Source organism: Lepidochelys kempii, chromosome 25 (assembly GCF_965140265.1).
Source record: "Lepidochelys kempii isolate rLepKem1 chromosome 25, rLepKem1.hap2, whole genome shotgun sequence".
Classification (NCBI taxonomy): Eukaryota; Metazoa; Chordata; order Testudines; family Cheloniidae; genus Lepidochelys; species Lepidochelys kempii.
In genome coordinates this window covers 12,026,311-12,575,877 of record NC_133280.1, presented here as the reverse complement: position 1 = coordinate 12,575,877, position 549,567 = coordinate 12,026,311, and the positions used below count along the sequence as shown (strand labels likewise).

Below are 549,567 nucleotides of genomic sequence, written 5' to 3'. Positions count from 1 at the left end.
TAGGGGTGGGGGTGGGGTCGACCAGGTTTCCTTGCTTCCGATTGGATCGTTTCATTTAGTGTGCTCTCCCCACCCCGCCTCCGGCTGCAGCGGAGGGTTTTAATAGGCTGGGAGAGGCCTTCAGTCATACCCGAAGGGTGGGGCTCGCGTGGTGGACCTGCGGGGTGGGGCAGGTGAAATGACAGAGGGCAGAGAGCAAGGGTCAGAGGGCAAAGGGCAGAGAGCAAAGGGGAGAGGGCAAAGGGGAGAAGGATTTGGGTATCACCGGGAGAGACAGGTGGGCCTAACTAGGTGGGCTGCCCTCCCCAAGGGGCTGCGTGACCGGGGAGCTGCCTTGTAGGCTGCTGGGCTGGGCTTTACTAGCTCCCTGGCCCATGGCTGCTGGCTCTCCCCATCCTGCCTCACACAGGCTTGCCCCACATCCAGCCAGCTCGCGTGGTGAGCAGGGCCCAGGTGATGCTGGCGGGCAGAGGGGAGCACGTGGAAGCATTTGCGGCCTCTGAAGATGCACCACCTCAGTTGGGAACTCAGCACCTGGGCTAGGTGCGCTGCTGGATTCCCCGCTGACCTCTCGCATAGCAGCATCCACACATAACGCTTTCTGCCATCTTCAGTTGGCCAGGAGGCTCTGTCCCAGCCTGGTGGACGATGACCAGGCCTTTGGTATCCCACCTACTTCTGTCTGGACTATAGCAATGCCACGCTTGGCATGAAGCCATCCGCCCTTAGGAACTGCTGGTTAGTGCAAAACACTGCAGCACATCTGATCAACATGGGGTACTGCAAGCACATCAGACTTGTTCTCTGCTTTCTATGCTGACTTCTTATAGAATATAGGGTGAGCTTCAAGACGGTCCATGGTCTGGACACAGGGCAGCTAAAAGGGCCTAAAGCTCTGGAATGGAAACCGTGGTAACATCTCCGCTCCTGTGGCACAATGGAACTTTCCACAATGAGGGTAAAGCATGTCTGTGCAGGAGACAGAGCTTTCTCCGGGCCCAATCCAAGACCAGATTGTGGAACAAACTCCACCAGGAATTAATAATCATCTCAAACATCACCACCTTCTGTTCCAAGGGCAAAGTGCACTTTTCCAACCTGCCTTCTTTAATATAAACCCAGAGCAGTGTGTATGTTAAAAAAAAATATCAAAACCCTGGATTGCACACACAGTTGTCTCCATGAGAAAACAGCAAGAACAACTCGCACGTCAGATATTAGTCAGACCACTTAATGAATGACTGAAAAGTGCTCAGGTACTGTGGTGATGAAGGTGGTATGAGAACCTTCATAGAATAGATAGCCTGTCTAAGGGCATTCCTGTGGACTGCGTAAGGCACTTGGATATGTGCATCCATGTAGGTGATTTGGCAGGAGCCTGGAAGGCACACCTTAATCCCCATTAAATAAAGACTGTGTCAGAAGCCAACCTCATCTTTGACACAGAGGGGACAACAGGTCCCAGCATGAAGTGTAGCATCTGCACAGAACAAGATACAGAGTTACCAACTCTTGGCATTTGGGTGCTTTTCTCAAAGCCCCTGCTCCTGTGATTACATGAGAATCTCAGTTTTCATTTTTTAAAAGTAAGTTTGTAGCCAGAAAAAATCTAACAACATGACCTCTGAAGGCTACAACACCAGAAGAAAAATAACAAGAACCCCACAATTGTTAATTTAAAAAAAATCTCTATTTTTCAGGCCTAGCTGATGATTTTTGAACACTTGGGATTGCAATTCTGAAGATATAGCCCTTCTTGCTGGGATGAGCATTGCCTCCATGCTATAGATGAACATTGTTCTCTTCTTATCCTGATTGCTCTCCTGTGACTCCATCCTCTGTGGTCTCCCTGAGTCCTAGCTCCCCAGGCTATGCAGGATGCTACATCTTTCCTTCTTGGACGCACCAAAAACAATAATTCCATCATCCCCAAACTCAAGCCAATTCCACTGGGATCACTGCAGCACCTAGTGCCTTACTTGTTTTTAAAACCCTCCACGGAGTTGCTCCAGCCAACCTTACGGAGGTTGTCTCTCTATATTTCCTCCCTTTTTCCTGCTGGCTGACTAAAATTGAACTCATCTGTTCCTCCAAACAATCTGGCCACTGTTGGTGAGATCTGCAGAGGAGAAGGCTCTCACACCATCTGAGACACCCCATATGCTGTTGTGGTAATTATGCATATGAACATAGGTGCAGAATGGAACACACTTGTAAGGCACTTTCTTTTTAAAATGTTGTCCTAGAAACATCCTAAAATGTCTTTGGGACCAATGTGATGACATCAAGGTACAGTGTGTAAATAGGATGGTCGGCCAGCCAGCAAGTCTTTCAGTAGCACAGTCAGCGCTGGTACTCTCAGGCCAGGGCAGAAAGCCTTGTGTCATTCGGTTCAGGGAGAGCTTTGTTTAAGTAAGAACTAAAGGCCTGATTTGGCTCTCACACTGCTGTAGGTTCGGAGTAACTCCACTGAAGTCAGTAGAATTACATTGGCATGACAGGGAAATCAAGCCCTTAAGATTCAGCCAATAAAATGCATTGTGCTGCTGGGATTTTTGTCATTTATCATGTGCTTGATTTACATATGCACATGTAATTAAAATACTAGCCTGGTGCTGTAGACCGGAACCCCTCCATGGACAACCTAGGGACCGCTGCTCTTCTGACTGCTCTGCCCTGGCTGTAGATGGGTCTATGCCCTGCCAAGAGGGAGAGCCAGACATTCTGGCTTCATGAGTTATGAAAAGGTGGGGAGGGCAAGAGCGCTGGTACTGAGTCATCTGGGGTGGAAAGGTGCCTTGTGTTGCTCAGACAACATCGCTTGCTGGCTGCTCAGGAGCAGGATGAGCTCCTCCAGTGCTCCTGGGTGAGGGACAGGCATGCTGAGGTGAGGGTTTTATACAGGCAGCAGGAGGGTGGAGGAAGATCATCTTCAGGCAGGGCAGATTTGACCCAGACCCCAGCTTTCATAATGTGACCAGCACCCCAGCCTCCATTGAGTTTATCAGTACATCCTCTCGCTACCAGGCACTCAAGTAAGAACATCTGACCAGGCAAGTACAGAGTCAGGGTGAGAGAAGGAAAAAGTTGAATGAGCCTCCGCATACTCTTTTTCACACTGACGAACCCCTCTAATCCTTTTCCTTTGCCATCCCCTCTTTAACACCCTCCCTGGTGAAGAGGAATCTGACCTCCCTCCTCCCCACTCGAACAGCCAAAACCATCCTAACTCTGCCCACCCCAAGGCACCCCTGCCCCTCTCTTTACTTTGCCGGTGGCCATTGTCAGTATTACACACAAAAATACCCTCTTCTGGCAGATGTTGGATGTCTCTGCTCAGGAGCAGTTGGCATCAGCCACAGGAGTCCCAGCTAGAGGGACCGTTAGTGTGTCCCGATGTGGCAGTTTCCTTGGTCAGCACCAGTTGGTACTTCTCAGCGTTGGTGTATTGCCTGGCCCACTTCCCTTCCCTTCCTTCTTGAGGCATTGTACTAGTTGGTCCTCAGCCCAAGCTTCCCTCCAGGGTGTGGGGTCCAGCTCTTCCAACACCCTATAAGGGAAAAGCAGGTGAGAAGGCTGCTCCACCAACCCCACCCCTGTTAGGAATGGTTAGCGGCTTGGCACTGCCTGTTTTAAGCATGATGCAAACTCCTTCGAGTCCAACTGTATCTTCCCCAGGAACCTGTTCTGCTGAGCTGTACGTTTGGTACTAAATTTAACCTGTGTAAAACCTCAGCAATGCATGCAGGGGATCTGGTTACAGCGGCTCACTCAAGCAGGATACGCTTTCCCTCCTCTCCTTTCTAATTCCTGGCCTGTCCTCTTCTTTCTGCTTTTCACCAGCTTGATCCCTCTTTTCCGTCTCTCCCTGCTTCACTTCACACCTTCACCCGTTCCCTGTACTCTGCTGTCTCTACTCTCTGCCAAATACTCCTGATGTGGCTGCTTCAGTTCTAGCTCACTCAGCCTCGTATTTTGCTCAGGGCACTGTCTTTTCACAGCATCTAACTGGCTCCACTCCCCCTTCAGGATAATCTTGGACGGTAAATAATTAAAATATAAAAATAATAATAATGACAATAGCGCAACACCTTCGACACAATGCCCTGCACAGATTGCATGCATGCAAGGAATGCTTCTTCAGCATCTGAAATGCAGCCACCTTTGCGGTAGAAGGCAGCAGCTTGTGGACAGCATACTATGCTACACAACAGGAAGTGAAGTGAAGAAGAATTCTGTATCTGATTTTAAATGCAAATGGGGAAGGATATAGATCAGCAGAAGTTAGTTACCCAAGTTGGAAACTACCCTGGGAGACGAGAGCTCATGAATCATAATCCTACAGTTCCTAAAAGCTTCTAGTGATCTTGATTACCTTCACATGCTTGGGACCTTGGTTTTACATTTCATTCAAAACCAAGCGCCTCCTAGCCCTGTACAGTAGCATTGATTCAGCACAGACAGCAGGAAGAGCGTCCCAGGTTGCATCCCCCCATACCACTTCCTACAGCACTTTCTTTAATCCGTGGAGGTCTCCTGTCTTCATACTGTCCTGGCCAGACCCTTCTCAGCATGGGAGAGCTGTAATGATCCCAACACATGGTGTTACCTCTGCTGGCTCTGGGGGGTAGGCTAGTTTTGTTAGGAAAGTTTGAGGGTCATGGGGCAGCACAAAGGGCCAGCCAACTTGCATGATTTTTACCATGAATCACACTGTTTTGGGGTTTTTCTTAAAGCCGCCAGCTGCTGGAATTGGGTGATCTTAAGAGCCCTCAGTATCATTGTTGGGCTGGGATGATGGGCCAGGAGCAAGATGATTGCTTAGGGTGCCACTACTTTATCAAGACCTTTGACTGTAAGCTCTTCAGGGAAAGGACCACCTTTTTGCTCTGTGCCTGAACCTCTCCTATCACACTGGGGTCCTGGGCCATGGCTGGGAATGGCAATAATGTAAGACAAAAGCCCTGTGAATGGAAAACAAAGCACTTACTTCTTTATCTTTATCCTGATGTCCACAACAATGAACATCTGGATTAACCCTGGCTCAGAGACTGATGCCAAGTGATGGAAGTTATTTAGCAATCAGAAGAGACTGGTGTTGGGGGATAGGATGGCTCAAGGATGCTGATACTAGGCTACAGAGCACTTCGCCTCTTAAGTCACTACTTCAACTCCATCCTCTATCAGCAGTGATCAAAAGCTACTATCATCTGAAGGCTGCCTTGGGAAATTCCAAGGGATTGCCTATCTCTTTGATATTGATTAGCTGCTTTTAATACAGGGGCATCAGCTCAGATGTCGTTGGGATCTCCTTAGTGATTTCCATTTGGGTCAGTATGGATCGATGTTTTTGGAGTCCGGTCTGAACAATGACTACAAAACTACATTTCACACATCTAACAGCTGCGAAATGCAGACAGAATCTGAAATGATATTAATTTACCATCTCGAGACATGGATTTGAAGTTATATCATTTAGAAGATACATGGATTTTGCTTTAAGATTATTTCCAGCTACCGTTATTCTGATATTTTTTAGTCCCTCTGAGTGCTGCTTCACTGAGAAAGTCTCTTATTCAGCAGGATCTTCAAATGTGTGGCTTTTCTTCTTTCCATTGTAATTGACAACCTGCCATCATTGTAGGTGAAAGGGATTCTGTTGAGACAAACGCAGTTATTAGCCGTGTTACTAATAACACCTGAGCTTATTTATACAGACATTTTAAAGAATCATATTTACTTTTCATTCTGGATGCCGCTTGTTTATTATTTGTGTAATGTTCCCAGCCTCCTCACCCATTTGTCAGCCTCTCTTGCAATCTCCAACTTATCGTATCGTTAATCATGTTTATGATGTGCCGAGGGGGTCAACCAAGATCAGGACCCCAATGCATTAGGTGCTGGACAAACACAGAATAATAGATAGTCCCTGCCACAAAGCATTTACAATCTAAATCTTCTTGTTCAGTGTTTGTACAGGCCCAGCACAAGAGATCCTAGCCCTTGGCCAAGGCTCCTAGGCACTATGATAATACAAATAATAAATAATAATCAATATACAAAACAGACACAGCGTGGGGGAATGGATAGAGCATACAAGCAGAGTGATCAGTGGGATGGCAGCAAATGCCAGGTTAGTTCCATAATTTTTTAAAATATTTCTTCCATACCGCTTCCCATGCATGGTCTGACCTTTCTGACATCTCCCACAGGGCTCCACCTCAATCACATTTAAGCCCTATTAAAGACACACTTCAGCCAGTCATGTTGACATATATAAATTGCCTATTGTTGTTCCCTTTCCCCCTAACCCCTGTCTGTTTGTCCTTAGATTGTGAGATCCTTAATGCAGGAGTGGAGCCATCCCTTCTGGAGTGTTTAGAAAGTGCCTGGCACACCCTGGACGCAACTGTAAGTAATAGTATTAATACCTAGCTCTTAACTAGCACTTTTCATCCATTGATCTCTAAGCACTATACAAAGGAGGTCACTATCATTCTTCCCCGTTGTGCAGATAGTGAAACTGAGGCATAGGGAGATAAAATAACTTGCCCAGTTTCTCTCACTGCACTCAGCTTGGCAACTAAAGAGTACAGTTCAGTTCAATTTTCTGTTCCTAGTCAGTTTCACATTTCCCCCACACCTTCTGTACTAGCCTCTTGGTGGATTCCTAGTCAGTTACAGACACATATCTATCCTGGTTCTCCTGTAGTAGCCAGGTGGTAGTGTATTTGAGTTCACAACACTAGGCGGAAGGTTTCAGTAACAAAAAGAGGGATTTAAATTTAAGCAAAAGATTCTGAAAACATGTCTGTCCCTACTGGGTTTTTGTAAAACACTACCCCCTTCCAATCTCCCTAAGCTAAATGAAGAGTGGCCCGTTCATTTGGATGCTGGCTGAGGCCTGGTTTAAGCAAAGCACTTGGGCGTGTGCTTAAAGATAAGCATTGAAGTCAGTAGGACTTATGCATCTGCTTAAGTGCTTCGGTGAACTGGAGCCTAAGTGGACAATATCCCATGAATTTGGGTGCTGGTAAAGTCAAGCTCAGGAAGAGAGAGTGTTTGTATGGGAGTTGGATGGTGTCCCAAGCCAGAAGCTGGGAATGAGCAACAGGGGATGGATCACTTGGTTCATTCCCTCTGGGACACCTGGCATTGGCCACTGTTGGATGACAGGGCTAGATGGACCTTTGATCTGACCCAGTATGGTCGTTCTTATGTTCCATATTGCTGACAGCTAACAGCATTAGAATAGGGGTAACATTTTCATAAACACTTTAGAGATATAGGGCCAGATTTTTAAAGGTATTTATGCACTTAAAGATACAGTTGGGCACTTAGTGGGGTTTACAAAAGCATCTGCATGCCTGACTCCCAGAGAAATCAATCTTTACGAATCTGGCCCCTTCTGCTTATATTTTAATGAGTGGATTTGCACCTAGGAAGAACATTCGTTCAAAGAGGGGTATAGAATAAATATCATCAGGGGCAAATTGTTCCATAGTGTAACTCCTTAGTGGAGTTACACCAGGGATGAATGTAGCTTATGTGTTTTTCTAAGGATGTGTTGCTTATTCCACATTCTTTCCAGATGCTATCATTTGCTTCTGGTCAGTGGTTTACAAAACGCAAGAAAAAAATGTTGAAATCTTCCCTAGTTTGACATGCACAATAGTTTCATTTGACTGAGTAAAAGACTATTTTAGGCTTTTAAGAGCCAATTCTAAAATCCCATGTAGATTTCACACTGGGTTTGCTTTGGATCATATAAGCAAGATTGGCTTGTATTTACTTTTTTAAGGGATCTATGCGCTCAGATTAGATAGCTAGAAGGATATGCATAGGGATGGGTGGATGGATATGGGTAGCTAGATAGATACATAGGGTGATACAGCCTTGCCAGCTTTCATTATTTTATCATGAGCCTCAGATTATTTGATATTGATCTTAAAGTCCCAGCTCTGGGAGTCATGTGGCTACATGAGAATCTCAGCTTTCATTAAAATAAAAAAGTAGGTTTCTAGCCTTTGTGCTGGCGGAGAAAAGCTTGTAAAGGTTATAAAACCAGAAGTAAATAAAATGTACCCCAAATGTAATTTAAAAAAACCTCACGATTTTTAAGCCAATCTAATAATTTCGTTGCCTGAAGCATTTCAGAGCGTGCCCTGAGTGTTGTGAGCCTTAGGGGTTAGTTGGGCAGACATTACAGTGTTCAAAAGGCTCCTCCCGGGGGGAGTGACACTACTACCCATGTTACGTCGGGGAGGAAGCGAGCGCTGAGCAGGATGAGTTCAAACAGCTGCATGAATGATCTCAAAAATAGTGATAAGGTCCCTATGCAGTTACGTGCTAATTACTTACTAATCTGGAGATCTGATGAAGGAGAGGAATCTGTTGCAGTACATTAAGAAAATTATCTTACTAAGATTCCAAAAAGAATCGAATGCTTAGATTATCAAGAACAGCATCTGCCTTGACATGGGTGAGGATTCAAAGTTGCAAGTGTTCCTAAATCCTCATGCTTCATGGTGTAATGCGGTTGCTAGCAGGGTTCAGGAAGAAATTCCTCCCCCTTATCTCACAACTGTGGAGTGGATCAAGGTCATGGCTGGGAGTCAGGAGACTTGGGTTCTCTTTGTTGACTCACTGTGTGTCCTTCAGCATGTCACTTCCCCTCTTTGCACCTCAGTTTCCCTACATGTGAAATAGGGCTAATAATACTTTTGTATCTATAACTGTTTGCATTATAATAGCACTAGAGGATCCATCTGAGATCAGGGCCCCATTGTGCTAGGCTCTGTATAGACTCACAGTGAGAGACAGTCCCTCCCCGAGAGAGTTTGCAATCTCAAAAGACAAAAGGGAGGATTATAATCTTACATCTGGGGAATTGAGGCCCAGACCCACAAAAGGTATTTATGCTCCCAACTTCCACTGAGCCTAAATACCTCTGTGGATCTGAGTCAGAGAGATTATGTGACTTGCCCAAGGTCACACAAAGAGTCTGTGGAAGAGCCAGAACCTGAATCCAGCTCTTCTGAGTACTAGGCCAGTCTCTCAGCCTGAGGCTAGGTTCTTCTGTCTGCTGAAGCATCCAACGCTGGCTACTGCCAGAGGCCGACTAGCAGACCAGGGTATTACCACCTGTAGTTACTGTTATCCCTAAAGCACTATAGTGGTGGGAAAACACTTTACAACCCAGTACAGGTACTTTGTGGACCCAGTCCTGTGAGGTGCTGAGTGTCCGCAACTCCCCCTGAAGTTGATAAGAAACTGAGGAGTTCAGAATCTTATGGGACCAAGGATGTGGCAGAGACTGGATGTAACCAAGTCATGTGGCGGTGTGTTGCTGAGGTTCGGCAGCTGATTTGTAGCTTCAGATGACATAGGGCTAGATCCTCGGCTGGTGTATGTCGATGTTGTGCCAGTGCCTTCAGTGGAGCCGTGCTGATTTACACCTGCTGAGGATCTAGCCCAGAGTTTTTTTGTAGAGTGTGTTATAGACAATGAAATGCCTTACCATGGCAGTCCTTACATTCCTGGCAGGTATCACTGTGGGGAGACTGGAAGTTTGTTTCCCCTCTATCTCCCGCACCTTGATCAGGGATTTCATTGAGGAGGTGCGTTTCAGTAACCCTATTAATTTAAAGAACGAGGAGGACTTGTGGCACGTTAGAGACTAACAAATTTATTTGGGCATAAGCTTTCGTGAGCTAAAACCCACTTCATCAAATAAATTGGTTCATCTCTAAGGTGCCACAAGTCCTCCTCGTTCTTTTTGCTGATAGAGACTAACACGGCGGCTACTCTGAAACCTATTAATTTAAATCGCTTGCTCTGCAGCTGCTTTGCCCACCCGATCCCCGGCATATTTACTCAGTGGGCTCTGCAATCCCCCGCAGCAATTTCATCTCCTCCAGCACATGTTATGTCAAGAATTTCCCACTGTCCCCTTGCGACTGAGGAAGGACAGGTGAACAGCAACCATTCCCCTTCTCTGCTGTTAGCCTGGAGCCCTGCTCCCTGCATTTTCCACTGCATGCATCCGATGAAGTGAGCTGTAGCTCACGAAAGCTTATGCTCAAATAAATTGGTTAGTCTCTAAGGTGCCACAAGTACTCCTATTCTTCCAGTAGGTGGCAGTGCAGGCAAACGAACAGGGCACCATGCTGGTGGGCCCACATGGCCAACATTTTCAGAAGTGGCTACTGATTTGAGGGCCTGGCTTTTTGGGTGCCCAGCCTGAGATTCCCTAGGCTAGTTTTCAGAAGGTGCCAGCAGCAAGCGCTCCCAGTGACTGCAAGCGGAGTCGTGGAGGCTCCCTGCTTTTGAACGCCAGGCCCTAAGTATGTATGTCTCATACTGACCAGCCAAAAATCTTGTGGTATGGTCAGGTCATCTCTGGGTCTAGGTTAAAAGTCAGCATGAGAGGCAGAAGTCACCCAACTGCCATTTAAGGGGCAGTCACCTGGAGCTGACCATAGATTCTAAGGCCAGAATAGACCATTGTGATCATCTAAGTCTGACCTAACACAGGCCATAGAACTGCCCCAAAAATATTCCTAGAGCAGGAATAAGGCCATATGGCCTTACAAACTACACGGACGAATTTCAGTCCAGATTATGGTAATAGACAAGCCTGCCACACACTTTTGTGCCACGGTCTCTCGTCAGACCAGGTTTTTTTCTTTATCAGCTGAGGGGATGGCTGATTGCAGCAGTTAGTGAAATATGTCCCTGGGCCTGCAGTTAGACATTTTTCAGAGGAACAGCCGTGTTAGTCTGTATTCGCAAAAAGAAAAGGAGTACTTGTGGCACCTTAGAGACTAACCAATTTATTTGAGCATGAGCTTTCGTGAGCTACAGCTCACTTCATCAGATGTTTACCGTGGAAACTGCAGCAGACTTTATATACACACAGAAATCATGAAACAATACCTCCTCCCACCCCACTGTCCTGCTGGTAATAGCTTATTACCATTGTACATCCCAGCCTCAGTGCGCGCACACAGCAGCCAAAATATGGGCAAATGTCGTCAATGAGTGTCACCTGCAGCACAAGATCGTGCTGCGGTAAAGAATCAGCTGCAAAAGGAGGCCTGCAGTGATGGGAGATGGACCCAGGCTGTCTGCTTGGCTGGCAACTTCCAGGCAGAGTCCCAGCTTCACAGAGGTCTTACTGTTAATTCAGGAAGGAAAGGGGCCAGAGCTAAACCCCTGTGTCTTGAGGTTTTTAATGGAACCGCTAGCTCAGGGTTTGTCTACACTGAAAAGCTACAGTGGCACAGCTGCAGTGTAGATGCGATCTACGCCAGTGGGAGAATCCCTCCTGTCAGCATAGGTAATCCACCTCCCTAAGAGGTAGTAGCTAGTTGACGGAAAAATTCTTCTATGAAACTAGCGCTGTCTACACAGGAACTTAGCTTGGTTTAACTACATGCTCGGGAGGGTGAAATTTTCACACCCTACAGTGATGTATCTGGGTTGAACTAACTTTGTAGTGTAGGCCAGGCCCAAGTCTTACCCAAAGCAGTACCCTTGGGAAAGGAGGCAGTGTGTCAAGGGGTTAGAAGAAGAGCGCCAGGACTCCTGGGTTCTACTCCCAGGCCTGTTGCTGATTTGCCACATGATTAAAGCCAAGATGGTTCCCCTCTCTGTTCCTCAGTTTCCTGATCTGTGAATGCTGGAGTAAGGATGCCTGAGGCAGGGAGGATGTGAGGATTAATGACTGTCTGGATAGATCTGGAGATCCTTAGCTGACAGAGAATGCAGAGGGCCATCGTTATGAACAGAGTCACCCGCTGAACTGCCCACAGCTCCCACTTTCACAGAGCTCCCCTGCTGCTGCCTACAGGACGTCCTTGTGACGATAAAAAGCCATGTGTGATTTTCTCCTGATTTGGCACCAGTTCTAACGAGTTGGAAAGCGATCACCCCAATTCAGGTGTGTGCCGTGATTCCCCTCCCCCAAAAAAGGGGTGGGTTCCCAGAAGCAGGAATTGAAAACAATCCACAGCAAAGAAACCTGAGCAGGGAGGCAGGATTGGGGTAGCTCTCCAGTGGCTCTGGCTGCAGTTCCATAGTGCTTCTATCTGGGTTGCATCAGCTGCATTCTACTCCCTGTCTTTTCCCCTCTGCAAGCTGGCAGGAAAACAAGTCTTCCTCCCACCCGCAGGGAAACCATGCCAGGCCATCCCGTCTGTCCCTCCCCACAGCAGATAGTGGGGTGTCACGCTCTCCGTGGAGCCTGTGATGCAGCTGTCCCGATTGCTGGTATTCTTGCTACGGGATTTTCCCAAGTGGTGCATGCTACACACTTACAGGAAAATGTCCAGCACAGGCTGCTGGAAATCCCAGAAGTGAACGGAGCTGCCTTAAAGCCATGGAGAGTGGAGGCCTCCAGTTATCCAAAGAGCAATGTCAGGACAGCATTGGAGTCTCCCATACACCATCCCTCACCCTGGTGCCATTGGGCGGGATCCACTACTTCAGTGGGCTTTTGATCAGCCCTTTAGTCCCTGTTGGCCACCAACAAGGGGGCCAGTGACTGAGTTGGACGCCTGGGAACTGGAATGAGACCCAGCAAACTCATGTCACACAAGGCACCAAACAGCCATCCAATGGGAACAATGTTCAGTCACCGATGACTTGGGCGGGGAAAGAAACCAGTGAACTGTCCCCATGCCATGCGCTGTCCATTCCCCCTCCATTTGTTTTATTGGCAATGCATATCGCAGAACAGCAGCAAAGCCATTTCCAGTAGGGGATGGTTAGCCCAGGGTAGGACCCCGCAGTCTCTCGTGGTCTAAGAAGTGATGGTCTCTTTTCCACCGTCTGTGGAATGGACAGTGACCAATCTCCTTGAAAGTACCTCTGCTGGGGGATGGCCGCAGATGGAGATCTCCCACTAGCTTTTGAAACCCTTTGATGAAAGCTTTACACAGCTTTTATTATACATGGCTGGAGAGGAACTTGCTGGACCGGTTTGGCGTTACCTTCCCACATCTCACACTGCGCAGGGGGAGATCTCCCTCCCCCAGCGCAGGTATCGAAGAGCAGCTGAAGTCTCTCTCACACAGTGCAGTGCAATCTGAGAAAGCAGCCAGGTCTCTGTGGATCCCTCTGAGCAGGATTCTCCTCACCCACCTTCCTGAAACAAGAACCCAGCCTAACTGCAGGTCTGCATTGGGGCCACCCCTTGCTATCTCTCTGCAGATGCCTCATTCTCACAGCCAGGAGGAGGGTAGGGGTGGGGCAAAGCCAGCTGGGCCTACTGCTCCTCACCCAGATGGAAAATCAGGGGATTTCCAGGCTATGGAAAAAACAGGAACTGGCTTTGTGTGACAGAGGTCGGGCTTCACCCTGACACAGCAGGTCTAAGGGCCTGACCTTGCAAGCGAACGATTCACCGGAGTAAGGACTGCAGGATCGGGACTACACAGGACAAGTATCCTTACCTCCCTGATAGCGGCCATGACACCTGAAGGTGCTGCTGAAGCCAGTCACATGTTAAGCCTACCCCCATGCAAGAGGCCTTTGTCTATTTCACAGGTTTCCCTCCCCTCTGCATAACACAAGCAGAGGAGTTAGAGCTGGAAGATACTCTTTGACCCCATCTGAGCCCATTTCTTCTTGGCCAGCGCATGATGGTCCCTTACAGCACATTCCCCAGTGCTTGGCCCCAGTCTAGTTTCAGGTGTTGCAAGCAATGGAGCTCCTTCCATCACGCCCATGTGGAAGATTTCATCACCATCCAAGGGCTCTTCCGGTAAGGAAGTGTTTCCCAATAATCATTGTAAATCAGCTATGCCTCCATTTCACTCCAGTGCTCCTCCTGTTGGTTCGTTTCTCTGAGCCTCTCTCTATAGATCTGACAAAGAGCTGCGAAGTCATGCAGAGAGGATAATTGCCTTCCTCAGGAGTTTTCCTCAGATTTCCTAGGATCACAGTTTCCTGTCAGGCCATTTCCCAGTCCAGAGATTTTGAGTTTTCATGAAATAGCCCATCTCGAGAACTGATCTTTGCCTGAGGCACAGGGTACCTTCTCTTGAGCCAAAGAGAAAGGGAGTTTTCCCTGGCTGCTCCCCACTCCCATTATCCCAGTGGGAGCAGACCTAGGCACAGAATAAAACAGAAAATACAGCAGATCTCTTGAAAGCAAAACCAAATTGCCACTGAGCAGTGAATTCTAGCATGTAGGAGTTGTCAGACAGGATCAGACCCCAGGTCCATCTAGTCCAATAGCCTGTCTCTGACAGATGCTACAGAGAAAGGAAAGGGTAAAAATCCCACAGTAGACAGATGAACAATAATTTACCCTCCTTATTGGTCTCATATTGATCTCTGAAAAGGTGAGGCTGAAACACCTTCTGGACTCCAGTGCCTTTCTGTCCTAACCCACTCACTGATTTATATGTCCAACCCTCGGGGAATGATGTACTGCTGCCAATGGTGCTCATTAACATCCCTGAAAGGAGCACCTCCTAATCTGCCCATTCAGATTAACAGGGACAGTTGGGGGAGAGGTTTTAATTTCATCCCTGCCTGAAGACTCCCTCCACCCTTCATCGCAGGCGGAAAAATAGATGGTTGCAGAGACATAGATGAGCAAGGAAGCACAAAGGGGCTAGGGCTGTAGAGAAAGGAAGTCAGTGCCCAAGAACTTGGCTAGGTGTTCAGTGCTGGGGAAGTGAACCAGCTGGGGGGCCTGAATTCCTGAAAGACTTTTTAGTGGAGCTATGCCAATGCAACCATAGGTTAAAGGGTGGGTACAGTGAGAAAGGGGTGGGAGTCAGGGGAGAAGGCGGGGGGAGGCTGTAACGTGCGCCCTCCCCACAAGGGAGAGGATGAACATCTAGCGATCCGCCTTTCAATGCAGATGAAATGACTATTCAATGGAATGTGGAGTTCCTCACAGCTGCTGGGATCTGGAACATATCTCTGATCCTCCCAGCAACAGAGGAGAGGCTGGTGAGGTGGCCTGGGCTTGAGTTTTCTTCTTGTGATGGATGGCTGCAAATGTGTAGATGCATGAAACAAGTACATCAGATCTCCTGTGCAGGTGAAGGGGGGGACTGTGGGAGGAGGGGTCCCGGATTCTTCCACTCCTCATGGCGGAGACTGCACGGATTTTACCTTTCAGTCTAACTCTTTAACCACTGCAGTTTCTTATTCATTATTATTCGCACGGCAGTAACACCTAGAGGCCACAACCAGGGATCAGGCCTCGGGGATCAGCATGAGGTGCAGCACATACACACATAATAAAGGATGGCCTCTGCCCAAAGGGCCTCGCAATCAGGTATAAGATGAGACATCAGACCAATACAGCAAACAGCTGGGGAAAACCCAAGGTAACAGTGAGGTGATTATGTTGAACGTTATAAGTCATAGTCACAGCAGACCGGCTGCCTAGGGATTGTCAATTATGGGAGGAGACCGTTTAATTGCAGAGCAGACTCTAATATTTGTGCTTCCAGTATATGTATTTATTCATCTCTATATTACATTAAACAAAAGAGCTCTGGGACTCTTTAAACTCTTAAAAATACATCTTGAAACAAACAGACTCCAGCAATCATTCCCAAGGGACACAGATGGCATTCTTAAAGCAGAAGCAGGCAGCGTATTCACTGCCTGTCCTAGCTACCAGTGGGGAGAGATCTGCAGTCTAGCAAGGACGCACATACTGTAACACATTTCCAAGGTGCTCATATATCCCAGCACTAGTACTGGGTGTGGCATAAGGACCAGAAAAGAATCACACATTAAAGGGATATGGTTTAACAGTCAACACCCCCAAGTTTAGTCCTGGAAAGAAAAGATTTTACAAAGCCAGCAGCTGCCTTGAAATTGTTTTGTTGAAATCACACACAAATGAACTAAGTTATTGGCTATAAACGTTCACCATCAGCGTTAGAATCCCTAACACAACAAGCTCTGTGCCTGGGTCTGAAAGTGAAAGTGCCCTGAAGATACCAACCTACTGAGCCTTTCATAAATACACATAGAAACAGAAAGGGAAAGTCACCATCTGGATTACTTCTTGCTCTTTGTTCACGACAGCTGTTGGTGAAAAATAAGTGAATCATACTAGACATTATTAGAAAGAGATAGGTAAATGAATCTTCTCTTGACACTGATAGTTGAAAGGGAGGAGTGTAAAGTCCAATTCCTAAACTGATCCCAGCGGGAGAAGGCGGAGAGGTAGGTTGGGAGTGCAAGGACCATTTTGCAACTTCATGCTCAACTTCTGAGTGTTTCACTTACTGTTTTTCAACATCCAATTAAAATGTGAACTGGTCAGTTTCAAAGCCTTTTCCCAGTGGGGATCTAGACTCATGTGTCTTGTCACAAGCAGTGTAGCCAGAATAACTTCCCCAGTGTGGAGAGCTGCAATGGGACAGTGTCAGGGCAGCGAATTCTGCAACAACTGGCTACATTACGTAGGACTCTAGCCAGCTATTATCTGCCGTACACTTTAACTAGCACTGAAAAGCTGACCATTCTTGGGGGTGGTCATATCAAGACAGGGGTGGGGGCATACTGGCAAGGGATGGTGTGTGGGGGGAAGATTGCACAGTTGCTGACCTGGCTGTGCTGCTGCAGGTGAATTGATCCCTCTGGCCCTGTCTCTCAATCTGGGCAGGCAGGAATGGTGAATGCTCTGCAGGTGGCATGCTCTGCTTCCCGAATAGGAGAGAGAGCTTTGTGTCACTCAGCAGTGGCTGGTGAGGGAGCATAGCTTATAGGCTCCCACACACTTCCCTGGACTGGTGGGAGAATGGGCTTGGAGTTAAAACAAGGGCTGTATGGAGGAGGTAGAGGCTGATGTAGTGCGGGAGAGGCAAGGAAGTTGAAAGGTTCCGTTATGTTTTGTTGTTCTTAACTCTGGATAAAATCCAGCTCGACAAAATCTGGGCGAATAACCCCCAAAGATATGGAATGGAAACAGATGTCAAGGAAATTGCACATATAGACAACTGAGCATGTTTAATTAAATGCATACTCAGGACTCCCAGGCAGGATGATGAGTGGGAGGCAGGCTGGCTTCCTCAAAGGCTGTTATGATAAAAAATCCTTTTGTTCTCTTTACCTCCTTTGAAGTTAATTTCTTTTGATGGCGATAGAGTGGCTCTTAGATGGTATTTGGTGGTGGCTGAGCAGAACTCTACAATGGGGATGTTATTCCTGCTGGGGTTCCCACTTAAACTGATCCTGTTCAGTACCCCTCCTGTTTTAGCATCTCCCATGTGTGGGTTTGAGAATTTCAGTAGGGCTTCCGGTATAGTTTTTAGAGTCCTTGAACCTGTTCGGAGGAATTCCTGGTGTCCCAGCTGCTTAACATATGAGCTGATAGGGCCATGGTCCAGAAAATTCTAAAGCTGTATATAGAATCCCTTCAATCATTGTTATGACTTTGGGGAGGGGACCTGTAAGTCTGTGACCCCAGGCTCTAGCAAGCTGGGCCCCATTTTAGCTGCTGATGTTGGGGTTTCATAATTGTGGGGTTCAGTGATCGGCTATCCCTGTTAGTAGGTGTGATGGCTATTACTGAGGCCCTCCAGAGCTAAAAGCATGACCTGCTACTACTTGAACTAAAGAGCCAAGCTCCTTAGGTGGCTCCGAAACAGACTCAAATCCTGTATTGGACACAGAGGGGGACCTGCAAGACACACTCACGGGTGAGTTCCACAGGGAAACACTGCCAAAGGATGAGCCCGTCTACTTAGGCCCTCTCTATAGTGGGTGAAACATGGGCATGGCGAGACTAGCCCCTGGCCTGGCCCTTCTGCCTGAGGCCTCCCCCTTCCAGTAGCCCCTCCCCCCCAGCCCTGGGCCACCCAAGAGCCTCCAGCCACCCCAAGTCCCAGCAATAGGATAGCTGTCCTTGCCCCAGCTCCACCCAGCAGGCTTCACGGAAGAGGAGGCAGCCTGCTTGGGCTGGGGCAACTAGCAGCAAGAGGGGGCCTTGGGGCAGAACATGGGCGGAGCTACGTGGGGCTGTTTGGGGAGGCACCACCCATGCTCGGTGTCCTCATAGCCTCACACCCCATCTCCTGTATTGGGTTTTTTACTGGCTGTGGCCGGTGAACACTGGGCAAGAACAGGCTACGAGCAGAGGGGAAAGGAGGGCTTTCCACATCAGACAAAAGTAGCATGAACGTGGCAACCAGCACGTGTTGGCACTGCCAGGCATGAAAACCTTTTCATTCCCCACAACAGCAAGTAAACCAACACCTGACCCCACAACAAACAGAGGCTCCTTATTTTACACTGTCTGGGAACCCTCCTGTTTTATTCATGCTCGCAGCCATTCTTCTCACTAGCCTGTCACACTGGACGTTGATATGGTAAAGGCAAAGTGGATGGCAGTGCTTCTGGGCTGTTGGTAGTTTCTATCTGAGGAGATGGAGCAAAAGTGGGATATCTGCATTGTTGTGCTCGGATTAGAACAGTTAATGCCAACATAAAAATAGCCCCCTGTGGAATGCACTTTTTACATGAGCCCATCAGGGTTTATTTTTGTCTAGGTGTCCAGGGAATTAAAAGTGGCAAAGATCCAACACAAGGGACAGGAAGAAAACCAAAAAGAGACCATTGGAAAGGTAGCTGGGTTCGTTTCCAGAACAGAGAGTTTCTTTCACTTCTGTTCAATGATTCAGCATTTCTGTTGTCAATTCACAGAATGAGAACACTGGGTCTGGGTGGGACCGAAGCAACCGTAGCTCTGCCGCTGTGACGTTCCTGGAAATCCGGTCCAGTTCCAACAGTGCTTATCTAGCCCTTTCCAGCCTTACCCTGCTCCTCTGCGAAGTAGGTTATTGCCAGCTCCTTTTTGCGAGTTGGAAAACCGACGGACGTTGGGTGCATCCGCACAGCGAGTGGCAGTCCGCAGCACTGAGTCTCACAGCCCAGTCAACAGACTCGGGCTCACGTGACGGCACAGAAATTGCAGTGCAGCCGTTTGGCTTGCTGGAGCTTGGGCCCTGAAGTCCTCCTGGCTCCCTAGCTTCAGAGCCCAAACTCGAATGTCTCCACCGCTCTGTGGCGCCGCAGTGCAAGTCCCTGAACCAAGGCTCTGCAGCTGGCTGTGTAGATGCACCCAAGACAAGCAAAGTGCCTGAGGTGTCAGAGCTAGGAATAGAACCCTTACCCAGCAGTCCTGTCTCAACTCCTTTGTTCTTACCCACACCACAGTGTCAGGGAGAAAAGAGCAAGAGATGTTCTCCCACTATTCCTACAGCCCCGGTAGCAATCTGCAGTGTCAGCCCCAAATACCACAGCTGACACTCGTGGCACCGCAGCAGGAAGGACAGTGCAGGGGGTTGGGGATGGCAGCAGGAGGTGGGGTGGGGGCAAGGGGTGGCAGTAAGCAGCAGAGGGCAAGGGTGGTGGTAGGTAGCGGGGGCAGTGGGTGGCAGCAGGAGGTGGTGGTAGGTACTGGGGGCAGTAGGGGCAGGGGGTGGCAGCAGGGTGCAGCAGGCAGTGGTGGTAGATAGCAAGGGGTGGGGGTAGGGGTGGTGGTAGGTTATAGAGGCAGGGAGCGGAGGTGGGGACAGGCGGTAGGGGTGGGGGTAGGTAGCAGGGTGGCAGTAAGGGCAGGGAGGCAGTAGGTGGCAGGATACAGGAGTTGGTGGTGGTGATAGGTAGCGGGGGAGCAGCGGCAGGAGGCGGGGTGGGATCAGAAGGTGGTGGTAGGTAGCAGGGTGGGGAAGAGGGTGGAAGCAGAAAGCAGGGTGGGGGGCAGTAGGTAGTGGGGGTGGGGTCAGGAGGTGGTGGTAGGTAGTGGGGGTGGGGAAGAGGGTGGAAGCAGAAAGCAGGGTGGGGGGCAGTAGGTAGTGGGGGTGGGGTCAGGAGGTGGTGGTAGGTAGTGGGGGGGTCAGTAGGGGCAGGAGGTGGGGTGGGGGCAGTAGGTAGCAGGGGTGGGGTCAGGAGGTGGTGGTAGGGGAAGGGAGCAGCGGCAGGAGGCGGGTGGGGGCACAGTAGGTAGCAGAGAGGCAGCTGAGGCAGGAGGGGGTGGGGGGTCAGTAGGGGTCAGCAGGAAGCAGGGTGGGGGGGCAGTAGATAGCGGGGGCAGCAGGGGGTGGTAGGCAGCAGGGGGCAGGAGGGGTGGGGTGGGGGCAGTAGGTAGTGGGGGGCAGGAGGGGTGGGGCGGGAGGCAGTAGGTAGCAGGGTAGGGAGCGGGGGTAGGTAGCGAGGGGAGGTGGGGGACGGTAGGTAGTGAGGGGGCAGGAAGGGGGTGGTGGGTAGGGGCAGGGAGGGGGCAGTAGGTAGCGGGGGGGCGGCGAGGCGGGGGGAGGTAGCGAGGGGGTAGGGGGCGGGGGGCAGTAGGTAGCGAGGGGGCAGGAGGGGCGGGGGGAGGTAGCGAGGGGGTAGGGGGCGGGGTGGGGGGCAGTAGGTAGCGGGGGGGCAGGAGGGGGGAGGAGGTAGCGAGAGGGTAGGGGGCGGGGTGGGGGGCAGTAGGTAGCGGGGGAGGAAGCGAGGGGGCAGGAGGGGTGGGGGGAGGTAGCGGGGTGGGGGGCGGTAGGTAGCAAGGGGGTAGGGGGCGGGGTGGGGGGCGGGGGGAGGTAGCGAGGGGGCAGGAGGGGCGGGGGGAGGTAGCGGGGTGGGGGTCGGTAGGTAGCGAGGGGGCAGGAAGGGCGGGGGGAGGTGGTGGGGTGGGGGGCGGTAGGTAGCGAGGGGGCAGGAAGGGCGGGGGGAGGTGGCGGGGTGGGGGGCAGTAGGTAGCGAGGGGGCAGGAGGGGGGAGGAGGTAGCGAGAGGGTAGGGGGCGGGGTGGGGGGCAGTAGGTAGCGGGGGAGGTAGCGAGGGGGCAGGAGGGGCGGGGGGAGGTAGCGGGGTGGGGGGCGGTAGGTAGCGAGGGGGCAGGAGGGGCGGGGGTAGGGGGCGGGGTGGGGGGCGGTAGGTAGCGAGGGGGTAGGGGGCGGGGTGGGGGGCGGGGGGAGGTAGCGAGGGGGCAGGAGGGGCGGGGGGAGGTGGTGGGGTGGGGGGCGGTGGGTAGCGAGGGGGCAGGAGGGGCGGGGGAGGTAGCGAGGGGGTAGGGGGCGGGGTGGGGGGCGGTAGGTAGCGGGGGGGCAGGAGGGGCGGGGGGAGGTAGCGAGGGGGTAGGGGGCGGGGTGGGGGGCGGTAGGTAGCGGGGGGGCAGGAGGGGCGGGGGGAGGTAGCGAGGGGGTAGGGGGCGGGGTGGGGGGCAGTAGGTAGCGGGGGAGGTAGCGAGGGGGCAGGAGGTAGCGGGGTGGGGGGCGGTAGGTAGCGGGGGGGTAGGGGGCGGGGTGGGGGGCAGTAGGTAGCGGGGGAGTAGCGAGGGGGCAGGAGGTAGCGGGGTGGGGGGCGGTAGGTAGCGGGGGGGTAGGGGGCGGGGTGGGGGGCGGTAGGTAGCGGGGGGGCAGGAGGGGCGAGGGGGTAGGGGGCGGGGTGGGGGGCAGTAGGTAGCGGGGGAGGTAGCGAGGGGGCAGGAGGTAGCGGGGTGGGGGGCGGTAGGTAGCGGGGGGTAGGGGGCGGGGTGGGGGGCGGTAGGTAGCGGGGGGGCAGGAGGCGGGGTGGGGGGCAGTAGGTAGCGAGGGGGCAGGAGGTAGCGGGGTGGGGGGCGGTAGGTAGCGGGGGGGCAGGAGGGGCGAGGGGGTAGGGGGCGGGGTGGGGGGCAGTAGGTAGCGGGGGAGGTAGCGAGGGGGCAGTAGGTAGCGAGGGGGTAGGGGGCGGGGTGGGGGGCGGTAGGTAGCGGGGGGGCAGGAGGTAGCGGGGTAGGGGGCGGTAGGTAGCGGGGGGGCAGGAGGGGCGAGGGGGTAGGGGGCGGGGTGGGGGGCAGTAGGTAGCGGGGGGGCAGGAGGGGCGGGGGGAGGTAGCGAGGGGGTAGGGGGCGGGGTGGGGGGCGGTAGGTAGCGGGGGAGGTAGCGAGGGGGCAGGAGGGGCGAGGGGGTAGGGGGAGGTGGCGGGGGGGGCGAGGGGATGGGGGGCGGGGGGGGCAGTAGGTAGCGGGGGAGGTGGCGGGGGGGCGAGGGGATGGGGGGCGGGGGGGGGCAGTAGGTAGCGGGGGAGGTGGCGGGGGGGCGAGGGGGCAGGAGGTAGCGGGGTGGGGGGCAGTAGGTAGCGGGGGAGGTGGCGGGGGGGCGAGGGGATGGGGGGCGGGGTGGGGGGCAGTAGGTAGCGGGGGAGGTGGCGGGGGGGGCGAGGGGATGGGGGGCGGGGTGGGGGGCAGTAGGTAGCGGGGGGGCAGGAGGGGCGGGGGGAGGTAGCGAGGGGGTAGGGGGCGGGGTGGGGGGCAGTAGGTAGCGGGGGGGCAGGAGGGGCGGGGGGAGGTAGCGAGGGGGTAGGGGGCGGGGTGGGGGGCAGTAGGTAGCGGGGGGGGCGAGGGGATGGGGGGCGGGGGGGGGGCAGTAGGTAGCGGGGGAGGTGGCGGGGGGGCGAGGGGATGGGGGCGGGGGGGGCAGTAGGTAGCGGGGGAGGTGGCGGGGGGGCGAGGGGATGGGGGGCGGGGGGGGCAGTAGGTAGCGGGGGAGGTGGCGGGGGGGCGAGGGGATGGGGGCGGGGGGGGCAGTAGGTAGCGGGGGAGGTGGCGGGGGGGCGAGGGGATGGGGGGCGGGGGGGGGGCAGTAGGTAGCGGGGGAGGTGGCGGGGGGGCGAGGGGATGGGGGGCGGGGTGGGGGGCAGTAGGTAGCGGGGGAGGTGGCGGGGGGGGCGAGGGGGTAGGGGGCGGGGTGGGGGGCAGTAGGTAGCGGGGGGGCAGGAGGGGCAGGGGGAGGTAGCGAGGGGGTAGGGGGCGGGGTGGGGGGCAGTAGGTAGCGGGGGGGCAGGAGGGGCGGGGGGAGGTAGCGAGGGGGTAGGGGGCGGGGTGGGGGGCAGTAGGTAGCGGGGGAGGCGAGGGGATGGGGGGCGGGGTGGGGGGCAGTAGGTGGCGGGGGGGCAGTAGGTAGCGGGGGAGGTGGCGGGGGGGCGAGGGGATGGGGGGCGGGGTGGGGGGCAGTAGGTAGCGGGGGGGCAGGAGGGGCGGGGGGAGGTGGCGGGGGGGCGAGGGGATGGGGGGCGGGGTGGGGGGCAGTAGGTAGCGGGGGGAGGTAGCGAGGGGGTAGGGGGCGGGGTGGGGGGCAGTAGGTAGCGGGGGGGGCGAGGGGATGGGGGGCGGGGGGGGCAGTAGGTAGCGGGGGAGGTGGCGGGGGGGGCGAGGGGGTAGGGGGCGGGGTGGGGGGCAGTAGGTAGCGGGGGAGGTGGCGGGGGGGCGAGGGGATGGGGGGCGGGGGGGGGCAGTAGGTAGCGGGGGAGGTGGCGGGGGAGGCGGGTAGAGGCGGCGGCGGCGCTGCTCTCTCTGTCTCCCCCGCCCGCTCCCGTTGCCCCGGGTCCCGCCCCGCCTCCCGCTTCCGGTCTGGCGGGCCGGAAGTTCGTGTACGCAAAACGCCCCCAAGATGGCGGCGGCGAACCCGGAAGTGAGGAGCCGCCTCTAGGAGGGAGTCTGAACCCCGAAGCCCCCGGGGACCAGGTGAGGGCCGCTCGCTACCCCCCCCAGGGACCCCTACGTGCGGAGAGATCCGCCGGGCTGGGACCGGAGAGCCCCCGGGTCCGGGTCTCTGGGGAGGTGGGGGGGGGAGCCCTTTGCTTCCCCTCCCCCCGGGTCCGGGTCTCTGGGGAGTTGTGGGGGGGGGAAGCCCTTTGCTTCCCCTCCCTCCGGGTCTCTGGGGAGTTGTGGGGGGGGAAGCCCTTTGCTTCCCCTCCCCCCGGGTCCGGGTCTCTGGGGAGTTGTGGGGGGGGGAAGCCCTTTGCTTCCCCTCCCTCCGGGTCTCTGGGGAGTTGTGGGGGGGGGAAGCCCTTTGCTTCCCCTCCCTCCGGGTCTCTGGGGAGTTGTGGGGGGGGGGAGCCCTTTGCTTCCCCTCCCTCCGGGTCCGGGTCTCTGGGGAGTTGTGGGGGGGGAAGCCCTTTGCTTCCCCTCCCTCCGGGTCTCTGGGGAGTTGTGGGTGGGGGAAGCCCTTTGCTTCCCCTCCCCCCGGGTCTCTGGGGAGTTGTGGGGGGGGGAGCCCTTTGCTTCCCCTCCCCCCGGGTCTCTGGGGAGTTGTGGGGGGGGGAGCCCTTTGCTTCCCCTCCCCCCGGGTCTCTGGGGAGTTGTGGGGGGGGGAGCCCTTTGCTTCCCCTCCCTCCGGGTCTCTGGGGAGTTGTGGGGGGGGGGAGCCCTTTGCTTCCCCTTCCCCCGGGTCTCTGGGGAGTTGTGGGGGGGGGAGCCCTTTGCTTCCCCTCCCTCCGGGTCTCTGGGGAGTTGTGGGGGGGGGAGCCTTTTGCTTCCCCTCCCCCCGAGTCCGGGTCTCTGGGGAGCTGTTGGGGGCAGGACCCTTTGCTGCCCTTCTCCCGCAAGACAGGGCCTCCATGGAGGGGCAGGTCTCTGCTTCCCTCCCCTGGGTCAGGTTCCTGGGGAGCCACGGGGACGGGGTATGTCTCTCTGCTTCTACTCCCCCTTCTTTCAGGTCAGGGTCTCTCAGCGTTTCTGGGGAACATGTTGGGGGAGGGCTCTTTGCTTCCTCCTCTCTTCCCTCCCCGGGGAGGGGGTCAGGGGAGCTAAGTTATGGCCAGGTTTCTCCTCTTCTCCCCCCTCAGGTCAGGGTCTCTGGGGAGCTCTGCTATTCCTCTCCCCATGGTCAGCTCTTGGCGGGAGAGTTGTGTCCTGCACCTCCTTCCCTGTCTGTCACCTCATTTCCTTCTCTTTTCTGGAAGGGAGGGGATAGTGCTTCAGGTTTTCTCAGTTCCTCCAAGGAGGCTATTCCTCCTCAAGTTATCTTTATTAGTCAGAGTTTTAACAGCCCTGAAGGTGTAGCAGTTTGAGTCATTTCCTGAAGCACAGTCCAAGCAATGCAACTACCTACTTGGGCCGAAAGTTTGGTTTACCCATTCTAGTCATGATGCCTAGAGTTAGGGTGGATAATCTGGATTGATATTTAGTCTGAACCATCCCCAGGTATTGTATAAGATAATCCTACCTATACATAACCCCTTTTATCCGAAACCCATTTACAAGAATCACCTTGCTCATCATTAAAATGCAATCACTTCTGGGGTGCAGTGGGAGAACTCTTAAAGAGTGTAAAATAATACCACATGATAATTTGGGACAGGAAGGGAGGAGCTCTGTTGGTAGCACCCAGCCTTTGAAGGACCTTGGTTATTGTATTAAGGTGTAACACCTGGTGTTCTGAGTCCCCTGGTAGTATTTGGGGACAGGTAGTTTGTCCAGATTAACCCTCAATTTGTGTGTACAGCACCAAATACAATGGACCCTTCCTTCGCCCAATCCTGATAGGGCTGCTTCTGTTATACAGCTAAATAAAAAACATTTATTTTCTTAAAAGTCTGGCCCTTTTGTTGTGGGGAAAGATTGTGGCTTTTTACTTCAATGTTAGTGATGGAAAAGAATTATTGCCTTATCTACCTGTCTGTTGCAACTGACAGTGTAGTCTTGTTCCTGACAGTACATTCTCTAGGGGCCTTTCCGTTAACTGTTAAATGACTTGCATAGCAAGACTTCCATCAATTCCGTAGGAGACTATTCCACATGCTAATATGCCTCTCTCTTACATTTTGCCTGGTTATTTTTAGATATTATTGAAGAACAAGAAGGAAATCTCTTATGGAAGTAAAGTAGCTCCTGAACTTATGAATACACTCCCTTTTTAGGTGTATTATGGACCAGATTCTTCTACCCTTTCTGAGGCTGAGTGTCATGTTACTCTACAAGTAGACCGAAGGACTAACGTGATTATTTGTGGATTATTTGGTGTGAGTAGGGGTATCAGAATCTGTCCCTATTTGATGTCTAGACCCACCAGCCTTTTCCATGTAATTACTTCACAGCACCCTGGATTTTTCTAGCATGAAAATGTATTTTTGAAAATAAGTAAAGTTTACTATGCATATGAAAAAAAAATTCTAATGTTAATTCCTAGTCTAAAGCAAGGACCAGGCTTTTCTAATCCCACGTAAAACTTAATTCCCAAAAGGAAACTCTTTGCACAGGGAACAGGCTGAAGCGACAGAAACCAATGAGTGTCTCACTTCTGATTTAAAAGTAGCAGAAATCTGCCCTGCACTGAGACCCTGAATGTCAAGTTCTTGCCCACAATGGTGCTGATCTTAATTGCCCAATTCATAGCCCCTGAAAAATGGAGTTTATGCTGTGACAGACTCTTAACTCTACTGGTGCTAGTGGTCATCTATATACTTGGATCTTAATGTTGTTAAATATCAGTGCAGTGCTTAAAGCGGTGTTCTGCTATGACAAGAGACTGTAAAAAAAAAAAAAAAAAATGGAGTTAGGTTCTACTTTTATTGTGATTCCAAAGCAAATGTTCTCAATTTACAATAAAATTAGATGGCTTTTCTAAATTCTAGCCCTGCAAACTCACCAAGGGATCTGAAAGTTTCCTTGGGTTCTCTTTGGCTTGTGCATCATCACCAGTTGTAAATTCTGCAGGCAAAAACATGCCCTTTGTTGTATCTGTGCAATCCTATTGTCTTTGGGGTGGGGTGTGGCAGAGAGGGTGGCACAGGCCTAACCTGAGGGAGAATGTAGCCCTACAGTTGGAATTTGTAAGTTAACAGTTCTGTTGAAAGCGTTTGAGACAGGAGGGATTCCAGATCCCTCTTGCGTAGCTGGGTTGGTTTTGTCAAGCGGGCGTGCAGGGGTTGCCGAAACAGGCTCTTGTTGATGGAAGATGGCTGTATTGTACTTGATGGAAAAGTAGGTTGTAATATCACCATGAGTACAGTGTGTGTCCATTGGTCCCATAAAGAAATAGTTTTCCAGCAAAGTCTGATGGATAGGAAGTCAAGTCAGGAGACCTTTTCCCATCCCCTTCTCTTGCTCTTCGTGGGATGCCTGGCAAATCACTTAGCTTTTATTCATCAGTTTTCCCATCCAGATAATGATACTTTCCAGCTATACAGCCTGGTGGTCAAACCCCTATGAAACCTGTATTGCTGAAACCTTGCACTTTTTTTATATACCATTTAAAGGAAACATACGTTCGCTTTAATTGTCTGAACTTTTTTAACCCTTCGAAGCAAGAGTCTAAAATCTTCAGGTATCTTGATACTTGGCAAAATTAGCATTATTCTAGAGCACCAAAGTTTAATAGTTGCATTCTAGTTTCCTAATATTTGAATAATATAGGTCTGGCAGAGCTATAGCTGCTTGGTATTATCATCAGTGTACAACATAAGAACAGCCAGGCTGGGTCAGATCAAGGGTCTGTCTAACCCAGTGTCCTGTCTTCCAACTGCGGCCAGTGCCAGGTACCCCAGAGGGAATAAACAGAACAGGTAATCATCAAGTGATCCTTCCCTTCACCCATTCCCAGCTTCTGGCAAACAGAGGCTAGGGACACTACCCCTGCCCATGCTGGCTAATAGCCATTGACAATAACACTCTGCCTGGATTTTTTTTTTTTTTGTTATACCTGAGGTGACTAACAATTAGAAAGAAAAAATATCTTCCCCGATTTGCTTACCTTGACAGCACGTGCCTGTACCTGGTATCATGTTTTATGTGGGCTTTCTCACATCAAACAGTGATAGGAAAATGATTTTTATAAAAAGAGGGAAATATTATTGTGAACCCACCGAAATAGGCAGGACAACTCTGGAGCCAGAATAGCACCTGACGCTACTTCTAGCTCTTTTTTTTTTTTTAAAGTAACTAGGTCTCGATTTGACACTGTCCCTTTAAAAATGCTCTGAAAGAACCTGCTGAGCTGCCATAAAATTTTTTCTTTCACATACTAACTTGCCCTTCCTACCCCTAGGGGTCCTTAACCTCCTGTCAAAGCCATAGAGTCCTCCATCTTTTCCCATGCTTTATGCTCCCCACTCTTGAGTAGGAGAGGACTCCCTTTGGGTCACTGCTGAGCATTGAGACATTCCCTCTTCCACAGGCTGCATCATCTTGTGGACACCCCCACGCCCCCAGCCCCTGTTGACTGAGGTAGGAGACAGCAGGAACCAGTGCCTTGTATAGCGATATAGAGCATTACCACCTGAGTGGACACGTGCTTTAAAAATTGGAGCTACTTTCCTCTTGTTTCAGTAAGATTCTTTTCTTTACATTAACATATAAATGGACAGGAAATATTTTTTTTAGGCACATTGTATGCTTTTAAAATCATTCCCATGCAGGGACCTTGTACAGCAAGTTTCAGCCTGGAGTAGCATGGAGTAGTCTTTTAAACGGCTAAGTTAGACCCCTGAAATGGTTTATAATGGAAATGCTGACACAACTTTAATTTTTTTTTGAACAGTAGCACTGTAATAAAGAGCTAACTGTGCAGTCAGTGAAAACTGAGCTGTGATTTTAATCGCCAGAGTCTGAATCTGTCAGGAAAGCCTTCTAGGCTTAATTAAGAGAGGTTTATATTCTTCTTTGAAACATTTTTTTAAATTTAAAATCTTTCCAGTCTTTTTGGTAACATGATCTAGAACTGTAAACATATTACTGTGAAAAAGACTGACATAGCAAAATACATGTTGAACCAGCCTGAAATGAGCTTAAAGTGATATGTTTATGTATTTATGACCAGTAAGGAGGCATGCTTTGATGTCTTTGTACAGCTTTTTCCAGTGGGAGTGGTGATGTGGTCAATCAGAGCATTCATAACTTCTCTGGTAGTGTTCCCCATAGGGCCAGGATCTTTTGGGCTAGACAGACGCCATGCACTCCTTCTGAGGCCTGGCATACACCTAGAACTTCTGTTGACGTAGCTCTGTCACTCAGGACTATGAAAAATTTTACACCTCAAAGTACCATAGTTAGATCAACCTAACCCCTGGTTCAGATGTGGCTAGGTCGATGGAAATATTCTTCCATCAGTCTAGCTATTGCCTCTCAGAGAAGTAGATTACCTGTCCTACATTGAGGGAAAAATCCCTCCCATCAATGTAGGAAGCAACTACACTACGGCCTTACAGCAGCACACCTGCAGTCCGATAGCTGTACTGCTGTAGTGTAGACATACCCTAAATTAATTCCCTGGCTTCCCTAAGTAGTGATTGGGGCACGAGGCAGAGGAAAGATGGTCTTGTGGCTGAGGCACAGGACAGAGAATCTGGAGACTTGGGTTCCTCTCTTGCGTCTGCCACTGACTTACTGTTTGACCTTGAGCAAGCCACTTTCCCTTTCTGTGCCTCTGTTTTCCCCATTAATAGAATGGTATAATATATGCCTACTTCACAGATATGTTTTGTGGTTTAATTCATGTTTGTAAAGCACTTAGTCCTTTTGATGGAAGTACTGCCCAGGTGCCCCAGTCATGCCGGGTACATGTATATCATGCTGCACACGTATGTCAATGCCAGGTATTAGGATTATTTATGATCTTCTCACATGTTGTCTTGCAGGTTGGAGTACACAGCTAGTCTGAGCAGGTACGACTCCCTTGAAGTTAAAGACACTATGCGTTTTTGCCAGTGGTGATATTGTCCCGATGTGTCAGATACTCGATTGAACGTACTGCGGCTCTTAGTCACCCATGTTGCCTGAGCCTCTCTTTGTGCTCTCTCGTAGGGGTTGTACAACCTTTTGTGCCTTTGAAATTTCAGAGCACAGCCAAGTGTATATGTGGTGGTTTGTAGGTTTCCACAGAAATGTTCTGAGTTTCTTGGCAGAGTTGGGGGAGGGAGGCATTTTCTTGTGTATGACTTTTCTACCTGGAAATAGAAATACGTCATTTTATCTCTTCTACCAGTTAAAAGGGCTCTGACAGATGGATTCTGCCTCTTCCCTCCCTATAATGTGCTTCACTTGAAGTAATCCGTCCTAAGACTGTATTTGGGTCCTAGTTTAAGCAATATTCCATTGATGTAAACAAAATGTTTGAATTTCAAGTCGAGCCATTAAAGCCAAGGCAGCCTGTGAGTGAAGGGAGAGACTGTGCTTTACAGCGAGTCCTTTGTGGGGAAGCAATATGAAACTCTGAACTGTGAATTGGTGCTCTGACAGTTCTGCTGATGGAACTGGGGTCTGGGGAAGCATGAAACAGTGTCCTAATGTCATTCTGCAAGCTGAATGAATGGCAAATGAGGTCAGAATTACAGATAACTCAGCAGCAATAAAGTTGTATTGTGCTGTCTTGAAATGAAAGATTTAATGTAAAATATATCCACATTTGGGTTAACGAAAGTTCCTCTCCAGTGTATGTTGTCAGTAAAGCAGCTGAAGCATGGGACTGCTTAATCTTACTAGGGTGCTCAGTTTATTAAGTTTATGGGGCAGAATAGAAAGTTTCTTGCCTTTTTCTTGGGGAATTTGGGGAATAACCTCTCGGGGCCTACATCAACAGCAAGACTCAAAAGTAAGCTTTTTTAGATTTCCATATATGAATATTTATTATTGCTTTTCTATAGTGCATTTCACCTGTGAATCTCAAAGCACATCATAAACATTAGTGAGGTAATACAACAACCTTATGTGATAATATACCCGTTTTACAGTTGGAGACTCTGAAGCACAGAGGGGTTAAGTGACTTGCCCAAAATTACAAAGTCATTTGTACACTAGAATTGCCTACACTAGAAAGTTGTACCACTTTAGTTACTATCTGTGTAGTTGTGAAACAACCCTCCCAGTGTGGATGCAGTTGCATGGGTATAAAGGAGCTTTCCACTGGTAATCCTATTCCATGTGGGAGGAGGAATAACTATAGCAGTATAAGGCACTTTTATTATACTGGTATGACTGCATTCATACTAGAACTTGTACTGGTCTAACTCTGTTGGTAAAAAGCCACATCTTTAACTGCCATAGTTATATCAATATAGTTTGTAAGTGTAGACCAGGCTTAGTGGAAAAGCAAATAAAAGAATTCAGGAGTCCTAGTTTCCAGTGCTGTGGTGCTTCTTGAGAAGTTTTCCCCCCAATTCCATTCCTCCCTCTTCTTGAGCTTGGCAGCCCTTTTGTAGTGTCCCAGTAGAGGTGGATGAAGTAGGGATGGAAATAAAATACTCAGGGTTGAGCTTATTTCACTGTTTAACTCTGCAGACTACAGGTGAGCACGCCTTCAAATAAATGCACAAAGTGAATTTATTACAGCCTCACATAGCATGTTTATTTGAATGTATGCTCAGTCAGTTCTCCATTTATTTTTTTAAACAGTAGAAAACTCAATAGGGGAAGCTGATAATGCAGTGTTATATCTGAGAATGTAAATGTGCAAGTCAAGACATTCAAAGATTCCCGCAGCAACCGTAACTCATCTGCTTTGTACATTATAGATTAAGACATTTTAACAATGTACCGAGTGATATAAAATGCTACAGTTGTGCAAAGGGGCTGAGTTATTATTTTTAGAGAGATTTCCTGATTCTTGTTCATTTTAGATTCCCAGCCACAGTGTTGCATTAGTGTGGCAGCTTATATTGAATTAGACCCACATTTCTTTGCAGAGTGCAATTTCTCTGGTAGTGTCCTCCGGCAGTTTAAGTTTTGCCATGACTTTGTCAAATAGGGTTCATTGTTTGTACTTCTATTTCCTTCTGTTTTTATAATCCAAGAGGCCTCTCTCTGGGTGTGTTGTTTTCCAACTGCTGAGTCTTTTCTTGGCACCTGTAATTAAGTCTGTTACACCACTAATTTAAACCCACCTGGCTTTATCTTTTGGCTTGACTGGATTGTGGGAGAGCAGATATTTTCATTTAAAGGAATAAATTCCCTCCCAACAAGCACCTTTGATTCTGCAGTATGGTCTGAGCTTCAAAGAGGTGGGGTTAGGGCTGCTTAAAAGGTGATGCTTTTCCTCTTGGTGCCGTAGACACTTATCTTCAGAAGTAAAGTTTGCTTTTTTTTTTACTTTCACCCGTATAGATGTCAAGAAACTTGGAGGTGATCTCAGCTTTTCTCCCCTTTGTTTACTGAGTGTACAATTCGAGCAGTTAATCTGCCAAATACATTATTTGCAGCCATGCCGTGACTCTCTAATAACTTGCACAGCCAAGGTAAGTAGCAAGGAAGATTTTACACCTTTCTTGCTCAGTTCTATGAACAGTTCTGATACGCTGGGAATGCAAACTTTACATTGTTAGGGTCGTGTAAAATCTGTGCTCTTAAATCAATGTATCTCAGGTACATACAGGTGTGTCCGGAGTGTACCATAAACTGTGTGGTACGGCATGCCCTATAGTGACCCCATTTTAATCACATACAGAATGTTTAATATCTTTCACGTTGATGTTATCCTCTGCTGTCTGTCATAAGTAGACTTGGTTCTATTCAGAATCAGTGTAAAGTTAGGTTTAAGTTTCTTCAGTTGTTTTCCCATAACTTTCTAAATTGCACGTTAATCTGTGATTGGGTGAGTTGGGTTACAATTTGCTATATTTTGCACTACAGTTGGTAATACGCTGATTCTTTGTTTTTATTTTAAAAAGCAGTTTCAATTGACCCATTTGAATCTACCGTCATAGTCTAAGTTGGTAGGGAACAAACTCTAGATTCTGAATATCTGTCTTTCAAACATAAATTCATCAGTCTATTGCTAGGGCATTGTAAAAAGCCCCTCTCTTTGAATTATCCTAGAGCAGTTCTTGCTCTACTCCTGCGTAGTCTGATGCCTGGCTAGTAGAGGGTGCACAGATTAATTTGGGGGAGCCCTTGTCCAAGTGTGACTGATATGCAGATCCTCAGACAAGGAGATAAACAAAGCAGAATCGCGCTGAGTTTTGCTCTTGGAGAAACTAAGTGTGCCAAATGAAAAGGGACTAAACCAGTTGGGGAAAAACTTTTTCAGTTTTTAAAGATTACTGCAAATAATGGAAAGAATTAAAAATAATTGTGTGGCACTTCCCATTTAAATATAGAATTGTGGGCTAAGGAGGCAAGCACCTGCTAGTTTTGATCATATTAAACTTTACACTCAAATAGCATCTCCCATCTGAAAATCTCAGTGTTTTTCAGACTATGATGAGACCTCTCAGATCCCCTGTGAGGTTACTAGACCCATTTAACAGATGGGTATACTGAGGAACAGAAAAGATTAAGGTTTGCCCATTGTCACAAAATAAGTCATTAGCAGAGCAAATTACTTGAGGAGTCGTGACTTCCAGCTTCCTCTCTCATGACAAATTGCTGCTTGGTATGAATTAGTACTTCTCTCTGTATATTGTTTGAACATAAAGGGGAACTTGCATCTGGCTTGGCTGTTGAGATGTGAAAATCTTTTTTCAGTTTCCAAAGTTCCTTAGTTCCTATTTCTCGGGTTACGTACATACATGTGTGTGTGTGTGTGTGTTTTTATTAAGAGAGTTTAGTTTAACTTTTAGCGCCCCTGCTAACAAAGGCAGTGGTCCTTGCAAGTTGTATGTGCCTGATAGATATTGTCAGTTGACATAAGGAATCAGGGAGATGGCTGGGTGTAGCAAGCTTCCAGATTTCATTTGCATGCAGTGTCTGTGGATGGACAGATGGGAAGGGAATAATCACTGTGATAGATCTTCAGGTAGGAAAAGGAACTAGATCAAGCTCCCAAGGGCTTTTTGTTGTTATCAGGCCCATATAATTCAAGAATGGCAAAGTTGGGTTTGACTGTGTATACTGTACATACCTGTGGTTTCCTAGCCAGCTTTCTGTAACAGCATGGCATAGAGGAAATGCTTGTATTTATAGAAGATGAAATATGCAACTGGTATTGTACAGTTTTCTTAACGGTATATGCCCATGAAATGGGCACTTACTCACGGTGTTATTGATCCTGATTATAGCGGAGCTGCTTATTGAGTTTCTCCAGTCGCCAGTCAGTGTGAGTTCAAACTAGATTGCCACACACATCGCTGTTGCTCTCTAAAAAGCCTAAGCCACTTTTGAAAATCTAAATCTCTCTGTTCTTCACTTCCAACTAGTCGTATTCCTTAGCTGCAGACAAAAGCTGCCCCATTGTGGGCCTGGAATGGGTAGGGAAACTCTATCATAATGAACTGTTTAAGTGAAAGTCTATTTATATTGAAACTATTCATATATCTCAATCAGAATGATTCCTGATATAATTAGACTGCTCATAGCTTTATCTTGCTGCGTAGGAAAACAGTTTCATTATTAAGCATAGGATGTCCAGCCATTAAGGAGTGAGCCTAATGGTTTTTTCATGAGTGTGTGTAATCCATCACTTGAGTGCCTCTGCTGTAAATCACGTTGAAAGATCGCTTCATTAGTTCTTCGTGATCCTTACAGAGGGAAATTACTGTTCCTGTGTTTATAAACATTTACTTTATTCTGCTGGGGTCCCTCTTCTGCATCTGCCTTGGCAAATGTAGAAGAGCCTGCTTATTGCTTAGCATGGGGTTATTACTGGTTGTGCTCAACTGTTTGTCCATAGGAGTCATTCCAGCGGCTGCTTTGTGCCCTGAAGCCTGAGAGTTTGTCACTTATAAATGTATCCTGTCTAACATTACGCTGGATGTTGTGTTATAAGTGTCTTACACTCTTCTGCTCAACTGCATTTTGTGGCAATGAGTTCCATATGTTACGCTTTTAGTAAAATAAAGTGTTTGCTTTCATTAGCTATATCTTTTTTGAGATGGGGCGACCAGAACTGAACTCACCCTGAATAGTGTGGCTATATCAGTGATTTATATCACGATATTTTCAGTATTTTCTATCACATTCTTCATATATCCTAACACTGTGTGCTTTTTTTTGACCGCTATTGGTCACTAAGCTTTTCACTGAGCTTTCTGTGGTGATGCCCAGGTCTCCTTCTGTGTCTGTTTTACCCACCTGCAGAGTAAGCATAATGACTTCACAATTACGTTTGGAGGCATAATCAGTTTGGAAAGTGCTTTGAGATCTTTGGCTGGAAGATGCTAAACTCTATACTAATGATTACATAAATCCATGTATTCATGCCTGAATATCAGTGAGATGACAGAATTTTCAGAAGCCTTTGTGATCCATTGCTAACTTTGACCACTCAGCAGCTAACCTTCCAGTGATAAGCCTCACACCATCCATCCATCCATCTCCTTGCTGCTTGTCCCCTACTACAATGACCCTCCACCATGCTTTCCATAATAACTTTCTCAAGGTTGTTTCCATCTCTGTGCCTAATGTGATGAAAGTACTTAAGTTTGTGTCTGTTGATTTCCAACATCAGTGTTTGCTTCTCTCCAGTAATATTTATAACATAGGTATTCATCTTTTTCTCCAGTCAGGAGATACTCAAGAGTACTCTGCAGCCCACGTTTCAAAAGCTTACATTTTCTTCTTGTCAGCAGTATTAACTTCTGAGAACTTGCATCCATAAATTGCTATGGAAAAAATTCAGCTTTTCACTAGTCGCACCTCTGTACATTGTGAGACGTGACTGTTTTTCTACACTTTCTCAACGGAGGCCATAGCTGAGTGAGCCATCCCTAATCTTCCGATTTCTTTGGAACAGCCTCCTTGGTTCGATATGTATTATCCTAGATCAGGGGTCTCAAACTCAATTTAACTTAGAGCCAGTGCCAGGCCTCAAATCCTCCCAGTGGGCCAATATGTCACTCATGCTGCCCAGAACCTGCCCCCCAAAACTCTGCCCCTCACCTGCCTAAGGCTCCAGGAGGGAGTTGGGTGGGGGAGGAGGTCTGGAGTAGGGGATTGGGGTGCAGGCTCTGGGAGGGAGTTTGCGGGGGGGATTCTGGGGTGCAGGCTCTGGGAGGGAGTTTGGGAGTGTGGGGGATAGGGGAGGGGGTGCAGGCTCTGGGAGGGACTTGAGGGGTGCAGCGCTTAGATTCATAGATACAAAGGTCAGAAGGGACCATTATGATCATCTAGTCTGACCTCCTGCATAACGCAGGCCACAGAATCTCACCCACCCACTCCTGCGAAAAACCTCACCTATGCCTGAGGTATTGAAGTCCTCAAATCGTGGTTTAAAGACTTTGAGGAGCAGAGAATCCTCCAGCAAGTGACCCGTGCCCCATGCTACAGAGGAAGGCGAAAAACCTCCAGGGCCTCTTCCAATCTGCCCTGGAGGAAAATTCCTTCCCGACCCCAAATATGGCGATCAGCTTACCTGGGGCCCCAAGTCAGGGCAGGTCGGGGGGCCTCTGCCTGCTGCATGCTGCTGCCCCCAGGCGCTGCCCCTGCAGCTTCCCATTGGCTGCAGGGGCTCTTGGGGCAGGGGCAGTGCGCAGAGGCGCACCTCCACCCCACCCCGGGGCTGCAGGGAGGGGCTGGCAGACATGTGAAGCGAGCAGGCAGACACCACACAGCTCCACTGCGCTGCCGGGGCTCCGGGCCATTGTAAATTGCCTGGAGTGGGGGAGCGCCTGGGGGTGGCAGGTGGGGCCAAGGGAGAGACCCAGCCTCAAAACTGCTGGAGCCCCGTGGGCCACATTGGGGAGGTTCCGCAGATGACCCGCAGGCTGGGAGTTTGAGACCCCTGTCCTAGATAATTAAATTCATCTACTGCCTCTACAGCTTGTCTATTAATTGTGATGCCTTCTTGCATCCTCTTTTTCTTTGTCTTGTCAATGTACGCACATTTTGTTTCTGTTGTGTTCAGGAATAGTCTCTATTCCCCAGTTCCTTGTTATAGACGTATTGCATCAGGGATTGTAGCAAAGAGCGTGGTGTCATCAACGTGTCTGAGGTCAGTTAAAAGATGTCCACCAATGGAGATTCCAGCTCCTTCCATTTTGTCAAAACCTTCTAAGGCTTATATCATAATAAAAATCTGTGTATATCTTGAAGAGGCTTGGGGGAAAAAAAACATACCCTTGTCTAAGACTCTGTGTAGTAGAAAACCCCTCAGTGTTGCTTACTACTGTTTGTATCTTAGTCTGGTGGTGGTGAAGACTTGTGCTGAGTATATTTAGATCCTTTGGAAATCTCTCTCTGCCAGTATCCTCAAAAGGTGGTCATGTCAGATGGTATCGTATGCTTTTGGGTAATAGATGAAGCACATGATGAAGGCATGATTGTACTCTAATCTTAATTATTAGGATAGCGCTAAAACTAAGGAATTGGCTTATGTCTTGAAATAAAAGTGTCCAAACTAAGTAGCAGGCTTAGTAGTAATAGTGTCCCATTTTTAAAACTTCATAGGCGAAAACTAGAGTGGAATTTAGATAATTTTGTTTCCTTTTGTTGATACTCTATTGGCACTTTTCAAGGATAAGGAACTGGCAGCTAAGATTATGTGACAAAGGCTGGGCGCTGACGTACATGTCCGTTGCAGGAGTTTGCTACTTCATGATGTACATGATGAGTTAGATGACTTAACTTCTACCATTGACGTTGCTTTCCTCCCCCCCCCCCATATCTGCATTTCATATTCTCTAGCTCTCAGGAGAGAATGGGGCAGTTTATGAGTCTTGAAGTTGGAACTGTTGTTTTACTGCACAGTTTTCTCCCAAAGAAGAAGTCATAAGTGTTGAACAATCCCCAGATGCCTGAAGGCTGGTAGGACAAAGTGATCCTTGAATAGGTTTTCCACCTATGACTCTAGTTGCAGAGAACTTTGCCTGTTGAGTCTTTGTAGGTGACTTCCAGCAATGTCTAACTTAGAAAATCAATAAACTTCCGCTTATGTAGTAAAAGTGTGATAACTGCTCCCATTGTTAGGGTCAGAAGTCTTGCAACTCTAAATTATCTCTGTTCACTGCTTGCCTTGGAGGTTCTGATGTTTCTAGGATAGACGAGATGCTTGTAGGGAATAATTCCTCTTTAATGCTTTGAGTGGCTCTTATAAGATCTTAAGATGAAAAGCTCTAACTTGCCTAAAAAATGGGGGTTATTTACTGCCAGTTTGGGAGGAGAGCCAAGGGAGGAGGAGGAATGGATTGAGTGTAAACTTGCTGAACCATTTGATTTGGGGGTTGTGGACTTCCATTGCATCTGTCCTTGGTAATGTAAAGCCTGGAACAGCAGCACAGTGCATGGAAGTGAGACAGCTGTGGCCTTGTACAAAACTTGCTCTCACTTTTGTAATTTTCCATGTGCTTTTGGGAGGCTGCTGAAACAGAAATAGCTCCCTGGGGTTGTCATCTCTTCTTGGTTTTTCATGATCAGTGTTGACCTTCATTCATAGGGTTCATGGAGTATCACTGTGAATGGCTTTAGAACCTTCTGGGAATTTAAATATGCCAGCCAGCCAGCAACTGGCCCATATCAAAGTGTGAGTGTACAGCGAGGTATTAAAAACTCTTTGCATTCACCACCCCTGGCACTTGATGTAACTGCTGTATCTTCCTCTATTTAGAACTGGAGACATTTAATGGTTCTGAAGTTGTGGCAGAGTGGCAAATGGTTTTGTTTTGTTTTTTTTTATGGCACCCACTATGCTATGCAACCACAGTCTCTGTTCAGAAAACAAACTGCGTTCCGCTGGAGGCCGGTTGGTTTTGTGGTAGCAAATCTAAAAAGTGTGTGATGTCAGGATGAAAAAGTGGATCCCTTACATGTCTCAACTTTCTGGCTTTTTTGCCTCTCTTGTGACATCCTTTTTACCTAAAACAGAGACCACCAAAGGACCATAGTACTGCAGTGTGCCAGCTTTCTCCAGTACTCAAATTTAGAAGTAAATACACAACTGCAACGATGTTTTGCATCAATTCAGGCTGATCTAGAATTGTGTGTACATGCTTGAATTTATCGGAACCAACAAAAAGCTTACGTGTATAGATAATTAAGTGTTATCCATTGTGGATCTTTAAGTTAAGTTAGATTTTCTCTAGCGGTGCACGTTACCTTTGATCTGTTTTGGGTATGTGGATGATTTCAAAGGAATTAATTTACTTTTAGTGTGGAAGACTTTACAAGGAAGTGGTTTCTAGTGGTTAGATGTCAGGATATTTGAGGTCTATGTCCAATTATACCACTGGCTTTCTGGGTGTCTTTGTACAAGTTATCTTTCTGTGCATGAGTTTCCCCCTTTGTAAAATGGAGTTATTACTCACTCTGAGGTCCTCCTGAAGAAGTCCACTATCTTAGTGCAGAATATTGTTTTGTATCTGAGAGGATTTTAGTATCTCTGGAGCTCAAAAGTTTTACAGTTCCTAAGCTGTTTTTCTTCATTTTGCTAATTGGGTACAGGCTGTTGTGTAAGAGTTTTCTGAGGGAGCTAAGTACATTTTTAGAGAAATGCACTCTATGCTGTAGAGAACCCATCAAGTGAAATGTAATGTTGCCAAGAGCCAAGACATGAGATAATGTAGAACAGACAGGGAGAATTTCTGATATTGATTTTACCCTTCATAAGTTACTGTTTGTTAGATGTATAAGTGAAGCTGTACATTTGCTACAGCTGTTACGGGAATCATGGCTTCTGATTTCCTATCAAAAGCTGTTACAAACTTTAAAAAAACCCTCTGGTGAAGAGAACAGACGTGCTATTGTAAAGGCACCAGAGTATATCGATATCTCTAAAACAGTCTCTGACTTTAACCCGTAGGTCAGTAGACCTCACCACCTCTGCCCAGTAACTGCTGAGCTTGCCTGTTTGCCTAGGAAAGGTGATCTGTAAAGAAAAAACTGTGTAAGAGCAGTAAATGGCAATCATAGAGGACCTCAGAGTTTTATGTAAATCACCCCCCCACACACACTTTTGCTTGTTTATATTAACAATATCAGGTTGCGACATGTCTGTCTGGTTGGAGGACATCGTGATGTTTGGAACATCTGGATGGGGACATCACAGGAGAATGAAATTTGAGCTGGAGGTCTCATCTCTGACATTTCATTTAGGGGCTGGGATATTGCAGCTCAGATTTCACCCTCCTAGGATGAAACCATCTATGTCCTCCAGCCCAAATCTCCCAGCCAGAAGATGGAAGTCAGGAACTTATAAAAGCAGGCAAAAAAGTTAAATCAACTATGATGTCATTTTTGCAGGGCATAAAGGAGGTCAGTAAAGAGCCCAGACAAACGACCACCTTTGCTTTGCATTTAAACTTCAACCCTCTGCTGCTGTATTCTTTTTAGATGTAACTTGTAATTCGTGTAATATCACAGGAGCATGTCAGGAACAGTAGGTAGAGTAAAAAGGAGCAAGAGGGCAACCCTGAAACCAAAAAAGAAAAGATCCAATGAACTGAAGACCACTAATGATCAGTAGCTGGGGCTTAGGGCATCTCTTCAAAATGTATCTTGGGTTACCATCTAAAACATTCCAGATATGAATTCACGCCAGCATATTCTCTGTCCCCCTCTTGCAAATTCCATTTAATAAGCTAATGCATGTGATGTATGGTGGGAGGAAGAAGTCCTTAGATGTTCTGGGGCTGCTGAAGATTGGTTAATAGATCAAGGGGACTGAAGTCCACGTAATGGCATTAGCTAGTACCCAGCATGCTAACTAAACGTTTTGGGGTATTTGCACTTGTGGACTTACGACTGTAAAATCAGAGTATGGATTTTATAGAGTAATAAAAAGAAATAATTCTGCACATGTAAAACTCTGGAAAAAGCAGGCAAGTGGAAACTGATTTAGGTGACTCCCTAACCCTAGGAAAGAGGTGTTTCTTCTACTAGCCATTAGTTAATTATCTGAATGAACTAAATGTGGTTGATAGCGTGTTCAGATAACTTGACATTATGTTGCTGACGCTACCTTGCCACTATCTAAACTCTGTTTTGGGGCAAGGTTTTGCTGTGCTCTTTCAGGAAATTTGTCCTTTTTCTAAAGGCACCTTGATTACTTTTCAGAGTAGCAGCCGTGTTAGTCTGTATTCGCAAAAAGAGAAGGAGTACTTGTGGCACCTTAGAGACTAACAAATTTATTTGAGCATAAGCTTATCCGATGAAGTGAGCTGTAGCTCACGAAAGCTTATGCTCAAATAAATTTGTTAGTCTCTAAGGTGCCACAAGTGCTCCTTTTCTTGATTACTTGGAGATTATTTTTTTTTATTTTACTGGGGTGAAAAACATTTAAAATGGGGAATAAATTCTGACAGTTATTATAATTTGTCAGACAATGGGGATGGACAAAAACCTGATTAGTTGTCTTGTTGAGGTTAGATCAGATTTCTGTAATCAGTTTAAACCTTCCCAGAAAAAGCTCTGCTTTAATTTGTTTAAGCTTACAGTTGCTTTGAGCATAACCGATCAGTTTTACTCAGCATAATTTGCGTTCTACTGTACGGCCACACCCTGCTGAGCCTGCAGCTTCTACCTGACATGGATTTATAAGGTTGCATAAACCATCTGAGTCCCAGTATGACTGCCTCTGTATTTAAAGGGAAACCTTTTAAACCACAAAGTGCTTAGCCTCTGGCAAATGATTTATTTCAGTTTGTGAGCCCCAGTCATGTGAGAGCATTTAACCATATGCCCTCAATGCTTGCATTTAGAACTGTAACTTTTTTTTATTTTTAATTTGTTAGCATGATCTTCTTTTAAAAAGTATTTGCAGATCTATTCAGAACTAGCACATTATATTGGCAGCCATCCTGAAATGGCTTTGAATAGGGTAGCACTTGCACATCCATGAAATAGCAGCAGCAAAGTCTTCAGAGGTTCTTATTATCAAGCTGGCCAGTATTATGCGGCACTCTGATCAGGGATGAGTCCTACTTAACATTTTGTGTGTGTGTGCAGGTGGTTTTATTAAATGTCCGACAGACCCAGTCCTGAAACCAGTGGGAGGGATTGCCTAAGTAGGGAATTCAGGATCCTGCAGTATGGCCAGTTCTACGCTCAAAAGTTAAGTCGACCCAGCTATGTCGTTCCGGCATGTAAAAAAAATCTACACCCCTGAATGTACTTAAACTGACCTAACCCCTGGTGTAGATAGTGCTAGGTCGACGGAAGAAGTCTTCCATAGACCTAGCTACTTCCTCTCAGGGAGGCGGATTAGTTTATGCAAACGGGAGAACCCCTTCCGTCACTGTGGTGAGTGTCTACGCTGAAGTGCTACAGCATTTCAAGTGTAGACAAGCCTTAAGATTCCATCAGCAGCAGGAAATGTTATTAAAAGTGTGTTACAGTAAACGTGCAATGTCTGGACGAATCCCTTGCAGACCTTGCTAATATTATTGCAATGAAAAACAGTGTTTACAGAGGAATACATTATTTCTTATCTGTATTGCAGCAGTGCCTAGAGGCCCTGATCAAGTTTTGAGTTCCCGTCTTGCTAGGAACTGTACATACTTACAATGAAAACATGATCTTTGGCCCAAAGAGCATATAATCTAAGTATTACTTTGAAAAAATAAAACAATGATTTTTCCTTTGTAGCCTATCAAATTGTAGCTCTTTCATAAAGTGTTGGAAAGTTCCATGAAGTCTTGGCACAAAGCATGTGTTAAAATAATGTTTTGATTTCTGGACAAATAACTATATGCTTAGTGATAGAATTTCAATATAGAAATTGGAGCTTCAGCAGGTTTGTATTGGGGGATGAAGCACAGCCTGTTTGATAATTGGCCTACTACAAATTCAAACTCCCACATATTTGTGTGGGTGATATATTTAAAGGGACCCCTTTCACTTGAAATCTAGTTGGGTTTAAAAACATGAGCTAAAAGTCATTTCAGTTATTACACCTGCCTCAGTTAATGTTTGTGGATTTACAACCCTAGGTTTTCATAGCTTTTAAAATATTTTTCTCTCCCCTGCTGCTGTGTAATCGGTTTCCCAAGAGTTGTCAGATATGTAAAATAAACTAAAAACATGGGGAGTACTTTTTCTCTGTTACCATAATCTTTGTTGGGGGGAAAAATAATCAGGCAGTGTAAATGTAAGTGAATATATTTGTGTGAATTTGAGTGCTTGCAGAGAATACTGATGGTCTCTCAACTCTTTACCCACAGAACAGCTACTACATCCCTAGTAGCCTTGCAAGCTCCCCAGCTGTGTTGCAATGCTTCTTGGAGAAACCATCTAGTTCACTTTCCATATCCATAGACCTCTGTGTGCCAAAGAGGCTGCCAGTTCATGCCCATTGTGGTACTAGTGGCAGAGGGGATGGAGTTAAGCTGTGGACTCCTGTCTATTGTATTTCAGCTGGGCACGGTAGCTTCTCATCACTATTGGTCTAGGCTGGATTTAAATGAATAACCTGGAAATGCATTTTTCTAATCTATTATCAAGCCCTTTAGCCATCCAGTCGTCTTCAGTCTCGGCTTTTTTAACAAATAGGGTTGAGAAAAGAACGGTCCTTGTAGTCAAATATGGGATTGTCATTACAACTATTTTGGGGTACAGGTTTGCTATAAAATCATGGTGGAGCAATTCATATCCTAAATGCATGGATTATTGACTTTTAACTTCGAACTAACATTATACAAGTGTGAGCCCTTGAGTCTCTCTAGGTTTCAAAATACACTTTGCTCTCCCAGCTGACTGACGAGCCCTGTTCCAAGAGGTGTCCTGCCATGGATGCTACACAAAGTCAAGTTCACTTCACTGTCTGTTACAAATGCAGGAATAAATTTGCCAGCTGAAATTTGTCACTTATTTTTAAAGGGATGCAGTTGAGTCAGAAAGGATTTTAAAAAATGTCTCATGTTACAAATGACACCTTTAAAGGATCAAAACTGAACATTTAAGAACTCTCTTACTTTCTGTGCTGTTTAGTTTTTCTGCTTTACTCAGCTTGGACAGTGAAAATGCACTAGTTAGTTTCACTTCTCAAGTTCTCGTGCACCAGCCCACTGCTGCAATGTTCAGGCAGCAAATGCTGCAGGATAATGTGTTGTGGTTTTTGGGTGTTGGTGTGGAAGGGAGGGAGGAAACGAAAGGGCAAAAAAGTCATATTGAAATCAAAAAGAAATTGTGGAAATCTCTCTTGCTCCTAGGTTTTTCTAAATGTTTGCTTTAACCATAACATTATTGGTATCTGAATTAAGCCAAATTAGACCTGAGTGTGCCCCTTTAAGCCTGCAAGAGCAAATGGACAGTCTAGCAAAAAAGGTAGTTGATAGTGTCCTTTCCAGTTACTTTACAGGTGCTGAAAATCATTTGGATTCTGCCTAGCTGTTCAGGATTAATTTCTGTCACTGAATTGGAGGTCATGGTATGGGCACATTAGTAGTCCTTAACTGGTGACAAATGGGATGATGCAGTTTTAGTGAGTAAATCTGTTTAAGAAGAAATTGAGTCCCATGGTCAATATTTTCTGCATCAGACATTGTATAGGACTGATTTAGGAGGGGGGGGAAATCTCAGGTATGTACTTTGCCTTTTTTCTGGTGATTTTGGGGTTCTGGCCGCTGTGCTGCATAGCTGTTACTCATCAGTAGGATACTCAGAAAGGAAATCTCCACTTGTCACTTCTTCCGAAGCAAGATAATATGTGACAATAAAATACCACATGTAGCTTTTAGTAGGTGAATATTTGAGCGAGAAAGAAAGTGAGATAAATTGAACTGGGTTGAGATACTGGAAATGAGGGTAACAGATTTACACAATCATTGGTGTGACTCAGGTTGGCCAGTCAATTACAACTGTGGTAATTACTAGAAGAGGGGTATAGTCCAGTTGCCATGGAAATCAGTTTTTCTGTTAACTTCAGGGAGAGTACTCTCAGCCCCGTCTGGATAGGTGGTGAAAGGTCATTTGACTTGGCCCTAAAGAGTAGATGTATTTAAATGAAGGTCGCTGAAGATGAGTGACTATTGGAGTAGTGAAAAGAGAGGAGCAGAGAGGGTTTATTAACAGACTCTTCCAGTAATAGGCATAGTAAGAGAAATAGAGGGGAAGCTACACTTAGGGATGGGAAATGAGGTTATCCAATAAAACATGTTTATAGTCTACTTTTTAACCCCTTTTTTGGCTCTTTCTCCTTGTTTCTTTCTTTCCTCCTGATGGAGCATCTCAAGGGAAACTAGTGTAGGGCTAGAGAACATGATTATTAAAATGCCAGTGGCCAGTCTACACTGGTGGCAGGCAACGCATCCATGAATACAAGAGAAATGCCAAACGTAGACAAGGTCGTTGATTGATACCAAGCCTACGCTAGCTAGGAAATGGTCTAGCTCAGGGTATGTCTACGCTGACAACCCTACAGTGGCACCCTGCATCTCTTCATAGAATCTCAGGGTTGGAAGGGACCTCAGGAGGTCATCTAGTCCAACCCCCTGCTCAAAGGGTAACCCTAGCTACGCTGAATGGAGGAATTCTCCTATCAGTGTAGGTAATCCACCTCCCCGACAGGTGGTGAAATTCTTCCATCCTCCTAGCACTTGTCTATCCCAGGGGGTTCGGTCAGTATTGCCACGTGGATTTTTCACACTCCTGAGAGAAGTAGCTATACTGATGTAAAATCCTAATGTAGACTAGGCCATAGTAAACCTAGAGGCCCTTACAAGCCTCAGAACAGCCTTCTTCCTTATCCTCTTGGGACCCAAATTAGCTGTTTTTTTAATTAGGTCGGACTTTGAAGGAAAAGAGGGCTCCTTACTTTTAAGGCCTTGCAGTGTCTTTATGAAGTTCCTTTATATCGTGTGCCTTTAGTTGTAGCCTGGGAACTTAAATTCATAACTTTGCTAGACACTAAAAATCATGGATTCAGTAAGGGCACAGGATTTATAATTCATTACACCAATTTGTAACCCACTGACCTCATGTATCCTGCAACTGTGAAAGGATTGAGTCTGGTATGCACAGGTTTTAATATGTATTCTAATTACTGATCATTCGGGTCTGTCCCAAATTGACTTTGTGGACTTTACCCAGGGCCCTGCCTTGCATTTTAGCTGCTTTCCAAGAATGTGAGTTTGCCACATTGCCCATCAGTGGAGAGCAAGCGCTTGCCTCTTGTGCCATACAAAGATGAGCAAGTATTGCAAAATCAGAGAAATTTCACAATTGGATTAGATTCTCAGCTGTTCAGAATCTCAGTTTTTTAAAACCCTCCTGTGTGTGAAATAGACTTTGGGGTGTAACAGTACTTTCCAAATGCTTTGCTGCTGTTTTGAGTGAAAATTGCGAGCCCTGTAGGGTGCATCTTCATTTGGAAAAAAGGTGTGTTCTTAACTTGTGTTAGCTAACATGTGGTAACCAACTACGATCTTAGTGAAGACAAGGCAGTTAGTATTTTAAGATGAGTTCCCCAGTCTAGGTGAATCTTAGGCTCCCTCATAGTAACTCAATCTGTTAACACTTGTGAAACCTACAAACTGCTTTGTCTTTACTGGGATTTTGCCTCATGTTAGTTACCATGTTAGCGACCTCAGGTTAAAAACAGACGTAGTCAGGACTGTCCTAAGGGGGTGTGGGACCTGGGACATAGGCGCTGAGTTTCTATCTGCTGGAGGGTGGTTCCCCCCGGCTCCGCCCAGGCCCCATCCCCCACTCCATCCCCTCCCCTGAGCACACTGCACCCTTGCTCCTCCCCACCTAGCGCAGAGTCCAGATGCCCCAAAACAGCTGATTGGTTGTAGATGCTGGAAGGGAGAGGGAGATGCTGGTCGGCGGGGCCCGCTGGTGGGCAGGAGGCGGCTCTGGGGGAAGAGGGAGGTTGGTAGGGGGGCTCCTTCTTCCCCTCCCCCTACCCCCCACTGACTTCTGTCTCACCTCCCTGCCCACCTTCTCAGGAAGCATGGGGCCCCCCCAGAGTGCAGGGCCTGGAGCAGTTGCCCTGATTTGCCATACCCTAGGGACGGCTCTGCACCTGGTGAAGACAAGGCCTTAGACTTTATGGTGGAGTAGGGGACTCTATGCAGCCTGACCTCCACGTGCTGGTCTCCTAATTAGATGGGGCTAGCTGCATTTCCTCCCACTTTACAAACTGACAATAGGTATTTCTTTTCTCTCCTAGGCCATGCTGCAGGGTGAAGAGCACAGATAAAGAACCTTCCACCACTCCTTAGAATAGTCCCACCAGCCCTGACAACTTCATGCTGCAGGAGACAGCCTGATGCCCTCAGCACATCCTGCCATGGACGGAGGGAAGAACTTTCCACAGCATGAACACCAGCAGTCAGGCAGTACATTATACAGTATGCCGAACCTCCAGACCCAGCTCAGTGTACCTGCCATGGAGGTGAGGGTCCTGTCAGGTTAGCATGGAAATGATTGGATTTGGGAGCTTTTGCCAGGGGCGGGGTCACAGCAATGTTGAAATCTTGGAAAACAAAGTAAACGTTTACAGTTTCTATTTGGTAAATTGGCTTTCCAGGCTGTTGTCCAGTGGTATAAAGTATTTATTTTAGTGCTAGACATTTGAAGCAGCAGCTGCCACAATCCATGTTGACTTTGAAGTTGGGAGGAAAAGCAAGATTGTGACTGAAACGACATAATTTTAAAGTCCATTATATTGCAACCTGCTAGGGCAAGAGATGAAGAGTCGAAGCTGGATTACCAGCTTTCCATTTGTTTCTACCCCTGCTGGCTATCAAAGTACTGGATCTTAAAAGTGTCACTTGTAGCTGTGTCTTTTCTGACACTGTTACACGACTGAATAGTATTTTATTAGGATTTACAGTCTCCAAGCAGGATTGGGTCCTGTACCAGGTCGCAGACTCACTGGTGCGGCACCTCCTGCTGGTTAGTCTGGGAATTTAGCTCTTTTCCAGCCCTCCGAGCACCTCCTGTTGACCGGTGTCCCTCCCGGATCTCAGTGCCCTTTACCTTGCGGTTCTGCCCCCAGCAGTACCCCCACACTCTGGATCTCCCCTTCCAAGGGAACCCCCTCCCGCTATACCCACCTTGCCTCAGTGGCTACTGCCAGTCATCATCTAGCCCCCTTTCTGTAGGGCAGACTGTAATGGCCACTCATCACTGGCAAGGGAGTTGGACCTGCTGCCTTTGCCTATCCCCAGGCTGCACCTCTGCAGCCCCAGTACCTGCTTAAGCCTTTAACAAAGCCCCAGCCTGGGGCGTTGCCAGGCTGGAGCTCCCCAGCTCCTCTTGCCCTTCCCCAGCACTGCTGTGCTTCAAGTACCCTGTGCTCCCAGGCAGCTAGGTCCTTCCCACTCCAAGGCTGGAGTGAGACACTGAACCAGCTCCTCCCTCGCAGCCCTCTTATCAGGGCCAGCTGAGCCCTGATTGAGCTGGCCACACCTGTGGTCAGCTACTCAGTCAGCTTCCCTCAGCTGTTCTTGCTCCTCTTACCTCAGGAGTGGGGCCCCGCTACTGGTCCCTATTGTGACCTGCTGTACAAACCTATGATTTTTTAAAAAAAGCCCCTCCCCTAGATAGCTTTACAATCGAAACAGAGTGTCCCTTGGGCACCAGTACTCTTTTGTCTCTGATTATAACTAATGGCTGCTGCTTTCCTGAAGTTTGTACCCATCTTAGTCTGGCTACATGGAGGCATTCAGCACCTGCTGCATAGCTGGGGAAGTTGGGCGTAAACAATTTTGAGGTCAGCTTTAAACCGATGTGAACTCTTAATGTTTTCAGAGAGCACCTGCCCTCACAAAATCAGACACTCTATAGATGACTTAAGTCAGGCCCCCAAAATGAGACACTTCGAATTACTAGTCACTTTTGAAATTATTGGCCTTTGAAAACCTCTAGAAACGATCATATTTTTTTCACTCATTTCTCCGAATTGCAGCCCATTCAACATGCTGCAACTAAAATCATGTTCCTTGCCTGCCACTCCAATCACCTCTTTTTCTCTCTCTCTCTCTCACGCAGCCTGGAGTCCCTGCATTGACTTCCTTTCTCTCCAGATCAGGTGTAAATTCTGTAGCTAAACAGTTACAACTCTGGGTCTGGGTTTTGCCCTTATATGGACATAGAAATAATAATTAAAAAAACAACTACCTTGTTTTCTTGTACAAGTCAATGCCACTTTGGTCAGTGAACAATTGACAAAGGAGATTAATGTCAGTAGTTGAAAGATGACACAATATCCTGTTAGCGTTGTGCTTATGTTGGAGCCTCACGCTGAAATAGAACTTGCCATTGGTACTGAAAGCAGCTGGGGAGCAGTAAATGTAGCTGTCTAGGTATAAACCTGCCCCGACTCACTCCAGGTTAGCCAAGGCAGAGTCCAATTTCTACAAAGTTTGTGATTAACTGGGTAGGCGGGGAGAATAACCTATGAGGATAATGACCCCAAAGCTCTTCCTGGAATAAGTAAGAACGCAGCAGGTTTGCAAGTCAGACGTGGTGTGTGGCGTTAGACTAACCACTTGTGAACGATTAAAAACCATCACTGTTTGTTGCATGCAGGGAGAGGAGGGGTCACAGGACAAGGCTTGAATTCTGAGCTACCAGTGTGATTTAGCAGAGTTGCAGTTTTCTGATGCTGGAATTTTTCTCGGTATTGTTGTGCTTTCAGAACTCGATGCTGGCTCCTGATTGGTGGAATCCCTTCTATTCATCTGTCCCTTTCTCAACTCCATCTTTTCCAAGTGAAAACCAGTAAGTGCTGTTTATATAATTCCCCTACATATGTGCACACCCAATGATTCAACTGTTTCTTCAGTGCTTTCTTCGTTTACTTTTTGTTTCATTAATTTATGGGGAAATAATGGCATCTCACAGTGTTTGTGGCATTTCACAAACTGCTACATCTTGGAAAAGAAAAGAAACAGCCTTTGTGAAGACATGGGAAACTTTGACTTTGCGTAAGCTTTTAAACTGATTTAGGGGAGTAAAGGCCTTGTTAGAGTCTAGATTTGTTACACTAATGGAGTTAATAAAATACACCATTAATACAATCTGGCTATACTAATATATCATAGAGGCCTGTAGCTTTATATGGCCAGTGCAGGGAAGAAGGAAGTTATTTCTGCTCTGAGGAAGGTAGAGTGACACATTTGTGGATGAAGCAATATTAAAAGCTATGGTAGGAAGCTAATAATTCTTAGTAGTATCAACCCTGCTGAATTAAGCTTTCATTTTAAGTTGCTAGCATGTTTATATTCAAAATGCACATGCCATATAACTAACTGTGAAAACCAGAGCATATCAAGATCACAAGCTTTGCTAGTAACCTCATTACTAATCCTGCAAGGTGTGCAGTGGTGAGAAGTATGAGCTGATGTGAGAAATTGTAACTTCCTCCTGAGTAAATCCCCACCACCTGCATACACCCTGCATAGCTTCAGCCTGTGAAAGGCACAGCTGTAACGTTTTCAGTAAACTTTGCATACAAACAATTGCCCTTCCTATGGGAGAATTCTGCCTTATATTTTTCCTTATAGATTCACTGGAAAACCTCCTGTTCAGTACCTTGAAGATAAGTGCTTTGAATAAAGATGTGTTGAATGTTCTCTGTCTGCTCTAGATCAGTCTGAGCCCCTGTGAATACCACTCCCCTCTTGGTCACAAAACTATGCACATTTATCCGCCTGAGTAAGAAGGATACCAGCTATGATGCACCTTTGGGATTTTCTCAGTTTGGGGGTCTAGTAGCAGGGAGAAGTGTTAGCAGCAGTGCATTATGCCACCACAAAAAGGATCAGAGCTTAGACTGAGAGACTCTGACCAGTGAGTATTGGGAAAAGGTGTGCAGGGACATCATGTTGCTTTCTGTCACATCTAGTGAAAGGAAGGAGTGGCATAGATGGGGACTAGGGTGAGCTGCATCTGTCCCTTGTTTCCCTTGGGAGGGTTGTTTTGGGCGGCGGAGAGGGGCTAATGGAAGAAAAGTACAGTCAGGCTCCCAAAGTTGAGTAAGGTTGTTAACTTTTGGGATAGACCCTTGGGCGTAGTTCAGGGGTGTGAGGACTTAGCCCAGCCCCCCATCTGAAGGATTTGAATGTCTCGATAGGCAAACAGAAAGATCCTTTCTAATTAGCCTTCCCTTTCTGGTGTTAGGCTGTGGGTTTACTTACACTTTATTTTAAAACTTGCTTCAGTGAGTTTCAGAACTCCGGTCTACAGACTTGGGCTTGCACTATGGTGCTAAAAACAGCAGTGTAAACATTGTGGCTCAGGCTGGAGCTCAGGTTTTGAAACCTTCCCCACGCCCCGAACCCCCATGTTTCAGAGGTCAGGCTCCAGCCCAAGCCTGAATGTCTACACAGCTGTGTTTAGCATCATAAAGTGAGCCCCATGAGCCCAAGCCTGTTGACCTGGGCGCTGAGACTCATGGCCGGGGGTTTTAAATCACATACCCTGTGACTCCCAACCTAGTCACCAGCCATGAGAATCCAGCTACTCTGTTCGGATAACACTAGTGTTATCTCCCTTGTTTTTCTTTCTGCTTTTGTCTGCCATCCCCATCCCACCTCAGTGTGGGAAACAAAATAGCCAGCAACCATGAGGTGAACTGCATTATAAAGCAGATTTTGCTAAATGGTTACCAAAAATCTGTTGTGCATGTGGTGGAAGTTATTCAGCCTTGTTAGTTACTCCTCAAAGCAGGAATTTGGGCAGGAGTGGTGGGATAAGTTCAGCCTCTTTGCTCTTAGCCAGGCTGTCTGCGTAATTGGAAGAGGGTGTGCTTTTTTTTTTAAGATGATTCCTGTAAATTACATTTTCTGTATCCTCAAGGGAGCTATAAAAGAATTTCTGTTTTGCTGTATGGAACCACAGACTGAGATGCAATTTATCTATTGTTTTTTCCCTTCTGTTTGATCATTTGCTGTCTTTTTATCCTTCACTTTCTCCCTGTTCAGTGCTAGTACTCACTATTCACATCCACCATGCTGGCGATGTTATTGTTATGGCCCTGATCCTGCCAAGACTTAAGCACATGCATAACTTTACATGCAAGAGTAGTCCCAGTGATGTAATAGGATTCTTATCACATGTAAAGTAATACACGTACCTGAGTCTTTTCAGGATTGGGAGCCTATAATAGCGTTTATTTGGAAGAGGATGTTAAAGTTAAGGGTGTAGAATGGTTTCAGTTTTAGCTTCCTATCTTAGTATTCTCATAAGATATCAAAAAATTCACCTTTCAGGTGAAATTTTCCATTATTTTATTCCATATAAAGGAGACACTTAAAAAAAACAAAAAAAGAGAAAATCTGGAGCAAACTCTGTAGCAGGTTAGCAAGGTGCTTGTATATGGGAAATATGTTTTTTGCTGGAGAGGAAGAAAATGACCACACTTGTGTGATTACGCAATTTTCAGGCAGTTCTTTTCCCCAAATGTAGATGAACTCACTGAGCATTTACTAAATTTTTAAAGTTGCCTGTTTTGGTACTGTGTGTGATGGGCATGCGCAATAGAAACTTTGATTGTTCCATCTTACACACTGCTCACTTACTTATTTAATTGCAACTGCTGTGTCCTTACACTTTTCTTTAAAAACAATCTACAATGTTAAAAAAAAAAGTTAATGAAACATTGCATTCAAAGAGTTAAAATGGCAAAGTCAAGGAAATACAAGCCAAGGTACTGGCAGTAGCACTAACTTGGCCAAATTGAACATGTGCCATGTTTTTCTTATTAAATGTATAGATTAATGTATTACTGTTCAATGTATAGTCCCAAACATACAGGATGTACAGTCTGGCCAAGCTGATGTTACTACTGGAATCTTAAAAGGACACTGGCAATATGATAATGGCTCATTTAGATCACCCTTTAAATGTATGGTAGCAATTAAAAAAAAATTTGATTTCTCTCTGCTTTCCTGTTAGAAGGGACTTTTGGATGGATCTGAGAGCAATATCAACAAGCAAGCTCAGGCCAGTCGCTCCTCCCACCTGTCTGTCTTTCTTTCTGTGCACACACCTATTTGCTGCCTGTCCAACTTCATTTTCAGCTCTGTTGCTGTCACTGGTAACTCCCTGGTGCAGGTTCTGTGAGAGGTCATGGTGGCATCAGTATAGCAATGAACTCACTAGGCACAAAAGTGCTGTCAAATGAGCAAAGTAAACCAACTGAAACAAAGGAGGAAGGACAATAAAACCTTTCCTCTAATCTGTCAGTGATGATATTCTTAGGGAGGTGAACTGTAATGACAGTAGGTACATCACAGTCAGTGAGATTATTAAGTAGCTGGTGTCCCTTTCACCTTTCTAATTTCCTTCTTTTTTTTTGCAACAATAACTCTGCAACTTCAGTATTGCATTAATGTATTTTGCATTTTAATTTATATGGCATTGTAGTTGAAAAGCCCCTTGTTAAACAGTGAAAAAGACAAAAATTGATAAAAAAGAAAACCAGTATGGTGGACCCCTCTCTGTTGCCACAGACTCCATGTGGGAGGAGTCTCATTTGCCAGTGGCTGTATTTAGATATGGCTTGTTCTCATAGCAACAGCTTTGTTTGAAGCAGGTTCTTCCAGTTTCTTGTAAGTACTTAACTTTTATAGTACAAAGAATTTGGTTTAACAAGAGGTAGCAAAGTTTGCACCTTTATTCAGAACTTTCTTAGCCCACAAAAAATTACAATATGATAAAAATTAGTCTTGTAAAATGCTGAACAAGGCAGATCAAGAGGATCCTACATAGGGAAAATGTTTATATGTACAGTATTTCTAAGGCAGTGATCCCTCTAATAGCTGAGCTCCCGTTCCAATAATAGGCTTGATACTTTCCTCTCATCAGTGTAAATCTGGAGTAACCCTATTGATGTCCGTGGTGTTACATGTGTATAACTCCACTGTTGTCAGCTGAGTTACACTTCTGTGAATGATTGGAGAATCAGGCCCCGTATGTTTAGCAGACAGCATTTCTCAAATTTTGGAACAGTGCTTTCCTCCGTGACTCCCCCACACCAGTCTGAATGTGGGATAACAGTGGTTGTAATAATACATTATAAAACAAGCTCAGAAGAAGCATTAATTGCAATCTAACAGTGAAGAGGAAAAGGGCTGAGGGCTTGTCTATACTGGAAGCTGTCGCGCATCTGGTGAAGACTCTCTCTGCTGGCGGGAGAAGTTCTCCTGTCGACATGACACTGTCCACACTGGCGCTTAGGTCGGTGTAATTTATGTCGCGCAGGGGGGTGGCTTATTCACACCCAAGAGTGACATAAGTTATACTGACAAAACCTGTAGTGTAGACAAGCTCTGAGATGAATGCCAAGGCAGGCGTGGTTTCCATGGCCTAGGCCCTGTACCAGCAAAGGGCTAATCACTTGCGGATGACAGACTCCCTAAAAGGAGGCTGTAATGGCAAAGCACAAAAGTCCGATGAGATGCAAAGAATAAGGTCTCAAATATAGCCAGAGCATGCCCCAGTAAAGCTTCAAATACCAAGAGGACATCTGGTCCATCACTTTTTATAGACAGCTGGTATAAAGAATAATATCCCAGTAAGTTTTGCTGCAGCCTGCTTAAGCTGCCAGGTGACTGAGAACCTGCTGGTGGAAGGAATTGCAGCATTGGGCACTGAATCATTTACGAGACAGATACCTGTAGACTCTGTTCTAGCATGCAGGCTCTGCTAACAAGAACCTAAGTTTCAGAAAGACGGAGGAACCGATCAGAAGTTTAAACAACAAATTCTCTTGTTGGAGATAGTTGTAAAGACAGGGCCATTTCACTATGAGCTGCGCTTACATCAAATGACCTGGGTAAGTTAAAGTGCATCTTAGTTCAATGTGTCCAAACTGTACAACTGCCCCCAGTGTTTAGGGTTGGTGGGCAGTGAGAAAGCCATCTCATTTCTTGCTCTTCTATAAAGTACTTGGTGTGTATGGAGACCCATCTCCTTCCCAGATGTCTGCATCTAGATATCGGTTAAGCCTCATCTGAGTCCACAGCCTAAGTCTTCCTTGATTGTGTCCAGTAGCTTATTTGTATCTGTCCTTAGAATGTAGATTTTTTCTCAGTCATCACTCAGTTTAGCTGGGATAAATCTCTCTTTAAAATGTATCCATCAGACCTGTCTCTGGGCACATTTACACTGTTCTTAAACCAATACAAAATTAACTAACCAATGTCAACGTAATAAATTAATTAAGCTATGCATATTAATGTAACCCCAACCACCCCCGATGCAAATGTCTGAGTTGACAAATGGTCTTTGTACTGTGCTCTCAAAGTCAATAGGCTTGGGCTCTATCAAACCGAGAGGAGAAGCAAATTCCAGAATTGAAAGCTCTCTGCTGCAAATGCCCTATTCCCTACTCATTCAAATCAAGGGATTGTAGCAAGAGCACATCAGCCAGTCTGAGCTTGATAAAATCAAAAGATTCATAGAGAGGTTCTCGATTTCCAGCTCGTAGTATCGTAGATCTGAGAGATGAAAGAAAGGCACCAGGCCATCTTATTTCTTCAGCAAGGGCAAGCTTGTTCTCCATAGTAATATGTAGTGCTTGGTCTGTTTATCAAAAACAATGTGCTCAGCTGTACCCAAGACAGAAAAAATAGACTGTCCCTGCCTGGCAGTAGTAAAAGATACACACAAGATGGGGCAGGGATACCCTGGGAAGTTCCAGAGATGGGGTTTACTTGGTCGGTAGTAATCTTATTTTGAATGTCTCAAATGGCTAGTTTCCTCCATTCTTCCTTGGAGGAAATGTTCCACTTTTAAATACATCCTAGGTTCATAAGATAGGTTTCTTGTAGCCAAATCTTTGGGCATTATCTGAGTAGCTCTGTGTAGGGGGAGGAGTAGAATCTTATTTCCATAACTTGTATCCATTTGAAAGGAGAACACTCAGGTCAGTCTGTATGTATCGCTTTCCCTGCTTGTTTGGATTAAGCTGTTTGTTTTAAGTGTGAGATGCTAACCTTCCTTCTCTTTTGTCTGTCCAGTTTCAGTGGAGGTGATTAGATGTCCCCAAAATAGAAGGTGGCTATACAAATTGTAATCAGCCAATAGGTATGGTAGCTTCTGGCTTGACCTGTTATGTGTTTGGGAGATGGAGTATAGTAATTATGCTGGTGTTGGTTGCAGCTCCACAGTTCAAGAGGAGTGCTGTTCTGTACCTAAGGCAGGGATGGAACCTTTGAAGAATACAGTGGATCGTCTCCAATCTTACAGCATGTACTCTGGGTTCAGAAAGAATTTTCAGAGAATTTTCAAGTAAATGGGTTAGTAGTTTGAGTTTAAAGGCCCGGTTGTCATTAATCTTAAAATTCAGCACCTGGTGCTCATTTTCTTCAGCCCAAAGAAATTATTATGGAATAACACTCTTCAAACTTTCCATATAGTTCAAATGTACTGAAATCTCAGTGTGAGCCACATTTGAATAAATTAGGTTTTAATTCAGTCAACTTATAAACGGTTGTAGCTAATTGTTATGATTATACAAATTAGTCAGGGCCAGACCAGTAGCACATGTCATTTTAAATGCAAGCACTGAAGCTAATATGCATGGTCCAATTGCATTACTTGAAATGAGTCAGTGGAGTGAAGGGGCTGTACATGTGTGTCAGGGTCTCACTGATAGATGACTTGAACCCAACTGTCACTCGATTGGCCCCAACTGTCATTGGCCCTAAAGGTTCCATGGCTGTGTGCTGGCTTCTGTGTTTCATTGCAGAGTGTCTTGCTCAGGTGGAACGGATCAGGTTAGTCAGACTGACTCCTGCTGGGCAAGGTGGTTTCTGTGGGGAGCAAGGGGGAAAGAGGAGATTGTATATGTCCCATGATTCTTTCCCCTCTGCCCTATTACCCTTACAGAGAGCTTACCTTAAGGGACTTTTCAAGTCACACAGATGAGTGGCAGAACCAGGAACTGAACCCAGAGCTCGGGAAGCAATGTGATATAGTGGATAGGGCACAGGGTTGGAAGTCAGGAGTCCTGAATTCTAATCCTTGGTCTGCTACTGACCAACCGTATGCCCATATGCAAGTCACTTACCCTCTCTGCTTCTATTTTCCCTCCCACCCTTTGACTGTCTTGACTACTTATACTGTCAGCTCTTTGGGGCAGGAACTGGCTCTCTCTCTCTCTGTGTATAGCACCTAACACAGTGGGGCCTTGATCTTGGTTGGGACCTTCAGGTGCAGCTGTTATCCAAATACTAACATCCTGAATCACAACCTAGTACCTTAACACAAGACCACCCTTCCTCTCAACCCCCCCTTCACTACAGTGATTTTAGGTTATGTTTCATCAGTTGAACCTTGGGTCAAGATCAAGCCACAAGTAAAGTGCCTGTCAGCCTAGCTCCTAGCAGATATGAGGCAGACATCAATTTTCTATGTATATAGTGTATGCTAGGGTGAGGATGCACATTGGAGTTGAGGTGCATTGACAGTCACATCTGGGAAACCTTGCCTGGCACCTGCCCATAGTGTGCTTTGCTTTAATGAATTTCTACTAGAAAGGAAATTGAAATCTGGCTTTGATTTACAGAAATCTTCCCTATTCCTCACCTCAGTAGCATGCGCCTTGGCATGAAAGCGATGTCAGAGTGGCTTGCATTGGGAAGTTTTTTCTTTTGTCGTAGTCAACTGCTGCCATGAGGATCTCTTCTCCCTTTGTTTTGGCAGAGCTGCTAGGTTCACAAGCTTTGGAGCCCCTCTTACTTGCATTGGTTTGGTGGTGTAACGAAAGGTAATGTGGTGGTGGCGGCCATCTTCCAACCTTTCACAGCAAAGCAAATGAATGTGCCAAAGTCCTTGCTAAATAAAAAGCAAAACAATAATACGAAAGGCACTGAAAAAGTTTGGCCTATCATATTAGCAATTCTGTAGTGGCTTTCCTGTGAGGATCTTTACCAAGTTGCAGTTAGTCTTTTTTACAACATTGCCTGTGAGGAGATGGCATCCCCATTTTACAGATGGAAAAAGTGCAGTCCAGAGAGGTGAAGTGATTTGTCCCAAGACCAGATGAGGAGCCAAATTCGTCCCTGGTGTAACTCCATCAAAGCTGGTGGACAAACACTGGAACGGATTTGGCGCAGTGAATATGCAAGAGCTGGGAAAGGTGCCTCGTCACTCAGAATTGAGAGTGATTAGAGCTTGGACTGTCCTGGATTTTTTAAATTCTCTCTCTGTAAGAGCACATGGATAGGACCTGCTTTAGGGCTTCTTAGCAGAAGGTAAACCAGTTGCAACATCAGTAAGGATAGAGAAGAAATTCAATGGTAGCAGTTCATAGGCTATTGTGAAAAGTGATTTCTGTGCTGCCCTTTGCTAGGATTTTACCTTCAATGATGTGGCAAAAGAGGGGTACATTTAGTCATAAATGGGAGATAACTATGTGCCTATTTGCATGTAAATGCAGCCCATCCAGTGTATTTACAAGTCCTGCAGTGGATTAGCTAAAGGCATGTTGTGTTAATGAACAACTAGCTATGCAAGACATTTTCATTGCTGGATAGTACTTAGGCTGCCCAATGATTTCAATCTCCTCTCCCCAGTTGATTTTTCGTGTAGCTTGGAAGTTCACTGCCTGTGGGTTCTGTGGCCTTGACATCACATGGAATGTCTGACTTTCCCCAAGGACAATTCAGCTGGACCGTGTGAAGTGTTCAAACAGTTTTTAATATGAAAATGTACTGGGTGAGGATTGTCGAAACTGTTTGAATGAACATCCGTTACAACAGCCAGATTACCAGAAGGATTACTGAACACATTCCTCCCTCTGCATAAGAGAGTTAACTTGTGCATGCAGTGTGTAATAGCAAAACCAAAAGCAGCTCATGTAATGTAGGCCAAAGGCTGCTGACTGGTGGAATGGAAAGACTGCTATCAGTTCACAACCCTTACCTGCCTAATAGTTACAGGATATAAACCCTGGGAGTGTCCACTCAAGAGAGCATAATCAGGAGACCTTGCTTTGTTCACTAATTGGTGCCACTCTGAGATCTCCCTAGATAGTGACAGCTCAGAGCCATTCATCCCCATAAAACCCTTCCTGGGTTAGTATGCATGTCCCTGCCCCTCCTTTCAAGTTCTAGTGCTCCAGCCTAGCAGCATAGTATGTCCATGATTGATGTAGCTATCTGTAAAACTACTTTCCACCCTTGCCTTAGTCCCAAATGGAAGAAGTGTTGTGGCCTTTGGACCCCCCACCTTGGAAGATCATTAGTGGTTGAGTTTTCCCAGGGGACTGTTGGTTCTTATGGGGTGAACTATGATTCTGCTTTGTAAGATTTAATATTTCCCCATATATAGCATATTTGATCGTAGGGTCCTATTGTGCCTTCCAAACACTAATTTGTCTGGTACCTTTACAGCAGTTTTATTTGCACTCCATTGTTAGGATTGAACTAGGATTCCTCAAAACCCAATCTCTATCAAATCCACCCAGTTTATATGAGCCACTCAGAGTTGAATTCTTGGCCTCTTGATTATGCTACAGCTCAGTAGAGCAGTGTACTAGCATATGAGCCTGAGAAAATATTGTTGGTAGGTTTATTATATTTTGCCCTGTACACATCTGTCCTGCACAAAATCCCCTGTTAAAATCAATCTCTTGCATGAGTCGACTTTAAGAACCAGTTAACCCCGTGAAGGTGGAATCTGAGACAACTCTGAGAAATGCCCCTTGCTAGGAATGAGAGAAAGTCACTGCTCTCCTTGTCTCTTTACAGGCAATATTTTAATGCCACTTCCGATTTTTACATGAATTCCATCAGCAGACAACCTTTCACAGAGACAAACTATACATCTGTGGGCCTCGCTGACTTCTCACCAAAAAATGGTGATTTTCCTCAGGTAGGTGCCTAGTTTGTTATGACTGTCTGTCTTTGGGTGAAATGGGGTAAGACTGAGGGCAATGCATTGTATGGTTTTTAAATAGCCAGTGCGATATATCTGTATTTCGAATACTCTGATTCCTCAGATGCATGTCATTGGCTTGGTGGCCGTGCGGTGGTGGTAAATTCATAGGTGATGCAAGTTACATGTTGGTAAATTGATGTGACATACATACCAAAGGGAGTGTGGGGAAAGATGTAAGTGAAAGAAGGCTCCCACTAGTTAGACCATCACTTAATCTTCTCTGAACTAGGCTTTTAGGGTTTTCACCTCATGTATGTTACATGGGCTGTTATCTCACTACTCAGTAGGTTGAATTCATGAAGAGCAACGTTTTATAGGGCTATAGGCTCTGAGAGAGCTGCACCTAGCAGAGAACTTATCATTCAAGCCCCTCCTTCCTCCCTGGAATGTGCTCTCCTCTGACGGGTAGGAGTGTGTGAACTGGATCTGAAAAGCACCAGTCATCCTGGTTGGGCTGGTACCTCTATGGAGTGACAGACCTGCTCATCCTCCAGGGATCTCATTGGTATGAAATGAGCTCATCATGTTAGACTTGCCTCTGACTGTGTCTCATGGAAAGGTTGGTCAGTCAGGACTGGGAAACAACTTAGCATGGGAAAGAGCTGACTTTTGAAAAAACAGTTAAATCCTTCCCAAGAGTTCAAAGGAGTACATTGTGTCCAGCTTGCACAAGTTCTTTGCAGTAGCTTCTCCCAAGATATTGTGGGACCCAGTGAGCAAAACCAGATAGAGCTGCCCTGCTGGCTTACCAAGGTAAAGGCCCAGTTGAAGTTATTTCCAGAGTCTGGTCCCATCTCCAACACTTGCACCTCAGAATGAGTTATGCTATCAGTCATCCTCTGGGCAGTCTGTAAAGTACCTAAAACTAGACCCCTGTGTGGATACAAAAATGTGGATCCACAGCTGATCCGCAGCTGCCAGAATCAACCTGCCATCTGCTAGCCTAGTTGGTAGTCTTTTACCTGTATCCGCACCTGCAGCAGCAAGCTGTCTCACAAGGGCTAGTGGGGGGACGGGGTCTTTGAGGGAAAAGGCAGCATGAGGGGACTGGGGGTAAGGTGCAGTGCAGGGACAGGGTCTCATGGAGAAGGGGCGGGGCGGAGGGAGGGACTGTGGGCAAGGGGCGTCGCATCATGTTTTGCTCCTGGGGGCTCACGAGCGACAGCACATGGCAGCAGCAGTGTGTGTTGCATCACAGTGGGGCGGAAGGGTAGGGCGCCAGGGCCCCACCCACTCCAATCCCTGTGGCCGGGGGCAGGTCCTGTTGCCCAGGCCAGGGAGCACTGGTGGGGACACTGGTGCCGCCTGAGGGGCCAAGCTACTGGACAGGAGGTGGTGCAGCAAGCAGGTGCTGGAGAGCCCTGACTCCAACCTGCCCCCCAACCACTGGCTGCTAGCCGCCGGCTCTGAGCACACTGCGCCCCCCCCGGTGCTGCCAAGCCGGACGCTACAGGTCAGGCGCCGCTGGTGAGTAGAGCCCTGCGTGGTTGTATCTGCAGCCGATCCATTGTCCGCAAAAGTGGTCTGCGAATATCCACAGATTGGCAGGACTCTACCTAACACCATGCAGTTTTCCCATCAGAACAGAGATGGCACTGGCCCCTTTAGCACTAAAATGAAATATTGGAAGAAGTGCAGCCAAACGAAAAACAGTGAAGACTGGACCTAGTACTTCTACTGCCCCCAAAACATGGCTTGCATCCCCAACCCACCCTGGAGCCTGATTCTCCCTCCTTAAACAGTCTTGTGGCCCATGTGTAGTAGCAGAATTCCAGCAGCGTTGGAGGAAGTGGAAATGCCTTGGCTATGCAGCCAGTAGGAAAGGAAACTGAGCAGCAGTGTGCCCAAATGCTGGGATTTCCAATCCAAGACAAAGTCAAATCAGTGTTCAGCAGCCGCTGCTGCAGGAGAGCAATCCAAATACTAGGAGTGGATTAAAAAACCCACCTGGCATAATATTGACCATTAATAACACATGTAGCTGGGCAGGATAAGGTAAGGGTAACCTAACCCACTGCTTGAGTGTAAACTGATTGCTTGTGGAAGTCAGGGATTTTCCCATCACATATAGCATCAGATGTTTGATTAGACAACAATACGCGGAGTTTTGTGTCCAAAGAGAGGATAGTGGGCTAGACAAACCACTGGTCTGACCCGGTATGGAAAAGCTATGTTCTGAGAGAGCCACCCTCGTTACGACATTAAGACCTATATTTTCAAAAGTGACAAGTGATTTTGGATGGCTGACTTGAGGCCTCGTTATCGGAGGGCAGGTGCTGAGAAGTTTCTGAAAATCAGGTCCCTTCAGGGTCCCTCAACTGAAACACCGAAAATTACTGGTCGCTTCTGAAAATGTGGGACTAAGTTAAATTTAAAACCATTTTGAGCAGTGTGTCTGGTCGCAAAGAAGGCAATTTACTGGCAAAATCAAGTAAGGACAAGATCTGTCCATATCTGTGTATTTTATGCCAGTCATGCTTTGACAAATTAAAAAATAATATTTTAGCAGAGTCCCATCACGCTGCCATGTACTACTTCTGAATGTCTTTTTTGTTCCCCCAGTAGCATTTGAATGCCAAGATACATGTATAAACAGAAGCTTGCTCCTTTATAATCAGCCTCTTCTTCCTGCATGATTCCTTGAGGAATGTTTCAGCTGTGTGCATTGTAGTGAACTGCAGTGTCACGACACTGGAGTGTGACAGTGAACAAATATATTAGGAAGAGTTGGTTGATTCTAAAGGAGAGACCATCTGTTCACAAAGGAGTATGTCAAAAAAGCACATCACAGTAATAAAGAGCAAAACTGACAAACTTTTCATTTCTCCTACCCTGCAAAATCTCTCTTATTCTCCAAACACTGATGCAAATGTGTTGAGGTGTGCTTTTATTTTCTTACTGTGTCTTCAATGATATACTGTGAACCTCCTTTGGACTCTGGCTTTTGCAGCCTTGGGCCTTGTCTACATTAGGATTTGAACCATTGGAGGCCAGTCTCTGATGTAGCAGACCTGGTATGACACCAAATACCCCATCCCGCAGGCAAGGCTGTTGTAAGACCCAATTTGCATCAGTGCAGTTTGCCTCTGCTTCAAATAAAGGTTAAACTGCACCAGGGCAAATCACGTTTTATAGAGGAGGAGTACTTGGGGCACCTTAGAGACTAACCAGTTTATTTGATTTGCCTGTTTGTGCTCTGGTAGCTGATCACCAATGACTGTTAATGGGGCCAAACCTTGGTGTAGACAAGGGCTCCCTCTGCTGGATAAAACCAGATAAGTAAATGAATCCTAATACTGTAGCAATATAATTGCCTGCAGCAGAATTCATTGTGGGAGGAATAAGACCGAAATGTGACTTTCTCATGAGCCTGTAGAATCCCTGTAACAGGCTACAGTATTCGAGATTCAAGCAGTAGGACTTGGCATAGGGATGGCTGGTGTGGATTTGCTGCTGGGTTTAGTGGGAAGTGGGCTTAACCTTATTTATTTTGTAGAGTCTAAGGCAGGGGTTCTCAAACTGGGGGTTGTGACCCCTCTGAGGTCACAAGTTTATTACTTGGGGGGGGTCACGAGCTGTCAGCCTCCACCCCAAACCGCGCTTTGCCTCCAGCATTTATAATAGTGTTAAATATAAAAAAGAGTTTTTAATTTATAAGGGGGAGGGGTCACACTCATAGGCTTGCTGTGTGAAAGGGGTCACCAATACAAAAGTTTGAGAACTGCTGGTCTAAGGGGTTGATCAGTTTCCTTCCTCTGTTACATCATGGAAATTGAGTGCAGCCAGCTTGGCAAGAACAATCTTTGGAGAATCTCTGTTAAAGGAATATGCTTCCATAAATGTTGGTGTATTCAGATTAGCTGCTGATGCAGGGGATGACCATGGAAAGGGGAAAAAAAAAGCCTTTCTGTTTAAAAAAAAAAAAAAAAAAAGCGGGGAGCCTGAACTGCAGACAAAAGTGTGACTCATCCTGTTGTGAGTGGCCTTTCTGTGGTGCCCGACTTTTTGCCCAGAACAAGAAATTATTCTTGTGGAAACTTCATGGCTTTCAGAGTTCTACCAGTGCTACAAAGTGTGCTTTGTGCCAGCCCCGTAGCTGCCGCACCGGAGCCTTGGGCTGGGGAACGACCTTGGCTCTCTGCTGCTTGAGCCAATGGAGCTCAAGGAGAACCACAAAAGTGAAGTGCTCAAACTCTGGCAGGTGGGGGAGGAAGGAAGTGTCTATGTGAAGATCTGACGAGAACCATTTTATGCAGAAGCAGTGAACGCAGTCTGTCTCCCTTGCTGTCCTGATGGGTAGAAAGTGATTGTGACAAGGAAGATTTGTGGAAGGGGTCATGATTGTGCTTCTCGGAATGTCGGCTTGGGGAACCATCATGTGGAGGAACAGGCATGGAAAGAATCTGTATGTAAAGTAGTCAGGAGATTCTGGCAGGAGTATTTCCCTATCTAAAAAGGAGTACAAGAGCATGCAGTATCCTCAGCCAGAGAGAAGCATGTCTCACAATGAGAAATTGGGCAGAAAGTACAGGAAAGGGGTACAATGGATAAAGTCATTGACACATTCCATCTATTGTGTTTGATAGCTAATGCATTCTTAGTGGTATCAGAACTTTTAAAACTTACAGTATGGTAGTGCCCAGAAATCCCAGTCAGGATCCGGGCCCTGTTTTACTAGGGCCTGTACAAACACCAATGAAGATACAGTCTCTGCCCCGCTGAGCTGATAATCTAAGGGTATGTCTACCCAAGCTGCAATCACACTGCTGAATGCAGCATAGAGATATCCCCATTAGCTTTATCCACACCAGCATGGCTACGAATAGCGTTGTAGATGCAACAGTGCAGGTTGTAGGAGCATGCCAGGGACCCTGCGGGCCTACTCGTGTTGAAGAAATCCTCGTCACCACATCTACATTGCTATTTTTAGCCATGCTAGCACAGATAGAGCTAGTGTGAGTATGTCTACCCAAGCAGTGGTCACACCTGCAGAGCAGACACCCTAAGACGACAATCTGTAGGAGGATGGAAAACAGTGCCAGATCCTTTTGCATCTTCCCTTCTGCCTATTGTTTGTTTGCTCCATTATTTCCATTTTCCCAACTCCATAGATGCTGGCCTACCAGATAAAGGGAACAATCTCCCTTTTTTTTTTTTTTTTTTTTTGGTCCTAAAGACGCTTGGGCATTTTGGGCCATGAGTAAATGCTTTAGCGTTGGAGACTTGTGCTTCTCTTGGAGCGGTTGAGAAATGGATTTCTCTGACTCTGGGGGACTGCTTGGCAGATTGTTCCATTCAGGTTAGTCTTTGCCTGTGACAAGTATTTCCTGATGCTTGTTTGTTTTTTCATGTCATGTTCCTTTATCCCATTATTTCTTAAATGGAAATGAGCAGTTTGGCTTGGAGTCTCTAGCACTTCATGCTATAAACTTTAATTGAACCCCCTTCTTGTCTTTCACTGGAAAATACAGAGATCTATTTTTCTTAAACATCTTTTAATACTAGTGTCAAAATCTCAACCACTTTATGCATTTATCTTGCATCGCCGGTAAAGCTGTTTTACTATATTTTTTTCTTTTTAAATCGAGCACTGTCAGGATGCTCTGAGGCTGGCAGATGAAATTCATGGGGCCTGTTCCCGAGACCTTACGATCTACTTAAACTGCTGATACAGTACAGGGAGACAGTACACTGGGTGATCCTATATAGATACCATTTTTTTGGGTGTCTTGATCATGTTACACTAGTCCTGCTTTGGTGGAATCTTGTTGGTAGGTTTGGCAGTTTTGGCAGATTTGGGTATTAAAGGTTTATTCTAAATTGATGAATTAAATCTACCAGCAGCCTTTTGTGCTGTTGATCATGAGGTAGTATTGACGCACCACCTCAGGCAGGAGTAGATGGAGTAGCCCTTGAATGGCTTATGCTCATTTTTAGATGGAAGATCAGAGGGTGACTGATTTGGTTTGCTTCTGTTTCTACCCTTGCAAGTAGAATACAACAAGGTTCTCTCTCATTCTCCCTCTTATTCAGTGTGTGTAAAATGAGGCTGCTAGGCTAGTGAGCATGGGCTCTGCCGATGCAATACCAACACGCTGTTGACATCCAGCTTCGTTTTCCTCCCAGCCAATCCTGTTGCGGCCGTGGAGTGTAAGACCCAGCATCTAGCTTACATCTGGACTAGCTTGGCTGTGGCTCAGGCCAGATGAGATGTCAGTAATATTGATAGGCCGGGAAAAGTATTTGGCAAAATTGGCAGGAATTATGCCTTGTTTGAGGGAGTGCGTTTCATTTGTGACGCTGCTTCACAATCCAGGAGTCTTGCTCCTTGGCTGCAACCTGGATGCAAAGACAGGAATCATACCATTAATTTCTGCAGCTGCATGGATCAAGGTGGATGTGACAGTCTGTTAGGTGTGGTCCTCCCTGCATTTGCCATTGGGAGATTAAACTACTGTAATGTGTTTTCCATGAGGCTCCATCTCAAAATCTGGATGCTTACACTGGTGTAGAATGCTGACTGCACATAACACAGTGAATGGCTCTGTGAATGGCACAGGTTGCCTGAGCAGTTCAGGTTGTTGGTATTGACCTAAAAAGATCTACCTAGTTTGCATCTTTACTGTCTGGGCGACTGCTTCTCTCTGCTTTGCTGCGGTGCTTGTGACCGTCAGAGGTGCACAAGCTGGAATGTCCACAGTGTAAAAGCAAGGGAGATGGTGGTTGGACATGTTGCATGAAGGCCCCATGGCTTTGAAATTTGGAAATTTCTGTGGTCTGTAATGCCCCAGATTTGTTGTTGTTCTAGACATGTTGTAAAGCTAAACTTTTTTTCTTGGTCATTTGAGGAGTAGTTAGGCAACGTCTGGTTCCGGGATTAGGGTTCAAATGTGGGATTTTCAGGTGAGATGAGGGTGTATATTGATGGTATGGGGGCAGTCTGATTTTTCTTGCAGACGATTTTGTGATATTATGCATTTTAATTATTGTCAAGAAACCCAGAGTATTTCGGTGGGTGTTTTTTATAGTAACTTACAAATGAAAAGAACTAGCTTCCTTTAACCTACATTGTTTTCCATGCTGTGCCTCTCAGAACTCTTTTTTTATTTTATTTCTCTAATTGATCTTGGCTTTTTGAAGAGCGAAGACCCCTCTTGGAGATTTCTTTGTAGTTCATTCCCTTTCATTTTGGGTTTTGTGATGGTGTTTTTAAAACCTCATATTACTACATGCTTGTCAATGCTCAAGGATATTTGTCTCAAGGCTGTTACGGAGTTGATTCCAATTTTTGAATTTTTATAAGTTATCTATCCCTGAACACACATACCTGTCTTTCTCTGAATCTAACATTTACAGCCAGCCAATGCTCTTGCTCAAGTAATACACCAAATAAGAGTAGGAAGTCAAGGGGTACTCATGCATAAGATGACCCACTCATTAATAAATGAGCCTATTTATCAGTCCTCCTTTCTCTTCTCTCCAATGGCTCTCAGATGCTGCTCTGTAACTCTGCATCCAAGCATTACTGCATGGGACTTTCTGAAGATTCCAATAGATGGCATAAGTCAGTGATGTCACCCTCTGTATAGTAGATGGTTGTATTGTGAGTAACGTTGAACAAGACCTTTTGTTCCAGGACTTGGCTTTTGGGTTTAAAAACACTTTGACAAATTATTAATGCCTAAGAAAGCAGTGGTGTTTGGCTAGAATCAAACAGTGCAGGCTGACAATATCAGTGCAACTGAATGCTGACTGATACTCCTGGTCTGGGCTCCTGGATGTTTCTGCCAATATACCTCGATCTTTGGCTCTCTCCAGAGCAGACAGCCCGTTAATGCTGTCCTGGGTCATAAGCCAGGCAGTTTCAAGGCTGTATTACTGTACAAATCAGTGTCCAGAAATGTTGATTCTTTTGAACACTCTGCACATGCTTTGCTCCCAACACTCTGGGGCTGTGTTATTGTATAAGAAATTCCCAATAGTAATCTGAGTTTGTCTCCTTTAAACATTTGTAGGCAGATCCTGTCTGCCCCCAAAGAGCCAATGGGTTTGATTCAGCCCTTGCTTTAACCATCCCAGGATTAATTCAGAGTAGGACCTGGAAGAGATTTGCAGACTTCTCCCTTTGCAAACATATTAAAGGAGGGGTTTGTATAACATTAAGGCCATTTAACTTTGCACTGTATTCCTACCTCTTCCTGGGCAGCCATGAAAAGGGCTGACTTTCTTGGGACTGGGGGCAGTTCACCTCTTGTGGAATCTTTCCACTTGAGTGCTAACATGGAAAACAACAAGACCTAGGGGTTTGCTCAGCTTTTAGTTGTAATCTCTTCCAAAGAGAAACTGCTATCAGGGGACTGTTCCTTGGGAGCCAGGACCATAGTGTGGCTCTCTGAGCAGTAGCTCATTGGTTACCTGCAGGCGTTGGGATTAGCGCTGGTAGGTCAGATCTCTTCCACACATTACTAGTAAAAAGAAAAGGAGTACTTGTGGCACCTTAGAGACTAACCAATTTATTTGAGCATGAGCTTTCGTGAGCTACAGCTCACTTCATCAGATGCATGCTGTGGAAACTGCAGCAGACTTTATATATACACAAAGAATATGAAAAAATACCTCCTCCCACCCCATTGTCCAGCTGGTAATTACTAGTGTCATTTTTTCTCACTTTGCTGATTTCACACTGTCCCAATTGCCAAACTGTTAAATATTAATAGTTTGTTCTCTGCCTGAAAACATGAAACTTGGACTTCAGAAGGTGGGAGGGGATGAATATACTACCTGTGACTGATGCATCTTTCCAGGTGACTACATAGGAAAGTACCTGGCTTTACCACATTCAGATACCATGGTGATGGGCGTGGTGTTAAAATCTTGTTAGACCTTTCCCTGTAATAACCAGGCCAGCAGATTAGTGATACTGGAGGGAGAACATGAGGAGCTCTCTGCAGGCTTCTGTAAGTGAGTCTCTTGTTTTAAAATATACATTGGTTTGTCTTGGGGGGATGGTATGTGAGGAAAATTGTGTTCTCTTCATACATCTAGACAGGAGAGCCAAGTATGCCTCTGGATCCTAGAAAACTTGACTCCTTAATACATTCCCAAATACGACTTTGCTGCATAAAATCCACAGGGGACTTGGCAAAAAGAGACCTACATGTGTCTTCCCTTTGGATGCTGCCTAGATCCAGTTTGATAGCAAGTTGGTGAGCTGCTACCTCAGGAATGTAAGAGAGCCATTCTGGGTAGATATGGGATTCTGACCTGGCCTCGGGCTGTGTTAACCCTCCAGGTGCTTTGTCTCTCTAAAGGGTTTCCCAGGAATGCACATGTTGTCAAAAATGGATTTGCAGGGTTTAAAGAGTAAACGATGAATGACACTGTAGAGGTATTCATGCAGTAAATGCTCTCTCCGTGCTGCTCTTGGAGATCAGCTGAGATGCTCATGTTCGCAGCCTGCAGATTTGTCCATCTTGGGTTGCAAGGAGGAAGGTTGTTCTTTCAACCGTGGCACTTGCCTCTACCCTTGTTCTGGTAGGTCCCAGGTCTGACCTTCAGGGCAAGTTGCAGAATCTGTTTTGCCCGAAGGAGTGGGGATGGCCACATTAAAAAAAAATTCCAGAAGAAAACAATTACATCATGGATGTTGTTGGCTAATAATGATTTTCATATATGTCCCTACAATCTTGATGGCTGCCTTCTGTGCACTGAGAAAGATCATTTCACTTGCATGCTCAGAATAATCCTGTGTGAACTTGAAACTTAAATCCATTTCCTCACCAAAATGTTGTTGTGATCCTTTGACTGGTTGCAGGGTGACTCATCCTTGCTGCTCTGCTGGCATTCTTTACGCAAACAAATGGGCTTAAATAAGGTTAAGAAAACAGTTACATGAGGCCATTTTAGGGGTCTTATAACATCACTGGGTTTTTGGGAAAGCTGGTGCTGAGGGGCATATCAGAGTTTGTGGTTATTCAGCCCCATGAGGCCAGGGTGGATGGCGTAACACAGGAGGAGTTATAGCATTATCTAGTGATGGGAGGGTGGTGCTGGGTTCCAGAGAGAGAGCTGTCCATTCCTCTTCCTCTAGGGGATTATGCTGTGAGGCAAGTTTTCCATTGTGGGTTGGGGAGAGAATTAAAGCTGAAAAGAAGATTGGATCCTTGAGGCTCGCAAGTTTCCCTGGGGATTGGGCAATTAAGTGGACTTTGAAATGAGTCTCTGTTTTGGGCCTGCTAGTCTTACAACTTCATGTTTGATTATGGGGGAGTGAACATAGTAACAGGTTGCCATTCTTTGGTGCATTTTATATGGGGATCTCAAAGTGGTATGCAATAAATTTAGCCAAGGGGAGGATTTTGTCTGTGTGATACAGATTGGGAACCAGGCTCCCCACAGAAGGGAAGAGACAAATTTAAGGTCACACTGAGTCAGTGGCAATGATGGGAGTAGAGCCCAGGTGTTCCTGTTGCCCAGCCCTGTGCCTTAGCCTAACTGATAGGTCTCAAAATGTAATTGTAAACGGGAAATCATTGTAGAGCAGCTACATTCCTAGTGGGGTCCCTCAGGGATCAGTTCCTGGCCCTGTGCTATTTAATGTTTTTATCAGTGACCTGGACGAGAACATAAAAATCATTACTGATAAAGTTTGCAGATGACACACAAATTGCGGGAGTGGTGAATAATGAAGACTGGTCATGGATACAGGGTGATCCAGATCACTTTTAATAAGCTGGGCACAAGCAAACAATATGCATTTCAATTCAGCCAAATGTAAAGCTATCCACCAGCGCTCCGCCCCCTTCCCCCAAACCCCCACTCCTGTCCTGCCTCTTCCCTCCCAGAGCCTCCTGCATGCCATGAAACAGCTGATTGCGGCAGGTGGTAGGTGCTGGGAGGGAGGTGGAGGAGCTGATCGGCAGGGGCGGCTTGGTGGAAGGGAGGGAGCTGGCTGCCACTAAGTGCTAAGCACCCACTAATATTTTTCTGTGGGTGCTCCAGGGCTGGAGCACCCGTGGAGTCGGCACCTATGAAGCTATCCATCTAGGAACAAAGAACGTAGGCCATACTTACAAGGTGGGAGATTCTATCCTGGGAAGCAGCAACTCCAAAAAAAGATTTGGGGGCTGTGGTGGATAATAATCTGACCATGAGCTCCCAGTGTGAGGCTGTGGCTAAAAAGGCTAATATGATCCTTTGGTGTATAAAGAGGGGAATATAAAGTAGCAGTAGGGAGGTCATTATCTTTGTATTGCCCACTGGTGTGACCACTGCTGCCACACTGTGTCCAGGTCTGGTGTTGATAATAACTGAAAAAGAATGTTGAAAAATTGGAGCGTGTTCAGAAGATTACCACAGGAATTAGTAAAGGATTGGAGAACAGGCCTTTATTGTGAAAGACTTGGAGCTCAATCTATTTAGCTTAACAAAGAGAAGGTTAAGGGGTGACTCTCACTATCTATAAATATCTACATGGGGAGCAGAAATTTCATAAGAGAGCTCTTCAGTCTCGCAGGCAAAGGTCTAACAAGATCCAATGGCTAGAAGCTGAAGCTAGACAAATTCAGACTGGAAATAAGGTGCAAACTTGTAACCATGAAAGTAGTTAACCATTGGAACAACTTACCAAAGGCTGTGATGAATTCTCCATTACTGGAAATACTTAAATCATGATTGGATGTTTTTCTAAAAGATCTGATCTGGTTCAAACAGAAATTAATTCAGGGAAGTTCTATGGCCTGTGCTCTGCAGGAGGTCAAATGATCACAATGATCCCTTTTTACCTGAAAATCTGTGAATCACAAGACCATATTTCCTTGCTGCCTGGGGACATGCTTTCCAGTATGCAACCTCTTCTGTCCTCATTAAAGCCACCTCCGTTTCAGGAGAAGTGGACACAAGGACTAGCTTTTTTACTTCAAAACACTCTTTCACGGTCTCTTTTAGTTTCATCGTTCACCCCTCCAGTCAAACGTGACCACTGGATGTTGCCACTCATGCTGCTGCCTCATTTCCGAAAAGCCATGAACTTGTGTTTACCATTCAGATTAATGGTTGCTGAACCCAGGTCGTCTTGTGTATGTCAGGGAAATTGGCCAGGCTCTCGCTGACTCTGTTTGCTAATATTTTCACTTTTACTGTGGTGGAATAATTTAAATCTTGAATCTTGCATGTGGTGGAAACTTCATTTTTAAGAAAGAAGTTCATGGGAGGTATGGAAGCTGTTAACTGACAGTTGACAGAGCCTCACTGCTGGAACACATTCTACCACGCAGTAATGTCCAATGCAGGAAGAAGGCTGCGTTTGGTTTGAATTATGTTGGTTAGAAAAGCTGAACTTGATATAGGCAGGTGCGGGGTGGGGGGGTGGGGGGGTGCTGGGTAATAATAATCTGTGTTTGCATTGAGGTTAGAATTTTCAGAACTTAGACTTGTTTAAATGTGCCCTGAAATGAAAAGTCGTTGAGCCAACTTGACCAAACAAACGGTAAATGGTCTAGTTCATGCAGAAGAGCAGCTATGCTATGCTTGTCCTGTGTGTGCTCAGATGGACACCCAGACTAGGATTTCTTCCCCATGCTGCTGATTGATATGGCTTGTGTGACTCAGTGATTTCACTGAGGTCTTTATCATTCATTCTGCTGTACCCATGAAAAGACGTGTCTCTCACCACCTTCTATGTCTTTTGCTGACTCTTCAAAGTGTCATTCCATGGATCATCAGGAAGGGTTAGACGGACCATAGCTCAAGAACCACTGCCCTGAAAACTTCGCCCTGATCAGGTCCTGAACTCCCTGGGGGAAGACCCTTGTGACCATGCAGAACTCTTTTGAAATTGCTGGGGATCTAGGTCCACCTGCACAGAGCTTGGTATAAGAATCAGGGCTTTGGTTTGTCCAGCATTTCCTCCTCTTTGCAGTTTACGTCCTTTCCTTGTCCCCTTGAAGGAAACCTAGAGCATGTCTTGACTTGCCATTTAAAGCAGAAAAAGTCCCTTTTCTGTGCAAAAACCTCTCAGAACCAATACTGGGTAAGATGGCAGGACTTGTAATGCTGGCAAGCCTGTACTGGCATGCATTATACAGTAGAACCTCAGAACTATAAACACCTCGGGGTAACCCGACACAGGCTCACCAGCGGCACCTCCTGCTGGTCATCTTGAGGAATTAGCGTTCCAGCCTCTGGAGCGCCCTCTTCAGGCCGGTGTCTTGACTTGCTGGCTCCCGTGTCCCTCCCAGGACACCGGTGCCTCTTTCACTGGATGCTGCCCCCTGGCAGTACCCCACAGTTCTGGGTCTCCCCCTCCCAGGGGAACTCCCCCACCCACTATCCCTACCTCATCTCAGTTGTAGGCTCCTGCCAGTCACCAGCTAGCCCCCACGCCCTGGGGCAGACTGCAGTATGAGCCACTCATCACAGGCAAGGCTGGGTTTGGACCTGCTGCCTTTGCCTACCCATGGCTGCCCCTGCAATCCCTGTGCCTAATAGGCCTTCCCAGGCCTGCAGCCTGGGGCTTTCCTAGGCCAGAGCTCCCCGGCTCCCTTGGCCTTTCCCCAGCCCTGCTCCAACCTAGGTCCTCTATTCAGGTCTCTACAGCCAGGTCCCTCCCTCTCAGAGGGAGAGTGCTCTCTGGGCCTCTGGCTCACAGCCTTTATAGAGCCAGCTGGGCCCTGATTGGGGTGTGGCCCCCAGCTGAGGCTGCTTCCCCAATCAGCCCTGCTGCCTTTCTTCTGCAACAGCCCTCTCTCAGGGCTGTTTTAAACCCCTATGGGCCAGAGTGGGTGTCCACTCTGCTACATTTGGGAATGGAGATTGTTTATAATTCTGAAATGTTTATAACTCTGAACAAAACATTATGGTTGTTCTTTCAAAAGTTTACAACTGAACATTGACTTAATATAGCTTTAAAACTTTACTGTGCAGAAGAAAAACTGCGGCTTTTAACCATCTTAATTTAAACGAAACCAGCACAGAAACAATTTCCTTACCTTGTCAAATCTTGTTATAAAAATTTCCCCTTTATTTTTTTGTAGTTTACATTTAACACAGTACTGTACTGTGTTTTTGTTTGTTTTTTCCTGTCTCTCCTTCTGCCTGATTGCATACTTCCAATTCCAAATGAGATGTGTGGTTGACCGGTCAGCTCATAACTCTGGTGTTCATAATTCTGAGGTTCTACTGTACTGAAATATTGTGCTTGCGTCAGTAGTTCTACTGCATAGACATATTTATTATAATAGTGCTGTCCTGTGTCCCTGTTGCAATGGCAGCTCATTACCATTATAAAGTGTTTATTTTGGGAGGTTGTAACTTGTGCATGGATTTATAACACTTGTACCAAAACATTTAATTAAGAATAAAATATATTATACAGCACTACATGTGTGCCCAAAACTGGTCTGCTCTTCTCCTTGGCCTATACTTAGCTTTCTTTAAAAACAAACCCAAAAATCATTTGGCTAAAAGTTGGCATACACAGCATCCTATGTGAAGCAGATTTTCATTGAACTAAACTTCAGATTTGGATTCCTTTGTCTACAGTATATGCATAGACACCCCTTTATGCCCTAGGAAGAGAGAAGGGAGTTGAAAGTGAATTGGGGAAATGCAGCCCATGGTGGAGTCGCTGAATATGTGTTGGGTGTAGCTTGTGGTAAGATTGGTTCTTTAGGACAGTGGTCTCCAAAGTGGGGTGCGCCAGAGGATCCCAGGGGGTGCGTGGCAGGAGGAGCGCCGCCGGACAGCACTCCACCATTTTTTTTTTCCTTCGGTGGCTGCTCTGGACGCCTGCAGCAGGTCTTCCCCTCTCCTTTCTTCGGCGGCACACCTGCGGTAAGTCTTTCCCTCTCCTTTCTTCAGCGGCACCGTGGGGGTGCACGATCCAAAAACTTTGGAGACCACTGCTTTAGGATATGTCCTATCACCCAGGAGAGGGCAAAACTCCCTATCATGGCAGGAAAATAATTGTTAAACAATAATGCAATTCAACTGTAGCCCACATCTGTAATGTGGGGATATGATCTCTGAAGAACTTGAGTCAGAGTGAAAGTGAATCAAGATATTTATAACAGGTTAATCTTTGATAGCTTCTGGGTGCGTATAAGAGACATTTCAGTTGGTTAATATTCCTGAGATAATAGGAGATAAATAAGAGAGAGACACTTTCATGGGCAAAATGGCATGCAAAATAAAAAGACCTTGGAGAATCACTGGTTTAAAGCACAACTCTAAATGTGGTTTTAAACACACACACAGCTGTATTCCCCCATTCACTGAGTCTCATGCAACACCTTCACAAAAATCAAAGGCTTTGGCATATTTGTGTTTAATGCTATCATCAGTCTTTGGGGAGACAACAGCCATAAAGCCACTGAAACAAGGCACCATCCAGACAAGTCCATTCAAGATTAGGATTCCCAGGGCTCAGAACTCAAAGGTTAGGCAACGCTCTAGATAAATCGTACAGTTATAAATTGCACATGGTGGAGATGTCACATGGAAGGTTTGCAGTTTCTCTTGGAGATGGGAGCCCTCACAGTGCACACCTGCTTCAAGAGATAAGTGCTTGTGCCCTAAGATTTAAAATTTACTCCTGAGGGCATTCTGCTCCAAAAAAAATTCTGCACACAACATTTTAAAATTCTGCAAATTTTATTTGTCAAATAAATGTGGAGCCTCTGGCATGGCTTTGGGGAGCATAGGCCACTGGCTGTACAGAGATGAGAGATCACTGTTCAGCTCCCCACCCCAGAATATGGGCTCAGCGGTGAGGCTGCACCCAACCCTGACACAGTGCAAGAACTGGGCCTACCCCCAAAACACCCCAGGGCCTTGCCCATCTGGGCCAGGCGCACCAAGTGTGGGCAGGCAGGCTCAGCAAGGCAGGATCCAAGTGTGGAGGGGCTTAGAGTGGAGGGTTGAGAGGGTGGTGTTGAGAGGGTTCTGTGTGGGGCAATCTGGATGCGGGTAGCTCAGTGGACGGATCTGGTTGTGGGATGGATCTGGATGCCCAGGGGCTTGTTGGGGGGGTTCTGGGTGCAATGATAATGGGACTCTGCAGGTCCAGGTGAAGGTGGTTGGGGCTCAGCGGACGGGAGGTCTGGATGTGGGGGGGATAGAGCTTTGCAGGTGGGTCTCAGTGTGTGGGGCTCAGTGGGGAGTCCAGATACTGGGGGAGTGGGGCTCAGTGGGGTGGGGATCCAGGTGCAGCTTGTTGGGGCTCCGTAGCTTGGGGATCTGGGTGCAGATGGCTCATCAGGGTGGTGCAGGGGGTGTTGGGCTCGGTGGCAGGGAGTGGTGGTTCTGAGTGTGGGGGGTGAGGCTTGGTGGGAGGGTCTGGGTATGAGGGGGTCTGGATGCATGGGGGATGGGGGAACAGCTCCCTGTACAAGAAGGAAAAATTGAAAAGAGTCCAGTGGAGGGCAACAAAAATGATTAGGGGGGCTGGAGCACATAATTTATGAGGAGAGGCTGAGGGAACTGGAATTATTTAGTCTGTAGAAAAGAAGAATGGGGAGGGGGGGATTTGATAGCTGCTTTCAACTACCTGAAAGGGGGTTCCAAAGAGGATTGATCTAGACTGTTCTCAGTGGTAGCAGACAACAGAACGAGGAGTAAAGGTCTCAAGTTGCAGTGGGGTAGGTTTAGGTTGGATATTAGGAAAAACTTTTTCACTAGAAGGGTGGTGAAGCACTGGAACGGGTTCCCTAGGGAGGTGGTGGAATCTCCTTCCTTTGAGGTTTTTAAGGTCAGGCTTGACAAAGCCCTGGCTGGGATGATTTAAGTGGGGATTGGTCCTGCTTTGAGCAGGGATCCCTTCCAACCCTGATATTCTATGATTCTATGATCCCTGCAGCTGAGGAGTGATGGGTGCAGGAAGCTGGTGGGTGGGGGGGATGACTTTGCAGAGCTTCCTGCAGCTGCGGGAGAAATCTGGGTGTGGGTCTGACCTAGCCCTGGATGCTGTGCAGGGGAAGAGGAAGTGCTATCCTCCCCAGCCCAACCAAGACTAGCAGCTGAGCCTGGCGCAGGGTAGGAGCCACCAGCTGGGTCTTCCCCAGTCCCGCCTCCTGCCCCACAGTGATTTATCTCTCTTCTGGCTGCCTTGGGCCCCCAAAACATACTGCTAGGAAGGGTGGCATGATCACTTTTGTAGCTTTCCCAGAAAGTCATTTTTCTGTGGGGAAGCAAAGAAATATGTGGGGGGACATAAATTCTGCGCATGCACAGTGGTGCAGAATTCCCGCAAGAGTAAATAATTTAACTAGAATTACCATCCGAGATATGGACTCAGAAGCTCTTTGGAAAGTTGTTTCCACAAGACATTTGTCTGTACAATGTATAGTGCTGCTGACTGGAGGGTGTGACAGTTGCTGCTGGGACCAAAATGCAGTTTTTCCTGTAATCACTGCAATAAATAAGTACTAAGAACATGACAATTCTGTGCTATTTTGCCTGCTCTTAATGCGTCTCACTGTGGTGTTCACAACAGCCTCTGTTACAACCTACAGCTCATCCCAGAGCAGTTCTTCATTAATGTTAATTTTGAAGGAGACCAGTGCCTCCCACCTCTTGCTCCCTATGAAAATGCACCAGCGAAGCCTGCAATGGAAGGAACAGGACTGCTGCTTGGATGGTAGATTGGACATGAGACACCAGAATTAGAGACCACAGATCCTTAAATTCCACTGATCAGAAGAGGCTGGAGCAGGGCTGAGCACCATCCTAGAACTTATTCACAGGAAACTTGTAAATTCTGAAAGAGAAAGTCAAGATCTCCCAAAACACAATGAATTATGTAGTCAATCCCCTCCTCCCCAGTAAATTGTGGATGAGTGTGCTTGATCTAGGGATGGACTGCCTGTGAAATCCAACACCCACAACTAATTTGGTGTGGGGTGGGGAGAGGGGGAAGAACCAAACCCAAAAAGTACAAGTACAAAGCCATATCCTTAACCTGTACTTAACCTGTAAAATCAGCCTAAACCAAACAAATGGGTCATTTTCCCCTTCTCGCCTCCTACTGAAAATGCTGTTTTAAGACAGTGACAAGTCTCTCACATCTCCTCTCTTTCCCCCCTTGTCCTGTTTTCTTCCCCTTGGTTTGGGGAGGGGAACAGTCGATAGGGACTATAAACTGTGCACCCATGTGTTCAGTTTAGTTTCAAGATGCTGAAAAGTTCCTGATTTCTAATATCACAAAGTGTTTGAAGTTAGATCTGCTGTTGTTTATACAGCTGCATAGGTGAGCAAGATGGATCACTGAGAAAAGTCTAGGAAAAGCTCTTTCTGCAGGAGGTGGGATTAATGCTGGATACTTAGAGCTGGCTGTTAATTCATAGCAATAATGCTGCTTTGTCCACCACAAGTTGATTCAGGATCTAAATGTCATTAGGAAGATATCAAAATGTTAGCTAGTATGAAACTGAACTGGAGGATGGATATCAGTATTCTTTGTGAAGTATAGCATAAATCCATGATCATATTTGTGTATAGATAGATGATGCATATTAATATTTGCTGTGAAATGCTACATAACTGCTATTACTGAATTGTGCTGTCGCTGGAGAAAAGAGGACAATCAGCAGTTGATTGGCTGGGTTATGGGAGAAGGAGTTGGGGAAAGAATGAGCTAATGTTTTATGAAGAGTCATTTGTAATAAAGTTGTAAAGATGCAATTACAGCTTTTGCCTGATCTGATTTTTATGCAGTTTGTGGTGTGTGTGGGACTCTTGACCACATGTTAATCATAAACAGGCCCTTTCTCTTCCACTTTCCACCCCTTGCAGTTTCCTGTTGAAGTCTCCATTTTGGTACAAAAGAAAAAGGTTAACCACTATCTCAAAAATATTAATTGAAGTGCATCTTTGCGTGTACCAAAGCCGGGGTGATTTCAAAGAAATCAATGTAAGAGTTATTAAATTATATGAAAGACTTGCCTCTGGATGGAATAAAGAGCTTCCTGGAATAAGAAACCACCTGGAATTTCCTATTGGTGTCCTGTAGTTATAGGCCCATGGGATACAGACATTAAAATAAATTTGAAGACACTTAACTGTGTGTGCTGCTTACAAAGCACTTTGCTAACACATTGCTTTACCTGCCAGTGGCTGTACTGCTGCATTTAGACTGGTTTTTGCATGGTCTAATCACAGTTAGAAACCACTTTCATTGCAGATAGCTCATATTTACTTAGGCCCCAGCTTGGTGATAAGAACAACTTCAATTGTTGTAACACCTCATCTTACCTGGTCACAGTGAATAAGAAGGAATTGTGTCCTTGTTTCCACAGAACAGCCAGGTCTCCTGCTTGTGCATCTACACCTGTCATGCTGCCTAATCTCATTTCTATCAGTGCATTCTGGGAAAATCTGGGCAACTATTCCTTGGTGCGTCAGCAGTGTTATAGAGTGCCCAGACGATACCTGGAACTATAGACTCTGGGATGCTCTACCAGACAGAAGGCTGTACCAAAGCAGGATCATTACCCAAGCATTGTTAAGGGCTCTCAATCTCAGAGCTAAATAAACCTGGCACCCTGGAAACAAGAAGACAGCTATATGCCAGTGGAGGCCGCTAGAAAGGGTAACACAAGGTTTGGCTGCCATGGCTACTAATTACGTAGTATGTGATGAGCCATATTTGGAGCCAGCCATGTCAGTATTTGGTTATGAGTATGGATAAACACTACAGGATGACACTGAGGGCCCTCTCAGAGTTTCAGTGCAAACGGTACCTGTGTTCCTCTTCTGTGGTCCACCAAGGGCACCCATGGTCGGCTCTCAGCTGTCGCGTCTCTTGGCTGGAGGCCCTGCTCAGAAGGGAGTGAAACATGGGGTTTAATGTTGCACAACTCCCTGCCATTCACTGTGATATCCCCAGGAAGCCAGACTGCCCAACAGGCCAGCGCCTGAGCCTAGCTTTCTGTCTGAAGGCTATGACCAGTATATACATTACCACATGGACCTTCTAAGCAAGCACATTTATTCTCAAGGGAAACATGAGAGAGAAGACATTAAATCCATGAAAGAATCTACATGCATGCTAAAAAGTTTACCAGAGATCACCTTCAGCTCCAGGCTAGGGCTCTGGTAGGTTTTAGTCCTTCAAAACCTACAACTGTGTTTTGATTCATTTGTCTTAGATCCAGCACCAGAATCCAAAGGCTGGGCAGATCAGACATTTGTTCATATAGCTTGGGCCTTTGATTCTGGCATTCTGTAACAGGTAATCAGCAGACAAAGACCTCAGGGCATAGCTTCAAAGGGCTGTGATTTTGCATAACTGGGGTTGGGTAATTTGCATTTACCTCTCTAGGGATTTCCCCAGGAAATCCACTTAACACTTATTGGACTTTGGGGATATATTTGCCTGGCCCATTTTTAATATAGTCTTTTGAACTCCCAGATCTAACATCTGTCACCTCTCCCCTCTCTCCCCAGAGAGGTGACATACAATCCCAGCCCACGATAATACATTAGCTTAATACAATAAGGTATTTCAAGGATATTTCAGGAAATTTCTCTGTTTGTCATAGGCTCAGTTCAGCTAAGCATGTAAGCAGGTGCTTAAGTCCATCCTTGTTCAGTGCTTTGCTGAATCCGGCGAAAGAGATTCAGGACATTAAGAGCCTAATCCTGCATCTGTTGAAATCAACAGGAGTTTTGCCTTTGACTTCAGTGGAAGTGGATCAGGCCCAGTAAGAGTTTTGGAGATGTGGTTTTACCTAAAAAGTAACTAATTGTCCTCCTTCAGCCAGCTGCAGCTGGGCATGTGCCCAGAAAGGGGCTACCGGTACTCAGACAAAAAGAATTTTGGATCAAACTTCAGCTAATTGTGTGGATGCTCATGGCTGAGCCTCCTTCATTACAGACTGTTACTATTGTTTTGGTTTTTTAAATCTATTTAGTTAAGCTGTGGTTTAAGCACAGCATCTCACAGAAGGCGAGGCAGAGACTCCACAAATAGAAGGGAATAGAAAATCAAAATCCTTTCATGGAGTCCTCACAGAAATTCTCAGTAAACTCATTTTTTAAGTTTCTCTCTCCCGCCCTTTGATACAGCTCACAAAATCGGGGAAACCTGGTGTGAAACAGTGCTTTTAAGATGCCAGTAATATAATTTAATAGGGAGATTGGGAAATATTTTTAAATAGCTGCTTTAATTCGAAGCAGAATTGGCCTGAGTCAGTCTGTTCATCTGAGTCTCCCTGCCTCCAGTTATGTTTTCTTGACCACAGCTACAAATTTGTAGCATGCCAAACAAACTTCTTTCCTGTTCCATTGGGTTAGATGGGATATTCTGAGTTGTAGATGCCTATCCAGGGGAGAAGTCTCTCAGATAGCCTTAAATTCTCCAAATTGAGCCCAAACCACATGTACACTGCTAGTCCCCACTCACAGTGGTCACATCAGTAAAACACTCAGAAGTAGCAGTATTTCAGTCCCTTTTCTTCAGCCTGGGTTAACTGTTCCCCAGATCAAAAGAAGCCATGCCTCAGAACAGGACTGGCTGTTATGCCAAGTTTTCATTTTCATTGTGAACTGTTTCCCAATTTCTCTGTTGTTATTTTTAATATATATATTTTAAAAGTAAGACGTGTGTTTGGGTCTTGCAGAAATCTTTGCCCAACTCCTTGTCACAGTTTTGGGGTAACTCCAAATGTATTTCTCCTCCATGGTCCCTTGAGGGCACGCATTTAAAGGTTCCCGGCTCCCACCTCTCTTGGGCAAAGACCCGTGTCTTACTCCCCTCTGCTGTACGGCTCCCTGGATTACATTGCAATATCCCCAGCAAACCCAGAGCCTGCACTTTGCTTTCCCTCTGAAGGCTATGACCAGGGTATTGCCCACAGTTATAAGTTACCACACAGCTCTTTCTGAGCAAGCACATTCTTTCTTAAGGTAAAAGCATGACAGAGGAACATATAGACACCATAAAAGTTCCTACACGCATGCTAAAAGCTTGCCAGAGGTCATCCATCAGTCTTATGGCTAAATCGTCCCAATCCTTCCACAAGGGTTGGGGGCTTGCCCTTGGACAGAAGGTCCTGTCTGTTTGCTGAATCAGAAAGAAGGCCCTGAGTCATTTTAAAATGGGGCTATTTATTCAAAAGTCCTTTCTTTGCCTGTTGGTTTCTGGAGAACAGAGTTTGAACTAGTATATGTAAACTTCCCCCAGAGGTGGTACCTCTCTGGGGGGTTACAACCTGGTTTGATTTGCCTTATTCGCCACCCGCTGTTTTTAGTTCCTGGAGGAGCGCTGGTAGCCCTCCCTTCTGGAGTAGAACAGAGTCATACATAAACCATTCATTTGAAACAATGGACTTCAAAGATACTTAAATTTAATTCTGCAAGGTCTCCCAAGGATATGCAGGAAATGGCCATATCTGTCACAGACCTCTCTTCATCTCCCCCTCCTTTAGCTTTCAGAATTAGACCAGAGGATTGCGCATGTATTTTTACTATTCAAGGCAGCAGTGACTTTTTGACACTGAAGACTGCCAAAAATTAAAGCAATTCCTTGCTCCAATCTTTGGTAAAGTCAGTGATAGTGAAACAGGAAAAGCTAGGGCTGGTATGTACAGTACATGCTATCCCATCATTCATACCAGTGGAAAAACAACATTGTGAAGAAAAACAGAGCTGCTTGAACTTTCAGCCCTCTTTTCCCCCTTAACTAGTATTTGATCATTTTTCAAGGCCAATAAGGACCTGCTTTCTTCCATTCACTGATCACTTAATATATGATGCTGCCTCTGTTGTGGGGATTATGGGCCAGATTTGCAAAGGTATTTAGGCATCTAAGGATGTAGTTAGGCACCTAGTGGGAGTTGAAGGCACAATGGGAGTGAAGGCAGCTAACTTATTTAGGCGATTTTGAAAATCCCACTAGGTGCTTATCTGCATCTTTAGGCACCTAAATACTTTTGAAAATCTGGCCCTCTCTCTTGTCTGTGCAGGAGACAGACTAGCTACCTCATCTTCCCATCTACAGTTTCTCTGCTTTTATTTGATTTTTGTCATATTAAAACTTGTTTTCTAAAAATCCAGCGGATCACAGCAAACGGCAGCAAATTCTGTACAACCACTAGTGTTCTGGGCTGTAGCCCATTGGTTAACAGACTGATGAGGGTAATGTTAATGTTGGAATGGAAATAGATCAAATAAACGAAAGTGTTGTAATGACTGAGGGACAATATTTCATTGAGCTGAAAGTGTGTGCAGTTAACATGGTTTTACATTCTGTTTTTCATTGAATGTTAGAGGGTGAAGTGAATATTGGTAGCAACAATAGGATACCACATTTCCTCAGAACAGTTCATCAGCATGTACCTTCATTAGTCAGTGATGTGCAAGTGGATGAGGAGTTGCATATCTTCACCTTTAGGATAGGTAAAAGGCACAGGTTGTTATTCCCCAAGGGGTTATTTTATCCCTGGGGGATTATATTATTAAAATATTATTCAGTGAAATTAGCAATCCTGATAAACTATTTAAAAATATTTTTCACAAGTCTCACTTCATCTTGATGCTAAACTTTTGTGGCTTTCATTTTGCCTCATTTGTCCACTGAGAGGGAAAAAACAGGAAATAACCCCCCTGATTTTCAAGAGTTGTGTTAAGCAGCGAGACCTTGGTGGTCTGTAGTTTTACTTTATTAGACAGGAGGTAGTGGTTTAATCTAGTGCACATAGCAATTCAGTTACCGGCAGCAAGTCTCTCAGTAATTAAGACTTTCTTTTAAATTTATTTGATCTGTCTCTATTCCAGCATATAGTCACTAAAGCACCTGTTTCGAGCTCTTGGGTCTCTACTAGGTGATTAAAAATATAGTTGAATGACACAAGCAGCAAGGGTATACTAACTGCCTTTCTCTACCCAAAACCAGCTGCATACAAAAATCAAATTCTTCAGCTTCCCCTCAACCCACGGAACCTGTCTTTCCCTCAACCTACTCTATTCCTATCCAGATCCCACTCTTTTTGTTTGTGGAAGAGTGAAATCCATGCAAATTCATCCTCCTCTATGCTGAGAAACCTTACAGAGGATTTGAGATGGCATCTTTCTGCTTAAGCAACCCCTCCTCTTCTTTTCCTTGTCATCCACTCTTCTGGCTGAGACTACAGCCAGAGATCTGGTGCCACAGAGCACCAAAGGAAAGACATTTTCTTTTCCTACTTAGTTAATGTGGGAAAGTATTCCAGGACAGGCATCAAATCTCTATTCTAGATGCAATTCTAATGCACCTGCCACCATGACACTAAAGCACCATATAGGTGTCACAATTATATACCCAAACAACAGACCTAGTTCTCCTTCCTATTTTAAGGTGCCTTCTCAAGTGGAGGTCCTATAAGTGATTTTCCAGGCTTGGAATGTTGCGCATCTCTGTTATTAGGATACTCCTGAAGAAATGTATCTTGACCTGAAACTTGGGTTTCACAAGATTATGGCTCACTGGGATCTCCAGTAGCAGGATGTTCTGTAGCGGAGGATCCTTGACAGAAAAGAATCTGTTCCATACAGCATGTGTCCTCCCAATTCTCAAAATCATTAGCGGGTAGAAGAGACCAGTCTATCGTACGCATCTCAGGTCTCAGACACACTTCCCCTCTTCCACAGGTCCCCTGGATAGTTTGCTTCTTCTGCCAATCTCTTGACCAAGGAGCCCCTCATTCCAAACACAGATGCTCACTCTTTGGCTGTTTGCTTTCATGAGAAGTGCCATTTCAGTAAGTTGGGCTTTTCCAGAAGTTTCTTACATGTGGCTAAAAGCCCATTTATTCCTGATGTTTACCGCTGAGCTAGGAAACTTTTGTCAGGTGTTTCTCTTCCACCTTTGCCAAACAGTCTCCAAACCTCCAAATCCAGCACAGGAAAACCATAAGTGTGATTTCAGTCTGATGCAGTTTTGAAAAGTGTCCTCCTTGGATGGAAAGGCTGGTGAAGGGAAGGATGAAGGGATTTCCATCCAGAATACCAATAATTGGCTTCAGTGCTCATCAGGCTGAGAAACATGCTATATAAAAGCTTGTTTAGCCAGGTAACTAAAACTCCCTTACTGGCACAGCTGGTTAAGAGTATTTATTAGAGAGCTGCATATCTAATGCACGCACTGTCACTGCTGGATCTGTGCCTCTGGCTTTTGACCCTCATGGAATTCAGTTCCCACACAGTGAACCAGAACAATAAAGCGGATGTGGGCAAGGTGAAGTTAATCAGGAGCAGATCTCAATTTGAAGGAAATGAAGTGGTTCACTCCCACTTTGCAAGGCGCTAGAAGGAGCTGTAATAGTGTCCCTTGCTCCAGAATTTGATCTGTGTTAGTGCTGTTATTAATCTCTCTGGGGAGAAGTGCACAGATGCATCCCATTCTGTTCCCCAAAACCAAACAGATACGTTCAAACTACAGGTTCCTCGTACCACAAAACTTTGCAAGTAACATTTTACTTCTCCTTTTGGCATCTACCTTTTCTTTAGGGCAGTCTCTTGTTAAAGTTGTTGTAGTGAAATCCTGTTTAGATGCCTCCTTCTAGTCCCCTTCTCTACTTTCTCCATCCCGCAGCAAAAACAGGTTATCCCTAGTAGTAATATCTTTACTTAACCAGCAAAGATACAGAAAGCTCAAAATGAAGTATTTGGAAAGGGAAGGGGGTGTGTGTAAAATCATAACCATTCAGAGCACACCATTAACTAAGGGCCTTATTTTTGTTGAGGAACAGTTGGGCGAGGAAGGAAGGGAATACAGCTGGCAGGTTCATCTGAACCCCTAAATCTCTGAGGAAAGGGAAAACAAATAAAAAGATGGCAAATGTTTTTCTTTTGTCCAAGCTAGCATTTTTTCTCAGACTCGGGTTGAAGGGGGGTGGAAATGAGCTATGTGCTGGCTTATTGAACAGATAAGTACTTGACATAGACTTTGCTTCTGTCCCAAGTCAAACTGAACACATTGAGGAGCTCAGCTTTGTTTACAGTGTATCTGTGGTTGAATTACACCACATACAGTAATTCTCATCGCACTGCCAGTAATTTCACTGACTTACCAAGCAGGCATCATTTCCTGAAAGTCAGCTCCCATACTTAGAGGAAGTAAGAGCACTCTGCTTCATGACTAAACACTGTATGCAAATTTCTACAGGCTTAGGACAGCCGCACTGTATGGACTGGCTTTTTTTCCACCATTTTCACTCCTTCCTTTGGCGTGTAACATTTCTTTAAACCTTCATGAGATCTTTCTCTGGCTGCTGCCGCTGCTGCTGTCATGAATGAGGATCTTTCTCCGTTATGTACTGAAAAAGCACGGCTCATTGTTTTGCCTGAGTTCTCTTCTTGTAACGAGTTGAATGCAGTTTTAAAATGTCCCAAATGCAATTTTGGCTAAAGGTCTCATCTCTCTACAAGGTAACATTTACCTCTTTTCACTTGATAGTTTGCGTTCTGTTCGTAGGATAGGTATCTTTTAGCTGCTATTGTGGATGTGTGCCTGTTTATACATAGATAGAATTTCAGAGCCACAATTCTTGATGTAAGTGGATAAGGAAAGGGTTACTATTTTTAAGCTGCACTCTGTATTATGTGAAAATATTCAAAACACACGCATCACTCCTAACCAGTCAGAATTCTGAAACTCTGAGGAGGGGAAGGAGTGTGGAAGATAAATCTGTGTTTTTTTAACTCTAAAGGCATTCAAGAGTTTTATTCCGAATTCAGAGAATTTATACAGAAGGGCAGAGAAGCACTTGCCAATCAAACCAGGACTGTGAGTTTATAGCATTATGGTTGGAAGGACTTTGATTTTCATGGCTAGAAAACTTCCTCTTAACTGCACAGGCAAGTTGCAGCTCAGTAAATTAGAAGGAGAAATGAAAAAGTAATCTGAAACCCAGTTTGCTTACTTTGTTCTTTAGAAACGGAATGGTAGCTGACTGGCTTTTCAGCTTTTGTGTTGTGCTGTTTTTTTATTATTATTATTATTTTAAAAGACCAAATGGAACAGGTGTTGTCCTGCCTTAGTGTAGAGGAACTGACTACGGTTGTGCGAAAGAAGTATGTTTCCTCTGTCTATGGGGAGGGATTACCAATAAATAAACCATTCATACCAATGGGTTTATGGTCATAAAATATTTTTAGGTGCACACACTTTCTATAGTTAGATTTCACCTGTTCTTCCGTTTATTTTAATAAACATTTGCTTTGACCGAAGTAGAAACCGGAGCTCTAGTGGCGAGGAGAAAGAGGTGTAACTATATTTCTTTTACACTTGTTCCCTCTGATCACTTTCTCAAGAGTGAATCAATTCTTGCTTTCGATAACTTATCCATTTTAGGAAAGTGTCAGAAGCTAGCTAGAATGCAGTACATCATTAATACCTTCCACAGCCGAACTGGGAATCTGAAATAATCAGAAGGCAGTCAGGTAACTAGCCTGTTGCTAAATCATCTTTTCACAGCTCGTTTTGAACTGAGGTGCTCAAAGCACTTCGTGAACATTAATAAAACAGTGAATTGTACCTATTTGAGCTTTGCTGTAAATGTACAACACGTTGGAGAGATGATATCGCCAGCATCTGCATAGCTATATTTCCCCATTGACTTACTGTTCACCCATTGTAAAACTCTATTAAATGTTTAACCTCTATAAAGGGGTTGCCCTTTAACTGACCATTTTATAATGCACTCCTATAAACTCCCATTTCTTTTGTAACTTGCAGAACTGTTAGTTCTGAACTTTATTTTCACCAGAAAAGACTTAAATGCTTTTGTTTCCATTTCCGTCGTCCTGTCATTGCGATAGGAAAAACTGGGAAAAATCTGTGCCAGGAGGCAGTGGATTCAGAAATTAAATTCTGAAACAGACATTCTCTGTGCTTGCCCAGAATGAGCTGATGAGTTTGTAATGCCACAATGTAGAGATCAGGGACATGTAGTCCTGCCTCTCTCCCTTACAACCTCCTGCCGAAAGGCCTACTCATAACGGGCTCATCCAGAATTTGCAGTTCAGACTGTGGAAGTGGATTAAACTAAACCAGAAAAGGACAGTCTTATTCCTGAATAAATTCCTGTCCACACGGGGAGTTATTCTGGAATAGCTGTGGTGCTTTTAAGTTCGCAGCCTATCTTATTCCAGCACAATTTGCCTGGATTAGATAAGCCCTAAGAATTCCATCCGCTTCAGTTTCTCTTTCTGTAAAGTGGAAAATAACTATCTCTAAGTTTCTATCTACTCTGATGGGAGGTGCTAACTACTACTAGTCAGTCTGGAGCAGAACAAAACAAGCACCTGGAGGATTAAATGGGTTGATCGCTCCAGAACACCTTGTCCAGGTGGCCACTGTAGGGTGTTAAGCCACTTCACCAACAAAAGGATTTACAGTGCTCAGGTGCTACCCATTTCCAGAGGGGCAAAAGGCAGCACAGCAAACAACATTCTTTCCAAATCAGGGATCTTGTCACAGGAGCTTGGAACCTACTCCTCTTTTGAGTCCTTGCTGCACCTCTATTGCTCTGACTTCCCTACCCTCCACTGTTAACTTAACCATCTGTGTCCTGGTCCCCTCCCGCCCCACCGCTCAGTCTTGTTTCCTGTTTTTCCCAGCTGCTTATCCAGGATTTGACACCTTTCTACTAAAGACCTCCCTGTAGCCAGCATAGATTAAACTCCCTCTCATTACCAGGTGATAATGCCCTTTTATGGGGGGTGCTAGATGTATCCCATTTAGAACAGTCACATTGCAGAAGGGGACACTTCATGGTGTTTAAACTCTGACCCTCCTTCTCTGCTTTTCACAAGCTGTTGGCTGAGGGCAAGTCTGTACTGGCCCTTTTGATGTTAAAATGTTTATAGCTCGGGTGTGAAAAAACCGCACAGCCCGGAACCACAAAAGTTTTAACGACGATAAGCACCGGTGTGGACAGTGCTTCAGTGGCGGGAGCCGCGCTCCTGGTGACAAAACTGCCGCCTTTCATTGGAGGTGCTTTTATTTTGTCACCGGGAGAGCTCCCTCCTGGCGATAGAGAGGCCACACAATGCACCTTAGAACGGTACGGCTGCAGCGGCACAGCCGTGCCGTTGTAAGGTGCACTGTGTGGACATAGCCTTAATTAACTAGTGTCCTTTCCTTTGCTTTCTGTCCCTGGAAACTAAAATAGTTCCTGGAGCTTCCTATGAGACAGTGGAATGACCTGCCAAGGCTGGTTGTGGAATTGCTGATACTGAAGGTACACAAATTAAGTGTATGGGTCCGTTTGCATTTAAACAAACTGGCGTTTTCCATCTGCCTGAATTACATTGTGAGCCTCCTGGGGCAGAAATCTAGCATAAGTCAAGAGGTCATTTTCAACACTAATATGTCTGACATTGGAGTTAATTTCCTATTCCCTGTCCCAGCCCAAAGTGACAAGCAAAGAGTTGGATAGGTTAGTCGCGAGAGGCTGGGCAAAGGGTGTTCGCATCGAGAAGACCTAATGAGCTCACTCATGTCTGGGTGTTTGCCCTACTGCAGGGTGAGCGTTCAGCAGATCGCATGGTGAGTGCCCACCTGTCACTCTGCTCCCTCAGGGCTAATGGAGAATGGCTACTCTATCTGCCTTCATAGCTGCCACCCTCCTGTGTCCTCGCTGCCACTTCCTCCTTCCTCCACTTCTGCCACATGTGTTTGCAAATATTTGCTCCTGAGCTGATCCCCTTCCAGAGGAAAAACAAATTAATAAAACTCACCTAGCTGGGATGGCTCCTTGGCCCTGGCTGTCGCTGGCACGTGACCGTGGTGTTTGCTGTCGTGTCCCGCTTGCTCAGGCAAGTTCCCAGTGTGATTACTTTGAGTAGGGCTTTTGCTTTGAAGATTGAGGACGTTTCCTAGAGTTCCTTGGCATTTCTCAGTTTTCGTGATATAAAATAAAGTCCTCTGCTATCACTGCTCGCTTATACCCTCACTAAGTGACTAAGACAGTCGTATTCAGGATGGTTATTCACTAGCCAATAAGAGCTGGCTCCCAGGGACACTTTTACTCTTGTAAATTGTACTTTACTATGTATTTCTTTCCTTCTTGTGATTCATTTTGATCATCTAATATACTAAGCCTCATCATATGGCATTTAAAACAAGACTGTTAGACTAGCCCTTGGAGAGTATTCTTTAGGGACCGAGAACAGTCCTGCACTTGGTGGAACAAGGGAAGGGACCAGACTCCATTGCTAACTTCTCTGATAAGTCATTTTTGGCCAGTAGGTTGCTACAGGGCAGGAGCTGCACTTCAGAGTCTGAGCAAGAAACAAGAAGTGCTGTGTTCCTGTTTAGTATGGGCCTGATCCAAAGCCCATTGCCGGGTATGAGTGTACCTCTGAAGTCTTTACCCTGTGCTTAGCACTATCTCAGACAAAAATAAAAATAGTCCCTGCCCTCAAGAGCTACAGTGTGAGAGGATCAGGGAAGAGAGACAGTTCTGAGAAGCCTAGAAGAAGAGGAGTTTAGCTTGGCTCTTGGGGGAGTTGTAGAAGACTTGAGTTTTCCTGGAGCCCTGGAATGCAGGCAGTAGTGGCTTGGGAGCTGGCACGGAGGGCGGGGGGGGGGGGGGCGTTGATGCAGTATGGGGGGTGCTGCACGAGACCTGTAAATTACACTGATATTTTTGTTACCTATATTAAACTAATGCTTATGCTCAAAGCACTGCATGGATATTAACTAATTCTCAGACCACCTCTGGGAGATGGGAGGCAGGAGATACGTAGCAGTATCCGTATTTTACAGATGCGGAAGTGGAGACAAAGTTGAAGTGACTTATCCAAGGCTAAACAATGAGTAAGCAGCACAGCCAAGACCTACTGACTCCTAGCCCCGTGCTCATGCCTTGAGACCACGCTGTAGTTGTTCTCACTCTGTAGATTGGGAACCGGCAGTGGTCCTCAGATTGAAAAGTGTTGAATTAAGTACTGAGGTGGATCCATCTGTGAGAGGGGCTATGAAGGGGTCTCCACAGTAAAAATATTGGAGAACCACTGTGTAAACTAAATAGTTCTTACATCCAGTGCCCTACGGCGTGTGTCCTTTTTGCCCTTTCTCATTCGAGGTGAGGTCTCCGCCATGCCCACTCTCCCTCTGAGAACACAAATACAGATGCTTATCATTTAGCTCTGCGGCTTTCAGCAAATCCCTGTCCTTTTCCCAGATTCCAAACCAGGGTTGCAATGTTGATCGTGTTCTCACATTGTGTAATGTGAACCTGAACTCTTTATTGCACCTCCTTGCCTCGACTGAGGGCTCATCTACACAACAAATTAATGCGAGGCAAGCCAGGGTATGAATCTGCAGCGCACCAGCTTGCTGCGCAGTAATGTCCTGTGTGGACACTGCTACACTTCAGTGAAAATCCTGGAGCACAGCTTAGCAAACTGCACTTTGAAGCAATAGGGAACTTTCACTGTGCTGCAGTAAAAGGAAAAGGAGGACTTGTGGCACCTTAGAGACTCACCAATTTATTTGAGCATAAGCTTTCGTGAGCTACAGCTCACTTCATGGGATGCATACTGTGGAAAATAGCTTCTGCTCAAATAAATTGGTGAGTCTCTAAGGTGCCACAAGTCCTCCTTTTCTTTCTGCAGATACAGACTAACCCGGCTGCTCCTCTGAAACCTGTGCTGTAGTAGTGTCCACACAGGATGTCACTGCGAGGCAGGCTGCTGTGCTACAGATACACACTCTGGCCTAAAGAAAAGGAGGACTTGTGGCACCTTAGAGACTAACAGATTCACACAGTGGCATGCCGCTCAGTAACTTGCAAACAACCCCTGCGCTATGAAAGATGAGCAGAAGCAGGTGTCTGCTTTTCTCCCTGACAGTCAAATACCAAGTGATTCTCCTGAAATGACCAGTCCTGGGTTGGGCTCCTCTGTATTCGCATTCAGGATCTTTTAAAGAATTACTGAGAAATAGGGTGAGAAAACCTGGATTTGTGCTGGAAATGGCCCACCTGTTGATCACTTTAGATAAGCTATTACCAGCAGGACAGTGGGGTGGGAGGAGGTATTGTTTCATGATTTCTGTGTGTATATAAAGTCTGCTGCAGTTTCCACGGTAAACATCTGATGAAGTGAGCTGTAGCTCACGAAAGCTCATGCTCAAATAAATTGGTTAGTCTCTAAGGTGCCACAAGTCCTCCTTTTCTTTTTGCGAATACAGACTAACACGGCTGTTCCTCTGATACTGAAACTAGCACAGCCTTGTCTCAGGACTGGACATTTTAGCCGTGGCTGTTCTACGTCACGTGGACAGAACAATGACAGACCCCACCGCTATAGCTATGGATTTCTGGACTGAAGTTCTAGGAGAAAAATCTCTCCCCTCACTTACTTGTATTACCGTAGCTCCCAGATGTGCTAAGTGCTCTGTAGACATACAGGGAAGCACAACTACTGCCTCTTTAGCTGGTGTTCTGTGAGTAACTTCTGCAGAATCACTGAGCCACCTGAAACGGGTGCAGTTTTCCTGTGAGAGCTACTGCTGAGAGGTTCTGTCCAGCCCTCACTCTTTCATTCATTGAATAGGCCCTGATGTGTTAAATACTTGGAACTGATTGTATCGAGAAGAATTCTCTCTCACTTGTTTTTGTACCTCTGAGTGAACAGAACAATTGTTGCACTGGGGGGTTTTGGTTCCATAAATTAAATTCTACATGGCCCATATCTTTGCTCTTTCCAGGGTTGCAGATCTAGTACAGGAGGCTAGATTTTGAGGGTGGTCCCAGGCAGCAGGGACCATTACACTCCAGTAGGATTTGTTCTTGGAAGTGAGAGTTGGGAAAGAGGAAAAGCAGTGAGGTGACTTGACACATTTCAGCAGCATGGAAAGTTGAGTTGCTCAGCTGGTGGCATTGCAGGGGATTGGAATTAGGTGGGATAGTTGAAGGTGACACAGATCTTGAGAGCTGGGAGATTAATTTAAAAATATCTTAATTGTATGAATAACTCTAGCTTCAGTACGACATTGACTGTCCTGCAATTCTTTAGTTAAGCCCTATATTAGATTACAGGAAGGGGGGCGTTTTGCTGTTGTCGGGGAGACTGGGAGTCGTCTTTGAACCTGGCCTTGTGCTCCTTTAGCTTTGTGTGCGTGGACTGGGGTGACAGCGCCTTGTATTGTTCAGCTAGCTCCAATTCTATTAGGAGCAGAGCTGGCAGGCCCAGAGCACTTCTGTATGTCAGGCACAGCTGGAGGCCAATTCTTGTGGTATGGAGTCTCTCTGAATGGACACGTTGACACTGCGTCTGGTCAAGGAGGAGGATATCAATGGTGGTGCTTACCCAGATACTTTCCCTGTCATTACCCTGTAGCGTGACTCTTGTTTCTGGAGACTGTTTAATTCCAACATGACAAACCCAAATGTTGAATTCAGTTTTTGAAAACTCCTGGTGCTGGGTGACCCAAAACACAGCCACAGGACTGTTAAGAGCTAGAACCCTAAATGGGCGCCTGAGCTTCCCTCGTTGGGGGGGAAGACTGGTAAGAGCGATGCATTCACACAAGCATTGATCTCTCACAGGGAGGATGGGAGTACCTGTCTAAAAGTGCCGTGTAAGCGCTACTCCCATGTCCGTTAGTCAGCCTGTACCCCGTCAATGCTTCAGTAATCCCCAGTGTACTCACCGTTCCCACAGCCTCTCTTACTTCGTGTACTGGGCTCCACATGTCAGCTGCTGGCTACCACACCTACAGCTCCAGTGTAGCTACAGGGAGCCATATCAGACATTAGCTGGGACGGGAATGAAAGGACAAGTCCTGCTGGTTTTAAATACTGCAAAATAGCAATCAGGAGGGAGTCTTCCCTAGCTTTTGGCCAGAAACCCTCAGGAACAACCCAAGGGAATTCAGCAAAGAGTCCTGTGGCACCTTATAGACAGACGTATTGGAGCCTAAGCTTTCGTGGGTGAATACCCACTTCGTCGGATGCATGTAGTGGAAATTTCCAGAGGCAGGTATAAATATGCAAGCAAGGATCAGGCTAGGGATAACGAGGTTAGTTCAATCAGGGAGGATGAGGCCCTCTTCTAGCAGTTGAGGTGTGAACACCAAGGGAGGAGAAACTGCTTTTGTCCTTGGCGAGCCATTCACAGTCTTTGTTTAATCCTGAGCTGATGGTGTCAAATTTGCAAATGAACTGAAGTTCAGCAGTTTCTCTTTGAAGTCTGGTCCTGAAGTTTTTTTTGCTGCAGGATGGCTACCTTTAAATCTGCTCTTGTGTGTCCAGGGAGGTTGAAGTGTTCTCCTACAGGTTTTTGTATATTGCCTTTCCTAATATCTGATTTGTGTCCATTTATCCTTTTACATAGGGACTGTCCAGTTTGGCTGATGTACATAGCAGAGGGGCATTGCTGGCACATGATGGCGTATATTATATTGGTGGACGTGCAGGTGAATGAACCAATGATGGTGTGGCTAATCTGGTTAGGTCCTGTGATGTGTCTCTGGTGTAGATATGTGGGCAGAGTTGGCATCCAGGTTTGTTGCATGGATTGGTTCCTGAGTTAGAGTTACTATGGTGTGGTGTGTAGTTGCTGGTGAGAATATGCTTCAGGTTGGCGGGTTGTCTGTGGACGAGGACTGGCCTGCCTCCCAAGGCCTGCGAAAGTGAGGAATCGTTGTCCAGGATGGTTTGTAGATCACTGATGATGCGTTGGAGAGGTTTTAGCCGAGGACTGTATGTGATGGCCAGTGGAGTTCTGTTGGTTTCTTTCTTGGGCTTGTCTTGCAGCAGGAGGCTTCTGGGTACACGTCTGACTCTGTTGATCTGTTTCCTTATTTCCTCGTGTGAGTATCGTGGTTTTGAGAATGCTTGATGAAGATCTTGTAGGTGTTGGTCTCTGTCTGAGGGGTTGGAGCAAATGGGGTTGTACCTCCGTGCTTGGCTGTAGACAATGGATCGTGTGGTGTGTCCGGGATGGAAGCTGGAGGCATGAAGGTAGACATAGCGGTCGGTGGGTTTTCGGTATAGGGTGGTGTTAACGTGACCGTCACTTATTTGCACCATGGTGTCCAGGAAGTGGACCTCCCATGTAGATTGGTCCAGGCTGAGGTTGATGGTGGGGTGGAAGCTATTAAAATCGTGGTGGAGTTCCTCCAGGGTTTCCTTCTCATGGGTCCAGATGATGAAGATGTCATCAATGTAGCGTAGGTAGAGAAGGGGCGTGAGTGGACGAGAGCTGAGGAAGCGTTGTTTCAGGTCAGCCATAAAAATGTTGGCATATTGTGGGGCCATGCGGGTGCCCATAGCGGTGCCACGGGTCTGGAGGTGTCTATGGTCACCAAATTTGAAATAATTGTGCGTGAGGATAAAGTCACGGAGCTTAGCAACCAGTCGTGCTGTGGCATCATCAGGGATACAGTTCCAGACAGCTTTCTCAGTCAGGGCGAGGATTTTAAAATCCTTTGGCTGTCTTCCTATTCTGCAGCTAGATCAGTAGAAAACAGGCCTTTAACTGGAAATGAAGTGCAAAGACAGCTCGTATCAGAGGCCTGTTGGCAGCCATACTGGGATGCCACCACAGACATTTGGTTATCTGTCCTAGCAGCAACAAAGGGCCTAAATTGTCTTCATGTCTACAAATTTCACCCCCTCACAAGAAATAGCAAGCTGTTTATATTGGCAGACTCCTCATGGTAGAGACGGAAGGACCTATTGGTCCATCCTGCAATACCTGCAGCACACTAATACTTCTCCACCTGAGCACTGGACGGCATAGCACGGCACTTTAAGATAAACTGCTGTAAGGTAAACAGAAGGCTGACCTTTCCCTCCGTGTTTTACAGAGAGATTTAATGGCGAGAGTGAATGAAGTCAATGGGTAGAATCAGGCAGTGTGCTAGGCGGGGATAGCGTTCTACGCAAGTTTCCCAATAGACTCTCTGTTTAGACCTGCGTTCTTGGCTTTTGATTGTCATGCCTATTTGGAGATCATACAACCAAATAAGGAGCTGGATGGAGAAGTGGAGGAGATTGTAAATGGCATGGGGTGGGGCTCATTCCAGTTCTTAGTTACGAGGCGTTCACATGCTCCAAACCATCATAACTGGACTGGCGCAAAGTAGAGCTATCGTGGGCAGTCTCAGCAGAGACACCAAGGAATGATTAAGGATGGAGAGTGACCCCTTAACTGAAAGGTGCTCCCTTTTTGTCCAGTTGAGGAAGGGGTGGCCTTGTGGTCAAGGCCCTCGACTGGGACTCAGGAGACCTGAGTTCTATTCTCAGTTCTGCTACAGGCTCCCTGCATGACCTTGGCAAGTCACTTCATCGTTCTGGGCCTCAGTTCCCCAGCTGTAAAATGGGGCTGATAATCCTCCCTTTGACTGACTTGTCTGCTTAGACTGTAAGCTTTTTGTGGCAGGACTGTCTCTTGCTAAATTTTGGTGCAGCACCTGGCATGATGGAGTTTTGATCTTGGCTGGGGCCTCTAGGTGCTATTGTAATACAAATAATAGTAAGAGATAGGTAGCATCATGTTGGGATGGGAGAATAGTTAGTGCTGTTGCTATCTATGCTGTACCTGTTTTGTGGATACGTAGAGGACTTTAGATCTGGCACCTTTCACTAGTGCTCAGGTTTTTTTAATTAAATATGAAGATCAGAGTGACTGGTGCTGTCCTGTCCTTTGATCCTCTCTCATACTGATTTGCACTTGGCGAGTCACAACCTAAAAGTGTTTCCAAAGAGTCTGACTTGGGTTCCTGTACATTGCACCAGCACTTTTTCCTACTGTGTCAAGAAACTGGGATTATAGATTTTAACCCAGCTGTTCTGAGTGGCTGTCTTCGTTTACCAGTTCATTTCTAAGCACCATGGAGCATAGATGTAACAAAGCTGTCCATTTAATATTATGAAATTAAACTCAGTCTGTGCACGTGAGTACAAGACAGAACCTTTGAGGCACCTTGTTATCATCTCCTGTAACCAAGGGCTTTTCTTTCCATTTCAGGATTCTTCATACCTCGATGAGCTCTCCAACAACTCCCTCTTCTCATCCCCCGCAGACTCCCTCTCCGACATTGCTGATGCTCAGGACTTCCTGCCTGCCGACAGCCTGAACCATGTGCCAACAATATGGGATATAAACACGTCGCAACAGAACCAGATAGAGGTAAGTGAAAGTCCCTCTCCTTTCCTCCCAACTCAGAAATTCAAGTCTCAAGACCTGATCTTGCAGCTCTGTTACCAAATATCTGCCCCAGGAATTAGGAAATCCATTAGGGGTGAAGCAGTCCTCCCTTGAGACCCAGATGACGTGCTGCTGCCAGTGAGGCTGATTCAGTGTCTCAGGGAGGGCTCTGGACACCCCATTCTAATGACATTTCAAAGGGCTCCAGCTTTGAAATCAGGTTCAGTCCCTGATTTTGAACCTCTTCATTGTGGGACCTTGTTGCACTGGCGTAGTCCATTGAAATGAGTACACACCTGTAAGTAATACTTTGCACTCTTTCAAAGCACTGTACAAACATTAGCTTAGCCTCCCCACAGCCTGGTGAAGTAGGTATGTTCAGCATCCCAGTGAAAGTGTGTTCTTAGGACATTCAGCCATCAAGCTGCCCACAGGAAGGGTAGCTACAGTGTATGTTGCATTGGGTCCATTAGAAATATTTTCAGCTAGATTGTTATGCTACGTTGAGCTGTCCCAGTACCTATGTCTATCATACATTCCTTTTCTATGGCAAATATTTCTTCTTCTTTTGTGACAGCAGGAAAATTCAAACCCTATATTGTTTTGAAACTAGCTCCAAAACACTCTAGTTTTTAGTGTGGATGCCCATTAAACAACACCCCACTCCCTCCTTTCCATCCAGTTAATTAGTACTGCTCATTTATTATTGTACAACCTGATATCAGCCACTGGTATTGGGGAGGAGTTTGGATAGTTAGATGAACTGGTAGCACAGAAATGTGACAAATCTCTAGTTTTGATTTCATAGTGAGTGCTCACTATCATGCACTTTGTTTCCCAGTACACCACTGTCCTTTGTTAGCTGTCATACAGACCCCTGTGGAAAGCAAGTCTAATGGCAGCCTTGGCGACCCCATTAAAACCGGGTTGCCATCCACTTTGGGGTCCCGATCCACAATTTGAGAACCGCTGATCTAAGGCTATGTCTGCAATACGAGCTAGGGGTGTGATTCCCATGCTCAGTCTTGGGTTTAGTATGTAGGTGATGGATGATGTTGGTGGCCTGTGATATGCAGGAGTTCAGACTAGATTATCTGGTGATCTCTTCTGGCCTTAAATTGTAACTCTGACATTCTCTCTTCGAGCAGACTCACTGGTTTCAGGTGAGTTTGTACTCACTGCTACCATGTCTACGCTGCTGTTTGTACTTACGCTAGCTCAAGTATGCACAGCCCTAGCTTGTAGTTTAGACATAGCCGAAGGTAGATAGGCCAGTAACTAGACAAGTTTGAACATAGAGCACAAGACGCTTGAGGGGAAAGGAAGAGCTGAACTGTTTTAATCAAAGAAATGTCTGAAGAGACCACACTTGGATGCATTGAAGTTGCTGATGTCTTATTATGCCCATTCTTTCATTTATTTTTTTTAACGTGGAAGCTTAAAACACTGTTAAGAATGTAGCTCCTTTGAGTGTATGTTTTTTAAACACATAAGCTATGTTCAGGATTTGACATGTGAAAAGTCTTCAGTTGTAGATGTATAAGATATACAATAATAATATGCCGAGCAGCACAAAGAAAGCAAGAGAAATGGGTAATGTTTTGTGGGTGTGTGAAACTAACTCACTTTGTCAGAACAATAGCCACTGTTACTGTTGGATGCTGCCATTTATATCTTCCTGTCTGCCAATTAAAATGACCTTCCTTCACACTGATTGGGTTCATAACAGGACAATTAGCTCAGTGGCGTTCCATTTGTCAGTGATTTCCTTGTGGAAAAAATAGCTAATTGTTTTGAACATTGTTTTATCTTTGCTCTCCGTATTCTGAGGGTTTTTTAATTGATTGTTCTGAGCATTCCGAGCATTTCCTCACAGAATGAGTTAATTTAGTACATGCAGCACCAGGATTTCAGTTTCATTTTTGCATAGGTGTCTGGAATTCGCAGTATACTGGCAAAATAGATCACCTGATAGAGAGCACTGAGTGGTATAGTTTTTTTTATCTGAATTTTCAGTACACAATTTTCATTATATTAAAGAAGACAAGCGAGCAATGTATTGCAAGGTCATGAGGTGAAAGTTAGCCTTCAGCCCATGATAATGTGAGATTATTACACTGCTTGTATGATTGTTGCAAGATAAACATCATGTGAATAATCTCCTCTGGTGTATTCATACCACAATAATATTAATATTCCATAAGATTGCAGATGTTTTTGCTTTTCCATAGCCATATACTGCTTTAACAGAGCTGCAGTATAAAAATCAGCCATCAGTTGTGTGATGTCAGGAATAACTCAGCCTGACGTGATCCTAATCAGTTCTGATATGGTGATTTTATTCCATTTTGGTTGATCAAATATCTGTTTCCATAGAAACAAGATAGAGTCATGAAGCATTGTTAGGACACTTGTAAATTTCATTGTCTAACTTCGAAGCTCGAAATGTCTGATGTGTTAATTTTGGAAGTTTTTACAAGTGAAGGCTAGTGAGGAGGTATTAGCCAGCATCTCCCTTTGACATGTCCCAGGCTCCAGCATGCACTCTGCTAATGGGAATTGCATTGCTGGTCCTGCTAGTCCAGGGTCCTATTTCTGATAGTGACTAGGACCAGATGCTTCAGAGAAAGGTGCAAGAAGATGCCTGTTCTGGAATAAGCTCCCTATAGGGTAACCTTCTTCCTAACCCCTATCAGTTAGTAGTTAGTTTATGCCCTGAAACATGAGGGTTTGACCTTTTATTTTTTATCATATTAATGTAGCAGTAGAATTTCTCGTATTTAATACTGTTTAAAATCTTACTAAGCTCTCTGCGTCAATAATGTCATGTGGCAGTGAGTTCCACAAGCAAATGGTAGGTTACGTAAAGAGCATTTCCTTTTTTTCAATTTTACATCTGTTGCCTTTTAGTGGGGGAGGATGTTTACTCAGTGTGAGAGGAAGAAAATTTGGGGAACACTTCACAATTAGACTCTGCATTTCTAAGCCTCACTGATAAATTTTGATCCATATGCTGTAGATCGAGCCTCCATTCAGAATGTGGGTGACTACACCCTTGAGAAGGGAATAGATGGACTCCATGACAGGCCTTATTTGCTCATCCCAGATGAGATGTTACAACTAATAGGGGGAAGAGGCGTTTATAACGACACATTAGTTCTGTTTTATCATTTCTGGAAGAGGGACTGTGGGAAGGCAAACCACCCCGCAAAATATCTTAGGCATTCAGCAGACAAAACGCAGTTGCATAATTTGTACGGGGATTGTGAAATGTCATTTAAAAATACTCATTGTAATCTAATATGATTTCTCACGACCATTTTAAAGAACCCCTTGAGTTCTTCAAATCAGTAAAGCAAAGATTAACCCTTTGAAGCATGCAGCTGGAGTTTTTTTGACCTGTCAATGCATTTTAGTAATGTTGATCATTCAAGGCACTTTTTAAAAACTTCCTCCCAGCCAGATCCAGAGGAGTAATATTTATACAGAGAGGAGTCAACTTGTCAACTGACAATTTCATTTCCTATTGTTGTATTAATGAAATAGGCACAAAAGGGAAATAAAATAAGACAAGGAGGGAAACAATTGAATAAAATGAATATTCAGTTATACAAATGTCAGTTGCTTTATTAAGTGAGCATCTCTCCTGCATTCTTCCCTCTGTTCCTATATGTGGAGTGTGTATCTTTCACACAGTATTTTCCTACATGGAACATATGTTACAGAGAGGAGTAAACTAGTGTGTGGATCGGAATAGAGAAGGGGAGGAATTGTAGAAATTAGAATTGGAACTGGCCTATTAGATCATCCAGTCCAACTCCTTATCGCTGCAGAATTGTTCCCTGGAGTACATTTTCTTAATGCCCCAAGCAGTGGGACATCCACCACTTTCTTTAGGACACTGTTCCACCTGAGATGAAGATCTAGGGGCACCAGTGAGATCTGTACACAACAGCCATATTGGTATATCTAAGCTTATACGCTGAAGATGCCATGAGTCAAGGAAAGATCTGGGTTATCTTTGCAATAAAGAATCATCTTTCCTTGTCAGAGCTGAGGCTACTCTGCCCTTCCATTCCAATGGAATGGGGAGGTCTGAGTCTTTTCTAGTGCCTGAGTAGAAACTTTTGTACCTGCTCTCCAGATTTGTTGGCACTGCAAACATCTCTGCCAGCTTCTTTCTGGTAATTCTGACTCAGACTTCCAGTAATGGAGGACAATTTCTTTCTTGCTTGCTTTCTTAGTAAACAATTATAGAGAGTTTGCTTATGACCTTCCCATGGCTCACTTCTGCCTTTGGAGGGTGTCTGTCTGTATGTACTTGGCACCCGTCTCTGGCTGTAAATTGGAAGCGCTGGTGCTTGTGGAGCAGTTGATTACTTTTGGACTCCCTGATTTTCTGGCTTGACTTGGTTCTTCCTTTCAGGAAATTCCAGTATGGTTTTGGTAGTGCAGAGCCAGAAAAAGGTTCTCATCAATTGTGTCTTCCCAGCTGGAAGTGTCTTGGGAGCCCTCTTTACTAGTTTTGGTGTGGTGCCTGCAGATGTTATGACCATAATGAGCTCTGACGTAGCACTTTTCATCCAGAGATCTCCAGCTATCCCATACTGCAGTATGATCCCATTGGTTGATGACTCCCAGGGTTCCTGGTTGAGTTCCCCAATGCAGAATGAAGCCACTGATGCTGCTGAGCAGAAAGCGTTGAGAAAACCCGCAGCACTGCTTTAGAGTCTTAAACCACAATGTTTCGGGAGTGGCGCGGCAGTTTTCTACAGAGCTGCTTCCAAGACAGACAGGAAAGCAGCCCTCTGTTCATGAATGCCCACTGCAGAGAGAACTCATGGTGCCCTTGAGAACACCATTCAGATGTTGAAAGGGATACTTGACTTATAAATCCCCTGAAAGTGGCAGGATTTGTACACATAATTCATAAACATGATTGGAAGGCAGGTGAATAAACACAACATGTCAAAGATGAAGCTACGACCTGGGGTGTTCAGCATTTGAGGGCAAAGGTGGCATTTCAAGATGACCCGTTTTAACACACATGCTGCTGTTACGACGTTGTAGGTAAGACTGCTGTTTTGCAGGCACGTTCACAGCATGGAAGGAAGCACACATGCACACTCTCGCCATGTCTGCGTCCACATACAAAACATTCTCACTCTTCATGGGAAAATAGCCTTCTTGGCTAGTTCTCCAGCATGCGTGTGATACATACAACGTGGAAGAGGCATGCAGAGCAATTTTCATTTACTTCCTGAATCAAGCCACTGTAATATATAAGTACCTCAGTCCTGGGCACAGGGCAAAAGTGGATTTTGTGCTTTCCTTTCATGACCTGTCACTGTTGGTTTGGATGGATGGGTATTAAGGCTGCTTTCTCAGATGTGTGTTTTCTATTCCAGCTGTTCTCTCCCAGCAGACCGTTCACAGGCTTAGAAAGTTTGGAAGACCATCCCCCAAACACCCCACTCCTCATAAGCTATCAGGTGAGGAAGAGCATCTGACTCTGCGGGAACAGGCAAGAGGCACTTACCCAGATATGAAAAAAAGGATCTGGCTAAAGGTCTCCCCTGGAAAAGTCATGATTTAAGAATCAGTCAGATGTTTCTCTAGCCATTGCCCTTCCCCCAGAGAGTCTTAAATTTCCCTCATTGGAGCCTCACTGATTCGAGGGAGTCATATCTGCTTCCTCTACAACTGAGCTCTAAACCACATTAGCTAACAGTATTTAAAGGCTATTCTGGTTTAAAATGATGTGGTTTGGCACCCACGGTAAGTGGGACCATGCCATGTTCTAAACTGGTTTTGATCCCTTGTGTGGCTCAAGTTAGAGCACAGTTGGGTCCTGCTCACACTGACCAGCCAAACCATCTTAGAAACTGCTCTTATCGCTGCTCCCTAGTACAGTATGGACTGGGCTGTAAAGGTGGCTTGCAGTGCACTTCCTGGACCACATGGGAGAGGCCCCCTCAGTCAGTTTGCCCTGTGCTGCTGTGTTGTATCAATGAGATGAGTTGAAGTTGAGGGGCAAGTTTGTGTGCTTGGGATGGGATGGTTTAAATGATGGTGCTTGGCATGTACCTAAAACCACATGTCCAAAGCTCTGAGGGATATTAATATTCAATCAACATTATGTTTAATTTCAGTCACAGACTCAGGCAGAGGAGGATGATGAAGGTGATGAGGAAGAAACGGAGGAGTTGGGGCACACAGAGACCTATGCAGATTATGTACCTTCAAAATGTGAGTTGTGTGGCAGCTTTTTCATTTTGCCTTGCTGTCAGATGGTGGGAAACTGATTTTGGAGCCCTTGCTGCTCGGCCTAATATTCCCTGTTTTTTGCAGCTGAGGACATTGGTGTTGCATTGCAGCCCCCTACATGCACATTTTTGTAGCTAAACTTTGCAGGCCGGCTTCCCTGGGCCTGTATGCTGTTCCAGTCTCTGGGGTCTCCCTGGTTTAACAGCAGATCTGGCCGTTGCTTTTTATTGAAGGTGGGGCTGAGCAGATTTTCAGCAATCTACATTTTCCCCTGAAAAAAGGGGCTGGCGATTTTGGGGATTGCCAGGAATCCTTTTGCCAAAGGGAGCAAAGTGCAGTGTTTAGAAGAAACATATAGTCAGGACCTCTTTGTTATATTCCCAACTCTGCTGCTGGCTGACTGGCCTTGGAGAAGTCACTTAACCTCTTTGCCTCAGTTCCCCATCTGGAAGATGAGGATAACACTTAGCATTCGGGTGTTGGGAGGTTTGTGAAGTGCTTTGAGGTCCTTGGATGAAATGCTCCATAGAAGTGCAAACATCAATTATTTGACTGTTTCCTGTGTCTCCCTTCCAGCTAAGATTGGGAAGCAGCACCCGGACCGCGTGGTTGAAACAAGCACTCTCTCCAGCGTTCCCCCGCCTGACATTACCTATACCCTGTCCCTTCCAAGCTCAGTTGCTGACAACGGGTTACTCTCTGCACTACAGCTGGAGGCCATCGTGTATGCCTGCCAGGTATGCCAGATCCACCTTGCTCAGCTCTCTTTCATGGGTAGATAGTAATAAAAATACACTGTGCCATTCTTAAATAAGATATTAGGCTGAGTTTCCAAATAGCCTCTTGTATAGAAAATAGAGCTTGGAAGCACTGGATTTGGACACAGATTTTAAATGTCTTGTAAGGGCGTGTTGTCTAAAGCAAGGGGACTGGGAATGAAGACTCATGGGACCTGATTTTCAAAGGTGCCAAGTGCCCTCAGCTCCCATTGACTTCAGCCAGAATTGTGGGTGCTCAGCACTTCTGATGATCAGGCCCTGGGGACCTATTCCCTGATCTGCCACTGTATTGTCACTTAACTCTCCAGGCTTCAGTTTACTTTGAGACGTGTGCAAGACCTGCCTCTTTGGGAGCTCTGAGGGTTAATCGGTGAGGTGCTCTGAGCCCTGCAGATGAAAGGCACTAGCAAAGGGCAAATCAGGGTTAATTCCTAATTCTGGTTTTGAATTTGCAGCAACATGAAGTTTTACTACCCAACGAGCAGCGAGCTGGGTTCCTCATTGGCGATGGTGCTGGGGTTGGAAAGGGCAGGACAGTTGCTGGGATCATCTTTGAAAATTATCTGAAGGGGAGGAAGAAATCTCTGTGGTAAGTTTCCCTTCTTTACTGTAAGAGCTTGGAAAGTTAACTTAAGGCCAGGCGCCAGGAATTCCTGAGTGCCAGCTTTGTATCTGACTCACTCTGTGGCCTTGGGCAAGTCATTTCCACCTCTCTGTGCCTGTCCGCTGAAAATATTTATGCTGTAGAGGATTAGTACAATACTTTGGAGAGGCAAACCATGTACCAAGTGGAGAGGACGCTAGAGCTTGTTCCTGCTCCCTTTGAAGTCGATGGGAGATATCCCTGGACTTGCGTGGTGCGGAATCAAGCCCCTAACGGATGGGTGTATAGTGCAGAATCTCTGCACATCTTATCACAAATGGCAGTTCCTGTTCAGGACTTGAGGCTGCTGTAGTGTCTTGTGTTGAGGTGTATGGGAAGTTTTGCTACACCTCCCGTTTCTGTAGTCAGAACTCTTGATCTCATACTTGCATATGCACTAAACTCTACACAGGCTGTCTCCTCAAGACAACCAGCTCCTCTGCTTTCTTTTAGGTTCAGCGTCTCCAATGATCTCAAGTATGATGCTGAAAGAGACCTGAAGGACATTGATGCCCCCAACATTCCTGTGCATGCTTTAAACAAGGTAGGGAGGAGAATTCAAGACCTTTTTCCGGGGGCGGAAGCTTGCTACTGGCAGCGGGTAGATGAAATGGTCCTAAGCAAAGCATGCGACTCAGATGTCCTTGCCTTTGGGTCGTGTTCATGCTACAGACAATAGCAATGAGTGGCCTGGTTATTGTTACCGTCCTGCCATAGTTACATACTTGTGAGGCTCCTGTGTTGCATCACAAGGATGTAGCAGCTTTGGGTACTTTGATTTCTGCAGCAGTATTAATCCGTGGCTCAATGCGAGTGCAGCCTCTAGTGGAAGGGCCACGTGGCATGTGCATCATGTTCATTGTTCCTGGCGTGGTTTTGTAATGGCGAATGTTGGACCTGGTACAGCTGTATTGTTAAGACCTTAGTATTCAGAGGCCACAGCTGAAGTGGCCTAAATCCACAATTTCCAGTGGTGCTTCCATGGTGACCCTTTTCCAGGCCCGCCAACAGCAATTCCAGGCCCCAGGGCAGAACAGTCAATGGGCCCCCAGCCTGCGTGGATGCGGTCTGTGCAGCTGATGCCCAGTGAGCTGCTGCTGCCTGCGCTGGCTGGTACCTAGCAAGCTGCCAACTGTGCGGCTGGTCGCGCTCTTCCGGCATGGCCAGGGCTTCCACATGCCCGCCCGGCGGCCTTCGCCGACGCCGTTACCGCCCCGCGCTCGCTTAGGAGCCTGTTCAGCTGCCCGCCCGGGCAATCTAAAAGGGCCAGAGGCGCCCAGCCACCACTGTGGTGGCTGGGGGCCCCCGAGCCCTGGGTAGTTGCCACCTTCCCCCACCCCCTCCATCCACGGGCTTGTCCTTTTCTGATCTTGTTAGGGAAGAGGGACATACAAATCCAAGTTTTCTCCCTGTAGGGGCTGCCAAGCATACAGTACTGTTGACTCTCTAAACATGCATCTAATTTCAATCCAGCTGAGTTAGTGCATTTCTTAACCACCTCCTTTCAAGTTTGTGTCAAGCAGGCACGAAAATTAAATTGCCGCTTAAAGGAAATCGCTAAGTAGTAATTGTTCAGCAAGATCTTCCATACCCCTGTTCCAGTCTCCAGATCATTCACAGCCCGGTTGAACCTGTCAAGCTGCCTGCTAGTTTCTCAGAACGCTTCTGGCCTGATTTTCAGAGGTGTTGAGCACCCAGAATTCCCACTGAAATCAATGGGATGTGCATGTGGTTAGAACCTCTTAAATCAGGCCATTAGTCCATTGAGCCCACTGTGTCCTCATAATCAAAAGGGCTCTGAATAGCACTTTCTTCACATTGAGGCATATTTTTTTCCTTCTTATAGTTAACTTAGTTACAGATGAAGTCGAATGATCCTGTAAGCTAAACAATAATCTCCCCTTCAATCTCTGCAAAAGAGGAAGCCATCTCTAAAAAAGGAAACAAACCAGAGGAGAGGATATTTAAAATAAAAACACATTAAGCCTTCTACATTGTTGATTAAAAAGAATTAAGTGACTTCGGTCAGCCAAGAAATTGAAGTCCAAGTAAAGTTTCCACTCTTCGTTAAAATGCATACAGATGTGTGCACATGCTGATGATTGGAGGGATATATCTAGGAATGTAAAGTCCTTGCCATCATGGAATCTCTGTGCCAAATACTAGCATTAAAGAAGTCCGTTATTAGCCAGCTTTCTTGACCATTCTCTTCCCATATGGGCTCTGTGATGTAGCAGTTGCTTATATAAAGCAGATGTGTACACCCTGTATCATCACATTAAAAAGTCATCTGCCTTCATCAGTTTTGGGTTTGGACAGGGGATGGAATAAAATGAGCTATAAATAGCATTGTAAGTGTCCTCTTTCTTTTTCCTTCCCCCCCGTAGATTAAATATGGTGACACAGCTACCTCAGAAGGAGTCCTATTTGCCACTTACTCTGCTCTGATTGGTGAAAGCCAAGCAGGCGGACAGCACAGGACGCGATTAAAGCAGATTTTGGACTGGTGCAGGGAGAACTTTGACGGAGTTGTATCCTAGAGAAATAGCAACATGCCTGTAATTGTGCTTTCACAGCGAACAAAGATCACCGAGATCAGCTTGGGGCTTGTGGTGGATGTTCCAGTGGTGTAAGGGGGGAAAGCCCTCCGTTCTCCAGAAAACAGTGTAGCTGTGAAACGGGTGGGCGTTTCAGAAGAATCTAAGTGATTTAGGAGCACAGTTCCCATTAAAAGTCACTAGAATTTATGTTACTGAGGCCCATTTGAAAATCCCACCAGTGCCAGCGGGTGGGCATGGGGAGAGTCGCGTGTATTTGTGAGTAACAAGCATTTTCAGCATTCATACACCTTGGTGTGTGTTTGGGTAGTGGGGCATCATTCAATAGGAAATAACAGAGAGGGTGGAGATCTACCACAGACTTTGGAAAGCCGGGGCCAGGGGAGAATGGAGTACAAGGCTTCATGCAGCTATGGAGCTGGTCCACGCCCTGGATGTTTGGTGGTGGTTCAGTTCCACTGGAAGGAGATGGATCGTATGTTTCTCTCTTCACCCAATCATTATTAGCATTAGTATTTATTTATATGACCATAGCAGACTGCGCACCCTTTTGTCCTTGACTAAGATTCCCTTATAGATTGTGTTTGATGAATGCCACAAAGCCAAAAATGCCAGCTCCACTAAAATGGGCAAAGCAGTGTTGGACCTTCAGAACAAACTGCCTCGAGCTAGGGTCGTCTATGCCAGTGCCACAGGTGAGAGTCTGTACCAGGTGATTCCCAAGACCCCAGGTGTAAACATGCAGAAGTGGCCCAGTGCTCTAGTCCTCCCCGTGTGGAAGATGTCCATAGCCCAGGTTAACTGCTATGGGGCTGATAAAAAAAAAAGAACAAAACATGTTGTAAAATTCAATTTTAAACAGCAGAAATGGACACCCCTAGAGGGTGTGTTGAAGCATCAGATGCTCTAATCCCGTGTATCATCTTAACGCAAAGGAATGCAAAGCAGGACTCCTAGATTCTGTTCCCAGCTCTGCCACTGACGTGCCATGTGATCTTTGGGCAAGTCACTTTAACTTCCCTCTACCTGTTTGTTCATCTGTATAGTGACTCTGACCTGGTGGGTGTATTGTGAGAATTAGCATTTTTAAAGCTCCCTGAAGCCTCTGCTGAAAGACACCGTGGAAGTGTGAGGAAAAACTCTCCTTTTTAAAATGCTTACGTATATTTCTAAGCTCTCCAGAGTGAGGGTTCACTTGAGGCCTGCTGCCCATCACTTGAAGAGGTTACCTGAGGCAAAACTGTTTATAGTTGTTGTGTCTTTGCTAACAGCACATTCTATTCATACAGGTGCCTCTGAGCCAAAAAACATGATTTACATGAGCCGGTTGGGGATCTGGGGGGAGGGAACCCCCTTCAGAGCGTTTGATGAATTCCTCCATGCAATTGAAAAGAGGTAGGTCATGGGAGACCTTTCTGGTTTCCCTTTCTACTAATCCTGTATTTGGCAACAACCTTCATTTGGGTTGAGGAAAAAACACTGACTTTGAACCAGTAGCTCGCTGGCTGTGCTGGTTCAGCTCCCTTGTGATATGCAATGTATGGCTAATACTTTCCAAGCCATCCCACAAATCTTACAGCGAATGCTTTGTACCTATTTCATGATGGGTGTTAAATGCCACAGTAACTGCCAATATCTCTGCAAAATAAAAGGAAAAATTAATTTTATTGGGCCAGGCAGTGAGGAAAGCAGTGCGGTGTAATGGTTAGCATAGGGGATTTACAGTCAGGCCACTTGACACTGTTTCTGGCTCTGTCACAAACTCAGTAGGGTGTGAGAAAACAGAAAGGTAAAGTGACTCACCCACCTGTGAAATGGGGATAAGGCCTGCTATGTAAATGCCAGGATTGTGTGGTGCATTCTATTACTATTTGAAGACAACTTAAACAAGATGCCAAAGCGAAACCTCCCGAGAGGTTCTGAATCTCCAGACAAGCCTACTCCACACTGCAACTGTGCAAAGGAAAGGAATTTCGTCACTGGCTGTGTCTCTTTCTTCCTCTTCTGCGTAGGGGTGTTGGTGCAATGGAAATCGTGGCTATGGACATGAAAGTGAGCGGAATGTACATTGCCAGGCAGCTCAGTTTCTCTGGAGTCACTTTCAAGATAGAGGAAATCCCACTGGATCGACAGTACGAGCTTGTCTACAACAAAGCAGCGCAGCTGGTGAGCTAGTGTTTCTCTGTAGATCCCCAGCATCCCACATTCCTTCCCAGAGAGCTACTGTATAAATCTGTTTCAGAGTAACAGCCGTGTTAGTCTGTATTCGCAAAAAGAAAAGGAGTACTTGTGGCACCTTAGAGACTAACCAATTTATTAGAGCATAAGCTTTCGTGAGCTACAGCTCACTTCATCAGATGCATATCGTGGAAACTGCAGCAGACTTTATATATACACAGAGAATATGAACCAATACCTCCTCCCACCCCACTGTCCTGCTGGTAATAGCTTATCTAAAGTAATCATCAGGTGGGCCATTTCCAGCACAAATCCAGGTTTTCTCACCCTCCACCCCCCCCCACACAAATTCACTCTCCTGCTGGTGATTGTGTGTGGGGGGGTGGAGGGTGAGAAAACCTGGATTTGTTTCCACGATATGCATCTGATGAAGTGAGCTGTAGCTCACGAAAGCTTATGCTCTAATAAATTGGTTAGTCTCTAAGGTGCCACAAGTACTCCTTTTCTTTTTGTATAAATCTGTGTTTTGGTTTGGGGGATGTGGAGGGGGGTTGTGAAGAGGAATATTGTGCTCAAGAAGTTGAATCCATTTAACTACTGCCTCCTGCATCATTAACAAGAGCATGGGGCTCATTCAGTCATTTGATCAGCTCAGTTGACATTGTGGCAGAGGACAGACTCGTTGGCATGGATTGATTTTCTGGTGGGGTGGTATGCAAGATCAGGATGGGGTGGGAGGCGTCTGCTTTTGCTGTTGTCTGTATATATGAAATACATGTGTGTGTAACGTACATTTGAAACACATTAGAAAGTTGTTCAAAAATCATAGAGTAAAAAATAGTCATCTGTTCTCAAGTACGTTTGCTCATGTTTATCATAAAACAGCGCCAAGAAACATCAGCATTCATTCTGAACTGTGGGACATTAAACACCTGAAATCCCCTATTAAACAACATAATTAAACAACATCATCCCCTATTCCATGAACATCTGTTCAAACGTACTTGAGAACAGATGGCTCTTTATTTTTACTCTATGATTCTTGAACAACTTTCTAGGGTTTTTCAAACGTTAAGTGCTGAATACTGATAGTCTCATTAGTATTCATTATTATTTGTCTTGTGGTAGCACCTGAGAGTCATGGATCAGGATCCCTTTGTGGTAGGCACTGTGGAGATGCGGAACAGAGTTTAATCATCCTCCTGAATCAGCGCATGGGAGGGTGTAAGGGGACATCAGAATAGCTGCAACCCAAAACTTAGGTTTGATTTTTTAAAAAGGAAAGGATGGGGTTAGCTTATAAAATTTCAAGAAATATTTCAATGGTGCTGCTGCTTTTTTCACATCATCATCACTGGCCCTTTGGTTGGATTTAACAATATTCCCTTGCAGCGTTTTCAACCCAGACATTGCAGTGTTGGGCAGAAGGTGGAAATTGACCGGTCTCTTCATTGTCCTAGCTAAATGGAGCACAAGTAAACAAAAAGCATAAATAGGGAAAATAAATTTGATATTCAAAACCCTGATAGTTTTAATAACCTTGTGTGTTATGGTGACATGAGTTAGGGACTGGAGTATTAACCTGGCCCTTTTGTCTGTGCTTTCAGTGGGCAGAGGCGATAGCGGTGTTCCAGCACGCGGCCGACATCATTGGCTTGGAGTCTCGAAAGTCCTTGTGGGGTCAGTTCTGGTCCGCTCATCAGCGCTTCTTCAAATATCTCTGCATTGCTGCTAAAGTCCGACGCCTCGTTGAGCTTGCCAAGGAGGAGCTGGCAAAGGACAAGGTACGGTATTAGAAGCCAGGTGCAAAGGGTCAATAAGTGTTAGTCCAACGACATCCATTGTGCATCCCTCAAGGTCTTATGTGGGCATTCAGGTGAATCATCGCCGGTGATAGTCATCTTTGATGCCTGTTGTCTTTCTGCAGAATAAAACCTCTTTGAATGTTGAGGCCCAAACATGAATTGTATAGAACACAACCTCTGTACAAACAGAGGAGGGTGGGGTAAAAAACTGGAATGAGGGTATTTTCATGCACTTGGACACTAGTCCGTGATTGTACGCAGTGAAAAGGTAGCATATATCTTCTTATATCCTTGACCTAAAGGCGTCTAGCCTCCGTAGGTGAAACCAGGATTTCAGGTGCTTAATGTCCCACAGTTCAGAATGAATGCTGATGTTTTTTGGTGCTGTTTTATGGTAAACATGAGCAAACCTACTTGAAACAGCATTCTGAGTAGAGTTAGAGTTGAAAGATATACTGGATTCTCCAGCTCTGCATGGTTAAATACACCTGGCATTGCATTCATTTGAATGGGCTTTGGAAATTTCAGAGAGAGATGCTGGGGAAATCAATTAGTTGTAATAATAAAGCATCGTAACAATGTTTCTTAACATCGTGGATGCACGTATAACCTCAGGCAATGACAGGCAAAGTCTTCAGCAGGAACCCAGTTTTAGGGCCAAGATATTACTGTGTGTATCTGGGAAGAGTTGGGGTTCAATGCAGAAGGTGCTGGCAAACTGTGAAATGTAATCTCTTCTTGAGCTGTTAATGGTTTGCTGAGAGTGTTGCTGCCCAGCAAAATGTAGCGTGACCTCATCTCGCTAACACACGACCGTGCTGCTCTTTTGATTTCTCCCCAGTGTATTGTCATCGGGCTCCAGTCCACTGGAGAAGCTCGCACCAGGGAGGTCTTGGACGAGAATGACGGGCACCTAAACTGTTTTGTCTCTGCTGCAGAGTGAGTTTAACCCCCTTGTGCTTTGAAGGGCAGGAATCATGGGAGGCTCAAAGGCACAGTGAGGAGGGCTCTGTACCGGGGCTGCTTGTACTTTATGGTCCTGTGAATGCAATTCCTTGAATCCTAAATGAGCTTCACATACAGAGGACACTTATGCTGGACTGTTTTAAGACACTGTGTTTCCAAAAGTGAGTTTTTGTACTAAGAGCCTTGAAATCTGAGTGCAGTGGTCTTTCCTGCTCTTCCACACGCAGCTTTAGTAATTGTGTGCACACGAGGACTGCCAGATGTGCAATAGCCTGATTTGTGCACCCAGATACAGATTTGCATGGGCACAACAGGTGCACACGCATTTCTGTGGGAACTTCCATCTCACCCACTCTGAAAAATGAGACCCTCAAAACTGAGAAGTGGAAAAATAAGTGAGCAATAATCTGATTCAGAGACAGATCTTGAGATCTTACAAACATGCTGTAAGGTGAGATGGCATCCCTGGATTTTGGACTATCTCTTTTTGTCCCACCAAAAATCCTGGTTTCAAGAACGTTGTCTTTCAGCATCAGTCCAAAGCAGAACATAGCATTAGATTGCCTTCCCCCAGTAACGCACTAGTTTGTGGTGGTTTGATTTATGTATTTCTGCCTTAGTTAATTTGAGAGCTGATTGTACCCAGTGCACAGTCAGCTGTGGACAATGGGGAACATCTTCAAAAGCACTGAGTCCCATTTTCTAAAGTATTGTGGGCACTGTAGGAGCCTAAATCCTTGGCTTTCAATGAGACTTAGGCACCTAACTCACTTAGGTGCTTTTGAAGATGATCCCGTATTCCATGAACCTAACTGTCCCTGCACATCAGGTGGCAGGAAACCAAACTGCCTGACTGATATAAGACCCAGGTGAGTTACGTTTCCTTAGGGCCTGTGCAATCAGCAGGGCTTGTGTTAGATTATTTTTGTTTGCATCAGTTTTTATTGCTGATGAAAACAACTGGAGCGAGCTAGACTTGGTGTGAGCTATCGAAGTGCCAATCATCCCTGCTCCTCCAGGGTATCTCAGTTTTGGCCTATTCCACCCCACTCCCCCAGAGCAAATACTCGCTTGTTACTTGCTGTAGAGTTGAAGCAAGTCAGGCTCCAGCAGCTAAGTTGGTTTCTCACTTGCGTTGGATATCTGCATAACACAGGCCAGAAGAGGTCGTAGTAGAGGATCATAATGGTCCCCTCTGACTCCTTATTCAAAGGTGGTGCTGTTAGTGACCACTTGTGCTGGCCAGCTCCGTCCCCCTCCTGTGGGGCAGACGTTTACTTGCTGGGCAGTACCATCTCCTAATGTGTCTGCTTCACAGTGTCTGATTGCAGCTTCCTGGTTCTGAAGCCCTTCAGCAATAGGCGGGTGTTCTTAGGGGAGTGTGTTTGCAAAGGAACAGTTGCTGACAAAACAAGAAGGGAAGGGCTGCTTGCTGTTTGTGCAGGGGAGTCTATAAAACTTTGTTAATGGGGATTCCAGTGGAGAAGGAGAGAACACGGATGGCCAGAAGAATAGCAAGCCGGATTTCATGGCGAGGAGACTCAGAACCTGAATCCTGGCTTGAAGGAACCAAAGTGACTCTCAGCCTTCTCTGGGTCTCAGCTCTGTACCCAGAGCCAGCCTGGCACTGAGGGCAAAGGGCCTTTCCAGTACCACATAATAGCAATTGTTCCTACCCCCTCTGTTCCTTCAGGGTCTGGTGGTGTCTCTCAGTCCCTGTAGCACCGTTCCTGGTGGACCAGTCTGGTCTGAGAGCCCCTCCTTATTCCCCAAGTACCCCTGTCTCACAGCAGGTGGGAATCATGCCCATACCTCTCAGCTGTTGCTTTCAACATTTGTTTCAGCCCAAGCTCATTCAGCGCTGCCTTTTCATTGCACATGGCCCAGTCCCTCCCAATCCAGCCAGCATTGAAGCATTTACTCTTTCGTTTGCAGTACAGCCCACCAAAGCATCCATTTGATTTCCACCTCTTCTGATTTTTCCATCCACCTAGACCCACAGTGTGTTCCATGTTTTGTCACTGGCCTTTGCCCTGCGGGCAAGCACTTCCGCCTTAGGTTAATCAAAGCACATTCCGTTAGACAACCGGGACCCAGAGTCTCCGCCATTTCAGGCGGGTCAGTTACACGGCACAGGGTTGGAACTGCTAGGCCACATCACACCCAGAGAAGATGTTGGCTGTTGGAACGTACTGGGTTTTGCAGTAACAACTTCCAAACATAGAGCGCGTCACACTTAAACCTTGCTCTCAGTTGCTCTCTGAAGTTTGTGCTGTTTTGGGCGGTCCCATAGCAGTGCGATGCCCGTAGCATTTTGTGTTTCTATTGCAACAGCACCCTGGCACTGCTGTGCTGCCTCCATTCAGCAGGAGCAGCAGGCAGTCTAAAGCAGAGAGCATTTCTCCCCGTGTGCAGCAACACACAGCATTCACTCAGTGTGCATCCTGTAAGGCTGAGGTCCTGCTGGAGTGAGCCAAGCTCTCTCGCTTCACTCACACAGTTTTCCATCAGAACACTCTGGTGAAATGCTGCAGCCAGCCTCCTCCTCCTCTCCATTCGAGTTGATGTGATGCCTCAGATCCAAGCTGTACTAATCGATAATTGTTCAGAATCACTAACAGTTAGAGAATGCTTGGTTTAGCCCATTTTCCCATAAATATATCGATCTCCTAAATACCCATTGATACATTATAACCAGTAGATGTTCCTACTCCTGGTAGCTAGAATAAATTTTGCATCTTACTTTCAGAGGCGTCTTTCTATCACTAATTCAGAAGCACTTTCCTTCAACCAAAAGAAAGAGAGAAAAAGGAACTGGCATTAAAAGAAAACGTAAGACCACCTTCCACCGCCCAATGTTTGACCTCCTGCCTTTCCGCCTCGCCCCAGCTATCAGCCTTTTCATCTCCTGTTCCCTTCCCCACTTCATGCTTTGCCTGGGTTTGGGTTTGCCCTCCCTTAGATCCCTTGCTAGTCTCTCACCCTAGGCATGTCGCTAGTTGCAGCTCTCCATGTCATCTTTTTCCCCCACAACTCACCTCCCTTCCACCAAATCACTTCCTAGCCCCTGGGATTGCCCAGTAGCCATGCCCCTTTCCCCCTGCAGTGCAGACTGCTAGACTGACAGGCAGATTTTGCTAGACTCCCAGCTGCATATCTGAGGCCCTCTTGCAGCAAGGGGTTTTTCTCCTCTACCCCTTACATATAGGGTGGCAGGTGCCCTGGAAAATACTCAGTTATCTACCCTATTCCTGGCTGCAGGTAAGAACTGTCTCCTGTACAACCTGTGTTCCCTCTGTGCTGGGTTCCTTTGCAAGAAGGTTGGACCCTAGCTCTCATGCCCATGGTTACACCTGGGAAGTGGGATATGGGAAAAGGGGGAAGAGGAGAGAGTGGTAAAGACTGATTTACAGAGATTGCCCTGGCAAATTGCTGGGGTTCTCTGCCAGCTGAGACAAACAGATCTGTAATATCTTGCATGGCTGGGGCATTTTCACTGTGCTGGGAATTCAGTCCTGATGCGACTGGTTTTCCTTCCTGAAACACTAATGCACCAGCCCCTCTCTTTGCCTAAAGATTTTCCTTTAGGGATAGCTGAGCCTGTGGGTTCTTTCCCCCCAAGGGGAGAAGAGGAAAGTAGCTGCATGGCCAGGTGAGAGCAAGGTGCAGTTTGCACATTGCCATGTGGCCGTCTTCAGCCCTGGTAAAAGACTGGCTTGTTCTTCCTCTCTCTCTTTTTCCCCCCATGCCCAAACGTCTGCCTCTCTGATCTGCCTTTCGCTTGGGGCAACCTCAGCTCCCCTGTGACCTATCCTCCATTCTCTGAGCCAGTGCTTGCTGTTCTGTGCTGACCTGCCCCTTGGGCACTCTCCCCCCCGTGCTGATGTGGCTCGCTCTCCCTCACAGGGAAGCAGAAAGGCCGCTGTGCGAAGGTGCTGAAAGGAATGTACGACATGGCGGGCGTGATCAAGATCAGCGACGACAGCAGCACTGATTCGGAGGTAGGGCTGGACAGCGACTTCAACTCCTCCCCGGAGTCCCTGTTCGACAATGACGACGTCATCTTTGTTGAACACACCTACAATGGCTTTGCATCCGAAGACAGAGGTAAGCTGGGGTTAATCCCTTCCCAGGCCAGGGACAAGCCAGGCATTTGCGAAAGGTCAGGGGACAAGTGTCTGGGCTTATCCTGGTCCCGTACATGTGCAGAATAACATTCCGAATGGATCTGACCCTGGCTTTGCTTAGCACCCTACGTGGGACAGCAGCGTTGAAGTTCTGCTACAGAGGCGCCTCTCCAGGTGTCTCCCCGGGGACAGTGAGGGTCCTGTTATGTATGGGAGTGGCCGTGCTTCCTTGGCAGGGATTGGTCGGCTGTCGCACCCACCAGCTCAGAGCCATTCCTTGAATCTCTTTAGGGAGGTTGAAGAAATGATACCTGCAGACTTCCTACCCTCCATGTTGTTCCAGGCTAACGCAGACTTGCTTGGCTATCCTGCACTGACCAAGTGGGGGACCACCGATTCCCGCATTAGGAGCAAATTGACGTTTGTATAATAGAATGATTGGCTTGTAGCTGATTTATACCTAGTTGTGGTCAGACTTGGGAGGTGGGGTGGAGTGGAGTGTGGAATACCAGCCGACATGAGAAATCTGTCCTGCACACTCCACAACAACATCCAGCAGCAGTCCTTGCTCTCTGAATCAGACCCCTCCTCTCTTGAGCTTCAATCTGGGTCACTCTAGGGTTCTTCTTCACGCTGGTCCTGAGCTCTGTGGCTGTTGAGTTCCTTGCCATCTCCTGGCTGGATTCTAAGCACCTGCCTTTCCACATTGCAGGCAGTTTGCACTTTCCAGGGTCCCAGAAGGATGTGCATGGCCCGGGAGTGCTAGAACATGTGGAGAAAATGAAACAGGACCTCCTATCAAAAGTAAAAGCACTGGGCAAAGAGCTACCTCTCAATACCTTGGATGAGCTGATAAATCACTTTGGGGGCCCAGAGTACGTGGCAGAGGTATGTCATATTATGGTCGCCTGGCGTTGGGCTCAGCAGCTCAACCTGCTGTTTGTGGCTCTGACCACTAGAGGGTGCTGTAATGCCAGCCCTTGGAGAGATAGAGTTGGGCTCCCAGCCCCACGGGCACATCTAGGCTCTGTGGTTCACATCTGAGTGGGCAGCCTTTGGCTAACATTGGCGCTCCTGTAGACTAAGGCCATGTCTACGCTACTATTTACGTTGGCAAAACTTACGTCACTCGGGTGTGAAAAAAATACCCACTTGAGCGACATCAGTTTCGCCGACAGAAGCGCTCGTGTCCACAGCTCTCCTGCCGACATAGCTATGGCTGCTCGTTGAAGGTGGTTAAATTATGTCGACAGGAGAGTTCTCTCCTGTCGGTGTAGGGCGGCTTCACGGGTGATCTTACAGCAACGCAGCTGCATTGGTACAGCTGTGGTGCTATAAGGTCTCTAGTGTAGACATGGCCTTAGTTCCTGACAGTACTTATCCAGTGTGTGATGGCGAGGTAGCAGGAGCTCCCTGAGGGATGCCCCCCCCCTTTATGCTTTTTGCATTATCTTCCTCATATTGAGGCGCTGGGTTGTAACCCCCTTCTTTCCAACCCAGGACAGGCTGGACCTTGCTACTACTTATATACTGTGCTCTTGGCACTTCCTTACTGTGACCTTGGACTAGTTACTTCACTGCCTCAGTTTCCCTAATTGTAAAATATAGTCTCCAGGGCAAAAATTCCCTCTGGAAGCAGTTTATTGCTCCAGGTCTGGCCAGTATAGACCCCTGCCCAGGTGTCTACCTTTATATTTACTTCCCAGATGTTCCATTTCAACCTTGCGCCCCAACTCTGTCTGTCCGTCTCATTAATGACCTGTTTCTTCCCTGGCGGGCCATGTAGATGACTGGCCGGAAAGGCCGGGTGGTGAGCAGACCCGACGGCTCCATCATGTATGAGTCCCGGGCTGAGCAGGGCCTCTCCATAGACCACGTCAACCTGAAGGAGAAGGAGCGTTTTATGAGTGGGGAAAAGGTGAGTGAGGCTCTGAACCAGAGACCCCTGCAGCTGCACACTTGAGAAGATGTGGACTGGCATAGTGCTTGTGGGCAGCTACCCCAGACGCATGATGGACCTTGCAGTCACTGGCTTGCCCCAGATGTGTGCGCCTGTCTCTGTCAGTCCCTTTGTGCTTCACCCTGGAAGCCTGGCACTTGACCATTCGCTTTCCAGAGGAGAGCTGGGCATGACAGTAGAACCTAGAAATGCTGCTCTTGCAGTGGCCAGAGGGGGCACTGCAGAGTGTCCTGTGGGATTGCCTGCCCCAGAGTCTGAACACCCTGCTGGACCTAGGATGGAGGCCAAGGATACAGATCTCTCACATGAGTAGGGCAGAGCACTAGACAGCTGTGCCAATCCCTCAGGCACATAAAACAAATATGAATTGGGCATACTTGACCTGCTGGGAAGTGACACGGAGGCAGGGGGCCCTCAGTGGATCAGGACGAACTGTATCCTGGGTTTTCTCTGGGCCTGTCCCTGAATGCTTTCCATGTAGCAGTTCTCCCAGATCTCTGGGAATACCATTGCATCTCCTAACTCCTGCTGTGTCTCTCTTAGCTTGTAGCAATAATCTCCGAGGCCTCCAGCTCAGGGATCTCTCTCCAAGCAGACAGGCGGGTGAGGAACCAGAAGCGCCGGGTCCACATGACACTGGAACTGCCCTGGAGTGCAGACCGAGCCATACAGCAGTTCGGTGAGCGCTGAACATTCTCAGTCACTTTCTCCCTCTGCTCAGTGGCTACAGGGTATAGTTCTGCCCTGTGATTTTCTAGCCGCCCTGCAAACGAAACACCCGCCTGGCCTTGTTCTGGAGCCACAGGGAGCCCAGTTGTGTTCAGTGGCACAAAGGGCTAGCCCCAGAAACATGGGGCTCATGCAGCCTGCCAGGAGGCCAGTCCAGGCACGAGGCAGCAGTGATCAACTTTCCTTCAGGGAAAGGTGCATCGCTGCCTTGGGGTTGGGGTGGGGTGTAGTTGATAAAGGGAGAGGGTAGCTTATCTGTGGGAGCAGAACACTGAGCTGCTCCCCCCAGATGCTGTTCTGGAGCCCATCTTGGTGCCTAGGGGATAGTTGTCAATGGCACAGAACCTTTGAAAGTCTCCAGACTGGAATAACTAGGGGGAAATGAGGGGCTGGACTGGAGTGTCATCTCATGGTGCATCCAGGATTGGGATGCACTGGCAGAGCTGTGTGTGTGAAGCTAGCTTGGCACCCGACCATGCTCTGAGCCTGGGGTGAAGCCAGCCTCTCATCACAAGAGCAGCAGAGGAAATGAATGTACAGCTCCACTTTAAACCTGGAGTGATTTTGTGACTGGCCAACCGGCTGTGATCCTGGAGAGGTCAGGGCAGCAGCCCTGCTCTGGCAGTGCCAGGTGGGAAGGTCTGGCAGCACAAAGCTGATGAGAGAAACTATGTCCCTACTCCCCAGAAGAGAAGCGTTGGATTTGTTTCAAAGCTGGTAGGTGCTCTAAGGGAAGCTGCTTTAGTCTGTCTGCGTTCCCCACTTCCTTCTCAGCAGCTGTTCCCCATGCTTGTGTCAGATTCCACATCATTCACCCCCTTTGTATCCACATCTCTCTCCAGGTCGAACCCACCGATCGAACCAGGTCTCTGCTCCGGAGTACGTCTTCCTTATCTCTGAGCTGGCGGGGGAGAGGAGGTTCGCGTCCATTGTTGCCAAACGCTTGGAGAGCCTCGTAAGTGCCCCGGAGGGTGGCTAGAAATAAAACCCATGCTGTCTCTGAACATTGCCGAGTGACTCTGCTTCTGGGGCACCTCTTGTCCCAAACTGAACTCGGATGAGAGATTGCGTCACCCTCGGCTGATGTGCAGCCACCTCTGCTGCAAAACGAGGAAGCTGTTTAACAGCCTGCAGAACAGGAAGTGAAGAATACGCTACGTAATTGGGATGTCAGGGGAATTTCGGGGAGGGATGTAAGTCGGGAGGTTGGAATTTCCCAACAGGCAGGAGGTAACACCCATTCTTTTCCAGGAAAGAAATAGGCTCTCTAATGACCCCAAAGTATCGTTGCCTCGGTTCAGTGTTCCATCATTTTTAATGAATCCATGAGTATCTCTGAGTGTTAAGATACTAGCACCTCGCTGTCTGCCCGCGGCGTTTCTTTGTACAGACTTCTGGTGAAACTTGTGCTGCTTTTAAACCGTTCCTCCCTGGTTCTTTCCAATGGCTCAAATTAAGGGAAAAACCTACATATGAAAATATAGGTGGCATGTAATCTAATCACTGTGTTTAGGTTGAACATCGTGGCACATGGTGCCTCAGGTAGCCGGAAGAAAAGTGGCATTTTCCAGACACCAGAGCTGGCTGGTGACAATCCCCAACAATCCCCGCACGTGCAGTTGAGGCTGATCAGATTCAGCCCTCTGACATGGGGTCACCTTAGGAGTCCGTCTTTAATCAGGGGTTAACTGAGCTTTGTTATGGATGCAGTTGCTTTTCCCCGTGAGTCTCTCCCCAAACCTTTCTGAACAGCTTTGTGCTTTGTCTCTTCTTCTAGGGTGCCTTAACTCACGGAGATAGAAGAGCCACTGAATCCAGGGACCTCAGCAAGTACAACTTTGAGAATAAGGTGACCATTAGCAATTCTGCATGGTTGTTTAGCAAGCTTAAAATAACCAGTACACCCCTTTGGTAGGACTCTGAGCATGGCGAAGAGCCAGTGCTGGGGCTCACGGATCATGGCAGGTTAGGGATCTGGTCTTGTGAGCACTGGGAACAAAGCTCTTGGTTTTGGCACAAAATACAAACATACGGAGAGCATAATAAGAGAGCTTTCGAGACCTCAAGCCTTGTAACACCCTGCAGGAAGAAGAGAGGTGCACCCTGGTCTTAAGTACAGGGCAACTGAGGCAGAGATGCTGCATGACTTGCCTACGTGCACAAAGGGAATTTGGGTTAGGGCCAGGACCTCCCAAGCTCCCAATAATAGTAATACCCAGCTCTTATGTAACACTTTTCATCAGCAGATCTCAGTGTTTTCCAAGGGAGGTCACTATTATCCCCATTTTACAGGTGGGGAAACTGAGACACATAGAGGGGGTGACTTGCCGAAGTTCACCCAGCAAACCAGATCTAGGAAGAAAACCCAGGTCACCTGAGTCCCAGTCCAATGCCCCATCCACTAGGGCACACTGCCTCTCCCTCCTGTGCTTAGGCCTTGCCTTTCATAGGGCTGGAAGAAGACTCATGGGTGAGACCAGCTACCTGACTTGGGTCTGTACCCGAACACATTAGTTATCCATCAGGTTCTTGATGGACATGCCTCTGGTGGCTGCATCTACTTCAGCATCTGCTAGGATGTCTACGTGCTTCCCATCCATTGCTGGGGAAAGCAGCATCCCAGATCCCTTCTCCACCCCTAAAGTGTGTAGTGAGATCAGAGGACAGAACTGCTCCCCACCCCCATGTGACTGTTCTCTCCTTTCCACAGTATGGGACCAGAGCGCTAGACAGGGTCCTCACCACCATCCTCAACCAGACTAAGAGCAAAGTGCCTCTGCCCAAGTATTACCAGGAACGAGAGGCTGAATTTTTTCAAGGTGAGAACATTAGCCGGGGTTTCTACTTGCAAGTGCTTCTTGCTGGCTCAGTTAGTGTGTGGTAGGGATAAATCACTGCCAGGAAAGCTGGAGTGGGCACGCGGCGCCATTCATTGCCCTCGTCCTGGGGGGAGAAGGCACCAAAGGGGCCAACAGGAGGCTGACGTGGACAGCTAGAGACCGAGGCGGAGAGAGGGACAGCACTCTATGGTAAGTGAGGCAGTGGGGTGAGCCAAGTGGCAGTGTCCCTCCCCAGGCGTGGAAGAAAGCAGAGGTGGGATCTTTTCTTACTGGAGTGTCACAGTTCAGGGCAACTGCACCTGTATTTCCCCTTCATGGTCCAGTAAAAGCACCCGTTTTAGACTCCTGGCTGCTACCTCTCTTGGGTAGAGACTCGTGCCTTTCTCCCTCCTGACTGGGGTATGTCCAGGCTTCATAGGTTCCTGCCTACACTGCGAATTCCCCAGCAAGTCGGACTGCCTAGGCAGGCCTGCTTTGCCTTCCCCAGAGAGGCTATAAACAGCGTAATGATTAGCAAATACCACCTCGCCCTTTCTGAGCAAGCACATTTATCCTCAAGGTGAAAGCACAACAGATAAAATCATTAACGTGGTAAAAGAACTTGCACGCCTGCTAATGGGCTTACCCCAGCTCCCACTGGTAGGAGTCAGTCCTTCCAGCCCCACACGGGATTTTCAAGTCCATAACAGCTGTTAGCTCGGAACAAGCATGCAGATTGTGCAGATAAATCTGTTCCTTTATGTGGCTTGAGCCTTTGATCTTGTCCTCATGTAACAGGTGATCTGCAGACAATGGCTGTCTCCTCGGGTGTAGCGTCAAAACGGCCAGGCTTTTGCACAGCCAGGGGGTGGGAAACCCGTGTTGCTTGGTTGTCCCCACACTTCATTCTGGTCTGGCACATTTGTTTCCAATAGTCCTTTGACGCTCCTGACACTTCCCAGGGTTTACCTCGGTCACAGCTCCCCCTGGAGAAGTTACACACAGTCCCACCGTAATACATCAGTGTCACATTTTTAATACAAGGGACTCGAAAGCTACTTCACCTTACTTCAGTAAGGCTTTGCCAGGAGATAGCCCTCTCTGTCGTTGGGGGAGTGGCCATCTCGGCAAGCAGGGGGAGCAGCCCTGCAGCAGGACTGCTGAGATAAGGGGCTTCGTGGTATTGGGGTGGAGGCAACATGACAGCTCACAACCTTCAAGGCACGTGCTTCCCCTTCTGTCATTCTAGAAATGAAACAAGGTCTCATCTCCGTCGGGATCTGCTGCAAGGAGATGAAATACGGCTATGTGTCAGTGGAGAAGGGTAAGCCTGGAATCTTTCCTCCCTGCCCCGCGGAGGAGCAGGCTAAGAGACGCAGTTACCATAGCACACGTTCGCTGCTGTCCTCCTGGCCCACGTCAGACTTGCCCTGTAGCCGACGCGGGACACGGCACTTGGGAAGCCAGAGGGAAGCTCTGCAGGTGCTTGGCCAGCAGAAGCCGAGCATCTTTCCCAGTCCTTGGTCTGCAGGGCCCAGCCCAACTACCAGCCAAGCTCTGGGGGCCCAGGCAGTGTTGGCTTTCAATGCGTCGCCCTGCCTGCTCTCCTGGAGAAAGCAGAGATGCTCCCCTGCTCTCTGGGGTGGTGGTGGGGAGTTGTCACTGAGCTGCTCAGATTCCCTGAGCTGCGCGCTCCATTACTGTTGCAGACTGCTCCATAACCAAGTTCCTGAACCGCATCCTGGGCCTGGAGGTGCACAAGCAGAACATGCTCTTCCAGTACTTCACCGACACCTTCGACCACCTGATTGAGAAGGACAAGAAGGAGGGCAAATACGACATGGGCATCTTAGGTGGGAGAAGGGAGAGGGGGGAAAACTCCTCTCTGCTGGGAGCCCGCTGGTGTCGTGTCCCCAGCTGACCATCCCCTGTTGCCGCACTCTTCAAACCCAGTCACTTCAATGGCCAGTGGCTTTCTGTGCCAGAAGCTGGGTGTGACCGGGCTGCCTGGTCTGGGCTTCACACTCCGGTGACCCTGCCCCCGGCTGGGCGCTCAGACCTAGAAAGGTCGGTGCCCTTCCATGCTATGTGAGCACTTACTGGGGGAGCAGGATTCGAACCCTAGCCTCTCTCCCCCACCTAGGCTTTCGAGTGCTGGGAGCTTGCCCCTATGCCTCAGCCTATGAGGTGGGATGCTGGGAGAAGATGTTAGTGCCGTGACTCCACTGGCTAATCCAGGGGAAGGATGCAGCGCTCTGAAGAACTCTGTGCCCCCCCACACACACAAGGAAGGTGGGGGGCCCTGGCTAGTGATAAGCCTGCGCTGTGTGCTCTCTCACAGGAAGGATGCTCAGGATGGGCTTGGGGGGAACGGCATCCCCAGGTTGAAGCCCCAGGCCGCTCTGATGCCCAGACCTTGGTGGGTTTTCTACAGCAGGACAAACCCCAAGAGAAGAGCAGGCTGCAGTGCAGCTGAGGGGCCTGAGGGATTAGGGACTCTCATCTTCCCCTAATAACCCTCCACCCCCCCAGCTGAAGGGCCCCTGCCTGATCCCCTGCCCTGCAATGAATGTGAAGGAGTTGTTGCACCATAAGGGTTGGTTGAACCAGTGCAGGGCGCCCAGTGGGCAGGGCTGGGAACCCCAGCAGTAAATGGAGGTGGCCTGGGGATGTGGCCAGGCTGTGACATGGAGCTCTGCCACTCACCAGAGATCTAAGGGCTGTTTCTTTCTGCTGCCTCCACAGACTTAGCTCCCGGCGTGGATGAGATTTACGAGGAGAGCAAGGAGGTTTTCCTGACCCCGGGACATCCCCAGGATGGGCAGGTGGTGTTCTACAAGGTAAGTGGGGCTAGGTAAGGTCTCTGCCAGGGCAGCCCCGTCCATGGGTACCCGGAGCACAAAGCCGCTCTTGGGCAGCCCTCGCTTCAGCTGCTGTTCCTGGCCTGGATCTTGGTCCTCCTTGTCCAGGTGTAGGCTGCGCAGCCATGGGAAGGAGACTGTGCCCCGCACACTGGTATTGAAGTGGTGCTGGGAGGCCCCAATCAGGAATCAGGGCCTCCTGTGCTAGGTGCTGTAGACAGGAGCCAAGGAGAGTCCCTGCCTCAGATAGCTCAGGTGGAGAGCGAGACTGAGGGTGGCCTGGAGGGGACAAAGTCACAGCAAAAAGCTGGCTTTGTTCGCACCAGCCAGTCAGCTCACCTCCATCCTAGCACACAGGTACGTCAGCAGCCAAAGGGTTCTCTTCCCTGTCTGGGCACAGGAGGCACCTTGGCCAGCCCCAGTTCCCTGAGCTGAGCGAGCTGGCAGGTGTTCTTGCTGGGTCTTCAGCCCGGCACTTCCCGGATACTCCCATCCCATGGGGCATGTCTTGGCAGAGATCTCGGTAGCGCTGTGCCCACCCACTCACCTTTACACAGACCCTGCATTCGCCCCACTTCCTGTGTCTCATCATTCCCATGACAACGATAGCAATTGCTTCCATGGTAGAGTCACCCCAGGGAAGCACTGGCTGCAATTTAGCAACTGGGACTAGGCACCCACCCAGCACGCACGACCACAGACCACAGCTGCTCTGGTGGGAGGAGAGGCAGCAGGAGCCACAGGCTCACATGGACCAGGCGTACTCTGGCTCTGGCCCCTTGGAAGCTGATGCTGCTCATCTTTAGGGCACAGAGGAGGGTGGAGGTGGGGGGTGAGAGAGAGTGAATGTGAGTGAAGGGGACACTCCGACACCTGCCATCCATAAAACAGGAGGCTCTCATTTGTCCTGTTAGATCAGCGTCGACAGAGGCCTGAAGTGGGAGGAGGCTTACGAGAAATCGCTCAAACTAACAGGCACCTACGACGGCTTCTACCTCTCCCACAAGGTGAACTCCCCAGGGCCACCAGGGCTGCTGCCCCACAGGTCTGAGATGGGCTCCAACGGGGGTGTCTGGTTGCTGGCAGTCGGTGAGAGGCCAGCGGCCACAATTGATCCCTTGCTGATCGGTCACCAGGAGCCCAGAAAAGCTTCTGAGGAGCTTATGTTTCATTTCACCCAGTGCGGGAGGGGGGTTGACTTCAAATGGCCGAGGGTGGAGATTGTAATGGGAGTAACAAAAACAAGCCATCTCAGCTCAGCCAGCGCATTCCCCGCCATGGAGCAAGCCCAGCTCACAGCAGGAGGAGTGAATGGGGGAGGGTGCAGGCTGGAATTCCCCTGCCCCCAGTGTATGGCCACTGCAGAGCCAGCATCCCCGTCAGCCACCCCGCTCTCGGAAGCAGGGGTGCAGAGACACACTGGAAGCGTGGCCCTTCTGGGGCGGCACCATGTCCAATCCACCCATGGCGTACACAAGTGTAACTGTGCACCTTGTGCCCACAGACACGGGGCTGTAAATACACCTGCCTGCTGGCAGAGCAGGGCCGCGGGAAGAACTTCATCCTCTACAAGCCCAACATCGGCAAGCAGAGCCAGCCCGAAAGCCTCGACAGCCTCTTCAAGAAGTACCGCCAGGTAGGTGGGAGCCCCAGGAACCAACTGCTGCCCGTCCCCTCCATCCCCCGCAAGGCTGAACGGGAGGAACACCACCTGTGCCCCGGCTGCCCTCTGCAGCATGGGAATTGCAGCTGATCAAGGAAACTGTGACTCAACCGCAGACGGGGCAGAGGGAGAGTCCTTGGGGCTGAACGCTCCCTTGGTGCATGGTTCTGTAGGCGCAGATGTAGGGATGGGCTCTGCCTTCCCAGAGACAAGCGCAGCAAATCTCCCCCCTGAGCCAGCGTGGGGCTGAGCTGTGACACGTCCATCTGAGTTTTCAGCAGGTCAGTGTTCTTGAGACCCAACACTGACACTCAGGAGGGATACGGCAGGCACCTGGAGAGGACTGCTGGTATGAGGGTCTCAGAGTGCATGGCTGCCCTTTGCCAGGGCTGGACGCAGAGTATCAGACTCGACAGATCAGTGCTCTGCTCCCTGCCTGGCAGTGTGTGTCCAGTTGTTTGCTCCCTTGTGTTCAAAGGCTAACACTGTCATCAGCACAGGCAAAAAAGGAAAATCACCAGGACCTTCCGTGCTTGCCCTTGCCTAGCTGCCATGTGAGCACCTCCGTGTGCCATGCACACTGATCAGTGGAGCCTCTCGGCACTCCTGGCAGGAATCGCTGTTCCCAATTTACAGCTGGGGAGACTGAGGCACATGGGTGCCGTGACTTGCCCAAAGTCCCCTCACGTCTGGCAGAGCTGGGGATAGAACCCAGGTGTCCTGACTCCCAGTGCTTGGCCTTAGCCCTCCACCATCCTGAGGAGAGTGGAAAAGTCTAGTTTGCCTCTGGCTGTGTCCCTTGCAGGTGCTGCCCGAGGAAGCCAAGGAACATTGGGAGAGCAGCTACCTCTTCTCCTTCACGAACTGTAACCACGCTGTCTGGTAAGTGATGCCCAGTGCCAGAGGGCCTGGCCTACTCTGGGCTCCCTGCTGGGGAAACTCAGAGCCCGGTCTGAACAGGGGTAGCTGCTGCTGTCTCTGGCTCTGCATTAAAGGGTCTTCACTGCCCTGGCTGTGGAGCTGCACTGAGTGTTGGCTGTCTGGGGGCAGACTGCAGCTCTGTGAGACCCTGCTCCTTCTGTGAGCGGCTTTGCCCGACCTGTCCCAGTGGTCCCCACTAATCCTGCAGGAGCTAGCCCCCTGCTGCCCTGCCTCTGGGGTCAGCCACCTGTGGGGGAGAGGGGCATTCTTCTTCCACTCACTCCCAACCCCCAACAAGCCGGGGGAAGGGAGGGGCTGTTCCCAGGGGCAGGGGCTGCTGGTAACTCTTGTTCTCTTCCTCTGCAAACCTGAAGGAACAGAACCTGCAAACTAATCCAAGAGGGAAAGGAGTGTTTCCAGGGCATGCGCCTGCGCCGTTACTACATGCTGTGCGGAGCGCTGCTGCGGGTCTGGAGCAAGATCGCCAGCATCATGTCAGACATCACCAACACCAGCTATCTGCAGATCGTCCGCCTCAAGACCAAGGAGAAGAAAAAACAAGTCGGTGAGTGCAGGGGTCAGCGTGCTGGGCGGCGCTGTGGCGGCAGGGAAGGGGAAGGGAGCTGCGTGCTGTGTTCCGGGGGGAGGGGGCATGGTAGGGTTCAGGAATTCCCTTCCTTTCCCAAGCAGGGCTCTGCATGTCTCTCTCCTGTCCGGGCAGTTCTGTGATTAAGGAGATCCTGTGGGATGCGAGCAGGAGAAGCATGTAACTGATGGCCCATTCGCTTTGCGTGCTCTGGGCCAGGCCTTGACATGGAGCTGGGGATCGGTGTCCCTTGCGGGTAGGGGCGGGAGTTAGCCCAGCATTTGAGCGTGACCCAGGCATGGTGCATCCTCTGCTCGGGTCTGGGCTGCCCGGTCTGGGTGTGAAGGCAGTGCAGCCCCACTACACTCCTGCCCCCTGGCACCCTTCACTGCAGGGACTACTGATGCCGTCACACTAACGCAGTCTGGGAACCCGGCTGTGGACCTCCTGCTCTCTACACTGCTGCCAAGCCTAGGTGCAGCCCGTTCCTGGGGTGGGACTGCAGAGCCGTGGGGATGCAGCGTGTGGTGTAGGCAGTGAAACTGGCAGCCTTGCAGAGGAGGGGCTGAGGGATGCGATTAGCCCAGACACTGGGTCCCACTCCCAGGGCCCCTCACCTCTCCCCTCCCAGGAGCTCATGTGCTTTGGGGGCTGACACAGCATGTTCCATCTCCCAGGGATAAAGATCCCCGAGAGCTGCGTCCATAGGGTGCGGGAGGAGCTGAAGCAGATGGACGAGAATGTGAAGCAGAAGCATAACCGGGCCCTTCTGGCCCAGGACCGGAGCCTGCTGTACTCCATGCCACAGCATGTCCTGCAGCAGCCCCATGACCTCTGCCAGCCTGTGGCCAGGCTCCCCGTGCCCAGACACTCCCTGCACCAGGACGAGATCCTGGACTTGACCTACAGCCCTCCCAGCGACAGCCTCTCCAACCTGGCCTTGCAGCCCGACCCCCTGGGTGCTTTACACTTCCCACCGGAGCCTGTTCTCCAGCCACACCAGCAGCACAGGATGCCCTTGCCTTTCAGCCTTCCTCCTGTCTTAGAAAGCCCGGTCCCAGCCCTGGCGGGGACCGTGCCTCTCAACCCACCCCCACACAACCACTTGCCTCTCCCCCATCCCGACCACCTGCAGACACTGCCACAGCAGCAGCTGCCGCCAGAAGACTTAGCCCAGCAGGAGAGCATCAATTTCAAGGAGGTGCTGGAGGACATGCTGAGGACGCTGTACGTGGCCCCTCAGGACAACACGCTCTCCCAGGAGCGCCAGAGCGTCATCCAGTTCACCAGTCCCTTTGAACACTTCTGAGGGGCCAGCTGAGGGCCAGGGCGGAGCTCAGACACAGGCACCGTGCCCCTCCCGAGCCTCTCGCCTGCCATCGTTTGGCAGAAGGGCTGGAGTGGAGGGAGCCCAGGCTCTTGTATTGCTTTGCAATGACCCGCGTGTGTCAGTTGGGGGGCAGGGGGGGATCGCGTATTCCTTACAGCAAAGTTTATTTATATATAATATACAGCCACACATGTATAGAGTTGTACATATCGTGTGTATAAAGGGGGGATGGCAAAGTGCTTTTATCACAGAGCTCAGCTGATCGGGACCCATGTCCTCTGCTGGGGGACGGACCTGCTCAAACAACAGTGCCCAGGTAGGACAGAGAGGAGAGCCACTGACTGCCCCAGCCCCTCCCCACACCCATCTCCACACCGACTATTGAGTTGAAAGGCCGGGATTCCGTCCCTTCCAGGGGAGTGTGCAGCAGCTGCTAACTGCAGCGTCCACAGACGGAAACGTTCTAAGCCCCAAAGCGATCCTGTTACCAGAGCGTGCGTGATGGCGAAAGCCATGGTTCCCAGCCGCTGTGGGCAGCTGAGTGAGTTACCAAAGCTTGGCTGGGTCACCTGGAGCCAGCCTCACACTTGGGCTCTTCCATCCCAGCCCTGGAGCTTGATGCCACTCGAAACACCAGATTCTTGAGGAATGGGGGGCAGGCACCTGGGACTAATACAGAGACAGGGACTGAGGGGGGAATGACAGAAGTCCCAGTGCAGGCTGGGAACCATGGAGCTAAAGCATCCATCTACGTAGGATTGGGTGGGGCCAGCTGAGGAGACATTCATCTGACTGCAGGTCATGTGCTCGCTCTCTGCTCTCCAGTTAGTCCAGCCACCCCTTTCTCTCGGGAGGGGAAACTGACATGCGTTGGGCTGCCCTGACTTCCCCAATGGGATGGGGAACAACTCTTCTGCACTAACATGCCCACTTTATCAGTATTCAGCAATGAACTCCTTAGCCCCTGGCCAGCCTTCCTCCCCCTCATCCTCTTCTGCCTGATGGCCAGGCTGCACACTCAGCCCCGGGGCTCCTCGTGATGGTGACAGCTGCAGCGTGGCCGCGCTTTCCAAGTTTGCTCCCTGTGGCATTCTCTCCTGGAGCCAGCTGGCTAGTACTGTTCCAATGGGCTCGTTCGCAGCTGGCTGGCGGGGCCAGGCCTGAGTCTGGGAAAGCAGGAGGGGCCCCATGTCTGGATCTTAAACCTCTAGCACAGGCCACTGTTGATTTCAGTGGCTGCCCCATTGAGACCCACTGCCAGGGAAGAGTAAATGGCAAGCGATCCAGGGCCATGCACTGTGTTTGTGCTCAGCTGTTACAGCCTGCTCCACTTTGAATACCAAAGAGCAAACTCCTGCTTAGCCAACCTAAGCAGAACACCCCTGTAGTCTCTCCAGGGCAAGCCACACCTTGCTCCGCCCACCAGCAGTAGCCCTGAGCAGAAGCACTAAGGCCTGTTGGACCAGTAGCTTGCTAGGCTTTGTGCTGCAGCGGGGCTGCTGGCTTTACACAGAACATATGCAATCCAAACGGAGAGCCACACAGCACCTCGACAGCGACACTGCTCCTAGGGCCGTGCACCTGCTTCACGGGAGCTCTGACTTGGGCAGCTCTGTCTTTACTCGGGCAAAGATTTTTGTTGCCGGCTGCGCTGTCACCCTCCTCTCGCTGCCTCAGCCTCCTTTTACTGAGTCGTCGTCCTGGCATTTCTTGGAGCATGCCAGGCATTACGGAGGGGAGGAGGTGTGACCCTAGTGACTGGTGATGCCCCTTTAGCAGGCAAAGCTCCCATTGCCTATCACACACCTTTCCTTGGCTAGTTCTTATCAGACACAGCAAGTCCCTGGGGGGCATGGCGGGGGCAGATCTGCTGGAGCAGGGCAGTCAGTGGGATCTGCCCAAAGCTGTAAGAGGAGTTAATGGTGGAGTGGGGCGTTCTCACCCCCTGTGGAGAGAGCCCCAGCCACATGTGGAGATTTTGGAGATTGTCACCTCATCTGTCTCACTGACGAGTTTAACCAGCTGCGGCCCCATATGACTCAGTTTCCCCTTCTGTAACACAGGGATGTGATATTTCCCTACCTTTCTAAAGTGCTGTGAACTCTGTAACCCGGTGCAAAGGCTTGGTAGCACATCCTACCTGGGGGACAGGGAAGCACCTAGTCTCCCAAGCCAGTGGACCATGGTCTCCTTCTCTTCCCACTTCACTCCCCCTCCTCACCCTGCACATTCTAGTTCCCACTTTCTAGGCCAGTCCAGGTGTGGTCTCCGGTCCTTCATTCTGGGGTCTTGTGTCTTTTTACACCCTTTGCATCTCCCCGGCCAGGAAGGAGGAGGAGGTTTATTATTTAGATTGCAGCAGTGCCCATAATGTGCTGGGCAGGCCCTGCCATTCCCCCACTTCCCTAGAGATGGGGGGCTTTGCAGGGGCCAGTTCTGAGTAGAATTCTAAATATCCTCTATGCCCCCTTGCCTCCGACTAAACACCAAAGATCAGAAAAAATCCCCCCTGAAACTGGAAGCCCAGACTGTGAAGTCCAGATGACATGATCCACTGTTTGGGCAGGGATGCTCCTATCCTTGTTGGTGCGCTGTCCAGATAGTGCATTTCCAACCCCCAGGAATCTCTTTACTTTTGTTCCTAGTTTATCACCTAATTGCACTAACCCACCTCTGCGCTGAGCTGCTGGAGAGCCCTGCATTGTGCTGCGTGTGCACAAGAGTCCTGCCCATCTCGTTCCGCTCGTGCATTCACCCAAATTGCCAAGGAAGGGGCAATTCCGCCCTGCTGTCCTCTTGTAGGCAGACAGCAAAGATGCCCCTTTCTTGTGATCACAGAGAACATCCCTTTTCCAGTCCTAGGCAGGCCCCTCCCTGGTTCTATCGAATACACTCCCCCACTGTATTTATAATGCTCCCTGGATTCACGACACTCAGAGAGAATCTTTGAAAATCTTTTATTTCCTTGGAGCCCCTGAGTCCTTATTTAATTTCTGTCTCATTCATTTGGGCAACTGTCAAACTCTCAGCAAAAGTTAAAAAACACACCAAGAAAACCAATTTCAAACAGGCGTAAACTCAGGAATAATCATCAGGTGCTCTCTTTCTAACCACCCCCACCAGTGGGTCCCCCACAAAAAATATGACCTGGAGTTTTATGTGGTTGTTTTATTGCTGTTTTAATTCTAAGATATATGCAATTTTTCTCTCCCAATCTCTGAAAAAGACAGGGCACCTTCAAGAAAATACTTCCCCTGCCTGATCCTGTGTTTTTGTCAGGGTTAATAATATGTAACAGTATCTTTTAACTAAATTATTATGCAGTTGTCCTACTGATTGTATGTATTTTTTTAAATGAATCCTTTTCCCTTCCTTACACCTTTTTGTTAGCACTTTTTAATCCGCTTGTTCGTTTGCCTTTGTTTTTCTGTGTGTATTTATAATGAATTGAGATGTATATATGTAAAGAGATTCTTTTTTTTTAGAATATGTGCCTTTGACTAATTCCTAAATTTTCTACTTGCATCAGAAGGATAATTTTTGCATTCTGCTCAGTAAAGATGGAAAGGAAGCCACGCATGAGATCTGTGTAAGTTCCAGCTCTGTGTATGTATGTGTGTATGTGTGTGTGTGTCTCTGTCTATCTAGATTTATACTCGCCCAAGGCTCACCTATCTGGAAGCTAGGTTAGGCAACTGGAGACCACCAGGGTGATGGACAAATTTATAAAAATCTTGGGGTGAGACTTGGTGGTGGATTTGATTTATGCTCCTGTGTCCCGTGATTTTGAAAAACCCTCCCCAGGTTGATGCATGGGTTACTGACCCCAGATAACTCTCTTGATGACAGCCAGCCCTAGAGCTCCAGGATCTAAGACCTTGTCTACACTGGGGACAACGCTATTTATCTCCACTGCTGATAGCAAGGGGGGAGCCCTACTGCAGTCAATTGACTAAATGACATGGGGCTTAAAACACCAGAGGCGATGGTAAGCTACCTCCCCTTGAGCTCCTAGGGCTGCTATCACCTAATGTGGACAAGTCTTAAAACCAAACCAAGCCTTAGTGGCAGGAGGCCCTAGTGTCGCTCAGTGGACAATTAGAGCTGCATTACCTTGAATCAGTAGTGAGAGCGGAAGTGGGTTGACTGTATTGGGAGGAGGGGGTGGGATTCTACTCTGCAAAAATTCCCGGAGCCTGCTCCCAGCCTGTCCACGCTTATGGAAACAATTCCTGCACACGTACGCACATCCCCCAGCGTCTTCAGCATCAGTTCTCTGATCATTAGTGACTTTTTTCCCCCCTGTGCCATGTCTCTCTGTTCAGGGTACCTGCATCTGTATTTTCCTCACGTTCCACCAATGGCACCCACCCTTGGCTCCTCAGCCGTCACCTCTTGGGCAGAGACCCGTCTCTCTCTCCCGCCTGACCGGGATTTTCCAGGCTGTACAGTTCACTGCCTACATTATGAATTCCCCAGCAAGTCTGACTGCCTAAAAGGCCAACGCCTCTGCTTTGCCTTCTCTGCACAGCTATAAACAGCATAATTTCCCACAGTTAGACCGTACCCCCCAGCTCTTCTAAGCACATTTATTCTCAAGGTGAAAACATATGAGAGAAAACACATTAACACAAGAAAAGAACCTAACTGCCTACTAATAAGCTCACCAGAGATCACCCCAACTCCACCCAGGGCTCTGGCAGGAGTCTGTCCTTCACACCCCACATGGGGTTTTCTGTAGCTACATGTTCATAACACCTTTTGCGCAGAACAAGAACCCTCATGAATTTGAGTCTCCCTCCTTTATACAGTCTGGACCTTTGCTTCGCAGAGAACATGCATAGATAATCAGCCAGACAGTAGTTCTCTCCCCAGGGTGTAGCTTCAAAAAATGGAGTGTGGAAGTGAGAATTTGTACTCCCCTTCTGCCAGGTATTTCCTTTGGTGGTCCTGCAAGTTCTTTCTGGTCTGGCACATTGTTTCAAATAGTCCTTCGAAGTTCATGCCACATCCCAGTGCTTACACTGGCCATGTCTCCCCTTTAGAGAATTTACACACAATCCCGCGGCCATACATAAATGTTGCTTTCATAATATCATGGACTCCAAAGCTACTTAACCTTAATTGAATAAAATCTCCCAAAGCTGTTTCAGGAAATTACCGTATCTGTCACACCATATTTATATCCAGCACCTCCATAAGGAGTTGATAGCACAATCCTCTGAATAAGAGACTTTCCACCCTGAGCTGGGGAAATCATGCTGGCAGCCACTATGTTTGGTACATGGTAGCTGGCTGTATGGCTTCCAAAAGCACACAGAAAGAACGCCCCTCCCAAGTGCTCTGAATGCTGCTCTTGCTGTCTCACCTGCGAGGAGGCTCCAGCCTGTTTGCCCTGGCTATGCTGGGTGCTATTTGATGAGTCCTTGTGTTAGCCGACGGCCAAGGATGTTTGGTGAGGTGCCAGCTATGCCCGTTTATACCATCCGTGACTTTAACCGCTAGGACGCACTGTCCCTTCGCGGCGGGCAGCCCGGGCTAGGCTGACGGATGCCCCAAGGTCCTAACCACCCGTGACTTTAACTGCTAGAGCTCAGAGCTCCTTCGCAGCGGGCAGTCAATATTGACTGACAGGTGCCCCAATGGCAGCACTAAGAGCCTCTCCACACCCGTGACTTTAACTGCTAGAGCTCAGAGCTCCTTCGCAGCGGGCAGCCAGGATTGACTGACAGGTGCCCCAAGAGTTTGCCCTGTGGAGGCAGCACAACTCAACGCTAGGCTCTTAGTACTCTCACCTAATGGCCAGGCTTTAGAGCCAAAACGGCTGAGGTTCTTTAATTGTGTTGGCTGCTTTGCAGTAAACCAGAGAAAACAAGTCAGGCTTATGCATAAATGGTTACCAAAATTTATTAAGCTAGATTCTAATCATGTGGTTACAAAATTGCTAGTGCCTACTTATTTAAATGTAGAGATGTTACACACACAAACAAGTTACAAAACTGAAGCCACAATCCCAAAGAAAGAAAACAAAGTATAGAGCTCTATTTCAAAATATGTGTACACTAAAGATAGGAGATCAGGTGTGGGTGCTTCTTACCCTCCTTGCATCTCTCGATTCCAGTGGTGCCAAGCCAGGATCGGTCACTCAATTCCGCGGAAAGACGAATAAGGGACAAGGTGTAGGGACCCTCTTAGCTGCAGAAGCCTTGGGAGGCTGTCACTTATCTGACCAGCAGATAGATAGTGAAAAACACTCAAAAATCATGGTGCTGTAGGTCCCCTACTTATACCTCTGTACTCCTTTATTCTCTTTCTCCTTTCTTATGCCAAATTGAGGCTGGTCTGTCTGGGTGACGCCAGCTTTCGCAAGAGTAGTTTACACTTGCAAGGGAGAGAAACAATAAGTTTCAACTACTGGACATTTCTTTTATCAGGGTAAATATTTTCCCACCTAGGATATTGGTGTGTGTGCATCACGCTACTTAGTAGGGGCTAAGAGCCATGTCTGTCACAGGGCCTCTGCCTGCTGTGAACTTAATCGTTGTATATGTTCCCAGAGGCACATTGTAGCAGCACACCTATGCTTTTCACAGCTTCAAAGACTGTGCTGGAATATATGTTAAGTGCCCTGTTCCGGCTTCCTCCTGTGTTTCCAGCAATGCGGGGGGGGGGGGGGGGGGCGCTGGCTGGCTGGCTACACCTTGTGACTGTTACCATCACAGTACGCTGCAGATTTAGCACCTCCCATTAAGGGGAATGCAGCTCTTGTAAACAAGGTAGCAAAGTTCCCTTGCAGTGCAAATCTGCCACTAATCCCTCTAGAGCTCTGCTGTGTCAACTCAGCCAGGCCCGTCTACAATGGATTCCCCTCCCTGGGCAGAGCATAGGGGTGTCACAGCACCCAGCCTCCAGCATGGTCACAACTAATGTCATGGCATCAATGATCCTCTTGTCCTGGGTATCAATCCTGCTTAATCTCTGCTGTCCTATCCCAGCAGGGAAACGGCCTGGTAAGAGCTTGTTGCTGAAATGTGCTTCCTTTTGCACAGCACTGGTCTCTCAGCCTGGGAGCTTTTGCCTTACACAACAGGGCCTTTCTTGGGCCTGAGAGGGGTCTATTGGAGTATGTCCGGCAGCACGCTTTCCTGACCATGCCTGCTTCAGTCGGCTTCTCTGCCTGTGTCTGCCCACTCCACTGGTGTTGATTGTTGGGGGGTGTTCATCCACGGGGCTCATTCTCATTTCAGCAGTCAGACAAGCAGAGTTCAGGTAAGGAAATCCCCACAGAACCCAAACCTGTGGGAGTGGGGGATGGAGTTCCTGACCCCTGTGCCAATAGAAGCAGCAAGGGTCTGAGTCAGAGCTGGCTTCTATTGGCTGTTGCCTTCCCCCTTAGCAAGTCCCTAGGTGAAGATGGGCCCTCCTTGCCCAGCGGTGCTGCTCTAAGTCTCCTCTCCTGGCAATCGTTTGTGGGGGAGAGAGGTGGATGCTTGTCACTACATCTTTTCAGTAGCCCTGTAGCGAAGCAAAGGAGACAATAGTGGGCAGTTTGAAGTGAAGAACCAGACTCAACATGCCTGGCCTTGCTGATCTTTAGTGCAGTTAAATCCTCTCCCCTTTTAGTTTATTTCCGTCCAATGCGTTGTTTGCAGAGCACAAAGGTGCCTGCTGCCGTGTATCCATGTTTCTCAGCGGTGCACGTCAGCTTCTCTTGGTAGAGAATGAGATTACCTGCCTCCATCCCCTTTCTAAAGCACTGAGCTGTAGAAAGGGGGAGCACTGTAAAGCCCAGTTGGTTTACAATGGGCCATTGCAGACAAGTTCTCTAGACAGTTACTGCTGAGACCAGGTCCTAGCTGCTTTAGATATTTCTGTGCACATATACTCCTCCCAGCTAGCCAGGACTCCTACTCTGGTGCTGCAGATATATTTAATTGCATCTGTAAATCAGCTTATTCTCATACATTTTTCATTGTTAGTTAATTGCTTCTGGCTTTAACTCACGCTGTTGGGTATTCAGTACCTTTTCATCATCTTTTTACCAGTTACCTTCCTTGCTCTCCTCCTGCTCCCTGTCATCACAGTTATTAAGCTACTCTTACCAAAAAGGAAAGAAGTTGAACTCTCTAGAACCACACAACACATTTCCTTAGCCAGGGGCCTGCACCCCTCCTGCCCCTTAAGAGGGAGTCATGGTGAATGATCAGCTGAATGAGAGCTCACTTTGGCCAAAAGAGCTAATGCAATCCTGGGCTGCATAACTGGGGGAATCTCAAGTAGGAGTGGAGAGGTTATTTGACCTCTGTTTTTGGCACTGGTGTGACAGCTGCTGGAATGCAGTGTCCAATTCTGGTGTCTACAATTCAGGGATGTGGATAATTGGAAATTGATCAAAGAGCCATGTGAATAACTAAACAGTTAGAAAACTGACTCTAGTGACAGATGGAAGATGCTCCCCCTCTTTAGTTTAAGGAAGAGAAAGTTCAAGGCTGACATGATTATAGTCTAAAAGTACGTGCAGAGGGAACAAGTAGGTAACACAGGGCTCTTCAATTTAGCAAAGGAAGATATAATGCCATCCAATGACTGGCAGTTGATGCTAGACAAGTTCAGACTGGAACTAAGGTAATATAACAGTGAGTAATTAACCATTGAAACACTACCAAAGAGTTGTGTTCCATCACAGAATTTAAGTGAAAACCAGATGTTTTTCTAAAAGATCTGCTGTAGGAATTACTCGAGGAAGTTCTGTGGCCTATGTTACACAAGGTCTGATGACAATGGTCCCTTCTAGCCTCAGAATCCATAAAACCCCCCTGAAGACATTTTATAATACAACTCTAGGCCAGTGCAAGACTCACCCAAGTAGGGTTGTTCATGATGCTGTATCATACTAGTTAATTAGGGTTGTGCATAAAGCAGGGCCATCCCATTAACTGCCACACCCTGGCTCATGGCACACTTCCTACAACTGAGGGTGCAGGCTGGGGCAGTGGTCAGACATCATGGGTCTTCAGTCTCTCTCCCCCCACCCCTGTGTTTGTTTCACCAGGGAAAGGTGTGGAGGTAGGAGCCTTTAACCTCTCCCTCATGCCCATCCTTTCACCCAGGGGGGCTGCCTCACTACTACAGCAGTGTAAGTTGCTGCAGCTGGCTTGGCTGCCTCATTAATAGACAGGTTGAGGAGGTTTCTTTAAGCACATTTGTCTCTTGTGGGGAGATCCCAACCGTCTGGCTACTTTACACTTAACCCTTTAGAGACAGGCTCCTGCAGCATGGCAGGGTAAGAATTCTGTTGAACAGAGGTTTGATATTTGCATTCAGATCAAGCAACTAGATTCACAGCTGGTGTGAAATCACCATCAGGTGACAGAGCAGCTGGCCTAGTGCTTACAGCCACAGCATCTGAAAGGGAGGAGGCCTGCAGGCAGCCCAGCTAGTCAGAGCCCTGCTGTAGCTGAGCTGCCGAAAGATGCTGCCTTTGCCTGGTTAGGAAATCTATAATAGCTCCAGGGAAGGCCTAGGCACTTGCTGCTTAATTCCTCTGGGCATTACCAAGGATTATCCCTCTAATCCAGCTGCTGGCCTCCAAGAGCAGGAATTACATAAATTCATGTTTTGCACAAACTTGGGCAGAATAAAATGTTTCCTGGATTTAGATTACTTCCCCAGGATCCAGCGAACCTGTTTCAAACTCCTAGGAGCTGAGTCAATGGCTTTCTGCTCCCCCCTCTGACAGTGGCCAGCAAGGAAGTTGCCAGTACAACCAGACCTTTTTTCCCCAGTAGCTAGTCCCTTGCACTACAGGGAAGAGCATCCTCCCCCACAGAGATTGTATCTACTTGGAAGAATGACTGGAGCTTCCTGTTCTGCACCATGTTACACAGCAGCTTCCAACAGACTCAGACAAGACATTGGTCAGTTTCAGCATAAACTTTTATTGCCATGAAGCCAAGTGCCCATGTCAGGACTATGAAAACTGCCCAGCAACAGCCACCAGCCCAGTGAACCCTTCTTCCCGCAGATGCACGCCAAGTTTCAGGTCTGCCTCACCAGCAGGCTGGCTTTAAGGCAGGCCATCATTAGGGCAGGATGGGAAGACTCCACAGGGAGCAGGTGAGATGTTGCTAAGCAGAGGGAATGGTCCAGTGTCTAAGTGAACAGGTCTACAGGAAATCAGGCAGGTCCTTCTCAATCACCTGCAGAGAAGAGGAGGAAGGAGTCAAGTGCTGTTTCTCTTGAGGGCCTGTGGAGAGACCACCACTGTCCTGTCCATGAAGGATCATACTGAGTCCCTGCCTGCTGTATCCAGAGCTCTGTAGCACTGAGCAAAAACACACCTCCCTTTGCAACACCCCCACCAGCTTTGGACAGTGCTTCTCTGCTACTTGAATCCCACCCTGCTCATTTTCATTCCTCTGCATTATGCTCCTGCAGAGGTAACTCCCCACCCACTACAGGGTGCCAGGGACACTTAAGTTTTGTTAGCCTGTAGAGTGGCAGGAAACCCAGCAGCTTTCTTCCCATGTGTTCCCTGCAGAGATGTTCAGGCTTGGGAGAAACAGACCTGAGTCATGATGCTGCATTACCCAAGTCTTGGTACATGACTAATAGCAAGGGCAGTGCAGGAAGCTATTGGCAAAGTATCTTTCTTCCCTTCCTCCCCCAGGTTTGGACCCACTAGTAAAGCTGTGCTTTGAGACACAGCTTGGCTGTTCAGTTCCGGCAGAGCTAGCCCCCGAGGTTACCGCTTTGTGATACACAGACAGGCTGACTTACATATGGATCATCCATTGGGCTGTATCTCTTCACCACGTGGCCGTCCTTGTTAATGAGAAACTGTGGAGTTAGAAGACAAGCATGAATAATCCTGGACGCACATGCATGCTCTGCCCCACTGGAACTCAATGCTTGAGTCACGCACAACACACTACAGGAGATGAGCTTCAAGGCCAGGTTCTGCTATTATGGCTAACTCCCTGGGCAGCAGGGAGGCCATGGGTGGAGAAGCAGCTTTGGGGGCACCTGGCAAACAGCACTGTCCCTCCCCAGGTCACTTATAAGAAGTGCAGCTCCTTTGCAGGGAGATTGAGTGCTTTGAAATCTGAGCACATGTACAAGGCCTCCCCATCCCCAAATGCTGAAATGCAGCCACCTCTGGCATGAGGCACGCTCTTCCTCACCACCACACAACAATTCAATACACAAAGTGAAGACTGATGTATCCCTCTGAAACTGAGAGGTAGAATGTAGTTAACCCAGCTGGAGCCTGGCCAGACACCCCTATCCCTTAGGGGGTTTGCTCTAGGACCCACATGCAAGGTCAGGGTCTCAATTTTATATCTAGGAGCTATGGGTCAATGCCTGCTCAGGAGGCGCAATCTTACTAGGCTCCCCTGCCCATCTCCAACACCTCTTCCAGCAGCTAAGTGTTTCTTCGAGCCTCCCACCCAACCTTGCTTAGCTCCTGGGATCTTAAAGGATCACACCACAAGTGGTCAGCCCATTTTAGAGCCTAAAACCCCAGTGAGAAGAGAGCAGAGTCCTACCTTTGTGAAGTTCCACTTTATTGCACTAGGAAGGAGAGAGACCACCAGTGAGACAGCAGCTGTTTTAAAGCAGTCCCAGCACTGACAGGAGTGCCCACCCACCACAGCCCCACACCTAACCCAACAGCCTGCTCTGCCACTACTTCCAACAGGCCCAAGCTGGGGACTGCTGTGTGACCAATCCATCCACCCCACATCCCCTTCCTCTCCAGTCCAGTGGGTCACTGTTGCCAGTGGTGCAGCTGAAGTCTCCTCTTTTGGTTTCATCACAGGATTGATTTGCTCCCCCGCACCCCCCATTCCAATGACACCAATGGGGCCAGGCTGTTTCTCTAATGCTACCACTTCCTTCTGGGTCTGTTCCTGCTCAGGGTCTGCACTCACTTTCCCAGGGTGCCTCTTCCTTTGGGCTGGTCTTTCATCCATTTCCAGAGAGGATGGGCATTGTTCCCATTGACCTCTACCTTACTATAGAGGTCAAACTTCACCCCATAGCTTGCAACAAATTGTTTGATCTGTGACTCATCCCCAGGCTCCTAAGAAGCAAAGAGAAGGGTTACTGTGGGAAGTGAGTGGTCTTGCATTATTAGGCAATGACTGACTACTCAAAACCCCATTCCATTTCGATTAAGCGCAGTTCCAGGCTCAGACTCTGAGGGCAGGATGCGTGTACATTGAAAGAATGAAGTTGAGCGGGCTGGGTGATGAAGGACACGAGCTTCCTGCTTCTAGAATATCCCACTCATTGCTAGGACACAGCTGGCAGGGAGCATGGTTACTTGAATACAACTGGGCTCGGGAGAGGACTCGAGCCACATGGTCCACCGGAACGCCTGGCAGAGCTGTGGTTCCATGTTCTAATGCACACAGTCACCTACAGCCTCCTTGTGCCTCAGGCGGACCAGCTGAAGACTGGGTAGAGCCCAGAGGAGCTCAGCAAGTCTGGGTGCATTACCCCAGATTGGTGGCAAACAGCCTAGCTCTTTTTTTTGGTAGAGACATCAAAGAGTCAGTGGGCCAAAGACTAAACTGTACTCCCACTCATATGCTAGGGAGGCTGTGTTAGCTGTTTATCTGATGGTAGTACTCAAAGGCTCTATATGCTGGGAATACTTGCTAGGCCCATGCTAACTACAGGCATCCTTCAGTCTCATGGGCTACCGAGCCAGCCCCCTTTGCTAGGGAGAAAGAGTGACTTTTTCCCCTAGAGGAACCCCCTTTCCTTAGCAGGCAGGGTGTGCCACCGACCTGGTTTCCAAACTGGTTGCAGGGGAAGCCCAGGATGCGTAAACCCTTCTCAGCGTATCTGGCGTACATATTGACAAGCTGAGTGTAGCTTACAGCAGTTTTTCCTCATTTGGATGCTACATTGGTGATGATGCAGACAAACCCCCTGGGAAAGAAGCAGGAGTCACTGACAGTTACTACAAAAGGGTTGGGGTTGATCTACCCCACAAAGATAGACATATCTGCAACAAGGGACCCTACCTACATAATGGCTATTGCTTTTCTGCCCTGTTGGATATAACCTGCTAACTGGATCCTCACATGCACCCCTTTCCCGGACTCATTCGCATCAGATGTGAGTAACAATTTTCCACACCTCTTCCCATCAGGTGCAAGTCACAGATCTTCTGAACCCCACCCACAGTCAGGCAGAGCCTGTCCATCAGGAGCCAAGCTGTCCCTGCTTAGTTCAGTTGCCTGTGTAGTCCCTTTTGGGCACCCCTCCTCCCCAGGGCCTGGTTGTGATGCTCTTTCAGCAGCACTCCTCCCTGAACTGGGAGTATTAACAGTTTTTTTGGTGTTGGCTAGACAAGATTAGGGGAGACTGAAGTATTAATAGCCTAACTACAGGCTAGTCACATGCTTGTGCTTTGGGTACCTCACTGAGCCAGCCCAGCTCACAGCATCTGGGTTCCTCACCACTTACCTGTACTTTTCCAGGGAAACATCATTGCCATCAATATCTTTGGCATGGAATTCATAGATTGATTTGGCAGCTCGCCAGTCATCTGCCTGTGCACACTGCAAGACAGCCAGGGCTCAAGATCAGTTTTGCAATAAAGGGATCTCATCCCAGTCTGAGCACAGAAGTCAGATATGCAGCATGCCAGGGGAAGGCAGCAGCCACATATTCAAGAGAGGCTGTTCCACTACCATCAAAATGCCTCTCTTCAGACAACTACCTTCACTCACTGTTCCTCTCTTGCCACCTGATCATTATCAAAGATAGGGACCTACTCCTACCAAAAATGGAAATGGTTCAACTGTCTAGAACCATACACGATACCCCACTTCTTTACCCAAGGGTCTACAGTCCTTCCTCCCCAACAGCAGTACTGGGCGGGGCTTGCTGCAGGTTACCTTACACACAGGTCAAAACCTCCACTGTTCAAATTGGTATTAGAGACTTAAAGCAATTTACTGCACACAAAGCAGAGGATCAAGAGGGTCAATACCCTGGAGGATTGCTGTGAATCACAGCACTAATCTCGGCTATAAAAGGAATCAACACGGGGCACAAGAGGTACTAGGGCTCCGGGGACAGGAGGAGGTCTTGTGACCGTGACTCAGAAGCAGTCTTCTCCCCGCTGCACTGGGCTGAGACAGAGCAGCCTCCGCCGAGCCAGCCCCCCCAGCCCGGATCTCGGGGCTGGTCCGGGGCGGCTGCTGCAGGAGCACCCCCATGCCGCTGTCCCGCGGACCGCGACCTGGGCACTGCGCTGGGGCAGCCCCGTATTGCCCACGGGCCTGCTCGTGCCCTTAAGAGTCACAGGACCCGCCACGCCCCCAGCCCCTCGTCCCACTCCCCGAACCCCCCCGTCCCGGACCCCGCCCCTCGTCCCGGACCCCCTCGTCCCCTTCCCCCCCCCCGCCCCTCGTCCCCTTCCCCCCCCGTCCCGGACCCCGCCCCTCGTCCCCCGCCCCGGACCCCCTCGTCCCCTTCCCCCCCCCACCCCTCGTCCCCTTCCCCCCCCCACCCCGGATCCCGCCCCGGATCCCGCCCCTCGTCCCCCGCCCCGGATCCCGCCCCTCGTCCCCCGCCCCGGATCCCGCCCCTCGTCCCCTTCCTTCGTCCCCTTCCCCCGCCCCGGACCCCCCAGCCCCTCGTCCCCTTCCCCCGCCCCCCCACACCCCTCCCGCACCCCCTCGTCCCCTTCCCCCGCCCCTCAGCCTGCGCTAGGGGGGCCTCCCTCGGGCCCAGGCTGGGGGAGCCGCCGAGCGGGCCCCCCCTCCCGGCGGGGGGGCTCGGGCCTCTCTAGCCGCCCCGACGGTAGGACCACAGAGAGGCGGCGGCCGGAGGGGAGCTCGAGCCCGGCCCCGCACTCACCATGCTCCGGCTCAGACCCCGCGCGCCAAGTGCCCCGCACAGCAGCACCCGCCCGCCCAGGCGGCCCCAATTCATGGCAACGGGCCCCGCCCCAACGGCCGGCCCCGGCCTCGGCCTCACCCGCTCCGCCAATCAGCGACGGGCGCCCCGCCCCCCTCGGCTCCCAGCGCCCCGCCCCCGGCCGCTCCGACCAATCAGCGGCCGAAGAGCCCCAGCAGCAAGCGACCTAAGTCCGACCCCTACAGTCACGTGAGCTCAACCAATCGGGAGAGGGCGGGGGTTATCGCGCTTGTTTAGCCGATTGCAGCGTCCAGGGGGAGGGGCGACCCAGGGTGGAACAGCCCAGAGTGCACCAGGCTGCAGGGGGAGGGGGCGACCCAGGGTGGAACAGCCCAGAGTGCACCAGGCTGCAGGGGGAGGGGGCGACCCAGGATGGAACAGCCCAGAGTGCACCAGGCTGCAGGGGGAGGGGGCGACCCAGGGTGGAACAGCCCAGAGTGCACCAGGCTGCAGGGGGAGGGGGCGACCCAGGGTGGAGCATGTAGGAGGGTGGTGTTTTGCAAAGCACCAGGCAGGGCTATCTAATAATTAGCAAAAAGAAAAGGAGTACTTGTGGCACCTTAGAGACTAACCAATTTATTTGAGCATGAGCTTTCGTGAGCTACAGCTCACTTGAAGTGAGCTGTAGCTCACGAAAGCTCATGCTCAAATAAATTGGTTAGTCTCTAAGGTGCCACAAGTACTCCTTTTCTTTTTGCGAATACAGACTAACACGGCTGTTCCTCTGAAACCTAATAATTAGCAAGTGTCACTCCTTTCTCCCAGAGTTGCCAACTGTCTAATCACATAAAGTCCAAAGCACAGTTGCCAGCTTTCACCTGGTAAATAAGCTCCTCGACTTTCACACTAAACCAAAAATCAAGCTAATCCCGTTTCAAAACAAGGCCAAAACAAGGGAATCCCTAAGAACTCCCCCCCCCCCCCCCCGGCGTGCGGTCTGGGACTGTGGTGGGCCTGCTGTGCACCCCTGACTCTCTCCCCCCCTTGCCCCTGCTTGCCAGGAGCCGATCCAAAAAAAGAAGCAGCAAGCTACAAGCCAAAAACTAGCCAACAAGCAACTCACAAGACAATTAAGCCAAAAGCAAGCCCAATTTCTGTGGGTTTTTTTCACGGGTTTGGTATGTCTGGTCCAAACCCAAACACCCTTGCCCCGCCCCCTGCCCTGAGGCCCCGCCCCTTCTCCAAGGGCCCGCCAAGGGGAGCTGCAGAAAGGGCGCTCGGGGCGGAGGCAGTGCATAGAGACCCCCTGGCCACCCCTGCCTGCGCCTAAAAGCCAGACATGCCGCCACTTCCAGGAACTGCATGGAGCCAGGGCAGGTAGGGAGCCTGCCTTAGCTCTGTTGCGCTGCCCCGGCACCTGGCAACCCTAGTTCCCCCCATTGTAGAATGGGGATAATAACTTATTTTATCCCACCTTTTGTCTATTTATTTGACTTCAGTGGAGATTGGCTCAGACCCTTGGATTGGAAGTTCTTCAGGGCAGGGACAGAACCTTTCACCGTATATTTGTACAGCGCCTAGCACTGGGGGCACTGATCTCTGTTGGAGTCTCTTGGCAGTACTGTGCAAAATAATAGTAATAGGGGGATGCTGTTTTCTAGCCTTGAAGGATCTATGGGTAACTATAACAGTAGGATTGGTATCACTGGCAACAGTGAAGGGGAAAGGAGTCTAGGAGAGCTGGCTGTATTTCAAGGAATCCCTGTTGAGGTTACAGGGACAAACCATCCCGATGTGTCGAAAGAATAGTAAATATGGCAGGCGACCAGCTTGGCTTAACGGTGAAATCCTAGCGGATCTTAAACATAAAAAAGAAGCTTACAAGAAGTGGAAGGTTGGACATATGACCAGGGAAGAGTATAAAAATATTGCTCGGGCATGTAGGAATGAAATCAGGAGGGCCAAATTGCACCTGGAGCTGCAGCTAGCAAGAGATGTTAAGAGTAACAAGAAGGGTTTCTTCAGGTATGTTGGCAACAAGAAGAAAGCCAAGGAAAGTGTGGGCCCCTTACTGAATGAGGGAGGCAACCTAGTGACAGAGGATGTGGAAAAAGCTAATGTACTCAATGCTTTTTTTGCCCCTGTCTTCACTAACAAGGTCAGCTCCCAGACTGCTGCGCTGGGCATCACAGCATGGGGAGTAGATGGCCAGCCCTCTGTGGAGAAAGAGGTGGTTAGGGACTATTTAGAAAAGCTGGACGTGCACAAGTCCATGGGGCCGGACGAATTGTATACGAAAGTGCTAAAGGAATTGGTGGCTGTGATTGCAGAGCCATTGGCCATTATCTTTGAAAACTCGTGACAAACGGGAGAAGTCCCGGATGACTGGAAAAAGGCTAATGTAGTGCCAATCTTTAAAAAAGGGAAGGAGGAGGATCCTGGGAACTACAGGCCAGTCAGCCTCACCTCAGTACCCGGAAAAATCATGGAGCAGGTCCTCAAAGAATCAATCCTGAAGCACTTACATGAGAGGAAAGTGATCAGGAACAGTCAGCATGGATTCACCAAGGGAAGGTCATGCCTGACTAATCTAATCGCCTTCTATGATGAGATTACTGGTTCTGTGGATGAAGGGAAAGCAGTGGATGTATTGTTTCTTGACTTTAGCAAAGCTTTTGACACGGTCTCCCACAGTATTCTTCTCAGCAAGTTAAAGAAGTATGGGCTGGATGAATGCACTATAAGGTGGGTAAAAAGTTGGCTAGATTGTCGGGCTCAATGGGTAGTGATCAATGGCTCCATGTCTAGTTGGCAGCCGGTGTCAAGTGGAGTGCCCCAGGGGTCGGTCCTGGGGCCGGTTTTGTTCAATATCTTCATCAATGATCTGGAGGATGGTGTGGATTGCACTCTCAGCAAATTTGCGGATGATACTAAACTAGGAGGAGTGGTAGATACGCTGGAGGGCAGAGATAGGATACAGAGGGACCTAGACAAATTGGAGGATTGGGCCAAAAGAAATCTGATGAGGTTCAATAAGGATAAGTGCAGGGTCCTGCACTTAGGACGGAAGAACCCAATGCACAGCTACAGACTAGGGACCGAATGGCTAGGCAGCAGTTCTGTGGAAAAGGACCTAGGGGTGACAGTGGACGAGAAGCTGGATATGAGTCAGCAGTGTGCCCTTGTTGCCAAGAAGGCCAATGACATTTTGGGATGTATAAGTAGGGGCATAGCGAGCAGATCGAGGGACGTGATCGTCCCCCTCTATTCGACATTGGTGAGGCCTCATCTGGAGTACTGTGTCCACTTTTGGGCTCCACACTGCAAGAAGGATGTGGATAAATTGGAGAGAGTCCAGCGAAGGGCAACAAAAATTATTAGGGGTCTGGAACACATGACTTATGAGGAGAGGCTGAGGGAACTGGGATTGTTTAGTCTGCAGAAGAGAAGAATGAGGGGGGATTTGATAGCTGCTTTCAACTTCATGAGAGGTGGTTCCAGAGAGGCTGATTCTAGACTATTCTCAGTGGTAGAAGAGGACAGGACAAGGAGTAATGGTCTCAAGTTGCAGTGGGGGAGGTTTAGGTTGGATATTAGGAAAAAACTTTTTCACTAGGAGGGTGGTGAAACACTGGAATGCATTACCTAGGGTGGTGGTAGAATCTCCTTCCTTAGAAGTTTTTTAAGGTCAGGCTTGACAAAGCCCTGGCTGGGATGATTTAATTGGGGATTGGTCCTACTTTGAGCAGGGGGTTGGACTAGATGACCTCCTGAGGTCCCTTCCAACCCTGATATTCTATGATTCTATGATTCCCAGGAAGACATAAAAGATGTTGGATCTATCCTGAAATAAACTCACACCCTCTCCCATAAAAGAAGAAAGAAACAGGGAGTGGAAAAGGAAAGGTACACTTCTTTGTAACCTCAGACCACAGACAAACCAGGTGCAGCCCAGAGGTTTAAATACCACAGAACTCCTGTGTGGAGACACCACCTTAAATGAAAGAGGATGAACTGTGGTAAGAACCTGCAGAAAACAGTTTCCACCCCTATTATTAAGCAGCAGTTGTTATTAAAAAGCAGATTGGAACATTTGGATGGGAAAAGGGTCATTCAAAGTGAAATCAACATTGCTCAGACTCCAGCGGTAGCTCCCTAATGGCTGAATTCTAGGCAATTGCTAGGAAGAGGAAAAGATGTGGAGAAAAAATTCTAGTTCCCTCTCCCTCAACTGCTTATTTGTGGTCTTGTCATATGGTTGCATCCCCCAGAGACTTTAACTGACACTGCAGGGTACAATTCAATGTGAAGTTTTAATTTTAAGACAGATAAAACGAGGAAGGGGTGGTGTCTAATAAAATAAAATCACTTCAATTTGGGTTGCAAAACAGGTGGGACAAGCACCTGTCAGGGATGGTCTTGGTCCTGCCACAGCACAGGGGGCTGGACTTGATGGTTTCTTGAGGTCCTTCCCAGCCCGACATTTCTGTGGTTCTGTGATTAATACTAGATGGGGGTCTGTGAATTAGAAAGATTAGAAGGGTGGATGGATCATTGTTTTAGTTCATAAAAATTGATCATTTCTGTTCATGTCTTTCTGAGCCCTGATCTGCTGGCATGCAGTATTGCCTCAGAGCCAGGGAAAAAGTATGAGAAAGAATCAGCTTTGCAACCAGCAGATGAAAGGATAATGCAAGTTGGAAGAGGAAGGGGTCCTTGCTGATGGGTTGAATATTTTCTAGTGTGTTGTGAGGGAGGGAGGAGGGACGGTAACTTTGGATTACAGAATGAAAGGATAGAAAAGAACCTCAGTAGCATAGGATGTTTGTCGTGGGTCCTCTTTCTGTCTCTGCCAGTTGGCCTTATCTCTCGAAATTGCATAAAATCCCCCATCAAAGGGGCTTTTAATGTGAGCGGTGTGAGAAATTGCAAGCTTTGCTTTTGGCACGTCACAGTCCTTTGACCAAATGTCAAGAGCTGAGATGCTCAAAACTATCATCAAAACCAAGCAACCAGCACATTCAAAACTGGCTTCCCCTTCCCGCTGGGAAGGAGAAATACCCTTTCCCAAGTTAAACTGGCCGCATCCAATATATGCACATTTGTGTTCGGCCTGTATATCACTTTTCCTTTGGTCGGGAGAAATCATCAGAGCTGAATTTGTCCTATCCACGGCTACAAGGTGACACTAATGCAAGGAGGACAGATGTTTACATTGGCACCTCCCAATGCAGCAGCATGACAATTCCTATTCTATGCTATACAGGTTCTTATACCCATCTCACATCACCGTAGTATCTGAGCACTTTCCAGGCCTGCTTTAACAACACAATTAACGTCTGTCACATGAGGTTAATTCTTTCTCTCTCCTCCTCTCCCCTGGGAGAATTGTGTGGGCCGTGAAGTGTTTTGTTTTGGTAGGATTTTGGTTTTGTTGCTTGTAAATGTCCGTGCTGCTCTGTTTGTGTTCGAGAAGGCCGGTGGGAGAAGTGCGCCTTGTGCTTGGAGCAGAAGGTGAAGAGCTTTGGGGATGGTCCTGGGTTCCTCATGTGTTCATCCCACGGTTTCAGAGCAGTTCCCGAGAGCTCGGGCTCCTGCACAGGCAGGCTCTACCCTTACGATGCTGTAATTTGATACAACAAATCACATTGCAGGAAAACAGCCATCACGTTTTGGGGTACAATCCAGATCAGTCAGGGGCTGTGCCATCACCTTCCCAGTTACTCTGGCTGCCTTCAAATGCTCTACTGCTGTTGCTCACAGCCTGTACACCAGCAGCCAGCTGACAAGCATGCAGTCCCCTGAGTGTCCGTGAGCTTTGTAACTCTGGTTCAGTGCCCTGACCCCAGCAGCCGGCCTACAGCACAACAGCCCCACTCTAGTTTCTGTCACCCAGTTACCTTATGCCGGGATGACCCCAAGCACACCAGTCCTGAATTTCTCCAAAACCGTCTGCCCTGATACACCCAGCCCTTTGCTGGAACGTTCAGAGAAATAAGAAGGTTAATTTGCTCCTCTAAAGGAACAAAATGGACAGCTTATCACTTTAACCTATCGCTTCAGTTCAAACGCAGCACTGGGCTGGCTTAGACTAAAAGGCAAACAGGTTTATTAACAAAAGGAAGCAGGATTTGAAGTGAGTTCAGGTAGGAAGGAAAGAGTTAGAAATGGCTGCAAGCAAATAAAAGTGGGAACATGCTTCTCAGACTAAAACTCAATGTCAGCCAGTTGCAATCTTTGCCTCCTCAGGTTTCTCTCCTACAATCCATTCCCCTAGACTTCAGTCCCTTGATTGAAGTACCCGTCTTTCTGCAATCTAAAAAATTCGGGCCTCTTTGGTCCCTCTGGTTCTCTGCCCCTCCCTTTCTAGCCCAGTAAACCTTTGAAAAGCTTCTCTCTCAAAGTTCCTTAACCTTGCTTCAAGAGGCAGGAAGGCTTCCCGGAGTGCTGCTTCCCCCATGGAAATTGTTAAGTGATCATCTCTCCCCACGTACTCTCCTGCTGCCTTTGTTTACCTCGCATGTAAATAAGCCTTTGTTGTCTCTGGCTGATGACCAAGTTATGCAGACAAGCAAATACAGAGCCCCTTGTGATCTGGAACTGCTGATTTCCTAACTCTCTTGTGAGCTGTTTACCGAATACGTAAATTGCAGTCCCATTGTCATAAGTCAGCCCTGCTGCATTTGTTTTCATGCTCTGCACAGACCTGTATCTGCTTCCTTCAAAACATAATACCAGAGAACATCAGTAACGTCAGGTATAGTATTAACACATACATTTCACAGTGAAGGAGTACTTGTGGCACCTTAGAGACTAACCAATTTATTTGAGCATGAGCTTTCGTGAGCTACAGCTCACTTCATCGGATGCATACCGTGGAAACTGCAGTAGACATCATATACACACAGATACCATGAAACAATACCCCCTCCCACCCCACTGTCCTGCTGGTAATAGCTTATCTAAAGTGATCATCAAGTTGGTCCACAGTATGCATCCGATGAAGTGAGCTGTAGCTCACGAAAGCTCATGCTCAAATAAATTGGTTAGTCTCTAAGGTGCCACAAGTACTCCTTTTCTTTTTGCAAAGACAGACTAACACGGCTGTTACTCTGAAACCTGTTGTCATAAATATAGCGGGAAGGGTAAACCCCTTTGAAACCCCTCCTAGCCAGGGGAAAGCTCCTCTCACCTGTAAAGGGTTAAGAAGCTAAAGGTAACCTCGCTGGCACCTGACCAAAATGACCAATGAGGAGACAAGATACTTTCAAAAGCTGGGAGGAGGGGGAGAAACAAAGGGTCTGTGTGTTTGTCTATAGTCTGTCTTTGTCGGGGATAGACCAGGAATGGAGTCTTAGAACTTTTAGTAAGTAATCTAGCTAGGTATGTGTTAGATTATGATTTCTTTAAATGGCTGAGAAAAGAATTGTGCTGAATAGAATAACTATTTCTGTCTGTGTATCTTTTTTGTAACTTAAGGTTTTGCCTAGAGGGGTTCTCTATGTTTTTGAATCTAATTACCCTGTAAGATATCTACCATCCTGATTTTACAGAGGGGATTTCTTTATTCCTATTTACTTCTATTTTTATTTAAAAGTCTACTTGTAAGAAACTGAATGCTTTTTCATTGTTCTCAGATCCAAGGGTTTGGGTCTGTGGTCACCTAGGCAAATTGGTGAGGCTTTTTACCAAACCTTGTCCAGGAAGTGGGGTGCAAGGTTTTGGGAAGTATTTTGGGGGGAAGGATGCGTCCAAACAGCTCTTCCCCAGTAACCAGTATTAGTTTGGTGGTGGTAGCGGCCAGTCCAAGGACAACGGGTGGAATATTTTGTACCTTGGGGAAGTTTTGACCTAAGCTGGTAAAGATAAGCTTAGGAGGTTTTTCATGCAGGTCCCCACATCTGTACCCTAGAGTTCAGAGTGGGGGAGGAACCTTGACATGGTGGCATAGTGGTGGGATTAACCTGAAATCATTTTGAGATCCAGTTGAGATTTTTTGAACTAGAAATACAGATTTTAAAAAGGAATTTTTTTTTCCCTTTGGAAAGGAAGTCCAGAAAGCAGCTTTGAAACTGAAAGCAGCTTGTTTTTTCTCTGCTTTGTGGCCAAGCAGAGACAAAAGGGGATTATCTTCGTGAATTGCAGGTTTTCTTTGCCTGGAGGCAGGGTACTTAACTCCTGCAGGGAAATTCACAGTCTTCCAACCCAGAGTTTTTTTTTCTTTTCTTCCTAAAAGTAAATGGGGGGGGGGTGTTCTACCCATTTGCTTTTTCTTTGGGCTGGGTAAGCAGATTTCCAAGTAGTTGGAGGTTTTTTGCTTTCATTTGGGCCCAGAGCAGAGACAAGGGAATTGACTTTTTCTGTAGGCTGACAATCACGATCAGAGAATAGGTATTCTATTCCAGCACAGCAAAATTTTACAGCCAAGTTTTGTTTGTTTATTTCTAAACCTCGGGTGTAAAGTTAGTTAAAAACTGCAGCTCGACTACAGCTGGAATTAGCCAAATTTCAGGCTGAGGAAAAACAAAGGGAACATGAAAGACAGCTAGAACTCATGCGGCTGGAGAAGGAGGTACAGGAGGCTGCCCACAAGAGGGAAATGGAGGCAAGGAAGCATGTGGAGGAGGAGAAGGAAAAAGAGAGGAAGCATGTGGAGGAGGAGAAGGAAAAAGAGAGGAAGCATGTGGAGGAGATGGACAGGATAAAGGCCCAGCAGAATATACCAACAAACCCTAGCAATCCTTCTCCAGGTACCACTTCCCATCCCAGAAAGTTCCCCACCTACAAGGCAGGTGATGATACTGAGGCCTTCTTAGAAAACTTCAAAAGGGCCTGCCTTGGGTACAACATCTCTACTGACCAATACATGGTAGAGCTGAGGCCGCAGCTCAGTGGACCCTTAGCTGAGGTGGCAGCTGAAATGCCTAAAGAACACATGAACAAGTATGAACTGTTTAAATCCAAGGCGAGAGTCAGAATGGGGATAACACCCGAGCAGTCTCGTCGGAGGTTCAGAGCCCTAAGGTGGAAACCAGACATGTCATTTACCCGACATGCCTACCACATTGTGAAACATTGGGATGCCTGGATATCAGGAGCAAGTGTTGAATCTCCAGTAAATTTGCCCTTCCTAATGCAAATGGAACAATTCTTAGAGGGTGTTCCTGAGGAAATAGAAAGATACATCCTAGACGGGAAGCCCAAAACTGTAATCGAGGCAGGAGAGATTGGAGCCAGATGGGTGGAGGTGGCAGAGAAGAAGAAAACTGGTCGCAGTTGGAGTGGAGACTAGAAGGGACCACCCCAGACCACACCCTATTACCGGGGGCCGCCCAAAGCCCCACCTACCTCCCAAAGAACCCTCCAGACCCCTTATCGTCCCACCACCCCATTCTCCAGCAACTCTCCTCGCCCCAGTGACCCGTCAGCTGGACGATGTTTTAAATGTAACAAGCTGGGGCATGTAAAGACCAACTGCCCCAAGAACCCCAACAGATTACAGTTCATTGCACCGGAATCACACCAGAGGTCCACAGGCCCAGATACCTCCCAGATACCCTTGGAGCGGAGGGAAACTGTGAGTGTGGGCGGGAAGAAGGTCACCGCGTGGAGGGACACCGGAGCACAAGTGTCAGCTATCCATGCTTCCTTAGTGGACCCCAATTTAATCAACCCAGAGATCCAAGTGACGATTCAACCCTTCAAGTCCAACTCTTTCCATTTGCCTACAGCCAAGTTGCCTGTCCAGTACAAGGGCTGGTCAGGAATGTGGACTTTTGCAGTCTATGATGATTATCCCATCCCCATGCTGTTGGGGGAAGACTTGGCCAATCACGTGAAGCAGGCCAAGAGGGTGGGAACGGTCACCCGCAGCCAGGCTAAACAAGCCATGAGGCCTAGCTCTGTTCCGGAAACTTCTATCAGGACCCGGTCAGAGGTGATGGACCCGGACCACAGGCCAATGTCTGCAACAGCAGTAGTGGATCCAGTCCCAGAGACCCAGACGGAACCAGTCCCAGAACCGGAACCAGCCGAACAACCAACACCAGACCCCGTGTCAGCACTGAATCCAGTACTTGCAACCTCAACACCAGAGGGCCCCACCGAACCTGAACTGGCAGCAGCCGATAACCCTACACAAGAGGCTCAGCCGGAGCCTGAATCCCAACATAGTGCACCAGCGGAGAGCGGTTCACAGACAACAGAAACAGCTCCATCCCCTATATCGCTTCCAGAGGGACCAAGCCTAGGTCCCCAATCCAATGAGGAACTGATGTCTCCAGCATCAAGGGAACAGTTCCAGACTGAACAGGAAGCAGGTGAAAGCCTCCAGAGAGCTTGGACGGCGGCGCGGAGCAACCCACCGCCTCTCAGCTCTTCTAATCGATCCAGGTTTGTTGTAGAAAGAGGACTTTTATACAAGGAAACTCTTTCTGGGGGACACCAGGAAGACTGGCATCCTCAGAGACAGTTGGTAGTTCCAACTAAATACCGGGCCAAGCTCTTGAGCTTAGCCCATGATCACCCTAGTGGCCATGCTGGGGTGAACAGGGCCAAAGACCGTTTGGGGGGGTCATTCCACTGGGAGGGAATGGGCAAGGATGTTTCTACCTATGTCCAGGCTTGTGAGGTGTGCCAAAGAGTGGGAAAACCCCAAGACCATGTCAAAGCCCCTCTCCAGCCACTCCCCATCATTGAAGTTCCATTTCAGCGAGTAGCTGTGGATATTCTGGGTCCTTTTCCGAAAAAGACACCCAGAGGAAAGCAGTACATACTGACTTTCATGGATTTTGCCACCCGATGGCCGGAAGCAGTAGCTCTAAGCAACACCAGGGCTAAAAGTGTGTGCCAGGCACTAGCAGACATTTTTGCCAGGGTAGATTGGCCCTCCGACATCCTCACAGATGCAGAGACTAATTTCCTGGCAGGAACTATGAAAAACCTTTGGGAAGCTCATGGGGTAAATCACTTGGTTGCCACTCCTTACCACCATCAAACAAATGGCATGGTGGAGAAGTTTAATGGAACTTTGGGGGTCATGATACGTAAATTCGTAAATGAGCACTCCAATGATTGGGACCTAGTGTTGCAGCTGTTGCTCTTTGCCTACAGAGCTGTACCACATCCCAGTTTAGGGTTTTCCCCATTTGAACTTGTATATGGCCGTGAGGTTAAGGGGCCATTGCAGTTGGTGAAGCAGCAATGGGAGGGATTTACACCTTCTCCAGGAACTAACATTCTGGACTTTGTAACCAACCTACAAAACACCCTCCGAACCTCTTTAGCCCTTGCTAGAGAAAACTTACAGGATGCTCAAAAAGAGCAAAAAGCCTGGTATGATAAACATGCCAGAGAGCGTTCCTTCAAAGTAGGAGACCAGGTCATGGTCTTAAGGGCGCTCCAGGCCCATAAAATGGAAGCATCGTGGGAAGGGCCATTCACGGTCCAGGAGCGCCTGGGAGCTGTTAATTATCTCATAGCATTCCCCACCTCCAACCGAAAGCCTAAGGTGTACCATATTAATTCTCTAAAGCCCTTTTATTCCAGAGAATTAAAGGTTTGTCAGTTTACAGCCCAGGGAGGAGACGACGCTGAGTGGCCCGAAGGTGTCTACTACGAAGGGAAATGTGGTGGTGGTGTGGAAGAGGTGAACCTTTCCATGACCCTTGGGTGTATGCAGCGACAGCAGATCCAGGAGCTGTGCACTAGCTACGCGCCAACGTTCTCAGCCACCCCAGGACTGACTGAACGGGCCTACCACTCCATTGACACAGGTAATGCTCACCCAATTAGGGTCCAACCTTACCGGGTGTCTCCTCAAGCTAAAACTGCTATAGAACGGGAGATCCAGGATATGTTACAGATGGGTGTAATCCGCCCCTCTGAAAGTGCATGGGCATCTCCAGTGGTTCTAGTTCCCAAACCAGATGGGGAGATACGTTTTTGCGTGGACTACCATAAGCTAAATGCTGTAACTCGCCCAGACAACTATCCAATGCCACGCACAGATGAACTATTAGAGAAACTGGGACGGGCCCAGTTCATCTCTACCTTGGACTTAACCAAGGGGTACTGGCAGGTACCACTAGATGAATCTGCCAAGGAAAGGTCAGCCTTCATCACGCATCTCGGGCTGTATGAATTTAATGTACTCCCTTTCGGGCTGCGAAATGCACCCGCCACTTTCCAAAGACTTGTAGATGGTCTCCTAGCGGGATTAGGAGAATATGCAGTCACCTACCTTGACGATGTGGCCATATTTTCAGATTCCTGGGCAGACCACCTGGAACATCTACAAAAAGTCCTTGAGCGCATAAGGGAGGCAGGACTAACTGTTAAGGCTAAGAAGTGTCAAATAGGCCTAAACAGAGTGACTTACCTTGGACACCAGGTGGGTCAAGGAACTATCAGCCCCCTACAGGCCAAAGTGGATGCTATCCAAAAGTGGCCTGTCCCAAAGTCAAAGAAACAGGTTCAATCCTTCTTAGGCTTGGCCGGTTATTACAGACGATTTGTACCACACTACAGCCAAATCGCTGCCCCACTGACAGACCCAACCTAAAAGAAACAGCCAAATGCTGTTCAGTGGACCGAAAAGTGTCAGAAGGCCTTTAACAAGCTTAAAGCGAGACTCATGTCTGACCCTGTACTAAGGGCCCCAGACTTTGACAAACCGTTCCTAGTAACCACAGATGCGTCCGAGCGTGGTGTGGGAGCAGTTTTAATGCAGAAAGGACCTGATCAAGAATTCCACCCTGTAGTGTTTCTCAGCAAAAAACTGTCTGAGAGGGAAAGCAACTGGTCAGTCACTGAAAAAGAATGTTACGCCATTGTCTACACTCTGGAAAAGCTACGCCCATATGTTTGGGGACGGCGTTTCCACCTGCAAACCGACCATGCTGCACTGAAGTGGCTTCACACAGTGAAGGAAACTAACAAAAAACTTCTTCGGTGGAGTTTAGCTCTCCAAGATTTTGATTTCGACATCCAACACATCTCAGGAGCTTCTAACAAAGTGGCTGATGCACTCTCCCGTGAAAGTTTCCCAGAATCAACTGGTTAAAATCGTCCTTGAGATGTGGAAAATATTGTTAGTCTTTATGTACTTGGTAGTATATTTAGAGATGCATGTGTCTTATTAACTCTGTTTTTCCTAGAGCTCCAGGAAGAAATCCCAGCCAGTGTTTCACCCTAGCTGAGATTTGGGGGGTGTGTCATAAATATAAAGGGAAGGGTAAACCCCTTTGAAACCCCTCCTGGCCAGGGGAAAGCTCCTCTCACCTGTAAAGGGTTAAGAAGCTAAAGGTAACCTCGCTGGCACCTGACCAAAATGACCAATGAGGAGACAAGATACTTTCAAAAGCTGGGAGGAGGGAGAGAAACAAAGGGTCTGTGTCTGTCTATATGCTGGTCTTTACTGGGGATAGACCAGGAATGGAGTCTTAGAACTTTTAGTAAGTAATCTAGCTAGGTATGTGTTAGATTATGATTTCTTTAAATGGCTGAGAAAAGAATTGTGCTGAATAGAATAACTATTTCTGTCTGTGTATCTTTTTTGTAACTTAAGGTTTTGCCTAGAGGGGTTCTCTATGTTTTTGAATCTAATTACCCTGTAAGATATCTACCATCCTGATTTTACAGGGGGGATTTCTTTATTCCTATTTACTTCTATTTTTATTAAAAGTCTTCTTGTAAGAAACTGAATGCTTTTTCATTGTTCTCAGATCCAAGGGTTTGGGTCTGTGGTCACCTATGCAAATTGGTGAGGCTTTTTATCCAACATTTCCCAGGAAAGGGGGGGTGCAAGTGTTGGGAGGATTGTTCATTGTTCTTAAGATCCAAGGGTCTGGATCTGTAGTCACCTAGGCAAATTGGTGAGGCTTTTTACCAAACCTTGTCCAGGAAGTGGGGTGCAAGGTTTTGGGAAGTATTTTGGGGGGAAGGACGCGTCCAAACAGCTCTTCCCCAGTAACCAGTATTAGTTTGGTGGTGGTAGCGGCCAGTCCAAGGACAACGGGTGGAATATTTTGTACCTTGGGGAAGTTTTGACCTAAGCTGGTAAAGATAAGCTTAGGAGGTTTTTCATGCAGGTCCCCACATCTGTACCCTAGAGTTCAGAGTGGGGGAGGAACCTTGACACCTGTCATTATGCAAGGCACTGCATTTAGCCGTATGGAGTGGAAATCTATCAACTGCATGAAAAAACTTGTACAGATACAGACAGACATCATCTTCCTTTCCAAATGCAAACAGATGCACATCGTACCAAAAGGACTGAAGGTAAAAAATCCATTACAATCTACATACCACACAGACTATGCTGACAGCTTGTGCCACACGCTCTCAAAGAAACTGCGAAATCACCTGATCAACATCCTCTACAGCAAACAGGGAAAGATTAAGAATGAGCTCTCAAAAATGGATACTCTCATAAAAAACCAACCTTCCACACAAACTTCCTCGTGGCTGGATTTTACTAAAACTAGACAAGCCATTTACAACGCACACTTTGCTTCTCTACAAAAGAAAAAGGACACTAAACTTTCTAAACTACTACATGCTACAAGGGGCCACAGCAATGGTTCCCTCAACCCACCTAGCAATATTGTTAATCTATCCAACTATACTCTCAGCCCAGCAGAAGCTGCTGTCCTATCTCGGGGCCTCTCCTTCTGCCCCTCCACCCCCACGAACATGATACAGTTCTGTGGTGACCTAGAATCCTATTTTCGACGTCTCCGACTCAAGGAATATTTCCAAAATACCTCTGAACAACATACTAATCCACAGAGGCCTCCCTACCAACACTACAAAAAGAAGGATTCTAGGTAGACTCCTCCTGAAGGTCGAAACAACAGACTGGATTTCTACATAGAGTGCTTCCACCGACGTGCACGGGCTGAAATTGTGGAAAAGCAGCATCACTTGCCCCATAACCTCAGCCGTGCGGAACACAATGCCATCCACAGCCTCAAAAACAACTCTGACATCATAATCAAAAAGGCTGACAAAGGAGGTGCTGTTGTCATCATGAATGGGTCGGAATATGAACAAGAGGCTGCTCGGCAGCTCTCCAACACCACTTTCTACAAGCCATTACACTATGATCCCACGGAGAGTTACCAAAAGCAACTACAGCATTTGCTCAAGAAACTTCCTGAAAAAGCACAAGATCAAATCCGCCCCGACCTGGGATATTCTATCTACTACCCAAGATCCATAAACCTGGAAATCCTGGGCGCCCCATCATCTCAGGCATTGGCACCCTGACAGCAGGATTGTCTGGCTATGTAGACTCCCTCCTCAGGCCCTAGGCTACCAGCACTCCCAGCTACCTTCGAGACACCACTGACTTCCTGAGGAAACTTCAATCCATCGGCGATCTTCCTGATAACACCATCCTGGCCACTATGGATGTAGAAGCCCTCTACACCAACATTTCACACAAAGATGGACTACAAGCCGTCAAGAACACTATCCCAGATAATGTCACGGCTAACCTGGTGGCTGAACTTTGTGACTTTGTCCTTACCCACAACTATTTTACATTTGGGGACAATGTATACCTTCAGATCAGTGGCACTGCTATGGGTACCCGCATGGCCCCACAGTATGCCAACATTTTTATGGCTGATTTAGAACAACGCTTCCTCAGCTCTCGTCCCCTAAAGCCCCTACTCTACTTGCGCTATATTGATGACATCTTCATCATCTGGACCCATGGAAAAGAAGCCCTTGAGGAATTCCACCATGATTTCAACAATTTCCATCCCAACATCAACCTCAGCCTGGTCAGTCCACACAAGAGATCCACTTCCTGGACACTACAGTGCTAATAAACAATGGTCACACAAACACCACCCTATACCGGAAACCTACTGACCACTATTCCTACCTGCATGCCTCCAGCTTTCACCCTGACCACACCACACGATCCATCGTCTACAGCCAAGCTCTGCGATACAACCGCATTTGCTCCAACCCCTCAGACAGAGACAAACACCTACAAGATCTCTATCAAGCTTTCTTACAACTACAGTACCCACCTGTGGAAGTGAAGAAACAGATCGATAGAGCCAGAAGAGTTCCCAGAAATCACCTGCTACAGGATAGGCCTAACAAAGAAAATAACAGAATGCCACTAGCCATCACCTTCAGCCCCCAACTAAAACCCCTCCAACGCATTATTAAGGATCTACAACCTATCCTGAAGGATGACCCAACACTCTCACAAATCTTGGGAGACAGGCCAGTCCTTGCCTACAGACAGCCCCGCAACCTGAAGCAAATACTCACCAACAACCACATACCACACAACAGAACCACTAGCCCAGGAACCTATCCTTGCAACAAAGCCCGTTGCCAGCTGTGCCCACATATCTATTCAGGGGACACCATCACAGGGCCTAATAACATCAGCCACACTATCAGAGGCTCATTCACCTGCACATCCACCAATGTGATATATGCCATCATGTGCCAGCAATGCCCCTCTGCCATTTACATTGGTCAAACTGGACAGTCTCTACGTAAAAGAATAAATGGACACAAATCAGATGTCAAGAATTATAACATTCATAAACCAGTCGGAGAACACTTCAATCTCTCTGGTCACGCAATCACAGACATGAAGGTCACTATCTTACAACAAAAAAACTTCAAATCCAGACTCCAGCGAGAAACTGCTGAATTGGAATTCATTTGCAAATTGGATATTATTAATTTAGGCTTAAATAGAGACTGGGAGTGGCTAAGTCATTATGCAAGGTAGCCTATTTCTCCTTGCTTTTTCCTACCCCCCCCCCCCCAGACGTTCTGGTTAAACTTGGATTTAAACTTGGAGAGTGGTCAGTTTGGATGAGCTATTGCCAGCAGGAGAGTGAGTTTGTGTGTGTGTGTGTGTGTGTGTGTGTATGCCCCCGGGGGAGGGGGGGGTGAGAGAGCCTAGATCTGTGCTGGAAATGACCCACCTTGATTACCATGCACATTGTGAAGAGACTGGTCACTTTGGATGGGCTATTACCAGCAGGAGAGTGAGTTTGTGTGGGGGGGGAGGCGGAGGGTGAGAAAACCTGGATTTGTGCTGGAAATGGCCCAACTTGATGATCACTTTAGATAAGCTATTACCAGCAGGACAGTGGGGTGGGAGGGGGTATTGTTTCATGGTCTCTGTGTGTATATAATGTCTACTGCAGTTTCCACGGTATGCATCTGATGAAGTGAGCTGTAGCTCACGAAAGCTCATGCTCAAATAAATTGGTTAATCTCTAAGGTGCCACAAGTCCTCCTTTTCTTTTTGCAAAGACAGACTAACACGGCTGTTACTCTGAAACATTTCACAGTGATATTAATCCCAGTTTCCCAGTGATATAACACATGACCCCCTTTAGCTGCTGTCCATGACTTTGCTGGAGCATGGAGGGGGAATACAGGTGCAGTTAGAATCATAGAAGATTAGGGTTGGAAGAGACCTCAGGAGGTCATCCACTCCAACCCCCTGCTCAAAGCAGAACCAACCCCAACTAAATCATCCCAGCCAGGGCTTTGTTAAACTGGGCCTTAAAAACCTCTAAGGATGGAGATTCCACCACCTCCCTAGCTAACCCATTTCAGTGCTTCACCACCCTCCTAATATCCAACCTAGACCTCCCCCACTGCAACTTGAGACCATGGCTCCTTGTTCTGTCATCTGCTACCCCTGAGAACAACCGAGTTCCATCCTCTTTGGAACCCCCCTTCAGGTAGTTGAAGGCTGTTATCAAATCCCCCCCACTCTTCTCTTCTGCAGACTAAATAAGCCCAGTTCCCTCAGCCGCTCCTCATAAGTCATGTGTCCCAGCCCCCTGATCATTTTCATTGCCCTCCGTTGGACTCTCTCCAATTTGTCCACATCCCTTCTGTAGTGGGGGGCCCAAAACTCCAGATGTGGTCTCACCAGTGCCGAATAGGGGGAAATAATCACTTTCCTCGGTCTGCTGTCAATGCTCCTACCAATGCAGCCCAATATGCCATTAGCCTTCTTGGCAACAAGGGCACACTGCTGACTCGTATCCAGCTTCTCGTCCACTGTAACCCCCAGGTCCTTTTCTGCAGAACTGCCGCTTAGCTAGTCGGTCCCCAGCCTGTGGTGGTGCCTGGGACTCTTCCATCCTAAGTGCAGGACTCTGCACTTGTCCTTGTTGAACTTCATCAGATTTCTTTTGGCACAATCCTCCAATTTGTCTTCGTCACTCTGGACCCTATCCCTACCCTCCCGCGTATCTACCACTCCCCCCAGCTTAGTGTCATCTGCGAACTTGCTGAGGGTGCAATCCACCCCATCCTCCAGATCAGTAATGAAGATGTTGAACAAAACCACTTGCCCTGAGGTGTGGCACCCTGGCCCTAACAGACATTGCTTGCCAAAGCTGCAATTCCCCTGCAGGTGGCAGTAATAGGCTTAGGTCTTTTGGGGGGAACTACACTTCCCAGAAGCCTTTGTTTTCTTTTTGTTCCTAAAGACCTCTGCAGCCGTTTTACTTATCTACCTCTCTGTGCCTGTTATTTGTGGTAAAATAATTAAGTCTAATAGACTAGCTTTTTATGGGGCACAACCCCGTGAAGCAGAAGTCAGGGGCAGGGTAAACCAAAAGGGGTGAATTGTGGGTGTGGGTGGGTACCCTGAGAATTAGCAGGCGTTTACATTAGATACCTATACTTAAGGGTCCTGAAAGCCTGTTTCTGGGGAAGACGTGTCCGCGCCTGCGCAGGAGCTGTGTCGGCGCTTGCGCAGTGGCTCTATCGGAGCTCGGCGGTGCTGGCTGCGTGAGGGGGACGCGCCATGGATGACGAGGAGGAGACCTACCGGCTCTGGAAGATCCGCAAGACCATCATGCAGGTGCGGGGCTCGGACTCCTGGGTTCTATCCCTGGGGGCGGGAGCCCGGACTCCTGGGTTCTATCCCTGGTGGCTGGTGGGGGGCGGGAGCCCGGACTCCTGGGTTCTATCCCTGGGTGGGGGCGGGAGCCCGGACTCCTGGGTTCTATGCCTGGTGGCTGGTGAGGGGCGGGAGCCCGGACTCCTGGGTTCTATCCCTGGGTGGGGGCGGGAGCCCGGACTCCTGGGTTCTATGCCTGGTGGCTGGTGAGGGGCGGGAGCCCGGACTCCTGGGTTCTATCCCTGGGGGCTGGTGAGGGGCGGGAGCCCGGACTCCTGGGTTCTATCCCTGGGTGGGGGCGGGAGCCCGGACTCCTGGGTTCTATGCCTGGTGGCTGGTGAGGGGCGGGAGCCCGGACTCCTGGGTTCTATCCCTGGGGGCTGGTGAGGGGCGGGAGCCCGGACTCCTGGGTTCTATCCCTGGGTGGGGGCGGGAGCCCGGACTCCTGGGTTCTATCCCTGGGGGCTGGTGAGGGGCGGGAGCCCGGACTCCTGGGTTCTATCCCTGGGTGGGGGCGGGAGCCCGGACTCCTGGGTTCTATCCCTGGGGGCGGACTCCTGGGTTCTGGCCTGCTCCACACTCTCTGGGTGACTTCAGCTGAATCCTTCCCCATCTTTGTGCTTCAGCTTCCCCATCTGTAAAATGGGTGCAGTGGTATTACCCTGCTCTGCTGGGGGACTGGATTTATTACTGTCTGGTAAAGAATTTGGAGACCCTCAGATGCCAGGTACCAGGCAGGGGCAGAGTGAAAACACGCAATGACTATTCTTGACTGACTCCTGTGAAAGAGAAGGGTAAAGCACCAGGAGCTATCAAAGGTCTTAGCTGTATTCTGGAATCTGTTGTTGGGGCCTTCTCTTTCTAGAAGACGTTTTCTCACACAGGTAGGGCAGGAGAGAGGCGTGACGATGGTTAACAATATTAAACATTTATATTGCTGTCGTGCCTCAACACCACAAGTAGGTTAGGCCCTGTTGTGCTTGATGCTGTACAGACATGATAGATTAGCTCCTGCCCCAAACAGCCTAAAATCTAAAGACCAGTGATGCAGTGGAAGCTGTCAAATAATCTTTGTCCAGGCTCTGGAAGTGGGAAGAATATGGGCTAGGGAGGCTTTGCTGGATGGGAAATTGGGTGGGTCACATGGGGACTGTAAAGCTGCATTTATGTCTTATATGCATCATGAGTAAATGGGAATATTGTCCTCAGCTCTGTCACGATCGGGGCTATCTGGTGACCCAGGATGAATTGGATCAGACCTTGGAAGAGTTTAAAGCCCAATTTGGCGATAAGCCCAGTGAAGGGAGACCACGGCGGACTGACCTTACAGTGCTGGTGGCCCATAATGATGATCCCACAGATCAGATGTTTGTCTTCTTCCCTGGTGAGTGTGGGGCTGTTACTCTCTATGATGAACTGAGGAGTCTCAGTAAAGTTATAGGCATGAACCTCATTCTAGACTGGTGCTGGCTGCTCAGACTGTATGCAGCGCCAGCATAGAACTGATTCTTCTGCCTGGCACTTAACTAGCTGAGAGAAACTGAATGGAGGGGGTGGCTTAGCTTTTTGAGAATCAGTTCTGAAGTGCCTAGGCTTCCAGGAACAAATCCTGGGTTGGATGATCCAAGGTAGATCAGTTCAGCACCATTCAACGTGCTACTTACTGTGTGGATATCTCAGAGGGCCAGCTCACCCCTAGAAAAATCCTGGTAGTAGTTGATTCCAGCCAGCATTTGGATAACTGCATCAGAGGTCCAATTTTGTTGGCTTTACTCAGGGCAAAACACCTCCTGAAGCCTTTGAGCGTTTTGGCCAAGTACATACTGAATAGGCTGAGTTCTGCAGGCTACAATCCCGACAGATTTACAGAAGGATTTTTTGGCCACTTGGCTATGCACCTGCTCTCTGTCATACATTCTTTTTCTTGATGTAGCCTAGCACAGTCTGTAACATCTGGATAGATATCTCTGAACCAACTAGTTTGTAGTGAAAACAGGTCTATTCTCTGAAGGCCCAGCTGCAATGCTGTGGTGAATCGTTTTGCACTTCCAGAAACTGCAGGTGCAATGTACTACCTGTGCTCAGAATAGTAGCAGTGTCTCGTGCCGAAGGGGAGGCTATTAGAAACCCAGGAGAGGAATATAGGTGCATTAGTATTATTCTGCAGACCAGCTGCAGAATAAAGATAAATAAAATGTAGATCTTTCATGACAACCAGGAGTTGGATCATGTGGCTTATTTGTTCCTCAGAGGAGCCCAAGGTTGGGATAAAGACAATCAAGATGTACTGCCAGAGAATGCAGGAAGAGAACATCACCAGAGCTTTGATTGTGGTGCAGCAGGGCATGACTCCCTCAGCGAAGCAGGTAGGTGGTGATCCTGCATGAGGGCTGGTTGGGAGTTTATAAGATGGGGACTGAGAGTTCATAGGATGCACACTTGTATGCCTCTGGGGTTTTTTGGTACCAAATGCACAGTGCTCCGTGCCCTGTAGATTAAACTTTTTGCTTAACTTTGTTCTCTTTAAAACAATGCGTGACCATGCCCATCACACGTGTGCACTTGCAGACAGTGCAGAACCCGCAGGTAATAGGGCACATGAGCATTGTAGGACAGTCTTAACACCCATCTGCTAAGGCAGAACTTGTTTAGGTCATGTGTTCTCAATAGGAGCTACCTGCACACACAGCTGTGCAACACGACCAGAACTCTTACCTGGCTTTCAGGGGACTGAGTTTAGCTACATTTAAAGTGTTAACAGAGTTTAAGGTTACCCTCGCAAAAAAGTTTTTTGTTGATGAATTATTAGTACCTATATATTACAGCAATGGGCACGAGAGAGTAAGACACATTCCTTGCACCAAAGATGTTATAGTCTTGGGTGGACAAGACTAAGAGTAGTTTACAAAAGGGGAAGAGATTGTGGTGAAGAAAAGCAGGCTGGAGTGATTGGGAGTAAGAATAAACAAGGATGGAGAAATAAGGCCTCAAACTTGATGAAGGAAGGGAATGGTATGCTTGAGCGATGGGCAAAGAGAGACGGGGGCAGGAGAAGTGAGCTAAGGGGATGTTGGAAAGAAAGGAAGAGGTGATTGTGTATTTAGCATCTTGGCTAAGAGATCCACTCTCCCCTTGATTTATGTATAGATATGATTGATGTTACTGTGGGTAATACACTGGCTGTAGTGTTTGGTGCTCATTAATGTTCAGTTCTGACTAGGCAGGATCACGTTGGACTAATGTGTGCTGGGGCCCCTTCTTCTATGCTGAAGTTTAAAATCCTTTTGGTTTTTCTTTCAGTCATTGGTGGACATGGCTCCCAAATACATCCTGGAACAATTCCTGCAGCAGGAGCTGCTGATCAACATCACAGAGCATGAGGTGAGTTGGATGCTTGGGGAGCATGAAGTGAGTGCAGGATAGTTGGCTTTTACTCTGGACTATCTGGATGTAAATCAACCCCTTGAAATTCTTTTCCTGTGTATTTTGTGTTGCTGGGTGGTGGGCCACAGATAGTCATTCTAGTCTCCCTTGCCACTGTGTACAAGCCCTCGTCATCACAGGAAGTAACTGTTCTCTCCTCCTTTCTGATCTCAGCCTGTCTAGATCTGACTCCGCTTTTGTGTTTACAGTTGGTTCCAGAGCATGTGGTCATGACAAAGGAAGAAGTAACTGAATTACTAGCCAGATAGTATCCTTTCGTTTGCTCCAAATGTCAGTCCTTCCCCTACCAGCATGGAAGTGATTCACTCACTTTGTGCTGGAAATGGCTAGACCTCTGATGGGTACAACAGGCGGTTATGTGCTCTGTTGGCCTTGCCCCCTGCTGGGATAAAGCAGGGCTGGATGATAACCCTTCTGGTGGCAGGTTTTCCTTCACTGTGTTTCCCAGCAAACTGAGAGAGAACCAGCTCCCCAGGATACAGGCTGGAGATCCCGTGGCCAGATACTTCGGAATAAAGCGTGGGCAGGTAAGGAGCAAAGCAGGGTGACAGAGGTAGCTCCTGGGGAAGAGCATCGAGACAGAGCCTCTTGAAAGCTCTGTCTTTAAGGCCTGATGGTCTATAAATAAGCACCATGGGTCTCATAACTAGTACCAAATATGGGGTCCCTGCCTCCTTCATGTATAACCCCCAGTGTGGGTAGTGGAAGCTGCACAGAGTAACTGCAGGATTTGGTCCTCCATACCTCCTCCTACCTGTTATGTTAAGAGTTTTGGGGCACGGTTCTTATCGAGTTCCTTGGGTGTTACACACCCAGGATTGGGTCTTCAGGTAGCTCTGCGGGTCCCTCATCCAGAAAGAATTTCCTCCCCAGGAGAACTTGCACCTGAATGAGGAATCTTCATTGCCTTTGGGATGGGAGCTGATCTTGTGCTATTCAGATGTCACCCCTTTCTCTACTAAAGGGTGCTATGCTGGTGCGCATCATAAGAACCCCCTCCGATAGAGAGCTGTGGCAGGGTTCTGATTCAGTGTGTGTTTTCCTCCCCCTTGTCACTTAAAAAGCTTCTTTCAGAGCTTCTGCATTTCTACCCTAATCTGGCTGAGCTGTCCCCAGCCATCCCTGCACTGTGTAAATGGTACAGCACCCTCACATGGAGCATTGCTGGGGGTCAAGGATCGCTTTTTAGATCACCTGCTGGGCTTTACACCCTTGGTGTTGGTGTGGAGTGGCTGATTAAACTCACTCATTCATGCTTCACAAGCACATCTATGTAATCTGTCCCCTGCATGTCATGCCAAGCACATTGTACTTGTCCCCTAGCTATGGGCAGCTATCTGACTGGTTTCCTCCCTCAGTGCTGAGGATCACGCACTCTACACCCTCCTCTCCAGAGGCTGAACGCTTCTGCCTCTTCATTGGGCACCTGAGCCAATCCCTGTAGCGGGGAGCCCTGCCAGGTGAAATTCAGAGTTGCTTTTCATTGCTTGTAAACTGTTTTTGTTGCCTTTGCAGGTGGTCAAGATCATAAGACCTAGTGAGACTGCAGGGCGATACATCACCTACCGACTGGTTCAGTAGTCTGTGCTGTACATCAGGTAACGTTGCGGCATCTCTCTGATGGGAGTGCCTAGCTGTGATATGGTTGAACAGTGTCAGAAATGAATGCTGTAACTTCACTTCACATTAGCACTTATAAAGTGGAGATGTTTTCAGCTGAACTGGACAAAACTCCAAATGGGCCCTGGAGGAGAGTTCCCTGCAGTGTATTGAAGGATGGAGTAAAAATGGGACCTAATGTGCATGCTCGTTATAAACCTCTCCTTGCAAAATATATTCCACATCTGGTTAGTGAAAGGGCATTTGCCATTGTGAAGTCAGAGGGTGGCTTCAGTTTGAGGTGGGGCTGGATGTGAAGCTCTTGGTGCAGGACAGAGTCTGTGCGGCAGCTTGGTGGAAGTGCAGGGGTTAGATGATGTGTCTGAACTAAAAGATGATCTTTCTCTTGAGAGAAATTCCAGATTCTCTTTCTTCCAGGTATGGAAGAGGAGTCCTGTGTTATCTGATCTACGCCCTGTCGGCTCTATGGGTTGGCTGTCCTCTTAAATCCAGATCCTTGAATCTGATTTCAAGTTATATCCCTATTGCAGGGAGTTAGCTCTTCCTTTGCACTCACTGACCTCTCTCTCTCCCTGGAGGCCTCCTGACTGGACTGAAGCTCAATGCCATGGGCTATTTAATTTAATTTTGAATGGAATTTTATTTTAATAAAAGTTTGTGCTACACAGGTTCTCACTGGTGCGGTGTTTCTCCAACTTCCCTTGCAGCAGAGCCTCCCGACGCCTGCTGTCCCAGACTTCCCTTCTGGGAACATCTTGAGCCAGTAAGCGCTCTGATGAGGTCTGCTCCCAATGCCCTGAGCCGTAGCTCTCACACCTGTGTTCATTAGCTAGCTGGACTTTCCCTGCACGGCTCTGGCAATACTTCAGCTGCTCTGTTTGAGCTGAGCCTGACCGTGGACAAGTATCCAAGCTGTGTTAACAGGAGCCCGTCTCAACACGGAGTCTCCATAAAGCCCATAGAGACAGACTGCTGCTTCCCTCTGCCCCAGCCTCACCACTGACGTGGAACGCCCTGCTTTCCCAGATGGCTGTGTGGGTTGAGTTCTGGTATGCATGGGAGTGTTCCAATGCGGTCTCATCCTCTAGCTCAGTGGGTCTCAAACTTTTTTTTTTCCTGCGGATCACTTGAAAATTGCTGAGGGTCTCAGAGGGCCACTTAATGATCTTTCCAAACGTTGTTTGTACCATTAGCTAACAATTGTAAAGCGCTTTGGATAAAAGCGCTATATAAAAACTTTTTTTGTTCTACAAATAAAAGCACACAACTCATATTTTCACCTTTCTAATGCGATGGATGTGCCCTCTCTCCCCTGTTGCGGCAGCCCCCGAGCTGGGGTTGGGAAGGAGTGGGGGTTCTCTCCCCTGTTGCGGCAGCCCCCGAGCTGGGGTTGGGAAGGAGTGGGGGTTCTCTCCCTGGCAGCCCCCGAGCTGGGGTTGGGAAGGAGTGGGGGTTCTCTCCCTGGCAGCCCCCGAGCTGGGGAAAGTCACCACTTTCTCTGGCTGCCGCAGCCCTGCGCATCCCAAATTCCTCCCATCCCCTCTTCTCACCCCACTGCCCCCTCCCACCTACCTCCTTTCCCCCGCCCAGGCCACCACCTCACCTTACATATGCGTCTTCTCCAAGGTCCAGGCACCTAGTTAGTGGAGCTGTGCTAATTAGGTGGGTGGCCCTTCATTCTATTGAGTGCAGCCACCTTAGGGGGAACTGTCCGCGGACCACCTGAATGAGCTCGCAGACTGCTGGTGGTCCAGGGACCACAGTTTGAGAACCTCTGCTCTAGCTATTTCAAATTCTGTTTTAACCCTTTTCTCTAAAGCCTTCCCCATTCAAAGTATTTCTCTCCCAATTGATAAGCCTCTTCCTACCCCCAGTGCGGCATGCCTCTTACAGCTGGAGAAACTGAGGCACAGAAGTGACTTGCCCAAGGTCACACAGCAGGTTGGTGGCAGAATTGGGCATAAAACTCAGGAGTCCTGACTCCCAGGCTTATGCTAGGCACTAGATTGCACTGCCTCGTATTGCTGCTCCTGTGTGTAAATATTCATTGTAGTGCACAGGAACCGAGATGCCACCGTGCAGCTGAGACTGGTCATGAAGATGGCAGCTCAGTCTTCTCGCCTTAGCTATTTGGCACAGCAGAGCTGATAAAGGGAGGTTTGAACACATTGCTCTGAATCGTGGAAACGCTCATCTGAACACATTTTTATTTCTTTGAAGCATGTGGATTTGCATAGAGCACAAACGACATAAGACTTCTGTGCACAGCAAGGCTGTGACTCGTGTTCATATAAACATGCTCCATCTCTGGCAGCTGAACAATATACAAACACAGGCTGCATAGTACCATGCTAAGCACAAACACAGCACTTGTAACACCGAAACTCCATTCCCTCTTGTGCACCCACTCAGCTGTCCAGGCACACCCACTCATCAGATTGCCCAGGGTTAGCAGTAGGACAGGACTGTAGTGAAGCAGTTCTGATTCCTTCTCCTAAGATGGAAACAAGCTGCAGTAAAATGTAACCGTTGTATTGAAGGACAACGCAGAGAGGAGTCTTGCAGTCTTCCAGCTCAGGTACAAACAAACCAGTTTGTGGCCGACTCTAGATAGGTAGGTTACCTCCACCTCTACAGGCAGCTGTACTTCCTCACCAAGAAACTTCTGCCATTATTTCAACTGGGGCTTGGAGAGTCCCAGGCATCTCGCATTCCTGAGTTCTTTCCATTTGCTTCAAAGATGACTGATCCTCTTAGCTCTGGCGTCTATAACATTTGGCTGAACAGCAGAATCTTTATTCCTCCCTTCATAATGCAGCAATATGTAATTACCATCCCAAACCTGGGACGTAGCCATCCATTCAGTACAGCAGTAGCTATGCCCAAGGGCGGCTTGATTTGGTGGCTTCTCCCGAGCAGGGACAGCCCCAGGGGTATTTTAGGCTCCTCACATAAAAATCAGTAAAAGTCAGGAGCCTAAACCCCTGTGAGGATCTGGGCATGAGACGGTACTAGACCCCGAACGGGTTTAGAGTGCCACCGTTCTCTCTAGCTGCGGCAGGTTGTCTGCTTAATCTGTGAGCTGGGCCTAGTGACCTCTAGTGGTGAAGCCTGTTCTCTGAACAGGGGCAGATGTTTTTGTCCCAGCCACATGACTCCGTAAGTTGCTGAGGAAGAGTGTCTGTGTGTAAGTCATAGAAAGCAGCTTTCGCTCCTGCTGTGGTTTTTTTTTTGGATCGCCTCGGAATGTCACCTATCCTTGGTGGATCTCTTGGGTGAGGAGAAACAGCCCGTCCTTGTTAAATTAAGCTACAGGGTGACAGACAGTGTTGGATAGGAGCATGAGTCCGGGGAAGCAATTAGCTAGAATTTGTCCATGTGATTGATGTCCATGCCCCCCCCTATGCACAAGTGACAGTGGGAGCTTTATGTGCACACCATGGGGGGATGGCAGGCATCATGCTTTGACTGAATACAAAATGCAGAAAGCTGAATCCTGGAGTCAGGCTTTGTTTTCAGCTGAAACTAATAACCCTCACAACAGGCCTGGGAGGTAGCTAACGTGTACACCTGCTCTAGAGAGAGATAGGTGACTTATTCAAGGGTGGAGAGGTACGGTGTTTAAATAAGAGTTCCTGAGCTCAGCTCACTAGACTGTACCCTTAAAATGACAGTCTGTGGGCTAGCAAAAGCAGCGATTGACCACACCAGCCAGCAGGTGCTCAGAGTTGGGGAGTAATGTGCATGCAGTGGGCTGGAGACTGTGACCTGACTGCTTCACGTGATTGCACCAGCACAGGTGAGTGAAACCTGGCTGGGGAGCTGGTGCTGTTTGTCCAGCTTTCTCCCTGCTCACTTACAGGGTTTAGCAACACTCTCAACCGTTGCAAGAGGAACATGGAAGCCTGAGGACAGGCTGGGGTAGGAAATAAGAGGAAGTGATTTTCAGCTATTTTGTTTTAAAATCTGTTTACAAATTCAGTCTCTTCTGCTACTGCAGTAATGTGAGCTCCTGTGTTTCTTTAAAGTCATCATGCCTGGTTCTGTTTATTCCCTTAATCTCCTTTGCCAGCTGTGTCCTTGGGCACATGTTGACAGGTCAGCTAAAGAGCCCCCGACACTGGAATGTCCAGTAGCTCAATTCAGGCAACTCCTGTCCCACTGAAGGCAGCTTGTCCTGTGGATTGGGGCAGAGAGGGCAAGTCTTCTGGCTCTCAGCAAGAGGCACAGTTGGAGTGGCTGTGTCTGCATCATGGATTTCCTTTCCTGTGAGCACTGTGCACCCCTTCTTTGTTGAAATTACAGTTCAAGCTCCTTTAAAAACAGCTCAGGTTAGGGTACTGGCTGCCTGTAGAAGAAACTGCAGGAAGGACTAAAGAGAGCCCAGGATCCAAAAGAATTACAGCTGGGAAAACATGCCTGCCCCGTGGCACCCTCCACGCTAATTCACAGCAGTGAGTGGAGAACAGCCAGCCGCTCTCACGCAGCGTCGTCTATGATCTTGCCGAGCGGAAGAAAGACCATAAATAAGCTGGGTGTGGAAAGGCAGGTCACTAGTTAAGTCCCATGTTTCACAGGAGTGCCCGGGTTCTTGCAGTTGACTTGTAGCTGCAGTTGGCATGCCTGGGCCAGTCAGCCATAAGCGTTTGTGCCCTTTGTGAGCATCACACAGCCTCAATACGTGAAGTTCCCCACTCCATCCCACCCAAGTTATACAGGAGGACAGCAGTGACTTCCATCTTCCTGCCAAACCTGGCTACTCTCAAACCTGCCTCTAGAAGCTTTATCCCCCCTCTACCGACCGACTGTCGGTGCTTGGGTGACACCTATGCGAGACTGTGGTAGGCAATTGCCCAAAAGCTGTCCATGATGCCACTCCCACTGCTGTGTGTGGCATCCTATCTGCCACCACAGAGCCTGTGCATCTCCGTGGTACAAAGCGTTCTGGGATCTACTCCGTACAAACATAAGAGATTTATTCTGCCACCTGGTATGCTTAGACTTGAGGGGAAAGAAGGTGGCGCGTTCTTAAAACAGGTTAGTTAAACGCAAAGCACTTTCGTGTCCCTTCCTAGTCCTGGGAGCTGGAGTTTTCAGTAATCGCTGCAGCGGATTAGACACTTCAGTAGCTGCATCTCTGTTCTTGAAGAGCTATTTAAATAAAGGTGAGTTTAAACCCTCTGCAGCAGCATGGCATAGGTACAGCCAGGGTCTGGATCCCTTCCCAATCCACCAGGACAAGGTCAAATCCACCCTCGTTGGACGACTCCTCTCAAAGGAATATGCTTTATGGCTATAGTTACTGTCTAGCTGAGGCTGTGGTACTGCAAGGAAAACTCGTCGTCTGGCTGATTAGAATGTCCATGCGGAGGGGGTTTGTATGGAAGCTCCAGTCACTAGATAAAGGTGACTACTGTCTGCAGCTAGCATACGAAACCCTTGTGAGCTCCCTGAGGGTTGGCTGCGCTTGACCCCTCCCTTCCCTGAATATGCACAGCATCGCCCTTTGCGTAGCTGCGTGCGGGTAGCCCCTCTGGCCAGCCCCCCTGGCCCGTTGTCCATTGCATAGCCTTTGCATGGTGGCCTAGACAAACCTGGGCTGCCATTCGCTGGCTGACCTCACCACTATCGTGCTGTCCCGTAGCCGAACGGCGGGCAGCAGCCGGTGCCCCCGGCAGCGCTCAGACAGCAGCGTGTTGTTGGACTGGTTTGTGTTACAGTCAGAAAGAGGTGTCTCTTGCTGGCCTGCCTTGCCCTCTGTCTCCGAGACGGATTCCTCTTCTGGGTCGCTCTGCTCTTCCTCCCCTGCCGGGTTGCGCTGCAGGGAAGAGGTGCACTCCGCGTCCGACTGGCCCACGCTGCCGGTCGTGCTCAGCTGCCCCTCGCTCACGTCGTCGCAGAATTGAGCCTCGTCCGTGCTTGTCTCGCTTCCTTGCTTTAGCAACCACTGCCTCGGGGCTCCCTCCTCTGTAGCCGGCAGTTCCGCCCCCTCTTCCAGCTCCGAGTCGGAATCTATCGAGCGGTCGCCAGATTCTGCGGGACATGCATGACTTTCTATAACCCTCCGGCCCCACTAGCAAGACCCTGGGACACCAGAGCCACATGCCAGGATGGCGAAGGTTTTTATGTTAACCCTGGTATTGCCACCAGTGGCTCTGGGTCTCTATTGCTCCCCTCTTTCCCCTGCAAAATGGGCACTGCCAGGCTGGACAGTTTTTCTGCCCTTAGAGAGATCAACCCCCTGTTGGTCGCAGAGGGTCCCAGTGGCAATTTTCTCTACAGCAGCAAGATCTGCATCCATTCAGCTGTGATGGAAATGAGAGCAGAGCGGCGATTGCTCTGAAGTAAGAATGGATGGGAGGGCTGAGCTGAGACCAACGACTTGTACGTCTACACCGGGCAACTTCACAGCACAGGCCCTGCCTATGAGAGATGCTGATGGCTCCTTCCACTGGCCAGATGCAGCATGATCCCTGCCAGTGTTCCCTGATAGCCAAAGGCCACCTCTTAGGCGTGAAACTCTGTCATCCTTTGTCCATTGAGTCCTTGGCCTCCCTGATGAGAATGACCCATGGGGCTCAGCCAGCCTCAATAGCAACTCAATAGCAGTTCTCATCTGATTCCCTGAGACAGGCATCCCCTCCAGCATGGACCACCCCACCCTGCCAGCAATCACACCCCCCTCCAGCAGACACATAACCTCCAACAGAAAATCCATTACCTTAACAGCTGCCCCCCTCCCCACAAAAGAGGAAATCCCTCCTGCAGGGTCTAAACATGATCCTAGTGCCCAGTAGGATCATGAAATTCACTGGTGGTAACTTCTGGTCATTCTCAACCTGGGGCCAGTTTGGAGCTAGTAGTTTGGAGGTGAACAACTCTCTGGAGCTACCTTTGCATCGTTCAGAAGTCTTGGAAGATCGGGGGGAGGACAGGGCCTGCCTGTGGCTGTCACTCACCTCTGAACGGATCGGCGTTGTTCTCTGAATCCCCCTTCTCCAAGGGCACCTCAAGGTATGGGATGTTGCTGTGTGGAACTGGGGGTTTGTTGTCCTGGGAGGGAAAGTGGAAGAGGAGCAACGTGAACAAATGGGGTGGGGGAAGGGGCCGTTGTAATGCTCTGCTGTTCTCAACCTAAATTAAGGTCCTTTAAAGCCAGATCACAACACTCCCTTACCTTGCTCTTGGCTATAAGGGAAATGGGTCATGAACCTCCATTCAGAGGAACAAAAGCATAATTGGGTCAGTCTGTCTCAGTAGCCAGTATTTTAAAATGGGGGTGATAATCCATCCTTCCTCCCCCTCCTTTTCTGTCTTGTCTGCTGTATGTTTGTACAGCTATGGGGCCTTGATCCTTGCGGGGGCCCTCCTCCAAATACTACGGTTATACCAATAGTGACAACTACCAAGCTTCTGGTAAACACAATACGGCAGCGTATCCTGACATGAGGGCTGCCTGAGAATCTATCCCCAAAGAAGGTAGCTGGCTGAATCCTGGCTGAAATTCTGCTCTCTGGCTTGGCATGAATGACACTTCGAAAAGTTGTTTGATGCTAGATAGGTAGGAGGCTTCCTTCCTTCCTTGCAGCATGCAGGGCCTGGTCAACTCAGCTCCCTTTGTTCCCTTCTTCTGATGGTGGCCTGCCCTAGGTCAGAGAGATGGCCCCGCTTCCTCGGTGGAGCGCTGGCTGCTTCTACCTTCCTTTTAAAGCCCGTTCATGCCACATCCTGCTCACCCTCGTTCCTCTTGCTGGCACCAAAAGGCCCAGTAGTGCAAGCAGAAATAGAAGGTCTCGTTAGATAAGTGCTCCCCCACCCCCACCCCAATTCTAGGACGTGGAACTCGACTTGGAGGGACTCCCACCTGGCTAGAGCGCCTGGTCCCCTCTTCAGCATCCTCTGTGTGTTTGTCAGAGCTAGTCAGTAGCTGAGCCGCCTTGTTCTCGAAAATGGTTGAGTAGAAGATGATGAGGGCCTCAATGATGCGAGCCTGGTGGGGGTAATCGACCAGCGAGGACAGGGAGATGGTGGCCTCGGTGGGCCGGGGGCGCATCAGCGTTGGCCCGAAGACAATGCCCAGGTTGCTCGAGGTCATTTTGTTGTCCTGTTCTACTTCCACAATCCTGAAGGAGCCGGGGAGCAGGAAAAGACGTGTTCATGGGAGAACAGGATGGGAAGGGGGACCGGAGTGGAGGGGGAGGAGAGAGAAAGGGACAGATGGAACTTATACGGCACAGGGGCTGCTCTGCCTGTGGTCCAGGTGTCCCACTTCTCCGGGGGAAGTGACAGTGTTTGTATGGGAGGAGAGACCCCCACCCACCCGCCCTGCTAGTTCTGGAGAGGACTCCGCTGCCCTCAGACCTAACTTGAGGGAGGCTGCCTGAACCCCCACCCTCCCATTTCAAGGATGGGGGGGTGGCGGGTGTTGCAGCATCACTAACAACCCCCCCTTGCAGCTCTCCTCACCCCTCCTCACCTTCTCAGGTGCTGCACGATGTACTGCAGCGTGGCCAAGTTCTCCCGTGGAAGCTCCTTCAGCAGCTCCTTCAACTTTGTCACCAATGTCACCACCATCTTGTCCGTGTCAGCTCCCTTGTCCACCAGCTCGGGACCTCCCTTCCCAGTCTTGGTCTTGGTCTCGCCCCCACCTTGCAGGCTTTCCTTGGCCAGGCCCATGAGTTCATTGTACAGCCGGAAGGGCATGATGGGTTCTGGCAGCTTCAAGAAAGAACAGACGGGGGAGATGAGTCCGTGAAGGCAAATGCCCAGACTCAGCGCTCACCAGCGCCAAGGCTGTAAAGCAATTTCAGATAATAGGAGATGGCCCTAGGCTCTAGGGCAGTCCTCTCCTTCCTGAATCTGCTCCCTGTCCTAGCTCACTGTGCTGAGAAAACTCTCGTCCTTTCTTCAGCAAACTTCTATGGCAAAGAAACCTCCCAAACGCTCCTGAGCTACCCACAATGCAGTGAGGGAAGGAAAGGGCCTCTCTCTCTCAGTCTCCCCTGCTTGCTAGGCACTCAGTCATCAGAGACCCGGCTTTACCCCTGTGCCACATAAATTCAGCCCCATCTGGCTATTTATTCCTGTAAATTACACACTCGTTTATCCCAGAACTTTGGATTTACCGAGCTCCTTCCCTCCCAATGCACTACAGGTCCCGAGCACCACAGCCATGCAGCCACCTCTGGGGTTAAGCAGGCAACCTGCTGCACAATGCTGAGGGGAGACTTTGGCCAAGGATGTTTTTGGGGGCTCGCTAATGGCCCCGGGAAGCAAACACGAACTTGGTTTGCAAACTGCACAGAACTCAGTTTAGCCACCGTGGAGGCCAGAGGGCAGCGTCAGTGCTGTTGGCATTCAAAAGTCTGTTTCCAGGGAATCTTGATGCTTCAAACCTTTAAGCACCAACCACTGAGCCGCTCCCTCTGGCATGTCTGAGTGATGACACGGAGACTTCCTGTCTCATGAATCATGAAGACTTCCTGTTGCTTTGGCTTGGTTTTCAGGCTGCTCTAACTAGGGACTTGAAAACAGAGTCTAACGTTGATCGGCTTCTCTCTTTCCCCTGTTTGGCTGTCCTGCCTTTCCAAACAGGCAACAGGTCATGTCCTCAGCCGCTGTAGTTCAGCATAGTTCCACTGCCTTCAAAGAGGCCCTGCCCACTTGGAGACTAGGGGAGGGTCTGTCCATAAACCTCTGCCTCTAAGGAGTTAACAGGTGCGAGGTTACCAAACCCACAGTCTAAAGCAAAAGAGACAAGCTGCTTCCCCTTCTGCCTTGCAGCATCTGTTGTTTGAGGATGTGGGCCGCCTGTTTTAATGGGCTGGTTTCACATACTGGGGCCTTGGCCAAAGGAGAATTGGGAGAGTCGTCGGTACCAACCACCTTGAACGCCAAGGCATGAACAACAGCCGCTGCACCAGAACTGGCCTTGCAGGCGTGTGTGTGTGTCTGTCTGTCTAATGCTGGGTTCACAGAATGAAGCTTGCAAACTACCCCTGGACCAGGCCCAGCATGAGCAGTGGCCAGGCAAGAATCCCCCCTAATGTGCCCCTTGCCCATACATCCCCAACCGCATGCCTTATCTATGACTTGGAGGGACACCCTCTAGGCATGGGTGAAATCTGTCTCTGTGGTGTGCCCCTGAAGGGGTGAATTGGTGGACTGGCAACTGCCACGGTAGTTTTGCAGTGTGGGCACCTGTCCACCAAGAAATGATCTCATTGCATGCAGGCTGCCAAAGAACCGCTCGATGGACCATCTTCAGCAGTGTTGTCAAGCATTCAAAAATCATGAGTCATCTCGCCCCCAAAATAAAGCAGGAGTGTTTTGTTTGTTTAGCAACTAAGAGATTTGGGGGGGTTGTACTTGCCTTTTGGTTTCAGAGTCATTGAGTTCACAAAGGGCTACAAACTTGCTTTTGCTTTAGATGAGATTTTGGGGGAAGTCCTTTCTTTCAGGAGTTGGGACTTTAAGAAAAAAACACCAAAGAGCAGGATAAAATCCCCAAAGTTGGCAATGCTGCTTTAGGTTCCTACTGGCCTGCTTTGAATTTGGATATATGATTTCAATACCTTAGGTCTCTACCATTGGCATGGACCAGCCAGCATACAGAGTTTAACTCTAGTTTGTGGCTGAACTCCTTCTGCCAGAGGTGACCCAGTGGGGCTGGGTATGATCCCCAAAAAGTCTTTCTTTGGCGATTCTCCACCTCATGCAGTGCAGAGACGATCCTGGAGGGTCAGGAACTTGTTACCTGTCGCAGGTAGAGCTTCAGGACGTTGCTGATATCGTGAGGGGAGGCTTGGGACAGCTCCACCAGCTCCTTCCCATTCTCAAATGCCTGGCAAAGCTTCTCCACGCGTGTCTTCACGCCATTGACTCGATAGATGCCCTGCAAAGGAGGGCATGAGGTTGAAAGGAGACCAGGAGGGGTGTTTCACCACGAGCTCACCCAGCACAGTGGGCCCATCGCCCCATGCCTGGTTCTGTGGTTAGAAACAACAAATCAAAAGACTGGGACTGTTCATCTTGGAAAGGAGATGACTTGGGGTGGGGGGTAGGGTAGAGGTCTGTGAAATCGTGAATGGTTTGGAGAAAGTGAATAAGGAAGTATTATTTACCCCTTTGTATAATACATGAACCAAGGGTCACCCAATGAAATTAATAGGCAGCAGGTTTAAAACAAACAAAAGGAAGTACTTCGTCACCCAACGCACAGGCAACCTGTGGAACTCATTGCCAGGGGATGTTGTGAAGGCCAAAAGTATAATGGGATTTAAAAAAGAATTAGGTAAGTTCATGGAGGATTGTCCATCTTGGCTAATAGCTATTGATGAGCCTGGGACGCTGCCGCCACGTTCTGGGTGGCCCTAGCCTCTGACTGCCAGAAGCTGGGAGTGGACGACAGGAGATGGATCATTCAATGATTGCCTGTTTTGCTCATTCCCTCTAAAGCACCTGGCATTGGCCACTGTCAGAAGACAGGACACTCGGCTAGGTGGACCACTGGTGTGACCCAGTATGACTGATCTTATGTTATTCGTAGTTAGTTATATAACAGCTGTTAAACCCAAGTGCTGCTATTTGATGCCTCAGTTTCCCCATCTGTGAACCAGGAGGTGTCTTACCCAAGGTTACAGATAATCTTGGCTCTGCTACTGACTCTAGTTCCTGGCTCCCAGCTCTCTAGACCTCTCTAGAAGCAGTCTGATGTTTTCACGGCGGGATACAGGCCCTGGGAAAGGAGCTGGAGCTCATGAGCAAACGAGCCATTCCTTGTCCGGATTACAAGGGCAGTCAGCCACTGCAGGGAGCCTGGCACGATTGGGGCGGAGGTCAGAAAGAGGGTGCCTCACCTTGGTTTTCAGAGCCCGCTTCTCGATCTCACAGATGCACTTCTTGATAATGAAGGGGATGCCGTCCGAGCTGTTCTGGGATGTCTGTGTGAAATCCCGGCCAAAGAGCTGCAGCTTCCCTTGGAGTTTCTTGTGGCCGCACTGGATGGCCAGGGTCTCCAGACATTTTTTGTGGCAGGCTAAATAGCACTGGAACCGACAGGAAGATGGTTGGTGGGAGAGACAGAGAGAGAGAGAGAGCTCTATGGTGAATAAAGCTTCAACTCACAGGGGCAGCTACCGTATTGTACCATGTCTCCTGCCTGGGAGACATCAGAGTGCCAATCAGAGCAGATTCACTGCATGCCAGAAGAAGTGCGTAAGAGCTGTGCTGAGAGGAGCAGCGCTCCAACAGCCGGGTGGGTGGGAGATTGCCTGTCTGTTGGGATGGACCCGAAGCCATTCCGTAGCCTGAACATGTCCCAAAAAACAAAGAAAACGATCTCTTCCAAACGCAAAGGGAGAGGAGATAGGCAGGGACTTCCCCAGCCCACCGAGCAGCAGGCCAAGGAAGCAGCTGCCCTATGGAACACACTGAGAGAGAGATTTCCAACTGGGCTGTCCCTGGGCCTCCGTTTTTGCAGATTCATCTTGCACCTGCAGTTAAGGCCTCTTGTACATCAGTACATCGGGGTCAGAGATTTAAGGGATTGTACCCCCTTTTTGACCTGAGTGGCTCGTCAAAGGTCAGGGCCCTGGGGGTGTTCCAGTTGGAAGCAGAAACTGATGGAGTCTTGTATTTCTGTGATGCCATCTTGTTTAATGACAAGGAGTGTGCAAAGTCCTGCTTCTCCGAGTGCAGGCGGCACCGTGAACAAAAGGACAGATTCTCAGCTTGCAGCCCTATGCCTCTTTGGCCAACACCAGACCCAAAAGCTCCAGCTCTAGCTTTTCCCATGGTCACTTTATGCTCCCAGGCTACTGCATGGCTTTCTTGCTGTTTGCCTCTGCCTCTCTCCCTGTTTTGTGTGTCCTGCCTTCTCCCCCCCGCCCCCCAAGCACACACACCAAACACAAACACTCAGCTAAATCTCTCTGCCCACTCAGTCCAAGCTCTCCGGTGGGTTCACAACCCCCTTTTGTCTGAGGGATGGGGAGAAGGGAGGACACTGCTGATTAACTCCTCCTGCCAGTTATGTTAATTGAAGAGTGTGTTCACATCCAATCTCAAAGAGGTGTGTGATCCACCAGTGTGTCTCAGCATACCAGCATTGGTGCCAACTCCATGGGTGCTCCGGGGCTGGAGCACACATAGGGAAAAATTGGTGGGTGCTCTGCACCCACCGGCAACCAAGCTCCCCATCCCAGCTCACCTCCGCCTCCTCCCCTGAGCATGCCACATCCCCGCTTCTCCTCCCAGTGCTTCCCGCCACAAAACAGCTGTTTTGCGGCATAACAAGCTGTGGGAGGGAGGCGGGAGGAGTGGGAAGTTGGAACACTCAGGGGAGGAGGTGGGGCCGGGGCAGGGATTTGGGGAAGGAGTCCAATAGGGGCAGAGTTGGGGTGGAGACTTTGGGGAAGGGGTTGGAATGGGGGCAGGGCAGGGACAGGAAGCGGCGGGCGGTGGGGGTCGAGCACCCACCGGCGCCAGGAGAAGTTGGTGCCTATGCATAACAGGACTTACGTTGCAGGTGCATATTTGCTCCCACCCTTATATGAAGCTGCAGAAAGACAGTCCAGCAGCTGAGACTCTCGTGGAACAAAGATATGTGAGAAGTTAGATGCTGTCACCCAAAACACCTGCAGGTTCAGCTGAGCTCACTTGGTTCCCAGTTCACATCAGTGCTGCTGGGTACCTCTCCAGGCTTCTACTTCATCTACCCCTCCCTTCCCCCAGGCCTGCTTCCCGTCTCTCCCTACCTCCTCGCACTCCGCTCCCTGGAAGTAAACGTAGCTGTTGCATTCCCGGCATTTCGAAGGGGTGCGAAGTTTTCTCAGCCGATGGGTCTGGGCAGCCTTGGATAAACCCACGTTTCGGAATGGGCCCGTCGGAGCCGTCATTTCAGGGGCTATCCCATTGATGCCTAGAGGCAAACCAAGAATAAATCCATCCAAAATCCATGTGACTCAGAGGAGCTGGCATAGAGGATATCGGAGCCCAGGAGCACTTCCAACAGACCAGTCAATCAACTGGCCATGTCCATACTCCAGTCATGTCTCAGATATCCTACAGCCTAAGCTTTAGAGTCAACTCCTCTAAGTAACCTGGGTCAAATAAACCTGTTCCCACCTTCTTTCTAAGCCCATGATCATCCATAGGGATTTCATGGCCCTGGAGACATATGGAGAACTGTGGTGTCACCATGCGCTGTCTAGGCAGTCCTCACCCATCTCTTCTGTGCTCTCCTGTTTTCGGAGATGAGAAGAAAACACTGCCAGTTTGGTTTCTAGCTGATCCTCCACTGATTTAACGCCCAGCAGCACAAACTGCGAGCTAATCTCTAGGGAAGCTTGGCCAAAGTCTCCAGAAGTAATACGAAAGCACATAATGCGGGGGCCATGGGAGACTTTCCGCCAGCAGCCCCTTCTCCTGCCAAGCTGAATTCAATCCTCACATAACTTGCTTGGAGCTGACATTTTTGGGGAACGTTTCTTCCTTTTCCTGTTTTTGTGTGAGATAACCAGCCATAGAGATCCAAAGCCCCCAGCGCTGAGTTAGAGAGTCTGGAAAACGTGCAGCAAGCCTTGGTCAGACACAGCCCAGATCACAGTTCTGAAAGCACCATGACAGCAAGCACTTAGTCACCAGCTACCAGTCAACTTCTTTCCCTATCAACTGGAAGACTCTAGCAAATGTACGAAGAGTCCAAGTGACTTCGATTGTTACATACAAGGAAATCCTAGCTCAGTGATTGGCTGAAAGTAGTCATGCGACAAATCAATGTGTTTCCGTTATTTTCCTTCCAAGGTCTACAGTAGTGACAGGTCTAGTATTAAGTTAACCAATCAGATTGCATATGCAAATCTCAGTGACCTGACTGGCTCAATAGTCAGTAATAGTTGATTTCCTCCCTGCCAAATGGAACTCTTCTAGTCACCTTCAGAATGTTAGTTAAAGTGCTAAGAAATCCATGGCAGTGGTGGAGAGATTTCCACATACTGGGGATATGTGGTAAAATTCAGCTCTCAATCTCATTTTTTGGGGAATATCAAGGTTTACAGTTTCTCGTGGGACAATGTCAGCCCCAATCTGCTGTCAGTTAGACTAATGGCGCTCCCTGGACTCCAGTTATTCCATAATTGCTCCAGTGTCATGGGGATTAGAACCTGGCCCCTCGTTTTTGCCTCAGTCAGTAGCATTCAGATTATGGCAGTTCCGGCATCTGAACCAACTCATTCCAAGATAACTTTGCTGAATTCAGCAAAGTTACCCCAGGGATGAATTTGGCCCGTTGAAGCAAACACCATCTTAATCTTGTCCTCGGTCAATCTTTTAGTCAAGGTAAGTCACTATCTGCTTAATGTTGTCAAGGTGCCTGGGTACTGAGCCACAGGAATGGTGGAACCCTTCCCCATCACGTACTCTGTTCAAATGAAGCCGCATTCTCATCCTTCTCATCCAGCTCTTCATTAGAGGACATGGTGCCATTGGAAGACATCCGCTGGAACTTCTGGCTAAATGTACCTACCAAAACACAACCCACAATACGGAGCACGATTAGAGGCTAAACAGTTTCTCTTATGAATGTGTGTGTGGCCCACAGCCAAGTCCCGCGCCTACTAGGAGACAATGGCTCCAGAGTAGCTGTGAATTTTCCCCAGAGCTAGCACTCCCAGCCTGTCCTGTACAGTGCCTCCTGCTGGGAGGAACTGACGTAGCGGTGACATTCCAGTTCTCTTGTCATTCTACTGAGCCATCTACCGTCAGAGGCTGGGACCAAAGTAGTAATCTGCAGTATATAGACTTATTTTAAACTAGAAAAATTAAGACACAAATCTCATCTTAGCTCTCATGCTCTGCCCCCAGACTGGTCCCATTAGGAGATGTAGACTGGAGTAGCACAGGAGAAAGAAGCAGCCAGCCCTGTATTACACTGCTCCCCATGGGCCAGGTTACTCTACCTGAGGCTGAATCCAGGCTGCCCTCTGTTTCAATGATGGACGTTGGCCAAGACTTATGGACCTGGTGTCCTCTCCCACCTGCAGAAAGAACCACTTGACACGTGAGCTGCTGCTTGCTGGGTACATGTGAGCAACATAGTTTAATTTAGAACAGCCTTGACACTGGTGGGCTCTCAGGCTGCAGAAAATCCAACTGCCCCTGCTCCGTTTCTTGCTTGCAGGCGCGTTGGGACCAGGGGTGAGTGTTGCAGAGGGCAAGAGGGCAGTCTCAGCACCAGGGTGCAGGGAGAGGGGAATCTGCAGTGGACCCACTTCCAAGCAATGGGCATTAGAAGCAGCATCAGCATGGATGGACTCTGAGAGGAGGCTCATCTGGGTAGGAAATTAGAGAATAATGAGCCCCTTCATCTTCCATCAGCATTATGGCAATTGAGAGCAATCAGCACCTAGCAGGATTGGGCCTGGGATGGGGTTAGCAAACCCCACACTGGAGAGCAAGGAGTTAAGGCGTTGCTCTGGGCCCAGGCTGCCCCAGCCAGGCACGCCACTCGTGCAAGGCATGGCTTCAAAAGGGGAGAAGAGCAGCTCTGAAGGGGGCCGGCAATGGAGGGGGGCAGATGGCGGCTCTGAGAGTTGAAGTATTGCCCCAGGGCACCTTTCTGGAGGCCTCATTACACCGACCAGAGGAGAACCTGCGATAGAGAGCAGTGACTGGGGGTACAGGACAGAGACTCTGACTGCTGGTGTAGTCAGCAGGGGCTGGGGTAGGAAGAGGTCCAGGGAAAGCCTAGTGTAGCCACCCATCGTTGAGCCCTGGACTGGAAATCGGTGGAAAGGATGAGCCCGGGCTCTCCTACCCGTATCTAGCAGACAGCATCTCCGAGAGGCCTACGGGAAGGACCCTGATTATTCAAAGGCCCAGCCCTCACTCCCCCCAGGGCAGGAGGGGAGAGCCGGAAACAAGCACCTGACCACTAGGCAGCACTGTGGGGCAGTAGCGCACCATTTACAGGGCCCTATAGTAGGACAGGGAGGGAAAATTATAGTGAGGAGGGATCTGAAGGACAGCAAAAGTCTCTTTGTTAAACACCCTCAATGGCTTTGATCTCCCCGGCCTGATAAGAAGCTGTAGCTGCCATTGTATTTAGTATATGTATTCTTTATGCCATCCGATCCTAAACCAAACTTCGCACCGCTTGATAATCTGTACGTTGTTCCCTGATAACCAGAAACTTCTACGCTTAAACTCTGTACCATTTTCTTTTTATTTTAACATCATCTTAATACAATTCTTAAACCTTAAAGGACTTAGCCAAGTATGCTGGCAAAGATAGAAGCACGAGTGCTCTCGGTGCTTCAGGGCACCAGTTTATGAGTGGTTGGGGTCAGGAAGAACAATTGCCACCTAATAGTATCGAAAGAATCATGTGCATCCAGAGCCCTTTCTCTAATGCATCCGGCATGGGCTGCAGTTGGAGACAGGTTATGGGACTAGATGGTTGGCAGGGGCTGATGGAGACCCTAGAGGCGGTGGACCAGGGGTCTGTTTGGGAGGGGTAGCTGGAGGGATACCAGGCTGGATGGACCAAGGGTCTGCTTAGTAAATGATGTTCACTTTGGATCCCTGATTCCATTCCTCTGCCCCACACACGGATGGGCTCTCACAGAGGAATTGTTCTCTGCAGACGGAAGAACTCACTCTGCCCCAGACCATATTGCTAGAGAATAAAGTGGGGGGGGGCAGCTCTTCATCAGAGGACACGGTGTCTGACCTGCACCCCCAGGCACTGCTCTCCAGGAGCTCACCTCTCCGTTCCACGTTCACGGTCCCACTTTGCTGCTCCCTCGCCGCTGCCCCTCCCTCCGAGACGCCTCCGTCCTTGGAGGGTGCAGCCCCGTCGGCACAACTGAAGTCACTGGCATTAAAGCTGCCTTTCCGTGGCCGGATGCAGGGGGACCTGATGGCCAGAAGGAAGGTGAAAGGGATCATTCAATTGGGTGGAGAGGAAGGGGATGTTCAGTGACAACTCGCCTGCCGCTGCAGTCACCCACTCTGGGACCGCACCACCCTGGTATCCTACGTATCCAACAGCCTGCCTCACCAGTCAGCACCTTCCTTGCCAGCCCGCACCGCACCTTTGGGGAGGGGGTGGGACACTCCAGCAGGTGACACTGCTGCGGGGAGCGGGGAAGCCCTGGCTATTGGGAGCTCTGCAATCCTCTCTAGCCTGTCCCAGCAGGAGATGCTGAAGGAAGCAGGGCAGGAGTGCTAGCTGTGTGGGGGACTCCCAGATTGTCCCAGGCTAGCCTCTCCCAGCAGGAAGCGCTGTACGGCATGATGCAGGAGCACTGGCATTGAGAGTAGCTCATAGCCCCTCTCCAAGAGGGAGGGTCACAGGCAGCAGAGTGAAAGGGGGCCCTCCCTACCAGGCGTTCTGCGACACGTAGGGTTCAAAGTCGTACTGGGTCTCGGGTTCGTCTCCCCGCTGCATCTGCTTGACGTGGGAGGCGTACTGCTGTCCGGGGTCATACAGCTTGCTGCTCTCGCACAAGGTCTGGAAGTGGACGGGCTGGGGCGCTGTCTGTATGTGCATGATCTGGTAGAAGGAGATTGTGGCCTGAAATAGAGAGAGAGACTCAGAGCGGGGTGCAGGGGTATGTGTGACCCCGCACAAACCACGCGGAAGCAGCCCTTTGAGACTCCGCATGCTAGTGCCAGAGAGTCAGAGTTCCGTGTAAGACATGCCGCCGGGACCCTGGGACACTGTGCTAGGCAGAGGTCCCTGAGTTACCTCTAGCTTTAAGTCTTGGCAGCGGGATTGGAAAGAACTTTATCTCAGGTCTGCTCCTCCTCACCCTCTCTTCTACAGAGAGAGGAGCAGCCAGCCCAAGGGGGAGCGTAGTTGCTTTTGGCATAACACAGCGAGATCTGGGCTTCTCACAGCAATGTGTGCAGAAGAGGCTGAGTACGGTCCTACCGCTCAGACGGCTGCCTCAAGCGAGCGAGCCCTACTCACCGATTTCATGACCTGGTCGCTCTGCTTGATCACCTCGTGGATCTGCCGCAGGACGTTCACCTTGGTGTCCTCCAGCTCCTGCTTCTGTGTGTTGGCATCTGCGATGCAGGTCCGGTATGTGGCCATTGACTCCTCTGCCTGAAAGCACCCGAGAAAGTGTGAGGTGCTAACTGCCCAGCGGCGGGAGGGCAGGGAAGGAAGACAAACCCTCCTTTGCCCCTTGGGTGGCACTTACCCTACAGTCCCTCCTGCCCAGGCAGTTCCGATGAGCATTTAGCACTGACTGCCCTGGAGAATGAAGTCCTTGAGTCACATACCAAGTGCAGCAGCCAGGGCAATGCTGGGGCAAGCACCCCCGGCTGTTCCCCAGGCACTCCTGCACTCATCCTTGGTTTCTATGCTGGGACAGCTGCCAACAAGACCAGCTGGGGAAGTTCTTTCAATGCAGACACTTGTCTGCTAGGATTCATGGGTTCCAAAGCCAGACCATTGTGATCATCTAGGCTGATTTCCTGTGTAACACCAAGTCATAGCTTTCCCCCCAAGATAATCCCTAGAGCAGATCTTTTAGAAAAACATTCTGTCTTGATTTAAAAATTCTCAGTGATGGAGAATCCATCACAACCCTTGGTAAGTTGTTCCAATGCTTAATTATCCTCACTGTTAAAAATTTACCCCTTATCTGCAGTCTGAATTTGTCTAGCTTCAACTTCCAGCCATTGAATGATGTTATTCCTTCTCTGCTAGATTGAAGAGCCCCTTACAAAATATTTGTTCCCCATGTAGGTATATGTCGACTGTAACCAAATCACCCCTTAACCTTCGCTTTGTTAAGCTAAATAGACTGAGCTCCTGGAGTATGTCTCTATAAGGCAGGTTTTCTAATCCTTTAATCAATCTCACAACCCTTCTCTGAACCCTCTCCAATTTATCAACATCCTTCTGGAATTGTGGACACCAGAACTGGATACAGCATCCATGTCAAGTCCCGCCGAACTAATTTCAGTGGCTGTCAGGGGCAGCGAATTCCCAGCAAAATTGGAGCCAGTGAACTAAAACACCTCGTTACCATTGGAAGGTGATAGCGGATTGGTTCAGTGGCCCTGCTGTTCAGCCTGGTGAGAGACCCAGGTGGTCCTGGGCGGGTGCAGGGGGTTGGGGTCTACCAGAGGCCCTGCTAGTGAGTGATTCAGCACCAGTCCCTCTGGTCAGGTACGGAGCAGAAACACTGGGAGTCTGGGATGTGCTTCCGGCTGAAAGGATGGTTTGGAGATGTACGGCGTTTGGGACACGAAAGGCTCCGATGTTGTGGAGAGGGCTCCCTGCCCACTCAACATCCCAAACAGTGATGTTCTCCTAGCATCTCCCTGACCCTCACCTTATTCCTGGCCTCCTCCTCCAGCCGCCTCTTCTTGTCCAGGGTCTTGTTGGTGGTGTTGCTGCTGGTGTTCTGCTGTTCCTCTTCGGCCTTCACTGTCATATACTTGGCCTTCTCGTGTTCTTCACAGCGCTGCATGTATATCTGCTTGGCCTTGCGCAGGTTGGTCTCAGCCTCTTGCTGCCGGACAAAAAATTGGGACCTTGATCCAAGGTAACTGGTCTAGGGAAAAGTCTGTCTGTCCAAGGAAAATGTTATCCTCCCCCTCCCTAGCCCCAGGGTTCTCTCCTCACTGGCCTGAAAGATTCTCCACTGCAGAATTACGGGATGAAGCTGAGTACTAACCAACTCTGCACACATATGGCTAGGAAATGAGCATGGAGGGGAGGAAACTTAGACTGTAAACTCTTTGGGGCAGAGGCTGGCTCTTTGTTATGCATATGTACAGCGCCTAGCACGGTAGGGATCAGATCTAGAACTAGGGCCCCAGGCACTCCCGCAGGATAAATAATAAGGAAACAGTTCTGGGCTCTTATAGTGAAACTGACAGGGGGGTTGGAAGAGCAAAGCTCCTTTCAATGGGAGAGCTGCTTTCCTGCCCCCTGGGAGCACTGGGATGGTGGGGATGATGGGAGGGTGGGGGGGCAGAAGAAGTGTTACAGTCCCTTGGATGCACATTTCTCACATTGCTTGTCCATCAGGCTCACTGAAGAGGCAAATCATAGACCAGTCCCGTGCGTGCTTGTTTCTAATGCCGGCACGAAGAGGGGCAAAGAATCTGACAATATGAGTGACAAGATGGGGGGGGGGCTGTCACAGCCAGGATACAATCACGGCACAACCCTATGGCACGCTGCAGCTATTTGTTACCTACCAGCTTCCTCTGGGCCCGGTGCCACTGCTCCTTAATCTCCTTCCTTCGCTTTTCATGTTCAAGGCGTCTCATTCCTAGTGGCTGGAATGGAGGGGGGTGGGGGGGGAACAGAATGGTTTATAGTTGAGGCCAGTAGGGGGCGGAGTCAGGGGCAGAACAGCTCAGAGGCCTTTTTGACCTGTGCCTAGATATGCTCTGCCCTGCTCGGGTCCTCCAAATGCACCAGTTTCCTTTACAGTGGATTGCAGTGCTCATAAACCCAAGGGCTTGCCAGCACCAGACAGCACCCGCCATAGCACGGGCAGCTCCACACAGCTCTGCCAGGTCACTTGTCTCATTCCTGGCCTGCCCTGCCTACCCCGGTCCTGTTCTAGTAAGCAGACTTTGCTGTGTGTTGCAAAGGCTGAGTCACTGGGCTACAGCACCAAGAGATGTGTGTTCTATCCCTGGCTTGCTCTGTTATATTAGGGTGTCATGTGCCTCAGTTTCCCCATCTGTAAAGTGGGGGTGCTGATACATACTTTCCTTTGTAAGGGGCTTTGTGATCTACAAATGAGAAGTGCTATAGAAGAGTTGTTATCACTGATGATGCTGAACTAAGGGCGATTCTGTGTTGTGGACAAACACCTCAAAATTAGGTGGATGGTGTCCTGTTCATTTTCACTTTAGGCTGATATAAGCAAACGGAGCTCTCTGGCGGTGAAAGAACCATGCATTACCCTACTGTCCTGGGCACGCAGACCGGACCTAGCAGCTTTCTGCTAGTGACTCACGCGTGTAACTTTGTCCATGCCGGGAACAATACACAGACCCTGAAGAGGCCTAAGCCGAGCTGGAGAATGGTGAAAATGAATTGTTTGGTTTAGCTGAACTTAGGGATGGTTGTGAGACCTTTTATCCAAACATCCCAAAGCCCAGGAGTTTGGATACATGATTCTGGTGCATCTCCAGTTTGGAGCAGTAACAGGGGATGCCGGTAAATATCAAACCCAACCCCTGTCTTAGTTGAGTGAAAGGGAACTCTGAAGATCTGTGCCTGAAAGAGAAACCCTGTGGTATAAAGACAGCGACAGGACAGCACTTCTACCACTGCAAAGTCCCTAGTGGGAAGGGGTTACTCTTAGGTGCCCTTTCCAGTAGGAGAGGGCACTTCCTGTTTCAAAGCCAGGAACTCAGGGGCATCAGGTGTTCCCTGCAGATCAAACAGCAAACAGGGAAAACAAATGCAGGGGATCTCTCCAGCGATTTGCACCAAAGCATCCCGTGCAGCTGTGAGTGTGGGCATCTCTCCTACCTGCAGGAAGGTATGGTTCTGCAAGGTGGCAGCCGTTTGCACGACTGTGGCGCCGTACTCCATATCCTGCTCCAGAGCCAGCGAGTAGATAGACAGGAACGGCATGTGTGGCTGGAAAATTACAACACCCCCCAGAGAGAGTCAACTGCCACAGCGAGCACATGGCAGAGAAATGGTCCTAGCCGCGGGGCAGGGGGTGGAGGAGAGTGAGAGGCCCAGACTGTCTGTGTGCTGCCGGCAAAGGCCCAGAGCTAGCTTTTACATATAGATGAATTGTGTACTGTCAGCACGGTGCAAAGGGGAAGAAGGGGAAATGTCAGAGGTTCTGTTGAGCTTGAAGTGCGTAACCTCATCCCCAGCAGCTCTCAAACCAGAGTGCCTGTAAAACTCTGCGATATGACTTTATGCCATAACCGCTTCCTCCTGGGATTCCTTCTAGCCTGGCTGATAGATAGCTCACTCTCACCCAAACAGGTCCTATTGTTATGGGACCCAGAGCCTGGGTTCAAGTTGAAGTGAATGGTCGTTACTTGGACCGGGGGGGAGGGAATTGGGCCCCTGGATTTGCCACGAGGGAGCAGGGAGTCTCAAAAATGAAGTGCCATACCTAGAAATTTAGGGGTGAGATTTTCAGAAGTGCTTAGCACTGGCCTTTGAATTCCGTGCTCCCCTGACTGCAGTCGGAGCCAAGTTAGGCAGTGCAGCGTGCTTCTGAAAAATTACACCCTAGAAGGGCTTAGCTGAACCGGTGAGGCTCTGAAAGTGCAGTGTTTCTCTCATGAGCAGGGAGGTTTCCAGTGCTTGCTTCTGGTGTAAGTAAGGCCCAGACGTATGCAGGAACCCGACACAAGGGGTGTGCTTACATCGGAGCTCTGACCTACCTCCTGAGTGATCGTTTGCTTACAGCTGTTCACCATCTTCTGCAGTCCTTTGGCAAATTCCATCTCTGCAAGGGAAAGGAAGGAAGTGAAGATGGACTTAGAAGGCCTTGCCCTGCTGATTTTGTGTTTCATCACACACACACACAATCAAAAAAAACCCTTTGCCTTTTTCTATCAAGGTAAAAAGAAAAGGAGTACTTGTGGCACCTTAGAGACTAACCAATTCGTGAGCTAACGAAAGCTCATGCTCAAATAAATTGGTTAGTCTCTAAGGTGCCACAAGTACTCCTTTTCTTTTTGTGAATACAGACTAACACGGCTGTTACTCTGAAATCTATCAAGGTAGTAATTCTTTGCATGCACATAGATCTACTTCATCCATAGATCTTAAAGTGCTTTACACAGGAAGACAGGTATCATTTTACAGCGGGCCAGACTGAGGCAGAGACTTGCCCAAGATCATACAGAGTCAGTGGCAAATTCTGGAATGGAATTCAAGTCCTGACTCCCAGGCCTGTGCTCGGTCCATTAGGCCATAAATGACTCTCTTGGTCCCCAACCCATTTCTGGATCAAGGGGTCCCTTCAACCTCAAGCCCGTAATAAATACTACGAGAATGGGAGCTGGGAGTAGCACTGTGGCCATTACGATGCCGCCTTCAGGAATTCAGCATCTTGGGAAGCATACTCTGTCCTCTCGCCACTCACCCAGAGTGGTCCTCTTCTCCAGGTAGTAGAAGAGGTCCTTCATGTACTTGGAGATGTTTTTGGCATACTGGAGAGCAACTTCCACGCCGCCCTCACACCGCTGGAGCATGATGTCCACCTCTTCTGCAGACGGACGGACTGTGACAGAGGGACACGGCGAAAGATGGGAGAGAAGGAGGAGATATAGAATTAGCCAGGCAATTAAGCTACTGCCAAGCACTCTCATCCGCTGACTTACACACCCAAATTGTCTTGGGGTTTCCAGGAGTCCTGCAGGGATCAAAGAGGCATCCGGGGGGATCCTGCGGGGGTCAGACACACTGGTAGGGAACTGGAACCAAGGAGCAGAACTGACCTCCTGAGCCACTGCAGGCTTCCCCCATGTCACCCTCCCCCATGGCATCAGATTCAGACTTCCTGAGCTTTCCTTTAAAGCCCTTCATGACCCTGCCACACCCTACTAATCCACTCTCATGTCTCATGACATCTGTTGCCTGCCAATGACACCAGCTTCCGTCGCCAGTTTGTCTGTTTCTTCCACTCGCCAGAGCCGTCCCGTGAAGTGCTCTCCCCAAACGAGCCTGTCAAGCCGTTACCCTGCCCTCCTTCAACCCCCTTTCCAAAGTCCACTTGTGCTGCCATGCTGGGATTGAACTTCCAGCTGATCGTGGCTAGGCAGGGGGCATAGTAAGGGTTACCGATACGTTTCTAGCATTTATAAGCAAACTGGCTCGATCCCTGCAAATTGCGCAGGTAGTCAGCCGATAGAAAAGTGGGTTCTTATTACTTCTGCCCTTTCCCGCCTCGCTCCACTCCCTCTGTCACACCAACTTTTGTTGTCTGGTCTGGTCTCTAAGCTCTTTGGGGCAGGGACGCTCTCTTACGTGTTCATGCAGCGCCCCACAGAACGGTTGGGGCCGTTGGGTGCTATTGCAGCAGTAGTGAAAATGATGAGGCTCTCTCGTCTCGGAGGAGACGTTGGCTGGATGGGCATTGCACCCGCTGGACGGTTTGCAGGAACGCTGCCTGCCTGAACTGGCCCACCACCTGCTGGCTCCGAGACTTAGAGAAATGCCACGAGCTGCACATTTCATGGCGAGTGTTTGTTACCAGCCCCTTTGTGCCCTCGGCTGTCTGGTGGGCATGGAGAATGCAGTTTTAACTGCTTTGGTGCTGCCTTTGGTGCTGGGTCCAGGGGGCAAGAATACACCTGCAGGGAAGCCTCATGTACTTGTCACATGCGCCCCGCAATCCTGTGGAACGCTGGCATTCAGCACCACTGCAAGCCAGGGACTTGCACCTGCACGTTTCTCCCTGAACCTCGATAATGGAGAGGGAACGTCATGTCCTCTGAGCCACTCCGCTGGTCCTGCTGCCCAGACTTCCCTGCACTCAGCAGGATTTATTCTGCACCCAGCCACTGGAGATGATGAAACATCACTCACCTGAATCAAATTTTTCCATGCCGGCTGGCATGCCGTCTGCGCCCTGCCCAGGGATCCCTCCGTAGAGGTTCTCCATCGACTGTTGGGGTGGGGAGGCAAAAGATCTCGTTAGAGAGTGAGAAGTAGGTGCAACGAGTGAAGACGGGAGCAGGCTGCCACGGGGGTTTTTCAGAAGCCAGGAGATGGATATAGAAACCTGGGGCTCCTGGCGGTTCTCTATGTTCACTGAGGCCCAGAAAAAGGAGCAAACTCTTTTGATCTGCCAAGTGCAGCCCTGGGGTCGTACATGAAGGCCCTCAGGGGACATGGAAGTATCTGTGGTTAAGTGACCTGCTCAAGGTCACACAGCAAATCAGCAGCAGAGCCAAGAATAGACACCAAGAGCCCTGATTCTCAGTCTTCCACTCTTTGGTCTACAAGATCATCCAGTGACCTAGCTGAAGTCCTTCTCAGGGGCCTGTCACCTCTTTAGCTAAGCACCCTGTGCCCTTTTGATCTCTCCTTGTCTGCATGAATGGCAGTAGGTACAGGGCCAAGCAGACAAGGCCTGTGTGATGTTCCCTGCACAGTTCTGTCAGTGCCCTCTAGGCTAAGCTGGGACAGCCAGGCTCTGGGTTGGTTGCCTCTTCTTGTTCTTGAGCAGAGACTGTGTGTAGCTGCTTCTCTCTGTGCCGAGCAGGGCCTGTTCAGGGCTTCTGAACGGCGGGGTGCCAGAAGTAAAAGCAAACCACAGCGATATCCCGCCTCCGGTCCACTTAGGAGCAGGCTGACCCAGATGTGCTTGAACGAAACTTGTGTCACTCACCTGATTCTGGTCGCTGGGAGGTATCGAGAGCAGGGTGCTGCTGTCCACCTCTCCCATGAGGAATTCAGACACGCTGGAAGAAGGGGCAGGAGGACATGGATGGTCAGCACGGTTAGAGTTATTAACAGGAGAGCAGCAAGTAGGACCTTCCATATCACTTCAGAGTGCAGGTCCCTGGAGTCTGCCAGGGGCCAGGCCCCAGGGCCTGATTCAGCTCCTCTTCCTATTCGCGTCAGTGGGGATTGGATCAGCCCCCAAATGTTTTAGCCCCTACAGTTTAGATGAAGGTGAAGTGGTGGCAGGAGGAGACCAGAGGTATCTTAATAGCCCCGCCCAGGTGGTTGTCTGAACCAGACCTCCTGGTCTCAATAGCAATGTGAGTATAATGGATGTAAATGATACAAGGAACAGACCAGGACGTCCAGCCAGGGTCCACCAGGGACCTTGTGACGCTGCAGGGAGTGGGGGAGGGGTTGCACACCCAAAACTTGGTCTTTCACCATTGCCAGTAAAAGCTGCCCCTTGTCAAGATGTGAGCGTGCAAAGTGACAGGGCGGAGCGGCATGTTCTGTCTGGGGGGGGGGGGGGGCAGTCGAGGTTGCAGGGGAGGGGCACGTCCTCCAGACCGCCAATGGCTGAGGTTCGCTTACGTGCTACTGAAGGAGACTGCGATGGTCTCCAGAGCCTTCTCGAACTCCCGCTTGTCCGTCTCATTGCTGGACTCATAGTGGAAACCTGGGAATGAAAGAGAAGCAAAAGCCCTTTTGTGACTGACACCTACTGAGCAGCCATTTACTGGTGGTGGTCCCAGACCTGCTCCGACGTAGGGAGAGAGGGCTGAGCCTTGCAGCCTTGCAGCCCATCCAGTCTCTGCTCTCAGGCTCGGCTGCCCCCTTAGACAATTCTCATGTACCTCTGTCCTTGGTAACTAGGGCGCGTCTACACTCCAAAAAAACCCCGCGGCAGCAAGTCTCTGAACCCAGTTCAGTGGACTAAGGCTCCTGCTATGGAGTGTAGACATCCCCACTCGGGCTGGAGCCTGGGCTGAGACCTCCCCCGTCTCCAGATTTCAGAACCTGGGCAAAAGCCCAAGCAGGAATGTCTATCTTTGGCCGCATAGCACAACTCCTGTGAGCCCAAGACAGTTGACCCGGGCTCTGAGACTGGCTGCTGCGGGGGTGTTTTTCAGAGTAGACGTACCCTAGGTGCCACCAACAAAACAGTCTGGCTCTATGAACCCAGCTTCTCTATGCTAATTGCCACAGTAAGTTTCTAAGGCACTAGCAGGGCAGCTTTTGAAACAGACCTAGAAACCCTGGGGGCAAAGCCCTGCAATACATATAATCATGTCTCTTAGAGTTGGGAAAGACTTGCCTAGGTTTCATCTGGTCCAGCACCCTAGGGAGGGTTAGCTCTGGATTGTTCTCATGGAATATTCCCCAGGGCTTTGTCCAGTCCAGTTTTAATTTCCCCAGTGACGGGGCTTTAACCATTTCCCTTGGGAGGTTGTTCCCTGTTCAACATTAGCAAAAGTTTCCTCATACTTGGTCTGTATTTCCCCTAAGGTCAGTTGCAACCCATCACTCCCAGCTACCCCGGGGCCACCATAACAGATAAGATGAATCTGTGTTACTGATGTGCATTTCCTGCCCTACGGCTTCAGAGCCTTCTGCTTTGAGATGGAAAAGGCTGATTAAAGAACCCCTCTAATCCCAGACTGTGAGCGAGCAGCTTGTACTGCTGCAGAGCTGCCAGGTGGAGGAGTCACCCCGGCAGCGTGAGCCGTCACCCCAAGCTCTGAATCCTGCAGATCCCAAAGAAAAGGAGAATTTTAGTCTCATCTAGTTTAAGTCCAGGGATTCTGAATAGGTCAGATGCAGAATCATTCTGGGTCTGCTCCTGCATGAATCTAGTGTAGAATCGCTATAGGTTTTAACATGAAATGGTAAAAAGAGAATGGGCCCAATTCTGTATTCCCTGCACCCTGGGCTCAGCTCTCCATTGCCCTACCCCTGGTGCAAAGTAGGTGTGAAATGTTCCTTCTGATTAGGTTGCATATTACAGCCACGTTGATGCAAAACTAAAGTCTCCCAGGGTAAAAGACCAGAATCTGTCTCACAACCTCATCGCTCATCAAGGTCAACTCTCTGCATGGCTCAGAGGAACCCTCATTTTTAAACACACCTCACATCAGCGCTTGCCACGACTGCCGTGCCACTGAGCCCGGCCCATGCTGAGGCCCTGACAGGCAATCGCTGAGCAAGCCAATCAGCAGATCTCGTTCCACCCTGCTATGGAGGAACTTCCCGTCCCTTGTGGTTACTGTTTGGTGTCCAGGAAATGAGGGCAGTGACGCAAAATGTTGTGCTCTGTGTGCGGTTAAACCCGCCGTCCCTTCCCCCACTGCTGTTGTAACACTGAGCTCTCGGAAGCCTTTTCACGGGCAGGCTCGACAGAACCACGTCTCACAAACCCTGTGGTGCCGTCAGGGACCCTGGGAGATAGTGGCCGCGCTGGCCAATGGTGATTCGGGTTTAAGATTTTTATTGCCGTCACACATAGAAGGCCCCGTCACGAATCTGAGCTCCATTGCGCTAGGCACTGCGCACCTTGTAAAACAGACTGCCCCCGCCCCAAAATCCTGACAGTCTAAGGCCTGGATCCAAAGACTCTCAGTGACCTCAGTGGGCTTTGGGTCAGCCCTAAGTACCCCTCATGTCATCTGAACACACGGTTTCTCTCCTACGAGCTGGAAAATAGGCCAGCTTGGGCTTATGGTTTTCAGCCTGGCCGCCAGTTTTACAGACACAAGTTTGCACCGCCAGTGAGGAGCCAGTACTGATGTTCAGTATTTAGAAATTCTCCTGGATCACAGCCACAGTTGTGTAGAGACGCCCCCAAATACCAGCCCTTTGCACCAGACATTAGTTGAGAAGGCACAATAGTGCCCACAAATCTGCAGGCCATTTTTGAAAATCAGGCCTATCAAACAAAATCGCCAAGAATAACAGCGCGGCTGGGAACTGCTTTCCCGGGGTCCCACTCATCAGAACCCCGGGCGTGTATTTCCACCCTAGTCAATGGCACGCTTTTCTAACCACCTCTGAAGAAGAAATTTGCTGTTCTCCTATCACCTTGGCTCAGATCAACATGTGAGATCAGTTTAATAGCCGATTCATGCATTGCCTTAGCTGCGTGAACAATACCTGTCAGGTTTGGAAAGGCACAAATGGCAGCTAGGCACCAAACCCTCAGCGACATTCCAGGGGGCTTCAAAATAATAATAAAAATAGGGGCTGGGCCCTAGGCTGCAATCTGTGCCTTGGATCATCTCCCTCTCCCACACTTTGAGTAGGCAGGGAGCCTGATTCTGATCTCACTTCTTATTGTTTTATTTCCGTTGCTGTAGGGCCTTGGAGCCCGAGTCACGGACCAGGACCCAAGTGTGCTGGTCGCTGTACAAACGCAGAACAAAGAACTGGCCCAGAGAGCGGACACTCCTACCAGCTTTACATGAGGAACTTCATTCAGTTCAACAGCGTGGCTCTCGATCCACACCAATGTAAGAGAGAGGACAATCAGGCCTCTTCAGAGCTCTGAGTACCCAGTGTTTATTATTGATTGGGACGGGGTCTGTACGAAACCTCTGGATCCAAACATCCCCAGTCTCTGGGAAAGTTCAGACGCAGAGCCCAGCGTTGTACCGTGGGCTCATTGTGGGAATGGGGCTCTCCGCTGCCTGCGGATGTCATTTACACTGGCATGAGGTAAGAGGCCAGCGTGCATGAGTGGAGAATTCTGACCTGGTGACATTTCACACCCGCTTCGGCTAGGTGTAAATGATGACACAAGACTCAGGGCAGTGGAGAATCGAGTCCTATGGCTGATCCCCTCTTTTAGGCTTCACAGGTGTAAATCTGGAGTGAGTGCATGAGAACATAAGAGTAGCCACACTGGGTCAGACCAAAGGTCCATCGAGCCCAGTGTCCTGTCTTCCAACAGTGGCCAATGCCAGGTGCCCCAGAGGGAATGAACAGAACAGGTAATTATCAAGTGATCCATCCCCTGTCACTCTTTAATCAATGGGATTACACTGATGTGAAAGTGGTGGAAGGGAAAGGAGAATCAGAGCCCGTCTCCTGCCTTTGCAGGGGGATAGACTTGGTGACCTAGTAGGTCTTGTCCATCTCCAATTACTGTGGTTCTCCTGCACCAGCCTCGAGGACATCCCCCGGCACACACAGCTTTCATGGCCAACCAGCAGTGATTTTGTCCCAGTGGAAGAGAGCTGGGAACCCAGACCCCGATATCAGTCGGGGCAGGGGAGCCAGGGGTGGCTTTCCAACAGACAAGAACTCACCACAAATATTGCACCCCCGTCCCAGCCCTGAAGCGGAACTGAGAGTTCCAGGAAACACATCATGGCCTGACTCCTGAGCACCTCTCACCATGTGGTGTCCAAGGGGAAAATATGAGTGAAAGGGCTAAACCTCCCACTGGAGTCAAGGTCCAAGTTCCCACTGATTTCAGCAGGGCCTGGGTTTGGCCCTAGGTCCCTGTTACCCCCAGTGATGAATGTTACAAGACTCTCCCCCCGAGTCAGTTTCTCAGAGCAATGTGGTCATGGCAGGGTGAGGCTGAGGGTGTTAGCCAGGCCGGGGCTGGTTTTATAGCTCAGAAAGCAGCCCTCCCTCTCCCATGCCCTGGTTTGTTGGTTGGAAGGTTTCCCACTGGCATCATTCACTTGGGCTTGTCTGACACCCTGTCTGGAGAAAGGGCAGCTGCTTTGTAAAAGCTTTGGTGTGAATGGTCTCCCCCAGCTGTGACCCAGCACCCTCAGGCCGGGCTCTCTCTAATCCCAGGAAATTAAATGCTAGATTTTGGCTAATCCACGCTACACTTCCTGCGGATCTGAGACAGCTGGCTCCTGCCTGGTGCAGGCACAATGTGTCAGACGAAGGGCCATACTTGTCTCTGGTGTAATTCCACTGACTGCACTGGGGCCACGTGCTGAATTTGGCCCAGTGAACGATTCATGCTAGTGACCCACAGAGGCTTTTGTGTCCGTCCATGAAGGTCTGCACCCGTGGGCATAAAGAGGGTTAGGGCGAGAGCAAGCGAGCGGAACGTGGGCTGAAAATCACAGCAATGTTCCTGGTGGGGAGGGGAGGGAGAACAACCAGACTGCGGGATCCTCTCCCCTGTGAGAGCTTGCTCACTGGAGTCATTTTAAAGTGGACTACACCGAGCCCTGGAGAACAGGCTGTAGGGAACAAGCCTGCTCTGGCAGAGATACCCTAGTGCCGGGGCTGGGTCGACAGCCCTGGTGACTGAAAAACTGTCTCTACCCCCCTGGGCAGAAGCCACACTAGCTTCCTGGACACTGTTCCCCACCAGTGTGCCTGACCCCCGCAGGACCCCCCCGGATGCAGAAGGGAGCTCAGTCTCCATAGCCCATTCAGTCCTCAGCCTTTGTCTGCCGCATGTGCAAGCAAGGGGTAGGCTAGCGCTGATTGTGATTGTGATTTGGATGCAAAGGACATCTGCAAACCAAGGACTGGGCTGAGGCCTCACCACTGAGTCCTTGCAGCCCTGACCCCAGCCCCAAAGAGCCTTTCCTTCGGGTCAGCTTCCATCTGCCTCCAGCCCAGGCTGGCTGTGAACAGGGTCAGCGTCTGTGAGTCCGCACCAATTGCTGGGCATGGGTGGGGCGAGTGGGGAGGGAGGCAGTGAAGGGTGAGCAGAATTGCCGAGCACCTGCACTGTGCTCATGACCCAGCAGGAGACAGGTGCTGTGGACTGACCTTTGACCCTGGATATTAGGGTTCCTGCGGCTGTCAAGGTCTCCAAGGTGTTGAGCAGTGGGTACTTGTTGATGACCTGCCGGAGGACCCGCAGGGCTTCCCCCAGGCACTCGTGGGCTAGCGGCCGGTGAGACTCCAAGGGATCTGCAACAGAGAGGGGTCAAAGCGGTCGTTACAGCCCTTCAGTCTCCGCTACACAGGCTGGTTCTGTAAAGTCAACTTTGTGCTGGCGAAGGGCGCTTTGGAGGACAGGAGCACCAGGTAATGGCAAGGCGAGCTCCCACACACAGACAGTTCCCGTGGCCCATGTGCCTCAGCCTGACCCGCACCATCCTCTGCTACTCCAGTCCTGCCCCTGCGACTCTGCCACGCACCTCAATCCTAGCCCTGCTATTCCAGTCCTGCCCCCGCGACTCTGCCACGCACCTCAATCCTAGCCCTGCTATTCCAGTCCTGCCCCCGCGACTCTGCCACGCACCTCAATCCTAGCCCTGCTATTCCAGTCCTGCCCCCGCGACTCTGCCACGCACCTCAATCCTAGCCCTGCTATTCCAGTCCTGTCCCCCCGACTCTGCCACGCACCTCAATCCTAGCCCTGCTATTCCAGTCCTGCCCCCCCGACTCTGCCACGCACCTCAATCCTAGCCCTGCTATTCCAGTCCTGCCCCCGCGACTCTGCCACGCACCTCAATCCTAGCCCTGCTATTCCAGTCCTGCCCCCGCGACTCTGCCACGCACCTCAATCCTAGCCCTGCTATTCCAGTCCTGCCCCCGCGACTCTGCCACGCACCTCAATCCTAGCCCTGCTATTCCAGTCCTGTCCCCCCGACTCTGCCACGCACCTCAATCCTAGCCCTGCTATTCCAGTCCTGCCCCCCCGACTCTGCCACGCACCTCAATCCTAGCCCTGCTATTCCAGTCCTGCCCCCGCGACTCTGCCACGCACCTCAATCCTAGCCCTGCTATTCCAGTCCTGCCCCCGCGACTCTGCCACGCACCTCAATCCTAGCCCTGCTATTCCAGTCCTGTCCCCCCGACTCTGCCACGCACCTCAATCCTAGCCCTGCTATTCCAGTCCTGCCCCCGCGACTCTGCCACGCACCTCAATCCTAGCCCTGCTATTCCAGTCCTGTCCCCCCGACTCTGCCACGCACCTCAATCCTAGCCCTGCTATTCCAGTCCTGCCCCCCCGACTCTGCCACGCACCTCAATCCTAGCCCTGCTATTCCAGTCCTGTCCCCCCGACTCTGCCACGCACCTCAATCCTAGCCCTGCTATTCCAGTCCTGTCCCCGCGACTCTGCCACGCACCTCAATCCTAGCCCTGCTATTCCAGTCCTGTTCCCCCGACTCTGCCACGCACCTCAATCCTAGCCCTGCTATTCCAGTCCTGCCCCCGCGACTCTGCCACGCACCTCAATCCTAGCCCTGCTATTCCAGTCCTGCCCCCCCGACTCTGCCACGCACCTCAATCCTAGCCCTGCTATTCCAGTCCTGTCCCCCCGACTCTGCCACGCACCTCAATCCTAGCCCTGCTATTCCAGTCCTGCCCCCCCGACTTTGCCACGCACCTCAATCCTAGCCCTGCTATTCCAGTCCTGTTCCCCCACCTATACTAACACCCCAGAACCCTGACTGGTAGCCCCTGCACCCATTGTCACAGTGCGGAGTTACTTCTAAGCAGGCATTTCCAGTTGTGCAGTGGTTTTATGAGAGCAAGAGAGGCTGAAACCTACCGAACTCATGTCACTGATGAGCCGCCCTATCGGAACGGAAGTCTAATGCAGTCTACCCAGCTCATCTTGATCAGTCTGTTCAGGGGGTGAGAAGGCAGGGGGAACGCCCCATTTCCTGGCTGATTAATCCCATGGGACCTTTGGAAGGAGCCAGATGTACTCTGTGCTCACGGGCCTGGTGCCTGCTGGTGGTCTGGAGTGCTCTGTGTCACATCATTGCCTCCAGTCTCTCTACTGGTGGCTTCCCCACCAATGTCTCCAGCCTGCCCAGCGTATCCCTGCCCAGGAAGCCCCTGCTGGTGTCTCTGGCCTGCCCGTATCTTCTCCCAGCCTCCACCCTCTCTTGGACTGCTCAGCAGCTGTCAGTCCCCCCAAGACAGGAATCAGTGCAGGCTCCTGTTCCACAAGGGGGTTCCTCTGTGCTGATGGGATGGTACCAATATCCCCCCTGTTAGGGAACAGAGTAACAGCCGTGTTAGTCTGTATTCGCAAAAAGAAAAGGAGGACTTGTGGCACCTTAGAGACTAACCAATTTATTTGAGCATAAGCTTTCATGAGCATCCGATGAAGTGAGCTGTAGCTCACGAAAGCTGATGCTCAAATAAATTGGTTAGTCTCTAAGGTGCCACAAGTCCTCCTTTTCTTTTTCCTGTTAGGGAAGGCTGCCTAGACTGTCCCGGCCAACGCCTCTTACTCCCTGTTGGAACAGGCACATTCATACTCAACTAGGGTGACCATATAGCCCAAAGGCTGGGGCTGGCGTCGCTGCTCACCCGAGCCCTGCCACCACCACCCCCCGCCATGTGGGGCTGGCATCACTGCCCCTCTGCCCCCTGCATGTTCCTTTGCACCCCTCTTTCTTGACAGAAGTGGCATTTGTCCCATTTGCTCTTGCCAACTGATCAAGTCAGCAAGAGCAAATGGGACAAACACTCACTTTTGCCCAAAAAGTTGGGACGGCCAGGACAGGGCTAAAAAAAGGGACTGTCCCGGCCAAAACAGGACATAAGATCCCTATGCTCAACAGACGAATGGCGCTTCCAGATGGCATCCTTCTCTAGCGGCCAGCAGCAACGAACATGGGTGCGTGGGATTGTGAGTCTCCCTCATTACATACCAGCCCATTATTGCCTCCCTAGGCCGTTTATTCCTGTGGTTAAGCGGAGCTTTTTAAGAACAGGTTGGACAACACCTGTCAGGGATGGTCTAGATAATTCTTAGTCCTGCCATGAGTGCAGGGGACTGGACTAGATGACCTCCCGAGGTCCCTTCCATTTCTATGATTCTATATAGAGTCCCCAGCAACTGATCTCCAAGCCCATTAAAACCCACCCCTTCAGCTTCCTGTTCCTGCCTCAGTTTGCTCACGCATCTTCCCTCCTCCCTGAGAACTGTCCTTCCCAAGGCAGACCCTCCGCATCCCAGCCCTGGCTGGGTTTAAAGGCCTGAGGCCAGAGCAGCATCCTAAGGAGTCTTGTCCGTCTGGTAACGCTCAGCGGCTGGCTATCTTGGGGGGGAATGAGTGTGTCGGGGGGGAAGCTTAGTTGGGGTGCTGGGATGAGATGAATAAAGATCCTTCAGGATAACACTGGTAATTCCGGGAGGGACGGACCTCTAGCTTCTTGCACAGTGGATTAGTGGCTGGCTCATGGGTCTCGGGCAGGGCTCAGACATTAGGGTGATGGGGGGCCTGCAAAAAATCAGCGTAGCCCTACTGACTTCAATGAAGCTGCACTGAGTTGCACCAGCTGAGGATCTGCGCGAGCGGGCACCCGGCCCCTGAATTCTGGCACTGACTCTCTGGGTAACCTTGAGCACGTCACTTAACTGCTCCGTGCCTCAGTTTCCCCATTTGGAAAAGTGGGAACAATACTTACTTTTGGTCAATGATATAAGACCTCTGGATGAAAAGCATGGGAGGCACATAAAGCATTGGTCTTCGGCCTGACTGCTAGGCGGTCCCTGCTGGGGTCTGGAACACTCTCTCGCCAGGCTGGTTCAGCCTCACACTGCACTAGAGCACAATGCCTGGTAGCAGCATTGTGGTCTAGTGGGTAGAGCACTGGACAGGGGCACAGGTGACCTGGGTTCTTGTCCCAGCTCTACCACTGGCCTGCTGACTGACTGTGGGCAGGTCACATCCCCTCCCTGTGCCTCAGTTTCAAATAGGTTCAGGATACTGACTTGCTTTGGGACCTGTAGATGAAAAGTGCTATCGTGCAGCTATTATTCCACACATGGGCTAACTGCATTGTCAGCCAGTACCAGCCTCTGCACCTGTTCCCAGCCCCTCAGACGATGTGGTGGGAAGGCAGAGGCAAAGTGATGAGATGAAATGGACCCAAGGGAAAGTTCAGGTGAATGTCACAAAAATAGACTCCAAACAAGTGGATCTGCTCCCACAGGAAAGTGTTGGGAACTCTCCATTGCTTGGGGTATTCTGAGCCACCCCAGCCCAGGAGAATGGACCAGAGGGAACAGCCCTGTAGTGGTAGGTAGAGATGGAGAATGTCTTGTCTGTCTCCATCAGTGGTTCACTGTATCCCAAGACACCTGAGCACAGATCCCTGCCAGGAGGGAGGGTCTGGCAAACACAACCAGTGTCTGTGGATCTGACCCTCTGCCGCCCTGCGCAGTCATTTACACCTGTGCAAAACGGACGTTAAATGCTCCCAGTCTGGCATTGGCCATCCACTTTGCCGTGATGTTTTTACAACCCAGGTGCAGGACAACAGAGCATCAGGCCCTGGGAGTTTATGTCTGGCTGTGGTGTGACTGGGACAGCAGGAGGGAGATGGGAGGAGTTTGACCCCAGTGATTTTTCCTCGGTGGCGGGTTTCCCTTGAAAGCAGTTTGAGAATTTCCTCCTCATTTCCTTTCCTTTCATTCCCTGCCCGGATGTGAACTCCCTGCCACGCAGCCCGGAGGGACCCAGTGGCTTCTTGTTGCCTCCTCCCTGCTCAGCCAAATTTCCATTATTGCTATAATTTAGGATAATTGCTGGGTGGATTTTTTCAGCCACCCATCGGAGATGCAGCAAATAAGCAGGCTGCTCTCTGTACATGCACCCCAGCTCACTATTTGAGCACGGGAACTGGCTCCAGGGTCCTTGGGAAGTTTGTTTACTGGCAAGAAAGGAAGTTGGATATTGGGAGTTTCCCCAGGAAACCAACCCCTTCTGCGACTCTCCAGATAAAGCTGCCAACCAGCGTCCCTTGTTTCTGCCCCCTCAGCCCTGTGATCACAGACTGAGAAGGTGCAGTAGAATTCTGCCCTTGGGGCGCCGGAAGCTATCAGCAAGTCCAGGTGAAAACATATACATTTCTTTTCCTTCAGATGCCAGGCACAGAGGTGTAGCATGAGTGACACAAAGCCAGTTCTCTTCCCAGCTCTGACAGGGGAATGTGATCTGATCTAGTGGTTAGAGCAGTGGACCCGGACTCAGAAATCCTGGGTTCCATTCTCTGCTTTGGAATGGAGTTTGATCAATTAGAGCAGCAGGGAATGGGAGTCAGGATTCCTGGGTTCCTTCCCTAGTTCCGCAACTGAAAGACCTTGAGCATGTCACTGTCCCTTCTCCGTGCCTGAGTTTCCCCATCCGTAACACAGGATTATTCATGCTTTCCTACCTTACATGGGTGCTGGGAGCATTCATTAACGTTCATACAGTGCTCTAAGATCCCTGAACGAAAGGGGATATGTGAGCACTATTGTTACTGTTATCAGCCTGCTCTCTGCATTGAGATTTTGCTCTGTTACATCAGTGTAAATCCAAAGGAACTCCACTGACCTCACTCCAGTTTATACAGGTGAACTGAGAGCAGACTTTGTCCCTGGTGAGAACATGTGCCTATGCGGGGCTCTCTACGAGCTGCATTGCCATGGGTGTGGGGCGGCTGCATTTCCCCTGAATGAGCAGCGCTGCTAGGAGGTCGGGAAGCAGGCCTTAAATAAGGGGGGGTGGGAGGAAAGGAAGGGGTGTGAGTCTAGACTGGCTGATCCCTTTAATCCAATTCTGGATGCTAGGAGATGGGGTGACCTCAGCACTGACAAGCCCAGGGACTAAGCCCAACGTCTGGGACTCTGGGACTGGATGGCGCAGCCTTCTTTGGAGAGAAATCCACAAGAGCAGGGAGGGGAGAGAGGGAGCCTGGTGGAAAAGTGACAGCTGTGAGTGGGCAAACCCTCCGTCCCAGCCCCCTATCTCAGTGTCAGGGTGGAAGGGATTTCCTATGCATTCTCTGTCTCCTCTTACATTTCCAGGCTATGTCCGGAATGGAAAGCAGAGAGGCCAGAGGGGCTGGGAAGGGCCGTGTTGGGCTGGGGACAGGGACAGGACTGGGATCTGTGTCACAGCTGAGCAGGGATGGACAAAAAGCTGTAATGGGAGGGCTGGATCCACCAAAAAGGTGCGATCCCCTGCAACCATTGCTGCATCCCTTCATGCACACCCAGATCCTGCCTCAGCATCATCAGTCTTCCTCCAGAACCCGCACAGAGACCCCTGAGCCCAGTCTCTCTCCCTCCCTTCACCCGCTCTCATGGGTGTAGAGCTGGTTGAAAATCTCCTGATGGAACATATTGCCATTTTGTTTAAATCAAAGGTTTCGGCTGGAATGCGTCAATTTTGACTTAATTTCATTGCCTGGGGTGGGGGAATCAAAATGAAACATTTTGACATTTTCATTTTGAAATGGGTTTTCATTGAGGAGTTTATATTAGATTATTAAAAAAACCTAAACGTCAAAATCCAACCAAAACAGCTCAATTGACGCAAAACAATTGGGGCGGGGGGGGATTTCGTTTTGTGGGAAATTTTGAAATGTCCTTCCGTTTCAGAACAATTTCCCCTCCCCACGAAAATGTTGGCATTTCTTGCAGAATGGAAATCCCAGTTTCTAACTCTGCAAAAAGAAAAGGAGTACTTGTGGCACCTTAGAGACTAACCAATTTGCAGTATACATCCGATGAAGTGAGCTGTAGCTCACGAAAGCTTATGCTCAAATAAATTGGTTAGTCTCTAAGGTGCCACAAGTCCTCCTTTTCTTTTTGCGAATACAGACTAACACGGCTGGTACTCTGTAACTCTGCAAAGGCGACTTGACCTTCGCCTTCCATCCCCCTTTCCCGTTCCCCCAGACCGATAGCCTAACAAGTCACATTCACGGCTGGTATAAACGGGTGTAGCTCCATGGAGTTTGGCCCATGGATTTTTTTTCTCCCACTGACCCAATGCAGAACCGGGCTCCCACTCCAACCACCGTGCCAGGATCCAAGTGCCATAAGCACCCTTATTCGGTTGTGACCAGGACCACGCAGGGCTGGCTGAGCAGGGGATGCCAGGTGAGCCACACTTCAAGGTGGACTTTCATCTGGAAACGGGGTCCAAAATCAAACCTTGGTGAGAGAGACCTGGGCCCAAGGTTCCTCCCCACTCCTTTCGGAATTGAATCTGGGTCACCACGCCCTCTCCCTGTGGAGACTCCCGCCCCATGTTACACACTGGGGCCTCGCGATGGTGTTTTCCACTGGAACAGGGACCGCGTCAACATGTTTGCATGGCTGGCAGTGAAAAAACAAGTCATCATGTGACCCCCAGCTGGGCCCCACCCTAGCCAGGGGTGCGGGAAATATACAGTTTCCTTTGTCTCCTACAGAGAGAGAAGCCTCTTAAAGGGATAGGGCAGAGACTGCAGGGCCACTTCCCGCCCCCAGCCTGGCCTCCTGGTAAAGAAGAGAGCTGCTTTCAGCGGCCCTTTGGGAACCCAGGTTCATTCCCAGGGGCAAATGGGGCTCGGGGAGAGGCAAGGCATGTGCCCAGTGCCACTCCAAGGGCTTTATCTGGGTGCCACCAGCCATCGCTGGCGCTGCAGTAAACAGGAAAGGCAGGCAGATGAAAATAGCTTGCAGGCAGGAAGTCATGTTATCCTGTCCCAGATCCCCCTCCCCTGCTCTGCCTCTTACCCCTCTTCCTCGCCTTGCGTGGCAGCTGCCGCTGCTCAGCTCCAGGGCCAAAAGGAAAGGCTGGAGCAAAGCAGTTGCAGGGCCACCGTGGGGAGGTTGGTCCCGGATCCCCCCAGGGCGCTGCAGGCCCTGGCTTTCTGCTCTCCCACTCTGGGTAACTCCACCACCTCCCAGCATGCCGCTGCCCGATCCATAGGGGACCCCTTCGTCTGGGGAATCACCCCCGTGTATAGCCTTTTCCTCTTGGGAGCTCCCCGCCCCCACATAGCCAAGCATCTTTGGAGGCAGGTGTCCAATCAGTGCCACGGACTTGCCAGTGGGAGGGGGAGCACTCTCACCCCCCTTCCCTTCCCTTCGCCCATTGCCACTCTCAACGGCAGGTGCTGCCTGACCCTGCCTGCTGCTTTTCTAGCCTATTTGCTCTCTGCTCCCTCCCCCCTTCTCCTCTTCACAGCCGCCCCAGACACTGCTCTGCCCCCCCCCCCCACTCTGCTGGGACCAGCCTGCCTTTGTCCCTTCCACCCCAGAGGTGGCTTCATCCACTGAGGAGTGACAAGGTCTCTGGAGATCAGATGAGCAATTAGAAGTTTTGGCTCACGCTGGCTGGGGGCTAGATTATGCCCCCCCCCATAATCTATGGAGGCGAAATGACAGGAACGATTGCTAGCAGAACCATTGCTAGCAGAACTGGCTAGGGAGAGCAGCTGAGGGGCATTCCCAGGATATTAAAGATCACACATCCCAGGGCCCCTGGCTATGCTCCACTGCTGGGGCACAGTTCCTCCCGCCCAATCCCCCCGGCAGAGCTTGAATCACATGACATGCCTGAGCGCAGCGGGTTCAATGGAGTGGGGGTCATTCACCCCAGGCAGGGATGAGACTCCATTGATTTCAGTGGGGCTGGGCTCATTGACATCAGCTGAGAAGCTGGGAGTTCTCTGTGCGGGATGAGTCCAGGATACCTTCCTAGTTAGCACTATGCAGTGTGGGTTTGTTGAGCCAACCATGAGCCCCAGAAGGTAGGTCAGCATCACCCCCGTTTTGCTGCAAGTGCTTCTGATTCTCCTTGCCCCAGCTTTCTGGCCAGTTCAGTGGAATTGCTCCTGGTTTACGCTGACGTCTGTGAGAGGAGAATCAGGCCCGGTGGGGTTGTTTCATGTTCCCACCAGTGTGAGGGAGCAGAGAAGTCTGCTCTGAGAACATCTGACAGCCCCTTTGCACAGGGCTACATAATGACACAAAGTGCAGAGGAGAATGGAAGCTGCTGGCTCCCAGCCTGCATTTCTAGAACACCACCTCTCTCGGCGTGGGGTGGAGACCAGTATTTTGTCCCTAGCTCGGTGTGATCAGTTTGTAACTTTTGCCAAGTGCTTTGGGATCTCCCAAGTCTGGAACAGGGATACTATTACATAGCACTTGGATAACCCTTTCCATTTCCAGTCTGTTAAGGTCATTAATCCTCCAACATGCCTGGGAAGTAGGTAAGTGAGTAATATTACTGAGGAAACTAAGGCACAGAGCAGGAGAATGGCATGTTCAGGGGCTCAGTGTCAGAGCCAGGATTAGAATGCCAGAGCTCCTGCTTCCCGGCAGTCCCCTGCACAGATCCACTCTCTGACACCACTGGCATGCCTGTGTGGGATTGCCCAGGCTCGAGGGGGAGAGGCAGGCTGCCTGGCACTGAGGAGGCGAGATCTCATTGGGATTATTTCTGTGACGTTATCCCCTGTGAGCACAGGGACTCCCAGAGGGTTTGATGCCCATGCACTGCAAACAGCCTGTCCTCTCCCACCCTGCAGAATCTTCTTCCTCAATCCCCAGCACTCTGGAGGGTGAATCAAGCTCAAGCATCTGGGAAGGGGGTCGAGCGTTTCCAGCACGCCAGCCACAGGCAGCCATGACCCGTGTGTGTGATTCATAGCTGGGTGACTGGCACAGGGAGCAGCAGAGCACAAGACCACTGCTGACATCGGATCCAGGAGGCCAGAGCATGGCATAGATCAGCCCCAATGCATGCACAAGGCCACCAAATCCATGGGCCAGTTTCTATGGGATGGGTAAGAGCTGGCTGCAGGGGTCCTGTTGCCAAAGGCAAATCAGCCAGTGTCCCCTCTGCCAGCCCCCCGTGCAAACAAGGCGACGCCCTGATTTTCAAAGCCTTCTCTGATTTTGAGGGCCTGTTCTATAGGGCACATTCTCAGTCCTGGGCCTTATTGTCTGAGGGGCTTAGCGCCAACTAGGTCACTGGGTGCTGCCAGGGCCCAGCACCTCTGGGAAATCTGTCCCAGGGTGGCTCAAAATCAGGCCCCCCAAAATGGAAGCATCCAGAAATCAGAGGCTGTGGCTGAAAATCCGAGGTTCCTGGCTATTTCTCTGCCCTAGGCTGCCTTCTGCTGGCCTGCCTGGACACAAGGGTTCCTTTCAGAGCCGGGGAGCTCCTTGGGGCCTTCCGTTCTACCCCACCTTACCCTGCCCCATTCGTTACCAGACACGATGGAAACCCCTGTCCAGGCCTTTACATTCCACAAGTCCCCTTGGGAGCAGGAGGGCCCTGGTGGTCATGGGCACTTACCGTCTCTGAGGACCACGTCTCTCAGCTTCTCCAAACCCTCGGCAAACCGGGCCACGTCAGCCAGGAGCTGCGAGATGTCCTCCACATCAATGAAAGTCCCCTCCCCGCTGTCGATGGGGCTGTAAGAGACAGGGGTCTTCTGTCCCTTGGCGATGCCCCGGGTGCCCGCAGGGGACAGAGGGAAGCCAGCAGCACTGGCATGCCGGCTCAGGCTGGTGGGGCGTTTGAGCGTGCCCACTGTGCTGGGGCTACTGCTGAGCTTGGAGCTGGACATGGACAGGTCCACCAGGCTGGAACTCGGCGCTTCCAGGCAGTCCTTCCGGGGCAGCTCCTGAGGGGACAAGAACATGCGTGAGCATGTAATGGGCAAGAGGGAAGGGGCTTCCAACCCTCCCAGAGCCAGTGGGGAGGAACCAGCCCCACAGGGGTTGCCAAGGCTGTCCTCACACTTATGAACCTTCATCTTAATTAGGGGAGGGAGTGCAAGGGTGAGAGCAGGGGACAGGGAGTCAGGACTTTTGGGTTCTAGCTCCACTCTAGAAGAGGAGTGGGGTCTAGTGGGTAAGGCAAGCGGGAGGGCTGGGCAACAGGACTCCTGGGTTCTATCCCTAGCCCTGAGATTGGACTATGGGTAGTTGTTACAGAAGGGCACTGGGAGTCAGGACTTCCTAGCTCTGCTGCTGACTATTTTTGTGACCTCGAGTAAGTCACTTAAAAAAAAATCTCTCTGTGCCTCAGTTTCCCCATTTAGGAACTTTTTACAAGGATGCGATGAGATTTAATGAGTTAATGGGCCAGATTCTGATTCCAGGAACCCTGGTGTAACTCCTGCACTGAAACCGGAGGGGTTACTCTGCATTTTCACCAGGGTAAATGAGATCATGGTCTTATCATCAATTAACGGCTACAGAGTTTGCATTTCGTAACAAGAAAAGGCTTAAGGAATTGAAGGAACATTTCCTCCAGCAATGGAGGGACAGTCTCCGACGATGAAGACAGTGAGTGACTCAGCTGGGGAGAGGAAAATGACTGAATTGCGAATAAAAGTTGGCAGGTTTAAATGATTCACCTCTCAGAACTATAAGAGCTGCATTCTTTGCCCTGTGTGTGGAACTCCTGCTGACACCAGTAAGAATTCAGGTCGACAGTGGGGGTAGACCCCCTCTGAGACCACAAAATGACTGAACAAAGATGAATTACAATTTCGATACAACAAAATGATTGCAGAATTCTTGGAACAAGACAGTCTTGATCCCACCAGCACTAATACAGGGCTACTCAGACCTCAGGGGTTCAGGAGCCAAACCAGCGATCAACGTTACCCGAAAGAGCCACAGGAGTGTGAATTCAGTGTTCCGTTGTCTATCGTACTATTCCTATTTAGACAGTATGGCCGGGGAAATATTTATAGATATTATTCTCACAGACAGTAAGTTAACTTAATTGGTTAATAACGTCATCAAAGCATCCTGATTGGTTAATAACTTAGATTGATTAATAATTAAATCTCGCTGTGTTTTAATATTGCTTGCTGCGCGGAGCTTCAGGAGACATGTTCAAGAGCCACATGCAGCTCCTAAGCCATGCTCTTAGTATCACTGGCTTAACAAGTTGGGAAAGCCCTACTAGAGCACAGCTCCCAGCTGCTTCTGGTCCAGCCCTCCCAGCAGGAGGTGCTGTAGGAAGCATTTGTAGAAACACTGGCTATAATTTAGGGATGCTCACAGGTCACTGTCTGTCCCAGCATCTCCCTTCTGGAGGGGCTGCCCAGACTGGGATGAGGTTCCAAAGAGTTCTCGATTTATAGAGTGCCACTAGGCCAGACCCTGAGGTACTGATCCACTTGCGTCCTTGATCCACTGCTCTGTACCACACAGCGACAGCCAGGCACTGAGCTTTATAAGCTCAGCCCCTGCACCACGGGAAACACCCACAGGAACTCAAGAAGCAAAGTCCCACAGGGGTGAAAATACAATATGGCCTTCACAGTCTCAGTTGCCTAAGACCTTCCCCCAAAGCTTTCAACACGTAACCAGCCCTTGCTGCTGGACCTTTCACAAGCATCAGTCATCAACTCAGAAACCACAGACTTTTCTCTCTGATCACTGAGCTGGGTTCTTCCATGTCCCTGCTGGCTGCCTGGCTTATATCAAAAGGAGGACTTGTGGCACCTTAGAGATTAACCAATTTATTTGAGCATAAGTTTTCGTGAGCTACAGCTCACTTCATCGGATGCATACTGTGGAAAATACAGAAGATGTTTTTATACACACAGACCATGAAAAAACATCTTCTGTATTTTCCACAGTATGCATCCGATGAAGTGAGCTGTAGCTCACGAAAACTTATGCTCAAATAAATTGGTTAGTCTCTAAGGTGCCACAAGTCCTCCTTTTCTTTTTGCGAATACAGACTAACACGGCTGCTACTCTGAAACCTGGCTTATATCAGTTACTGGTCATCTCTCCTCCACTGTCTCTTCTGGTGTCTCTCTCTGCACCGGGGCCCCTTTTGCCATGTGGAATTACAGTGTTGAGCACCCTATACCACGTTATATTATACTGGGTTGTCAACCCACCTGGTAGAGGACAATAGGTCATTGTATGTCACACGGGGTTCCATTGGACGCCCAGTGCCAACGTCGACATAGAGCAGGTTATTCTGTTCATGGATTTGGAGTACTTTCCCCCACCTTGGCTTTGGGTCTGGCCTAGGGACCGGAGTATGTGACACTGTATTGTAATCATGCACAAATGCCGTTAAAGAGTATGGCTGGGGCAAACTGGCCAAAGCCAGGAGATAATGGAGAAGCCGAGAGTTCAGACTATGTTCTCCAACTCCCGGGCACAACTGGGTGTGCAAGAGGACAGACATTGCCTCCAGGCTAGAGTGTTCCCTGTAGGTGATTTGCCGTGATCTCACACTGTGATGAAGACACCATGCTGGGATGTAACGCGATGTGGCATTGTTGTGACACAGTGTCACCACGTGATGGTTCAACATCCTGATCCCCACGGGAGCTTTTCCATTCCCACCTCAAGGAAGATTTGTTGGCTTCCCACAGGGGATTTCAGATCAAATGCAGGACAAGTCAGTTCTAATGTGTGTAGGTGCTGGAGGAAGAGCTTGTGATGGGCCAGAGACAACTTTGAGTTCTTCCCATGCAGTCCCATTGACTTCCAGGGAGTCTAGTACGTGTAAATGGAGAATTTAGCTTGATATGTTTCCCTTACATCTTTTATCTGGCATTTCCTATTCTACAGGTTTTGCATATGAAATACCCCGTCAGTGTGTCTGTACTGGAAAGACACCTGGTCTTTCACAGCCAGTGACAGGAGAAGGCTGTAATAAACATAGAAGTCATAGGAGGGCATTGCTGTGGACCGGAGACCCATGAGCCATTCCCTGCCAACCGTGTCTGGTTTGTGGGTAGAGTTGCATCAGAAACCATGGCTGATAACAGAAACAGTTTCAATTACAGAAAGGAAAGGACCAGCCAGCCTAGCTGAGCAGCCAACAACGGCGGATGTCTTCTCTCTGGCCAAAGGCGCATTATTTAGCACAACACAAAAGGAAAGCAGGAGTTACCTAGGAGAGCCCCATGAGACCACTATATGATCAAGGACCTTCTAGAGCCAACCATAAGGGACAGCATGGCTCAGGGACTTGGTGGCGTCTTCCACCTCTAAGCCAGTGATTCAGATCCATGCCACTTTCAGTAGTTCCTATCAGACGGCTGTTCGGCAGCCTGTGCGTGAAATGGGTCAGGTGGGTCTCAGCAAGCGTGACAAAACCCACCCCAGCTGGTAGCGACTGGGCCTCGTGGTGGCAGCGTCAGCCGCGAGCCCAGGAACTGGATGAGCCTGCGGGCTGCCCTCTCCTCTCCCCTAGAGATGGTCCCTCCAGGGCAGGGCTGTGGGGAAGCTTCTGCTGCCTTTGCTCTGGCTGCTCGGTGGATAAATAGGGCCCTTCTCTCTCAAACCCTGGCACCGACCTTTGCACGAGGCTCAATTAGAGATAAAAAATGAGAAATGAACCCCCAGGAGGCTGGCGGTGACTGTGAGTTCCAAGATCCCAGAAGGATAAAGGACAGGCAAACTGAGCCAAGAGGAATCTCCAGACCCCTGCGAACCCCTATCCAGGAGCGAGACATGATAACACCAGGCAGTCCCCTCTGGCGTTACAAGCTACTGGCTCCATGGGCTCTCAACTCTGTTGCTTTGGCAACTGCAGGGTGATATGTTCCCCGTCTGGTGGCAGCTTTATTATGCCTCACAGGCTTGGCTAGGAGGCCGGAGGGGTTCTAGTTGAAATCATGGGGCTGGATTCCACCTGTTTCCCTGTTGCCCCCTGGGTGGAGTTGCAAGGACAGAAGCAGAAGGCAGAATTTGACCCTGGGTTCCCACCTACCTTCAGCCACACCTTTGGTCTGTAGGAGAGGGAGTCCAGGGCATGCTCATGTGAGCCGTGTTTCTTTGCCATTCTCCTGAGCTCAACAGAGTACGGGCTGTAGCTGTTCTTCCCAGTTGTGTGTTTGCTCAGCATCCTCTGATCTTACACACAAGGGGCCTATGGGCTGGACCCATCCACAAACCCCCAAGAACTGGCCCAGAAAGAAGGATGGGGAAGAAGGAGCAAACAGAGCCACTGCCTTTGAAGAAGCTGCTGGACAGTTTTCGACGGCTTTGGGACCCACCCCATTCCTTCTTCAGAGAATCTGTATTTTAAATTGAGTCTCTTTCTAAGGAGGGGCTGAGGTGGGTCAGGGTGTGTGTCTCAACCACAGTTGTTTCCAAAGCCGCAGGAAGATGAAGCTGGGAGCTTCCCTTTTTGCCTGCTTTGGAACCCCGTGTAGCTTGTTTAAAAAACATCCACACGCTCCTGTCCGTCCCCCTTTGCTCCCTCCTTCCAGAGCTGACCCCAGATAGCCTCCCCCAAACTCTGATTTTTGTTCTCTGTAGCATAAATAAAGATGAGCTCCTGTCTTCCTCCTTCTCCGGCTTTGATCTCATTCCCTCATTGATCTCTTGCTGCAAAGTTGCCTTCAATAGACGTGAATGCCAAATCCTCTCTCCTATTAATAATCATTTCCCTCGCTTTGTTCCCCAACGCTGCTGCTGCTGCTGCTTAATTTCTTTCATCCCCCACCCCCCTTAATCATATCTTCTCTCCTTTTCAAAGCCAGCTTCCATACAGATAAACTATTGCCTAAGGTATCTTCCCCCCCCCACCCCTCCTCCCACCACTGCCCTAAAAGTTGGTAATTTTCAGAGCCACCCACCCTCCCATTGCATCTAGCCTTTCACATTTGCATTGAGCAGAGGGAAAGAGGATGCAGCGTTACTTACAGATGGGGTTTGCGGTATGGGGCTTCCTGCCCTGGTCTTCTTAGATATGGAGGGAGTTTTCATTAACTCGCGTTTCTTCCTTGAAAACATCTTTCCCAAAGGTAGAGCGAGATCTTTCTTGCGTCCCACCCCAGGCGATCCCCAGTCTCTTCGCTCCCCGCTGGGGTTCAATTTCTCTTTCTCTCTGTTTCCATCTACCACAGCTTGATCTCTGGCCTGGCGTAGATGCCCCTGTGTAGCTGCAGCCTGCCCAGCTCAGGCTCAGCTCCCTTAGCAGTTCAACCACATTAACTCCCCGCTTAACTGTCAGGGCTGAGGCATGTGATACTGACTTATTTCCTGATTGGCGTGGCAGGCTAACCTGCAGACACTTCACAGGGCAAAGCAAATGTGCAGAGAGAGAGACAAGAGCAGCTTGATTCCTCTTTTCTTGTTTTGTTTTTAGAGGTTTGACTTTTGTTTTTTTTAAGTGGGGAGGGGAAAAATGGGTTGTGATCACTGTTTCTAGGGGGGCCGGATTTCTCTCTTTGAGATGAGTTTTCCCCTGGGGGTTTAATTAGCCCCGTTTTCCAGATAGGAACTGAAGCCAGGAGAGATTAGAGGGGAAATTTCCAAAGACACCAAGGAGAATTACGCCCCAGCTCCTGCTCAGTTTCAGTGGGAGTCAGACACCAAATCACCCTTTGTGCTTTTGAACATCCCCCTATTTATTATACTTACCTGGCCCCTAGTGCCAGAGCACCTTACAAGCTTTATTTGTATAATGTATTTATTCCCCCCCACCGCCCGATTTCACAGATGGGAACTCAGGCCCAGAGAGATGAAGTGACTTGTCCAAGGTCACAGAGGACATCAGTGGCAGAGGAGGGAATCAAACCTTGGGGCAGGGACTGTCTTTTTGTTCTGTGCTTGTACAGCACCTAGAACAGGGGGGTCCTGGTTCACAACTACGGCTCCTAGGTGCTACAGTAACACAAACCAATATTAATCACCCCCCTGCAGCCCAGCCCAGTGCCTCAACCACAATACCACCACCACCCCCGCCCCTCTCGTTTCCTAGAAGCAACATGGTTTATGGTGCCCAAAACATTAGATTATCTTACAAAATCTTTGTCTAACTGCACCTGCTGAGTGGCTGAGCAAGGGCCTCACTTTGTGAGCAGGTCCTGAGAGGTCCTGCCTGGCCACCCTGCGCATGCCGACAGGTACAACTCCATTGCCGCACTGTGCCATTAAAGCCAACAGTTCAGCGATATGAAAAGAGGGATTAGAGACATTGGTACGGGAAATCTAGGGTTACAATAGTAAATGTTAGAAATAACCGAGAGGGGGATATAAACCCTCATGCTTCATGGCATAAGGAAATTCTGACTGTGGTCACTCAGCAGATAAGTCCCCGGGCAGGTTATCCTGCAGCAGCAGGGTTCTTGCACCTTCCTCTAAAGCATCTTGGTACTTGCCACTATCAGAGGTAGGAGGCAGAGCCAACCTAGTCTGACAGTTTCCTGGGTCCATTCTTGCTGACTGCAATGCGGAGAGAGGGCAAGCCACACCTTGCAAGATCGGGCCCAATTAACCCATTCTGTGGCCCCTGGAGGGGAGACAGATAATTAAGGATTAGAGCCAGTGTGGGGAGAACCAGACTTGTAGAGCAAGAGAGAGCGAAGACCTAGGAGAGAGGTAGCTGGGGATTTCTGCTCTCTGGGAAAGGAACCGCAGAGGGGCCTACAGGAAGGAGCTTGTGCCCTGGGACAGTCCTGAAAGGTGAGGCAGCTGGGGACAAGGCCACTCCTAAAGCAGGCTTGGGAGAGGAAATTGCAGGGAAGAAGCCCTGAGAGTCAGGGAAGAAGACCTTGGCAGATCATTTGAGAGCGATGAAGTGTCTGTGGAGGATTGAGCCTGGAAGAGTTAGAGTTTGGACGTTGTTCCCCCAGAAGGCGTGGGACTTTTCGTGTGACCCGGCTGGAGAGCCAGGTCACCGCACAGACCGCCAGAGGAGGAGGGAGAGGCAGAGGGGCTGCAACACTGGGTCTTGCAAGAAGGAGGTGCTCTGGATAGTGAGGCTATAGGGTGACTACTGGGAAAGGAAGGATCAGCTGGTATGCATGCATGTTTCATGTTGCTAGCTCTGTCCCTGCCCCGATGAGGTATGGCTGGGTTGTGGGTTTGAGTCTCAGTTCCTCCATTCCTGTGCTTGGGGCAGGGCTGCAGGGTGTTTTTAAGGTGGCTTTAAGCCATCTCTGCACTCCCTGAGTTCTGGGGTTGTTCAAGGCACTTCTTGGCTCCTGGTGCATGCTAGAGCAGCCTCAGGGCTGTTGTTCTTATGCTCTGCTTCCCATGCCCCCCTGGACCCTGGCAATGCTCTGTGGCTGCAAACATCCACTCTATCTGCTGGAAGCAGAGGTGGTACAGAGCCCTTATTCCTGTTCTACAGCAGCCACGGAGCAAGGAGGCCCCCAGCACAAGGAGTATTCTCAGGGGCCCTTTCCACCCACTTTAAGCCCCTGCCCTCGTGTAACAGAGAACTGGTCCTGGTCAGTGCAGTTTAAGGGCTTGATCCTCGAGTTATCAGGCAAACTGCCCACTGCAGTCGGTTACCTGAGTAGGGACTGAAGGATTGGGCCGCATGGCTGAAAGCCTCTAGTTGCATGGAGCAAGATGAGGAGTCTGCCTGTGGCTGGGGATTTGCCTGTGGAGTGGTGCTAGGTTGGGTATCTGCTGCAGTTAAAAGTGGTCTCACGGGAGACCAAAGTGCCAAATTTGAGCCACTCGGCATTATTAACCCGCAGATGGCCGGGCTAGCCTGGGCCGATCTCTTTAGGTCAGAGGTTCTCAAACGGGGGGGCACAGAATGTATTCGGGGGGGTGGCACGAGAAGCTTTAGGAGGGGGGAAAAAACATACTGCACACATTTTATCCAGGCAATGAATGGCTGGCGAAGGCGATTCCTCCAGACAGATCAGGTCCTCAGGTGGCGCTGGGTGTTTGACTGCCGGTGGCTCTGTGATTGTGACGGATTTCTGTGATGCTTGCCGAGCACGGTACTAAGTCTTTGCCATCGGTACGTGACTCCGTTGGCTAGGACACGGTGTGCACATGTCTCTCTGAGCGTCGACCGCCATCGCAGTTTTGTTTTGGCGCTTTGGACGATGGCGCGTTGGTGCTGTTTGAATCAATGCCAGGCTGTTTGTAAGATTGCGTGAGGGTTGCATGTTGCTATGCTTGTGTGGCAGGGGTGTGTGGGTGTGTGTGTGGTTGCCTAAACTGCTGCAGACACAAAGAACGGGGGGGGGGGGGGTCAAAAAAGTTTGAGAACCGCTCCTCTCGGTGAACTCTGCTGCCGCCCGTTGGCAAGAAGGGGCAGTGAAACCATGGAAAACTTGGTGCATTCCTTGACGTTGTTCAGGCCTTGGGGTTCCGCTCTGAGCGCCAGAGAAGTTGGTGACTCTCTCTCCAGAACTGATGGCTTTGGGTTTAACACTTTAGCCTCTTCTCAGTTTCAATTTCTGACCAGGAAGGAAAACTTTTTCTTGACTCTTGATATTTGTATGATGGTAGCACCTAGAGGCCCTGACGGTAGGGTGACCAGATGCCCCGATTTTACAGGGACAGTCCCGAGATTTGGAGCTTTGTCTTATATAGGCGCCTATTGCCCCCCATCCCGATTTTTCACACTTGCTGTCTGGTCACCCTACCGAATGGGTGCCAGGCTGTACGGACACAAAGTAAGAGACAGTCCCAGCCCCAAAGAGCTTACCATCTAAATGGCCAAATGACTGGGAGAGGAAACAGGTGCAGAGAAGGGAAGTGACTTCACCCAGCAGGTCAATGGCCAAGCTAGAAATCTATAGCTCTCCTTCCAGCGCCATATCTGCTAGGCCGCCCTGCTTCTCCTTTCCCGCCTTCTTTTCTTTCTCCTTTCTCTTGCTTCCTCTCTCTCTTCTATTCCTGTCTCACACGTTTGGTTCTCTAGGTGTTTACATGGGAGCCACCCCCATGGTATCTGAAAGAATTTCTCTCCCACATTACACAAGAATTCTGGCCAAACTCCGCTTCCCCACCCCCCAAAGGGGGCATATTTTAGTGAGGGACTTATTTTTACCTTGTAAAATGGTCACCCTCTCTCTTTTCTTAAAGAGGGGGGGGCTTGACGCTCATTTATACCAGCCTCTGTGACCGCCAACCAAAAAGCAAGGTTGCAAGGACAGTCTGATCCAAAAGTTCAGCGGAATCGTTTCGGATGTAGGGCACGTCTACACTTAAAGTTCAGCGGAATCGTTTCGGATGTAGGGCACGTCTACACTTAAAGTTCAGCGGAATCGTTTCGGATGTAGGGCACGTCTACACTTAAAACGAGGCACCGGCGCACGTGGCACTTTAATGAAGAGGCTCAAGCTGACGGGAGAGAGCTCTCCCGTCAGCTTTATTAATCCACCTCCCCGAGAGCCTCTCCTGCCGACACAGCGCTGTCTGCAAGCGGGGCGCTGGACCAGTTGGTATAGCGGGGGGGGGGGGGGCCTGAGAGCCACTGAACCAAACTGTAGAGCTTGTATCTGATGGAAACCATTTCAAGCCAGGGGGTGCAGCAGCACCCCCCGCACCCCTAGTTCCAGCAGCTATGTCTGGGTTAGGTCGGGGTGTGGATTACATTACACGACATTACTCGGGGTGTGGATTTCAGCCCTGAGTGATGTAATTACACCAGTACGGGTCTGTGGTGTAGACCAGGCCTCAGCATGCCCTGGGTGTTGAGGACCTGGTGATGCTGAGACAAGACCGTGGATTATATACGTCCAAATGTGGCCTAGGTTCGGGAGCCCAGAAAACAGCAGGGGGAGCGCTGACTGGTGCCGGTGCTGTGGTCAGAGGCCAGGCAATCTCCAGCAGTTGGGTTCTCTGAAATCCCGTCACGAGGGGTCGCTGTTGCAGCACTTTAGACTCATGGAAAGGGACTGAGGTTGTTTTCTCTCCTGCACAGGGACCGAGCCCTCTCTGCAGGTTCGATGGACATATGGTCCTTGTAGGATGCTGCTCTGGATGAGGGGGTTCTCCATGGCTCTCTCCCCCTCTACAGGCTTCCTCTGTCCTTGGGGACAGCCCGGCGGCAGGGGCCATATAAGTCCTTGAATAGCTGGGCTATCCCCATTTTACAGCTGGGGAAGCTGCCACACCGATATGACGTGACTTACCCTGGCTCGCATGTCCCCTGAGCGCTGATCCCCGCTGAAACCACTAGGACAGCCTTCCTCTCGACATCTCGCTCCGCTCTCTGCCTCCCACTGTTCAGCGCTGGCAGCTGGGTCCTTTCGAAGAACACGAATTAGCAGGGAAGAACAAATCTCTCTAGCTAGCGCAGTCGGGGACGGGGCATCTTTTCGTTCCGTGTCTCTACAGCACCCAGCATGATGGGGTCGTGCTCCGTGACTGGGGATCCCAGGTGCTCCTGCAGTAGACATAATAATGGGTCAAACCGGAGAGAAGAGAAGGACTGAAAGTAACGGACTCACAGGCTCAGATTCTGTTCGGTGTCCCTGTTCAACTCCTGTAGCAGAGAACCAAGTGTGGCCAGTTGAATGAACGCTACTGACAGAAGTGGGGTGCCAAGGGGAAGGGGGACTCAGCAAATCTTGAATAACGGGTAATCTCTGGGGAGGTAACTGCAAGTGACTACAGTTCTCTCCAGAGACATCAATGAAACCCCTGCAGCCAAGCGCCCCCACCCTTATGGGATGTCTGGAGCTGGCATGGGATTTGAAATGTGCAATTTGGGCTGCTGTGCTCGGCTAATTAATTATTTGAATTAATTTATTTCCGTAGTGCCAACCATGTGCCAAGGGCTTAGCTTCATGGTGCTGGCACAGAAGGAAGATGGCAGGAGAGCAGCAATCCAGTCCTTCCTCCCTTCCCCCACTGCCCGGCGGAGAGGAAACACCAACATCTTCAAAAGCTGACTCTACCTGAGGCTGCCTTAATTTTGGGGAGTCCAGTTCGAGACTTCACCGGCCTTGGTTTTTTTTCAGAGGCATTGAGCTCTTGGGGCCAGAGGTACAAAAGAGCTCGGGGCTGGATTTTCAAGTACTCGCTACCCATAATTACAGCCCTTGGTGTTCCTGGAGCTGCAGGGTCTCAGCACCTCTGGAAACCAAGCTAAAGGTGTCTCAGACTGGGCCCCCCAAGATCCCTGGCTGAAGAGGGTGAGTGCCCACTGACATTCCTCTGGGAGCCATAGATCCTGCTCCCGATGAGTCCAGTGGGAGCATGAGGAAAGGCCCAATGTTGCATTTTTGGTCCATTTCCCCTGCTGGTTGTGTGGGTCCCTCACACAGGAACAGCGGGGGAGAGTGGGGGGACCTAAGTATTGCCAACCCCAGTTTAAAAAAAATCACAAGTGTCGTCATCCCCCCACAAAAGATCATGAGATTGGCTTAAAAAGCATCAATTGTTTCCAAATAATAAACATCAGGGTCCTTTCTATTTGCCTTCTGGCATGGGAGCCTTTAGGAGTCACATTTTCAAGCTTTTCTCCATAAATTGAGGACTAGAAACTTATTCTCTCCCCCCCCTTTCTTTTTTGAGGAAAGTTGAGATTGTCATGTACTCACAGGACTCCAGCAGCTGGAGCTTTTTTTTTTTTTTTAAATCCAGCACCAGATACAGTGAGGGATGGCAACATTGGAAATGTTATTTAATAAATTAATAAAATGCGGTGGCAAAACCCAGTGAAATTGGCAAGGGAGGGGCGGGTGTAGGACCTGAGATTGCATCCAACCCTCTTTGAAACTGACTAGATTTCCAGCTGAGGGCACCAGCAACCCTTTAATCAGATCAGTGGATCAGTCGCAAACTGTCGCTCCAGGGAGGCTGACAGCCTGGGTCACACATGCTGGGAGTGGAACAGCGTGAGGTTAATCAGCTCTGGATGTCGTCTCCTGGGAGAGGCACATGAGACTGTGTATCACCAGGAGGAGTGAGCCTGCTGGCTGGGTGGCTCTGTTTGTATCCCTGCCTGTAAATCACAATGTCCCTTGGAATTTTCCAAGGGTGGAGGGGAGAAGTCTGGGGTTTTTCTAGCAATGACTTTTGCCTCCCCTGGGAGCACAGAATACGTATTCCCACTCAGGCACTGGCTTGAACTTGGTTCCTTATTCCTAGTTCCTTAATCATAGTTCTCAGGTGCATATCTGTAGCCAACCAGGCCATGGGTGGTCAGGCTTAGTGGTTGAAATGAGAGTTTGGCCTGCCAGTTAGAGCTGGGTCCAGGGTGGGCCGAGTCCAGGAATGAGCCGAGGGTCAGTACTGGAGGGACAGAAGCCGAATGCCAGAACCAGAAGGTGAACCAGACGTGGAGCTGAGGATTGAATCCAGAAATCAGAATCCGGAGTGGAATGGGGGCTGGAGCCAGAGCAGGTTCAGAAACGAAGCTGGAGTGGGGACTGGAAACAAAGCAGGAGCAGAGCAAGTTCAGCTACAGGCATGGTACACATTGAGCAGCCACTGATCTGGGTGTCAGACTTATGAGTAGGGCTGCTAAACCAGCAGCCAGTCAGGGGATGTGGCTACTCTCAGTCACAAGATGAGTGCAGGAGAGCTCGCTTCTTGTCTACCAGCCAGGTTAGTCAGGGAGCCTGGCAGGAGCTGGGCCCAGCTGCTTTGGCCCCTGACAACATTCAAAGACCGAATAACGTTTAATCAATGTAAGGTGAAATTTTTAGAAATTCACCATATTTAATGTGATTGAATTTTAGAACAATAGTTATCCGGGTCATCCCGCTTGCCCAGTAGCACCCTACCCGTCTGCTGGAATTTCCCCGGTATTCCAAGATTGATTACAGATTAACATTGGTGGGCTGGAAGAGCTCCTCAACCAATTCTTTTAGGACTCCTGGGTGCTTCACCTTCTGAAAAGACCCTGTTTGCTCCTCTAGTTCCTCAATGTGGGGTGAAGGGAGAGAGGCTGGTGACATGAGCCACCACTTTTCACAAACAAATGCTTTGGGTCAGGGAGTGATGTGCCCCAGCTCCTTCAGAAGAGTCTGGTGGTTGCAGTGGCCTGTCACTTACAGTCCAAGAAGCATTTTGTCACCTACGACCAGTCGAAACCCAGCTTCATCCTTAGTCAAGCGCCATTTGTGGAACGGAAGTGGGGCGGGTGTGTGGCATGTGGCAGCGTAATACTTAGGAGTCAAGCATCAGGTCAGGGGGCGATGTGGCCCTGCTCCTTTGGAACCGTCTTGACGCCACCGGGATATGTCGGCGGGGGTGACCCAACAAGCATTGTGTCACATAGTCAGTCAAAACCCTGTTCCTTATTCAAGCCCCATTTGCTAAACAGAAGTGACAAGGAAGTGAGAGAGAATGAGAGAGCAGACGCATGGCAAATGCTAATCCTGTGGCTCCAGGCACCACTGGGAAGCGCTCGGATGCCACTGTGATGAGCGCAGTAAAAAGACCTGTACAGAACGGAACTGCAAGTGGCAACATATTGCTTAGAAACTCAGCTTTGACTCAGGAAGTTACAGAACCCAGCTGCACCAGAACCAAGCAGCTGCTAGGACGGCTCACGTGGGCTGACCCAAGAAGCAGTTTGTCACTGACAGCCAGTCAGTGTCCAGTTCCTTATTGGAATAATTAGTAAAGAAATCATTATTTACTCATATAAATTGTTCTAAAATTCAATCCCATTTAGAAATGTCACCGAAATAAAAGTGTAATCGTACGGGGATGAATATTATTAAAACCATTGGCCTTTGAAGAGGGAATCAATTTCTGCCTTGTGGCACATGCCAGGTCTGCTCTTTGGGCCAGATCCTCAGCTGATGTAAATCAGTGCAGCTCCATTGAATTCAATGCGACCAGATCCCCAGCCGGCATAAATCAGTACAATTCCACTGAGCTCAGTGGGCCAGATAATTAGCCCGTGTAATCAGCATAGCTCCAGAGAAGTCAATGAGGCTGCACTGATTTATACCAGATGAGAATCTAACCCTGGCGTTGTTCCTTGTTACGGCTTCACCAGTGCAACAGGCTGACACAGACATGCTGCACTCGCGTTAAGTGTGACTTGCGATGGTGCAGTGCCGGAGCGGGCATGGTTTACACCGGTGAAATGATTCTACATGGGGGCTTTGAACCAGTACAAAAAAGTTCAGCGTAGGCAAGATCACTCTCACGAGGGGCCAAGAGAACACACAGAGATAGGCGTGAGGAGAGTCTTGGCAGGGAAGAAGGAAGCGTTATCTCGGGTTCTGAAAAAACCATGAAGATTTCTGAGCGTTAGGGTGACGTGTGCCTCCTGCCATGCAAATATCCTTGTTCCCAGTCCTGTGCTCGGTCCATCAGATCCAGCTGTCACACTCTGATCCCTTCTGGAGATCTCTCGCTTGGACCCGGCTTATGATGAGCCCTGATCTGTCTCATAAAACAATCAGATGCTGCTGCTGGTTCTCCTTCCTATAACCTGGGTTTGTGAACTGAAATCCATCCCTTGCCCAGCAATCCAGACGTGCTGCCTGCATGGCGGTACGGTGTAACCCAGTGGTTCTCAGGGCACATTTTTTGGTGGCCTCAGCGTGTGGCCACTGACTCTTGCTGGGGGCCGCTCTCACGCTTTTTCCTAAATTACTTGATTAGCTTTAGGAAAACCAAATAAATATGCACATAGACACATCCAAATCATTGTCATTTATTTATTGCTAGCTAGCAGGTCTGTTGTGAAAAGTGATATTGACAAACATACAAGTATCACTTTTCACAGCAGACTTACTCAGTCCTGGCAAGCCTGGGGACAAATTAAGCCCTAGATGGAGGGTTGGGGGAGGCAGTGGGGGCCCGGGGAGATGGGCATGGGGATGCTGCTGCCCCACCACCCCAGGGCTGATGCCCAAAGCCTGAGCCCCACCGCCCCTGGGATGGTGGGGAACTCACTGGCTGCCTGCTCCTCCAGCATTGTGCCCCATGTGTTTCTGGAGGGGGGCAGAGCCCAACCCCTGCTGCTGTATGGGGATGGATAGATAGATACATAGATAGAAGGGGTGTATGGGGATAGATTAGATTAGATTAGATCAGATGGGTGTATGGGATAGATTAGATTAGATTAAATTAGATCAGATGGGGTGTATAGGGATAGATTAACTGAGTAAGGCCATGGTGTCTCAGTGGTAAGATCAGGTCTGTTGAGAAATGGAGCTACCTACCCACATTGTTCTGTCACCCGGCCCTCCCATGCCGCACCCTCATTATGATACACTCCTTGATACATGCTTGGGTGACACCCGCTTATTCCTGAGAACAGCGATCTTAATTTTTCCACTGAATGCATCCAATGAAGTGAGCTGTAGCTCACGGAAGCTTATGCTCAAATAAATTGGTTTGTCTCTAAGGTGCCACGAGTCCTCCTTTTCTTTTTGCGAATACGGACTAACACGGTGGCTCCTCTGAAACCCATCTTAATTCTGTCGCCCTGCGAAAGTGACACATAAATGGGTCGTGTGTGGTTGGGACCTGATTGACACTGGGAGCTGCTGGGGGCTGGGCTGGGGTTTGTCCAGCGCAGTGGAAAGAACAGGAGGACTTGTGACACCTTAGCAACTAACAGCCCACTTCATCGGATGCATGGAATGGAACATATAGTAAGATATATATATATATACATACAGATAAGTTGGAGGTTACCATACAAACTGTGAGAGGCTAATTAGTTAAGATGAGCTATTATCAGCAGGAGAAAAAAACTTTTGTCCTGATGATCCAGATGGCCCATTTAGACAGTTGACAAGAAGGTGTGAGGGTAGGTAACTTAAGGAAATAGATTCAGTCTGTGTAATGACCCAGCCGAAGCCCAGTCTCTGTTCAAACCCAAGTTAATGGTATCTAGTTTGCAGATTAATTCAAGCTCAGCAGTGTCTCGTTGGAGGTGTTCAGTGGAGACAGAATAATAAAGGGGGAGGCTGGATGGGATGCAGCCGACACCCCCAGCTTCTAGTAGAAAGATCACCTTTTCCTGCCATTGGAAGCAACTTTCTGTCCAGCCTGCTGGTAGCACAAGGAAGCCTCACCCAGCCCTGCCCAGAGGATTTTCTAACCCGAATGAGCTCACTGCCCTGGTATGCCTGGGAAGGCAATCAGCATCCTGGGGCATACCCCATCCTCAGCGTGGGCTCCTTCCCCCCCCCCCCCGCGGCTGGTAATAGCTCACCTCACCTGATCACTCCCCTTACAGTGTGTAGGGTCACACCCATTGTTTCATATTCTCTGTGTATATAAATCTCCCACTGTGTTTCCACTGAATGCATCCGATGAAGTGAGCTGTAGCTCACAAAAGCTTATGCTCAAATAAATTGGTTAGTCTCTAAGGTGCCACAAGTCCTCCTGTTCTTTCTGTGGATGAATTAGGACAGCCCCCTGTGTGTGGGGAAAAAGGGGGTGAACAGCGGCATCCATCACTGCAGCATGCCCAGCCCTATAGTGTGTGTGAGGGAGGGGGCAGGGGGTTGAGTGTACACAGGAGGGCTGGCGGGCTCGTAGGGATCATTGTGTGTTTGAAGGGGTCGGGTACGCCCAGGTGTCTGGGTGAGGTGCCCAGAGCATCTGATATAAGCAATGATTAATTTGGGCCAGGGCTGAGAGCCCTGGCACCTCTGGGCTTGGCAGTTCATAGTCCCGGCACATCTGGGCTCGCCTGAGCCCGGGCACCTCTTCCTTACACACTTAAGCGCTGGACATGAGGGATTGTGAACGCACGTGTGTGTGAGAGAGTGTGAGTGTGGTGGGCGTGGCATGGGTTGGCTGTACTCTAGGGTGGATGGGTCTGAGTGTGTGTGGGGGGGTTGTTTCTAAGGTGAGTGTAACATTTGGTGTGTCTGGGGAGATGGGTGGGCTGTGTATCAGTGCGGGGGGGGGCGTGTGAAGGGGAGGGTGTGTGTGGGTAAGGCGGGTTGCGTGTCAGGGCTGGGTGTCTGGTATGTGAAGCAGGGTGTGTGTGTGTGTGTTTGAGCGACTGGGGGGCGCGGGGAGGGGGTGGATCAACCCCCCCAAACCTGTGGGAAATCCCATCCCTGGGATCTGCCCCCGCCAGAGAGCCCAGAGAGTCTCTCACGCTTGCCGAGCTCTCAGGCTGACAAAGTCTCCGGGAACGGAGCCGGCGCTGGAAGGGGGGGCGCAGCCCCCAGCTCTGACCCCGGGGGTCACTGGGGGGGCACACACAGGAAACTCCCCATCCTGCAGGAATTCGGAGCTTTCCTGCCCTTATAAGGCTATTTTAACTCCCCTCCAATCAGCGGGAGGAGGCGGTGCCCTGCTCGGCCAAAACCTCCGGAGCACAGCGAGGGAGTCTCCTGTACGCGCCGCGGCCCCCGGACCTGGCGCAGAGCGGCCCCCGGAGCGCAGCATGAGCAGCTCGCAGTTCAACAAGGGCCCGTCCTACGGCTTGTCCGCGGAGGTCAAGAGCAGGGTGAGGCTGGCGGCTGGCCAGAAAAGTTTGTAGCGGGGCTGTGATGTGACTGGGAGCTGCGCCCCGGTGCGCCCTGGGGAGCTGCGCCCCGGTGCGCCCTGGGGAGCTGCGCCCCGGTGCGCCCTGGGGAGCTGCGCCCCGGTGCGCCCTGGGGAGCTGCGCCCCGGTGCGCCCTGGGGTGCAGGCGAGCTCCAGACTCTCCAGTTCGGGTCTCTCCCAGCTGTGTCCTTCGCGCGCAGCCAGCGCCCTGGCCCGGTCCCAGCTGCTGGCACTGGGGAAATCTGCCTCCAATCTCCTCTTCCGCCCCCCCTTCCTCAGCCCGGGCTGGGAGCTCCCTTTCTGGGCTCAGCAGCGGCGTGTGGCCTCTGGGGACAGAGAAGGCCCGCACCTCCCACTGCCCCCAAAGTTAGGAGCGGAGCAGGAAGTCTCCCTGCCACTGGTCCCAGGAGGCTGTTCCAGGCTCCATCTGGCAGCAGTTTCTCCCGGGCTGGCCCGGCTCCTTGGGTCCAAGTGTGTTTGGTGCAAGGACAGGTTCTGTCCTGGTGCAGTTGTGTGCACGTTTAGCACCCCCCAAAACCTTGCCTGGCTTTGTCCAAGGGGCAGTGTTTAATTCGTGCCAGGGCTTAGCCCTGACACCTCTGGGCTTGCTGCATCAGTTATGAAAGCAAAAAAATTACTTGTGTCCCAGCAGCTCTCTGGCTACCAATTAAGCACTGCTAACAGGGCCTATAAAGTGGCTTTGAGGGGGTGTGGCCAAGGGGAGTCAAATGTATCTCTGCATCCAGGCGCCCTGAGGTTCTGGGGGGATGCCCATTTCCACAAAGGGATGGTGGTGGGAATGTGGGAGGAAGCAGCTGGGCGTAGCCTGCTCCTCTGGCCTGAGCTGGGTAGGCTGGGGGCATTGCCTTTCAGTCCTCTGTCTGCCACAACAAGTCTGAGAGCATCCATTTCCCCCTTTTCATCTGATCCTGACCCTGGAGCCATGTTAGTTAGCTGAATATCTTAGTCCTGGTGGGCTTATTGAGCACATTATAACTTTAAACTCCTCTCCCCCTTTGTTACTGCTAACATCTGAACTCTGGCCCCATTAGTCTATCTTGCATTTTGCTACTCTTGGACCAAGTTAAAACTGGTCACTTTCACTTTTGTTTCTAGTCAGTTTCCCGCTCTACTTCTCTGTCCCAGTTTGACTTCTAAACTGAGCAGGGAAATCCTGACATGCAAACTGTCTCTTCTCGTTTACCCAAAAAAAGCCCCCTCTCTTGCTATAAAATCTACATTTCTGGGCCTGAACTGACCCTCCCTCTGAACCGGGAGTGGTCTCAGCTGGTTCTGTAGCTGGCTGTGATGCTGAGGGCCCTAGGGAACATAGGGTAACTCCAGATTTTGGGTGACAGTGGTTAAATCCTTCCTTCTGTTAAGAGAAATCTACCAGAGCACAGACTAAACCCTCTGAGAAGGTAGGCTATTAGGCAATGGCGTGCAGGTGTGGGCAGTAAACAAGCCATGGGACTGAGCCTTGATGGAAAGACTCGTGTCTTTCTATAATAGCAAACTCCTCTCAGGGTAAGGTGTGGGGACAATATGGTGCAGTTTCTTGGCTGCCTGTTTGTGTAATCCTAATCCCTATAATTTACAGATTGGATTGCTCGTGTTCTGAGTGTAATTAAAATCTAAAATACTAGCTATGTTCCAGGGAAGGCTTTTTTCATTATTATTATTATTATACCTTACGATATTTGTTCCACCAGATTTTCTTACCCCTGGCTGGACCTAGTTCTCTATTTCCTTGGCAATTTGGCCTCCATTTATCAATGTGTTGCTATAGTCACTGAGAAACACACCTGACCTAAATAATGATGTAATAAACTAAGTGTCTAGGGCCCATCTTAGCTCTTATGCTACCTGCAACTTCCAGAAGTGTTTCAGGAGGCCTTCTCCGACAAATCACTTGGTGCCGAGGAAAAGGATCCTCCCCTTCCCCAAGTTAAACTGCCAAGGAAGGGAATGTGGGCTAGAGGTTAGAGCATGGATCTGGGAGTGGGGATTCCTGGCTTCTGATCCCTGCTGTGATGCTGACATAGCCTTGGCCTGGTGTCACCCCATGCCTCGCTTTCCCCAGGAATATGGGGATGACTTTGGGCCACCTCTCAAAGTCTAAATTAAATGTTTGTGGAGCACTGGGAGATCAGTGGCTGGCGGGTGGGATCAGTGGCTGTTGGCATCTTACCTACATTGTGCCTGTCTGTGGCAGGGACGGTCCTATCTGCACAGTGGCTACTACTGTGGATCCTTGATGGAGGTTCTGAAGTGCTACTGGAATAAAATACAAGCAGTTTATGCAACTTCCGGACCGGCCTATGGTGGAAGTGGGAATTGCTAGCCCATTACAATATGCAGCAACAACCAGTGAGCAACTGATACCACCTTCTCATCTAGCCCTAAGGGGCCTTCCTTGACGTCACTGTAAACAAGGAAGTTTCCCACTGGTGCCTGCATAGACAGGCTGCCGGCGGCATTTATGTAGCTGTCTCATCCAGACCGGTTCGTATGGGGGTTAGAGTGCTGTGGCTAACCCACAAAACTAGTGCTCCCCATTGGTGAAGCTGTGGAGAGTCAGATTTCACTTGGGTTTCAGAGGAGCAGCCCTGTTAGTCTGTATTCGCAAAAAGAACAGGAGGACTTGTGGCACCTGGGAGACTAACCAATTTATTTGAGCATGAGCTTTTGTGGGCTACAGCTCACTTCAAACATCCAGTGCAAATGCAGCTACCAGAGCTGCCTTCTGCAAAGGTGTGAACGTCTGGTATCTCCCCATCTAGTTCAGATTGATTCTGTCACTTGTGACACCCTCTCTGCTCCAGCAAGGGCTCCTGTGTGGAGGGGGAGAGAGGCTGAAAGGGACTGGAATCTTTCCCTTCTCGGTCTGCTCCTGCTGCAGCTGCGATGTGGCATGTTTCCTCTGCACCTGTCGTCTGGGACCAGCTTGCTCAATTTGCTAATGTGACACTGCCGAGGGCTCTCTGGGAGCAGGTTCCTGTGTACAGATCTGTAATACGGTGGCTGAGTCAGAGCTAGGTGCTGAATAGGCAGGTGCCTCTTCTCTCTGCAGCCTTCCACGGCCTCTGTTCGTAAACGCCTCTCGCTAAACCTTATGGCCCAATCCTGACGGGTTGTTGCACAAGATGGAGGCAATGTGATGGCTGAACACTAAGTAACCTACAAATGTGGGCACATCATGGGTGTCCTCTCTAAACGCAGCTGAGTGAGGATTTTTTTTATAGCCAATGGGACAGGCTAGCATCAAGCTAGTCGCTTAATTCTTATCAACCATGTGACCTGTTTTATAACCCCCATAAAAGCAGGACAGATATCTGCAGTGGCTGTGTAGCACCGAGATCTAGAAGAGAATCCACCACAAGGCTCTGTCCTAACCCGGATGAGTGATCACTAAAGCATGACCGCTTAGACCCAATTTTGACTCAACCCTTTGTCTAGTCAGCAGAGCCCAAGGGACAGGCAGTTTCTGCTCTAGGTTGCTTAAGGGGACGATGCTATAAAGGGAGGGAAGGGGAACTCCATCGGTGTGTCTGACATACCCCTCCCCTTCCCCGGTTTGTACTGGCAGCAGTAACCCTGTTGAAGAACAGAAAAGTGAAGCCAGCCTGCATGCCTGATGCTGCGGAACAGCCATTCTGTGCAAAGTCACCTATTCCTCTGGGGGTGGGTGGGGGTCAGGGAGAAAGGACTGGGAGTCAACTTAAACATGCACTCTTCTCTTCTTCTCTCCCCCCCCCCCCCCCCCCGACACTGCAGCAGTGCCTAGGCCTTGCTGAAGCTGAGAAGATGCACTGGTGTTACTAGGTCCAAGTCCGTGGCACCAACCCCTAAAAGTAGATGCCCTTGAACCTGTTAAATCCTTGCTTAGTTCAGTTCAGTCGGCTACACCCTCAAGGGAGTTGGCACCCACAGTAGTTTGACATTCTGGATTTGCACCATGGATTTTGATCTAGTTAAATCAGTACAACTTTTCTAAGGGTAGAAGTCCTTGGAGAATGGAATCTGTGGAATTTGCTTTTGGGGCCAGCTTGTCTGTCTCCTCCTCTTCTGTCTCTTCCTCCCCCGCCCTCCCCCCCACCCTATTAGCTCCCTCGGTCCCTGGGTCAAATCAGTCTATCACCTAACCAGATTCACAGCAGAGTCTAGGGGGAAGAATTCAGACTTTGCAGCATTAACTGCAGAATGTTGACATGCTCCCTCCTGCACAAATCAGAACAGTTCCCCTGGCCTTGCAAGCTGGAGCAGAAACAACTTGGGGAGGTGATAATGTTGGCAATTGGGGAACATGTCATATTTGTCCCTCTCCATGGGAAGCTTTCTCTTGCTGGGCTGGGTTGTTAGTGCCAATATGAATTAACATCTCTCGCCTTCAGAGGGTCCTATCCAAATTGTCAGCGTTGCTCACTTTGGATTCTGCGGTTAGGAGGTTGGATGATCAAGATCTTGCCTGTTCTTTGTCTGTCGGTTCCTGGAATTGTGGCTCTCCTGATTAGATCAGTGGGGAAAGGGCGGCTTTCTAAATGACCATGGAGGCGATCTTTAAAGCTTCCACTGGATCAGGGCCCTGTTGTGCAAACCGTCCTTGCCCCGAGGAGCTTAGAGCGTGATAAATACTGGGGGATGGCACAGGACAAGGGAATGGTGCCTGCTCCAATAGGTCTGCGGTAGCTAAACAGCAGCTAGTGCTACCCATGGGGCTGGGAAGGCAGATGAAACCCGGAGCAGTGCGGTCCCGGAACTGAAGCAAGGATTAGATGTTCTCATTTGCCGTGTGTGTGTGTGTGTGTGCGCGTGCACAGTCACGCTGGAGAGGCTACGTTGCTTTGGCTTATTTAAACCTTCATGTTTCAGGGCACGGACCAACCACTAACTGATGAGGGTTAGGAAGTAACTTCCCCAAGTAACTTTCTTCCACTTGCGGGCTGCCCCTCTGTCTGAAGCAGCTGGTGCTGGGTGAGAAGGATCCCAGCCTGGTCCTGTGTGTTGTCTTGTGTTCTGATTTGTCCTGGGGCCCTGTGAAATCTGGCAGACTTGTTCAGATTCCTCCATCAGACGAGCTCCCATCCAGAGGCCAGTGCAAGGCCCTGGATCTTGAGTGGGTTTGGGAGTGGATCAGTTCTACATGCCGGAGTAGCTGCACCAAGAGCCAGGGTGGGGAGAAGCAGGGGTGTGGATTAGTGCTAGATTCTCCCGTACCACTGGGGCTAGGATCTCCAATGCCTCTTGTATGTGTTGAGCAAGTGCCCTCCCCTTGCATTGCTGCTGTCAAAAGGTCTCCCCTTCCCCCTTGCACCCCAGTCCCCTTCACCGGTTGAAAAGGGAATGAAGAGCAGGTTGTGAAATCAGAGCTGAGCATTTCACGGCAGGGTGTTCAGCAGCCCTCGCTCGGGCTGGGCAGCTAGTGACCTCGCAGCAGTGCAGTGCTCTGAATCCGGTGGGGGTTTGGATCTTCCATGGGCTTCTCCAGAACCTAAACTCTCCCTTTTCTCCATGGGTGCTGCTTCCTGCCTGTGGGGAGCTGGGAGTCTGCAGTTGATCCAACGCGTTCATACCCTTCTACCCTCTGGTATAGTGCATTATCTCCCCCCACTTTATAAACAGGGAAACTGAGGTGGCATGAAGTGACTTGCCCAAGGGTTGCGGCAGGAGTTGTCAGAGCTGAGATTGGGAGCGAGATCCTCCTATCTCCCGCAGTATGCTTGGGCTGCCAGAGGGTTCTCTCCAGCGACCGGGAACCAGACTCCCAGGAGAGCTCTGCTCTCCTCATGCAGCTTATGGCCCCCAATGTGGACAGAGCCAAGCTCTCTTGGAATTGGGCTCTGTTGTAGGTGTGACTCTCTCTGGCAAATCTGGCCCTTCTTCTCCTGGCCCCTGCATCTCCATCACCGAGCTTGCCCCCTTGTGAGCTCAACCTGCCAAGTCCTCAGCAGCGGGTAGAGAGGCCCAGATGGGAGTACAGATGAACTGGGCTGTGTGGTTGCCTTGGCTGGAGGCAACCACACAGCCAAGGCAAAGGCTGTGAGCAGGGCCCTACCAAATTCGTGACCATGAAAAACCTGTCCCGGACCATGAAATCTGGTCTTTTGTGTGCTTTTACCCTCTATTATGCAGATCTCATGGGGGAGACCAGCATTTGTCAAATGGGGCTTCTGACCAAAAGGGAATTGCAAGGGGGTCGCAGTATTTCCATTCTTACTTCTGCACTGCCTTCAGAGCTGGGCGGCCAGAGATCGGCAGCTGTTGGCTGGGCACCCAGCTCTGAAGGCAGCATCTCCCCGCCAGCAGCAGCCCAGAAGTAAGGGTTGCAGTACTGCAGGCCCCCCCATCCCCCCAATAACCTTGTGACCCTCCCAGAACTCCTTTTTGGGTCAGGACCTCTGAAATTTCAGTGTTGTAATTATAGATTTAAATCGCTTCAAAGCGTGAAAGTAACCTTTTTAAAATCCTATGACCGTGAAAGTGATGGGGCCCAACTGTGTTCTGTGCTCCATGCTCAGTCTCTCTTGGTTCATCAAGGGGTTTGTCCCTGTCCCTGCCCCTGCCAGAAGACTCTAGTCAATGAACTTGTAGTGTTCCCAGGGAGCTGGGCTTGGAATAGAGGGGAGCTGGGCTAACATGCCTATCCTTGCCCTACATCAGTTGAGGCTGATCTCACCCTTCCTTATCTCCACCTCTGCAGACTACTGGGGTTTGTTGAACATGGAAGTCTAGTTTCGAGCTGGGATGAAAAGTGATGTTTAAGCTCTGTGCAGTCAGAGCACCACTGACAAGCAGTCAACTCTAGGGTGGAGGACTACAAGCAACCCCCAAAGCCAGAGGAGGGAAACTTTCTCCAAGGAGACTGTCAAGTCGAGGGGACCTTCCCCCAGGCAGAGGGGACACTCTGCTTTGCATAGCTGGGAGACACCCACGCACTAAACTGCATCGTGCTTGTCTTGGAAGTGCTGAATTGATCTTGTTGGGATTTGACCTTGTAGTGTCAGGGAACTGACTGGCGTTGTAAGTATCTAATGTGACACAGTAGTTAAATGTCATGTACCCACTAGTGGCTGGCTCCTCTAAAAAAGATAAGAGCCTACTACTGCTGCCATCTAATCAAGCTTCACCCTTAGCTGAAGAGGTAGAGGCCCATGGTTCTAGTGTCAAAGGTTCTAGGTTTAATGACTCCACTAAGTGGAGGGTGGTTATACTTAGCCCTCTACAAACGAGCAGCCTTCTTCTGCCTGATATATATGCAGCCTTAAACCCTGCTCCAGAAGCAGCCAGCAGCTCCTCCAGCACCTGTCTCTGACAGGTGCTCTTGGGCACGAGCCCTTAACAGAGGCTGCTTAGTAGCAGCTGGGAGAGGGTGTCTGACATGCTGATGACTCTCCTCTGGCAGCAGGGACCTGCTGTCTCCTTCACTTCTTTAAAGCTGCTTGCAGCTGGGACAGCTGGCCTTGATTTAAACAAGGTACTTTGCATTCTTGGGATATTCATGGTGCCCAAGGAATCTGCTGAGACACATTCCTGGGCTGCAGGGAGGGGAAGTCTGGCCCTGACCCCAAGGGCAGTGGTTTGGGCTGCAGTGCTGAGGCCTCTAGGGCTTCCTCTCCCCTGGGAGGCTGGTGTTAGAGATGGGGGGCAGGGGAGTGTCAGGCTGTACCTGCTAAACACAGCATCCTTTCCAATGCTGGCTATAGACCCCAGGAGTCCCATCTCCCTCCTTCACCCCCTCCCACCCCCCGAGTCAAGTCTGAGCGAGGACCCCTGAACAAAGCTGACTGGGGACACGAATCAGTCCTGCTGCTCCCTTTCCTGTGACTTGCCCTGAGTGACACTCTTCCTGGGCCTGTGCACCTTAGCTGTGGGGTGGGGGAGCGTGCTGGGACTTGGGTGAAGAGGGCAGAATCTTGCCCAGCTTCCCGTTGCCGGTCATGCCAGTGCACCAAGATCCTGGATAGTCTATCACAGCGATAGCACTTCAGGAGAAATTCTGGGGTGTCGGGAGCAAGATATGTGATTATATTATAACCTGCAAAGTCAGACTGGAAGATACAGACCTATAAAAAATTTGGGGGCAAAGCAAGATATTGCTTGAGGAGGGTGGCGAGACAATTGCCCCCATAGCAAATGCCACCCTGATCTGTAGGCTCAGGTTTTATTGACAGTGGCCTTTTTCTGGGATGGGGTGGAAGCAAATGAGGATTGAGAGACTGTAGGAGACTCTTATCTGTGTCCCCTGTGTCCATGGCAGGCAGATACAGCCAGCCTCTCACGTGCTGGTGTGGGGTGACCTTAATCCACAGCATTAAAGGTCACCTGCGGAAGAGGGTAGGTCATATCTGGGCACACTCCTTGCTGCTTCAGAAAGGCATGAGGAGTTCCCTGTCATTTTGCTGGGTCTCTTACCGTACGAACGCAGTCCGGTCTTGCTGTGAGGCTGCCGGGGACTGCAGCGCTTTCCCGGGCCTTGAATCAGAGGGCTCGAGTCTTTAACAAAGAGCGCCTTTCTCCCCAGCGGGTGCAGTCACTTGAGCTAAGTGAGGCTTACAGATTAATGTGCATTTAAAAGCTGCCTGCCCACCCCAGGTGTGTTTTTCCTACTCCATCTCTGTACCAGTTCTCCAGCCATTCCGTCTCCTGAAGAGACAGGACCTGAATTTCTACCGTTTAAAATAAAACAAGCTGGAAAACCAGTTGGCTTTTTTTAAACAAAAGCAAAACTTTTCCAGACCTGCTGCACCAAGGCAAAGGCCGAACTAAATGCAATAAAGCAATTGCACGAGATGAAGATGCATCTAGACTGATGAGCGGTGAGTTGCTCTAAGTTGTGCTGGCTCACACAGGATGTCAATCATGCCAGCAGCCCGGTGTCTTAACCTCAAGGCCTTGTCCTCCTCGCTAGCTTCTATCTTGTAATGATCACTCTGTGCTTTTTATAGCCGCTTTGTCTGCAACATTCCAAGGCAGGGCACTGCAGGGGTCAGTCGTGTCTCTGTGATGGGGAAGGAGGGACGAGCCAATAAGTGCAGCAGGGGATTTTGGGAGACAGACTGCAACTGGCCAGCCTGGGATTTGGGCAGGAGGAGTGCAACGTTCCCCCTGGTCTCCTGAGAAGCGACAGGTGATGTCTAGTGACCTCGTTGTCATAGGCTGTACCGTTTCTTGTCTGGTAGCTGGGTGGGGAAGAGCGTGACGTGATGCCGTCGCATCTGACCCAAGCTTCCGAAAATGTCCAGTGGGAACCAGCCCAGAGCTGCCTTGGCTGGGTTCGCTCGCGTGCGGAGGGGGATTTTAGAGCTTAGAGTAAAGACCAGCCTTTTCCTCATGTGTCAAAACCAAGCAAACAAGGAAGTTGTTAAACTCCCCATGCACGTAAATGCTGCTGGATCTGCCCCGGCTGGCTGCTGAGGGACCACCAGTGCTCGTACTAATCTCTTCGTTGCTGAGCTCCTGCTTGGCCTGGCTTTCCTGTGCATCAGGAAGTGGTAGCTGACCGAGTATCTTGGTGCTATCCAGACAGCCCCTTCCTGGTGCTGGGCCCTGTTCTCCAGCCTGCTTAGCTTCAGCACGTTGGGCCCCTAGGGGGGTCTAGCGGCAAAATGCCTGGCAGTGATTTGGGGGTTTGTTTTCTCTTGCCACCATTAAGGCTCCTTCCGGGGAGCTGTGTCCTGACAAGTCTTTCCAGTGGCCATGCTAATGTGACATTGACCTGCACTGATGATGATCTCCTCCCCACGCTCCTGTTGGCCTGTGTATTACAGGGGGACCTGCTGCTACACACTGGGGTAGAGTGAAGCTGGGCCCCTTTACATTAGCTAGGCTGCTGCAAAGGGGCTGTGGGGTTAAGGTAACGCAGTACTCACCAGTGCCAGCCAGCGGAGGAATACCTGATGGCCAGCTTCCCATTGGTGCACATGCTGGGCAGTGCCAAGGTATTGATTCCGCACTGACCAGCCCTGGGCACAGAGGGGATGGGTCAGTATCTGGGAGTGAGTGGGCACGGCTGGGGCAGGCACGTACCCTGTTTATATGGGCTCTGCTGGGGAGCAGACTAGAGGACCACTGTAGCCGGGGTGCAACTTGAGGCTGCTTTAGCCTGCGCTGGGGGACTGCATTGGCTTTGCATGCTACCCCCACCCTTTCCGTGGGGGAGCTATACATCTGGCTCAGACGAGGTGGCCCCGGTATTGTCCTGTCTCCCTTTCAGCTTTCCCAGAGGTCTCTGATCATGGAGTCTCACTTGTTTTCTTTCTCTTTTCTCTCTCCCCCATGGTCGTGTGTCCTAGCAGCCCTTACTGAAAGGTGCTGTCTGCTACCCATGTGCAGCAAGCAGGAATGTGGCCTTGTGGCTGAGCTCACCAGGAAGTGGGCAGTGGGTGGAGGGGTGGCTAGCCCAGGGGACCCAGCGAAGAGCTGCCTGACTCTTCCATTCTCTGCTCTCCTCCCAGCTTGCTCAGAAGTACGACCCCCAGAAGGAGGCTGAGCTGAGGATATGGATCGAGAGCATCACCGGGAAGGAGATCGGCCCCGATTTCCAGTTGGGGCTGAAGGACGGAGTGATCCTCTGCGAGTGAGTCTGTGAGGGCCCAGGGGTCTGCATTGGTCAGGGGGGAACTGATGGAGCAGCAGGCTGTGAACGCTGACCTCTCCTTGCCATCCAGGGGAAGAGCTCCATGTCCTTCCATCTTGCTGGCCAGTTGCACCCATCCTGCATTACTGGGCCATAGCCGGAGCTGCAGACCGGCTTGGAGGCTTAAAGCCAGCGGTGCCACTTCAGAAAAACGTTGGAGATGTGCAAAGTCATGCCAGCATATTGGCCCTGATGCGAGCTCTAATACACGGCAAAGGCAGAACGGGAGGGAAGCGGAGGATATAATGGGGCACGCAGAGCTGTGACCAGCCTGGGTGAGGCGTTAACTGCCCCTCTTGCCCCATAGCAAATGATACCAGCACTTAAAGCACGAGTTTGGCCCTGGCTCAGTGATTGCCTGCGATGTCTCTGCAAAAGTCCTGAGCCTGGAGCTAGACTCCCAGTCTTGGCCTAGGATGCAGGTGGGTTGGCTGGCCTCTGGGCGGAGGTGTTGGCTGGACTAGGGCCAGGCAAGCGCTTGTGCTCTGGGATTGGCTGGCAAATGCAATGGCAGAGGATCCTGCTCCTGGCTGTGAGATGTCACTTAGCAGAAGTGCCCAAGGGGATACCAGAGCTAATTTAAAAGGGAATTGACTTGAGGAGCATTGGAGCCCCTGGCCTGGGTGTCGAGGGCCTAGGGAGGAGCAGGGTCACATCTGGAGTAACCCTAAGCACATACTGGCAATTCAGTAAGTGCTGGAGACCCAGTGTCATGAATAGTGAATGCTTTGCTTTCTTCTAGCATCTCTCCAAGGATCTCCAAAAGCAGATTGTAGATATTCATAATAGTCTGGGCAGCTGCAAACAGCAAGAGAGGAAAATCCAGTTCCAGGAAAGCATCTGAAAGATGGGAATGTTCCAGGGTTCAGATCTGCCTCTGCAAAGAAATGCAGCAGAGCCTGGCCATTCCCAGGGCCTGGAGCAAGAGGGACTGTTCCAGGATTCCTTCTGAAGCAGCCTTTGTTGGTTAGCAGACAGGGTGTCAGAGGGGAGAATGGCTTATTATCCATTTATTGGCCTCTAATGACTCTGTCTTGGTTCTGTGATTGGGGGTGGGTGGAATCGGAGATCCTGGTAACAATCTTGTTGCTGAAAGTGGCTGAAGCTCAAAATAGAGGGAGTAAATACATAACAAGGATATTGCATTAGTCTCTAACCACACATGCCAGGAAATACAGGGCTGTGAATTCTCAGTGGTGGTAATGCTCCTGATGTAGGTGTAAGTGAAACTAGGGCTGACTTCTCTCTGGGGGACTGATATGTCAGGAACATGATGATGATCCTGCTAGGGGAAACCAGGTGGAAATTACCTTCCCAGGGCCATGTGGCACAACCTGCTAGCTCAGGGAGAACTTGCATTTTGCCATTCCAAACTCCCTTGCTGATAGTGTTCATGTCACTGCTTTCCTATGCAAGGCCAGCACGGCCAGGAGCTGCTCTGGGGACCATAACATCCGTGCTTCCTTAAGTGTGAGTTTAAATCTTAACATTGAATTAATGTAGTCTTGTGTTCTGTGTGCGTCCTGTGCCTAGAACAATAACCCGTGCCAGGGACGCCGAGCGACTCCCATAATAAGTAGTGTGGCTAGCCTGAATCTTAGAGACTTGGGGTTTTAATATTGCATTGACTGTGGCTTTGAAGTGTAGATGCAGCCCATGTCGGCATCGCTGTACTGGTGGAGCCTGCTAGTGTAGATGCAGCGTACGCCACAAGGAGGGGTCCTGCTGGGATAGGAGGATCACCATTCTGAACAGGGTTGGCCTCTGTTGCCGTCTATGCTGGGGCTTTGTCGTCATCATCACTATCCTTGGGGATGGGGTACCTTTTTAATTATTTTTATTTATTTTTTTTCACATGCCTGACTGACGTGGCTACACTGGGATAAGTTGTTTGTGTGGTGGTTTTTTTGTGTGTGTAGCCCAAGGTTGAGGCAGTGTGGCCTAGTGGCTAGAGACCGAGGAGACCTGGGTTCCATTCCCAGTTCTGCCAGTGACCTGCTGGGTGACCTAGGGCAAGTCAATTTTTTCTCTGCCTCCATTTCACAGGTGGGGAATGATGCTGCCCCCCTCTTGTGATGCGCTTTGTGAGCGGATGAGAAGCGCTGTATGCGAGTCTAGGGATGATCATTTCTTCTGCTAACTGTTTAGCTTTGTGGACGCCCTTATCTCTGACGGCTGCTTGTTTGTTTAAAAGCAGCCGAACAAGAACCTCTGAAGAGATGCTTGTGCAACTCCACTGTGGCTGGAAATGTGCTTCCACATTGTGTGATTGGCATCCGCTCTTACAGCTCTTTCTCACTCTCTCCAGGCTCATGAACAAGCTGCAGCCAGGCTCAGTGAGGAAGATCAACCGCTCAGCTCAGACCTGGCATCAGGTACGTGCTGGCTGCTTCCTTTACAGCGAGGGTGGCCTGGCTGATCGCTAGCCACCCTGGGAGCTCCTTCTCAAATCATAGAATATCAGGGTTGGAAGGGACCTCAGGAGGTCATCTAGTCCAACCCCCTGCTCAAAGCCGGACCAATCCCCAACTAAATCATCCCAGCCAGGGCTTTGTCAAGCCTGACCTTAAAAATTCCTAAGGAAGGAGATTCTACCACCTCCCTAGGTAACGCATTCCAGTGTTTCACCACCCTCCTAGTGAAAAAGTTTTTCCTAATATCCAACCTAAACCTCCCCCACTGCAACTTGAGACCATTACTCCTTGTCCTGTCCTCTTCTACCACTGAGAATAGTCTAGAACCATCCTCTCTGGAACCCCCTTTCAGGTAGTTGAAAGCAGCTATCAAATCCCCCCTCATTCTTCTCTTCTGCAGACTAAACAATCCCAGTTCCCGCAGCCTCTCCTCATAAGTCATGTGTTCCAGTCCCCTAATCATTTTTGTTGCCCTTCGCTGGACTCTCTCCAATTTATCCACATCCTTCTTGCAGTGTGGAGCCCAAAAGTGGACACAGTACTCCAGATGAGGCCTCACCAATGTTGAATAGAGGGGAACGATCACGTCCCTCGATCTGCTGGCTGTGCCCCTACTTATACATCCCAAAATGCCATTGGCCTTCTTGGCAACAAGGGCACACTAATTGCTGCCTCCCGGGTTCCTTCCCTGGCCCCCTTTGGCTGCGGCCTGTGTCTTTATCAGTCTCTCTTCCCTGCCAGCTAGAGAACCTCTCCAACTTCATCAAGGCCATGGTTCAGTACGGCATGAACCCCGTCGACCTCTTTGAAGCCAACGACTTCTTCGAGACCGGGAACATGACCCAGGTGCAGGTGTGCCTGCTGGCTCTGGCAGGCATGGTGAGTACCGCTGTGAGGCTGACTTGTCATTGCCCTAGTCATCTCGGCTGATGCACCGGAACTATGAAAGGCACCCTCCCCTACCCTGGTAGACCCTTGGTATGGTGGCCTGTCATATGGAGACAGGGGGAGCCAGAGGTTGGAGGGGGGCACAGCCAGGGCAGATCTGCGCCCTGGTAATTCTGTGCCCCTGCAAAGCTCTGTAGTGGCTGTTGAAGCAGGAACGTGAGTCAGGTTAATTCTTGGGGCTGCAGTAGCCTGCACCAGCTGCTTTACCTCTGACCCTGACTGTGCAGGGGTGGACCCAGCCTGGTGTCTAACGGGATCTGTCCCATATGGCTTGTGGGCAGGAGTGGTCATTCCTTCTCCTAGCCCAACCAGCTCCCATGGGTTTGGGGTGAGGGTGGCTGGGGGGGATGAGTCGCAAGCACCCTAGGGTGCCAAAGGAAGTGGCTACACTGAGGCCTCCTGACAGTAGAGCTGCAGCTCTTCCCTCCTCCAAAATGCCCTGGCTTTAAAGCCAAAGCCAGGCTCAAATTTCCCCATGGGGCTCTTGTTCTCTGGGTGGTGGGAAGAAGTGATCTCACCCCAGCACATGGAGCCAGCTGCAGCCGGGAGCCTTCCCAGCGAGCTCGGGGTCGGGGGAGGAAGCAGCTCTGTTAAGCTTGGGAAGCCTCCGTAACCAAAGGCAGGCTGCTTTGTGGGAGGGCTGTAGGGGAAGTGGCGGCTTGGCCACCCTGGGGCTGAAGCTGTCGCTCATGGCCCAAACCATGAGGCGCCAGGTCTCTGAGGTGTGTGCTCATTGCTTTGCAAGTGGCCCTTCTGGGCTGGGGCAGCTAGTGAAAGGTGTTGCCTTGTGGTGACTGGATTTTTATACCCTGCATGGATGAAGGATAAAGCTAGTAGAAAGTAGGTCAGTGGCTGCCTTAGGATAAACACATAATGGATGTGGTCTCATAGCTCCTCTGACCAGGATGAAGGTGTCTGTCCTGGTGTCCTGGCTAAGTTCTCGTTTGGGTAACTACATTTTGCCTCCTTAAATTACTACGCTAGCCCTGGCAGGCTCATTAATGCCGCGTCTAGCACGTGTGCACTGGAAGTCACCATGTCTGGCCTGCAGAGGCCACCATCAAACTCCTAGAGGTGAAGGCCAGACGGGACCACATTTCATCTGACCTCCTGCATGTTGCAGGCCACAGAATCTCTCCCACCAATTCCAGTCGTAGGCTCATAACCTCTGGCTGGGCCTACTGAAGTCCCCTACTGTTAACGAATCCCCCATTTACTCTAGTTCACACCAGCAAGTGACCAGCATCTGACCTGTTCTGCAGCATGGAGTCCTTACGCTCTGTCCCAAGCTGTCTCTGCGCCACTGGCAAATCTGCCACGTTCCACCCCATAAGCAGCTGCATTTCTGCGGTGGATAAAGGATCTCTGCTTCATGGCTATAGCTTGTAGAACTGTAAAACACCTTTCGCCCTGTCAAAGGTGCTGTGCAGGAAGTGAACAAATAGCCATCTCCGTATGGGATATAAAACCTCCTGCATCTCTAGCCTGGCAGTTCTTGGGGTTGAGTCTGTATGTTGACTGACTGCAACGTTAGGTTGTAGTACCCTCTTCTATGCAGGGACAGAACTCAGTGGTTCTAACTCTCCTCTTCCTCTCCCCCCCCGGGCCCTTCTCTCTGCTGCAGGCAAAGACCAAGGGGATACAAAGCGACGTGGACATTGGGGTGAAATACTCGGAGAAACAACAGAGGAACTTTGACGATGCAAAAATGAAGGCCGGCCAGTGTGTCATTGGGCTTCAGGTGAACTGGCTGCTGTGCCCTTCCCATTAGGGCAGGGGTGGGCTAGGCAGGGCCACGGGGTAGGAAGGCATGTCTCATGAAATTTGGTTATCCCTTTAACACCTGAATTCGCTGCCACTGCATATGGCTGATGGTCAAAAGACTTAATAGCCTGGATGTTCTCTTGTTACAGGCTGGATATGAAACATCCAGCACAAAGTAGAACTGCCCCGTGCCCTTCATCTCCTTCACTGCCTGGATTGTCACTGCTGTCCTGGCCTTCTTGGCATGTCCATTCTCTTGCCCTGGGGGGCTGGGGTGTGAATCTAACAGGTACTCTGGTCTGAAGGACTGTACTAGACTCCCTCCTCCCCACCAACAGAGGTTTGGACCTGGAGGGTTGCCCTTGTAGGGAATTGGAGATGGGACAGTTGTGAAATCAATAATACAAGAACACTGGAAAGCATGCTATTGGAGGCAGGGCGAGAATCCCTGCCCTTGGGAGTCCTCGTACTTACCCCCCTCTAAATAAGGAAGGTCAGAAGGCTGCCTTTGAGCCATGAGTCATTGTGCTTAGTATGGGAGTGGGGGAGAGGAGACTTATTTGAGACGGGGGGAGCCTGCTTCAGACTCGGTTGGGCTGTAACTTTAGTTCTCTGTGTAACTCTGCCCACAGATGGGCACAAACAAGTGTGCCAGCCAGTCTGGCATGACAGCCTACGGCACCAGGAGACATCTCTATGATCCCAAAAACCAGATCCTGGCCCCCATGGACCATTCCACCATCAGCCTTCAGATGGGCACCAACAAGTGTGCTAGCCAGGTAAGCAAGCAGTCATGGACCTGGTGAGCCATCTGTGGGGACATAAAAAAAGGGGCCAGTTGAGTGACTGGAGTCTCTTCAGCACAGAACATCTGGGTTTAAGGGTGGTATTAAAGGGGGTAGATGCCTGACTGGGCAGCTGGGTGAAATCCAGGAAAGCACCAGAGGTGCCTACTTGATTGCTGGAGAGCTGGTCTTGTGGTTAGGGCACTGGACCAGGATGTGGATTTGGATTCCTGGCCCTGCCACAGACTCCCTGTGTGACCTTGCCCAAGTTCCTTAATCTCTGCATCCATTTCTGCACATCTAAAACAGAAGCTGTACACTCCCTCCTGGCCCCCATCACCACGCAGTCTAGGTAGATCAGCTATTTGGGTAGGGTTTTGCTATGATCTGTAGCCCCTCATGCAGTGGGGGCTCAATCCCCAATGGGGGTTTCCAGCTGCCACTGTTACCACAACTAATCTGGTCTCTCAGGTGGGCATGACGGCTCCTGGCACGAGGAGACACATCTACGACACCAAAATGGGCACCGAGAAGTGCGACAACACCTCCATGTCCCTCCAGATGGGCTCCAACCAGGGAGCCAATCAGAGCGGCCAGATCTTTGGCCTGGGCCGACAGATCTACGATCCCAAGTACTGTCCCCAGGGCAACACTGGTGACGTGGCCAACGCAGTGTACGACCAGAGCACAGACCCACCCGAGTACCACTACTACCGAGAAGAGGAGGGCTACTGAGCCTTGGGCCCTGCCTGGCCACAAGGCGGCCACCTCCCCAGGCCAGCTCGTGTTCAGATCTCTGTTGCCGGCAACACTCCAGTATCTATAGCCTCTTTTTGTACCTTTTTTTAAACTTTTTTCCTGAGCAGACGAAAATCCCATGATCCTAGAAGAGAGAGTTAGTGGCTTCTTAAAATCCTGGGGCATCTCTTATCTTTGGGGGTGCAGCCTGTCACTTGCAACTTGCAGAATGCAAACAAGGCAGGCCTTTAAATGCTGATGAAGTCCACTTCTAGTCATCCAGGGAGACTCATACCAGCAAAACACTGGGGCTACGTGTGTTTCGTGGTGGGGGGAGTGGAGTGGGGAACTTGCTCGCAAACAGGATGCAACCTTCTAGCATTGCAGTCCTGTGTTGCAAGGATGCTGCTTATTCTTCATGCTCTGATGTGATTCCTGTAACGCTATTGTAGTTAGCATCAAGCACCGCAGGCCTTACCCAATGACTCCTGGTTACGCTAGTGAAGTCACAAAATCTCAAAGGGAATTAGAGGTGGCTTCTAGCACACTGGCTCTGGTAAAGCCTTTGCCAGCTCTTTCTGCTTCTGGAGATCTTGCTCAAGGGCCAAGGAATTCTGTTTTTGTGCCTTTTTATGATGCCAAAAGTGAAGCTCTAAAAGGCTCGTGCTCTCTTTTTAATGTGTGTGTATATACTTTTAAAGTGAGGCAAGGACAGTAAAGTACCTTGGCGACATCCTAGGGACCAAATGTTTAACTTAATATCTAAAATACTCTTATTTTGTGGCTCACCTCTCTCCCCTTCCCTCTGCCTCCCCCCTTGGAAGGGAAGAGGGAAGGAAGAATCTTATGAGCTGATCCTGTCGTTGCTAGTACTCAGGCAGACTGCTGCATCTGCACAGCCAGCTGCGGGATACTTGGTTGTGTAGGCATTGCCCTGGTAGGACAGTGGATCCTTACAAATGTTAGATGCTTTTGTATGTTTGGCTCCCCCTTTAATTTAAACCATCAGGAATATTTTTTTTTTTTAAAGTTGCATTTGTATGTGGCCTCCTGATCAGTGTGTCAACTTGGGCATTCCTCAGCCATACTGTGCTCTATAGGATGAGGTGGGGAACAACACTGCACTGCTGGTAAATTACAAGTCCTTAAGAACTAGATGGGATCTCGGCCACAGCTGTGTCTTAGAGGTCAGAGACTTCCTTCTGCGTATGGATAACCTAAATACTGCACAGTCCTTCCCAGGTGCTACTGTCCTTGTAAAGGTAGCTTAGAACTTTTTTTGAATAAAATGTGAAACTGTAATATTTGAATATAGGCAATAAAAGCTTTCAGATAAGACTTGAGCTGTTGTGACTTTATTTTTTTAAAAGTATATAACAAATAGGCCTGGCTCCATTGCAGAAGTACGGAGTTACTTGTTTCTCACTTGGCACGGTCACTGGGATGTGCCTCGGATTCCAAAGGCAGAGTGTGGGGTCTTTTGTTTTTGTTTTTCCTCTCCCCTTAAGTATTGAAATAAGACATTCATTTTGGTCACTGGCTGCCTCTCAATAGCTGCCCTAAGACTCAAATATTTTAAGTTAGTCTCCCTGGTACATTCTTGACACTCCAAATTAGAGTGAGATGCCTTATTGGATGGTATCTTTAAGGGAACTCCTGGAGTGCGAAGAGAGATTTCCCCATTGGTCAGTTTACATTCCATTTCTCATGGTCCACTAAACCTGATGCTAGAAGATAACTAAACCCAACACCTGCAGCTCAGTTATATACCTGAACTCATGGGAATTCCTTAACTCAATACCATCTTAGGTGGGGATCTTGCTAGGCTGGGCTGCATCAGACCTTGTCTCTCCCATTCAGTGCTTTCCTGCTGTTATCTCAGTAGGTGGTGCTCTTCCCTTAATGCTGAAGATGTCTAGAAATAAAATACCCTTCACCTGACCCAGAAGCCAATTTCTTCAGCCCTGTGAATCAAAGTGAAGACTCACTGTTCAAGCTGAAATGCCAAAAGCAACCAGCACAAACAGTGATCAGTGAATTCAGTAGTGCCAAGTACTCAAATTAGGAGTCTGGCCTCAACATCAGGTTTTTACTGAATGTTGGGTTTTTTATTTGCTTTTTTGTGGTTTGAGCTTGTAGGGAGTTCACTTTTTTTATGTTTAACTCTACAGCCACGAAGTTAGAAACTCTCCTAAAAAAGAGAGGTGATACTCTCATGTGTAACTGCCTGCCTCAAAGAGCTGGAGCTTCAAGAAACTTTAAATCTTGCAAGTCTGGCAATAAAGTAACAACAGGGGCACGCAGGAGTTGGGTTTTAAAAATTTCTTCTGGAAGGTAATGATGTATAATAATGCCCCTCTTGAACAGTTGGGTTCCACTCTTGGTTGGCTCATTGGTTGAGATTTGGTGAACCGTTTCAGGTGGAGAGTTTGTCTAACAGGCATGGCTATGGATTGGTTGGCATTACCTATGGGAAAACCATGTGGCCATGCCATATTTGCCCTTGCCCTGCTGTCCTACAGCTATATTGTCCCTGAATTAACTTATTTAAAGTAATCAGCTGATTCTTTTCTACAGGAAGTGGTGCTAAGCTGCTTGGCTTTGCTCTCCAAGGTAACTGAGGTGCATGTGAGCAGTAGCCTTCAGGCCTGATTCTGTCCTGCATTTTGCACAGCCCCTGTCCAGAGCTGGTGTGTAATGCTACTCGGTCAGAACAGTGGGACGTTCCTTCTGATGTAAATAACTAATCTTTAGAGTAATAGATTGGGCTCCTGAGAGGTGAGATTAGCACAGGTCTAGGAATAAAGCAGTATAACTTTAAATGCACGTGTGTTCCTGTATGTCGGGTCTAGAACTAAAAGCGTAAATAAACCGCGGTTAGTTTTAATGTGAAATGAGGCTTTTAGTTGTTGCAGTGTTTGCCCCCCTCACCGCTTCCTGGAGCAGGCGTGTCGCGGCTTGCACGACTGCCTTTTGCAGGAGAAAGTCCTGTGCTTTCAGTAACTGGCTTGCTGTAGGGGAGGAGAGGGGTGGGGTTTTCTGAGAGTGGAAGCCTCCAGCGTGGGGCACTGTGAAAGCCCTGCAACTGCCAAACTCCCCGGGCCCTGGTGGAGGTTTTGCTTGTGTGAACTCAGGGTCTCTGAACACTTGGCCTCACGGGGGGAGGGGGCTGCTCACGAGCCTGGGTGGAGTGAGGGGGGGGCTGAGCTCTGCAGCATCCCTGCTAGGCGTGACTAAGCCCTTGCTTAGGGCCCTGAGCAGGGGCCCCCTATTCATTAGTAGGAGGTGTTGGGTGGGGGGAGGCCTCCCCCCCAAATATTCCTTCTGGGCAGCCCTGGAGCTCTGCTTGGGGAAGGGGCCTCTGCAAAAGGCCGGAGCCCCGCTCTGGATTTGACCGGCCGCGTGTTGGGTGGGAAGGGGCAGTTCAAATCCAGCCTGCGCTGTCTGCAGCCAGCTCTGGCGGCTTCGCTCCTGTCATCCTTCTGAGCAGCAACGGGCCCTTTAAGAAAGTATGTGACGTCACCCGACCGGCACAACCCCCCCCCCGTCCCCTCGGGCCGCTCGCGTTCCAAAGCCGAACGCTGGCGGCCCGGAGGCGGGGCTGGCGGAGCGCTGAGCCTGCCCCGGCCGGCGCGGGGAGAGAGAGGCCGGGGGCTTCCCTTAAAGGGGCCGCGCTGGCTATGGAGTGAACAGGTACGGGGCGGGGGGGGGGAGAGTACAGCTAGGGAAGGGGGGGCAGCGGGGCTCGGGGAGGGGGCAGGGTTCTAGAGCTAGGGAAGGGGGGGCAGTGGGGCTCGGGGAGGGGGCAGGGTTCTAGAGCTAGGGAAGGGGGGTTCTAGAGACAGGTGGGGTCCGGGGGGTCCCAGTGCGGCAGGACCCATCTCAGGCCAACAGAGGTCACAGAGGGAGTTGCCGGTGGGCCGAGGGCTAGCAGCTGCTGGCTCTGTCGCTGCGACTTTTGCATCCTGGGCAAGGCTTCTCCTGATCCCTGTCCTGACCCCACGGCAGAAGGCAGCATCTCTTTCCCACGTCAGGGGGAGCAGAGAGCCTGCAACCCACCCTCTCCCAAGTGCTCCCCCCTGTTTTCCCCCTCTCTCATTTGGGGTGCGATTGCTTCCTTCCTTCCTAGCCTCTGCAGTGCCAGGGCTTGGACGCTAGCCAGCGGCATCCTGGAGTCTTTGAAGGCCTGGGCTTGCAATCCCCGATTCTCTGGGGGGCTCAGCTGGACTTGATCTGCAGCTGTGGTGGAATTGAAGCCAGTTCTTAGCAGACATCTCAGGGAATCAGCTCGCTGCATCCCAGGGTTTCTAAAATCCCTGGAGTCACTTCCAGCGTATGCAGGGAAGGAGGTCGCAGTGGATGGCTGGCTTTTATCTGGCACTAGTTTATCTGGGTAAAGCTGGAGGAGCGGTGAAGGAAGATCATACCGCTGCCAGCGTGCAAGAGAAACCTAATGAAAAGACACTGGAGAACCCAGGGAGTGGGGAATGCTGGTTAGTTACTATTCCACGGAAAGCTGCTCCCCGCATGCTGGGGCCCTGGGTCTCCATTGCCTGCGCTTTGTGCAGTTGTTTACACCAGTGCAAATGGGACCCTGAATAGGAACGGTCGTGGGTTTGCCCTGGGGTCAGTGGCAGCGGGAGGTGCAGGGTGACCGAGCCAGCCCCGATTTGGGGGTTCTGATTACATCAGGGTAGCTGTGCCAGTGATGCTCCAGTGCTTTGCCCTGTAATCGGCACTTCTGGGGGGCAGCGTGTACAGACCTGATCAGAGCTTTCTTGGCTAGGTTTTTAATCATAGGGAAGAAATAACCCATTTGTATGAAAATCCTGCATGGAGCATCCTGTACTCTTGGGCTTTTCTCTGAGCCTGATTGTGAAAGAGTTTTTCCTCCTGTCTAAATATAAATAGTTGCAGGTTGATTTCAGGGTGGTTACGGTCCCCTTGGTGGTTGGGATGGAGAGATTTGTGCATCAGAGGCAGCCCATCCTAGCACAGTTCCTGTTACTACTGTTTTGACATTTGGGTTGGTTCAAATGCTCTCACAGTTCTGGTTTCAGAGTAGCAGCCGTGTTAGTCTGTATCCAAAAAAGAAACGGAGCACTTGTGGCACCTTAGAGACTAACCAATTTATTTGTTAGTCTCTAAGGTGCCACAAGTACTCCTTTTCTTTCATGACACTTCAGTTTTTTCCCATGGCTACCATTTTGATAACCTCCTACCTGAAAAGTGACTTGATTTTTCATTTGTTTTTGGCATGCAGGTGTCAGGGTAGGTATTTTGTAGGGTAGGTTGATATAAAGTATTTGCATGTAAGCGTCAGGCTAACGACCAAGGAGCAAACCATCAATACAGCATATCAAGGGCTTATGTCAACTTTGCCTGGGAATTGCAGTGTTGCCAACTCTTGTGATAACTGGTGTTTTAATTAAAGTCCCAGACATGGAATCCTGTGGTTATATGAAAAGATGAAAAAAAAATTTTTAAGTAAGTTTCTACTCATGGCTGCAGAGAAAAGCTTGAAAATGTGACCAAAGTACAGCTTACAGGCTCAAAAACAGAAGACAAATGAAAAGAACCCAATGTTTATATTTATATCTACATCTATATCCTGATTTTTAAACCAATTCTGAGAGTTATTTGGGCCTGCCTCATGATTGTTGAACATTTGGGGCTAGCAATGCTAGAAACTGGAGACCTGGGCTGTGTTTCCCAGCTCTGCCACCGATCTGCTGGGTGACCTTGGGCAAATTACATTCCCCTCCCATCCTTTGTCCATCTTGTCTGTTTAGACTGTGAGCTCCTTGGGGTAGAGAGGGGACTGCCTCTTACTGTGTTTGCAGCACCTGGCACTGTGGGGTCCTGACCTCAGTTGGTATTGCTGGGCATTATTGGACTATAAAGAATAATAAAGTAATGGATTGTGTTTAAATGGCCTTGTATATTTTACTGCTGTGTGATGTGTAAAGTGGGCCTGAAAGCTTTTTCTCTCTTAAAATTCTGCTAGTTTTTAACCTTGGAAATATCAGGTGTTGAAATCAAGCAGACCAACACCCCATCATTTCCTTCCTTAGAATCATAGAACATCAGGGTTGGAAGGGACCTCAGGAGGTCATCTAGTCCAACCCCCTGCTCAAAAGCAGGACCCATACCTAATTAAATCATCCCAGCCAGGGCTTTGTCAAGCCTGACCTTAAAAACGTCTAAGCCCTGGTCTACACTAGGACTTTAGGTCAAATTTAGCAGCGTTAAATCGATGTAAACCTGCACCCGTCCACACAATGAAGCCCTTTATTTTGAATTAAAGGGCTCTTAAAATCGATTTCCTTACTCCACCCCTGACAAGTGGATTAGCGCTTAAATCGACGTTGCCGGCTCGAATTTGGGGTACTGTGGACACAATTCTATGGTATTGGCCTCTGGGAGCTATCTCAGAGTGCTCCATTATGACCGCTCTGGACAGCACTCTCAACTCAGATTCACTGGCCAGGTAGACAGGAAAAGAACCGCGAACTTTTGAATCTCATTTCCTGTTTGGCCAGCGTGGCAAGCTGCAGGTGACCATGCAGAGCTCATCAGCACAGGTGACCATGATGGAGTCCCAGAATCGCAAAAGAGCTCCAGCCTGGACCGAACGGGAGGTACGGGATCTGATCGCTGTTTGGGGAGAGGAATCCGTGCTATCAGAACTCCGTTCCAGTTTTCGAAATGCCAAAACCTTTGTCAAAATCTCCCAGGGCATGAAGGACAGAGGCCATAACAGGGACCCGAAGCAGTGCCGCGTGAAACTGAAGGAGCTGAGGCAAGCCTACCAGAAAACCAGAGAGGCGAACAGCCGCTCTGGGTCAGAGCCCCAAACATGCCGCTTCTATGATGAGCTGCATGCCATTTTAGGGGGTTCAGCCACCACTACCCCAGCCGTGTTGTTTGACTCCTTCAATGGAGATGGAGGCAATACGGAAGCAGGTTTTGGGGACGAAGAAGATGAGGAGGAGGAGGAGGAGGTCGTAGATAGCTCACAGCAAGCAAGCGGAGAAACCGGTTTTCCCGACAGCCAGGAACTGTTTCTCACCCTAGACCTGGAGCCAGTACCCCCCGAACCCACCCAAGGCTGCCTCCTGGACCCAGCAGGCGGAGAAGGGACCTCTGGTGAGTGTACCTTTTAAAATACTATACATGGTTTAAAAGCAAGCATGTGAAAGGATTACTTTGCCCTGGCATTTGCGGTTCTCCTAGATGTAGTCCTAAAGCCTTTGCAAAAGGTTTCTGGGGAGGGCAGCCTTATTGCGTCCTTCATGGTAGGACACTTTACCACTCCAGGCCAGTAACACGTACTCGGGAATCATTGTAGAACAAAGCATTGCAGTGTATGTTTGCTGGCATTCAAACAACATCCGTTCTTTATCTCTCTGTGTTATCCTCAGGAGAGTGAGATATAATTCATGGTCACCTGGTTGAAATAGAGTGCTTTTCTTCAGGGGACACTCAGAGGAGCCCATTCCTGCTGGGCTGTTTGCCTGTGGCTAAACAGAAATGTTCCCCGCTGTTAGCCACAGGGAGGGGGGAAGGTTGAGGGGGTAGTCACGCGGTGGGAGGAGGCAAAATGCGACCTTGTAACGAAAGCACATGTGCTATGTATGTAATGTTAACAGCAAGGTTTTACCCTGAAAGAGTGTAGCCACTGTTTTATAAAATGTGTCTTTTTAAATACCGCTGTCCCTTTTTTTTTCTCCACCAGCTGCATGTGTTTCAATGATCACAGGATCTTCTCCTTCCCAGAGGCTAGTGAAGCTTAGAAAGAAAAAAAAAACGCACTCGCGATGAAATGTTCTCCGAGCTCATGCTGTCCTCCCACACTGACAGAGCACAGACGAATGCGTGGAGGCAAATAATGTCAGAGTGCAGGAAAGCACAAAATGACCGGGAGGAGAGGTGGCGGGCTGAAGAGAGTAAGTGGCGGGCTGAAGACAGGGCTGAAGCTCAAATGTGGCGGCAGCGTGATGAGAGGAGGCAGGATTCAATGCTGAGGCTGCTGCAGGACCAAACCAGTATGCTCCAGTGTATGGTTGAGCTGCAGCAAAGGCAGCTGGAGCACAGACTGCCACTGCAGCCCCTCTGTAACCAACCGCCCTCCTCCCCAAGTTCCATAGCCTCCACACCCAGACGCCCAAGAACGCGGTGGGGGGGCCTCCGGCCAACCAGCCACTCCACCACAGAGGATTGCCCCAAAAAAAGAAGGCTGTCATTCAATAAATTTTAAAGTTGTAAACTTTTAAAGTGCTGTGCTTAAAGTGCTGTGTGGCATTTTCCTTCCCTCCTCCACCACCCCTCCTGGGCTACCTTGGTAGTCATCCCCCTATTTGTGTGATGAATGAATAAAGAATGCATGAATGTGAAGCAACAATGACTTTATTGCCTCTGCAAGCGGTGATTGAAGGGAGGAGGGGCGGGTGGTTAGCTTACAGGGAAGTAGAGTGAACCAAGGGGCGGGGGGTTTCATCAAGGAGAAACAAACAGAACTTTCACACCGTAGCCTGGCCAGTCATGAAACTGGTTTTCAAAGCTTCTCTGATGCGTACCGCGCCCTCCTGTGCTCTTCTAACCGCCCTGGTGTCTGGCTGCGCGTAACCAGCAGCCAGGCGATTTGCCTCAACCTCCCACCCCGCCATAAACGTCTCCCCCTTACTCTCACAGATATTGTGGAGCACACAGCAAGCAGTAATAACAGTGGGAATATTGGTTTCGCTGAGGTCTAAGCGAGTCAGTAAACTGCGCCAGCGCGCCTTTAAACGTCCAAATGCACATTCTACCACCATTCTGCACTTGCTCAGCCTGTAGTTGAACAGCTCCTGACTACTGTCCAGGCTGCCTGTGTACGGCTTCATGAGCCATGGCATTAAGGGGTAGGCTGGGTCCCCAAGGATACATATAGGCATTTCAACATCCCCAACAGTTATTTTCTGGTCTGGGAATAAAGTCCCTTCCTGCAGCTTTTGAAACAGACCAGAGTTCCTGAAGATGCGAGCATCATGCACCTTTCCCGGCCATCCCACGTTGATGTTGGTGAAACGTCCCTTGTGATCCACCAGAGCTTGCAGCACTATTGAAAAGTACCCCTTGCGGTTTATGTACTCGCCGGCTTGGTGCTCCGGTGCCAAGATAGGGATATGGGTTCCGTCTATAGCCCCACCACAGTTAGGGAATCCCATTGCAGCAAAGCCATCCACTATGACCTGCACATTTCCCAGGGTCACTACCCTTGATATCAGCAGATCTTTGATTACGTGGGCTACTTGCATCACAGCAGCCCCCACAGTAGATTTGCCCACTCCAAATTGATTCCCAACTGACCGGTAGGTGTCTGGCGTTGCAAGCTTCCACAGGGCTATCGCCACTCGCTTCTCAACTGTGAGGGCTGCTCTCATCTTGGTATTCATGCGCCTCAGGGCAGGGGAAAGCAAGTCACAAAGTTCCATGAAAGTGCCCTTACGCATGCGAAAGTTTCGCAGCCACTGGGAATCGTCCCAGACCTGCAACGCTATGCGGTCCCACCAGTCTGTGCTTGTTTCCCGAGCCCAGAATCGGCGTTCCACAGCATGAACCTGCCCCATTAGCACCATGATGCATGCATTGGCAGGGCCCATGCTTTCAGAGAAATCTGTGTCCATGTCCTGATCACTCACGTGACCGCGCTGACGTCGCCTCCTCGCCCGGTATCGCTTTGCCAGGTTCTGGTGCTGCATATATTGCTGGATAATGCGTGTGGTGTTTAAGGTGCTCCTAATTGCCAAAGTGAGCTGAGCGGCCTCCATGCTTGCCTTGGTATGGCGTCCGCACAGAAAAAAGGCGCGGAACGATTGTCTGCCGTTGCTCTGACGGAGGGAGGGGCGACTGACGACACGGCTTACAGGGTTGGCTTCAGGGAGCTAAAATCAACAAAGGGGGTGTCTGTACATCAAGGAGTATTTCAGGCAGGACTTCACGGAGGGTTCCAATAAGAAATGGTGCACCTAAGTTATCGTTCTTATTGGAACAAGGAGGTTAGCCTGGCCTCTGATTGATACATGGCTAGATTTACCTCGCTGCACCTTCTCTGTGAGTGACTGCAGTGTGACCTAGAGGAATGAGTCCCCTAGACAGGGGAGGAGGCAAATGAGTACAAAACAAATCTGGTATATTTCTTGTTTTGACCCACTCCATCTATCTTTTACATCTTTGGCTGGCAGCAGACGGTGCAGAAGGACTGCATGCCATCCACATCTCATGGCTGCTCGGCAGAAGATGGTACAGTACGACTGCTAGCCATCCTCATCTCTTGCCTGCCTGGCAGAAGATGGTACAATACGACTACTAGCAATCCTCATCTCTTGCCTGCCTGGCAGAAGATGGTACAGTACGACTGCTAGCAGTCCGTATTGCCTGCCCGCTCACCATAAGACGGTTCAATAGGACTGACTGCAGGACTAAAGAGAATGACCTGGTCAAGTCACTCCAAATTTAGTCCCTGCGCCCATGTCTGCCCAGGCGCTCCCAGCCGACGTGGCCAGGAGCACCTCGGACATGACGATGACGGCTACCAGTCGTACTGTACCGTCTGCTGCCACAAGGCAAGGGGTTGCTGCTACTGTGTAGCAATGCCGTACCGCGTCTGCCAGCACCCAGGAGACATAGGGTGACGGTTACCTGAGCGGGCTCCATGCTTGCCGTGGTATGGCGTCTGCACAGGTAACTCAGGAAAAAAGGCGCGAAACGATTGTCTGCCCTTGCTTTCACGGAGGGAGGGAGGGAACGGGGGCCTGACGATATGTACCCAGAACCACCCGCGACAATGTTTTAGCCCCATCAGGCATTGGGATCTCAACCCAGAATTCCAATGGGCAGCGGAGACTGCGGGAACTGTGGGATAGCTACCCACAGTGCAACGCTCCGGAAGTCGACTCTAGCCTCGGTACTGTGGAAGCGCTCCGCCGAGTTAATGCACTTAATGCACTTAGAGCATTTTCTGTGGGGACACACACACTCGAATATATAAAACCGATTTCTAAAAAACCGACTTCTATAAATTCGACCTTATTCCGTAGTGTAGACATACCCTAAGGAAGGAGATTCCACCACCTCCCTAGGCAACGCATTCCAGTGTTTCACCACCCTCCTAGTGAAAAAGTTTTTTCTAATATCCAACCTGAACCTCCCGCACTGCAACTTGAGACCATTACTCCTTGTCCTGTCCTCTTCCACCACTGAGAATAGTCTAGAACCATCCTCTCTGGAACTACCTCTCAGGTAGTTGAAAACAGCTATCAAATCCCCCCTCATTCTTCTCTTCTGCAGACTAAACATCCCCAGTTCCCTCAGCCTCTCCTCATAAGTCATGTGTTCCAGACCCCTAATAATTTTTGTTGCCCTTCGCTGGACTCTCTCCAATTTATCCACATCCTTCTTGTAGTGTGGGGCCCAAAACTGGACACAGTACTCCAGATGAGGCCTCACCAATGTCGAATAGAGGGGGACGATCACGTCCCTCGATCTGCTCGCTATGCCCCTACTTGTACATCCCAAAATGCCATTGGTCTTCTTGGCAACAAGGGCACACTGCTGGCTCATATCCAGCTTCTCGTCTACTGTCACCCCTAGGTCCTTTTCCGCAGAACTGCTGCCTAGCCATTCGGTCCCTAGTCTGTAGCTGTGCATTGGGTTCTTCCATCCTAAGTGCAGGACCCTGCACTTATCCTTATTGAACCTCATCAGATTTCTTTTGGCCCAATCCTCCAATTTGTCTAGGTCCCTCTGTATCCTATCCCTGCCCTCCAGTGTATCTACCACTCTTCCCAGTTTAGTATCATCCGCAAATTTGCTGAGAGTCCAATCCACACCATCCTCCAGATCATTGATGAAGATATTGAACAAAACTGGCCCCAGGACCGACCCCTGGGGCACTCCACTTGACACCGGCTGCCAACTAGACATGGAGCCATTGATCACTACCCGTTGAGCCCGACAATCTAGCCAACTTTCTACCCACCTTATGGTGCATTCATCCAGCCCATACTTCCTTAACTTGCTGACAAGAATACTGTGGGAGACGGTGTCAAAAGCTTTGCTAAAGTCAAGATACAATACATCCACTGCTTTCCCTTCATCCACAGAACCAGTAATCTCATCATAGAAGGCGATTAGATTAGTCAGGCATGACCTTCCCTTGGTGAATCCATGCTGACTGTTCCTGATCACTTTCCTCTCATGTAAGTGCTTCAGGATTGATTCCTTGAGGACCTGCTCCATGATTTTTCCGGGGACTGAGGTGAGGCTGACTGGCCTGTAGTTCCCAGGATCCTCCTCCTTCCCTTTTTTAAAGATTGGCACTACATTAGCCTTTTTCCAGTCATCCGGGACTTCCCCCGTTCGCCACGAGTTTTCAAAGATAATGGCCAATGGCTCTGCAATCACAGCCGCCAATTCCTTTAGCACTCTCGGATGCAACTCATCTGGCCCCATGGACTTGTGCACGTCCAGTTTTTCTAAATAGTCCCTAACCACCTCTTTCTCCACAGAGAGCTGGCCATCTATTCCCCATGTTGTGATGCCCAGCACAGCAGTCTGGGAGCTGACCTTGTTCGTGAAGACAGAGGCAAAAAAATCATTGAGTACATTAGCTTTTTCCACATCCTCTGTCACTAGGTTGCCTCCCTCATTCAGTAAGGGGCCCACACTTTCCTTGGCTTTCTTCTTGTTGCTAACATATCTGAAGAAACCCTTCTTGTTACTCTTAACATCTCTCGCTAGCTGCAGCTCCAGGTGTGATTTGGCCCTCCTAATTTCATTCCTACATGCCCGAGCAATATTTTTATACTCTTCCCTGGTCATATGTCCAACCGTCCACTTCTTGTAAGCTTCTTTTTTATGCTTAAGATCTGCTAGGATTTCACCATTAAGCCAAGCTGGTCGCCTGCCATATTTACTATTCTTTCGACACATCGGGATGGTTTGTCCCTGTAACCTCAACAGGGATTCCTTGAAATACAGCCAGCTCTCCTGGACTCCTTTCCCCTTCATGTTAGTCCCCCAGGGGATCCTACCCATCCGTTCCCTGAGGGAGTCAAAGTCTGCTTTCCTGAAGTCCAGGGTCCGTATCCTGCTGCTTACCTTTCTTCCCTGTCTCAGGATCCTGAACTCAACCAACTCATGGTCACTGCCTCCAAGATTCCCATCCACTTTTGCTTCCCGCACTAATTCTTCCCGGTTTGTGAGCAGCAGGTCAAGAAAAGCTCCCCCCTAGTTGGCTCCTCTAGCACTTGCACCAGGAAATTGTCCCCTACGCTTTCCAAAAACTTCCTGGATTGTCTGTGCACCGCTGTATTGTTCTCCCAGCAGATATCAGGAAAATTAGTCACCCATGAGAACCAGGGCATGTGATCTAGTAGCTTCTGTGAGCTGCCAGAAGAAAGCCTCATCCACCTCATCCCCCTGGTCCGGTGGTCTATAGTAGACTCCCACCACTACATCACTCCTGTTGCTCACACTTCTAAACTTAATCCAGAGACACTCAGGTTTTTCTGCAGTATCGTACCGGAGCTCTGAGCAGTCATACTGCTCCCTTACATACAGTGCAACTCCCCCACCTTTTCTGCCCTGCCTGTCCTTCCTGAACAGTTTATAACCATCCATGACAGTACTCCAGTCATGTGAGTTATCCCACCAAGTCTCTGTTATTCCAATTACGTCATAATTCCTTGACATCACCAGGACCTCCAGTTCTCCCTGCTTGTTTCCAAGGCTTTGTGCATTCGTATATAAGCACTTAAGATAATCTGCTGATCACCCCTCATTCTCAGTATGAGGAAGGAGCCCTCCCCTCACAGACATTCCTGCCTGTGCTTCCTCCCGGTATCCCGCTTTCCCACTTACCTCAGGGCTTTGGTCTCCTTCCCCCAGTGAACCTAGTTTAAAGCCCTCCTCACTAGGTTAGCTAGCCTGCTTGCAAAGATGCTCTTCCCTCTCTTCGTAAGGTGGAGCCCGTCTCTGCCCAGCACTCCTCCTTCATGGAACACCATCCCATGGTCAAAGAATCCAAAGCCTTCTCTCCGACACCACCTGCGTAGCCATTCATTGACTTCCACTATTCAGCGGTCCCTACCCAGGCCTTTTCCTTCCAAGGGGAGGATGGACGAGAACACCACCTGCGCCTTAAACTCCTTTATCCTTCTTCCCAGAGCCACGTAATCTGCAGTGATCCGCTCAAGGTCATTCTTGGCAGTATCTTTGGTGCCCACGTGGAGAAGCAGGAAGGGGTAGCGATCAGAGGGCTTGATGAGTCTCGGCAGTCTCTCCGTCACATCGCGAATCTTAGCCCCCGGCAAGCAGCAGACTTCTCGGTTTTCCCGGTCAGGGCGGCAGATAGATGACTCAGTCCCCCGGAGGAGAGAGTCCCCGACCACCATCACCCGCCTTGCTACAGCATGAGTGGTGTAGAACTGGCCTGCACGGGCTCAGGAGATCAGTACGGGTCACTCAGAGCAGCTGTATTTGCTGGGCTTTCAGCACTGAATGACACTGCGTATTGGTCTGACCATTGCGTTTCACAAGGGCCCTAAGTAACATCAAGGCCCTGGTGGATGGATCAGCCTGATTCCTAGTGGGGGTGGCCATGGATGTGTGTATGTCAGAGAATTCTTTCCCTCCAAGCCCCATCGCCTGAGGGCTCACCTGTGTGCTGCATGATGCATGGCATCCTGGTGGACAGGGCATTGGAATGGGAGTCCAGTCTCCTGGCCTCCATTGTCTGCTCTGCTGTTGCCTCATTGTGCTCCTTGGCCAAATCAGTTCCCCTCTCGGCCTCAGTTTCCCCATCTGTAAAATGAGGGGATGGGGAAGGTGGGAGTGCAAAGCCCGATTGGAGCGCCCTGGACAGGGAAATCCTTCAGCCTGGCCCCTGCCTTAGTGCCGCTGATGTCAGGCTCTGCAATGTGCTTAAGATTTCCTGGCAACATCATAATCCTGCCTTGCTGTGGGACCTGCTTATCCCCGTGGGCAAGGGGGAGCAGCAGACTAAGCCCCAGCAGCAGGGCACTACGGGTTGCATGCCCTGTTGCTCAGCATGGGGAGCACTGGCTGAGTGCCAAACTGACCCCATCCCTGAAGCGAATTCTGACCCCATCCCTGAAGCTAGCAATGGGGAGCTGCTCGGAACCGAGAGGTGGGGGGAAAAAACTTGACTGTGAAGCCAGCCGTCACTTGGATACTGACCAGGCTCCGGCTTTGCCCATGTAGCGATTCGAGTTGGATGGACATGTTGACATTTTTCTGGTGGGGGAGGAGAGAGGTGAGTTTGCAGCTGCTTTGGTTACAAAACCCTTGTGGTGTTGAAACTGACTGGCCCTGGTGTGAAATGAACCAGATCCAATCACAGGGACCGCAAGGGTCATCTCGTCTAACCCCTGTTCCCTTGCTTTAACCTGGAGATGGGAATCCTTCAAATATTCAGAAAGGAGTTGGTTTTCTTTTATGGCTCTGTGTAGATGACTGTGTGTTCTGGTCAAATTCAGCTACAAATTCTGCCTGTCCCCTGGCCCTCTAAGAAATCCCTCTTACAGTTTTAATGTAATGCTGCACTTGACTTCCTGATCTTAACTGTTGTTGAGATGTGCTGACTTCCACCCCAGAAGTGAATACGTTTTAATGGTGGATGAAATTATCACTCTGCACAAAATGCCTTGGTTTACTTTGCAAGGCGCTTGGAGATAGCATTACAGAGCATAGTCTGAGAGAGATCTTTAGGGATGCAAGATGCTATAGATAATGTAGGGCAGGGGCTGTATTTTTGTTCTGTTTGTTGTACAGTGCCTATCACAAGGGGCTCCCGGTCCAGGTACTACAATAATATAAATAATAATCATGAAAATATTATGAAGGGCTTGCTCCTGACGCCATTGACTTCAATGGGCATCTTTTAATTGATTTCAGTGTGAAATTAAATGTCCAATAGTTGGGGTTTTTAATACACTCCTGTGGAATGTCATTGGTTCATTTTATTCCCCCCAAAGCGCAGGGGGCAGGGTGAGTTGCAAACAGAATAAACTTTTCTGCTGGCTCAGCTGGAATAATCTCCGGGAAAATCAGCTCAGCGGACTAAGTCTGTCTGCACCGACTGGGAGCTTTGTGCGTCTGAGAGGTGTTACGGGCTGGCGCATCCGCAGTTGTTTCTCGTTGGGCCAGTTTTGAAAGAGCTCACCTTGCTGGGTGTTCAGGAGAGACAGAACAGCCCAAGGAGCTTGAACGTCCCTCTTAGCCACTAGCTCTCGTTCCTCCGGGTCAGGGTTGAGATGAGGGGGCTGCATGTGTGGGGGCAGGATTTGGAAGCTGGTTTGTGCCTACACAGAGTCTCCTCTGTCTAACCTCTCGGAAATGAAGCTGAGCAGCATCAGACGTGAGAGCAGCATCAGCAGAGATGAAACCAGCCTGGGTTTGTGCCGATGATTTGCCTTCACTAGCCCTTGGACTTCCAGCTACATGCTGTCAGGGTAGGTCTATCCCTGTGATATAATGCCACGGCCTGGCTAGGCCCACACGAAGCATGGTCCCTGGGCAGTTGCTTCAGGACTGGGTATGTTCAGCTGGTTTAGCAGAGGCATGATCCCGTTTTAAGGCTTCCCAGCTGAGATCGGCTCTGCAGCGAGGATCCTTGGGCTGTGGGACGGGATTTGCCGCTGTTCTGGGGGGAGGACTAGCTCTGTCTGTTCTCTCTGGCTTCCTATCGGAGTTACTGTGTTGCCTTTGAAAGTTGCAGGGCTGTTGTCAGCTGGGGTGTGGGGGAGGGTGCCTGGGAAATGCTCTGACCGCTCATCCTTGTTGCTGAGACCAGCGCAGGTTCTAGAGCCCTGTCCAGGGCACCCGGCTCTGTGACCCTGGGGCAGTGCACTTGGCCTGGTTGGCACAACCCAGCTGTGATCTTTGCTCGCTTAGTGTTGGGGCGTCCATTCCTGGCTGGCCGCCCTTTGTCCCTGTGTCAGCCTGGGCCAGTCTGAAGATCATGCAGTAGCTTGCGAGGGTCCAGGCACCGAACCATCTTGCCTGTGGACGGTGGCGTTTGCAGATTCAAAACTCTCTCTTCAAGAAGCCCTGCCTTCACCAGCTGTGTCAGCCCTGCAGGGGATGGAGACCTGCTGAGCCCACTGCTTATTGTGTAAAACCTTGCTGGGCTCCCGGTTATCTTCCCTCCCCTGTCCTGTTGGTCTGCTTCAGCGCCTGGGGCATCTCGTCACAACCCTGGACAGCGAGTTCTCTGGGGCAGGGCCTGTCTCTGGAGTCCTGTCTGTGCAGCGCCTAGCGCAGAGCAGCTTGATCGGGGCTGCGGGCCATACTGTGAAACGGACACTAATGTAACCCTGATAGAGGAGCAGATCAGCTGGGTCCATTTCCTCCCATCTCTTTTCAGCTTAGAGCCCTGCTCCAGTCCAGCCGGGGCCAAGCTGCAAATCCCCAGGCTGCCAGGGCCAGCCAGGTGCATATGGAGCGTGGGAGGCTTGACCCCTGCAGAGCCTTGTGATTGGCTGCAGAGATGCCTCAGCTTTGGGCTCCCTGCGGAGATAGATCCTCCCTATGTTACAATTCCTGCCCTGTGGCGGGTGGTGGGGGCCGTGTCACTGGGCGCCTGATAGCCCCGAAACCTTGCCCCCCCCAGCCCCGTCTTGCTGCTGAGCTGATGCTTTGGTTGCTTTAAAGTCATTCTTTTAAAACCGGCTGGTTCTTTTCTCCCTTGGCTGGGCGTGTGGTCTCCCAGCTGCCCACGTCCCCAGGTGTCGGGGAATGGGGGGATCAGGTCTGGTGGCCAGCCGGGGGCCCCCGCCCTGGGCACCTCCTGGAAGGCCCCGGAGGAGTTGCAGGAGAGTGGAGCTGGCGCTTGTCTGTTCTGCTGGGCTGCGAACAGAGTCACTCCGGGGAGGGTGGGAGCCTGGCGTGCCAGGGCCCGTGGGCAGGGTTCCCACGCCAGAGGGTCATGTTACCAATTAGCTTCCAGGCCCCTTTGTTACTTAATAGTGACTTGGAGTCTCTGAGCCGTTGCCCCGGCAACCTCCTCCCCTCTGTAAAAGATGCAGCCTTTGTTCTCCAAAGTTCCCATACAAGTTCGAGGTGCCCTGGGGGCCGGGGTGGGAGAGCGGGGGCCAGAGATCCGGCTGTGGGTGGGCAGAGCTGGGTCATGGCAGCAGGGGGAGAGCAGGATGATGGAGCTGGCTCAGGCAGGTTAGACCCGGGGTGCCTCTGAGCAATCCCCGCAACCAGCGTTCCTGCTCCAGTCTCTGCAGCGCCCCCTGCTGGGACTGAAACGGGCGCCTGTTCTCCCCAGCGCCCCCTGTTGGTAGAGCTGGGGAGTGGGTTACCCAGGAGTTCCCTCCACTGACAGCAGTCCTGCCCCATACCCTACAGTGCCCCCTGCTGGGAGAGGCTACCGCTGTCCAAAGTTTTTACTGTTCCCCATAGTTCCTCCTGCAGGGAGAGGATGGGGTAGGTGTGGCGATAAATGCCTCAGTGACTCTTGTTGGCCCAGAAGCACCTTACTTTGCATTTAAGTCGATTCTCCACTGATTTTCGTTCCCCAGCATTGACAAGAGAGCCGGCAGCGTTAGCATGGTGGGGGCAGCCCTGCCTCCATCTGCATCATGGGGTTTGGGACCCAGCTGGGGCTGCTGCTGTGGAAGAACTTCACCTATCGGCGCAGGCAGAAGGTGAGTCGGCTCAGAAGCAATTTGCAGCCAGGGACCAGAGCCCTAAATCCCACTGGGCACAAGCTGCAGATTGAAAGGGGGAAGCTCGTCCGCTCAAGAGCAGCCCCAGGTGGAGATTGGTGGGATTGAGCCACTGTTTATGGGGCCCGAGTGAGCTTAGATGGAAAACAGCTGGGTTCCTCCCCTTCATTTCCAAGGGGATCCCTCTTCTCCTCCCGCCATCAGCCTTCCTCCTCTCATTGCCCTTCTATCTGCACACACCCCTCCCCATCACTGTTCCCTCTAAGCTGTGCACGTGTATGCATGCACACAGATCCTAAACCCCGCGCACACGGCGAAACACCGTGCGCACAAAAATTTGCACAGAAGCATAAAAATTTGCACAGAAGAAATTTTTTGTGCACACGGCCTGTCAAAAATTAGAGGGAACATTGCTCCCCATCTCCTAAACTTCCCTGGATCCAGAGGAGGGAAGCTGCCTTCTAATATCACAGCAGCTCCTGGACTTACCCATGTGAGCAGGGTGGCCGGGGCCCAGGTGCCTGGGTGGGTCTGATGGTGGGAGTGAGATATCGGGGGGTGGGGGGGAAGGGCTCACCACCCATCCTAAAGAGCCGTCCATCCGGGCAAGATCCCTGAGAGGAGAGATGGGAACCCACCTCTCCTTGTGCTCAGGACGATCCCCAAGTTGTTCACTCCACATCCGTGTGGCTCACTGTGGAGGGGGCTGACCAGGCTGGTCCCCTCTGCTCCCGTTGCTGCCCCTGCGGGTTCCATGTGAATCGTCCGACCGCTCCAGGCCCAGCTCTGTCTTTCTCCAGATCCAACTCACCATTGAGCTTCTGTGGCCCCTCTTCCTCTTCTTCATCTTGATCTCGGTGCGGCAGTCGCACCCGCCTTTCGAGCAGCATCAATGTAAGTGCCGCCCCCTGCCCTCTGAGGTGGAGACCCAGCTGGCGAACCGAGTTAGTCCAAACCAGTTTCAAACCAGTTCTCGTAATGCCCTTCCCCGGTCCTTGGCTGCCTGTGGCCCAGCACCAGGGTTAGGGGAGGGGCTTCTCTGTGCACCAGGGATGAAATTCACCCTGTGCCAGGGCTTGGGTGGTCTGCCCCGCAGTGGGCATCTCACAGTTTAGCAGGACAAGCAGGGCCTGTTCTGAAGAGGACCTAGATTGAGAGGGGGCTTCTGTGGCTGCGGCGAGGGGTGGGTTTGCAGAGCAGCACGGAGGAGACGTATGCATCTGCGGTCTTAGCAGTGTCCAGTGCTGTTGGCTTTTTGCTTTCCTGGGTGCTAACGTCTGCCCCAGAGGGGTGGGGAGAGGAGATGCCAGGGTCTCTGCCCAGCAGCCCTTATGTAGAACCACAGCTGACATTCAAGTTGCATCTGACCTTCTTCTGCGGCCTTCTAGCTCCTTCTGGGCTCTCTCCCTCTCTCTACAGGTCACTTCCCCAACAAGGCCTTGCCCTCGGCTGGGACGCTGTCATGGATTCAGGGCATGATCTGTAACGTGAACAATCCCTGCTTCCAGTACCCGACGGCCGGTGAGACGCCCGGCGTGGTGGGGAACTTCAACCAGTCCACGTGAGTCGCTGTCTCATCTGCTCCCTGCTCTGGCTTCGGGCGTTACGCCAGCGGGAGTACGGGCGGCTGCCTTGGTTTTTGCCAGGCGATCTGTTGCTACACACGGCGTGGCCTTGATATACCCCCACGCGATGGGAGCTGGCCCCCCATCGCACCCATGCTGCTTGGGTTGGGAACCTGGGGCCACCCACGCTTTGCTCAGCTGAGACATCCCCTCTCCCCGCCCGCCCCCCAGCTGGCAACTTGTCGCCAGCCCAAGGGATACCGCCCATTCACTGTAGACAATTCTAGCTGCCCTTCCCCGAACGCCTGGAGAGATTGCAGCCATGCAGTGCTCCTGGGGAAACTACAACTCCCAGCATACAATGCTCCTTATTGTTTCAAGCACATGGAAGTGGGGTCCATAATTCCCAGCATACAATGCTGCTGCTGCTTTCAAGCAGGTGGAGGTGCAGCTGGAGGTGAGGATAACTCCCAGCATGCAGTGCTTCCGGAGGAGAGTACTCTTTTGCCTGGAGGAGGCATGCTGGGACATGTAGTCTTTTTGGACCACATACTTGGCTCAAAAGGGAGCATGGTGTGGGGGTCTCCAGACTGCATTTGGGCAGGGGAGCGAACTCACCGCCTGCACAGGCTGCCTCCCCTGTCCCAGGTAGATTCCTAGCTCTTCCCAGAGGCGTGAAGGGAGCAGTCCCTTCTCAGAGGGGAGCAGATGCTAAGTGATGACTTCGTCTCAGTTCCTTGTCTCTCTGTCCCTGCAGCATCTCTCGTCTGTTTGCTGATGCCCGGAAGGTGCTGCTCCATGCCAACAGCAAGCAGACCCTGAGCAGCTTTGGCCAGCTCCTGCCTGCCCTGCGCCGGCTCTGGGGGAGAGGAGCTCCATGGATGGGTAAGGCCTCCAGCCGGGACTGCAAGGAGGGGTTGATCCGATATTCTGCTGGGACACCCAGGCATTTTAACTTTGATCCAGGCCCGATGGGGGACTGTGCTGCAAAACTTGAAGTGAATCAGTCCCCCCTGCCCCCCGTTTTAGGTTTAAACCAACAGGGCTCCTCTCACAGCACCCTACAGGATCAGGCCCTGTAGGTATGTCTTCACTGCAAAGGTGACTCGGGCGATTGGCAAGTGGGTGTTATAGCAGCTACACTCAATTGTGTCCACACTGGGGCTTCACTTAGTGGCGTATGTTGCGAGGACTTCTGGGGGCATAACTCCTGGTTCCTGGCGCTGCAGTTAGCTGAATGACTCTGGTTCTTTGCCAGTGAATTTCCCAACCTCATTGCTGCTGCTTTCTCATTCCTGTTGCCCCTCTCCTGGCTTGGCCTCACCCCCGCCCTTCTCTCCATGTGTCCCCCAGCCAGGCCGGTCAAGGACTACCTGAAAGAGGGCGAGACCTTTTCCCGCTTCCTCCGGACCAATGCCTCCCTTCCCCCTGCCCTGGCGGAGGAGCTGCTGGGAGCTCAGTTGGACCTGCGCATCGTGAGTAGGGCTGATCCCGGGGTCCATGATAGGGGCAAGGGGCTAAGAACCCTACCCTCCTGTCTGTGGGTGTGTTGCAGGGCGAGATCCTCCATTACCCATGTGCCCTCTTGGGAGCCAGCCAGCGGCAGTTGGCATGGGGGTCCCGGCTGTCAGCGCTTTGCAGAGTCCAGTAATGTCAGGGCAGCAGGGGAGGGATTGAGAGCAGGAAGCAGGGAGAGACGGCTTCAGCAGAGCGGGGAGCATGACGCAGAGACGCACCAGGAGGTTGTTCTGGATGCGGGAGGATGCAGAGCAGAAGGTTCTTGCGTTAGGAGTGAGGAGGGACAGAGAGGAGGCTGGTGCTGGGGGGTGGGGGTGTCAGATACATTGTGCAGTACCAGTACCCAGGCCCCACCTTTGGGCCCCCAAAAAAGTAAGCCCCAGCAGTGAGTTCTTAGGGCTGGGGAAGCCCGGTTGTTGTTTGTATTTACAGTGGGACCTAAGTGCCCCAACTGAGATCAGGGCCCTTGTGCCAGGTGCTGTACGTGCACTTGGGGGCAGAAGTCCCTCGAGCTCTGTGACGCTTTGGGGTTCGACCCAGACCAGCAAGGGATTGTGGCACCGTCTGCCCTGTAACCCGGGGCGCTTCTGTTCTGGTTCCAGCAGCCGCCGTACAGCACAGTAACCTCACCCCGGTGTTCACCAGCCTTCCCCCTTGCAGTGCGACACCAACACCCAGCCAGTTCTGAGTTGTCCCCCAACCGTCTGCCCCACAGTGTCCCACTCTCTCGCTGCACGCTTCCAGAAATGATTCAGGGCGCTGCTCCCTTAAAGAGACCGTACCCCATTGCATGCTACCTTAACTGGGGCTAACAGACCCTCTGTTGTAATCAAAGCACTGAATCGGCTTATAGTGGAAGTAAAATAAGTCCTATTAAGCAAAAAGTCATAGGGTTAAGTGTTACCAAGCGTAAGAAATAAAGATAGGAAGGGTGACGAGCAAACAAAAGTAGCAACACGCTGCAAAGACTAAAACCTGATGTCACAAACGAGAGTCTCTTGTTCCAAGGCATGTTTCTCACCACGTCTCTTCCCCAGCCTGGCTGGCCAGACCCCTTCACAGGTCTCAATGTGCCTCTGTCTCCTCCGGTGAAGGAGGCCAAAGGGGCTTGTTCGCTCTGCTAATAGTGTCCCAAAGTTCGTCGACCGTGCTTCAAGAGGCAGGAAGGCGGCTTCCTGCAGGTGCTATCTCCATCCCCCAGCGAGACTAAGTGTCCGTCTGCCCCCACTTGCAAACCGGGCTCATCTTTGTCTTTGGTCTCCCCTGGCTTAATTGACATTGGAGACGCAGTCACACAGATGGAACCACATTCCTTTGTCAGGAACAGGTGTGGCCCAGTACAGGTTAAGCTCCCTTGTCCAGCACCGATCTATAAAGTCCTTTGTGGGTTTACCCTCCAGACGTCACGGCAGAATGTTAATGATCAGTGAGTTATTGGTTTTCTAGGGATATATCCCATCCACCTTTGGGGTATGTATCATGACAACGGGGGGCCGACTGGCACTGGGGTGCTCACAGTGTAAACAGACAAAGGAGGGATCGTTGTCCCCATTTTACAGAAGGGCAACAGGGAGGTTAGGTGACGAACCCAAGGTCACCCAGGGAATCTGTGGCAGTGCTGGAAAACAAACCCAGCTCTCCCAGGCCGGCGTGTTGACCACAAGCCTGGCCTCCCTTCCCCAGTCTCTGCCCAAACAGCCTCATGTGCTGGGCTGCTGTTGTTTCCAGGGGTGCTGTGCTGGAGGCTGGAGCTAGGGGAAGGCCTGTCGCAGTGGTCCGCAGGCTGCCCAGGTCAGGACAGAAGGTGGCACGCTGGAGCCTGTGGTCTCCGCTGGCCGTGCGGCCGGACTGAAGCTGAGGATGGCTGCAGGCCCCTACGGGGGCGTCTGACTGGGAGGGCTGTCCACTGCTTCTCTGACTACCGGGGCGCTCTCGTCTCCCCCTGCAGCTCTCCCTTGCCGCCACCGGCATGCCGCTGAAGGCCATCGTCTGCAACGCCTCCGTGCTGGCGGAGTTCCTGGTGGCAGCGGAGGCGAGCTCCGGGGAGCGACTGCAGGGGCGGCTCTGTGCTCTGCCAGCGCCTACCCTCCAGGCCATGGAGCGCAGCTTCCTCTCGCAAGCGGATTTCTCCCAAGTCTTGGCGGTAGGGGGCTGCGGGGGGCTGCCGGAGCCGTGGGGCTGGGGCTTCTATCGGCAGATGTCTCCAAACTGTGGAGAAGGGACCCCCTGTCCACTCCACACCTGCCCCTGGGAGTCAATGGGAACTTGAGTGGGAGCGGGGCTAGGTTCTCTGGGTGCGTCCGGAGCTGGGTGCCAGGTGGCTGTGGAAGGAGCCGGCTCTCGGCACTGAAGTTCACGGTCTGGGTCGGGGATCAGGGTGTGTGATGGGGGCTCCATCCCTGTGCTGCCAGGCTGGTTCATCCTCTCCCCATTCCGGAGCTAGATCTGCCCCTGGCTTAGGCTGGGGGATTGTGTCTGAGATGGGGCCACCCAGGCCCATAGCCCCTTGCAGCCCCAGTGAGCTGTCTAGCTGAGTTGCCAGGAGCCCGTTAGGGGGTCTGACTCTTCTGCCCTCTCACAGGAGCAGCTGAGCTCCAAATCGGACGACGTGGTGAGCGCCGTGGAGACCCTGGTCACTTTCCTCCAGGGCGCCGAGATGCTCGCGAAGGAGGTAACGGAATCCCTGCTGGCCCCAGGTCTGCACTGCTCCCAGCACCTCCCCTGCCCTACAGCCCCGCTGGGACCCAGGGCCTGATGTTTGGGGGACGACTCTCCGGTCAGCGTTTCTATAGGCAGACTCCTCTCCTGGCGCCATGCAGCAACGCTTGTGACCAATGACAAGTCTCCCCTCCACAGACAGGGTTCAAAGCATAGGAGCCTGTCATCCGCTGATCATGGTTAGGTGTACCTGCTAGGGTAGAAAGAGGGATAGGCTTCCCGAACTTCTTATTAGCCCAGGGCTGTGCAGCTCAGTGCACCAGCTGGGCTTCCACGTTCCCACTGCTGGGCCCCCTGCCAGCTCCTTGTGCGATGCCAGCCAGACAAGGAGTCTCCCCCGGCACGCAGATCCCAGGATTGTCCAAGCCCGGTGGAGCTGCTGGGAAAATCTCTCTGCTCTTTTCCACCCCCTCGTGTCTGTGAACGAAACGAAACCTGAATATCGTGGTGGCTTTCCCCTTTTCCTCTCTTCCCCCCGCTCCCTCCCCACTGGAAAAGAGAGGTGGGGAAAGGAAGGGGGAACCATTAAAAAAAACAAACCCCACCCATGGCAAACTATTCCAGTTTTGGGAACTGAACAATTGGGGGATTTCGTAGCCGGGGGAGGGGCGGGGGGGGGCGAATGTTTTGGCTGAAATGAAAATGTTCTTTGTGGTAGAAAAAAACCTTTTTCACCCACCCCTACAATGTTTAGGTGATTAGGCAGTGGGTGCAACCGGGGCTGTGGTGCCTATTTGATCTGCCCCAAACCAGAGGGACCTCCCCTCTAGGGGCAGTTCAGTCTCCTTGTGCCAGTCAAAACGCGGCCTCCCAACAAAGGGGCCTGTTTGTGCCAGCCGTATTGGTGAGGGCACCCGGGAACTGCGCTAAGGCCCACCAACTCCTGTTACGGAGTACCAATGGGGCACATACCTCACCACCACCTCCCACCCCCCCTCCACTGCCCCCATCATTCCCCCCCCCCCGCCCATCTCTGCACCAAAGCTGCAGCTGCCTCTGGATGGCTGCTCCCAGGGGTGCCGGTACCCCAGCACGGAGCACCCAGGGTCTCAGCTGCATGCACGGTGGCCCTAGCTGTGAGTACCCAGCGAGCAGGGAAGGATGGGACCTGGACCCAGGCAGTGCTGGCATGACCCCTAATCCTCTCCAGTGGCAGCTGAGCAGGGATATCGATGTGGGGTGCCTCTCTTACCCAGAGCTCTCCTAAAACAGCTAAATTCTCCTGCTGTAAACCCTCAGAAGCCTCTTGGAGAAGAGCCTGGCTGGGATATTGGTGCCAAGGGTGGGGAAAGTGGCTTTGGGGCAGAGCTGGGCTTCAGATCTCTTTTCTGGATCCTGTCCCTGCTTTCACCCAGACCTTGCAAGAGCATTGTTACTAGGGAGACAGCGTGGTCTAGTGGCTGGGACTTGGGTGACCTGGGTGCTGCCAGTGACCCCAGGCGAGTCATTGCCCTGCTGTGTGCCTCAGTTTCCCCTTGTGCCCTTTGGTTGTTGAGATCGTAAACTGTCTATGGCAGGGATTGTCTCTCACGATGCCAAAGATATGGGCACAGGAGGGATCCCTGGGGGACATGATCCTTTCCCCTTCCTTCTTATTGCCGGCTTCCCAGGCCCTGCTTTGCCCAGCCCCACGGGGATGGTCCCCAGTGTGCTCCCTGCTCAGGGCCTCTTCGGGCTGCGGGCAGGCCAAGGGGCACATCTCTGCCAATGACGTTAATGTCCATTAGGCGCTAGCGGGAAGGGGGAGGAATGTTACCCCAGGTTAATCCCGGTCTCTATAATGGGGGGGAGGAGCCTGGCTGGGATTGGGGTGGGGCCTGTCCCCCACACACACACATGGGCCTGGGGGGGGCCCTGGGAGCTGGGTACCTGTCCCGCGGTCTCAGCCCACCGTGCCCAGCACCCAGCCCGTGTTGGTTTGGAGGCCTGGTGTCTCCTGCTCCAGGTCGGCACCATGACCAGCTTTGCAGAGTTCCGGCGGGAGCTGCAGGCGCTGTCGGGGCGGGACGCTGGCTCCTCCCTGCAGGGCACCTTCGAGGCCGTGTCCCGCATCGCCTGCGGGCACCCGGAAGGGGGCGACCTCAAGATCCCCTCCCTCAACTGGTATGAGGACAACGACATCAAGGCCTTTCTGAACCGCAACAGCTCAGAGCAGGGAGCCATCCCGCTGGACAACGCCACCAGTGAGTGAGTGGGGAGCCACCTCTCCCCGCCGGGGCAGGGGAGCTGGAGTGGGGGATGCAGCAGCAGGATCCCATGCGGGTGGAACTGACCCCGCTTGGGGCAACAACGGGATTTGAACCCGGGCTGCGCCGAGCCAACGGAGCAGGTGCATAAAGCCACCCAGCCTCTCACCCCTACTGTGCGGGCAGCCGCTGGCGGGCGGCAGAGACACCGCTCCTAGGGCGGGTTAGGCTGGGATTGGGCAGCCTTAGATGGGAGGTTTCCGGGCGGGGCTGGAGCTCGGGGGTGTGGAGAAGAGCTGGGCTTGACTGAGGGGTATATCCTCTGCCCCAGGGGAAGCTGCAGCCCAGGGAGATTCGAGGGGAAGGGGCCTTAGCCAACCACAGCGGGGATGGGGCAGGGGGACGACAGCAGGGAGCCAGGGCTGGGTCTGGAGGAGAGATTTCATGCCCAGCAAGCAGGTTTATTGGAAGTGGGAGGGGGCTGCTCTCTAGAGGGGATCCCCCTTTCCCCAGCCTGTGGGTTTATTGGGGGTGGGAGGGGCAGATCTATAGAGGAGCTCCCCCCTCCTCCCAGTATACAGGTTTATTGGTAGCGGGGGGCAGCGTGACCATTTCTCTCGATCCTTTCCCCCGCTCCCACGCAGGCCCTTACTGCAAGGAGCTGATCCGGAGCCTGGAGTCGAACCCGCTGTCCCGGATCCTGTGGCGGGGGATCAAACCTCTCTTCATCGGCAAAATCCTCTACACCCCGTCCAGCCCCAGCACACGAAGGATCATGGCCGAGGTGAAGGAGTTGGGTGGTGGGGGGATGAACCCCAGCTCTGCAGAGTCATCTCGGAGCACCCAAGGGGCCCCCTCAGTGCCTGGGGATCTCCTCCCCGCCCCGCCCAGCCTGTGGGCCCTGCTGGAGTCCCATGGGCCTCCCAACCACTCCACCGGAAGGGCGGTGGGCCAGGGGCAGGCTGGGAGTGAAGGGTGGGGGAGAGAGTGGGGCATGACCCCCAGCCGGGCCAGCAGCCTGTCTTGCCGACCCCCTCGCTTCTCTCGGCCCAGGTGAACCGGACGTTCCAGGAGCTGGCCGTGTTGCGGGAGGTGAGGGGCACCTGGCAGGAGCTGGGGCCTCGGGTCTACGCCTTCCTCAACAGCAGCCTCGAGATGCAGGTCCTTCAGGTCTGTCCCGCCTCGGTCTGCGCCAGCCGGGGGCTCTGCAATGGGGGAGCCAGAGGAGTTGGTATAGGGGGAGGGTGTGGTGGGACGGGGGGTAATGGGTGTGGGGGCCTAGAGGGAGGGGTGTGGGTGGATGGGTATGGGGTGTGGGAGGGGGCAAAAGGAATGGGATGGGGGGGCTGGGGAAGGAGGCGCAGTGAAGAGAATGGGGTGGGGGAAAGGGAGTCAGCCCCACTCTGGCCCCGTAGTGGGGCTGTGTCCTGGCTGGGGGATGGTGCCACCCCCCTAGGCAGCCCTGTCCCCTGTCCCTTTGCCCCGGCAGAGCCTGCTGCGGGCACCTGCCACCTCCCGCCTGGTGGAGCAGGGCCTGAACGGCACTTCGTGGGACGCATCGGCCGTGGGCGAGTTCCTGGCGGGGGTGCCAGGGGGCCAGGCCTACACCTGGCGCCAGGCCTACGCGGAGGTGGACCAGGTGGTGGGCACCCTGTCGCAGTTCATCGAGGTGCGGTGTGTGCGAGTAACATCCCCCGTCCCCCTGGCTGCCCACCTCTGGACCTCCCCGCGCTCAGGGCCCTGCTCTCTCCTGCTCCTGCCCGCAGTGCGTCTCCCTGGACAAGGTGGAGGCGGTGGCCTCCGAAGAGCAGCTGGTGTCACGGGCCCTGCAGCTGCTGGAGGGGCGCCAGTTCTGGGCCGGCGTGGTCTTCCTGCCCCCCGACAATGCCACCCCCGGGGAGCTGCCCCCCCATGTCCGCTACAAGATCCGCATGGACATCGACGACGTCACCCGCAGCAACAAGATCAAGGACAGGTGCGGGCACCTGGGGGAGGGGCTTCTCGAAATGCTGCCCCCCCGCCCCCCAAAATCCCCTTTCTGCAGGATCCCTGTCTGGGGCTTTGCCCTGCTCACGCTTTCTCCCCTCGCTCAGGTTCTGGGACCCGGGCCCAGCCGCCGACCCCTTCAGCGACCTGCGCTACGTCTGGGGGGGCTTCGTCTACGTGCAGGACCTGGTGGAACGGGCTATCACGCGGGTCCTGAGCGGCGCTGCCAGCCGCACCGGCATCTACCTGCAGCAGATGCCCTACCCCTGCTACGTGGATGACGTGTGAGTGGCCACGGGATCCAGACTGTCCCCCCTGCAGGCTAGAGCAGGAGCAAGATAAAGTCAGGCCTCCCTTCTGCTCACGAACTCTGCAGGGCCCCTGCTGGGTGGGGCAGGACTGGGTCTGTTTTCCTGTGTATCTACCCCCCATGCCCTGCCCCTATATCATGCAGTGCCCCTAGTGACTGGGGTAGGAATTAGTCTGTATCCCTGTGTATTCCCCTACGCTCCTCCAGCCTTTTTCCGGCAGCACCCCCTGCTGACTGGGCTGGGAACGGTCTATATCCCTGTATATTTCCCCCCACCTCCCCATTCCTCCATCCCTTTCCCTGCCGCACCCCCTGCTGACTGGGCTGGGAACGGTCTATATCCCTGTATATTTCCCCCCACCTCCCCATTCCTCCATCCCTTTCCCTGCCGCACCCCCTGCTGACTGGGCTGGGAACGGTCTATATCCCTGTGTATTCCCCCCACCTCCCCATTCCTCCATCCCTTTCCCTGCTGCACCCCCTGCTGACTGGGCTGGGAACGGTCTATATCCCTGTGTATTCCCCCCACCTCCCCATTCCTCCATCCCTTTCCCTGCCGCACCCCCTGCTGACTGGGCTGGGAACGGTCTATATCCCTGTATATTTCCCCCACCTCCCCATTCCTCCATCCCTTTCCCTGCCGCACCCCCTGCTGACTGGGCTGGGAACGGTCTATATCCCTGTGTATTCCCCCCACCTCCCCATTCCTCCATCCCTTTCCCTGCCGCACCCCGTGCTGACTGGGCTGGGAACGGTCTATATCCCTGTATATTTCCCCCCACCTCCCCATTCCTCCATCCCTTTCCCTGCCGCACCCCCTGCTGACTGGGCTGGGAACGGTCTATATCCCTGTATATTTCCCCCCACCTCCCCATTCCTCCATCCCTTTCCCTGCCGCACCCCCTGCTGACTGGGCTGGGAACGGTCTATATCCCTGTGTATTCCCCCCACCTCCCCATTCCTCCATCCCTTTCCCTGCTGCACCCCCTGCTGACTGGGCTGGGAACGGTCTATATCCCTGTGTATTCCCCCCACCTCCCCATTCCTCCATCCCTTTCCCTGCCGCACCCCCTGCTGACTGGGCTGGGAACGGTCTATATCCCTGTATATTTCCCCCCACCTCCCCATTCCTCCATCCCTTTCCCTGCCGCACCCCCTGCTGACTGGGCTGGGAACGGTCTATATCCCTGTATATTTCCCCCCACCTCCCCATTCCTCCATCCCTTTCCCTGCCGCACCCCCTGCTGACTGGGCTGGGAACGGTCTATATCCCTGTGTATTCCCCCCACCTCCCCATTCCTCCATCCCTTTCCCTGCTGCACCCCCTGCTGACTGGGCTGGGAACGGTCTATATCCCTGTATATTTCCCCCCACCTCCCCATTCCTCCATCCCTTTCCCTGCCGCACCCCGTGCTGACTGGGCTGGGAACGGTCTATATCCCTGTGTATTCCCCCCACCTCCCCATTCCTCCATCCCTTTCCCTGCCGCACCCCCTGCTGACTGGGCTGGGAACGGTCTATATCCCTGTGTATTCCCCCCACCTCCCCATTCCTCCATCCCTTTCCCTGCCGCACCCCCTGCTGACTGGGCTGGGAACGGTCTATATCCCTGTGTATTCCCCCCCACATTCCTCCATCCCTTTCCCTGCAGCGCCCCCTGCTGGCCATGGCTGATCTCTGCTCCATTTCCAAGATGGGAGATGATTTCATTCCCCACCCTCTGCAGTCCCTTGCTGAGATTTCCCTGCCCTTTGCCATGGCTCTCCGGGACGCAGCAGCTTCCTGTGTGGTGTCTGGCTCATGGAGTGTGGTGGGGCATCGTCTCCCATGTTCCTGGGCGCCTGGGAACTGCGCTGAGACCCCTCCCAACTCATTTCACATAGTGCCAGTGGGGCGTGGCATTCAAGGGTTAACATGTCTGCTCCCCACTCCACATGCCCTCCCCCAGTTTCCTGCGGGTCTTGAATCGCTCGCTGCCACTCTTCATGACGCTGGCCTGGATCTACTCGGTGGCCGTGATCATCAAAGGGGTGGTGCACGAGAAGGAAGCCCGGCTGAAGGAGACCATGAAGATTATGGGGCTCAGCAGGGGCATCCTCTGGCTCAGCTGGTTCATCAGCAGCTTCATCCCCTTCCTCATCAGCTCCTCCTTCCTCGTCCTCATCCTCAAGGTATGTGTGCAGAGCGCCGGTGGGAGGGGGGCAGCGCTGGCCGGGGAGGGGTGAGCCCAGGGCTGGGGTAGCAGGATGGGGCTGCAGGTCGGGGTTGAGGAGCATCGTCTGATCTGGGCATGGGGGAGCCCAGGGCTGGGGTAGCAGTGAGGGGGCTGTAGATTAGGATTGACGGGCCACAGCAGGAGTGTAGTGGGGGGAGCCTGGCACTGCAATAGCGGGGCAGAGAGGGCTGGGACTGACGGGCAACAAGAGATCGCGGTGCCTCTGCCAGCCACAGCTCTAACCTGTTCTCCTCCCCGCCGCACACACGCAGCTGGGAGACATCCTGCCCTACAGCGACCCCACCGTGGTCTTCCTCTTCTTGGCCGCCTTCACTGTGGCCACCATCGCCCAGTGCTTCCTCATCAGCACCTTCTTCTCCCGCGCCAACCTGGCCTCGGCCTGCGGTGGCATCATCTACTTCTCCTTCTACCTGCCCTACGTGCTGTGCGTGGCCTGGCGCGACCACATCACCTTCCCGCTGCGCCTCTGCTTGGTAATGATGCCCCCGCCACCCGCCCTGCCCTGCCTGGAGGTCACACGCCCTGGGTGTTTTCCGGTCCCGCTCCAGGGTGTCCTTTTCAGCCTGGCTCTAATGGGGTCTCCCTATGTGGGTGCCGATCAAAGGGGGTACGGGGGGGGGGTCCCAGTGACGTGCTCAGAATTGACCCATCCCCATGGCTGTTTACACCGCCCACCCCCGGAGGAAGGCTGGACTCGGAAACTCTACCCCTTAGCATTTCACAGGCTGGCCACTGAATCGGCAGCCCCGTGGCCATGAGTAGGTTGGTGGCTGGTGTCCAGGGCTAGTTCCCAGGGAGCTGTGCTGGGTCTGGGGGTTTCCTGGTCTTGCTTCACCTGCTTCTCCCCTGCCAGAGCCTCCTGTCCCCAGTGGCATTTGGGTTTGGCTGCGAGTACTTCTCCCTGTACGAGGAGCAGGGCGTGGGGATCCAGTGGTACAACCTGAACTCCAGCCCCATGCAGGGCGACCCTTACAACTTCGCCACCTCCATGGCGCTGCTGCTCCTGGACGCGTGTCTGTACGGCCTGGCCACGTGGTACATCGAGGCTGTCTTCCCAGGTCAGCGGGTAGGGCTGGGAATGGATCTGGACTCGGACTGGGGTGATGCTCCCACAAGCTCTGCCCATTTATGAGCTGCCACTCTCAGTGAATTGTGCAGATCTTCATAATAAGTCCACACTTCTCCATTCTCGCACAGGTAGATCATCAGTGAAATTGGGTCGTCTTAATGCATCATCAGTCGGTTTCAGAGTTAACATTCCAGTTGAAATGAATAAGAGCAGCTTGTATTTTTCAGAGCTCCTTGCTGTCTGCAGACTCAGGCGGATCGCTCTGGGTCAGCTGAACCCAGGTTATTTGGTATTTGTCAGGACTAGAGACCTAAGGTTGTTTTCCTTAACTGACAGCTGAGATCTTGGAGCACAGTTCAAGTCTAGACCCCAGGCAGGCCAGTTCCACCCACCCTCCAAAGTAGAAGTAAAGCTGAGCGGCTCCCCCTCCAAGAGGTGAGGGTTAAGCCCTCTGTACTGCCCCAAGCCTGGGTGGTTTGTTGGCAGCAGGGATTAAAACCGGGACCGCACTGGATCTAAAAGCCTGAGCTGTTCTCATAGCGAAGATTGTAGCCGGTTTATGGGAGCTCCCTGCTCCTGGGGCAGGGAATAGGGGACAGAGCACTACGTGGGGTGAGCACGGCTTGCATTGATCACCCTGAGCCCATCTCCCTGGGGGATCCGAACCCCACAGTGGTCGTTAACGATCTGGCAGCTCCTTTCACCATCACTGGGGTCTCAGGCCTCCGTCTGCGCCGGGGATCCCAGACTATGGCGGCGCCCGCTGGTGCAGATGTGAATAGGTGCCATTTGCACCCGTGCTGTGGCATCCGGGGCGAGCCGAGCCGAGCCGAGCCGAAGCCAGCTGCTGTACGGAGGTTGACGCCGCCCGTCTTAGGCGATTGCGCCTTAGGCCCGTGGCTGGAATCAGGGCAAGCTCCAGTGTGGAGAAGGCAGCTGGTCTGCACTGGCAGACACCCCCAATCAGGTGGGGTTGCTTTCCACACCCCGCCCCCATCCCGCGCTCTCCGACTGGTTTCCTCTATTTGCGTTCAGGCCAGTATGGGATTCCCAAACCCTGGAATTTTCCCTTCCTGAAGAGCTACTGGTTTGGAGAGTCATCCTCCGAAGGCTGCCACCCCTTCCCGACCAACTCCTTGAGCTCTGCGGAAGGTAAAGGGTTCCCCTCCCCCGTGCCCCTATCCGCCACAGAGGCAGTGTGGTCTAGTGGCTGGAGCAGCAGAGTTGGAGTCAGGAGTGCCACGCTCTGTCCCTGGCTCTGGGAAGGGAGTGGGGCCAGCAGTCAGAGAAGTGGGCCGGACATCAGGACTCTTCCTAGGTTCGATTCCCTGTTCTGCAGGCTGGTTCGAGTCGGGGAGCCGGAGTCAGGACTCCTGGGTTCCGCTGCTGGATTACCGAAGTGGCTCCAGCCACGTGCTGGACAGGCCCAGCAGAGGGCGGGCCACCAGCTGACGGGGTGGGAGAGGGCGGCAGAAGTGAGGCCAATTCACCCCATCCCTAACCCTAGGCTGAGTCGGCTGGTACCAAACCCTACCCCTGGGCCACCAACCAGCTCTGTCCCCAGCCCAGGTCCCTGCCCTTGCCCCATCCGTAACCCTACGCTGAGTCTGCTAACTGGCCACAAACCCTGGCCGGGGAGGAGCCTCAGGGTCCGCCAAGGTGCTCTGACTCTGTGCAGTGACAGGATCCCTGCCACCTCTCCGTCTTGGTCCCCATCCTTTTGAGGCTCGCTGATTGCCGCAGGGTAGTAACCTCCACGCAAGGGGCTGCGGGGGAGCTGGCCGGATTGCTGGCAGCTCAGGGGGGTCCTAGCCCTAACCTGAGCCTGGAACCCCAAACTTCCCCCTCCCCGAGTTCTGGCTGCCTCTGCTAGGTGTCCGGCACGGTGCCCGCTTGCTGATCCTGCCTCCTGTTTTCAGTGCTGGCAGAGGAGCCGCCCGCGCAGCTGCGCCCGGGGGTCTCCATCTGCAACCTGGTGAAGATTTACCGCAGTAGCAGCAAAGTGGCCGTCAATGGGCTGAGCCTCAGCTTCTACGAGGGCCAGATCACCTCCTTCCTGGGCCACAACGGGGCCGGCAAGACCACCACGATGTGAGACTGCGGGGCGCGCGGGGAGGGCGGGGGTGGGGAATCCCTGGGGCTTCTGTGGGCACCGCACATGCATGGTGGGCGTGTTCCTCGTGGCGTTTGAGCCAGCGCAGCTCGGCAGCTGCGGTGCTGGTGTGGGGGATGCTGAATGTCCTGGGGCAAGCGACTGCGGCTCGGCATACTTCAGTTTCCCTCCACCGGTCCAATGGAGAGAATGATTTTGAGCTGGCTTCGTAAAGTGCTGTGACCACTGTGGCGGGAGAGGGCTGGATGTTCTCACTTATATGAAGTGCTGGGGTCCGTGCAGCCCAGATCGAGTTGTGGGGAGCGCCCCCGGGTCCTGCAGGGTGACGGAAGGTCACGATAGAGGGGATTGGGCCCGGTTAGACTTGGGTGGGCCAGACACTGAGCTGCTGTGGCAGGAGAGATCCAGAGTCAGACCAGTTGGAGCAGACGTCCCTCCGGAACTGTTTGCTCTGCTCCCGGAGTCTCTCAGGGTTCCTGGTTTATTAATGAATAACGTTAATCCTTGAATCAAAGGGGGGAGCCGGGAGCACATCTCAGATGGTCGGGGTGGCCTGTATGCCCACGCCAGAGCCCAGTTCGTCTCCAGCACTGGTGAGAGTAACCCCACTGCAGTCACTGTCCTGACACCTGCCAGGAGAGGAGATTCTGGGCCAGGGCCTTGGCAGACAGTTCCGCTGGATCTGTGAGCTGAGGACCTGGCCCAGGGTATGCTGGGTGGCTAGTGAATTTCAGCCATGGCTAGCAGAGCAAAGAAATAGCCTCCCTCCCCCTGGGTGGGGTCACTGGCTCTCCTCGCTGGGTGGGGGATGCACAGCTGCTGGATGAGCCGGTGACCGCATGGTGTTGGGAGCTGGGGCCATGTGGTCTGAATGCCCCTGCCGGCCCCTGCAACGCCCTGAGCTCCCTTAGGCATTGAAGGTGGCCGCTGGAAACATTCCTCTGAATCTACTTGCTTGGGTTTTAATCCCCTGTGTCCTGCTCCCCCACTCCCAGGTCCATCCTGAGCGGTCTGCTGCCCCCCAGCTCCGGGACGGCCTACATCCTCGGCCGGGACATCCGCTCCGAGATGGACAGCATCCGGAAAACCATGGGGATGTGTCCCCAGCACAACGTCCTCTTTGACATGTAGGTGGGGGGGTGGGGAGAACCAAGCATGTGTGTGGGGGGTGGTCATCCAAGGCAGATGGAGCTGGGGGAGAATTCCCTTGCTCCCTGATGGTTGGAGCACCCAGCCTCCCTGCTGCTTCCAGCCTGGAGGGCCTGTGGCCGGACTCTGCTCCCCTCCAGAGCACAGCGCAATTGGACCCAGTGGCGCTGGAGAAGTCACCAGCCCCACTGCAGCGACCTCAGTGTGAGAATCAACTGCTGGGGCACTTGCCCATTGGGTCCTGTTCCCAGTTCTGGGCGGGGAGAGGGGCCTAGTGGTTAGAGTCCACGGGGAGGGGGGCTGCAAGTCGGGACTCCTGGGTTCTGTTCCCAGCTCTGAGAGGAGCGTTCTCTAGCAGTTAGATCAGGGGGCTGGGCGTCTTCAGGGGTAGCGGTGGGATATTTCTCCTTGCCCTGCTGGGAGTCACCCTCTCTCTGCGCCTCCCCCACCCCCAGCCTGACGGTGGAGGAGCACATCTGGTTTTATGGGCGCCTGAAGGGGCTATCAGGGGAGCAGGTGAAGGAGGAGTTGAAGCAGATCATCCAGGATGTGGGGCTGCCCCACAAGCGCCGGGAGCAGACCAAGAACCTGTCGGGTGAGTGCCCTGGGCCCAGCAAGCAGGCGGGATGGGGATACAGGGGGCAGGCTGGGCTCAGGTGGGGAGGTTGGGAGCTGATCCTGGCATGTCGCAGGGAGAGCCACCTTTTAAAGGGAAAAGGAAGCCCCCGCTGGGTTACAAGTGGGTAACATAAGGGGCCCGCTCCCAATCTGCAGGCTTCAGGGCCCAAAAGGATGGGTCTGTGGGCTCCCAACACGGCCCCCTTCTCTCTCCCATGATTCTTTATTGCTTATTTCGCGGTAGTTCCTCGGCGTCCCAGTCGTGGCCCATTGTGCTAGGCGCTGTACAGACACAGAACAGACGCGGTCTCGGCCTCAGGCCTCGCTTGATTAACCCCATGGGGCGGGTGTGTTTATAGTGGTGCTGTCACCAGGGGGCGGGAGTGGCGGTCATGGACTCCCCAGCCCCGAATGGCCCCTTGTGTTCCCTACTGCGTAACACGGGCTGGACAGCGTCCCCCAAATAAGCCCTCGACCAGGTCTTTCAGAAAAACATCCTGCCCTGATTTTAAAAGTGCCCATGATGGAGAATCCACCACGACCTTCGGTAAACTGGTCCAGTGTGCGTGGGGCGTGGAGGGGGGTGGGGTGAGCCGTGGGCCAGGGGAGGTGCCGGGGGGGTGTGGCATGGAGGAACTTCCCAGGGATGCTGCCAGAACCGCAGCCCTGGTGACCCGGGATGACTCGCTCTCTGGAGCAACACCCCCTTCCTTCTTCCCCCCCCCCCGCCCTGATGTCCCATGACGCTCACCCCGTTCTTCCCCCGGGGCAGGTGGGATGCAGCGGAAGCTCTCCGTGGCCATCGCTTTCGTGGGCGGCTCCCAGGTGGTCATTCTGGACGAGCCCACCGCTGGGGTCGACCCCTACTCCCGGCGGGGCATCTGGGAGCTGCTGCTGAAGTATCGCAAAGGTCTGAGCGGGGTGGGGGGGTGGGAACAGCAGGCGCTGGAAGGGGGGGGGTCTCAGAAAGGGCCAGAGCCTCTGTCTGATGGGCCCAGCCAAGCCCCAGTAGGCCATGTGGGGATGAGCCCTCTGCACTGGGCTCCTTACTGGGGTTTCCGGTGAACTGAGGCAGGGATCTGGGCCCCACATGGCAGTGAGGGAGTGGATCACGATGCCTATTGGGAGCAGAGGGGGACGGGGCGGGGCTGGGTGAGAGAGGTCAAGCATTGTGGTGGAGGGGGGGACCCAACAATTCTGGCAGAGCTGGGCCCCAGTGGGTCCTACCCCGTGGGGGCCGGAGGGGGTGGGTGCATGCAGGCGAATGGAGCAGTCCAAGGGGTCACTCACCCTGAGGTGACCTGCAGCCATGTAGGGGTGTCTCTGGCTCAGACGACACCCCCCCCATTACGGTCCGCGAGCTGCTCTTGGTGCCAGCTTGGTCCCCCCCTCCCCCCCGCCCCCATACTGGGGTACAGGCGGCTCCAGCGGGGGCCAGTCTGTGCCGTGGCCCTGCTCCAGGTGCCGTTCCAGCTCTGCCCTGCAGGAGGAGCCCTTGGGAATGAGGGGCTATCAAGGCCCTGCTGCACCCTGGCTTCTCCCACCCCCTTCCCTGCTCTGCCCCCCCCAGGCCGCACGGTCATCCTCTCCACCCACTACATGGACGAGGCGGACCTGCTGGGCGACCGGGTGGCCATCATCTCCCAGGGCCGGCTTTGCTGCTGCGGCTCCCCACTCTTCCTCAAGGCCAAGCTGGGCACCGGCTATTACCTGACCCTGGTGAAGCGGGAGGCTGGCGCCCGGGAGCGGGCGGCCCTGGGGGGCAGTTTCAGCAGCATCACCATCGCCAGCAGAAAGGTAATGCCGGGGGAGTGGGCTCCCCTGCCTGGTGCCGCCAGGCTCCTGCCCGAATGGGTGGGTGGGCACAGCCGTAGAGCACCCCATGGGGTGAAAGGCAGGGGGAGCCCCTGAAGCTCGGTGGGTGGGGGCATGAGTGCAGAGTGGTGGTGGTTGGGGGGTCACTGGCGTCCTAGGCGATCCAGCTCCAGGGTTCCCTGAAGTTTGGAGGTAGGGGGATGGGCACACCCTGATCTCCTGACGTGGCATCGGTCATTAGAGGGGGGCCCAAGCCTCAGAGTTGGGGCCAGCCCAGGGCCGGGTCTCTTACCCTCCCCTTCCCCGCAGGATGACAGCAGTTCAGAGCGCACCTGTGACACCGGCCTGGGCAGCGAGCAGTGCAGCGAGTCCAGCACCGTGGGTGAGCGGCTCCGGGGGGAGGGAAGGGGCTGGCACTGGGAGCCGGTTGGGAAAGAGTTAAGATTCAGTCCCCCTCCCCCCCCACCACATACGCACTGGGACACGGCGAGTCTCAGCTTCTCCCTGGTTCCCAGCCTGGGGCTGACCCCATAGTGGCTGAGTTCCCTGGGCAGGGTCTCTGCCTGCACTTGGGGCGTGTTCAAGGCCTCGGTGCCTCCCCGGCTCCTCCTCCAGCCTCCAAGGAGACATTTCCTCTTCCTGGGAAATCCTTCTCCAGTGACCTGTCCTTCCAGGGCCGGCCCTCCCCACAACAACCCAAGGGCCAGCTTTTGAAGGTCACCTCACACTACATCTCTCCTGCATCCTTCAATCCTTGACTTCCCCACCCTGTTCCTGGGCCTAATCGTGCACAGGGCAGGGGGAGTCCAAGCTTCTACGGGCTGGGCTTTGTGAACAATAAGATAAAGTGCAGCTCAAGCCTTCTCCCTAGGCTGGGATCCTCCATCTGCCCGGCTCAGCCCGCTCCCTAGATCCTCCATCACCAGAGAGCCCCGCCCGCTTCCCTTATCTCCCTGTGGAAGCTGAGCCACCCGCCTCACAGCATCAGCAGAACCCACTTAATCCTTGCCAGGCTGGATCAGCACTTGCAAAGGGGCTGGGATATTACGGGGACACAAGGCCAGCTTAGCACTGACAGTTCCCTTGGGGTATCCATGTTGGGTCAGTCCCACAGGCCACCCCGTCACAGTGCAGATGCTGTGGGTCTTGTGCCCTGTTCCAGGCCTTGGCTCCCCACAGCAATCTCTGCCCCTTTTGTGTTTCTGCAGACGTGCCGCAGCTGTCAGCCCTGATCCAGAAGCTGGTCCCTGGCTCCCGGCTGGTGGAGGATATTGGCCACGAGGTGCTGTACGTCTTGCCGTATGGCGGCGCCAAGGATGGGGCCTTTGGGGAGCTCTTCCGGGAGCTGGACGGGCGCCTGGGCGAGCTGGGGATCTCCAGCTACGGGATCTCGGACACCACCTTGGAAGAGGTACTTCAGCTCCCTCCCAGCATCCCATCCCCTGCCACCAACTGTGCACTTATCCACACCCCAGCATTCTACTCCCATGTCATATGGGGGCAGACCATACGTGGATCCAGACTGTTATCCCACCCCTCGTCTCACCAGATCAGACAGGAGGCCCATCAAGATCAGTCTCTCTCCTCCTGCTGTACCATTAGTCCATCGCATCTGACACCTTGTCTCCTGCAGTGGCCTATACCTGATGCTTCTGAGAAAGACAATCTGCCCTCCACAGCTCACCTGGTTGAGGGCAGAGAGTGTGGACAAGGGCGTAGAGTGCGAGGGTGTGACGGGTTTGGGGTGCCGCTGAGTCAGCCTATTCTGCCAGCCTGGGTCCCCTTTACCTGGCCTTGCTGGGCTAGGCTCACAAGCATTTTCCAATCAAGCATACAGGCAGGGCCACCCCCAGCTGCACAGAGAGACAGAATCCTAGAATATCAGGGTTGGAAGGGACCTCAGGAGGTCATCTAGGCCAACTCCCTGCTCAACGCAGGACCAATCTCCAATTTTTTCCCCAGATCCCTAAATGGCCCCCTCAGGGATTGAACTCATAACCCTGGGTTTAGCAGGCCAATGCTCAAACCACTGAGCTCTCCCTCCCCTCCCTCCAGATCCACTCTGGAAAGATTCCACTTTAGGGGCTCACTCCAACATCCCAGTGCCCACTCCCTTTAAGGGGTACAAACCCAAAGGTTTTATGAAATTCGCCCCCTCCCTCAATGTGGAGGGAGATATGCACAACTTCTTGCCCCCCTGCCAGTTAGAAATTACATAAACTGGGTTATGTTATCAACAAGCAATAAGTTTATTAACTACAAAAGGTGAATTTTAAGTGGATATAAGAGATAACAAACAGAACAAAGCAGATTACTGACTAAATAAAGCAAAATATGCAAGCTAAGCTCAATATCCTTAAGAAACAGGTTACAAAACGTAAATTCTCACCCTAAATGTTTTAGGCAGGTTGCAAAGTTTCTGTGGTTCAACGTTCCAGTTATATTCCTTTTCAGCCTGGACCCCATCTCAGTCTGGACTCCCCCCTTGTCGTCCCTTCAGGTGGCTTTAGCAGTCTTTCTTCTTGGGCAGACAGGCGATGGAGAGGAGTTGTCCCGCTTGCCTTCCTCCCCACCCTTAAATAGGATTTCCTTAAGGCAGGAATCCTTTTGTTCCCAAACTTGACCCCCCCCTTCCCTTCCAGTGGAAAGTTACAAGAAGTCCCAGATAATGTTTAGTACCGGGTGACAAGACCACCTGTCTCTGTAGAGTCCCAGTGTCCACGAGTCATGCGTCAGTATGTTCTGCAGGAAGGCCAAGACTTTTCACAGTCCATTGTCCTCGCTGATGGGTCGTCAGCCCTGTCCGGCTTTTCCGTTGTTGTACCAGAAGTGTTAGCAGTGACGGCAACTTCAGGAACAGAAACGATACAGCCATACAGATTGGATGATCACATTCAGTAAACTGTAACCTTTCCAATGATATCTTACAAGACCCGTCTTGCATAAAGTACATCTCAGTTATGTCATAGTCGTATCGTGTCCATATTTTCATAAAAAATATGGAGCGAAATGTGTCAGAGGGCTGCAGGAAAAACCAGCTAGGAAATCAGTTGGATCTGGATGGATTTTTCCAGCGAGGACATGGTGGGGGGGGGAATGCTGCCGTGGCCTCGTTGCTGGCAGCAGAGACTGTGGGACCGTCAGTGGGCTCTGGGACGCTCCCTGCCCTGTGGAGTTGGTTTGCTGAGGGCCCACTGTCCTTTTTTCTCCCGGTAAAACACCTTTCCGTTCCTGTTTACCCTCTGTAGATCTTTCTGAAGGTGGCTGAGGACACAGGAGTGGACGTTGACACCACAGGTAAAGACATTGGCAGCCTCTTGGAAAAGCTTTGAGCACCTGGGGGCCCAAGTTAACGGCCGTGCGAGTGGAAGGAATGATCGTTTTTCTAGTGCCTGGACTGCAGAGGGGATAAGAGACCTGCTACTGCTGCTAGCTAAGGGAGTTTTCCTTTAGCTCAGGAGGTAGAATCATGCCATTTTTAGGGCTGAAGGATGAGAGTTCTAGACGAAGCTCCTGTACTGAAAACTCAGCTCTGTTCTCTGCAGCCCGTGGCTCCTGGGAGAAGGATCTTCATTCAAACTGCAGTGGGGCTCAGCCTTGGGAGATGGACCCAGTTATTTTCCCCAAACTGTTCTCACCCCATCTCTCCCTGGGGTGCTCAGGGAAGGCACGGGGTGCAGCTGGGTAGCCCAGGAAGTTGCAGGGTCACTGTGCACTCAGTCGGGCAGCTGGCACAGCACAGCCTCAGGGTGCTTGGCAGGGCCATACGAAACAGGCCTCCTGGGACTCCAGGCTGCTCCGGCCTGGCTTGCAGGGACTATAAATCCCAACACGGCCGAGGGGCCAGGCTGCATTGCATGGCGGATCCTGTAGTCCCTGCAGGCTGCTCCTCTGGGTGGCTGTAACGAGGTGTCACCAGGGCTGCCCGGAAGGGGGAACAAAAGGAGCAGTTTGACCCGGGCCCCCCATTTGTGAGGGCCCCCAAACCTGAAATTTGTCCCCTGGCCAACTCCCTACGACAGGCAGGCTGTAGGGCAAACCTGACTGGTGCTGCCAGCCTGCATGCCAGGTGGGAACACCCGGAGTGGGGAGCTGGACCCTGCCCCATGGGACGGGAGCCATGGCTATGGGGTGAGTGGGGGGGCTCACTCTCCAACCCCCCACCCCCGGGACTTCCCTCAGTGGTAAGTTTTTGGAAGGATGGGGGCGAGGAGCTCAGTTTCAGATTTTGCCCCAGGGCGCCCCCCCCCCCCCCCGCACACACACACAAAACCTCTGCGCGGCCCTGGGTTCCACATACTTTTTCTGGCCCGCCCATGGTGTGATGCTCTGGCCCTGTGTCTGGCAGGCTCTGGGGGAGCCCCCCAGCGGGTGAGAACGGCAGCCCCCGCCTCCTCCTACACGCTGCGGACGGTGAGCGAGAACGGGGACGTGGAGGCAGCAGATACCGAGCCGGGTAAGGGGGCACAGCCAGGCTCCGGCTCCTGCTGGGGGGGGGAGCACTGAGCTCCGTAACTGACCAGCCTCCCATCTGCCCATTGGTGTCTCTCTCGCCTGCGTCGGGACAGCCCCGCAGGGACCTGAATGGTGGGAAACGGCTGGTTCTCTGCCCTTGTGGTGCCTTCTGGGTGCTTCTGAAGCACCCGCCTTGCAGTGCTAACGGGAGCCAGGGGCTTCTGGGTAACGGATGGAATTTTGGGGGGAGGGAGTGTGAAATTGTTGTGGGTCTAGCCGGACGAGAGCGAAAGGCCCCGTCCCAGGAGCCGGTGCAGCCGGCTGGCGTGGGGGCCTGGGAGTGGCTGGGCAGGCATTGCAAGCCCCCAGGCCATGGTTCGCAGCATGGGGAATCCAGCGCCACGCTAGTCAGTTCCCCTGCCCCGGCTCTGGTGCCCCGGGGAAGCTCCCCACACAGCTACGTGAGACCTGTCCTCTTTCTCTTTCTTTGCATCGAGTCAAAGGATCCAGGAAAGGTAGGAGGCTGGGCGGCGGGAGGGAGGGGGTCCAGAGCTGTCCTCCCCATGGGAGGGGCGGAAGCCTGGACAGGATTCGGCCCTGGGTCCTGAGGCATCTTTTCTGAGCCAGACGAGGGATAGGTTCCCCTATGGAAATGCATGTAGAGAGCCCGGCACCCCCATTTCCCCGTGCATTGCCCTCCGCCTTTCCCCGCACATGACCCCACTCCTAGCGCCCTGCCCAGAATTCACCCAGCTGCCCTCCACCCCCCCCAGACACGGGTCCCCGGAGACACAAAGTGGCCTGGAGCCCCAGGCTGCCCATGGAGCAGGACGCTGGTGGGGCGGGGGGCTGCCCTGGGCATTGGAGCCGCAGGCAGGGCTGACGGGGGGGTCTCTGGCTCTCCCTCTTGCAGCTGAGGAGCCAAAGGAGACAGATTTCCTGCATAGCCTGGATGGCAGAGGCTCCCAGCAGGTTCTGGGCTGGGCCCTGACCCGCCAGCATCTCCGGGCTCTTTTCACCAAGAGACTCCTCTACGCCCGGCGCAGCACCAGGGGCTTCTTCGCACAAGTACTGCGGGCTTCTCCTCCTTAGCCTGGGCACTGCCGGGAAAGGGTCGGGGAAGTGTGTGTGTGTGGGGGGGGCTCTGATGGGGGGTGTGGGAGGGGAGCCCCTCTGCAAGCACAGGGTGCAGGGCAGTGGAGCATCGGGGGAGGGGTGTGTGTGTGTGGGGGTGGGTGAATGGAACGTGGGGGGCAATATTCCTGTGCAAATGTTCTCCCCCTACCAGTGGGTCAGGCCTGCATCCTGGAGCTCTGACCCAGACCCCGGAGAGTCCGGATTCTCTGGCTGTAGGATCCTTGACTTGACCTAGGGTGTCCTAGCACCCTGGCTGCAGGATTCCCCTCTTCCCCTGCCCAGCTCTGACCTGGGGCTATGCCCTGGCTCAAGGGGCTCAGCCCAGACAGTCCCCCCTGCCCAGCTCTGACTCCAGCCCCTGCCCACAGATCGTCCTGCCGGCTGTCTTTGTGTGCATCGCCCTCCTTTTCAGCCTGATCGTGCCACCCTTTGGGAAGTACCCCCCGCTGCACCTGGAGCCCTGGATGTATGGGGAGCAGTTCACCTTTTTCAGGTGCGTCTCATCCCAGCTGGAGTGAGGTGGGGGGCAGGGGCTGTCGCCTGGGCTGTGCCGGGGCAACGCCGGCTGGGAGGATTCTCATGGAAGTGGCCCCTCCGCTCCATCTGTTTCAGTGATGACTCCCCGGGGGACCCTGATTCTGTGCAGCTCCTTGGAGCCCTGCTGGCCGAGCCGGGCTTCGGTACCAAGTGCATGAGAGATGCCCTGGAGGGGTGAGTACCCCCAGTCTGTGCCCCTCCCTCAGGCAGCATGTATGGGCTTGGGAGGCAATTACTGCCGCTGGGAAGGGACCCTGTGGGGTTGCATCTGCTTCCTTGCCAAGAGCCTCAGAGCAGAGCCCAAGGTGGCTGCAGTTCCCTGTGCTTGCCATAAGGAGGCATCCTCGCGCCAGCCTGGCTGGTTCTGTTGGGCCAGACACTTCGTCTATGCAGCTGCTGCTGTCTGGGCCGTGTTTGTCCTGGGTTCTAGAGTGGCGTCCGAGGAGTGAACACACTGGGCCTGCCCAGGGCTGTACCCCCCGCCTGCAGGGATCCATGCCCCCCGCTCTAGCCTGGAGCTGGGGCCGGCTCGGAGCTCGCTCCCACTCAGCTCTGTGGAGAGCAATAGGCTGGGCGCTAACCAGCGGCCTTCTCCCCACCCGGGGTGTTCAGGAGAGCGCCTTGCCCACCGGCGTCCCACGAACGAGGCTTCTGGACCCCCGAAGTGCCCCGGTCCCTGGCTGAGGTTTTCCGGAACACGAACTGGACGCCAGCCAACCCCTCCCCGGCCTGTGAGTGCAGCTCCCGGGGGGCCAGGAAGATGCTGCCCGACTGCCCCGAAGCAGCGGGGGGGCTTCCTCCTCCACAGGTAGCCGCCCACTCCCACCTCCCCTGGGGTTGTCAGGGTGGGAGGGCGGCGAGGGAGGTTCAGCCCAGAGGGCAGAAAACCGCCTGCCCAGAGCGGCCAGGAGCTGCATCAGACTGGGCCAGGGAGTGCCCAGCGTGGAGACTGGCAGCTGCCATCGCCCGGGTCTCACCCACTTCTATTCCCCCAGAGTCACGGCCGGTAGAGGCTGGGTGGGTGGAGGGGGGTGGCTCCTAGTGGACTCCGTCGGGGTTGGTACTAGACCTTGGCACAGCGTGGCCCTGGGGGCCCTACTAAGCCCAGCCTGGGACGATGACGATACCAGTCCCGTCTCCTGTCTGTCTGTCGCCGTCTGTCCTCCCGCCAGGTGCAAAGGGGCACCGGCGACATCCTCCAGAACCTCACAGGCAGGAACATCTCCGATTACCTGGTGAAAACCTACCCCAAGATCATCCGCCAGGGGTGAGCACCTGGGGGATCCTGGGGACTGGTCCAGTCTGGGGAGGGCTCCCGTCTCTGCCTCCGACCTACAGTTCTCCCTTCCTGCCCCCTCCAAATCCCAGCTGAGGCTGCTGGGACTGACCTGGTGGCACAGAGGCCTGTCAGTGCAGCAGCCAAGGGCTGACTGGGCCACCAGGGCCTGAACTGTCCCTCCCCAAGGCTGGGGCCTGCGTTCCGGGCCGGGCGGGGGCATCGTTTGCCCTGGGACTCCTCCAGCTGTCCCTGATCTGTGGGCGAATTGCTACCTCGCTCTCTAGGGCTGTTCATCAGGCGTTTGGTGGCTGTAATGCAGGGACAGACCCACCGAGCTGTGCTAACGGCTCCCCGGGCATTTCCTTTTTGTTCCTGCAGGTTGAGAACCAAGAAATGGGTCAACGAGCAGAGGTGAGAGGGGCAGGGGTGGCGGGGGAGCTGGGGTATGAATTGTTTTAGTAAGACTGTTAAGGGTATGGGACTGGGAGCCAGGACTCCTGGGTTCTGTTCCCAGCTCTGGGAGGGGGCTGGGGTTTAGTGGCTCTGATTGAAGCTCGGGGATCTACTGCTGTGGAAGGGGGATGGCACCCCCAGCATCTCTGTCTATATGTCTATGCATATAGCGTGCCCATCACCGCAGTATCTGGTCACCAGATAGTCTGCCTGTCATGTGCCAATGCACCTGATCTCCCATCGTCACAGCCTGGGGGTGTCTCCCGGCCCTAACCCCAAGGTGCTGGCCCGAATCTCCCAGGGCAGGGAGAAGCATGAGGGGGCACGCCTGGGTTCCTGATCCTCCCTCCCTGCGCCCACCCTCCCAGGTACGGCGGCATCTCGCTGGGTGCCCATAGCTCTCAGACCCTGCCCTCGGCAGAGGAGGTGGATGGTGCTGTGCGGGAGATCCGGGCTGTGCTGAACATCACAAAGGTATAACCCGATGGATGGGATGGGGTGGGGTAGGGCAGGGCAGGGGAGGGGGACAGAATCAGTTTCCTTCCTCGGGGATTTGCAATGAGTCGGAGAGCTACCCTGGTTGGAAGGCGGCATCCGCCACATGGGACTCTTGGCAGGGGTGGTAGGTCTGGGGCAGGGCCGGGGCTTGGGATGGATGGCATGGGGCGGGACAGGATGGGGCTGGCACGGGGCAGGGAGGCTCGTGAATGGCTCATCGATCTGGTTCCAGTCCTGATCTCCCTTTCCGGCCCCCAGGGGAGCCCCATAGACAGGCTGCTAGGAAACCTGACCAGCTTCATCGAAGGGCTGGACACGCACAATAATGTTAAGGTCAGTTTGGGGACGGAACCCCACTGTGGGGGGAGCTCAGGGGCCTGTCACCCTCATGGGCAGCATATTCTAATCCTCCGATGCCAACCTGAGAAGGCCAGAGAGCAGGGATGGGAACTGGGTGTCAGGACTCCTGGGTTCTATTCCTGGCCCTGGGAGGGAGTGCGGTCTGGCAGCCAGAGCCGCGGGGAACCGGGCCTCAGGACTCCTGGGTTCAATTCCCAGCTGTTCTACGGTGGCAGCGGGTGAGTCACAGGGTTCGAGCGGGGGGCGAGCTCGGCGCTGAGTGTTGCCGTTACGCTGCCATGCGGCCACAGGTCTGGTTCAACAACAAGGGCTGGCATGCCATGGTGTCCTTCGTCAACGTGGTGAACAACGGGCTGCTGCGGGCCAGCCTGCCCCCGGGCGCGGAGCCCTGGCGCTACGGCATCACGGCCATCAACCACCCCCTGAACCTCACCAAGGAGCAGCTCTCGGAGGCCGCGCTGTGAGTACAGGGGAGCCTCGGGGTGGGTGGGGATTGGGTGGGGCTCTCGCTGGGTGGCTGGCTCATCTTGCTCTCCCCTCCCCATGGTAGGATGGCCACATCAGTGGATGTGCTGGTCTCCATCTGTGTGATGTTCGCCATGTCCTTCATCCCCGCCAGCTTCGTCCTCTTCCTCATCGAGGAGCGGGTCAGCAAGGCCAAGCACCTGCAGTTCGTCAGTGGCATGAAGCCCAGCGTTTACTGGCTGGGCAACTTCGCCTGGGACATGGTGCGGGGCAGGCCGGGGGGCTGGAGATCTGGGGAGTGGCAGGTTTACATGGGAGAGGAGGGATCCCATGGATCTGGGGGCAGGGAGTGGGGGATATAGCTCTCCAGCACAGGGTCAGGCTGGCATCTGGTGGGGCTCACAGGCAGGTTCTCACCTGCAGGTAGGACCCTCATGAAGGGAGGCAGGTGTCAGCCCCAACATGGCTGCATGCCTGAGTAGGTTGTCAGCAGAGGGGATTGAACCTGGGCCCTCTGGATTGAAACACCTGAGGCCCCTGCTGCCGGACCTAAAAGGGAGGGTTCTGTTTGCTGAAGTTGTAGCAGGCTCATCAACCTCCGGGGTGGCCCGGTCTCCATGAGCCGAGGACAGCGCGCCACACAGAGTGGGTGTGGGCTGCGCAGGAAAGCCTGCGCCCAGGAGTGGGGCTCACCGCTGGGCCGATGAGAGGCCCTGAGCCAGGACAGGGTGGGCACGCTGGCTCAGTGAGGGCGTGTGGGGTATGCAACAAACTCAACGCCAGTGGCTACTGCATGGTCAGAGTCAGGGGAGGAGGGGCTCGCTCCCTGTCTGGAGGGGAGGGAGTTGGGGGGTGGCTTCAGGCCTGTCCTCATTAGAATCCCCCCACCCAACCAGGGTCGACTGGGTCACACCCGCTGCCTCTTCTGCTTCTCCCCACAGTGTAACTACCTGGTCCCAGCAGGGCTGGTCGTCCTCATCTTCCTCTGCTTCCAGCAGAAGTCCTACGTGTCCTCAGCCAACCTGCCCTCCCTGGTGCTGCTGCTGTTCCTCTATGGGTGAGCCCGGGTGGGCGCGGCCCCCGCCTGGCCCTGACAACACGGGGAGCAAATGCCCTGTGCAGCCGGGGAGCTCACTTTGTCTGTTGGGGTCAAGGGGGATTCTGTCCTATCCTGGGGAGTGGGACCAAAGGCTCGCCCTGAAGGGGAAGGGAGCTAGCTGGCCCGGCCTGGAGGTTCGGTCCAGGCAAGCGTCCGTGTTTATTCCAAGCCTCAGGGGCCTGCAGCCTGGGCCTGCATTCCTGGGACCGGCCATCTGAGCGAGGCTGAAATACCCACTCCCTACACTGGACCTCAGGGCGTTTGCCTGGTAGGTCTCTCTCAGGGGTGGATTACAGCTAGCAGCCCTGCCCTGGAGGACCGAGCCTCCGGCCGGAGCCTGGCCCGCTCTGAACAGAGCGGGGAGGCGGCGCGGTTTTGGGGGACATTGGTACCTTGTCTCCCAGCCCTGGTTTGCGGCATGGGCTTGGTTCCTTGGTGCCGGGCCGGGTGTCTTTTGGCTTTGCTGCAGCTCTGTTCCTCTTCCACCCCAGCTGGTCCATCACGCCGCTGATGTACCCGGCCTCCTTCCTCTTCAGCATCCCCAGCACGGCCTACGTGGTGCTGACCTGCGTCAACCTCTTCATCGGCATCAACAGCAGCGTGGCCACCTTCGTGCTGGAGCTCTTCATCGACCAGGTGAGCCCTGCACCCTGGGGGCTTCCCTGGCCCTCTCGGGACAGGCTGCATGGTGGGGGTTTTCCAACCCAAGATTAACTAGCAACCGCTCAGGCCCCCAACCTCAGCCCAGTGCCTGCGATGAGGTGAGTTCAGCTCCCGGGGAAGGGGACTCCCAAGGAGATGGTGGGAGCCCCCCCCCGTGCTGGTGTCACAGAGCTGGGGCTGTCCCCTGAGCCAGAGTCTTCTGCTTTTCCCCCCCGCCCCGGGCAGAAGCTGAACCATGTCAACCGCATCCTGAAGAAGGTTTTCCTCGTCTTCCCGCACTTCTGCCTGGGCCGGGGCCTCATCGACATGGTGAAGAACCAGGCCATGGCCGATGCTTTCGAGAGGTTCGGTGAGTGGCCTGAGCCCAGAGCGTGGGGGCTACACGTTCCCCCACCCCAGACTCAGCATGAACGGGTAACACCTGTGATCCCTGCGCCACTCTCCTCAGGAGCATCTGTCTGTCTCTGCCTAGGTTCTTAGGCCATGGCCATCACCGTGGTATCTGACCCTCTGCCGTGCACTGACTCTGTCCTGTCCCATGCCTCCCCCATGCACCACCCCTTTCTTCTTTTCAAGCCCTATTTCCCCTCCCAGGAGACAAGCGTTTCGTGTCTCCGCTGTGCTGGGACCTGGCTGGGAAGAACATGTTTGCCATGGCTCTCCAGGGCATCGTCTTCTTCCTCTTCACCATCCTGCTGCAGTACAGGTTCTTCGTCAAGCTCCGGTGAGGGGCCGGCGGGGGGCGGCGGGAGCAGCAGATGGGCGTGCGGCTGGGGTAGAACTCCAGCTCCGGCCAGCCTCCTCCCCGAGTCACTCTCCCCGTCCCTGCCATAACAGGGTGGGGAAAGCCCGTTGTTCATCTACCCCTTTGTTTGACACTACACCCCTTTCTCCCAGCTCCCCACCAGTCGTTGGGGTCGGGGGCTGGGCTGGCAGAGTTAACATCTCAGTGACATGACCCAGGGAGGGCGGAGATGCCACCTCCACTTGCTGCATCCGTCTGTCCGTCCAGGCCTCCGAGCCAAATCTGCATGATTTTACACCCCCGCCCCCTGGCTGCTGTGTGGATGTACCCTAAGTGATTTAGAAGCCTAGGTCCCCTTGGCTCTCACCCATGTGCTCACATGGTCACTGTAATATCTGACCCTGCTCACACGGGCCTGTCTCCACAGCCGGGACCGGATTAGACCAGCAACTCTTACCATGAAGACAGGTTTCAGAGGAGCAGCCATGTTAGTCTGTATCCGCAAAAAGAACAGGAGGACTTGTGGCACCTTAGAGACTAACAAATTTATTAGAGCATAAGATTTCGTGAGCTACAGCTCACTTCATCGGATGCATAGAATGAAACACTCTGTCTCATCCTGCTGAGGTCTAGTTGGGACCCCTCCCATTTGGCAATCTGGGACCCCCGACACCTGATCACAGCCCCCAGGTCAAGGACCCCCCAGGATTCCAGCACCGTTCATGGGATCTCCAAGCTCCCTAGAGCCCGTGCTAGGTCTGAGCGTCATGGCAACCGTGCAGTCCAACGTGCCATTCTACACCGCTCGCCCTCATGGGACGTCACCCTCCGTTCGCATCCTGGTTTGAGCCATTCCCCCTCCTTCCCTTCAGGCCCTTTGCCGTTAAACTTCCCCCTCTGGGCAGGGAGGACGAGGACGTGGCCAGGGAGCGGGAGAAGATCACAAGTGGAGCACGGCAGGGAGACATCCTGGTGCTGCATGACCTGACCAAGGTGCGGAGGGGGCGGGTGGAAATGGGCAGCGATGCCACTCCTGGAGCAGCCTGTTCCTCAACTCAGGGGCGGGGGGCATCATCATCTGCCTCCCACCGTCACCCCCAGAGGAGGTCGTGGCTCTTCCTTGTGCCACTTTTTTCTGTTTTATGGAAAAATTTAATGAAAATAAACATTTTCCACAGATTTTTTTTTTTTGGCAGCTGTTCAAATATCAACAAATCTCAGTTTGGAAATGCTCCCACAGGGCCCCATTCTCTACTATGGGCCAGGCCCCCCTGATTGGACTACACCTCCCATGAGCCACCACAACCGCCTCCCCCATTGGCAAGGGCAGGCAATGCACCTAGGGAGTCCCTGGCCATGGTGCATCATGGGAGATGCAGTCCAGCTGGGGCCCCCAACCCATAGAAGAGAGCGGAGAGATGAGGCAATTGAACTACACGTCCCATGAGGCTCTGCGGCGGCAAGAGCCAAACGGGAATATTTCGGTTTCGGGGCGTTAGTTTTCTCTGACAGCCATCTGAGTTTTCCCATGAACGCAGACCCTTCCTGTGAATACGTTTGGTTGCTCACAAACCCAGTGTCCTGCCCAAAAAAAAAACAGTTTTGGTGACCAAATTTTCAATCCACCCTCGCCCGCGACCCCCCCAGCTCTCTCTGGGTCTTTCCAAGGGCGATGAACCTGTCCTGCCAGGAATTAGAACTCTTCCCCTTGCCACCAGTCCGGCGGCCCTGGAGCTAATGATTCAGAGCACCAGGAAGCGGTGGGGTCCCATGCAATGTTCACCGTGGGGTCCACACACTTGCTGCAGCAGGTGCTTGGCCTGCATTCGCGCAGGGGGGAGGGCTCCCACACAAGTCTGCGACTCCACGCTCTCCCCACGTGCTTCAGGCCTGGGATGCTGCTCTCAGGCTCTTTCCATTTCTCTCAGGTGTACCGGGCGAGGAAGAAGCCGGCTGTGGACCGCCTGTGTGTGGGAATCCCCCCGGGGGAGGTAAGGCAGCTGGTGGGCCAGGTGCAAGGCAGCTGGCTGTGGTTGGGATTAAAAGGGCAGGTAGCCCTGGTCCATGGAGCGAGAGGTTCGGAAGCAGGTCGATGTGGGGAAGCGGCTGGCTCGGGCCCATGTCACACCGGGCACAGGGGGATGGAACAGACGGCCCAGTGAGTGTGTCCTAGGGAGGAAGAGGTGACGGGGAGGCCCCCCCCAAATCCTGGCCCTGAGCCCCAGTCCAAGTGCTGTTCTCCTTGGGGCCATCGGGGAGGCCCCTCTTGGGCACTTCCATGCCTCTTGGAAGGGGGAGCCAGGCAGGGTGGGTGGCTTAGGGGACAGTTTGCCTTTAACCCTGTGTTTGGTCCCGGCGCAGTGTTTCGGTCTCCTGGGGGTGAACGGCGCTGGGAAGACGTCCACCTTCAAAATGCTGACTGGGGACACGGAGGTGACCCTAGGAGATGCCTGTCTGAAAGGGCACAGGTGAGTGGGGAGGGGCAGGCAAGGTGTGGTGCGGGGCAAGTGAGCACTGCTGGGGGGGTGAAGGCAGGGACAACAGGTAAGTGCAGACAAGATCATGGGGGGGCAGGTACAGGCCCCAGTGAATGGGATAGGTGAGTGTTACAGGGAGAAATGGGGGACGGGACAGGAGAGCGCCTGGCTGGGGGATGGGTGGGAAATGGTACAGAGGGGAGCTCTGGGGGAGCAGGATGGGGTCAGGGTTGTGCAGACGGGAGAGGGGGGTCTCTGTGTGTGGTGGAGCTACGGGGCAGGCGTGTGCCGCGCTAGGACGAGAACCGGGTCTCTCTCTCTCGCACGCACGCACGCCCCTTCCTCCTGCCCTCAGGCTGCTCTGCTGGGCTCTGGCAGCCCTGGGGACGCCCCATTCTCCCAGCCCCTCCCTGCAGATTCGTTTCCCCGGGGCCCCACTGCGGGACGCCCCCTCCAGCTGCTCGGTGTCTCCGTCCTCGCAGCGTGCTCCGCGACTTGCAGTCGGTCCATCAGAACATGGGCTACTGCCCCCAGTTCGACGCCATCAACGACCTGCTGACGGGACGGGAGCACCTGGTGTTCTACTGCCGTGTGCGAGGTGTCCCCGAGGAGGAGACGCCCAGGGTAAAAGCCCCCCCCGCCCCTTCCTGCCCCCCCCGACCCCCCCAAGGCAGGAGAGGCGCCTCCTCAGCCTCTGTGCTTCTCTCCCTGCAGGTGGCTCAGTGGGGGGTCTCCAAGCTGGGCCTGGCGCAGTACGCCGACAGACCCGCCGGGGGCTACAGCGGGGGGAACAAACGCAAGCTCTCCACGGCCATCGCCCTCCTCGGTGCCCCGCCGGTCGTCTTCCTGGTCAGTGCTGCCGGGCAGCAATGGGCGCCTGGACGTTACTCCCTCGGGTGCCCCTAGCGGGCACCCTGAGTCAGCCCCCTCCAGCCGCCGTCGGATGAGAGGGGGAAGGCAGCTAATTTGCACAAAGAAAAGGAGGACTTGTGGCACCTTAGAGACTAACCAATTTATTTGAGCATGAGCCTTCGTGAGCTACAGCTCGCTTCATCGGGAGGAGGTATTTTTTCATGCTTTGTGTGTATATAAAAAGATCTTCTACACTTTCCACAGGATGCATCCGATGAAGTGAGCTGTAGCTCACGAAAGCTCATGCTCAACTAAATTGGTTAGTCTCTAAGGTGCCACAAGTCCTCCTTTTCTTTTTGCGAATACAGACTAACACGGCTGTTACTCTGAAACCTGTAATTTGCACCGTTATCTGTATATGCTAACCCCAGCCCTGTTGATTTGCATGGTCATTTAACATGGGGACGCAGCCTTGATGTAGCTGACCTCCCCCGTCGGGCTCTGTTCCTGGGCCCAGGCTGTGACTGGAGCCATAGCTGCACCACAGCCCTTGTTTGCACCACTCTGGCCCTGGGCGCCCCGGGGATTTACACGGCCAAAAGCGGGAGGCAGGGGCCTTCGTGCCAAGCCCACTGGGCTTCCCACCCCGACACGTCCTTGGTCCAGACAGGGCCAGGGCTGACCCAAAGCTGCTTTCGGGGCTCGTTGCAGGATGAGCCGACCACAGGGATGGACCCGGGAGCCAGGCGGTTCCTGTGGAACTGTATCCTCAGCGTGATCAAAGAGGGCAGATCCGTGGTGCTCACCTCCCACAGGTAAGGGAGAGGGCTGAGCTGCTTGTGCATCCCTCCCTCCGCACGAAGCCTCAACCCTCCCCCCATCAGTAACTAGCCCATCCCGCCCCCCCCCCCAGCAGGCGAGTAGCTGTCAATCCGCCCTTTTGCAGTAATTCCCTTTGTGCCGTGCACAGGGTTGGGGGCAGGGCTGAGGCATGGGTGAGGGGCAGGGAAGCCAGCGCTGCCCCTGATCTGTGGCTGAGCCAGGGGTTTGCAACTGGGGGCGCTGCTGCTCTCCCGCTCCCTGGCAGGGGTAAACAGCCACCCGCCCCGCCAACATGAGCTAGCTGTAGCCCTCTGCAAGTCCGTGGAGCTACGACTTGCCCCAGCTGAGGGCCTGGTCCGGCACTCAGGTGGGGAGTACGTTCTCCACTAGCCCATGCTGCCCCCCCACCCCCGGGGAAGGGCCCAGTGGAAGCGAACATGGGGGGCCTGTTGGGCAGGGGAGGAGTGTGGGGTTGCCGAGTCGGGGGCGCTCACGCCATCACCTCTTCCCTCCGGGCAGCATGGAGGAGTGCGAAGCCCTGTGCACCCGCATGGCCATCATGGTGAACGGCCGGTTCCGCTGCCTGGGGAGCGTGCAGCATCTGAAGAGCAGGTAACTTGGTGGCATCCTGCCGTTGTCCAGCCCCCCCTTCGCATCCCTCCCCAGCCATGGCCTGCGAAGCCCGGCCGGTAACGAGTTGGTCTCCCTGCCCAGCCAGACATCTGCTGCGCGTAATTTCCCCAGGCTCTCCAGGAACCCCAGTGCGGTGCAAAGTGCCCGCTAGGGACTGAGCTGCACTGGGAACGTTTCAGAGACCTTGATGGGGTGGAGAGGGAATGTCCATGCCGGCGCCGCCTTGCAGCAGTGGCCAGGCTGAGGCAGGGAAGGAAGGAGCTGAACCCACCCTCTGCTCCCCCTAATGAATCCTCCTCAGGGAGCTGGCAGTCCCAGCACCTTGGGCATTGGGGGGCGGGCGGCAGTTACCACTATCTGGCAGTCCCTGAAGTGAGTCTGGGGGTCTCGGTCCAGTCCCCTAATGGTCCTGATTGCACGACATTGCTACTGGCCCCGGTGGCGTTCCGAGTGGAGTGGCCAGGGACCGAATGGGCCATGGGTCAGGGTTGAGGCACGCGTGTGGGGCGGGGAATTCCCTGCTGCTCCCGATCTCTCCTCTCCCAAAGCTCCTGCTCCCCTCCCTGGCTGGGGTAACTCCCCCAGTGGCTGGAGCTCAGAGAGCTCCCTGCCGTGTTAACCCCTGGAGCCGCTCTCTGGAGCCGTCGGTCCCCCTCGCTCTGAGCAGCGGTCAGCGTGCGCCCGGCGTGTCCGCGAACAAACCCGCCCACCTGTTTGCCGTAGGTTCGGCGACGGCTACACGATCACCCTGCGGGTGTCGGGCCCCAGGCCGGACCTGCGGCCCGTGGAGACGTTCATCCAGGACTCCTTCCCCGGCATCGTCCTCAAAGAGAGGCACCATTGCATGCTGCAGTACCAGCTACCCTCTCGGAGCTGCTCCCTGGCCAAGATCTTCAGCATCTTGTCCACTCACAGGGGCACCTACCGCATCGAGGACTATTCCGTGTCCCAAACCACGCTGGACCAGGTGAGGCCAGGGCCGGGTCTCTGCCCCTCTCCTCCAGCCTTGGGGATGGCAGCGCCGCCGTGTGGGCCAGGATCAAATAAATGGACGTTTCCCCTACTTTGAGCGTAAGGGACTGTCCTCTTAACCCTGTAGGTGCCAGCTGGCAGAGCATCCTCCCAACAGCTGGGATGATCCCCAGGGGATCTCAGCGTTGTGAGGTGCCTCACCCCCGCCTGCCCTTAGCATGAGGGGACTTGTCTGTGCCTGCCGTGGGTCAGCACCCTGAAACCACCAACCACTGGTAACACCAGCCCTGTCCCCACTGGCCTCACTACCTCTGTACGGCATAGCGATAGGCACAGCCGAGCCCTTGAAGCATTCCCTGCTGGGTCCAGCCCCTCGTCCACCGAACCCTCTGGGAATTCCCACAGCCGGCACACGCCAGCTCACTAGCTATGGCCTAGGATGCAGCTCTGCAAATGTGCCGCACGTCCATGTATTTCCAGTGGAAACCAGGCGAAGGGCATGACCAAAGAGCAGAGATTCGAGTGACAGCGGGTAAGAATATTGGAACCGAAGGGTCACATAGAACACAAAATCCTACCCCGCTTTCTAGAGCCTCCGCTTAGCTAGCTGGTTCCCTTCCCGTCTAAAGAAGTGTCTCTCACCCAAATTTCTCTCCAGCATTTTCAGGTGATCCTACTTGAGCCCCCTCTTGTCACGTAGCAAACTCACTGTGCGTTTACCTCCTCGGGGAAGGATACCAAGATGTCGTCTTCGTCCCCCAAATGCACCACAGCAAACTTTCAATGTGCACCTCCAACTAGTCCCCCCCCGGCCCCACGGGGCCTGTTGTTTCCCTTTTTCTGTAACTTTTCTCTCTCTCAATTCTCACAGTCCTTCATTAGCATGCGGTTCAGCCTGGAGAGTGGAGGTCTACGGTGAACCAGACACGACTCCATTCACGAGTCCCCAGGCTGTGACCACTAGGCCAGCCTGCCTGTCACCCCGCCTGATTCTCTTGCTTTTGTCCCTTTCCCGCCAGGTGTTTGTCCATTTCGCCAAGGACCAAAGTGAAGATGAGCCCCTGCCGGACTTGGCACCCCTGTCTAAGCCCCAGCCCCCTGACCCCTGGAAGAGGATCACCCACTTCCTGGAGGACGACAGCTACCAGGAGAGTGCAGTCTGAGACCCTCCCCCGGCCAGGAGTGTAGCCAAAATACAGAGGGGGGGCTTCCCTCGTAGCACCAGGGCTCCTCCTACTTGGAGCAGGGTGGAGGGAAAGCCCCACCTACCCCTAAAGCTGAATCAATAAAACACCCATTGCTCCTAGCGGGCAGAGGCCCCCAGCTGATGCTCCTCACCCCACATCCGTGGCTGTCCCCCCAGGGGAGTGACGCAGAGCCCCCTAAACCTGAATCAACAGTGCAGAGGGGGTAGTGCCTGACTCCACGGTGCCCTCTGGGAGCAGCTCCTGCCAAGCCCCCACCCTAGGGTGCAGGGAGCTTTCCTGGGAGTCACCCCCTCTCCCAGCGAGCAAGGGGTGGGGTGGGGTGAGCCTCCTTATGCCTTAAGTGGCAACCAGGAGGTGTGATCTGCCTCCCACACTCCCAGGGCTCCAACGCCCACCTCTGCCCTGAGTTTGAATCCCAGGCTGGGCCCGTCAGGCTCTCCTCCTCGGGCTCCTATGGCTGGCTCCTTCCAGGCACAGCTCTCGCTTGGTATTTGTACTGCGCCCTGCCCCGGTTCTGGGTGGGCCGGGGGCGTGGATGTCACCCCTTGCCCTGCCCAGCTCCATGCACTTCCTGCCCACAGTAGGACCCAGGGGCCTTTCTCAGAGACTTACCCGCATTAAACCCAGCCGCTTGGGCGCCCAAGGGGGAGGCTCGGCTGGACCCTGCAGGGTCCTTGGTCCCCTTCACTGCATTCTGCTGTGAGCTGCTGTTTGAACAGGCTGCAGGGCTGCCCCCCACCCCCCAGTGACTGCAAGGCCCTTGCCAGCCGTGTGATGTCAGGGATCCCCTCTCTTCCTGGGGAGGGCACTCCATTTCCCCTCCATTCCCCATGCTGCAGCCACCAAGGGGCTTGGCTGGGAGCCTGTCAGTAACACTCCTTCAGCTGCTGGGGCCGTGAGCCCCTCCTTTCCGCCCTGCCCCAGGGCTTAGCGTGCTGCGTCCACTGGTGGCCTCCCGTGGGAACATCCCTTTGCGTTAATCCTTCCTCAGACCAAGTCGCTCTCCCAGCACGAGGCCCCGAGCTGCTATGCCCCTGCCTGGAGCCTGAGCTGTCCCTAGGCGGGGAGGTCTGTGAACCCCAAGGCTCCCCAGCTACCTCCCCTCCTGGCTGTTCATGGGCCATATCTTGGCTACTGGTGGGAACGGTGGTGAAGGTCTCACTGAGCGGGAGTTCGTCCCTGATCCCTGGCACCTTCCCTGGCAAGGCAGGGGCAGTGGCCCTCACTCTGCCAGTCCTCCTTTGGAGGAGAGAACAGCTGATGCCCGCCTCCTCTCCGAGGCGGCCTGCTTTTCTGTCCGTCCGCCCCGTCACTAACAATGCAGTGACCTCCTGTCCCCAAAGACGATGTAGCATTCTCCCCGGGCGCTGTCCTAGCACAGACTCCGCCCACTCTCACCACCAGCCCCGCCCACCATCTAAGTATTGTATTATCCCCTTTTAAAATGGCCCATGTTGCCATGGCCATGGCCGGCCTCTTCTCCCAATGGTCCGAGAAGCAGGCAGTGGCCGCTGACAACCTACTGTGGCGTTTATGCCCTGGACGTTAGGCCGGGCTAGGGCATCGCCGCGCCCCAGCCGACTGTTACAAACACCTGAGCCGATGCCCCTCCACGCAACGCTGGCCCCAGGCCCCAAAGAGGCGTGACCCTGCCCCCATGCCCCATCCGCTCTGCCCTGAGGGCACTGGGGCTGGGCTCTCTCATGTAGCTGGTCTGTTCTCTGGTATTTATAGAGCAGAGTCCGTGGAGATTTGCGTGAAATACTAAGCGAATTAAATATACGCACACAATAACCCCCAGGCTGGGGTGGAATGATTCTATCTGGGTGTCGGGGTTTGTTCTCCAGCTCGTCCTTCGTTTCTCTCTTTCCTCCCCTGTTCTGTGGGTCTAGGGCACTTAGCCAGCCCCATTTCCACAGTCTCTGAGCAGCTGACAATCTTGAGTATATTTATCCTCACTACCCACCTTGCGAGGGAGGGCAGGGCTTTAAACCCCATAGCACAGCTGGGAACTGAGGGCCAGGGTTACAAATCGGGCCCTCAGCCACTTGTCCAAGGTCACAGGGAGAGCTGGGACTTGCAGCCAAGTCTCCCGGGTGCTAGCCGCCCACTAAGTGTTCCTAACTCACCTGTTGCCCTAGTACATAGGGGCCTAATGTAAGTTAGCATCTTCTAGCTGCAGGTTTTCAGTACTTGGAGAATAATTAACCCCTCAGGCCCTGTGTTTAATACCCTTTATTGTGCACAAGGGCAAATTGTGGCACAAGAAGAAGCGATTTGCCTATGGTCACTGGGACAGAACCGAGGAGTCCTGACTGTTCCCTCACCTCTAACCATTGGATTCTCTTCTCTATACCTGCAGTGAGTTCCACAGGTTAATTCACCCTATGGAACCAAGTGACTTCTTTTCCTCTGGTTCAGAGAGGTGGCCTTTGCATTTCGGTCCCCGTCACGCACACATCCTGCTTTGTCCTCACTGGGGGATGGGGGCACACAGAAGTGGACCACCAGCTACAGATCCCTGACAAGCAGGGCGTTAACTCCTGGCTGAGCTATCCCACAGGTGGCCAGGGTGGAGTAAGAAGGCCAGGACCAATCAGGCAGAGTTAGAAATCCAGCTGTCAGGCCTGGCAGCAGAGTGGGGGAAGGTCAGTTCTTGGTGTAGAGCTGGGGTCTTCCTGGCCACGTGGGTCCAGGAGCCTCTGGCTCTTTCACCCTGGCCAGAGGCTCAGGAGCTGGGCCGGAGGGGCCTGTGCCCCCCCCGGATCTTCTCTGGCTCTGCTGCTGGCTGTACTGGGCTCTCCTCCAGCAGGGCGGTGCTGCTTTGACATGGGACGGAGCAGGTTTGCATGACCCAGCTGCTCTCGTCCTGGGGCTGTCAGCGGTGGGTTTTGGGGCAGGCTGCCTCCCTGGTGTTGCCGGCAATGGGGCTGGAAGAGAACAGGAGGGGTGAAAGGGAGGAGATGCCAGGAACGAGGAAACAGGGAGCTGGAGGCCTTAGTCCAGGTCCTGGTGAGCAAGTGTCCCTGGCACAAAACGCCTCCAGCCCCTGTGGCAGTCTGGGCCATGGGATGGCGCCCCACTCCTAAGCCCCGGGGGAGATGCCTTCATGGCAGCACAGACGCAGGGGATAGTGTGTGCTGATGGGGCTAGAGGTGTTTTTGGGCCCCAGGGGTTTCACCAGCACTCGATTCCCAACTGGATCCGATCCTTAAGAAAAGGGCCGAAGGGCCGGGGTGTCTGCATGGTACAGACGGCGGCGTGCAAGCACCAGGGAACTGCTCCCCTGGCTCGGGGAATGTGATCTGTCTTGTTTTGGCCCTATCCTCTGGCTGGACTGGGCTCGGTGGGGGGCAGATCCCCCGAGGGCAGGAATGTCCTGTGGTGGCTGGCTCTGCCCCATCTCATTCTCTTGCAGGGGCCTTTTGCCAAACCCCACCGCCCCCTCCCTGTCTCGCCTGCGCTGCGAAAGCCCGAGGCGGGATTGTCCGGTTCCTAGGACACGGTTACGTGGGCTTGAAAAGGACAATGATCTCACTGCCACGGTGGCAGAACAGCTCTGCCCTAGGCTGGCATGTCAGAGGCCTGGGTTCATTGTGCTCTGGATGCATCGTGCCCTTGTGGTATTTGGGAAAGCTGAAGTGTGTTGGGACCTGCTGGCACGCACCTGCCCTGCCAGCCAGGGTGAGATCCCTCTGCCTCGCCTTACTCTGGGACCTGCAGAAGGCAGGTTCCCTCCCCTCATGTTCCTTCTCCAGCTCCCAGCTCCCTGGCCCGGTTAAGGGATTCAGAATCTCAGGCTGCCGTGGTCTGCAGGGGTAGGAGGAGGGGTACACGGAGGTGGGGAGCTCTTGTGGATCCCTGCAGAGCTGAGGGAAGCAGAACATCTCCTCCCTCCCTCCCCCCCCCCTCCCGCTGGAAGGAGGGTGGCTTGGAGGACCCGCGTGAGCCAGCATGGCCAAGAAGCAAGACACCCCCCGAGGTTCTCCCCATGGCTCACCTGCCTGTCCTCCAGGTGAGCTTCACCAGTCTCCTCTCTGCAGCTGCAGGATGCAGCCCCACGGCCTTCCTGTTCCTCCTCCTGGCATCATCCCTCCTGTTCAGCGCAGGCTCCCGGAGCAAACGCCACCTCTCCCCTCTGCAAGGAGACAGCTAGCTGGGCTCTGCCCCTTGGTGCTGGGATGGGAGCCTGGTCCTCGCCTCGCCCCCCACCCCCCAGCTGTGTATTATCTCCTCACGGGAGCACTCTGGTGCTCAGGGTAAGGGAGACTGGGAGCCCCTCTCCCCGTGCCCATGCAGGAGACCCCACTTAGGGCTTGCATGCAGTTCTCTGGGCAATCACAATTTGGGGACTTGTGAGTAGCACGGGGGCAAGGAGCCAGGACTCCTGGGTTCTATTCCTGGTCTAGACTTGCTGAGTGAGCTCAGGCAAGTCCCGTCCCCCCCAGTAAACTGGGTCTGGCGATAGCTACTCTCAGGGGGGTGAGGCTTAGCTGAGTGTCTGCAAAGCCCTCTGTGATCCCTGGATGGAAGGAAGGGCAGAGGGTTACTGGCACTGGCTGCTTGAAGTCTTCCCTGAGCCCCAGCCCTGTGTTCTCAGTTTCTCGTCCCCCTTCTGTTCCGCCTCCCCTAGCAAGGGCTCCTGGCCCGAGCCGAGATGCAAGATCTGGGGCGCTGAGCATGGCAAGCGGCAGGGGGCTGGCTGAGGGTAGGCAGCGCGGGGTGTGACATCTCCAGGATCCCTGAGGTGTCCGGTTCAAAGCCAGCAGGGGCAGCTCGGCCTGAGCTCCGTGCAGTCTGCGGGGGTTCGGCTGAGGCCTCACAACGCAAGACGGTCGCCCCTGCACGTCACCAAAGTCCCCCCGGCACGTCTAGCTGTGTCCCACCACCCCCAAAGGCCTCGACTGACACGTCCCCAAGCGCCCTGCTGCAGGTGCAGGGCGAGTCCAGGAAGGTGCCCCGGGGGGGTGGGGAGGGACCTAGCTTGTCGGCGCGAAAGCTCTTTCGGGGGCGAAGCTGCAACCGGGTCTCCAAGCAGCCTGGGCGCGCTCTGTGGGGTTCACTTACTCGTGGGGCGAGGCAGACACTTCCCCCGGCAGCTCCTTGCGCAGAGACTGCAGAGCCTGAGCGATCAGCTGGTGGCTCTTGCTGGTCGTGGTCTCCCGGAGTCGCTGCAGGAGCAGGCGTGTGGGGAGCTGGATGTCTGGGGAGCGCTCTGGCCTCAGGAGGCTGCCCGCTCCAGCCTGGGTGAGAAAGAGAGAGGGAGGAGTGAGGCCGCCCCGTGCCTGTAAGACGTGCACCCCCACTCCGCCCCTGCGTGGACTCACTGCAGTCTCAGGCCCCATGGTGGCCACCTTCCAACGCCCCTAAGCAGACGGATCCCGTGAGCAGGGGGGCACACTGGCGTGAGGGGGCGGCGAGGTCGTGGGAGCCGCCCACTGCTCCTGCCAATGCCCCTTCGTTCATCCCTCGTGGGAAATCCCATTGCCTGGGCTTGGTGCAAATCGCTGCAGGGCTTCGCTTGGCGGGGCCTGGGGACGGGGAGCGCAGGAGCGAGCAGACGCTGGTACTCACCATCTCCGCCGAGCTGCTGCACTCGGGGGGCAGCCGCTGCTCCGCCGGCTCTGGCTGGAGGCTTGTCTTCGGGAAGCCCGCTGGAGACGTGGGCTCCCGCCTCGGAGCAGCCCGGCGGGCGAGCGCGCCGTCCCTCGGAGCCGGCGCCTGGCCAAGGGGCGGCTCATGCGCCGCGGCAGCCTGGCCGCTGTCTCCGGGCTGGGCCGCTGGAGGGGGCAGAGCGGTGACCCGCTGAGTCTGATCTTCTACGGGGCTGGCTCCACCGCCGCCGGTGCGGCCTCCCCTGCTGGGCTGTCCACGCTCCCGGGGAGAGCACCCAGCACGACGGGCGCTCCTCGTCTCTGAACGCCCCTCCCAAGAGTCCCAGGGCTCCGTAACGGCCTCCAGCACGGGGCGAAGGTCGACCAAGATCTTCCTGAGCTTGGGCTTCTCCCTGTTGGCTGCATCTCTGGGCACCTGGGGCGCGGACAGGGCCTCTGCCGGGGTCTTTGAAGTGCTGCGGCTGGTTGGAGAAGACCCTGTTCCTCCTCGCCCGTGTTCAGGGATGGGGGCCGTGGCCCGAGGAGCCAGCTTCTTTCTCTCCTTCCACCTGCCTGTTCTGTGCCCCCTACCCGAGGGGTCTGCCGCCTGCCCCGGGGGCCCAGCCGCCCTCCAGGCCTCTCTTGCCTTCACCAGTGGGCGGTCTGGAACGAAAGAGGAACGCTGAGCGTTGCCCATCTCTGCCCAGGCTCTCGGCCAGGCCTGCTGCCGGCTCCCCCCAAAGGAAGCAATTTGGGTGGATTATTTTTAGATCCCTCCTCTCAGAAGTGCAAGTGCCAGGGCCCAGGGAAGGCGCTGCCTGCTCCCTGTTAATCTCAGCTGTGCCCATGCCCCGACATCACACCCAGATGGGAGCAGAGCCTGGCTTCAGCTGGCACCTCCAGCAGCTGCCTAGCCCCCCACCCCCCCACCACGCCTTGAGGTGGATGGAATGCTCTTCTTCGCTTCCCTGTGCTATGCCATAGCTGTGCAGCTGTTAAACAGCTACAGTGTCCCCCCCCAGAGGAGGCTGCATTTCAGACTCTACACACTCTCTCTCTCTCTCTCTCTCTTTACCTGTAAGGTCCTTTGGAATCATTCAGGCTTGCCGGGGATGGGGGATATACCTGAGCCGTACCTTCCAGCTGCAGCTGGCATGGGGCGGGGTGGAACACCAAGTCCGTCCACATGATGGATGGTAACTTCTGCTGAGCTCTTGCCCTCTTCTGGTGGCCCAAGGCCATTTGTAGTGTGGCTTCGTTCTCCTGCCCCGGAGGAAGGCAGGACTTACTTTGGCAGGGGTGGATCTCACGGGGGGCGGTTGGTGGTACTGCTGGAAGGGAAACTAAAACAGAGAGGTAAGGTACAGGGGGAAGGAGATTAGGCCAAAGGAGGGAAGATGAAGAGAGCTGGAGGAGGAGGACGAGGCAGGCAGCACATGGAGGCAGGTCGGAGGTTCCCAGCATGGGCCATAACCTGGTACCTCTCCTCTGGGCAGATCCATGCACCTGCCCCCCCCTTCCCCGGAATCGGTCCACGTCCTGGTTTGCCCGTGGCTCTGTCACCCCTGAACGTCCTGCCCCAGCTGCTGGGTGCCAGCCATCGTTCCTGCCCAGCCTGCCCCCTGCTCTGTGCCGACTGGGAGAGTAACCAAGCAAGGAACAGAGCCCGAGGACCCAGCCAGCTCATCCACCAAAGAGCCAGCTTCACACCCAGTCCTGGCCCAACCTGCCTGCTGCTGGGGGTGGGGCAGGGCCCAGCCGGGCACCTCTTAAGGTGGAATTGCTCACATGGGCCAGTGCCAAGGGTTTTACTAGAATGACTCATTCACGCGGCTTCTCCTTCGGGCTCCCTGCTCTCATTCCCCTGCATTGTAACCCCCTCCCAAAACACCCTGCACTCTACTGGGCACCCCGTGCGCTGTGTGCCCTTTCCCGGATTGCCACCTGGGCTGCCCCTGGTGCCCATTCTCTTAGCCCACCCAATCACCCTGCACAGCGAGTGCCAACTTTTCCAGTGATGCGCTAAGGATTACTATTCGCTGGTGTTTTTCAGCAATAGCACTTAGTGCTTTACAAAGGAGGTCAGTCACGTTAGCCCCATTTTACAGATGAGGAAACTGAGGCACCAAGCGGGGGCTGTGACTTACCAGAGGCAGAACTTTGGGAGACTCAAGAATAGAACCCAAGCCTCCCAACCCAGTGCTTTAAACACTAGATCACGCTGCCTCTCACTTAGGACAGCTTCCATCCCTTTCCCCATGACCCCAAACCTCCCACTCCCTAGCCCTTATTCCGCTATTGATGCCCTCTTACTCTCCCTCACCTGCAGCACCCCCCGAGTAGCTGCCTCATACTGGTATTTATTAGTATTAGATTCACAGGAGTTTCTAGAGGCCAGGGCCCCATTGTGCTCGGCTCTGGATGTTTGTCTAGCAGAGAGCCATTCCCCTCCCTGGAGAGCTTGCAGTCTGTGTGTGAGCCTATGGCCAGCAGGTGGGTAACACAGATGGGGGGAACCGCTGGACACCAGGAGATGCCACTCGCTGGGCTCAGCACTGGCTGCCGCAAACCAGCTGCCACAGCCATGGCAAGGATATCGGTTTTGCACAGGTCAAGGAGGTATTTGCTTTGACCAGGGGCCCAGAACAGCCAATAGGCTTCTGAGCCTCTGGACAATATAATACTTAGAGGACTTTGGTGTCCTGGAGCAGGCAGGCCGATGCTGGTCTGTATTGGCGACAGACAGGGGCAGGGTCTCAATGCCTCCTCTGAAAGGTTGGCCGTAGACTTCGTGGCTGCAGCCAGTTTCTCTCTTGCCAGGTGGGGCACGTTCCCACACGGCCGATGGGCTTGCGTGCAGAGGGGCTCTTTGGGGCAGGGCGTGAGGGGTCCGGGGACGCCCAATCTGGCTTTTGTGGGGGGAGCTGGAGCGGTGTCATAGAATCATAGAATCATAGAATATCAGGGTTGGAAGGGACCTCAGGAGGTCATCTAGTCCCACCCCCTGCTCAAAGCAGGACCAATCCCCAATTAAATCATCCCAGCCAGGGCTTTGTCAAGCCTGACCTTAAAAACTTCTATGGAAGGAGATTCCACCACCTCCCTAGGTAACGCATTCCAGTGTTTCACCACCCTCCTAGTGAAAAAGTTTTTCCTAATATCCAACCTAAACCTCCCCCACTGCAACTTGAGACCATTACTCCTTGTCCTGTCCTCTTCTACCACTGAGAATAGTCTAGAATCATCCTCTGGAACCCCCTTTCAGGTAGTTGAAAGCAGCTATCAAATCCCCCCTCATTCTTCTCTTCTGCAGACTAAACAATCCCAGCTCCCTCAGCCTCTCCTCATAAGTCATGTGTTCCAGACCCCTAATCCTTTTTGTTGCCCTTCGCTGGACTCTCTCCAATTTATCCACATCCTTCTTGTAGTGTGGGGCCCAAAACTGGACACAGTACTCCAGATGAGGCCTCACCAATGTCGAATAGAGGGGAACGATCACGTCCCTCGATCTGCTCGCTCTGCCCCTACTTGTACATCCCAAAATGCCATTGGCCTTCTTGGCAACAAGGGCACACTGCTGACTCATATCCAGCTTCTCGTCCACTGTCACCCCTAGGTCCACTGTCCACTGTCCACATGCATCGGCTAATGATCGAGGCTTGGTGCAGCGTGTGATGGTGCAGCCGTCAGGCACGGCCCCTTTGAGGCCTCCCGCACTGCTTTGGGGGGCGGGCCCCCCATGTCTGCGGGCACCCGGATGAACAGACGATCCCCGGGGCTTTCTTCCTGCCCTCCATGGGCTGCTCTGCCCGCCCTCCTGCTGAACACCCGCAGGCTTGGCTGGAGCTCCAAGGCCACGGCACCAGTAGCAACACAAACAGCCTGGATCAACACAACACAGCTTCGTACCACGCCCCAGGGCAGGGCATGTTCAGCCACACACCTTGGCTTCAGCCTGTCCTTGCTTTCAATATGGCAGCCCGTTTCTGCAGTCAGGCCACAGGACTGTCGCTCCTGGAAGGCCCCGGGAGGTTGTCCTCAGCGCGGGCTAACAGGGAGTCGCCGGCAGGGACGTCTGTCCTCGTACAGACCTTGTGTTGTCGTAGTAAAATTTTATGTTTGACTTGTGTACCATTTAAAATAAAAAATAAAAAAAAAGAAGAATGTAGCATGTATTAAATGTCTTGGTGTCTGATTTAATTATATTCTGCCAGCCACCCTCTTTAAATAGCAAAAAGGAACGGCCTAACGGGCCATTTAGTAAAGACACAGCAGCCGGAATCGGTGTCTGGGTTGATTTCAAGGCAGCTACAGAGGTTTTACGGCCACTGCTTTGTTGTAGGTTTAGCATTTTAAAATAAGTAAAAGAATGCTGTGATGGTTTTCTTGTGCATCGCAGCTTGATGTTCCGGTTTAAAATGTTCTGTGTAAATTAATTCTGTTTTGTGTGTAAATAAGGAAGGTATGTGTAAAAAAAGAAGTGTGAAGGCCATCGCTAAGCCAGATGTACAAGAGAAAAACCAGAAACAGACGCCAGGCTCCAGGAGGCTGCAACACACCCCTATTAAAATGTCAGAAAAGGACAAATTGACAACTCTAAAAAATAAACAGGCACCTAACAATAGGAACAATATAGCTGTCATAAAAAATAAAAACAATTTAAAAAAACAAGCACTCGTCAAACAACAATTAATCACAGCACAATGGTGCAAAACTCATTGGTCCCAATTAAAAAAAAAAAGATCACTATATAAACAGGGCGCCTTGCCATGACACTTTGGATTCATCCTGCCACGATTTCCCAAGAGCATCGTGTTGCGACTGAAGGACCCTGGCGCCTCCCTACCCATGATCCACCTAGCTGGCCACTAGATTGATCCGGACTCTAGACTGGTAACTATCACGTCGACTGGCGGGATTTTGTGTGTGTGTGTGTGATTGAATGCATATGTTAATTGTTGTATCTTCAGTAAACGCAGCGTATTGCCTTTTCCCCTGAAAAAAAATCCCGAGTGCTTCTTATACGCATAACAGTGTCATGGAGTCATTCCGCCCGCTCAGCCAGGGGGCCCGGGTTTGAATACAGTCGCGAGTCAGCACTTAGGCACAGGTACGACCGGAGGAATTCTGGGCTCGTGTATGTCTCCAGGCGCCTCTGCTGGGCAAGGTAACCTCACCCATGGGCGCCCCTTCTCTAGTAAGTAGTGCGTCCCAGCACAGGAGCAATAGACGGGCAGCTGCACAGGCTGGATACTGACACTGCAGGGACCAGGGCTACTGCTCCTGAAGCCACTTTTACTGGAGCCCCCGCACTGAAATTAGTCAGGTGGCTGCAGCTCTGCCCCCTTGCTCCGGACAACATCAGGTGAGAGCGGGACCACGCTGTGGCCAAAGATTAAAGCTGAAGGGGCTAGGTGGCGTTACTGCACAAGAGGTGTGGGGGGCTGCTGCGGGCCAACGGTGCTTTCTGACAGATGTTTCGGCTTGTAAGCCCAGCCAGCCAGCCTCCGCCTTGAGCCCTCGTGCCACGGGTTAGCAGTGGGTGGGCATGGGAGCATGTCAAAACTGCTGTTCCAGTCCTGCCCTGGCCCCTGAGCTAACCTGAAGGTGCATGGTGGCTATTCCTGCTCCAGCTCAGTCCCATGCAGACCGGTGCTGCTGCGGGTCAGCGGAGAGCCTGGCATTCTTCTCACCTGGGAGAAGGGGGCGTCTTCTGAAGAGTGAACTCATCGAAAAGAACCCGGCTAGCTACTGGCAGGAGTTGGCTTATCGCTGATAAGTCACCAGCCGTCCCTTATTGCTCTACAGCTGCCTCCTTCTGCGGTCCAGTCGTCCCATCCGAGCTCTCTGGACCTGGAGTTCTCAACCTTTGTCTTACTGAGCCCCCCCGCAACATGCTATAAAAACTCCACGGCCCCCCTGTGCCACAACAACTGGTTTCTGCAGACAAAAGCCAGGGCCGGCATTAGGGGGCAGCAAGCAGGGCCATTGCCCCGGCGCCCCGCGCCACAGGGGGCCCTACGAAGCTAAGTTGCTCAGGCTTCAGCCCCGGGTGGCAGGACTTGGCCCCCCGGGCTTCCACCCAGGTGGTGGGGGGCTTCAGCTTTCTGCCCTGGGGCCCAGCAGGTCTAATGCCAGCCCTGCTTGGCGGCCTCCCTGAAACCTGCTCGCAGCTTCGAAGTGGGTGTCGGACCCCTGGTTGAGAACCACTGCTCAGTGGCCTCACCCCAACAGCCGTGTGAACAGTAACACAGTTACCCACGGCTCCAGCCCCATGTCCCCCATAGTTCCGCTGTCACTGATGGCATTGACAGAATGAGAATCCTTAGCGCATACTCTGGTATAAGAAACAGGGGACTAACACACAGGCAGTCCTGCTTTTTTCCCTTCCTTCTGGCCACTGAAGAGGGCAAAAGGGGTTCTAGGCAATGCCATCTGGGCTCCTGCTTCAATTCAATGGCTAGATTTTGCTTTGAAGGAATGAGGCCTGGAAGAGCGCCCTGTGGGGTGAACCCATCAAGCCAAATCGCACAAATTGCTTCAAAAGCATGTCGTGGTTATTTATGAAAGGTCTAAAACAAGTTACAATTATTTTGCTGAAGGGTTTGAAAGTTATTCTCAAGTCACCGCAGTTGGTTCTTCCTGGGCTTGGGACTGAAGGGAGCAGCAAGGCTGGACGCCTTGCAGACAGCATCTTGGGCCCAGCTCTCCATCAGGACCAGGTGGGATGTTGAGTTGCCACAGAGAAACCAGTTGGCCCGCACTGGAGCTCAGAAGGGCTCTGTAGTTGCAAGGTGCCTTTCCACAGTTGCCAATGCCGAGCCAAGAGAGCTGCTGATTTCTTTGTCACTTATATCAAAGGACCTGAAAGAGGGCTTGAGAACCACTGTCTAGTGCACCTAGGTGGGATGAGGACACTGTGAGAATCAGTGGTGAAGCAGAGAGAGCCACCTGGCCAGGCATGGGAAGGGCCCACATGTCAATGACTTATTTGCAAGCAGAGTCTAATTAAGGGGAGCAAGATTTTTGAGGTGTCAACAGAGGTGGTTTTTCCTGCTGCCCCACCCCCCTCGGCAGGGCAGCTCCTGTTTCACTGCTGGGTGGGGGTATTGGCCCCTGTCCAGCTTCCCTTTCCCTGGCCACTCAGACAGCTGGAGCGAATCATCCCACAGACCACACCCAGCCCAAGCAGCTGCAGACTAGTGGCTGATTTAGGGATGGGGCGGCCTCCCTGGGACCCTCAAGTGTAATCAGGTGGTTAATGCATAGCACCTGCTGCCATATTTAGCTCCTGAAAGGGGTCAGCCTGCCTCTGGGGTATCCTTGGCTGTAACCTGGTGCTTTGTGATTTGCATCTAGCCAGAGCACTGAAGACAGCTGTGATCCCAGATAAATCTCCCAGGATCAGGGAGTTTAACCAGACATGGGGGACAGTAGTTTGATCAGACATAGGTCCGGGGGGAAGTTAAACAGATGTGGATTCTGGAAGAGGGAGTTCGCCAGACGCGGAGGGGGGAAGCGGTGCTGGGTTTTTTAAATGCCTTTGGGGCCACAAGGGATGGGATGATCGTGGCAGGGACCCATCTCACTGGGGAGATTGTGATGTTCATCCATTGCTGTGTGTGGTGTGCTGGGGGTCCTGGGAAGCCTGTTTTAACAAGGGGCCAGAAGCAGTAGCTAGCCAGCCTGAGTGATTTTTAATGTGTGGGCCCTGGATGGGTTCCAAAAGATGAATGAAAAAAATACAGGCATTGCTGGGACTTAAAGTGATAACGCTGCCAGACACCAACAACCATAGCTAAAGGGCAGCTCGGAGCTGGCGTGTTGCCCGGTGGGCGTCTCTGCTCCTTGCCGGCTGCTGCTCAGCTCGGGGTAGAACATTGCTTCCTCCCCGGGAGCCTGTTTTCATACAACAGCAGATCCTGCACCGCTGCCTGTGGGCGCAGGGCTCTTCCAGTGTGTTTACCAACAGTGCCACGTTTTCCGTGTTGGGTCTAGGGCCACGGTGCTGTGCTGCTGGGGGGCACGTGGCCCAAGCACCAGCCGTTTTAGACCAGGGGCAGGCAACCTATGGCCTGCGAGCTGATTGTCAGGGGCACTCACACTGCCTGGGTCCTGGCCAGTGGCCCGGCGGGCTCTGCATTTTAATTTAATTTTCAGTGAAGCTTCTTAAACATTTTAAAGATCTTATTTTCTTTGCATACAACAATAGTTTAGTTACATATTATAGACTTATAGAAAGAGACTGTCTAAAAAAACGTTAAAATTTATCACTGGCACGCGAAACCTTAGCTTAGAGTGAATCAATGAAGACGCGACACCCCACTTCTGAAAGGTTGCCGACCCGTTTTAGCCACTGGGACAGCTGAGCGTACGAGCAGGCAGTAAATATGCTGGCAGCTGCCAGCGTCTTGGCTAAATGTGGGCTTCCTGCCGCTGCAGCTGAGCCAGCGGGAGCAGCCACTGGGGAAGGTGTTTGGTAACATTCCCTAGCATCGGTAAGGCCAGCTGTGAGCATGGCGTGCCCATTCTGTTTGCCAAGCCAACACCTTGTTCTAGTTCAATCCATGCGCCTCCTGCAAGGCCCATAAGAACAAAACGCACAGGCAACCTGTGGAACTCATTGCCAGGGGATTTTGTGAAGGCCCAAAGTAGAACTGGGTTCACAAAAGAATCAGATGTGTTCCTGGGGGCTAGGTCCAGCAATAGCTGTTAGCCAGGATGGTCAGGGACACAACCCATGCGCCGGGTGTCCCTAAACCGCTGACTGTCAGAAGCTGGGACTGGATGGCGTGGAATGGCTCACTTGATAATTGCCCTGTTCGGCTCATTTCCCTCTGCAAGCATCTGGCGCTGACCTCCCAGAGCCGGGATATTGGGCTAGACGGCCCATTGGTCCGCCCCACTGTGGCCTTGTCATGGTGCGGTGGCTGGGCAGGACCTTTGGACCGCGCCCACGGTGCGACTTTCCCCCCTGCAGCCCCTTGTGCTCCGCGCTGAGCTTAGGATGGTAAAAGGTTCCCCGAGGGCGGCTGCCACTGCGCCCACTGCAGGCTTCTGTGGCCACAGGGCGTGGCTGTGGATTCAGTGGTGGGTCTCTGCCATGAGGGGGGGGAGTCACCCCTACCTGGCTCGAGCCCAGCCAGGCGTTCACCAAAAATATGGAACGCTTCACGAATTTGCGTGTCATCCTTGCGCAGGGGCCATGCTAATCTTCTCTGTATCGTTCCAATTTTAGTATATGTGCTGCCGAAGCGAGCACAAATTTGAACCCGACCACGTTCCTATTTAAACCTCTGGAAATACTCTTATTTACAAGTTAGGGTGAACAATATTTTTGGTACAGAGGGACGCGTTAATAATTAGAGAAGGCAACAACCGGGGTCTGACAGGTTGGGCGGCGCTTTTGTATGCTCATTCTCTGAATACCTTTACATTTTTGTACCAGTCCCGTTTCGCGGTGCACGACGGGAAGCAGAGCGGCTTATTTGAATACACAAATAAGGCCGGAAAGGCCCGGCCTCTCTCGCCCGCCACTGTCCCAGCGTTCCCTGTTAAGCCGCCTCTCTTGGGCCTCGCCCGCTCGTTGTTGTTGAGTAGCGTCCGGGCCGGGGCAGGAGGGGGAAGAAGATGGCGGCGGCGGCGGCACCTCTGGCCCCGCGGCAGTGAGACGCGGAGCGTGGCCGGGCGCGTGAGGAGGCCCCTGGGCACGGCGAGGGAGGCAGGGCGGAGCGGGGCCCCCATGGCCGCTGGGCCGGCCCAGGAGCCGCGTCCCGCCCCGGGCCTGCCCCGGCCCCGCCGCGGCTGGTAGCGCGGCCCCAGCGCCCCCCCCCCCCCGCCCGGGGGGTCACGCTCCCGAGCCTGCCGCGAGAAGGGCTCCCGCCAGGCCTGAGCGCCCCCCGACCCGGGGCTGAGTCCCCCCCCCCCCCCCGCGGCCCCTCATAGCGGGCTGGGCCGCCCCCAGGGGCAGCACCCCGAGCCCCAGGGGACAGACTGCCCCCCGCATCCTGCAGGGGAACAGCGCCCCGCCCCCAAGGGGGAGCTAGTGACCCCCCCGCCCCAAGGGGTCCCCCCCTCCCCGGACTGTGCCGAGGTGTGAGCCTCCTGGGGCTAGCCCTCGAGTCCCTTCCCCCCCCCCTGGCAGAAACAGCAGCGATTTTCCCCCTAGCACACAGGTCCCTCTGCCGGGCGTCCCATTCCCCCAGCGCAAAGGGGCGCTGATCCACCCACCCCCAGGGAGACTGCCTTAGACTTTGAGAGGGTAGACACTCCCCCCTGAGAGGCACAGCTGCCTTTTTCCTTCCCTCTCCTCCCACCCCACCAAAAGGGCTAAACCCGGGGGGACAGAGCGCCCCCCAGAGTTCTCTTCCCGAGCGCCTTCCTCACGGGAAGAAAGTAGCCTCTCCCATTGACGCTCCCCCACCCCCAGAGGATCAGGATGTCGGAGAATCAGCCCAATGCGAACAATCACAATCACCCAATGAACAACAACGGGGGTGGTGGGGCTGCTGGTGGAAACAACCGGGGGGTACGGAACCCGAACCTCAACCAGAACCCCCTGATTAATGTGCGCGATCGCCTCTTCCATGCCCTTTTCTTCAAGATGGCTGTAACCTATGCCCGCCTCTTCCCACCCTCGTTCCGCCGCATCTTCGAGTTCTTCGTCCTTCTCAAGGTGAGGGGCAGGGCCATGTATGTATGAAGTGGAGGGACTTTCTCTATCCACTCTTCACCCCCCTGTGCAGTTAAGTCAAGTTGCTTCCAAACAATTCTTATCCCCCAGGAAAGATCTCCTGCTACCCTAGGATCAGTCACCTAACTCCACCTATACTAGCCAGAGAGACTTTCCCACTAAACTGGTGTATTTTTTCTATTTATTAGGAAGGGATGAACCATTGTGATAGTTATTCTACACTGCAGCTGGAAGCATGCCTCTGAGTCTTGGTAGACAGATGCCCTAGCTCTACTCAATCTAGGCACAGTGGTGTGGCTGTTGTAGGCCATGGCATGGGCTAGCCACCCAAATACAAACCTGCTCAGCCCTCTAGGTCTGTAGTCAGGTTGTTAGTCCCTGTGCTGCAGTCTCCACACTGTTATTTTTAGCATGCTAGCTAAAGTAGAGTTAGTGTGAGTCTGTCTACCTGGGCTCAGGCTCGCTTCGAGCTGCAGTATAAATGTACCCTTTAGGGTCCCTTTAATAAATTGAAAGGGTTGTTAGGGCATTTTCCTGTGCTCTTACAGTCATAGAATCATGGCTGTTAGAAATGGAGATGTCCTGTAGATTCAGTCTGCTTCCCTGCTGATGCAGCATTGTCTCTTACAGTCTGTGCTTTGTTTTAGTTTTTAATGACTTGACACAGTGGCTGCCAACGTTCCCCAGGAGAGCTGCTGGCTTATCTGTCACATTCTAACCTCGTGTATGAGGAAAAGGAATAACTCAACAAATATCAGACTAAATAGTCTCTCTCCACAAAATGCCTCCATATTTCTCGCTCTGGGCAAAAGCTTGAGTGAATAGATTATAAAACCTTATATCGGTTTGGGAGTCTTCCCTTGCGCTGCTGAGATTCTGTTGTGTCCTCTTGTTAACAGTTCCTAGATTTAAACTTATTCTAAGAAAGTGGTTTATTGAAGCCAGAAGGATGGGAAACACTATCTATCATTTTTTCAAAGTTAAATCTGGAAGGAATATTCCTGGATGTATACAAATGATTTCCACTACATGGATCTGATGAAGTGGGCTTTAGTCCACAAAAGCTTATGCTCAGATACATTTGTTAGTCTCTAAGGTGCCACAAGTACTCCTCGTTCTTTCATATCTAGGTCACTGGTTCTAGTCCATCTGATGGTTGTGTGGCCAATGTGAAACGATTTGGTGTTTTCAACCTTGTTTCTGGAAAGACAGTTGTGGATAGAAATAGATGTTGTCCACATTAGGAAAAAGGTGAAGAGAGGAAAGTTTATCATGTGTTTAAAAAACACAGCTTACCTCAGCCTGCTAAGTGTGAAAACTATAAACTACTTTATCCTCTTGTCTGTGCTTTTTGGTTCTGTTAGCCAACCGCAGCTGGTATTGATTGGTCTCCCTTGGGGGGCATCTCTGCAGAGAGGCCACAGTTTAAATAGGCCATGGAGGTTGAACTCCTCTCGCTCCTCAAAGTTGAAGATTGGAAATGAGGCACGTTAGGGAGATCTGGGTAGGGATGTGCTGTTACTATCTATGCTTGTGTTTTTTACCAGTGCTAAACGTTAAAAAAAAAATTTCACAAAAAATAATTAGTTTCTAAGGGACAACAGTGTACTTACATTATAATATACACGGCCACCATGCTGAAACCTTACATTATAGTAGCATTAGTCGCTTTAAAAAAAGGAAAGCAATCAGGACGGTAATACCAAGTGTAGATCAATGCCTGTTGCATCATGACAGAATGGCCTTAATGTGCTAATGGTACATTTTCACTCCGTATCTTTAGCTGCTGTTCTTGGGAATGGCCAGGCTCTTTAACCTTTTCCTTTTCTGTAACTAACTGAAGGCACGCTTAAAATCTTGAAATGGGATGGGACTTGTTACTAGACTGTTACGTTGGATGAGTGGTAGCCAAGCTGATAGCGTCTGTTGCAGAGCTCTGGGTAGCTGAACTAGCCATGCATACACGTGCAAAACAGCCTGCTTTTACCATAGGAGTGATTTTAAAAAGAAGTCTTAAATTTTCAGAGACAAAACGGGGACTCTGAGGCAAGTGGCATACATAAAAGTGCTTTAACTAATTGACCAGGTTTCAAGCAGATGTTCTTTAAGTAGGGACGTAGTATGATGCTGGCTGTCTCTCTCTAGTGCTAAACCGTCTGGGTATAGATGTAAGGCATGATCCTGCCATTTATTGTGTAGGGGTGAATTCCTGTACCTGTACAGAGCCCTATTGCCTTAAGTGGGGTTCCTTCGATTGTCGAGGTTTACATGCATGTAATGAGTTGCAGAACCTGTGTCTAGGTGAGCTTTGGTATGCATGAACTTCAGCCTTATCTCTTGGTCCCTTTTGGCTGAAGATGTCTTCGTACAGCTTCTTAATCAAATCCATGGTGTAGCTGCCTAGTTTTGCCAGTCTGTTTACTCCAGCTGAGGACCTCAAGGATAATGAGTAGCTAGAACTAGTTGTGTTACGCAATGATCAAGCACCTTAAGGAAGTTGGAGAGCAAACAACCCTAAAACTCGGCTATGGTGCTGTATTCTAGAATGCTCTCCATTCTTGGTGGAGAGCTGCTGTGCAAGCTATTGAATGTATCTGTTAACATCACCCTGAATTGTTCCCCAAAATAAGGTGGTAAAAACCCATTAGTCTGTAGTGATATCACTTTCTTCTGATGTGACTTTATAGCTGTTCCTCTAGTTGAGAAGCATCTCTTGACTATTTTTGAAAGGGGAGACTCCAGCTTGAAGTGTCCTTTTTATGGATGGTAAATCACTAACCATCCCTTTAGTGGGGTGACTTGTTTGGTGTGAATTTAAAAAAAATCTTTTGTAACAGTAAATTATTTTTTTAATAACCATAACAATAAACCCCCTTGCAATTCTATGGAAAGTGTTCCACGGTGGCTTTCAGGTCATGTTTGCTGAAGCTTTACACTCAAGGCTTTTCAATCTAATTGACATGATTGGTTGCCTGTGTGTAGGAGAGGCCCCATCTTGGAATTACTTAAACCTCTCTTGAGCAGAAAAACTGAGACACACACAAACAATTGTTTGTTGTTAATTAATACTGACATTAGTCCCCGTGAATGAAAACTGAAACCCTCTAGTTTTCAATATAATGTAGATCACTGAAAAGTACAGTATTGAGAAATGGTAGTTTAGTATTACTAATCTACAGTGAACATGCTGGAAATAACCAGAATTTTAGACTGGAGAACTTCTTGTCAGTGCTGCATAATGGGATGTTCAAAGTGCATGGCATTCATATTGGGACTATGGATCATTTTAGGATCTAGCTAGGGATACTGTCTCAAAAATCAAGAGCTGAGATCCATTCTGATGCTAGCTGTCGAAGGCGTTTGGGGGTGAAAGATTCTGCCTGTGAATCATGGAAGGCAGGAGCCATGTTTTCTATTAAGTTAAAAAACTGATCACTGAAGGCTGTAGAATATCAGAGGAGATTGCTCGATGCATTCACTTGCATGTTGGCCTGAAGAATGCTTCTTCAGTTAATTTTCAATCACTTTATTGCCACATTATGATGACGAAGTTCATGCAGAATGTTGAGGTTCTGAATTTAGGGCTGGTGACATGGTAGTAACAGGTTAATGCTGTTGCTCTCCCTTTCTGATTTGGTGAGAGGTTGCCTCGTCTTGGGGTTATTTGTGCCTCTGACGTCTCATAAAGTTGTGCAGTCTTTCTTGTGCTTTAATGGGGAGTATTTGTTATTCCTAATAGTTTGAGGAAGTATTGTATAGTGAAGAGAGAATTTTCTGTTTCAGTTTCAACTCTGTCAAAATGATTGAGCTAGGCCTTTTTTGGCTTTCCAGCATGGCTTAGATCTTTCAGTCTGATGGCTGACTACTGAATTTGGTAAGAGTTCGCCTGTGTTTTGGGCATTTGATCTGTAGTGTTAGTGTGCAGGGATTTATAGAAATGTAGCTTGTATATTTTTTTCTATGGTTTCCAGCAGGACATACATTGTGTTTCATACTAGTGTTGGTGTCTGAGGTCCAGGAACAAACTGAAAGGTTTGAGCAGGTCTTGTGGTTGGACAAAGTTGTGTGTGCTTTCTTTGATGTTTCTTTCATCTCACTACTAGTTATGTTTGTGCCCAAAGGCCCCAGTTGGGATTGGGTCCCCATCATGCAGGGTGGAGACAACCCCTGCTCTGGAGAGTTTACAGTCTTATTCTTGATATAGGAATGTCTCTTTCCAATCTGATGCTAGTATCTACCTGATTGAACAGAGACTTGGGCCTGGTCTGCACTTAAAATTTAGGTTGGCATAACTACTTGTATAAAACCCACACCCCTGCATGACATAGCTATGGTTACTTAACTCTCAGTATAGACACAGCTAGGTCAGTGGAAGATGCTTCTGTTTACCTATCTCCTGTCACTCAGGGCGGTGGTGTTTCTACACTTAACTAAAAAACCCCTGACGTGGTGTAGATGCAGCCTACGCTGACGACATTATGCCAGCATTGTTCTGGCTTTGTGGCTATGCTGGCATGGTCCGCGCAGCACAGCCATCGCCTGCAGGTAGGTATCTCCTGACTTTCTCTAACATTTCCTACCTGAGCTCACGTTGCCTTCCCTGTTTGGTCAGTTAACCTTGTAACAAATCACAGGAATGCTTGTTTTAAGTGAACTTTGCCAGTGTTGATCTTGGCTTAAATAAAGGCCGTGTATTGGCTTTCTAAAATGAGAGAGAATTCAATGGAAAGAAAACTACAAATGATCTGGAAATACTGTCTAAAGCTAAAGCTGTACCATTTGTCATCTTACGTAGCAGGTGTTGTATAAATGAAACCAATTGGTTCATCCGCCTTTAAATAAAGATAATTAAGGCCCTGTCTATGCTGAGATCTGCAGCCATGCTCTAACTACTCAAGAGGCCCACTTGTTTTAAACATGACTCTCTAGAAAGGTTTGGAGGGGGTTGTAAAATCTCTGTGTAGACAAAACTAAAGTGGCCCCTCCCTTTCCCCTTAATTTTGGTTTCGTTCAACAGTGGACATGTAGGATTAGAGAGACTGTCTTTCATTATCGATGCAGTGAATTCCCCTGGTAGCTAGTGACCTAGGTGAATGAAATTCAGGAAGAATCTGGTCAAGCTAGAGAAGCTGAGGTCTGGGGCAATCCTGCCTTTTCATATAGGTCTTATATGGGGCTAAAACACCTCTGCCTGAAAACCTCAACACACAGTCTTCATGACACCACTGCTGTTGGCAAAGGCTGAAATGCTCTCCTGTGGCACACATTTGTTAATACTATCACTGATGGTATAGGGCATAAGGAATATGCAGCCAGCATTTTGAGCCAAATCCTGGTCCTATTGGAGTCCGTAGGAGCAGGATTTGTGCCTTGGTGCGTATGGGTGGAGTCTTCTAACACACTGGAAGTTTTAATAAGTTTCTGGTTATTTTTAAAATTAACATTTTACCATTTCAAGTTTTATATAAACAGTGCACAGCTGCAGATATTCTAGTTTTATCTGTCCAATGGTCAAAAAAATTGCTTATGAAACATACTTTCCTACTTAATGCCAACTTTAAGGGTTTTATTTAAAAATCAAGAGAAGGGCAAGAAACAGTATTCAGGTTCAGAAACCTCAAGGCAGTTGTACAAAGATCTGAAATGACATTTCATAATTCAGTGAAACATACATATGTGAAAATGTCACCATACAATCTTTGCATTTAAACTGCAAAGAAAAGGAAACATTCTCTCCTAGATATAATGTTCCATGAGCCAATAACTAGCTGCTCATGGGTGAAATTTCTTCTTAACTCTGAGAGGCAGGGTGGGTGAGGTTAATATCTTCTATTGTGTCAACTTATGTTGGTAAAAGATACATGCTTCTGAGTTCCACAGAGCTCTTCCTTAAGTCCATGGAGCTTGAAGGCTTGTCTGTTTCATCAATAGAAGTTGGTCCTGTAAAAGAGATTCTCACCCGTCTGGTCTGTCTCAATCCTGGGACCAGCACGGCTACAATTCCGCAAACAACAACGAAAGAGAGCCTATAAAATAAGGGTTGAGGTACCTTATATGTTTTTACGCTAACTAGTGCCATATGTGAGAGAGACTCTAACCAGTGTAACTGCAGATATGTTTCTTGTCCACATAAATATCCTTTTTTGGGGGGGTCTCACTGTGCTTTTAGCCTCAATATCTTGAATTTTCTCAGAAAGTTGCTTAAATCATCTATTTCTCTCTCCCCCTCTTCTCCCCCCCCCCCCATTTAGCCCTCTAATGATGATCTAGGGTCATAGGAGGGAATCTTCTGGTCTACCTTGTTAATGGCTTGCAAGAGTGTATAAGAGCCCCAAGACCACTCCTTGTTTCCTCTCAATGCTTTGAGTTGCAGTTAGAACAATGGAAGAACTTTCCTGGAAGGTGGGGATGGGGGTGTATGTTTAGCGCCTCTTCTGGACACCTCCTCTCCCTGTCTTTGGATCAGTTGTAGAAGCATAATCAAAGTGAATCTGTCAGTCTCTCATCAGTTGGCCTGTGTTTTGGAGCTGTAGGGACATTAAAAAGGGAACAAACAACAAAAATCTGACCATCAGATGATGTTTACAAAGAAATAGTAAAGGTTTCTAGCTGCAGGCTTCAAACAAGCAAGGGCTGAGGAAGAAATGCCTGACTTCCCCATCCGGTCACTAATCCTTCCCTCAGATCTTAGCTCTCCTTCTGAAATCCTGCTTCCTTCACCTCTGGTGATGTCAGGTGGCAGGGGGCAGTGGTAGGAACTGCAGCAGCTGGGGCTATGGGGAGCTAGATTAAAAAGAAACACTCTTTAAGCTGGCAGTTTTCCTGTAATAAGTACAACACACCCACCTTTCATGTCCAAGAAATGTCCCCAGTTGGAGCATGTTTTTTCAGTGTATAGCTGTTCTGTGTTACCTGCTTTAATTTGGTACCAGCTCCCTGTTGAAGGTCTTGATGGCACCAAAATACAATCTAAAGGGGTTGAATACTTTTTTTTATTTTTTACTTTCAACTGTGTGTTAAATCCACAGAGAAGTGCCCAGGGAATAGACTCAGTATTGTTTGCCTCATGCCCTCCCTGGAGAAGGTGATCCCAGTATTAAACTGCAATCATGGGAAGAAACAAGGAACAGCCTTGGGGCTGGGTGTAGATATATTTATAGACATCATTTTAAAGCTGGATCAAATATTAGATCTCACGGTTGCAGAGAAACGCTTGGAAATGTATACTGATTAGCACCTTACAGGCTCAAAGCCCAGAAGGCAAATAAGAACCTAACATACATTATTTTAACATATCATGATTTTGGGGCCGGTCTGACTCATTATTTTTGAATACTTTGTCTTGGCAATGCTGGGTACTGTCTGATCTAGACCTCAAATAATCTAGATACTTCTCCTGTTGAGGCTTTTTTTAGGTCCCTTACAATAAAAGCACGCAGCTGAACAGCAGCCACACACCAAAGAGAGTCTATCCCAGGAAGCTTGAGTACAAACCTTAAGATCGTCCTGCATATGTAAGATACAGTAGGGGAGTTCTACCAAGCCAGAAATCAGAGACAGGCTAGTTGTATCTGGGAAGATTTGTGTAGTCTGATAGCTATACTTGGTTCGCAGTCACGTTCTTACAGGATTTGATTGATCCTGGGATACATCCCCATTCCTTTCATTACATTGTGTGGAGTAATGAAAATGTGCAGTGTTTAGCACTCCTCAAAGATGATTTCTTAGTGAAACCTGTACCCTTAGCCCAATGTGTTCACCCTGGTAAATTCTGGGACTTTGCTGTTAATGGATCATTATTAGATTAAAAATTGTAATTTAAAAAATGTCCTTATCTGCTCTTGTCAGAGCCCTAGTTTATTAAGGTTAAAAGTGTCTTTAAAAAAATCTAGCTTACTTTTCACTGTTTGGTATTTTGTTTCGAGCTTCATTCAGCATGGGGCATGAAAACAGACTGGTCAATTTCACTGTCTAGTTACCTTTGACTAGCAGGACTCTGAAGTGTTTTCTACAAGTAGAAAGGAAATGATTTTAAATTCAGACTCTGTCCTTGGAAACTTTAAAAAAAAAAAAATCACAAGAACTAACAGAAAAGTTTAATGAAAGTCTTTGAAATAAGACCTAAAACTATCTGACTCTGTCCCTTTAAAACATTTCCAATGACTGTCTCATGACTTGTGATATCTGCTGAGCAAAGATTATATGTTGGCACCAACCGAAGCAAGCACCTTGTCAATATTAAACTGAATTCTAGAGGCTTGGGAGTAAATACACAAGAATTAATTACTAGAGTTACACTTCCTGGAAAATTCTGGCCCAGTGGATTCATGCAGTATATTCCTTCCACTGGAAACCAGTTTCTGGGTCAGAGGGGAAAGTCTAGCAAGGGATGGCTTGTTTGCCAACAAACAAGCATTTGAAAATAGCACAAGAGAGTGGGGTGAGGAGAGCCAAAGGTAAATGGGCGGTGTCCATTTTTTTTGAAGATAGGTTACTTTTGGGAAAAAACAGGAAGTTAAACTCTGTGCTTCCCAGAGGTATCCAGGACAGTTTTTCTCTGAACGGGCCTCTGCTACCATATCAGATGGCTATTACAACCCACTCTCTGGTAACCATTATTGCCAGCTCAGTTGCTAGTAGAACTGATATTGTGCCTCCTAGTCAGGAAAGACTGGGTGCCTGATTCTCTACTGCCCTGCCCCCTTGTGCAAGCATTTACACCAGTGCAAAGTGAATGTAAAATGCTACTGTTTTGGATCAGAATCGGGCCCTGGTTTTGTAACATGTTAGATCCCTGTAGCATGTGAACAGACCCAAACAATATACATACAAGGCTGCTGAAATACAGCTGCTTCTGGGGCGGCAGTCACCCAGCATACAGCACATTGTGCAACAAGGGTGTGAATGGGGAAGGACACCAGGGCCTACTTCTACTCCTGTGAAAGGTGTGATGAAGTCTCTTGAATGTCTACCCACAGCAGACAGGCCTCAGCTTTACAAGGTGTGACAAGAAAGGCTGATGCAGGTTCATGGCAAAATACTCCCTGGACCTGCCTTCTCCAGCTGAAGAGATGAACTGGTTCCAGGAACTTTAGCTGTTAATATTTTGATGCTTAGACTGTCAAGACTGGGAAGCTTCAAAGTTCTTGGCTGTTTCTGTCTTTGTTGGCCCAAACACATCCAGGTATCTTACTGGTTAGCAAGAAACATCTATAAAGCATGTGAATTTGTAAAAGTATCAGGTTTAAAAAGGTCCAACCTGTACTCATGACCTCTCCCTTGTTTCCTGCTGTTTCAGGCTCTCTTTGTGCTGTTCATTCTGGCTTACATTCACATCGCCTTCTCCCGTTCGCCCATTAACTGCCTGGAGCACGTGCGGGACAAGTGGCCGCGCGATGGCATCCTACGGGTGGAAATACAACGCAACTCCAGCCGAGCCCCCATCTTCCTGCAGTTCTGCGAGGTGGAGAAATTTCCGGGAATGGTGATAGAGTCTATGCAGGAGGAGGAGGAGGAAGAAGAGGAGGAAATGACTGTGGAGATGTTTGAAAACAGCTCTGTCAAGGTAAAGGCTAGCCATGTGCTCCCTGGGAAAGAGTTGGGGATGTCTTCTTGCAGGGAGCATAGAAATAACTTTACAGATTGGCTTGGTACCAGTGAAATATTCCTGTGCCCCACCCTTGTCATGTCCCCCTCATCAGTTCAATTTAAAAAGAACCTCTGACCTCTCCAAATGTCACCTCAAGCAGAAACTTGTGTGACTAGAGTGGCCTTTAAACATACACTGGAGGCCGGTAAACTCCATCTCCATTGACCCAGTGGGAGATGTGATTTCTAGAGCAGAAGGCCCATCACAGAAAATGCCCTGTGCCTGTCCTTTCCCAAACAGCACATCTGTTGCATCACTTCTTTTTCAAGCACTGAAAAGTGCATTTGAAAGTGGTGAGCAGGGGGGAGGCTGTTTAGAAACAGACCATGCACGCAGTGCTGATAGGCTTTCCCGGGACTGCGCTATTGGATAGCTTGTTTCAGATGCACAGGTGTTCTAAATTTTCCTGAGCAGTGGCCATAATGCTTTCTGCTTCTCTTTGGATCCCCCCTCACCATGGAGTGATGTGCGCATCAGTTTGCAATAAGTGCCATCCTCTTCCAGCACATCGTGTGTGTGTGAGGGTAATGTGATCTTCCCAAACTCATACCAATAAAGCTTTTATACCACGTCATCACAGAGAATGAGTCTCTGTGTCACATATTACAGAAAAACTATTTTTAGGAATGTTTTAGAGGTTTGTTTTGTTTTGTTTTTAATCGCTGTATTGGGACTATTTCTTGTATCTCCCTGCCTGTAAAGCCTGGTGATATTAGATGCCATGAGTAAAGGGCCCAGAGGGGAAAAGAAGTTAAAACTAACAAGTGGAAAATACCACCTCCAAAATGGCCATTCTGAACCTAAAAATGCCTCTGCTTTAAAGTCTGAAAACTCGGTCCCTTTCAGAGCTAGAGAGGAGTGCTGAGTCCCATGGGAAATCTTCTTGTAACAGGGCAGTGGGTCTTTGGGGCCCTTACACCAAGGAGCTGTATGTAGGCCACATGCCTGTTCCTAGTCATGTGTCCAAGGGGAACTTACATACTCAGGCAGGAGACTAGAGAGGAGATAGGGTCAGGGAAATGGCTCTGGCAGAAGTCCTGAGAGGAAGTCCCCTTCAGGAGCTGGTTTTGGGGCAGCCTCAACAGGGGAGGCTTGTGAAAGGCCTGGACAAGAGCTAAACTGCTGTAGGGCAGTGAGACAGGTTTGGATGGTGGTGGCAACGTGCTCTGAATGTTTGTTAATAAAAAGAGTTCTATGAAGAGGACTGGAGCTGTGCCATTGTTTGCAACATGACTGCCCCTTGCCCGGCTGATTGATCAGCTCACCAGCTTGCGTGTCCCCTTTCCAGTGGTAGAAAGATCTGGTTTTTTAGTCTGCTGGGCTACAACACACCAGACGGAAAAGCTGTGACGTTTTTAGGCACAGAAAAGCCGATATTAGTCCAGGACTGAATCTTGGCCTTTCCAGGCTAGGGCTAGCTTTGTGCGGGGAATCAAAGCATAAAGGGAGGAGAGAGAAATATTCCCTCTGGTGGGTTCAGATAAAAATCTGGAAGCTGTTTGATGCTCTAAAGGGATTTGCTGTGTTAGAATAAAACTTGGGGTGGTGGATTATGGTGACGCAGCCATAGATATATTGATAAATTTAATGTACCTGTGCAGTTCATGGCACTTCTCCAATTTAGCATTGGCTGTCACCTCCACATAGCTGGCTCACATACATGAATGCTAGTAACTAAATACAGTCTCTGTAACTTCACTCCCCTTACCCTCCTGGCTTTTAAAGTCTTTAATCTGTGGGGCCCTTCACTTTGGGATCTCCTACTCTGCTGTTCTGGTTCACTGGTGCAGCCATCTCAGGTTCAGAAATGTGATCAGCAATGATCTTGTGCTGCCCGATCGCCATTTTGGCAGTTTGTTTGTCAGTGATCGAGCAGGCTGTCAACATTATGCAGCTCAGTCTGTCTTGAAATCTACTGGGACTCTGCCACGTGTAAGAGGGTAATTACCCTGAACGCGCCAGGCTGGTGTAGTCCCACAAGAACCTGCCATTTCTTGTAAGTCCAAAGCTCCGTTTGTTTTCAGACCTGACGGAATGCTTGCAAAGGTTGGGTTTTGTGTCTGTCTTTTCCTCCTCATGTTTCAGTGTTTGACTTGTTAACTGGATGGGGGAGGGGCTTGGAAGCCCAGAATCGAAATGAGCACTAATGCTACTTTCATTCCAATGGTTTTTCAACAGTTTGAGCTGGACATCGAGCCCAAGGTGTTTCTCAAGCCATCCCGGGCAAGCAGCACTGAGGCACTGACCCAGGTGACCCAGAACGAAAGCCAGGAGTTCTCGTTTAGCGAGGCAACCACTAAAGGTATGCAGCCTCTGAGTGAGACTGTGTCCGAGTTTGAGATGCTAGCCAGAGCAGGTAAAGACCACTTACACTGGTATCCATGTTCCCTCCTCCCCTTTCACCTGTATATCCTCCCTTTCACTCCTCTTTCACTCCTCTTGGCTTCTCGAGGCACTTGCATAACAACCTTCAGTGTTTTCCAGATGTTGCTCTTGCCTTTGAATGAGGTGAAATTGACAAATGCTGACTTTGGTTCTGCAGAACTTTGCTCTTTGGCTGGGGAGGGAGCCAGGCTTGTGCTGTGAAGTCTGCTGAAGTCTCTTGTTGCCAGCAGTGCCTGGATTGTTATGCTGATCAAGCATCACAAGGATGGTTATACTAGAACAGACTGTTTGGTCTGGTATCATGTCTCTGACAGTGGCCAATGACAGATGGGCCAAAAGAAGATGAACCAACCTCCCCTTCACCTTTCCCCCATAATTCACCTGAGCAACTGTTGTCTTTTTATCCTCTAGGGGCGATGCAAGAAATTCCTGGGGGGGAAATCCGTAAATCCAATTTATAATACATATTCTTAATAGTACTAGCAGGGATTTGCTGATCCTTGGTCCAGGACCAGGTCTTGGAATAGCTAACTGGTCCTGAAAGCATTTGTACTGACCCACTGATCTTAACCCTGGCAGATTGCAAGATATGGAGATGCTAGAATCACAAAATTCAGAATACCATCTTGCTTTTATCTTCCCTACTTTAATTGCAACGTGATTTTAGCAGCTAATATCGTACAACTTTTAGAAAGCGACCATGGGTTTTTATTCCTTAAACTGCGATTCAAGGCATATGCATGGTATAATGCTATGGTGTCTGGCTGTACTAGATAGCTGTTAGGTTGAAGTAGGATCACTGGAATGACTTAATAGTTAGCATGTCTTGTTTGCTGAAACGGATGTTTTATTTCCCTGGAAAACTGGGATTCTTTGCTTTCCAGCAGTCTAAACCATTATTTCTAGCTATGAAGGATTATGAGCGCTAACATTAAAATGCTCGCTGTTCCCTTGATCTTGCAGTATTTTATTTGGTGCTGGTCCAGGTTTGATTTAGTCCTGAACTTCAGTTGGTGATTAGGGGGTCATGACACTACTTAAGACTTAGGAATGAAATATATATTGTATCTATCACAGAGGTTTTTTTTGGGTGCAATACCATCATTCATGCCCATGCAAAACTCCCCCATATTATCTATAGTGTACACTGAATAGGCTCTTCTGCTTTTGCTGAGTTCTCAGTGGAAATGATCCAACAAGAGGAAAGGAGAGAAATTAATAAGTGGTGCTGTCCATATCTTTACCAGTGTAATAACCAAGAGCATCTTGTCAAAAAGGCTTGTGGGAATGTGAATAGGACTCATTTCCCTTCTCTTCTTACCTTTCCCAATTAAAGGGACATGGTTTAGTTCCCAACTTTTAATCTTTGTGTAAGATACATTAAAATAAATTGATATCGATGCTTTCATGATCTAAATGAAAGCAATTCTTGTGATGGGATTTAAACCCTTTGTCCGTGTTTGCAAACTGGTAGCAATTGTGCTACCAATGAAAACCGAAAAGTAAAACTGACCAGTCTGCTTTCATCATCTACTGGGTGAAATGTAACAAGTGGGAAGCTGCAAATCTGTTTCAGAGTAACAGCTGTGTTAGTCTGTATTCGCAAAAAGAAAAGGAGTACTTGTGGCACCTTAGAGACTAACCAATTTATTTGAGCATAAGCTTTTGTAAGCTACAGCTCACTTCGTCGGATGCATACTGTGGAAAGTGTAGAAGATCTTATTATATACACACAAAGCATGAAAAAATACCTCCTCCCACCCCACTCTCCTGCTGGTAATAGCTTATCTAAAGTGATCACTCTCCTTACAATAAGAAAAGGAGTACTTGTGGCACCTTAGAGACTAACCAATTTATTAGAGCATAAGCTTTCGTGAGCTACAGCTCACTTCCTCAGATGCATATCGTGGAAACTGCAGCAGGCTTTATATATACACAGAGAATATGAACCAATACCTCCTCCCACCCCACTGTCCTGCTGGCAATAGCTTATCTAAAGTGATCATCAGGTGGGCCATTTCCAGCACAAATCCAGGTTTTCTCACCCTCCACCCCCCCACACAAATTCACTCTCCTGCTGGTGATAGCCCATCCAAAGTGACAACTCTTTACACAATGTGCATGACAATCAAGTTGAGCTATTTCCTGCACAAATCCAGGTTTTCTCACATCCCCCCACCCCCATACACACACAAACTCACTCTCCTGCTGGTAATAGCTCATCCAAACTGACCACTCTTCAAGTTTAAATCCAAGTTAAACCAGAACATCTGGGGGGGGTTAGGAAAAAACAAGAGGAAACAGGCTACCTTGCATAATGACTTAGCCACTCCCAGTCTCTATTTAAGCCTAAATTAATAGTATCCAATTTGCAAATGAATTCCAATTCAGCAGTTTCTCGCTGGAGTCTGGATTTGAAGTTTTTTTGTTTTAAGATAGCGACCTTCATGTCTGTGATTGCGTGACCAGAGAGATTGAAGTGTTCTCCGACTGGTTTATGAATGTTATAATTCTTGACATCTGATTTGTGTCCATTTATTCTTTTACGTAGAGACTGTCCAGTTTGACCAATGTATATGGCAGAGGGGCATTGCTGGCACATGATGGCATATATCACATTGGTGGATGTGCAGGTGAACGAGCCTCTGATAGTGTGGCTGATGTTATTAGGCCCTGTGATGGTGTCCCCTGAATAGATATGTGGGCACAATTGGCAACGGGCTTTGTTGCAAGGATAAGTTCCTGGGTTAGTGGTTCTGTTGTGTGGTATGTGGTTGTTGGTGAGTATTTGCTTCAGGTTGCGGGGCTGTCTGTAGGCAAGGACTGGCCTGTCTCCCAAGATTTGTGAGAGTGTTGGGTCATCCTTTAGGATAGGTTGTAGATCCTTAATAATGCGTTGGAGGGGTTTTAGTTGGGGGCTGAAGGTGACGGCTAGTGGCGTTCTGTTATCTTCTTTTTTAGGCCTGTCCTGTAGTAGGTAACTTCTGGGAACTCTTCTGGCTCTATCAATCTGTTTCTTTACTTCTGCAGGTGGGTATTGTAGTTGTAAGAAAGCTTGACAGAGATCTTGTAGGTGTTTGTCTCTGTCTGAGGGGTTGGAGCAAATGCGGTTGTATCGCAGAGCTTGGCTGTAGACGATGGATCGTGTGGTGTGGTCAGGGTGAAAGCTGGAGGCATGCAGGTAGGAATAGCGGTCAGTAGGTTTCCGGTATAGGGTGGTGTTTGTGACCATTGTTTATTAGCACTGTAGTGTCCAGGAAGTGGATCTCTTGTGTGGACTGGACCAGGCTGAGGTTGGTGGTGGGATGGAAATTGTTGAAATCATGGTGGAATTCCTCAAGGGCTTCTTTTCCATGGGTCCAGATGATGATGTCATCAATATAGCGCAAGTAGAGTAGGGGCTTTAGGGGACGAGAGCTGAGGAAGCGTTGTTCTAAATCAGCCATAAAAATGTTGGCATACTGTGGGGCCATGCGGGTACCCATAGCAGTGCCGCTGATCTGAAGGTATACATTGTCCCCAAATGTGAAGTAGTTATGGGTAAGGACAAAGTCACAAAGTTCAGCTACCAGGTTAGCCGTGACATTATCTGGGATAGTGTTCTTGACGGCTTGTAGTCCATCTTTGTGTGGAATGTTGGTGTAGAGGGCTTCTACGTCCATAGTGGCCAGGATGGTGTTATCAGGAAGATCACCGATGGATTGAAGTTTCCTCAGGAAGTCAGTGGTGTCTCGAAGGTAGCTGGGAGTGCTGGTAGCCTAGGGCCTGAGGAGGGAGTCTACATAGCCAGACAATCCTGCTGTCAGGGTGCCAATGCCTGAGATGATGGGGCGCCCAGGATTTCCAGGTTTATGGATCTTGGGTAGTAGATAGAATATCCCAGGTCGGGGTTCCAGGGGTGTGTCTGTGCGGATTTGATCTTGTGCTTTTTCAGGAAGTTTCTTGAGCAAATGCTGTAGTTGCTTTTGGTAACTCTCAGTGGGATCAGAGGGTAATGGCTTGTAGAAACTCGTGTTGGAGAGCTGCCGAGCAGCCTCTTGTTCATATTCCGACCTATTCATGATGACAACAGCACCTCCTTTATCAGCCTTTTTGATTATGATGTCAGAGTTGTTTCTGAGGCTGTGGATGGCATTGCGTTCCGCATGGCTGAGGTTATGGGGCAAGTGATGCTGCTTTTCCACAATTTCAGCCCGTGCACGTCGGCGGAAGCACTCTATGTAGAAGTCCAGTCTGCTGTTTCGACCTTCAGGAGGAGTCCACCTAGAATCCCTCTTTCTGTAGTGTTGGTAGGGAGAACTCTGTGGATTAGTATGCTGTTCAGAGGTATTTTGGAAATATTCCTTGAGTCGGAGACGTCGAAAATAGGATTCTAGGTCACCACAGAACTGTATCATGTTCGTGGGGGTGGAGGGGCAGAAGGAGAGGCCCCGAGATAGAACAGCTGCTTCTGCTGGGCTGAGAGTATAGTTGGATAGGTTAACAATATTGCTAGGTGGGTTGAGGGAACCATTGCTGTGGCCCCTTGTAGCATGTAGTAGTTTAGAAAGTTTAGTGTCCTTTTTCTTTTGTAGAGAAGCAAAGTGTGCGTTGTAAATGGCTTGTCTAGTTTTAATAAAATCCAGCCACGAGGAAGCTTGTGTGGAAGGTTGGTTTTTGATGAGAGTATCCATTTTTGAGAGCTCATTCTTAATCTTTCCCTGTTTGCCATAGAGGATGTTGATCAGGTGATTCCGCAGTTTCTTTGAGAGCGTGTGGCACAAGCTGTCAGCATAGTCTGTGTGGTATGTAGATTGTAATGGATTTTTTACCTTCAGTCCTTTTGGTACGATGTCCATCTGTTTGCATTTGGAAAGGAGGAGGATGTCTGTCTGTATCTGTACAAGTTTTTTCATGCAGTTGATAGATTTCCACTCCATACGGCTAAATGCAGTGCCTTGCATAATGACAGGTTTCAGAGTAACAGCTGTTAGTCTGTATTCGCAAAAAGAAAAGGAGGACTTGTGGCACCTTAGAGACTAACCAATTTATTTGAGCATGAGCTTTCGTGAGCTACAGCTCCTTACAATGTGTATGATAATCAAGGTGGGCCATTTCCAGCACAAATCCAGGTTTTCTCACCCCCCCCCCAAACTCACTCTCCTGCTGGTAATAGCTTATCCAGAGTGACCACTCTCCTTACATTGTGTATGATAATCAAGGTGGGCCATTTCCAGCACAAATCCAGGGTTTAACAAGAACATCTGGGGGGTAGGAAAAAACAAGGGGAAATAGGCTACCTTGCATAATGACTAAGCCACTCCTAGTCTCTATTCAAGCCTAAGTTAATTGTATCCAATTTGCAAATGAATTCCAATTCAGCAGTTTCTCTCTGGAGTCTGGATTTGCAAATCTATGTTGAAATTTCTCTTACATAATGTGTTGCTAGTAACTCAGGAAAGGAAGTTACATTTCTTATATATGACTTTTAATCTATATTCCTTTAAAATATTTTAATCATGGGAAGCCTGACTCTTTTGATCTGCCTCCTTTAGGAAGGAAGGAATGCTATGACACTGTTAGGAAAAATCCTCTTTAAATTGATTGGTTGCTCCTTAACAGGGGATTTTTCTGGTCTTGGGGCTATCACAGCAGACTGTCTACTTCAAACTGCCATCTAAGCAGGCAGTCATAACAATCATCATAAAGTGATGTCAAAAGGCTTATTTTAAAAAAAAAAATCTACTTCTTGCTCCTGCCTCTGGTTTTGGCCATTCTGGAAGCAGCAGCAGTTCCTGTGTCCTGAGATGTTCTAACTCTAGAGAAGTTAATTGACTGTGGTTAGAGCCAGCAGGCCCAGCTGCAGCTGCGAGACCTAGGGAAGCTTCAAAGCAGGAAAATGTACTTTGAAGAAGACCGTTTTGAACAATGCATTTAAGCTTTTTTTGCCTCCAAAATATGCATTTATAATTAATTTAACGGTGGCACATGGTGTTGATCTTAAAGCACTGAGTTGGCACACGCTATTGACTTGATTCAGGTTTTGTAGGAGTTAACGTGATATGATTTGCTAAATTAACCTTTGGGACAAGCAAATGAGGCTGCTATATGTATACCTTGTCCTTCCAAGAAAGCAAATTAGTTTTGTCCCGTGTGGAGTGTCTACTTACCATTCATTTATTGTAGTCAGAGTGAAGGGGGTAGGAGAATATTCTTACAGCATTCCCAAAATGTGTAGAAAATGGAAGTTGCATAAATCTCCCCCATAAATTCCTTGGAGAACACACACAGGTGTCTCTGTCCATCATTCTTTACACATATGCTGCAGTGGGACGCATCAAACCCTGATTATAGCCGCGTGGATTTCCTGTTTCCCTGTGTTCAGACACCTCAAGGACTGAGTGGGAAAGGGAAGCAATTTTAACTTGGTTTTTATCACAGTGAGATCAGTTCTCCTGTTCTGCAACCCACACAAGCGTGACTTCTGGTTTCCGTGCTTATATGATATGCAAAGGTTAATGACGTTCTGCCTGGGACTAGTTGTTGGCTAATGCCCAAGTAATGGGGGTGAGGAGTGAAAGATTCCCATCAAAAAGACCCTCTCATTGTGGTGGTTTCATCAAACTGACCCAGAGCTGTGTAAATTTTTGTATTAATTGATTTAACTGGCCTTAAAAGGAAAGCTCTTTGTAAAGGTATTTAATTTTTGCCAAAAATCCTCTTGTATGAATTAATGTATTTTTGTTATCTGCTCTTTGGGGGTGAGTCATTTAGCTGTAGAACGCAGGATACAGCCACATCCACTTATATTAGCTGCCTCTGAATGCTTGAAACAGCCAAGTGACCTGTGTTTGACAAAAATGCTCCGTTAAAATAATACGGGTGTAGCACCTAGCGCAAAAACCTTAAACCTGGGCAGCACTTAGCAGGGCCAAACAAATCCATATTTCCTGGCCTGAAGCTCTGTTAGGCCTATTGTACTCATGGGTTTATGCTAGCAGTCTGCTAGGAAATCTTCAACAGCTGAAAGAGGCCTGCATAAGGAGGTCACTTGAGGACAAATTGAGAGGAGGGGGAGGGACAAGTGGCTTCCATTCCTGCAGGCGCAGTGCCCGGCGCACAGGGGTTCTGAAGCCAACCTGTAAATCGCAGCAGATGTCTGCCATTGTAAATTGTTCAGCTTCTCACAATAAACACCGATTTGTCCTCTACCAGCAAGCAGTTCTGTTCCAGGTCCCAGGCCTCCCCGGGGCCCAGCCTTGACAGGAAATCTTTACAACTCTGACAGATCAGTTCTTGAAAACCTTGCTGTCTTATCTGTGGATGGCAATTCTCTAAGCAGACTTGTTTCTAAATGGGATATCTTTCAAAGCTTTTCTTTAAGGCACTAGTGACTCTCTTGAGTGGGTAATGCTCATCTGTCACTTTTCATATGAGAGAATATGAATAAAAACAGGATCTTTGGTTTTTTTAAAGAGTTTGTCGTCTCCTTGTCTGTAGCTGAAGTTACAAGCTGGTTGCTTTGGAAACTGAAGTCCTAGAGTATATTGTGACTTTAATAATACTTTGCCTTTCTTTAGTATCTTCAATTCATTGCTCTTAAAGCCCTTGATAGAGAGAAACAGATCCAGCCCCTCTGCGAGATGGGTGATATTATCCTGCCTTCACAGATAGGGTAACAGAGGCCCAGAAGTGAAGGTCACAAAGCCAAGTCAGTAGCAGAGCAGGGATTACCATTTGAGTAATGATTCCTCTTGGATGGGGACTGGAACAAGGGACAGAAGCATGGTTCAGCACAGGTCTAACAAATGTCCCGTGTCTGGGGGCCAGAGTGGGGAAAGAGAAGGACAGAACATGCTCTCATTAGAGCATATAACATCCTCTCAAGTCCATTATTATAAGTGGTGTTTAGTCTCCTGATTCACTTTGCTGTGCCTTCCTGGTTTATTATGCTCTCCTTCAGAGGAGGGTTCAAATCTGTGGTCTTCAGAGACAGTGAGCTGGAGTTCTTTCATCTGCTTTACTGTCTGTTGCTGAAGCTTGGTTACTAAAGGTTTCGTTAAATTGGCCCCAATATTGGGGATTGAGAATGGGATTGGGAGAGTCTCATGAGCCGAACAGTAGTGACCTGATGCTCTTTCCATTTGATGGCCTGTGTGAAATGAGTTGATGGGGAGATGGTCACTTTCAAAAGAAGAATACCAGCCCGACTGATGGGGCAGTTTGCATAGAGACCACTAGGCATGAAGACGGCTCCCTCCAGGCTGGAGTTGCAGCCTGCTGGTAGAATAACATGGGGAAGCCTTGCGTTGTTGCTGATCCTGCTTAAAGTTATTTTGGCTGGAATTTTCAAGGCAGTGAATGGGCTCCTTTAAAAACCCCAGGCCTTGTAGGTAGGACTCCAGGAGCCTGGGCTGTAAACATGGCACCTTTCAATGCCCTGAATCCAAAGTGAGTGGACTGTTCCTGAGTGATGCTCCTGCTGAAGTGGTTGAGAGGATTTCCCCTGAAGCCAACAGCTGATATCAACCCAGTGAACCTCGTGGGGTGAATGCCACTAGAAAATGCATCAAAGGGTTCATTCCTATCCATGTTAATTGGGTGGGATTACTATTGGGGGAGGGGGAAGTGATGTAAAAAGTGCAACCAACGCTTTAAAATGACAAAAAGCCTTTTGTCCTTGTTTCTTGGCAAACCTGCTTTTCAGGAGGGGACGGGGTAAAGAGGGGTGTATCCATGGTCGTTTGCAAACCCTGCAGTTGAATCTCCTTTCCCTTCCTCTCTTGCAGTGTGGCCCCAGGAAGAGTACATTGTGGAGTATTCTTTGGAGTACGGGTTTTTACGCCTGTCTCAGAGCACTCGTCAGCGTCTCAGCATCCCAGTCATGGTGGTGACACTAGGTATGTAAGGGACATGACTGGGGTTCACGCATTAGTTGACAAGACTCTTCTAAAATGCCTACATGCTGTTTGCCAACATCCCAGTTTTAGCCATGCCCCCACATACCTACCTTTGCTTCAGTCGCACAGAACCTGGAGGGGACCCTCATTCAGAGAAGGGCTGTCTTTCCAATACGATGCCAAGGCATCCATTACTGAGTCTGAATCTAAGCAATCCGTTTCGCTATCCGAGTCCTAGCGTTATTTTCTAGAGCAGTTGTCTCTTCCAGGAAGGAATCTGAAGAAACCAAACCTAAACTCTGCCCAATTTGTATTATTTTGTTGCTTTTCCTCCTTTGCTTTAAGCTTTAGAGGCTAGAAACAAAATAGCCTGCAGCCCTCCGAGACCATGCTACTTAACACTTGTGATGCACAACATTGATGCCTGTTGTCAGGAGCAATTATACCTTTCAGAGACCATGTTGAGCATGTCTCCTTAGCACTGATGTTTATCTCTAATTATCTCTGCATCCTGCATAGCCACAGGGACCATTATCCTGTGACAGCATTCTCTTAAGTTTCCAAGGAATAAGTGTAGTCTTATACCTTCTAGTGCCAAAAATCCTAATTAATCAGATGCCAAAATATGTGCAACAATCAGATTAGAAAAGGAGTACTTGTGGCACCTTAGAGACTAACCAATTTATTTGAGCATGAGCTTTCGTGAGCTACAGCTCACTTCATCGGATGCATACCGTGGAAACGGTATTAGATTGATTAGACATTAGTGCAAGAGAGTGGTACGGTTCTGCTGTAGTAAATGGTGATTACATGGCAGACAACACATGGGTCTACGTTAAAGGTAGGTGGTGTTTTTATTTGGTCTGATCATTCAGATTCCTACATAAGCTCCCTACCTGCCTTACTGAAAATGGCTTGCATTTGTATTCCACCTTTCATCTAGATGGATCCCAGCTGCATTGTGAGCAATTACATGTGTTTACATGCATTCAAATGAGTTTTATAACCATCCATCTCACTGTCCTTACCCTTCCTGATTGTTTCTGTCATGTGAAGAGCTTCTGTTCATATCGGCTGTTCTCATCCAACTGCAAAAGCCAATGTTTCTACGGTACTATGCCTACTGTCCTGCTAAAAGGCTCAGACAAGTGAGCGCCTTGCTTAGCTGGGCAAGTGCAGCACTTCCGCTGGCCTAAGAGTCTAAGCCTGGGAATCCAATTCTGTTTGCGCACATAGCACCGCAGAGCGTCGGATGGGTCTTGATGTAAATAGTAACAAGCAGAGTTTCCTGCTCCGTGGTTTGACCTCTGATTGAACAGAGTGAATCTTCTTTGCCTTTCATGCAGACCCCACCAGAGACCAGTGCTTTGGAGACCGATTTAGTCGCCTGCTGCTGGACGAGTTCCTGGGTTACGATGACATTCTAATGTCCAGTGTGAAAGCTTTAGCTGAAAACGAAGAGAACAAAGGTAAAGGCACCAGGAAACAATTTTGTGGTGGAATATTTGGAGGAGGTGCTTTCAGTCTGTGGGTGCATGAATGGTGTGCCCTGGCTGTTGACTGTGCCCTAGTACTGAGAATGGTTCCCCGGCTCCATGGGGAGATTATCACCTGGCAAGTAAAATGAACCAAGTGTGAGAAGAGAGAGGATAATGGCCACAAGGAAGACTTTCTCCTGCCACATGCTGAATAAGAATGAAGGATGCACCACTATGGGAAGCTCAACCGATCATTTATTGTTTAATCAGACCGGGCTCCTCTGTTTCTTCCAGGTTTCCTCCGCAACGTGGTGTCTGGGGAGCACTATCGCTTTGTCAGCATGTGGATGGCTAGGACGTCATACCTAGCTGCCTTCGTCATCATGGTCATATTTGTAAGTAAAACGGTTTGTGTTGCCTGGATTTCTGGACTAGGGCTTGAAAGGGATTTAAGATTGAATTTTGGTAACTTTCTTATGTGCCCTAATTTGTATTAACACAAGAGGCCACGGCTACTTTTACTAAATACACTCACAATCTTTTTTGCAAATGCAGAATTGACCCAGATGAAACCAATAAGCAAAGGAGGCTGAGATCATAGATGCCAAACCACTATGCCTATAGTTAGGACAGTGTTCCTTCTTCCTTTGATAATCTAATGGCTGGTGAGAGGAGGTGTTTAAATATATTTCTCATGAAGATAAATCAGTCCTGTGTGATCTTTCTCAGAGAGACAGTGTGGCCTAGCTGGAGGTGCACAGAACTGGAACAGAGCTGGAACTTTGGGTTCTGTTCTCGACTCTGTTACAGATTTGTACTTTGATTTTGGGGCATCACTTTAGCTGCAGTAGGAGTCTAGTTCTGACAGGTTAACTACATGCCTATCTCTTTCACAGGGGCAGCATGTGGTTTAATTACTGTTTGTAACGTGCCAAAGAAGCGCTACTTAAAGCGTGAAATGTGCAGTACAGTCTTGAGCTTTGTTACAGTGCTAAGAAAAATCCACACAAGCCAGAAAAATTCTTAGTTAACATAGATTCTAAGCTCAGAAGGGTCTCTTATGATCTTCTAGTCTGACCTCCTGCATAGCCCAGACCAAAGAACCTCACAAGTACATGTCATAGTTTGCAGGTTAACTGTACCCTCTGCGGTCTGCTCAGGGGCACCCCTTTACATCTCAAACTTCTAGCCATCACCTCTCTGTGGGCAAAGTACTGCAACTCTCTTCCTCCAGACTGAGAATTTAGCCTTCAATTCCTTCTGCCCTTCAGTGTGCATATCCCAGCAAATAAGACCTTAGCTCATCCCCTGTAGTTCTTCACTCTTTCTCAAGGGCTAGGACAGTGAATGCCAGTGACCAAACATAGCATAAAACAATAAACATGCTCAGTTTACTAGGTGTTTCCAGACCCTGGCATGCTTCCCAGTCCTTCGGATCCTTCCAGCAGGATTGTACCCTCTTGGTTACAATCTTGTCAGTTATTGGATCAACTTGAGGGATTCTGAGTCAATTCAGCTGAGCCTTTGTACCAGAAGCCTTTCTTAGTCTCCTGGGCCTCTGGAACCCAGTCTGAACCAGTATATGCAAAAATCCCCAGGAGGTGGTTCCTCTTTGGAGTTGGGTACCCCTGTCCCAGGATTTGCTGTAATGGCCCCTCACTGATCTTCATTCCTGGAGAAGGTTTGGCAACCCTCCCCCATGGAGCCAGAATACAATTGCTGGCTCACAGAGATACAGATAACATTTTTAAAACTTAGTACCGTAGACTCAGATCTCATGTGTCTGTAATATCTGTCTCAGTGCATCCCACATGCCATGATGGAGCATCAGCATGAACTCTGTATCTATGGGAAAACCAGCTTCCCAGGGTAGTCCAGTTCTAATCCTGATCTGTTTTGCTTTTTCAGACCCTGTCAGTCTCAATGCTGTTGCGCTACTCTCATCATCAGATCTTTGTCTTCATTGGTAAGTGCTTCTAAATCTCACTCCTACAAGTTGTTTCTCTTGGGATAATGCCATGCCCTGGTGAACACTCACTACCTTTTGGAGGGCAAGAAAAGAGCTTAGTGTCTTTCGTGGAGCTGAGCTGACTTGAGACAGTCGATTCTTTATCCCATTCATCATCCTGGAGCTGGGAAAACACAGTAACATTTTCCAAAGGTTACTCATCCCGGAAGCTGACAGGGCATGACTTTGGCCACCTGGAGTACGCTGCTTAGTGACCACAGGACAGAATCTGTCTGAGTGTAAACGCAGCTCCATTGACTTCTAGACTCCTTTTCTTCCTGCTTACATCAGATGTGAATTTAGCCTTAAATCTCCAGACAAATATGCTCTTTAAGTTGCCCTTTGTGACCATTCCCCTCTTATCTGAGGTTGGATGAATGCAAATCCCGTGTTTCAGGGCATGGCCTAATGCCCAGGGGTCAAAAAACTATTGTCCCAAAGGTACAGCCCTGGTGCCTTCTGGGGGATTTAGTCTTCCTCTGCAGCAGTGGGTGTAGGTCATTACCGGGGCAGGATTTGTTAGACCAGTGGCCTGCCCCAGTGTGAGCCTGTATGTACTGTGAGCTGTAAGCCATTCGCGGCCGTACTGTCTCCTGCATCTAGTTCTCAAGGTGGTTTGTGGCGTGTTACTCTGCTCCGTGAGCTGCTGAGAGCCCTTCATGGTTTGCTTTCCTTCTTGCAGTGGACCTCTTACAGATGCTGGAAATGAACATGACTATTGCGTTCCCTGCTGCTCCCTTACTCACTGTCATTTTGGCTTTAGTAGGTAAGAACATGGATTTACTCCTTACGCAAAGGAAGAACCCTGAGCATGTCCGAAACAAACTTAGTGTAGCAAGCCATGTTGGGGTGCATTGAACACACACAATCCGCCCCTGCCCCTTGTACCTTAGGTCACTGCGGGGGTTAATGTTCTCATTCCCTGCAGGGAGGTCATGTCATGGAACTTGGTGTGACCATGTTATAAGGTTTTGGGTTTTTTTTTTTTTGGTCCTAGTCTCCAGTAGAAATATACCCACACTCGGGTTAGGGCTGGTGAGGATTAGTGATTCTCAGAGCTGTGCATTGGGCTGGAGGTAATCCACATCGTGCATGTACATCATGTATAGCTTGATCCACTTCTCCATCTCTCACGTTCCTGACCTATGTCCTACACCCACAAAACTTCATTTAAAAACAATAAATCCTGGGCTGTGGCTAATGTTATAGCTGAAGATCCCAGTCAGCAAGGAAATCTTTGTGCTTTACCTCATCTGCTGTTAGAAACCAGCTCCATTGTGCCTGCTTGCATTTGCTTTGCAATCCAGCAAATGCACCATAGCACCAGTTACTAGATAGCGTTAACTCCGGGTGCACTCTTGGTTCTGGAGAATGGCTAGCTGGGATTACCCAGTGCCCAGGCCCCACAGCTAGTTGACATGTCAGTGTTTTCTGTCCGGCAGGCATGGAAGCCATTATGTCAGAGTTCTTCAATGACACCACCACTGCCTTTTATATCATCCTCATTGTGTGGCTGGCGGACCAGTATGATGCCATCTGTTGCCACACCAATACTAGTAAGCGGCATTGGCTAAGGTAAGAGAGTTGCCCATTCTCCTTCTAGCATGTGCGCTTCCATCAGCTAGCGATGTGCTTCAGGCCTATATTGCATGCTGCTTTATTCTGCGATGTGAGGCTTCTTTAAAATTTTCATCAGGCGGTGCTGGGTTGGCTTCCATTTCGGATGACTACTCTTTTCCCTTCTTGACTCCCAGTGTTCCTGCGTCTGAAGCCCAATTGCTTTCCCCACATTCAGGAGGCAAGTTGGCTCTTTCCTGTGTAACTATTAGGAAGTCCCCCTTTAAAACCGATTCAGACATTTGCCCACTTGTCGGTCCTGCTCTGTGTTTAGATGTCTGCTGAAAAACACTGATGTCTGCTGAGAAAGTCAAGAGTACCCATTAATCAGCTGCTCAGTGGGAAATCCCTGCCCAAGGCTGGGGTGGATGGGTTGTCTCTGTGGTTATGTCCTGTTCCTTATTGTCCCTTCTCTTTCCAGGTTCTTCTACTTGTATCACTTTGCCTTCTATGCATACCACTACCGATTTAATGGGCAGTACAGCAGCCTGGCTCTAGTCACCTCATGGCTTTTCATCCAGGTAAGCAGTGGCCTTCTTTTGCTGCTCCTTAGGTAGAAGAGTGGAGACAGATCTATGTCTTAGTGCTAATTCTGCCCGTGGTCACTTTGTTAACCTTATGAGGGAGCTGGATAGAAATCTAGGGCTTACAATATCAAGTCAGAAACTGATCAGGCCACTTGTATGGCTATGCATGGATGGACACAGACTAGAGTAAATTACCCCCAAGTCACTGACTGCCACAATGTAGACTATAAAAGCTGTTACAAAGCAGGGTTTGAACAGACATCTTTACTTAACCAAGAGATTTGTGCGCTTCCTGGGAACATGAGAATAGAGGGTGGATGAAACTGCCAAATCTCTTAAGATACAGGGCCTTGGACTTCTAGGTCATGGGCTCAAATCTGGCTGTGGCCATTATTGACTTAAAGTTGGACCCATAAAATGGCTGAGAGTTAATGGCAAGTGAGTTTTGAGGGGGGAGTGTCTCAGTCAAATACCGACTGGATAGCTGTCCAGAGGACATAAGGCACCTTCCTAAATGATATCTTTGTGAGGGTTGTGACTCGGGGGCCAGGGACTGAATGGGCATATGCTGAACTCCCAGGTGACGCCTGTGGTGATGGTTGAATGGTGTTGAGGAAGCTTGCACTGCTGCTGCCTGATGTCCCTGCTCTGTGGCTAGAGGCCTTGAGTGTCCCTGGGTGATGACCTGACACCTCTCACCAGCTGTGAGCCTGCAGTCAGCTGTCCATAGAAACTCCAGATATTCCTGGCTGCCTTCTTCCTCCCCATCCCTCCTTAAGAGGCTTGGATTCTGTGGTTCTCTGGTTGGTTGCAGGGCTTTTATGACCTCACTAAGCTGCTGGAGAGGCCTCTAGGGACCACAGTGGAAGGTGGAAAATCCTTCCCAAAATGTCTAGGTTTGACTCTAAATCCAGAATGTTTCTGGTTCCCGTATGAGTCAGAGCAGCCTAGCTACTCCCCTGCTCTTGTGGTTACAACAGTTAAGGGAACCAATCCGCAGACTTTCTACAGGGCTGCAGCAAAAACCTTCTTGGCCAACAAGTAACCCCTTTCCCTTTGCGTTCCCTAGCACTCCATGATCTATTTCTTCCATCATTATGAGCTGCCAGCCATCCTCCAGCAGATTAGAATCCAAGAGATGCTGCTGCAGAACCAGCAGGTGGGTCAAGGGACCCAAACAACACTTCAGGACAACCTCAACAACAATACGACGGCTGCCCCCACTGACATGGGCGGCAGGCGGCCCCATCCAGGAGCGATTCCAGCCGCAGACAGCAGCAGCCCCAGTTCTCTGGCCCCCAGCGAGGATCCCAGGGCTGTTGCCATTGCAGCTGCTACAGCCTCTTCTGTAGGGAGTGATCTGAACTGGGTAGCTGAAACTGCTGCTGTCATCACAGAAGCCTCGTTTCTGTCTGACCTGAGCACAACCCTCTTGGAGCCGAACGTGGTGAACGAAACCATGTCCAGTGGGAGCCCACAGGATGCTGCTGTCGCTGCTGCTTCAAGCTTGGTAGCCCAAATTCGAGTCGGTAGCGACCACGTGGAGACTGCTGTGGGCTCCGTTACTATTGAGGTCTCTTCAGCAGCGGTGGTTACTGCAACTGATGCACCCCCTGGGGCAGAAGACACACCAGCTACCCCCCTTGCCAGTGCCCCCCTTGTCCCAGCACAGGAGGATGGTGCATCTGTCCCCAGTCCTTCCCTTCCGAAGCAGACTGCGGCTGCAGGGGAGTCATTCAGCCAAGCAGAACCTAGCGGAAAGGACTATGTTGCAAACAGTAACCTGGCAGAGACCCCTCAGCCCCTCATGCAAGATACTGATCTGGTCAAGCATTTGGATAGTGCTTTTGGGGACCATGGGGAGACCACCCCCTGCCCAACAGCAGTGGACAGTACAGCCTGCTCCGAAACTCACTCGGAACCAGAGTCCAGGAGCCTGTCCTGAGCCCGTTCTCTCATTGATCTCTGGCAGTCCAGAAGGAATCTGGATTTCTTGTTTCTCCCCAGGCCTGACCCATAATTCCTTTTAGTGAAGGCAGAGCAGCTGGAGTGCAGTAAAGATTCCATACATTTCTCTCCTGGACTGTAAGTGTGTGTGTGTAAAAGGGACAGACTAGCTGGGAGCCATTAATGCCCAGCATCCCTCTGCAACTAGACCTGCAGAGAGGTTGTTCACCGCATGCAAGCTGCTGGGCCCCACGTTTTTCTTAAGCCATTGGCAGACAACAGGGCTGCCGGATTGGTCACTTGGGCTAGTCAATGTCACAGTTCTGTGGTCCCCACTCCTTCCTCCCACCCCTCTTGTGTTGCTCTCACAAGGAAGGACTTCCAGTAGTACTGGCTGGATCAGCAGCTGGGGACTGAGTCATTAGCCTTACTTGCCTTTGCAAGTGTGACCCAAATTGTACTAAACAATTTTTTTTGTTTTAACCCCTCCAAAAAAAAATCTTAGTGTGATGAGTTGCATCTAGTGTGGTGTATTCCTGGAAAGAGAGGCTGGAAAGCTCATCAACTGAAATGGAAATGAACCTCGGGGGCAGTCAAAAACCACTTGCTGGAGCTAAGTCATTTCCTTTCATCATGGGAGTTTTGGTGGATGCTGCTTGACATCTTCACTCTGACAGTTTGGTAGTGCCTAGCTGACTTTGTCCACAGCTGTCTCCCTGTTCTCTGCTCTTGTTCCTCACCAGCCATGTGGGCCTTGACTGTAGAGGGGTTTTTTGGCTACTTAACAAAGGAGTAAAGTTGACTGTTGCAAAGACAAATTATATATATAGCTCTATCTATTTTTAGAAAGATGTAGAGGTTTTAAAGGGTGAGACACAAGTCTGTATTAATATTGGGGAGAAGATACAGGTGGCAGTTTCTTGGCGTTCCTATCTTTTAGAACTGCAGTTTAACAGAATGTGTGTGTGGCGGGCAGGGGGTGTTAACGTCTCCTTTGGAGATCCACAGAAGGCAGCAGAGGGCATCAGCAAGCTTGGCCCTCCACTAGGGAAAGTGCATCTTAAGCCCTGTGCCCTTCTGCCAGATTTCATCGCAGACGAGAAGCTGGGAATAAGGCTTCGATTAGCTGTAGTTAAGCATCTTCTTGCTGCCCTCTCCCTCTGACCTCTTACCAGTGGCCAGCCTGTCCTGGGAGAGGTGAAACGTGAGGCTGTTTTCCTGTGCTAACAGCTCTCCGAGAGCCAGTCAGCTGTGCCTGAGCTGATAGGTTCATACCGCTTCCCCCTGCAGGTTGGTGGCAGGGGTGTGCTTGTAACCATCTAGGCTGATTCTGGGATGGATCCCCATAGCTATCCTCCCTTTTCCATTCCCGCTGCACCCCCACAAGGAGAGCAGCTCTTTCTGCCACATGGCCTCTCGGCAGGGGCTCTCTGAATCTAGCACCTTAAATGCATAGCCCATAGACTGGGTAAGCTAGAGGGGAGCTAGTGCCAGAGGCTGTGGCCTGAAAACGTTAGGAATTGAACTATAGCTTCGTAATTCCTGAAGGAGCCATCAGGGACGCATGTGTATAGCCCTGTCACCACACAGCTCTGCTCTTTGCTTTGGTGGCTTAACCTGTTTTTTCAGTGCCTTGTCCCATGCGTGGGACACCTTCACATCCTAAGATTGGGCCCTTCCACAAGTCGAGAAACCCCTTTGGCACAGGGCCAGAAGGGGAGACTGCAGGTAGAAAACTGTTACTCGTGATGGTTCAGTAGAAAAGGAAAGGACCCAAACACTGAAGCCAAGAAGAAATTTAGATACCCCCCCCTCCTTTCCTTCTTGGCAAGAAGGAAGCCTGGAGCACTGTCCTGCTGAAAGGAAGAGGCAAAGCTAGCTCTGAGATTAGTGTCTCACCCTGGTAGACTGTAGTTTGCCCAAGGGCTGTCTGTCTCTATACCTTTTTACTAACTAGTTCTAGTGGGTGACATCTGGTACCCAAGTTAGAGAGGCTGCATTAGGAACCATCCTGTTATCGGCCGCAGAGTTTTCTAGTTCGCATACCAGTGCAGGCTGAGCCCATCCTGGGAGCTGCTCCCTTTGGAGAAGGGTTTGTGGTAAGTGATGTCCAGTTCCCCCAGCAAGGCTCTGAGAGGGGAGAAAAACTCAGGAAAAGGTAGCGTATGTAGTGGAAAAGGGAAGTGCCAAGGGGGAGGGTGGGGCTTAGGCCCTCTAGATTAGAGGGGAGGTGGGAGGCATGTCTCAAGGGGGATGGAGACCAAGCTGTGGAATTGTCCTTGGGCTCTATCCTTGTCTACAGGAGCTAATCCGCCCTCATCTGGAGTTTCCTTCCTGTCTGATCAGTCCCAGGAATGAGGCCCTCAGGTATTTCCACTGCTTACCACACAGGGCAGGTGGATGGGGAATTGGGGTGTGATCGAAGGATTTGCCATGTCAGTGGCTGCCCAGCGCAAAGGGGTTTCTGACAGTATCTCAGCTCTCTCTTTCTCTGCCTTTCCTCCCCAGAAACCCATTTAGGGAGTAGATGCTGCTGCTGGAGGTGGAGTGTGCATGCCAGGGCCTGGTATGTTGGTGGACCCCTCTCGCTACACCCAGCCTCCCCAGGAGCAAGACCGGGTCCAGCCAACAACTCTCCCCTCAATTATTTGATGCTGCTTCTAGGCAGCTGGGCTCCTTGCGAACAGGTTGTAAAGGTCAGAGAGCACAAGCCAGCAGAAACAGCTGTAGGATTTTAGGGGGGGAAATGAACCAAATCATTTGCTGAATGAAGGGTAGAGTTCATTCTATTTAATTAATGTAAAAAATGTGTTTGTATATATATAATAAATATTATCTCTAACCTCTTCAGTGCTGCCGCTTTGCGAACGGTCGTGCAGGGGTTCTGGGCAGGCTGGATCTGTGAGGCTCTGGTCTTCATTCTGGGCAGTGTCACATACACTTAGCTCCTAGGTCTAAGAGACTTACTGCTGTCATAGTATCTGAGCACCTCCCTACCCCGGAGGTAGGGCACTTTCTTTGTTACAGATGGGGAGCTGAGACACTGATTAAGTGACTTGCCTGGGGAGTCTGTGGTGGAGCAGGGAATTGCCCCAGGGTCTTCCAGGCCAACCTTCCCCCCACCCTACACACAGCACAGCACTGGAGGAACAGAAGAGCAACCAGCCTTTGGCTTGAGGCACATTGCACAACCATATGGAGAAGATGCTGCTGCACTTCTGTAGCTAGTTCTCCAAACTATGTTGAGGACTTGGGAGCCTAAATATTTTTGAGGGCCTGGGCCTGAACCCCCTGGGTTTCCATCTCTCAGATTTACTGACCTCCCTTTAAAAACAGCTTGACAGCACCTTTTGGACTTTTAATGCTGCAGGGCTCATGGTCAGTCACCCTCTTATGTGTATGGACTGCTACATTCTCATACCTACATCTCTGATCTTCCATCACATCAGAGATGAGACAAGCTGGGACTTTCCTGTGCCTGAAACAAAGGGATTGTGTTAACCAGAACCTCGCCAGCAATGAGCAAGCATGAAAAATGGGGAGTCCTGCAGTGACAGAGAAGTTTCCCTCTGCATAAAACTCTTGCTGCTGGGCTGAAGGTGGAAGGAGATTTCCCACACCCTCAGCTTTACTCAAAAATACAATTTTGTGATTAAATTCCCGGTAGCTCTGTCCATTTAAATTCTGCAATTTTATGCCTTGGGGGAGGATCCTGGCTAAATCTAATCTTAATTCAGTAAATAAAATCCTAATCCCAGGCTGGCCGTTGCATCCAAAAAACAGCTCAGAGTGAAGGAAAGATGGGGAGAGAAACTCATGCGCGTGAGGGAGATGGACAAGCTTGGGGGCTGGAGGAGCTAGTGAGCAGATTCCTGAGTCAATCTGCATTTTCACCCCCACCTGCAGGATCTGAAAGGGGTGGGTGGGAGGGAGGAGAAGTCTGCTTTGCTTTTTATTCTAGTTAAAATCTTGAACTTTGTACATTTTATTTACAATCAATGTTACAGATGCTGCTAGTGAAAGGAAACACTATTAGAATTTGCATCACCCACATCACAGTATTTTCTGGACAACTGCCCCCCTCAGATGTTGTAGGGGAAAGTTTGAGTACGTCTCTATTCCATGCCGCACACCCACCCCGGAGAGAGAAGGGATCTGAAACTGGGCACAAACTTTCCTAGCCCAAGTCACCAGTTCTTAGTTCCTCATTGGATTCTATGGAGTTTCCCCAAACAACTGTTTTAAATAGGGAAGGATTCCTTGTTCTGAGGCAGTGGGGAAAGAACTAAACCTAGAACTTCCTCCTTGAGGAAAAGCCAGTCCTGTCTGTCCTCACACCTGCAGTAATGGATATGTAACTGAAAATATTTTTAAGTGAGATCCTCCTTTCCATAGCTGTCAGGAGCTTGTTGGAGGGTTCTACCATGCCTCTACAGTAAGCTGATCATGTGGAAATCTCTAAGCTTGCCATTAACAAAGGACAGCAGCAGGGTGGGAATTGGGTCCTAGCTGTGATATGAAGAAATTAATTTCAAACAAAGTGGTGAATGAGTTGGGAGTGTTCCCAGTTGTGATCTATGCAGCTTCACCGCTTCCACAACCAGGAGCCTCTGCACTTGCTCTCCAGGCTCTGGTTTGATTTAAGATGTGAAAGGAAACAGCAGCTGGTTTTCCAGAGTAAGTTCAAAAGGAACCTGAATGGCCCGTGTCCCATTACCTGTCCTTGTTCTCTGCCATGGGCTTAACAGGCAGCATGCTGATGTTCTTGGTGGGCCCCAATGCTGCCACCAGCTCGCTCTTCTGCACCAGGGCAGCTCTCAGCTGATCCCTGATTGCCTGGATCCGTTCCTCCAGCTCCCTGAGCTCCTTCTCTCTGGTGTCCCACTCCTCTGGCTGGGGCACCCTGCCATTCATGCAGTGCCACACGGGCACCTCCCTCTCCTGCGCTGGCTCAGAGGGCATCTGCTCCATGTTAAAATGCACCCGCTTGTCCTCTTTCCCAGCAGCCTTCCTGAGGTTATTCCAGCTTGGCTGGCTGGAATTTGGGGCTGGTGCCTCTTGGCTCTTCTGAATGTTGCACCTTCAGAGTGAAACAGGCAGAGGGTGAGTCGAGCCTTCAGGGCTGAGTCTACCATCCCAGCTGCCTAGAGGGCTCCCCCTCCATTGTCTGTGCCCTTCCTCAGAGAGAGGATGGCAACAGCTGGGTCTTTCCTCTAGAAGGGGTGATTGGCTGAGACCGTGCATTGGCTCCTCGTTTCTCCAAGCTGGACGCTCACACCCAAGACTCTTTGCTGGTGGCCAGCAAGGTTCCAGGGTAGGGCACCTTTCTCCCACCCAGCTACCCTAACACCCATGGGAGGGCACCGTGTGTTGGACCATTAGACAGTGGTTTGCACTGCCGCTTGGGGGCAGGAGCCCTCTGCTCTAAGCTACTGCTGCAGCTGGACAGCAGGAGCTATCGACCAGCGGTGAAGACTCAGGCCGGCAGCGGAAGTGGAACGGGGCTTTGCCCCTTGTCAGTACCTTTTCTCGAGTCTCAGCTTTTGGTTTTTCTGCTCCTCGAAGCCCATATTCAGTGCCCGGTGGATTTTCTATGACGCACAAGGAGGAGAGGAATCAGACCCGCAGGGGAAAGGCTGGGGGGATGTGAGGACAGGGCTTTGTCTTTTCAGTGTTAAAGAGTAACTTTGATTCAATGCCTTGCAGGGAGGCTTTATAGGGCTCCTGCAGAAGGGTGAATTAGAGTCTAATTAAGCCAGAGCTGGGGGTGGGTATGAGTCCCAACAGCTGCTCGGTATAGGCAGGGGCATAGACTGGTTCTGCACTAGGGAAGAGGGCAGTGTGAGACGGGGGGGCAGAGGAGGGGGAATCTTTAGGACAATACCAATTGCAGAAGGCTCCCTCCAATGGCTTTGGCGGGGCCCTACGTTATGGAGGGGCAATGCTGTGTCCCACCAGGCGAGGCGGGAGAAAAGAAAGCTGCATAGGGGGGTTCAGGGGCTTGTAGGTCCTACGATAATACAAATAATTACTAGCAATAAATGGACCCCAGCACCACTGCTCTTGGGCCAGTGAAGCACCAGGGACCGTTCTCACCACTGCTAAGGAAGGGGCACCCTGAGAGAAGGGGCTGGTGGGGACCATCAGGCCCCTGTGGAGGCAGAAGGAGGCGGCTTCAAAACCCAGCCCAGTGGGGGACAGGCAGCGTAAGGGAAGCGGGGCCGGGGCTCCAGCTGCTCTCACCTGGCTGGTGTGTAGCCAGTAGTTGAATTTCTTCTTCCTCTTGATGCAGGGCAGGATGAGGCGGTAGAAGACATGCTCGCACAGAGAGGTGAGCAAGGAGCCACAGAGCCCAATGCACAGCAGCAGAAAGAGGCCAGAGAAGTGATAGATGCCCATCTGCAGTGTCTGGAAGGGAGAGGGGGAGGGGGGGATTAGCCTGGGCCCCACGACATCTCCTCCCTGCAGAGCCCACCGGGCCGCCCTCACCTCGGTGACACCTAAGACCCGCTTGCCGCAGGGCACCATCTTGTACCACTTGTCATGCAGCAGGTCCATGAAGCCGGCCGACTTGTAGCGGCTGATGAACTCGGAGAGGTTGGAGGACAGGGGCGAGTTCTGGGGGAGCCCGATTCCATAGCCTAGTGGGGGCGGGGAGAGAGAGACATGGAGAGAGAAGCACCATCATGGGGGTGAACTGGGAGCCAGCAGCCCCGGGCTCTATTCCCAGGCCTACTGTGTGACTTTGGGCACATCATGTGTCTTCTGTATTGAATGTACAGCACCGAGCGCAGCAGGACTCTGATCTCATCAGGGTCACAAGGTGCTACCTCAATACAAACAATGAATAAAAGCCCTGGGCTCCTGCCCCCTCTAGCCCCCACCACTGCAGCATCCGAGCCTCAGGAGGGCTTGTCACCCCATTGAAAGATGGAGGAACTTGGGCAAGGTAACAGCTGGGCTATGAACCTGGATCTCCCGAGTCCCATAACCCCCCAGTCAGCCTTTCTCAGGGCTCTCAAGCCACACTGCTCCCCTCGGTCTGCCAAGTGCCTGCAGCTACACAACCCAGTGTGGTTTATTGCAGGGTGGGTGAGCAGCTGCTTCCCCCCCTAAGGTACATGTTCTCATCATAGGACAGCTTGCACCCCATTGCCATAAATCCATCTGGTCTCCCCAGGAGGAAAACCCACGAGCTTCGCCTCCTAGTGGCGGGGCAATTGGGAGCTCTCAGCAAAGAGGGCCCTGTGACACGCAGCAGCCTGCCTTTCCTTGCAGGGCCCTGCTGATGGGGCTGCCTTCGCTTCCCTGTTTCCCTTTCTAGTCGCAGCTTGGCAGGCGAGAGAACGGGGGCTTCATTGAACTTCCCTCTCGGCTCTGGGGCAACAGTCTGGTTAATGAGGAGAGATCAGCCAGCATCCCTACTGCACAGGGATGAGAGGAGGAGGAGGCTGTGCAGGAGATTAGCGGAGGTGGAAGGGATCAGGCATGGGGAGAGAAGAGGGCACGCAGCACCTGGAGGCTTTGCTCACTCTTAGCCAAACCAGGATCATGGTAGGCTGAACCATCATGCTCCAGGGCGCAGGGTCAGGAAGGATGATGAACCTCCTAGGCCACCAGACCAGATGGGCTACTGGGGTCTCCAGCAGCATGCCAGCTGTTGGGTAGCTGGCACACAGCTGGACTCAGGTGAGGGGCTGCAACACACCAGGGTTCCTCTGTGCTTTGCTAGCTCAAAAGACTCTTGCTCTGGCTGAGTGCCCCTCGGAGAGCCTGGTGAAGGGCGCCATGGAAGCACCCCTGCTGCAAGCAAAGTCTGTCTGCACTGCGGGGCCCTGTGACATGTAAGCTGTGGATTCACCAGGGATCAAAGCTCAGGTGTGCAAAAGCTCAGGTGGCAGAGGTGTGTGTGTGTGTGTGAGGGGGGGTGCCTCTCTGAATGAGACAATGGCTTTGTGCTGCTTTTGCAGGGGAGCACTCACCGCTGGCTGGAAGGCACTGGAGTCTACAGCCCCTCTGCCCTGGCCATGGGGTCAGTGTCATTTTAGTTCTGCTCTGGGTGGATCCGGCCACTAGACAAAGGAGCCTTTCCCCTCTAGGGCCCCAGTTCAGCTCCAGCTGTGACCAAAGCTCAGGAGCTGTCTGCAGTGGGGGGGCCCATAAGCAAAGTGAGCCGAGCAGATGGCAGCCAAGGCAGCACCCCCAGCTGAGTGGATCATACGGCTGGATTTCTCTCACCTCCAGGGAAAGGGGGGTACATGCAGGGAGCCTGCCAGCCCAGGCTGTGCCCAGCATCGGGCTAACCAGAGACCGGCCCCGCTCCAGGGCTGTCGGGCCGGCTCAAGAATCACACACACACAGCACAGCCACCTGCTGCAGGCTTTAACAGCCTCTCGCCAAGATTATTTACACTGAGCCATTTTAACACAGAGATCAACACTGCACTGCACCCGCCCGTCGCCGACCGCTGTGGCCCAGGACCACGCAAGCAATGCCCCTTCTCCCAGGGCACCTGGGCACTCAGCAGCTCGGGCCCTGGGCAGGGGGCCAAGGGGCCCTGGCCCCAGGCAGCGGCTCACCTTCAATAGCAAACGGCTTCCCCACGGTGAGGAGCTTGCAGTCCGAGTCGATGGTGACCTCGTAATCCAGAAGGGACTTGTCCATGATGAATGCGTTGAGCTTGGGGGGCTCGGTCCTGGCAAAGGGAGCACAGGGGAGAGGCTGATTGGCTGGATTCGCCCTCCCTGTCCCCAAGAAGTGGCTGGCGGGTTCAGGGGTAAATAGCCACAAATTACAAAAGAGGCTAGTGCAGGTGTGCTGGCTGTGGGGGGAGCTCCAGCCCAGCCTCTCCCAGCAGGGGGCACTGTAGGAAGCGGGGCAGGGTACTGGCTGTGGGGGGAAGATCCCATCTACTCCAGCCCAGTCTCTCCCAGCAGGGGGCGCTGTAGGAAGTGGGGCAGGGTGTTGGCTGGTGGGGGGGAGCTCCCGCCTATTCCAGCCCAGCTTCTCCCAGCAGGGGGCGCTATAGGAAGCGGGGCAGGGTGCTGGCTGTGTGGGGAGCTCCTGCCTACTCCACCCCAGCCTCTCCCAGCAGGGGGCCCTGTAGGAAGCGGGGCAGAGGTACTGGCTGTGGGGGGAAGCTCCAGTCTACTCCAGCCCAGCCTCTCCCAGCAGGGGGCGCTGTAGGAAGCGGGGCAGGGTGCTGGCTGGTAGGGGGAAGCTCCCATCTACTCCAGCCCAGCCTCTCCCAGCAGGGGCGCTGTAGGAAGCGGGGCAGAGGTAATGATTGTGGGGGGAGGTCCTGCCTACTCCACCCCAGCCTTTCCCAGCAGGGGGCGCTGTAGGAAGCGGGGCAGGGTACTGGCTGTGGGGGGAGCTCCCGTCTTCTCCAGCCCAGCCTCTCCCAGCAGGGGGCGCTATAGGAAGCGGGGCAGGGTGCTGGCTGTGGGGGAGCTCCCGTCTACTCCAGCCCAGCCTCTCCCAGCAGGGGCGCTGTAGGAAGCGGGGCAGGGTGCTGGCTGTGGGCGGAGCTCCCACCTACTCCAGCCCAGCCTCTCCCAGCAGGGGGCGCTGTAGGAAGCAGGGCAGGGTGCTGGCTGTGGGGGGAGCTCCCACCTACTCCAGCCCAGCCTCTCCCAGCAGGGGGCGCTGTAGGAAGCGGGGCAGAGGTACTGGCTCTGGGGGGAGGTCCTGCCTACTCCACCCCAGCCTCTCACAGCAGGGGGCGCTGTAGGAAGCAGGGCAGGGTGCTGGCTGTGGGGGGAGCTCCCGTCTACTCCAGCCCAGCCTCTCCCAGCAGGGGCGCTGTAGGAAGCGGGGCAGAGGTACTGGCTGTGGGGGGAGCTCCCGTCTACTCCAGCCCAGCCTCTCCCAGCAGGGGCGCTGTAGGAAGCGGGGCTGGGTGCTGGCTGTGTGGGGAGCTTACTCCAGCCCAGCCTCTCGCAGCAGGGGGTGCTGCCAGGAAGCAGGGCAGGGTACTGGCTGTGGGGGGAAGCTCCCATCTACTCCAGCCCAGCCTCTCCCAGCAGGGGCGCTGTAGGAAGCGGGGCAGGGTACTGGCTGTGGGGGGAGGTCCTGCGTACTCCACCCCAGCATCTCCCAGCAGGGGCGCTGTAGGAAGCGGGGCAGGGTACTGGCTGTGGGGGGAAGCTCCCATCTACTCCAGCCCAGCATCTCCCAGCAGGGGCGCTGTAGGAAGCGGGGCAGGGTACTGGCTGTGGGGAGAGCTCCCGTCTACTCCAGCCCAGCCTCTCCCAACATGGGGCGCTGTAGGAAGCAAGGCAGGGTGCTGGCTCTGGGGGGAGCTCCCACCTACTCCAGCCCAGCCTCTCCCAGCAGGGGGCGCTGTAGGAAGCGGGGCAGAGGTACTGGCTCTGGGGGGAGGTCCTGCCTACTCCACCCCAGCCTCTCACAGCAGGGGGCGCTGTAGGAAGCGGGGCAGGGTGCTGGCTGTGGGGGGAGCTCCCACCTACTCCAGCCCAGCCTCTCCCAGCAGGGGGCGCTGTAGGAAGCAGGGCAGGGTGCTGGCTGTAGGGGGAGCTCCCACCTACTCCAGCCCAGCCTTTCCCAGCAGGGGGTGCTGCCAGGAAGCAGGGCAGGGTACTGGCTGTAGGGGGAGCTCCCGTCTACTCCAGCCCAGCCTCTCCCAGCAGGAGGCCCTGTAGGAAGCGGGGCAGAGGTACTGGCTGTGGGGGGAGGTCCTGCCTACTCCACCCCAGCCTCTCCCAGCAGGGGCCGCTATAGGAAGCGGGGCAGGGTGCTGGCTTTGGGGGGAGCTCCCGTCTACTCCAGCCCAGCCTCTCCCAGCAGGGGGCGCTGTAGGAAGCAGGGCAGAGGTACTGGCTGTGGGGGGAGCTCCCGCCTACTCCAGCCCAGCCTCTCACAGCAGGGGGCGCTGTAGGAAGCAGGGCAGGGTGCTGGCTGTGGGGGGAGCTCCCGTCTACTCCAGCCCAGCCTCTCCCAGCAGGGGCGCTGTAGGAAGCGGGGCAGAGGTACTGGCTGTGGGGGGAGGTCCTGCCTACTCCACCCCAGCCTCTCCCAGCAGGGGGCACTGTAGGAAGCAGGGCAGGGTGCTGGCTGTGGGGGGAGCTCCCGTCTACTCCAGCCCAGCCTCTCCCAGCAGGGGCGCTGTAGGAAGCGGGGCAGGGTGCTGGCTGTGGGGGGAGCTCCCGTCTACTCCAGCCCAGCCTCTCCCAGCAGGGGGCGCTGTAGGAAGCAGGGCAGAGGTACTGGCTGTGGGGGGAGCTCCCGTCTACTCCAGCCCAGCCTCTCCCAGCAGGGGCGCTGTAGGAAGCGGGGCAGGGTGCTGGCTGTGGGGGGAGCTCCCGTCTACTCCAGCCCAGCCTCTCCCAGCAGGGGGCACTGTAGGAAGCAGGGCAGGGTGCTGGCTGTGGGGGGAGCTCCCGTCTACTCCAGCCCAGCCTCTCCCAGCAGGGGGCGCTGTAGGAAGCAGGGCAGAGGTACTGGCTGTGGGGGGAGCTCCCGTCTACTCCAGCCCAGCCTCTCCCAGCAGGGGCGCTGTAGGAAGCGGGGCTGGGTGCTGGCTGTGGGGGGAGCTTACTCCAGCCCAGCCTCTCGCAGCAGGGGGTGCTGCCAGGAAGCAGGGCAGGGTACTGGCTGTGGGGGGATTTCCCGTCTACTCCAGCCCAGCCTCTCCCAGCAGGGTCGCTGTAGGAAGCGGGGCAGGGTGCTGGCTGTGGGGGGAGCTCCCGTCTACTCTAGCCCAGCCTCTCCCAGCAGGGGGCGCTGTAGGAAGCGGGGCAGAGGTACTGGCTGTGGGGGGAGCTCCCGCCTACTCCAGCCCAGCCCCAGCAGGGGGCGCTGTGGAGACTGGTGCAGCGCACTGAGGGGCGGTAGCCCAGAAACACACAGTTCCTTTCCCGCGCGGGCCAGTTCATGGCGAATGAGCCCGGGGCACACACCCGCCTTCCCCCGGGCGTTGAGCTTGCCCCTGCTGTTGTCCCCTTACTTGAGCATGGTGACCCCGGCGGGGGTGGTGGGGACGCTGTGGCGCCGCATGTACTCATGCATTTCGGGGAAGCTCTTCTTGATGTACTCCTCGGCGCTGCTCTCCCACACCGTGCCGAAGCGGAAGCCCTGCGAGGGGTGGTGCAGCTGCAAAGAGGACCAGGCGTGCGGCTTGCAAATACCAGCAGCAAGGCGGGTGAGCAGGGGAGGGAACCGGAGGGGTTGGGGGGTCAAAGCAGTGAACCCCACATGCCACGAAACGTGCTAGCCCCGAGCCCACCAGCCCTGCCCGTCTAACCTGGAGTCGCAGGCTGTACATGCCAGGCTCCATTCCCCACCACTCAGTGGCACCAAGTAAGATGTTTCTTGGGAGGGGGCACATGCCAGTCCCCCCACCCCCAGCCGGGGAGTCTCTCCTCTCTTAGCTACACCGCGTGGGAGCCAGCGCCAGCCGGAGTAGCTGTCTCGGGGGCCGCCCCTGCACTCTGCCATACAGGAATCAGACACGCCGGGAGCCAGGGGGCAGCACCATTTGGTCCAGCCGCCCCTCTGTCTGGACGGCCGGGCCAAATCTGAGCGGGGTTATAAGAGCGCAGCCACAGCGATGCTCCGGGCGGCTCTGGCATCAGCCGAACTGATTTAGTGTGGAACTATGAGCAAGTGCAAAACCCGGGGGGAACCGGTAGGGTTTGCCCCTCCTCTAGTTGGCATCACTGCTACCACTGGAATGCAGCCACCTCTGGGGTGGAGGTATTTCTCTGCAAACAGCAGCAGTTCAGGACAGGAGGTGAGGAAGCATGCTGCATCTAGCTTGAACTGCAGGGGAGAGGGATTTTAAGGGAGGCAGAATTACCCCAACTGGAATCTGGCCAGGACTCAGGGTGAACCCCCGCCCTAACTCTTAGGAAAAGGACTCTGGGGTCTTTGAGGTTGCAAGCAGACAGGACCTTGGATTTAAGTGCACCAGCACTGCAGGGCCAATGGCTCAGAGACGGCTCTGAGGGAAGAGCACCCCCTACTGAACCATCCACTGGATTTTACACCCCCTGCCCCTGTCGCTCCCAGAGCCAGCAGCAGCCGGGAGCCAGCTGGGAAAACGGGGTGTGGCGGGTGGCTCAACAGGCAAAGCTCCAGGCGACAGCCCAACACAACGATGGGTTGGGAATGACATGGACAAGATTCAAAAGGCCTAGCGCTAATAACGCTCTTGCTCTGGAGTCCGCGAAGTGACGGGTAGGGGGGCACTCTCCTCTTGGAGTTGGGCCTGACCCCAAGGCCCCAGCATGGTACTAAAGAGCGGTGGGCTGCTGGAGTGGCCACCACCCAAAGGAAACCGGGATGCAGAGGAGACCAGCGTGGGGAGGGTAGGGAAGATGGTAACATCCCCCGACCCCTCGGATCCCTCCCGCCTCCAAGGCAGCGCAATGGCCCTCCCACCTTGGGGTCGTGGATCCCCGAGAGCTCCTCGAAGGTCTTCTCCCCCACCATGACGGCGGCCAGGTTGGCCGTGTAGCTGGAGAGCACCAGGAGGCAGAAGATGGCCCAGAGGTTCATGAGGAAGCGGCCGGTGTAGCACTTGGGCGTCTTGCTGGAGACGGTGCGCCCGAAGAGGATGGCGTAGCAGAGGTTGAGGGCCGAGGAGTAGGAGAAGATCTTCATGCGGTTGCGCCCGTTTGGGGTCATGCCGTAGGGGCTCTTCCACTCGTAGAGGGTCAGGAAGAGCGCCGTCAGGTGCAGGGCCACGAAGATCCCCACCCACATGGTCCAGTGCAGGGGCCACATGAAGGCGCCGATGGGTGAGGCCGTGTCCTTGGTCCTCACCAGGATGCCCAGGCTGGTGGAGAAGAAGGGGCTGGTGAAGTCGATGACCTTGCTCCTGGCCGAGTTGATGCTGAAGGAGGTGACGGCCATGTGGGCCGTGCCGCTGAGCAGGTCCCCCACCAGCCCCGTCCACTGCCCGTTCTTCCAGGCCCCGTACTTGCCGTCCCCGACGATGTAGAGGTCGAAGTCGAAGGGCAGGTCCTCGGCCAACTTCTCCAGCAGGTCGATGCAGTAGCCGTAGCAGCACTTCTTGTATGCCAGGGGCACCGAGCCGTTCTTGGCGGTGAGCGCCTCGAAGAGGGCCTCCAGCACGGCCGAGTCGTTGGTGTGGGGGTCCAGGCACAGCTGCCCGGCTGGGCAGCTCCCATCCTCGTCCACCTCCCGCGTGAAGACAAACGGGTGTTCCACCAGTGTCACCACCCGCACCCTCACAGGCAAGAAGCCACCCCTGCCTTCCGGGCTCTTGCGCGGCAGCTGGTTCTGCCAGAACCCTTCCTCCACCTCCAGCTTGCCGTCCTGCCAGCTGCCCACCGTCACCCAGGTGGGCGCCCCCAGGGAGTCGCGCAGCAGGCTCCAGATCCGGTAGCCGCGCTCGGTGTGCACCAGCGACGTGTTCCTCACGGACACCCGCCCCGTCCGTCCGTGGAACGACGTGTTGGCCAGGAACCTGGCGGAGGGGAGAGAGGAAGCATGGGGCAGCTGACATCCCCAGGGTCGGGGAGCTGAGCACAGAGCCACAGCAATGGGGCCAGGAGGGAGCTGTAGACAGGGTCTGGCCACAGTGATGCCTTTCCTGAGTCCAGCACACCAGGGGCCCCGGGCTGGGACGGTGGCAGGAGGGAGCTGATCTACTGAACAGGCTGTCAGGCGGATCGGGGCAGGAGGGGATTTCTGGACGGAGGGGAAATTGATGAGTGTTCGGAGACCCAAGGGGCTGGAGGGGACCCAGCAGCGGAAATACTGGGAGTCTCGCCCTTTTCTGCACCGATCTCCCCCATCTAGCTGGGCTCTGGCCAGGATCTGCCCCCCAGTGAACAACAGGGGAAGGGCAGGGTGGTCACAACCCCCAGGTTGAGAACCCCCTGCTCTTCAGGACCCTGAAGAGGCTGCTCCAAGCCCAAGGACCTGACCTGGGGGGGGGGGGGGCCTCCCCCAGCCTGGTTCCACTTGCCAAATCAAGGAGTGCTTCAGTTGATGGTTTTCTGAGAGCAGAGGTTGCTCCGTGCTGGGCAGTCGTTCCGGGACTGGCTGAACTGAGGGTTTTAGAGAGGCAGGGGCGCTGGCAGAGCTGGGGGTGGGGGCGCCCTTGGGCCGGGAATCTTCAGCAGCAATGTCTGTGACCTGGTTAAAGGGGCCGATTATTACCAGACCGGCTGGACAAGCGGGGAAACTCAGGGCCTCCCGAGTGCAGGTGTGCAGGGAGGAGCTGTGTCGATATGTGTGCCGGTCTGTGTGTGCACATCCATATCATCGCGTATCAGACTGGACATGCAACCATGCAGGGCAGTGTGTGCATGCATGGACATGCATATCTTTGCCTGTCAGCCTGGACATGTGACCACATGTGTGTCGCCATGCATGTCTGAGTGCCTGGGCCTCTGGGTGTGGCTCCGCGGGGAATGGGCCCGTGTGTGTCAATGCTAACATGAGTTCATGTCAGATCACACATGGCACGGGGGATTGGAGGGGCGTGTGCGGGCGGGCGTGGGGGGGGGAGATTCCATTTTCCAACCAAGGCTGCCAAAGCATCCCAGAAAACAACCCTCTGCCCAGCTGAGCCTTCCTCTGGCATCAGCTCCAGTCTCCTCGTCTCTCCTTTTCCATCTCTCGCTCGCCTTCCCTCTGCTCCCCTCCCGCTCCCGGGCCTTGGAACGGGCCCATTAAGACACTAGTAACGTCTCCAGCATGAGCCCAAGTTGCCAGAGAGGCCCAGAGGAGGGGGGAGCACTTTGCTGCATTTCTAAAGCAGCTGGACCATTCATGACTCTGGTAGCTGTAATTAACAGGATTCAAATGCCATGCTCCAGGGCCCAGGCCAATTGCTGGGAGGGTCAGGAAGGGACCCAGCCCACGCTGCCTTGTGCAGGGCTGTCAGGGCCTCAGCACAATTCACATTTCTATAACAGCAGCTTTCTGGGGATGTTACTCAGAGATTTAAAGCGACATGGTCCCTTTCCCACTCAGCTTCTGCACAGACACAGCCTCTTGCAGGAAAGGGTTAGTGCCTGAACGGACTGCTGATCTTCCAAGAGGAAGCATGACCTAGTGGTCAGAGCACAGGCTGGAGTCAGGAGACCTGGGTTCTAGTCCCAGCTCTGCCACCGCTTTGCTGTATTGACCTTGGGCAAGTGACTTTTGGTGCCTCAGTTTCCCCATCTGTATAACAATAAATAATTCCCTTCACCCCTCCTCCTGACAGAGGAATTGCAAGGGTTAGTTAGTGCAGTGCCAGAGGAGTGCAAGGTATTAACAACGCCAACTGCTCCTTTCCCAAAGATCACAAAGCACTTTACAAAGGAGGGAAGTATTGTAATTCCCCATCATACAGATGGGGAAATTGAGGCACGCAGCGAGGAAGTGACTTGCCCAAGGTCACCCAGCTGGTCAGTGGCAGAGTCAGGAATAGAAGGGAGGTCTCCTGAGTCCCAGCCCAGTGGTCTTTCCACTGCCTCCCTATTATTACCCAGCCTGACAAACCTTAGATTTTTAAGGCCAGACAGGACCATTATGACCATCTAGGGCTGAGCTCCTGCATAGCAGAGGCCAGAGAATGTCACCCAAATGAGAAACTGAGGCACAGGGAGGGGAAGTGACATGCCATGGGGTCACCCAGCAGGTCAGCATTAAGACCTGAGACAGAACCCAGCTCTTGCAGTCCGGCACCCTGGACCATCCCATAACATCAAACAGAGAGACTCCAGTGCTTGGACTAAAAATCAAATGCAGAGGAAGGCCAACCAGTAGGGGGCATCGGAGGGTGTGGGAGGACCGGCGGGGCATCGCTGCCGGCTTGCAACCTCTTTCTGCGCCCAGCCCCCAGTGGCAGGAAAGCCTGTCTGGCTGTCTGAATGCTCAAAGAGAAGCAGATGCCCCAGCAGGGGGCAGCGGCTGGGCGAGACAGACCCTGGCCCACGTGCTAGGAGCCGCTGACGGGGCTGGCTCCAAGCTTACCTGGAGAGGTGGTGCCCAGAGGACTCCGAGCCTTCCACGTGCTTGTCGTTGCAGTTCACCGTGCTCTGGATGAGGGTGAGGTCGGGCCGGACGTACATGGCGCTGGAGATGGCCCGGGTTACCAACTCCACCGCGTCCTGGGTGAATTGCTCCAACGTGGGGCTGTTGACCTCCCCATAAGCCAGGAGGCCCAGGGGCAGCCCCTCTGTCTGCAGCTCGTCCACATTCAACGGCTGCCCCAGCATCCAGTGAAAGTCCTGCAGCCTCAGGCCGGATTCCGAGGCTGCCCTGAACACCAGCCGTGAGAGGCGGGCGTCACAGCCAAAGAGCAGCACTGGGCCGGCCAGCTCCTCGAGCTCCTCTAAGTGTTGGCGGAGGTAGCTGGTGGCACCCGGCTCATCCAGGTAGCTCAGGTCCAGGACGGTCCTCAGGAAGAGGTCGGTGCTGCTGGTCCAGAAATCCAGGAAGCCAGAGACGTCCCAGGTGTGGCACAGCACCAGGGTGATCTCGTGCCAGTTGTTGGTCTGCAGGATGCTGCCAAGCACGTCCACCAGCGTCTCCATGGGGCTCTTCCGGTCCATGTGCAGGTGGAAGGGATTCTGCAAGCCCCGAGATGATGAGTGAGATTTACTTATTGGTCTGTGTATTACAGGGGCAGGTGAAATTGGGAGCCCCACTGCGCTAGGCGCTGTACGTATCTATAAGATATGTCTGTACTGTAACCAGGGGGTGTAATGGCAACTCATGTGGACACACCAGAAAGTCTCTAAGGTGCCACAAGTACTCCTTTTCTTTTTACCAGAAACTCAGTGTCATCTAGAGGAATTTCTCCTCCTCTGCCCTTCTACTGAACTTTCCTCCCAAAGATCTCTGAGCTTCCCTCCTGGCCATTAGGTAAGGGAGACATGGGGATCATTTCCTCCCACCACTAAAGGCAGCCACCTCGGGAGTGGAATGCAGCAGCTGTTTAACAACTGCCCAGAAAGGCTGCCCCGCTGGTTAAGACAGGAAGGGCCAAACTGAAGTTACAAGAGGAACTTTAGGGAGGCAGTGTTTAATGACCGAGGGAACTGGGGTCACCATGCTAAAACAAACCAGGGTACACCCAGCACCCCCTCACGCCGCACTAGAATACTACGGGCACTGCCGACCCCGTTGAGTCATCCACACTGCCTCCTGCAGCACAGCGCCCCCTAGTGCCTGTGGCCTTGGGGGCAACAAAACACCAAATAGGAACAGGAGCTTCTGGGAACTCATGCAGCCTTTGAACCTCTTTTCCCACCCGCTCATGGCCGTGAAGTGATCCTTACCACCAGACTAGGAGGGTGTCTCTGTCTCCAAAGGGAGTGGACAAGTTATTTGCAACTGATGGGGAAGAGAAGGGCTCCTGTGAATTCCCAATGGGGGAGGGGTATGGTGTGTTGACTGGCAATTCTGGGGCATGGAGGGCGTTGGTCTCTGCTGGGCTCTGTCCCGTTATCCTATGGCCTGGGATACTGATGTCCTCTGGACCGGCGGCTTTGCATGCATTTAAATCTAAAACACCACACGGGAATAAAACCCACTGCAGCGCTGACTCACGCCAAAAATAAAACTCCAGTCAATTCACAGAGGAAATGGGCAAGGAGGCGAGTGGCCAGGAGAGGGCACGAAATCCAAGAGAGCAAAGGGAAGGCTTCAAAGAGGAGAAACAATTCCTCAGGGGTTCTGGCTCTGCTCCCAGTCACACTAAGGGGGGGGAGGGTGTGTGTGTGTGGAGGGGGTGTCGCATGCTTTGCTGGATATTTGGGCGCCATCGTCAAAGTGGGAGCTGTGCAAGGAGGACCTCTGAGACGCACCCACAGATTGTTCCATCCTACACTGAGATGCAGCCGCCTCTGGGGTGGAATTCAGCTGCTGTTTAATGGCCGACAGCAACACTGCATAAGAGTTTAGGGCAGGAAGGGAAGGATTCTGAATCCAATTAAAACTGCCAAAGGGAAATGGGGGGGGGGGGTAGAATGGAAATGCCTAATGCGGCACTGACCCAGAGCAGCGATCTCTCTCTCTTGCACACACGCACCATTATCCAGAGCCCTTCATAAAAAGTTTTAAAGAAAATTCTAATTTCATCACTTCCTGAGGAGCGTAAATTCATCTGGGAGCACTGGGCAGGATGTTAACTTCATCCCCTTACACAGATCAGGGAGCTTCACCCTGTGAAGTGACTCTCCTTCTGTACACCACGTGGAAGTTGAGCTGCTTGCACCCAGACCCTACTTAGGAGCTGTAAATGCACCCTCACACTGTATGATCATTACCTATTTAATGATCGGGGCTCTGCTGTGCCAGGCATTAAGAACATAGGAACGGCCAGACTGGGTCAGACCAATGGTCCATCTAGCCCAGTATCCTGTCTTCCGACAGTGGCCAATGCCAGATGCTTCAGAAGGAATGAACAGAACAGGGAATCATTGAATGATCCATCCTCTGTCGCCCATTCCCAGCTTCTGGCAAACAGAGGCTAGGGACACTTAGAGCATGGGGTTGCATCCCTGACCGTCTTGGCTAAGAGTCACTGATGGACCTATCCTGCATGATTGTTCAGACAGGCCCAAAAGAGCTTAGAATCTAAATCGCCAAGATAAAGGAAAGATCATCCCTACTTTACAGATGGAGAAACTGAGGCACAGAGTGGTCAAGTGACTTGTCCAAGGCCAGACAGGGAGTTGATGGCAGAGGAAGGACTCAATCCCACAGCCACGCAGGCCCAGCCCAGCAATCATTTCACAAGGCTGGCTTTCCTCTTGCTCTTTACCTACCCATGTTCATGCCCCTTAGAGGGGCATGACTGGAATGCAACAGAACATGGTCATTTAAAGACTCAAATCTTCAAGGTGCTAAGTGCTCCTACTTCCAATGGAGCTCCAAGTGATTCTGAGATGTTGTTTGGTCGAACCCATCCATAGCTCATACCCACAATATAATGGAAGGGGAGGAGGAAAACCTTCTCTCTTGTGGCATATTGAAAATGATGTTCAAATTACAAGCTATCCCTTTAGGTGCTAGGGATTTCCTGCTTCTGCTTGCAGGCTAGGAGTCTCTGTGGGAAAGCATACCAGCTCAGTTTCAGCAATTAGTCTGCAGAGAGCCTACCTAGACTAAGGTGGAGTGAGTTGGGCCACTCTGTTTTAGGGAGCAGCCTGCTTTGTCTCTCTCTGTTCTTAGGTTCTTTTGTGTTATTGTTCTGAATTTTAAGAACTGAAGTCATGTGATGTTGCAACCTTCCAGCGAGAGGATTGTATGTTTTTATGGAACGTCTCTGCGTCTGTGCTGGGAAAGTAACAGCATTGATCTACCCCTCCATTTACACCTTTAGACACAAAGCAAAAGGGACCCAGCTGCCAAGACAGCTCTCCTTCAGAAGCTAGTCGTCTGGTCTCAGTCTCTGAACATGAACTAGCACTGATGTCAAGCCTGCTGCACAGGAGGAAGAGATCAGTAGAGAAACAGTAAGAAAGAAAGGAGCCAGGTCCAATAATTAGGGATTATTCCCACTGGCAGTGAATTAACCAGGGCTTGGTGTGGTTGGTACATTTCACTCCAGCTCATACCCATTCTCTCTATATACATATACCCACATCAGGCAGTGGAGAGATTACGTGGCTAGAGCAAGAGATTGGCACCAGGACTCCTGGGTTCCATTCCCAACTCTAGGAGGAGAGGAATCTAGTGATTAGAGAAAGGGGAATAGGCACCAGAACTTCTTGATTCTGTTCTCAGTTCCAGGAGGAGAATAAAGTCTAGTGTGGGGGGGGGGGACCGGGTATCAGGACTCCTGGGTTCTGTTCCCAGCTCTGCCCACAGCTCATTGTGTGACCTTGGGAAAGCGTTCCAGCCTCTCTTTGGCCCTCAGCTTATAGGGATAATACTGCACCAGCATCTCGCAGGATTGCTGGGAAGCGTAACGTGATGGTTGCAAAGCAACGCTCTTGGAGTTCCTCGAAGGGAGAGTGTGATGGGAGTGCAAAATACTTGTGTTAGCAAGAGGCCAGCCTGGTCAGCCGGGGGAGCTTGGGTTTGCCTTTACAAGGTACCACCAGACTGCACAGACCTACAAGAATAGGGGGCTGCACCAGCTAGCCCGGTCTAAGTGGTTAGAGCAGGGAGCTGGGCAGCAGGGCCCCTGGGTTCTATCACTGACTGTGCCATGCCCCAGGGAACTTACAATCTCTATTAAGTACAATGTGGCCAGGAAGATACACAGAGTGGGGGGCTAGGATTTTATTCCTAACTATGTCTATGGAAGAGCAGCAGAGTCCTGTGGCACCTTATAGACTAACAGACGTACTGGAGCCTAAGCTTTCGTGGGTGAATACGAAGTGGGGATTCATTCACCCACGAAAGCTTAGGCTCCAGTACGTCTGTTAGTCTAGGAACCTTTGCTGCTTTTACAGATCCAGCCTAACACGGCCACTCCTCTGATATATATCTATGGAGAAGCAGCGTGGGTTACAGGACTGGCACTCGATCCCTGGGTTCTGTCCCCAGCTCTACCATTGCCCTGAGACAAGTTTCTTAGTCTTTCATGCCTCAGTTTCCCCGCACCCTTTGTCCATCGCATCTATTTAGACTGTAAGCTCTTTTGGAGCACGGACTGTCTCTCACTGCACATCTATATCTCCAACGGCTGGTGATGGGACGCTAGGTAGGGAGGGCTCTGAGTTACTACAGAGAATTCTTTCCCAGGTGTCTGGCTGCTGGGTCTCACCTAGGTGCTCAGGGTCTACCTGATCCCCCTATTTGGGGTCAGGAAGGAACATCCCCCTGGATCATATTGGCAGAGACCAGCGGGGAGTTTCACCTTCCTCTGCAGCATGGGACATGGGTCGCTTGCAGGTTTAAACCGGCGTAAATGGTGGATTCTCTGTAACTTGAAGTCTTTAAACTGTGATTTGAGGACGTCAGTCACTCAGCCAGAGGTCCAGGGTCTATTAGAGGAGTGGGTGGGTGAGGATCATGATGGTCTTTTCTGGCCTTAAAGTCTATACAGCATAGACTATCAGAGTTGGAAGGGACCTCAGGAGATCATCTAGTCCAACCCCCTGCTCAAAGCAGGGCCAATCCCCAATTTTTTTTTTTGCCCCAGATCCCTAAATGGCCCCCTCAAGGATTGAACTCACAACCCTGGGTTTAGCAGGCCAATGCTCAAACCACTGAGCTATCCCTCCCCATGTAGCAGTACCTCTGGGCTTGAGTGTCCCGACAGTTCCCAGAGCCCAGCTGTCCTATATGCTTAAATAGTAACGTCAATTCCATGCAAAGAAAAATTAGACCCTGTCCAAATCGATCAATTGGCTTCATCTTGGGTCCTAGGGCACTTTTTACCCTCCCTCTGCGTTGCATTCCCATGAGCCCACAGGGGCTGCAGGAAAAGGTTTACGAATCAAGGGAATGCCGGGCGGCATTAATAAATCAGCAATGCTCAAAGCAGCCGGCAGAGTCATTCCTGTAGCATCAATGAAGTTCACACACACACCCCACCTCCTCCGCTTTATAAAGCCTTGTGTGTGATGGAAATAATTCCCCATAATAAAAGCGAGAGAATGCTGGGCAGGGAGGCAGGCAAAGATGAGGGCTGAGATAGGGGAGAGCTGAGAGGCTGGTCTGTTGCTTGTTGTGATGTGTTACCACAGGATAAGGCCTGCTATGGCTCCACGCTAAAATAAATTCCTCCTGAGAGCACAAACTCTGCTGTTTGCCGGGCAACTGACCGAGAGCCCCAGAGCTCTATTGATGGGGCGATTTGCAGGAAAGGGGTTTCATTCTGGAGTGAGCCGGGCCCTGCTCTGTTACTTTAGGGTCACACAGACACTGTTCCCACAGTGGGTGTTCACAAAGATTCCAGCGGCCTTGGATGTATGGGGGGGCTGGAACAATTTTTATAGTGGGGGGGGCTGAGAGCCATTGACCCAAACTGTAAACCCTGGGTATAAAGGAAACCACTTCAAGCCAGGGGGTGCTGCAGCACCTCCCATACCCCTTGTTCCAGCACCCATGTGGATGTGCACGCCACACCCAGCAGTGCCACCCTTTAAAAGCTATTATTTTGGGTGCCCAATTGGAGACACTTAAATGGACTTTTTTCAGAGTAGCAGCCGTGTTAGTCTGTATCCGCAAAAAGAACAGGAGGACTTGTGGCACTAACCAATTTATCTGAGCATAAGCTTTCGTGAGCTACAGCTCACTTCATGGGATGCATGCCGTGGAAAATACAGTGGGGAGATTTTATATGCACAGAGAAATGGACTTTGTTTTCAGAGGGCAGGCGCTCAGCGTGGCCTGGAAATCAGGCCCTTTTAAAGTGTCCCTAGGTTCTGACATGCAGTAGCAGTCAGGGGACCAGAGAGAACCACAGGGTTTGTCTGTGTCCTGCAGCCTTGTGACAACTGACCCTTGTCTCTTCTATGCCCTGGAGGACGCCACCTCTCTCTTTAGAGGGGTTTCTCCCCACACTTACCAACATCTCCTCTCTGCTGGCTACATCATGTTCATTTATCCCCCCAGTACAGGAGATGCTGACCAGGCCCCTGCTTGATTTAATGGGGCCAGAGGAATATAGAGAGAAGCTTCTCAGGTGGCCCGTGTGACAGCAGCATGCACAAAAAAAAACCCCTTTCGAACCTGCCATTGTATGATCAGTCATTTGTCTATACTTCTTTGGCATAGCACCAAAGGACTTTACATACAGCGCCTGTGAAGATGCAGCCACCTCTGGGGTGGGAAGCAGCAGCCAGCACACAACACTGGGGACGTTGAGACCGAGAGCATAATCTTACAAAGAGCGCCTGGGGGTTGGTGGTTAAGGTCTCATTTGAAAGGCCCCTGGATGGTCTATGGCCTATGGCCTAAGGCCTAGATACCTATGGCCCTGCTGGGATCTGCCTGCTGATTGGGGCCTTAGATTTTATATTACAAACATCAGCATGGTATCTAAACACCTTCCTCTCTGGATGCGGCAGGAACCTGCCTCACTGCAAGAAGCCTGGAACACGGTGCCTCTTTGTGTTACAGAAACTCACACCCAGCAGTAAAGCCATGAGAATCAGGAATGGATGCACCCTAAAGGGAACTTCTCCTTTGCACGGGGGCCTTTTCCTCCGGAACCCCACTCCCTGCCCCCTCCAGCTACTGCAATTAACACTGCTCTCCCGCAGGTGCATAGGGGTGGCGGGGGATGAACGGGGAAGGAGGCTGGCCTGGCTTGCGAATAAAGTGACCCCGAACTATAAATATGCCCCCTGATGGATAGGTCTGAACTTGGCTGTGACTAAAGCTCAAAACCACAGGGACCTTCTAGGTGGCTAAACTATTGACCAGCCCTTCTGAGTCATTCCAGAGACAGGATCCAGCTGGGGCAAGACCCCTGGCAGGAAGGAAGCGCAAGGTAGCCAGGAGAACAGAAAGCAGAGCCTCCTTCGAAACAGGGACCCCACCAGGCTCTCCCCAGCCCCCCTGCCTACCCAGATACGCAACCCTTCTGCTCCAGGGTGGCAGGCCCAGGGGAAGAGGCTGCCAGTTGCAAGTGCGGATTTGCAACCAGGAGTCTCTTCTGCTTCTTTGCATACAGAGCAGACTCCCCCCCCCCCAAAAAATAGCCCCAACAACAAACCCTCCCTCTCCCCCAGCCGCAGTGCTGCTGGACACCCAGAACTGCCCCCCAGGCAACCAGGGCTCAGGCTGGGGAGGAGAAAAGGGTCCCAACTGCAGCTTCCCCAGCTTGCACTGGGAGTTGCAGGGACTGGATTCAGTGGGCAAGGAGGCCCCCGCCCCCACCTCCCCAAATCCTCTTCCTGCCAGCAGGGGAATTGCTACAGCGGGGTGGGGTGTCCCCCTCGCCACCCCCCCCCCCCAGCTGGCCTAGCCCGTGTGTGGCCAAGGAGCTCCCGGGCTCGGACCAGCCCTGAGCCAGGGGAGCAGGCTGGGCTGGCCAAGCCAGACCCCCCCCCCACCCCCACACACTTGTTGCCCAGCCGAAGCTGCTCCGGGCGGGGCGGGGGCGCAGCGCCTCCCCCTTACCTGGGTGCTGAAGGGCATCCGCTGCTCCAGCTCCAGGACGCTGAGGAAGGGGATCTCCAGGGCGGCGGAGAGGAACTCCAGCTGGAGCAGCTCCTCCCGGGACCCGGGGAAGGCCAGCACGGCCGCCACCCGCTGTACCATCAGCGCCTGGCACAGCCAGCGGGCCAGCGAGGCCGGGTCCCGCTCCCGGGGAGCCCCCGGCACGATCTCCAAGCTCAGGTTGTAGGGGAACCGGCTGGCCCGGCTCGCCCTGGCCAGGGCGCTGCGCAGCCGGCTCTGCGCGCCCCCCGGGGGCAGCAGCGCGCCCAGGCGCACCGAGTGCCCGACCCTGGCGAGGATGTCGCAGGGCTGGGGGTGCCCCTGGCAGGGCGCCGGCAGGAGGCTGCCCGCCACCCCCACGCACAGCCAGAGCGCCCGCAGAAACTCCATGGGAAAGTTTGGGCGCTCCCCGGTCCCCGCCTCGCCCTGGGTGGGGGGCTAGGCTGCGGGAGAGGAGGCGGCGGGCGCTGGGGAGGAAGGAGCCCTGGGTGCCGGAGGAGGAGGAGAAGGGGCATGAGGAAGGCTGGGAGAGCGGAGGAGGTGCTGGGATCTCCAGGCGGGGCTGCCATGGAGCGTCTGCGGCAGCAGGGGCAGCAGCGGGAGCAGTTTGTATTGGCTGGGGGGGGGGGGAAGGAAGGCAGAGATTAGGGCAGGGGGGTGGGCAACCACAGCAAGGCAGGGGAAGGGGTATGAAGATGCCAGGGGACACGGCTGCCAGAGGGAGGAGAGGCAGAAGGGAATCCAGAGGCGAGGGGAGGCTGGCAGAAAAACGCCCCCTGCCCTCGTCCTGCCCAAGTGCCCTCCTGGAGATCCTCCCCCCCACACACACACACCCAGTGTGGAGCCTGGCTTTGCCAAGGAGTGCTGGGCAAACACCAACGATCCTTAGCACCCTTGGCCGGGCACGGCTGGCCACGAGCAAACGTCTCAGTGAAGTTCAGAGGCCAGGCTGGCAAAGGGTGAGGGGATGGGGATGGGGGGGGGGAGTTATTTAATCTCTGGCCCCTGGTGGGATTTGTCTGGAGAAACCTACAACAACAGTAATAATAAATAACCCGTCTGCTCCTTCCTCTCAGGTTATCATTTTGTAACACGAGACTGTGGATCCAATGAAAACTAAGGGCCGGATGCAGCCCCCAGGTTCCCAAAGGAGAGGCAGTCTTGTTGAGTGCTTAGAGCCACAGCTGGGCAATAGGAAACCTGTGTCCTAATCCCGACCCTGCCACGGACACACGGTGGCGCTAGGTCCCACCTCTGGGCCTCGGTTTCCCCATTTGGAAAAGGAAGACGATGACGCAGCCCCACCTTCTCGACGTGCTTTGAGAGCGAGGGGTCTCAGTGTGATGAACCTGTGCCCGATTGCTGCCCTCTGGGTTCCCATATGTTACACAGAAGGCTGAGAGCCCCTGGGCAATAGTGAGGCAAAAGTCCACTAAAGTAAAATCTCCCACAGCCGGTGTAGCTTCCCCAGGGGTAGCAATGGCGGGGGGAATGAGCGTAGACAGGGCACAAGCATTCTCACCAGCGTGTGCTCTCGCCCTGCTCAGAGCAGCCTGCCAGTAAGATTGTGTCTGTTTAACTCTTACGTCTTAAAAAATGCTAAGAAATCTGTAGGCACCTAGGATGTCACGGCTCTCCCTGTGCTTCTGACCAGGGCCACCTGGAGCCACCCAGCAGCAGCTGGGATGTAACCCACACCCTTCTAGGCCCAGGGCCTAGCACTTGAGCCAAAGGAGAATCTCTGTTAGCAGGGAGGTGTCTATGACACACAGGAGAACAGTTCAGATTCCATCCACTAGTAGGCAATATCGCACACAGCAACACTAGCTAACTCCTTGCAGCATTTCTCGTTGAGAGAGAGCCCTTCTGGCCACAAGGATAGGATACCTGGTGCTTACAAGCTTTCTGCCTTCATGAACCCGAGTATTTATCAGTCAGGGAAAACAAACCAACCCTTGCCTTCTTTGAGTCCTGTTGGACCCAGAGCCTTAGGGGTGATTTCCTTGGAACCTATTGAGGACTGGCTCCTTCCTCTCCATTTTATTTGGTAACCATTCAGTGCGTGGTGCAGTTACCTCCGAGTACGCGCTGCCCTTTCATTGTACTCACATCACCTTATACAACACACAGGGCTCACCCTACGACACCCCTCAGCCCCAGCCCAGTGTGAAGACATGCTCCCTCAACCCACCCCAAGCTACACAACTCACAAACCACGCAGGCATGCACCCACACAAGCCCTGTACAACCCAACCTGCAAACGCACCCACTCTGAGCTACACAACTCACAAACCATGTACATCGTGCAGTGCATGCAATCACCCAAACCCTGCACAACCCAGCGCCCCCGCTCCTTCCCCGGGCGTCCGCCCACTCATCTCGCACAACCCAATCCGCCTGCTGCCACACAACAGAAACCTTCCACGACTGCACACCTCTCAGGCACTGGCCAACCCACAGGTCAGCCTTGACACACTCCACTGTACATGACTCTCAGGCCCCAGGGCAATCCATACGGCAACACACACCGAACCCTGCACAACCCACAGTGCATGCGTGAGCTCAACCCAGCCCCATAGCAAACATGCCCGGCTTGGCACATGCCCCTATCAGCACAGCGCCCTTTGTCTCCAGAGGCCCAGGGGTGCTGCAGTAGTGGGGACATTTTTACACTTCATTATGCATTCCGTTGGCCTTCCCTGTCATAACACCGAGCCTGGGGAAGGCCTTTGGGAAGGGGCTGAATGAGATTCAGGCCATAAATCCAGAGGAATTCCAGGAGAATTTTCACTGTCTTTTAATAAGCAGAGCTCCCCCGCCCCCGGCCCACCAATCATCTCCTCCTCTGCCTTTCCCAGCTGTGCCAGGCAGCGTGTGTGACCTGCATGAGAACACGGGGCCTTTTCAATAGGCACGTACTTGGCGAACATCTCGGGAAGGAGTTCGCTGGAGCGAGGCTGGAGCCTTGTCCCTTTCAGCGAACAACTACTCAAGAAAAAGCAACACGCCCAACCTTGTTCACAGGCCGGGCCTGAGGGGGGACCGAAAGGGTTGATACCTTGGCATTTTGATACCTTTAACAAACGTGAACTTAGCAGCCCCACTGCGAGGGAGCTAAAGCAGGATTTAGCTAATCTAACCCCCCATTTCAGTGAGGTCCTGCCCCAAAGAGCTCAAGGCGACAAACAGACAAAGGCGGGAGGGGAAACTGAGGCACAGAGCGGGGAAATGATTTGTCCAAGGTCACGCGCAGAGCCAGGCCTGGAACTTGAGTCTCCTGGTTGCCAGTGTGCAGAGCCAGGCCTGGAACCAGTCTCCTGGTTGCCTTAGCCACTGGACAGCCCTGCTGCCCACGTGATGGACAACCTAGTGACTATGCAGCTCTGGAGGAGAAATGGTAGGGATAATCTTGTGCAGGTGACCCCCTGATGGCAACTTACATTTCTGGTGCATCATCCCACGCTCGCCTGTGCCTATAGACAGTCATCATTTCAGCCATGGCTGCAGTGCAGCCGCCTCTGGGGTGAAACCCTACATGGTGCCGCTACATGGCTGTTTAAGCCAGGAAGGGAATACGTTCGCCTGCTGCGACTGCCAGGCAACAGGGGATCTTTAGGACACAGAAGCTAATCCCGCTGCTCTTGAGAGAGACGTGTTAGGGGATCACTTTTGTAGCCCAGCTGAACGACGACAGCCTCAGCCCTACACAGGGGTTAGCGCTCAGAGGGGAGCGCGGAGCCCCTACTTCGCCCGCGCACCTCTCCACGGCACTTTGTGGGCTCCCCTCCCGCGGGGCAAGACCAGGCCAGATGCTACTTATCTCAGGAGGCAATCTAAGAGGATTCCCAGCCTGAGGCAGCCGGAGTGTGGCTGTGGCATGATAATACTGAGCTAATAAATGGCTAATAAAATTAAAATAGCCCAGGCATTAGCCAGTCAGATGGCTGTGGCACTGGGTCCTTCAGCTGGAGAACAGGGCAGGAGGCTAGGGTCCCCCGTTCCATCTGGCTCACATCATTCTCTGGGCACCTGCTGAGTCTGCGCTCACCCCTCTGTCCTTTGTGGTACAAGCCACTAATTCTCGCTGCAAGCCAGGGCCTCCCTGTTATTCACCTTAAAGCACCAAGGACAAGCGTGCTGGCCACTCAGCATTCCTTCACTGGGATCTGCCCTTCTGCTAGATCCCTGGCTCCTTCTTACCAAGGCCAGAAGGCTGCTCACGCTGCCTTTAGCAGGCCACTCTTAAGAGCTAGCACCATATCCTGAGAGGATGGACAGGAGACAATGGCATCAGCTGATCGCCTACCCAGCTGTGGTCACAGGGAGAGGCCAGGCAGTGGCCATGTGTGTCCTAGGGAGATGAGCGACATGTGGCCAAGGGGGGATGGATTTCGTGGTTCACCGATCTGCATTTCTGATGAGGTCCCTCTCACCCCCGAAGACAAACACCAGCTGCCAGCAGAAAAGGAAGAAAATCTATTAAATTAATAACCAAAAAAACCCCACCCCAGCCAAGTACCAGCTGGTGAAATATATTGATCTTCAGACAAATGTAATGAGTGAACGCTAATGAATTCCTCCCGGGCATGATAGTGGGGGAGATCTGTCTCGCTTCAAAGGGGAGGGCAGGAGAAGGAAACCTTTTGAAGGCCTAACGAGAACAGTCCATGCAGTGTCACACTGGACCAGTCAACCAGATGGGAGATTAACAATAGATATAAATAGATATAAAGCAACTGATAACGAGATTAACAATCCAAGGGGCAACGTGGCCAGTTCTCCCTTCTTGGCGCATGTTTTTTTGAGTGAAGGATGGAGTGGATTGGCCGGGGAGCTGGCAGGAGCGTGGGGGCTGAATTTAAGGTGCGGGCAGCCCCTCAGAATGCAGCTCTGGCTCCTCAGTACCTGCTGCTCAAGGATACGAGGGGATGGCTGGGCAGGCTAAGCTAAGCCTGCAATGGCTACACTCCCAGAGGTCCAGCTCCCAGCCATGGCTAACACAGCCATCGATTGGTGCATGAGGCCATCACTTCCTCTCACACGAGACCTTTAATAGCTATGAGCTGGCTCCAGGGCCCCATGGCTCCTCCGGACTGTAGAGGGAGCTGGGAGGGCTCAAATCCTTGGACAAATCAAGCCCATAGCTGCCGCCTCTTCTGCAGAGGCTCAGGGGCAAAGCAAAGCTCAAAGCCAGAGCTTTCTTGCACCAAAAGCACAGGCCCCTCTCACTTTACCTAAATGAGACTCCCCATTTGTTGTTAGCAGTATAGGGCTTATGACACACAGCTGAGCCATTCTGATTCCATCTAGCAGGGGGTAGCTGTGTACATGCTTTTGTGTGTGCATGCACCCCACCCCACACACACACACACTCTCTCTCTCTCTCTCTCCATGTCTTCCAGGCTAGACTCTACATTTTTGATCTTTACTCAGTCCAAGGAGGGGGCCTAACACAAAACAGTCCATCCCTTTTAATTTTATTTATTTATTTATTTTTGGTTACAAATATTTCCTCTCCCACGTTATTAAAAACAATTGACTTATCTGTAAGCCCCTGGGATGGATTGTTTGGTTTTTGGAAAAGACAGGCAGCTGGAAATAGCCCTTGCGCTGACCTTGTCCATTTCACCTTCCAGAGCATCTTTCCCTGTCATGTCATTTCATGCTATTCCGCTGTAATTCTTGGAGACAGATGTGGGGGGGGGGCGGAGTGGGGGAAGAAGGAGGGGAGCGACCACAGAGCCGGAGCGGTACCAATGTCAATGGATTGCCACCGGGAAGCCCTGCTCTGCTTTTGGCTTCAGCTGACTGGGAGCGTCAGCCCCCGTTGGGCCCTTTAAATCATCCAGCTCCAGTGATGTTCCGACACAGGCCTGCTTGTGCAAGGGAGAGGGCCAAGGCCTGCTCTGCGCCATCCTTTTTTTGGCGGGTGGGGAGGGAGGTTGAATAGAGCTAGTTATTGGGCAGCAATGGGACAGGCCGGAGAGCAATTACCTAGCACCAGTAACGGCTGTGTCTGCGTTTCTGTATCACTTTGCTGTTAATTAACCAGTGGGCGTTAATTTTCCTCTCCCTGCGCCATCCCCAAAGTGGGGCCCTTACAGCCCTGTTAACAGACTGACTCTCTCTCTGCCCAGCTGGCGTGCAGCTCCCTGGCCCTTATGTACCCACCCCAGCCCAAGCGAGCAGAATGCCGTGCTCGTCTTTAGGGCCTTCCAGCTGAAGGGCTTGTTTTTACCAGCATTAGTCAGTCATAAAACACCAACTCACCCTGGTAGGTAGGACTTAGCCCTGCTTCCTCAATGGGGGAAACTGAGGCTCAGAGAAAGGAAGTTGCTTGTCCGAGGTCACTCAATGAGTCAGCAGCAGAGCCAGGAATTCTGACTTCCACTCCAGCCACTGTGCCACACGCCCCTCCCAGATCTGGGAATGGAACCCAGGCATCCTGGTGCACCATCCCCTTCTCTAACCCCCTTCTCCCTCCCCTATGGAGTCTTTCTGGCCTGGCTGTGCACAGACACTGCACGCATTAGATGAAGGCAGGCAGTGAGTGTAAGTCAGATGGGGATAGGGGGAGGTCACAGAAGGGGCCTGCTTCTTTACACTGGTAATGGTAGCCCCTGAGCAGAGATTGGGAACTTGCCCTTAAAAACCAGGCTCCTTATCAGAGCGGGTCTCGCTCAGGCGCCGCCGAGATCCTGACCGTTTCTTCCAGCTCTGGGGCAGATGCCGACCGTGAAAGGTTTCAAGTCACTGGGATTAGGAGCAACCCCACATGGTCTCCACCCCAGCCGCATCCCGGAAGGCACAGCCCAGGACACCACCGCCCAGGTCATTGGAAACAGGGTTGAACCAGTTCTCTGGCCTGTGTTATGCAGGAGCTCAGACTGGATGATCACAGGGGTCCCTTCTGGCCTTAGAGTCTATGAATTCAGCCCCTGAGGAGCAGGGACGAACAGGCCGTGCTGGGTGACAGAGGCTATGGAGAACAGCAGCTATGCCCTGCGCTGGGTGCAGGTGAGAAGGAAGAGAAGGGAGATCCCTCCAGGAACACAGAGAGGACCTGCGGGAGAAGGTAGCTCCGTGGCTCTCTGCTGCCTCAGCAAAGCTGCTGGCGTATCTGGGACAGTCTTTCCAGGCCCGTGCTTGGCCTTCTGAGCTGAAGGTGCAGTGCGGTGGGACAACTGGAGCCCAGCCAGAAGCAGGTGCTGCTCGAGAAGCAACGGGCCCCGTGGACTGGGACTCAGGAGACCTGGGCTCTGCTACTGAAATGCTAGGTGACCTTGGGCAAGTCCCTTTCCCTTCCCACCCTTTGTCTGATCTATTTAAATGGCAAACCCTTAGGACCAGGGGCTCTCTCTTACTGTGTACGTGCAGACCTAACACAACGGGGCCCGATCTTAGCAGATGAAGCTCTACTACAAATAACTGCTATCTTCAGGCATTGCACTGGTATGCCAGGCTGCATTAAGCCCCTTGTCTTAGAGCCTTTGAGCAAGACAACACCCTCACCTAACTGATTGCTTTCCCATGGCCACAAAATAGATCCAGAGAGAAATGGATTTCCCCATCGTCCCCCCCATGGCTGAATAGTGCTGCTCTGAGAGACATAAAATGTAACTTCCTCTTGGGTCAGCGGCTGATTGACGAGCTGAATTATACCGGACCGGACAGAATAATGCTGCTGGGTTTCCTCCTCATCGGCTCTGACCCAGCAACGGGAGGCATTAGTGTCAGTTGCCGTCTGTCAGTCGAAGTCTCTGATACATACATCCAAGATCTTCCCTGGTCACTGGAACCCTGCCTGCCCCCTTCCCCACTGGAACCCTCCTTCCCCCCCTCCTCCAGACCAACCTCCCCCCTGCACGGGGCTGGCATCTCCTCTCCGCGCCCCACCATGTTCCTCCCCACCGCACCCCACTTCTTCGCAAGAGCAAATGGGACAAATGCCCACTTTTATCCAAAAAGTCAGGGCAGCTGGGACAGGGCTTAAATGTATGGCCACCCTAGCCACCTGGGCAGGTAGCCAGGTGGGAACCTGTGACAAACAGCTGCTGCCTCTGTTCTCTTCTCAAACTGCACCACTGTGTGAAGAGAGATCCCGGGGGGCACTAGCCGTTCAGCCCCCTGAAATCAGAGGAGGTGGCTACAGGGAGGGGAGTTTTCCCATTGCACGGAGAGGAGCAGAGCAGAGAACAGAACCGGGGAGCCTGGACTCCGGAGTTCTATTCTCAGCGTGGCACCCAATAGCAGTGCGAGGTTTGACAAGTTATTTTGTTGCTGCTTTGTGCCTCAGTTTCCCCATCTATACAATGGGGACAGCACTGCCCTCATGCATAGGGCCTTGCAGGGTTTAAATGATGCCTGTAGAGCTCAGAGAGGCCAGGGAAAAGGGGAATAGATTGAAGGGTGCCTAGGAGAAAGATGATGCTCTAGAAAGGGACGGCTGGGCTAGTGGTTAAGGCAACAGATGGGGACTCAGGAGACTCAGCGAAGGGACCACCATGATCATCTAGTCTGAGCTCCTGCAAGTTGCAGGCCACAGGACCTCACCCACCCACTCCAGTAATAGACCCCTAACCTCTGGCAGAGTCACTGAAGTTCTCAAATCATGATTTCAAGTTACAAGGAATCCATTATTTACTCTAGTTTAAACCTGCAAGTGACCTGTCAAGACCCCCCAGTTCACTCCCTGGCTCTGCCACCAAACTCCCTGTGTGACCTTGGGCAAGCTGCTTCATCTTGCTGTGCCTCAGTTTCCCTTCAGCTTTGCTTTTCCCAGATAGACTGGCAGCCTCTCCCCGTCTATGTGCAGCGCCCAGGACAATGAGGCGCTGATCTCAACCGGCACTGCCGGAGTACAAATAAAAAAACAGCACTGTAGGATTGCCCCTGTATGAGCGACCCAGATGTTGCCGGGTAAGAATTAACCATCATATCCCAGATGTGGGCCCCACAGAGCTGCTTTCAGCGAGGACAGGGGGGAAAAGATCCAGGGGCTGGGAGAGAACAGCAGCTCCAGTAGGATGCAGAGCAGATGTTGCATTTCAGAGCCCCCCACACCCAGGGGATTTGCTTTAACAAAAATTAGCAGCTGGGCCAAACAAATGATTCGGCAAATCCCCAGTACAGAGTGCACAGCCGCAGGTGAGCTGACATTTCATGACAGTGCTGAATTGCACCCAGGTAATGGAGACCACCCAGCCCTGCCCTCCCTGCCGGCACAGCGTTGCTGGGACACAGGCCCCGGGCAGAGTTTGGGGAGGGAGGTTCTGTATCAGGGCACCAGTGCAGCCCCCAATGCACCCAGCTGCACTCTTGCCTTTTGTGGCGTGGACTGCACGGGTGCCAGGGCGTGCCCGCGGCTTCCTGCTCCATGGGCAGGTTCTAGGCACGTCTCTCGCTCCGGAGCCTGAATTCCATTCCCGGGAGTCCGGTGCTTTGATCTACCTCTGGCTGCCCCCCAGTCCCCCCTTGCCATAGTGTCTGAGCACCTCAGTATTCAGCCTCACAACCCCCCACCCCTGACCTGTGAGGCAGGGCACTGCCCTTAAATATATTTTATAGACAGGGACCTGAGGCCCAGAGAGACTCACTCAGGGTCCCCCCCCAGAGTCTGTGGGAGAACCAGGAACTGAACCCACACCCAGGTGAGCCCCCCAACCACTGGGCCATACTTCTATTCACACACGTCCTTACCTCTGGTAAATCCCACCATGTTTCGGTGGTGGGAGACAATCTCCCCTCGCTGCTTGGGAGCCACATTCTGAAGCCCATCTAGGGTCTTCTGCCCCGTGGCAGCGTGGACTCTAGCCTCCCTTGGGACACTCCTGCAGGGCAGCTCGCAGCCGGGCCACCGCTCTGCCCAGGAGCGCGTCTCTGTTCCAGTCACAGAGCACGTTCTCTAGTCTGGGGCAGCAGGGGTCCGGGCAAGGGGAGGATAAGAGGGTAAAGCAATGAACTGAAATGCACGTTGTATCCCCCGCCCCAGGAATGGACATCGGGGAATCAATAACAGAGACATACCTGGCACCCACCGGGCTGCTGGCCTAGTGACGTTTACACAGTTAGCACCAGGGGCCCCTACGACGCACCATGGACTATTCCCTGGCCTCCCAAACCGCACAGCGGCAAAGAGAAACCTTTACCTTGACCCTAACCAGTCATCTAGGCCTCAGCTAGCCAAGGCAGTGTGTGGAGCTTGAAAAGGGTCATGCCGTAGGGTCCAGTGGACAGCAGGAGAAAACGAATTCCAACTTACTGAGGATGCTGTCACGGGCGCCTACAAACTCCCCCATTAGGGGGAGACACCACCTGACAGTGGTACTGTCACTCCCCTGAACCAGCCCCCACCCCCTTGGCAGGTTGTCCCACCAACTTGGAAAGGATTAAGTGGGCTCTGCTGTCTGCCTGAGGGCAGTGGGTCATGATCCCACCCAGGTGTAGGGCAAGTGGGAGGAGCTGGCTGGAGAGGGAGGATCTAGGGTGTGGGCTGAGCAGGGTGGGTGGAGGAGCCCGATCCGAGGAGACAGTCAGAGCTGGACTTTATCTTGTTGCTTTCTGTGTTGAAAGCAGGGAAGGGATGCTGGGCTGGAGGGGCATGGGGAGGCTGGGGCAGAGGCTGTTATTTTGACTTGGGGAGGGGGCAGAAGAGAATATTCCCAAGGCCCACAGCTGACTTCTTACCTGTAGAGCCTGGACTATGTTTTCAGAGCAGGCTGGGAAAGATTCCTGCTGGCTCGCTGGGTGACCCAGAGTTAGCAAAGTGTGCATGGAGACCCGGACGAGACCCTGGTTCACCCAGGTCCTTACAGGTGCCCATTACTGTGGTATCTGAGAGCCTAGGGTACCGTCCTTTTGCCATGGCAGAGGCCTGTGGCTCTCAGAGCAGCTTGCTGGCTGGGGCCGATGCTGCTCTGATGCAGCCTATTAACATCGATCCAAACCGTCTGAAGGAAAAACAGATGGGGGGAAAAAAAAGAAGAGAAATGGCCCTTATTAAACTAAAAGCATCATCTAAGTGAGCTGGCATGAGACAGGAGCTTGGCCCGGACACTCGCACACTGAATCAAATGCTCTTGCTTCTGGTTTATGAAACAGGTCCCCCATTGCAGGGTGGGCAGATGGGTCGAGGCTCAGCTGGGCCTGCAGGAGGTTTGGGCACATCTGCACCCCCAGCTCAGTGAAAGGGGGCAAGGCAGCCACCTCTCCCCCATCCTCTGCACACACACCCCCGTTCACTGAAGGGGGGATAAGGGGAGCATCCTCCCTGCCCCCCACATCCTCCCTTTCCTTCCCTGCTGTAGGTCAGTTTGGTTGCCTGACAAATCACAGAGGCCCCTGGCACAGCTGGGCCCCAATACGCAGGAACCAGCCCACTCCTTGCGGTGCAGCAAGGCAAGGAACCCTCCCCACTGCTTAAGCCTGCTTGGCCAAGCCGAGCTGCCCGGGCCAGTAGGAGCGAAGGGAGAGGAGCCAGAAGCCCCCGGTGCCAAGTGGCGGAGGGGGAGCTGTTGAGAGCGAAGCATGCCAGGGGCTGGGCTCGGCTACTAGGATTGCTAGCTCCGAGGCTGCGGCTACTGGGAAGGGCAGGGTCTTATCCGCCCCTGCCCAGGTGAGCTGTTCATGCAGGTGTCAGGCCCCCATCATTCGGACAGCAGAAGGCAGGGAGCAGGTCTGAATCGGGGCTTTTTGATTCTTTACAGCCTCTGGGGGCTCAGCGCAAGGTGACGGCTGAATAGGGTGACCAGATGTTCTGATTTTTTTTTTTTTAGCGGGACAGTCCTGCTATTTGGGAATTTTTCTTATAGAGGCACCTCTTACCCCCCACCCCCTGTCCCCATTTTTCACACTTTCTAGCTGGTCACCCCATGGCTGAAGCAGCCCCAGCGAGAGGGAAGGCACAGCAGAGATTTCCCAGATCTGTGCTCCGGTGGGGCAGGCGTTTGCACCCAGAGATGGTGCCGAGAAGCTCTAGAAACAGAGAGAGATGGAGACCTTGGATCGCCTGCAACTCCTGTTTCAGCCCCCACCCAGCATGGATTTCATTCCTTAGGAATGGTGGGAGAACCTGTCTCTCCTTTGGGGCAGGGGGGAGTCAGGAGCAGGCCAGGGAGATCAGCACTGGAGTGGTTTAGCCTCCTCTTAAACCCACCCGGCAGGGCCAGGCAGCCCATGCTGAAAGCACAACTCCCATGGCGGAGGGTCGGGGGGTGGCAGGAGGTGGGTTACGGGCGCAACTCCTGAGTTAAGAGCCTGGACTTACTCTGAAAAATGGACACAGCCTTAGTATTTCATTGCAGCAACTGGCTCCTAGTCACTTATCTTGAAGCTGGCAGGGAAGAGAGAAACTGCAGGAAGGTAACAGCTGTGTTAGTCTGTATTTGCAAAAAGAAAAGGAGGACTTGTGGCAACTTAGAGACTAACTAATTTATTTGAGCATAAGCTTTCGTGAGCTACAGCTCACTTCACGGTATGCATCCGATGAAGTGAGCTGTAGCTCACGGAAGCTTATGCTCAAATAAATTGGTTAGTCTCTAAGGTGCCACAAGTCCTCCTTTTCTTTTTGCAGGAAGGTAGGGGCAGTTAGAGGTCCACTAGAAACAAGCTGCCATTTAATTTGTGAAAGGGGAGAGTGGTGGGGGCCTCACTCTAGAGTGCCGCATCGGTGAACATCTCTGCTTCAGTTTCCCCAGTGGGCTGCAATAAGGCTTACGTATATTGAGCAGTGCCCCTTCCAGGACCTACATCATTCTACCCAGAGATGGAACGTCACACAGAGGCCTCCATCCCAGCCTCTCTAGCTGGAGGGGGCAAGGGCTGAGTCAGCCTTAGTCCAACAGGCCTGGTTATGTCCTCTGGGAACCTGGGGCCCTTTTCTCAGCACTAGCTGGGGAAGGGTCTCTACTCCTGGGTCAAGGCCCTACACAGAGGCTGATCTGCAAGGACCTCTCTTCAGGACAGCTTCTAATTCCCCTAAGTTAGGGCTTCTGCTGGGGCCTGCTGAAGTCTCTCAGGATCCAAGTTTCTCTGCGATTTGCTTTTCAGTCTGGAACCTGTCCCACCCATGAACGTCCTTCCTCTGTGTCCTTTGCTGGCGAGTCCCCCTCAGCAGCTTCCTCCTGAGAAGCCAGCTGTGGTGGAGATCTCTCTTTCATTGCTCTGGGGTCCTTTCTCTCCCCAAACTGGGAACTGCTGCCTTGTACCATGCCCAGGTGCGCCCCTGCTTAATTAGCTGCCTCCCAGGGAGTTAATTAGCCCCAAGTGAAGCTGGGTTGCCTCACTCCCTCTTGTGGAGCCTGTCAAAGGGGAGCTGAGCCCCTGAGCTGGTCAGAGGACTGGCTGCAAAAAGCTCTGTCCTTAAGGGAGCATGGTCTAGTGGGTAGAGCAGGGGACTAGAGTCAGGGCTTCTGGGTTCTAGACCAAGCTCTGAGAGGGAGCGTGGTCCAATAGCAGGTTAAAGCAGGGCACAAGGAATCAGAGACAAACTTCTTGAGTGACCGTGCGCAAGTTACTTCCCTGCCTCTGTGCCTCAGTTTCCCCATCTGTGAAACAGGGATACAACTACACACACCCCCCCGCCACTGGGGAGTGGGTTGTTATGAGGCTTAACCAAATACCAGGGTGCTTTGAGATCCTGGGTTAGATAGCACTACAGAAAGACTTGAAGAACCCAAGTACGTATCACTATAAAAACAATTTTTATGTTAAAAAACCCCCAAATCAAACCAAACGCCACAACACGATACAAAAGGAGACAGAGTCCAAAGGCAAATTCCCAAGAAAACGGTCTGAGAACAAAAGGAACTGGAGCCAGAATGATGATAAAAAAATAACCTCCCAGGCTGGGGACTAGTTTGACTCAGCGGCTCTGCCATAAGCAACTGCATCCATGTAGCACCCAATGCACCTCCCACAAAGGGTTAATCTCATGCCCTGAAATAGTCCACCAACCTTGGAGCAGGGTTGTCACCCCCCTCCCGATAAAACAAACTCTGCTTGGCCAGAAAGGGGGAAGACTACAAGCTTCTTCCATCCCTCCTGTGCACTAAACGAGCCAGCTGAAGAGTTGGGGGTTGGGGAGAGGACTAGGGCTTCCAAGAGGCCTCGGTGTCCTGCTGGCTCAGGCTCTGTGATGGTCAGTCCCAGATTTGGCACCGGTGGGAACTTCCAACCCTGCCCCTCAGCCAGCCGGTTTAGTGCAGAGGATTCAGGGACAAGCAGCAGCATCTCCACTCGAGGAGGGGGAGAGAGACGCAGCGTCACCTCCCCCACTCCAGTGTGTTAGGAGACAAAAGCAGCACTTGCTGCTCGGTCCACGCACCATGGCAGAGTAAGAAAAAGGGGAAGAGAAGGGTGGTATCCCCTGGATCTACCTCCCTTCTCCCCACAACCTGGTAACACTTCCCTTTAGTATCTTCACTGGCAACTGTCCAAGTCCTGGTTTGGTCTCCCCCACGGCCAGTGCCCAGAACAACGCTGAGATCCCACTGCCCTTCCCCTGCATACGCCGAGGCATGCAGACAGAGGTGTGTGAAAACAGACACGTGGGACTACATGGACAATGCCTGTCTGATGGCACCTGGTGTCCTGCCTACGTGTGCTCGTCTGTTGTGCGTCGGAGTCCATGTGTGGATGCCTGTTTACTCGGCCTGTGCTGTGGATTTCCACGGGAGGTGGCCCGGCCACATGGACTACCTGGCTCACACGTCTGTGGGCACCAACACCCGGGGGCCTAGCCGCCTCCCCGCCGAGAGCTCTGCAGGGCTGGGCGGAGCGAGCGCTCATTTTGCTGACTTAGTGATGATGCGGGCAGAGAAGTCAAAGAGGTTCTTATTGATCTTCCTGAGCGTGCTGACTTCGTCCTCCAGCTCAGTCACTTGGATCTTCAGCTGCTCCTGGTCTCCCATCAGGTTCTGCAGGGAGAGGGGGGCAGAGATGGCTTGGAGGAGGGGTCTCGACTCCTCAGGCCTGAGAGGGGAAGAACTAGCAAGACAAAGTAACCAGGGTCTCCCCAAGATGACAGTAACCCCGCAAACCTCTTATTTTCTACCCCTCATCCTGAGTCACCCCCTAACCTTGTGCTGGGAGGGTTCCCAAGTTTTGGGGAACGTGTTTAACCCTTAGAAGCCTAGAAGCCTTAGGGAGCACCCCATGCGCCTGGCATAGCTGGAAGGAGGTACCCCCCATTTCATACCACCCTCCACTGCCATCCCTCGCCAAGCCCTGCTGGGGCCCCCAGGGGGGTGCGTGGGACTCACCTTTTCCCTTGTTGAGCACATCTGCGAGTAGAACCGTTCAGCCTTTTCCAAGTAGCTCTCCCCAGCCCCCTGCAAGGAAACACATTGGAGGGGTTGGTGAGGCGGATCCGGGCCCTCTCACAATGACCCATTGTCTTACCGTCCCCCAAACCCACTGTAGTGCCCAGAGAAGGTCCCCGCATCACTGACACCTGGCTGAGACCGACGGGCTCATCGGAGACCTCGCGCACACGGGCTGCGGCCAGGCAACACAGACACGAGCTCTCTCCTCTCGCTCCGCCGCCGGCTGAACAATGCCCACTCCCCCTTCTCCCCGCCCCATTCCCCTTGGTACATCCCCGAGATGAGAAGCAGCAAGGTGCTGCAGACTCTTCAGAGAGGAGGGGGGTGCGCGCACGCGAGCCATGCTAACCCCGTCTCCCTGCCACGCACCATCCTCCGCAGACAGTGGGTGGCAAACCATGCAGGGAGCCCCGGGTCCACACAGATGGCCCCAGGGAGGGGCCACAAACAGCGGCGTTACTATCCCTCTAGATCTCACTTCGGGCAGCAGGGACTTTTCCCTCCTTGTACTCAGTGGCCCCTTCGCTCCTTCCCAGGTGCGGAGTCCTCCATTTCCTGGTCCCCCCTTCTGTTCCCTGAGGGCTGGCGGCTCCCAACTCCTTCCAGATTGTGCTCTGGAGCCTGGCTACACGGCTACTTGCAGGCCAGGGAGAAGCCCGGAGTCAGATTTACACACCGCTCTCCTGTCCAGCACGAGAACTGCCCTTCCCCCCGCAGAACGACTGGGGAGGTGGTTTAAGGTCGGAGAGCTCAGATGCAATTTGCGACAGCAAGCCCCAGTGACACAGTGGAGCCGGGAGACATCGGCAGGGGGAAAGGGGTAGGCAATTGCCTACTGGTTACAGCAAGGGATTTCCCAGCTCTGCCACGGACTTGCTGCGTGACCTTGGGCTAGTCCCGAGCAGCCTGGTTTGCAAAGGTGCTCAGCTGACTTCCCTGGGCGCCAGGCCCCCACTGCTAGCGAAAGGCAGGCTGCATGCCTCAGGTCACCGGTCTCCACGTGTGCACAGGGCAGTGGCGCAGGGGAAGAGCTAAGGAGCGGCTGCGGAGGGCGATTACAACCGGGCAGGAGCTTGCCTTTGCCGAGCAGAGCTGCAGGGGATGCAGCATCTAGCCCTGACCCCGGCTCCTCTGTGTGTGTGCACGGGGCTGCAGCAGGGACAGCCTGTCAGGTAAGAGGTGCTGTCCTATTGCAGGACGAGACAGATGTCTCCAGCCCAGCAGGGCTCGCGTTGCTCCCCGCTGCCCGAACGAACACACACAGGGGGTGGGCTGGGCTGCCGGAGAGAGAGGTAAGAACAGGGCAGGGGTGCAAAGGGGGCACATAATGAGCCTGACTGTTACTAATATACATCCCTACAGCGCTGCGTGCGTCCCCCAGGTGGGCGCCAATCCCCGTCGTCACTGGAGCACGACCACGCCCAGCGTGACCCTCCCCGCGCGACAGTGGAAAGTAGGAAGGACAGATTACTGCCAGCGATGAGAGCACCCCCTACAGCACAGCACCTCCGCGTGCTCTGCTAGGGCAGAGGGTCAGCGCTGATTTCAAAGGGGGATCCCGGCTGTCACCCCCACAGCTCCCAGCAACACAGCGCCCCCCAGTGCTAGGCTGAGGCACTGAGGTCAGCACAGCCTCCAAGGGATGCGCCCCCCACCCTGCTCCCAGCAGCCCTGTGCCCCTCATGTGCTGGGCCACTGGGGCCAGTGCTGACAGAGGGAAGCCAACCCGTCACCACCCCGTCCTGCAGCACTTGGCATCACTCATGTGGTTACCGACCTGGCTTGACGCTGCTTTGGGGTGATCAGATGTCCCAATTTTACAGGACAGTCCCAATATTTGGGGCTTTATCTTATATGGGCGTCCATTACCCCCACCCCATCCCGATTTGTCACCCTTGCTAGCTGCTCACCCGCCCCTGTGTGATGAGCTTCAGGGATCAGATGAGATCACCGCAGTGGCAGATTCCCACAGCACTACGGCTCCAGCGGGCGACCGTAACAAACTGGGGAGCAAGGATCTCTACCGCCCTTGGTGACGTGACTGTGCAGAGGTGTGGCTGGGGGTGGGGGGGAAGAGGAAGGGGACCTACGCTGGCCCTGCAGGGGTCTGGCACCTTCTCCTTCCCTCCTGTGTGCTGCTAAGCCCTGACACCCCAGGGTTTCATGGAACCTGAACCCTTCTAGCAGAAAGATAAGCAGGGAGCAGGCGACACAAACCATCCTCTACCCAGGCTGGACAGAGGCTCCCTAGCCCCCTGCACGACATGACAGCGCAGCCCCAGCTGAGCCATAGCTCGTTCCTGGATCCCTTTCCCACCTTCTAAAGCCCCTCTCCCCTTCACCAGCAATTAGTTCAGAGGAAGCTGGCATGGTGCTAATTAAGCCCTTTCTGTGGGTGGGAGAGAAAGATAAGGGTTCTCTAATTCCCCATCCCACTGAGACAGGAAGAGCTCCAGCTTCTCAGCCACAATCAGTTAATTAGAAAGCTCTTGAAAGCCAGCAGTTCGTTAGGACACCTGGGGACAGTAAAGAACCTTCAGCCAAGGTCTGCGTAAGACGAGGGGTGGGGCAGAGCAGCTGGGCTCCTTCATTCTGCATGAGAAAGGGGGCATCTCACAGGGCAGATTGATAGGAGCTCAGGGGCTTGTTCCTGGGACAAGCTACCAGGTGCTACACCCCAAGTGCCCTGTCCCCCTGCCACTGCTCTGACCACTAGAATCTTACTCCCCTCCCAGAGCCATGGAGTCCTGACTCCCAGCCCCCTTAGCTCTAACCTCTAGATCAGCCTGATTTATCCCATGGCCAGTCCCAGGGGTGCTGGCCGTGACATGGGGAGTTTGAGGCCGTTCCAATCCACTGTACAGGAGTACGGTATTCTGTAAACTGAGTGCCCATCAGGTCTCTCTGCCCACCTCTGCTGTGCCAGAACAAGCTACCACCCAATAGCATCAGCTCAGCTGGGACCAGCCACCTGCTTCTGCTCTGGCTAGAAGGCTCAATATCCATGCCCCCCCACCCCAGCCCATTCCTCCCTCCCAGGCCAGACGCTGGTGCCGCTCGCTTCTACCTGCTGGTGGAGGCCGAGGCGCACCGTTACCCCCTCGGCTTGCTGATCCTCGCTGCTCTCGGTCCCGTGCAGGTGTTTGCTGAATTTGGGCAGCGGCACGCCAGGCTTGCTGTCTGGGTTAAACATGCTGGCTCGGGCCAGTGTGATGAAGGCGTTTGTCACCGGGCCTGGGGAGGAGGCAAAAGGAAGAGCCGGTCAAGTTTACACAGTGCAGATGCTCACAGGTCACCTGGGCGGCTCAAGAAATGAAAGGAAGGGCTGAGTGGCGGCCCGGATGCCTGGGTTCTCTTCCTGGCTCTGGCAGGGAGCATAGCCTTGGGCTTAGAGCAGCGGATCAAACCTGGGGAGCCACCTTAGTGACCCAAAAGCGCCAGACGCAGGACTCAGCGGGGCCTGCTCGAGGCAACGCGTGGTGCAGTCCGAGGGGTGTTGGACGACCCCGCAGGGGGACAAAGCGGCCCCAACCTGTTCACAAAGCCCAGGGAAGCACTCCAGTTGCAGAGGGGTTTGGCTCATTGAAAGGAGGCTGAAAGTGCTTGGGGACTCTCCTGCTCTGTCACCCCATCAGCTCTCTCCCCAGGACTTGCTGTGATGTGGGGAGGGGGTCTTGTGCCCCACAAAACAAGAGAAGAAAGCAGTGGGTGGCCTTTGTCTGGAACCAGTGTGCGCGCCAGGGAGAGGGACTCAGGCCTCAGCAGCTGGAGATTATGGGGTTACAGAAGCTCTACCCTCCAGTGTCAGCATTGCAGAAGACCCAGCTGGGGGTGGGGTGGGGAGGGAAGAGTAGGAGGGGAAGGCTGGAGCCAGTAAGGGATGCATGCAGCAGGGCAGACTGGTGACCCTACCCCCCCGCACATGACCCCTGAACATCCACAGCAGTTTCACAAAGGAACCAGATTAGCTTCCAAAATCCACCAGGACACCGAGGAAAGTCCCGTCCCTCCCCCCCCGCAGCAGACCAGATTTGCTTCCCTCTGCTGCTGCACATAGCAGGGCCGGACCTAGGGCCCCCTTCCGGGGGGGGGGGGGCAGCCCTGGCAGTCGCTATTTAAGAACCAAGCAACCTTCCAGGAGTCAGGGCCTCGCTAGGCCCCTGGAAAAGCTTGGATCTGAGAAGTTAAAGTCGTAAGACTCTGGCTAGTGTCAATACTTTGGTTTGACGTACAATGTAGACACAGGACAAAGCCTGGACACACTTGGGCTGTCAGTAACTTGGGGACCCTGAAGATCGGGGTAGGGAGGAGGGTAAATGTCTCCTCCCCCCACCCCCGCCGTAGAGCCGGGCCTTGCAGGTGCAAGATCCCTCTGCAGACAGGAAAGAGCACCTAGCCCCTCTCCCGCCATGGGCTCCGGAGCCCAGAGTGCAGCGGGCCAGCTGTCCTCTGCAGAGCGAGCCATCCATCACCGGGCTGCGTGACGTGGAGTTAACGAGCGCTGTAATTACTGCTTTTACCCACACAGGAGACTGGTTTCCATCAGTCCTCCTGCCCCAACGCCCCCCCCGCCCAACACACGCGCACAGTCACTGCATCCATCACCCAGGCAAACACCCTTCCAAATCCTGCCTCCACAGCCCGGAGGGCTCCCCTATGCACCGGAGTAGCAGGTGTGAGCACCTGGGGGTGGGGCAGGGCAGGGGCACGTGCGGGGCCAGAACACCACAGCAGTAGCTAATAAAAAACAAGCTCTGTGCGGTCCCCCCCCCTCACTGCTCCACGCAGCTCGATAGCACCGGGCAGGTAGGGGGGGATTCAAGGAGGAGAGAGACGTTCCCAGCTGAGTGTGGCAGGCCAAAGGAATGAACGAAGGCGGCTGCGGATGGAAGGAAACGCAGAGGAGAAGGCTCTTGCGCCAACAAAGTGGCGGATGAGGAAGAGGCAGAGGGAACAAGGAGGGGAGCAGATCAAGACATGGCCCAGGAAGGTTCTTGCCAGTTTTGAAGTGGGTCCTGGACTGAACGCTACAGTGGGTCTCCCGCCCAGGGGAGGAGGGCTGAACATCCACTGGGGGCAGTACGATCATTGGGGGGTGGGATGTTGCTCCCCAGTGCCATCCCCAAACCCAGGCTGATCAGAATTCGCCATGGACTCTGGCCCAGCTCTCAGGGGGACACAGCCAGGACTGGCTCTAGGTACCGGGGGACTGGGTAACTGGGGAGATGGTGTACCCAGCAGCGCTGTGGTCTAGACACAGCAGGAGAGTTAAAGGCTCTGCCTCTCAAGCTGGCCTCCCCGTGCCAAGCGCTGCTCTCCAAAGCCACCCTCTGCCACGAAGATACTTTTTTAAAATGTTGCTCCCCCCTGCAAGCTGACAAACTTTGAAAGCATCCATTAGAGAGATTAGCCCTGGGGTCCCCAGCAGGTCAGGCATCTTCACAGGAAGGCAATTAGCAAGGAGCGCCAAGAGACCACAAGTCCCCAGAGCCGTCATAAATGATCCCAACACTCCGGCACTGTGCCCAGTCCCTGTTCCCTGCGCCAGAGTGCTGCAGAGCCTGGTACCCGCCGGTCCCCCTCGGCATGGGAGGAATAGGAGAATCCTTCCCAGAAGCATTTAGTAACGGACGTATCAGCTCTTGGCCAGCTAGCAGCTTCCTGCCAATGCGGCCACAGGAACTCGGTCGAGTAACAATAAACGAGATGACTTACCAGAACACTCCCTCAGACGTGCTAACAACCGGAGCCCCTAACCCAGTTCAGTCTCCCCCGAGTCCCCGCTCAGTGCTTTAGCCCCACCACCGCCCCCCTCCTCAGGTCTCAAAGTGCTTCACAAAGATGGAGCAGCACCATTTGCTCCATTTTACAGATGGGGAAACTGAGGCACTGGGTGGGAAAGTGACTCGTCCAGGGTTGCACAGGGAGTCAGTGGCCACACTGGGAACAGAACCCAGGCGACCCGGCTTCCAGTCTGCCACCCTCCCTGCTCCATCACACTGCCCGCTTTCTCCATTCCCAACTCCTCTGCTCTCGCCCTGTGCAAAGCCCAAATTCCACCGCCCGGGCCTGTCAAGACGAAGGTTGCCCAGGGATGTTTCTCCAGATCTGATGCTGCTCCCCCTAAGGCTAAGGCATGGGGCTCAGTGCCAGAGGAGCCATGCTGGCTAGCCCAGCCTGGAGTCACAGCTCATCAATCAACACCAGCTAGCACCAAGTACTCAGAGTCCATCAGTCCACCCAGCCTGCCAGGGACGAGCAAACCTTGCAGGAAAGCCTCCTTTGCCCGCCCGCGCCATGCAGGATATTGGCATAACAACCTTGGTCATCTCTAGCTGGGAGCAGCAGGCTCATGCCGGCCCCTGACTCCTCAGATCTATTTCCAGCCTCCTCTGGGGTTTGTCTCTTGTACTTCGCTCTCCATCCTGGCCTGGGGGCAGCTCTCTCCTGCCCTCTGCCTGGAGAGCATCATTCACCCAGCGGCTCTAGCCCAGAGGTCACCAGAACATCAGCTACTGGCCCCAGCCACGTGAGCCAGGCCTGTGCTTGTCTCTACCCCTCGTGGGCAGGCTGCTGGACTGCAGGGTCAGAGCACCGGTTTACGGGATGGATCTGGGTCCTGAAGGCCTCTGGGCTGAGGGATGGCAGTGATCAGGGATGGGGAGAGACACACCACTGGAAAGTCACATGGCCTCGGGAACTGTAGCGGTGAATCCCGGCCTTTTAGTGGCACATCAAGCTCGCTCGGGCCATCTCCTGGGCAGATATAGGAGGAGAACGCCCAGGTGGGGCAGCAGCGCTCCCTGCACGAAATGCTCATCATCAGCTGGGTCTCCCCTTTATCCAGGCTCAAGCCTCTTTGACTGGGTGGGAACACCGGACAGGGGAGCAACTTGGGGCTGGGCTAGGAATAGCAGGGGCCAGCCTGGCTCCTGCCGGTTTCACCCCATCATTCCCAGTGCCCTCGGGAGCTGCAACAGGGGTGTGCAGGCTACGCCTGGTAGCTCCAAGACCCTCCCGCTAGGCCCTGCTGCCCCATGGCACGGGAGACTCTGCTAAAAGGAGGAGCAGCAGCAGCTGCCGCCCCTTCAGGACGTGGGACCGTAGCAGGCTGCACTTTCACAGCCTCCGAGGCATGTGGCAATTAACCCTCTCTCTCACAGTCCACCCACCCCACTCTAGCAGGGACCTTGGGGGGGGGGGGGGGAGAGAAGAGAAGAGAGAACAATCCAACGTCTCGTCCTGCATGGCACCCAGATGGAGCAGGAAATCAAAGCCCTGCTGACATTCACCATCGATGGTACTTCAGTGGCCTGCATGGTTTCAACAACTAGCCTCGGCAGGCATTGCCCGCAGCTCCCCTCCAAAGGGGGGCTGGATTATCAAGCAGGGCTACAGATGAGGGGGGGCTGGCTAGCTAGGATAGGAATCCTCGGGGGGAGGGGGAAATCACCATTCACACCTACCAGCCTGCTAGCAACAAGCCCATCGACACAGCCTGGGCTGGCAGCAGCCCCAATGTGTCACGCTGTAGGGAGGCTGCTAAGTGAAGTGCATTTGCTGGTCCCAGGTCACCCTCCTGTCCATCCCCGCCCGCCGCCGTGTTTCCCCGAGAGCACGGAGAGCGTGGAAATGAGCTGTAACGGACCATGGCAACCTGGAGCAAGGACTCAGAAGACAGACACCCTCACAAGAAGGCAGGGGAAGGGGAGATGCCTTCTTCTCTAGCCACGTCCCAGTACAAAGACACTTGGGATTAGCATCCTCCCACACACTTGGGTGACTCTGGAGAGGACGGATGGTATGAACCCGGCCCACGTGCTGCCAAAGCCTTGCCATGCAGCAACCCACCTGCTACTCCAGTAGGGCATGTAAGCCTCACCACGGAGCCCCCGGGTGTATTCGCATGCCAGAGTCACAGCCTGGCTCCAGGAGCCAAAAGATCTGCACCCCATGTGGGCGGAGCTTGCAAAAACAACATTACCCCTTCCCTCCCCGACCTGATTCCTCTCTCCACCTGTAAACTTGCTGTGGGAGCAAGGGGGTTAAGCCTCCCCTAACCCCACAGCAGTAGGTTGAGGTCTCTGTATGAGGAGGGCTCAGCTCAGATGGTCTCACGCAGGGAAAACCGGTGCAAGCCATTTGCTCTTGGCTCGCTTTGCTAGGCTCTGCAGGGTTGCATGCCAGGGAGGGAGGGGTGCGCAGGGTCCCGGTCACCTTTGTGATTCACTGTCCGCAGGCACTGCTTGCTCTGGATGTCCCACAGCCGGACTGTTTCGTCGTGCGAGCCGGAGAGCAGCAGGCTGCCGTCCGTGGAGACGGACAGACAGGTCACCTGGTTCCTGTGGACAGAGGGACAGCGGTGAGAGACCACAAGGGCTTGACTGGCTGCTCGTGGCCAGTGGGTTACGGAGACACAATGGGGGACACAGGGACTGGTCTGGAGGTAGAAGAGAGGAGCAGGGTTGAAGTGGCCACAGGCCACCCCACTGGCTGGCCACCTCCACTCCTGGTAGGTGGGCTGGCCTTGCAGTCCAACAGCTGCACAGTAGGATCCAAGCTCCTCCTTCCTGGGGTTGGAAGCACATCAAGGTGCCTCCTAGTTCCGCTCTCTGGCTAATGCAAGGAGTGGCACTGATGGCCGGGAGAGACCAGCATCCGCTGGGTCACCGCGGCCTGGCTGGGGCACAGGCATGGAAAGAAAGGGGAGGTCACTAATCAGCTACTGACTCAGGCGGGGAGCAGCAGTGACAGGAGCCCCTCCGCCATACACCCCAATGCCTGCCCATCATTCACGGCAGACCCTGGGGTTGCTGAGGCTCCGCCCTCATCCCCTGACATGCCCTGCCCAGTCCCTGCATGCTCCACTGCCTCTTCTCCCCCATCTGAGGAGTTCAGCGGTGGTGCGAGCCCCTCGTCAGTGCTGTGCCAGGCCCGGCAGGCCAGGGACCCTGGACCTCCTGGCTCTGCAGATCACAACTGGGCAAAGAGTTGGTTTAACAACAAAAATCATGGAGCTGGCATGACACGTGCTGTGCCTCTCTGCTTGTGGGAACAGACCCCACATGGCCCAGCTGCTCCCCGACCCCTGCTCTACCCACTCCCCTCCCAGACCAGGAGTCTGGAATGCCTGTTCCACTCTGCTGTCTAAACACGAGGCCACACCCCTCCCAGAGCTGGAAATAAAATCCAGGAGGGCCTCGCTCCAGGTCCTCTGTGCTAGCTACTGAATTGCACTCCCTTGCAGAACTGGGCACAGAACCCAGGAGCCCCGACTCTCAGGCTTCTCTCCACACCACTAGACTCTCCTGCTCCCAAGATCATCCCTGTTTGAAGAGCAGGCCCCGAGAACTCCCTGTCCTCGAGCAGCAGTACAATGGCTGCAGTACAACTGCCCTTCCCTGGGTTATTTCTCATCTGGAATTCATCTCTGTGCGCGGAGCTTGCGGCTCCCCGCAGAGCTGCGGCCTCTGCAGGCTCGCAAGAGCCATTGAGGGAAGAGGAGGCGGCTGCCTAAAATCACTGGCGTGGCCGAGTGCTAGGGAGCTGGCGCTGGGAGCAGGAGGGTGCTCTTAGAGACAGAGCAGCTGCAAGAGCCACGCCTCACCTGTGCCCCTTGAAGATCTTCCCACTCTCCCGCTCCGACTGGAAGGCTCGGTCTCTCTGAACAGGCTGCAAGAGCCAAGGAAGGAGAGAGAATTAAGAGGAGAATCAGCCTGGCCTCTTTTCCCCCGCGGAACTGTAAGTGCCTCTCTGAAGCTCTGCGCAAGGGGAGAGCACGACAGACAGAGCTGGATGTGAGCCCCTCCCAGATCTGACCCCAAAGCGGCCCCGAGCTCATTTCAGGCCTTGGGTTGCTGCAATCCTGTGTCGGGACGGCGAACACCACGACACAGTGCAGCATCCCCTGGGGTTACCGCATGGGACCAGTGCGGACAGGGGGCCGAGCAGGGGAGACGGAGCAGCCTTAGCTCCATAATCCATTGTCCCTTGAATCAGAGTTCTCCCCCTTGCAGGGCCGGCGGAGTCTGAGCCCGGGAAGTGGAGGCGAAGGGATGTGCTCTCCTCTGGAGCAGGGAGGGGGCCCAGCAGAGGGCAGGCAGACAGACACACGCCCTGGGACACCCACCTGGCAGGACACCCGCCCAGGGTAGCCAGTGCCCAGTTGGCCCCTCCTAGGTCACTCACCCAGGCACAGAGGTCGACCTGAAAGATGGAACCGTCCATGCCACCACAGAACATGTGATACTCTGAGAGATCAAGGGTCACTGCCATGATGCCCACATCAAAGAGGACAGAGAGCAGGAGCTCTCCGGAGGAGATTTCCCAGAGCTGGGGGGGAGGGAGGGAGAGAGAGACAGGACAGGCGGACAAAAGGGTTAATTGCTTAGGAACAACATTATTATAACATGGTGTCCTTCCTTAGCACCTTCCAGCAGGGCGTGTCTCAGCACTTCACCAGTATTCACTAACCCACCTGAAAATCAGAGCAGCATCGCCCCCATGCTACAGATGGGGAAACTGAGGCACAGACCCACCAGCCCAAGGTCACAAAGCAAGGCAAAGTAAGGAGTACTGACCAGCCCTATTCTCCTCTCTAGACAACACCACCCCAAGGATACAGATGGGACCCAATGCTGCTCAACACAGGATGGTTACCCAGCCCCCTGCCTTCCCCATCCCCCTCCCTTCATCCACTTCCAATTAAGCGGCCTGATCGGTCCAGGCTCCCTCTTTTATCTATGCTCTAGAGCTGTCTTCCTTTCCCAGATGCTTTTCATTCTCCCCAGAGATCACCTTCCAAGAGGGGGAGCTTTGCCTAGCGGTCAGACCACAAGGCTGGGCATCCCAGCTGCATCGTAGCCTCACTGCATGGCTGGACAAGCCCCTTAACCTCCCTGCCTGTAAAACGGGGATTATATCCCATGGCAGCTTCCCCTCCTAGGGACCCACTGGGATATTTTAATGTCCCATGCTGGAGCTGACCAGGCTCAGAGGGGCTGGCCCCCGTACTGCAGCCTGCATGGCTCGGTGCTCCTGCCAGATGGAGCGATTGCCAGCTGGGTACAACGCAGAGGGCTCTAACCAGGCCCCTCCCCGGAGAGCAGGGAAGCTGCCAAGCACATGACGACATCAGTTTGAGGCGACAGAATAGCTGCTAATGTTCGGAGGAGAAACCCCATTAGGACGGGCAGGTCTGAGTCACCGGAGAGCGTGCCAAGGACCTGAACTGACTGCAAACGGTACCCGGAGGCTCAGCCACAGCCCCCGGAGAGAGGCTCGAGCTTAACCCTTTGGGAGCCGCACATGCCCTCCAGGGCACCTGTTCGTTTGGCCAGCCGCACGGAAGCCACGGTCCAGGACGCCGGGGCTGCCAGCTCCAGCCCTTACCTTCGCCGTCTGGTCGAGGGAGGCGGTGGCCGCTCGAGCCAAGGGGCCCCCGAAGCCACAGGACAGGTCTGTTATGGGCAGGCTGTGTCGAGACCACACGTGGCGGGGCTCAGGGATCTGGGAGTGCTCAACCTGCAGTGTGCTGCCACGGGGAAGAACAGAGCAAGGGCGGGGGGAGGAGGTTAATGCAGCAGGGACAGTTCAGCTGCCACACGAGGGGGGAGCAAGGGCTGCGGTGGGGATGTAACTCCAGGGAGCAGCAATGCAGCTATGGGGAGAGCGAAGGCCCGGCTGCCAACACGCTGGAGAAAGGCCTGGGGCGATGGTTCACTGAGTGCTGGGGAGTAGTAACAGCGCCCCTCCAGCTCATTAAGCCAATGACAGTTTCCAAGGGGAGCCCGGGCCAGTTCCCCCTCCACCAAGAGGCCCTACAGGGATGCTCGTGGGAGCCGGGGAAGGGAACGAGTCTGCGGAAGAGCGAGCTTGGCATCGCGGAGATGCTATTTAACCTCAGCAAGGAGACCAAGATCAGAGCTTGCGACTGTCCCCAGCTCTGAAACGTCTCACCCGCGGCCTCCTCCCGCTTGCGCCACTTCGTGGAGCCGTCAACGGGCATCGCTCCACTGTCGCCCCCTTCCCCTCCCCACTGGACGTACTCAGATGTCTGGGGTGTTATAGACTCATCTGCCTCCCAAAAGCAGCCACAGCAGGATCCGTGCTGTTTGCCACGTGTCCCCGGATGGGGTCGGGTTAGGACGCTCAGGGACGGCAGCCCAGTCTTGTTTCCTGGATCTCGGCGCAGCAGAAGCCATCCTGCGACCAGCAACTGCTACTCCCCTACCCAATCCCAGCCCTCCCCTCCTCGGTGTCTGCACTAAGGTAAAGACAATTCACGCACAGCTGCTGCGTGCCCAGCAGCCACGCAGGGTCAGACTTGTGGACAGGGTTCCATGTTAATTACTGACATCCCCGCCCAGGGAGACTCACAGCCGCCAAGCGCTAGGCAGCTCCGGAGTGCGGTAGCGAGATACACGCCACGCAGCTCAGACCGCATGTCACACCCCTGCGACGGGCAGGTGGGACCCAGCCCACAGTAGGGGGGGGGGGGGGGGACATGCCAGTCAGCACCAAAGCAGGTGTCCCTGACACAGAGCAGGGAAAGGTCTCCTATACGCTCCGGTGAACTTCACCCCCTTTCCAGCCAGGGTAGGATCGCTCCCTGCTGTATGAAGCATTTTCTCCATTAGCCATAAGAATCCTTTGAGATCTCTGATGAAGGCACTAGAGAAGGGCGAACACTTTATGAACATTCACTTATCAGCCCTCCCTTGGGCAGCCCTGGTACATGGCTCTATTTAGCAGACGGGGACAACCATGACACCAGACAGGTGAAGGGACTTACCAAAGGTTCCTGGCAGGTCAGTGGCAGAGCTGGGAACACATGTCTACAACCCTGTCACCCTAGCCCCCTACTGTAATCACTAGACCACACTCCTCTTCCAGAGCTCAGAACTGAACCCAGGACCCCCCACCCTGCTCCCTGAGCTGGAAAGAGAACCAAGGAATCCTGGCCCCCACACTCCTGTTGTAGCTAACTAGACCAGGCTTCCCTTGAAGAATTGGGACTATAACCAGGAGTCCCCGTCTCCATATACCCCTGATCTAGCCACTAGACAATGCTCCCCTCAGAACTAGGAATAGAACCCAGGCATCCTGTCTCCCAGTCCTCCTGTACCCTCATTACTAGACAGCATTCCCCACTCAGCGCTAGGAAGAGAATTCCAGAGGTCTGACTCCTAGCCCACGTGACACCAACTCAAACACGCACATGGGGTTACTCCATGTGTCTGGTTACATGGAGTGTGCTCCTTGGGAAGGGCCCCTTGACATAAGCAGTTTCCTCATACGCAGGAAATGGATACACCTTGCCAGGAAGTGCTAACCCTGCATGGGTGTTTCTGCATGGGTGTTTTCCTGCCTGCTGCTCCTTGGTTTCTATACGTTCGCTTTAAAGGACAGAACATCCCTGGTGGAACAATCGAGTGCAACCCCTCACCAGGGAGAGAGCGAACAGCATCTGGCCCGGCTCCTACTCTGCAGCCAGAGGCTGCTGCGGCAGTGATTTGCAATTCCTTCCCCACATCGCGTGGGAGCTCCCCACAGCCACGGCTCCTGCACTGGGCTAGACGGCGTCCCCGGGTGGGAGAACACTAGGGTGGAAGATGCCCACATTTCCACTGCTCCCCAGCACCAGTGGATGGAGACCCAGCCCCCACCCCGCAATGTGATGCTACCTGTAAAGGTTCCACACCAGGACCAGGCAGTCCTTGCCCCCCGAGAGGAAGTGACTGCTGTCGTCGGTAAAGCAGAGGCATGTGAGGTCTTGGTAGTGTCGGTTCAGGATGGCGAGGAGGTTCCCGCTGGAGACCTGGAAAGCAAGAGAAAATAAACATGTGAAAGCCCCTAGACTTCCCAGCCCTGGGAGCCCGGCTTCCTGCTCTCAGTCCTTACTGGCCTCGGAGCAGCATCTAAGAACCCCAATCAAGACCCCAGTGAGCTAGGTGCTGTACAGCCAAGCAGCAAAGAGGACAGTCCCTGCCCCAGGGAGCACACAGGCAGGATGCAACAGGTAAACGAAAGAGAGAAACAGCGTGTGTACACGCACAGCTGACCTTGCTTAGTTCATCTGTGGAGTTGAACTGGACCATGGCAGCTCGATGAGCTGGTATTTCACTTCTGGAGGCTGCCCTCCTGCACTCCCCAAACTAACCTGTCATTTTAAAAGGGCCATTCGCCCCCAGGGTTGCAAAGAGACCCTTTGAAACATGCCCGAGTGTAATCGACGCAGCGACATCTGCTTGAAACAAGAGTTTAGAGAGGTGAGAACCGTCCCCGTTAAGCTCAGCTGGATTAGACTCTGGAACCTACTGAGGTCAGTTAATATATCAACATTGTTACCTCTTTCTCTGCAGATCAAATGACAAAGAAACAGAAACTAACATATGATTCCCCCGCCACCACTAGCTTTTCTCCCTCGTTTATTGCCAATAAAGTTGGAGATTCAGGGCCCTGGGATGTTCCCACCAAGAATGGCCATGCCTCTAAAAATACACAAGTTCATTTTCCTGAGACCTAAATATCAATGCAGCTGAAAGAGGTGTTTTCTGATCAAGATTATTAGACATTTTTATTGCACATAAAATAGTAGGCGATGGGGCAAGGGTGCATCTCAGAGTTACCATTACTGTCCCTCTGGGTTAGGCTCCCCAAAGAATAAGTTGCACCCCAACCCTGGTTCCCTCTCCTTTGAGGGGGCAGTGGATGTCAGGAAGGAATTCCCCCTGCTCAGATTCTCTCTGAACTCATCCAGGCACAGCTAATTACCCATAAGGCTGGAAGAGCTGCGAGCCCACACAGGGATGCTGAACAAACAGATTTCTGGGGACATAAAGAGGGCAGCTGCTGGGATGAAATACTCACTTCACTCCCTCGCTCTCATTAAGTCCAGGTGAAAGGCCATCAAGGGCAGAGCCCTGACTGGGGCTTGGCGGAAACAGGACTTCAAAGAAACCGGGCATCAGCAGTTTTGTTCCTCTTCAGGGTGGAATTATTCCGCTTTCGCGGGCTGGCACGAGGGGGAAAGCCAAGCAGAGCTGTGCATCCACATAGTGAGGAACAGGTTCTGCTCTGGGTGACAGAGGGCTCAAGTTGAAGGGCTGGGAAGGATCGATCTTTCTAGGTACTTACCTGGCTCACAATCCTTAATGTACTGATTCTGCAGCAGGGCAGTGCTGCCGTTACCCCTGTTTTACAGATGGGAAACAGACACAGAAAAGAAAAGTGACTTGCCCAAGGTCATGCAGGAAGCCTGTGATGGAACTGAAGCTGGATCTCCCAAGACCGAGATTAGGCTAGCCCAGTGGTTAGGGCTCGCCTCTCTCTCTGGGTGGCTTAGACAGCCCAGCATCAGGTGTGAAACGCTATTCTCCCTGGGACTGGAGGGTCCATGCCCTGCTCAACCCTTCAAGGCAGGTGAACCGAGCACCATGTAGCCCATTGCGTTCTGGTGTCTCTGACGCGCCCTTACAAACCAAGATCCATTTGTTTTGCCTGCACATTAGAGCGCATACTTTTCATGGCAGTTTGTCCCCTGGTGTCTCTCCCCTACGCTGCTGTCTGTTGTGCTGGACTTGGCTCCATCTGAGAGGTGGCTGCATTTCAGCCAAGCTCCGTGCTCATCAGCATAAAGTTCTTTGGGATGCTCTGGGAGAAAAGGTTGCTCAAGGTATGCCCTCACACCCTGTGCTTTTCTTGCTGAAAGGTGACACTATCTGGGGGCCTGACAGGGAGGGAGCCACACAGAAGAGATAGATCCAGTTTCCAACTTGCTTTCAGATTTCTGCATAAAAAGAAGCCAAGCCATGATGAAGTGGAGAATAGATGGACTTGCCGTTAAGGCACGAGACTCCTGGGTTCCAGTCCCAGCTCTGGTTCTGTGCGGCCTCAGAAAAATCCCCTCCCCATACCTCAGTTTCTCCATCTACATGATGAAGGAAAGACACTTTCCTATCTATCGGGGGTGGGGAGCGGTTTGTCAGGTGGAGTTAGTGGGTGCAAAGCATTTTGAGAGCACTGGTTGGAAAGGGCAGTATTTAGTCAATACAGCCAGGTAGAGAGCAGGTCACATCTTTGATAGAGCTCCTGTGCGCCCAGCATTCCCGACTCAGCACTTTGACTGAATTATTTTTATTGTACCACAAGCACATTTTAAAAGCAAAAAATCTGATAAATAAATATACAGCTGCTCAGACAACGAGGCTCAGAAACATCCCCTGGGATTGAGAGCTCTACAAGGTAGACGCTGTGCAGTTTAGCTCTGGGGCTTGGACCAAGTCGGGTCGCTTCCTAGGGCAAATAAGAGTTTAGCAGTTTTGGGCCTGGCATAACTACTACTAAAAAACGCTGCAATCATCAACACTTAAGGACCGAAAGAATCTTTGAATTCAAAGATCTCAAAGCTCCTAACACGGGCAGGCCAGCAGCATGATCCTCATTTTGACAACGGGGAAACGGAGGCACAAAGAGACAGGCTATGCCAAGGTCATCCAGCAAGTCAGCGGGCAGAGCTGGGAATAAAACCCAGGAGTCCTGACTCTTGACCCAGCTTATCCGGTCAACACTCAGATTGTCGGGATGATCAAAATGATTGTAGATTTCCCTTTAAGCTGTACCCCTACACAACACCTCCTACCAACCACTTTGGGTAGCTTCAGCTCAGAGCCCAAGGATGGAATGGGCCACAGGAAAATAAGCTCCCCTCTCACCTCTGATCCTGGGATGATCAGAGCCAGCCCGTACCTGTCACCAGCCCTAACTTCCCATACAAATATTAAGGGTGGGGGGGGGAGGGGAGTACTCACCAGAGATGAGACCCAGCACCCTCTCATCGGGCTGCCTGTCGGGGCCCCTTTCTCCCCTTACATACAACATGGGGAAGCATCTGCCCACATAACTGGCTACGAAGCCCCAAAGTGTACCTGACAGCTTCTCACAGCCTTATGCAATAAAGCAAATGCCCTGCTAGAAAGGCAGCCTCTGCCCCCTTGTGGCACTTTCTTGTAAGTACACAAAGGTGGTTTCCAAAGCCCACAAGAGCGAAGGAGGAGGAATTCCTAAAATATTTGTAACTGGCCTAGAAAGTCCTCAGCCAGTCAGAGCACAGATAACGTGTAATTACTGATGCCTAATGGAATGGGACTTTTCAGTAACTGGACCATACGCAAATCTCTGCATTTGGATTGGTTGCTGTCCCTGGAACTTAGTGCCAATTGACAAACACGTGCCTCAGTTTCTCCCCCTCAAGGACTGCTGGGTCCTTGTGCCTCCTTGGCGATTAACTGGGTTAAAAAAAAAAAAAAAAGAATTTAAGTCTCAAAAATATTTAGTGAAACTTTCAAGCTGGCTCCCAGCTTAGCAGACAGTTCTGTGCCCATAACACACGGCACTCTTGGTTTTTGCACCTGCAGTGACTTGCCAGGGAAAAGGCATGAATGAATCAGAAGGCATAGAATGAAGGCCTAGGGCCTGTCTGAAGAATCAGACCCTTGGCACCAGATATTTCAGTTCACCGTTTCCTGAGCTAATGCACTCCTTGGCCTTTGGAGGCGGAGCATGACCTAGTGGTTAGTGCAGGAGCTAGGCCTCCTGGCATGTACTGAAGACCCTATCATTGATTCAGGGTATTACCCTGGGCAAGCCCCCAACTCAATGTCTTAGCTCACAAATGGGTGTAATAGCCCCCCCCGCAGATCCCAGAAGCACTGTGGAGTCTCATTAATAAAGTGTTTTGGATGAAAGGCATTCAAGAGCTCAGGCTGTGTTCATCTTGCCTACAACACAAGCTATCATCTATATAACCAAAGTACCAACGAGAAGTCGTCTCTTTATTAAGTGCCAACATGCTGAGGTTTGTACTCAACCGACAGTCCTTGCCCCTATGGGAAATGAAAGACGTAAACAAGGAACAAGCAACAAGATTGCTAGGGATTTTGCTGGTTTGGTTTCAACTCCCAAAGGGGTGAGAGATTCAACTAAAAAGAAATTTAAACAGATTTTGGTTTCCCTTCTATCCTACCCCACAAGGTTTCTGCCACTGGAGGCGGAAGGGGTGTTGAAAGGAAAGGGATTTGAATACAATTCTGCTCCATTGATGGGGAATCCTGGAGGCTCAGCAGAAATGAAAGACGTAAACTGCACAATCATGCTCATTATAACAAATATTTTATTTTTCCAATATCCTATTGAACAAGCTTACTTCACTGCAATGATGTCAGCTGTTTACTGGGGGTTCTTTACCGATATGTGGTCTCATTTTTAACTCAACAGCCTATGCGGCTGCTTCCATGCAGCCCTAAGATTTCTTACCTCCCACAGATAGATGCTCTCAGCAATGCCTGCTAGGATGTAGAGACCATTAGGGGAAGCTGTCAGGCAAGTCACCAGCCCAGGGCAGATGATCTTCTGTTGGAGTTGATCCTAGGAGTACAAAGAATGCAAGGGGGCATCAGCACTTAGTGTGTGGGTAGAGATTCACTGGGGGTGGGATAGGAACTGGGAAGAGGAATTAAGCCCCAGATTTAACTCCAGTCCAGGCTGTTGGTGCATTCTGATCAAAGAGATGAAACAATGGACAAAACATGAATTCACTGTTGCTTTGTAAATATGTAAAATATGTAGCTAGAACAAAAGAGATTGCAGGAAAGCAAGTGATGTCCAATGGCATATGTGCAGTGTGGCCAACTCATAATCTGTGTAGAGATTGGGTCCCAAAAATTAATGCACCAGTCATAAAAGGTGTAGTACAATGTAAAATATAAGGTGGATGTGGCAGTCTGCTTTCAAATGTGTACATAAGCTAATTAATACTTTTATATTTTAGATGTGTGGTATACCTTGCATCTACCCTATGTGTAAGTTTAATCAGCTCCGGGTAATTTAATTGTATGTCAACAAAAAGCAGTAAAAAGTTCAAAGTCAAGCTGAATTCTTAAAAAAAAAAAAAAAAAAAAACCAAGTAAATTAAGTCTTGGATAAGGTCTCAGAGGCTATCCCAACATATGCCATAACAGGGAAACCATTGCTAACAATATCTGATTCTCACTGAGCCTCTCAACGTTTAACAAGTGTCCTTAATACATGGTTGGTTTCTCCGCCTGTACCACCGGAGTTTGCAGATGAAACAGAGAAAGGACAGAGGTGAGAAACAAGCAGAGTAGGAAGATGGAGCAGCACAATGAAGCAGGAGGAAGGTGAAGGACAGACAAAGGCACTCTCCACACTGTGGTTAAAATTGTGCTAGCAACAAGATTGCTAGGGATTTTGCTGGTTTGGTTTCAACTCCCAAAGGGGTGAGAGATTCAGCTAAAAAGAAATTTAAACAGATTTTGGTTTCCCTTCTATCCTACCCCACAAGGTTTCTGCCACTGGAGGCGGAAGGGGTGTTGAAAGGAAAGGGATTTGAATACAATTCTGCTCCATTGATGGGGAATCCTGGAGGCTCAGCAGAAAGCAGCCCAGAGGGTAAGGAGATCATAGAAAAATTAAAGAACCAAAATAATCCAAGCCCACCGATTGATGAATGGGTCTAATGCTGCCTCCTGGTGGATGCTCTTCTCTAGCTCTGTGGAGTAAGGGAGCCGATGGAAGCGCAATAAACCCTGGGATGGGAGCGAGGAAGTGGCTGTGCATGAAGATATTTGGGCTGGTTGATATCGTGCTCTATAGCTCAGCTGAATGGGAGTGACAAAGGACAGGAGACTCCAGATTTGGGGCAGAGGGTTAGGCCTGTGACATTCGGCTGTCTCATCCTGAAGGCTGATGAACATAAACACAACCTGCAGCCAGCTGGGGCTTTTCTGTGCGGGTTGGTGAAGTGGGGGGCAGCTAGGTTTGAGCAAGTGGAGCCCACATTTTTGGCTGGAGTGCAAGAGGCAGAGAGTGGAAGTTGGGGGACAGGAGTCCTCAGGCTCAGGAGAAATCTCTCTGGTATGTTTCACAGCAACTCCCACACACCAGAGAACTCTCCAGCTATGCTGGGAATTATCAGGGGTCCCTGGGATACCCCAGGGTGGCAGTCCCTGATACATTTTTCCACAGCTCTCCTGGGGATGTGGAGCAGATCCCAGCTTCGGGGAGCCCAGGCATCCTTCTCTAAAACTTCTGAGGGGGACAGGGTGGAGAGACTGCTGTTTTTCTCAGGATGCCTGGCCCTGGTCCCAGGCTGCCTGGAGGCTTTCTACACACCTTCAGCACGCTGTGTGGGAGGTGGGGCTCTTGGGCTCTTTCCTGGGGTGAGTCCCTGGTATCAGGGGGCCAACCAGAAACATGGAGAAGGGATGTCCTTACTGTCTTTCATGACCACTCAGACCAGCGCACTGGATGGGGGGGTCCAAATGAGGGCTTCCTGACCCAGAAGGTTCTTCAGGATCTTTTGAAGAAGTCCCAGTCCAGAGGAAGTGGGGGGGGGGGCGGGGGTTGCCCGTGCTCAAGCAGAGCTCTCTGTGGGGAGCTGCCACTTGCTGGACAAGCAAAAAGAAAAGGAGGACTTGTGGCACCTTAGAGACTAACCAATTTATTAGAGCATCAGCTTTCCTGAGCTACAGCTCACTTCATCGGATAAGGCGTCTGGAAATGGGGTGTCTCTGGGGCTGCTCCTGACCCATGAAGGCTTCCACGGCCACTTGCTGGGGTTTCTTAGGAGCTTCATTTGCTGGGGGGGGGGGCGCTGAGCTTGGAGATGGGCTGCGGGGCGGCACCAGAGGGGGACTCTGAGGTGGGCCCCTGACTGTGGGGAAGAGCTGGGGGGGGTGGCAGGGAAGGGCTCTGAGGGGATCGGGTCCCGGAGGGGGGGGGGCGCTGAGGCGGGCGAGGCCCGAGACGAGGGGGCTGATCGGGCCCGGGGGGGGTGTCCCGAGGGGGCTCCGGGGGGGGGGTCCCGGTACCTTTCTCTGCAGCTCCCACACGTTGATGTAGCCCTTGCCCAGCTGCGCCCCCAGCAGGTGCTCCCCGCCCAGCAGCGCCAGGCCCCGCGCCCCGCTGTTGCCGCCCCGGTAGCCGGGGAGCGCGGAGCCCGAGTGCAGCTCCCACACCGAGCAATTGCTCAGCGGCCCGGCGGCGTCCGTCACCAGCGCCACCTCCATGGGCGCCGCCATCTTCTCCGGTCCGCCCAGGCCGACGAGGGCGCCGCCGGCCTAAGAGCGGCCGCCGCTTGACAACGAGGCGCCGTCCGGCTAAGAGGAAGGGTGGCTCCGGCGCCTCGCTTCGCAGGAGCTGCGTCCGCCCACGTGCGGCTAGAAGCTAAGCAGGATGCAGCCGGTCCCAGCGGTGGATGGGAGACCCAGCGGCTGCGATGGGTTCCCCCAGTAGGGGGCGTTCTCTTGAAGTTAGTCTGATTTCAATGCGCTGGGGGGTGCTGCAGGCTCAGGAGGGGGTGCCGTGTGGCATGGGGTGGGGGCTCTCCTCTCCCTGTCACTGCAGAGCATGGCACCCCAGCGCTGCAGGAAGCTGGGGGGTGACTCAGCTGGGAACACGGCCCAGGCCTAATGATGCCATTCTTCAGGGGGTGGAGTGGTTGATGCTGCAGGGGGTGCTCTGCATTTGCACAATTTGACTTGTTTGGTGGGCGTCCCTGGGCCAAGCTCTTCCACGACTGTAGCGAGTCAGGGTTGATAAACTTAACTTCCACGGCTGGATAAAAGGGGTGGGTGCATTTTAGGAGAAGGCCGGGACCGCACTAAGGTGGATTCCTGCAGATCCCTAGTGTAACTAACTCACTGCTGTTCCAAGGGAGAGCCTGGGATCCCTGAATTTATCTTGTGAATTCCTACGCTAGTTTGCCTGCGTCGGGGCTAATGTTCCATCCACCTCCTCCCCAGCCAATCAATCTTCCTCCCCCTTTTTTTCCCTGCAGGCATCAGGATTTATTGACTACTGCCCACTGCCTTGTTTCACAGGTCAAAGGTCGCTCGCTCAGCCAGACCCTGAAGCTAAATCATATGAAGATGCAAGTGACCTTTACCTGGAATGAAGAGAGGCCGGTTGTGGAAATTATGGGACAGGAAAGAGTGTGAACTTCCCTTAATGGTTTCAACACTCGCGTGTATCAGGTTTCTCTTGCCAATTAAGACAAAGGCCTCTCCAATGTAATAATAATCCTCTTTTAAATACTTTACAAACCATGATCTTGCAAGTCCTCTGCAGGCAGCATGAGTCTCACAGTGGAGGGTTTGCTGCCATATATATCCAGCACCTACAGAAACACAGCCATGCGTGGGGTGCAGGGTAAGAGCCAATGCACAGCACAATGCACAGCGGTAGTGGCAGGAGGTGGAAATTTTGGCTGGGGTACTAAGGCAAATGGAACCTGCCGAGGGCTCATCAGTGTCACACACAACTCTGGGACCTTTAGAGTGTGCAAGGCTTTCATGTGAGACTCTAAACGCGAGGCCCAGTCTGCCCTGCATGGACGTTGCAGAACCGACGGGGCTTTGTGGAAGGTTTGTCCTGGTGTCTTTGGCTCAAGCTTCCCCTCCCTTTGCTGTCAGGGAGCATGTTTCATTGGGCGGGGGGTGGGGGGGGGGCTGCATTTCAGTGGTGCTGTGTGGCTGTATTGTGTGCTAAGGGATCCTTCAGGAAGAGGAGGGCTCCCTAGGAATGGGAGCTATTGAGCGGTAGAGCTGAAAGCCTTGTACAAAGATGGGTCAGTATCACTATCTCCGTTAGATGGGAAAAGGGAAGTGCAGGAGGTGAAGTGACTTGCCCAAGGCTACACAACGAAGGCAGTGGCGTAGGGGGTAGGTTAAATTCTTGCCACAGGAATAAACCGAGTCGCCTCTGGAGCTTGGTGGCTGCTGCCCCTGATTAGCCCACCAGGCGGTGTTACAAGGTGAGCTCCAGCCCTCAGCCCCACCCTGTCCCTATAGCTCTGGGGATGGCAGCAAGGGGCTGAGTGCAGCATTTGGACTCCTTGGTGGCTGGAATCCTCCCCTGCTTCTGGATAGCTGCAGTGCCTGCCGATAGGACTCTACACTGAGCACAGATGGGCTGGAGTGGCCTCAGGTCGCCCAGATCAAGACTCTCTGCCAGCTGGATCGTCCTGCCCTACAGTCCCCTTTGGGAGCTGACCCCTCTCACACACCCCCTCAGGCCTTTTGAACGAGAATCAGCTCCCTGCTAGCCCACAGTTCCAACCCTTACAGTCAGGATTTCACTCGCTATTTCAATTCTTTAGGGGTTCTGGGCAATTTCTATAGAACCCTCTTGGATTCCTCCCTATTGGGTTTGACTGGGCCCGTCCTTAAGGAAATCACCCAACAGCACCAGCTGAGGCCTTGAAGAGAAAAAAGGACAAGCACCAAATTGGAGAGATTAGTAGGGACCCCCAGCTGGATTGGGTCCCCATTGAGATCAGGGCTGGAGCCTGGGAAAGGAAGGGTGAAGAGGTGGCATGGAAGGAACTTTCAGGGAAACCTTCTGTGTAGCTTTCCTCTGTGAGGGAGGCAGCCCGATCAGCAATTAGAGCAATAAACGGTGAGCCAGGACTCCTGGGTTCTATTCCCAGCTCTGACACTGCAGTCCAGGGGCTAGAGAAGGGAACTGGGAGCCAGGACTCCTGGGTTAAATTCCACTGCTGACCTGCTGTGGGGCTCAGGTCACCTCACTTCTGTGGGCCTCTGTCCCTTCCCTACCTCTGTAAAACGAAGCCGTAATCCAATTGTTTGCAAAGCCCTTTGAGAGCCACAGCTAAGTGCAGTCTTATCCCACCCTCCCTGGGTGCTCCTCACCCCCATACCCCACTCTGTGCCTGCTATAAAAGCCAGAGGCTCAGCCCCAGGGAAGGGATGAAGTTACTGTGCCCAAATAAAGGGGGAAGGAGAGTGGCTTGAGTGACAGAGCCCAGCAGATAGGCCCAGTTTGGTTCAGCCCAACCCAGCCTCCTCCTGTGCAAGGTGGATGGGAATTGCAGGATATTAACGGATGCTCCCAGCAAAGCAACCTAAAGCTTTATGGAGCTATGGCCAAGGAGGGACAGGACTAGCTCTTGCTTCCCTGGCAGTGGACTGGCCTGCAGAGTCCAAAGGGGAATCCCGCCCATGCCAGCCCCCCTCAACCCCCCCAGCTGCAGGGATCCACGCTTTCAGAGGGCTCCTTCCCAGCACAGCTTCGTAGGAGTCAGCCAGGGAGGGTGGGATGGGGAGGAGGCTGGAGGGATTTGAGCATGAAGGCAGTAGGTTGGTGGGTGCAAAGACCAGCTGGAGGAGTTGGGGGTCCTTTTCCAAGCAGAGGGAGGCAGGGGCCAGGGGGAGGGGAGAAGCTGATGTAACTTGCAGCATGTTGCAAGTCCCATCGGGCGTTAAGCACATATGTGCATTAGTGCTTCCCCGGATCAGGGCCCCAGTGACCACCCAATGGGGAGCCTAAGGAATTGTCCCAGGACAGTCGCCTGCAGATCTCCAGCGCTGTCTGCCGACCCCCTGTCTCCTTGTCAGTGTTGTCAACCCCAGGCGTTCCAAAATCACGCCAGCCCCGCCAGCAAAACCATGAGAATAGCGGGAAAAAAAACACGGTTTGGCAGGCTTTCTGAGCCTCCCTTCCACGCTCTTCTCCACAGCCAGTAGGGCGAGGCCCTGCGGGGGGTGGGGGTGAGGGGGTGGGTTTGTAATTGGAAGTGGAAATTCTCACAGAGAAGCTGAGGGTTTAAGAGACCCTCCCCGTCCCCAAACATTGCAAGAGTTCATAGACACTACGACCCGAAAGACCCATCCTATGATCAGCTAGGCAGCCCTCCGGCAGAGCCATACCCAGTTATTTCTGAATCAAACCCACGGCTTCGCTTTTTGCTCTAGTGTATCTGTTGGAAAGGGATCTACCTGCTAGGCACTGCTGCCCAGCACGGTTTCCTTGTACTCACTGTCTGTAGCAACCTGTTGTCTCTGCCCTTATGCTGAGATTGGAAGTTCTTGGAGGCAGGGACCGGCGCTTTGTTCTGTCTTTGTACCGTATCTAGCACATTGTACCTGATATCCTAGTTCATGATGAGAGCTGCTAGGTGCCACCATAATATACCTAATAATATACAGGGCCCAGCACAAAGGGGATGGGCTCCTAGGCGCTACCGTAATACAACTAATAACCCAGCGGCAACCCTGCTTCTTTTTACAAGAGATTTCTCCGAATGCAGAGGGACCCTGTGGATAAAGACCGGGCAACACAAGAAAGAAATCAGATGAGGATTTTAAAAGTCAGATTTTTGTTTTTGTTTTTAATATTTCATCAACTTTACAGGGTTACAATTGTCTTAAATATTCTGAAGTTTAAATACAATCTGTATAATAATGTTATTATAAAATGTAAACTTTCAGTGTTTTTATTTTATTTTATTTAATAATCACAAAGTTTTAATACCTGAATGTCTGCAAAACTGAAATATTTCACTGCGGGATTCCCAGGACAGGCAGCCTGAGGCCCGCCGTTATCAGAGGTAGAATGTGGTTTTTATTCTTTTTTTTGTGGTTTTTTTTTTTTTTTTTTACCTGAGTTAAGCTATGCGTGCTGTATAACTGCATCTGCAGCGGTGTTCATTCCTTTTGCCTTTCAAACCCCAGAGAAACTGGGTTTTTTCAATCGATATGCAAAAAGGAAAAAAAGCCGAATGTAATATGCTTCCCCCCCCAAAAAATCAAAAAAACCCAACCAAAAAATTGGTGGGGGGGTGGTGGTGAGGAGAGGAATAAAACAGGGACTGTACAAATGCAAAACCTACTAAAAATCTAACCCACCCCCCCCCCCGCCCCAGCACAAAAGCCAGTGACAAAGAGTTCTCTGGGGGGCCATCCCGCAGGATTTCTCTTTGAAGGTAGTCAGGCAGGCCCTAAAACAGCACGTTCTAGTCCTAGCGGCAAGCGCTCCATGGCATCCTCCTAGCCAGACCTTCAGAATGGAGCAGGTGGGCTCAGCAGAACTCTGGGCTAGTGGGGATTTGGGGGCCAGAGTTAAGGGGATGGGGGTGGGGAATGGCTCTTGGGCTGTCCAGTGTTTGGCACGCGGAGGTGCCCTGTGGCTTGTCTGCACCTCCAGCCCCTGCATCCACCCCCCCGGATGTGTGGCCTGCTCAGGGGCTGCTGGTAGAAGCCGTGGCAGCCCAGAGAGTTGCGTTCCCACCGGCGAGGTACTGTGGGAGGCGAGCCCTTGCCACACGCTAGCTGTCCCCGGTGTGGAACTTGAGGGTCCTCCTTGGGCACACACCCATGCAGCCCCGAGGCAGCAGGCCCACAAAGATGCACGCAGCCCCTTCTGAAGTCAAGTATCTCAGTCATGCTCGGGTCCAGGTTTCCTTGCAGCCACGGTGCAAGCAGCCACACGGGCTCCCGCAGCGAGAACAGGGCAGACACAAGCTGGAAGCTATGCTAGCGAAGCGGGCCAGCACTGGGGAGAAACCCAGGTCACCCACCCGCCGTGCCGGGCAACTTTAAGGCAAGTTTCTCCTGGATGAAAAATCAGGGCTAAGAAATCACACCTCACCCCCCCCCCCACCAAAACCCCCAAACAACTGGAACTTAAAATAAATGACACAGCAAGCAAATCCTGCCCTGCCCCTTCTCCCTCCCTCCCATACCCAGTACAATCAGTTCCAGACAGCAGGTCTTTTTCCCCTGAGTTACAATCCTGCTCTTGCTCCGAGAGCCCAGATTGCATAAGAAACACGTTTTACCCTGAAGGTAGGTTGGTTGGTTTTGCTTTATACGCACATTCAAAACACACACGAGATATAGAATTTGATATAGAATTTCTCCCACCCCCAACCCACCCCACTTCCTAAGGCTCCTTATACAAGGCGAGCAAAGCATTCGTTCTGAGAGAGGATACGTTTCCAGGCCAGGCTCAGAGCCAAGTATCAATGGCCTGACTGGCTAGGGCGTTTAGAGAACAGAGACGCCACCTCACTGGTCCTATACCCAACGCGGGTTGAGAACAGCCACAGATCCCTCGGCGACAAAGTCAGATGTATGGTCTGTGCCCATGAGACTTCTCTAGCTACAGCTTTTGGCACTGAGGAGGTGGGAGAGGGGAAAAGCCTTTGTTTTATCTAGCTATCGAGAGAGGGATTCGGGATCTTTGATCTCGCCTGAGTTGCATACAGAACGAAGGCTATGGGTGAGCAGGGTTGCTGGTACCAGCATGCAGGGTCAATTCCACAGCAGGAGCGTAAAGAGCGAACTGCCCAGCTGAAACGGGAACTGAACGGAGTCTAGAAATCGGTCCTGTGTGCCAGGCTGCAGGGGCGGCTCTTGGTTTGCTGGAGGCGTCGGACGCCAGCAAACACACATAGCCCCTGATTCAGCCAAGCCCATCAAAGGGCTCTGGCGACTTGGGGAAGACCGAGGCGAGAGCCAGGAAGTGCTGGAAGGTTTTTGCAGGAGGGATGAAGCCCCATGTTACAGTGCCAGGTAGCAGGGAGCAGCCAGCTCCTATCTCTGGGCTGAGCTCCGCTTTTCACTTTAGCTTTGCAGTACACCTTTCAAAGCTGCCCAGGCATGAAAATGGAGCTCGGGGGGGAGCAGCCCAGGGCGGCTTCCAAAGCAAGGACACAGCAAAAGGAAACAGAAGGCGTGTGGGGCTAGCAGGCAGGGAAGGAAAATGGCAATGAGGCAAAGGACCGTAACTTCCTGTGCGTCTGCACAGGACAAAAGGGGAGATGGGGAGCACTCAGAAACGTCTGTTAAAGTGTGTATATATATATATTCACAAGTGACACCAGGCTCCATCCAAAGCCCCCTGAAGTCAGTGGGAGCTGTGCCATTGACTTCAATGGATTTTGGAGCAGGCCCTTTAAGCTTGATGCTCTCCATCCCACAAGGTGTGTCAGAAGCTCCAGCCTCCCTGGAAGTTGAGGGTCCTTTGTGCTTTACAGGCACCCTGCACTTTCGCCCTCCCCTGCTGTGTCACAAAACTGGGCAGTGTCCCTGGTGCATACTCAGGATTCTGGAGGCTGGCTGAGGAAGTCGAGCGAGCCCCCCCCTCTATAAAAACACCCCACTTTCTCCAGGGCAGGAGCTTGTATCGCCAGCGGCCTGCAGCTACAGCTGGTTCTCGCTCACCAAATCCCCTTGCTTCCATATTCTCCCTGCTTGAGCAGCGGCACAGAGAGATGGACGCTAGCCTTGGATTCTCTGCAGGAGCTGTCCCACAGGGCATTAAAAGAGGAGATTGTGCCCACCTGGCTCTTGGCATAGAAGCCACCTGAGGTCTGACTCCTTGCTGTGCTGCCTAAGGAGGAACTGTCATGCCAGGAATCTGGCAGCAGTGCCATGGGGGGAGACAGGGGCAGGGAGTGAGATGCTAATGATCACTGAGTGCATCTACAAGCAACTTAGCAGCAGGCTGAGCAAAGGCACATCAATCTGGCTCGCTCCGAGTCAATGGGAGAGTTGGCTTCAAAGGGTTTGATCCCGGGTGCTCCAGAAGGAGCTACCGCAGCATCATGAACGTAGATATCGGTGAGAGGTTTTTAAAATACAAAGCAGCTGCCAGTTCAAAAGAAAAGAAGCAACGGCCAGGCTGGACGGAACAGAGAGGAGCGGCTTGATGGGGATACCCGTTCCCTGGCCTCTAAGGTCAAAGGGGCAGTTGTGCAGAAAGTCTAAACAAGGGAGTGCATTTCTAGCCAGATTCTCTGGGAGGCCAAGATCCCTTCAGCCACCTGAGAAGCCCGGGCTCCTCCCAGAAAGGTACAACCTCCTCCCAGGATTTCAGCGGCCAGGGAAATAAAGGAGTACCAAGCCAGGCCCTGCTGTTTACTGTGGGGTTCCTGGCATGGGTGCAACCAACAGGCAGTGAGGATGCACCATCTGTGCCCAGGATTGAAAAACAGGTCAACAGCTGGGCAATGAGGCCCCATGGCTGGGCAAGCAGGGGTGTAATGGAGCAGATCCAGGCCTGTTTAGTTGGGAACGGGGAACCGCCAGCATTCCCCTCTGGCTGGCTCAGCTGGGTCAGCACTCCACTTAGCGGAACAGAGCTCGCAACTCACAAAGATGCTTTCCCACCACGCCGGAGCAGCTGCTTTTCTTCTGCAGCATGCACTGGAGACCAATGACAGCCGTGGCATAAGCAAATGCCAAGTCCACCGAAATCAACAGAGGCTGCATCCACTTATACCAGGGCTCAACATGACCCTGTGCATCACGGGTATGTACCCTGCAAAGCTGATACATGCACAGCCGTGGTCACATTTCCCCAGGGAAAAGAGAGGAACCCACTCTCAAGAGTAAGGCTGGTAAAGAGGACAAATCTCCACTCCACTTCAGATGGTGCCCTCTCTCTCTCTGCGTGACAAAGTTGATTAACGCTTGGACCAGAAAGCTAGGGAGACAGCTTTTAACATATAACAGGATTAAGTGCAGCCTCTTTCTGCACCACGTTTAAGCAGCTTCAGGGGTCCTCCCTCCCCAGGTAGACAGGGTATAGTTAAAGCAGCATAACCCTGCTAGTGTGGATGCAGTTACACAGGTATAAAGGTGCTCTTGCTGTAGAAGGGAAACAACTTCTGGGATAAGTCACCTTTATATGGCTTTACTGTAGCCCACTAGGAACTGTACCAGTAGAACTATAGCGGTAAAAAGTCACACTCCTTACTTCCATAATTATATTGGTACAAACCGATCTGGCCTAGGGAACGTGTTACGGCTTTAACATTCCCAGCCCCACCCCGAGAGGAAGAATCACTGTATATGACAAAAAACTTAGGTGTCACAACAACCATCCTGCTGTTTCCAGGAGAGGGAGTTCCTGGCTAGATCCCGGCTAGACGAGAGGTGGGTCTGCTGGCACAAATAGCTGGGTTCAGTGACCATTGGTTTCAGGCAGCCACTCAGTGGAGCTTTAAGGGACCGTTTATGAAGGGACACAATCAGCTTGAGATCTTGTCCATTTCAATGAACTGGAGGGTTCTGCACCTGCTCTGCAGTCCCTCTGCCAATTTCCCTGCTTTCACCATCACCCTAAGATCCACCCTGAGGAAGGGAAACTGAGTAGCTAGGGGCTTGACCAAAGTCAGTGGAAACTGAAGTGGGCTTTGACTCAGGCCCCGGAGAGGGGGGAAAACAGTGAAACTGACCACACACGAAGTGCTGTCAGATGCCCAAAGGAAAATAAACTAAAAATAACCTAGGGGGATTTTGTCCGGTCTCTAATCTCCTTCAGGGAGAATCAGATTAGCCGCAGCAATGTCAGGGGAACTTGTTCAGACAGAAATGCGGAGAGCCCATGGTGTCTCTTTAATATTCACGATGGGAGATTAAAAAAAAACCCCAAAAATAATCCCAGTGCACATTCTAAAAACATCACTGCAACAATATGCTTCATGGCAGGGCTCCCACCCTCGTCCGCCTAGCGGCACAGGGAGAACCAAAGGCCTGAGATGTAAAAATCTTGGAGCGTGGGGCCATATTTTCAAATGCTCAACGCCCGCCACCGGGGCTAGAACAGCACGAGAGCTCAGCTTCCATTGGGACACCACCGATGTTTCATTTTCAAGTTAATCAACTTTAGTTTTCACAAAACGCTCACGACCCAACGTGCTGGATTCCTTTGCCAAACTGCCCACTTATTTCAGTGCCGCAAAAGAGCCCTTCTGAAAATACTAGTCCTTACATCTGCCTTTCACCAGCGACACCGTAGGAGACATCAGGAAACAGTCCGTTCCCCCCCCCGTGTGCTACAGCCGACCCAGAGAGATGGGAAGATGGGAGAGATGGGAAGCAGGAATCTCATTGGCTTTTATCTAGTACACCTAATTTTTCTCGTTATTTTCTTCACCTGTCCAAAAAAAAAAAAAAGAAAGAAAGGAAGAAAAAGAAACCTACGAAGAACCAGTTTGCTGTTTCAGCCCTGAGCAGAGGACGAGGTGCGACAAGTATCTAGACTCTGGCGAAAGAAGCAGGGAGGGCGAGAGGGGGGCATGTGTACAACCCGGATTCCACACTGTAGTCTTGCCTTTAGATCAGCTTCCCTATGCTAGCTCCCTGCTCTGCAGGAAACCATCAGGCTGGTGGCTGCTGGCAATATGCGGGGTCAGGGAGTTGGAGGCAGTCAGAAGGGCTTGTGACTCGAAAAACAGGCTGGGGCGGTTGGGAGCCGGTTTATCAAACGGAAAAGCACAAAAATCAGCAGGGAAAGACGATGTTTAAAAAATCCAGAGCGCCCCACCCCCGCTGGTTGCAAGAGAGGCCAAGCTGGGGGGCTTTGGGTCTCCATTCCATTGCTTCGCCCTTTGCGCAGATGTTCACACCGGTGCAAAAGCACTTTCACTTCACGCCCACCCTCTGCGCTGGTGTATGTGACAGCAGCCGAGAATCAGAATCAGGCCCTTTATGGGCAGTGACTATTATGCAGGTAAGGGTGCTCTGGTGCCTTTATGATCCGTCACAGGACAGGGCAGAGGAAACACATGGCGACAGCAGGACACACGCTTAAGGCCCGATCCTGAGAAGTGCAGAGCATGCTCAGCACGCAGCTGCTTCGGTGGGAGTTAACGGCACTCAGCACCTTGCAGGAGATGTCCCAGCTGGGGCTGTTTTAGGCTCATCAGCCCCTTGCTGGACAGATGAATTCTGCAGCAAGCTCTAGATTGTCTCTAAAATGGAGTTTCTCCTCTGGAATAACCCCACCCCCGCACTCACGTCAGGAGCACAGCACACAACACAGAGCTCATTAAATTATGCTCCCTGGACCTAATTACAGGGAGAGACTTGTACTGTAAGCCCCTGGGAACAGGGTTCCCTGGGAGGGGATATGAGGCGGGGTGGGGAAGCAGAGGAGTCATCGATGTTAATTTCCTCCACCAAGAAATTAAAGAAACACACGTGAAAAATACAAAACAGACTGAGCGTAACAGGCCAGCCGGTCCCTGGTGATGACGCCAAGTTGCAGGTAACTGCAGGCAGCCGCAAGCAGGACCCTCTCTCTCCCCCTCTCTGTGATGCAGCACTGGTTGAACCACAGATTCGGTTTAAGCCTGGGATTTTCAAAGAAGCCAAATGGAATTAGGTGCAAGTCAATGGGAGTTGGGAACCTAATTCCCTCACACGTAGGTCCAGATCAGAGGGAATAAAAGAGGGAAAGGGAAAGGGAGGAAAAGACCCAACTGCAGCTGGGCTTGATTGCTGGGGAACCCAGATTCAGGTCCTAGCGACAGGCCAGCTTTGGAGTTTGGATCTGAACCTCCACATTGTTCAGGGCGTTGGATCCAGGCTTTCGGTCCAGGCACCTCCGTGATTTGAATAAACTACAGCCGGGCTTCAGCTTTTCCCATATGCCCACAGCTTTCCCAAAAGCTACAGAGAAGGCCAGAGTCCTGCCCTCTCTCCCACTGACGGTGTACATGCAGGTGGTATGGACACCTACGGACACAGGTGTGCACCCACCCAGACGGATGAGCTTCGAGATCAGGAGGAAGCCCCCGTTCACAACAGTGACCGCAGCTCCCCTTGCCCTCTCCAGCACACGGGATCCTTCAGCACCCTTGGAATGGCAATGGAACAGGTCCACGTGGCCAACAAACCCAGCTCAGTGATTCCAGCCCCTTGCGCTGCCCTGTTAGGAGTCTGGCAGGTCTTGCCCAGGAGAAAGCATGGGAGATCAGTGCCTCTAATTTTCTGGCACACTCCCTCCCCGCAGACAAGCGGCTGCCTGGCCCCTGCCCAGAGTTCAGCAGGCACTTGGGATGAGCTTTCTCCCTGCACTGTGTCTTGGCTCAAAAGCTGTTTCTCAGAGCCCGATTCTGAACAAACCGATTCCCGGCACCACACACTGCAACTCCCCGAGGTCCAACCAGCGCCCATGTGCCGCCACGGATCCACTTCCCACTTCTACAAGCCAATGGGAAAGGAAGTGTTGGCTCTCATCCATATCGGGGCGTGCACACGACGCAGCCAGATGGATGATCACGAAGCTGAGGAGGCTGCTCTAATGGAAGTCCCAGTGATTCCTTTGCCCGGGGCCTCTGGCTTAGGACTCTCCTCTATGCTCTGACTATCTGGGAAGGCGGAGGGTGCTCTAGACTGGGGATGGGAAGAAGAACTCGGGTAGTCTGGCGATGCAAAATCTCTCTGTTTTTTGCCTCCAAAGCCTACCAGCCTGAATCGTACCCTTTGCTGCCCCGCGGGTTATGCCCGAAGAATTCCTGCCAGCCAGGGCAAGTGTGTCATTGCCGCGGGCTACAGGTGTAAAGCAAAGACACCTCCACAGGGACTGCCTTCCCCCCGCTGCGCTCAGCCCCCTCCGCACGGCACTCAACCCGAAACTGTAAAGCGTTTGCTGCAGTCCCCTTAACGCCAGCGGGACGGGCTTTGCTGAAGCAGGACCCGAACCAAGCAGGCTGGCTGGGCAGACAGCTCCGCCTTATGCCCTTGGCTGCACGCTCTGGCCCTGATCCAAAGCACGGCTGTTATGCACCTGCTTAACTGGGAGCAGGTGAGTAATCCCTTCGGCTTCTCTGAGGCTAACGCCTGAAGTCCCAGCAGGCGCGTAAGTGCTTGTCCGGATCAGATCAAGCCCCCAGAGGACCAGGGTCCAACAGCTACTTGTGGAGTGGAGCGGAGAGTCTGAAGGGGTGGCATCGAACCCCTTTACCTCTATCGCTGAAGGAAACGGATCCTAGAAACGCAGACTTTTCCCAGTGAGGCAGCTCTACAAAACCGTCTCCTAATAACTGCAGATCAACTACACACTTCAACCCTAAGAATCTCCAAATGGAGCTTGCTTGGCCCCCGCCCCCCCACCCTGCCCCGCCCCCCATTTCCCCCTGCATACAAACACCTGAGCTCATTCGCTGGGGTCACCCTGGCTCTCTCCCGAACCTTGGGTGTCCCCAGCGTTCGAAAGAAAGTAGCGCGGATCGAACTCGACCAAAGATCGACATCAGACGACCACAAGAAAAAGAGGTTACAAAGTTTTCCAAGTCCTGTTTCCCTGAACGAACACTAATATATATCTCATTTTTGTGAGTTAAGGTTTGATTTTTTTTTTTTTTAGAGAATAAAATAGAAGCTATTTACAAAAAAAAAAAAAAAAAAAGATCCAACTAACCACCTCATAAAATGCCATATAGCTTGAGTGTAGTTCTTAAAATAATAATGAAAAAAGATTTAAAGGACTAAAAATTCCTCCCGCTTTTGCAAATTTTGTTTTTGGTTGAAAGGAAAGGAAAGGAAAGGAAAGGAAAGGAGGGGAGGTTTCATTAAAAACACAAGCCCGTGGGCGTCGGTGCGACTGTGTGTCTGCCTGGAGGTATCCAAAAGAACACAACTTCACACAACAACATTAGAAAACAAACGCACAGTGCAAAGTGGGGTGTCCATGAGGTAAAAAGAGTTCTGGGGGCGGGGAACGGTGCATCACCTCCAAAGCTACCGGGTAATGACTGGCTCAGAGTCCAGGCTGCTTTTAATGAAACCCCCTGGATTAAAGCTTTTCTCCTTGCAAAACTTTCTCCAGTCCTCTCGGGAGGAGGGGGAAATGGGGCTTCCTCCCCCCACCCCCCGGGGAAGCCAGATGCAAGCTCGGGTTTTGGCCCCAGCTGTGACAGAAGCTCCACGTGTGGGTGGGTTTGGGGTTTTTTTTGTCTTTTGGTGAGATGAGGCGCTGCCGTTTGGGGTGGGGGGTGGGGGTGGGGAGTTAAGGCGAAGACGAGTTATTGGAGGTAGAGGTTGGAGGGGCCGACAAACCAGCCGGGGCAGCCTGGGAGACGCCGCTGCTGCCCCCCACGCCGCTGCTGCTGCTCCGGCTGCTGCTGTTTCCTTTGCTGTAGGCGGAGGAAGGGAGCGAGGAGGACGAGGGGCCGGGGGTCTGTGCGAACAGCACACCTGGGGGAGAGACAAGAGGGAGAGGCTCGTGGGGGACTGCTCCTAACTCCAGCGGGAACCGAGCTGTGAAGCGGGGAGAACGCTCCTTCCTTTCTCCCCGCCCCTGCTGGGACAATGGCGCCCTGATACATAGGAACCGTCAGCCCGGATCAAAGCAGTGATCCATCCGGCCCAGCATCCGTCTCGGTCAACGGTCAGCGGCTTCAGAGGAAGGGGCAAGAAACGCTGCAAGAAGCAGCTAAGTTTCATTGGAGAGGAGTGATCTAGTGCTTAGGGCCCTGGCCTATGAGCCCACAGCTCTATTCCTAGCTAGTTACAGGGCCTCCGTTTCCCCTCGCAACCATGTCTACCTAGACTGTAAGCTCTTCAGGGCAGGGACCAGCTCTCGCTAGGTGTCTACATACTACCACAGTGGTGCCGATTCGTGAAAATAACTTGCAAGCGTCTTTGTCCCTAGAGGAAAGAGTTTGGAAGCACATTGTCTACGGGCAGCGAGACACGGAGAGGCAAGTCACTACCTCCCGAACGCCAGGACCGAAAGCCTGCAAAGGGAGAGGAGCATCCGGCACGGATCTATCTCCCCCGGAAAGGCTGGGAAGGGACTGCAGAATAGGAACCGTGAGACCAGAGCCTGGGCTCTGAGCAGACAGCCTGCTCTGGGTTTGTACAGCACCCAGCACGGTGGGCCCCTTCGGTGCTACTGGGGTGACACGTTAACACGCTCACCAGGGAGATCCAGCAGCCCCGTGCGTTGCTGTGTCAGACTCTTTGGGCCAGCAGGGAGCTGGGGAGTGGGTAAGCAAGAGGCAGAGACGGAGACCTGGCCGCGTTCCCCTTACCCGTATAGACGATGCCGTTGATCTCCACTGACATGCTGATGCTGTTCGTGCCGTTGTTGGACAGGCTCATGCCGGGGTCCTGACGGTTTTCTGCAGCAGGATAAATCAGATGATAAACAAACTGCTCAGTCAAAACAAAGACCGTCCTGACCCGCCAGGCTCACAGAACCCTGCTGACGCCATCCCCAAATCCTTTCCTCTCGGCTATTAACAGGGATGGTAAAAAAATCCCTCTCCATTTACAGATGGCGGATTTAGCGTCCAGGTCTGCCTTTAAATGTTACTGTGTTCCTATCGGACAGGCAGCAGGGACACACGGAAACCAGCGGGTGGGAAAACGGACGCGCAGAACGAAAAGCGAGCCCTACGGACAAGGCTGGTCTAGGGGTCTGGTATCATCAGCAGGAGCAGAAGCAGAGGCCTCCAGCCCTGGGGAATCAAAGCTTTGGTTTTGGTCTTCAGATTTGCTAAAAGTGGGCCCAGCACAGTGCCGGGAAATGCTTTTGGTACAGGGAGCGGGAAGAGGACTGAGAGGAGAGAGGAACCTGGTCAGACATGACACAAAAGAGGCACTTGTTTTTAAACTCTGGCTAGCAAAAGAGCCCTTCCCCTGCTGGGAGATGGGGAAAGGCCTGGCTGAGCGGCCCAAGCATGGGACAGGGAGCTGGGTACAGCTCTTGTAGCTCATGCAGTGGAGGGACAGCATTTAAGAATCAGGTCCCAGGTTCCATCCCCACTGCCGACGACCCGTGCACGGGGGTGGCCTTACTCCAGCAGGCTCGGCGCCCCTAGCCTAACCTCTGGGGAAGATCTGCAGCATGACTGCCTCCCTTTTCTCTCCCTCCAGCCCCAGCGTGACCCACCTGGCGAGCGGGTCCCTTGGCTGTTAATGCGGATGCTCATGGGTAACTGCGCTGTCATGGCCAGGAGGTTCTGCTGGATGGCCCGTTGCATCAGCCTCTGCTGCTCATCTGTCACCAGAGCCATCTTCTTCTCCGGTGGCTCCCCGGACTCCAGCTTCTCTCTCAGCTGCTCCAGGGCTGCGGCCTGAGCAGCCACCGCTGCCTGGGCCGCGGCCGCCTGCACGGCCGCTGCCTGGGCCGCGACCACCGGGTGGCCAGCCAGGGACACAGGGAGTCGGCTGGGCATGGGGATGGGGATCGGCGAGTCCTCTTCTGCAACAGGGAGAGGGCACGGGAGTCCCGTGAGCTCGCGAGGGCTGGTCCAGGCCAGCCTCTTCACGTGCATCAGAAACAAGCTTTATGTGCACCCAGACTTCCCAGCCAGCTCCCTGCTGCAGTACGGGATGGCTCCTTTGTATGGTACTCTCCTTTCACAAGTGTTCTGCATTGATTCACACGGGCATGGCATTGAGGACTAGTGGTTAGCCCAGGGGGCTGGGAATCAAGGCACCTATGTCCCAGCTGCCTTCCTGTACGACCTGGATCGAGTTACTTCCCCACACTCTGCCTCAGTTTCCCCAGTGGTAGACTAGGGATAATCCTGGCCTATTTTATGGTCGGTGAGCAGAGCAATCCCTATGTCTCCGTTAATGGTTATAAATTGCTCTGAGATTCTGACATTAAAGTGACACCATGTAAAGGAGCCAGTGTAGTATCGTGGACTGAGCACAGGTCTGGGAGCCAGGACTCCTGGGTTCTATTCCCAGCTCTTGGAGGAGAGCAGGGTCTAGTAGTTAGAGCGCAGGGGTTGGGGGACTGGCAATCAGGACTTATGGGTTCTAATCCCTTGCTTTGCCATCATTTGCCCATGAGTGCCATAGGAATGTTATTAACTCCCCTCTCCGGAGGGCTCTGAAACCATGGGGTGAAAAGCTCTAGCTAACGGAGCCAGACCCTGAGGCCTTTACTCCCTCCCTCCCCTGCACCTGGCTTCAGCCCGCTGCCCATGGCCCAGCCCCTTCATGCCAAGCAGGGCGCCAGCCAAGCCATTACCTTTCTTTATCTTTTGCCCAGGGCCGATGGGGCCGCCGTTGGTGGCCGCCACCAGCCCCAAGCCAGGCACTTGCAGCTTGGGGGAGGAGAGCAGGCTGGGGGTGCCGCTGGGGGAGTAGGTGAAGAGGGAGCCCCCAAAGCCCTGCCGGCGGCCTTCTCGCCGGTTGCTGTCGATGGCGGCTTGCAGCTCGTTGGGGTTGCTGAGCCCCCGCTTCTCGCACTCGTAGGGGTACAGGTACTTCATGTATCTGCCAGAGGAAACACCTGCTCAGCCCGCGGCACCAGGCACCCTCCCAGCCCGCCCACCGAGGAGGCAGCTCCCACAGGCCAGCAGCTAACACGGGCGCCTGTCGGTATCGATCCAGAGGCGCCTTTTCCCCAGAGCCGTGCCGCCTCCATGCCCCGAGGATCTTGCCTTCAAGAAAAAGGGATTTCTGTAGCCCCAACCCCTCCCCAGCTGGGCACTGGAAACAGGAGGTTTGGAAACACTGATGCTCTGTCCTGCATCAGCCAAACCAGGACTCCTTAAGAGGGGCTTGTCTAGATCAGCCTCTGGCTACAGACATCCCTTTCTCCATCCGGGGTGGGGAAGAGAGAACGGATCTCACAGGAAGCAGAGCAATCCCAGAAACGGGGAGGGAGCCCAGCATCCCACACGATCAGCCCCACGATGGGCCGTGGCTGAGTGCCACCCCTTCAACACACAGTAGCTGTTCCCCCCCCAGCCACCTCCAGCCCTTGCTGGACTAAGGAGCCGTGGCTGGGATCTCCCCTCGTTGTGGGAATCTGGGATCGAACGCTAGGCCAGCTGGCTGGAAGGGCAGGGCGGCCTCCCACTCCCCCGGATCCCCCGACACTTACTGAGTGCGTAGCGTGAAGGCAGCACTGGTGATGGAGGTGGGCAGGTTGAGGCCTTTGGTGATCTCCCGCCACAGCTTCTTGTTGATCACTTCCACCAGGCCCCCCTTCTCGGTCACCAGCATGTAGAGCATGTAAAGGTCCAGCACTTGCTTGGCCATGATGGGAATTCGGTTGACGGGGGTCCCTGTGGAGTGGGGAAGGTCAGTATGCCGGAGAGAGCTGGGCCGGGGGCAATGAAACGTAGGAGCGAGGCACAACTGGGACTCACAAACCCTGCGCTGCATCCCTAGCTCTCGGACAAGTCACATCCCTGCTTTGTGCCTCAGTTTCCCCCTCCTCCCCCCCCCTTTGCCTTTCTAGCTTTTCAGGGCAGGGACTGTCCCTAACAACATGTATGTATAGTAGCTAGAACAATGGGGCCACGATCTCAGCTGGGGCCTCCGGGATGGACCGTGGGATTACCGTGAGGAAGGAAATGCCTCGTCCTTCAGACAAGATGATCTTTATCCCAAGTGTGCCTGGGAAACATTTTTGAAGAAAATCCTTTTCATAGCAGCATGGAAAGGTCCCCTAAATTCCACTGACCGTTTCATCTGTGCTTCGCACAGGAACAAAACCAGCTCCCTTTCCAGCATGCCTGGCTGACATCCAATTGTGGGTGGGGGAGGGTTTGCATATTTGCATGGTGCTATTTAAACATTTTTTTATTCACAGCCCTGCGCCTGCTCTGCTGGGCTGCGGCCGGTCATGCACACATTTGAAGGAGCCTGGCATATTGGACTGGGCCGATATAGAGACCCCACTGCCTATTTGAAGGGCTAATTTTCTTGGACTTATCTGCCGCCCTGCCCTGGTCAGGGACAGCTCTTAGAAAGCGGTAGGGGGCAGGGAGGTACCACAGAAGCAATTAGGCAGCGGCTAGGAAAAGGATGTGATGGAGAGAGAAACCCAACCCTCCCCGCCCAGGATACTCTGGCCGTTTTCCACTGCTCTGTCTTTGCATTAGCGTCAGATGCACGTCACTCTCCCCAGATCCTCGCCCTAAGACGTCAGCAGCTCCTCTGCACATCCAGTGCAGGGAGAGGAGCTTAAGGACACCGGCTCGGTCGTGTCCAGCAGGTGGCGCTAGCAACCAAAGCCCAGCAATGGGGCTTTTAAGAGGACGAGGGCATTACTCAGAGAGCGGAAGAGACAGACGCCACCATCCCAGAGCACGAGACACCAAACTGTTGTGCAACAGACAGGAAGGTCCCGTCTACTCTGCTGAGCTGGATTTAAAAACCCTCAAGGGATCACAGCTGACACCCCGCTCTGAGCAGGGCTGGAGGTGGCCAATGGGCCAATACCTTCAAATCTGCGGTCACACTCCAAGGTGGAGACTTGGGGCTAACCAGGCTTGAGCCCCAAACTTTCCCCGAGAGTCTCACTCTCCTGAACAGGGCTACAGAGGGTCCCCCACCTTCCCAGCCCCCAGTGCCCTGAGAGGCCGAAAACTGCAGGAGAGTCAGTTTCATTCCTGATAAAGATCCTGGGATCAGGGTGAGTCCAAGGATACTTTAAGGACGTGTCTATTATAAAAACTGGATGCAGACCATTATAGGGAATAGATTAGGATATCTCACTGTTCTCTTGTGCTCTCCCCACCCCAGCTTCATCCATTTCTTTCTTCTAAGTAGATTGTAAATTCTTTTGAGAGGGGCTGGCGCTTTGTGGTGTGTTTGTACAGCGCCTAGCGCAATGCAGCTCTGGACTAGGACTGCAGCTTCTGGGTACTACGGTTATACTAATAATAATGTGTCTGGTGAGCCTCACAACATAGAAGGGAGGGCCCTGCCATAGAGCTGACTGTCTAAGAAGGTCGTTTTTACATTTGGTCGTTTTCCTTTCAAAAACAATGTTCAATGAAAAACAGCCCTAAAAAGTCTCGGGGGAGCCCCCTCCCTCCAGAAAATGTGAACAAGATTTTTCACCAAATTTTCATTCGGTTTGGAATGTTCCAGGTTTCCACAATTTGTTTTTAGCTTTTAAAGCCAAACCTGTGTCGTTTTGTCAATGTGTCCCTTCCCCAGGCTTTCTCCTCTCCCATTTGTCACTGGAAAGCAGGAGGGGGGAAGAAAAGGGGGGAAGGAAGGGTTTGAAGTTTGCATTTTTTAGTGGAAAACTGAAACATTTCCACTGAGGGGAAAAAAACCAACCTCTGCCCCCCCTAAAAAAGTAAAAGTTTTCTGTAAACCCCCTTGGCTCCCCAGTTTCCTACGATGCAGAGCAAAGAGTGTCTGATCCAAAGCCAATGGGAACCTTTCCAGTGAATCCAGTGGACTTCAGATCAGGCCCGTGGGGTTTGCCTTCCGAGGGCTTAGAAAAGGCAGGTCGGCGCTAGGTTTCCCCCCACACCTGCCCTGGGAGATCCAGGCCAGCGGGACCCTGAGCGGTCACCATGCAGCAGGATGTGTGTGCACATGTAACGAGATGGGCAAGGCGGTCTCAGTCATATGATATGAGAAATCAGGTAAGCAGTACAAGGGCTTCCCCTAGAGAGTGCAGTCCCCACTCTGCAGCCCACCTCAGCCCAATGCCTCCTTCCGACACCATGGAGGTGCAGTGAGCTCAATCTGGATCAGACTCACATGGTCGCAAGCCAGTGCTTACAGTGGGGTCTCTGCAGACCCCACATCATTAGTGTATCAATGGCAGCTGGGGCCCTAGGGCTGGATGGGCCTCCGAGACCGACTTCCCCCCCTCGCCCCATAGGGCTACGCAAAGGGGGAGGGGGGGGCTGAGTGCCAACATTGCATGCAAGTCTCTGCCCATCAAGCTTACAGTCCGCAATGGATGGACCACGTGGTTCCAACATTATGGGTTGAAGCTGCCCCAGCCCCTGTGCAGCCAGAGGTCCCTGCCCTCAGCAAAAGGCCTGGGGGGGATGACTCTAGGACCCCATGCAAGGGATCCCCAACCTCTGCATGCCACTGAACCTAGCTCCCTGGCGCCTGGCTGTATCCCGGCTCATCGCAAGGGAGGGAAGGAGAATGGGGACCTGATCCAAAGCCCACGGAAGTCAGGGGGGGAAAGCTGCCCGTGACATTACTGGGGTTTGGATTATGTCCTTGGGATGTGGCTAACCTGGGCCAACCAGCGACTCCCGATCCCAAGGAGGTGGCACTGTTATCCCGCGGCTGCAGCAGCAGCTGGGTGGGAGCGCGGCTGCTGCCTTATGGTGCACGGGCACCAGGGAGAGGATCCCGCCCCAGCCCAGCCCTCTGTCTCTCCATGCACTAAGTCCAGCTCCTCACAGCTTGGCATGATGGGTGGAATCCAGCCCAGCGCAAGCAGGGCTGGGCCTTCGTGCGCCAAAGGGCATCCTGGCACTAGACGCTGGTCTTACGTCGTCCAGTCGGGCCGGCAGCCGAGCCAGCTGTGCTAGAGACTAAACGTCTGCGGTGGCTGGTCCCGGACTGGCACAAGCTGCCCCAGGAACAACGGCCCATCCCAAACCTCCCCACCTTCTACGCCAAGCGCCAGGCGTGTTATCTGTGACCAGCCGTCGCGACCATCGACACAGAGCAACGCGTGTATTAAAAAAACCCCCCGAAACGACCAACTTCACTGCCCACGCGTCACAGCCACTATGGGAGGGGTGTCAGTTGCATGCACGACTGGAAGGCGCTCGGACATTAGGGTGAAGAGCCCGGTCTAAGAATCGAACTTCAGGTGGTCCCTGGATTGAACTAGCCAATTCTGAAGGGGCATGCTACGAACACAGGGGCAGGCCCCCATCGGAAGCTGGAAAAAAACAATCCACTGAGCAATTGTGAACAGATATTTATCAAAGAAAAAAAACCACCACCACAATGACAGCCAAACAACACACACTCTCTCTCTCTCTCTCTCTCTCTCTCGGTTTGTGGATAAATTTCCCCACCCATAGAACAATCGTGGGCAATAAGTCACGTGACCAGCTTTAATGCTACACTTAGCAAACACCTAGTTCCAGCCAGTATCATTCTGAACCTCCCATCTTAGCGCAGAGCTGGGGCCGAGACTGGAAGGGGGGGACTGGAGGGGGGAGCACGGACACAGGATGTTTATACAAAGAGACAGAGGGACCACATATATTCAGGGAGGGGGCTGGGCTATAATACATCCATTCATCAATAGCTGCCTGAAGAATCATGCCAATGATTCAATCAGACAAGCCGGGGTGGGGGAGTGGGGGTCTTGACCTCTGGTTTATTGTAGAGGGGAAGGGTGCAAAGGGTGGGGGAGGGAGGGAGGTGGCAAAGTCTGAAGTTGGAGGAAGCCAATGAGGATGTCTCCTCTCCCACCTCTTCCGTTATTGATTTATTGCCTTTTTAAAACCAGGAAACAAAATCCCCACCCTGTGGTGATGCTGCTAATTTATGGCCGCTACCCGGAAGAAGGGAAACAGGCCGGGGGGGGGGGGGGTGTTGTTAAACCACAGCTACTGAAATGGTGCCGATCACGGTTGAGCCCTTGTTCAGTTGTAGCCGTTGTCAGCAACAGAGATTATTTATACGGCGGTAGCACCGTGAGGCCGTAAGAGATCGGGGTCCCATCACTGACCAAGAGCAGAGCACGGGGCAGTCCCTGCCCCAAAGAGCTTGCAGTCTAGACAGACAAGATCGAACAGGCTCATCCTCCTCATTTTGCAGACGGGGAAGGAAGATTACGTGACTTGCTCAAGGTCACACAGGGAGACTCTGGCAGAGCTGGAAATGAAGTCTGGATCTCCTGAGACTTAGCTCAGTGTTTTAACCTTACGGGTCAGATTTTCAAAAGAACATGCCATGTTCGTTTAAAAATCTGGTCACTTATTCTGGCCCTAACCAGGAGCCGAGGGCTTCTGGGGTGCGTTTACCCGGCCAAAACAGACCCGTGGCAGCGAGTCTCAGAGCCTGGGTGAACTGACTTGGACACGCGGGGCTAAAAATAGCAGCGTAGATGTTCAGGGTGTGGCTGGAGCTCAGGCTCTGAAACCTGATGACTGGGGAGGGTCTCAGAGGACCCCAGGCTATTCTGAACCCTCATGAACAGCAGCCAGCCTGCAGCCCAAGTCCCTAGCTCCCATGGCCCCACCCTCACACCTGTCATAGCCCTGCCCCTACTTGGGCGAGGCAGCAGGTCTCAGCGCAAGGCTGAATGGGACAGTTCCCACCTCTTGGTTCAGGCTGTCTGCAGACTCAGGCAGACATCCCTGGGTCAGATACACTCAGGTGCCATTTTCAACTCTTAAGATTGCTAGCAATGTTAAGGCTGGCTGGCTGGCGCTCACGTGGCTCAGGGTCGAACTGATCCCCATACGTGGGGCTGGGAAGGAATTTTCCCCAGGTCAAACTGGCAATGACCTTGAGGATTTTCCACCTTCCTCTGCAGCGTGGGGAGTGTGGGTCACTTGCTGGAATTATCGGGGTACATCTCACTTAACTGCTTCCCTGCCATTACAGGGGCCTCGGGCACCATGAACACCCTATCCTCTGCCTGTAGCACCTCACAGTCTAGTCTCCTGGGGGCTGTAATATTTTGCCCTAATTCCCATTGCTCGGTCTGTGGGCAGGTGCTGGCGGCCGGTGCTACACAAGAGGTCAGACTAGATGATCTGGTGGGTGCCTTGAAGGCTGAGATTTTGGACCTCATCACGTGCTTCCGGGAGCCCGGGCCCTAGGCAAGGGCCTGTGGTCCCTACACTTGAATCCGGCCCTGTCCATTCGCTGCTCATGCCTGCCACAGGGACTGCACCAGAGCAGAAAGAGTTCACCTAAGCAGTCGCAGACCGACAAGGAAAAGGGGCTCGGCCTGAAATGTCTCCCTCATCTTCTCACCGCAGTCCTGAGCCCCCCTGCCCTCGCTTTGATCCCCGGGCGGATAACCCGGAAGAGGCCCCTGCCACTGGAGTTGACGGTCAACACCTGTTTGCTGGGAGCAGCTTATGGCGGCTGTCTGCCATTGATCAGCCCCAGCCATGCTTGTCCTACGCGTTGCATGAAGCACAATTGTTATTTGCTGACCGTGCACAAGCAATGCTGTGTTGAGACTGCTGGCACCTCCACGAGGCTAAACATATTTCCCGGGGACCTGGGTGTAATTTCTGAGCAGGGCAAGGCCCAGTGTGGGCAGACCCAAGCGGGTCAAACACAAAGGTCTCGCGTTGAGTCTCTATCTTGTCATTCACAGCTGCAGCCTTGCTAGGCAATTCCAAGAGGCGTGAATTTACTCTGCAGGCTCAGTGCTCATGCTCAGACCAGCCATCTGCCCTCCAGGATAACCCCTGCCGCATAAATTCAGCCTGCCCACCGGCTGTTCATCACCTCGCATTGTTCTCCACTATATTCTGCCGACACATCTGCACCGTCTGCTTTCAGCACCCTCCTCACGGCGGTTTCGGCAGGCAGCGCGGTTGAGTGGTGAGGGCACGGGGCTGGGAGTCAGGACTGCTGAGTTCTGTTCCTGGCTTGGCTGAGGCCTGTGGGTGACCCTCTGGAAAGTCACAGCCACTCTGTGCCTCCGTTTCCCCCCCGGTCCCTCTGGAAAACGTGCTCTTTCAGGAGCTTTGACAGTCACCGATGAAGAGCGTTACATCAAGTATTAATTACTATAGAATGAAATCAGACCCTGTCCTCCTAACTGACGCTTGGTCAGATGGACAAGCCCTGTTGTTTAGAGGCCACCTATGCTCCCAAAAAGCTTTCCCTCGGACGCTCAAGGCTGCATCCTCGTTCTCTGTGGGAAATTAGCTTCCGAGAACAGCTTTCCAAGGTTCCTGCGCACAGTAACAACATCCTCCACGAATTCCAGCCACTTGGCTCCGGAGGGGACCTTTCCTGCCTTGGAAGCATGTTGATTTCAGCCCCACGTTCGCCGGGGCTCCTCCCTTCCCTCCCCCAGTCGAGGAGAGCCCACACCTTGCCGACCACATTGTTTGTGTAAGTGCCAGGGGCTGGGAGAGGACCCAGAGGATGGAATGAGTAAACTCGGGAAAGCGCCTGGCCGATTCTTTCCCCCTCCCCGTTTCCTAGAGGCTGCCTGCTTGACAAAAGGCCCCACGCAAGCAGCACCACCATCTGCTTTCCTTGGGAACCTGAGCCCTCCACCGAGGCAAACAGCCACCCCCTCGGCCACTGTAAACACAGCTGCAGACTCATTTTTGCATCTCTGAATCGGCTGGCTGGAAATCTCCTCCCTGACCCATTGCTGCTTGTGAGATGGGGACCGGGTTCTCGCACCCAACGTGCCTCGGTCCTGCAACCATCCCTCGGCTTCTCGCACCCAACGTGCCTCGGCTTCTCGCACCCAACGTGCCTCGGTCCTGCAACCATCCCTCTCAAGGGGGAAGGTTTGAAACCAGCTGGGATCAACATTCCCTCACCCCCGCATTACCCGAGCACCTACGAGTCCCAGTCTGCTGTACAAAGACGGACCAAGAGGACAGCCCCTGACCCCAAAACCTTACACGCTCGAGTTCTACTTCAGGCCCCCATGAGCTGGTCTATTGTTTTCCACCCCCACTTGCCCTAGCTTATCCCCGCAAGATATTATCCCAAACCCAGGGGCACTTGTGAGTTCCTGGCTATCCTTACACTGCATGCTACAGCCAGGCAGCACGTCACAGTGACACCCAGGGTAGAATTCAGATCCTCATGCTCCAGCGGCACAGGCTGGGCTAAAGGAGACTCTCTGTAACCTGCGAGCAGCTTGGGGCCTAAGACACACACACTAACAGTTCAGATTCCATCCAGTAGAGGCCAGCGGCGCATACTAACGTGCGTTACTTCAGTGCAAGTCACCAGCCCCTCAGCACTGAGTCACATGCACCGACGGGGACGTTCTCATGATGTGTCTCGGAGCTTGTACACACAGGCCTCTCCTTATGTGCCACAAGACATCCTGCTCGGCTTTCCCATCCCACACAGGATGGGCCGGTGCACTGTTTTCACCGTGAAGCCTTCCCTTGATCCCCCTCCCCTTCCCCATATGATCCTTGCTGATCCTCTCTCCTGCACCAGCAGCAGTTCTATGTTGACACAAACGTCTTGGAAGGCCCTCACAACCCCAAACCCAGAAATATTGGCTTCAGGTCCTGAGGAAAACTAGATTTTCTTCCCACAAGGCTGCACCCTAAAGCTCTGCTCTGTGTTCTGGCTTGGATGTGTGGGGAAGTTACTCTAGGGCCAGTTTCGCCCCCCAAGGCTTGTTCTGCAGTGTAGATGGGGCTCAAGGGTGCTTATGCTCATGTATGGTCACTGCTTGTTTTGGTGTAGGATAGAAGCAACCCCACTGGTTTCTATGGGGGCCCGATCCTCAGCTAGTATATACTGGTCAGGTCAGCAGAACGCAGCTAATTTATACGGGCTGAGGATCTTGTCCTTACAGCTTAAGTGAGTCTTCAGTGACACAGATGCCTTGCAGTAGCCTCACTGAATGGGCATGTCTTTCGCCCCTGTGCAGAGATCTACTCTGCTGAAGCAGAGCCAAATTTGGACCACATTTAGGGTTTGGCAAAAACTAAAACTGCTGGGGTTGTGGTGCTGTGAAGTTTTACGGTCTGCAGAAAGGTTCCCACGATTTTTTTTTTTTACCCCAAAATGAAAGGCCAGCGGAAGCAGGGTTAACAAGCCAACCGCTGCAGGGCCAGGCTCCCGCAAAAGGAGCCAGGAGAAGAAAGCCACTCAAACCTGATAAGCAAAGTGAAACTGGCATGTCTATTTCCACTGTCCACGTGAAGAAATGCAGGAAGTGAACAAACCAACCAGCATAAATGGCGAAAATGAGCTAGAATGGCTCAAACTCTGTCAGATTTAATCATCCAAGGTGTTTTTGTATCAAAGAAAGGAATTAAATATATATATATATTCTTAACTTGACAGTGCCCTTTAATGTCACAGGCCTAGATATTGTAAAAGTGACGAGCAGTTTGGGGTGCCTGACTTGAGACACCTTCAATGGACCGGATTTTCAGAGAGTGGCCAGTTTAGCACTTCTGAAAAAGGAGGCACGAAAAAATCTCTAGTCACTTTTGAGAATAATTGGCCCGGATTTTTCGTCCACTCCACAGCGTTTGCCACCAAGTCGCTTTGCTGTGTTGACTCAGTTCATTGCTATTGCTCAGTGTGAAGGCACCAGCTCCCTGCTTGCAAGCCAAGGGCAAGTTTGAAAAGCACATCAATGCTCTGAAGGAGCGGCTGGAAATTGTGGATTCTACCCATGGAGCAAAGTTGCAAGGGAGGAAAAGGGATTTTAGCAGGCACTTATCAACCCTGGTAGCAAAGTTTCTGATGCAGCATCACATCCACTCAAAAATATTAAGAGATGCACAGCGGGATAGATGGGCAGAAGAGACAATGGAAGCAAATTGCTGCTCAGTGACCAGATGAAGGATGCTGCATCCGTGCATGGCAGGCAAGGGTCTCTGTTACTACGGGGTGGGAAATAAGGAAACAAACCCCATTTAAGAAGGGAGAGGCGCTTGCCCAGAAGCAGTGATGGCAGACTATCAAACTGCAATGCACAGTCGTAAGCAGGGCTTTGATAAAACGAGACCCAAAGGATGAAAAGTCAAGAAAGCAAAGCCACTCGAGCAAGGGGCCGAATCCTGCTCCACTGAAAGTCAGTCAGTGGGGACAGAGGTGCCACCCATTTCAATGCAGCAGGATTGATCCCCATGCGCGGAGTGGTTCACGTTAAACATTAGGCCGGTGACAGCTTTCTCCTTGAGGCAAGAATATTAAGCAAGAAAATAAAACTTGGGGCTCATCGAGCTCTGAATCTCACCTGAGGTGGCGAGGGACCACACACGCGCATTAGTGCAAGCTTGCCAGGACAATACAGCAGGGCTCACCTCGCTTCTGCATAAAGCTGAAGAGGTCGTCCAGGAATTCTTTCCTCTTGGGATCGCCATCCAGCTCGTACAACTGTGCACAGAGAAGGAAGAGAAGAGATCACTCGCAAGGCACCCGGGGTGGGAGAACATGACAAACACCCACACGTCAGAGCGTCCCCCGTAGGGAGGGGCCCAGAGAGCCTGGCTCTGCACTGCCCAGCCCGCCCTGTGTCGGAGGAAGTTAAACACACTGGATGGCACTTGGCCTAGTAGGTAGGAAACACGGCAGATCATCTATTATAAGAGACACATCAGCGCCACTGCTGGGTCAGCTGGTGAGCAGAGGAGGTGGTGAAACGGGGGAGGCTGCACACAGCGGAGTCCTGAAACGCAGCCAGGTCGCCGTCTCACCCACCCGGTTTCCTTTAGCTTCTAGGTTTTCCAGCTAAGCGACTAGGGTTATAAATGCTGCTCCCTTTCGAGGCACGGCCACACTGAAGCGTGCAATACTTGCTAGTTTTGAACCATTCGCATGGCTGTGGTTTGGAGCGGTGATTAGAAGGGGGAAGAGGAGATAACTGCAGGTGAACACATGCTTCTTTACCTGCATCTCCACCACGTGGCCCAGTGGTTAAGCTGGTTGTTATGGCTTGGAAGACTCACAGACTGTAAGGTTAGAAGGGACCACTGTGATCATCTGGTCTGACCTCCTGCGTATCGCAGGTCGCAGAACCTCACCCACCCACTCCTGAAATAGACCCCTAACCTCTGGCTGAGTGACTGATGTCCTCAGATCATGGTTTAAAGACTTGAAGTTACAGAATCCACCATTTACAGGAGTTTAAACCTGCAAGTGACCCGTGCTGCTGAAGAAGGCGAACCCCCCCACCCACCCTCCCAGGGTCTCAGCCAATTTGACCTGGGGGAAAATTCCTTCCTGACCTCAAATATAGTGATCAATTAGACCCTGAACATGTGGGCAAGACCCACCAAACTTGCCATGTGACCTTGGTCAAGTCACTTAGCTTCTCCGTGCCTCAGATCACAATCTATAAAATGGGACTAACGGTTCCCATAATGCCCCACTTCACCGAAGAGCTGGGAGAATAAAGCCTGTACAGATTGGGAGGGGTGACAATGCTATCGTAATGGGGACCATAGATAGCTCCCGGGATAACGTCATCAGATTGGTCCATTCTGACAACGGCAGGTTACCGCTCCAAGAGACTCACAGAAACCTCATACAAGGCCGGGGGTGGGGGTGGTTATCCCCAGCTGTGTGTTAGGGGCTGACGATGTACGAGGGGCAGCATAGCCCCTGGCCTACAGAGCTTGACGTCTAAGCCAGGCTGAACGTGTGGTGCACTGATATGCCTTGGGGTCTGCTTGGGACGGCAGCAGTCATTTGGGCTTCAGTTCTGCCAGGCTCTTCGGCTGGAGCATCATGGAGTTAGGTGCCCAAACAACACGGGAATCCAATTCAGGAGTCGGGCGCCTGACTACCGTAGGGATTTGAAATTCCCAACCGTAAGAACGGGCTTAGCTGCAAGAATGGGAGCAGGATCGGGGCCACAGCACTCAGTCCCATATGCAATCAAGTCCTTCTTTGGAAGGAGGCGAAAGCCATTCTGCTGCACAGCTTTGTGGGACATCACCGGGTGCAGTAGCCCTGGCAGCCATTAACATTTTGCTGCTTGCTGGCAGAGCTGATATACATTAACAGCTGAAGCACCGTGGCATGACCCCTGCTCTCTGTAATTAACATGCTCTCCTCGCACACACTTTGCACGGCTTAGGTGAAGAGCAGAAACGCTTCCTCTCCAAGAATAGGCAGCAAGCATGTCATGACCTGCAGCTGCGTTGCGGCTTTAAAGAGACTGAAAGACGGTAGGTTAACTGGAAACGGTTCCAGATTGTGCAGTCAGCAAAGCAAGCCCTGGGCAGACACACACCTTTAACCGTATGCAGCACTGTTGGTCACAGGGTATTAGAGAGGGCGAGGGAATCTCTTTTATTGGACCGACTTCTGTGGTTTGTGAGCTGACACCCGCAGAAGAGCTCTGTGGAGCTCGAAAGCTTGTCTCTCTCCCCAACAGGTGTTGGTCCTATAAAAGGGATGCCCTCACCCACCTTGTCTCTTTAATGGCAAATGCGCCAGATGATTATGTGACAATCCCAATTACCAAGACAGGGGACAGAAATCAACATATCCAAACTGTAAGCTCTTTGGGACAGGAAGCATCTTATGTTAGATGCACGTACAGCTCCCTGCACAATGGAGTCCTGATCCCCGACTGGGGCAGCTGGGCGCTACTACCCTACATCTAACAGCAGCAGCAATTAGAACAGCAGCAAGCCTCCAGACATTTGCATGGCAAAGCTCCCCTGATGAGGTCCCACGGAGAAGGGTGCATTCAGGGACTCAGCCAGGCTAGTTATTATGGATGATCCTTTGTTAAGCTGGGCACTGGAATCTCCTTTTCTTCAACAATACAGCGCAGCAGACTGTGCTGTAAAGCCAGCAAGGGAGTGGGTGCATTGACACAGCACAGAGATCCATCCCCTTTCAAAGCTGTTTCCTTCAGGGTTTATGCAAGAGTTTCTGAGCAGTTGTTTGCAGGAAGGGAAGCCTGTGAGCCGGCAGAGGGAACGCAGCAAATCTTCGGTGCATGTAAAGCTCATTAGCTGCTGAACACGTGGGTGTCGGAGTGATGCCTCAACTATTAATATTCGCCTCCCCCTCTCCCCGTGCAGCAAGTGTCAGTCACTTAAAGCAGCTGGTGGGACCTTTACCCCTCTGTCCGTTTCTAACACAACCCCAAAAGTCTGCTACATTAAAGTAAACTGAGCCACCACCTCCGTCCGACCCACTCTGAACCCTTCAGAGACTGAAAACGTCACTGTAAAACCACAGCCCCAGATCTCCCGAGCAAGAACCCAGATCCTTTTCTGTTATTCGTAAAGCGTTGCTGGCCTTCTGAGTACAGCATGCAAGACACAATGACCTGGGCCCAGAGAGTCTCGAAGAGATTTAGGGACCTAATTCCCATTGAAGATCTGGGCTCTGGGTCCGCCCCAAAGAGCTTCAACTACCTAGACGGGGCAATAAAGATACCCCCTAGGACACTTGTTCCTATTAGTGCATAATGCAATGTAACTGTTGCCCTGTTGGTCCCAGGATATTAGAGAGACAAGCTGGGTGAGGGAATCCCTTTTATTGAACAGAAATTAGTCCAATAAAGGCCATTATCTCACTTCATGTTTCTGTTAGTGTATAAAGGGCAGGGCTCATCACTTTGTTCTGTTTGCATATAGCACCTAGCACCGTGGGGTCCTGGTTCACGACTGTGCTTCCAGGCATTACACACAATACAAATACCAGTAGGGATTGTAACTTACGCTAACTGAATGTGTCTTGCATCCTCTGCTAGTGGATAGTGGTCTCCTGCCACTACCAGTTATTGGAGTTACTCCTTTAGCTCAAGCAGGAGACCGGCTCTCTTTTACTGCTGCAGGTTCCAGGTTTGAATCCTGCTGGTAACCTGTAGGTTGAACCCAGGCCTCCCATGGCCCAGGCTAGTCCCCTATCCTATCCTTTCATGTGTCACACAAACGGCCTGGCATTAAAGAATTCACCTCGTCCCAAGGCAGGAGTTCAGTATTAACTTGGACTGTCTTGGCTGGCACAAGTTTTCATCAGCCCCTTCAGGATACAGGAATGTTGCTTTGCCTGAAGCACTCCGTTATGGTGCCCCGTATTTTGTCAAAGAGCATCCCAATGGGCTCACCGGGGCTCTTAGTATCCGCAAGCCCCCACTTTTTATAACTTGGATCCAGTCTGGAGAAGCTACTGATCTTATTTACAAAGCATCTTACAGCCAACACCTCCCACGACAGTGAATTTCGCTCTTGATGAGACCCTAGGGACAGAAGCCCCTTCCCCTCCATTCTGTAAAGGGATCCTTTGATGCAAGACGCCCTCTTCCCACCCCCACATCCAAGCCTTACACAATACAAGGCGCTAATGCTATTGTAAACCGGACAAGATTAATGAAGCAAGGTACAGGGCATTACATGCTGCAAGGAGTCTTAGCAATATACAACGGGGGGATGTTTTTATAAGCTGTGACAGGAAGATCTATGCAAGGCTTCTAATGCAGCCTCTATGTAGTCTTCAATTTATACTCGCACCAGCTTTTCTCCTGGGACCACACCCATCGTTTGACAGCAGAGCACATTCCAGATGTGATTTATGAGAGCAGGCCTTGCCGGCCTGGGGAGGAAAAGAATTGAAGGCCACATTAAATTCTTAACCGCGTTTTGGAAGCTGGATCCCGATGCTGGTTTGAGTTTTTGCATGGGCGACGCGGATCCGATTAATAATCATTATCGCCACACGTCCGTCGGAGGAATGGACTGATTAAAGGGCAAGTGCATGTGAAATACAGCGAAGGCTGCTTCACAAGTTAGAGAGAGAAGCAACCACTGCATCAGCCTACTGCCAGTGCATCACCCACCAGCGTGTCAGGTCCTCCTTTAACGACTGCTCTGCATGTGCCCCAATGGCAATATGGAAACGCTCTACACGGGCAGAGTTCGCCTGTGCGGGAGACAACGGAGTGAACTCCCCAAGGAGCCAAGAACCACCCACCTTCTGGTCCAAGTGCAAGGTGAATTTCTTTGGCCTCCCAGAGCATGGGTAGTCTAGCTAGTGGGTGGAACGGGATCTCGCCTGGTGATTGTGGGAGTGATGACAAGCATAGATCCAGGAATCGCACTGAACTGGAGTCAGAAGTCAAGCCTAAGCTGAAGGGTGAGCTGGAATCACAGTTCTGGATGGAGCCGAGAGTCAGAGCTGGGAGCCGAGAGGTTGGGGGTGCAGCAGGAACTGGGTTGGGAGCAAGGACTGGAGCAGGAAGTGGAAGCGAGAGCAGCTGCAGGCTCATTACGCCTTGAGCAGCCTCCCAAAGCAAACCGCTGGCTCCCTAGCCCCGTCAGGAAACACAACCATTTGGAGGGCGCTCACTAGGTCCAGGTGAGCTTGCTGAGTTGCCCAGCAACCAGGCTGCAAGCCGGCAGCGCTCCTGACACCTAAACCATAGCAAAAAAAAAAAAAAAAAAGCCAACCCTACCAAAACAAGATTCTCCACTGCACGCGCTTCTCTCCCAAGGGAGTAGAGGAGAAAACGAGCGACTTGTGACAGATGTGAGTCACGCCGCATAATGCATGACGGGAAAGTGCTCAGATTCGGCGGCTATGAGCATGATTTAAGAACCGACACAGAACAGAAACGAAACCCCCAGAGAATAACAGCAGAACTGTTTCGAAAGTACGGCTTGGCTGCTGTGGAAAATTTCAACCGAACCTAATTCTCCCGCTGTTTTCGTTGACGGTTCTGACTTTTCATTGAAATAGAAAAAAATGGAAATATTTTGGCTCTGAGGTGTTCATTTTTAATGTGCGTGTGTGGAAAGCCGACACACGTTTCATAAAAAGGTTTATTTATAGTTGAAATCCCAGAAGAGTTCCAATGGAAAAACCTGTGACCAGCTTAGGTAACAGCTTACTACCGCTGCTAGCTAGGAACAAGTATGCTACACCGTTAATAGCCTTATTCTGTTAATCCCTTTCTCAGTCTCTCTCTCTTTTCACCTCCACCATTCTGTCACTTTAGCTCTTCAGGGTGGGGGCTGTGTCCGCGCTCCGTGTCAGGTGCCACATGGCCCTCGACGCTACAGACATGCGTTAAACAATACGGAGAATCTAGAGAGGCAGCGGGCGCAGGGCCATTAGGCACGTTTAATGACTCTACGCTGGTTGCACGGCAGAAGGTCTGGGGTGTGGGCTGCACATCTGGCAGGGCACGAGGACAGCAGATTCGGTCAGGGTAGCACAGTGGGGTACGTTCATGGGCATGCAGCTTTGAACACAACTGCAGAAACACAGGACCTGATCCGCCAAGGTCCGGAGTGTCCCCAGGGAGGTGCTCCGCTTCCTCATGGAAGGCACTCAGCGCCAGCCAGGGGACATTAACTCCTTGCAGGATCAGACCAGGGGCTGGCAGGATCAGGTCCAGAGCTGGCATGGAAGGGAGGAGCTGGGAAGAGCAGCAGCCCCACCAGGAACCAACACAGGAGATCAGGATCCAACAAACTTTTGAGGGGGAAGGTGAAGAACCCAGAATCCCTGTGTTGTTTCCTCTCCCCCAAGAGGCATCTTCCCCCCCACAACCCCATCCAGGATGCAGATCCAGGGGCTGCAGCGCCCCGGCCCCCTGCAGTGCTGACATATATGTCCCGGTCACCCACAGGCTGGGTGCACAGTGCCGGGCGACGCAGTCCCGAAGCAGCCCGGGCTTTGCCGAATCCCATGCCGTGCCAGGCGCCTCTCACTTTTCTCAATGATCATTTTGAACAACTGCCAGCAGAGCCGAGGCCTCGGGGCCTGCTGCAGGCCTATAAATATCAGCAGGTATCTCAGCAGGGCACGTACTGCGGGGCTGCGGACTGCGCCTTGGCGGATTAGCACATTAACCGTGTAACCGATATGCCGGGCCCCAAGCTCCAGCTTGGCTGCCTGGGATGATTCCTCTTTGGAGAGGCATCTGGAGCTGCTTAAGAAGCCACGTGGGTTGTCAGGTCAAAGGGTCTTAACCCAGGGTCTGCGAAAGTAGGTCTGCAAAGGAACTGCCTCTTCCCCTGCCCTGACTGACAAGAGGGGATGGGCACAGGGTTTTCTGTCTATCTTAGGTACCACTATGGCCCCTGTTATCATCTCAATAATCAAGAGATAGCCAACCTAGTACACAGGGCACAAGCCTGGGAAACACAAGACCTAGCTACTTTTCTTGACTCAGCCCCTGACCTGCTGCGTGTGCTTGGCCAAGTCCCTTCCCCGCTCTGTTCCTCAGTTTCCCCTCCCACTCTGTCTGTTTAGACTGGACGAGCTTTGGGGCAAGGACTCTCTCTTACTATGTGTGTGTCCATCACAATGGGGACTCTAGGATGGTGATTGTGAAATGCTCAGGGAGGTTAGAGAGGCTACAAAACCCACTCAGAACGAGGGATTTCAACTACCCCCATATCGACTGAGCACGTGTCACCTCAAGATGGGACGCAGACGTTAAATTAAGAAAACTGCTTCTTGGAGCAGCTAGTCATGGAACCGACAAAGGGGAAGGCAATTCTTAATTTAGTCTTATGTGGAGCACTTTTCCATCGTTTGTGCGTATAAAAACGTCTTCTGTACTTTCCACAGTATGCATCCGATGAAGTGAGCTGTGGCTCACGAAAGCTCATGCTCAAATAAATGGGTTAGTCTCTAAGGTGCTACAAGTCCTCCTTTTCTTTTCACAGGAGCTGGCCCACGAGGGGAATACAGCTCAACCGCTCACAAACAGCGACCACAATGGAATTAAAGGTAACATCCTTGTAGGGGAGGAAATACCAAAAAACCCCACCACAGTAGCATTTAACTTCCAAAGGGGAACTACACAAAAAATGAGGAAACTAGCTAAATGCAAATTAAAAGGAACAGTCACAAGGGTGAAATGCCTGCAAGCTGCATGGAATCTAGTTAGAAACACCATCATAAAGGCTCAAACAAAATGTGTGCCCCAAATAAACAAAATCAGTAAGAGGACCAAAAAAATACCACCATGGCTAAAGGGCACAGTAAAAAAGGCGGTTACAGGCAAAAAGGCATCCTTTAAAAATTGAAAGGTTAATCCGACTACGGAAAACAGAAAGCAGCATAAACTCTGGCAGGTCAAGTGTCATTAGCCAGGCCAAAAAAAGAATTTGAAGAGTAACTAGCAAAAGACACAAAAACTAACAGCAACGTTGTTTTTAAGTAGTATTTCTCGAGGGTGTCAACAAGCACATGGACAAGCACGATGCAGTGGATATTGTGTACTTGGACTTTCAGAAAGCCTTTGACAAGGACTCACATTCTTAAGCAAAGTAGGCTGTCCTGAGATAAAAAGGTCCTCTCATGGATCAGTAACGAAACAATAGGAAACGAAGGGTAGGAATAAATGTCCAGTTTTCACAATAGAAAGACGTAAATAGTGGGATCTCCCAAGGATCTGGATTAGGGATCTGGAACAGGGACTGTTCTGCTTAGCAAGGGGATGACTGAGGGGGGATATGACAGAGCTTCTGTAAAATCATGAAGGGTTTGGAGAAAGAGAATAAGGAAGTGTTATTTACCCTTTCACATAACACAAGAACCAGGGGTCATCTCATGAAATGACTAGGCAGCAGGTTTAAAACGAACATAAGGAAGTACCTCTTCACACAATGCACAGTCAACCTGTGGAACTCATTGCCAGGGGATGTTGTGAAGGCCAGAAGTAAAATTGGCTTCAAAAAATAATTTGGTAAGTTCACTGAGGATAGGTCCAGCAGAGGCTATTAGCCAAGATGGCAGGGATGCTGCCCCATGCTCTGGGTGTCCCTAAACCTCTGACTGCCGGAAGTTGGGACTAGACGACAGGAGGAGGATTGCTCAATAATTGCCCTGTTCTGTTCATTCCCTCTGAAGCACCTGGCATTGGCCACTGTCAGAAGACAGGATACTGGGCTAGATGGACCATTGGTCCGACTCTGTGTGGCCGTTCTTATGACTATAATATAAATAATAAGAGTTCAAGAGCTTTGAGCAGGGGGTTGGACTAGATGACCTCCTGAGGTCCCTTCCAACTCTGATATTCTATGATCTGCCCCCCCCCCATGCCTGTGTACCTGAGCACCTCTCAGACTTTAACCACCCAGCTAGGAGGTGGGACTATTATTGCCATTGCATAGATGGGCAAACCAAGGCACAGGAAGGCTAAGTGACTTGCCCAAGGTCCCCCGGGAAGTCTGTGGCAGAGCAGGGACTTGAAGCCAGGGCGCTGCTCCTTTGAACGACAAACTCCCACCTCCCCCAGAGTCATTTGCCCCTGGCTGGCAGGGAAGGCTGCTCACTAAGTGGGCTTTATAAGTAAGGGAACAGTGCAGAGGGCAAACATCACAGTTTCTGAAGCCTGGCATGTCTCTCTGCGCCGGAGCAGGGTGACCTGTCGAAGAGATCAGTGGGACCACACTGATAACCAGGGTATTAAAAGAAAGCCATAAAACCTGCAGCTCCCTGTGAAGTCCGTTAAAGGCTCAGCCAGCCTCTGTGCAGTGGATGCAGGCAAAGGTCAGAAGCTGCCTTTATCACCAACACCAGTTGCGAGCCCAGACTGCTTTCAAGTCGCCGTCCCCCCTTCCCCCCGCCCCCCGCAAGCCACGCTGGCACAGGGCTGGGGAGGGAAGGGCAGCAAGGAGCTGGGAGGCAGGGGAGGGCAGCAACCCCCAAGAAGCTGCAAAGGAGACTGGGGTCCAGAGATTATATGTTGGGAGGGAACCCAGGATTCCTGTATTAGGGGGACAGATTTGGAGAACAGAGCTTGGGTTTCTCTGGCTGGGGAAAGGAGGCTCCGAATTTGGCATGTGATGGGGACAGTGGATGGGGTGTGGTTATTGGTGGCAGCAGGAATGCAATAGACATGGCTCCGGGGAAACTCCTGACCCAGCCGGGGAATCTTAGGCCCCAGCCAATGAAGAGTCCAGGAAACTTGGGGATATTTCCCAGCAGCCACTGCCGATTCCCAGATCCCCTGCCCCTTCCCGACACACCGGTCCTGTCTAGCACTGAGCGCCCTCCACTCCCTGGGGAAGGGGTTGGGGAGGGGATGGTGCTCAGCAGCCTGGGGATTGAGCCCTGAGCCAGAGAGAGGCAGTGGAGGGGACTGTCCTGTCCCTCAGCTGAATTCAGTTCTTGACCAAGGCATTGCCAAACAGCTGCAGCAGCTCCAGGGGGGCACCAGAAACCCCTCCTGGGAACAGCAGAGCTGTCGATGAGCTGAATTAAGGGGTGGGAGGTATTTCTTTAACAGCCCTCCTCACCCCTGGCCTTCCCCAGCTGTCGCACACTAGGAGACCGGATACAGCTATAGAGGCATGAAAAGGGATCATTGTGGGGCCAGGGGATCTCAGGGCTCGCAGGTGGGGGAATAAATTAGGAAAGGGCTTCTATCAATTAGGCAGATTAGGAGAGGCTCAGACTCACAGGCTTGGTGCTGTGCCCTCCCGGTTTGTGCATTTCCAGCTGGCACCAGCTCCCTGAACTCAGCACCATCCTGCAGCGCAGTCCTCCCCAGATACACCCTGGTTCGTTCCCTTGCCCATGTACCGCACAGACACAAAGGCTTACAAGCCAGTAACCAAGAGCAAGGATGATCCAGGGGTGGTGGCATCAGTCTGGAATTTGGGAATGCTGGGTTCAAATCCCAGCTCTGCCACAGACTTCCTCCATGACCTTGGGCAAGTCACTTAGCCTCTCTCTGCCTCAGTTCCACATCTGTACAATGGGAAGAACAGCACTGCCCTGCCTCAGAGAGCTGCTTTATGAGGATAAAGACACAAAAGAGGGTGGGGTGCTCAGATGCTATGTTAGCAATACAACCACAGTTAAAGTGGTACAACTTAGTGACACTGGGAGCAGTTACAAAGGTGCGTTTCCCAATATAGCTCCTCCTACACAGGAAGGGGAATAAGCTATGCTAGTATATAAGGTACTTTGATGCCAGCTGAAGCGTGTCCACACTGGGAGCTTGTTCCAGGATAACTATATTGATTAAAAGACAAAATTAGAAACATCTATCCCCTCCTTGACATAGTTATTCTGGTCCAATCCCACGGTACAGACCAGGCCTCAGAGTTACACCCACTTCACATTGCAGAGCAGTGTACAGGGGCCTGAATGTACATGAGAACCAGGCCTGAAGTTTTTAGGAGGCACGGGATTGTGTGGAGGGGCTTCCCGGTGCTGTTTGAGACCGATAACCCAGCACAGTAACTCCCCCCTTCACACCCACTCAGTCACTTCTGCTTCGACTCATGCCATTATCACAGCAGCCCAGCGGGTCTGATTTCAATGCTTCAGTTCCTGAAGGCTCGTCTTCCCCCCTCTACGCTGATTTTCAAGTTCCCCTCCATTGCCCCGCTACTGGAATTGTTACTAACACCATATTGCTTTCTTGTGAAGAAAGCTCCTCGGGGAATTCACCCTCACCCTCACCCCCACCCCCTCTGCCCCCGTTGTGAGCATGTGGCCGCTTCCGCACCACGGCAAGTTAATTCAGTCCCTTCTCTCCCATAAAACATCACCGGGGAGTGGAAAATAGACCGGCCAGATGCTGACTGCATGAGGACAGCAGGCTCAGAGCGCCAACAGTGGATCCATTCGGAGCAGCATGGCGGACCTTGGAATCCCGCTTCCAAAGGAGATGGGAACCGGAATTGCGTAAGGTTACATGCATGGGAAGGGTGACCCTATAAGCCTCTTTCCTTATAACAGGATTCACCTGCCATCAGATTTCATCACCTAACTGGGGAATGGTGTCCCCCCCCCACCAGTTATTTCTATGGCAGTAGCACCCCCGACTGGAGATCAGGGCCCCCTGCTGTGCAAGACACTTCACAAGAGATGTTCCTCAAAGGAAACAAGGCGGATGAAGTGGGGAGGGGGGGTCAATGCCAAGGCCAGTGGCAGAACTGATGCCAGAGCCCATGTCTCCTGACGCCCTGTGCCCTGTCTGTCAGGCTTCACGGCCTTCCTTTGTAGCAGCTTTGCTCCCTTGGGTCTCCGAGGCCCGTCTGTCTCGTGATTAACACCATGCTAAATGCTGCAGTCCAACGGCAGGTGTCCCCAATGCCACCCCACAGGGGCTGCGTGCCTGCATCAGACCAGAACCTACCCCCTGCTCCCCATGGCGCACGTAGAAAGTCTCAGACCTCCATCTAAGAAGAAACTGACTGACCACAGACCCCACTCTACCTCTGATTGCAAAAATCAAGCATGAAATTGTCATGGGGTTGTGGACAACGTCTGGAAAACCACTAACCAGCTTCCCACCAAGTACCTGTATCGCCTGCATGAACACGTGCTCTCCCTTGCTTCACACAAAGGAGAGGTTTTGAGAATGGGAATTAAGAGGCAGGATCCTTTTAGGCTGAGCCTGCTGTTTAAATACAAATGAACAAGGGAAGGAAATGTAGCATAATCGGGGGGGGGGGGCTGTAATATGTCACAGTCCTCTTTTGCAAGGAGAAAAATGCATTAAGCAAAAAGTTCCTTGTGTTTTCTTTGGGGGAACAGAAAATGCACACACTTGGGCAGTGAGGTCAGGTAAAACAACCCATAGGGGGCTGCTCCCAGAGATCTGAAGCTAAAATCTGACCAATTCTGATTGTCTTAATCAGAATTGCGCTTCATCACAGCGGTGGACTTCAAAAGCCTGGCAAACAATCAGAAAGGTCAGCCGGAAAAAGAATTACTAGCTACTTACCACCTGGAAGGTGCATAAGAAAACAGCTAACTGCAGCCAATCAGGAGGTGTCCATTTGCATGTGCAGTCTGACTGGCTGAAAATGCACCTTCAGGTATCTTATCTAAAGCCACTAGTTCAATATTAGCCAATCAGGCTGGGCAATTTCTCTCTTCTCCATAACAATCAAACAGAAGTTTTTTTTCAGTTTATGGGGAAATTTTATATCTCTTGGGATGGAAAAGTAAACTCACACGTGCAACAAAGGCCCCTCCCTGTAATCTGGATATTGTACCCCAGTGCTGGTCTCTCATAAGAGTTAGATATGAAATAATCATAGTTGTCATCCAGTTCACAGAACAATAGTTCTTAGCTACAGACCTCAATTTCAGTCCACATATATGTAAATAGTTACAGTACATACCATCGGCTATCCAAATAGCGTGGCTACCTGGTGAAACCAATGAAAATAAACAGTTTGAATTTCTATAGCATCTTTTTGGACATTACTGAATTAAGCTTCACCACACTTCGAGATAACATCTATCTGCACTTTATGGATGGAAAACGGAGACGCAGAGGGTAAGGCCCAAACATTCAACAGCGGCCTCTAAATTTGTGTCTCAGTTTCGGGTGCCCACATTTAGACACCTGGGGCCTGATTTTCACAAGACCCGAGCACCCACCCCTCCATCTGAAGGCGATGGGAGCTGCAGGTGCTCAGCTCCTCTGAAACATCAAGCCCCAAGGATCTAAGGCTGGGCTCCCAAGAACCGGGAGTCAGCGATAGTCATAGAAAGAACCCAGGCATCCTGACTCCGTGTCCTGGGCATCAGCCACAACACCCCCCCTCCCCTCTATGCTGGGATAGGCAGTAGTGCCCATCAGTTTCACATGCCCAACGGCAGAGGGGTCACTCACCGGCCAGTGCACTCCCTCGTGGCCAGGCATGGTGCAGCAGCCTCTTCCGCTCCGGCGCCCTGCTCGACGGTCCCTCCGAGCCCGCGGTGCTTTCCCCTTTCCCACCACTCAGCCCTCCAGCCAGGCCGCTTACAATCCCTACCCCTTCCGTGGTAATGGAGAGTCCAATGGAGCAGTAGTCTAGTGACCTTGCCCCCGGCCTTCAGCCCCACGCTGGACTCGACAGTCCTTGTCCCTCCTCGCATGGAGGCGGGGGGAGAGTTTACATCCCTTTTCTTGGGGGTCAGCTGGGGACCCCAGGCCTGTCCTCTACTCTGGGCTCTGGTCCAAGGACCCCGTATTGAGAAGCTAAGGGCTGCTTCCTCAGACTCCGTGCTGGTTCCCCGGGCCACTGGCTACCTTCCTCTGCCTCCAGGTCTCTTTCGCAGACTGACTCCCTCCAATATGCTCTCTGGAGGGTCTGGCTCCTTGTGCCTCTTCCTGCCAGTTTGTGGCAGATACAGTGGCTGGGGTCAGATAGCTGGCCTGTCAGATAACACATGATCAAACCGCTCAGAGTGTGTGTGTGTGTGTGTTGGGAGGGGCGGGGCGGGCAGATCAATGAATGGTTGCATTGTTTTCCCCTCCACTCAGTGTTGCCATGAGGCAGGTAGCACAGGCAGAAAATGCACCGTGTCCAGCCCGGAGGGAAGGGGTGGGATAGCACGGTACCAGCGTGGCACTTGGGAGACCTGCTACTAACTCCCTGCGTGACCTTGGGCAACTCCCTTAGTCTCTCTGGGTCACAGGTCTCCATCAGTGCGGAATGGCAAATATTTGTGTGAAAAAAGGAACTGACTTGATGGGTTATGCAGACCACACCTTAAGTATGGCTTAGAAAGGGTTAATACGAGGACTACGGATACTGCATTGATGAGCAGGGTAGGAGAGCCTACAGAGAGAGAACAGATGCTATAAGCAGGTGGTATAGATGGTTATAAGCAATCTATTGACCTGGGGGGCCCTAACAATTGATTAACCATTTGTTAAAACATCTGTTCGTGGTTTATTTACCAATTATAAAATGTACCCATTCTAGAAAATGTGACCCTCTCTCACTCCCCCTTATTCATGAACATTCAGATACGTGCTGTGAATTCATGAAAACATCTGCAAATCCAGGAACTTGCGTTATTTCTATTTATTTATTTATTTCTGATCTTAGCAGAGAGGATTATTCAGCCACAGAGACAGTCTCCTGTTTGAAACTTTTTCGGACACATCCAGTCCAGGAGCAGAGCTAACACCAGGTGGTCTAGTCATCCAATGGCACAGCCGGAGTGAATACCAAATAGCTGAAGCAAAAGGTTTACGAGCAGGTTTATCAGGTGTCCGGTTTTCGACTGGAATACCTGGTCGAATAAGGACCCTGGCATCCATTAAAAATCCGGTTGGCGCAGGGCTGGCAGGCTCCCTACTTGGCTCCACACAGCTCCCTGGAAGCAGCGACAAGTCCCTCAGCTCCTACGTGGAGGCGCGGCCATGGGGGCTCCGCACGCTGCCCCTACCCCGCGCACTGGCTCCGCAGCTCCCATTGGCTGGGAACCGCAGCCAATGGGAGGTGTGGGGGTCGCGCCTGCGGGCAAAGGCAGTGTGCAGAGCCACCTGGCGATGCTTCCACCTACGAGCCGAGGGACTTGTCACCGCTTCCGTGGAGCCCCCCGAGGTAAGCGCTTCCCCGGAGCCGGCACCCCTTACCCACTCCCGCACCCCAACTCCCTGCCTCAGCCCAGAGCCCCCTCCTCATTCCAAACCCCTCAGCTCCACCCCCCAGCACAGAGCCCCCTTCTGCACCCCAAACCTCTTACTTCTGTCCCCACCCCACAGCCCGCACCCACAGCCTTCACCCCTCCCGAACCCCAACGCCCCGCTCCAGCCCATGAAAATGAGTGAGGGTGGGGGAGAGTGAGTGACAGAGGGAGGGGGGATGGAGCGAGTGGGGGCGGGGCCTTTGAGAAGGGGCGGGGCAGGGGGCACAAGACTATTGTGAGAAGGTAATTGGCTATGAGGCTTTCCCCCTCTAGGCCAACACACTGGAGTCAGCTGTGGCCTGTGCGAGAAGTTAGGTGTCAGTCCAGACCCCAGGGGACAGACACTCTAGGCCAGATTTTCAAAGGTATTTAGGTGCCTAAAGATGCGAATGGGTGCTTTTGTAAACCCCGCCAGGCACCTAAGCAGGTTAAGTGCCTAACTCCCCTTGGAATCAAGAGGAGTACGGCGCCCTTTGACACTTCTCTCCCCTCTCGTTACCGGAATCAAAACAACAAAGTCTTGCAATACATCATTGCTAAAAGCCTACTCCAAACTACTGACGTCAGCGTTCGCACAACCACGGAGCAGATTTTCAAAAAGGCTCTGAGAGCAATGGAGAATCACCCACCCCAGCCCCGTTGAGAACAGCAGGAGCTGCCAGGAGGTTGAACGCCAAATGGAAGCAGGCAGGTCTTTGGAGAAACTGGCCCTCAATCTGAACCAGTTTGGGTTCCCAAGGAGGACGGTATTTCTGAATTGAAGAGGCGGATAGAAAACTCACTGCAGGTGAACAATAATGTTCCCGTCTAAGCTCTATTCAGACCCAATAGATAATACCAAGGTAGCAGCTATGCAGCCTGCTCAGTACCAGTGCGCGTGACCCATTCGACGTAGCTTTGATCCCCTCAACTAGTTGTAAGCTTAAAAGTGGAGGGAAAACACACCGACGTGCTCCCGAGCTGGCTAGCAAATGAGCCAAGACATGTCACCATGCGAAAGGCCACTGAGCCAGCAGCCCCATTCCCCAATTTAAAAAAATAAACAAACCCTAAAATATTCGGGGCCTACATTTTCAAAAGTGATTCTGTGGACGCCCCATTGGAAATGCCTGAATTATCCTAAAAATCACGGGTTACTTTTGAACCTGTAGGCTGTCTAGGATTCCAGAACATGAGATGAGCTGCTAGACTTATTTCCCCCCCACCCCACCCCCCACTTTGAATACATAAAAAGGACTATTCTGGGGAAACCGATTAAATTCCATACAAGCAGAACATTAGGGGTTCACTCCCTGAGCTTACACTTCCTACCGTTCTCTCAAATACGGCTCTATAGTGGAAGAGACCTCTTCTTGGACCCCAGAAGGGCACCACACCAGCACATCTGCTACTATGTTGCCTCCTGGCAAGAGGGACCGGAACAGTGGACTTCTAAGGGAGCTTTCTGAAGGGACGAGCTAAATACAGCTCTGTTCTTGAGTGAAAGGAAAGAGGTGGAGAGCTCTCTTTTTTAATTCACTGGGGGTCAAAGCTGCAGCCAATCCATGTGTATAACCTCTGCCCCTTAAATGGAAGGGCAATAAGTTTAGGCTTAGAAGCCAAAATCTCCTGCCCAGAAAGTTTAATCCACACAAACCAGGTTAAACACCATAACTCTGAAACTAGAGACAGAACTCCGGAAGCATGACGTTCAACACGAACCTGCTGCACCCGATCTGCACGAACCTTTCAGGACAGTCTTGCTGCTTCCTAAGCCGCTCAACTCAGGCCCCATACGAGGAATAAATAGCTGCATTTAAAGCTGTGGGAGTATGGCATGTAACACTCAAACTTGAGTCTATCTTTCAACAGGGTCTTTCAGTCATACACCTGCTGAAGAGTAACAGAAGCCTTTAGGGCAAGCCAGTGCAGCATGGGATATGTGGGAACTGGTTATGTCCAGCCTGGCAGGCTAGATTTTGAAAACTCTGCAGAATTTGACCGATGTTGACTGGATACTTAGCACTGAGATCAACCCACTGTTCCTCCAGAATAGACGGTGCTCTTGGATGTAAAGCAGGAGAATGGGGTCCGAGACCTTGACAGATACTCTGATGAGCGAGTGTGTCCTCTGTGTCTACCTTAAACTGCTAGAAGAACCCCAGTGTCTCCCCTGACCTCTTTTGCTCCAGGGAGATGCTGTGTCTTTGCATCTCCCATGGAATCTGCATTGGCTGCCTCTGGATGGAGCAACTCCTAGAAGCTGCCTGCTTTTACAAGTGCTTTGTTGGGATGGCCAGACAAGGACAGGCGCAGAGAGACCAGCTTCATGAGATGAGCATTAGCCTCTTTTTCCCCAAGAGGAAAGGGGGTGGGAATCCACAGAATCCACTTGATTGAGGGAGAGGACAAAACGGCTCTGTAAATGTCAGGCGTCAGGAGCTGCCTTTTGCCCTATGCTGGGCATCACAGGGTGAGCGGGACCTTTAAGCAAGTCTTGGGTTCAGCCTCGCTTGCAACTAAGTTTACTTCTCGGTCCAGTGGTCAGGGACTAAGACCTTGTCTTCAGTAGGAATGAAAGTGCATTCTTAACTCACGTTAGCAAACACAAGGTAAAGTCCTAATGGAGACAAGGCAGTTTGTAGCTTTCACATGAGTTAGCAGGTTGAGGTAAAGACTGTGCAGGAGCCTAGAGCTTTCATGTGAAGGTGCACCCTGGGATGGGGGGGAGGGGGAGACACAAAAGTTTGGCCGCCCACTTGTTGACAGGTTTTTGCTTTTTTTCCCCCACCAAAATGCCTTAAAAAAATTCTTTGCATCACATCACCAATGCATCCATCATTACTGAGACGGAGCTGCATATTAAAGACAGAGAGATGGAAATGCCCAGACGTTAACATGAGTGAATTCCAAAAACCCTCCACGGGATTTCTTTGCCTTGTTCTGCCTAGAATGCCTTATTTCCTATCTATTTCTCTATACCATTTTTCTGCTAAATTACATGAGAGATGACACAGCGCAGATAAAAATAAGTGTGAAATCCCAATGCATCTTTTTTTGTCCCTTTATGAACAATGAAACTTAAAAGTACTGATCGTAAAAAGCTGAGATCTCAGATCTTTTTTTTTTTTAAAAATTGAGGAACTGAAATTCATTTTTGTTTAAGCAATATGTGAAACTGACAAACCAGTCGGCAAGTGTTTAGTTTGAATATAGCTACCGCTTACGCCACAGGACTGAAATTAGCAGGTGCATGGGTGTAGAACTTTGGTTCGTGCCAATTTTCATAAGTTGCTCTCTAGGGCAAACAGCTTTTATACATGTTTATACCATTAAAAAACCAACTACCCATTAGGGAAATTCAATTAAAGATTGCAAGGAACTGTGCAAGTATAATAAAGGTTCGATTAGACACTAAGCTACCCAGCAATACAGCGCTGCCAAGGGTTATACTGACAGGCTGTTGCATTTAGGCTTTATAATTAACAATGCTATGAGGATTTAGAAATATTGTTAATATTTGAATGACCTAGTGGTTCCAACAGAGATGGGGGCCCCACAGTGCTAGGCGCTGTACAGTCCCAGCCTCAAGGAGCTTGCAGTCTCAGCAGACAGGAGAGACAAGAGGAGGAAAAGAAAGGAAGTGGCTTGCCTACGTTCACACAGTTGGTCAGAGCAGAGCTGGGGACTAGAACCCAGGTCTCCCGAGTCTCCGGGCTTATCTGCACTACCGACAGGCTGCCGTGCTACAGCAGGGGTGGGCAAACTACGGCCCGCGGGCCGGATCTGGCCCCTCAGGGCTTTGGATCCAGCCCGTGGGATTGCCCCCCCCATGGTGCCGCAGGCCCCATGCCGCTGTCAGAAGCGGCCGGCACCACGTCCTTGGGGGCGGAGAGGGTGGGGGTGGGGCGCAGAGGGCTCCGTGCATTGCCCTTGCCTCCAGACACCCCCGCCTCCACGGCTCCCTTTGGCTGGGAACGGGGAACCGCGGCCAATGGGAGCTTCGGGAGAAGATAACTGGAGGCATGGCAAGGGCAACGCGCAGAGCCCTGTGCGCCCCTGCCCCAGGGGCTGTGCAGGGACGTGGTGCCGGCCGCTTCCCGGAGCGGCGTGGTGTGGGGCCAGGGCAGGCAGGGAGCCTGCCCCGGCCCTGGTGCACACCGCTGCCACCCTGGAGCCACTTTAAGTAAGTGGCGCTGGGCCGGAGACTGCACCCCGAACCCCTCCTGCCCCTGCCCCCCCAACTCCCTGCCTGCACCTCACACCCCTTCTGCACCCCAACCCCCTGCCCTGAGCTCCCTCCCGCAGACCACACCCCTCCTCTGCCCCAATCCCTTGCCCTGAGCCCATTCCTCCACACCGCACCCCCTCCCACACCTCGCACTCCCTCCTGCACCCCAACCCCCTGCCCCAGCCCTGCATACAATTTCCCCACCCAGATTTGGGCCTTGGCCCAAAAAGTTTGCCCACCCCTGTGCTACACCTACCGAAGGGGTTTGTCTGTCACTGTAGTTAACCCACCCCCTCGAGAGGTGGGAGCCTCAGTGATGGAAGAATTCTTCTGCCAACCTACCAGGGTCTATACTGAGACTTAGGTCAGCTTAACTGCACCTCTCAGGGGTGTGAATTGGTCAAACACCTGAGCACCGTAACTAGGACGACCTGAGTTTTAGGTGTAGACAAGGCCTGAGTCTGGTGCCAGTTAAGCTCTCACTAAGGGCAGGGGGATGAATGCCATCCCTCACCATCAACTCCTTTCCAACAGTGAATCTCTCTCGTGTCCACGGCTGCCAGGGAGATGTTACGGTCTCATGAACAGAAAGAGGGGGTGAATCTTGGCAAGACGCTCGCCATTAAGATACGGTGTCCGTGTTTCATGGCATGTGGTTCGTCTGAAGCACCTTTGAGGACTCCCCCCACACTCAGTGACGTGGCCCACGCCCTGTAGAGATCCGAGGCCATCCGGTCTGCTAGCTCACAGAGAACGCAGCTCGGCCTAAGGCTAAAGCAAGCACTCCTCCCCAGGTGACACACAATTCCCCGAATAGGGCAGGCAGCGGGGCCTAGCACCCTGATCTCCTAACTCCATGCCTGGTACTGACACTGACCTGCTGCCTGACCAAGAGCAAATCACTTCCTGTCCCAGTGGCCCTTTGCAGCAGGGACTGTGTTTGTATCACGCCACGCACAATGGAGGCCTCGAGGCACTTGCTACCATCAGCGTCCTTTTGAAAGCTTTGCTTTCAACGGCCACCCTGCCTGTTATTAGAGCACGGGGCTTCTCTGCAAGCTGCTCTGTTACCCACCACTTTCCAGACCTGTTCCGTTTCCCAGCGTTTCTCTTTCGCAGCCTCACCTTGCAAAAGGTGTTTGCCCCTACGCACAGGGCCAGCAAATATTCTCTGCGCATACTGTCTCTGTGACAAAAAAAAACACATCTGGGACAACCCACGCATCTCAGCTTCTCCTTCCGTGTTACTGGTGAAGAGGGGAAAACTGCACTGTGAGGCAATCGGTGTCCCGACACACAGGCTTGCCTATGCAGAAGTCTATCCCCTGCAGAAGTCCGGTCTATGCAAACAAATATCATCAAGGGATGTTTTAATGTTAGACCAGCTCATTGCTGCATAATCAGATGTGGTTTCCTGGAGAAAAACAGTCCAGGGTTGCACATGGCATGTCACAGGAACCGCATATTCTGAGCCTGACACAGATGATAACCCCTATCCCAAAGCCACTGGGTTTGAACCTGCCCAGCACAGGTGCTGAGGGCCGCATGGATAAGCTCCGAAGGGTAAAGCAGTAGAGGGCAGGCGCGTCTGATGCTGCATTAATGAGAAGATGCTCTTGCTACAAAGGAGGACTGAGGCCTAACAGGGCAGAGGGAAGCCTGCAGCTAAACCACTCTGTGGCATGGGGAGGATAGTGCTTGCTCCCAAAACACGCCTGTTTTCTGTCCGCGCTCTTCCCCCTTCTTCAAGCTATACCCTAGGGCAGCCAGTGCACTGGGGCTTGAGAGTCCTGCTCAGCGCAGAGCATGCACCTAGTGCTTATGTAACACTGGCAAAACGAATCACAGCCACTAGAGGATAACAGCCTACTACTGCTACCTTGGTGTAACAGTACTGAAAGTCCCAGGTTCTAACCCTGCTGACAACCCGGTGGGGGAGGAGAGGAATCCTTCCACTGAATTTTACTCACTCACACACACAATTTCTTCTCGTACCTGCCCTGCAGAGCAACAACCTCACGCTCTCTGCAAGAGCCATGGGATCAGCCTTTACTCTAAACAACTCACCCGTCCTCCCCACAAAAGGTCTCCATATACCTCCACCCTTGCTTTATGCTCACTAAAAGCTGCATGGGGTTCTGCATCTCAGGCTGCATGCATAGAAGAGCACGCTAACAGAGGGAAAATGTTAAAAAAAAAAAGAAAAGAAAAGGAGGAACTAATCGCAGGAGGTGAGCAGAATGATACTAGCCCTCTAGGAAAACAGCCTGTCCCCCGGTAGATTTCCAGCCCAGGGATTTAGTGCGCATTCTTATGCCATTAGCCGACAAGTAGATTAATGTTTCTAGTCAGATTACGCCAAAATCCCAGCCGGTTGACTTTAAATGGGCTTGCCAGAATTCTGCAACCCGTCTGAACAATGTCAGGAATGCCGGAGAAAGTGCCCCTCCATGTGGACACACACCAGAGCTCCCACTGCATTCCCGGCTTCCCCACCCCCTCCCCAGTCTCCTGGCCAAGACTCGCTGTGGAATTTGTTAGGAGGGTCCGCAAAAAAAGAATAAAATAAAATGCATATTAAAAAAAAATTAACGCCGAAGGTTTGGGGTAGAGAGAAAGGATCACAGGGAGCTGCCTCCACCTCTGGTTTTATTTGCAGATGAAGCCTAGTTTCAAATGAAACTGCTGCACCAATAATAAGCAAAAACTGGAATTAAAACCGACCACACAAGGCTGCCTTTTAATAAGGCTCCTGAGGCAGACACCCTGCAACTTCAGGACCCAGACAAATCTTTTCATCAAACCCTTGGCTGCTGATTCACATGCAGGAGCCAAGTCTTTATATAGGGCCTCCCCTTGCAAAGGGACTCTGCAGGGCTTGATCCTGCAAAGACTTACGCGCAGGCTTGACTTTATAATCGGCGCGTAGTCCCCCAGTTTTGCCAGCCACAAGTATTCCAAAATTGTCAGTCGGACCCCAAAAGTCACGAGATTTAAAAGCCACAATTCTAGTTTTCAAAGTCTTTCTCCACAGTCACAAGGGCCAGAACTTTTGTTTTTAAGCAAGCAAGCAGAGATTCCCATGTAAATCACACGACGCCAGGAGCTGTGACTTTAAAACACACACAAAAATCATGCAATAGAAATCCTGAGCACTGACAACTTGGGAGTCCCACTGAAATCACGACAGTTCAGCTCATGCTTTGATCTTTGGAGGACAGGGGCCTAAAAGGGTCAAACTTCGGCAGTACAAAAATCAGGGTCTTTTCAAAGATGGGCGTGGCGTCGTGTGCTTTAAAAATGGCCAGAGGGGTCAGCTGTGAACATGGATGTTTCTAAAAATTACAAGAGGCTTTTCCACAGGGGACGGGGCTCCCTCTTCACCCAGGGCCGCCCTGGGCTGCGGAGAAGAGCTGCTGTTCAAGGCACATGCTCAGAAGGTCGTTAACGAGGAGCGCACATAGGGATCGGGTCTCCAATGCGAGTGCACACGCCCCAGGGTATACATTGGGGCCAGCTGGCATTTTTCAAAACTAAAAACAGCCCATGGTCAAAAAACCTGCCTTCTCCCTCACCCACTCAACCAGCCAAAACAAAACCCAAAGCTTTCCGCACAAAAGTAACAACCAACCAAGCATACTGAACACACAGAAAGGAAGACAACTTCCAAACTTTCTGGGTGAAAACAGCATTTCATTTATCAACTAGCTCTAACTTCATTCTCTTGTAGGTTACGTATGGGCTTTACAGGAGCCTAGGTAGGCCAGCAATGCGGCCCCGATAAATGCCATAGGTTGGCTAAGATAAGCAACCTACGGGAGATGGGGTCACAGTTGCAAAAATCCACATCTAGTCCTTATTGCATTCTGAAACGGGACAAAGCAACCTTCATGTTGAATCTGACGGGCCTCACTGCAAAACTTAGCCCATTGATCTAACAGCTGTGCAGAAATGTCAAGTTTCTATTGTGCTTCACCCAACTCCAGAGACAGGGACAGAGACTGCACTGGTCAGTAGTTTATCCTCTTACTATCTGCCTTTGTCACTCATCTAGCCCTGTGGATGGGGTGAACAAAGGAGATTTGCCAAGACTTTTCCCTCCCTGGTCATCAAAAGAGGAAAAGTCCTCCCACAATCTGTGGCAAGAGACCCGTTAACTGGGCGTTGGTCCATGGAATCGCCTCCCCGTTTCCCACACCTCAGTCGGCCACGTGTATAAACTCTCCTGTGAAAGCAAGGCGTGCTAAAAAAACCCCAACAGGGTCACAGACTAAATCAAGCCAAGCGCCAGTCCCGGGCCCTGTTGGAGTCTCCTTATGGAGCTTGCTAGCAAGCAGTGAGATTTGCCTGGGAGAGTTCCGAGACCACTACAGGGAGTCTCACCCGTGTGTAAAGAGGACATGTCTTCTTTTGTTGCTCCATTGTTAGACGGGCGTGTAAGACAGAACCCTGCTGGGCTGGTCAGCGGACTCCTGAGCCGGGCCGCTGGGGCGAAGGAGGCTGGCAAGCATCAGGATGAAATGGCCAGGAACAGAATTTTTAAAAAAAAAGAGCAGGCAGGCCCAGCCGAGAGGAAGCAGGCTAGAAACGAGACCCCAGGAAGCGGTGTGATGCAATGAGAGAGAAGAGGAAGGCGGCATTCATTGTTGAGAAAATTTAAAAACAAAAAGAAAAAAAAAAAAGGGAAGAGAAGGCCTGGGAAGTAATTGTTGGAAGGCCTCTGGGCTCCCGTGAGCGAGGTGCAGAACTATCCAGAGGGAATTGGTTTCCAAAGCATACACGGAGACACCGGACAGCTCACTAGTCAGAGCGTCTCTGCAGGATGAAGATGTAGGGCTTCCCACTCGGGCTGCTGTGCTAACCATTCCCATCACCGGCCCCGCCTGCTGGGGAGCGCCCCGCTGCAGGTTTCCCATCTGCTGGCGCCGCACGCTCACCCTGCGAGGGTTCAGTTTGAACTGACTGCACGATGGGCCACCCTCCAGTGACTGCCCTGGGAGGAACAGAGATATTGCCAGACTGGCTCACACCCCAGGGCCAGCTAGTCAGTAAGCTCTGACAATGGCCAAAACCAGATACTTTGGAAGAAGGTGCAAGGAACCCTGCAGGAGGCAGAACAAGGATAAGCTGCTCTCCACATTACGTCTCTAGTAGCTAGAGATCGACCCAAACCCAAGATTTAAATAGCCCTTCTAATGTTGCTATAATCTATTACAATCACGCTGATATTCTTACCCTCTGTAGAGATATCCAATCTTTTTGAATCTCATTAAATCCTTGGCCTCAATGACTTCATGTGGCAGTGAGTTCCGCGGTCTAATTATGCAGTGTGAAAAAGTATTTCCTTTGATCAGTTTTGAAATTATCACCTTTCAGTTTCATTGAATACCCTCTTTGTTCTTGTGTTATAAGACTGTGAGAACAAAAGTCCCTGATCTACTTTTTCCACCCCATTCATTATTTGATATTATTTTATGTCACCTCTTGCTAAAAAGGATAGGAAAGATTTGAGGTTACAGAACCTGGGACTCAGAGCTCTGGGTTCAATTCCCAGCTGTGCTACAGACTCACTATGTGATCCTAGGAAAGTCACTTGATCAAACTCTACCTCAGTTTCCACTCTCCTCCATCTATAAAATGGGGATAATAATTCATTCATCTTGGCTATTTAGCATGTAAACTCTTCAGAGCAGGGAGGTGTTTCACTGTGAGTGGTTTCAGAGTAGCAGCCGTGTTAGTCTGTATTCACAAAAAGAAAAGGAGGACTTGTGGCACCTTAGAGACTAACCAATTTATTTAAGCATAAGCTTTCGTGAGCTACAGCTCACTTCATCGGATGCATTCAGTGGAAAATACAGTGGGGAGATTTATATACACAGAGAACATGAAACAATGGGTGTTACCCTATACACTGTAACGAGAGTGATCACTTAAGGTGAGCTATTACCAGCAGGGGAGCACGGGGGGAGGGGGGGGGGTGCTGAATTGGAATTAATTTGCAAACTGGAATTAACTTAGGCTTGAATAGAGACTGGGAGTGGATGGGTCATTACACAAAGTAAAACTATTCCCCGCCTCCACCGTTCCTCAGATGTTCTTGTCGACTGCTGGAAATGGCCCACCTTGATTATCACTACAAAAGGTTTCCCCCCCTCCTCCCCGCTCTCCTGCTGGTAATAGCTCACCTTAAGTGATCACTCTCCTTACAGTGTGTATGGTAACACCCATTGTTTCATAAAAAGAAAAAGGAGTACTTGTGGCACCTTAGAGACTAACCAATTTATTTGAGCATGAGCCTTCGTGAGCTACAGCTCACTTCATCGGGTGCATCAGATGAAGTGAGCTGTAGCTCACGAAAGCTCACGCTCAAATAAATTGGTTAGTCTCTAAGGTGCCACAAATCCTCCTTTTCTTTTTGCGAATACAGACTAACACGGCTGCTATTCTGAAACCTGCCATTGTTTCATGTTCTCTATGTACATAAATCTCCCCTCTGTATTTTCCACTGAATGCACCCGATGAAGTGAGCTGTAGCTCACGAAAGCTTATGCTCAAATAAATTTGTTAGTCTCTAAGGTAAGGTGAGCCAAGGGTGAGACTGGGTTTGATTCCATTGCAGCAAAACAGAACTTTAAATGGGATCGTGAATACTACATTCATGGAGCGCCATTCCCAGCTGCGGTCTTCCTTCAGAGTAAAGAGAGGAACCAAGTCAGGATGGCAGCACCTTGCACTGGTGCACAGGGTGCAGCTGGGCAGTGAAGACTCACACCCCCCAATGTCAGTCCAGCAGGGAGCTGGAGAGTCACCCTTTGCAGTGATTTTTAACTTTCCCCCTTTGCAAGAGGAGTCAAAAGGCCACCTTGACAACCCAGCTTTATCAGGAAGGGAGTAGGCTCTTAACCGTGCAGCCACAGCAGAGCGCTGCTCTCCACGGCTTCACCTTCTTCCCCAAGCCCAGGGAGAACATGAAGCGGAGGAGAAGCCAAAGGCTTCTCACCCTCGAGAGAGAGGCAGAGTTGTCCATCAAGAGCCTGGACGGCCCAACCAGATCCGTCCAAGCCTATGCCCCGGTCTTTGGAATGTGGCTTAATTCCCCTTGACACAGCATTCCAGAGACAAGTCGCATCCCGACCAACCCCTGAGTGGCAGCAGGGCAAGGGTCAGAGTGAATCAAGAAGCCCAGTAAACCACAGGCAACATTTAATCCCAGAGGAAGCCGCTCGGAACTCCTTCGCCGGGTGCAGACACAAATAAGACTTTGCTCTTCTGCCCAAGGATCCCCGAGTGCTTTTGAAACACGGGCTGCAGAATCTCTAGCGAAAAAGGCCGCCTTCTGGTCAGTGATCACGTGCATGTACAGCACGTCGCTCCATGGGACCCTGATTTTGGTTGGTGCTGCCATAAAACCAATAATAATCTTCACTTGGGGAAACTGAGTCACAGAGGGACAATTACTTGGATGCGGTTACACAGCAAGACCATGCAAGTGCTGGGGAAAGAACCCAGGAGCCTTGGCTCCCAGCCAAGTGCTGTAACTGTTAGCCCTTGCTCCTCGGAGGGGCACAGTCTCTGTCCCATCACATCCACATTCTTGCAGAACCAACTGAGGCCATCGCAAGACACACAGGTGGGAACGCGCGTCCGGTTTGGATCCTTGCGGGCAGCTGGAACAAAGCACTTTCAGCTCTTTAGAAAGCCAGCTGCCGTCCAAACCAATCAGCAATCTACAAAGTTGCAAGAGTATTTCTGGAACTGGCTACTGGGAACGTAGAATCTCACTTAGGGGTTAAGGGTAAACAGACAGCAAGAAATAAATATTTAGGGCCCAGTCTCTGTGCTCAGAGGAGCAGATTTCTGGTGGGTACAGCACTTGCAGGGAGAGCGGAGCAGCTCCCCTTCCAAACCAAGATGCAATGAACATTGCGGGCAGCGTTCCCAGCTGTCCCGGCGCCACCCCGGGCTGCACGTTCACCTGGATGCACGTCTCTCTCCGGAGGGCTGCTGCAGCCATCCAGCCTTCTCTGGGCCACAGGAATGATGCAGAACAGTGTCAGTGGCTAACAACAAGGGTGTCACTGAAGCACAGAAGGCCATTCAATGGGTGAATTACTTACCGTTTAACCTCCGTGACCCCCAATTGTCCTCTGTTTGTTAGCTGTCCTCCCTCGCACTATAGGAGAGGGGAAGAATTAAAAAAAAATGTATGGGGGGAGGAGGGATGACACGGGATGGCAGGATAGACGTAAGGGGCTGATCCTGTGACCTCCTAAGCACCCTCCAGTCCCGCCAGCATTAGTGGGGCAAATTCCGTCAGGGTCCAATCCTGCCAAGGCTCCCTCTGGGGTGAATGGCGTTTGAAGGCGTTCAGCCGCAGGCTGCATCAGGCCCCCTAGATGAATTCGGCCTGGTTTTGTCTATCAGATTGAATCACTGGGAGAAAAAGAAAGCTAGGAAGGTATTTTCCTTCCCTTTTTGATTCCCCCAGCTTTTCTCTTTCCCTCTTCCAGGCCGGGATGAAAGCCAGAGGCATCCGAGAAGGTGACCCCCCCTCTCCCTTCCCCACTTATCATATTGCCCCATTCACAAGAAGTTATTGTCCGTGGCCAAGGTTCTCTAAAGCAGCTGGGTGGGGGGGGTTTCCAAAGGAAATGATCACCAGGCACAATTATAAAATGTAAATTAAAAAATTGAATTGAAGGAAAGGATGGTTCAGTGGTTAGTGCGCCAGCCTAGAACCCAGGAGACCTGCGCTCGAGTCCCTGCTCCACTCCCTGGGAGATCCCTTCCAGGGTGCCAGATTTTCAGGAGGAATTGGTGCTTGCTGCAAACCAGGTCCCTGCGAGGCGTCCCCCGCCCCACCACTCTTGAAACGCCTGCTGTCTAGGTGTGTTTATAAACTAGTCTGTTACCCCTATTTTACAGGTGGGAAACTGAGGCACCAAGAGGCTAAGCACCTTGCCCAAGGTCATGCTAGGAGTCTGTGCAGAGCAGGGAATCAAACCCAGCTCTGCCAAGTTTGTGGCTAGAGCGTGAACCACTGAGCCAGCCTGCTGCTCCTTTCCCTTGCATTGTTTCAAGGGGCCTGGCCAGGAAGACAGAAATCAGCAGGAAAGTCCACAGGTTTTTAGCTGCCTGGGGATCTGGCCCAGAGGATCTGAAACCATGAGAGGCCTTTCTAGCTCACCCCCCCCAACCCCACCTGGAATTGCACCTGCAAGAGCAATCAGAGAGCTTGTGTCAGCATTACTATCTATCTAACTTTATTTTAAAATCACGCTTCCTTTAACTGCTGTTTCTAATCTTCAAAAGCCAGGGCCGGAGCCAAAGCCCATCAAAGTCCGTGGGGATTCCCCCCTCACTTTAATGGACTTTGGATATGGCCTCAGTGTAACTAACTTACTGCACTTCCAAGGAGGAGGCTTGGAGCCTGAGGCAGTCAGGTGCCTGGAGCAAAGCATGCCGGGGGCCCCAGAACAGCAGGGGCCACTAGTCCAGGTGTTGCTGGTGGAGGGCCCGGGATACTCTCTGCTGCATTGTCATTGAAATGCTACAGGATTTGGGCACCTCTTCCTTGAAAATCCCAGCTGTGAGCTTTTCATTGCTTCTCTTCATCCAACCAGCTGCTTAGGACACAGTCCATTTCTCCTGCCACATCCTTTCAAACAGGAAGGTGGGAGGCCGGGGAGGGGGAAGCGGATTTAACATCTGAACACGCTCCAAGTGGCTTAAGGTCTGTCAGATAATGTCAACACAGTAGTTAGCAGGGAGACCGAATTTAAAGCTCAGGGCTGCAGCCTCCAGCAGCTCCAGGGCTACCATTTTGGGCTAGGAGGAAGTGAACGTTGCTGCGATTGCGTTTTGAATGTATATTTCAGACAAACCTGCCAGATGGGAGGTTTTCTGGGGGTCAGCCTTACAAGTAACGATTTATTTCTAATTATAGGCTGTGACCTGGAGACTAGGTTTGACAGGCTGAGTGTCTGGGTCACAGCCTCTCACAGATCGCCAGAAGAAACACAGCTCTGAAAGGCAGTGCAGTCTGAGCTATGAAACAACAGGCCCTGTGGTTCTAATCCCAGCTCTGCCACTGGATTTACTGTTTGGCCTTGGGCAGGTCACTCCACCTTTTTGCCTCGTTTTCTCTGTCTGTCAAATAAGGGTTAACACTCACCTCAAGGGAGTGAGGTGAAGATTAGCGTCCCCACAGCGCTCTGAACAGATGAGGCGCTGTGACAACCTTCAATAATTTGTTTAAAATAAACCCCAACCCACTGCTAGCTGCAAAGCAATTTGGTTTCCAAGTGTATCAGCAGAATAGTTCTCTCCAGACATTCGCAGTGTGTGCGGACGTGGCCTCGACATGAGCTCCCTCCCCTCCCTTATATAAATATTAATTCAGTAGAGTCAGTACTTATTGAGAAAGACTGGCTACCAGAGCTCCACCCTGGCGTCTGATTATGCTGCTTATGCTGTTTGCTCTGACGTCCTGTCTCGACAGGTCCCTGGTGTGGGTGTGGCTCATTTTTGCCAATGTTAGCCGTGGCTGCGGCTAGTTATTGACCGAAGCTGTCCCCCCTCAACGACAGCCCTGGGAGGTAAGTATCCCTCACTTACAGGTGGGGAAACTGAGGCACAGAGCGGTTACACTATTTGTCCAAAGGTCACTCAGGGAGTCAGCAATAGACTCCAGGAGTCCTGCCTCCGAATGCCCTACCTCAGCCCTTACTTAGGGTACAGAGTCCCCTAATTTCCTGGGTTGCTCTTCCCCAGTTATGGCTACAGCTGTTGATCGCTGCCTGTAACAACAACATCCAGATCCCCTGTCTAGCACTAGCTCTAGCTTTGTGGTGGTTCCACAGGTAATTAAACACCACTGAAAGCTCCTCTAGCCACGGGTGAGCATCCATTTCCTATGGAAACATAATGGGGGGGGCAGGCCAATGGGGGTTCCTGGAAGCACCTGTTCTGAGCGACGCACAGAGGTGCAGAAGCCAAGAGGCAGCCTGAGCCTTTGCTGGTGATCACAGTTCCAAATTCCACCATATGTAAATGATCATCTTTGAAAAGCCATCACTCTAAGCCAAAGCGGATGAGTCACCCCGGGGTTTCCACCAGGGCTCACTCTCAGACTGACACCGCCAGGGATTTGTGCACTTGCAAACCTGGCAGGCAAGCCCTGTTCCTGAAATGCAGGGCACCACACCTAGATCAGACCTTAGACACGTCCTTTTGGATGGGCCGCCTGGCACCTTCGATGCACCCCATTTAAAACACCACTGCCAAGAAATCCTGTTTCATTACAGTCTGTCCCCGAGAGCTCCCAGTGCCCTCCCAGCCACGGAGAGTTCAATATCTGGACGGGGTCCAGCAGCCACAGATGGTTTTGACAAGCGTCCAGCTGTGGGCCGTCACTGCTGTGAACAATCACCACAAATCTTTTCCGACGCCCGGTGAAACCCAGCCGCTTTCTAGTAATGGAGAGCGAAGAGGCAGGAGATTCGGGGGTGGGGGGAGCAGGTCTGCCAGCTGCCGAGTGGCATTTCTCCAGCTCATTCACCAACTCCAGCAGCAGGCGGATCTTTGCCAAGACGCAGGCAGCGGATTACCGGAATGAGGGGCCAAGCGCTTGTTTCAGATCTCCAGATGACACACCCCTGCAGTCATTCTTCCCTGAGCTACCCCCTCCCGCCCCTGCCTCGCCCCCCACTTCCATCCTGAAACCAAGGCAGCCTTAACAAGGCACAGCACTTCTATCGCTCTTTACAAACACTGTATCGATCCTTGGAACGCCCTGGGACGTCATCCCTGTTTGACAGATGGGGAAACTGAGGCAGAAGATAACGTCACTTGCCTGTGGTCAGAAAAGGAAACTGAGCCACAAAATGACTCAGGAAGTTCTTGTCTCTCATCTGTACACTTCTCTGCATCAGAGAACCGCAGGAGCTACTCCCAGTTCTGATCCAGCCAGCTCCACTGTGCTAGGGAGGAGGATCCTCTCCTAAAACAGCAGCCACAGTTCAGAAAAGGCCTCAAAAGGACATTATGCAGGTCCAGGCTCACGCTCTGGATGTCCCAACCTACACCACAGTAGCAACTAAAAGCCACACCCAGAACCAGAACCCCCGCCATACTAGGGGAGTCCCTGCCTCAGACAGTCTGAATAGACCTGACAAAAGGTGAGAGAAGGGAAAGATTATCAGGTCCACTTTGTAAGACAGGGCAAAGAGCGATTCAGTGACTTATTTAAAGGGTCACAGACAGAGCCAGGAATTGAACCCTGATCTTCTCAGCCCTAGTCCAGCACCTTACTCACATGGCCACCTCTCTCCTTGATGGGTGCTTTATAAATAATAATCCCTAGCTCTTACATAGCCGCTTTCACCAATAGCTTTTAAAGCACTTTACAAAGGTGGTCAGGATCATCAGCCCATTTTACAGATAAGGAAAGGGAGGCACCGAGAGGGAAAGTGGCTTGCCCAAGCACTGATTCTTTGGGGGCCCTAGCACACGCCACTCCCCCTTCATTTCTCTTTAGATCACTGCATTCACAGGACTCATGGACAGCTGATGGCTGGCTGCAGGAGGACCGTGGGCGTGGGGCAGGCAGCAGGTGCGTTCTCAGGAGTATGTGCATGAGGGGTTACTGCCATAACAACAAAACCACCCCCTTCCCCTATCTGCTTCCCACTCTCCACACGACCCAGCAGCAAGGAAATTGCACCATCTCCGGCGCCGCCCGACAGCCATCGGCACGGCAAACGCAGCTCTGGTCAGAAAAGTGATGAGGTGGCAACAGTGCCTCCTTACTCAACAGCTCTGCTTCCCCTGGGGATCCGCTCTCCCCAGCCTACCGACAAAGACGTGGGCTGGCTGTTGTTGTTGATTTTCAAGCAGCCTCTATTCCCATGAGTGCAGCTGTGTGGGATCCGCAACCAGCCCGATTCCGTTACAGCCCACGCACCATGCAAAAGAGTCGAGGCTTCAGGCTTCCCAGGCCACAATTCAGCATGTGACTCAAGCCCTGCAGGCAAGGGGATGACACGTGCATTTCAAGTTGGGCATGTGCTTCCTGCATGGGTGCTGGGGGGGGGGGAAGGGGGGCGGGAGAATGTTTGTGATTGGGTGGGGAGGGCTTGGGGGTGGAAAATGGGGCGTGAACCAGAAATAACCCAGCTTGGCTCTCAGATCCCAGGCAGAGTTGTGGGGCAGTTAGGAAACACTTTACTCGCTAAGGGCTCGTCTTTGATATGACATCATTGAGAGGAAGGGAGATCGCGTTAGGGAACCACATGGAGACTCAAGGGATCAGTTCCCAGCTCTGCCACAAACTCCCAGGGTGGCCTTGCAAAACGGGTGGTAATAATCTTCTCTCTTGTCTCTTTGTAAGATGTTAAGGGCTTTGGGGCAAGGACTGTCTCTCGCTGGGTGTCTGAACACCACCTAGCAGATCTCCACTGGGACCTCTAGAGGAAGGTAACTGAGGCACAGAGACTTGGCCATGGCCACACAAGGAATCTGTAGCGAAGCCGGGAATTGAACCTGCGTCTCTGTTCTGTGGCGTAACCACCGGGACCCTCCTTTCTCTGTTGACTGTAGCACGTTTCAGCCTTGAAGTTCTCTTTGGAATAAACATAACCGGCCATTATTAACCAAGGAAAACTGAGCAAGGCTAAAACAACACCAGGCTCCCTACACCGAAGACTCTGCAAGGATAAACTCCTAGAGTTAAAGGGGAGCCGCTGGCCCTTGCCTTGCAGACCTCTGATGGATTACAGCCCCAGAACCACTCGCTTATTATGGCTAATAGCTGATCACAAGACTGGAGTCCCTGCAAGAAAGGTACTTTAATGAATCAGGCATTAGAAGGAAGGAGGTAGAGAGGCCAGAGGGCTCAAGAAAGATTTCTCTGAGGGGATCAGTGTTGGGAGAGGCAGCACATGCTGATCAGAGGTGGTAATAAAAGAACAGGGAGGGAGGGGCAACAGCAGCTCTACAGATAAACTCAGGTCCCACAAACTTCAGCATACCATGGGGAGATGGGGCAGATCAAACTGCTCTGCTACGGGCAATCCCAAGGGCTTTACAATAACAGTTGCCTGCAGTCCTAGGGTGGCTCTTAACACACCCCGTTGATCCGAGGATGACAGAGGCCTGTCCCGCTGCTGGGAGAATTTGGTTCGCATTAGGCTTGGGGCATCTGGGATGCCTACAGGAGCGTTGCTGGGTTTGAGGGGGATCAAGGGAACACTAGTAAGAGCTGCCAATGCGCATGATTTTATTGCAAGTCTCGTCCTACTTGGCGGTTTGTTTCCACCCCAGCTCCCAAGAGTCCTGTGAGTGTGGGCGAAAGTCAGGTCGTTTACACAAAAAGGCACATTTCTTGCTCTCCTGGTCTCGGAGATGAGCTTGACAAGGTACCGCCTAGAGGCTCAAATCCCAGAAAGCAAGTTCCAAAGAAACCCTCCCCACATTCTAAAATGGTGGGTTTAAACCCCAATCTCCTGATTCTGGGGTCCTAACTCCCGGTTTTGGAATGTTTGGGGCTGACCATACATAACTTGTCTAGTTATCGAGCCTACTTATCCCCCGGCCCTCAACCACCTCACAGGCTGTACTGAATTTACCCTCCCAACCCCCTGGTTGCAACCCCATTTTACAGATGGGAAACTGAGGCCCAGCAACGCTTAAGTGACTGCCCAATATCACACAGGAAGACTGGGGTAGAGCAGGGACTTAGACCCATATCTCCCTTGCCTGAGAATCAGACCGATCACTGGACTCATTAAAATGTATTCTAACATGCCTAACCCACTGCCAAGTGCTATGGAAGTGCAAGCTAAGCAAGCTCCCCCCCCCCCCCGCCCCTCCCAGACTTTTCCTGCAACCTTTCGAATTGCCAGTATCGTTTCCCTCCTCGCCCTCTTATCTGCCTGCGGGGTCTGGTAAGAGACGGCAATCGCTCTCCGGCCAGCAGCAGAAAGATCTGGCTCCAAAAAAGGGCCCCCAAAGATGATGCTGTTTGCAGGGGTTTTATCAGCTTGATCCCTGCACGACAGCTGCAAGAGCAAAAACGCACATGGCGGGGGTGGGAGGGGGAAGAACACCTTCCCACCCCCGCTCCGAGCTGCCTGTCATATTTCAGCCAAGCCAGCAAAAGTTCTTGTACTTCGGGAAAAGGAAAGAGAAAAGGGAGGCGAAAAACCCACTATCTGCTCTAGGTTTTTCTTACATCCCCCAGTCGCTTCAGTTCCCAGACCTTAGCTGGGACTTCCCTTTCCTCTCATTCTGCTCAACAGCTAACCTCGTTGCTCTGCTCAGCCAGCTAATGGAGTAAAGCGCTAATCAATATTTTAAAGAAAGGAAGCTGACCCATCTGCAGTCATTATGAGAGACACACTATCCATTCCCCCCTGGGACCGAGACTGCCTGACGTACCAACACGCCTGCACCCACTCCCCACCTACACAACCTCTCGAACCCCGATGTAATAAATTGCTACATTAGAGGCTTGTCTACTGTAGTGGGTTTGCATCGAAAGAGCTACAGCCGTGAAGACATGCACAGGTGTAAAGAGAGCCCTGTTGCCTCTAACCCCCCGGTAGTGCTAAGCCCACCTCAGAAATCCCCAGTGAGGGCTGGGGGGAAATTTCCAACTTAGATTGGTGTCGGAAAATCAGTTGAGTCTTTAATGAAAATTAATTTTTTTGCCAAAAGGTGTCTGTATCCGGCAGAGAACTTCGATATTTTCCCAATCAGAGACAGAATGGCTGAAAAATTTTGGCCCAAAACCTCCCAAACAAACAAACAAAAACAAACAAAAAACCAACAACCGAAACCATTTTAAGGTTTTAAGTTTGGTTCTCAGCCCACACTTTTCTATTTTCTGGCAGAAAACAGATATCTTCCACAGGAAAAAAAAAAATCTTCATTTTGGGACCAGCTCTCTCCGTAAGATGGGCATGCCCTGACTTCACTGCATTAAGTACTGCCAGAAAACATTACCAGTGCTCTCCGTCCAGGGGAGGCACATTGGCCCCACGAGCCTGCACTTCCAGCCCTGATTAGACAAAGAAATGCTCCTTTCCCCCTCCACCCACGGGCGGGAGAGCTCTGCAGAACATTAGGAAGTAGTTATTGAAGTCTGAGCATGATAGATAAGCCATCAAATAAGAGCCACACAAACAAGAGACGGTAAGACGCACAGCCTGGACAAAGAAAGGCTGCATTCTAGAACAACAAGGTGTTACGATCAGCGGCTGGAACGGATGACCCAAGCAGAGAAATGAAATGTGAAATGCAATAAGACGTGAAGGAGAGTTCTTTGAAGCTCAAAAGCTTGTATCTTCCGCCAACGGAAGACGATCCAATAGACGTGCTTACCTCACCTAATTTGTCTCTGCCATGAGAAATAAAATTGTTCTGCAGAAAGTCACCCAGAATTAGGGGAGTCTTGCTGCTTAAATGGGAGAGACACAGATAGGAAAACAGGAAGGATTCTAGTGGATTACAGAACTGGATATCAGGAGATCTGGGATCTGTGAGGTTATGTCTACACTACATTGTAAACCCAGGCTCAGATTCGAGTCCACACTCTCCTACTGTCCACAAACAAATCTGTCCGACTCGGGACAGCAAGCACTCAGGACCCAGGTCCTAGCATCCACCCAAGGGGATGGGTCTGAACCCGGGTCCCACTGTGACTCAGCTCCAAGCCCTGTCATTTTGTAGCATGGACGCAGCTCAAGCCGCAGACACGAGTCAGAAGGTCTGTGTAGTCCAGTATGGATGCATTAGCATGGTTGTGAAGCCTAGGTCCAGCAACTGTAAACCAGGTTTTACCACAGATGCTCAAGCATGGGCTTGGAAACACCAAATTCACAAACAGGGATCAGACAGACCCAGGTTTGCAATTCAATGCGGACATATTTTAAGTGGACAGGGAACACGTCTTAGGTTTTTGTGTTTGTTTTGTTTTAAGATAGGGACTTCTATGGTTCCTACTAGGAAATTATGCACCTGGTTCCAGTCAAAGTTTGGTGTAAGACAAGGAGGGAAATGGAATCCCCATCACTTTACACCATGCTCTTAAACTGGACGTTTAAACTGGCAGATAAGTCGGAGGGCGCAACATTGGGTGAGCTAGAGTTAAGTTCTTTAGCTTATGCAGATGACATTGTACAACCGGCAGACACAACCAATACTCTTCTCTACCTTGGAAAAATTGGTGTAGTCCACTGGGACGGACAATAAATGGCAAGACGGCAAAGTGGCAGAGGGACAACAGATAAAGTGCTGACACGCAGTAGCGGAGAAGTTGTGGAACAAGTAAAATCTCATGTACCTAGAAAGCTGGATCAGTCCTGATGGTTCCAGCCAGGATGGGGTTAAAAGAAGATGCGTCTAGCTACACAGCAGTTGATGGAATTATGGGATGATTAAATCGTTCTGTTTAGGACTAAAGTGAAAATTTAGCAAACCGGTAATACTCTACAGCAGATGGCTGTTTCATTTCATGCAGCTGCTTCCACCAGGAGGCGGTAGAGATGGGAGTGGAATGGTTTTAAGACAAATGAAGAAGTGAGAAGGAGAGTAGGATGTGAAATCAGGATATGGGATTAGCTGTAATCGAAGAGATTACAATGGTGGGAACACTGTAGAAGACAAACAGAGGAGAGGATACCAAAGAACATTATGCAAATGCAACCAAGGTCAGTCCACCTACAGGCCGACCTAGATGGCGGGACAGCGCATGTAGGGACATGACCAGGCTGGGTTTAATGGAGGAATAAGCCACGGACAGGATCGAATGGCAACGTTGTCCTGCTCCCTGTATCGGCAAAGATGCTTTGGGATGAGAAGAACGGTCCCCACTTCCGTAATATTTAAGTGCCTCAAAATCTTTAATGTATTTACCCTCTTCAGCCCCCAGAGGGGTTGAGAAGTACTCTTAGCCCTAGTTCAGATCCTCAAAACATTGTAGGCATTGGTTGCTTTAAATGGGAGTGGGCTCTGTAATATCTTTGAGGACCTGGCCCAGAGGCATGGAGTAACTTGCCCATGCTCACACAGGAAGTCTGGGGAGATGCATCACAACCCTGGAGACAGACAGACAGGATCTTGACTTCAAAGACCTTGATTTAAGCCATTCATGACCTTTTTTTGCTTCAATTATTCTTTTAAAATAAGACCAGCGACAAAAATCTGCCACGCTCTGCAGAGCCATACTAACAGCCAAAAGACAGTTTTTTGGTTTTTTTTTTTAAATGCAAGTAAAAAGCTCCCCATATCTCCTCCACCATCACCCCCCTCCCTCCCCCCAATGATTTTTCCACAGCATAAACCATTAATGAAGTCTCTCTCCCTGACAAAAGTAACATCCAACCCAAAGCCATATCCTGAGGAGCAATCAAAAGAGAAAACTGGCTCTATTCAAAGGGCGCCTTTGAACGAGAAATCCGCCACTTCCTCCACCTCCCCAGACCCTCATGCATTTCCCCCTTTTCAGCTTTAATTGCTGGCCGAGTCATGTGAACAGCATGAAACTATTCACAGCACCTGCCCCTAAGGGCAACGGACTCCTGGATCTGGGCACAAGGTCTGAAGAACCAGAAAGCTAGCGAGCAGAGGGGGGAAGTGTCATTTTTGATTGCAGGCTGGGTTTCTGTTTGTGCCTCTGTGTGTGTGTTTGTTTTAAACAATCCTGAAAACCACTCGCTACCTGTTCCCAAAAGGCCACCCCACTGACACAAGATGAAGGGAAAACAAAGTCCTTTTTCAGATCTACAAGTTCCCTGTGTTTGCAAAGCCCGCACTTTCCCGGACTGTCTATTGCCCCATCATTTAGTGGATTACCCCATCATTTAGAAGAAAATCAAAAGCAGTGTCTCCTAGAGAGGGCATGGCTTGTTTTTCCTAAGAGTTAATAGCAGCCCATGCTAAATGCAGAGTCTAGACTAGTCTATAAGTTGGAGATAGGGGGAGGGTTGGTAGAGAAACTGGTTTCCACCCCTATTCCCACCCCCCAGCATACAGGTCATATGAGAAGTTGCGAAGTTCCCCTCCCTTCTATAACCTTAGGCTGCTTTAAAAAAAACAATATTTTTAGGAGGGGAAAAGTTCTGGAGAGGAAAAAGTAAAGTCGAGATTTCACAACAGACTAGTAATTTCTGAATGCCCAACTTGGGACATCTTAAAGTGGCCTGATTTTCAAAAAGCACCAGCATCCCACCCTCTGGCAATCAGGCTGCTTTAAGGTGTCCCTAGCTGGGCACTAAACCCTTAGCTGCTCTTTTCAAATCAGGGATGGCCAGGCAGGTATTTCGAATGAACCTGGGGTATACAAACGTAGCATGAATTCTGCAGGGCACGCCCTAAACAAGAGCAAGGTCAGAGCGAGAGGCCACATTTCCAGCATGAGATTTGTAACCTCCTGGCTCCTCGGCACAGGGTCAGAGAGTCTAGCAACCTACGGTCTCCTTTCTCCCCTTCCAGACTCCTGGAGTCCCACAAGTCTATTATTAAACATTGAGCACCTTTCGAGAGGGGGATCTCAAAGCACTCCATGAATATTAAGACCTCACACCCCCTACACCAGTCGCTACGCTTTAGCCTGGCTGATGTTCAGATGGGGAAATGTAATGCACAGGGAAGGGTAGCTGTGTGACAACAGAACCAAGCCCCCAATGTTCCAAAGCTCAGAACCATGCTCCAACCACTAGGCTACCTGGTATCTGCATGCACACTCAACAGAACCTTGGACAGGCGAATGTACCCCACGGAATGCACCCAGTAGCCCAGGGCACTTCTATTCCATTTCTTAGAGGGCAAGCGAGGGGGTGGGGAATTCCATACGATCGGAGGCTGTGGCATGCACCTCCCAATTTAATGATTAATCAAATCCGTGCTCCGGCCTGCTGAATTCCGGGACAGCGTGAGCAAACCAGAAAGCAGCTGGCTTTCGCATTAGTACACAGGAAACTCCAAAAAGGGCAGCAACAGGAAACTCTGAGGCTGAATGTTGCAAACTCACTTAAGTTCAATACTCCTGATATTAGTAAACTGCGGTAAGAAAATTAATCCAGAACAGAAAGGTCAGAGGTGGGATTCTCCACAATGTGCCAGTAGCACAAAGGCACCAGATGGAATTTTTTTTACATGTAGAGTACTCAGCAAGTTGTGGGGGCGGGGTGTGGGGGTGCTCAAAAGCAGGTGCTGCCTTAGACAGTTAAGATGCTGACTAAATACAGAGCAGGCTTATTTAAGAACCACCTTTTGGGGCCAGCGGCTGACGTGGCATTACACAGCAATTTGCAGTGAATCAGTCCTAACCACCCACCTCCAGCCAGCAGCCATGGTCAGGTGGTTACAGCAGAGACCCGAGTTCTAGTCCTGACTCTCCCATAGGGACTCCCTGGGTGAGCTTGGGCAAGTCACTTCCCCTCTCCATGCCTCAGTTTCATCCTCTGTAACGCCGGGCTGAGAGTTATTTGCCTCTCTCTTTACCACTCAAGTTTGTGAAGCTTAAATAATTAGGGTTTGCAGAGCGCATCCAGCTCCTCAGCTGTAAAGTGCTGGAGAGGGACTAACCCTTAAAAATATATATATATATAACAGTCAGGTGTCAGCTTTTATTTTGCTGCAAGTGTACTGCAGAGACGGGGGCTGCCAGTGTCACGGATGTCATAGATTTTACAGCCCTAAGGGACCCTTTAGAATGGTCTACTGTGACCCCCACACCGCCAAAGCCATAGAACCTCAACCAGTAACTTCTGCAGCTGGCCCATAAACCCCTGGTTGGGCCGCGACGTATCTTTAAAAGAGATATCCAGGAGTGATTTCAATACTTCAACTGCTGGAGAATCCACCCCGGCCCTAGCTCGGTTGCTTTGATGGTTAAGTCCCCTGCCTGTTGAAATCGTACACCTTGTTTCTTGGGGTGAATCTGTCTAGCACTGCGTCTCCTTGAGACTTCCCACCCCCCTGCTTAAGGAGTCACCTCCGATCAGAGATCTCTCCCCAGCGTCACGTGGCGCAGACTCGGAAGGGGAACGAAACCTGCCTGAAGAGGACAGAACGTTTCGCTGTTGGGGCGGGAGGTGAACAAACATAAAACCAAAAGGGCTGCGTTCAACCTTCGGACTCCCCCTCCCCCCCCCGAGTCAGCATTTACAGAGGAGAGGCTCCGCTGATATGAGATCAGGATGCCCAAGGGGTTTATTCTTGAGAGGGGGGAGGGGAGGGTCAGTGCAGGTAGGAAAAACTACTATTCACAGGTAAGCATTTCTGTGGGGCAGGTTTTCAGCCATCCTAAGGGGGTTGGTGTCAATAGACATTTAGGCCCAGATCCTCAAATATACTTTGGCGTCTAACTCCCCTTGATTTTAGCAGGAGACGGGCACCTCAATACTTTAGTCAGTTCCAAAAACAGGAGTTAAAAGCAGCTTCAGATGGGTGGATCCAAGGAGCTCGAAAGGAAGTAGATGGCCAAACGCCCATTGTCTTTTAAATATCCCCACCCCACTCTGAACCACAACAATTAGCCTGGGAATTCAATAACCATATTTTCCTAAATGTTTCTCTCTCACGCAGGAGCAGAGGGAACTGACCGTGGCCTGATTTTGCACAGGGTTTCAGCTCCGAGGATGTGCATTGACTTCCAGCGGGATAGAAGCCCCCACAAGTGTTTGGCTGAACTGAGCAGGAGATGGAAAGAAAAGAGTGAAACTAACAACATGCACTAGAGCTGGCTGGAAGGATTTGAAATTAAAATAAAGACCAGATTAGATAGACAGAGGCTGAAGTCTTCCTATTTCTGCCTCCCGGCTCATTTTTGCCAAGCTCTATGCAGAGTGCTGTGAAATGTACGAAGTAAAAATGAAAGACCTCCTTCCTCTAACCAATCTCCTTGGTTAGTGTCACCTTCGGTGTGACATGTAATACCGGGAGGCTAAGCAGGGTTTCAGGCAGCAACATGATTTCTACATTTCACCATCACTAGGAGAGCCAGTGTTGTCTAGCAGACAGAGCACTGGACTGGGAATCAGGAGACTTAGGTTCTACTCTGAGCTTTGCCTGTGACTTTGGGCAAGGCACTGCCCTGCTTTGCGACTCAGTTTCCCCTTTCACCCTGGGGCTATTTTGTCCAGAGGGACTGCAAGCTCTTAGAGGCAGGGACTCTTCCAATGTGTCCAGTCCCCAGCACAGCAGGGACCCTAAATCCAGCCAAGACTTTTGTTCACGTCTTTATGCACCAAATTAGACCCACTGACTTCAATAAAGCCAGCCAGGGGAGTAAAGTTACTGACTGGACTGTGTGCAGGATCAGGTCCTTTTTTGGGAGCAGTTGTCCCCTCTCCTGGATGATCCTGCCTGCCCCACATGTAGACTTAGCCAGCTTTTGATCCTTACATTATTTCAGGAGCTATATACTTGTGCAGCAAGAGAGTCAAGGTCGTTTCAGGGTTTTCACTACAAACCCTGCCTAATTCTTAGGATTTCGTCACTCGGCTATAAAAATTCACTCAGGCCCAGAACATTGCATGCAAGAACACAGCCAGGCAGCTATTCACTGCCCTTTGAACAGTGTCCGTTAGCTAGCAAGATTTTAAAGAGTGGAGCAGAGTTTAATACACTCCCAAAATTAACCTTAAAAGTGGTTGCAACCAGCTGATCGTTAACACAAGATAGCAACTAGGGTAAAACAGAAAATGTTTTACTAGATCTGAGACGTAGATATGTCCCCGTGGTGTAAATCAAAAGCAACTCCATTTGAAGTCTTTGGCTTACACCACTTACACACTGGGGTCACTAGCATTACGATGAAAGAGGAAAATAAGACCCAATGCATGTTGTCTTACCCTAGTCTACACTTGAAAGTCATACCAGTATGACTATCTCAGGAGGAAGGGGGGGGTAGTTATACCAGAACAAGCCTTAGCGTGCAAACAGTTACAGCGATATGAAGGTGGTTTATATTAATATAGCTCATTCACCTTCCAATCTAGGAACAGCATCTTTACCCCGCTGTAACTGCCTCCACAGTAGGGGCATTGTATGGCTTTAATTACCCTAGTTAAAGCGATACAACTTTATGGCGTCAAGGGGACCTCAGCTTGTTCCGTTAGCGTGTGTGCCAGAGGCAACAGGTAAACACAGAGCTTTCCACAAAGGGTTAAAAAAAAAAAAAAATTAAGCTAACCAAAAAGGAGCTGGCAGTTGTGAGTGTGCGACTGACTGCGATGCCAGCAGGAGTCGAACGAAGGGAGTGTTCGCTTTAATATTTTGACATCGTTTGGGGGGAGGTGAGTGGGTGTTGGCATTTGCAATATCCTTAGTAATTAACCAGCGCAGCAAGGGCAACAAGGCAGTTATCGGGGTGCCCTTCAGCCTGTTTGCAGAGCAACACCAGCTTCCCGCAGCTCAGCACGAGAACTAGTTTGACAACTTGGTGGAAAGTCACGCTGGGAGCTTCCCCCTCCCCGTTTTGAAATCTCTGAACCTATAAGAAGCTTTGTGGGGACTTATCTTTCCAAGGAGAAAAGAAAAACGCATCTTTGTTTCTTTTGGCATGAGAACGCCCACTGCCAAATCAATCATTAAGCCGGGGGAAGGGGGGAGGCTGTGAGAAGAGAGGTAACATGGTCCAGTGGATAAGGTGTTGGCCTGGGAGACTATAGCGCTGTAGTGTAGATATGCCCTGGGAGTCAGGGGCACTTGGGGTCTATTCCCAGGTCTACCACTATGTGACTTTGGGGCAAGCCACTTCACTGCTGTGTCCCGCCTACACTAGGGGAAAGGTGGTGCTTTTACACCCAGATAGCCAACACCGGCAAGCATCTGTATGCAAGATGCTTTATTCACCCACTTAAGGGGAGCTATAGAAAGCTGGGATTCAACACAGTCAGCTGCATCGAGCTAGAACTGCACCTTGTCTTTGCTACACTAGGATTCCACAAGGCGCTGGCTATTAGCGTTTGAGCATCTCTTAAGCATTAGTGAATTAATCTTCAAAACATACCCTGTAGGGCAGGTCGACCCTATTATCCCCATTGTATAGACTGGGAAACTGAGGCACTGAGCCAGTAAGCGGTTAGCCCAAGGTCACCCAGGGGGAGGCTGCAGCAGAGTAGGGAATTGAACCTACACCTCCTGCCTCTGTGCCTGGGCGTGGAGAGACAGGCGGGGTAACATTTTCCAAAAGCACTGAAGTCCCATTTTCAAAAGCAAGGTCGACACCAGAGTCCCCATTGACTTTCAACAAGACGCAGGGTGTGGCTGACATTAGAGATGCCACAGCGGGAACAAATACTACAGGGATGGAAGGGGTTTCCCCCTGCAGTCCACCTCTCTGAGGGACAGTAGCCAGGTCAACGGAAAAAATCCCTCTGTCAACCAAGCGCTGGCTACACTGAGGCTTCGGTTGTCTTAACAACGTCTCTCAGGGGGGTGAAGTTTTTACATCCCTGAGCAACATACCTAGGTCGACCTGAGTTCTGGGTGCAGACCGGGCCTCGGGCTCCTCCTTTACTCCTGAAAACAGGCCTTGGGCACTTCTGGAAAATGTTACCCGTGCCTTCTAAGCCCTAGTGCGCTGGGAGCCTGGAACAGGCCCACGGCCTTACAGGGTCCACCCTCCTCCATAGGGACACCTGCGGGCAGCACTGATGCACCGCGGTTCCACCCCCCGGTTCTACCCGAGGAGAAGGCTGTTGCAGGGCTACAATTCCTCCATTTCTAGAGCTACCATTTCCTCTTCATTAGAGGTCACCACCAGTGCCCCGGCCCCGCGCTGCGCAGAACGGGGAGGAAAGCAGCCCTTTGAACGTTCTGGGAACCCTGCAGGTCTGCTGCAGCTTGTTCTCTATCCACTCCTCCTCCCCCCAGCCCCACCCTTCTTTTTTGTGACTTGCCCCTACACCTTTTCCTGACAAGCCAGGACAATGGCCTCGCGCCTGTCCCTTTGTGCATGCCTCCTTTGTTCTCCTCCCTGAGGAGGCTGGCTGGCATGTCAGCGGCCAGGAGGTCGACCTCGGATCTGACCTCAGCTGGTTCAGTAGCTTGCTGGCTCTCACAAGCGGAGAAGTTGCCATGGACTGGCTTCCTAACTCAATGATTCTTGCTCACACCCTCAGATCCGGGACCAGGTTCCTGGGGGTGGGGAGCCTTTTCCGCCTCCTTCTCCCCCCACCAACACATTTAAGGAACCCCAGATCCCCTTTCCCATGGGGCCTGCAGTACTCCCGAGGTCAATAAAAACCTCGTGTCGGCCTCAGGCAAGGGGTGGCATGTTCGGTTTTCAATACCACCAGAGAATGATCCGAGCCCAACGGATTATCCGTCTCATCCTGAGTCTTCTGCTAACCAGCCCAGCCACCAAGGCCTGCAGTTCCAGCGAGGAAAGTCACAGGGTCAGGGAATACTTCACTAGCCCACTAGCAAGTCTTCGATCCCTTTGCAAGGCAGAAGGCGTCAGCAGGGCTGGCCTTACCCTGAGGCGGCTGCCTCAGGTGCCAGACTTTGGGGGGGGGGGGGGCCACTGGGACCCAGAATGTAGAAAATGGTGTATGCTGCTGGTTTCTCTCTGCTCAAGATGCACAGAGATGGGGGAGTGCTGTGCTGGAGGAAGGAGGGCACAAGAGACAGAACAGGCAGGCAGGAGAAAAGGTGAGAGGGAATCACAGAAAGCAGCAGGAGCTGCAGGGAGAGAGAGGAGGGAGAGCCGCTTACGAGCACCCCTAGGAGCCTGGACTGATTAACCCCAGCTTCTCAGGGAGCTTCCTGTTTCCTGCTGCTTCCCTGGACCCACTTGAGGAGAACAGGCAGTCAACTTAAGTGGTAGGAGCCAGTTAGGCCCTTAAGACGCTGATATCTTCCCTCACTCAGGCGCTGCTACCAGCCTGCTTCTTTGTCCCCTTCAATAGAGTGTTGAGAGCCACTCTAGCTGGCACAGAACAGCAGCCATGAGTGAAAGAAGAAAACGTCCCTCTGGGGCAGCTTTCAGAAAAAGCAAAAAAGCAAAAAGGAAGCTTTTCCATCTAAGCAGAAAGGAGCTCTCCTGAGATACAGAGACACAAATGTTCACGGTGAGCCTTCCGGCCCCAGTGAGGAGTGAGTGGTGCAGAGATGCCTGATCTTCCAGTTAGTCAGAGCGCAGGTGACCGGGAAGCTACTGCAGCATCCATATCTCCATCTCAAATGGATGTAACCATGCACGGTCCTGAAGAAAAGCGTGGATCAGAGAAGAGTGCGGTGGAGGTGCATGGAAACAGCTGCTGCTGAGTTTAGTTCCTTAAGTCTAGATGATCCAGGACTGTGGACCCACTTGAGCAGTAGCCTGAGGGACTTCCTTGTACTGCATGGGCCATAGCAAGTGAAAAACTTCACGTTCCCCAAAGACAATGAAAATAGAAGTTTTCATCCAACACATTACTGGCATGAAATCCCCAATGGTGACAAAGTGGAGAGGCCATGGCTTATGTACTCAAAAACCCAGAATGCTGCATACTGGTTTTGTTGCAAACTCTTCCAGTCTAATGTTCCAGCCACACTGGGTTCTACAGGAACAAAGGACTGGAAAAATCTGGCTAGAAATCTGGCATGCCATGAGAAGGCAGCAAATCACCAGAGAGCATTCCATAGGTGGTAAGAGCTTGAGATGAGACTAAGGTTAAAGGCCACCAGAGATGATCAGCATCAAGAGAAGATTGCATCAGAGTCTCTTTCCTGGCAAAGTGTTCTGAAAAGGCTCATTGCCATGGTGAGAATGCTTGCTCCCCAAAACCTAGCCCTGCGTGGCACTTCAGATCAGCTGTGTGCGCCAAACCATGGAAACCTCCTTAAAAGTGTGGAGCTGATGGCGGAGTTTGATGCCGTATCCAGGAACATCTAAGAAGAGTCACCACCCAAGAAGCATGCACACACCACGACCTTGGAAAAACAATTCAAAATGAGATTGTACAGTTCTGGGAACAAAAGTCAAACAGAAGATTGGGGCAGATCTGAAGTCAGCAAGATATTACTCGGTTATTCTGGACTGCCCACCTGACATCAGCCATACGGAACAAATGACTTTAACGATGCGTTTTGTAACAACAACAGAACCTCGTGAAAATGTCCCTGCAATGGTGACGGTCCGAGAGCATTTTCTAGAATTTATTGACATTGTCACACCAGCTCCTGTAATATCATCAAACGTGCGTCTTAAAAAGCTGGAAGAGACAGGAATTGCGATAGCTGACAGGAGAGGTCAGAGCTACGATAATGGAGCCAACATGAGGGGAAAGAACAGAGGAGAGCAGACACGGATCCGAGAGTTAAACCCTCGAGCTTTTTCTTGTCCCATGGAATTCTCATTCACTGAACTTGGTGGTCAGTGATGCAGCATCAGCTTCTCGTGAGGCTGCTGAATTTTTTAATGTAATTCAAAGCATCTATGTATTTTTCTCTGCATCAACTCATTGATGGCAAATTTTGAAGCAACATCTGGGAACATCCTCTCTGACACCGAAACCACCAAATGCCACACGATGGGAAAGTCAAGTGGAGGTGATAAAGCCTATCAAACACCAACTTGGGAAGATAGATGATGCCTTAGTTGCCATTATGGAGGATAATGCTTTGACAGGAACTGTTCATGTGAGAACAGTGGCAGAGAGAAATGGAATCACCAGAAACATACATAACTTCACATTTCTGTGTGGCTTAGTGTTGTGGCATGACATACTGTTTGAAATAAATGTTGTAAGCAAGAGACTCCAAAGTGTTGACCTTGATATATCTGGAGCAATGGAACAACTGGACAAAGCAAAGTCATACCTACAGTCTTACCGGTCAGATGAGGGATTCAAAACGTTCTGAAGAGTGCACAGAAGTTGGCAGAGGAACTTCACACTGAAGCTATTTTCCCACCCATTCAAGACTACAAGAGTCACCGAAGAAGACGACGACATTTTGATTACGAGGCACGGGATAATCCCATAAGAGACCCCAAACAACAATTCGAAGTTCAATTCTTTAACCAGGTGCTAGATTGTGCAATACAGTCAGCTGAAGAATGTTTCATGCAGCTCAAGGAACACAGCAGTATATTCGGGTTGTTGTAGGATATTCCAAAACTCCTCACTAAACCTGAAGAAGACCTGCACCAGCAATGCAGGGCACGAGAGACCGTGCTGACACATGAGGACATGCACGATACTGATGCGAGTGATTTAGGTGATGAACTGAAAGCCCTTTCAAGATACATTTCAGCAGGATCAATTCCAAAGGCTGTTCTGGAATATAAGTGCACAAATAAGATGGCCACCCTCTTTCCAACTGCTTTTGTTGCTCTGCCTATACTTCTAATACTTCCTGTAACAGTTGCCAGTGGAGAACGCAGCTTCTCCAAGCTGAAGTTAATAAAAATACATCTATGCTCCACGAGGACACAGGAGAGGCTGGTCGGCCTTGCAACCATCTCAACAGAGCATGAGCTGGTCCAGACTGTGAACCTTCAGGAAGCAGTTCAATCTTTGCAACCAAGGAGGCAGGGAAAGCCCCATTTTGACTATTCAAACAGATAAAAATGCCAGTGTCTACTATGCAGACAAGAAAAGTTACCTTTGCTGTTCAGGCGTTTGAAAGTTAAGTGTTACTTAAAATTTTTGAACAAGGCACTCTAAGTTGTTAGCTCTCCTTTATTGGGGTAGGTAGCAGAGCTGTACCATGAGAGGATTAGAACAGGAAGAAGGTAGAATTAAGACCTTTCAAAGTTTTGGCCTAAGCCAGGGGGCATCATTTGAGCTCCCCACCTCAGGTGCCAAAATGTTGTGGGCCGGCCCTGGGCATCAGCAGCGAGACCTTAGGGGGGTGGAAGGATTAAATTCGGCCGGGGGGGGGGCGCTCCTGAAGCGAGGGGGCTTAGGAAGATCATTCAGACTCATGTTTCACTAGAACTTGGCCACTCCACATATTTAAGCCACATGCAGCACTGTAGCCTCTGAGCAGCTATTTGAAACTCAGATAAATTATTGGTCTCCCTAAGCACCGCCTGAGTCCTTGGCGCTTGTCAGACGGGGCACGCATCCACAGCATGCCGGGAACAGACTAGTTTACAGGCAGCTTTGTCTGCCTCGCCCTGCACCTGTAAAACCCCTGAGGTTACAGACAGACTAACCAGCTACAGCATCTTCACAGGTGGGAGGGAAGTTTCACCAAGGAAGCCAGGGGCTCGGGTCACGCTTGTACAGCACCCAGCACACGGAGGCGCAACCTGGCTGAGGCCCCTAGGCACTCCTGCAATATCAGATGTTAAATTGTACGAGTTCCCTTCACGAACAGAAATGCATTCCCTTTCCTGTGGGGCTGGCTGGCTGGCAAGCGCTCAGCTCCCTCTTGGGCACAGGGACGCAAAGGAGGGCTAAGTTATCCTCCTTCTACAGACAGGGATCTAAGACCCAGAGAGATGCAGTGACTTGCTCAAGGTCACCCAGGTCTCCCAAGTCACAGGCCAAATGCCTTAGCCCCCAGGGCAGCCTCCACCTGTAGGCCAGCCCTGATGGAGCAGATTTTCAGAAGAGTTCAGCACCCACAAGTGGGGCCACATGTTCAGAAGTCCCCATCAGCCACCCTGCAGAGAGCGCCTCTGAAAGTCTGGCCCTTGGAGTGGAGCCGTTCGTACAAATGACGTTGGGGGCGGGGGAGGAAAAAAAAGTAACAATGCATGAAACAAGGCTTCAGGTAGACAGAGGGAGAGATTTTTCAAAGGCACAAGAAGGAAGTTGAGTGCTCAACTCCCATGGACAGTCAATGGGAGTTGGGCGTGTAACTATTCTTTTGTGCCTTTGAAAAAATCTCCCACAGAAATACTTGTCAGACTCTGACCTTACATATGGATCTCCATTGCTGCTCACATTTGGTGCAGTGACTTTTGGAGGGGGGCGGGGCCGGGGGGGGGGAAGCAGTGTCTTAGGTTTCTCTCCTGGGGGGTACAGCACCCTGTCCTTCCCCCCCCCCCCACCACACACACACACACTTTCTTAAGGAAAGAGGTTGGGGGAGGCAATTGCTTAGTCAAGGTTAACGTAATGCTAAATGCGATTGTGTGCCCGGGCTGGCTGGTGTAACAGCAAGCAGAGTTACTCCCACCAGCAACCTGAGAGTAGCTCATTTGCAAATGCAAAGGAGCCCCAAACCAGCACCTGTCTCCTGCTGGATTTTCCAAAAGATGAGACAATGCACGGAAACCAGAATATAAAGACGACAAGCAGACAACCCACACCCAGGCTCGTCTGTCACCCCTCCCGATAGCGTTTATGTCTGGCCGTCAGGATGAGAAGCCGTCTATTGGAGTTTTACAAGACTAACTAGAACCCTGGCATTTTTTGCAAATGCGCAAGAACGCTGAATAAAATGAAAGACAAAAATGTATGAAACAAAATAATCTTGCCCCCCAACTGCAGGGCCTGTCCCACGGGGCTGGGCTCCGCTGCCTGCTCCAGGCATTGTGACCTGGCACACTGGGGGCAGCGCCATTTGCATTCAGACCAGCCACACCTCCATCACGACGGGGACAGCCAAGCCAGATCTGAGCAAGTGGCATTGCACACTGGCACACGAGGTCGCAGCACTGCCCGCTCACATCTGGTCTGGCTGTCCCTTGGATATCATGACGGAGGGGCAGCTGGGCCAAACCTAAATGGTGCGGCGACCCTGGGCACCAGGTCCCAAAGCCTATAGCTGGGAGCCAGGACAGCAGCTGCCTCTGTGGGGCAGAGTGAACGTGCCCCACACTCACAATACCCCCCAGGGATGGACTCGACCCCCTCATCCGCCAAACCCTCCCACCTCTGCAGGGGCAGAACACTACTTCCCCCCCTCCCCACATGGAGCCAAACAACAAAATCCCCAGAAAATTAGGAAAAACAGAAGTGATTTCATGGGGCTCTACCTATAACTAGACTGTACAAACCATCAGAAAAAACAGGGAAGAGGAAAGTTACATTCCACACCCAAGAGTTGCTTAAAAAGAGAAGCATCTGCAGAATTAGGGCAGAAGTGCCTGTTGCTTTGGGTCGGATTCTGTAACGTTCTACACCTTACATAGAGCTTTACCCCGAAGTACAGTGGGAGTCACATTTATTATTTGTCCCGAGACAGCACCTGGCAGCCCCTGCCCGAAGAACTCCCACTCGAAATGGGCCAGGCAAAGGGGAGGGATATTATCTCCCCTTCACAGCTAGAGAACAGAGACCCAGAAAAAAGAAGAGATTTGCTCCAGGCAACGCTGGCAGAGCTAGGAATTGAACCCAGGTTTCTCAAGCTCCAGTCTAGTGTCTTAACCGCACTGTAGTTGCAAGCTTCACGGGTGCCTTCGCATAGCGATCAGAATCCTCATGCTCTGAGCTGGAAGCAGGGGGGAAGCTTGCAATGGTCAAACACTTCAAAGGGGACTTTATAGGAGGAAATTAGCTACTCTATCGGAAATCAGCTCCCATTTTTATACCCCCAACCCCATTCGGACTTATTTCAAAGGCAGCCTTGCTGCGCTCTGTCCAAGGGATGGAGAAGATGCAGCAGGTCCCACCGGAGCTCAGGCAAGCCTTGTGCTGTGTATGAACACAGCAGCACCAGACATCTGATGTTATACCATGAACTGTCCTGGGCTTCCAGCGACCACGGCTCGCCCTCCCCACTCATTTGACCGTGACCCCGTGCAACCCACGCGCCAGTTCTCTTGGTTACTATGTCAGGGGAAAACCCTGCCCACCCCACCCATATGCATCCCTCGAGAGTCAACAGCATCCAAGCCAGATCCCTACAAAGCAGGAGGAATAGCCTGCGTAACTCAAATGCTCCCCACTCTGGGTTACCGGGCAGACTGTGCCATGAGATGCTGCCAAATGCCCTCTTAAGCCAATGCTTAAGTGCTATCCAGGACACCAGCCAAGGTGTACTATCCTCTGCCTCCCCCCAACCGCACATAGGAAAACAAGGTGTGGGGGGGGGATGGGGCAGGGGGCGGAAATCAGACAGGCACTTAGAGAATCAAGGAACTGCACAAGGGGAAAGATAAGACTTTGCTTTTGTCCTTGGTTAGAGTTACTGGCAGTGGGCTGAAATAAGTCTTGCGTGATAAATGGTCCAGATTATTCCTGGTATTTGGACTGCGCACAGAAGCATGCAGGGCTCTAGGAGTGTAACAGGGAGGGATGCTCTCGCAGCGACCTCAAGTCAGGAGGCTGGGGCTGCGTCCCCAGCTCTGGCAATGACTCAGTGGAAGTCACGGCTGACCCGGTTTTAGGAAATGCTACAGCTCAGGAGCGGTGCCTATGAAAAGCTGGTTTCAGACCGTGAGCCGCCGATCCTCTTGGGGGAGGGACAGCAATCACTCAGGAGTTTGAGGCTTTGTTCTCTACGGGGCAGGGACCAGCTTTTTGTTCTGTGTCTGTACAGCACCTAGCGCAGTGGGGACCTGGTCCACACCGAGGGCTCCTAGGTGCTGCAGTGATTAATTAGCCTCTGTGATGCTGGTAGGTCTCCCGGCCATGAAGGAATCCTCAAAAAAGGATTTACGTTACATTTTTTAAAAAACTCTGTATCTTAACTCTCAAGGGGGAAAAATAAACAAACTCAAGCTGGCGTGGAGAACTGGAGAGCAGGGGCGAAGGAAGTCATAAAGTACTCGCTGTCAGTAACTCCTCCGGGGACGGCACCCCCAGCAGTGCAGCAAAACTGTACCGCACATCCTGCTAACAATCACTGTTTACATTCCTTCTGCTCCTTCCCAGCGAGCAGGGCTGCTCCCCATCAGCTGGGGCTGGAGCCCAGTCAAAAGCCGGCGCTGGAGGGAGGCCAAACGGAGCTCCCGGCCAAAGGCTTCGCTGAGAAACCTCTGGCGGAGGTCCAGAGGCCGACACATTTGCTTTCTGACATGCTCAGCTGTGGGGGAAAAGGGCTTTCCCCAAACCAGGCGGGTCTGTAGCACTCTCCTCCGCCCACAGAGCGGGCACGCCAGGGCCAAAAGCTTCAGAACAGGGATGCCGGGGAGCTCTTGGAATTGTACAGTGCTTTGAAGGACAGAGCTCGCCTTGCCCAGCCCAGACAGGAAAACAGGGCAGCAGCAGAGAGCTTCTGGCTGGGATGGTCAAATGAGCCCAAGGGAATTAAGCACTTAAGTCCCTTGAGGGCTCTTGAAAAAAAATCTTAACCTCTGCTCCCTGGATCTGGTTTTGCCACCGCTGGCCAGACCAGTGCCCTTGCATGGCCGGCAGCCCTGTTCTCATGCACAGTGAGGTGGCATCTGCACCAGCTCATGCCCCGTAAGGTCCACCACTGGAGCTGTACCCAGGGGAGCAGATTTAATTTGCAATGCTCCCTGGCATTTTAAAGTCTTGGTGCTACCTTGGCTTCCTTTAAGCGGGGTTACACAACACAGTGCTAAAGCGGCCAGCAGCCTGTCTACACTTGTGTTCCCACACCTGCCACCACTGGTAGAACTGGACATTGCTACAACAATGGTGGCATTGCCCGCAACTGAGTAGACCCCCAAGGTTCCCACTTCCCCAACAAAAAAAACCAAACAAACAAAAAGCATCAACACAGCCTGAGGTAAGATTAAAAAAAAAAGGGGGGGGGGGGGGGCATTTGTCTTCTATTTGTGAGTCTTTCAGAGTCACGTTTTCCAGCTTTCGTCTGCAACCACAAAGGCTAGAAACATACTTTACTGTAAAACGAAAACAGTCTCACTCTAATCACATGACTCCAGGAGCTGCATCTCGAAGAGAAACGCCAAATATCACAAGACTTGGGTTAAAAAAGCCACAAGCGTTGGCAAGCTCCGTCAACCTAAACAGTCACAGATTTTCTGGCCCAGCATAGTGTTAAATTAAGAACCGCAAACTTTCAACCTGTTAACAAATCAACCTGTTAACCATCAAACAAATACCCCAGGTAACAAGCTGCCATGTTGGTCACTTTCAGTCTAACATTAGCTTCCAAAAGCTATGAGAGGCACACCAGACTTTGTGATCTTGCTGTCCCAAGAGCAGGGTTTTGGCAGTAACCGTGTGACAAAACAGGAAGATCACAGCTGCTGTATTTAAAAGCTTTTTCCACAGATAAAAAGATTCCGTCCCCCCACTCTCTATTTACAGGAAGTACAAAAGAAGCCACATTAAGAAGATACATATCAGCCAGAGGAAGGTGTAAATAAGAGCTCAAGAAGACAACACAAGAAGAATTAATATATTTAAAAAAAAACAAAACCACATGTACGTTAGAGATATGAAAGGATCAGCAGAGTTTTGGAAAGTGAGTGTGTAGACCGACTGTAACCATGCTCATAGTAATACTTCAAGGAGGCAGTGCGCACTAACAGATAGAGCACTAGACAGACTCCGAGAATAGAGAGGATTTTTAAATCCCAGCACTGTCCCTGACCTGTTGTGTGACCCTTAAGACAAGTCACTTCCCTCTCTCTGTGCCTCAGGAGTTTCCCCTCCCCACTCTGACCATCTTCTCTTCTTAATCTGCAGACTCATTGGGGCCAAAAAAATGTCTTGCGTGCATGTACAGTGCCTAGCATGGGGGGACCCAAACCTCAGCTGGGGCCTCTAGGTGCTACTGTGACACAAACATAGTAAGAGACCATCTAGGTCAGAGGAAGTGGAAAGAGAGGAAGACTCCATTTAAGCCAGTCTCAAGGAGTTTCTTTTTAGACTCCAACTATTTAAAATTGATCAGATCCTGGAAAAAAGGGCTAATTCCACCAAAATGTTAAGCGATGGGAGGATGAAAATGCTATATAATAGACAAAACTGAACAGACACACTGTTTCAATCAGCAGCCCTGTTATTTTTCTGAGTCGGAAAGAGGCATTGTACCGTTACGGAAATAGACACACCAGGGCTCCTGATCCTTCTAGCAAACACTTTCTCTGCAAGTATTGCTCTGACTGACCCAGGCATGCCCACACGCAGCACCCTGGAGCGATCTCAAATGCTGGGCACCCTTGCCAGCTGTTCCCCTGGAGCGGTTTCTCTTCCCTTGGTTGGCCAGGGACCCCAAAATAAAAGGGCACAGCCAATAAAAAAAAAAGTCACCCCAAAAGCAGCACATAAACCTCCTTTTGCTCCCCCCTTTTTCCCCACTCCATCTGGATTCCATCTGCTGCTACTGTCTGCGTAGCATCCCCTCCCCCCAGCCCTAAACTCAGATGGTACTTAAACACATACATCAAAGGAGCCTCTGTGTGTCTGGGGAGCCCTGCTTTAAGCACATTTCCTTCTATTAGCCAAAGGCTTACGGATTCAATACCCAGCTCTAGCCAATCACCAAGGGGGGGGGGGAATGAATGAGAGGAGAGAGAATCTTTGCTTCCCCAGAGCGAGGCTTGGCAAACAAGGAGCAGGGGACCCAGAAGGGAAGGAAAGATGGGGGCGGGGGGGGGGGGGGGCACAGTTAAAGAGTGAAACCCAGGAGAAAGCTAGTTTATGATCACCAATCAGGTACATGTGACTTGGATGGGCCTGCCCTTAGAGTCAGGCCCATGTTTAAATCACATACTTAATCAGGGCTGAAATGACCACCATTCAAATACCCAGTGCCCCTGCCTTCACAGATCTCTGCAGAAGGACGCCAGGAGGTCAGATCTGCCTCAGAAACCAATGGTTCCGGGGATGGGGCACACCACACGGGCTAGCTTTTCGAAAAAAGCTAAGGCCAACACAAAGGAATCCCAACGGCGAGCTTGGAGTGCCGTGTAGACGCTTAGGCGGATTCCCTATTGCCTTTGCAAACCAAACACTGCGGAGTGGTGCTCGTGTGTGAGAACCCGACCCGAATGCTCCCCTCGAGATGCACACCCCCCCAGCCAGGCAGGCAGATGCATGAAGAGCGGAGTTTAAAAATCAGGTGATTGAAGACGGAAAAAAGCAGAAGCATTATTGACACAAGTAAAAACGTGTGGTTTGAAGACACATGCATCCAAATACTCCAATTAGATGGCACACAGTGCCGTCATTCACACCAGCGCAAAACACCTGCATTAGCACCGGTGTGAATGACTGACCAAGGTATCAGAGTTCCCTGGTTCTCTGACTTGGCCACCTTCCTCTGAAGTGGTACCAAACTGTTCCCGGTGGCTCAGGGCCAAGATCTTAACCTGAGGTTGGCAGCATGTGAACTAAAAGGACAAAACAAGGAACCAGTCAAAAGAGTGCTTCCCCGCAAGGAGCAGCAAAATTTCCAAACTACAAAATCCATCTAAGTCCCTGAAGCACAAACTAACAGAGGTTTGGGCTCTCCAGTCTCTACCCTAGAGACTTCATTCACACACAGCGTCAGACCCGCCTGCCACCCTTCAAAATCCCTTCCAAGCTACTCCAGCCATTCCAAACATGTCCAAGGATGTCTCAGTCTCTTGGCACGAGCAGCTCTCAATACACCAGCATTCCCAGCTTAGCCAGGAATGCAACACACCTCTTGACATCTTAAAGGACATCTTAATTCTGGCAACGAGGAGGAGGCGATTTCCCCCTGCATCAATGCGGAAGAACTCCTTGACCCGGCTCAAGGTCCCCAAGGGATTAAATACTGGAGATGCAGTATTAAAAGTAACCGGCTTATAAACTCAATGCCAGCAAGTCATTTAAAGGGACATATGCCTTTACGGGTACCTACTTGCTTGAACTGCTCCTCGTAAGTCCAGTCTCCGTGGTCTGGAGCCTGCTGCTGTAGCTGCAAGTGCCCCTGATGGCTCAATCCAGACGACAGCCGCTCCTGGCCCCCCGGCAGCCTCTGGGGCTCGCCTCGGTACTGCTGGGGGGCCTGCGGCTTGCGAAGAAGCAGAGATCCCGGACCAGATCTCACCACTTCTGCTGAGCCCAGCCCTTCATCCTCCCCCATTTCTTCATCCTCTTCATAATCTTCCTCCTCCTCTTCTTCCTCTTCCTCCTCCTCCTCCTCCTCCTCCCCCATGTCCTCTTCAAAGTCATCTTCATCCCATTTGCGCTTCCTGGGAGTTATAAATAAAAAAAAAAAAAAAGGGTGAGGTTGGGGAGAGAACAGAAGGTTCATGATGTAGCATTTGGAGAGAGCTCACTAAAAATCAACACACAAACAGAGACGCTACCTGTGCCCCACCTCCACGTCAAGAACTGCCCTCCCCGCAGTGGAGAAGGCACCAGATTCAATGCAATCAAGATTATTAGAGGGACACTCGATGAAACCAAAAAAGGAGCAAATCCAGAACCGGTAAAGGAAATGCTTTTTTCACACCTGTGGAACTCCTTCCCACAAGATATGAGAAAGTTTAGGATGGCATATAAATCCTCCTACCCCAAGGCTTCAGCAGGAAACTTGTCCTGGGGCAGGTTATCCCATAACCACCTATTGTAGGGCTCTCCTGGCTGTGGGTAAAGACTGGACTCTTGGTCTGATCCAGACTGGCTCTGTTCTACATAGCTTATTATACCATGCCATTACCACAGCATCTGAGGCCCAGATCCCCAAAGGGATTTAGGCTCCTTATTTCCACTGATTTCAGTGGAAGTTGGGTGCCTAAATCTGAGCATTAAGCAACACAACTATCATAGGTCACATGTTGTTTGAGTGCACAGGAACACGGGCATTACCCATTCCCATGTCAGAGCACCACCTTTCCCTTGCGCCATCTGGAGCATTAGCATCTTACATCTGGCCAGCAACATACTGCGGGGTTAAGAGGTCACTGGACAAGGCAGCTCCCCACCCCCTTCCAGTGCTACATGGTCAATGGTGCCTTTGCACAGGCTAGTAGGAGAAGCCAAGGGTCGATCCCTTGGTCTCAAACACTTTTCATCAGCAGAGCTCAGAGCACTCCATAAAGCCACTCAGTACTGTGCTCCATTTTACAGATGGGAAGAGACTTGCCCTAGGAGCATACAGCAGGCCAGTGGCAAGAATAGAACCCAGTCCTCCCAAGTCCCAGTCCAGTGCTCTAACCAGTAGGAACCGTTGCCTCCCAATTTAACAACTACCCAGTGCCCACTTTTGGTTACAGAAGACTTGGGTGTTCTTGGCCGTAAACAAGAAAGCCCATCTGCAGGAGAGTCTTATTTTATCTCCTACTAGCTTACTACCCTGGAGCAACGGTCAGGAAAGCCTGAGACAGGCTATATATTGAGAGGAACATCAGGGCAGGATAAAACCAAGGAGTCTCATTACACAGCCCTTAGCAGTCTAATCTAAATCTCACTGATCCAGCAAGCCAGCTCACTGTTCCAAACTCCACAGCGCAATCATGCACGTTTGCAAGTCCTCCAGAGCTGCCCAGGTTGCCTTTTGAACCATTCATTTTCCCTTGTAAGCTTTTTGGGGCAAGGGCTGTGTCTCACTAGGTGTTTGTGCCCAGATCACAGCTGGGGCCCCTGTGCTGTGTGCGCTGCAAACAATTCGTACCAAACTCCAGGCGGTTTGCATTGCAAACAATTAGTAAGAGTTTGCACGCTAGCAGAAATAAATAATCTGTTCCATACACGAGGCAATAGAAGCACCGAACATTTTCACATTTTCCAGTTTCCCTGAATAACTGGGGCAGTTCTGTCCTCTCTCCACCCCAGCCCAGTTCACTTCCTGGCCAAAGCGTGATGGGCAGCCTTAGCACAAAGCACGGTGCAGCTTCAAACCCTTTTCCTTCTCATAATAAAAAAAAGAAGAAGAAGAGTCACAATATTCTACATACACACTCGGAAGACAGTCTCCTTAAGCCAGCTTCTGCTCCCGTTTACAGTGGTGTGAATTCACAGTAACTGCATAGATTCCTCTGCTACATCAGATCATCCCACGTCCCCTGAATGTACCCATCCAGACTGAGTCAAAGTCCACTCTCTCTTCCATCATGGCGACCCATCTTCCCTGGAAGGAGCAGCACACCCTTCAACTGGGAGCTGCGCCCAAGACACCAGGGATTTAGATTTGCTGCCACATCTCCGAGGGACCCGTTTCTACTGGAGAATTTTTCTAACTGGTTTCAAAAGTGGCTCAGATAAGCCAGTCAGAGCTGTAGCACTGACCCAGTCTGAGGTGATCTAAGGCACCCTGGCTCTCCCCCACAAACAGGTCAGACCATCTTAGAAACAAAAACAAGTCTCCACTAGGACTCCGGCCAGCTTAGCTGAACCAGTTTTAGAACCGATTCGAAATTTTTCCCCTTAGTGCCGACAGCCCTGGATCCGAGCCCATCTTAGCACTGGCGAGGAAGCTCTCCTCTCCTGGAATAGGAAAACAAACCAACCAGTTAGGCTGGTTATCGACAACCAACGTCGGGGTGGAGACACCTCGGGAATGCGTGAAATAGACAGGGATGGGGAGGCACAGCCATAGCCCTTCAGTGCAGAGGCCAGCGCCAGAGGGGTTCTCCCGTTGCTGTAGTTAATCCACTTCCCTGAGAGGCGGCAGCTAAATCGACAGAAGAATTTTTCCGTCTGCCTAGCGCTGTCTACGCAGGAACTTCTGTCAGCTTGACTACATGGCTCAGGAGTGTGGATTTTTCACAACTCTGAGAGAGATAGAAGGGGTGACCTAATTTTTTTAGTGCAGACCCAGCTTTAGGGGCGGACAGGATTAGCACCTCCTGAAGAAGGCCCTAAACTGTGTTTAGTCTTGGTTAGGGAAGTTTCCTTCCTGCTCCTTCAAGGGGCAAAGGGGAGAAGCCCTCTGTGTAACCCAGCTCTCTTCCTTGCCAGCATTTCAGCTCCCACCCTCCCCACCCCACTGTAACCGGGTTTCTCATCACATCTGAGTGCAGACTGGGATGGAGACGAGTGAGCGTGTGCATGCAGGGGGGCGGGTGGGGAACAGGGATCTCAGCTCTCCCGGTGCCAGGTGAGAGTGGGGACTCAGAACAAGAGATGGTGCTGGCCCCTGAGAAGCGAGGGAGCAAGAGCCATCACTGGGCCTGCACGGCTGCCTGAAAAGGAGATCAGAGTGTCATTCTGTGGGAAGGAGAATCCTTAAGCTCCCCCTTCAACCAAAAATGTATATGGGACAGTGGTGAGGACAAAGGGTTTATTAGCTCTAGGTCCTGCTTAATCTCCATTCTCCCAAGTGCGAGTGGGAAGCTTTGCCTGGCACTAACGTAGCCCTGCACTGTCCTGTTCCTCTGTGCAGAGAAGTGTTTCTTTTGGTGGGCAGTGTTGAAATCTCACTTGGGATTCTCAAGGGGAGTGGCTGGCAAGTTGACACCACGGGGCACACTTTACATTAACGGATTCCATGTAGAGATGGTTTATGAAGGAACAACAACAGAGCACATGATACAGGCCTGAAAGCAGATCGCTTGCAAGTGCCATCGGGGGCTGTAAGTGTGAACACCGCCATTCCGCAGACTGGCTGGGACCTCCAGAGCCAAAAGCGTGAGCTGCTATAGCACGTGCTGAAGAGCGAAGATTCCCCTAGCTGGCCGGGTAACAGGCTCATCTGCTGCAGATCGGGCACCGAGAAGCTCCAGCACACTCGCCAGTGGTTTACGTGAGCACATCAGTACCAGGTGTTTATAAGTGGCTGTCAGCTATGGTTATAAGCCACCTATTAGGTTGTTTTAATAAACAGTTAATCAATCATTTATACACTGACCTTTAGTAAGGAGTGTCACTGTTCTGGGTCTACACAGGTGAGTTTCCTGAGAGGTTTGCAAGTCTGCTCTGATCAAAATGGTCCAATTGTTATTTTCTATGCCACATGCCCCACTGGAAGGCTGGTGCCAGACCTGGTTGCATCCAAAAAAGTGCCATCTGTTGTACATCAACAGTTATCCCCCATTAAAGAGGGGCTTGCAACAGAGCTGGGCACAGATTGCCAACGAGGCATAAAACTGACATATTCAGCTCTAAAGGCAGGAGCCTCCACCAACTGATCTAGAAGAGTAACAATTAGCTGGCAGCAGTAGTAGGCACTTGTCTTCTTATATGGCCCCGCTACTAGAAGGGGACACACCCTGAACTGGTAGTTTACAGGTGCCCTATGGCTGATTTCTCATCATGCATAATGGGTATCTGCTAGGCAAAGAGCAATTAGATACGGTTGCTCTTCACTCCATCAGAGTCGGAGTTTTTGGGCACATACAGCCCTGTCACCTTCCCCAAGGAGGTGTGGACGGGCCCCACCTCTCTGCTTGGAGAGACAGAGACACACCCTGCCAAATGTTTGCTCCGGGTGAACATGCTGCCAGAATGCAACTGTGTATTTTTCTCTCAGATTAGACAGATATTAAAGAGAAAGGGGGGGCCCCATGCACTGAGCCGGGCCCCTGGAGAGCCCCCAGCTCCTGCCACTTGCAAATAGAGAGGAAAAGACAAAAGGGGGAACAAAATCCAGTGCATCCATTTAATTTGAAAGGTAGCTGGTCGTGCTATGGGTGTGAACTTGCCTTAAGCAAACAGGCTCGCACAGACGAAGGTGTGTCACCAGTTCAGCTTTTAAAAAAAAAAAAAAGGCAGATTTTCACGTCAGGTTTCCAGTCCCTTTCTCCCTCCCCAGCCAATAGTATAATTGTCCCAGATGCGTCATCATTACCGTACTTTATGGCACTTGTAACTTCACAGCGACAGCAGAGACCAAACTTCCATCCCTCTCCCCCAAAAAGTCACAGTCCTGTCCCTCCCCCCCCGCCACCACACACACTATACTTGAGCTAAACAAGAATCTTCATAACCTGTTTGTACTATAGGGCATATGACACACATCTGAAAAGTTCCAATTCCATCCTGTGGAGAGCAGTGGTGGACACACACTTAACCAGTTTATTACAGTACGGCGATTCCCTCTCTACTCCCAACTCCACAAGTTAGGCAGAGAGATAGGCAGAAGACACACCCAACTTCTGTTTAAATGGCCCAAGCCAAGTGTGGCGGGGGGAACCCAGCAGAAGTGACATAAAAAAAAAAACACCATTATTTTGAAATATTTAATTTTCAATTTTAAATGATCTAACTTATTAGTGACACAGGGAATTTTGTCCATCAGAAATATGGATTCAATTTGACAGCAACCCTTTAACTGAAGGGGGAAAGGGCCCTATTGCTATCCCAGTGAAAAATGCAGACAACTGTTGACAGACAGCTCCCGCCGCTGTCCTATATGGGGTGGCAGTGGACAGGTGGCCTGGCACCGGCCAGAGGCAACAGAACAACCAATTGCCTGGGTAATTTAAGACTAGACAGGGCTGCTTTAAGGACACTGCACCGACTGACAGAGAAGATGAGGACCAAATTACCCTGCAATTCCTACAATTCTAAATGAAAGTTATACCTGAGTACGGCATTTGTGTCCCAGGATGCTCAGGAAGGACCACAATGGGCATGGTATAGAGATGTAAACAGAAAAGTCTCCCACCCCCTTCCCCCAGGCTGAGTCCATGAGATTCTCTCCCCCAAAAAGCAGTTCCAGAGCTGCCCCCAAACAAGGCTCTTCCCACCAGCTGCCAAAGGTCAACCCTGCCTCTTGCACAGAATTGATGTGCTATCGTAGACTCAGCGAAAAGCGATGCCATTGCAACATTCGGACTGTACGTGGGCAGGCCCTGGAAGAGACGGCTCTCAGCCCCCACAATGACTTCCAACACAACACACAGCCAAAGTGGCGTTTGGCAACGCTTCGGCCTGTCGCCATAGGGCATCATGCCGCCAAGAATCCGACCAGTGGTGGAGGCTAAACCATCCGACACTCGCTTGAGAAAAGTGGCACCTGTATTTATACTGCAGAAGGGAGACATCAGTGTGAATCCCTCAGCGCACCATGTGATTTTAGTTAACATGAGACTTGTATGCTAAAATTCAGTTACATATAAGCGTGATGGTTTTCAAACATTCAAAATCCGTTTATGGCACTTTTCTTAAATCAGGATAAGTCTCCGTGCAACCTAAGAACGATCCTATGTTAATTTGTATAAAACCAAGCTACTTTATCGAATTAGGATGTTATACACACACACGCGTGCGTCAATGTAACATACCGTCCAAGCATTCTAGTATCCCCATTCAGTGGCTGGGCCAGAAGATAAAAGCCCATTACTGTTGAACACTAAGGGATGTACTCGCGTAGCTCAAGGAGAAAAGGCCTGTACTTTCAGCAGTGAAGGTCCCAAGTTCAATCCTTGCTCACAACACACGGTGGGGATAGAAGTGCATTAATTTATGCGCTGCTGCATTAATTCAAGTCAGCATGCAATGCCTATGCCACGGGAGGTGTTAATTTATGCAAATTTATACATCCATACTCACAGCTCCTCCTCTTCCTCCGAGCCCATCTCCTGCTGGTACCCGCCATCCTCCTCCTCTTCTCCCTGCTCTTCCTCTTCTTCCTCCTCTGAGGCTTGGCTCTCATCTGACATTCCTGGACTGGGTGAGTGGCTGAGTCCAGCAGCTGCTGCCCGCATAGCAGCCAGGGCAGCCATCTGGGCGCGCTGGATGCGGGCGCTCTCAAGCTCCACCCCCTCCTCAGATGGGACGGGGTCCTGGCTGCGGCCACGGGCCGACAGCGAGGCCCCAGCAGGGAGGGCAACGTTCTGTCCGGAGGGCGGCGGAGGGGGCAGGGCTGGCGGGGGAGGCGTGGAGCGCTGCTGCTCCTGCTGCCGCGCCTCGAGCTCCTGCTGCAGCCGCGCCCGCTGCTGCCGCTGCAGGTTCTCCATCACCGCCTGCAGCTTCATGGCTCTGCCAGCCGAGGGCAGCTCCCTGGGGGGGTTGGCGGGCAATGCACCCGGGGTGCAATGCCCTGGAGTGGAGGATGCAATGTCCTGGAGGGGAGGGGTATCTGCAGGACAACGCCCTGTGGGGTGCAGTGCCCCACGGGAGCTGGCCGGCAAGTTCCTAAGAGGGAATAAAGCCCTGGACTGGTACCCTGGGAGGAGGGAGGTTGCAACGCCCTGGGGGAAATGGGCACCAAGGCGGTACACTAGGGGCTGCTTTGCATCGAGGGGCCGACACCCCGATGACACCAGTACGTTTCCCTGGGGACCGGGGACAGGACCCTCGGAGCAACCAGCTGGTTGCAAGCACCCAGGCTGTTAGTCTCTGCAAACAAGACACCTCAGGGCCAATGCCCCTCTGGCTCAGCAGGCAGCCAGCGCAGTCCTGTACATTGCACGCCCCTTAGCTCGACGGGCACTCCCCAGGCTGGACTGCAACTTCCTTCCTTCCTCTGGCTCTGCTGCAGTGGTAGGGCTGGATCCCACTAGTCCTTGGCCAATTCTGCTTCATCCAGGTGTCTGCGCAAACCTGGGGACGGGGAAGGGAGGGAAAAAAGAGAAAGCAGGGTTAAGTGCGGACTGGGTTGGGGTTGTCTTCTTGTGGGTGACTGCAGGGAGGAGAGAGTTAACCAGGAGCCTCATTAATCCAGAATTAATGCAAGAGGGGAGGGAGGCTGGGCCCTGCCTGGCCAGGAGGGAGGAAGAAGAGGGAGGAGTATAGGGGAAGAAGATGACAGGGGAGAGGAAGACATGGGGAATGAAGTTGGGCGTGGGGAGGGACCGTCCTTCAGCTTGTTCTAGAAGCCTGTTGTGGCTGCTTTGCAATCTGAGAGCTCCCGAGCAGGGCCGCCTGGTCATTAGACATCCGCCTCCAAGCAGCCCTGGTGTCACTGATCCACAGCTAACGGGCTCCCCTCCCCCCACATCCAACACCTACCAGGTGATCCCTCACCCCAGGCCTCCGCTGTTCCTCCAAGCCCGTGGGAGGAGAGGGGCTACTGAAAGAACCATACACAGACCCTCCTCCTCCACCCAAGCCCTGCCCCAAGGACGCAGAGCTGAGACTGCCCTGACCTTGGAGACAGAGTCAGGGAAACTGGCTAGTGGCAATTGCATGGAGGAAGGCCCCCATGGCCTGCACTAGGAGTACCTCTCCCCGTCCTCCCCTACGGCGTACTCATGTGCCCCGACCTGCTCGGTCCGAAGTCGGGTGACCAGATAGCAAGCGTGAAAAGTCGGGACGGGGTGGGGAGGTAATAGGCGCCTATATAAGACAAAACCCTGAATATCGGGACTGTCCCTATAAAATCGGGACATCTGGTCACCCTAGTCCAAAGCTGCAGGGGGGGGAGGGGGGGAAATCAAGGACACAGTTAGGTCCAGTCTGTACCACAGCGCAGCTCAGAGCTGGGGGACAACTGTGTAACAGCCTCCCAGTACAGTGGTTACAGCACGGACGAGCCCATAGAATCCACACTGGGAGCGGGACCGAGTCCTTCCTGGGGTGCAGCAAGTCAGGCCCTGGCCTGGGACCCAGGTAAGCACGGTTCTGGCCCCACCTCAGCCACTAATTTGCTGCATGGTACTTCTGTGCCTCTGTTTCCCTGTAACGTCAAGCGTACCGCACAGCGATACTGACCCACCTTTGCGAAGCGTCTCAGACCCTCACACGCTGAATATCAGCCAGCCCCCAGCTTGTCCGGGGTTGAAAATGGCTTGTCCAGTGGCGTTAAAAAAAAAAAAAAAAAAAAAAGGGGGGGGGGGGTTGAGCCATTTACCTCTCATTAGCAGGTAGGCCACCTGTTTAGACTGGACCAGCAAAAACCAGTTTCTAACAAGGTGAGGGGGCCAGCATGGATGGGGCACAGACAGGGGGCAGATCTAGGCTAGAACATGTCCGTAGAGCCCTGCAAATCTGCGGCTATCCGCTTTATATCCGCAAACCATGTTTGCGGATCAGAGGCAGATATACATTTTGTGTCCGCATAGGGCTCTACCCCTCCATACCCCCGTCCTGCTGGCGGATGGAATTAGTTTACCTGGCACAGAGTTTACACACAGTTCCTTAGACTTGGTTTGAGATCCACTGTCAACAGGTCCTGAAGAAGGGTCCCTCCCGCAGATCCCAATACTCCCACTCATAGGGGTGTCAGTATGCTATGACGCAGGGGTTCCCAGACTTGGGTGGCCCAGGACGCCACGTTGACAGTTTGCCAGCACATTTACACACTTAAGGAAAATAAACGCTTGAAAAGTCTGCCTGCCCTTTTCTTGAAAAAGAGAAGTTCCTGTGAAAACAAGAGCCCACTTCCCCTCCAGCCCTCAGGTTTTCCCAGTACTATTAAATAAATAAATAAATAAAATCTGTCTATACTAGACTAAGATTTCCCAACACTGGGCTTTTATTACAGTAATATCCAGCCACGACCCAGGCCCCCTTGGGCTGGGAGCTGCATAGACACATAGTGAAAGAGTCCTTGCCCCAACGAGCCCAGGCGAAAGAGACAAAGGGGAAGGGGAAAGACAGGGAATAGGGAAGTGACATGCCCACGAGTCATGCAGCGCAGAGCTGGGAACAGAAGACACGTCTCCTGACTCCCAGTCCGGTGCCCTATCCACTAGGCCACGCTCCCAGCAGTTCAGCTCCCCTGGCAGCCGGGAAGCACAGCTTGGAGTGCGTCTAACCCGGTTCAGGACAGGTCTGGATGACACCACAAACTTGTTAACTCGGGCACTCCCATTGTTGCTGGCACGGAGGGAAGCTGCGGCGGGAAGCATACCCAAAGCTCCTGAGAGGACTGACAGAGTTGAATTCTGGTCTGGTAAAGTCATTAGCCCCCTGCGGGCTGGGCTGCCAGATCTAAGATCGAGTACAACAGAAGGCAGCTGCCGCGCTAATTTGTCTCTTGGGCTTCACTGCTTAGAGGTCCAATCCACACCCTAAGTGCCACCATTTTGAGGTCGACCCGGCTGCAACACGGTAGTTCCAACGCGGTTACAAATACACTAGGAGCTTGGCCCCAGACAGGATCAAGCTGCATTTTAAACTGCGTTCTTGGAGTGGGCAAGAGATGGGGGGGGAAGGGGAGGGGGAACGTGGCAAAAAACAAAACCCCTCATTTTTTATTTTTAGTCTCCACCAATATTGTTCTAGTTCTTAGACAAATGCAGAAGGGATGGAAGTGAGGTTCCTTGTTTCCCTGCAATCGTTCAGGGCATTGAGTTTTCCTGCTGTGAATGAGGACTGGGAGCAATTTAACTCCATTTTAAACTTAGCAGCAATGAACCACAGTGTAACCGCGCCAGGGGAACCATCAGGCTGTAACAGAGATTCCTCACGGTGGTAGAAATCACAGTGTAACTGGACCTTAGGCCTGGTCCAGTTTAACTGAAAGTGTGATTAAACTGGCTTTAAACCAGCGCTGGGTGGGGGTGTGTCACATTTCTAGCCCTGCCCATCCACGCTGGAGACAGAGAAGCAGCACTTCCAAGGCGAGTGCATCAAACAGAGCTCTGCTGGGAGAAATCTGCAGACAAATCCAGGCATAAGCAGGACAGCGACTCATTTCATGAAGGACCCATTTCATGAACGGCTTTGAGCGCTTCTGAGACACGGGGGTCAGTTTATTCTGAACCAGTTGGAGCAGGTGCAGAAATCTAGTCCCTTTTGAAGAGAACGCATTACAGAGAAATCAGTCGGTGGAGCAGACATGATTTCCAGAGACAGCTAGAGAAGCTGGATCAGACTTGCATGATTTACATAGGAAATAAATAGAGAAGGAGGGAAACGTTTCTAGACCATCTCGTGTGTGTGTTTAAGCCAGAGTGACTGTTTATGTTTGCAAAATGCAGGCTGTGGACTATACGCTAGGGGCTTGTCAATGCAATTTTTGCACCGCTTTAATTTTAATCTGTTCAGAAGCTGGCGTACAGAAAGCAGTAGAATCCCCTGGCTGTACACAGGCAATTATATATCTGTATAGTAAATATGCAGGAATAAGCTGTACCTTAAAGCACCTTTGTCCAGACAGAACTGCATTTGTGCTGTTGGCGTTGGGCATTGTACCAATTTACATATCCGCTGAAGCAGTTCAACTGGAGTGTTTAGCTCTAAACGGGTCTCGGTGTTAATGGCTAGAGGTCTAAGACCCTCTTGAGTCTCGGCATGTTAAATAAAATGGAATTAGGTGGAAAGAGGCGAGAAGAGGGCTATGAATGGGGTTTAGACTATTTGTGTGCAGGTGTGAATTTACCAGCGTAAGGATTGAATGTCATATCTGAAGGATTACGTCCATGTAGATTATTTTTTAAAACACTCCTTATTTTGTCATTATTAAAGTGAATAAAGCCCCGTTCTTAGCAATATCATGGCCAGGAATAAGGAGTTCATTCGTTGCTGAAGACAAGATTTTTTGGGACCCTGGCAGGTGATAGGGTCCCAGCCCAGTGGTTACCAACAATTCAGAGACATGTCGGGCTGGAAGGGTCCTGGAGAATTTATCAAGTCCAGCCCCCCTGTGCGGAGGCTGGGCCAAGTAAACCCTAGACTATACCTGACAGGTGTTTGTCCAACCTGTTCTTAAAAAAAAAAAAAAAAAAGAAAGAAAAAGAAATCTCCAATGATGGAAATTTCACAACCTCCCTTAGAAGCCTGTTCCAGAGCTGAACTATCTTAGAGTCAGAAAGATTTCCTAATATTGAACCTAAATCTCCCTTGCTACAAATTAAGCCCATTACTTCTTGTCCTACATTCCGTGGATAAGAACTGATCTCAGACCAGTTCTCCAAGAGGTTACAGCTGGGAAAAACAGAGCCAAGAAAAAGCTGAGCAAGCATCTTAGCAGGGAAGGCATTTTGAGTCATGGAGACATTAGTTGTTTAATGATGTTGTAGGCAGCAGAAGGGACAGGAGACAAAAGCAGGTTTATAAAAGGCCGGTAGTTAGCTATGAAAAGACACAATGGCTGGCTTTTCCTCCTCCACGAAGATGTAAACCCTCAAGGGAGGTGTGAGTTATCTGGAGATCACTCAGGCTGTGTGGCATCCAGTATTGCCCTGGCCTACACAAGAAAGTTGCATGGCTTGAACTAAACCTATGTCATTACCGTAATACAAACCCCAGTGCTGAAGCAGCGATACTGGTATAGAGAGGTTTATACCAGTGTAGCTGCTTCCCATAAGGAAAGGGGAATAAGCTATACCAGTGCAAAGGGGTCTACCAGTGTAACTGTGTCCACATTGGGGGTTGTGCTAATATATATATTTTTTAAACCAAAAAAGTCACACACGGAGCCAAAAGTTACACCAGTACAAAAACGGTGTTTAGACCAGGCCTGTCTCGTGTTGGTGCTTAATACAGAGTGTCTCTTCTTCTACTTGCTCTTTGGGGCAGACACAGTCTTTGTGCAGCGCCTAGCACACTGGGGTCCTGGTCCATGACCGAGGCTCCCAGGTGCTACCACAAATAAACACCACACATACCGTGGCCTTGCCTGCATGGGGCGTTTCAGTGTCGCTGCCTCAGGGCAGAGGCAAAGCCACTGCAAGCCGTGAGGCCTACCAGAGTTGGAAGTTAGGCCTCCAGCGTACACACCTCTTACGTTTGTACAGCCCCAAGCACAGTGGCCGGGGCGCTCATGTGCTACCGTAATGCACAATAAATAAGACTAGGACATGGTGGATTCCACTCTTATAAAGGGAGGGTCTCTCTCTCTCTCTCTCTCTCTGACATACACACTCACACTCCACAACTGGTACCTCTAAGCTGTTCTAGTGACAGTCCCTTGTTGAGCAGTAAAAAGTAGCAGCTGGAACCTGATGCAGGGTGAAGGAGAAAGGGCCTTTCCTGAAAGCATCTACCGCCTTCTCCAGCATTCAGCAAGGACCTGGGCACCCAGGAGAAGGATCACATCAAAGGGTGCCCCGTGTGGTCTGTCTGGCTAGGGCACATGGAGCCTGCCCATGCCACAGGTTTTCCATCCGAGCCTCAGGAGTTACCAGCCGTGTTGTGGCACAAGGCTGGAGTCGACGCTCTTACTGTCTTGTCTGGACAGCCAAAGGCACTCACCTGGAGACCAGTGACATCACCCTAGCGAGCCCTGACGCAAAGGCCTGGTCTGTGGCTTCTCCTCTAAGCAGAGGCTGGAGGGGAGCCACTAATCTGTTGAAAGGTCAGCCCCCACCCCCAGAATCCCCACAACCCCTCCCTGCTGCAAAGCAAACAGCAGGATCAACTGGCTTTTAAGACAATTCCTAGAAAGCCTGATCAAGAGCCAGGGCACCCAAGAGAGAACAAGAGGCTGCTTCTAGAGAGCAGCCCTGAGAACACGGCAGTTCATTAACCCGAGTTGTCCTTGTCCACAGGTATCCCAGTAGCACCTGGAGGCTTAGACTAGATACTAGATGCTGTATAGACACATAGTAAGAGACAGCACCTGCCCTAAGGAACTTACAGTGTAAACAGACAGATAAGGTGGGAGGGAAAACAGGGTCACTGACAGGTGAAATGACTTGGACAAGGTCACACAACAGGGCTGGGAATGGAACCCAGGGCTCCTGAGTCTCGGTCCAGTGCTCTATCCACTAGCCCATGCTGCCACTAAACACTGAGATTCTCTTACCTCTATGAGCCAGGCCTTTCGAGCTTTCCTGCCTGCCATGCCATAAAACAAGGTCCCAGCTGGACTGTGGCTGGGACCTTAATTGTGTCTATGTACCCAGATTTCTTTCACCTTCCTATGAAGCGGGGAGTGGGGGAGGTTTAGGTTGGATGTTAGGAAAAAACTTTTTCACTAGGAGGGTGGTGAAGCACTGGAATGGGTTACCTAGGGAGGTGGTGGAATCTCCTTCCTTAGAGATTTTCAAGGTCAGGCTTGACAAAGCCCTGGCTGGGATGATTTAGTTGGGGATTGGTCCTGCGTTGAGCAGAGGGTTGGACTAGATGATCTCCTGAGGTCCCTTCCAACCCCGATATTCTATGAAGCCCCAGGGCTGTCAGAATATTGGACTAGCCGGACCACTGGTCCAGCCCCAGATGGCAGCTCTTGTGTTCCTAATTATACAGCGGAGGTGGGGAAGGGGTTGCTCCCCTATGGTCTGACAAGCACAGTTCTCAGAATAGGAAGACTCCCATGCACACCAATCAGAGGAAGCTGGGCGAGACCCCGGCTTTCAAAACCCAGTTCTGGGCAGAGCTCCAAGTACAAGTCCAGCAAGGAGTGACGGGCTCGCCCAGCCCTTCTCTGCTGACCGCTGCAAATGTGGTTGTCTCTCGCAGCGCACGTGGGCCTGATCAGTCTTAACTTTGTCCCCACGTTGCCCTGCTAAAGCCAGACGCCGCAGCGCCAACGGAACAGAACCTGGATATCGCTTTCTCCCTTCTGTGCTGCAAGAGGAGAAAGCATTTCAAAGGCATGAGGTGGGGACTGCTTTATATAACTGGGTCCCATAATCTCACAGCTGTTGTGGCCAAGAAACAAGCAGAAGTACTGCTAGCCCACTGGGGGCCCTAACCGGGAATATTTTGGGCCCCCTTTCCCACCCCTTAAAAATACAAATTGCATTATTTCCACAAATCCTTTTTTTTTTATTACACACACTTACTTGTTAAAAAGTCTACAGTAAATAAGAGGCATGGCCTTTTGAGGGTGATCAGGGCCCCAGACAATTGCTTGGTCTGCTTACGCTTTGTGCCACCACTGGAAACGTGTTAGATTTCATAGCAGTCCCCTGCAGTACGGGACAGCTGTAAGGGACATCCTCGACCCCTGACCGAAGCAGGTGTAGGAGACAGGACGGCTCAAACACCGGCAGCACTGGCCCATACTAGGGCTCCCACCATGGACTGGAGGACAGGGCAATGGAAGCAGGAGTGAGGAGAGCTGAAGTCTTATTCCCATCTCTGCCACTGACCTGCTCGGTCACCTTGGGCAAGTCACTTTGCCTGTTTCTGCTCCTGCATTTTATCTGTCTGGTCTATTTAGATCATAAGCGCTTAGAGCAGGGACTGTCTCTTATCTGTTTGTGCAATGTCTAGCCCAATGGGGCCCCCTGAGCTCAGCCCAGGCCTTTAGGCACTACTGCAAAATAAATAATACCAGCAGCTGCCAACTGGGGGGAGGGAGGGGCAGCGATCACAACGGCGGGAAAGGCACAAACAAGGCTGAGAAGTCTCTGCTCATTCCTCCACCCTCTCCATTTACAAGAAAAGGGTGGTGAGCTTCATTCATAGAGAGACAGATCACAACTGGAACACGAGTCATTACAGTAACCATGAGCTCGTTGGTCACACTTCTTTGGTGGTTGGCTCTCTGTTTTGCTATGAGTTGCCAACTTTGATCAATGCACTGATCAAAAACCAGAGCAACTAGAAGTCTCTTTTGTACAGTTAGCTTAATTTAACCCAACACCTACTGGCAATACAAAGGATCTTTTATTAGGTAAGAAGTTGCTCAGTGAGGGACTGAGGGTGGGGGGAATCCATTGCCTTCTAATAAAGCTAAAGCAGAGATGTACTGTATTCTTTGGGAGTGGGGAGGTATTTTGGGGCACCTACATCAAGTGATCTCTTGTACAGGTTTCTACTATATTCCTGTGCAAAATGAATACCTAAGCATGCTTATGAAAGCGGGCAAGAGGGCTTGGGATGCCAGTGTGGAAATCTGGTCTTGTGGATTGGACAAACATATCCGGGGGGGGGAGGGGGCAAACTGCTTTCCAGTGAGGCTTCCACCTATGCAATGGGTAGATGCGCATGTCTAGAGACAATTCTCATGTTCAGTTCTTAAACTGGGTGCCCGTTTTGTGCAAAGGAGGGAAACGTTCTGAAGTGACCATGGCAGGGCGAGATCAGGGCCCCGTCTTGACGCACAAAGAGATTTATTGGGGACAACTTCTATTAACAGCGTGCACACACATCCCAGCAGCCAGGGCATGCACAGGGCCAGGGCCAGGGCCAGCGCAGCAGGGTTGAAATAGTTTAGCCACTGTGACCCACGCTAGACACCTGCTGAAAACACACACACACACAGAGCCAAACTGTTTTCATCCCTGGCTGAGGGGCAGCAAACGAAGGGGGTGTTGCCACGGGATGCCTGCCGTTTGACCTCCATGGATCATTTCCTTAATGGAGATGGACATAGCGTCAAAATAAATATTTTCTAAGTAAGGGGTTCCCTCCTGAACCCCCAGCCAGAACAGATCCATTTAATGGACCTTGAAAGCCACATCAGAATGTATAGGAGAAGGGGTCTTGAATTAAATGAGATTCAGACCCAAGGGCCTGGTGATATCTGTGGAAGCCAATTAAAACCACACCCTATGCAAGGCAGTGTTGTCTAAGGGATAGGGATTCTAGAGATTAGCCGCTGACCTACTGTGTGACTTGGGTAAGCCACTTCCCCTCCCACCCTTTAGATTGTGAGCACTTTAGACTGTAAGACTATCTTATGACGTGTCTGTACAGCACCTGACACACTGGGGCCTGGATCTCAGGCACTGCTGTACTCATTTTAAAAATAGTCTCCAAAGTCTGATGTGCTAGAAACAAGCATTTTGGCACTTCAGCTGCTAACCCCACTGACTTCCCACGAGAGCAGATGCTCAAAAGAGGAAAAAAAGAAAGCAAAAAAAAAAGGGGGGGGGTATCAGTTGAATTCAGCTAAAAATAAACCATAGCAGACAGTTAGGGTTTTGCAAGCTGATGGACAGCTCTGTTGTGTCACGCTGCCTCGCCACATAGCGCATGCACAGACATGGTGTAATGACCTGGAGTGGACAACTGGTTTCAGTTTACTTTGAATCCATTTAAGGAACAATCAGAAGATCAACAACGCTGGGGGGTGGGGGGAAGGGGAGTGTTTCTCACAAGTACTACTGCCACGGTTTAAAAATTAAATCAGGTGAGGAAAAAAAAGAAATTAGAAAAGCCAGACACCCTGCATCAGGACATGGGGAAAATGGGACAGGAGGGTACAGAACTGTCCGGTTTCAAAGAGATGCTGCAGATCCTCCTTTAGCACAGGCAGGCTGCTTTGCATTTTGGTTTTTAAATGTATTTTTTGCCCACTGTGTCCGTTCCCCTCCCCTTTTGGTCTTCCCACACATTAAAGCAAGAGAAGCCATTTCCTCCCTTCCAGAATTTGTTTGTTGCTATGGCACGGTTGAGCTAGCTGCAGGAGAGAACAGGGAACTCCATCGATAACCCACATTGATCGCATTGGGGAGTGTTAGGAAGTGGCTTTTGGTCTTGCCTGTACCAATGCGGTGTCGCTAGCCCCAAGTGTCCAAAAGCTTGAGAGTCAGGCCCCACCAAAAAATCATGGAATTTACACCATGAGGGCTAGAAACAATTAAAAATAAATAAATAAATCTGAGATTTGCACATAGTCTCGGAGCTGAAGTTCTAAGAGAAACAGCCAATACCACAAGACTCACAATTTAAGAACAAACACACACACACCCTCACACCAAACAAGGGAGTGTGGTGTTTTTCCTGTGTCTGTTGTCATCATTGGCACCAGTCCAGAATACTACCATCCTGATGGTGTCAGAATTCTACCCACCCATGCACCAGCTACACGAGGCAGTGGGGAAGTAGCCCTGGGATCCCCCAAAAAATACAATTAGAACAATTAAAGAATATTTGTATTGCCGTGGTGCCTCAGAGGCAGTCATGGACCAGAAACCATGGAACAATCGGAAATGCAGAAGGAAAGACGGTCCCAGGCCACTGGGCCTACTTTAATTGTAACCCCACCTTCTTGAATGGATATGATCCCCATTTCACAGATACAGAAATTGAGGCCCAGAGAGAAGTGACTTCCCTAGGATCACACAGCAAATGAATGCAGTTTAGTGACTAGGGCAGGGCTCTAAGAGTCACTGCCATTCACTTTCATTCCAAGTTCTCAAGGATACACGGACCATCAGTTTATTCATGACACACACACAATTACAAAAGGTTGGAAAGTATCCTTTTGAATTCTGAAGCTTTGTTGCTGTTGAAGATACAAAGGGGGGGGAATCTGCCAGAACATATTCTAAACAAGCTGCTTACAACATTAGCTTGTAGTTAAAATAATCTGAGTTCCGGGGAAAAGTGCACCTACTCAGCTTTTGGTGAAAGAAAAATCGCTGCAGGCTGTAACAGCAGCCAAACCACAGACATTAGGAATATGAAACAAGGATACTGGTGTAACCTTAAATATAAACTATTTCTACTAGATCACAGCAACTTTTTAAATAGCACCTTTTGTCCCCCAGGGCCCCAAGCCACTTTACAAACTAAAATACAGAACATATCATGACATCCATCAGTGTAGGGCAGCCACCTCTGGAGCAGATGGAAGCAGCTGTTCTAACTGCACCCAGCAACTGGAAGCTACAGTCGAGGACAGGAAAAGAAGGAAAACACCATGGTAATTTGAATTCCTAGAGCCTCCAGGTCAGTAAATTATTTATATTACAGTAATAACCAAGGGCCTTAATTGGGAATCAGGGCCCCGTTTTGCTAGGCAGAGCCAAAATAAGCAAACAAATCTTAAAGAGAATGTGCCTGTCAATAAATTCCATTTAATATTTCCCACCAGCTGCCCTGATTAGAAGTTTGTGGCCTCATTAACAGGACGGACTAATATTAGCCACGAAGCGGCACAGTAACAACTCTGCAATCCTGACACACAATCGCTTTCCGGTGTCAGACCTCTGCCTCTCAAGACGCAACCTCCAGCAAAGGTTTTGAGTTTGCAGAGGACAAGTCGAGATCCAGGACAGGGCTGAGATGCTGTGGGAGGGTGACTGTAAAGCTGGGAAGCAAAAGATTTTGCAGTTGCGGGGTGGGACACGTGTGGAACGCGAGTCTTGCTTATTCCATGCTCGGCCCCAGACAGTGCGACTTGTTCTTCAGTTTCGTGAACACTAAATTCCCACATTTCTTTTTGAATTGTGATATTGACCCCATTGTTTTACTAAGGTGGATCTTAGTGAGGCAAACTGACAGGCAATGCAGGCTAGCACTGGAGATACCAGAGACTGCAGAAACCTGCCTTCTGTTCCCAGATCTGCCACAGACCTGCTGCTGCCTGACCTCAGACAAGTCTCAGCTTCCCCTCCAATACCGTCTTGTCCATTTACACACAGCTCCTAGCACAGTAGGTCTCTCGGTACTATTGTAATAACGATCAAACAGTAATAAGTCATTTAGATTCTAACAAGCACAGAATTTGTTATTTTTTGGGGCAGACACCTGGCCTAAATGGAGATTATGGGGAAGGGGGAAAAAGTTGTTACGTGACAGGTTAAATACGCTCTCTTACCACCCCCATTTTCATGCAAGTCAAGCTGTCCCAAGCTTTTCTATTTTGGAGGGTGGGTGGAAATCAAACTTCAGTCACTCGGCTTGAAAAAAACACATGCAACAATTGACACAACTGGAAATGGCGTGGAGGCAGGACAAACACACACACACAAGCAATCGGAGAAGGGGGTTACATTTAAAAAGCCAGAAGTAACAAAGGTTAAGTTCAGACGTGGCAAGAAACAAGGCAAACAAAAAGACACTAAGAGTTTTGTATATCAAAAAGAAAAAAAAGAAAAAGAAAAAATCTAAAGGCAATTCCAAGGGCTTCCTTAGAGAATTTCTAGCAGCAGCATTCATATCCACCCCTCCCTCCCCAAATATGGATTTTATTTGCAAGTCAGCCCTGTAGAATCAATAGACCCTGATCCCCAACCATGTAAGCAACCGGGGGGAGGGGGGAAAATCACACAATCGACATGGTTTTACTGGGTTCTTTCTTTAACCTGCTACGTGAAGAGGGTTCCTCTAAAAATCTCATACACGGCGGGGGGGGGGGGGGGGGGGATCAGCCCCAGCAAAACTTAGGATTTGAATGGGGAATCGCCGGTGAGTGCCTGGAACTATCCAGGGCTTTTCTAGCTGGGGGGCGGGTTTGGGGTTTGAAATGCTTTGCCCTGCACGGGAAGGTCAGTGTCCAACTCTTGCTGGTGCGAGAAAAAAAAAATGGAGCCTTTTGCAAAGCCAGAGACAAGCCCTTTAAAAATAAAACAGGCGGAGAGTTCGCATTTAACCCTCCCGGGGCGCGTGGCCCCTCTCCCCCGGGGAAAGGCTGCACGGCCTTTCACTGCACCACACCAGAGTCTTTGCTTTCCCCCCCACGGGTGGGGGAGAAGGCCCTTTCCTCCCCCCCCCCCGCAAAAAGGGGGTCCGATCTCTTATTTGCCAAGAGGATTTCCTCCCAGAAGCACAAAAAGGGATCTTTGCATTCCAGCCCCAACCAGCTACGTTTCTTTGGAAGTTGTACAGAATTTAAAGGGGGCGCAAAAAAAGGGGGGGGGCGCGTTGTCGGGTGATCGTGCTAATAAAGCCCCGACACTGGGGAAGTCGATAAAAGTGGCATCCAGCGCTCAGCTGTAGGAAATCCCCCTCCCCCCATTCATGCGGCAACTTTGTTTAGAGGGGACCCCCACTCCGCCCCCCCTTTTTTAAAAATTTTTTTTTCCCTAATGCAAAAATAAAAGCCCCTCGCAAACCTGCGCCTCCTCCCAGCGACTTAGATTTCAGCCAGCGGGGTGGCCTATGGCTTTGAACCCACTTTAAAGGGGAGAAGGAGGAGAAGGAAAGAGCTTCGCTCACCCAAGGCAGCCGCTCCGCTGGGGAGCTCCATGGCAGCGCGAGCGTCCCCGGGCAGCTGGCCCACCTTGCTGCCCAGGCACCTGGCCGATCCTGGTTTCTTTTTCTTTTTTCGGTATCTCTCTTTTAATTGGGTTTGTTTTAATGCACCCCTATCTGGCCTGATTGGTAAATTTCTCATTTCAGGCAATGCAAGCCCTGGCCCCTTCCCCTCCCCCTTCTGCCTAAGGCGTGCTCATGGCTGGATAGACAAATCATTGGGTGACAAATAGCAATCAGATGCAAATTCCTAACCTCTGAATCAGAGACCTGCCATAGGAGTGGGCTGCCCAGCTAGGGACCATCTCCCATTTCCCCAGCGGCTCCCGAAAACGCGCAGAGGGTAGGGGCTGCCCAGATTATTCAGTGATGATTGGAGATTCAAAATCCCAGAAGCTGTTTTTGAGCCTCGTGGCCACCCCATTACCTGTTGTTGTTTTTGGTTTTTTTTGTACTTATTATCTTTGCAGGCACGATCCTTGTTCTAAGTGGCTGGTGTAATTTTGGTGTAAACTGTTGATCTGTAGTTTTTTTTTAATTACCTATTTGCAAAATTTAAAATTGAGGGCTCCATCCTGCAACCACACACTCAAGCCCTTTTAAAAGCTGATGGGGAGGAGGGGCTGTGTCCATGAATATTAGTTGCTTGCCTAAAACGTTTGCAGAATTAGGATTTTAAAGCTCTGAAAGGGGTTCAAACCCACGCAGGTCTGTGCCTCAGTTCCCCCATCTGGAAAATGGGGTGGGAAAGATACAAAGGGCTTTGAGATCTGCAGCTGAGAGTCTGCTTTTTGAGTTGTTTTGTTATAATTTGAAGTTTCCCATAAAGATTATACCCCCAAAGCATCAGAAATCATCCCCTAGACTCCTAACTCTGCATTTGTTTAGAAGATAAATACCGGTTTCTATTCTCTGCCCATGGGGTTGGATGTGCTGTCCATGGGCACAAACGTATATATAGACGTGGCTCCTTTAAATTTAAAAAAAAGAAAAGAAAAAAAAGCTGAAGCGTAACTGCCTTTAGGTTGGTGGTGTTGCACATTAGGAAGCGTCTCAAAAGAGCCCGGAAGGTAGAATTTAAAGGGGCACTCTCCTTTTGACTTTTTTGGGGGTTTTTTTGCAAACACTCAAAGCACGTGTGTAATAACTTTACTCGCAGGAGAAGTTCCATTTACTGCAACTGGGGCTACTCCCATTACCCACCTGTGCTTAAATCTTTGCAGAATCAGCCCCTAACTCTTTTTTAAATTTTATTTAATTTTATTTTAATCTAGCTCTGGACTGATCGTTCTCTAAATAGTATGTGTCCTGGATTTTATTTTATTTTTTACTTTCCTTGAAATTTTCAGCTCCCTTGAAGATATTCAGAGGGATATTTCAGTCAGGGAAAAACTGAATAAATCTTAACATTTACAGGAGGTCAGACCAAAGGATCATAAAATGTTTCCCTTGATCTCCTGTACAACGCAGGCCAGATGACTTTCCGCGCGAGTCCTGCATCAAGCCTGTAATTTCTGCTTGAGCTACAGCCTCTCTTTGATTTGGTCTTTGAGCCTGCAAACAGGAGTAAAGACTACTCTGGGAAGTCAAATCAGCAGCTGTGGCTAGAAGACACACAGGGAGCAGTGGGGAGGGTATAAAAAGGTGTCATTTTTATAAGAAAATTACAATACACAGCACAAAAAGAAAAGGAGGACTTGTGGCACCTTAGAGACTAACAAATTTATTTGCGCATAAGCTTTTGTGAGCTACAGCTCACTTCATCTGTAGCTCAGGAAAGCTTATGCGCAAATAAATTTGTTAGTCTCTAAAGGTGCCACGAGTCCTCCTTTTCTTTTTGCGAATACAGACTAACACGGCTGCTACTCTGAAACCTATAAATACACAGCATGTTTCCTTTATGGATCTCAAAACACTTTACAAAGGTCGGTCTCGCTGTCTTCATTTCACAGGGAGGGAAACTGAGGCACAGAACGTTTACAGCCAAAAGCTCACAGGTGTGCCCACTGATTTGGGGTGTCTAACTTCAGACATAACAGACTATCATGAATCTGACACTCTGGTACCCCCAGTTTTCAGAAGTGCTCAGAACTCACTAGTCCAGTTGAATTCAGTGCAAATGGAAGGTGCTCAGCACAAGTGAGAATCAGGCACAAAGAGTCTGCCGCGGGGTCACTCAACATTTCTGCCTTGTGTTCACTAGAAAGAGAAATGTGTTTTTAACACATCGGCTGACACATGGTAAAATCCTACTATGGACAAGGCAGCTGTAGTTTTAACACGTGTTAGCTGGTCAGTTACCTTGACCCCTAACACATATTAACCAGCCAGCTCTGGGGTTTCCTGAGAGTTGACAACACTGATTTAAGCATGTTCATTGAAGAGAAACTTTCACAGCAGCACTGTTGCATTTTGTACAGTGCCATGCACATTGCTGGCACTAAACAAATACTAAATCCAATTTATTTCCCAGCTGCAACCTCAATCACTAGAAGATCACAGCGTCCTCAGAGTCTGTATTGTTGTTTGGATTCCCTTGCGGATGTTATCCTTGCAACTATTTAATTTCATGCAGGAAATTGGTGTATTTCAAACAACCAAGTCAATACCAGGGGACTTGAATTTTATTTTTATAAACAAGTTATTTCCTGCTATAAAATTGCAATGCAGCAGTTTAATAGAAGGTCAAGAAGGCTATGAAGATCAACCCAGAAAGGTTCAAATAGATGCTTTTGTTAGGGACACAAGTCTCTGTTAACACAACCCAGTGGTTGCAATTTTAATTATACAAAAAAAATCAAGAAATTCAAAAAGTTAGGGTGTACAGCTGCCTTGATCGGCAAACTGACCTGTATGCTTCACTTGACACTTTTGTGTAAAGTTAAGCACACTTCATTGTCACAGGGCACATACAAATGAGTCAGCCCGGTCTTATGGTTAGCGCTATGGAGTGGGAGTCAGGACTCCTGCGTTCTTCAGGGCATCGGACTGGGACTCAGGAGACCTGCATGCAGTCTGGGTTGTGCTGGTGACCTGCTAGGCAGGTCACTTTCCTGCTCTGTGCCTCAGTTTCCCCATTTAGAAAATCTGACCTGTCAAGTGCTTTGAGATCTAGAGGTGAAGAGTGCTATATGAGAGTTAGGGATTATTGTCTTATATTATGGCTTGTGATGTTAACTGTAGTATGTGCTTGTCTCAGTTACAGCTGCCACGAGAATGCTAGGTCTTTCTCAATCATAACAGTGCATTAAGAATAATTATTTAACCTTGCATTTTGTTTCATTGTTGACAATAAAAACAAACTTACTGGTGCACAGGTAAAGAAAAGTACATTACCTAAACTAGGAAAGAATCCAGCATGTCTTAATAATTAGCACTTAATATGCCCAAAGCTCACTAAAACACCAATCAGTCCTCATAGATACATTGCAACACAGTCAAGTATCTTCCCCCCCCCCAATTTTTACAGATGAGCAAATTAAGGCACACAGAAGGTAAGGCCAAAAGTTCCAGAAGGGGACACTAATTTTAGGCACCCAACCTGAGATGTGGTGGGCCTGATTTTAAGAGGTGCTGGGCACCCAAAAACTCACCTCAAAAATCAGCCCAGGTTGCGTCAAGTTGTGGACCCCAACCTAGGGACCACTTTTGTAAAGTTGGGCCTAAGTGACTCGCCCAAAGCCACAGACGGAAGGAGAAGCTGAGCTAGGAATCGAATTCCTGGCTCCCAGTCCAATGTTCTGACCATACTGCCTCTCCTGCAAACTTTCGTGCCAGGCCCTGCTGCACAGATGATGATGCAGGACACACGATGCACAAAACCAGAGGCCTTGGGGGCCCAGAAGAGAGAGCGAAAGACCTTCTGGTCCCAATTGTAGGGGATTTAAGTTGCATCAGGAGGCTAAAGGGGAGAAACGATGGGTTGGGAGATCCTGCTGATGAAGATCCAGATGCAGCTAATCATCTGCATAGCTGCTGTTCAGGATGACCTGCCCTCCATACGCACTGAAACTGGGAGAGAAAAAAAGCACCCTGGGCATTTGCACTGAAATATCTTAGGTCAGAACTTTATTACGACCTTTCAGAGCTCACCCTGTCATCCCCTTAGCTTCTTGAAAAGGGCATGGTGAGAAGATGGAACATTTCCTGTGATGCAATGGGTTGCTCAGACCCAATGATCCTAGGAACCATCACCTGAGTCCTAAATGTGAGCTGAGAGGCAGCTAACTGCTCTAAGCTGCTCCAAGTTACCAGCTGCATCAGAAGAAGGGGGGAGGATCTTGTTATGCCTTTGTCTAGATCCAATGGCTGAAAGGTGAAGTTGGTCAGATAACATTGGTCCCACAAGTCTGGAATTCTCTCTGCCAGTGGCCAGTATCTACTGCTGTAGAGAGAGACATACGTGCGGTGACCTGGACAATTGTGCAATGCTGGATGTGGGTGGGGCAAATTCCTTCCTGACCCCTGCAGGCAAACTGCTTATGCCCTGAAGCATGACATTTGATGATTACCCTTATCATAGAATGCATCATTATGGGTGTGATTTAGGATCACTATATCACACACCCTTTCCTTCTGGTTACTGCTGTGGTGAGCAACACAAGGATGGAAGGCACAAAACAAAATCCTTATTTTCAAGTAAGGTTAACTTTGTAAGGCAGAAAAATATCACAATTTTGTCTCATTTTGTTGTACTCTCCTGCCTGTCTGTATCCCTCTGTTGTCTCTTGTCTTATAGTTAGATGTAAGCTCCTTGGGGCAGAGCCTAGTGCAACCGAGTCTTGGTCCATAACTAAGGCTCCTAGGCGCTTTGCTAATAAAAATAAATAATAATGATGCAGGGAATGTTATGTAGTGGCTAAAGGAGACAAGGAGGAGTCAGGACTCCTGGGTTCAATTCTCAGATATGGGAGGGAGTATGGTCTAGTAGTTAAAGCTGGGGGTTGGGGGAAGGGATTGGGAATCAGGAGTTCTAGATCCAAATTAATTCCTGGTATACCTATCATGATCTTATTTTCTTGTCTTTGCTACATGACATTGGGCAAGTCAGCTGATCTCTCTGGCCTAGATCCTCCAAGGTATTTAGGCCCCTATCTTTCACATCTGGGCCTCAGCATTTCTGGGGATAACACCCTCTACAAGGGCCTACATGCAAAGGTTAAAGCACTATTCTGCAAATCGCACTGAGCTCCTCAGAAGAAAAGTGCCACAGAAATGCAAATGGCTATTGGCAAACATTTTATTGTCCACCCCCAGCATCTGGATTGGCAGAGCGGTTCAAAGATGACACCCTCGGGCCCAGCTGGGGCAGTTCCCTGGTTCAGTTACTGGCTTTGTCTTCACCAGGAAAAAAGGTGTTTTCCCATGTGTCTGCTACCATGACCAAAACCAGGTGTGTCTTTTCAGCGAGATAGCTCCGATCCCATTAGAGACAAGGCTCCATAGTTTTCACCTTGATATAGTCGGTCCAAGTCAGCCCCAGGTACGCGATGGATCAACCTTGACTATCTACATCGAGGTAGAAACTACCTGGGCCTCGTCTCCACTAGGATTTTACAGAGAGAGAACTAGCTAGACGTAAAATCCCACCTGTTTTTTTGCAGTGAAGACCCAGTATGGACAAGCCAAGAGCAGTTTTAACATGTGTTAACAGTTCAAGATAAACACTAGCTTAGTGTTTAACTGTTAATGCATGTCAATGCTACAACTGCCTTGTCCACACTGGGATTTTACCACGGTAGTTTCCCTGTATCAGCTCCCATGTGGTTTAACCCCCGCCATGCCTTTGTTCCTAACGTAGGTGCACCCTATGTCGGACAGAGCAGACCTTCGCAATGTGGAATGTGACACCCTGGAAACATCTTATCTCCGTGCGGTGGGGTGAGCCTCTCCTCAAGTGCAGCGTTCCTCATGACCCTAGTTCAGAACTCGCATGGAAAAAAAACCCAAAAACAAAATCAAACAAAGGCGTGCTGAGCTGGGGGAGAGGACACAGCAATGTGTTTGAAATTCAGGATCTCTCTGGCTGGGTGATCACTCGGCTTGTCTAGCTGCGGAAGCCGGTGGGACCTGTATTTGGTAGGTGGTTATTGAGATAGGGCCAGATCAGCATTTTAAAAGAACCTGTTTCAATATTACATTATTGTCCTTTATTATTTGTATTGCCGGAGCGCCCAGCAGCCCCGGCATTCACCATCTCCCCATTGTGTTAGGTGCTGTACGGATGCAGAACAAACTGTTTTACTGCAGAGGCCGCAACAGAGATCAGGTCCGCACTGTGTTAGGCGCTGAATAGAGAGGTAATAGGAAGCACTCCCTGCCTGGAGAATGCTTTGGATGGGAAAGTGTCTCGAAATTACTTACTAGTGTCAGGAGGGTTTCTTAATAAAAGATTAATACCACAGTGTAGTCTGATGACTAGGATACTGGATTGGCAGTCAGGAGACTTCTAGTTCCAGCAAAGGCTTCCTTGCTCTGTGCCTCAGTTTCCCCAATTGGGGCTCATGATACTTATCTTGGTAAAGTGCTGTGGGGTCTAGGGATGAAATTTACTCTACATTAGGGTGTTTCCATAGTAACTGTCATATTTGGAAGTGTCTCCTCTAATTTATCAGCTCAGCTACACAACCCTTGTCCCTGCTGGCTGGACAAAACTGTTTGATTCAGAAGCAGGGAGAGCCCTGCTTGCTTTCCTTATGGGAGCAGGCATGCTGAAGTCAACCAACCTGTTTGTCTAGCCCCCGCCCCAAACTGGTTTGGAACTTGAGGTCTTTCCCTCATGCGAAGCACACCGGGCAGCGAGACATCTTGGGTCTGATTCTCCAGGCAGCAAAGTGAGTGCAAACAGCCACTGGGCTGAATGGTGCAGAAGCTAAGTGGGCGTCCACTGCACCAGCCTGTGTGCTGCTGTCAAAGCAATCTCCATTTTTGGATCCTGTTGAGTTAGGCACCTGGAGGCCAAATAGCCACCACTCTTTAAATCAGCCTCTCTTGGCCACTGGCCTGTGTAGGGGAACTGAATCGCACCAGTCCCAGCTGGGCATGCAGGTTAAAGGCCCACAGGGAGCCAGTGTAAGGAAAATAATCACCTGCATTCGAAGGAAGTGGAAAGAAAATGTTTCACTTTGGGGACGCTCCCTAAAGCGGATCAAGGCTTGTAGTAAACAAACCAGAGTGGCTGTAACTATATCCTGCCTGCTAGGCAGGATAGTAGCCCTTAGGGTCTCTGGGGGAGGGTAGAATTACAAGCAAGGCTAGTGAGGGGAGTGGCTACTGGAAAGGGCTTCTGGGCAAATAAAGGAGCAGGAGGAGCCAGGGTTATCAGCTCCCATATTCATTATAATATAGGTTGTGCCCAAAACATATGCCTTGCAGAAGGGGGTTTATAGGGCAAACGTGTCTGATTTCATGTCAGAACCAGCTTCTCCTCCCCACCATGAGATCTGAGCATGGGCAAATAGAAAAATCTGCTCCTGGGTCCTTCCAATCCCACCGGCTAAGGTCGGAAGCATGTTATGAATCTCACAGTGGGGGCATGGCCCCCAAAGGATCCTGGATACAAGAACAGGATTCACCTAGGAGCAGGGGTGGCTGGTCCTTTCCAATAGCCTGCACAGGCCAGCAATGTAGTAAAAGTGTTTGTTTGGATAAGATGCTCCAGAGCACTCAGCGGCTCCCAATTCTGGGTGCTGAGCACTTGGGAAAACCCACCTTTCCAAGGCTTCTGCGCATCTATGAAGGAACCTTTCGAAGGTAAAAGCAAGCTGAATTCACATGGGGACGGACCCGAGCGCACGCGCACACATGCTGGCTGCCCCTTAAAAGGAAGCATCTGCCGGATCTAGGATGAAGCAGTACATGACAAACACCCGGCAGGGCTGGGCTAGGTATACTTAATCCTGCTTCAGCCCCATAGTTCCCTACCCCTAGGGGCCTCTAACCCAGATCTGATCTTCCGTTGCTGCCCGCTCCGGTCTGCAGCCTGAGACTCCCCACATCCCCCTGGTGCACCCCTGTGGAATAGGAGCAGGCACCTTCAACCCTCTGGGAAAAGAGTCTTCAGAACGAGAGTCAGGAGTCCTGGGTTCCGTTCCCAGCCTGACTCACCATGCGACCTGGAGCAACTCATGTCTGCCTCTGTGCCTCAGTTTCCCCCTCTTTAAACCAGAGAATAAATAATGCTTCTTCTGGCTTTATCACATGGTAGCTGAAAAGTACTAGATGGGCTTGGCCCTACAGCTCCCCTTGCCTTTAAATGGGGCACGGTCGGGGTCTGTGATTGCAAGTGAATGCATTATTATTTCAGCAATAGCTTGTCCTCCCTGCGCCTGGCTTTCATTCTGGTGGGGCCATTTCTCCATCTAGTGGCGCGAGAAGCAATGACCACAGAGGCCTGCTGGAGGCAGGTGAGTTGTGCACGTATCTCACAGAACTGGGATGCCATCGGGCCTGAAACACCAGGCACTGGGGAGCTCAGATGCACAGATCTCTATGCAAGGTTCAGGTGCAGCATGAGGCCCAGCAAGGAGGCCAAGCATCTTCCAAGAAATACATTTATAAATTATCTTTTTTTTCTTGCAGAAATTGCACCTTGGAAGAGCAGGCGGAGGTAAAGGGAGCTGGTGGTTTGTGGTCTTGCCAGAGCCAAGGTTTTTCTCCGTCTAAACAGTAATGTTAGAGATTTTTAACCTGCCGAGAACAAGCTTTCCTAATGGCTAGAGCCGGGGGGGGGGGCGCGGAGTGGGGGAGTCCGGACTCCTGGGTTCTTTCCCAGCTCTGAGAGTGGAGTGAGGTTAGAGCAAAGGACTGAGTTAGAACACCTGGGTTCTGTTCCTGGGGGGAGTAGAGTCTAATGGTTAGAGCAGAGGACTGGGAATCGGGATTTCTACTGGAGGCTATGCCCAGCTCTAGTAGGGACGATTGTGCGGTGGTTACAGCACAGGGGACTGGGAGTCACTGGCTGGATACAAACGCTTTGATGCCATGCTGTGCCAAAGCTGTAGGATGACTTAGAAACTCCCTTGTCCCCAGTCATTCTTTCCTCTAAGCGCTCTCCCATCCCAGCACTTGGAAAGCCAATGTAATGTTTGCCCCATTTTCCGTGTCTCTTCACACAAAAGCCAGAGCAGGCACGAACATTTCAGTTCATTTCCCTCCACTGCCTCTTATTCCCTTTCTGCCTGGAACACTCAGAGACCCTCCCTCCAGCCTGAGAACACCACGCGCTGCTTAAAACTGATTGATGCATTGGCAGGGGACGAAGACAGGGCAGGTGAAGTTTCAAATGGCTTTGCCTTGCAGGTTAGATATTCAGAAAGGGAGACCCCCGTCCCCAGGTGCTGTCACAGCTGGGCTCACTTGTTCCATTGTCAAGGGTAGAGTTTACAGGCTTCACTATTGCTAGCAAGGCTGTCTATTCGGTACCATCCAGTTAGACACACATAAAAGCCAACACTAGTCGCCAGCTATTGCGGAGACCCCACAATCCCCCCCTGTGGGATGATCAGCTACTTCACCCAGCAGGATGTACTCCAACATGCACTAGGTTGGTACATTTCAGCATCAGGGGATCAAAGATGAGGTTTATTTTCCCCTATGTCCCCCGCAAGGCTACAAACCGCCCCCCCCAACAATGAACTCTTCCACAACCAGGGCTGGTGGTCTTCCTGTACCAGCTCCCCTTACTCTGCTCTGCTGCTGTTTCTCAACTCCGAGGTTATCAGACCTCCCCCACCCGGGCCCCGGGGCTAACTGGGGAGTTCAGGCTTCATGGCCTAGTTAGTTCTTGGTCTCTCTACATGAGGCTTCTAGCAAGGGGACTAGTTGAGCGCTGCAGTTTCTGGGGACTCAGCTACTGTGGTATAACTGGCTAGGCCTGGGTGTTTCAAAAGAGCAGGAGATCTGAGAGGCTCTGGCAGAGCCAGGGGGAACAGGATGCCCAGCTCTTTCCCCAGACTCCTCCCCACCATCATTCATAGCGGCTGTGTGACCATCCCCACTTATTTCATGCCTTTTTTGCAAGTTTTTTGGACAGTCAGACTTGTTTTGGATGGGTTTTATGGCAAATCACCACCACTAGAGGGCTACCAACACCTGCCATAGCCTGCTACAGTCCAGTGCAGCTGCTGCATACAGGACACTGGCTGCAGGAACTGGACCCCATGGCTCCAAGTCCAAAATCCATTGGGGAGCAGGACCAAAGCTGGGGTCTGCTTGCAAACCAATGGTAACTCCAGCCTTCCAGACACATCATCCCCAGCCCGCGTGCTTCTTACCCTGCTCTTCAGGAGCACGAGCTGAGTTCAGGCTACCTCACCTGTGGGAGCCCTTTGCCTCTCTCAAATTGTTGCTCTGAAGCAGGACAGTTGCAATGGAGGTTTGGCAGGCAGGCTCATTGGTGGGGGTGGTGGCCGGGAGCCCCGGGCCCTTTTAAATTGCCCGGGCAGGCCGCAGGGCCCACTCTGCAGAAGCAGTGGGCGGGGGAAGTCAGTGGCTGCCCCATGCCGCCCCTGCAAGGAAATGCCTCCTCTCCACCGCAGACACCAGCGCCAGGCAGGTACGGATGGGCGGGGCCCTGGCAGAGGGGACTGCTCTGTGCTCCCAAGCTTCAGCTGTTCTGCCCCCTAGGACTGTGCTGGGAGGGGGATCCCTGCTCTGCGCTGGCAATGGGGCCGTTCCCTCCATGCCATGCCCCATTGCCCCTGGCCAGCCCCTTGCACCAGGTACTGACCTCCCCGCACCATGCTCCATTACCCACATGGGGGCCCACAAAAAGTTCATCCGGCCCTGACTCCTAGACGCAAGCAAGGTGATACTTGCTAGGGGGCCCATTGACTGGTCTGCCCTGGGGCCCGGAATTGCTGTCTGCAGGCCTGTCGGTGGGGTCTCAAGTGCGCCAGCTCACACAGGCCACCAAACAGCTATAGCTACAGGGCTGTCAATGCCCTGCTGGCTTCTGGTGCCCGGCCCCAGGAGCAAAACCAATCGGCCTGGACTCCACAGGATTCTGAATCTCTCTTCGCAGCCTATGTCTCGCCAAGGTGCCCTGCTCAATGGGACCATGCACAGGGACTACGTGAACTGCTAGGGGTTTAATAAATACAAAGGCCGGCAGGGCTGTTGGGATCTTCGATGCTGTCCTCCTGCATAACCCGGGCCAGAGAACCTCGACCAGTACTTCCTACATCCAGCCCATTCACTTGGGGTCTAATGAGGGTGTATATTTTATCTCCAACCTTGATTGAAAGATTCCCAGTGACAGAGAATTCACCCCATCCCTTGGCCACCTGCTCCAGCGGCTAATCACCCTCACTGTGACAAACCTGTACCTTGCCAGTCTGAACTCAGCTGACTTCATCTTCCAGCTCCTGTGTCTTACACCAGGGGCTCTCCACCTTTCCAGACGACTGTCCCCGTTTCAGGGCTCTCATTTGTCTTGCCTACCCTTAAGTTTCAACTCACTTAAGAAATACTTGCTTATAAAATCAGACACAAAAGTGTCACAGTACACTAGTACTGAACAATGGCTGACTCATTTCTACTATATAATTATAAAAGGTATCCATTGGAATATAAATATTGTACTTACATTTCAGTGTACAGGATACAGAGCAGTATAACCAAGTCATTGTCTATACAAAATTTTAGTTTGTCCTGACTTCACTGGTGCTTTTTATGTAGCCTGTTGTAAAACTAGGCCAATATCTAGATGAGAGGATGTTCCCCTGGGGGTACGCATACCCCTGGTTGAGAATCACTGTCCTACAAGTAAGTAAGTGAGAGAGGGGGGGGGGGGAAGGGTTCCCAATGCTCCAGGATTGTCCTGGAGTCTCCAAGAATAAAAGATGAATCTTTAACTAAAAAGATGCGAGGAAACCTCCAGGAATTCATCCAACCAAAGACAGCAAAGTGTCAGGAGTTGTGCAAGATTTAGGGACAACGGAGGGCAGAGCAGGACCCTGAGGAGTACCCAAAGGGGAGCATAAAGCTCCTGACCTGTCTCCCCAGCCCACACTCAAAGCCTCTTCAGGCCTATGCCTTAGGGCACAATTGATTTATAAGGCAGCTATTCCCCTGACCTGGCTGTAGGGCCCTTTGCCTCTCTCTTCCACCAGCTATGGGCACTAATTTCCTTCCTGTATCCCCCCCTCCCCCCAACAAAGCCCTTTATAGCAATCACTGGCCCCTTTCCAGCTGGGTCTGATAATCTAACAGGGCTGGCCCCAGCCCCCTGGCCCTTAAAGGGGCAGAGCTCCCCATTACAGGGAGCCACGAACAAAGCCCAGCCCCCAGGGAGCCATGTGGGGTTAGGCCTTTCCCGCCTGGGCCGAAACCCAACCACGCAGAGGGGCTGCATGCACCTGCCCCTGGCAGGGAGGAGAGACGATGCCACGTCCACAGCCACGGGGCGGCCGAAGAGATGATAGGACACCACCGAGCAGCGCCCGTTACTGGGCAACCCAGTACCCACAATTCTTGGTTGCCCACCTGCCCCCAGCAACGCAGGAGGAGTAACTACATGGGCACCAGCCAAAGCCCCAACAAGAGGCCGGTGGTGCCCAGCAAGGATGCTGAGCCCATGGACCGGTCTCAGATGGGCGGAGTGTGGGAGAGTCTCGCGCCTTCCCATCCCGCCCCAGTTCGAGCCCCGCCTTGGAGCAGAGAACGTCTGGGTTTCCGCAGCACCCCGACTGTGGCTCCGCCAGAGATGTGCCGTCAAACCAAGCAGGGGGATTTCAGCTCCCCTCCCCTCCAGCAGAGTTCGGTCACAAGCGAGATGAGTTTTCTGCTCTCGGCGGTCACTAATCAACTCCATGAAAATACCGAGGGGCTAATCCGTTATAAGCACAGGAGGTGCTGGGCTCCGGGAGTCCTGGAACAGATGGAGACAGACTCTGTGTGCGAGGCTAACGAAAGACTTGGTTTTACTCTATTTATAAATAAACGGCAATTTTTTCTCCCCACCCTCACAAGAGTGGGAACCGGAGCAAAGCCACCACAAGCACAAAGCAGTGGGTGGCGTTTTTACGTAGCTGCCTCTGCAAAGAGCCCCGTTTGTACAGGAACTCAGGGAGCTGCGCCCATCCCGACACCTCCTGGCCTCTTTGGGAATCTGATTCATCTCTTTTTGTACCGTGAGTGATGCCTTGAGCTGCAGACCCCACTTCTCCCTCAGGGAGCTGCGGTTAACCGCCTGCTCTCCCTGGCCTTCCGTGGTCACAGGTGTCATGAGCTGGGATAGGCTCAGATTTCCCCCCACCATGATATAAATTCCTCAGACCCAGCAATCGTCTCCCCTGCAGATGGAAAGAGCACAGCATGCTCTTCAGAGGCTGGTGGCAAACAGGAGCTGCTAGCCCCTGTTCAGACATTTCCCCCTTGGCAGGCTCAGCTAGTTCTAGCCAGGATCAATGGGTCACTTAAGCTCAAGGCAGTCTCCCAGTAGCAGGCTCTCTCAGAGCCTTTATAAGGACAGGAACAGCCAGGCTGGATCAGTCCAGGGGGTCTGGTGAGTAGCCCATCTCTGAGAGTGGCCAGTACCAGCTGCTTCAGGGAAAGGTGGAGGAGCTCCCACAGGAAGAACCTGGCCCAGTGGTTAGGACACTAGACGTGCATCCTGGCAAGCTGTGTTTGTGTCTTTGCTCTGCTACTGGCTCCCTGTGTGACCTTAGGCAAGTCACTTAACTTCTCTGTGCCTGAGTTCCCCCTCTGTAAAAAGGGGATAACAGTTCCTATAATTCTCTGCATGACCAGAGGATGGGAGGCTGAGAGTCTGAGGTGGCCAGATGCCGTGGTGATGGGAGCCACATAATTACTTAAGTTAGACCTGACCCCAGGAAAAGTTTATTCCCAAACCCTCCATTAAGTGAGTCCTTAATGATGGTCCCCAGTTTTCAGTGGCCATGGCTGGGAGGATTTGTAGGGAGATGGTTGGGTTTTCATTGACCCTAGATGAGTGCCTCTGGAAACCAGCCCAGTCTAGTGTTTATATGACAGAAGCAATTCCCTGGATCTGAGATATAAACCTTTTCCCCGCAGCCAGGTCTAATTACACAACAAGTCCAAGCTTGAGCTGAGCTACTGGATGGTCTTGCTGGACCCCACTTAGATGGGAGACTGATGAAGTACCATCCAAGGTGCTGCTAGTGATCCAGAAGGTGGCGCTCTCCTCCACTGAGTGAGCTCGGTGCTGTCGGAGGGAGGGTGACATCTTTACTCCTAGGGGAATTCTGCACCACTGCGCATAATTCATGTCCCCCGCCAATTTCTTTGCTTCCCTGAAGAAAAATTACTTTCTGACAGGGAAGCCAAGGGAAGCTGCAAGAGCAGCCACGCACCACTCCCTAGCTGCAGAGGTACATTGTTTCAGGCACCCGGAGCAGCCGGCAGAGAGGTAAATCACTGCAGGGCTGGGGACACCCCTGCCAGTGGCTCCTACCCTGAGCCAGGATCAGCTGCTAATCCTGGCTAGGCTGGAGGCAGGAGAGGACAGGACTTCCTCTTCCTCTGCAAGGAGTGGCTGGGGCTGTGTCAGACCCTCCCCCCCCCCCAGACCTTCCCTCCCCCAGCTGCAGGAAGCTCAGCATCCTCCCCTGCTTCCTGCCCCCATTGCTCCTCAGCTGCAGGGAGAGGGGTCACTGTATGGGGACTTGATCCCCCATCTGCCCAACCCCCATGCATCCAGACCTCCCATACCCAGACACCCACACCAAGCCTAACCCTGTACACCCAGAACCCCACTAGCCCTCCATACCTAAACCCAACCCCACACCACAGAACCTCAACCTCTGCATCTGGAGCCCCTTCCACCCAGACCCCCTGCCTCTGGCCTCCCCACCTGTGCACCCAGACCATCCCCCACTGAGCTCCCTGCACTCAAACCCCCACCCTGACGAGCCCCACACCCTGCACCCCCCTGATCCCTCACATCCAGATCCCCATGCAACTGACCCCCAACTAGTTGCACGCACACCCCCACCCCACCAAGACCCACTCCCCCAGCACCCAGGTCCCCCTGCTGAGACCCCACACCCAGACCCCTCTGCTGAGCCCCACCCACCTTCACCTGGAAGAGTCCCATTACCCATGCACTTGGAACCCCCCGCAATGAGCCTGTGCATCCAGATCCCCCCACATCTAGACCCGCCACTGAGCTGCCTGCTCCCAGATTGTCCCACACCTGATCCTCTCACCCCACACCTGGATCCCCCCACACTGAGCCCCTCCACTCTTGGATTCTGCCTGGTTGAGCCTGCCTGTCCCACACCTGGTGTGCCTGGTGCAGAGGGGCAGGGCCCCAGGATGTTTCTGGGGCAAGCCCAGGCCTTGTGCTGTGTCAGGGTCAGGTGCAGCCTCACTGCTGAGTCCATGTCCCGGGGGCGAGGATGGGGGGGCTGCAGCGTGATCTCCCACCTTCGTGCAGCCAGTGGCCTGTGCTCCCCACTGCCATGCTGGAGCCCCTGTATTTATTTATTGACAAATAAAACTTTCAGAATTTTAAAATATTGTGCACAGAATTGTTATTTTTTTGGCGCTGAATGCCCTCAGGAGCACATCTTTCAAAGGAAAAGCAGAGGTTCTGTTTCTGTGGGGTTAAAAGTCCCAGGCCGTTTTTAGTGGGAATGGTTTAGCCATTTAGCCCTGGTCTCTTTGGGGTAATTACATACCGCCTGCCTGCCTCTCCTTCGGAGTGTCCTCCTTCACTTTCTGTCCTAAACTGCCAGGCAGTGATGCTCTGGGCTATACAAACAGCTGCTGCCTTCCACTCCAGAGGTGGCTGCATTACAATGGTGAGTGAGATGGTTTGTAAAGCAGTTTGGGATGAAAGGCTCTACGAGCTGCAAGTTCTTATCAGCAAAGAGAGTCATCTGGTCTCATGTTCTGGGCAGGGAGGGGCATGTCCACCTCCCTATGTGCCCGAGGACACAAAGTGCATCTCGGTGTTGATGTTGGTGTTGCCCGCATGGGTGCAGCCCACCTTTTGCTTGAAGATGAAGGGGAAGACCTTCTTGAAGGCTTTCCTGAAGTTGAGGCCCATGAAGGCGTAAACGATCGGGTTGACAGAGGAGTTGGTGTAGGACATGCAGTGGGCCCAGATCTTCACCTTGTAGATGTAGTAATTGTGCTGGAAGCTGGGGCTGAAGGCCTGGACGAGGATGAGGAATTGCACGGGCCCCCAGCAGACGGTGAAGAGTCCCACGATGCTGGCCACCATGCGGGAGATCTTGGCCCGCATCGCTTCGGAGCGCTCGGCCAGCTGCTGCACCTTGCAAGCCACAGAGACAGGGTGTGTGTGTTAGCATTCACAGCCAGGCAGCTCTGGTGGGAGTTGAGCCATCATGCCAGTGGGTGGACATGTGTAAAGAGGTATACGCACAAGTGGTTGCATGTGTGTATAACACCACACTCCGAGGAGGTGGTTGGCAGTGGGGATTGAACCTGGGACCTCTGGATTGGAGCGCATGAACTTCTGCTGCCTGAACTAAAAGAACAGTGCCGTGGCAAGCTTATCCACCTCTAGTTATGGGCCACCACCGGGGGCAACAGAGCATCACATGGGGTGGGTCACACGTGCAAGTATCGGTGGGTGCCTCTGCGTGCATTCATGTGCAAACAAAACAGTGGGTGCATGGGTGCAAATGGCAGCATGTGTTGTTCACAAGCATGTGGACACAGGTGTATGTACATGCAAGTATCTGCAGACACAGGCCATGCACCTGAGCATCACCTTACATGCACCGTTGGATACAGAGGCCAGGGATGAATCTGGCCCTGTGGTCGAGGAGTCCTGAGCACCATCAACTCCTGCTGGAGCCAGTGAAAGCCGTGGGTGCTCAAAGCTTCTGGAGATCAGGTCTTATGTAGATCTACACATGCACACACCCCCTATGGGCATGTGTGGGGAGTGCAGGGGGGAGGAGCCAGGTACCTGGTAGTTGTTATCGACGGGCTCCACGGTGGGATGTCCCATGTGGTAGAGCATGCCCATGTAGCAGACGCAGATGGTCAGTAGGGGCAGCAGGTAGACGGCCAGGAAGTTGTAAAGGATGAAGGCCTTCTCGTGGGAGGCGGAGGGGAAGGATTCACTGCAATAGGTCTGCGGCCCGAACCAGTAGCCCTCCGTCAACCTGTTGTACATCAGCACTGGGGTGGAGATGATAAAGGAACCTGCCGTGGGCAGCAAGGCCAGAGTCAGTGACCCAGCGCCAGGCTGGGTGCTTGCTTTAGTGGTCAGCAGGGGATGAAGGGACTGAACTGAACTGAACCAGGATCCCAGCCAGTGGGGGAGCAGGATGGAGGGACAGACCCAAACCAGAACCAGGAAGGATCATGGGTCGCAGGGGGAATGAGTTGGAGGGACAAAGGGAAGGGTCAGAACCAGGTTATGAGGATGATAGTTGCCAACGGTCCATTCCCTGAGGGTGGGGAAGGACTCCACTTGAGACAGCCAGCAGCTTCAGCTCATGCCTGTGTTACAGCTGTCCCCTCCCTTCTTACATCCCCCAAATTCCCATTTCAGCCCCCATCCTTGAACATCCCCAACCTCCCCAGGTAGGGCTTGGCTTTGCAAACCACGCCCAGGGGTGGTTCAGATGCAGGTCCCATTTTATCTGAACCCTGACATTTATTGGGTCAGGGGTTGGGCCAGGGGTTGCATAAATGGTTCTAGGCAGTTTCTTTAAAAAATAAAGGGGCCCTTACCCAGTAGGCTCTGTCCCCTCATGCCCACATGGATCTCTCCATCCCCCTTCCTCCTCCGGGAGTGCCAGTGACGGCCCCTCCCGGCCAGCTCACCCCAGCTGCCCGGCACCACTTCAGGAGGGCCACCTTTCCCCAGTCTCCCCTACCCACGCCGGCTCTACTCACAGATCCAGAGGCCCACACTGATGGCGACGGCCACCCGGGGGGTGCGCTGACGCAGAGCACGCAGTGGGAACACGGTCACGTACCAGCGGTCCACGCTCATGGCCGTCAGGGTGACGCAGGTGGCCTGCACGGAGACCTGCCAGGGGAGGCAGAAGCGGAGAGGGGAGAGCCTTGGAGGGGAGTTGGCTGGGGAACCACACATCCACGCACCCACCCCGTGCATTGCTGGCGCCAGGTCGACTGTAACAGAGATACAGCAATACACAGCAGCTGAGTATCTGGCTCTCTGTGTCCGAGTATTCTACTCTTGGAAGCCGATGATCTCGGTTTGCGTGGTGTGGCGTGTTGGAAATGCAAGCTACCGCCGCAAGAGCAGGGGGGTTCCTGGCCTTGCTTGCAGGCTGTGTATGGACGTGTGCCATCTGGGACATTTCCAGTTAGTCTGGAAAATGTCAGCCTAAATCAAGGTGGGGGGGATTTACATAAGAACATCAGTGCTGCCAAAATGGGTCAGACCAATGGTTCATCTCGCCCTGTATCCCAACTCCAACAGTGCCAGATGCTTCAGGGAGAATGTACACAAGGCAATTTTGCAGCGATCCACCCTGTCTTCCACTCTCGGCTTCTGGCAGTCAGAGGTTTAGGGTCACCCCGAGCATGGCGTTGCATCCCTGACCATGTTGGCTATTAGCCATTGATGGACCTGTCCTCCAGGAACTTATCTAGCCCTTTTTTTGAACCCATTTATACTTTTATACTCACAACATCTCATGGCCCGGAGATCCACGGTTGCCTGTGTGTTGGGTGAAGAAGTACTCCCTTGTGTTTGTTTTAAACATGCTGCGGATTCATTTCATCGGGTGATCCCTGATTTTTGTATTACATGAAAGGGTAAATAACGCTTCTCTAGTGGCTTTTTCCAAGCCCTTCAGAATGATAGAGACCTCTCTCATATCCCTCCTTCGTCATCCCTTTTCTAAGCCAAACAGCCCTAATCTTTTTAGTTTCTCTTTGTACGGAAGCTGTTTCATACCCTTGATCATCTTTGTTTCCCATCTCGGAACCTTTTCCAGTTCCACTTTCTCCTTTTTGAGATTGGGTGACCAGAACTGGACACAGTACTGAAGATGTAGGCATGCCATGGATTTATATAGTAGCATTATGATATTTTTGTCTTATTTTCTTTCCTTTTCCTAGTCGTTCCTACCATTCTTTTAGCCATTTGGACTGCTGCTTCTGCATATTGAGCTGAAATTTTCAGAGAACTATCCACAGTGATTCCAAGATCTGTGCCTCGCTGCAGGGAGCAGCCTGCTTTGTCTCTCTCTGGTTTTGGTCACTGTGTGTTTATCATAAAGTCGTGTTATGCTGCAACCTTCCAGCAAGAGTATGTTTTTTATCTAACTTTTCTGTTTGTATAGCATGCACATAGGCCATGTGTGTGTTGTGCAACTGCATGAGAAATATATGTGTGAGGTGCCTGTGTGGAAGGAGAGGACAAAGCTCGCCCTGTTGCTGCCCATGCAGTCTCTCTTTTGAAGACTAAGTCCCCCGCAGTCACCCCAGCACTGCCCACAGTAATGAGCGAAGCCCTAAGCCAATGCCTCACCTGTTGGATGTAATTGACAAACTTGCACATGAACTCCCCGAAGATCCAGCCGGGAAGGGGATACAGCATGGCAGTGAACGGCACGCAGCACACCAGGAAGATAATATCTGTGGTGGCAAGGTTGGCTGTCAAAAGAAAGAAAGGGTCATGCTGTGATTAGGGCACAAGCCTTGGACTTAGGAGGCCTCGGTTCAAATCCTACCTCTGCCACAGGCTCCCTATGCCACCTTGGGCAAGTCACTTAGTAGCTCTGTGCCTCAGTTTCCCACCTGTGTGATGGGGAGAACAGCCTCTTAGGGGTGTGGTGAGGCTAAATCCATTAAAGATGGCGAGGTGCTTAGATACGGCAGTAACAGGGTCGATTTAAAAGGCGAATGAGCTGGCCTTTGCTGTTTCAGTTCTCGTCGTCCCCCTGCCATTCTGGGAACAACGGGTCTGAAACAAAGACTTTGCAGCTGGGAAATGGACATGTCCAGAACAACTGACCCTCCTTCTACTGATGCTGCAGACCTTGGTTTATTTCCCCTCCTCTTCACCCCACGTAAAGGGCCAGTCTCCACCTGCAGAGGCATGGTCCGGCGCAGAGAGCACCAGACTTGGAGCCTTTCTATTTCCACCCCTCTGTTAGTTGCTTTCCTGGCTGCACCCACAGATTCACAGGGGCTGTGCCTCCGCGGATGGGAATTGCCACTGCTCCAGTGAAGTCAATGGAGCTGGGTCAATTTGCACCGGCCGAAGATCTGCAAGGGACCACAAAACGTCACCTGCATCAAGCTTATAACTCCATCTTCCAGCTCCTGGGCCTGTCGGTTAATCCAGCTTTGATTCCCTCTCAGATTCCACTATGCCCAGTAGGCCAAATTCAGAGGAAATGTGTGAGGGGAGATTGGGGTGTCTAAGGGCCTGCTGGCCGTAAAAGAGAGGAAGGGTCTCCTGTATGCTAGTATGAATCTGGATTAACTCCATTGGCTTTAGGGGTGTTACTCCAGGTTTACACCAGTGCAAGAGGGAATCTACATACACAATGAAGGGCTGGAAGAAGGTGTAAGTCACACCCGTCTCAATAGCCTCTGAACCGTCTCAGACTTGCCCCTATGAGCTAACCCCAGTGTGGGGGGGCTGGGAGCCCAGGGTTTGGAGCTGAGTCCCATCCCTGACAGCACAGAGCCTTGACACTGGCTAAGGGGCAGTAATTGCTCTAGCGGAGTGGAAGTTTGAGCCTGGAGGATACTGAGTGCTTCCCGGATGCTGCTTGCTCCTTGCTGGATCGGGGCCATACGCAAAGAGCACCTGGAGTGAGATTTGTGAGGTGTACAGAGGGGGAGTTTCTAGTAACGTCAGCATCAAGAGGCAACAAGGTCTAGTGCTTAGAGCATGGGGCTGGGAGCCAGGAACTCCTAAAATCTAATCTCAGCTCTGACACTTGGCTCGCTGTGCAGCCTGGGATAAGTCATCAAACCCCTCTTGCGCCTCAGTTTCCCCACCTGTAGAAAGGGGATCCCTCCTGGGGCTGGGAAGAGGATCTATATAACCTTGGTCCTCAGCTGGGGTCAATAGGTGTTGCGCCATTGCTTTCAATGGGATTATGCTGATTTAAACCAGGCACCAGCCCTCTCTCTCTAATGCATTGCACGATCATTTTTTTAAGCAATCAAGGTCAAGAAAGTCAATATCCCCCAGGACCAGGGTTTCCTCTGAGTCAGGGGGCCTTGTGGTATTGGCTCATTTCAGGTTCAGCCGGGATGTCCTGGTTAACCCCTGTGCTCCTGGACTGCAGCAGGGTTCTGGTAAGCACGGATGGATTGACAGCGCTTCCATAAGGGATGTACAAGCTATGCGGGGCTGCCCTGAAGGTTTGCTTTGCCCAGGCAGCACTGACCAGAGCTGCCTTAGTCAGGTGAAGACGTTCATTCAGCTTCAGCTGGTTCGGTACAGCTGAGTGTCACTTACTTCACCGTCCTATCCCAGGTGCCTGCTCCTACTTGCACTGCAAGGGATGGTGACATTTGGAAGGGCCTGATCCAGCCCTGCTTGGCGCTTTGTCTGGTCACTGACCCCATAACCAGTGAGTGGAAACCTGTGAGCTGATCTTGCATCTTGCACCCACTTTGCACAGGTGTAAACGAGGACAGAAAGCACAGGGCAGCTGCAGATCAGGCCCCTATTGACTCTATTGTGCCGGATCAGGCCCCTCGATATTTTAGCTGAGGAAAAAGCTCTCGGTAACCTGGGTTACTGCACACAGAACAGGAGATTCTCACAATGAGCCAGGAGATTAATTGTAAAAGCAGCGGATGCAAGGATGGTGGGGGAGGGACTGGGATAGGCAGACCTTAGACTTTAATTTTCTGTCATTGGGCATCACAAAAAGGTCAAAATCTCTCCAAAGAAACTAGATGCAAAGTGACAAATAACCGGCCTGCAGCTACATATTGTAACTGATGCCTGCGGCTAGGAGGAGCGGAGATTGCTGGGGCGAAGGGAGAGGTGGGGCTCCGGGGCAGAATAGCCGGGTCACAAGTCTGAATGCTATATTACTTGAATGGGCTCTCAGAGATAGGTTTCAGAGTAACAGCCGTGTTAGTCTGTATTCGCAAAAAGAAAAGGAGTACTTGTGGCAGGTTAGTCTCTAAGGTGAGATTCCCAACCTCCAAGCAGCCTTCTTCCTAGTATTCCCACAGTACCCCAATGGGCCCTTCACGGGCCTAGAAAATGGCCTGTAATTTCCCCTGGCTGTTTGGTTTGGTTTTGTTTTTAACAACTAGCCGTCACAACGTACAAGATCTTCAAGCACAAAAAGGGGAAAGCTCCTGCCTAAAATGTCTCCCCCAGAGTCACTAATAAATCGTCACCATGAACGGACTCCGAAGATTTGGGTTGTCAGGAGTTTTGTTAAACCCTCTGCAGAATCCCTGCGCTGGAGAGGGCTCAAAGGCCCGAGTTCTCCTTTGACTTTCCTTCACAGTTTCACAGTGCCTCCGTCTTCCTGAGGGCACTGATCAGGATGCCTCTCACTCCGTGCTTAATTTGTAATGAAAAAGGTGCCAGGCCAGGGCAGCGGGGCTCAAGCAATTTTTTTACTTTCATAACGGATGTGGCAAGCCCAGAGGTGCCGGGGCTACGAACTGCCAGGCCCAGAGGTGCCGGGGCTAAGTTCTGGCAAGCCCCGGCACAAATTAAGCCCTGCTCTCACTCCTACGTGTGCTTGAGCAGCTCCTGTTCTGTTTTACCCGCATTCTGCCCTAGATTTCATGTTCTAGCAGTGTTGGATGATGACCCAGCCCATGTTCGTTTTAAGAACACTTCCACTGCAGATTTGACAAAACACAAAGAAGGTACCAATGTGAGATTTCTAAAGATCGCTACCGCACTCGACCCAAGGTTTAAGAAATCTGAAGTGCCCTCCAAAATCTGGTCAGGACGGGGTGTGGCGCATGCTTTCAGAAGTCTTAAAAGAGCAACTCTCCAATGCGGAAACTACACAACCCGAACCACCAAAAAAAAAAGAAAATCAACCTTCTGCTGGTGGCATCTGACTCAGATGATGAAAATGAACATGCGTCGGTCCACCCTGCTTTGGATCATTATCGAGCAGAACCCGTCATCATGTCCTCTGGAATGGGGGTTGAAGCATGAAGGGACATGTGAATCTTTAGCGCACCTGGCACGTAAATATCTTGCGACGCCGGCTACAACAGTGCCATGCGAATGCCTGTTCTCCCTTTCAGGTGACATTGTAAACCAGACGCAGGCAGCGTTATCTCCTGCAAATTGTAACCAGACTTGTTTGTCTGAGAGATTGGCTGAAGTAGGACTGAGTGCACCTGAAGGCGCTAAAGTTTTACACTGTTTTATTTTTGAATGCAGTTATTTTGTGTAATTATTCTACATTTGTAAGTTCAACTTTCGTGATAAACTGATTGCACTGCAGTTCTTGTATTAGGTGAATTGAAAAATACGATTTCTTTTGTTTTTTACTGTGAAAATATTTGTAATAAAAAATATAAAGTGAACACTGTATAGATAAATGGGACGCAATTATTGTTTAAGAGCGTGATTAATCACGCAATTAATTTTTTTAATCGCTTGGCAGCCCTAATATAAATATTGTACTTACACTTCAGCGTGGTACTTGAACTTGTTTTTCACTTGTGAGCCTTGTTTGAAGCCCGAGCCCCAGCTTGTAACTTAGCTTCGTGGGGTCCCTTGTGGTGTGGGGACCCAGGCAGTTGCCCTGCTTGCCACCCCCTAATGCCAGCCATGCACTTGCAACCCCCCTAAACCCATCCAACCACTCCCTGATCTAGATGAGTTGAGTACCCCCGGAAGACCTCAGTGTACCTCCAGGGGTACACATACCCCTCGTTGAGAACCACTGATCTCGGCTGACCTTCTGTATAGCCCAGGCCAGAGAACTGCCCCCAAAATAAATTCTAGATCAGGTCTTTTAGGAAAACATTAAAAATTGTCAGTGGTGGAGAATCCAAAACGACACTTGGCAAATTCTTCCACTGATTAATTACTTTCACCCTTAATATTTTACGCCTTATTTCCAGTCTGAATTTGTCCAGCTTCAACTTCCAGCCACTGGATCGTGTTCGACCTTTCTCTGCTAGTTTGAAGAGCCCATTATTAAATATTTGTTCCCCATGTAGGTACTTATAGACTGTGATCAAGTCACCCCTTAACCTTTTCTTTGTTAAGCTACATAAATTGAGCTCCTGGAGTCTATCACTCTAAGGCAGGTTTTCTAATCTTTTAATCATTCTTGAGGTTTTTCTCTGAAGCCCCTCTAATTTATCAACTCCCTTCTTGAATTGTGGGCACCAGAACTGGACACAGGATTCCAGCAGCGGTTGCACCAGTGTCAAATACAGAGGTAAAATCGCCTCTCTGCTCCTACTCGAGATTCCCCTGTTTATGCCTCCCAGGATCGCATTAGCTCTTTTGACCGCAGTATCGCACTGGGAGCTCCTAATCAGCTGATTATCCACCACAGCCCCCAAATCTTTTACAGAGTCCCTGCTTCCCAGGAGAGAGACCCCCATCCTGGCCTACGTTCTTTGTTCTCAGCTGCATACGTTTACACTGAGCAGTATTAAAACGCACATTGTTTGCTTGAGCCCAAGTGATCCATATTGCTCTGAATAAGTGACCTGTCTTCTGCGTTACTTACCACGCCTGCAGTTTTGGGGGTCAGCTGCCAGCTTTAGCAGTGAGATTTTATGTTTTCCTCCAGGCCCTTGACAAAGAGGTTAAATAGCTCAAATAATTCTGTAGGTCAATTTTGTTTCAAAGGAAATTAACCCTGAAGGACTGCTCTGGAATACGCCCCCTCTCTTCTGAGGCATCCATCCACCAGCGTGAATCTTCAACTGCTAATGGGTTCGCTCTCTTGCCACTGCCTGCACATTGATTTCTGTGTAAATCTTTTGCGTGTTTCTCTGACAATTTGCTTGCTCTTTTCTCTCTTGCTTTCTTGGGCTGGGACGCAGGCTCGGCCGTTGCTTTTTAACACTACCAGATGATCTTCAACTCTGGCTGACCCCTAATATATATATTGATGTTATATTCTTCATTGTCCATTGCTCCCTCCACTGAGAGCAGACCCTCTGCTCCCTCACATCCTGAGATGCACATCCTGCCCGTGCCTAGACTGATAGTCATTAGATTATGAATCACCAGGAGATTTCTTGTTTGGAAGTTATTTTTTTCTTCTCCTCTTGATTCTTACTTGATCACTCTGGCAGTGTATCATTCTAATAATGGCTCGGATCAAATTTTTCTAAATTTCTAAGCCCCACCGTGCCCCCGTGCCCAGCCCCAGGGTTCCTCTGTGCTCAGCCCCACTGCGCCCCATGCCCAGCCCCACCACACCCAGCCCCACCGCGCCCCCGTGCCCAGCCCCAGGGTTCCTCCGTGCCCAGCCCCACCACGCCCCCATGCCCAGGCCCACCGCGCCCCCGTGCCCAGGCCCACCGCGCCCCCGCGCCCCCGTGCCCAGCCCCACTGCGCCCCCATGCCCAGCCCCACCGCACCCCTGTGCCCAACTCACCGATGTAGAAATTGGTGACCGTCCTCATCTGCTTGTGCTTGGTGATCACGTAGATGACCAGGGAGTTGCCCGCCAGCCCCAGCGCCATCAGCAGGGCGAAGAAGAGGGGCACCAGCCAGGCGTCCACCAGGCGCGGGGGGCTCCGCGGCTCCGAGCTGTTGGCACAGAGCAGCCCCCCGGGGCAGGAGCGGTTGGGGAGCAGGAGAGAGGCGTTGAGCAGGGCGCTGGCAGATGCTCCCCGCATGGTCCTGGGGCGCAGAGCGCAGGACCCCTGCCTTTCCCTGGAGGGGGAAGGGGCCGCTCGCTAGCAGGACTCCTGGGTTCTCTCCTTAGCCCTGACCCCCAATGGAGCTGGCGGGTCTCCTACCAGGGGACCCCAGGGAGGCTCCCCGCTCGCCCCTAGGGTCAGGGGTGGGGTTCTCCCAGCGCTGCCTTCAGCAACACGAACTCCCCGAGCCTGGCGAGCTCCCTTCCCGAGGGGCGGCTCTAAGTAGCTCAGGAAGTTTGGGGCCGGCGGGGGCGGGGTGGGGGGGGGTTTAGCTCCTGCGCTAACCTGCAGGCTGCTACCCCGCGTCCTCCGTCCGGAGCAGCAACTCCGCGGCGGGGAACCCAGGAGTCCGAGCGCTGCCCCAGGAGGGAATCAAGCCCCAAAGGCAGAGAAAGCCGCTTCAGCAGGACGCCGCGTCCCGTCTGCTCCGCCGCGCTCCGAATCCGCTCTGGTTTCCCGCTCGCCCTCTTCTTGTAGTGGAGACGCCGGGAGCCCCTCCAGGGGGAGGCGCCTCTGGGGAGCGGCGCGTCCGCAGGGAGACGGGCGTGGCGGGGGGGGGGGGGTGCTGCTCCCGACCCGAGGGAGGGAAAAGTCCCATCCAGTGGGCAGCTGCCCCAGGTCCAGGAGTTGTTCTCTCTGCTGGGGGGTGCCGCGCGGAGATGCCCCCCACCCTGTTAAAGAAATAAACAGCAGCTGAGAACAAATCAAAAGTGGTTTTTTTTTAAATGCACAGTCAGAGGGGCGGGGGGGGGTGTGTGAGGTGCAGGAGTTCAGAGGCCAGGACTCCTGGGTTCATTCCCTGCCGATTCTCCCCATCACCCGGGGCACAGCCCTCAGCTTCTCTGCGCCTTGGGTCCCCCAAGAATAAAGCCAGCGGGGAGCATAGGATTTACCGGCCCTACGGCAGTGGGGTGAACAGTCAGGAATCAGGTGCTTTAAAATGAAAGGCGCTGGGGAAATGCCAGGTGTTCTTGTGGACTGGTTCTGTTCTCTCAGCTCAGGGCATCTCTTGGGGAAACATCTTACTACCAACGCCTTATACCTTGGATAAAGAGAAGATCCATCCAAGCTTCTCCTGCTACCATAGGATAAGAACCTCACAACACCCCTTAGGTAAGGCGGTGCTGTTATCCCCATTGCACAGGTGGGAAACTGAGGCCCAGAGAGACTAGGTCGACCTAACTGCATGGTTCAGGGCTGTGGAAAAGGTCATGCCCTGTGCAACTGAGACTACGTCTACACTACAGACCGTACAAAGGCCCAGCTCTTCCTTTCCCCAATAGAGTCCTCAGAGAAAGGTGCCCCCCAAAGACATGCACCTAACTGCACAATACTGCACCATGAAGGGAGACTGCACTTATGAACCCAGATGCTGATCACTTTATACCCTGAAGCATGAGGATTGAGAGCCCAGGCCCTTTTAATCTTACCTAGTGTAATCACAGTTGTTGGTCTCATCCACATAGACAGCTGATCCTTTTTTATTACTGTTGCTTCAGACATATCATGTGGGGGGTAGTTCCAAAGGTTAACAATATCTTGCATTTTTTAAAAAAAAGAATATTTCAGCTTGTAGGATCCAGGAGTGGCTGTCAACCTGCTAACTGCTAGCTAGTTGGGCAGTAATCATCATGGTTGAAGGGGGAAATGATTCTTCTCATGTAGCAGGGAGATCTAGGGGCTAGCTGTCCGTAGCATTAAAAAATAAAAAACGGTTCCATCTTGCAGGACCCTGGAACAGCTGTCAGCCTGCTAATGCTTGCTTGTTGGCTGGTGATTGCAGAATGGCCAAATTAGCACGGCTGACGGGGGAAAGAAAACTTCGCACAGAAGCTGATGCAGTGTCAGAAAGCCAGCATCAAACGCATTCACTGTCCGGTGGGAGATGAGCCCCCCAGCTGGTCTGGATCCACCTCCAGGCGTCCGTTGTCAGCTTCAGAACAGCGCTCGGCCTAGGCCATGTCTACACTTACCAGCGTACAAGCGGTGCAGCTGTCCTGACAAAACGTTTTGCTGAGGTCCGTGCTGGTGCAGACGTGGCCTTCGGGGATTTTAGTGCTGCTGATGAAGACTTTCCGATGCAAGGTGTACACAGACACAATGTGCGTAGATGGCACATGTTGTAACACTGCTGAAACCTGGAGTCGGCAGGGCAAGGAGAGAATGTGAGCGGTGGGATGGGGGAAGAGAGGCAAAGCAACAAAACAGCGGGGAATTAAAGTGAGAAAGGACCCGTGTGTGAGCTGAATATGAAGGTGGGAGATGGTAAAAGGTCTATCCCAGAAAGCACTCAGGCCATATTCTCAAAGGGATTTCAGCACCTAACTCCCATTGACTTCAGGACTATGGAAACCTTCTTCTCTTTCACCTGTGCACGCCAGCTAGAACTAGGCAGTGAACAGGGCTTCTTCTAGGCACCCAGGGCCTGGTGCAGGAGGATGCTGGGCACCCACTGAACAATGGTGCCCATTCGGGGCCGGGGGGTGATAACCCCCTCTGCATGGTTTTTGCAATTGCTTAAAATTCTACAGGCCCAAGAGTGAGGGGGGCATGAGGCTGGAGCACTTTTAAGCTGTGGTCCCATATTAAGCCAGGACAGCCGCTGCTACAGCTGTCCAGAGCATCGCTCGAGCTGCGTGATTGTAACAGACAGCGGAGCAACTGGGCCAAATAGCAGCAAGTGGTGTTGTGACCTGGCTCACAGGGCTGCAACGCTGCTCAAATCTGGCCCAGCTGTCCCTCTGTCCTGACAGAGGGGCAGCCAGGTCCAATGGTGCCGTGACCTGCTGCATGGGGAGTCGGTTCCTATGTAGCGGGGTGCAGGGGAGAGCTCAGCTCTTGGGGGCAGCAGCTCGTGCACTGTGTGGGTAAGAGAGAGGTGGGGTCTCTGCGAGAGGAGGGGGGCTGAGCACGGGGACCAGCATTCCCCACCCCCACCCCAGAAATATCTGAATTGTTGCCACTGCCACTGAAATCAATAGGCACTCTCAGGAGGTGCTGAGCACCCTGCAGGAGCTGGCCCATGAGCCTCCCCCATCCCGGGGATCAGAAGCAGGGATTGAAGCGGGTGTCGTGCTTCAGCGCTGGCCCGTAAGGCCTTGGCACAGCCTCGGCTTTAGCTTTTGAGCCTGTAGGGTCTCATTGTCTTGCACGTGGGCATTGCGGCCTCTCACCCCTACACCTGGCTTCACTGGAACAGGCTCCTCTTGAAGCCAGAAGGACACGTGCGTTTGCCTGAGGTCTACTAATGTCACCGTGCAGCACATCTCCGAATTGTCATCTGGTGTCTCTGTGGCACTGGCTGACCTGACTGATTCTGTCCTCTCACCTCAGAGCAGGCGTAATTGTTTGGTACTCAGACTCTCGGGTCACTCTCTTGCCACTCATCTGATCTTCTTCTTCTGCTCCTCCTTCCCCATCTCCTCCTTCTCCTTCTGCTCTTCCTTCTTCTTCTAATTTCTCAGCCTCACACAGGGCCCTGAGGTTATAATTGTTCTGCAGCCAGGATTTTACAAATATTGCCAAGGTTACAGAGAAAAATAGACACCAAATTGCTCCTGGATTGAGACAGCTCTGTGCAGCTCTCCAAGGATGATTCTAAAGGCCCAGAGAACCCACTGATCCCCACGCCAGCCCAGGCCCAGATTCTCTCCCACTGCCAAGCTCTACACAGCTCAAAAAGTGGGGAGAACCAGGGATCTAGTTACAGTTATCTGTTTCTGAGGCCCAGTCTCTGACTGCCTCAGTATGAGTTAGAACAGCCTAGGGGCTGCTCTGACCTATGTCAGTGGTGGATGGTCCCTAGGGATACATCTACACAGAAATAAAAGACCTGCAGCAGCTGACTCAGGCTCACAGGGCTCATGCTGCGAGGCTAAAACTTGCAGTGCAGATGTTTGGGCTCAGGCTCTGAGATCCCACAAGTGGGGAGGGTCTCAGACCCCGGGTCTGAACGTCTACATTACAATTTTGAGCCCTGCAGCCTCAGCACCGTGAGCTGGAATCAGTTGACCCAGGCTCTGAGACTCGGTGCCTCAGATTTTTTATTGCAGTGAGACGTACCCTAAGGGGCCATATATCAGCTGAGGACCGGCATGGCGAAGTGGAATTCTGCCACCTGGTGGCATCTCCTCATTCCCCTAACTGATGTAGGAGTTGGCACCGATGGCTATACACCAGCTGAGAGCTTGGAGAGAATGTCTCAGCTAACAAGAGGTACTAGAATCTGGCTCCTTTTACAGCGTCAGAAGACCGCTCACTATCCCACTCTGCGCGAGCCCTGTGTCTGAGTCCTGCAGGCACAGGTAACACGCAAGGACCCCCACGTGCGCCTAGCATCCTAAACACCGCCACCTCTGGCGACTGTCACACCAAGGAGCTGGCATTTTCTCCTTGCCGTCGGAGAGCACACTGTGTGTCCTCGGCTTCCGTTGGGTGGTCAATTGCTTCCTACCTGAAGAGTCCCTTGCAAACATTAGCAAGACCACATCCGATGAAGTGAGCTGCAGCTCACGAAAGCTCATGCTCAAATAAATTGGTTAGTCTCTAAGGTGCCACAAGTCCTCCTGTTCTTTCTGCGAATACAGACTAACACGGCTGCTCCTCTGAAACCTCTCGAAAGATTGTATGTCGTGACGTCCCAGATAAGCAGGGCTTATATTTCTGAAGAGATGCTCAGTGGCTCTTGAGTGACCAGACACATTAAAATAATTACATTGCTAATGACTGCTTATGGAATAGTTAGAGTGCTCTACAAGTACACCAGCTCCATTAAGGACTACATATTAATTAGGGAGAAGGAAGAGGGAAGCAGATGGGCGGGGGAGGGGGCGACACTTAACACTGAAACTAGCTGGGAACATCAGGCCGCCGGAGGGTCAATAAGCTGGTTATACGCAGGGTTAATTAACCCTCCACCCCAATAGCTGCTCTGGTATTTTCAGTGCCGCATGAATAAGGCACTATGGCTTTGAGTCAGCCATGCCGGGGCTGCTCTGCCCTTTGCTGCGGTGATAAAGACTTTCCAGAGAGTTGGTTGGATTTCCTGCTGCCCGGGCACTCACTGGAGAAAGGAAGAGAGAAGAGTCGGGGCCTCACCAGCCTTCCTCTGCGTGGGTGATGGACAGAGCGCACAGCACAGGCTTGCTGGCATTGTTTGCAATGGTACGGGCTGCAACCAGTCCCCTGTCTAGTGTGCAGCTGCATCTGTGGAGTAGCAGTTGCCCGAAGCGCGTCCAGTGGCAGAGCTGGGAACCAAACACGGGTTCAAGATCGCTCCGTGGCACCTACCATCGTTAGCGACACCCCCTCAGCCGACCGTCCGTCACGGGAAGGAGTTGGCGGTTTTCCTTTCTGCTTGCAATTGGTTCACTCTGTGCATTGCGGAGTGCTTTGTGGAACACCAATCCCCCCCTGCGTCGTGGTCAGTTTCAGAAAACAGAAGGCTGCCCCTGGGAGGCGGAGTAGTCCAGAGGTTAGGACATTGGTGTGGTGATCAGAGGAGCCTGGCGCTATCCCTAGCTCTGACTTGCGGTGGGCGACTCCCTTCCAATCTGTGCACTCGTCTATAGGATAGAAACGACGCTATTCTTTGTTTGAGAAAATCTACCGATGAAAGGTGTTTGGTGGGTCTGATTTTCACTATTAAAGTCAATGGAGTTTTGCCATTAACTTCCCAAGGTGCAGGATTGGCCTCATAGACATAAATATTATTTCCCATGTAAGTTGCTGGGTTTGGGAGGAGAGAGAAATCTGAACAGGGGACACAGGGAGATTTTGGTACCCAGGAAATCATGAGAGGCCCTTTGGGACTGGGGGGGTGAGCGGACTAGCTGGATGTTCCTGCTAAAATGATCAGGAGAGAAATAATTAACAGCGTTCTTTTCTAAAACATCATTACGTTTCAAAGTCAACAGCGACTGCTCCAGAGTTAACACTCATAGCGCTCTGAACGGAGCAGTTCACATCTCTCACAGCTATTGTTTCAAGCTGCCTGCTGACTCAGGACGACAACCCTGCATTGGGTTCATGCGTAAAAACATGCTCTTCACAACCACAAAGGCAAGAAATGCAATTCTAAAAAAATGGCTGTCGGTTTCTGTAGCAAGGGATGGAGTCTCGTGCTGATTTCTGGGCTGTAGAATACCCAGGGCTCTGGCTAACACGTCTAAATTGGCTGAAAACCTTTGTCAAAGCGGAGCAAAGCCCCAGGGAATGGCGCACTGTGGCTTTAGAAGATTTCGAATAGGGCGGTGATGTGGTTGTAGCCCAGAGGAGCAGCAGCCGTGAAGCTGCATTGGTGGTGATGCTCCTGTAGACACAGTGCCTAGCATCCTCCCGCCCTTTTTGCCAGGCAACATTAGCGCCCACCATTATGGCTACTGTCGGTGGAGCTGCACTGGTGGGGTGTGAACTGGTGTTCAGGGGGTCGTGACCATCTTACCCGTCCTATAATGCTAAGTGGGAGCGGGCTCCTGGCAAGATCAGAGGTATGTCCAGGAACAGACAACATGGTCAACCACTCAGCAAATGGGATTCTTTCCCCAAAAAGCCTAGCAGGGATGGAGCTGACTCCACATGGAGCGCTCTCCCACTCTGGTGGTGGCCGAACCACAGAGTGACAGAGGAGCCTGCTGCAGCCTGGCCTAAGGAAGTTAGGGCTATTTTCAGATCAGGCAGCAGAGGATCATATATTTAGCTCTAGAGGTTCCAAGCTGAAACCCTGCCATCAACTCACTGAGCGGCCCAGTCCTGAGTGCATTCAAAGCCCTTAGCAGACAGCACTGAAGTGTCCACAGGTCTGTGACTAATATGGCGACTGTAGAGAAGAACAGAGCTCTGGGTTAAGAGTGAGTGACAGAACAACTGAGGGAGAAACAACATTTGCTGAATAGCTACAGAGACCTTTAGACATTCTTAAACTCACAAACGTTACCTCTTCTCTTGTGCCTCTCCCAACACCCTGTGCACTTGCTTAGAAGAGTTTTTACATCTTCAGAGACTCCATGGTGTTGCTTTTGTCTGTATTTACCTGGGGAAGGAAACAGGTACAACAGGGGACATGGTTTTGGTATGATGTCAGTAGAAGAGGTTTTAGAACAAATGGATAAACTAAAGAGGAATAAGTCACCAGGACCAGATGGGATTCACCCAAGAGTTCTGAAGGAACTTGCATATGAAATTGTAGAACTACTAACTCTAGTAGGTAACCTATTACTTTAATCAGCTGCAGTATCAGGTGACTGGGAAGGTAGCTAGGATGACACCAATTTTTTAAAAAAGGTTCCAAAGGCAATCCCGGCAGTTAGAGGCTGGGGAACTGCACAAATTGGTAGACACTATAATAAAGAACAGAACTATCAGACACGTAGATAAACATGATTTGCTGGGGAAGGGTCAACACGGCTTTTGTAAAGAGAAATCATGCCTCACAATCTATCAGAATTCTTTGAGGGAGTCAACAAGGAATTGGATAAGGGTGATCGGTCAATATGATGTACTTGGATTTTCAGTAAGCTTTTGACAAGGTCCCTCACCAAAGGTTCTTATGGAAATGAAGTAGCCCTGGGATAAGAGGGAAGGCCCTCTTACGGATCAGTAATTGGTTGAGAGATAGGAAACAACAGGTAGGAATAAATACTCAGTTTTCACAATAGAGAGAGGTGAAGAGCAGGGTCTCTCAAGGATCTGTACCGGGACCTACGCTGTTCAGCACATTCATTATTGATCTGGGAAAGGGGGTGGACAGTAATGTGACCAAATCTGCAGATGATACAAAATCATTCAAGATCATTAAGTCCAAAGCAGACTGCGAGGTGTTACAGAGGGATCTCACAAACCTGTGTGCAAAGACATGCCCGTTGGAGAAAATCATCCCAACTCCACATACACACGGATGGGGTCTAAGTTAGCTGCTATCACCCAAGGAAGAGCTCCTGGAGTCACCTAGGGTGACCAGACAGTAGGGCCGGCTCCAGGCCCCAGCGTTCCAAGCAGGTGCGTGGGGCAGCAGGTAGAAAGGGACTGCAGTGTTTCCGCCATGGCGGCAATTCGGCGGCAGCCCCTCTGTCCCACCAGCAGCAAATCGGCGGCAGCTTCTCCCTTTTGCCATCTGGGGTGGCAAAAACTGTAGAGCTGGCCCTGCCAGATACCAAGTGTAAAAAATCGGGACAGGAGAAGGGGGGGAAAAGGTGCCTATATACAAAAAAGCCCACAAAATCAGGACATCTGGTCACCCTAGAGCCACCGTGGATAGTTCTTTGAAAACTCCCGCTCAATGCACAGCAAAGATCACAAAGGCTAACATATTCCAGGGCTAAGAAATTAAATGTTTTTTGGGGAGACATCAAGCTCTTAGAATCTCAGAGTTGGAAGGGACCTTAAGAGGTCATCTAGTCTAACCTCCTGCTCAAAGCAGGACCAATCCCCAACTAAATCATACAATTTTTTTTTTCCTTTTTGCCCCAGATCCCTAAATGGCCCCCTCAAGGATTGAACTTACAACCCTGGATTAAGCAGGCCAATGCTCAAACCACTGAGCTATCCCTCCCTCTTCTTCATTAAGAATTCACCATTTTAATGAACTAATTAATCAGAATTATATGTGGATTACCCCTTGTGGAGCAAAAAACCCCCAACCCTCCGGTCTGAAGGCTTCTTGTGTGTTTGCCACTTACCTTTCCAGGGGACACTCAGTGGAAACTTTGTTTGAATAAACATTTCCTCAGCTGATGTAAGTCAGCAAAGCTCAGCTGAAGTCAATGAAACAAAGTCCATTTACATCAGCTGAGGTTCCCACAAAACCAAGCTCTTCTCCACTTGTGATCATCAATGGTGTAATTCCCCCCTATGCAGCGTGCTAGAAACCACTTAGACCCTGTTTGGAGGAGTTCGGTTGTGCCTACGCCTTGTGATGTCTTGCTACACAGCAGAGAAGTCATCCTGCGAGTGTTAGAGGAAAGGTGTTTGTGGTGTCGTGGAGGCTTGGCAGCGTTCAATTTTAACCCACAACTGTGAGAACAGGCGGATTTCAGCTGACACGTGGAAATCGACCCAAAAGAATGTGAAGCAGTAACTGGTGGGTGTCTGCAGGATCTGATGTCACGAGCCCCTCAGGGAGCCCTCTGCAGCCCTAGTGGCCTGGGAACGAGGGAACGGGGCGCTGACAGGGCTGCTGGGGGGTGGCACACGATCCCTGCAGGCACAAGATGCAGGGGAAGCTGCGGTCATCCTGGCCTAATGGGGCACAGTGCCCTGGCCAGGGCTGCGAGGAGCAGTAGTTCCCAGCTGTGGAGGAGGCCACCTGCTGCTGAATGGCTCTGTCCCTGGGGCTGGGGACTCCTCCTCCTCCTTGTAGGTCCTGGCCGGGGGGGTCTCTGCTTCGCCAGGTCAGGATGACTGCCCCCTCCCCCACACCTTATCATAGAATATCAGGGTTGGAAGGGACCCCAGAAGGTCATCTAGTCCAACCCCCTGCTCAAAGCAGGACCAATTCCCAGTTAAATCATCCCAGCCAGGGCTTTGTCAAGCCTGACCTTAAAAACCTCTAAGGAAGGAGATTCTACCACCTCCCTAGGTAACGCATTCCAGTGTTTCACCACCCTCTTAGTGAAAAAGTTTTTCCTAATATCCAATCTAAACCTCCCCCACTGCAACTTGAGACCATTACTCCTCGTTCTGTCATCTGCTACCATTGAGAACAGTCTAGAGCCATCCTCTTTGGAACCCCCTTTCAGGTAGTTGAAAGCAGCTATCAAATCCCCCCTCATTCTTCTCTTCTGCAGGCTAAACAATCCCAGCTCCCTCAGCCTCTCCTCATAACTCATGTGTTCCAGTCCCCTAATCATTTTTGTTGCCCTTCGCTGGACTCTCTCCAATTTATCCACATCCTTCTTGAAGTGTGGGGCCCAAAACTGGACACAGTACTCCAGATGAGGCCTCACCAATGTCGAATAGAGGGGAACGATCACGTCCCTCGATCTGCTCGCTATGCCCCTACTTATACATCCCAAAATGCCATTGGCCTTCTTGGCAACAAGGGCACACTGCTGACTCATATCCAGCTTCTCGTCCACTGTCACCCCTAGGTCCTTTTCCGCAGAACTGCTGCCTAGCCATTCGGTCCCTAGTCTGTAGCTGTGCATTGGGTTCTTCCGTCCCAAGTGCAGGACCCTGCACTTATCCTTATTGAACCTCATCAGATTCCTTTTGGCCCAATCTTCCAATTGGTCTAGGTCCTTCTGTATCCTATCCCTCCCCTCCAGCGTATCTACCACTCCTCCCAGTTTAGTATCATCCGCAAATTTGCTGAGAGTGCAATCCACACCATCCTCCAGATCATTTATGAAGATATTGAATAAAACCGGCCCCAGGACCGACCCTTGGGGCACTCCACTTGATACCGGCTGCCAACTAGACATGGAGCCATTGATCACTACCCGTTGAGCCCGACAATCTAGCCAGCTTTCTACCCACCTTATAGTGCATTCATCCAGCCCATACTTCCTTAACTTGCTGACAAGAATACTATGGGAGACCGTGTCAAAAGCTTTGCTAAAGTCAAGAAACAACCTTCTGCCGGGGGGGGGGGGCCTTGGGCCCCTTGGCCGTGAAAGTATCCCCATAGAGCCCCGCAGTCAACTCAGTCCTAACCCCTTAGCCCCAGCACTGCCCCCCTCTTAATGTCCTGCAAGTGTAAAAATCAAAATATCAAAACATAGAAAAAATCCTTTAAAATCATTTTTTTTTAAATGGAGCAAAATCTGGAAAAATAAAAATCAAATTCTGCCACCCTCAGCGTGAAAGGCAACACGTCAATGGAAACCATCCTGGTGAGGGGCTTGTTGTTAGCAAAAGGGTCCCTGGACTGAATGGACAGGGAAGATTTGCTTCCACCTGCTTTGTTTTGCTATGGAGGTTTCTGTCCTAACCCTCTGCAAAACCACGGGTGCAGCTGCCTGATTCCTTCCTCATTGTTCCCGCTAATCCCTCATCAGCTAATCCTAATCATCCCTCTAGGACCATCTTGTCCTTATATTTTAATTAAAATCCATGTCCTGCTACGGGATCACAGACTGAAACTCTTGAAAGCAGTCGGGGGTAAATGTTACCCACTTCTCATCTGGGGAATATGGAGTTTACCTCCATGCCACTGCCTGGCCTGGAACAGCAGAAAGGTTAGTATGCCCAATTCTTCTTCTTCGTCTTTTTACCATGACACCACAGGTTTAAAGTAAAATCCAATGGAGAGAGATTGCAGCAAGCGTGATTCAGGTTAGATATTAGGGAAAACTTTCTAACGATAGGGATAGCTAAGCACCGGAACAGGTTACTAGGGTCTGGGAGATTTTTAAGATTAGACCAACATCTGCCGGGAATGGTCTAGGTACAGGTAACCCTGCCTCAGCACAGGAGAAAGGGTTAGATGACCCCTTGAGGTCCCTTCCAGCCCTACATTTCTATGATTCGATGGCGGGATTGAAGAGTCAAGCAGGGTTTGTCCTGCACCCAGACTCAGGGAAGGAAATGAGATGCCAACATGCCCACACTTTCCAGATCCTATTATATTCTGAGACCTAGGTGGGGCGTAATTATCCCCCGTCTGTTTAAGGCATGGTTCTTATGCCTTCCTCTGAAGCAGCTGGCGCTGGTTACTGGCAGAGACCGGATACTGGACTAGATGGATCAAGGATCCGATCCCATCTGGCAATGCCTATGTTTCCTGTAAAGGGCATGTCTGGAGTCGAGTCTTGTCCCTACGCATGAGTCAGTCTTGCAAGGGCAAA

At 51.5% G+C, this 549,567-nt stretch overlaps 13 protein-coding genes, 1 long non-coding RNA gene and 1 other non-coding gene across 47 annotated transcripts; 5 read left to right on the top strand and 10 right to left on the bottom strand.

The window, feature by feature from the left end:
* The first annotated feature begins 23,303 nt into the window (after positions 1-23,303).
* Positions 23,304-132,504, top strand: SBNO2 (strawberry notch homolog 2). Of its 14 annotated transcripts, none has more exons than XM_073324654.1 (36): positions 23,304-23,472; positions 25,650-25,751; positions 27,905-28,055; positions 29,364-29,390; positions 31,825-31,955; positions 46,697-46,921; positions 49,172-49,254; positions 59,235-59,358; positions 96,388-96,549; positions 101,976-102,059; positions 102,720-102,816; positions 103,411-103,571; positions 104,069-104,202; positions 104,710-104,800; positions 106,644-106,787; positions 107,392-107,509; positions 108,104-108,209; positions 108,827-108,980; positions 110,600-110,776; positions 111,639-111,736; positions 114,513-114,595; positions 115,670-115,870; positions 116,603-116,778; positions 117,677-117,808; positions 118,394-118,529; positions 119,422-119,534; positions 120,357-120,428; positions 121,290-121,398; positions 122,648-122,722; positions 123,108-123,251; positions 124,144-124,238; positions 125,174-125,266; positions 125,764-125,895; positions 126,728-126,804; positions 127,218-127,408; positions 128,107-132,504. In XM_073324654.1, exons 6-36 carry the CDS (start codon positions 46,796-46,798, stop codon positions 128,736-128,738), a joined length of 4,320 nt encoding a protein of 1,439 aa, XP_073180755.1. In that variant the 5' UTR covers positions 23,304-23,472; positions 25,650-25,751; positions 27,905-28,055; positions 29,364-29,390; positions 31,825-31,955; positions 46,697-46,795; the 3' UTR covers positions 128,739-132,504. The 14 variants fall into 14 exon arrangements, with proteins under 14 accessions (XP_073180755.1, XP_073180753.1, XP_073180751.1 ...); XM_073324652.1 differs by having other exon boundaries at positions 25,572-25,751; positions 31,825-31,842; XM_073324650.1 differs by having other exon boundaries at positions 25,572-25,751.
* LOC140903389 (uncharacterized) lies at positions 112,269-122,489 on the bottom strand. Of its 2 annotated transcripts, XR_012156239.1 has the most exons (3): positions 122,045-122,489; positions 117,578-117,772; positions 112,269-116,652 (listed from the first exon to the last, which is right to left on the bottom strand). It is a non-coding gene; the product is annotated as an uncharacterized lncRNA (long non-coding RNA). The 2 variants fall into 2 exon arrangements; XR_012156238.1 differs by lacking the exon at positions 122,045-122,489 and having other exon boundaries at positions 117,578-118,214.
* A 6,173-nt stretch (positions 132,505-138,677) lies between the features above and the next one.
* Positions 138,678-143,751, bottom strand: GPX4 (glutathione peroxidase 4). Its single transcript, XM_073324665.1, has 7 exons — positions 143,643-143,751; positions 142,242-142,336; positions 141,557-141,701; positions 140,693-140,844; positions 140,309-140,333; positions 139,539-139,598; positions 138,678-138,958 (listed from the first exon to the last, which is right to left on the bottom strand). The coding sequence occupies exons 1-7, from the start codon at positions 143,715-143,717 to the stop codon at positions 138,926-138,928; spliced, it is 585 nt and encodes a 194-aa protein (XP_073180766.1). The 5' UTR covers positions 143,718-143,751; the 3' UTR covers positions 138,678-138,925.
* An 18,642-nt stretch (positions 143,752-162,393) lies between these two features.
* On the top strand, positions 162,394-168,906 carry POLR2E (RNA polymerase II, I and III subunit E). 3 transcript variants are annotated; one of them, XM_073324322.1, is made up of 8 exons: positions 162,394-162,519; positions 163,768-163,942; positions 164,809-164,924; positions 165,859-165,939; positions 166,191-166,249; positions 166,451-166,529; positions 167,518-167,600; positions 168,330-168,906. In XM_073324322.1, the coding sequence occupies exons 1-7, from the start codon at positions 162,463-162,465 to the stop codon at positions 167,581-167,583; spliced, it is 633 nt and encodes a 210-aa protein (XP_073180423.1). In that variant the 5' UTR covers positions 162,394-162,462; the 3' UTR covers positions 167,584-167,600; positions 168,330-168,906. The 3 variants fall into 3 exon arrangements, with proteins under 3 accessions (XP_073180423.1, XP_073180424.1, XP_073180422.1); XM_073324323.1 differs by having other exon boundaries at positions 168,291-168,906; XM_073324321.1 differs by lacking the exon at positions 168,330-168,906 and adding an exon at positions 168,040-168,287 and having other exon boundaries at positions 162,395-162,519.
* A 909-nt stretch (positions 168,907-169,815) lies between these two features.
* Positions 169,816-215,815, bottom strand: ARHGAP45 (Rho GTPase activating protein 45). 3 transcript variants are annotated; one of them, XM_073324317.1, is made up of 23 exons: positions 215,406-215,815; positions 210,058-210,388; positions 199,787-199,930; positions 194,633-194,717; positions 193,983-194,055; positions 193,178-193,256; positions 191,733-191,870; positions 191,026-191,090; positions 190,145-190,255; positions 188,851-188,931; positions 187,977-188,156; positions 186,599-186,736; positions 186,009-186,199; positions 185,388-185,539; positions 183,582-183,659; positions 183,043-183,144; positions 181,380-181,543; positions 179,481-179,669; positions 178,379-178,516; positions 176,099-176,340; positions 175,487-175,745; positions 174,582-174,675; positions 169,816-173,655 (listed from the first exon to the last, which is right to left on the bottom strand). In XM_073324317.1, the coding sequence occupies exons 1-23, from the start codon at positions 215,493-215,495 to the stop codon at positions 173,207-173,209; spliced, it is 3,573 nt and encodes a 1,190-aa protein (XP_073180418.1). In that variant the 5' UTR covers positions 215,496-215,815; the 3' UTR covers positions 169,816-173,206. The 3 variants fall into 3 exon arrangements, with proteins under 3 accessions (XP_073180418.1, XP_073180417.1, XP_073180420.1); XM_073324316.1 differs by lacking the exon at positions 215,406-215,815 and adding an exon at positions 214,468-215,278; XM_073324319.1 differs by lacking the exons at positions 175,487-175,745; positions 215,406-215,815 and adding an exon at positions 214,468-215,278 and having other exon boundaries at positions 173,548-173,655.
* An 11,880-nt stretch (positions 215,816-227,695) lies between these two features.
* CNN2 (calponin 2) lies at positions 227,696-246,515 on the top strand. The gene is made up of 7 exons (XM_073324320.1): positions 227,696-227,853; positions 238,347-238,468; positions 240,837-240,903; positions 241,684-241,821; positions 243,515-243,631; positions 244,287-244,433; positions 244,911-246,515. Exons 1-7 carry the CDS (start codon positions 227,791-227,793, stop codon positions 245,172-245,174), a joined length of 918 nt encoding a protein of 305 aa, XP_073180421.1. The 5' UTR covers positions 227,696-227,790; the 3' UTR covers positions 245,175-246,515.
* Positions 246,516-248,733: 2,218 nt separating this feature from the next.
* On the top strand, positions 248,734-303,676 carry ABCA7 (ATP binding cassette subfamily A member 7). Of its 9 annotated transcripts, none has more exons than XM_073323777.1 (51): positions 248,734-248,870; positions 263,771-263,896; positions 264,718-264,811; positions 265,337-265,478; positions 266,240-266,367; positions 266,836-266,957; positions 268,949-269,143; positions 269,582-269,671; positions 271,664-271,901; positions 272,549-272,688; positions 272,958-273,074; positions 273,394-273,573; positions 273,671-273,879; positions 273,998-274,174; positions 276,149-276,371; positions 276,688-276,909; positions 277,290-277,494; positions 278,541-278,657; positions 279,425-279,596; positions 280,614-280,745; positions 281,223-281,362; positions 282,158-282,295; positions 282,956-283,182; positions 283,510-283,582; positions 284,409-284,611; positions 286,449-286,497; positions 287,549-287,656; positions 288,153-288,170; positions 288,569-288,723; positions 289,161-289,285; positions 289,405-289,503; positions 289,942-290,137; positions 290,502-290,596; positions 290,987-291,019; positions 291,430-291,535; positions 291,818-291,892; positions 292,210-292,379; positions 292,470-292,647; positions 293,326-293,441; positions 293,975-294,119; positions 294,372-294,495; positions 294,741-294,870; positions 295,764-295,884; positions 296,820-296,882; positions 297,253-297,359; positions 297,851-297,992; positions 298,083-298,217; positions 298,932-299,035; positions 299,562-299,654; positions 300,399-300,642; positions 301,667-303,676. In XM_073323777.1, exons 2-51 carry the CDS (start codon positions 263,831-263,833, stop codon positions 301,808-301,810), a joined length of 6,825 nt encoding a protein of 2,274 aa, XP_073179878.1. In that variant the 5' UTR covers positions 248,734-248,870; positions 263,771-263,830; the 3' UTR covers positions 301,811-303,676. The 9 variants fall into 9 exon arrangements, 8 of the variants coding, with proteins under 8 accessions (XP_073179878.1, XP_073179873.1, XP_073179876.1 ...); XM_073323772.1 differs by having other exon boundaries at positions 297,785-297,992; XM_073323775.1 differs by lacking the exon at positions 264,718-264,811 and adding an exon at positions 261,553-261,694 and having other exon boundaries at positions 292,470-292,566; positions 297,785-297,992.
* A 399-nt stretch (positions 303,677-304,075) lies between these two features.
* On the bottom strand, positions 304,076-309,077 carry LOC140903241 (uncharacterized). Its single transcript, XM_073324205.1, has 5 exons — positions 308,586-309,077; positions 307,430-308,112; positions 306,923-307,098; positions 305,856-305,993; positions 304,076-304,785 (listed from the first exon to the last, which is right to left on the bottom strand). The coding sequence occupies exons 1-5, from the start codon at positions 308,911-308,913 to the stop codon at positions 304,734-304,736; spliced, it is 1,377 nt and encodes a 458-aa protein (XP_073180306.1). The 5' UTR covers positions 308,914-309,077; the 3' UTR covers positions 304,076-304,733.
* A 7,527-nt stretch (positions 309,078-316,604) lies between these two features.
* LOC140903430 (U6 spliceosomal RNA) lies at positions 316,605-316,711 on the bottom strand. Its single transcript, XR_012156247.1, has one exon. It is a non-coding gene; the product is annotated as a U6 spliceosomal RNA (small nuclear RNA).
* Positions 316,712-317,033: 322 nt separating this feature from the next.
* TMEM259 (transmembrane protein 259) lies at positions 317,034-349,478 on the top strand. Of its 4 annotated transcripts, none has more exons than XR_012156230.1 (12): positions 317,034-318,124; positions 327,441-327,707; positions 329,970-330,147; positions 338,945-339,055; positions 340,402-340,524; positions 340,828-340,928; positions 342,442-342,499; positions 343,224-343,307; positions 343,984-344,116; positions 344,580-344,679; positions 345,755-346,770; positions 347,138-349,478. XR_012156230.1 is itself a non-coding variant. In XM_073324564.1 (12 exons), the coding sequence occupies exons 2-12, from the start codon at positions 327,252-327,254 to the stop codon at positions 346,628-346,630; spliced, it is 2,106 nt and encodes a 701-aa protein (XP_073180665.1). In that variant the 5' UTR covers positions 318,048-318,124; positions 327,121-327,251; the 3' UTR covers positions 346,631-349,478. The 4 variants fall into 4 exon arrangements, 3 of the variants coding, with proteins under 3 accessions (XP_073180664.1, XP_073180663.1, XP_073180665.1); XM_073324564.1 differs by adding an exon at positions 327,121-327,326 and having other exon boundaries at positions 318,048-318,124; positions 345,755-349,478; XM_073324563.1 differs by having other exon boundaries at positions 329,970-330,093; positions 345,755-349,478.
* Positions 324,402-372,257, bottom strand: GRIN3B (glutamate ionotropic receptor NMDA type subunit 3B). Of its 4 annotated transcripts, none has more exons than XM_073324559.1 (10): positions 371,650-372,257; positions 363,592-364,190; positions 360,037-361,087; positions 358,601-358,746; positions 355,212-355,327; positions 353,122-353,273; positions 352,876-353,040; positions 352,156-352,223; positions 351,350-351,712; positions 324,402-324,669 (listed from the first exon to the last, which is right to left on the bottom strand). In XM_073324559.1, exons 1-10 carry the CDS (start codon positions 372,076-372,078, stop codon positions 324,648-324,650), a joined length of 3,111 nt encoding a protein of 1,036 aa, XP_073180660.1. In that variant the 5' UTR covers positions 372,079-372,257; the 3' UTR covers positions 324,402-324,647. The 4 variants fall into 4 exon arrangements, with proteins under 4 accessions (XP_073180660.1, XP_073180658.1, XP_073180662.1 ...); XM_073324557.1 differs by lacking the exon at positions 324,402-324,669 and adding an exon at positions 348,892-350,110; XM_073324561.1 differs by lacking the exons at positions 324,402-324,669; positions 371,650-372,257 and adding exons at positions 348,892-350,110; positions 364,902-364,976.
* Positions 332,887-335,543, bottom strand: LOC140903361 (uncharacterized). Its single transcript, XM_073324565.1, has 2 exons — positions 335,359-335,543; positions 332,887-335,150 (listed from the first exon to the last, which is right to left on the bottom strand). The coding sequence occupies exon 2, from the start codon at positions 335,117-335,119 to the stop codon at positions 333,935-333,937; it is 1,185 nt and encodes a 394-aa protein (XP_073180666.1). The 5' UTR covers positions 335,120-335,150; positions 335,359-335,543; the 3' UTR covers positions 332,887-333,934.
* A 13,112-nt stretch (positions 372,258-385,369) lies between the features above and the next one.
* WDR18 (WD repeat domain 18) lies at positions 385,370-408,167 on the bottom strand. The gene is made up of 10 exons (XM_073323792.1): positions 407,903-408,167; positions 405,327-405,437; positions 400,697-400,830; positions 398,403-398,544; positions 397,200-397,343; positions 396,619-396,683; positions 395,229-395,353; positions 390,079-390,245; positions 386,949-387,017; positions 385,370-386,603 (listed from the first exon to the last, which is right to left on the bottom strand). Exons 1-10 carry the CDS (start codon positions 408,110-408,112, stop codon positions 386,472-386,474), a joined length of 1,299 nt encoding a protein of 432 aa, XP_073179893.1. The 5' UTR covers positions 408,113-408,167; the 3' UTR covers positions 385,370-386,471.
* Positions 408,168-421,013: 12,846 nt separating this feature from the next.
* Positions 421,014-512,323, bottom strand: ARID3A (AT-rich interaction domain 3A). Its single transcript, XM_073323927.1, has 9 exons — positions 511,952-512,323; positions 497,834-498,826; positions 491,256-491,589; positions 435,331-435,403; positions 425,478-425,661; positions 424,617-424,864; positions 423,525-423,836; positions 422,662-422,751; positions 421,014-421,822 (listed from the first exon to the last, which is right to left on the bottom strand). Exons 2-9 carry the CDS (start codon positions 498,256-498,258, stop codon positions 421,635-421,637), a joined length of 1,854 nt encoding a protein of 617 aa, XP_073180028.1. The 5' UTR covers positions 498,259-498,826; positions 511,952-512,323; the 3' UTR covers positions 421,014-421,634.
* A 15,125-nt stretch (positions 512,324-527,448) lies between these two features.
* On the bottom strand, positions 527,449-537,831 carry KISS1R (KISS1 receptor). The gene is made up of 5 exons (XM_073324132.1): positions 537,517-537,831; positions 531,462-531,586; positions 529,853-529,988; positions 528,915-529,153; positions 527,449-528,251 (listed from the first exon to the last, which is right to left on the bottom strand). Exons 1-5 carry the CDS (start codon positions 537,758-537,760, stop codon positions 527,895-527,897), a joined length of 1,101 nt encoding a protein of 366 aa, XP_073180233.1. The 5' UTR covers positions 537,761-537,831; the 3' UTR covers positions 527,449-527,894.
* Between the last annotated feature and the right edge of the window lie 11,736 nt (positions 537,832-549,567).

What these genes read in the sequence shown, in the direction of transcription:
- CNN2 (XM_073324320.1), top strand. Translation starts at nt 227,791, where the DNA reads ATGAGCAGCTCGCAGTTCAACAAGGGCCCGTCCTACGGCTTGTCCGCG. An exon ending in CCGCGGAGGTCAAGAGCAGG is followed by an intron (nt 227,854 to 238,346) that starts GTGAGGCTGGCG and finishes CTCTCCTCCCAG; the next exon opens with CTTGCTCAGAAGTACGACCC. An exon ending in CCAACAAGTGTGCTAGCCAG is followed by an intron (nt 244,434 to 244,910) that starts GTAAGCAAGCAG and finishes CTGGTCTCTCAG; the next exon opens with GTGGGCATGACGGCTCCTGG.
- GRIN3B (XM_073324557.1), bottom strand. Translation starts at nt 372,078, where the DNA reads ATGGAGTTTCTGCGGGCGCTCTGGCTGTGCGTGGGGGTGGCGGGCAGC. An exon ending in TCTGGGCACCACCTCTCCAG is followed by an intron (nt 361,088 to 363,591) that starts GTAAGCTTGGAG and finishes CCCCTCCGCCAG; the next exon opens with GTTCCTGGCCAACACGTCGT. An exon ending in ACTGGCTACACACCAGCCAG is followed by an intron (nt 352,224 to 352,875) that starts GTGAGAGCAGCT and finishes TGTGCGTCATAG; the next exon opens with AAAATCCACCGGGCACTGAA.
- KISS1R (XM_073324132.1), bottom strand. Translation starts at nt 537,760, where the DNA reads ATGCGGGGAGCATCTGCCAGCGCCCTGCTCAACGCCTCTCTCCTGCTC. An exon ending in CAGTGTGGGCCTCTGGATCT is followed by an intron (nt 529,154 to 529,852) that starts GTGAGTAGAGCC and finishes TGCCCACGGCAG; the next exon opens with GTTCCTTTATCATCTCCACC. An exon ending in CCGTCGATAACAACTACCAG is followed by an intron (nt 528,252 to 528,914) that starts GTACCTGGCTCC and finishes GTGGCTTGCAAG; the next exon opens with GTGCAGCAGCTGGCCGAGCG.
- POLR2E (XM_073324322.1), top strand. Translation starts at nt 162,463, where the DNA reads ATGGATGACGAGGAGGAGACCTACCGGCTCTGGAAGATCCGCAAGACC. An exon ending in TCAACATCACAGAGCATGAG is followed by an intron (nt 165,940 to 166,190) that starts GTGAGTTGGATG and finishes TTGTGTTTACAG; the next exon opens with TTGGTTCCAGAGCATGTGGT. An exon ending in ACTGAATTACTAGCCAGATA is followed by an intron (nt 166,250 to 166,450) that starts GTATCCTTTCGT and finishes TGTGTTTCCCAG; the next exon opens with CAAACTGAGAGAGAACCAGC.
- ARHGAP45 (XM_073324316.1), bottom strand. Translation starts at nt 214,602, where the DNA reads ATGCTGAGCAAACACACAACTGGGAAGAACAGCTACAGCCCGTACTCT. An exon ending in GCAGTCTCCTTCAGTAGCAC is followed by an intron (nt 194,056 to 194,632) that starts GTAAGCGAACCT and finishes CCCTTCTTCCAG; the next exon opens with CGTGTCTGAATTCCTCATGG. An exon ending in AGCAAACGATCACTCAGGAG is followed by an intron (nt 190,256 to 191,025) that starts GTAGGTCAGAGC and finishes GTAATTTTCCAG; the next exon opens with CCACACATGCCGTTCCTGTC.
- ARID3A (XM_073323927.1), bottom strand. Translation starts at nt 498,258, where the DNA reads ATGAAGCTGCAGGCGGTGATGGAGAACCTGCAGCGGCAGCAGCGGGCG. An exon ending in ACGAGGAGCAGTTCAAGCAA is followed by an intron (nt 435,404 to 491,255) that starts GTAGGTACCCGT and finishes CTCTGTGCACAG; the next exon opens with TTGTACGAGCTGGATGGCGA. An exon ending in CCAAGGGACCCGCTCGCCAG is followed by an intron (nt 422,752 to 423,524) that starts GTGGGTCACGCT and finishes ATCCTGCTGCAG; the next exon opens with AAAACCGTCAGGACCCCGGC.
- TMEM259 (XM_073324562.1), top strand. Translation starts at nt 317,888, where the DNA reads ATGTCGGAGAATCAGCCCAATGCGAACAATCACAATCACCCAATGAAC. An exon ending in AGTTCTTCGTCCTTCTCAAG is followed by an intron (nt 318,125 to 327,440) that starts GTGAGGGGCAGG and finishes CTGCTGTTTCAG; the next exon opens with GCTCTCTTTGTGCTGTTCAT. An exon ending in TGTCATTTTGGCTTTAGTAG is followed by an intron (nt 343,308 to 343,983) that starts GTAAGAACATGG and finishes TCTGTCCGGCAG; the next exon opens with GCATGGAAGCCATTATGTCA.
- WDR18 (XM_073323792.1), bottom strand. Translation starts at nt 408,112, where the DNA reads ATGGCGGCGCCCATGGAGGTGGCGCTGGTGACGGACGCCGCCGGGCCG. An exon ending in AAGATCTTCAAGGGGCACAG is followed by an intron (nt 395,354 to 396,618) that starts GTGAGGCGTGGC and finishes CTCTGTCCACAG; the next exon opens with GAACCAGGTGACCTGTCTGT. An exon ending in GCCTCGGCCTCCACCAGCAG is followed by an intron (nt 387,018 to 390,078) that starts GTAGAAGCGAGC and finishes GTTTCCTTGCAG; the next exon opens with GGGGCTGGGGAGAGCTACTT.
- LOC140903361 (XM_073324565.1), bottom strand. Translation starts at nt 335,119, where the DNA reads ATGCAAGGCACTGCATTTAGCCGTATGGAGTGGAAATCTATCAACTGC.
- SBNO2 (XM_073324658.1), top strand. Translation starts at nt 46,796, where the DNA reads ATGCCCTCAGCACATCCTGCCATGGACGGAGGGAAGAACTTTCCACAG. An exon ending in CGCAACAGAACCAGATAGAG is followed by an intron (nt 96,550 to 101,975) that starts GTAAGTGAAAGT and finishes TTTCTATTCCAG; the next exon opens with CTGTTCTCTCCCAGCAGACC. An exon ending in GGGAGAACTTTGACGGAGTT is followed by an intron (nt 106,788 to 107,391) that starts GTATCCTAGAGA and finishes ATTCCCTTATAG; the next exon opens with ATTGTGTTTGATGAATGCCA.
- LOC140903241 (XM_073324205.1), bottom strand. Translation starts at nt 308,913, where the DNA reads ATGCTGGGAACCTCCGACCTGCCTCCATGTGCTGCCTGCCTCGTCCTC. An exon ending in GCAGCAGCTCGGCGGAGATG is followed by an intron (nt 307,099 to 307,429) that starts GTGAGTACCAGC and finishes TTTCTCACCCAG; the next exon opens with GCTGGAGCGGGCAGCCTCCT. An exon ending in GTGTCTGCCTCGCCCCACGA is followed by an intron (nt 305,994 to 306,922) that starts GTAAGTGAACCC and finishes GTCTCCTTGCAG; the next exon opens with AGGGGAGAGGTGGCGTTTGC.
- ABCA7 (XM_073323770.1), top strand. Translation starts at nt 261,622, where the DNA reads ATGAAACCAGCCTGGGTTTGTGCCGATGATTTGCCTTCACTAGCCCTT. An exon ending in AGCAACAAGATCAAGGACAG is followed by an intron (nt 273,880 to 273,997) that starts GTGCGGGCACCT and finishes CCCCTCGCTCAG; the next exon opens with GTTCTGGGACCCGGGCCCAG. An exon ending in CCCTGCTACGTGGATGACGT is followed by an intron (nt 274,175 to 276,148) that starts GTGAGTGGCCAC and finishes GCCCTCCCCCAG; the next exon opens with TTTCCTGCGGGTCTTGAATC.